This window comes from Lissotriton vulgaris, chromosome 10 (genome assembly GCF_964263255.1).
Source record: "Lissotriton vulgaris chromosome 10, aLisVul1.2, whole genome shotgun sequence".
Taxonomy (NCBI): Eukaryota; Metazoa; Chordata; class Amphibia; order Caudata; family Salamandridae; genus Lissotriton; species Lissotriton vulgaris.
This window is the reverse complement of record NC_141698.1, coordinates 133997323-134484909: the sequence shown is the minus strand read 5'-3', so window position 1 is coordinate 134484909 and position 487587 is coordinate 133997323. Positions and strand designations below refer to the sequence as shown.

General features: G+C 46.2%; 1 protein-coding gene across 2 annotated transcripts; it reads right to left on the bottom strand.

Annotated features, from left to right (window-relative positions):
- Positions 1-24745: 24745 nt before the first annotated feature.
- On the bottom strand, positions 24746-465512 carry PRPSAP2 (phosphoribosyl pyrophosphate synthetase associated protein 2). Of its 2 annotated transcripts, none has more exons than XM_086940712.1 (11): positions 464869-465512; positions 365764-365909; positions 331606-331658; positions 326563-326629; positions 288591-288763; positions 284388-284503; positions 170341-170396; positions 127749-127897; positions 83437-83507; positions 43074-43220; positions 24746-25825 (listed from the first exon to the last, which is right to left on the bottom strand). In XM_086940712.1, exons 2-11 carry the CDS (start codon positions 365844-365846, stop codon positions 25667-25669), a joined length of 1074 nt encoding a protein of 357 aa, XP_086796838.1. In that variant the 5' UTR covers positions 365847-365909; positions 464869-465512; the 3' UTR covers positions 24746-25666. The 2 variants fall into 2 exon arrangements, with proteins under 2 accessions (XP_086796838.1, XP_086796840.1); XM_086940714.1 differs by lacking the exon at positions 464869-465512 and adding an exon at positions 461604-461739.
- Between the last annotated feature and the right edge of the window lie 22075 nt (positions 465513-487587).

Here is a 487587-nt window from a genome sequence, read left to right as displayed (position 1 = left end):
CAGCAGTTTTAAAGTAAAAGCACAGTAACCAAGAGGTAAATTTAAGCCTGAGCAATTGCCAGTGGCTCAGATTAATTCAAGCATTCCATCCATGCATGCATTCCATCCATCACCTTGTTGTTGATGCCTTTGACGACCTAAGTGCCAAGAGCATGCCCAGATGTGGGACCGGTGCACACTGTGCTACTGGAATCCATAAATGCCTGGCTGATGAGCCCTTATCAGGGTGAAACCAGCCTTAGGTTGCTTGGTTCAGGTAGGACCAAGCTTGGCAGTTTAGGCTGGACTTTTCCTGTAGAAGCAGTCAAGACTGATTTGCATATGGCTGGGTCCAACCTGAGATGGCATGGTGGGTGAAAAACGATCGGTGGGATGTGGCCGAGAGATTGGCAGTGGCTGAGATTAATCCAAGCATTCTATTAATTCCCTTGTTGTTGTTGCAGTTGATGCCCTAAGTGTGGCGGGGATGCACAAACATGGGCCAAGTGCTCACTCTTCCACTGGAATCAAGCTATACCTGGCTGATGAGGTCTTATCAGGGTGAAACCAGTCCTAGGTTGTTTGTATTCCAGATCAGGCAGTACCTGGCTTGGCAGTTTGGGTTCGACTGTTCCCGCTGGTGCAAGGTCAAGGCTGATTTGCATATGACTGGATCTAAACTGAGCTAGCATGGTGGGAACAAAACAATGGATGGGGATGCGTGCCCAACCCGCGTTACGTGACAAAGCCAGCTCGTCATGCGCGCAGTGCAGGTAACGCCCATGACGAGCTGGCTTTGTCACCAGCATCGAAGGAGTTAAGCTCCTCTTCCTCGACTGCTGGTTGTAACTTGAAGAAAATGGGGCTCTGGGCATAGTTTTAGAGTAAGCCGTCTTCCTTAAAAATAGTTGAGCTTTTGGTGACTGGAGAAAGAGGTAGTAGTCTCGTCTGTACCATCTGCATGGCACTTGTCCATTTAGCATGATCATACCCATTTTGAACTGTTGGAGGACCTGGTATATGGAGGTAGCAAACAAGATCTTTCTCCTAAAAGGGAGATGAAGGACTTTCTCCTGGGTCTTGGATGTCTTTTCATGTTCATGGTGGTAGTGTAGACGAGCCCTCAGGACGTAGTCAATTTCTGCTCAATTGCCTACTTGCCCAAGTAATGTACACACCAGTATTCCTCCAGTTTATAATTTGGATGCAGCGGGAGATAGTGCAAACTCGTATCACATGTGCAGCCTGATGTTGGCCTTAGCTGAGGATGAAACCTTAATACTGGCATATCTTTTTCATGAACAATTCAAACCATGTGGGCCCCCAATGACAAAGATTTTACTGTGACTTACTCTTAGGCAGGTTAATGGCTTGTTTCTGGAGTAAGTCACAATTACCACATGGGTAAATCACACCTATTCACAGCAATGTCTGTGTTTATTAGGCAACTTTCCTCTTGGTCCATATGGAGCTATGGTGCACTTCCCTTGTCGTAGTGGCCCTCGCCACATAAGTTCGAGCTGGAGTGCTTCCATGGGCACAGCCTAGTTGTTATTGGGCGTGCAATGCTTATTGTCTAAAGACTTTCAGACTGCCGACTCAGATGTAAGTTTTTCACAAATATCCATAATTTGCTTGAGGAGGCTTTCATGGGAGCGCCAATTAGGGGCGTAGGAAGCGGGCTGCGGTGGGTGTGGGCTGCGGTGGGTGTGGCCCGCCCCGGGTGTCAAACCCTGCCCTGAGGGGTATGGCAAAATGGCAAAAATATGTGTTTTAAACACACATTTTTGCCATTTAGTCACCCCCTTCACTGATGACACTTGTCACCCCCGGCTTGACAAAATGGCAAAAATATGTGTTTTAAACATATTTTTGCCATTTTGTCAAGCTGGGGGTGACAAGAAATTTTCCGCACCGGGTACCATCTGACCTTGCTGTGCCATTGCGCCAAGGTCACAACTCTCTGAGAGGAGTGCTGGGGTTTCAAAGGTCAGTACCTTCAGCGCCTTGTGTATGACCAAATCTTAGCATCTGATCAAGAGTAGGTAGTTGGTTAGGGTGACCAGACGTCCCGGTTTTCCCCGGACGGTCCCGTTTTTGGCGAAGTGTCCCCATGTCCCGACACTTTCCGCCAAGTTAGTCAAATTTCCCCGTTTTAGAACAGTGTTCGGGGCAAACAGAGAAATGTCCCCGTTTTTAACTGTTCCGGTTGCGCGCATCTGTTTTCCCGTTTACAATCATGGTTAAACCAACAATTTGCCTATCTCTTTCTCAGTGCTACTTTAATCTTGTAATCACCCACAACCTCCTCCTCTCATGCACCCCCTCCACAGCCCGCAACTTCCCCTCCAAACTCCTCCCCGTCTGACCAGCGATTGTCCAGGCTAGCATCAGAGAACCCCCTTGTAGCTCCATCCTGCATGATTTGTCCAAATGTCCCTTGTGCCCACCACAGTTCCCCTCCCCCTAAAACAAAGAGAACAAGTAACCCAAGAAACCTTATGCTGAGTAACCAACGGGTCCCCAGCAGGTTCAGACTGAGGCCGTAGTAGAGAGCAACTCTGTCAGCGCCCACAACCTTGGCTGTCAGTTGGTTCATGCGTAGATAACCAAATTGGAGTCTGTTTTAGACTATGGTCCATTGGGGGGAAGACAGTTGTGGATGTTGTGCAGCTTAGGCTTCGCCAACATTTTGCGCTTAGATCTGCTAGTCCAGAGGCATTGGTGCCCTGTTATAAAAGTGTATCCCTCACGGTAGCCCTCGTCGTCACTTTATCTTACCATTGAGAGGAATTCCTTTTGACGTGCCCGGCCCTTTTGCGGGCTGCTGGCCGCCTTCGACCTCGGATTAGGGAGACCCAGAATGCGAAGTCCTTACTCCAGATCAGAGATATGTTGAGCTTTATTATTGAGTTCGAAGGCTAGACAAAAGGGGAATGTCCATCTGTACCTCATACTGTCCTCTCGAAGCTTAGATGTTATCGGTCTAAGTTGTTGTCTGCGCATCAATGTAGAGGGGGCCAAATCTGGGAACAAGCAGACACTCATAACCTTGGAAAGAGGTCTCTTCTTGCTTTGTTGCGGCTTGTAAGATCGCTTTTTTTTAAAAAGAGTGAAGCTTGACAAGGATGTCACGTGTGTGGCACCGTTCACCCGACTGCTGATTCCCCACGCGATGTACCCTATCAATCTTAATCTTCATCTGCCGCAGCCTCAAAATCTCAGCAAAAAGCCCCTCACTGAAGGCTTCCAGGTCATGCCCCTTCGCTCCTTCTTCTAGGTCCCTTATTCTAATGTTCTCCCTTCTGAACCCGTTTTCTAAATCTTCTGCCTTCAAGAGCACCTGTTGAAGTTGCATCTGGAGTTCCTGCTCTCTCTCGTGTAACTTCAAAGTGCAATTGTCCAACTCTTGTGTCTGGCCCCCTATCTCCAGGACTCTAGTGCCTACAGAATCCACATCTTGCTGGAGGGCAGTCATGTGTTCGGTGAAGTCGGCCTTTGGCTGGTCCATGAAGACCCTGAGTGAAGCCACCAGGTCCTCCCTGGTGAGTGCCATTATGCTCGATTGTCCCCCTTTGTCGTGGACTTGCCTCCTCTCCATAGGCGCAAAAAAGTTAGTGATCTTGTTCACCGTCTTTTTCGGTGGCATATGGGCAGCGTGGTCAGCCTTCTCCTCATCAAAGGTCAACCCCCCCCCCATCCAAACGTCGGCTCCTTGCGTTATCTATATCTGTTCTGTGGCCTTCTATCAGCGAGCTGCAGGTTCAGTACTAGCACTCTCTTAATTCAACATTGGGCGGCCATCTTAGGATCAGGAGTGGAATGTGGCTCTAGGTGCATCAAAGCGTTGCTCAGCTGCCTTTTGTTTCGTAAATAAAATAGGTTGTGTGCACCAGCCTATTGTCCCTTCGCCCTAACCCCCACTCAATGCCCATTCTGGCTAGGTTTCAAGTCTCTGGTGTGCCCCAGGTCCTGGCGCCATCTTGGGATCAGGCCGTCACTCAGGCTTTGGCCTAGCTTTGAGACCAGTCGGCCCCAGGTTTGGTGCGGTTAAACTCTGGGGGTGGCCCTCACCACAAGATTTCACAGGCACGCCGCTCCGCATCGACTACATGGCCCTCGCTAACCTTTTCCACATATTCAGTAGGTCCCCGCCTTGTCGCGTGATCGAACCCTGGGGTCGCTCACCCTTCAGGTCACGGGGGCACTATAGCGGAGAGCCTGCTGTTGGCCCTCGCCAGTGGGTGCGCTTCTTTTGCGGAGCCCATCCACCTAACAGGAGCACGTCCGTCAGCTCCCATCCGCTCCTCCGTCTCCGAGCAGACAAGGCCATTGGTGCCATTTTGTGTGCTCGCTCCGCTCTGCACCACTTCAGAGTCTCACCAAAATCTGCACCATGTGCGAGTCGGATTTGGTCTCCCGGTGCAGTCACTCCACTTTTGGGACCAATTCAGGCACAATCTGCCTATCGTGCTGTCTCGTAGCTGTGTCCGACAGATACAGGGCTCCGGAGGCAGTGGGGATCACGTCCACCTAGCCATCTTGCCTGGCCACGCCCCCATGACTTAATTTTGTTTAGAGAATTTGATAAAGTACAAATAAGACCAAAGGGTATCAGAGCGCTGTATATAACGAACCCACATACCATAGACACAGAGACATAGTTAAAGGAAACAAAAGTGTATGTTATCCAAGACCACCCTAGGTGGGGAATCAACGACTGATACTAATACAATAGTATCATAGCTAGCAAGGGCGCCCTGGATCAGACGCTTCCTTAGTCTCCAGTGTCAGAGAGATCAGGCTTGAGCCGGATTGGGCGATCTTATGGAAGGAAGCTGTTCAATAGGATCAGTTTGGCTTCTTTCTTGAAGGTAGAGGTAAAGGGGTTTGCATGTGTCCCTGGAAAGAGTGTTCCAATTTCTTGGGGCTGACCAAGAGAATGTTCAGTCATAGGTCATTTTTCTAAACTGCGGAGGTTCTAGCAGAAGGGAAGTCGCACGCCATAGGGAGTGGCTACATCTTGAGATGTGAGCTTCTGTGGCAGATACATGGGTGCATTGCGTGAAGGGCTTTGAACGTCGAGCAGGCTATTTTTAACTGGATATTGGTTCCAAATAGGAGCCAAATGAGAAATTGGAAAGAGGGAGTGATATCGTTGAAACATTGAATCCCAGTAATTAATCTTGCTGCCACAATAAGTGTCACCATGAGCATTGCTACCTTGCTTTAGGCAGATTTTTTTAAGGTCACACTCTTGTATTCCAATCTGAAAGAGGACTAGAAATGGTACTGTCATTTTGAAATCTGGATGGGGTATATACAGTTTCACCTTCTTGAGGAGACTAATTTGGATAAAGCTCCTCTTGCAGCTAAACTGCTTGCATGTTGAGGTTTTTATCCAGATTTACCCAAAGGTATTACGATGAATTGATGATAGCGAGTTTGCAATTGAGGGCGCCTAAGTGTTAATCCATTCTTCAACTGATAGTGGGCTGTCAGATGGGGATATGAGTAGGAAGTCTGTTTTTGGGGCATTGAATTGGAGGTGGTTTTGAGACAACCAAAATTGAGTTTAAGTGTGTTGTTGAAACTTATATCTTCCTGGGAGATCTTTAGGTAAAGCGGAGTGTCATCAGCGTACATTTGATAAAATAGACTTTGCTTCTTTGAGGATCTCTGTCAGTGATCCATATAGGGGTTGAACATAGTAGGGGATATGGTGGCTCTTTGCAGTACCCCAATTGTCACCGGGGATGGGTTGGAAAGTGAGCCCCCCATTTTGATTCTTTGGATCAATTATGGGGAAAAGAGGTGAATCAATGTAGCACTCTTTCAGACATTTCCGTTCCAGTAACTCTAAGAGCGTGTTGAGACTGCCTTTGAAAGCTGAGGGCAAATCGAGGAGGATCAGTTGGCACAAGTTATACTGGGCCAGGATTTTGAGAGCATACACCATAATGCATAAGATAACTATTTCATTTCTGTGCCCAGATCGGAAACCTGATAGGAACTTGTTTTGCAGGCTGAACTTTCTGATGTATTGGCATAGTTTATTATGAACCAAAATTAATGCAGCTATCCAAGGAACAGGATGTTAGATACCAAAGGTATTTAGATCTGTCTGGTCGTTTCCAGGTTTTTTTTTTTCAGTAGAGGTGTTACTTGTCCGGTTAACAATTAGGGATGTGCCTTGTGTTGTTAGGAAAGAGTTCACAATCTTTGTAGAGAGTGAAGACGAATAATGGCTTGGAACTTTCACAAACTTTGAAGCGATGGGGTCGAAAAATGGGAGTTAGGTTACATTGACAGCAAGATTTTATAGATTTGGACTTCGCTGAGGCTTTCAAAATCACTGCAAGTGGCTTAGTTCATGGTCTTAGTGGGAAGGCACTAACATGCATCATTCACACTGTTAGTAATGTCCCATTAGAATTGGTGAGTGGTTAGAGTCTGTTCGATGTTGATCGCTGCGGAGTTTTCAATTTTCCTTAGTTTCGCCTCCAAGAAAGAAGAGAAAGTTCTCTGAGGAAGCATTGCAAGTTGACGTGGTGTTGTTGGACCCTGTCTGTTGTTTGATAATCTGAAACAGGTTGCCTGGGCAGTTTTTGCATTATCCAGCTGGTATTTGAAGAATTCTGCTTTGGCATACCATACAAGTTTTTTGTAGGTGTTTCTTAGTTCTCTAAGCTGTTTTAGATGATGAGAGGTGGGTTCTTATCTCCATAGCCTCTCTGCACTTCAGAGTCCTCTTTTCTTCATTTAGGGTCTGGTAGTACTAAGGCTGTGCTAATTTGTTTGTGAGCCTGTTGAGTAGTAGAGGGGCTACAACCTCCATTATGTTGGTCATCCTGTGATTATAGTGTTCCGTTAATTCTTGTAGGCCCCATAGTTCCTCCATTGGTGCAAGTTTTCTCTGGCAGAGAGAAGAGTTTGTCCCAATTCAAATATTTCTGGTATCTCTGGACCAGTGTCTTGTTTTGGCACCCTGGCCTCTGATTTTCTACATGTGGGCTGTGATGTGGAAGATAATGGAGTGATGGTCTGACCAGACACATGGGTTTAGAGTTGATGCTCAGGGCTTCTGCTTTGTATATAATTAGGATGTGTCCCTCCTTTGTTGTAGGTCTGTCCTGTACATGCTTGCACAAGGTTTTGATCATTGAGGAAGTTCTTCAGAGCAATAACATGCATGTCACCCACTTAGTTGCAGTTAAGGTTGAATTCCCTAGAAAGATTGCGTTCAGGACTAGCAGAGAATGGATTGTGATACTTTCCATTATTTGCTCAGTAACCAACTGCTTGTTGTCCCATGATGTGTTGCAGATCCCGACTAATCTTGTCTATCATGATTTCTAAATTGTTAAATATGGTGTGCCAGTGAGTGATTGTGTTGAGTTTGAAGTTAGTGATCCTACTATTTGACAGATCATTGAGTTGGCCTGACAGGCTTTCAGTCTGGTTCACTACTCTAGGGGGGGGGGGGGGGAGTGTACATTCCAGCTTCTAGTGGTTGAGATGAATGAGTTTTCAGACGGGGCATGCCTGGGGCTGCCTCTTTACATGGCCTGTGTTGAGATATATTTCGCCTTCTCAGTGTTGAAGGGTGCCAAATGAGTCCATGGCACATAGCTTCTGAGTCATGTGGAACCTTTTAGGTTGTCCTCTGACTCTGCTTAAGTGAGAGGCCAAGAAGATCTGTGTAAGTCTATTGTTCTCCTGGTAATACAGTATATCCTGGTGTTTGGAGTTAATTTGGCTGATTATGATTTGGAGGGTGTTGACTGCGATCGGTAGTGGGCTAGCTTCCTGGCCTGCTGTTTCCATGGGGAGGAGTGCACAGGAGGTTTCTGCATAAGCAGCACAGTTTGTGTGGGGGTAACAATTAATTTGATGAGAGGCAAAGAGAAGATTTTGATTATGGAGCAGCTCGTCCAGATTCTAGTGGTGGTGTGGTAGATCAGGTGTGTTGTTAAATTTGGATAAGTCAGCAGTAAATTAGAGGCAGGGAATCTAGACCCATGCTTTTTGCTGCCTATTGTGGATCCAAATTAACATTTACATGGCAAAGTAGATTGTCTGTGTTTATTCTCCTTTTTTTAAATTATTATGTTTATTAATGAATTGTGTTCCATAAATATATGAAGAATTGTGCTCGGAATTTATGTGTTTTTATCCATTTTATGAATTGTCATTGTGTGGACTCAATAGCTGTACAACCTTTTATTGATTAAAATATTTAAAAAAAAATGTTCAATTTGTTTACATATAAGTGCTTTGATACACCCTGAGTGGATTGGTAATTAGCATCTGTTTGAGGTTATGGGTGTGGCTGTATTTGTGGCATGAATTACTTTATATAGGTCTTGACAAAAGAAAACCCTTTTTTTAAACTTCACAGTTATTGGGAGCTCCATCCTTTTGGATTCCAGAGCCCCCTCTCCTTGATTTCAAGGTAGATTAGGTGACACGTGTCAATTTGTAAATTTGTTGGAAGCTGGGAGTACTTTAACCCGTTCCCAGAGGGGTTAATTCCTCCGCTGTGCTGGGGGAGGGGGGTGTGTGTAGCACCCCGGTGCTCATGACGAACTCAGCTCGTCATGAGCCACAGTGGCCGTGTGCTCATGACGAGCTGAGCTTGTCATGACCACGCCCGTTCCAATGGAATGCCCAGCACAGCAGGGGAATTATTCCCGCATGGGCGCGGCACAACGGTCATGAAGAGCTGAGCTAGTCATGAGCACACGGCCACTGTGGCTCATGACGAGCTGAGCTCGTCATGAGCATGGGAGGGGCTAAGGGTAAGACAGAGCCTGTCCAAGATTTCCATGTTATCTGCCCTAAAGAAAGGGGCTGTGGAGATGGACAGTTTGAGACCATGTGGGATCTTTTTGAAGAAAGTGAGATCTAGAAGAGCAGTTAGCAAAACTCTCCCGTGGGCTATGTTAAATGAAAAAGATTTAGTAATTTTTCATGCATCTTTTCTTCATGCAGAAGTATGTATTGGAAATTAGAGTTTCAGGTTGCTCTTTTAGTAACCAGTGCTTGAAATCGTTGATGCATTTGTTGTTATATTTGATGGGTTACTGATCTTGAAGGAGTTTAAGCCAGTGCATGATAGCCTCGTATCCGAGGTTGAATGGTATGACACTCCCATGGTTCAGGTCTGGGGGGGGGTGTCAATTGAGGTGGCAGTAGATTTATCTTTCCTAACCGGATTGATTATCTGCAGGTAGCACATCAGGCTGTGGGTAGGTGTGTTAAAAAGTATATTGGGCCCAAGACTGAATAATCAGACCGACCTCTGATGGGCCCAGGATAGAAGATTCAACTATCTAAGCCCAGTCTACGTTTGGAGATCCCAACCTATCTCTTAGGGGCCCATAAATGATTCTAAGATGGTCAAAGCTCTCTTGATCTGGGAGGTCTACTTACATATATTTATCCTGGTCTGGCACGGAAGATTTATCGAGTAAAGAGCTACTTTTAAATGAGGCCCTCTTATTGCTCTTTCAGGCCTGTCGACATCTTTATGTTCCAGATAACCTTAATTATCCGGCCTGGGTCCAAAATGGCATTTCCCTCTCAGCCTAGATTGAGTATGGGGGAAAAGAGTGCAGCTTTGTGTGTGTTGGATGTGTACCCCGGCAAACCACGCACCACTCACCCTGCATAGTTTTTAAAGGCTACTTCAAGACTTTCAGGTCTATTTATCAAGCTTACATCCAGATACCTTTCCCAGAATCTCTGCACACGGCTCAGGGCGTCACTCCTCCCCACAGGTAGACTCTCTCCAAACTGGCATGAATACACCAGGTCTGGTGAAGAAAGCCATCTACTGCGCACAGTGCCCCTGGTTTAGCGCCAATGTTTGCTGCTCCTCAATGCAGCATGGGACTTCAGGTCTCCCTCCGCTCAGCAGGCAGTTGCAAGGTAAGATGTTTGTTGTGAGGTCAAATCCTTTATCAGCCACTGGATAGCTGGATATAGCGATGTAACTCCCCAGCGTCTTGCTCCTTTCTGTTCACAACAACGAAGACAGCTGCAGGAGATTTGTTATCTGTACCAGTGGCACTGACCTCTTTAACTCCAAGATGCCAGTGCAGTCTTGTCAATTTGTTGATTGCCTGAGAAGACCAGTATCTATCTTTACTTGGGTTGAGTGGCCAGAAAAGTGTCACATTCTCTCCTTTAAATCTTCAGGCACTCCACACATTCCTCTACACAACTCCATTTTTTCGTAGCAGATGGATGGGGTATGCCCAGGATTTTCAGCGCTTGTGATCACAGGCGGTAGTTACTGAGCTCCTATATTGCTGGCCATTTTGGCAACTCTTCTGGTTATGGGAAGGAGGCTAATGCAAAAACAACAGTTGATGGACAGAATGCAGAACAATGTCATACATTCACCCCAGTACAGAGATCTGGGCCTAAATCCATCGTTTTTTTGCTCACCTGCCTTTCCAGTTTGACCCCAGCCATATGCAAATCAGTCTTGACCTTGTGCCCCCTGGGAACAGTCCAGCCCGAACTCCCAAGCCAGGTTCTCCCTGGACTGGAAACAAGCACCCTAGGACCGGTTTCGGGCTTTCAGCCCTCATCAGCCAGGATTTTCAGCGCTTGTGATCACAGGCAGTAGTTACTGAGCTCCTATATCGCTGGCCATCTAGGCGAATCTTCTGCTTATGGGAAGGAGGTCGATAGAGTCCTCCGCGTCAATTTACCCAGAAATAAATGTGTACATTTGTTGCATTGATACTGCCTACAGCTCACTTACACGACAAGCTGAAGTAATTGCAATGAGGAAGACATTCTGAAAGTCAGGAGACAATGAGCAGGTACACATAGTCCTGAAATACGAGTTACTTACCTTTGGTAATGATGTATCTGGTAGAGACGATTCTAGCCGCAGATTCCTCAACGCAGATTTACCCTCTGGCGTGAGACTGGATCCGGAAAACTTTTCTTGCCACAGCATCACAGGCGACCACAACTCCACAGCACAAGCTATATAACAGCTACCACTACCCCACATAGCGTATGTTAAGTCCCAAGACATGGGAACACTCTTTGGAAGAAACTTCCGCATCAGAGGACAAGAGAAAGAACCGGGGGGGGGGGGGGGGGGGGGGTGTGTAACACCCCCGCAGAAGGCCTGTCAAGCAGCCCAAGAGAAAAAACAGGAGGCCTAATCTCAGGGCCAACCTGGCAAAATACCCACAGCCGTGGACACAGAGCGAGCGAAGGCCGTACCCGCCTCCATAGGGCCCCGCGGCGGGGAAAGCAGCTCCTCCGTGGGCGACGGCTGCAAGCTAAGGCGGCCGTCCCGAAAGCCAACTGGAGCGGGCAAAGGCCAGGTCCGGAAAGGCGAAAGAGGGACCACAGCCACGGTGAGGAGCCACCCTTTGACGCCGCCGGGGAAAAAGCCACGACGCGGCGGCCCGCCTTCAGCGAGGACGATACCAGCAGGCGTCCAACCGCCGGAGAAGAGGGGGCGTCCGAAGACGAGTCTGTGACCAGACGCCTGTCCGGCGCAGTAGAGTCCACAGCCCGACACAGGACGACATCGTCCGGCACCAAAGGAGATGCCGGACAGGCCTCCTCCACACCACACAGCTCAGGTGACCGGGGCTGGGCCAGAGCCGAGGTGGCTAAGGGACGGCACCGGAACTGCGCCGACTCGACCTCCGACGAGGCAGCAGCCAGCGTGCAGGGACGAGAGGAACCTGGGGGTGAGAAGGAGCCCCCTGCCAGCCTTGACCCATAATGGGACGAGGGGGGTCCGCCAACCCATGTGGTGCCGCCAAGGCCAACTCAACATCCGACAAGGCACGGGTCTGCGTGGAGGGACGAGAGGAGCCCAGAGGGGTATGAGGGGTCAATCGCCAGCCCCGACCCATAACTGGGACGTCGCCAGGGCCAGCAGCTGACAGTGCAGTAGCGGCATCACCTCAGCCTCGGACAAGGCCACCGCCTGTCCAGAGGGCCAAGAGGGGCTTGGGGATGCGACCCGAGTCCCGGCGACCTCCCGCAACATCACAGGGACTCCTGCAGGAGTTTGCGGCGAGGCAGAGGTGCGTTGTCCGAAGGAGGGACCCCCGAAGTGCCACACCCCAACGGCACCACATCCTCCAAGCCTGGAGCCGAGCCAGTCACTCAGCACCGGGGCCAGAGCTGCTGGCGACGCCGTGGAGGGCCCAGCACAACGCAAGGGATCCGCCAACATCCCAGGAGGAGGAGAAGCCAGCGAGGCCTGCAAAGCCGCCGCATACATCTCCATCTGGGCTCTCAATGCCCCCTCACCGGGAAACTGTGCATAGGGGGATGATACGTGGGGCTGCATCCCCCACTGCGAGCGCACGCCCCAAAGAGGCCGGAAATCAGCCCCCGGGGACAAACTGTGACACTTACCAATAGGGGAGCGACAATCTTGCGGCATAGGAGAGGGATGGGGACGACGGTTGCTTTGAGACCCTTCCGTAGAAGCTGATCAAGGTGACAAAGCCAACCTGGACAGACGAGCCAAGAGAAGTTTCATCCGGGGCCCCCGCTGCGACTTCGGCTTCAACTGTTGGCACGCCTCCAATCAGTGGAGCTGTGATGTTCTCCCAAACACCACATGCAAATGAGGTGAGGGTCCGTCGCCGACATAAGGAGTCCACACGAAGAGCACATCTTAAAGCCTGAAGGCATCTGCATCTGCACATCGCCATAGCCATCCCGGACGGATACAAGATCACCCGGAAGGACCGCGTCAACCAGACGGGAGGAGGCATCGCCATCGTACACAAGAACACCATCCGCATCTCAACTAACTCCGACGAAACCTTCACCGCTGCTGAACACCTGCACTTCCAGATATACACTGACCCCAAGACCACCCTCCGCGGCACCCTCATCTACAGACCACCGGGACCACGCAAACAATTCAGCGAAGACATCGCAGACTTCATCAGCCCGCACGCCCTTCCCTCCGCCAACTATATCCTCCTAGGAGACCTCAACTTTCACCTGGAGAACAACAACGACATAAACATCACCCCCTGCTGGACAACCTCGCCAACCTCGAACTCAAGCAACTAGTGAACACCCCCACCCACTACGCCGGCCACACGCTTGACCCAGTCTTCTCATCCAGAAAGCACATCTCCTTCAGCCACGCCACCGGACTCCACTGGCCGACCACAGCTGCGTCCACTTCAGCTTCAAAAAAACTACGACCCACCACCACCCGCAACAGGTCCCCCGCCGATGCTGGAGCAAGATCACCGCCAAGCAGCTCACCGCCTCACTCAGCCATAACACTCCCACCAGCACAACGGACCCCAACGAAGCAGCCAGCAACCTCACCAAGTGGCTGACCGCCTGCGCCGATGACCTCGCACCACTAAAGAACCCTCCCAGCAGACGCGGCAGCAAGAAAACCCCCTGGTTCACCGATGAACTCAAGGAATCCAAGAAGAACTGCCGCACCCTCGAGAAAGCCTGGCGGCTCGACCACACCACAGACAATAGGACCGCCCTCAAGCACGCCATCCGCAAACACCATCAGCTGATCCGCGCCACCAAGAAGACGGCACTCAAAGAACGACTGGACAACAACACCCACGACAGCAAGGAACTCTTCAGCATCGTCAAAGAGTTCTCCAACTCCAGCCCCGGAAACAGCGACATCACTCCCTCGCAAGACCTCTGCAACTCACTCGCCTCGTTCTTCCACCGCAAGATCGCCGACATACACAACAGCTTCGATGCACAGACCACGCACCCTACCACCGAACCAACGCCCGCCGCCACCACCACCCTCTGCAACTGGACCCCGATCAGCACCGAAGACACCACCCGCACGATTAACTCCATCCACTCCGGATCACCAACCGTCCCGTGCCCACACCACGTCTTCAACAAAGCAGACGCCACCATCGCACCCCATCTCCGAGACACCATCAACTCCTCCTTCCACACAGCCACCTTCCCGGAGAGCTGGAAGCACTCCGAGATGACCGCCCTCCTGAAGAAACCAACGGCGGACCCCACCGACCTCAAGAACTACCGTCCCATCTCGCTCCTTCCTTTTCCGGCCAAAGTCATCGAGAAGACCGTCAACAAACAGCTGGCCGCCTTCCTAGAGACGAACGGATCCCTCGACCCCTCGCAGTCCGGGTTTCGGGCCAAACACAGCACCGAGACCGCCCTGATCGCAGCCACCGTCGACATCAGAACCCTGATCGACAACGGGGAAACAGCGGCCCTCATCCTCCTGGACCTCTCTGCGGCATTCGACACCGTCTGCCACCGAACTCTAGTGAAGCGCCTCAGCAACATCGGAATTCGAGAAAAAGCGCTGGAATGGATCATCTAGTTCCTCACCGGAAGAACCCAGAGAGTCCGCCTCCCTCCGTTCAGATCCGAGGCCACCAAAGTCATCTGCGGCGTACCACAAGGATCTTCACTCAGCCCAACCCTCTTCAACGTCTACATGAGCCCCGTCGCAGCCATCGACACTGGGACTCCCTCCTCTCAGTACTTAGTAAACCCAGGTCCCAGTGACTATGTTTGGGTAACCCCCCCAGTCCATACGCCATCGCACGCCAGCACAACCTCAACATCATCTCCTACGCAGACGACACCCAGCTCATCCTCTCCCTCACCAGCGACCCAACCCACCGCCAGAGCCAATCTACACGAAGGGATGAAAAACGTCGCCGACTGGATGAGGAACAGCCGCCTTAAACTGAACTCGGACAAGACGGAAGTCCTCATCCTGGGATCATCACCCTCCGCCTGGGACAACTCCTGGTGGCCCCCGCTCCCAAACCGACGGACCACGCACACAACCTGGGCTTCATCCTGGACACTTCCCTGTCAATGACCAGACAAGTCAACGCCGTCTCATCCTCGTGCTACAACACCCTGCGCATGCTCCGCAAGATCTTCAGATGGATCCCCACGGACACCAGGAAGACCGTCACCCAGGCACTCGTCAGCAGCCGACTGGACTACGGGAACACCCTCTACGCCGGAACCACAGCGAAACTTCAAAAAAGACTCCCAACGCATCCAGAACGCCTCCGCCCGAATCATCCTCGACATCCCCCGACACAGCCACATCTCCAGACACCTGAGAGACCTGCACTGGCTCCCTGTCAGCAAGAGAATCACGTTCAGACTCCTCACCCACGCACACAAGGCTCTCCACGACCTGGGCCCCAAGTACCTCAACGACCGCATGACCTTCTACACACCCACCCGCCAGCTACGATCGACCGGCCACGCACTCGCCACCGTACCACGCATCCGCAGAGCCACCGCCGGAGGAAGATCCTTCTCCTACCTGGCAGCGAAGACGTGGAACTCCCTCCCCACCCACCCACCTTCGGCGAACCCAAGACCATCTCGCCTTCAGGAAGCAGCTAAAGACCTGGCTGTTCGAGCAGTAACTTTGCCCTCCCCCAGCGCCTTGAGACCCTCCCGGGTGAGTAGTGCGCTATACAAATGACGTGATTGATTGACTGTGCCTACAGATAAATGCAATAGCGAAGGAAAAGGTCTAAACAGGCCCGGAGCATGAACCGGATCCGCGTTGCATGCCGAAAAGGAAAAAACTGACGTAGGCACGCCAGGGTGGGACTTATGTGATCTCGTCGACGTCACGCACGCGACGACTGGGCGGAATCGTGTGACGCCTTCCTCCCGGCGCGCAGGGATGCTGTGGCAAGAAAGGTTTTCCGGATCCAATCTCACGCCTCGGGGTAATTCTACGTTAAGGAATCTGCGGCTAGTAGTCTATCAGATAGGCATACACATGAGGAATGTAAAGGCCAAGTTAAGGTGCCATTGTGGCTTCACAAACTGCTTGGGAGAGTACATGTGTCAAACATGTAATAGATTTCAACACAACAGGTGATTTGAACGAGGGTGGATAGTCCATCAAACAAACAAAAAAAAAAAAAAGCCATGAGGGCAGACAAGTATCTTTTCACAGGGACCACACCAAGTCCTTGCTGGGCTATGGACAAAACAAACAAAAAGATGTCTTAGAGCTTAGCTCGAAGGAATCAATGGCCAGAGAAACATGACAGGCTATACATTTTCTCCAGGAATTTTGGTAAGGAACATCTGACGGAGAGAACAGGTATCACCTAGAGAAGCAGATCAATGCAGATAATTGCTACCACTGAATCTCCATGCATGAAGGTGTAAACTACAAAGACTGTGATGGAAGACACCTACCCTGCTCTTGATAAAGGAGGACCTCTCTAACTGGTAGCCTTATTCGAGGACAGACGCTTATGCTTTCCAAGAGAACTCGCTTTTCTGACCGAATCTGGAGCCACCAGACTAACTTGGGCCAGGTCATTTTTGATCTTTATCCGAACTCAAGGTAAGCGAGTTGGTGGGCAAGAACATGTACAGGTGTCACTTGTTTCGATCCAACTGAAATTATGTCTCCTATTTTAACCAGCAGAAATTCCAACATGACAAGAACTACAAGCACCTACCACTGGTAGAAAATTTCCTGTGACACCCATTGTGTACAAGCCACTTGTGATCCGCCAGTTGAAGTCTGCGCATTGCGTCTGCTCTGGCATCCAGGAACCTCCCCATGGAGGTTGGCAGTAAGAAAGATGCTTTGGAGCTCTACTCATCTCCAGAAAGACAGATCCTTCTGGCACAGGATCCAGGACTCCACCTGCCTATTGCAGTACCACATGGAAGTGGTGTTAACTGTGAGAACCTGCACCAGCCTCCCCTTCTTGAAGGAATTTCATTCTGAGAGCCGCACCGAGAGAGAAACCAATCAGTGCGTTTACCATCCCCTGATGTGATTCAATCCGATCAGTAACTTGAATCCGCCCTACAGTGGAAAAATCCTTGAAGACTTCCTTTGGTATCCACTACCTTTTTCTCTAGCTGTCCCCCTCGTCCTGAAGACCCGCTGTGACTACAATTCCAATCATGCATTCTTTTGGGTCGAACCGTCGACGTGCTTGTCCAAATCCATTCCCCTTCTTTCTCTACTCCATGTGAAAGGCAAACTAAGTCCCAGTAGGACTGGAGATTCATATACTTTGGGACAGATATCTTTTGAATGAGATTTTTTATAAACAATTTGTACAGCCCTATGTATATGTCACTCACCTGCAGCATCTTTGCACTTTCAGATCACTTAATCACCCTTGCGTCGGTTTTGCAAAATGTGCTGTTGATTGCTTGTGACAGCCTTACTATGTCATTAGTACACCACAAAAAAATGTACAACAAAGAAAAAAGTGATACATTGTTTTGTTGATTTATTCAAATTGGTGTGTTCTTCTCTTCTTTATTGATTTAGTGTTGGAGCAATTATCCCTCTCTCCTTTATGTTTATTATTGATTAAGTGTTAAAGCAATTTTTTACCCAACAGAACCAACATTACTTCACATTCTCCTTTGTGAACGGCAGAAAGGTCTTAAGGCCATACGAATAGCCAATTGAGCCAATGTAAGCATTCTGAATTTACTCTTCTGAGGAAGGTGTCTAGGGGTCAAGAATAGGCTTAAAGCATGCACACTTTTTTGGAACAAGAAAATAGGAAGAACACCACCACCAGTCTTTCTCAGAGTAGGGTACCCAGTCTATGGCACCATTGGACAGCAACAGAGCATACCCCCTATAGCAGGATGGTCAATGAAATTTGATCTGGTGTGGCAAGGATATTTGAATGAGAGGAGACAAAAGGACATTGCCTGGTTGAACAAGACTCATCAATCATTAATATATCTAACCCTGGAAGAGTCCAGGATCCTGCCCCCACTGATTGGGCATGCACAGCTAAAGGTACACGAACGTTTTTTGGTTTTTTTTGCCTGGTGTAGCTGGGAACAAGGAGTTTGTGGACTGGAGCCCCTACTAGACTGTGTTTCCTACCAGACTGACATCCAGTCCTGAAAGGTCTGGGGTGTCTGATGCATCTCCAGCAGCAAAGACGGTCTCTACTTATACCACCAGCCCTCTGGAATAGCCTTAAATTTCCAGAACTGGTGTGGAAATTGTTTGACAGGTGTCAACAAACTGAACGAGCATACTGCAGCTCTGCTGTCTATGAAGCGTTCCAAAGAAGAGTCTGAATTGTCTCTGACAAGACCCATCAAAGAGCATTTCCATTAGTGAAGCCTGTACATCGCCGGAGAATCTGGTAGACATCATCCAGGCCTATCTATTTATTTTATGAGCGCACGATTACCCAAAGGTGTCTTGGCGCTTGACAGAAAAAAATTGAAGGTTATACCCAAGAAATGACGGACTCTAATAATTAAATAACCAGGTCTTCAACTGCTTTCTAAATGCTATTAATGTAGGGATGTTCTTAAGATCACCTGGCAAGGTGTTCCATAATTTAGCCGTAGCCACTGCAAAAGATCTGTCTCCCCAAGTGGCCTTATTGGTTTTGGCTACCTTCATAAGGTTAGCATTGGCAGATCGGAGAGTGCGTAATGGTTGATAGGGACAGAGGGCATCTTTAAGAAAAGAAGGAGATTTTCCATGAATGCTTTTAAAAGCAATACACAGGGCTTTGAATTTAATTCACTGCCTGATTGGTAACCAATGCAGTTTGAGAATGATGTTTGAAATGGATTTAAATTTGGGTGTACCAGTAACAAGTCTTGCAGCTGCATTTTGGACCAGCTGGAGTTTATTGACTACTTGTAATCGAGCATTAAGCAAAAGAGCATTACAGTAGTCAACTCGAGACATCAATAGAGTTGAAATCAAAGTATTAATGGTGTTTAAAGAAAGGTAAGGTTGACGTTTTTTTAATCATTTTAAGTGTGAAAAAAAGAGGCAGAAACTATAGAGTTGGCTTGATGAATGTATGAAAGTCTATTGTCAAAAATTACACCCAAGTTTCTAATATTGGTGACCGGGTTAGGTGGGGGACCAAGATCTTGAGGCCACCAGGTGGAAGACCATGCAGGAATGAGTTTTCCAAACACCATCACTTCGTTTTTTTCCGAATTAAGTTTCAGACAGTTTGAATTCATCCAGTTACATATGGCAAGCATTCCTTTTTGGAAATTATCCGCAACTTCCATTCCATTGTTGTTAATGGGCAGGACAAGCTGTGTATCGTCCGCGTACGATGTTACTGCTAGACGATGAGCTTTAATGACCCTCGCTAAGTCTGCCACATAAATGTTAAAAAGTGTTGGACTCAGCGAGGATCCCTGGGGGACTCCACAAGGTAGTGAGAAGGAGTCAGAGGAGAATGCGCCCATGGAAACCGATTGCTCTCGAATTGTCAAGAAGGAGGCAAGGAGTGAGACCGCACTTGAAGAGACTCCGGCTTTTCCGACACGGTCGATCAGAATAGAATGATCGACCGTGTCGAATGCGGCGGAAATATCAAGTAATATGAGCACCGCGGCACCTCCTTTATCGAGGATCATTTTTATCTCATCTGAAGCTTTTAATAATGCCGTCTCCGTCCCATGTCCCTTCCTGAATCCGAATTGGGAAGCGTCTAGGCAGTTGTTAGTATCTATGTATTCAGATAATTGGATATTCATAATTTTTTCAATTATCTTCGATGGATAAGGAATACATGATATCGGTCTGTAACTCATGACCTTGGAAGGATCTAATGTGCTTTTTTTGAGTAAAGGCTTAATTACTGTCTTTTTCCATATGGTAGGGTAGATGTTTGATGTGATCATAGCATTGAAAATATCTGCAAAAACAGTTGAGATCATTTCTGGAGCAGTTTTAAAAACAGAAGGTGGGCAGGGGTCGTTGGGTGAGCCAGAGTTGGTAGTCAACATAAGTTTATGAACTAGCTCAGATAAAATGTGATTAAAAGAGAAATTGGAAGGATTAGGGAGTATGGATTTAGGTATGGTCAAAATATGGGCCTGATATGTAGCTTTAGTGAGTTTATTAAAGTTGGAATAGATATCACAGAAAATAAGTAGAGAGTGCATTGCACATAGGTTGAGAGGCTTCTGTAGTTGGGGATTTGTTTTTTCCAGACAGATGGGAGACCACCTGAAAAGCTGTTTAATTGAGTCTTGGGCTGATTCTATTTGTTTGTTAAAAAAGATACTTTTCTGAGTGATAATTGATGATTTATAATTTTTTATCTTCTCTTTCTAACAGCTTTTTTCATAAGGGTCATAGTTACTACGCCACTTGCGTTCCTGTTGTCTGCAACTTTGTTTTTCCAACCTAAGGGCTTCAGTAAACCTTGGAGCAGAATTTAAAACTCTGTTGGTAGAGCTTTTTTTTGTAGGAATAGAGATATCAATTGCAGTTTTAATACATGTGGTGCAATCAATGGCCGCGGCTTCTGGATCAGAAGTATCAATATCCTTTAAGGGACCTAAATCATTAATAAATTCAAGAACATTAATATTTTTCCAGGATTTAAAAGTGTTGGGTTTGCGAGGGTTGGGTTAGAAGGGAGAATATTAAAACAGACAGCTGAGTGATCTGTCCATGTAAGTGGTATAGTTTGCTCTATAGGTCTGGAATCAAGATTGGAAAAAATTCCATCTAAGGTGTGTCCAGCTAAGTGCGTAGAGGAATGAACAAGTTGGATAAGACCTGCTGCATTCATTTCAGTGAGGAGGGAGTAAGTGTCCGGATCCTCATTCCTTTCTAAGTGAAAGTTAAAATCACCCAAAATGGTGAAGTTGTTTTCTCCAGGTATTGGCTCCAGGAGATGACTCAAATAGGACAGAAAGGTGGAGCGTGGGCCTGGGGGGCGATAGAGCAGGATGCCTCTAAAAGAAGTAGAATAAGGAGTAATAAAAGTAAAATTTAGAGCCTCGCATGATTTCATTCTTAAAGGTTCTGTGCGTAGGCGAAAGGTGTCGCGATATATGATGGCTACCCCCCCTCCTCTTTTAAGCGATCTATCAAGTCTGATGTTAGAAAAACCCTCCGGGGTAGCTGAGGTAAAATCAAGGTCGGACGCCTGGTCTCCTCAAGTTTCGGTGAGTAACAATATATCCAGGTTCCAACTTTCAATAAAGTCTGCAATCTCATATCTATGTTTTGGGAGCGAGCGCACATTTAAGAGGGCTAATTTAATGGACTTGGGACCTTTATTAGAGAATGTAGCAACTGAATCTAGTGAATGAGGGTAAGCCATAATATGGAATGAGCAATGGGGGCAAGAGTGCGGAACATAATTAAGAGTATGTAAATTAATTGGGGCACAATGAGTAGTATTAGTATTTAAAGATTTTAAATAATCAGCACCATAAAAGATACCTACAAATGATAGACAAAATGTCTTTGATCCGGGGGGGGGGGGATGCGCTCTGGACAGGCTCGGACTGGCGCAGACGGGCTTGCCTTTGGCGAGCCTTCGGCACAACGCCGGCGCGCCCGCTGCACCCGACCGCTGCGCTTCCGGGGAAGAAGTATCATTTGATAGCAATCAGGGTGGGAGGGCCGAGCAAGCAATCTGCTCGCCCTCTGACTCACCGAAGATGGCGGCGCTGATTATTTGTTTGCAGCGTTAAATCGGCTGCTGTGTCCCCGACTTCAGCGCAAGCATGAACAAAAGATGAAAAGTGCTCAGGGGGTAAATATATAAATATTATTACACAAAATACGATTTTAAAAATGTTCTATTTAAAAGATTTAAAAGTCTTCGGCTCACGCCTCAGGAACCAAAACAATCTGTCTGTCAGTGATGGAAGCGCCGATAAAATGAGTAGTTTTATACCGATCAGGGTGGGAGGGCCGAGCAAGCAATCTGCTCGCCCTCTGACTCACCCATGATGAAGGTTCTCTACAAAGAACAACAATGATGATCGCCCTTCCCAAGCAGTCCGTTGTATCTAAACTGGAGTGGATAACACACATAGCTGATTCCTGCCAATCGGGTATCATTTAAGCCAGAGAGGCCCAAAGATCTTCTGGAACTGCCAGCAATATCTCACCAAAGGGCATCTTTGTAATGGCCCAACAGATTAACAGCATTTACTGCTTACAGTGCCCTGGCAAAACATATGTGTGCCACAGGATTCTCAATCCGGAGGATTGGTTGGAAATGATGCTGCACCTGAATGTATGAGGCCTGTACAAAAACACTCTCCAGGACAGGGTGCTTAGTATGAAAATGTACATCACAAACCGATGGTCCAAGACATGCGTCCACCTAAAGGCTAAAAGGCAGACAAGAATATGGTTTTGACTAGATAGCTTTCAGAATATCTGTGAGGCCAATTATTAAATGGGTCAAATGTGTCAGCTGTTACCAGCCCAGGCTGCAGAATTTCCACCACATATTGTTTTAGTCTTAAGAAAAGGCAGCTCTAATTATAGTACCTCAACAGCCCTCCAAAGCACCACTGCAAACGAGGCACTTTCTTCCATTGGTGGCCCATGTGTGAGTCTAGCTCACTCTCAGAGGAGGTATCAATTCCACTGGATTGTTGAAAAGCAAGGCACAAGGCATCATCAGTAAAATGAGGGGTACATGCCATCCTCCTCGCCATCAATATTCTGGGGTACACTCTTCTTTAACTTCGGGTCAGAGGCAGGGCCAAAAAGCTAATGGAGCCTCTGCGGACAGCCCTGACGTGGTAGATGCTCAGTGTTAGAAGCAGCATGCATGACAACAGGTTACACTTTTGTAATCTCATAGTGTGACATGGGCATCAGCACAAGATCATCCACCAGCCTGTTACTGGTATTGAGTTGGGAGGAACTAGTGAGATCGACGTCAATACACTGCTTTCTGACCTGCGATGTCAAGTGAACCTTTGCGAATGGGGGAGAGAGAGTGGGGGAAAACCTACTGTATAGTTTGTGCTATACAAATGAATCTCACAGCATAAAGTATGGTCTAACAAAAGCCACTGAAAACTTAAAAGTAAAGTTAATGATGATGGAAGACAGAGCTTGATGGACCAAGAAGTGTTACAAATCCAAACAAAAAGCCAACATGATCATGATGGTGAGACAGATTGGATAGGAGGATGGAGTGGACAAAAGGATATCACAGCAGATTCAAAATGTTACTGCTAAGCATTACTTTGAGGTATTGGTGTAGAGGATTATCCCCTTCAAGCGACATATGTTACAACCTCACTCTTTTGGTCCAAAGAAGGGGACCAAGATGTAACTTTGCTTAGGGAGCCAATAATTATTTTATTGGTCTTTATCACAGGATGTAGGCAAACGCCACTCTTCCCTATTATACTGAACGTAGCCAATATGCTCCTCTACACTGCATCAATGAGCTTTTCTCCTCTCCCATATTACACTGGCTTCAACATTTGTTCTCTCTTGCAGAAACTTTATGGCTTGTCCTGCTTGGCTTCTTTCATCTAATTGATTTCAGAGGCTGATCCCTCTAGGTACATAGCAATTCCAATGCACATTTTGTGTGTAGTTTTCTTATAGAGCTCAAATACCCTTACGTTTCCTGTTCCCTCAGGGTTTTATAATTGCCATTTATGCAAAACCTAAGCTCAAGAAAATGAATAAGTCTGCATACAGTATGACTGCATTGAAAGTAGACCGGAAAACTGATCTAGGCTGGGATTAACCTTCATTGTTTCTAAGAGCCGTACTTCCTACAATGGCTTCGTAAGTTCTAGGAACAAACCAGGGTTTTGTGGGCTGCTCAGATGATTGTGGTGTTTTACAAGTTATGAATATTTCACTTGAAATGTTTATTTTAAAGGTGCCATCATCCTGAAGAAGCCGCTGTGTATATACGAACAGATTCATTCAAATTGTTATCATACGGAGCATCCTGTACGCAGATCATAATACTACATTGAAATACAAGAAATGTGTAGAGTTTTGGATTTAAGAAGTATGAAGGCAATCACCATTAGAGTTAACACAGCTCCAGGGTACGGCATACGGATTACATCATGGCTGTAAAGACTCATATCAACCTCAATCAATTATCATGCAGTGAAACATGCATAATCAGTGAGACATCACAGGAATGTGCAAACAGGTTTAAACCTGAGTTAGTCTGACACCTTGTGTGTATAACAACACTACATCTGTGGGCCTGCCAATCAGTCCAAATGTTGGCATATTTGTGTGGACAGCCCGTGACCCCTACCCAGGGATCCCCAGAGCTATACATTGATCTGACACACTTGCCTACCTCCAAATAGGTGAAGTGAGCCTGCTTTACCACTTCCTTGCAACTTCCCTCTTATACAACAATAGGCCTCTGGTGAATATTGATGTGGTTAATAGCTGTTCTTTTATTATAAAAATTTGACTACATTCTCTAAACCAACAATTTTTTAATTGAGGAAAATACTTTAAAATGTTGGTTAAGAATGACTAAGAGTGATCCGGAGAAGTGGACGACTAAATGTTGAATTACACATGTAGTTATGCCTTTTGTTTAGCCGTTATTAACTAGTTCATGGTCATCCGATGCCTTCCTCAAAAATATTTCTCCACTGCTTATCATAGGGACTCATTTTCTAGGGATTTTCTAAATGCTTTCTACAATACAGAGTGCAAACAAAACGCTGAATTTCAACTTGAAAAAAATATTAACACTAATGATACTCATCTTGTTCAACTCCAAAGGATTAAAAAACAGATTTGTTTCACAAAGGGATTCAATATAATAAGTTATTTCACGCCCCAAAGCACCATATGTCCTTTTCTCTTTCACCATTATGTTGCTGTAGGAGTTCAACATCAACTGTGACAGATTAATATACTTTAGAAAAAGAAGACTATATTTTCTTACTAGCCATGGTCTTAACAGACAATAAAAAAAAGAAATAAAACACACAAAACAATTATTCTTTATTTCTTTTGTTTCTTTGCAGAAAATAAATAAGAGTGCATATTTCATATGCTGTTCTACAAAAGCACTTGAACAAATATTCACATACGTCGTATAACCCTATTTTTTGGCTCTGAAAATGCAGATGTACAGCAAACTTGTACTTCATTCAAGCGCCTTGTTGAAAGATTTATGAGCAGAATATGAAAGGAAAAGAAATGTTTTCCTTATAAATGAACTCAACAGAAGCAAAAATATATATTTCAATAATATAAGGCTCCCCTTTGAACGACCACGGATGCTCTGATTTATTTTAAGGCCTAGATACTTTTAAAACGCAGCTTAAAATAACCAGATCTAAGACAAGTGGCCATCCTAGGTATGCCATTCATACTGCAGAAAGAGTCAACCAGCAAATACTCAGTTAATATTTTTTTTTAATTTCCTTTCAGGTCTGAATGCAAAGGATGAATAGAAGGGCTATAATTTAAATGGGACTGCACCCAGGATTGAAGGTAAAGGATAGATCAGCTATACCTTCAACATGACCGCACTCAGGACTGAACGCAGAAGATTGGCTATGTTTTCACTACTGTCTATGGCTCTGAAAAAAACGTTTTAGGATAGAGTTGCCATTTATGGGGAGAACTTTGATTTAGTGCATTCATCTTAATAGTGCATCTAAACAAAAAGCAAATAAGAATTACTCTTTTGTGTGATATTTTGTTTTTGTTCAAAAAGTTGTAGTAATGAAAAAAATATGCTATGTGGTATCTAATTCAATTGGAAAAAGTTCTAGTCTGGAAAAAAAAGGATGGCATTTGTGAAATATTAAGGTCAAGCATGATACTTCAGATACCTCGTACTCTTCCAGTTTGGCCCTTGGTATATTCTTAAAAAAACAAAATAATTAATAATCAATCATCCACTCCTATATTCCTAAAAAGGTAAGACATAGACTCCCCATTGTGAATCCGGCGGATTGCTTCCGACAGAATCATGCTGATATCCACAGTCTTAATTTTGGGGCACTGCAGCTTCTGGATTTCATGTGGGATTGTGTTGGTGACCACCACCTGTTCAGAGAAGCAGAAAAGCTTGTGTTACAAGGCAGCATAAGAAATGTAACTGCAAGGTCATCTCTATAGCTTGTATCCTTAATCATTTGTTGAATGTTGCACTTGGATGGTAAAAGTTACAACTAGGCAAAATGGGGTTTTGTTAATGATACAGTAAAGCATGTGCAAACGTTGCCCAATATCCTTCCCACTCCAGTTTATTGCCTAAAGGCACACTATAATAAGAGTTAAAAAATGTATCTTAACACAAAAGAACATTAAGAAGTGAAAATGTAATGATACTAGCAAAGAAAATCATGATTAATTTATTTGACATGTTCGGTTGTGTTTTTTCAACCATTGTGGAGATGCTTCCTCTACTTTTATCCAAAGCATAAGTGCAGCATATTGGCACGTACAGAGTAGGGACGATTCTCCACACTTACAGTACCTTATCAAATGCCTAGCTTTGTTATCTTTATTAGTTTACCAGTCACTGAGTAAATGTAGTTCAGAGCTCACGCCACAAATATAAATGCTAATTTCCTTGGGAATAATTTGCCTTAACTACACAATCATTGTTAGGCAGTGTATACATGTTATTTTTGCCCTTACACAATTTAGCAGTCTAAGCCCTGAGGAAAGGCAGTGGGAACAAAAATAAGGATTGGTTCGATGGTGATCCATGTGTAGCTAAATCATAAAAACATGTTTGGAAGAATTATTTCTAATAAGGAATACAAATAAATAGTGTGTTAATGAGCATGTATCTAATGGCTTTAATAACATCTCTATATTGTATCCCTAAAACACTTTCAACAAACTAGATTTTGATGATGTATTTTGTAGATAAACATAAGGAGGAGACACATGCACTAATACATAAGACCACCAGTATAGATAGACCCAATTAATACAATTTAATTTAAAAACTAGGACTTATATCACTTCTGCGATGTTTTAAAAAATAGATCACACAAAATACCAGAACTGTCCAAAGTGTCAGGAGGCAGTTCCTATGTACTTCCACCGACATGGAAATACCCACTCGTACAAGCATATTGGGCAAAGGTGGTGGACTCCTACCACAAGTTATTACATATAGAACTGCTAAATACTCCAAAGATGTGCATGCTGAGGGTGGGGCAAATAGGTTCAAGAATAAAATAAAGTGTATCACCAACACCAACTTCCTAGGGCACTACAGTAATTTGTGAGATACCATTTCACAAAATACCTGCCTTCTGACTTCAGCCTAGTGTAATAACAATCCATCTTTAAGAGCCTATTCTTTATAACATACTTTTCACAATAAGTAAGAAAGACCTACTGGCTTTGTCATACTTGTTCACAACAGATTAAACCTATAGAATCAGACAAAACGTTTTCCAATTAACCAACAAGACCTATTGCATTTACTGTGGTTCAATAATTAAATTACGTGGTAACCATCATGCATACAGCTAAAACAATGTACACATGTACAAGGACTATCAAAGTGAAAATGTTCTACCCCCAGCATTTGTCAAAGGGGGTGACCAACACCAAATCCCATGCCAACTATAGTAGCCTGTTAGATTTCATGTAATAAAATACCTGCCTACAGCCTGTACAACAGTGTAATAACAATCCAACATTACAAGGACTATTAGCTTTAACGCATGCTTTTAACAATAAATCTGCTAGGCCTACTGCTTTGGTCAAAGCTTTTCATGAAACTAGATCAGACGTAGGGTGTTGGACAGAACATTTTCCAAGTAAACCTTTCAGGCCTGTAGCCTTTATCATTGGCTTGTGACCTTCGCCACCACAAGCCTACTGCATTGAGAGTAATGTTTCCCACAATGCAACCATTAGGCATACAATCATATATCACAAATGCTAACACAATTATAGGGGGTAAAGCAAAATGCTACCTCTTCTAAGATTCTAACAAGGATTATCACAGTGCACATCTTCTATCACCACCATGTGTTAAAATGGGTAACACCAAAACCGTTACCTACTACAGCAATCCATAATCTGATATTCCATGCAAGAAGCCACCTATCCGTAGACTTTAATATAGAGTAGTAATAATCTACTCTTAAATGCACCCTGATTTAACAATATGCTTTTCATAATAAATATGTCCAGCTACAGCCTTTATCATAACTTTTCATAATAGGCAGTTCAGGCAATAGTCTTGGTGAATGGCTTACTATCATTAACAACGGAGACATGCTGCATTAAAACTAAGCTTTCCCACAAGCCACAGAGTGCATTCTTTCTGTGGCAACAACTTCTGCTATACCAAATACTGCACTTCAGGAAACCAACATATGGGCAGTGTATAAGCCAGGTTCTCTAACATTTTCATTAGTAAGATCTAATTATGTTCAATGATGATCACCACAAGATACTAATATTATTAGTATTGTAGCGTTGTATTAGTCAACACATCAGACAGGATAACCTTGTAAGATTAGCATTAGTGATCATCTTAGTACGCCAGACAGGGTTTCCAGCAGTATCGTAAAAAAAGATTTGTCAATTTAGAATGCTTTTACATGGGTAATACCCAACATTCATGTCTACAATATCCCTGGTACAAAGGTAAAATTAGCAATAAATCTCCCTAGCACCAAATGATTTATCACTCAAATGGCAGCTTTAAATATATTTTGAAAATTCTAACATTTTTTCTCCAAACATCAGTAGTTCCGAAGATGCATATATTTTTGCCTTGAATATACACTTTTAAAATTTTGATAGACCTATTAACTCAGAAAAGTAAAAGCTTCTACACAGGAGAGGTACTTACAGGTAGCTGGACACGAGTTACTGGCTGGGAAAGCCTGGTCTAAACCCTTTGCTTAGAAGTACTTCTGAAAGCTCTTTTTCTGTTGCTCACATAAGGTCAGTGACAGAAGCACAGTCTAGTCCGACTCTACCAACAATAAAAATATCTAATAAAGTTCAGCAGATGAGCTTAGCACACTTGAGAATCTGCTCTAGAATCTGTCAAGGCAATGCCTTGTGAAAGTACATACAGACTTTCAGGTGGCAGCCTTACCTCTGTCAGCAATGACCATGTTCCTTAATAATGGATGTAGGGCCTCCCAAAGTTTTGGTGGTATTTGGGTAGCATAGCAAAATGCAGGAAACAACCCATCTAGAGAGGAATGTTTCAAACTGGCTAATCTCATGAGTAGTGTGCCATAGTTTATACAACTTTGCTCAACATGTATAATGTATTTTCTTTCTTAATTGTATTTATTTAAGTCGATTTTTAAAACTGTTTTAAAGTAAAACAAATATAAAGTCCTTTCTGTTGGAGAGGGATTCTAGAAAAAACTTGAAAGAAATGGACATGAAAATCAGAAATAACTTTAAGAAGGAAGATAGGATTGGTTCTCATCACAGTATTTGTGGGAAACTGTACAAGGTTCCTTACAGCATGTGGTCTGGATATCACTCAAAAGGTGAATATGTTGCGAGGTAGCCTTATGGATAGGCTTGAAAAGAGACATTCATTTGAAAAGGAATCCATTGAGGTCTCAAGGAGGAGGTCTCTTTAAGGGTAGGCAAACTTTCTTAGTACGTTCTGTCTTTCACAACTCTGATTTGAACAAAAACACAGGAGGTTAGTGAAGGTCTTTTTCTGTAAACAGTAATGGCTGCTAAATTTAACTTTATTAATGAACATTTTAGCCCAGCCTCCACTAATTCAGTACTGTATGGATGGATGGATTATGTTACTTCCCTGTAAGCATCTCTTCTATATTCACATGCTGTGCATAAGTCTGCCGTCTAATGTTGGGCACGGATGATTGCCAGTTGTTTTTCTTCGAAAAATGTTTCGAGTCACAAGAATGTGCAGTGGCGACTCCTCTTGGTGACACTATGCATGGACATCAACTCCACTGTTTGTTTTGCCAAAGGAGGGTGAGAATGGAGTTAAGAGAAAATATCAGTAATGTGAAGTCCATGCCAGTAACGTAAATTAAAGTGACGTAAGGCATTAAACTGTGCCCTACACAGGCGTCCAGGGAGGCAGTAGGGCACATGTGAATCTACAGCACTACATGCCAAGAGCAGATGCTTACAGACTATGCAACATAATCCATTCGAGGCATGTGTGGCTGTAGGTACACGTGCTATGGATAGACTGTAAAGCAGTCCCTCTCCCCAAGCAGGGGCTAGCCTGTGTGCGTTGCCGTTATTTGAAATAGAGTACGTAGTACTGCTTGTCCGACATTAGCTTGTTAACGTGCTAACAAATCCACACAATAATGTTTTGAGAAAGTGTGTGGTGCAGAGCCTTCCAAATGTCAGCAATAGGAATGTTCCCTAAAAAAAGCACTGAGGCTCCTATTTTACGAGTTAAGTGAGCCTTAGGGAAAACAGATTTAAAAAAAGTATTTTAGCTTTAGCATATCAAGTTTGTGTACATTTAACTATCCACTAAGTAATTAATTTTTTTAATTGAATTTCTAATGTGAGGAGGTGAGAAAGCAATAAATAACTGCCTAGTTTTCCAAAATGTTTTGGTTCTGTCAATTTAATACATTAATGCTCTTTTGACGTCTAAAGTATGAAGAGCTCTTTCTGCCACTGAGTCAGGATGCAGAAAGAAGACAGGTAATTCTATTGATTGATTAATATGTAACTGAGAGACTACTTTGGAAAGAAACTTTGAGTTTGTTCTGAGCACAACTCTGTTCTCTATGGAGTTGGAAGAATGGTTCTTCAAAGGTAAGTGAGTGGAGCTCACTGACACTTTTTAGTGAAGTAATAGCTGTTAAGAATGCTACTTTGTGGGCATGAATGTAGTGGCTCAAATGGAGGTCCCATGAGCGTTAACACAATGTTTAAATTCCATGCTGGTGCAAGAGGGAGTTTAGGGGAAATTATTCTTTTAAGCCCTTCCATGAATGCTTTAATGACTGGTATTTTGAATAAGGACACATTATGTCTATTTTGCAGATAGGCTGCAATGGCACCAAGGTGTAAACGTACTGAAGTGTATGCTAAACCTGATGTTTGAAGATGCAAGAGATAACAATTTTTTAACCGTGCTTGTAAAGGGTTAACTTTGTGCCTCTGGCAATAGAACACAAATAATTTCCATTTAGCCGAGTAGCATTTTCTAGGTTTAGGTCTATAAGCTTCTTTAAGACTGATCATATATTGATGTAAAAGGTTTAGATATCCAAATTCTATTACATCAGGAGCCATACGGCAAGGTTCATCTCCTTGGGATTAGGATGTCCGATTTTGCCATGGCTCTGTGTGAAAAGGTCAGATATTAAGGGAAGATTCTCATGAGGAATTTGTGAGAGTTCTAGTAGTGTGGTGAACCACGGTTCCCTATCCATGTTGGTGCTATGAGAACTAGGGTGAGTGACGTCTGCCTGAGCTTCCTGACCACAAATGGAAGAAGTGGGAGAGGGGGAAAAGCAAAGGCAAATATCCCTGACCAGTTCATCCATTGGGCATTGCCTTTGGATAATGGTTGTGTGAACTGGAAAGCAAAGTTTGGGAATTTTGTGTTTTCTGAGGTTGCAAACAAGTCTATTTGTGGAACCCCCACGTGTGAAAGTATGGTTGGAGTACTTGGGGGTGGAGTTCCCACTCCTGGACTTGTTGCTGCGTGCTGGGGAGGTCTGCAACGTGATGGCTAGTCTCTGGTACATGTTCTACCAGGAGATGAATGTTGTGCTGTACTACCAAGTGCCAAATTGTTTGAGCTTAGAGCGATAACTGCAGACAGTGTCCCCCCCCCCCCCCCCGTTTTTGTAAATAGTACATGGTTGTTATATTGTCTGTTTGGACTAGTATAACCTTGTTGATTAGGTGAGGAACGCTTTCAATGCTAGGTTAACAGATTGAAGCTCTAGATCATCGATCTGGAGACCCTACTGTTTGGGATCCCATACACCCAAGATTGTTAGTATGCAGATGGGCTCCCCATCCTGTCAGAGAAGCATCCGCTGTAATAATGGCTTGGGGAACTGGGTCTAGAAACGACCACCCATTAGAAAGGTTTTGTGAGTTCCATCACTGCAGAGTGATGTGTGCAGCTGTCTACCAACACTAGATTGTGCATTTGACCCTGTGACCGATTCCATTGTTGTGAAAGGCTTTCTTGCACCGTTTCCATATGTAGCCGTACTTTTAGGACTATTGCACTGCAGGATGCCATCATGTCTAAAATGTGAATTACTGTCTTGACTGCGAGTTGATTTTGTGTTTGAAACTATTGGATAAGTCTTTGAATGTTTTAAATTCTAACTGAATTTGGGTATGCCAACCCTGATTTTGTGTTTAGAATTGCCCCAAAGTACAGTTGTATCTGCAGTGGTTGCAGATGTGATTTTTTCACATAGATGGTAAACCCTAGATGATGTAGTAGGCTGATCGTCTTTTGGGTATGTTGATTGCAAATGCGGGTGTTGGCTTTTATGAGCCAATCGTTCAAATAAGGGACTACATTCATATTTTCTCAGCACAAATGTACTGCTATTACTGCCAGGAATGTTTGTGAATATTAGTGGAGCGGTGGTGATTCCAAATAGAAGCAGTTTGAACTGATAGTGTTGGTTTTGGAAGACAAACCGTAGTGTTCCAAAAGAATATAGTGATTTAGGGGTCCGAGGTCAAAAATGGGTTGAAGTGAGCCATGTTCTTTGGGAATGAGAAAGTATAGTGAATATATTTCTGTTCCTTGATATTGAGGTTGTACTGGCTCCCTTGCTCCTTTGAGTAGGAGAGCTGCTATTTCTTGCTTGAGCAGAAGTTGGTATTGGTTTGGAGGTTTGTGCCTTGGGTGGAATGTTTAGAGGAGTTGTGATAAGCTCCAGACATTAACCATGTTGGATAATGTCTAACACCCATTGATCTGTTGTAATGGTCTGCCATTCTGGGAAGAATTGCTGTAGATGTCCCTGACAGGTGTTAAATGATCGGGGAATGGTAAGTGAGTCATTGTTTGGAGGAGGTGTATGTGGGTCTTATTTCCTCGTCCACAGCCTCTGAAATTATTTCCCCTATAATTACCTCGGTATAAGGGTTTAGAGGTTGATGTTTGGCCCTGGTTTTTATATTGTGACCCAAAGGTTTCTGTTTATGCAGCCTTTGCACCTTGTTTGAAACTGGGGTGATGATAGGACCCACGAAATTAGGTTGATTGGAGGGCACCCACCCATAGATTTTGCATAATCAGTATCCTTTTTAATTTCTTCTAGAGCTGCAGGGCCTGTGGCTATGTCCTTTTTGCTCCTCTTTGGAGGCAGAATAGGAGCATTAATGGTTTCATCAAAAGACAGGTATCTCTTAGATGGAGGAGGCGTTGCCGAATGTAGAACAGGCTTCTTTGTTCCAGGCTGAATTTGTAAAGTTGTTTTGCCTTGGATAGAGACGTTCTTGCATTGATTCAAGAATGAATTGGCTCGGTGGGTTTTTTGGTCTGAAGATGTAACATTTCGATGCCAATACCTGTTTTGGTTCCAGACCCGGAATGGTTGGAGCCGAAGAGCTGTGGGATTGGCTTCCAAACAGGAGGGTATGGTTCGGTACGTAGGCTCTGATGCAGATTTTAAGATCGATGATTTGGTGCAGAGCCTGCGGGCGGGTCTTTAAATTGATAGATCGGTGTGCGCCACGGCATTTATGTTGTGGTGGACCTTGAGCAGCTTTATCGGTTGGAGACCATTTTTTGGGCTTCGGATCCGGTGAATGTGTACTCACGGTCCAACGATCTGCAGACGACTCGATGCAAACTGGATCTTGTTCAGTGTCCGACTGAGAGTCTGAGTTTTGTATGGAAACAGACTCCACCATTGCTGCCGAGGCCTCTTCTTCTGATTGACTAAAAAAATATCAGCCTAGTAGCCTCTGCACTACATTTCTAGATGTAGTGCACGTCGGTCGCAATTCTTTTTTTTTTTTACCAAAACGACCTGCAGGCCTCACAGGTATCTTCTTGATGATCGAGTGAGAAGCATAAGTTACGGACTGATTGCTGATCAGTGTGAGGGTATTGACAATAGCAGTTTGGACAAAATCAGAATGGAGTAAGTTCCATCAGAAGCTCATTTTCTGATATACTGAACGTTTTGAAAAAGGCTCACTTAGGCGTGGCCCGAAGGCCGTTAAGGTAAGTGGAAAGATTTGACGCAAGGGATTGTTTCAATGCTTGAGATGGAAGATCTACATGATTAAGATAATACAGTTAGACTATCTCAAACCGAAGCACAAGAGAGAACATCCGTAAAAACAATCTAACAACAGAGTCTATGCCCATGCGCAGCATCACCGAGAGGAGTCATACATCCTTGTGACTTGACACCAATCTTCGAAAAAGAAAACAAACTTGCAATCATCTGAGCACAACACTACATGGCGGACTTATGCACAGCATATGCATCTACAGCCACACATAGCTTTCTTTTGGCATCTGGGTGGATCAATATTTTTCTGCATACACCGATGCAGAACCTGTTCCAACTGAAAGCATAAGATTTTCAAATGAATGGATGTGCCTTGCTTCTTTTAATATGGTCATGCAATCTTTCAGAAGATTCATTCATGTTGCCAGAGTTCAGGAAGCATGCTGCCAAGTTCAGCGATGGAACGCTGGGATGCAGGATCTGGTACCTAGGAGATCTGGTCTGCAAGGCAGACTCTTTTATGGTCATTTCAATAGGTGTAGAAGGGTGGTGTGCCACAAGTGTCTTGGCCACTCTTTAGCAACAAGACTCTTCACTGTCTTGTCTTTCATTAGCTTGATGAATACTGATGCCATCAGCTGGAAAAGAGAAAGAGCATAGACAAATATCTTCAAACAACGGATCAACATTTTTTTTCCCTAGTGTGCATAGTTACTAACACATGGATGTGTAACCTGGGCATTCTTGTTGTCTGCATTTACAAATACATCTACTTCTGGAAATCCTCTTTCACAAAAGATATGGTACAGTACATTGTCATTTATCACCCATGCTTTAATCTCTTTCATAATTCTCCCGTGCGAATCCACCTCTGCTTTTCAGACACCAACCAGATAAACTACTTTGGGCCACAGATTCCTCAGTTAGACATTTACAAATCATCTGAGGTTCTAAAAGCAATGGTCTGGATGTTGTGTCTCCATGGTTGTTAATATAATGAATCGTTATTGTTTGAACATTCAAGGATGTTATTTTGAAGCGTGACACAAATGACTAGAGGGCTAGATGGATTGCACTCAACAAAAGCATGTTGATGTGGCAAGTCGTTTCTTTCTCCATCTATATTCCCTGAAGTTGAAGTCCATCCATGTTACCTCCCCAAACTGATAGGGAAGCAGTCCTCACTATGGTCTGGGATGAAGTGTCCAGGTGAATTGGGACACCCTTTCCGAAACTGGATGATCGTTACTACTATGGAAGGAAGTCAGTTACAGTCTGAGCGAGAGGTAACTTTTCCTTCCAACTGCCTGAGAGCTGGCACCACTGGTTTATGAAGCACTGATTTAGTGGTCTCATCGGCAAGTAGACGTTTTGAACAAAAAAGATGCAGGACACCGTTCAGTCTAGATGTTTTGGAATTCGACAGGTTGTCAGGGGTTTCATGTTTAGGAGTTTCTGACATCTTCAGATGGATAGAACGTAGTCTCTTCCACAAATACACTCCAGCAAATTGAGTGCTTAAGACCTTTGCCAGGTTATTACTGTAGACCTGCTGTGATTTACTCTGAGTCCTAATCACTGAAGTAGAAATTGACAGATACGCGTATCGCCATTACAGCCATGCACTTCGAAAATGTATGTGCTGCTAACTTTACTTAGACAGAAAGGACTTTATATTGACAATATATTTTGCACACCCTAGATCTCAGGAATTTTGAATGCTTTTGCGTGATGGGGATATGGAATATGAATTTTGAAGATCCATGGTACACATCGAATCCCACTATTGATTTAGGGGTGTAGGCAGTGAAGTACCAACATGAGACCTTTTTCCTCTCTTATACACTTGACTGTTGTTCTGAGGTCTAGAATGGGAGAATGTACTTGCTTTTTCCCCTTCTTTCTAACCAGAAAGTAAGGGAAATACATATCTTCCGACCATGAGAGATGAGTTGCACTGCAGTCTTGATTTCCTGACCTCCAAATGGAGCACCTCATGATTATATTGAGGTCTTTTTTGGAAGAATGGTTTGAGGAGATGATCGGTACCTCAAAGAACAATCAGTTTGCCCAATATTCAGCACCCAACTGTCTATTGTAATTTTCTTCCAATTGCCCAGGTGATGCCGTATTCTTCCCTTCACTGGAGTAATGAATGGAATAGGAGGGAAGCAAGGAGTCATTTTCTGAAGGTTTTCCTGTGGAAGCTTTCTTCGTGGTCTTGCAAGGCTGGAAGGACTTTTTATGTTGTTGCTGATATCATCGAGGCCACTGAGGGACTTGAACCCTCTGTTGCTGGTAATTATGGCTGCGTGTAACTTGCATTTGCTGTAGAGTTAATACGCAAAATTAAACCAATATTACAGTAGATTATAGAATGACGTGTGGAGAGTAACCCAGCATTTAGCACTATTTTCTAAGTGCAAAATGTACCCTCGTGTCTAAAATGAACCCAAAGATGAAGTTTGAGCTGAGAAAATAGCACTCAGTGCAATAGAACACAAACAGCAGCAGCCGCTCGATAAGTTAGTTGTTCCTCTGCTCCTGTAGAAGAATGTTTGTGCCAAGTCACTCATAAATACGTAAAAAGGTGTAATTGCACAATGTTTTGTAATTTTACATTAAGAGTAATGCAAAGTTAATAAAATTACTTCGATTACTCTAGCGCACTTAAAATTTCACTCAGGTAAGGCCTACTGGTGATGCCCGTCGTAATCTGTACTGATGCTGCCTGTACTCTTTATGTTTTTCCAAGGCTCACAGCTTTAAGTGTCACCAACTCTACCTTCATGCACAGAATTTTGTTTGCATGTCTCTCAAGCAGAGCGATACCAGAGAATGGAAGATTTAAAATCTTCTGTGGAGCCTTTGGTTTCAAAACAACGAAGGACAAGACCATGACAATAGCCACAGATGCCTAAATCAGCAGCAACACTAATAACTTGATTGAATACTATCATCCCTTCTCGTAGTATATTCTGAGAAATCCGGTCTATCTTCATGAGGTTGTTTCTACTGAAAACATTGAAGAGTATCCCACTGGGATCCATCGTACCCTCACAGTATGGCAGTCACACACGGGCACTGCCGGATGAAATGCACTATTTTCTATCAACTGTATACATTTTCTTGTTTAACTGAACAGAATTATACTTCCCTGCCAAAATACACTAGCACAGACTCAGGAGCTGCTCTGGATGTAAGAAGGTCTCAGACTATTCTGTGTACATGGCACTCTATTCTTGTTCACCTTGCAGACCCAGGAAAGACTTGCTAGGAGACATATCCTTTTATGTTTATATGGTCTTCGATATCAAGCCAGTTCTTGATAACGAACATCTACAGGACATAACTGTTAGAAGAAGCAGAGTTGGAGGGAGTAGTTTCTTCACCGGCTTCGACCAGAAGCCTCTTGTGGACAGAGCTTGAATGAGTGCACCCCCATCGTTCAAGTGATGCCCCTGTAGTCATGATTATCCTGTTTGTGGTAGGCTGAAATGGAAGACCTGCCTTGGGGTTTGTTGGAACCATCTACCTGCCTTGAGGTCTGTTGTAACCCTCTACCCCACAAACAGCAAAGCTTATTTGAGCTGTCGGAAGAGTGTCACTGTGATACTCCATGAGATATCGCTCGTTTCCACTGGAGATCCAGCTGGTGATGAATAGGTCTCATTCAAAGACTTTAGAAAGAAATCATGCCGATGCAAGATGACATGAGACCTAAGTGGGATTTGTATATCCTGACATGCGCAGTTTATTTTGATCAAAATGCAGCAGCCATGGCCTGGAGTTTTGTTACTATTGCTTCTGGGGGAAAGTCCTCCCCAGTTGATTATCAAGGATTGCCCCTAGCAACTGGAATCCTGGTAGATGCAAGAATTTGTGGGGCTCAATGTCAGTCCTAGTTCTTGAAATAGGATGATGCGAGTGGCAGTGTTGTCAGCTGTCCACATATGGATATACTTGGTGGCTGTTTTCTTTTCCCAAAGAAAGGCAGCTACTGGCACCAGGCGCTTTGTAAAGATCCGGAGCACAGACTTCAGTCCAAATGGTAGCACCCTGAATTGATAAGGCTGCCCACCACTGAAAATCACAGATATGGTCTGTGATTTGGAAATATCGGAATGTGAAACTACATATCATGAAAGGGAGCAGTTGAGGTACTCCTCTTCCTGAAGCAAGAGAAGGAATTTCTGGAGGGCTTTTTTTTTCAGAAGTTGGTTTACTATTCGCAGGTGCCATAATGACCTTAAATGGCTTGTTTTTTTTCTTAACCAGCAAGAACCCATAGTAAATTCTTGATCTCTCTGATTTTCTTGCGATAGCTCTCACAAGTACAAACGATGCCCCTTTCTAGGTGGAAGGGTGGGTGTTGTGTATAAACTGCAGTGTGTGGCTAGGATGCATATTTGGCGCACCAAATGAACTGTAGGTTCTCTTTCCCAAGCGGGACCCAAAGCAGATATTCTTTTCCAGCTCAGAAAACTGGAGTGGGTAGGTGGATAGCTGGTGAAAGTGAAGCTCTCTTCTGGCTGTTATGGGAACATGAATAGGATACTCTCTTCTTTGCTGCTGTTATGCTGGAAACTTGGAGCTGACCTCCTGCTGAAGAGTAGCCTTGACTGTCTTGGAGGATAGTACGGTCTTCCTTTGTATTCTTACTAAAAGAAGCCTCCTCTCCAGGCCGGAGAGCTCTGTTGCCACAAAAAAGAGTGGAAGCAGGATGTCTGAACTGTAAAGCTCAGAGGGAGCATACTATGTTTGTACCCATCTTTATGTTCTGCAGTGCATCATCTTCATGACTTGCAAACAAAGGTTGACCATCAAAATCATGACATGTTCAACATTTTTGCCCGGACTTCCAGATGGTAAGGCATTGACTCAAATCATCTCTGCCTGTGCAGGACTGCAGACTCTGCTAGTTATCAAAATCTTGTATTGGAAACATGTAACTCAGGGTTTATGATCCCAGCCGATGGATTTGCACCCTCTTTTGGTAATGTCCAAGGCTCTTACTTTCCGTTTTCTGGGAGGAAATTGCTAATCAGGGAAATTTTGCAACACATCTGGTAATCATAGTCCCACTATGACTGAAACATTAAACGCTTTTGTGGATGTCGCAGTCATAGAGCTGAAAGTGTATCCCAAATTGTCTGTGCATCTGCCATCCCGGTCTAGAAGTGCATAATACAGAGTGACAGGGCTTTTTGATCTATGCTGGGCCACTGCTAAAATGATAGAGTCTGCCTTCAGATAGAGAGTTAAGTATGATGACCAGTTTCTGGTGCTGTGTACTTCTTTTCCAAGCAGGACATGACAGCCTGAAGTGTAGACAGTCTGTGCATTAGATTGATAGCCTATGTCCAGACAAATTCCAGGATCAGAGGGATATTGGCGTTTTTCGAGGTTGCTCCTTGAATTCTTATAGAAAATATTGTTGCTCCATGGGAAGATCAAGCTTTTCCGCTGCCTCTTTAATGAAGGGGGGGCAGCGAGGGATATCATCTCAAGGCAAATATGGCTGTGAAGGAGATTTCCGGTCATCCTTAAGAACAATGTAGTTCTCCTACCCATCATAATCATTACCCTTCTGCTTCCCAAAAAAAGATTATCTTCTTCTTCCATATAAGACATATGGTCAGATTTACACATGTTCTGTTCTCCGATGTCTTTTGGTGTCGGTGGAAGGGGACAAGGCGGCGGAGGTGTTGGCATTGAGAGAGGGTGGGAGCATTGGCGCTGTGGGTGAATGAAATTGCAGGTGCTATGGAAATAACCTCTGGAATGTGACCATCATCTGTCGCAACATAACCATGAATGCCACAAGGACCTGCATCATAGCTGGGCCCCTGTTTAAACAGTATGGGTAAAACAGATGATAACTACCCAGGCAGCCTGCTCAGGTCAGAGGCGGCTAATCATACTCCTTGTTGCCATTACTTCTCCTTATAGATTGCCTCCTCAAATTCAGGAACATTACATGGGTCCAGCTGAACAGGACTGTAGGCTTTGTCAGAAGCCAGTTTCAAGTCAGGGTCACCTGCTTTAAGCAGTGAATCAAGTTTACGCACCAGTGATGTGCAGAAATCCTTAACAGTGAGAAGATAAATAGTTGAAAAGCTATCGCCACTGACATCAGGATATTTGTCACTGAGGTAGTTAACACCATTGAATGGATCGACAGTGGCTTCCTGATAGACTACAGAGCACTACTCAGTCGTCGATGATGAGGCGTTCTAGTCAGAGGCACATCTTTGGTACATGAGCCGCTTGTCTGACTGATTATTAAAAGCAAGCTTTTTATTGTCGTACAATTTTTGAAAAGGTTCTTCACCCTTTTTTAGTACCAGTTCGGAGTAAGACTTTTCACATGGTCGGAGGAGGTGGCTGCTTACTCTGGAAGTAAATTCCAGCTGAGTTAAACTCCATATGCTTACTTTTTTGAACCGCCTTCATGGAAGTGATAGATGGAGTACTTCTACACAATCTCCCCGTGAGCAGGGCGCATTCCCTTTAGAAGGGGCAAGTCTGTTAGTTTCCAGCAAGTAAAAAGCAAGAATCTTTTCCCTGTCCATATCAATCTTTGAAGGGAAGGTCTTACAGAGGCAGCAGACGCTTTATGATTGGGATAAAGGCAATATAAGCATTTCTCCTGAGGATCATCATTGTAAATTTGTTTTTATCTACAGTCCAGGCAGAACTTGAAGAGATCTTTTCCCCTTGTTAGTCATAGTGACAGTAGGTGACAGCTGCATATCTCTTTGGGCAAGTACTGAAGCGAAAATCTCAGAAGTACCGAAAAAACAACACAGTTTGATGTGAGCTGAAAACAGGGCTGGCTGAAGCCCAAGGAAGGCAAAAAAAGTAATCAATCTAAGATCAAACACAGGTTAGAGCAGAAGTTTCTCGGGGACTCTGTCGCATATGAAGTGAAGGAAATCGTGGTCAGTGCCCTCAGCACTTACACCTCTCTTTCAGGTTGCTTCAAGTGAAATGGATGTACTACAAAACAGACATTCCTGATGAGGCCTATTACCATTTCTACCCTGTTTCTGCTAACCAAAGTTATGGATATTTCCAGACCGACGATGAGGAATGATTCAACCATATAAATATATCAAAGTTTCAAAACTGGAAAATGCCCTTTTCTCCGGTTTTCTCCCAAATGCCCCAATAATAATTAATTTTGCTTTCATCTCTACTTCTATCAGTCTTTCTTTAATATTTCTAACTTTCGTGCCACTTGAAAGCCTGAAAGGTTTGAATACGCATCAAACATCCTGATTGGAGTTTTTACATACAACTCATGTTCTAAGTATATGAGACCTTGCCTCAAGTGTTATCCTGTAAAGCCCTTGTTGATTCACAAATTAAAAATTTAAATTAAAAAGCCTCGTCTCACACATTGGAATGAAGAGACAATGGAAAAAACGTTGTCTCCTGTTTAACCTGTAGGCACATATTGCAAGGTGTTTCTCTCTTACCACCACCCCTCTGGTCTTTCAACTGTGCTGTCAATTCACTGAAATCCATAGCTGCTGAAACCTTTGCGCGAAAGAAAAATACAATCACTTTTACCAACTTGAGACCCATATTGTTTTTAATTTGCAGCACCACAAGAAGGCGTTTCCTAGCGTAACACCCGGACTAACCCGATAGCCTTCAATCATGAACATTTTGAGAAAGTGTGAGCTTGCTTTAATGGCATAACTAAAAACAAATGTGTGGCCAGAGACTCCTTGATCAGACTATCAGTATAAACTACAGGTAGATCCAATTTCCAAACCACTGGCAAACAACTTCAGCAAAAAGAATATTTTGGGTAAGGTGAACACAATTTGCTTTAGTTGAACACCATAAAATCCCCTCATTCAAAGTCACTTTCAAAAGCGTTTATGCTGTGGTACAAATTCGGGTTGAGATATTGCAACATCACTTTTCAATATCAGCTTTATCTATTTCCTGGACTACCCAAAAGTCTTCTATGTTGTACCCAACATTGGTTTATTTGATATTCACCATTTTAATCACAATATTAACTTTCTTCCACTTGCCTCAACAATTGTGCACTCTTACTGTGGCTTCCGAAGTTACCCCCTGCACTACTTAGAGATTTTTTGCTTGTGTTCCCAGGGCCCACTTCTCATCGATTTCCTCCCCGCTAAGTGCTTCCTTTTGCCAATGGCCTCATACATCATCATTCCTCTGCGCTCCAACAACAATTTGTGCTGTACTTCTTTATTTTTTGTTTTTTACTTATCGACTGCCAAGAACTCAGTAAGACATATCAGAACACCACTTCTTCATTCTGACTGCACTGCCAATACTCCCAGAACTGCGAAACAGCCAGTAAGCCATTTCCTGGAAAAGGAGGCCATCCTGGTCACATCTGTTGTAGGACTGCAGTTAAAACAAGGGACTAGGATAAAAAGAAGAAGTTGTGGGAAGATTAAACTCATTTGAAGCAAATAATATGTTTGCCCTTCAGGATGTATTGAATGAATAGCATTTTTCAGGGTAAAAACAAATTAAATTATATTATATATCAGTAAAAGAAAAGAAGGTCCCAGCGAACATCATTTTTGGAAAACTGCACAAAAAAGAGGAGCCAGACCAGCATGAAGAATAGTTCTTCAAGCATGAGACTAACCTTGTGAATACCTGCAGCATTCCGTGATGGAAAACAACCTGCCAAACCTACAAAAAGATACTTGAAGATTTCTTTGAGTTAATGGCTAGGTCAGGTACCAGCTTACAATTTTATTAATAAGAGATCTCTGTGACCCGAGGAAAACAATGTTCTTGCAGTTTTGTCTGCGGTCTTAACATTCAATTAAGAGGTAAAGATTGTCACTTCTCCGATACTGCTGTTCCTGAACAAACAATTACAGAACTGCCCCCACCCAACACAGTCAGAATTTCCTAATGGAGAAAATAATACTCTGATCTCTAGTTTTACCTATTATTTGCTAACGTAAATTGTCAGTTGCTGCGATCTGACATCTCATGGGAGGTATCTCCAAGCGTATAAATGAGTATCCTGAATTATGTGGTAGGAAACATAACTTTCTGGCACTTCATTTTCACGTGACTTATACTTCAACAAGTCCTACCTCATCGATCGCAGATTCCTCTATCAACATCGGCGCATCAGAAGAGAGTATGCCATGAGTTGCCATCACAAAGATCTTGTACGCTCCTCGTTCCTTCAGTGTCTCTGCTGCAGCAAGAAAGCTGGCAACATCATCAATGATGTCATCCTGTGAATGACCAGAAAAACCCAAGGAACAGATTTAGAGCTGGGTTCAGAATGTTCATTACTGCAACTAAGGCAACATGGTTACTTACTTGTAGTCCTGGTTCTGCAGTGTTGTGATCTTCATTAGACACAAACGTTAAAATAATCTCTGCTGCAAGCAGAAATGCCTGAACGCTTCAAATCAATACATATGCATGTCCACATATCAGTAAAAAGGGTGAAGCATCTAATATGTCCATCTGTTCTGGGGTACCTCCAAAACCATAATGCAGAAAAGATCTATATTGTAGACTGTAATCCCAAAACACCCCTTCACAAAATTACATTGCTGCACCTTTGAAAGTAATGAAGAAAAGTGCAGTCTGATAGGGTATACATTCTAAGACGTTAAAATACCTCCAGTCCCCAAACTAAGGATACAGGAGCTTCAACAACCCATTATGTCCTGTCTCACGGAGTCTTTTCTTTCTGAAGCAAATTTTGGAGGCTAGAAAAGAATTTCAGAAGCTTATCTGATGCACAAAAAAATGGCACGGAAGGAGGGCTGCTTTTTCTGCAGCAAAAACGTGTCAGAGTGGAGGTGATTGCTATTAGAAAGGCAGCCTTCCAAGACATATGCGGAAACGAGGACCTGTGAATAGGTTTAAATAAATAACCCATTCATTTTGACAAGACCAAATGGAGCTCCAAAGGTGAAAGATATTCTCAGTTATGAAATACTTTCTTCAGGCCTTCTAAAAATTCACTAATGATTGGCATTCTTAAAAAGAATGCCCGATTGGGACCTTTTCTGTAAATCATCATTGCAGCATGGTAGACTTTAATAGAAGAGAACTGTAGCTTTGATTGAGCCCAATGTAATAGGCATGGACGAATAAACAATATTATGGCAGGTGATCGGATAATAGCCTCTCTGTTGACACTATAAGCAAACCTCTTCCATTTGAAGCAATAGCAAGCCCTAGTTATGGGACATTTAGCTTCTTTTAGGCTATCAACCCAAGAATGAGGGAGATTTAGAGGCCCATATCTTCTGATCTCAGGAACCATGCTGCCAAATTAAAGGTGAAAGAGCTAAACGCAAGGTCCGGTTAACAGGTTTGTTTTGCATGGCAATCTCTTGGGTGGTATGACATACATTTGTAACAAAGCTGGTTACAACCACTGTCTTTGCTAAGCTAGAACCATGAAGCTCATTATTGCTTGACAATTCTAGAGTTTCAGTATGACTATGGAGATAAATAGAATTCCAAACCAGGCCCAAAGAATATCTTCGACCAGTTAATCAAAATGGCACTGTCCAATGACTCTGGTTCTAGTAGTATGAATGTAAAGTCTAGGAGTTGACATGAGAAAACCCAAATCATATTGGGCAAGATAATATTTCTTGAGCAGCTATAGTGTTCCTGAATTAATAGTGGTATGTGTTATACATTTCTCTGCATTAAATCCTAAATACCTCAGTAACAATGGAAGTAAAGGATTTGGTGATGACCTTGGTTAAAGGATCTACATAATTACACACACAGTTGCCGGAGATGCTTTTACAGGTATATTTAATGTTGCTGTTCCTCTTGCTAGAACATCTTGAAAACCGGATATATCTTCCACTGGAGACACCTTTGCCAGAGATTCTGAAAAGCATATGGGTGGGTATAAATATCTGAAATCTCCTACATGTCAACTGGTCCACGAAAATTACCCTACTGGCGATCTGTGTCTCCCCTGCGTGTGTGGAGTACCGAGTCTTTCAGAAGTAAAAGAGGAGCTTGAGGCAGAGCATGATGATCTAGAGAACGCTGTGATGACAGGGACATTTTCCAAATCTGGGACATTGATCGTGACACCATTCTTGGAGGCGACAGCAGATTAGGGGGTCACCTTGGTGTCGGCCCTGTGTTCTCAGTGTGGATGACTAAGCAAGAAGGCCCCTAAGGCTTCAGAGATGGTTCTTCAGCTGGCAACATTCTCCGCCTATTCTCAGGTAACTCAGGAAAAATTGGACAAATCTGAACATTAATTTAGGCAACATTGAAATACGGTGTGGCAATGGTAGCTGCCGTCAAATGGATGTTGCAGTGATGTTGACAATCAAATGGTTCAGCCGAGAAGGAGACAACTAAGTGCCCTGAGTGTCAAACACTTACTAGAATGGTGATAGTGTCTTGTCATTGAGCTGGTCTTCAACTGCAAACATATTGGAGCCAATGGTTTTGAAGCTGAAGCTGTGGGCTACGTCAATTAGGGCCACCGATAGTGAAAACGACAACGATGTTTCTCTAATTACTCACCTTTTCCTGAAACCCACTCTGGATCTTCCTCTACGAGGGCTTCTGGAAGTGCTTGCACCATCTCAGTGGAAGCAGTCTGTTCTGTGTAGGGCTTTTCTTTGCCCTCATACATTCTTGCTTGTCTCAAATGCGAATTCCTTTTTGCAATCTTTAGGGGCTTTAAGTTTGTTTAACAAAGTTCACACTTTCATGGATTGAGAAGAAAAGAGACTACGTACGCTTGGCGTAAGGCAGTGTCCCTTTTCCCACATGACTGGTATTTCACAAAAAGGGAAGGCATTCTGACAGGAATAAAATATTCAGAAAAGAATTAATAAAATATACAGAAAAGGATGAAAAAAAGGCGTTCCATTCTTGCCGCATGTAAAAGCAGAAAAATGAGAGATCAGAGCTCAATTTCTCTGAGAAAAAAAACAAATAGAAAAAGGTGTAAAAACTCACACACACAAGGCAAATAAAAGGGAATGGACAGTGAAGCAACAATTAGTAAAAGGCATGAGTGCAAAAAGCAGCTATTGGAGCTTTAAAGTGGCACAAGGTATTTATAAACTCTTTATGTAAGCGGCCCTTTTCCTCTTTACATAGGCATATAGATATTGTCTAAATTGCTGCAATGTAATTTTGAGAAGGGCTGTTTTGCTATTATAGCCTAGAATCTGAGAAACCTTGCATGTGCGTTTTTTGAGATATGGACATGGACTTTTCACCCTTTCCACTGATATACAAACATTTATATGTATTGATATGAATTGTTCCATGGGTCCAGCACACAGCAGGGAATTATTCTAATATTTCTGACTTCTCAATTAAGACTCTACAAGGCAGAAACAGAAAAAGTTCCCAGTGCAGCAACAAGATTCACTACTTGTACTGCAATGTTACATTCCTGTACTGATAACATGCAAAGATGTGCTCTGGTGCATTAGGAACATTCTTTTAAAAACAGCAAATGTAATTTTGTAAATTACTTATGTGGAACAGCTTCCCAAAAAATATGATAAACTTCAAAGACTGGGGAGGGAAGCTGCCAAGCCTTGCAAAAGTCTGACCATGCCAAATGTGCCTTGAAAGCACACAACTGCAGGTCAGTGGATGTCAAATCTAATTCAACTGTCTCAACATGGACTTCTGGAACAAAGGCCTGGCTTATTTGCAAAAGCGGTCTCCATAACGTATTTGCACCTGGAATCTTTGTTCAACAATTCTCTACATTTGATGGTAGAAAGCCCCTTCAATTGACATAATAAAGTGGCATTTACCTGGGACTATTGGGTCCTAAATTTGCAAACACACTGGAAACGCCCAACTCTAAGCTGAGCTAAATTATAGACTAAACAGAAAATACATTAAACTGAACAATTTTTTGGTGGCTTGGAGCGTCAAGATGGTGGTCACGCACTCCAAGACTGCTCCAGATCCCTTCATCATCCCCTCTTTTCCAGAAGCCATCAGGATATCCATTACCCGTACCTACACCTAAAGATGCCCTGGACTTGCACTGCATGCTGTTTGATCCCGAGGAGACGCTGGGCCCCATTTGCCAGACATGCCGCAATGCTCCTCATGCTGTTGAGCCCGGAGGTGGCGCTGTCGGGGTCTGGCTGCTGTGGTCTGGCTGGAAACGGAGCCTAAATATCCAGATCGCCGCCTGCTTGTGGGGTTGCATCTAGCCCAGTGGCCACTTCCTACCTCTTTGCCTGAGGCCTATGTGCACTGTGGAGCAGGTATGTGAGGCCCACCCAATACCAGCGGTGTGCTGCTGGACCCAAGGTTGGAGGCCCGTTCGCCCTATCAGCTGCATATGTGCTTGAATGCATGCCTCCCCCTGCTCGACCCCGAGATCCGGGGTACAGGTGAGAGGATGTCCAGCCTGGGCCTAGGGGTTCTTGCAACCTCTGCTCTGCGGGCTGGCTTGCCCCCAGCTAACGCACAGCCCTGATGGACCTCCCCTGTTGACTACACCGGTGTCGACCGGTATGATTGTTGATCGCTGTCCGCTTGGACAGTGTTGCTGATACTTGGGGAGCTAGCGTCCCCAGTAGCTTGCGACTAAGAGACTGCTGTGGGAGACTAGGGCTATCGTCCTGCGCACCTGGTCTCCAAAGACTCAGAGCTCTGCCCAATTTGCCTGCCCATGACTTTAGGACTGAACAGCACTCTTTCGTTGGTGGGTTCAGCCGTCCCAACCAGAGGTCGCCCACTTACCCACTGCCTCTATAAGCTGCCACACAACTGACTGGACTGGACACAGAATACTCAAGGGATAGCGGGCCTGAAAACCCTAGTGGCTTGCCTCTGCCGAGACATGATGCCTGGCTACCAGCTATGCTAAATTGACTGCAGCCCAATGGGAATACATTCAACCCCCCACCCCATGCTTTGTCTCTGGACGCCTGAGCCAGAAGTCTTCCAGTGCCCCAAGCACTACAACCTGCCTGGTGAAGAGCACAATATTGACCCGCTCAGCCAGTGTTCCTGTTTCAACTAAGGTCCAAGGTCGCTCGGTGCCCTAAACTGTATCCCGAGGACCCTCCCTGCCCCCTTTGGCACCTGCCATGTCCAGCTGTGGACAGTATCTAACTGACCAGGGGCTCTGGCTTCCTAGGCCCAGCTGCTCCTGCAGTTGCATTCTTGCAACAAGCGGGCCAGGTCCCCTCCAGAGTTCCTTCACAACGCCTCAATCCATTGCCACCATGGGTAAAGACACACCCAACTACCAGCAGCCTCCCAGACCGGGATAGGCAAATAAACCACCACTCTGGGTCAAGCCAGGAATAATGTTCTGGACAAAACAACATCACCAGAGAGTGACTTGGCTACAATTCTACAAGTCATTCATGCATCCCAGTCTGCAGTGGAGACCAAAATCAGCAAAGTACAAGTAGATGTTGCTCTTCTGTGCCAAGACTTATGCAATGCCACAAGCATAATCGCTGATACCCGCACGTCCACGGTAGAGGATGAGGTCACCAGCTTGAAATCGGAGGACTTTGGAATATAGCGGAACTCCACCGACGTGCCGAAGATGCGGATGACTGCTCTCAGCACAAAAATATATGCTTCTCGGGTATCCCTGAAGGCATGGAACCCCCACGGAATTTCTCCAAGCCAAATACAAATCTTGGATATCTTCTGTTCAATTGTCTCCTTGGTTTGCGATCGAGAGGGCATACAGAGCCCTGAAACCCAGGACACCTCCAGGGGCGCCAAATCGACCCATGATTGCCTGCATCTTTAATTTGAAAGATAGAGAACTATCTTGAGAATGACCTACTCCTACTCAGTCCTTAGATGCCATGACACCAAAGTGCTCATCTTTCCAGATTACACCAGAGAGGTGCATATGCAACGCCGTTCATAGGAGGAGGTTAAACAGGAACTCCGGCTTAGAGTCATGTATGCAAACAAGATTCACTTCTTTGACAATCCAGAGTCAGCTTGGACCTGGCTCACTGGAAAGTGGCCGCACCATGGGCCAAGCGGCTCCCCCGTCTGAAACCTGGGGCCTCTGACTAGGTGACTACTTCAGCTGCCAAACCGAAAAGGAACTCCACCCGTTCTTGAAGAGGACGCAGTGCCCAAAAAGCAAACTCTCCTTCTCCACCCCTCCTGTGTGAGACCAGCCTCCATCCACAGCACCATAATTTTTTCCCTTGACTGCAGTGGTCTCCCCGCCAACTTCGGAGGGCCAACAAGACGTTATCCCCATCACCCTACTGAGCAACTGGGGAACACCGATCTGTCACAGAGTGCTATGCTATGATTCAATAGACTTTCTGGCTTTTGGCAGGTGCCGGGTGCTGTCCCTTGCTACGTACTGTAGGACTTACCTCCTGATGGTGGTCTTTGGTCTGAGATGTCCACCACTCCAGTACCATTATCAAGTTGGTTTGTGTTTTTGTTTCTAGTTTATGAGCGACAGATGCTTCGGGTTAGGGTTGTGTACTGTTCTGATTTGGGGGGTGAACTTTTTTTATGCTCCTGTTTTTTTATCACACTCAGGCGCATGTACGTGCAGCTATTGTTACACCACAACCTAGGTACACTGTTGATCAATGCTCCCTTGTAGCGAGCGACCTGAAAGATCCTCCATGTAGGATAGATTATTCTCTGCCCCCACATTCAGCGCAAGATTTCCCTACATGCATGGGATCTTCACAGGTGTTGTACTGGAACATTAATGAGTGACTGGACCGTAGGAAGCATACTGCAGTCCTAAGACACACATGCTGTTTCCTTCCAGACACCTTACTGCTAGAGGAAATCCATGTATTAGGAAACCACTGTTCCTTCCTGGCACGTCGGTCCACGATTGGGTCTATCACTTTAGTTATGCCCGAGGCTTCCGAGGAGTGTCTATCTTGCTTTGACACTCCTCCTCTTAATGTCACACAAGACACAAGCATTTCTCAGGGTCACTTCCTTGCTCTCACTTGTGTAGTTGAGGTATGAGCTGTTAACTTCATTTGTGCCTACACCCCCTGCAGCCCTATAGGCCCTTCTTGGGGACCTCTTCAGGGAACTGTTGGCCCTCCCAAGTGGACTGACTGTGATTGGGCGACTTCAATGTGGTCCTCGCATCGGACAAGGACATCACTGGCATTCCCTCTGCCGGAGCCCATCGTCTCTGACTAGACCTCTGCCCTCTGTGGCATGTGGAGAGTGTGGAACCCCTGTCACTGTCAATACTCTTACACCTCATACGCATGCTATACCCACTCCTGCATAGATGTTATAATCATGCCAGCTCTCGACTGCCGCAAGATGGCCTAGATTCTTCCATGCGGAATATCTGACCCCTCCCGTCTTCTCCTCCGCCTCAGTTCCTCTACAGGTGACTCACGCCCTATGTGGCGACTCAACGCTTAGTACCTCCAGGACAAATCCTATTCGCAGGCACTGGAGGGTCAGTTGAAAGCATACTTCCTAGGCAACGAGGGATCGGTTCAATGGGTTGGCATCTTATGGGCATCAGTAAGGCAACTAACAGAGGGTTTGCCAAAGGCCGACTTGGGGAGTTATGGAACGAGTACACACCCAGCATTTAACTCAATTGGAGGCCTGTGCCCTTTCGCTAGAGGCACACCTTACAACCGAAACCCAGGAAGACACCCCTGGCAACTAGATTTAATGAGTGAACAAATGCACCTTTTGTCACTGGAAGCTCCGAAGCAAATATGGCACGCCTCAACGGCCAGGGTCTACGGATGGAGGGCTGGACAAGAACAGCAAATGGATGCAATGGTTTGCCTCCCGTCCTCTAGAGAACAGGATAATTCTTGAAATCATAGGCAAGCACGGCCACACTCACCAGTCCTTTCTTGACATTGCGCGAACATTTGCAGACTACCAAAGCTGCCTGTACACCGTGAACCCCAGACAGGATTCTGAAGCAGATCCTCACTTCTGGCACGAAGTAACTCTTTCATGCAAGTCGCGCTCGGAAGTTCAGCATCAGGACCAGCCAATATCTGCAGAAGAGGTGCGAGTAGCTATTTCGGCCATGGCCTCTGGACAGCCCCCTGGCCCCCAATGGGTTTCCGACACAATACTATTCCACCTCCAGAGAAATCCTGACATTCTGCCTCCTATCGCTATATGAAGAAGTGACAAATGCTGGTACCTTCTCACTGAGACAGACACAGCTAAGATTTGTAGTAATCCCGAAGAGACAACCCATGTCAACCTTCTGCTCCGACTATCATCCGACCTCCCTTGTCAACAATGATGTCAAAATCTTTGCCACAAACCACACTGCTAACCTCAAGCCAGTCCTCCGCACACTTATACATCCTGACCAATGTGGTTTTATGCCGGCCAGGAGTACGCGGCACTGCCTCCATAGACTCCAAATGCTTTGGCTCATTGTCACCTGCTTCCACCCTGAATAGCTCCTTGTTGACTTCGCCAAAGCATTTGACATTGTGGACTGGACCTACCTAGAGCGCGTGTTACTGAGGGTCAGGTTTGGGACCCACTTCTGAGGTTTCATCCACGCCCTCTATTTTACACCTGCCACACATGTCCAGGTCAACGGCATGGTCTTCAAGCTCTTCCCTATCAGACGTTGGGACTCCTTTTTGCCTTCGCAATTTAACCACTCACAGGTCTCCTCCACTGCGATGCCCAGGTAAGAGGCTGGCTGATGGGATGAGGGTCATGAAGACCGCATTGTGCTCTATATCGCTGTCCTCTTTCTGGCAGATCCAACACTGAGTGGACCCCGCGGCCTTCAAATTTTTCAACTTTTCAGGGAAGCGTTGGCCCTTCACACTAACCTGGGCAAATCAGTTGTGGTGTCCCTATGTTCGACTCGGGAATGTGTGGCCTGGCAGACTGTGCGGCGCCTCAGCTTCAACAATCTGGGCTTATGGGTGGTGCTCCACCCTGAGCTGACCTGGACAAACACTAAACATCTCACAGGAATCAGGGGTGGAACACGGTATGACACGAGAATTAAGAGCAAAACAGATGAACATAAATCAACCCTATCTTTCGACACGCCACACTCTGCAAATAAACAACCCCTTCTGCTGCTGGACCAAAGGCAGGAAATGGCAGAGTGGAGTGATTCCACCCAGGAGAAAACATTGCAAGCACTGCAGCAAAGTCTGCAGTCGATAGACCTCAAAATTGATGCCCTGAACCTAAGAATGGACCATATGGCAAATAAATTAGACAAGCACGGGCCCGTATCCAGGAGGCAGAGAAAATAATTTCTACTGCGGAAGGTGGACTAGCAGTAGTAACCGACAAATGCTCTGGCATGGAGAAAATATTAGCAATTATCCAAGCAAAAAAACAAACAAACTTGGAGGCCCGCTCGCGAAGAAGGAATATACGTTTTACTGGTGTGCCAGAGTCCACAAACACAGGGGAGCTCGAACAGTATGTAGAATTAATGCAGAAGGAATCGATGGGAGCTGAGCATTTTTCCACTGTTTATTGTGGAGGGTGTGCACAGATCACTGGCCCCACTGCCCTGTGCCGGGGGCGCCACCCCATTATCACCAAACTTTTGAATTACAGAGACCATGATACAGCTTTGCGCTTGGCACGTGAAAAGAGAAATACAATATATCAAGGAAATGAGATCGCGTTATATGCAGATTTTACTATAGCGGAAAGTCTTCACACTGAGAATTTCAACAAGTAAAGCGAAGAACTCCAAACTATGAAACTGCAATACATCATGCAATACCTGGCATGTTTGAAAATACAGCATGATGGCAGATCAAAGATTTTCACAGGTCCAAAAGATGCAATGGCGTACCTCAAAAAGCTAGAACGTGAAGATAGAGTCCAGAACAATGCAGAAACTGAGCAGGACTTGGTTTAGAACTTTAATTAGACAAAGGCTGCGGTATCCGTGAGGCAACTGCATGCTGGATGTTGTGAATGAACTTTGGTGGCCTAAAGATCACGATGGTTCTGAAACTAGAATAAATAGACTGCACTCAAACAACCAACTAGCACAATTGTGGGGGCAACGGATTATGTTGGCTGCATAGGAATATGCCACAACCCACGCAAAAAAACGATCCACTGCTAAAAGCAGCGGCATAAGCGCCTGACCAAACTAAAGACTGCAGGGCTGTGGGCTGCAGATTGGAAATGTACTGGCCCCTGGTCACCCCTGATTTGAGGGGAAACTGGGCCACTGGCTACCTCCAAGAGGGTACAGCCCGTATGCTCACAGTTCTTCTGACCCGAGATAGTCATTATACTACGTGCGATATTCACTGTGTTCTTGGTTACCAGGTAACAGATCAATTGAAGCTCTCTGGCAAATGTGGGTTGCCTAGGATTATGGGATGTTGTTGTTATGCCATGTACACCACCAGTTATTACAAATGTTTTTGGATTGATGACCTCACACAAACATGATGATTCGACAACATACATTGAAACACTGAGGAGTAAGTAATACAATCCGAGAAAAACTAAGCAAGTGCTGGCATATTTAGACCGGCATGACATTAAGATCACACTGCTCCAGGAGACACACCTCACGTGCTGCATGAAATTCATAGCAACACGATGGGCTGGAGTAAAGGCTGCAGATTCATACTCCTCGTACTCCAGGGGGGTGATCCTTACAAAAAAAAGCAGGTGCCATTTATTGTCTCACGAGAGATCACGGATGATCAGGGGTGGTTTATCATACTTCATAAATCACTATACAATAAACTCCTGACAACTGGGTTTTTTTCTTCCAAAAACCTTTATTGATAAACTTGCACATCAAGTTACAATGTACGTAGGCGAGGATTCCGCACTCAAAGAGGAAAACCACATCTGTTACATGCATCATAGGAACAATTGTACATAACCAGTCCATAACAGTACTTGGAGGGAAGTGACAGAAAATGGAGTAAGACCGGCATAAAGGATCGCCCTGGGGAGGTCAAGTGCTGGCGAGAGAGGCCGCAGGGAGCCAGCAGAGCGCATGGAGGGGAAGGCTGCACTCTACAAGCCATCGCCGGCGCCTGCCGCGGGCAGAGTGCCGGCAGGGGGCGCGGGAGAGGCTACGGAGGCCAAAGCGCTCTGGCGCAGGAGGTAAGAAACTAGGGGACCCGAAATGTCAATCGTGAACTCCTGACGATAGTTAATGTGTACAGGCCCAAAATAGATAACTGTGGTATCCTCGTGTTAGTGCTCGTGTTCACTGCATGCACCTGGAACTTGGAACCCTCGGTCTAGGGGATTCTGAGGATACCAGTGCGGCGGTTGGCGTGGGCTCCTGTGTATGTTATCTTTCCTCAATGAATAAACTACCTTAAATATAATTTCCTCCGTGCTCCACGTCCCTTCCTTACCTGGATTCTTCACTGGCGACGAGGGAGAAGTGAACCTGCGCGATTCGGGAGCCTACAGCCCCGGGACCTCCGGACCAAGATTACCGTTGCGAGAGTAGAAGATTAAATCTCCGCCACGAACCTTTCGGAAACTCCATCATCGGCTGCTGTGTGCATTTGTGAAAATCCCGCTCTTTCTGGCCAAGCGGTGAGACTTTTGTCCTTTTTTCTCCATTTTTCTGAGGACGCTTTCGTTTCCTTTTGCGCGAATTGGCGCATGCGCACAGGCGCGCGCTCAATATTCTATTTAGAACCAGCGGGCAGTGTCAGCACAAGCACATTCCTAAGCTGCCAGATTTCCAAAGCGTCACTCGTCTTTATGACATCACAAAGGGCTATTTCAAAGAGGTTTCTAGTCTACTCAACAAAGGACTGTGTATGCATCATAATGAACTTCTTTCTCTAATACAATTTTAAAGGAATTAACTTTGTCAGAGACTTTATATTCAAATTGTTGCCACAGTTGTTTATGCCATCATAATAATCGCTGCAAGGATAATCATTTTATCTAAACCAAGTACATTATCACAATTATTCTACTAATTCTATTATCCTTTGTTTTTTATTATGGAGAGTTTCAACGCTCCTCCTCCATTTTTGGCAAGCCCAGGTGAACCACCTTTAGAGTGGAAACAATGGCGTGAAGGCTTTGAAGCATATCTAGAAGCCATTGGTGGTGAGAATTATACAGATAAACGTAAACTCGCCATCCTTAAACATTCACTTGGTGCTGAAGGCAGACAAGTTCTTTCTCACCTTCCTCCTCTGACTTTAGACAATTCCTCCGAAGAAGAAACTGATGTTTATGAAAACGCCATTATGCAGCTTGACAAACAATTTATCAAAAAAGTCAATGAAGTTGTGGCACGTCATAAATCTCTTAGTAGACAACAACTGCCCATTGAACCCATCGATTCCTTTGTAAAAGATTTAAGAATTCTTGCTGCCAAATGCAATTACCAACAATTCCATGATCAGATGGTGAGAGACCAACTAGTACATAATGTTTCTGATGTGAAACTCCAAGAAAAATTACTTGATGCAAAAGATTTGTCTCTTTCCAAAGCTCTTGACATTGCACATCGTTTTGAAGAGATGAAAATAGGCATCAAAGAGTTGTCGGATAAGAAGCCAAAAGAATCTTCTATGGAAAAATCCAAAGTTTCGGAAGTTCAAGCCGTCAGAAAGAAACAAACGGAAATTGTTTCCAATAAACCGACGTTTTCTTCTTCTATGAATCGAGGCTTTAAGAAAGAAGTGGTATGTTTCAAGTGTGGTTTTCCTGGCCATGTTGCAACTGATAAAAGATGTCCTGCAATCGGACAGTTCTGCAACTATTGTAAATCTAGAGGCCATTTTGCAAGAATGTGCAAAAGTCGCAACAAACCTAAAAGTTTTTCGTCAGATTCTAGACGCACCAGATACTCGGATGTCCAAGCCGTGGACAGTGATGATGATGACTATGATGATATTTGCACTGTGTATGAAATTGGAGAAGAAAAGAAAGATTCACCTTTCTGTATGCTACACATTGGTTCCAAATCTATAAAAGTCATGGCGGACTCTGGTGCAAAATACACTTTAATTGGTGACGATGTTATGATGAAAGAATTTCCTGATGTATCCTCCTTGTTTCCTTCTGACATTAGGGGTTATGGTAAAAAACCAATTGAGGTGTTTGGGTATTTTTGCTCTACTCTATCGTTTAAGGGCAAATCTATTTCAGCCAAAGTCTATGTGGCCAAAGATGGTTCATGTTTGTTGAGTTGGCCACAACAAAGAGAATTGATGATGAAGCTTGATCCCAACCATCCGGATCAAGTTCTTGGGTATTCTGATTTTGTCAATTCTATTGATGTGCCTTCTAGTAACAAATTGGAAACACTCTTTCCTCAAGTTTTCTCTTCTAACTTAGGTTTGCTAAATTTTTTTTAACATAGGAATTGCATTATGTTTCAAAATGATCTTAAGGTACATAAAGTATGCAACATTCCCTTGGCTTTAAGAGAATCTGTTAAAGAACTTCAGAGACTGTGTGACCTTGATGCAATTGAAGAAATTGAATCTTCTGAGTGGCTTTCACCTGTGGTCGTTGCCCACAAACCGAATGGGAAGATTCGACTTTGTGTTGATATGCGGGACCTAAATTCCAACGTGTGGGTTGATAGACATCCTCTCCCAAACATTGGAGAGATGTTCTCTAAACTTAAGGATGCATCTGTTTTCACTACGTTGGATTTATCTAACGCATATCATCAGATAGCCCTCCACGATGATAGTAAACATCTTACGTCTTTTATAACCACTGAGGGTGCATACCGGTATAAAAGGATGCCTTTTGGCTTAGTGTCTGCTTCCTCAGAGTTCCAGCGTGTCATGCATAACATGTTCAAAAACGTATCTAATGTTCTATACTTTCAAGACAACATCTTGGTTTTTGGCAAAGATGATTGTGAACATTCTGAAATCTTATTTAAGGTAATGTCAATTTTACATGACAATGGTCTTACTCTCACCAAAGAAAAATGTAAATTTGGCAGGGATTCTGTAGATTACTTAGGCCATTCCATCAGCAAGAAGGGCATTTCTCCCAAGATGAGTTTAATCAAAGCTATTGAGAATGCACCCGAACCTGCCAACAAAGATCAGCTCAGGTCCTTTCTAGGATTAGCCGAATATTATGCCAAATTCATTCCTTCTTTTGCTGACAAAACCACTCACTTAAGGAAGTTGATGAAAAATCAACAGCAATTTATTTGGGATATCAATTGTAAAGATCAATTTAATTTTGTTAAAAAATGCATTATTTCTGCTCCAGCTTTATCTCCTTTTGACACCAATTGTAAATCGTTCATTGTCACTGATGCAAGCAATGTTGGCATTGGTGCGGTGTTGATGCAGAAGCAAAAAGTGGTTTTGTTACTATTGCTTTTGCATCAAGACCGTTACGTGGTGCTGAGACAAAGTATTCTAACTTAGAGAAAGAAACCTTGGCTTGTTGGTGGGGGATTGAATATTTTCGCAAGTACGTGTACGGCACAGATTTTGTTGTACGCTCTGATCATCGTCCCCTTGTAGATCTTTTCACAACTAAAGGTTGTGGTAAGGCTACTTCCAGAATTGCGAGATGGCAGTATAAATTACAAGATTTTCATTTCCTAGTTGAATACATTCCTGGTGCGAAAAATGTTCTAGCTGACTTTCTCTCAAGGTTGCCTGTGGAAGATGACAATCATGTTGCTCCTGATGATGATCCTGATAAGGTTGTATCAATTTGTGAAGTGTCCAATGGATGTATCAAAGAGGATGAATGGATAGTTGCTTGTGGTGATGATCGTGATTACTTAGAGGTTTTGTCTTTTGTTAAAAATGGTTGGCCTTCCAAAACAAATTTGTCTCCAAGTGTTTTGCCTTATTTCCATGTTGCTCAAGAATTATCTATCCAAGGCGAAACTTTGTTGAGAGGTCTACTTTTAGTTGTTCCTCAAGGTTTAAGAGATACGATTTTGGACATGGCTCATGGGAGTCACCCTGGCATGTCCAGTATGAAAAGGAGAATAAGAAGTGAATTTTGGTGGCCAGGCGTTGACAGATTTGTTGAAAGAAAGGTAAGATCTTGTGTTGAGTGTTGTGTGAGTGACAAGTCTCAAAAAGTTGTGAAATATCAACATGATTCTGTTTCTAGGCCTTCCAGGCCCTGGGAGTGTGTCTCTTTAGACATTGCTGGTCCAATGAGTTTTGGTCGTAGTCCTGTCTATGCAATTTTTTGATAGATCAATTCTCAAATTGGCCTGAGGTGAAATTTGTTCCCCATGTGTCTTCTAGAGTCATCATCGATTTTCTAAATTCGATTTTTGAAAAAGAAGGTTTCCCTACTTCCATCCTATCAGATAATGGTACGCAATTCACCTCTATTGAGATGAAGTCCTTTTGTTGCAATCATGGATATTGCACAAACGTTCTTCTATATATTATCCTCAAGGTAACGGCATGGTAAGAAAGGTGGATCAGGGTCCTTAAGGAAGGTTTACAACTGGCTGTGTGTAACGGTGAGAATTGCTACGATGCTGTTAAGAAACTTTTGTGGAGTTATAGAAACACTCCTAGGTTTGATGGTGATTTGTCTCCTTTTAAAAAAATGCGGGGGAGAAAGGGTGTTTGTAACATGAGCCAACTTTGGATGAGAGATCTTATTAATGGCAAATACAAGAAACGTGATTCTTCCTTGGTTTGTGCTAGTGTCAGCAACCCGTGCAAGGTTGGGGATTGGGTACGTGTGAGAAAGTCTGGCTTCATTAGATCTGGGGAGTCACATTTCTCTGATCCCATGCTAGTTGTCAGAGTGGGAAGACAGGTCATGGAGTTGTCGGACGGAAATGTTTGGAGTCTTTCCAAGGTTGTTAAAGTTCCCTCTCTGTGTGTAAGGTCATCTCCATCTACTGGTGGTCTATCCCATAACAAGTCTGGAATCTCTCCTTTTCCCTATTCTGGGCATTCCACTACAACTGTATCTGCGCCCCTGTCTGTCCCCGTTCCTTCTCTCAACAAGAGTAATCCTCGGCTAAGAAAGCCTCCTTCATGGTTCAAAGACTACAATGTTGGTAAATAATTCTATCTTATCAAAATGTAATGTGTAACTTTTATTTGCTGTGTTTTAATTATTTATTCTTGCTGTTGTATTATTATTTTTCTAGGAAGGAGGATGTGCGGTATCCTCGTGTTAGTGCTCGTGTTCACTGCATGCACCTGGAACTTGGAACCCTCGGTCTAGGGGATTCCGAGGATACCAGTGCGGCGGTTGGCGTGGGCTCCTGTGCATGTCATCTTTCCTCAATGAATAAACTACCTTAAATATAATTTCCTCCGTGTTCCACGTCCCTTCCTTACCTGGATTCTTCAATAACCCAGAATTTTACATGAATATCTGGAACCATCTGCATACACTGCAATCATATGGGACAGGGATTTTAATACCATCCTTCACCCTTTGGAAGATTGCTCGGCATCGGCAAGTGTGGTAGGTAGGCGAGTAGCGGCGGCATTGCTCCTCGATGGGATGCAGCACCATGGCCTAACAGATGCATGGAGGGTGAGAAATACAGATGGGAGAGGGCGGGACATAACAGTCATACATTCATAACTCCTGTTTGAGACTTGATTTTTGGTTAGTAACAAAGGATGTGAATATATGGGGGCGCAGCATTAAGCATCTTCCCAAATCACTTTCTGATCATGTGGTGATGATTATTCCAAGGAGGGAGTTACCGCAAATCCAATGGAGACTGCAGGCATCCGCTCTGCTAGACCATGTCGTCCGTGAGGGGTTCAGGACAGCAAAGCGAGATACTCCGATACAAATATAAGCTCAGTGGAGAGCGTGGCCACCCTATGGGATTTGTTCAAAGTTACAATACGTGGGACATATATGGGACTCCAAGCTGGGGTTCTGAAATCATTAAGTAATCCCTTGACATGTGTAGAAACGAAGCTGTCGGAGTTAGAGAGACCGTAAGAATGCACTCCCGATCCCGAAGTGCTTGCGCAAATATGTGCGGGATTACAGTATACAATGAGACTGCGGAGCAGGAAGCTAAACATATGTCACGTAGATTGGCGGCACGCAACTACGGCAAAGGAGGTAGGTCAGGCAGGGTCCAAGTGAGTAAAATAACTGAACCATGGGCGAAGACTCCTAGTGGAGGTGGTAATGGATGAGGCTCTTCATGCACCGACACACAGACTATCCTGAAAACTTTTCTTACGTTCTATAAAAGTATGCATGCTGCTCGAAGCTCTGCTACAGAAACTGAAATAAGCAACTTAGGAATGGTATGGCTCTCCCAGGGACAAAGGGAATTCTGCTCACACCTACTCACCATTGATGAGATTAAAGAAGCAATAACAAATTCCCGAACGACAAAGCATCAGGGAGTGATGGGCTGCCAGGTGAATTCTATAAAGAATACATACAGCTGATAGCTCCACATCTTCATGCAATGTATGAAGAAACCTACCAAAAGCAAACTTAGCCGCCTTCACTCCGTGAGGCCCCAATATTCTCGTTGTTGAACCCGATAAGCAGGCACAAAGATAAAAACCGTACAGACCACTATCCCTAATAAACATTGACAACAAAATTCTTGCAAGCGCCTTAGCAGCCCGACTCAAACTCCTACTGCCGATTATGGTTCTTCCAGACCAAACTGCCTTTATCACTGAGAGCTCCACCGCACAGAACTTGCGAAACATTTTTTGTGTGTTTTAACCCACCTGGACCCGGAGATGCCTGGCCCTGGGGCGGCAATCCTGCTGGATGACGCGAAGGCATTTGACTCCATCCAATGGTGCTTCCTCTTTGCAATACTCCACGATATAGGGGTTCCTATCACCTTCATGTGCTGGATAAAATCACTATATACAACACCGGCTGCCCGAATGCGCGTGAATGGTCATACATCTGTAGCCTTTGAAATATGTAGAGGAAGTGGGCAGGGCTGCCCGCTATCACCAATATTATTCACTATTGCATTAGAGCCTTTGGCATGCTTTTTTGAGACAGTGACATGCTGAAACTGCCTTGTGCTTTCATTAGCGTCCCTTGGCGATATCTATGTATGCAGACAACATGGTGCTGTATGTGAGGAACGCAGGGACCAACTTGGAACAGTTAATTAGCGTATATATGCGCTATAAGAGAAATTCAGACTTGGGAATAAATTGGTCGAAATCAATTATACTCCCCCTAACTAGCTGCACGCGACCGGTACCTCTGGAGTTCCCATTGGAATGGAGTTATGAACCTGTTAAGTATTTGGGCATATGGGTTCACAGTGACCCGAGCTTAGTAATACAGTATAACTACGGGAAAGCCATATTACGGCTGGAAGATTAGGTCTCAAGATGGATGGGCCTTCCTTTATCGACGGCGGATAGAATAGCGTTAATGAAAATTATAATACTCACAAGTTTCTATATTTGTTCACAAATATCCCGATCTGCCTACCCCAGTCATTCTTTGTAAGGCTACGATCATACTTGGTCAGGCTGGCATGGGATGGGAAACAACCCAGACTAAAATGGGATACTTTTAGCCTTGTCATATGCGCAGGGAGGGTTCAATGCACAGGATCTAGAACTATATTACCCATGCGTCCAGGCGCATTTTGCGCACTACTGGTTGCAAGCCCCAAAATATATGCCACACATAGCAGTTGCCATGTACCCTACACTACTAGGGGCGATGATCACATGTGAATACAAGGGGGACACATGTGGGAAAATAAGCACTAAACACTGCGCCACGCAAGCCTAGAAACCCTAGGACAGAGAGCGCAGATAAACCCGCTCTACGCACCAGCTCTACCACATGCCAGTCACCGAAGATATTGACGACGTCGGAAGCAAACTCACTGACTTTATTCAATGCAGCAGGGATACGCACACTGGGGGATACATTCCGGGGAGGGAAATTTATTAAACTGACCGACCTACATGGAGAAGGTAATGGCCCCCTCATGGTCACTTTCCTATACTGCAGGCTTAGAGCTGCGATCCGCGCTCTATATGTACAGTTCCCAGAGGAACCGCCTGTGCTGAGAGTGCTTCAGTTGCTCCAAACATCTGAGACCCGGAAACATTTAGTCACAATACAATACATCCCAGAAAGATGCCTTGACAGCGCAGAATGCACTTTCAGAATGCTTCCTATACTAAATGGAATGGAATGCTTCCTGCGCCAATTGCAATGGAAGACTAGCATACTTGCTGTGTACCCACTGGCCAACTTACACCAAATAGTACTTTGAGGATCATACACTTTAAATTCCTGCACCAGATATATTACACCCCACTCCAGCTACACAACTTCGGCTTAAGAGAGAATGTAAACTGCGTACGATGTAACACACTGAAGGCAGACTTTATGCATCTAGCGTGGAGTTGCTCTAGGGTTCATCAATATTGGAAACAGGTTACACACGTACAGTCAAAAATAGTGGATGAGTGAGAGGAGCGCACTCCGGTATTATGCCTACTCGGTCTACCCAAAGGTATACAACCTATTAATCGAAAGCTTACAGTGATTGCCTGGCTACTAGCAAAAAGGAGGGTGCAATCCATTTCGGGGAGAAGCCCCAGACATGAACGCTGGCTACTTGACCTGGTGTACTGTCGAGATCAACTAGAATATTATGCAGAGGAGCTTTCTCCAGCTTCAAGGCCTAGAGATATCTGGGGACCTCTCTCTACAGATCTTCGAAACCAACAGCAAGTCTTGTGAATAGGAGATGAACTGTCCCACCATCAGATATGTGTCAGATACTATTTGTAAGGTATTCCGTTGAATTCTGAATGAGGAATTTGTTGTTGATATTGATAAGGATGTACATGGCATTGGTTAATGTTCCACTATATCTATAAAATGCATAAATGAACAAAATTAAAATATATTTATCCCCCATCTTACAATCTGAGAGTTTGTCTGGAAAACAACAGCTACCTGCTCAAAAACATTATAGGGGATCCTTGTTGGAAATTAGTCCATTCAGTAGGGTCACGTTGTTTTTTTTTGCCTTTTGCTGAATCCTAATTTTGTCGGCTTCAGAAAATGGTGCACTTTACCCCCGTTAAGTAGCATTGACGTGCTTGTTTTCCTCCTATCAAAATAGTAACATTGGCAAACATCTGATTGGCTCATTTAATTTATCTATAAATCCTAATGTTTGGTACCATGTGTACCCAGGCCCTATAAGGAAAATGCTACCAGTGGACTTCATCTTTTGTAATGCCATTCACTGTAATGGCATTGTAAAGCATCTCTGCAGGGCTATCATAGTAGCTTGGCTGTACAGATTTAAATTGCAAATTCTATCTGTCAAAATAACCCCTTATTGACAGCCTTAGTCCCTCCTTTCACATATTAAAAAGTCACATCTAAGTAGCCTAAAAGTCACATTTAAGTAGGCCTTAAAGTCACATCTAAGTAGGCCTAAGTGCCCATAAGGCAGGGTGCATGTTATTTAAAAGTAGAACATGCAAAAGTTAAATGAAAAATATGTCCTTATGGTGAAAAGGGGTCTTAAAAGCCTTTTTCCCTGAAGCAAGGTTGGCTGTTGACCACAAAAGCACCAGGAACATTAAGTTGAATAAATATTATCCCCAGTGAGAAAACAGCTATACATCTTTGGCCTTTTGCAAATATTTATTACAAGCCTAATTCACACGTGAACTTGGATTTGTAACACATATTTAGGAAAGATCACTTTTAGAAAGTTACTGTTGCCCTGCCTGACGTGCCTAAAAGCTAAATCTGCATTTTGCTTCTTCACATCTGCCAGCTTGTAATTAGTATTTGAATAAGCATTAATGAGGTGTGAACCTGCACCCAGGAGCAAACAATAGGATGAACGGAATGGGCAGAGACGACCAAAGTACAATAGGGGAGAGTCAAATCCTGCTTGAATGTCACATTCTTGATTGACAGGTGTGCTAGTTTTTCATAGGACACTTGGGAGGCCCTTCAAAGAGGCATCACCTGTCACAGGCAAATGTTAGCTAACACTTGGGCAGGGCCCTTCTTTTGTCCCTCCCATCCCCCAACCTCCCCAGCAGGCTCCAATCACAGTGGGCTTCTTTTTGACATTACAGTGTCAAAGCTTGTTTTACGGACAGGTCCACTGCGTTTACATATGCCAAAACAAATTTTGTGAATCCCCTAAATGGTTGCTGAAAACTTAGCTTGCTTCTTCCCGACTTATGTCTCTGAAATTGTTGTGGTACAGGCATGGTCCCAAACTGGATTTTAGTGTTAGATGTGGATGAAAACTAGGATGACCATAGTACACTCCACACAGACAAACCAACCCTCAAAGGCCAAATGTTGTGTGGCCAAAGACTTCTGCCACCTTGAAAATACCGAAAGTGGTAGGATATACCCCAGGAACTTTTCTCCTTTGGGTAGGGCATCCCAAGGGGCCAGTCCAACCTATCAGCTCATATCAGGCATGCAAGGCACCTACTTTAGAACACTCCTGGACCAGAGGAAGATCAGAAGAGGACAGGACCAGCAACCAGCAACCTGTTCACTCTAGGTCCTAGGACAAAGAAGTATACTCCAATGGTCATAAGGCTGACCTCCTGTACGGCCTACAGGAACACAAGATAGAAGAAATCAGCTGGAATGGGACTGGAGTCTGGCTGCCATCCTTGGAGTCTCCAAGTGCCTCACCTGTATGGCCTTAGAAGAGCAATTTGTGATGGATTAGGACTTAAAGGACTAAAGTCTGAAGGTAAAATATTTGACCGCAAACCTGGTTAGTGTACCTGACCTGTGGTCTATCGCGGTCAGTGTCAAATTATGTCCAAGTACTGAATTACCCTGACCAGTGTTTGTAATTGGCACATGGTGCTTCTTGGCACGATTTATGCTTAGAACTTAAAAACAAATGATATGCCTCGTTTCACTTATTGGATTTTGATTAAGGGGGTCATTATGATTGCGGTTTTTCCGCATCCTCAGGGAAGCCACCGCCGGCCCCGAGGATGCGGAAAAACCGCAGCGGACTGACCAAAGACCCACCGCCACATTAGGATGGCTGGTGGGTCCTGGTTTCCGTCCGCAGCTTTTCCGCCGCGGTCGGCTTACAACCGCGGCGGAAAAGCTCTATTATGGTGACGGTGTCTTCCAGACACCGTCCACCATATTAGGATGGCCTTTAAATGATGCTTTTCCGCAGCGGGTTTTCCGCCGTGGAAAAGCATACGGAACTTCACTGCGGGGGCCCGTTGCGGGCCCCCTAGGTGGAGGGGGGTGCACATGGGGGGTACCTATGGTACCCCCCTGCATTTGCATGAAGAAAGCGGCAGGCACCGCGCGGTGCCTGCCTCTTACTGCATGCAAATGCAATGCATGCATTTTTAACATTGCGGCGGGTGCAGCTTGAAGCTCCACCCGCCGCAATGTTAAAAATAGAGGATGTGACCGCAACCCTTGCGGTCACATCCTAATTGCACATGAGGGAACTCCGCATGTCATGCGGAGGTTCTCTCCTGCTCTGGGGTCGCGGACGGACGCAAGTCCGTCCGCGATTCTAATCAACCCCTAAATCTGGTTTCAGTTTCACTACTGCAGAAACACGTTTTACATTGCCTCAAATTTAAGCCTTCCCGCTTTGTGCCATACCTTCCAAGGGTTCAAACTCAAGTTAATTTAGTCACATTATGGGTTCACCCTGACAAGGACTGTGGTTTTTGCTTAAGGTGGGGGCTTAACACCCTCAGCCAATATCCTAATTTTTCACAATCCTGCTTGGTAACAAAAGTCCATAGGGAAAATGCGGTTGACCACATTCAGGAGACAACTAGAAAGGTATACATACAGATTTGGTTGCTGGAGTACATTAGTTAATGTTAATAGAATTTATAATAGCTTACAAATACCCGGAGTTGTCTTGACGCCGAGGACCACAGTAGACCTGCTCGGCACCTAGTCCTGCAACAGCCAGGTCTTTAATTTTCTCCTAAAGCCCGTTAGGGAGCTAGCATTCCTAAGTTCCAGTGGAAGAGAGTTTCAAAGTTTTGAGGTGCGGTAATGGAAACTGCGGCCCCCTCAGTGTACAGTGCGGATTCTGGGCACTAAAAGTAGTCTTGCCCCCTCCAACCGTAGGTGTCTGGTCGGTTTGTACCATACAAAAAGGTTCTGAAGAAAAGAGGGGCCTGTGTGATTTAAGGCCTTATCGGCGAGACACAATGCCTTGAATGTAATATGCTGAGGTACAGGGAGCCAGTGCAGATGGCGTATTTCGATAGATACCGCTTTGTACCTGGGAATATTGAACAATGAACGTGCCAGAGAATTTTGGCCCATCTGAAGCTTCTTTAGACACTGCTTCTGAGCATTCAGAATTGGCCCATTACAGTAGTCTAATTTGGACTGGATAAGAGAAGTAACTACAGTTTTTCTGGTATCCGCTGGGATGTATGGAAGTATCTTCCTTATAAGAAAATATGAAGCAGAGACAATAGAATTGGTCTGTTGACAGAGTGTTAATTTATTGTTAATTCATACACCCAAGTTCTTAACTTTGGCTGCTGGTTTGGGCGGTGTGCCCATCTCTGCCGGCCACCACAGATTGCTCCAGGTTGGCTGCATATTACCAAAAATAAGAACTTCTGTTTTATCGGAATTAAGTTTGAGGCAATGTACGCTCATCCATCTGTTAATTGTGCCCATACAGTTTTGAAACTGCTGAAAAGGAGAGGCTTGATGTTTATATGCCACTACTACAATCTGGGTGTCGTCGCCGTATGACGTCCGACTGAACCCAAATTCCCGGATCAGTTCGGAGACATAGATGTTAAGAAGGGCTTAATGAACTAACCTGTGGGACTCCACACGGCAGAATGTAAGGAGCCAAGTCGAATCCATCAAATGACACAGTTGATCTCCGATCCTTTAGGAAGGAGGACAGCAGCGCCAGGGTCGATTTACCTACTCCCAACTTCACTAACCGCTGCTGCAAAAGAACAATCAATCAATCAATCATGACATTTGTATAGCGCGCTACTCACCCGGAAGGGTCTCAAGGCGCTGGGGGAGAGGGGGCCTTTACTGCTCGAAAAGCCAGGTCTTGGGTTGTTTCTTGAAGGAGAGATGGTCCTGGGTTAGCCGAAGGTGGATGGGGAGGGAGTTCCATGTCTTTGCTGCCAGGTGGGAGAAGGATCTTCCTCCGGCGGTGGCTCTGCGGATGCGTGGTACGGCGGCGAGGGCGAGGCTGGTCGACCGTAGCTCGCGGGTGGGCGGTTGTTGAGGTACTTAGGGCCCAGGTCGTGGAGAGCCTTGTGTGCGTGGGTGAGGAGTCTGAACGTGATCCTCTTGCTGACGGGGAGCCAGTGCAGGTCTCTCAGGTGGCCGGAGATGTGGCTGTGTCGGGGGATGTCCAGGACAAGTCGTGCGGAGGCGTTGGAGTCTTTTCTGGAGTTTGGCTGTGGTTCCGGCGTAGAGTGTGTTTCCGTAGTCCAGTCGGCTGGTGACGAGTGCCTGGGTGACCGTCTTCCTGGTTTCGGTGGGGATCCATCGGAAGATCTTTCGGAGCATGCGCAGGGTGTTGAAGCGCGATGATGAGACGGCGTTGACTTGTCTGGTCATCGAGAGGGAGGAGTCCAGGATGAAGCCCAGGTTACGTGCGTGGTCCGTTGGCTTGGGAGTGGTGCCTAGGGAAGGGGGCCACCAGGAGTCGTCCCAGGCGGAGGGCGATGATCCCAGGATGAGGACTTCTGTCTTGTCTAAGTTCAGTTTCAGGCGGCTGTTCTTCATCCACTCGGCGACGTCTTTCATCCCTTCGTGTAGGCTGGTTCTGGCGGTGGCTGGGTCGTTGGTGAGGGAGAGGATCAGCTGGGTGTCGTCGGCGTAGGAGATGATGTTGAGGTTGTGTTGGCGTCACCAGCCAACATGATCAACCGTGTCAAAAGCGGCGGAAAGATCGAGGAGAACAAGAGCAGCTGTGCCTCCTTTATCCATCGCCGCTCTGCTCTCTTCGGTAGCCTTAATAAGCGTCGTTTCCGTACTGTTCCTTGCGAAATCGGAACTGGGAGTGATACAACAGATTGTTCTCACTGATGAATTGTGATAGTTGAATGTTCATAATTTTGTCTACTATTTTGGCTGGTGTTGGTAGTCTGGCTATTGAGCGGTAGTTATTAGGGTTGGTGGCATCTAAGGTGGGTTTTTTAGTAAGGGGAGAATGGACATTTCTTTCCAGTTAATGGGAAAGATACCAGAGTTAAACATCAAATTGAAAATGTCAGCGAGCCCGGGACTCACCAGATCTACTATTTCTTTAAGACGTACTGGTGGGCATGGGTCTAAAGGAGATCCTGATCTGGCTTCATTTATTGACTTCACTACTTCTTCCGAAGAAACAGGGGAGAATTTAAGCAGGCTGCTTTTGTCAAGGTCTGGACCGTTCGTTTGGGCCGAGGGACAGGGCCCTGATCCATTCTTAAAAGCTTTAAAAATGTCCAGAACTTTAGATGTAAAAGTTGCAGCAATATAATTGCAAAACTTTTGGTTGCCCTTCTTTCCTGTCTTGTTGGGTAAGGTACGTTTTTTTATTACAGAAAATAATTCTTCAGGGGAGTTACTGGTTGTCGCAATCTGTTGAGTGAAGTAATTCCTTTTTAGGTCCCGGCTAGAAGCGCGCGAAGCGCGTTTTCGCCGAGAAATATTGTCGTCGGCTCAGCCGACAACGAGCGAAAGTGGAGACAAGAGATGGGCATGCGCAGCAGGATTTGGTCGCGCGCTTGAACACGCGCTTGCTGTGCCCATCTCCAGTTTTCACTTTCGCTCGTTGGAAGCCTCCAGTTGCTCGCGCCACTAAGACCGCCTCCTGAGCCTCCCCCTGCTTTCTCACACGCACACTCACACAGCCACACACAGACGCACACACACAAGCGCACACATACATACATCCCCCCCCCTCCCACTCCCCTGCCGCTCCTTCTGCATTGTACACCTGAGCTGAAGGACATTGCATGACTCTGGTGCTGCCACGCGAGGGCGCCAGTGTACAGTACAGAAAGAATCCCCGACACCATATAGGTACAACACAGTCAGAAGCAGTGCAAGCTTACTTCAGACAGAATATACCCAGCAGGGTAAGTAGCAGTGGAAGCCTCGCTCACATACAGAGCAATCTCACCATGTACTGTAGTGCAAGCTCCCCTCACAGAAAGAATACAACCAGAAAAGGAAGCAGCAGTGCAAGCTTCACTCCCATTTGTGTTATGCATTGCACTGCCAGGAGCAGTGCAAGCTTCCCTCGCTCATAGAATATGTCCGGCACAGACCGAAATAATTGAAGCTTCCCTCACATAAAAGAGTAATACACGAGGCAGCGGGAGTGCAAGCTTCCGTCTCATGTGGGGTATCTATAGCAATAGCACAGAAGGCAAGAATGCACGTTTCACCACAATATAGGCAGCAGCAGTGCAAGCGTCTAAACCCACAAAGTAGGTAGAGTACAGAAATGGTGGTCTCGACCAAATACACAGAGGAAACAGCAAGGCACGAATGGTTCAAAATGCCGCAGATACAATGGTAAAAGGTACACGACAGACTGTCATAGTGCAGGCATCGCGAGCCCGCAGCTTCCCTCTACTTTGACTGTGCGTGTCGCGCGTCATCGGGCACCGTTATCTAGTCCTGGGTATTCTGTTAACCACCTGATGGATTCTTGGTGTTTTAGTTCAATCCAACGGAGGTAGCTGCAGTGAATTTTAAAGGGAAACACAGGACGAGATATAGGGTCCCCGGGCAGTGCTGGTTCGGGCCCACTCCACATATTAACATATTTGTGTGAATTCTCCACCCAATCTGTTTTTGCAGTTAACAAAGGCACCCTCCGTGTTCTGGGTCACCGGGCCTATTACCCGGGAAAAGGACAGAGGGAAGCGGGATTTATGGGGAAGGTGGGGAGGGGTCGGCGCATTTCGCCGGCGCTGCGCCATCCGCTGCGTAGGACAGCGAGTACAGCGTGTACCTTCGGCAGAGCTAAAAATACCACAAGGAGGGAGGTGGGCTTTGATTTTTGGTGCAGGGAGGGCGGTCGGAGGAAGGGAGGGAAGAGGTAAAGGCACAATGAATCGGAACATGGCGTTATAAAGCCCATGAGAATGACACATGCATGCAGCGATGTCTCACAGAAGGGGACTAATGCCGCCACTGTGGAAGAGGGAGACGCGCAGCTGACAGGGGAGAGTTCAGATGCTCTTTACCTACAGTGGCTTGATATCCTTTTCAGTAGGGTCTCTAGGTTCATCCTTTCAATGGCTCTTTTTAGGACCCTGTGGAGAGGTCGCCAGTGAAGTAACTCAAAATGATGCCCTTCACCCTGTAGAATGTGTTGAACGGCCCCCGAGACACCGAAATGTCACAGATATGTATAGTCCTAAAGCTGCATGGGGCCCCTAAAGAGGCAGGAGTGACCCTCCCAGAGGGTCACTCCTACCTGCACCACCGGGGCTGCGGGGGCCCACGCTACACCCCCCCCCGCGTCACATTGTCTACATTCTCACTGAGAAGAAAACAACGAGCACGAAGGGACGTTATCTACATGTCGGCGTTTTCCATCCACCCTAATAAATAAATGCATCCTCGAGTTGGTAGTTGGGCTGGGGGCTCACAACCTGGACTCTGATTTCAGATGGGATCAGCAACTGGAGGGACAGAAACCTGTGCCTCCGGGTCCTAAAAGTGTTCGTTTAGACCCGCACTTCCTCTACCCCTCCTGCGCCCTCAACACAAACACACACCAGGGTAGTGGGGAGCAATGATTACAGATTGAAACCCCACGGCCGTTTAATATCTAAAGAGGAAGCTACTGCCCCATCTTTTAAGGTCTTGCCTACGGAATTGCTTTAGCAATGCTTGTTTTCAGGAGTTGACTCCCAGAGTACGGTTCCATCCGGCTTTTTTAGTTGAATTATTTACTCGCTGCAGGAAGACTGTGAAGCAGAACCCACTCACGACTCAGAAGGAGTAACAGGCGAGTCACGTGGTACCTGTCACGGACCCTCACATCCCCTGATAATCAGAAATTTAATTGTGGTTCTCGAATACAAATACTTTCAGTTGTGTTTCATAAAGCCGTGATTTATAGACCAGATAACATTTTTAGAACAGGAGCTTATGGGGTTGATTTTCACTGAAGATGCGACTGAGTTTTTTTACGGGAACGAGGACGGGTGGTTAATGCATCCCCTGCAAAAATCTGTGTTTTACTGTATGGTCACAGGTTTCAGTCCTGGCAGCTTCTCATTCAGCCTTTCATTCTTCCGAGGTCGATAACAGTTCCTAAACAATAAACTTCTGTTATTTCAGTCTGCCACAAAATATTGCTGCTGGGGTGAACGTGCACTTTACAAATACAATTGTTATGTTACAAACCTCAAAATGAGTTGCGGAAACACCGACGCCAACTCTGTGTGGTGGGGACCTCTATCTATGTGCTAATAGCTGCACTGATGCATTTCCCAAGAGTTGTAAACAAAGGTACAGACCGTTAAGTGATGTACGTGAACTCAGGCGGCAAATTGTGCTCTCAGTGGCTGAGTTTAGGTTTAATTTGAAGCTGCTGGCTTGGTTTATTGCATATCAAATCTCCGCCAGTAGCAAGTTGCTAGTAACAAAAGGTGGGGAGTGTGTTGTGGGTGTAACGCTTAAGTGCACAATGGAAACTATGGATCAATTCACAAAGGCATTCGTGTGTACCTGGAGCAGTATTCTCTATTACTTTTCCACGTACTCTTGCGTGCCTTTGTGAATTGGCCTCAACTTCTAAAATAGGAATATTCATAAATAAAAACAAGCATTTGCAATGCAATAGGTCTCGCATTATTAAAGTTTGAGCTACTGGTGTTGCATTATTATTAGCAATGCCAATAGCTCTAACTTAAAAAATGCGAGACCTATTGCATTGCAAATGCTTGTTTCTGATGTAAGTACATTTTTGTAATTCAATAAATCCATCCTATATATTCCCTTATCTGACTTGTGATAGTTAGTTAGCCAGCCACGTTACAATCGGCGACAGTTCAGTTTTTCTTTCCGAAGTGTTTCAGAAAACCAGGGGACAGAAGGGGCAATCCTGTTTCCGGACAATATTTTAGTGGGTACCGAGGCATGGACTGCATCGGAAACCCAAATAGTGTATTTGGGAACCGCTAAGTCCACGTGGCCCTGAAATTGAGGTGGTGCAACTTCCAGGTGGGTGCGTAGAATTATTTTATCCACTTTACTCCATGCTTTACAGGAAGAGACAGGTGGCTTAGTGATGCTAAAACAACAATTGATGGACAGTATGCAGAACAATGTCATACATTCACCCCAGTACAGAGATCTGGGCCTAAATCCATCGTTTCTTTGCACTCCACACCACCCCAGTTCAGACATGGCCATATGCAAATCAGCCCTGACCCTGTGCCTCATGGGAACAGTCCAGCCCGAACTGCCAAGCCATGTCTTTCCTGGACCAGAATCAAGCATCCTAGGACCGGTTTCTGGCTATCAGCCGTCTTCAGCCAGGATAGCTTGACTCCAGTGGTGTGGAGAGCATGGGACTCACGTCTGAGCATACCCATCCCACTCTGGGTGACAAATGCAAAAACAACAATTGATGGACAGAATGCAGAACAATGTCATACATTCACCCCAGTACAGAGATCTGGGCCAAATTTGCATATGGCCATGTCTGAACTGGGGTGGTGTGGAGTGCAAAAAAACAATGGTTTTAGGCCCAGATATCTGTACTGGGGTGAATGTATGACATTGTTCTGCATTCTGTCCACCAACTGTGGTTTTGGCTTAGTGATGCTATCCTGTCCAGCAATGGTGCTTGGGAGACTAAACGTGATTAATGAGTGGTCAGACCATGTTAAAGGAAGTATTTCTTTCACTGTAAGCCTGTGAGCTGATGTAAAAACGCCATCCAGAGTATGCCCGGCCTCATAGGTGGGGGATTGCACTAGATGGGTTATCCCTATGGCTCCTAGGGTGTCTGAACGCAGAAGGGTATCAAGATTTGTTAAAAAAACATTTCCAGTGCCTGGTGGTCGATACAGTAAAATAACTTTGAAGGTCAACTTAGAACTAAGTTCAAATGTGAAGTGGAGGGCCTCATTGGAAGGAATGGAAACAGGGTAATAGGTGACTGGAAGGTGTTCTCTAAATATAATGGCCACTCCATCGCCTCTTTTTAGTGGCCTGTCTACTCTAATTGCTAAAATCCCACAGGAGAGGCAGTAATAACATCAGGATCTGAAGCAGGGTCTGCCCAGGTTCTGTTATGAATAAGATGTCCAAACCCAATTTTTTTTATTGTGTGTGCTACTTCATATTTGTGCTTTGCCAATGATCTAGCATTGACGAGGCCACAGTAGAGCATAAATCTCTTAGCAAATTTGCTAGATCTATGGCTCTGGAAGTTTTGGGGAAATTGCAAAGCAGTGATCCCTTGTACTTGCGGAAGTGAGAATCTGCATACACAGCTCGCAGTGCTATCCCCAAGATCTACCAAACAGCAGCTCTCCTTCATCCTGTTAAAAGAGTATGGCTCTCTTGCGGAGTAACTTAGGGTACGGGAGGGCATTGAACCAGAGGTTCCGGCACTGGGAGGGGTCCAGGTGCGGACGGGCGCAGACGGGTTTGCCTTAGGCACGCCTTCGGCGCGCCAACTGCGCACCATCAGGTGATTAAATAATGCTTTCCGGAGAAGGACTAGACCGCATCCTCCCCGGAAGTGTGGCTAAAATGAAGCTGGAGTGAAGAGTCCGCCCTCCGCACGAACGCACGTCAGCTGCGGCGGAACAGGGCCGGCCCTGAAGTGCAAATAGGCAGCAGAAAGGTGCTCCTACGAGAAGCAGCAATACAGGTATCAAAAAGGTCAGTTCACAAATTAATTAATAAGAAACATATGGGCAGTAAAAAAACGCCGTCCTGCAGACAATATCACAGTTTAAAAACTAGCGTAAGAGAGACAATAAGGGTGCTGGGCGCTAGCAGGGCTTACTTAAGTCTCTGCATGCCCGCACCATCAGGTGATTAAATATTAATTTCCGGAGGAGGACTAGACCGCGTCCTCCCTGGAAGTGTGGCTAACGTAAAACTGGAGTGAAGGGTCCGCCCTCCGCACAAACGGCACGTCAACCACGGCGGAACGGGGTCGGCCCCGAAGTGCAAATAGGCAGCAGAAAGGTGCTACTACAAGCAGCAATACAGGTATTGAAAAGGTCAGTACACAAATTCATTAATAAAAAACATATGGGCAGTAAAAAAACATCGGCCTGCAGACAATATCACAGTTTAAAAACTAGCGTAATAGAGACAATAAGGGTGCTGGGCGCTAGCAGGGCTTACTTAAGTCTCTGCGTGCCCGCACCATCAGGTGATTAAATAATGATTTCCGGAGGAGGACTAGACCGCGTCCTCCCCGGAAGTGTGGACTAAAGTGAAGCTGGAGTGAAGGGTCCACCCTCCGCACAAACGGCACGTCAGCAGCGGCGGAACGGGGTCGGCCCTGAAGTGCAAATAGGCAGCAGAAAGGTGCTAATACAAGAAGCGGCAATACATGCATTAAAAAGGTCAGTACACAAATTCATTAATAAAAAATATATGGCCAGTAAAAAACGCCATCCTGCAAACAATATCACAATTTAAAACTAGCGTAAGAAAGACAGTGGTCGCAAGGGATCGCAAAGGAGTTTGATTACGCTTCTCATCCAAAAAATACTTCCTGTCTCTGTGCAACTAATGGAAGAGGTCTTTGTACAGCTAGTATACCTCTACTATAAAAAGGCACATTCTTGGAAATTGTTTTCCAAAGTAAGCCATGAGTCAAATAAGACCCACATAGCAGGAGATATTCTAGGAGACAGAGATACTATGTGCAAAGCAGCAAATCAGACAAGGCCTCTAGACTACATAGTGCATGCAAGATTCAAGCATCAAAGCAAGTACACAGCTGCTGAAAATGAGGATTGGAGAAAAGAGGCAAATAAGTAGACTACAGACGAAACACATAGGTAGGCTATCCTGTTTTAAGCTTAAACCTATAATAACTGATAAAACCCCACCGAAAGGAAAATAGCCCTCACCAGTGTAAACATATAAACACTGAAAAAAAACACCTGCACAACCACAGAGTAAATGCCATTCATATAATGGAAAAGAAGAGTGAAAGAGTAATTTGTATTTCTTCTGAGGGGCCAATACAATATAACAGTTATACTAAATAGAAGCAAGGAAACCTGGGCTAACATTCTTCTACGTGAGTTTTGTTGTATAGGGATGTCACTAAAATATGGTTTCTTCTTTTTGCTTTTTTCAGGTTTGTGGTCTTTGGCCTATAGATACAGGGTTTAGAAGCATGTTTTAGGTCTTGTTAAATTATTTCATAAACCGTAGAGAATCAGGTAATATCAAAATCATTTGATATTTTGGCTACGTTTGATTCTTTCACTGATGGGTAAAATGGCTGGTTTCCTAAGAATCTTTCCCAATATGTACCATCACCTATACCCACAGAGAATGTGTAAAACGCCCTGATACATTAGTCCCCTTTCTATTGAGTCAGTATTGATAGTAGGTGAATTGCCATACACCCCAGCCTTTAAACATTCAATGCAAGGGGTAGTGACAGGTATATGTGAAAAGAGGTCACCAAACATCTGGGATAGTGGTGAAAAATTAACACCAGACTTTTGGAAACCATGAAACGCAGTGTCACTTGGAATGCTGCTGCAATAAGTTCTTACCAAGTTCAACAAAGATTGGAGTAATATTGTTAGTATTGTTTTGCAGTGATTCAGCTACATATATGAAAAAGTTGTGTGATGAACTGTCAAAATCAATACCTGAGCTGAAGTGCTTCCCTGTAAGAGATTCTTGCCACTTGCTAGATGCTCATGCTGAAAGCATCTTTACAATATTCTGAGTTAATGAAGAATGCTATTGACTTTTTAGTCTATTTTGGTTCACTGTTTTGTTATGCACGGGAACTAAAGAACAAGTTACTTACCTTCGGTAACGCTTTTTCTGGTAGATACTATATCTGCCTGTGGATTCCTCACCTTGTGAATATCCCCCTTGCGTCAGCAACGTTCGGAAATTTTCTTCGTAGCACGCCGTCGTGGGCGACGTCACAGGAGCACGGCATCGCGCGCGACTCCGTCTGACGTCACCGACCCCATATCAGGCCCAAGCCGGCGTGATGACGTCAGTTCCGCCCTTTTTTCCGTGCCTTCGAGGCACACGGACGGACCAACGATAGCAAATATGCAAATATACAATGTACACAGTACATATAGAACTAAATCAATACAAATGCATAAACCATATATACAGAAAGACCAGGTATAGCAGAGTGGACAACGGGGAGGCGGGTGGGTCAGTGAGGAATCCACAGGCAGATATAGTATCTACCAGAAAAAGCGTTACCGAAGGTAAGTAACTGGTTCTTATGATAGATACATCTGCCGTGTGGATTCCTCACCTTGTGAATAGATTCCCACAGCAGTCCCCACTCCCGGAGGAGGGTGTCCACTCTGCTACACCAGGAAGTCTTGGAGGACAGAGCGCGCGAAGTGGCCATCCCTCCTCACCTCGGTATCCAAGCAGTAGTGCTTTGCGAAAGTGTGGAGGGAGGCCCAAGTCGCGGCCCAGCAAATATCCTCAACAGGTACACCCCTAGACAAAGCAGATGTTGCAGACTTTGCTCTAGTTGAATGAGCTCTAATACCCTCAGGAGGGTCCTTACCCGCAAGGGAGTAGCAGATCTTGATGCACAGGATTATCCATCTGGAAAGAGTGCGCTTGTGCACCGCTCTGCCCTTCTTGCAGCCAGCAAAGCCAACAAACAGCTGGTCGTCCATCCGGAAGTCCTTAGTCCTGTCCAGATAGAAGGACACCGCCCTCTTAGGGTCCAGGCGATGCAGTCTCTCTTCCTCCTTAGACGGGTGAGGGGGAGGATAGAAGGTAGGAAGGGTAATGGACTGCCCAAGATGAAAAGGAGTCACCACCTTAGGCAGAAAAGCAGCCCTGGTCCTAAGAACCATCCTTTCTGCATGAATGGTCAGGAATGGGGATTTGGAACTTAGAGCTTGAAGCTCACTTACCCTCCTTGCCGAGGTGATTGCAACGAGGAAGATAGTTTTAAAAGAGAGAAGCCTCAATGGACACTTGTGCAAGGGTTCGAAGGGAGAACCCATTAAAAAGGTCAGCACAAGATTCAAATCCCATTGAGGAACCACAAAAGGGGTAGGAGGAAACATATTCATGAGACCCCTCAAGAATCTCAAAACCACCGGAGATTTAAAGAGAGAAGGCTGATCCGGCAAACAAAGAAACGCCGATAAGGCCGAAAGATAACCCTTGACCGTGGCAACAGCCAAACCTTGCTGTGCTAGATAAAGGGCAAATTGTAAAATATAAGACAAATGAGCCTTCAAAGGGTCAATATCCCTCTCCCTGCACCAAGAAACAAATTTTGACCACCTATAGGAGTAAATGGACTTAGTGGTGTCACGCCTGGCAGAGAGAATGACATCCACCACCTCGTGAGGGAGAGAAAAAGAACTCAAGTTGCCCCGTTCAATCTCCAGGCATGAAGGTGTAATGTCTGGAGGTGAGGGTGTAGAACCTGCCCCTCCAACTGAGAGAGGAGGTCTGCCCTGTGAGGGAGACGGAGCGGCGGGTGAGAGGATAGGTGGAGTAGGCCCGAATACCACACCCTTCTTGGCCAATCCGGAGCAACCAATATGACTTGGGCCCGGTCTTGACGAATCTTCCTCAGAACCCAAGGAATCAAAGGTATGGGGGGAAACGCGTAAAGGAGTCGATCTCCCCAACTCAACTGAAACGCGTCCCCCAATGCTCCTTGCATCGGATACTGGAGACTGCAGAATGAAAGGCAGTGAGCATTCTCGCGAGTGGCAAATAGATCCACCCGAGGAGTCCCCCACATCCGAAAGATGTCGTGAACAACCTCCGGGTGAAGCCTCCACTCGTGGTCGGCAGAGAACTGCCGACTGAGACTGTCTGCACGCACGTTCAGAACTCCGGCCAGATGATTTGCCACCAGACAAATCTGATGGTCCTGAACCCAGGACCAGAGACGCAGAGCCTCTCTGCAGAGACACTGCGACCCTACTCCTCCCTGCTTGTTGATGTACCACATCGCAGTCGTGTTGTCCGTTAGGACCTGGACCGAACGACCGCGAAGGGAAGGGAGGAAGGCCTTGAGCGCCAAACGTATCGCCCTCAATTCCAGAAGGTTGATGTGAAACAACCTTTCTTCCGGAGACCAAAGACCCTTGACCTCCAGGTCTCCCAGATGAGCACCCCACCCGAGAGTGGATGCATCAGATATCACTGTGGCCACTGATGGAGGTAGCTGAAAAGGCTTTCCTTGTGACAGATTGCCTTCCACGCCCCACCAAGACAGATCCGCCGCAGCTTCCCTGGAGATCCTCACTGACTCCCTGAGATCTCCGTTGTGCTGATACCACTGCCTGCGGAGGCACCACTGGAGCGCCCTCATGTGCCAGCGTGCATGACTGACCAACAGAATGCAAGAAGCCATCAGACCGAGCAGGCGAAGGACCTTCAGGACTGGAACAACCGCTCCATTGAAGAATAAAGGAATCATTTCCTGAATGTCGCGAATCCTTTGAGGTGGAGGGAATGCACGACATACAGAAGTGTCCAGTACCGCACCTATGAACAGGTTGCGCTGGGAGGGCACCAGGTGAGATTTGGGTACGTTTATCGAAAAACCCAACCTGTGTAACAACTGAGTTGTCTCCTGCAGATGATGGAGCACCATCTCCGGCGACTCCGCTTTGATCAGCCAGTCGTCTAGATAAGGGAATACAGGAATCCCTGACCTTCTGAGATGCGCCGCCATCACCTTGGTGAAAACTCGAGGCGCAGTAGTAAGTCCAAACGGGAGGACCGCAAACTGGTAGTGCTGCGATCCCACCGTAAAACGGAGATACTTCCTGTGCGACTTCAGGATCGGAATGTGAAAATACGCATCCTGCAAGTCGATCGACACCATCCAGTCTTCTTCCATCAGCGCCAGAAGAACCTGAGCAAGGGTGAGCATTTTGAACTTCTCCTGTTTGAGATAGAGGTTCAAAATCCTGAGATCCAGGATCGGCCGAAGTCTGCCATCCTTCTTGGGAATCAAGAAATACCAGGAGTAGCACCCTTGACCCCTCTCCTGCTCTGGAACCACCTCTATCGCACCCTTTCGAAACAGTGCCAGGACTTCCTCCTGCAGGAGAAGCAGGTGGTCCTCCGAGCAATAACCTTGGCAAGGAGGGTAATTGGGAGGGAACTCCTGAAAAGGAAGTGCATACCCATTCTCTACGAGATTGAGAACCCAAAGATCTGATGTAACCGATTCCCAATCTCGTAGAAAGTGAGTAAGCCGACCCCCTACTGGCCCTACATGATCCAGAATGGAGGATCTAGGGCTGCTTTGCTGATGCGGGTGGGGGTTGGGCATTATTGGAGGAAGTGGAGGAAGAGGAGACTTGACGTCCACGTCCACGACCCCTCTGTCTACCTCTATAGGACTTATATAGAGGGTTCTGCTGCTGCTGCTGTTGTTGGCCCTGCTTGAAGGGACGAAAAGAAGATTTACCAAATCCCTTGAATTTTCTAGCCGTAGACCCTCTCATCTGCAGACCCAACGATCTCGCAGTGGCACGGCTGTCTTTAAACCTTTCCAAGGCCACATCAGCCTTCTTACCAAAAAGGCCAGTTCCTTCAAAGGGTAAATCCAGCAAAGTAGATTGTACATCCGCTGAGAAATCAGATGACTTTAACCATGCGGCTCTCCTGGTTGCAATGGATGAGCCCATAATTCTGGCAACAGAATCCACAGTGTCCATGCCGCTTTGAATGACCATGCGGGCCGCAGCCTGAGTGTCAGAGATCACTTCATTAAAGTTTTTCCTATCCTCCTCAGGAAGTTTTGAAGACAATTGCTTCACTGAGTCCATCAGCGCGTGCACATATCTACCTAAAAGGCAAGTAGCATTTGATGACTTTAGAGCCATGCTCCCAGAAGAGAAAGTCTTCTTCGCAGCCTGATCCAATTTCTTAGACTCTTTGTCAGCTGGTACTTGAGGGAAAGAGCCTGCAGCCCTATTAGAGCAAGCCGCCTGAACCACAAGACTTTCCGGAGATGGATGCGTAGAAAGAAAAGCAGGGTCATCAGGAGCCACCCTATAGCGCCTTGCAATTACCCTTGAAACTGCAGGAGCAGACAACGGCCTCTTCCAAATCTCCTTAATTGGATCTGACAAGGCATCAGTAAACGGCAGAGTTGGCTCCACAATCGAAGAAGGAGAATGCAGGACCTCTGTGAGAATGTTGGGCTTGTACTCCACTGTGGGCAGCTTTAAGCTAAGAAGGTCAGCAGCCTTCCTAATAACCACGTGATAAGGAGCCACGTCCCTTGATGGTGCATCAGAAGTCGAAGGCAGACCCCACTCGGGAGAGAGTTCCAGACCACTAGCATCCCGAAGCTCATCGAAGTCATCATCATGATCAGGAAGCTCGCCTTCTTCCACATCTGAACTCTCATCATCCTTTTGCTCGAGAAGACGCTGAGCCCTTCGCCTCGACCACTCCATTCGAATCGAAGTCGACGGATCCGGTAACGACTCCGACGGAGCCGGTTCCGACGTCGATCGAGGAACCGGAGCAGGAGGACGAGAGTCATGAACAGGTGTGGTACCTCGATCTCGACTGCGAGGTCGATCCGGAGTCGGCGAAGCCGCATGCGGAGTCGAAGACCTCGGTGGAGCCGTACCGAGCCAAGGTGAAAGAGGCGCCGGCATGAAAGGCATAAATGGAGCAGGGGCATACGACTGAGGAATACCCAGATTGTATGATAACTGACCCATGGGGCCACCAGGCGCTCCAGTGGGGTACATTGCCCTAGAATAAACTCCAAACATCGCATTGAGAAAATGCGAGGGATCCTGTCCAGGACCAGGAAAGGAGGGGTACGGACCTACCGGATGTTGCAATGGAGGCCGACCCGACACATCTTCACCCTGACCTTCTGGATTCACAGGAGTCTCCGCCGAAGCCGGTTCTTGAGTCACCTCATCTTCTTCATGCTCCGAGGAAACCGGCTCCGGGTCCGGCTCCGGAGAACCTACTCTTGACAAAGCAGGTGAAGGAGAGACAAAGTCCTTACGATGTTTGTGAGACCTCTTCTTCGAGTCAGAGGAATCCTTCCCCGAATGATGTCTCGAACTGTGCTTCCTCCTCTTATGCTTTCTCCTCGAAGAGCTCGAAGCATGTCCGGAAGCCGACTTAGATCTAGACCTAGATCTATCTCTGGACTTTGACTTCGCTTTAGACCTCGAGTCCTCTCCAGACCTCGAACCCGCTCTGGACCTCGAAGCCGATCCCGACCTCGACCGAGACCTTTGCTTCGACTTCGATCTCCGTGACGTAGATCTCGAAAATCGCCCAGAGTCTTTTTTCACCTTCGCCAAAAGCAACTTTGCTTCACGCTCCCGAAGCGCCTTCGGATTCATCTTAAAACAGGACTCGCAGTTCTTGACGTCGTGACTCGAACCAAGACACCACAAACAATCCTTATGTGGGTCAGTGATAGACATCATGCGGGCACAAGACCTACATGGCTTAAAGCCTGTTTTCCTCGACGACATCTCCGGAGAAGAACAAGGTCGTAAGAGAGAAACAGTGACAATTATCAAACAGAAAGATACTAGGTATCGCTGAAGATCCCGAAAACCGTTCGCGTCGGAGACGCGGAAAAAAGGGAACTGACGTCATCACGCCGGCGTGGGCCTGATATGGGGTCGGTGACGTCAGACGGAGTCGCGCGCGATGCCGTGCTCCTGTGACGTCGCCCACGACGGCGTGCTACGAAGAAAATTTCCGAACGTTGCTGACGCAAGGGGGATATTCACAAGGTGAGGAATCCACACGGCAGATGTATCTATCAGAAACATTTCTCATTTTGTGCTTTGTGTGGCATCAAAGAAAGAGTCATCCCAACTATGTCATATAGCTGGTGATTCTCAGCCCTAGAGGCCATGAAAGATATTATCCATGTGGCAACCGTTTACAGAATTTTTGCTGAGTGAAGATGCTAAAGGCAAGAAATGTGGGGATCTTCGGACGTATATTGATATGCTGTGAAAAAAGTACACTCTACTGCATTCTTAGATTTCTACAGGAAAACCTGACTGCTAGTGGGCATAATGCAAAAACTAGAGTCTGAATGCACCATGGACTACCAAGTGTTCAGCATAATTGGTGTAGATGTAAAAACGTCTCCTTGAGAGTAGGCTGAAGACACTTAGTGACTTTGGCACTGTAACATGCTCCATGTTAGAGTGCTTGCCACTAGGCAAGCTAAGAAATATTAAGGAGCAGTTCAGGAAATTTTATTTTACAACATATCAGAAATGGCTTGCAATGATACATAGAAATGTCGCTTCACCAACCATGGCATTTAAAGTCGATGAATCCTCACTGTGGTACTCTGCACAAAGTTATAGCTCCCTTCCGGAAAGGGGAATTTTCTCTGGACTTTAAAAACTGTTGCTTCATTTTTGAAAGCTTCAATAACTCTGAGGGCATATGTGCCAAGTTCGACGCATTTGTTGCAGAACCTGTCCCAGAGAATCGTAATCTTAAGGTGCACCAGTATTGGCATGGAAAGCTAGGTCAGTGCCCTGAGTTAGCAAATTCTGTACTGGCGGTTTTGGTGTGACTGTCTCAGGTGTCAATGTTGAACGGGCCTTTTCACAGATAAAAGTTTACATGGGAAGGAAAGAGTGAGCCAGCACAACCAAAGACTCACTAAAGAAGTATTGTATGGTGTACTACAATAAGTTTGATTTGTAAAATGTATTTGGACCTTATATACACTGTACCTACACTATCTGTATGCCATGCACTATCAGTGCAGAAAGCAAGTAATAATAAAAGCAAAATGTTCCATAAACACCGGCAAAACACGGTCTCTGTTTTAAATGGTGCAAAAAATGAGTAACCACGGATAACCACTGTTCTTTTGTAAGGTATTGAAATCACTTGAAAACACAGAAAAAAACCACCACACTTTACCAAAAATAAAAACTGAAAACAGGAAAACCAACACATAGGATAAGCACTCCCCCTACAACTGCCATTCTCAAAAGCCTGCTGCAGGAAACTTTTGAGTCAAATTCTGTAAATCCTACTTCAAATCAAGCAATTCTACCCCAGTATGCTTTGTAGGGCAGCAGGTGGAGGAATAATTTTATTGAGAGAAAATGCAGATTTATTAGAGATGGTTAGATGCATTTTAAAATTTGTATTATTGGCACAGCAGTATTTGACAAAGCTTGGGTCAGTGTAATAACAGTTTTTAAACATCATTAATTAAGTCAATCATATGAAAGGAGAGTTGCAATTGCAGTGGATATGTGAAATATTAATGAAGAGAAATGTGTTCATCTCAAGTTTTATACATACCACAATAATGGCTATTCTTCCTCCTACATCACCAACAACCGTAATTGGAGGCTTTTCCTTTGGAATCAGCACTTAATAAAATAAAATAAAGCAAAGACATAAATATTTTGCTTCAAAGAATGCAATACAAAAAATAAATGTATGTTTGTGCATTCAACTATGTATCGTAAAACTAAATAGCACAGAGTAGACATTAAGCCATAAGGGCACAAAAAAAACATATGGGACCTCTGCTAACTCACACATTAAAGAAAATGTGCATGCAAAACCTACACTATGCATGTGTAACTATTCTCAATGATGCACCATTTCATTTCCAACACTTAAAAATGTAAAGTGTTTTCAGATAGAATAAATCAAATATGAAAATTGGATGACTCACCCACCAGGCCATGCATCTTAAGTCCCCTCCTTACCTCATAGCTCTCCTCACCATCTCTGGTGCAGAGATAGGACTTCAGAGCAAGATATTTCTTCTTTTGGAAACACCTGCTTTGAACACATCTCAAGTACCAAACACAATGTTCTTTTGGAGCCAAAACCAGCATCTGATTTTATCACTTTCAGAAAATTTCTAAAAACTCCCCGACTGCACATTCACCTCGGGTAACCCTTTCATCACCACTGTTAGTCACTATCTCTGCCACTGCTATATAGAGTGTGCTCTCTTCAGTCACTGTTTTTACTATTTATTCTGTATGTTGTATTCAACATTATACCCTCCAAGTTATTTTGTAAAGCACACTTATGCCTTCCTGGTAAAGCAACACTATAGAAAAGTGTAAATAAAGCTATAAACCTACCCAATTCCCTGACACTACTGAGATCCTAGAATGAGTATTATGCTGCAATTTGTAAATACAAACAGGTTACTTCTTCTACCACCATCGAAGACTGAATGTTCTTGAATAGTCTCACATGTCCATGTATCTAGGACTGGCTTCCTGCCTTAGTCACTAAAAGCCACACTATTGAGCAAGAGTCCGGGTCAACAGTATGCTGTCAGATTTCTTTATGGTGTTGAAGGGAACAAGGCAGACTTGTCCCTGGTCACCCCTAATATTTGCGCTCTATATGGAACCCATGTTAGGCACCATCAGGGCTAACCTAGAGATTAAATGGATCTCCACTGGCAGACATGAATATAAACTGCTGCTGTCTGCCGATCTTGCAATTCTCGCTTGGTCGGATCCCACATGGCTTTAATGAACGAGTCTGACTCATTTGGAGGGTCTCAGACTTCAAAACTGACCCCCAGAAATCACTGATATTGAACATCAAAATACCAAAAGAAATACGGGCCACGATGCAATACACATCCCACTGGCTTGGGCGAAGAAAAACATCTGTTATCTTGGAATCAAACTCTATTCCTCCCTAGACAAAACAACTGCCCTTCACTATGGTGACTTGCATGCTCTACCTATTCTTGGCACATGTCGGGCCTCTCCTGGCTGGACAGTATTGCAGCGATTAAAAGGACCCTCCTACTTCAGCTACTCTATGAGTTCCAAACACCGCCGTTATAAACCTTCCAAAGTCCTGGAAACTGGTGGAGAACATTATCTGGAAGAACAGGAAGTAGGAACAGCAAAATAATTTATTTTCAAAAATTCAATTTTTCTTAGATAACACAGCATTAGGTATCCCAAATCTCACTAGTATTTTGCAGCTCAACTTGGGTATGTTGTAGAATGGATGAGAATCCGAAAAAGGGAGTTGGAACGTTCCTTCTTGGAAGAGGAATGGGCCAGTATCCATAAGAGAGCACATACCTCCACAAGGAGTATAGGGGGAAGGAAGGCTATGTTAAGAATGGTGCACTACTGGTCACTGGTATTGTACTTCAGCTCAAGTCTGCACATGTAATCCCGCCAAGTCAGAAGTTTTGGCAAAACATGTAGAGGCACGGGCACATTAGCACATCTGCTGTGGCGATGCCGTAAACTAAACAGCTATTGGCAAGAAGCAGTCCTCGCAGATATAAATACTATTTTCGATTCAAACTTCCTGCAATTCTCTTCTTGGCCTGCCAAACAGATAGTCCCACCACTCCGCTCACATAGGGAAAAAGCCATATACTTAGCTTTGTGTGCAGCCAGGTAACTCATCATAGCGTTCTGGAGTTCTAACAGTGACTTAGACAACAGATCCTGGCTTTAGGACACGGTTGATTTGGATCACAAGTCCTACGACTTTGACAGAATATGGCACCCTTGCACATTGTTTCTATAAAGAGATTTCAGCGAGATTTAATGCCCACGGTATTTTTTTTTTTTAAACTTTATTGACATGAAGGCATATTAAGCATTTAGCATGGTACATTCGTTTATAAAATTCTCGTTTGACATAGTTAAATTCCGCCTCATGTAACATGTTTCATACTGTTTCAAACATTTTCCTTGTCAATCCCCCCTAAAACTATTGTGACCGCATGCTTGTGTACAGTCCGTAGCTGGTGGATATTGCCAATTATCGATCTGAGTATCTTGCCTAACATGAACCTCCATCATAACAAACCTAATGAAAGTATCCCCCCCCCAACTTAAGCCATCGTGTCTCTTCGTGACACCACAACATCCCGTCCCACAGAAGGCCTGCATTCCTTTCCATCATCCCTTAGTCACCCTTGTTCCAACCATCTGTACATTTAGCCCTCACCGGTGGTCCTCCCCGTGCCTTCCACTACTCATCTTCCCCTTCAGAGTCTAGGTCGTCTCCCTCCGGTAGAGGTTCACACAATTCTCCTCTATAGACATTCCACGATGCCCAAACCTTGTTCCATTTACGGGGGAGGCTCGAAGGACATAAACCGCCCTTTCCGTGACCATTAGTGTATCCATATTTTTAGCCCATCTGCTCACCGTGGGCAGCTCCGGGGCCCCCCACTTCTGCGCGATGTCTCGCTTAGCCACCGTCATGGCCAGTGTAGCCCATATTAGGCCATATCTGTCTAGGTCATTGGGGTCCCAGACATTTAGGAGGCATTTGCGTGGTTCAGGCAAAACAGAGAGTGTAAGTGTTTGGGAGATAGTACGCATTACTTGTGTCCAGAATTCCTGTATACGTGTGCAGTCCCATAATGTGTGGAACAGTGTTCCCTCCTCCCCGCAGCCCCGCAGGCAAAAGGGATGAGGTGCTCTATGTATTTTATGGAGTAATGTTCTGGTATAATAGATGCGGTGTAAAATTATTAGTTGCACCAGTCGGAACTTAGCCGAAATTCCCACCTCTCTTGGGGAGGCTAAAGCCTCATATGCCCACGGTATTTGAATATTTTGAAGCGGCATTCGGGTCAACACACAGATTCCTTTGGATACCAGTTAATCCATCCTTGACTTATGATAGGACAGGAGGTTGCTGCACAGCTGGGGGAGAGTATACATGGACTACAGAAGGCTGGATGTTGCTATACACAAGGGGTTCAGGATAGGCGAGGTGTGGGACTCTTCCTTGATTGTTCCGTAAAGTTGAATTTTCTTTTCTTTCATTTACTCTTTATTTCTCTTAAATTCGACTGTCCCCAACGGAGTTTGGCTGTAGGTTTGTGTATGTGTAAATTGATATAAAAAAATAAAAAAAAGAACTAAACCATAAACTTGCACTAATCACGTGGGAAGTTAGAAAATGTACATTCAAGTCAAGAAACAAGTTGCCTTTCTGATAACAAACAGGCAAGTTTGCATAATAAGGAAAATAGTTCTCTTCCTGAAATTCATAGACAAAGAATACCTTCACCCACATAAAAGACTGCAGAATAAGGTAAAAAAAAACTATTCACAGAAAGAGACTTTTCAGTAAGTATCTTCTGAATCACAGTCAGAAAAAAACATCTATTTAGTGTAAACAACTTCTTAGTGTGAGTGTAGGGAGTCTGACGAGACCCGTGTATGACTTCAATCTATGGTGTACCATGCCCAAAGTCCCAGCACCATCTTCTTATGCCTAGAATAACTGCTACTGTATAAAACAACTTGTTTTGGTCACAATGCTTCACCACATCTATAAAGTCACAGTTTCAAACTGCCAATCTATTGCTGCTATGAAAATAGTTACTTACCAGTAAGTAAGAATTGTTCTCCAGCTTTGATATCTGGTTCAACATAGTGAAAGAGGCTGTAAGGAAAATGCTACTTACCCAGTATGCATCTGTTCTTGGCATGTAGAGCTGTAGATTCACATGCTTTGCATAGCCTGCCATCTATTGTTGGGTCCGGATGTTTGCACTTTGTTTTTCTTTGAAGGAGTCCTTTCCAGTCACGAGGTAGGTGAATAATCATTTTGGTGATAGTGCCCATGGGCATTGACTCCATTGTTAGATTGTTTTCACGCAGAGTAGTAGAAAGAGATGTCCATGTATATATGTGTCTAAGTAAGATGTTACTGCAACAGGTATAGGTACCCGGGGAGGCAGATGTGCGCATGTGAATCTACAGCTCTACATGCCAAGAACAGATGCATACTGGGTAAGTAGCATTTTCCATTCGAGGCATATTTATTTATTTGACATTTGTAAGGAGCAAAGAATCATCCACAGGGGGATCTCACGGCGCCTAGCAGCACAAGAACGGACCACTCGCTCGGCCTGGGGCCCTAGAATAACCATGTCTTTAGGCTCTTCTTAAAGTGACCCAAAGACGTACAACAACGCATTCCTTCCGGTAACCTGTTCAAATGGAAGGGGGCAAGATATGAGAAGGCGCGCCCTCCCATTCTGGACTTGTTTATTTTACATGGAACTAAGGTTTTGATTGCTGGATCTCAGCTGGCATCCCGGGATATACGAGCTGTAGATCACAAGCTGTGTGTAGACTATATAGCAGTTATCTCCCAAAGCAGTGGCTAAACTGTAGCTATTGCAGTGGTTTGAAATAGTGTACGTAAATCTGCTTGGCCCACACTAGCTTGCTGTTTTGATAACACATCTACACAATAGTGTTTTGTGAATGTGTGAGGTGTAGACCATCTTGCAGCTTTTCAGAGGTCATCTATGGGTATGTTTCCTAAGAATGCCATAGAAGCCCCTAGTTTGCGTGTGGATTGAGCTCTAGGGGGAATTGATCATGTGTGTTTTGCTTTTGCATAGCATGTTTCAATGCACTCGACTATTCACAGTGCAATATCCGATTTTGATATGGGATTGCCTTTATGTGGTGGAGCAAAAGCCACAAATAGTTGTTTTGTCTTACAGAAAGGTTTTGTCGTTTCTATGTAGTGGAGTAACGCTCTTTTCACATCTAAGGTGTGTAAAGCAGAATCTGGTTAAGGGAACTACTCAAAAAGCACAACAGATTGGTTTGATATGGAAGGCAGAAATGGCCTTGGGTAGAAATTTTGGGTTGGTCCGAAGAACCACTTTGTTTTGGTGTACTTGTAAAAATGGTTCTTCTATGGTTAGTGCCTGAAGCTTATCTACTCTCCTCAGCGATGTGATAGCTATGAGGTAAGCTATTTTCCAAGTGATAAATTGCAGCTCACATCTGTGCAATGGCTCAAAAGGTGGACCCATGGGTCTGGTGAGGACAATGTTGAGATTCCACACTGGAGCAGGTGGAAGTCTTGGGAGAATGACTCTTAAGTCCCTCCATAAATGCTTTAATAACAGGCACTGTGAAGAGAGACAGATGCTGTCTATTCTGGAGGTATGCAGCTATTGCTGCAAGATGTAAGTGTATGGCTGTGTATGTTAAATGTGAACACTGCAGATGTAATAAATAGTATATATTTTTTTTAACTGAAGCATCAAGCGGGTTGAACAGATTGTTATTACAGTATATGATAAACCGCTTCCACTTTGCTGCATAGCAAGCTCTTGTGGTAGGACGTCTAGTCTCTTTGATGATATTCATGCAGTCAGGCGGGAGACTGAGATAGCCAAACTGTAAGACTTCAGGAGCCAGATCGCAAGGTTGAGCTGACTGGCATCTGGATGTCTTATCTCTCCACTGCTCTGCGTGAGAAGATTGGGTGTAATATGCACTTTTTGGTGAGGAACTACTGAGAACTCCAACAGAGTTGTGAACTAGGGTTGACGGGCCCATGTTGGAGCAACTAGGATTAGTGTCAGGGACGCTTGTCTGAGTTTCCAAACCACTAATGGAATGAGTGGGAGAAGCGGAAAAGCGTAAGCAAATATCCCTGACCAATTGATCCATAGTGCATTACCTCTGGACAATGGGTGTGGATACTTGGATGCGAAGCTTGGGCATTTTGTGTTTAGGTTGGTGGCGAACAGATCTATGACAGGAAAGCCCCACATCTGAAAGAATGGGAGGAGAACTTGAGGGTGGAGTTCCCATTCGTGGATCTGTTGTCTTTGACGACTGAGCAGATCTGCAATCTGATTGTTTATCCTGGAAGGTGTTCTGCGAGGAGATACATTTTGTGACGTATGGCCCATCTCAAGATGGTCTGTGCTAGTTGTGATAGCTAGAGAGAGTGTCCCCCCCCCCCCCTGTTTTTGTATATAGTACATTGCTGTCATGTCTGTACGGATTAGGACATCTTTGCCTACTATATGAACTTGAAACACTTTGATCGCTAGAAAAATTGCTAGCAGCTCTAGATGATTTATGTGAAGCTGTTTTTGCTGCATGCTCCGCATGTCCTGTATTGTATGCATCTGGAGATGAGCTCCTCAACCAGTGAGCAATGCATCTGCTGTTAGCACTATCTGTGGAACCCGGTCGATGAAGGTTCGCCCTTTTGAAAGGTTTTGAGGATTCCACCACTACAGAGAGTGATGGGTGCAGCCGCCCACCAACACTAGATCTGATAACAGACCTTGAGCCTGGTTCCACTGACATGCTGAAAGGGACGCATTTCAAGTCTTGCATAAGGGACTATTAGGATGCAAGACGCCATCATCCCCAGTAACTGCATAAACACTCGAGCTGGTAATGAGTGTTGAGCCTGAAACTCACAGAGTAGAGTCTGAATGCGGATTCTGGTCGGATTGGGGTAGGCCAAAGCCTTTGGTGTATCTATTATGGCTCCCGGATACGCCTGTGTGTTGGATGGTTGGAGATGGGACTTGGACAGATTTACTGTGAATCCAAGCTCATGGAGCAACTGCATTGTTTTGTGAGTGCGAGCTGGCTTTTATGAGCCACTCGTCCAAATATGGAAAGACGTGAATATGTTGTCTTCGTAGATGAGCTGCGACTACTGCTAGGCATTTAGTGAAAACCCTGGGTGCTATAGTTACTCCGAATGGGAGCACCTTGAACTGATAATGCTGACCTGCTACTACGAACCTCAGGTATTTGTGGTGAGCCGGGTGCATTGGGATTTGGAAATAGGCGTCCTTCAAGTCCAGAGTGGACAGAAAGTTTGTTGAAGGAGCGGAAGCACTAGTAGGAGTGTGACCATGTGAAAATGGTCCGACTAAATGTATAGATTTAGATCTCTGAGGTCTAGTATAGGCCTGAGAGAGCTGTCCTTCTTGGGAATTAAGAAGTATAGGGAGTATTCCCCGGCCCCTTGATATTTCAATGGGACTGGTTCTATAGCTCCTTTCTCTAACAGAGAACTTCTTGCTTTAGAAGGGTAAGATGTTCTTGTGATATTGCGTGTGACCTTGGAAGAATGTTTGGGGAGTGTCTAAGTTCCGGGCACTAACCATATTGGATAATTTGCAAAACTCGTATGTCTGAGGTGATTGTATTCCAGACAGGGGTAAATTGGAAGAGACGTCCCAGACAGGAGTGGAATGATCAGGGGGGAGGGGAGGCGGGGTAGTTAAAGGAAGTCACTGCTTGTTATTTGCGAGGGAAGTGCGTGTGGAGTTGCCTCTGTCTCTTCTCTTACCATTGTTTCCGCTAAAACCTCCTCTAAAATAGCCTCTTGATGAGGGTGATTGGTTGTTGCCCTTGTAAGAGGAGGAGGGATTTTCTGTGGAAATATTCTTGGAGCCACCCCTGTAAAAGGAGTGACGAAAGGAACCCCTATTTGTAGGTAACTGCAAGCCACCATGGACATTGCGACCTCAGTATCTGTTTTCATTTTTTCCAGCGTGGTGTCAACTGCTGGACCAAACAGGTATTTTTTGTCAAATGGCTGGTTGAGAATAGAGGCTTGCACCTCAGGTTTGAAACCTGAAATCCTCAACCAAGCATACCTCTGTAGCAGTATGCTGGTGTTTACTGCACGTGCTGCTGTATTTATTGCGTCTAGGGTGCACCTGATGGAGGTATTGGTGATTAGTTTGCCCTCCTGAATAAGACCGTTAGCCTTAGATTTATGTTCATCAGGCAGAAATTGCAAGCGTTTTTCTAACTCCTCATAATCAGCCCTATCATATCTGGCGAACAAAGCCTCGGCATTAGGAATGAGCCAATGATCAGCCGCTTGTGACGCTACCCTTTTGCCAAAGGCATCAATTAATTTCAACTCCGTATCAGAAGGGGCCTCACCTGTGGTCTATGAGTTAGCCCTTTTGCGAGCCTTGGAAATCAAAAGACAGTCTAAGGGCAGCTGGCCTTTGATGTAGGCAGGTTCAGTAGCTGCAGGTTTATATTTTTTCTCAACCCTAGGCGTGATGATTCTTGCCCTTACAGGATCTTAAAAAACCTCATCTGCGGGTTTAAGTATCCCCTTAAGCATTGGCAGTGTATGGTAGTTTTTTGAGAGAAATTTAAGGTCTCAAATAAGAAATCCTCCTCTAAAGCCTCTTTATGTAGTTCCACCCCATGGTAATGAGCAGCCCTGTTAAGTAGCTCAATGTATCGTATATTGTCGTCGGGAGTTGAGGGTCTGGATGGATACAAGTCAGGGTCATTATCCGTGTTTGGGTCCGTGTCATAGTCCTCCCATGTATCATTATCCTGTGGCCTATCCTGATCCCCATCCCATCCCCATCTCCTTCATCCTGTGGGTCAAGTGATAGTGGTGAATTTGTGGGTGTGATGAGTTAGATGGGATCAGTGGGCAGAGGTGGAATTTAAGGTGGTGAAGGGTTAGTGCCACATTTTTTTCTCTTCAAAGGAATGTGGTACTCCTATTGTTGGCCCATCTTCCTTTTTTCAGGCAATTTGGCATGGATATGTCCAGTGTCTGGGTTTATAACCAGCTCTTTCTGTTTCGGTTCCGAAGGTGGAACGTCGGACCTAGGCTCCTTTGATGGAGTCTTTTTGTCTTTGCTTGTCGTTTTCGGCGTCAAAAGTTTCAGCTCCGAACCTTTCGGTTCCGAAGATTTTGTCATCGATAAAGGTGGGATGTGGACCACAACATGCTTTGATTTCGGTTCGGCACCAGCATGGGGCTGACTCAAGCCGAGTGGAAGGCTTATCTTAGTGTTTCGGCGCCGGGCCCCTCAAAACTTTTTCTTGGTGCCAACCTTGGCCCGCAGGCAGAGGAAGGACTGGAGCCTTTATGGTCTTGTGTTGGTGTTGGGGCAAGGGGGCTTCTGTACTCACGGTACGCTGATCCGGTGTAACTTGCTCCTCTTCTTCCATGCCGGAGTCGTCCTCGGACACGGAGATGTGTTCTGCTTCCTTGGCTCCTTGAGCTTGTTGTTCTTCTTGATCGGAATCTTCGCCGAAAATGTTTGTTACGGAGCCGCCTTGATGCTGCATCTCGGGACGTCGGGCCTGACGGTCACGAAGCGCCTTCTTCAATCGAAACGATCGGCACGCGTCACAGTCTTTCTCGTCGTGTTCCGGGGTTAGGCACAGGTTGTACACTTCGTGCAGGTCGGTGCACGGAAACTTGGTGCGACACCCAGGACCGAGTTTGAATGGAGTCCATACCATCGACTGCTAGCGAGCCCGGCGCGGGGAGGCCCAACGGCCCTCCACAAGTTTTCCGATCGAAGGTCATTGAGTTGAAACGATGCGCGGAGAATGGGAAACGCGATCGAGAAACAACACCGTCGGGGTAGTGGATTGCACGTCGAAGGGAACCCGAGAAACTGTGCCAAACCAGAGTGCAGCAATTCACATCCAAACCTGATGGCGGAAAAAACAATCTAACAATGGAGTTGATGCCAATGCGCACTATCACCGAAAGGAGGAGTCACCTACCTCGTGACTGGAAAAGACTTCTACAAAGAAAAACAAACACCCAGACCCAACACTAGATGGCAGACTATTCAAAGTATGTGATGTGCAGCTCACCTGCCTTGAACACATTGTTGCTCCAGTAGCCTGCTCACCTCATTGGGAAAAAAAACTGTTTAACTAGTGAGGTGAAGAACACACACCCTAGAGGCCACTATCCCTAAGATGTCTAGGAAAATGTGAAGTACTGAAAAGGGTAGGCAAGTCTTTTGCATGGAAGAAGGTGGGCCATATGTGAATCTATGAAAAATACCAAAGCTGGAGAACTATTCAGACAGGTATGCAACTATTGTATGCTCCAGCATTGCATCTTTCATAGATGCAAAAGCATGAAACAAGATAACAAGCAGTACATTAAAACATAACAGAAGCAGAATGCCGAAGGACAGGTGAGGCAATATTGGACTCATCTTACTGAAGTAGATGAGGGGCTACCTGTCCCACTGCTCCATATCTTTGTACTGTTGCTTCTAGACAGCAGTGCTCAGTTAAGACATGTTGATTCTTCCATGTTGCTGCCATGCATATTCTTGTCAATGGCCCTCCAGCAAATAGACCTATGGAAGTAAAGAGTCGTTTAAGAGGGCCTTGGAGCAGTCTGCCTGCTTTCGATAGGCAGAGTGTTATTCCCGTTGCATCCGAGCGGGTTATTCCTTGTTTGGAGATAAGATGTCCTTATAGAGGATTCCAAAACACCAGTAATAAATTGTCAGGTTAAAAAAATTCCTTGCTTCTAGTGATGTATAATTTAAGACTTCTTCTGACATCCAACATGTTGAAGCTCTCATCTAGCTGAATGGTATGGATTTTGCACACAAAAAAACCCTTTTGAATATCACTGTAGGAACAATGGGAATAAACAAAAAGGTTTGATCTTAGTGTAACTGTTTTTATGAAACTGAGGAAACAGCTCTTTTGAGAAAGAAAATGTAATCCAGCTTTATGGATGGACTCAAGAAGACTTCTCATCAATTGTGAGAGCACAGTTTAGTGTCCATGAAACTGGAGCACCCCTCACAGGTCTTCAATAAATACTTTGATCAGTCTGGCAGTTCATAGCAACAATTTGAATCCAATCTGAATACAGTAAATAACTTGATTGAGGAATGCCTAAGATTTGACTGTGATAACATGAGCAAATATGGAAGGACCTGGCGCAACAATTCTGCTAATGTAGGACGCTTGTTGTCTTTATACCAGGGGCGTACTATATAAAGTGCCCCTGGGGCGCAACGGGCATTTGCGCCCGTATTGCGCACCCCCGGGACACTTTGGTATTACAGTAGGTGCCGTAGACACTTGTGCTGCCCCCTATGTAATACAGACAGCGCTGTTGCACATAAAGCGCCATCTTCGAGGGGCGTGCCCTCATTTGCATGGGAGTGTGCCACATGCAAATGAAAGAATCTTTTTGCCTCTGCACCTGCGACATATTACCAATGCAGGCGCAGAGGCAAAGAAGCCCTCAGAAGGCGCACTGCCAGTGCGCCATTTAAAAGGTGGCGCATTATCAGTGCGCCTCCTGAGAGCAGCCCTCTGTAGGGGGTAAAGGGGGTCCAATGGTCCTCCCAGACATCCCTTTCCAGACAGGTGCAGTCACTGACTGCACCTGCCTGAAAGGGGATCTCTAATCCCCTGTAAAAGTGCAGCAGGTTACCGCCTGTATTGTGAAACACGGAGGGGTCTGTAAGCAGCCGCTCCGTATTTCATGTGAATCCACTGCCTTCAGGGCACCGCCCTAGGGGTACTCATTCATGGTAATAGGGCGCATTTTCATTGCTTGCGCCGGGTGCACCATTTTAAAAGTGTGCCAGGCGCAAACAACGAAAATGTGCCTACACCATAATACGGCAGCAGGAGTATTTCCATTTTGCTCTGTAAGTTCTATTTGTGACTGAGGCTTTGGCCTGTGCAAGTATCCTTCTGCATTAATCTTGGATATTTAGGTGATACACATTCTGTTCAGGAGTTATGCTCACAAGTTAATCAATGCTGGGTGGGAATGGACAACTTTGGCCATTGGATCAAGACAGAAGATTTCCTGATGGTTTTAGCCAAGTTTTTGGTGCTTCTGACTATTGAAGGAGCAACGTGAACCCAAACTACCAGGCCAATGAAGCTTATATACCAAAGTTCTCCCCTTTTCTTGCTCAGTACTGTTGGGATGGGAGGAAGTAGAGGGAAAAGCATAGGCAAACGTTCTTTGTCCATTCTATCGAAAATGCATATCCCTCAACTTTATTGATGCGTGGCTACTAGGGTAGTGCCAGTATTTGCAGTTGATGTTGGTGGCAAAGAAATCAAAGTCTGGGTTGCCCCAGCAATAAAAGATAGTGTTCAACTGGGTATGATTCCACTAATGGCATTTTTCCGGTACATCATCATCCAAGTATGTCCTCTCAGCAGCTGACAAGTTCTCTGCTATTAACAAGTCTTGGTTCTAAAATGGCCCATTTCCACAACAGCTGAGCTTCCATTCAGAGAGCTTTCAAACTTGTTCCTCTATTTGTTTATATAAAACACTGAAGTTATGTTGTCAGAACAAAATAGGACAGAGGAGACTCGGATTCTAGGGAGGAATGTTTGTCAAACCAGTCTGGCAGCTCAGAGTTCTAACTCATTTATATTGAGGCATTATTCTTCGTGTAACCATTTGCCGCTGATAGCTAACTCCTGAAAATGAGCTACCTAACCCACTCTAGACACGTCAGTGATCATTATGAAATTTGCAGACTCCTGGTGGAATCGGAGTCATTTGATGGAGTTTGTCTATCTCCACCAAGGCAAAATTACTTTCATGTTCTGTGAGTACGGCAACCTTATGCTTCAGCCTGTGCCCAGTGGTTATCTAATTTCCCCTGCAATGGTCTCACAGGCAGGAGGTAAAATGGTATGAAAGGAATGCAAGATGACATTACGAACAGTCATTTGAGCAGGAGAACTTATCATATGTTTCTACTGCATTCAACATGCCAAGCTGTGTTGATGTGATAGTCTGTTCTTTGACAGTTATGCTTTGCCTTTGTTGAGGTCTATGATTAATTTCTAGCACTGCAATAGTCTGTGGGGATCAAGTGGTGATTTATCTTTATTTATGGAAATGCACAGCTTCCTGAAGAGCCACAAACAGGCCTAAGTAGATGCTGTGGTGGAGGGATATACATTTTCAACCAGTTGTCCATGTTTGTGGAAGACCAAGTCACTGTTATACCTAAAGTAAGGTGCCACTGGGGCGATGCACCTTGTCAAGTTACATGGGGTTGTTTTCAATCTGAATGGAGCACCCTTGAAATGACAGTGAGCACAGACCATTCTGAAATGTATTTTTGATGATTGGGGACATGAAAGTTAGTATCTTGTAGGTCTAATGTTTTCTTTAATTCTGCTTCCATTAGAAGCTGAAGAATACCCAGTGATTACACCATACAGAATGCTTCTCTTTTGTGGTATTTACGTGATGAAGATCCAAAATTAGTCTCCATGGTCCAGACTTCTTCACGAAAAGGAAGAAACAAAAATAAATTTGTTCATTTTACTGGGATTTGTGAACCTATTCCATCCATATGTATGCGGACGATACACAACTCTATTTGAAAATCTCATCCCCGGATAACATCATCTGACTCAACAGTACCCTAACTTCTACTCAAAATTGGTTAACTGAGAACCATCTCCTGCTTAACACCTCCAAAACTGAATTCCTACTCATCTCTTCTACGAACCACATCCTCAAGCCAGACCTTTGGCTGAATCACCTCACTGCTTTCAACTGCACCCCTCTCATCATAGACTCAGCAAAATCTCTCGGAATCAACCTGGACAAGCACCTGAATATGAAAAATCAGCAATGTGTGTAAGGGAGCTAACCACTTGATGAGAACACTTAGAAACATCAAACTATTCCTTCCACAAACTGATTTCAAGCAAGTGGTCAAAGCGCTTGTCTTGCCGAGGCTAGACTTTGGCAGCGCTACGCTCTGTGGCCTTCCCAAATACACCCTGGCACCACTAAGGGCATCACTGAACGTGGCGGCTAGATTGGGAACAGGCACCAAAAGAAATGATCACATATCCCCAGTCCTAAAATCTCTTAAATGGTTGCCCTACGAAGCTCGAATTCAGTTAAAGATTGCCGTTCTGGCGCACAAAGCCCTTCTCTTCAAAACTCCCAGGTACCTAGCGAAAAAGATTGAATTATCCTGTGGCTGTAGAGCCTTAAGAAGCGTTAACACTTTCCTCTTGAAATCCCTCATCTTTAGCAAAAAGAGAACTTGTCACTGAGCCTTTTCTGGCGCTGTCCCAAAACGTGTAACTCTCTTCCTCCGGAAGTACGCAGAATCTCCTCATCTACTGCTTTCAAACTGGAAGCCAAAAAGATTCCCAATGAATAAATTCTTACCTTAATTGGGCTAGGTTCACCTGCTCGAAGTCATTGATCCTACAACCATTCTACCATCATTTGATACTGCTCTTGTTTATAGCCCCCCTTTGCAGCCCGCTATATACATGTTTATTGTATTACTCTCTGTGACTCAATTGTCCTGTAATTATGCGATCATTTTTGTTTCTTTTTCTTACTTGATATCGATATTGCATTTATGTCCTTCTTTCCACTCTATTGTAAATGCTCGGATATCCTTCGGGATCTTGTTCGCGCTATATAAAAGTTTATAAATAAATAAAATAAATAAATAAATAAATAGCTCCCTTCAGTATCATGGAAAGAAGTTTGGTTTGCAGCCGATGAAAACATTGGTGTGTTCTGTTTGGTGGGGTTGCAGAAGGTTTCTGAATGAACTCCAATGTATGATAATATTTTACTAGATTGACAATTCAAAAAGTTTGTTGTGATGGATTCCCACCCTTCATGGAAGACACAATTCTCTAACTACCTTCCACAGAAACCAATATTTGCTTAATGGGGATATTGTGTCCGGCGCCTGCACGTCTCTTTTGCCTGAATCGTTCCTCTTATTGAGTGCCACCGCTACACCTTCACTCTAGTTTTGAATATGGTGAAGCTGGGGCCTTTCAATATTTCTGTGATGATATAATTGCCTGTATAATTGCTAACACTGTTGCTGGTCTATTCCGGTTTATGTTTGTCCTTTTCCTCTGTACCCTAAAAGGATTGCTACCTTCTTTGTTGTAGTGCTGACAGCGACCTTGCCGTCTCAGTATCTGTCTTCATGCTCTGGAGGGTATCATCATGTTTCCAGAGGAGCGCTTCTCTATTTCTAAGGTCCTGCTTTGGGCCTACAGCCTCAAAGATGTGCATCACAGCTAGCCCCGTCTTCACAGTCCTACTGCCCCAGACAACTTCTGAATCCAGTAGTAGAAACATCCATCACTGTCGCCTGCAGAATCTCACACTTGTACATGCCTGTCCTCCTGAATCAAGTCTAGGAAAAGGGTGATGTCTGACCACATCTGCTTTCCCAAAACTGAAAAATAGCTGCCTTCTCAGATCGAGGTTGCAGCCATGTCTCTCTTTCCGATACTGGAATATTACACCGAGAGGGGTATTTGTATTTGTAATCACAGCCCCATCACACAATAGAAGCAGGTCCATACACTCTGACACTAGGTGCCAGAAGGTGGACCTTAAGGTAATAACCTCCCCTTTGGTCCTGAAGAATGCTACCTACCCTTCGGGGACACGGAAGCAGAAACATGGCGACCCTATATAAAACGGTGAAGGGAGAATAATGTCCCACATCACCGACCACTTCTTTTAACCACCATACTTTTGATCCCTTAATAAATTTAGGATATGGGCAATGGGTAATGGTTTGTTTTTAATACACTTTTCACTCCCCCACGGCCATCACTTACATTTAGAAGTGCATCCCTGTCTCCAGGTGTATGCCCGCCCTCTATCAAACCAAGTTTTTAGAGAGCGAGGTCAGCCGATGATGAAGCATGACACCGGACGGTGTGTGAGACTCGTTCGTAACTTTTTATAAAATGCCCCCAATGGTAACACATCTCCCCCTAACTCTGTAGATACTTTTAGGAACATATTGTAGGGGCAGCCCTCATTTGTAGTTTTTGGCATATCAAGGCCAGCAACTTCAGAGCCCCTGCCGCCTTTGATCTGCGCCCCAGACTCACCCCCCTCCCAGATGCCAGCCCCTACCCTGAGGCCCATTTGGCACCAGGACAGATATGGAAGTAGGTATGCTAGTAGGCGTGTTGCACCACCACTCTATTCACACCCCTAAGGTGGGCTGTCTAATGTGCTACATGAAAGAAGGATTCCACAAGCTTGTGTTTTGGTAGAATTAGGAACTCTGGGACAGGGTTATGCTCACTCTCCACAGCAAGTGGTCATATAGGGGTTGTAGTAACCTCAGGCGTAAGTAGCCATTGGCTACTACCCTTTACTCCCATTAACACCCCTAAACTAATATGCTACTTACTAGTATGCATCTGTTCTTGGCATGTAGGGCTGCTGACATTCATATCTGTGCATAGATCGCCGCCTAGTGTTGGGTGGGGATGATTGCACATTGTTGTCCTGGAAGAGTCTTCGAAGTATCACGAGATAGGTGGCTCCTCCCCTGGACTACAGTGCGCATGGGCATCAACTCCACCCCCAGATTGTTTTTAGCCATTGTGGCCAAGATGGGGTGAAACTCAGTGAATGATGACCATGCTATGAGTATATATGTGAATACTGCCGCTGCTACAGGCGCCGGGGAGGAGGGCGGGCGATATGAATGTCAGCAGCCCTACATGCCAAGAACAGATGCATACTAGTAAGTAGCATATTCGGTTCGAGGCATGTGGGCTGCTGAATTCATATCTGTGCATAGAATACATAGCAGTCCCTCCATTAGCGGCGGCCGCCCGTGCCAGCTGCAGCAGTTTGGAAAGGTGTCTTGAGAACAGCCTGCCCTACAGCAGCCTGCTGTTTGGAGTGCACATCTACACAGTAATGCTTAGTAAATGTGTGTGTGGTAGACCATGTGGCTGCTCTACATATGTCCTCTAAGGGAATGTTTCCAAGGAAAGCCATAGAGGCCCCCAACTTTCTGGTGGAGTGGGCTCTTGGTGGAATGGTAAGAGTGCGTTTTGCTTTTGCATAGCAGATCTGGATACATTTAACGATCCACCTAGCAATACCAGCCTTGGAAATAGGGTTACCTTTGTGGTGTGGCGCAAAGGCGACAAAGAGCTGCTTAGTTTTTCTAAAATCCTTGGTCCTATCAATGTAATACATTAGGGCCCGTTTAACGTCAAGGGTATGGAGCATCCGCTCCGCCAGTGACTCAGGATTTTGAAAGAAAACAGGTAATTCGATTGTTTGGTTGATGTGGAACTGAGACACAACCTTGGGCAGAAACTTAGGGTTAGTGCGGAGCACCACCCTGTTGGAATGAATTTGGATAAATGGCTCTTGGATTGTGAGGGCTTGCAATTCACTAACCCTCCGTAGCGATGTAATTGCTACGAGGAAAGCCACTTTCCATGTCAAGAACTGAATCTCGCAGGAATGCAGTGGTTCAAAGGGAGGACCCATCAGTCTGGTAAGAACCACATTGAGGTTCCACTCAGGAGCTGGTGGAGTCCGTGGCGGAATGACTCTTGAGGCCTTCCAAAAAAGCTTTGATGGCAGGCACCTTGAAAAGTGAAAGGTGTTGTCTATTTTGGAGATACGCGGCCATTGCAGACAGGTGAATGCGAATGGAAGTATAGGCCAGATTAGACTTGTACAGATGGAACAGGTAACAGATGATGATCTGAATAGAAGCATCCAGCGGATTAATGTTGTGGTTCGCACAATAAATGACAAACCGCTTCCATTTTGCCGCGTAGCAGGCTCTAGTAGTGGGCTTCCTCGCCTCCCGAATGATGTCCATGCAATTGGGAGGTAGGTTCAGGTAGCCAAACTCTAGGACTTCAGGAGCCAGATTGCCAGGTTGAGCTGTTGCGGATCTGGGTGCTGAATGTCGCCATGGCTTTGCGTCAGAAGGCTGGGTGTGAGATGTAGCCTTTGATTCGGTACCACGGACAGTTCTAGAAACGTGGTGTACCATGGTTGGCGAGCCCACGTTGGAGCAACCAGGATGAGAGTCATCGAGTGCTGCCTGAGTTTGCGTGCCACCAGCGGAATCAGAGGTGCTGGGGGAAAAGCGTACGCAAATCTGCCTGACCAGTTCATCCATATCGCATTGCCCTGCGACAGTGGGTGTGGGAACCTGGCGGCGAAGCTTAGGCATTTTGCGTTCTCATTTGTGGCGAACACGTCTATGTCTGGATGACCCAACCTTTGGAAGTACGGCCGGAGTACTGATGGATGTATCTCCCACTCGTGCATTTGGTGGCTGTGCCTGCTGAGCAGGTCCGCCATCTGATTGTCTTTGCCCGGGAGATGCTCTGCCATGAGGAAGATGTTCCTCTGAATGGCCCACTTCCAAATGCTCTGAGCCAGATGAGACAGCTGCGGAGAGTGTGTGCCTCCCTGCTTTTGTCCGTCCGAATCAACACGACCTTGTTGCATAGATGTACTTTGAAGGCCTTTAGTGCCATGAAGATCGCCATCAGTTCCAGAACATTGATGTGCATCTTCCCCTGTTGCTGCGTCCATAGTCCCTGCACAGTGTATTGGAGTACATGCGCTCCCCATCCTTGGAGAGAAGCGTCCGTTGTCAGGATAATCTGTGGCACAGGCTGCTGAAACGGTCGGCCCTTGCAAAGGTTTCGTGGATTCCACCAATGCAGAGAGTTGTATGCCCGACCGCTCACCAACACTAGGTCTTTCAACTGGTTGTGAGCCTGAGTCCACTGACGTGCCAAGCACTCTTGAAGCGGACGCATATGTAGTCTCGCGTGCGGGACAATGGAGATGCAGGAGGCCATCATGCCTATCAACTGCATGAACACTCTTGCTGGAAGCGAGTGTTGAGGTCTGAATCTTTGGATCAGCGATTGAATGCTGTCGATTCTCACTGAATTCGGCTGTGCCGTGGCTGCCAGAGTGTTTATGGTCGCACCCAGATACTGCCGTATGTGGGCGGGCTGGAGATGGGATTTTGGGTAATTCAGTGAGAACCCCAGATCGTGCAGAAGGTGAATGGTTTGGGACACGTGGTTGGCGCACTGCTGGGCCGACTTCGCCTGAATGAGCCAGTCGTCCAGATAGGGGTAGACGTGGATGTTTTGACGTCTCAGATGCGCCGCCACCGTCGCTAGGCACTTTGTGAAAATCCTGGGTGCCGTGGTGACCCCAAAAGGCAAAACCTTGAACTGGTAGTGCTGGTTTTGGATGGTGAACCGGAGGTATTTTCTGTGTGAAGGATGTAGTGGAATGTGGAAGTACGCATCCTTCAGGTCCAGAGTTGCTAGGAAGTCCCCCTGTTGAAGCAGTGGGAGAACCTGCTGCAGTGTGAGCATGTGGAAATGCTCTGATAGCATGTAAAAGTTGAGGGGCCTGAGATCTAGGATGGGCCTGAGGGATCCGTCCTTCTTTGGAATAAGAAAGTACAGGGAGTAAACTCCCGCACCTCTTTCCTGCAAGGGCACGAGCTCTATTGCCCTTTTTTGCAGCATGACTGTGACCTCCTGCTGCAATAAGTGCAAGTGCTCGCCGGACATAGGACGGTGCCTTGGGGGTATGTTGGGTGGAGTGGATGTGAGCTCCAGACAATAACCGAATTGGATAAGTGTTCTGACCCACCTGTCCGTGGTGATGGACTTCCACATGGGCAGTGTGAGAAGTTGGCCTGGTATATAATGCTCACTAGTTCTAGTGATCACTTTGTACCATGCCAAGCAACCCTTATGATGATGGTTGTAATTCAACCTTGTAGACCAGTTATCCTAGTGGTAACGTGGACAAAGCAGTCTTAGGCTAAACTCTGAAAGGCATGTGAAGCCAGCTGTTATACCATACACAACCCCCTTGAATACCAAATGAAAGGGACACCACACAGATATATATTGAAAATATATATTGATTTATTAACTATAAAATCCCCTGGACTCTTTATGAGCACAGAAGCACAAGCGTTAAATCACAAGACAGTTTAAAATACACAAAAGTTGCACAATATGGATGAGCCCTAGGGGCCACCTAAACCATATACTAAGAAAGTGGTATAAGAGATACCAATAGGAAAGTGAAGAGGCCTAGGGCCTTGGGAATCGCTGGAGCTATTCGAGACTGGAGTTAACTAAGTCGGGAAAGGCCCACGGGACTCGGGTGCAGTGTTCAAAGTGCACGCACTTCTCAATACAAAGTCTATGGTGCGTAAAAAGCACAAAGTTAGAAAGTTAGGAACCTTCCGAGTGACCTACGGAGCTGAAACTTAAAACACAGGCCCTTGGGATGTGTACCAGTGCAGGAGCTCCGGCGGAGCTGAGTTACCTCACCCACAGGAAGCGGGTGCACAGGGTCGAAGTAGTGTCGGGTTTCGTCACGCTGGTCGATGGTGCTTGGAGCTGAAGATGCTGCAGGCGGCTCGATGAGAAGAGTTCCGGTGGATCCAAGGGTGGATCTGAAGATGTGAAGACCTGAAAGCAGAGGGGACAATGTTCAAAGTCACTAGCCAGTGACTACCGTGGAACCAGATCGGAACCAGGCGATGTCGGGTGCAAACAGGCGTTGTCGGGTAGCTTCTTTCTGCAGCCACGTGGATCCCCGGGGTCGAGGACGTCCAGGAGTCGGTCACGAGCTGTCCCACGCAGGCTTCTCGCTGTTGGCGGTGTCGGCACCTCGATCGGAGCAAACAGGCCTTGGCAAAGGCAAGCCAGGCGGAAAGTGAAAGATGCTTAACACTCGGACCAGCAAGGTCAGAGCGGGTGCTCCTTTTTACAGGAGCTTGGGTAGGTCTGGAGCAACCAGACCTGCTGTGTAAATCTTCGGGTTCGTCGCCAAGATGGCCGCTGACCACGTGGCTAGTGGCCGGGATGGCGCGTCGAGTGGCACAATGCAAAAGGGCCCCACGCAGATCGTGGAGATGCTGGAGGGCTGATCTTCGGTGCAAGGGCTGCTCGGTGGTGGGGGTTCTCAATCCCCAAAGCACAACGTCGAGGGTGCCTCGGGTGCTGCGCAGTCAGCGTCTCGGGGGTCTTTCAAGATGGCCGCTCCCACGTCTCTCGGTGCCTCCACGGGTCCCTTCTTTGCAGGGACTGTGGATCGGGCTGGGAGAAGACTGGGAAGCTGTGTCTTGTCAGGCTCTGCACTCGGGCTCCGGCGGGAGGCGGCGGCAAAGCAGACGTCGAGGTGCTGGGTGATGCCTGTGTTCACAGGGTGGCCCCTCCTAGGCCACTAGGGAGATTCTCTTCAGTCTTCTGTGCAGCAGAATGTCGAAGTCCAGTCTTCTTCTTGTTTAAAGTTGATTTCAGGATGATCTGCTGTGCAATGGCACTGCTCCCTCTCTTATTCCCATCTGAGGGGTGGATCACCTACTAGGTCCCTCCCCTATGGGTGGGACCAGGAAGGGGGGTGGTTACACCCCCTCTCCTTTGTCCAGCTCCTCGCCAGGACTGGGGCTGGAAAGCCCCAGAACCGGTTTGGGCTGGCTTATGCACAGGGACACCTTGTGTGCCCCAGGCATGTCTCAATCTATTCAGCCCTGTCCTACCCAATACACAAAACCCTGTCTGGGGTGGTGCTCGCACCTCCCCAGGCAGGAAACCCTTTGTCCAGGCCCTCCTCGCTGGAAGGACTCCCAGCAGCAGGAGGTCAGACATGTGTTTGTGGTGGCAGCATCCATTTTGTGATGCTGAGGCTCTGTTTAACTTTAACCGGGGTTAAGGCTACACACATGTCGTGTCCCTCTAGAAGGGTGGAATGCTATCCCCGTCGCCAGAATTGGCGAGGGGGTAGTATTCCAATTCGTATGACACCTTACTCGACATGTTTTGATAAAGCCAAACCAAAGATAGCATATAACCGCGAGGATTATAATGCACTTAAGAGTATATGGTATGGCAATATCCCGGAACAGCTTAGGGAGTGGTTCCCGACAGCTGCAGACAGGCTCAGCTCATGCTAGAGCACCATCTCACATATTTCCAAGCACTCTGCCTCCAGGATTGATGAGGCCTTCCATAGGAGTGGCTGATAGGAACATATGTGTCCAGTTTAGGGTTAGGCACAGGCATACTGTACCTAAGTAAGAGGTGATTACACCAACTTACCCCAGCTGAGTGATCAGCCAGTTGTGTCAAATATGGAGGCCAGGCCAGGGGTGGCACAATACATGCTGCAGCCCCTGGCAGGCCTTGGCTACACCTATGCCCTGGGTACCTATGGTACACTGTTACAGGGGCCTATAAGGTGAACCAATTCCAATTGTGTTATGCACCTAAGGTACATGGAGTCCATTTTAAGGAGAGAGCAATCAGCCTGGGGCCCTGAATAGCAGGATCCCAGGCCAACTAAGTCAAAAACCAGCTAAACACCAGGCAAAAAGTTTGGGGGTAACCATAGTCAGATATCCACCTTCCTACAGGCAGGAACTGCTGGAGTCTCCCCCCGACCGGTGTTGCGTGGTCGGGGGGCAGTGACAAGGCGTCACTGTTTGTTGGCGGGTGGAGGACCTGGAGCTGTTGTTGCCACGTCCTCTGCTCTTGGCGTTGTTGCCGCGGTATCCACCCCGACCTTTGTTGGTATAAGAAGCTTGGGTGTTGCTTTTGTAGAATTGCGGTGACTGCGAAAGTTGACCCCTTGAGGTGCCTCTAGTATTGGAGCGACGAAAGGACCCACTCCGAAACTGCTGGGATTGCAAGGCACCCATAGATTTTGCAGTGTCGGTGTCCTTTTTCATCTTCTCAAGGGTGGTATCAACCTCAGGGCCAAACAGGTGATCTGGGTTGACCGTCTGGTTCAAGATGGTAGTTTGAATGTCCAGCTTGAACCCAGATATCCTCAGCCAAGCATGTCTACGAAGCATCACGCTAGTGTTAATTGCGCGTGCGGCGGTGTCAGCCACGTCCAGAGCGCACTTTATGGAAGCATTGGAGATAAGCTTCCCCTCTTGTATTAACATTTCTGCCGCTTCCTTATATTGATCGGGTAAGTGCTGTAAAAGGGTCTCTAGAGTATCATAGTGTGCCCTGTCATAACGCGCTAGTAGCGCCTGCGTGTTGGATATGCGCCACATATTGGCTGCCTGCGCCGCCACCCTCTTACCTGAAGCCTCAAAGACTTTTGATTCCTTGTCTGGGGGAGGAGCATCACCCGTAGTCTGTGAGTTGGCTCTTTTGCGGGCATTGGAGACAACCAGGGAATCCAGAGGCAACTGTCCCTTAATATAAGTTGGATCAGTGGGCGCCGCCTTGTACTTCTTGTCGATTCTCGGGTTGATGACCCTCGCCCGGGTGGGCTCTTTGAACACCTCAGCCGCTTGCTTCAAAACACCCTTCAGCATTGGCAGAGTCTTTACAGTCTTTTCAGAGACCGAAAAGGTGTCAAAGAGGAAGTTGACGTCCACCGGGTCAGCATGGAGCTCGACGTTGTGATTGGCTGCTGCCCTTTCGATGAGGGCATTGAAAGCCGCAGAGTCCTCTGTGGGGGAAGTCTTGGTTGAGAAAAGCTGAGGCTCCTGTCCAGAATGCGGGTCCCCAGGATCGCCACCTGCAGACCATGGTTCAGTCACATCCTCTGGGTCGGTGTAGATGGGATAGCTGTACTCATCCTCGTCGTCACCTTCACCTGCCTCTACATTGGAATGAGTGGGCGAGAGTTCGTGAGCCTGTGGCGAAATGGGCTCCATCAAAGCAGAAGTACCAGCAGAGTCCATCTTCTTTTTGAGTGGAATCTTGTACGACTCCAATTGTGGTTCAGGGGTGATCTTTCTCTTCAGGAGGGAAAGTCTGCCCGTGTTGGCGTCGATGAAAAGCTCCTGACGCTCCTCCTCTGCAAGTGGTCGTTGCCGTGGGCCTGGGACCACCAACGACTGCTTCGGCGTCGAAGACACCTTCTCGGGCACTCCGGCCCCCGGTTTAGCTGCGAAAGCCTTCGGCGCCGTCTTAGGCGGCAAGGTGAAAAGGATCAGCGTAGGCGCCTTCGCCGTTTTCTCCAGAGGCTTGGGCAGCACAGGGTCCTTCGGCTCGACTGCTGCGGCCCCCTCCCTAATTCGTTGTAGGGATTCCGTAACCTTTTTCGTGAACGAGGCGGATGGACGCGCCGGTTCGACAGAGTCTTTAGCGGCTGCTTTTGGAGTGGCGACCGACGATGCGCCCTTCGGAGTCGACGCACTCGGCGTTGCTCCCTTGGTTTTGTCGGGAAACAGCCAATACAACGAAGCCGTTTCCACGAATGCACTAACCACGCATGCTTTACTACGCATGCGTGGTTAGCACTATAACCTTTACCACGCATTCCTTTACTACGAAAAACGTAGTAAAGGAATGTGAGTTAAAGGTTGAAAAAAAAAAAGGGGGTGGGGGCTTGGGGGGTCTCCCCCCCAAAAAAACCAACAAACGAGAGGGTTTAATAAAAAATAAAAAATAAATAAAACTTACCTTAAACACGCTCTTCTGTGCCTCTGTCCTTCATGGAAAGAGCCTCCCTAACAGACGTGATTACGTACGTGCGTCTACGTACTTCATCAAAAATAGAGAAAGGACCACTTAGAAGAAGGAGAATACCGTCGAAAGAAAATGTAAGTAAATTTTTTAATTATAATAATTTATTAGGTTGGGCATATTTAAAAAACATGTATAGATTTCAACTACATAATCAATCATGCAGTCGGTTTAACATGAAAATGACAATATCATGCATAGTTAAACAACGAAAAACGTTGATAAATTATGCATGGTAAAGTCATTTTCGTGTTAAACCATATGCGTGGTAATGGCATTCCGTTGTAACGCATGCGTGGAAAAGGCATGCGTTGCAACGGAATGCGTTGTAACATCATATAACCGGTTTTGTCGAGTGGAAGCGAGGCAGAGAGGGACTTCGTGTCGTCCTGCCGCTTCTTTGGATCGAGAGTGGACTTCTTGGGGTCATCGACCGTTTTCTTGTGATCGAGTCGACCCTTGCTGGCGCCGATGCGGCTGCGGCGGACCCCTTAACCTTTGGCTTCTATGTAGTAGCCTTCGGGTCGGCCATTTTGGCGTGGCTCTTCGACTCGACGGCCATCTTCGATTTCTTCGGCGCCGAGGCCTCCGAAGTCTTCGACCCGACCAGCGCGATCCGCACTTTCGGTTTCGATATCTCTGGCGTTGAGACCGTAGGTTTCACTTTCGGTTTCTGAGGTACCGGGAGTGATTCGGTATCAATGTCCGTGGCCGGGCCGGGAGGCGGAGCCGTGGAACGTACATCAAGGTCTCGGGTAAGGCCCGAAGGCGATCCCTCGACCTGGGCCTCATGAGGTTGGACGGCCCCGGAGCCAGTCTGAGGAAGCTCCTCGTCCGAGCTATCCTCTACGGTGGCAAGTGCCCCGTCGTCGTCCCCTACCTCCTCGACGATTTCATCGAAATCCTCGGCCTCTGCGTCGTAGTCCTCCTCGACCTCCGACGTGGGGTTAGATTCCGTGATCTCCTGGATATTGTCGTCCCCGACATCCCCAGCATCAAAGATGTCCGTAGGCGGTGGTGCAGATTGCTGGGCCTCCAGGCGCGCAGCTCAACAGAGCTTGAGTGTCTTTTTGGACCGGAACCTGGAACAGGCCATACACTTGGCCTCGTCGTGGTCCGGTAACAAGCACTTGTTGCACACCGGGTGTACAACGATATGCTGGTACTTCGAGGCACACACCGGGCATCGTTTGAATGGACTTCGTTCCATGATGGATGAAGAGGCTGGAGCGTCGATTAGGCCCTTCCGTGCCGAAAGCACGCGGAAGAACAATGTCGGTTCGGAGCCGAGGAAGTTACGAACCCGAACGAAAGACAATACCGACGCAAGTCCTAAAGACCTTTTGGTCTCAATCAAAGTAAAGTTAAGGACTATCGATTCCGACAGGAGGGAACCGAACACATCCGAACCCAATGGCGGAAAAAAACCATCTGGGGATGGAGTCGATGCCCATGCGCACTGTAGTCCAGGGGAGGAGCCACCTATCTCGTGATACTTCGAAGACTCTTCCAGGACAACAATGTGCAATCATCCGGACCCAACACTAGGCGGCGATCTATGCACAGATATGAATTCAGCAGCCCACATGCCTCGAACTTAAGTATTCAGCTGCCCCCTGACACCAGGAACTCAGATTCACCTGACAGATGAAGGACAAAGAAAAGCTAGAACCGTTAACTAGCTGAGGACGTGGCGCTAAACCCTGCCAGCACTTCACCAACCTGTCAACATCTCCCTTGAAGTGAAGGAGCCACTTCCCTGATGTTGTCAGGATTATCTATCAGGAATATATGGTCTCACTTCCAATGAATGTAAATGTAAAAAATGTAAATTGATACTTGTATAGCGCACTACTCACCCGCAAGGGTCTCAAGGCGCTTGTACGAATACCGCGGTGGAACCCATCCTGGCTTTCCCTGTGAGGCATCCACTCCTGGGCACCCCCAAGGTGGAGGCCAGGCATCCTTAGCGTTGTGGGGGCCATTGTGGAGATTAAGCAAGCTATTGCCCAGACTTGCAGAGTGGGACTCCATGATTGGAATAGGCACTGAGGCGAGAATTATCAGGTCCGTGGAATTTTGAGCCCAAGACCCGCCGAGGCGGGGAATTGAACCCTGGTCCCGGGCTAGACCTCTGCATCAGGGTCTGCCGCTCCAATCATTGAGCCACACTTCTCCACAATGTGGTGGGTATGAGTGAGTAAGAATGAGTAAAACAGACTGTCTGAACAGCTAGTATTTTCTCCAAAGGATACAAAAACGTTTATTTGATACCTTGATATATTACCCCATTCCTTTGGACAGAAGGGGGTTCCTCTTACCTTTGAAATAGCGACTTCCCTGCAGCCAGTGACCGCAAAGTCTGGTTTACCAATCTGCTGACCAGAGGATCCACCCATGCTGCAGTCACCCAGGAAGAGGTTTCGGTGCTCCAGGAGGTCAGATTCATCTCCCCACCACGTTTGGAGGTAACAGGACCCCCAGGAGCCACACTGCACCAATACCCGGGGTTCCGGACCCCTTGCAGCAGCCAACGCTTGTTCACTGTCTAGCCCAGACACTGACATCACCAAGACTGACCTACCAACATGGGACGTCACCATCACCGAGGCCAGGACCAGGAGTCACCCTGTTGTCCTGTTTTGTCCCCATTTCCAGGTCGACCCCAAAAGTGAGAGCCTTCAAACACAAGTGACCGGCCGGACAAAATACCTCTGCACCCGCACCCCACAGCCAGAGTCTACCAGCAGTGTACCCTTGTTCGGAGACCCTCAAGGACTCAGCACCCCTTTGAGTTCAGACATACTTTTCCCCTAGTCCCCACTTGCAGCATTTTTCTGTTAATTGTTTTCTCCATAGACTTCAGCGGTAGAGTTCGAGACTACCCAGCGACCAGCAGCTCTGCACCCAGACACACCAAGTAGGTAAACTAAAACTGCTGGTGGTTCTAAGCACTATGGCCCCTACTTACCTTACGCGCAGAAGTACAACTCTGTAACTTGATTGCAAGTACCCCTATGCAGTGTATGTTTCTCCAATAGGATATCATTAAAGCGTTCGAGGCTCATGCCTCAAACCTGATAGCTGTATTTTCTGTGTTTCTGAAAAGCACTAACTCGAAAGGGATTTATCTAATCTCATATATGTAAGTGTCTAAATTAATATAAAATCCATGTTCTTTTTTTAAAATTGGTGTCGGATTTCCTTATTGAATGTGTCATTTATTGACTCCTCTGTGCGTGCCTAACGCTCTCCTCTGATAAGCGTAAGGCTGCTCGGCCACACTTCCACAAATAGAGCCCCTTGGAATTGTTAAAACAAGCCCCTGTACACCATTACGGGATACCTGAACTCTGCACCTCATTTTGGAACACTATATAGAAAGCCAGCTTCCTACACTGGATCTTAAACTTTAAACTTTGTATCCAGTCTCCTAAGTATTTCTGTGTGTTTTCTATTATGACCTTTGTGGCTAGATGCAGAGGGAGGGTGCTTTCAAAAACCTTGTTCTGCAAAAAAAGAGCTCGTCAAAAATGGAGGTCCATATATACAAGGTGTCTCTCCCTGTCACAATTTGGTATATGGCATTGAAAGAGACTTTTCTCCATAGTAGTAGTGTCTGCCATAGTGTAGAATTGAAGATTTTAATTTAGATGGTAAGACCACTGCATATATATATATACATATATATATATATATATATATATATATATATATATATATATATATATATATATATATATATTGCCAGCTTTAAACTCATTCAACACATAGCAATATACTTTACAACAATATAATTTACCTAGAGCGCTTTACAGAATTGCTTGCCTCTTGGCCCAATTGCCACATAAGCGCTGCCACTGCTATGGAAAGACAGATTTCACAAGCATGTGGCTAGGTATCAGAGGTAATGAATGTCTGTGTGATCAGGTAGGCATAGGGGAACTAAGAATACAATATGGATTGAAGGCAAATGCCCACAGGGATCCATCTGGAGAAATTACTGTACAAGTCTATGTGCAAGAAGACTGTTATGCCCAACTTTTATTGCCAGTGGCGAACACTACACCATGGAATGACAGGACGGTAATTAACAAGTTTTTTACCTTCGGTAATGTCTTATCTGATAGAGAATCTATCTAGCTGCAGATTCCTTACCTTAGAATATTCCCTAGGTGTCAGACTTGATATGCAAGTTTTTCTTGAGCAGTATCCCTGCGCACCGGTAGGTGGTATCGTTCGGGTCAACGCGGAGTTATACATGCCAGAAGTGCTATTTGCAGTGCCTGTATAGCCACTGTCAGGCTTGATGACTTCAGTTACTTTTTCCGACTTTCGATGCCAAGAGCGCAGAGCCATGAAGTACACCGACCACTGGTGTGGAAAAATAGGGCCTAGTCCATAGAAATCCATTGGCGGAGCAGGAAGAATGGGCGAATCCGTATGGAATCTACGGCTTAATAGAGTCTGTACCAGACAAGGAAGGTGTTACCGAAGGTAAGTAATTTGTTCATAAGATAGATACTTCTAGCTGCATATTCCTTACCTGAGACTAGAATCCCAATCTACACCTCCCCGGAAGTAGGTTTGTAGACTAATTTAACACAAGGAAATCCTGCAAAACTGAACAGGCAAAATGTCCATCTCTACGGATCTGACTGTGTAGACAATAATGTTTGGTGAACGGGCGCAGTGAGGCCCACATTCCTGCCTGGCGGATATCCAGGACCGGAACTCCGCAAGCTAAAGCAGTGGTGCAGCTTAGGTTTTGGTAGTTTGAACATGCAAGCCCTCCGGGGTTTACTTCTTAGTCAATACGTAGCAGATTTTGATACAGAGCACAATACATCGGGACATGGTCAGCTTCTGCATGGCCAGTCTTTTCTTCGGTTCAACATACCCTACGAAGAGTTGGTTGTCCATCTAGATCTCTTTCGTGTGGTCAAGATAGAATGAAAACGCTCTTTATAAGTCCAGACGGGGAAGTCGTTCCTCTTCCTTAGAGGGATGAAGCTGGGCGCAAATGGTAGGCAGAGTGATGGTTTGGCCTACCTATGAAGTGACCACTTTTGGAAACAAGCATTTGCAATGCAATAGGTCTCGCATTTGCAAGAGTTTGAGCTATTGCCATTGTAAATGACAATGCCTTTAATTTATGTGTTTTGAAAACCTGCAAGTGGTGCGTAAACACACTTTGTACTTTGCAGGTTTACTGAACACATACATAAAAAGCTTTGTCATTTACAATGCCATATCGCATTGTCAATGCTTTTTGCAGTGTTTATTCTATAAACAATGCCTTCTGTGCAAGAGCAAAATGACAAAAATGGAAATCGAGCAATAAGTGCAAACAAGCAACACGCACTAGTGTTCAGAATGCACCCATTTCCCTTCCACCTCCACCGACCCCCAACCACGCAATAGATTGTCTGACACTGGACAAATCATATTTCCTCGGGCTTACCATCTTCACTAGCACAGATACTGAAGCCTTGGTTATTGTAAAGTGCTCTGATACCTGCAAGGGTCATGTTCACGCTATATAAAACTTTATAAACACATTTATAAAAATAAGATAGGCTCCCTAACTGTGGTGATATTTCCAAAGAGTTTATGACGTGCTGTTTGTCAGGCACAAAAAGTCATGTTACCTGCCCAGGATCACACACCCTTACCAAATAGGAGAGCAGGGACTAGAGCTCCGGTCGCTCAGTTCCACGGTTGGTCGACAACTCCTTTCAACAGGACAGCAGCACTTCCCAGAGTACGGTCAAGTGTGTGTATCTGAGCTGCCCCCTTGGGGGGCTGAGAGGTGCCCTGGCCTGCAGTTCAGTGGATAGGGGGCACGCAGTGGCACTTCACAGTCCTGTGCTCTATGCAGGGATGAATAGTGCCTAACACGAGCCAGAGTTTACAGTCTGCGAATTTTCTCCTTGACCATCCCAACACACGCCAACCAAGCCGAACGAACTCCAGGGCCAGGGACAAGAAACAACACCTGTTTATGGTAAGCCAGAGTATTGCACCCTGGCCGCATGTTTCTGCACATTTCAAATGGTGCCAACTCGAGGCCTTTTAATTGCAGGGAGGAGAGAGAAATTGACGTGTTTTGAAAACACGTCCAGCTAAGACGGCGGACCTCGCTGGGACGTGGAATATGGAGGGACGTGAATGAAAGGACGGTGATGCAGGTACAGGACTCATGGGGCATCGCTCATCATCGCCGCCTAACCTGCACCAACTACACACAGCAGCTTGGTTTGTGCTCGCACGCTGGCAGGTCATATTGTCACTTGTGGCTGGTGTGCACTGCACAAGTGTCGACACCACCCACACGCACTGCTTAAAATTCCCAAGAACCCCGTTAAGTGTCCCTCGCACAGCCCCCATCTGCGGTAGTAGGGAGTGTCGGCACCACTCTATTTGGTAACAGTAGCGTTTGTTACTGTAGTGTTTGGATGGCTCGGGGTCCGAGTCACCTATATAAAACAAGTACATGTCCTTTAAAGTGTAACAGGGGGACGGACGTCCCTTCTTAAAGTACAAGATTCTCTAGGCCGCAACGCAGGCCTGTCCGGCCCCCGGTGCCCACCGAGCCGTGCCCACGGTGCGCGTGCTGCCTGCCCTGAAATAAAGTGGATGCTGTATGTCTTGTGGGTTCGCCCTTGCTCGCCACAGCCACTCCATTGCTTTGATGCCACCTTCTGAATGCAGCAAGATGCACGATGGCTCGACGTAACCCCCTTTCATCCAAAACGGAGCTTGGCGCACCTGAAGCCTGTGTCATCCACTCCAGTGGCGGGTGAAGAACAGGCATCACCCGCTGCATGAGTAAGTACAAAGTTCATAGAGCGCGCAAATACAGAGGTCTGTTGGCGCCGTTAGCGGAAGCCTCCGAAAGGGGATACCGACTCCTTTTAGCGACTGAGCCAGTTTTAACCCCTTCACTTCCTAGTCGGCAATAACTTATTTTTCATACAGGGCCTGCTACTGTAATGTTGCCACTTTTTGGCACTGTAAACATATGCTGCTAGCTTTAGTAGGTGCTTGCTACTGCATCACCGTAGTTTCTTAGCACTGTAAATAAACAATGTTGCAATTACCAAATTTAACACTGCACTACACGCTTTATCGAGCTCTGCAGGTTCAAAGGATCCGAACCTGTGGCTTGTCGCTCACACATACCACTAACCACAATGCAAGTAAAGTGAAGCAAGCGAGTTGTGGAGACCACCAAATTCTGTTCCACTGCGTGAGGAGAGCAGGGCCCTGGCTGGCTGTTAAGCCGAGAGGAGGTGGACGCTGACCCCGGCTTAGGCGCCTCGAGTGTACTGCACTGCGTTGTCTACTGCCTGCGCCATGGCAAACAAGTAGACGACCAGACAGGGGCTTTGGTAATGGAAGTGAGTGAATAAACACGCCCCGCCAATGCTAAAGCCCCTGTACCAGCTGCGCACAAGGAGGGGAAGTGCTGGGAACAGGCGCCCTCGGAATGCCTGTGCAGAGGAAGAGGCTGAAGGTGGGAGGGCGGGGGAGACACTGAAAGGGTGTCAGCGAACACTGGCAACTTGAGATGCCCTTAGGTATGGCTGCTAATGCTGGGAGTTCAAATAGGGCGCACGCAGAGCTATCGCTAGTAACAAAGGAGCGGGCGAGGGAGCATGGCAGCGAGGCAAACGCGCGCCTGCTAGACACTGTCGGGAATGAGCGGAGCAAAGGCGGGACATGCGCCCACCTTTGCCCAATTGCGTGCCTTATTGTGTAAAAAAAAAAAACATGCTCAAGCCAATGGCAGCGGGCGAAAGCCTGATCACATGCACAAGCGTGTGGTCAGCTTCCAGAACCCCATACAAGAGGTCTCGCGCTGCGCGAGCACTGCTGCGCACTGCAACGTTGGGCGCAAGACCTAAAATGGAATCTCTAGTACCAAGCACCAGTTGATCTGGGTAGATGTTAAGATCAGGAGGTTTGGATGGTCAAGCATGAAGGTCACTGACCCTTCTTGCAGATGTGATTACCATGAGGAAAGCCATATTGTTGGTAAGGAGCCTGAGTAGACAATTGAGCAGAGGTTCAAAGGGAACATAAGGAAGGTGAAGACAAGATTGAGAGCCCACTAGCTCATAACGAAGGGAATGGGAGGGAACATATTTTGCAAACCTATCAAAAATCCATGTACAATAGGGGATTGGAAAAGGGAAGGTTGGTCAGGCAACCTAAGTAAAGCAGAAATTGCAGAGAGATATCCCTTAACAGTGCTCAGAACTGAGCCCTGCTGGGCATTGGAAAGAACAAACTGGAGCACCTGAGAGGGGGGTGGGGGGGGACAGGAGTCCTGAGCTACTCTTGAGACAAAAAGCATCTCTGAGCAAGAGTCACCTTGGAAACACCAGCATGTAAAACTGCTGACATTGCACATTCTCATCTGTGGCAAACCAATCTAATCAAGGCTCTCCTCACTGCTGACCTTGCACCACCTCTGGAAGGAGATGCCATTTGTGATACGCTAGGCACCTTCAGCAGTTTGTCCGCTCTGGCTAGAAAACCCACCAGATTTTGAACCACCAGGGATATGCTGTGCTGTTCCAGCCATGTCCTGAGACGCTGGGCCTCTTGACTTGTTTTTTCCCCAGCTAAGGACGTTTTCATGTTTACTAACGCAGAGCCAGCGCATGGACAACTCTGGGTATTTGTTTGCGCTTTAAAAGTCAGTATAAAATAACAAAGAGTCCACAACCCCACCCTGCCCTGCTTGCTGCAGTGCCATATGGCAGTGGTGTTGTCCGTTAACACTTGCACTAGCCTTCCATGGATAGAGGGTATAAAGGCTTTCAGTGGCAAAAGAATCACTCAGAGTTCCAACTGGTTGATGTGTAGTCCGGATTCCTCCAGAGACCATAGACCTCTGAAGGCCACCACTCCCAGAGGGATGCACCACCAGCGGAATGACATCCGTCACTAGTGTCAGATCTGCTTGGGGAAAGGAGAGGTGTCTGTCACTGACCCAATCGCAGTTCATAAGCCAAAAATGCAGGCCCTTTGCAGTTCTCTCCGAGATCTGGACTATGTCAGAAAGATGCTGTGCCCACTGGAACTTCAGGTCCCACTTCAGGTCCCGTATATGCGAACAGGCTGAGTCGGAGTGAGCATCTTGAATTTCTCCTCCTTGAGGAAGAAATTGAGAGAGCGTAGGTCGAGAATAAGACAAAGGCCTCCGTTCTTGGGCACCAGAAAGATGTGGGAATAGCAACCACAAACATCTTCTGGCGCTGGTACTCTAAGGATCCTTTGGCCAAAAGAGGCATCACTTCCTACTGGAGAAGAGATGGGTGGTGCTACGTCAGCCTGTTGGCATGGAGAGAGGGGTAGACTTGAAGAGAAGGGAGTAGCTCCTTTAGACAATCTGCAAAACCCACCTGTCCAATGTTATGGACTGCCAGAGAGGCAGGTGATGGAGAAGGAGTAGTTTCTTTTCTGTAACTCCAGTTCTGCAGTAGGGGTATCTCTGTTATAGTCATAATCTAGTGAATAGTCCCGCCCATGTGCGTGGACCCCGGAGCAATCAAAAATAATCTCTAAAGTGTCGAACAAATGCAGAACTGCACTTAAGAGAGAATTTAAAGACATATAATGCAGCCTATAAAAAGGCTACACTGTCCAGTACTTCAGCTAGAAATTCCACCAAAAATCCACAAAACAGCAAAGCCTGTCCAGATTTTCCCTGTCTTCAGTACAAACCCCTCTGGAAGATAGAGAGGAAGGCATGGACAGACAAGCCCCATAGGCTGCCATTATGTGGCTCAGAACAGGATACTGTGCCTTTAAGAGAACTTTCCAGAACTTCACAGTATCCCAGAATGCCTTGCAGGTCTCTCTTACTTTCAGTTCTTTTTGAAGGCGTAACACGCCAGACCTGTAGCATTTCTTACATGAATATCTCTCTCCACCGGGGAGGAGGGCGGGCGCTTATGACTATAACAGAGATACCCCTACTACAGAACTGGAGTTACAGAAAAGAAACTACTCCTTCTGTAGTAGGGGATCTCTGTGTATAGTCATAATCTAGTGAATAGAATGGCAAGCCCATCCCCACAACAAAGCGGCGGTGGAGAAAAGAAAACCAACACCACTATTGTGCGAACAAATTCCGCAGTGAAGCCTGTCCAACCTGAGCATCTGCTCTGGCATCAGCGTCCAGACAGTAATGCCTAGCAAAGGTATGAACCGACTTCCAAGTGGCGGCCTTGCAGATCTCTGCAATCGGCACATTACGGAGCAAGGCTGTCGTGGCAGCCTTGCCCCTGGTGGAATGAGCCTTAGGCTTACCTCCTAAGGTCTTATTAGCTTTCTGGTAACATAGTTGTATGCAGGACACAATCCACCTAGAAATGGACTGCTTAGAGGTCGCAAGACCCGTCCTGACTGATCCGTAATTGATAAACAATTGGTCAGACCTACGTACATCCTTGGTCCTATCAAGATAAAATTTCAACACCCTCCGAACATCCAGGGAATGTAAGGAACGTTCCGCTGGAGAAGAGGGATTCTGAAAAAACGTAGGCAAAGTTATAGTTTGATTGACATGAAAGTCAGAAACAACCTTGGGAAGAAATTTAGGGTGAGTCCGCATAACAACCTTAGCAGCATGAAATACAGTATAAGGTTCATTACAACACAGTGCCTGAATTTCACTCACCCTGCGGGCCGATGTAATGGCCACGAGGAACGCCGCCTTCCAGGATAGGTGCTGCAACGAAGCCTTATGAATGGGTTCAAAAGGCTCCTTCATCAAACTGGACAGCACCACATTCAAATCCCATGAAGGCGAAGGAAGCCTGACAGGAGGGAACACTTTCTTCAAGCCTTCCAAAAAGTCTTTGATCACAGGGATCTGAAAGAAGGAAGTCTGTGAAGGGCTTTTCCTGTAGGCAGTCAATGCAGCGAGATGAACCTTAATAGAGTGAACATTAAGGCCAGATCGTGCCAAATGTAGAAAGTAGGGAAGTATGACATCTTCCTTGCACGTCGTAGGATCCAAGTTCCTGGACACACACCAGATACAAAACCTCTTCCACTTGTAAGCGTAGGACGTTCGAGTGGAGGGCCTCTTAGACTCCTTCAGTATGTCCATACAATCTTCAGGTAGATTCAAATGTCCACATTGCACTACCTCAGGAGCCATGCCGCCAAACTCAAGGACGAGAGGTTGGGGTGCACCATCTGCCCCCCGAACTTCGTGAGAAGGTCCGGCCTGCAAGGCAACCGAATGTGCGGAAGGAGGGACCGGTGTAGTAGGTCTGTGAACCACCACTGTCTGGGCCATTCCGGGGCAATCAGGATCATCCGTGCCCTGGACCGGGCCAGCTTGATGAGCACCGCTGGAATCAGGGGAATGGGCGGAAAAGCGTAAACAAAGCTGTCGACCAGTTGATCCAGAGTGCATTCCCCAGCGTCCCTTGCTGGTAGTACCTGGAGGCGAAGTCTCGGCATTTGCTGTTTTCGGCGGTGGCGAACAGATCTATGTCTGGAGTGCCCCACCTTGCGAAGACTTCTCCTAGTACGTCGTCGTTTATGACCCACTCGTGGTTTTCCAGAGTCAGCCTGCTCAGTGCGTCCGCCTGAACATTCTGCACACCTGGCAGATGGGTAGCCGTTATCGTCAATCCTCTTGCCAGAAGCCAGTGCCAGATCGTCTGCGCTTCCCGAGACAGGGTGCGCGATCTCGACCCCCCCTGCTTGTTGAGGTAATACATGGTGGTCGTATTGTTCGTCTGCACAAGCAGAGAGTTGGTCCGGAAGGACGGATGAAAGGCCTTCAGTGCCAAGTGAACAGCTCTGAGTTCCAGGAAATTGATGTGATACGTGGACTCCGTCTGAGACCACGTGCCTTGGATCTGTAAGTCCCCCGAATGCGCTCCCCAGCCCTGGAGAGAAGCATCCGTCACGATCGTCTGAGTAGGAATGTCCTTGTGGAAGGGAACCCCTCTGAGGAGATTCTCCGCTGAACACCACCACTTCAGAGACTGAAGAGCATGCAGAGACAGGTGTATCTTGTCGTCCCAAGATCCCCTCCTCTGGTCCCATTGGTCCTCCAAGCACTCCTGTAGAGGTCTCATGTGTAGCCGTGCATGAGGAGTGAGGAAGATACAAGAGGCTATCGACCCCAGTAGAGAAGACACCGTCCTCACTGTCGTAGATGGAACGGTCATAAGAGCCTGAGCCTTCCGAAGGATCGATTTCAGTCGCTCCTCCGAAGGAGACACGCTTGCTGACAGCGTATTGATGGAGGCTCCCAAGTACTGAATGCACTGGACCGGGATCGGGACAGACTTGGACATGTTGATGTGCAAACCCAGCTTGTTCAAGAGAACGCACGTCTTCTGGAAGTCTGCTTGAGCTTCTGAGAAGGAGGCGGCCTTGATCAACCAATCGTCCAGGTACGGGTAGACAAACACCTTGCCTTTCCGTAGGTGTGCCGCTACCACTGCCATGCACTTCGAGAATGTCCTGGGTGCAGACTTCAGTCCGAAGGGCAGCACCGTGTATTGGTAATGATTGGCGCCGACTTGAAATCGGAGAAACTTCCTGTGCTTGTGCGCGATGGGCACGTGGAAGTACGCATCCTGTAGGTCTATGGCACAAAGCCAGTCCCCCTGTTGCAGCTGAGGATAAATCTGATGCAACGACAACATGCGAAATTTTTCCCTGCGAATCCACTTGTTTGCCTGCCGCAAGTCCAGAATGGGCCGGAACTCGTTCTTGTCCTTTTTGCAAACCAGAAAGAACCGGGAGTACAGGCCTCTTCCTCTTTGAGACAGAGGTACGTCTTCTATCGCCCTTTTCCTCAACAGGATATCGGCCTCCGCCTGGAGCTCGCGCAGCTGATACTGCGAGCTGACCGGAGGGATCACTGGAGGAGGGCTGATGAACCGAAGACTGTATCCATTGCAAACAATATTCAGAACCCACTTGTCCTGAGTAATTTTTCTCCACTCTGCCAGGAAAAATGGAACGCTTCCCCCCACCGGAGTGGGTAACGGATGACGGGGAAGTAACCGCTCAGGGTCGAGACCCGGCCGGGCCCTTGTTCACGGTAGAGGACTGCTGTCCACCTCTATCCCTCTGACGTTTTTGGAAAGGCCTTCGGAACTGCTGCTGCTGTTGTCCCGAAGACTGTCCTCTTCCTTTCCCTTGTGAACCGAACCGCCGTTGGAACTGGCGGTATGGCTTCTTGTCCTTGGGCTTTTCCAAGCCCACTGCCGTCAGGGTTTCTGCCTCGGCCTTCATCCGGGCCATCTCGTCATCAGCGTGTTTTCCGAAGAGGGAGTCCCCGGAAAACGGCAGATTGGCCACTCGCTGTTGTGCCTCGGGCTTGAGGGATGTAAGCCTGAGCCATGCATGGCGGCGCTGGTTGATACCGTGGCAGTAGCCATGTGCCGCCAACAAGGCAATATCCGCCGCGGCACTGATGGCCTGGTTCGAAACCAGCATCCCCTCCTTGACGATCTCCATGAAATCCTCCTTCTTGTCGCGCGGCACAAGGTCTGCAAACTGTTCCATGGAGTCCCAAAGCGACCGGTCATATCGACCCAGTAGCGCCGAGTCGCTGGAAGCCTTCATCGTGGTGGAAGAAGTCCCGCATGCTTTCCTTCCCGCCGAATCAATCCAGCGGCTCTCCTTGTCCGGAGGCACGGTGGAGGACGGGGAGGTTGAGTGCTGTTTCCTGGCCGCCGTAACGATCACTGAGTCGGCGACTGGGTCCATCCTCAGGAAGGCCGGGTCAGAGTCCGGTGCCCTGTATTTCTTCAAAAGCCTAGAAGGAGCGGCCCTGACCACCGCAGGCGTAAGAAATAGTTCTTGTGCCGGTTCAACCAGTCCCGGAACCAAGGGCAACAGAGGGCGAGACAGGTGCTTCTTGTGCAAAGTCTCGAATATCACGGACGTCGTAGGTGTAGGAGCCGTCACCGTGATACTCAACTTCGCGGCCCCCCTCAGGAGAACATCCTGGAACGTGCCGATGTCATCGATGGGAGACACCCTAGTGTCCGGGGAATCGGACAGAGTCGGGGAATAGGAGCGAGTCCTGGAAGATGTATCCGTCCTGGATCTGTGCCTCCTATGGCGTCGTCTGGAACGAGTGGAGGACCTACGCCTGCTCCTCGATCGTTCTCTCCGTCTGGAGCGAGACTTCGACCTCCTGGGCTTAGGCCGGTCCACCGGCCTGTCCGGGGTGGCCGACTTGGGCTTACGCGGTTCTTTAGACTTCGGAGTCTTCTTGGGAGGGGTCGGAAGGTGAGGCAACGAGGCCGACCTTGGTGGGACCGGTGGAGGCTTCTCTGGTAGAGGAGGCAACGGAGGAGGTGTAGGCATCCTCGGACGCGGGCCTCTAGGCAACGGAGGAGGAGGTGGAACGGACTTCTTTGGAGTATAAACCTCCGAGTGCACCGATCCCGGTGATCCACCAACCTTCCTGGGCTGAGGGGAGCCCCCCACAGCCTCAGGCCGCTTAGTACGTACATCCGGCACCGTCGGCCGGTGTTCAGGAGTCGACTGCCGGTCCCTCGACGTCGAGCGGCCCTTCGGTGTCGACCGTCGCTTCCTCTTCGGCGTCGAGCGACTCGCGTGTCTCGACGTCGACCCGGACCATCTCGACGACGACCTCCTGTGTCTTGACGGCGACCGCTTGCGTCTCGACGGCGACCGCCTCGACGTCGTCTTGTGGTGTCTCGACGTCCACCTTGACGACGACGACCTCCTTCGCGTAGACGGGGCACGCCTCCGTCTCGCCGGCGAGTGCTTCTGCGTCGACGACGAGGATCCCCTCGACGACGATGAAGTCTTGTGCCTGGAAGGCGATCGACGGTATTGCCTCGGCGGCGTGCGTCGACGCCGATCCTGTCGACGCCGGTCCTGTCGACGACGATCGCTCGACGTCGACGCCGAAGACAGCGACGACGACACCGTCTCCGCGTCCGACGGCGGCCTATGCAGGTCCCTCGACGTCGACGGTCGACGCTTTCTCGACCCAGAGCCCTGGGGAGAAGGGGAGCTGGCCTTGGACTTCCCCCTCGACGTCTTGGAGGGTGCCACCGACCCAGACGGAGAATGGGGACGTGTGCTGGGCTTCCTGCCCCCGGGGAGCCCCCCAGGGGCCTCAGCATGGGCCGAAGAAGCCCCTCCAGACCCACCTTGCGCCTTCTGTCTCCTTTCTTCTAGTCCCTGAAGCCTGATTTTCTTTCTGTCTTTCAGGGTCCTGCCAGAGAAACCCTGGCAGATCTCACACTCCTCGGGGATGTGGGAAGAGGGAAGGCAGAGGATACAGACCTCATGGGGATCTGTCTTGGCCTTCTTCCTGGAGCACTTTGGGCATTTATCAAATAATGCAGGCATTATTTCGACCCAGGAGTGCCAAAAGTCAAGAAGAAAGTTGTAATGTACAGATAAAGTACACAAAAAACGATTTTAGTGCAAAACACCAACAAAAAACCCTTGAATAGGGAGAGCTCAATGCTCCAGGGTCCTGCTAGCAAAAGCCGGAAAAAAAAACTGAAAGTAAGGGAGACCTGCAAGGCATTCTGGGATACTGTGAAGTTCTGGAAAGTTCTCTTAAAGGCACAGTATCCTGTTCTGAGCCACATAATGGCAGCCTATGGGGCTTGTCTGTCCATGCCTTCCTCTCTATCTTCCAGAGGGGTTTATACTGAAGACAGGGAAAATCTGGACAGGCTTTGCTGTTTTGTGGATTTTTGGTGGAATTTCTAGCTGAAGTACTGGACAGTGTAGCCTTTTTATAGGCTGCATTATATGTCTTTAAATTCTCTCTTAAGTGTCTGTGCAGTTCTGCATTTGTTCGACACTTTAGAGATTATTTTTGATTGCTCCGGGGTCCACGCACATGGGCGAGACTATTCACTAGATTATGACTATAACAGAGATCCCCTACTACAGAAGTCTGCCACCTAATGGGTGCCCATGATGATACATGGGCAGACTAGGAGGGTTTGGAGGCTGTGGCTGCAGGGGGTTGGTGGATTGACCTGACCACTGGCCACCCGATCCACAGGGCTGGTAGGAATCGCCTCCGTGGCCATGCAGAAGCTAGAGAGCTTGCACGCTGCAGTAGCAGGGCGGGTAAAGACGTGGTTGCACGTCCCTTTCATAGCCATGAAAGGCACAATGAAGGGTCATAAAAAAGGCCCATAGACCTGGTCTTAGTCAGCCCGGATGTCAAAGCGCTCCAGTGCCGAATACGCCTGGTCTCCGAAGTGATGGGAGCCATCAAAGGGCATGTCCACGAGTGAGGACTAGGCATCATCAGAATAGCCCTCCGCACCACCACTACTGCTAAAGAAGTTACGTCCTCCACAGCCACGGTAGCGGGAGAAAGCATGCCACTATCTGGAGAAGTGTCCAGTCCACTGGCTTCACCCAAATTCTCAGACCAGTCCAGTTGTACCTCGAGATATTTTTCAGGGTCCGGCTACTCATTCCAATACTCCCAGAGTCCTAGTACGCAGGAATAGGGTTCAGGCTCCGACCCAGAAGGTGCGACTTCAGTCGTTGCCGGGAGGGTTGTCTGCCAACGCTCCTCCGGCTCCATATCAGAGTTGGGGATGAGAATGGGGATGGGGCAACCTTAGGGGTTGGCGTTGGGAAAGGTCGAGGTGACACGAACGGCACATTTCCATATCCATCTGTGTATCCTAGGAGCCCTGACTGGCGCTGGAGCCAGCAGCATGGTTCCAGTTGGGTCCCCTCTCAAACCAGCGGGGCCCGAAGGCGTTCTTAGGCCAACAGGCCACCCAAAGGAGGTGCATGGACTCATAAAAATCTCGCAATTGGGTAGGGGTTGCTCCGGCTCCCAGAAACTCTGGGAGGGGTGGAGCAGACCCAGACACTGGCTCAATCGCGGAGCTAGTCCTCAGGTGGCGACACTCCCTCATCTCATTGGCCGACAGACGAGTTGAAGTCAAAGCACCCTTCAAATGCCTTTTCTTCCTGTGGTACTTGGACTTACCCAAGAGACTCGACTACTTTGAATGCAATGACAACCTCGGGCTCCAGGAACGCTCCCAGGACCTTCCTCTCGACAGGAAACATTGCGGTGGTGTACATCGAGCCGGCATAAGCTTGAGCCATCGCTCCCTTAAGAGCTACGGGTGCAGTGTGCTGAAGAACTTCGGGTCATGTTCCTGTTCCGAGGCACCAAAGGCATACAACATGTGGGTCTTTTACCGACATCTGTCAGTGACAGGCACCACTGACTTGAAGCTCACCTTCTTCGATGACATCCCTGCAACACAAGGAGGTAAATCTAAAAAAAAAAAAAAAAAAGACTTCGAAAAAACCTAGTCAAAAAGTGACTAAGGGGTAGCTCTCCACAGATCTGCATTGGTTGGCATGGACTGAAAGGAAATGGCATCAGTGCGCCGGGATAATGCCTAGATAGGCAATGTGAACGTAACTTTCGGTGCGGACGATGCCAATGACACCATGCGGACCCAAACAACGCCACCTACCAGTGCGCAGGGATACTGCTCACGAAAAGTTTCCGGTTCCAGTCTGATGAATGGGGAATATTCCAAAGTAAGGAATCTGTGAATAAAAATCTCCAGCATATGTAAATGCCAACAATGAGGACTACTTCCACATTTGAATTGAAAGATCTGTAAGGTGATCTGTTGGAAAACAGCAATAAATGAGTTTAGGAATTAGTCTGGAGTAGACAAGGGAACGGTCATGTTTACGGCGCTTTGCCGTTCCGTAGTCACCTCTAGACACGATCAGTAGACCAATATCCTCACTTCCAGGTGGAAGCAGAGAATCGGTCTAGTCGTTGAAGGTTCTCCCTCTGCGCAGGAGCACTTACGGGGGATTTGCATAAACTCTGCGTTTCCCGCCAGCTCTTTGCTTCGGATTCTTGCCGGAATCCTGGTTCGAAGTCCTGACCGAAGGCGCCTTCCTGCAGAAGGATTTCCAGGACGCCTGGTTCTACGCGTCCATTCTTGGTTTCCGCTACTTCGGAAAACTCATTCTTTTCTCCCCGCGCTGGAGCTCTTTCAGGTATCCTGACATTTGCCGCTCCTGACACTAGCATTTGAGTGTTTCTTCACGCGCTGGGGCGCTTGTTAGTCTATGGTGAAACCGCGCTGGAGCGCTTGTGTTGGGCATATTATTTCCGCGCAGGAGTGCTATATTGTTTACATAATTAGACTGTGCTGGAGTGCTTATCCTTGTTTCCTAAACACGCGCAGGGGCGCTTTGGATTTTCATGACAAAACCGCGCAGGAGCGCTTATGAGTGGCATTTTGTTTCCGCGCAGGAGCGCTTTATGTTCACATGACATTGCCGCAGGAGCGCAGTTCTGGGAGTACAGAGCAGCGCGCTGACACGCCTTAACCTTGCTTTTCCTATTATCGCGCAGGAGCGCTTATATTCTTTATCTTCCTGGACACCTATACTTTCCTTGGCTGCGAGGTCTTCATAAGCCATGGTTAGTCCTCTTTTAGTTGGCTTTCAACCGAGTGTGTTTAGGGGTGTACATAGGAAGAGAGGGGGGGTCTGGTTTTCCTTCTAATTGGGTCTCTTGTTTCCCCTTAGTTGACATCACGGTCCTACCAGAACCGCTGCCTCAAGTCTTTTTCCCATCTTTATTTGCCGCTTTCCCTGGCTCCACCTCATCCCTGCCGGGTACATCCTTCCTTACGGGGTCAGATGGGAACAGGGGCGGTAGCTCTTGTCATCTCTGCGGAATCACTTCACAAGCAGAGGTAAGCCTTGTGGGGTGCTTGACAGGAACCACCCATGAAAGGACAGTCACTAAATGGAGATAACTAAATGCTAAATGTAAAAGGAACAGTTAATAAAAAGATGATTCAAGGACCGATTTGACTTACTAATAGAAGTTAATGGCAGGATCAAAAGAAGGGCATGTGTTGAACTGGTGAGTAATAGGCACTTCCTGCTGCAAGAAGTCTGGAATTTGAGAATAAGGTTCCAAATGAGCAAGAGGTGTTTATGACCAAAGACATGTTGTACAATTTTGGCGAATTACTTAACGGTGATTAGCCAACATTCAATTTGTAATGTCTTTGAAACTTCTATGTATAAGTCACTATGGATTTTAAAGTCCCATAACGTTTCATGAGCTGTTCATGATCAGAATGGCTCGTTTAATGCCTTGGACTGAGTGAGAAAGGTGCAAAAAAAGGCAGCAGTGAGTAAACGAATCGTTAATGGACATCAGAAGAGAACATATTTATAGGTAACAGGACGTTAGCTATTAAAATGCAATGCAAATGGATGCACTGAAAATCCCTAAACCAGAAAAGTAAGCCACCTTTACCACAGATTAGATGACACTAAGATCTGATGTTCTCAACCACGTTCAATGGGGCAAGCAAGTTAAGAGGACAGAGGATGACAGGCTGCCTTGGTGGCATAGATCACAATGTTTTTCTAAATACCGAAGCGGACACTTTCTGTACTGTACTGTGAGTAGGGAAATCCAAATGGACACATTCCAAAAACAAAAGTAATCTAGGACCTTGTGGTCTATGACACGCAACTGCTAACATTCTACAGCAAGTTCTTCCAGGACTTCCAGTTTTTTCCGATCTCTCTAATGCAGTTCAGAAAGATTTTAACAAATACAAACAGTTTCCCGCATCAAATCACATTTAATGTGGATCACTCCCACAAACATATACTTACTGGGCAGTTCTAGAGAAGGGTGCATGGAGGCCATTGATTTAATGGTTGGTGGGGAATGTCGGCCATCCACCATGTCGGACTCTGCATCTTGAGCTTCCCCATGAATCACGGCGATACCCAACCTCAACCGTTCTGCAAATGACTGGGCCCTATGGAAGAAATATTGATCAAATATCTAAATGACACCAAATGATTTGCTTGACTTAGTTTATTATATGTTGCTTGCCTTCAATCTTGCTGTTTCAAAGCACTGGAAATAAGATACATTACTATTTTTTACACAACTTAGAGGTGCTGTTTTTATAGACCTTGCAGTACGACTCGCTGGTTACGGCACACACCATTGCTATAAAGATTGCACAGTCATTTTTTTCTATATTAACCAATCAGGTTATTTTACACAGGATGTGGCTAGTGTACGTCAGTCTTTAATCTTTCAGATTATTGTTCCTATTAGTAAATGAACACACAATACATCATGTACACCAAAACGTCTATATTAAGTTAAATATCTAATTTGATGAAGTTACTTTGTACTATATCAGTTAGTTGCAGGTTTCCTCCCGCTGGGTCACAACAAGCTATAAAAAGTTGCTGAAATTTACCGCTGGGATTGGACTGCAGTTTCTACATCGAAGAACTAGAAGAGAGCAAATTCATCTAACAGGTACAATGAACATGTAAGCTGTATGAAGTACTTCGAAATGGAAGTTACTTTCCCTAATTGGTTGCAAGATTAGGACAAGCTTAACTTAGTGCAAGATTTTTTTTTTTTTAATAAAGGTTTTCAGTTGGAAATGGGTTAAACTTCTTGACGCATGTTAACCCATCTCATGGTATAACATCTCCTCCATTTGGAGGCAGGACTATAACTTTAGAATCGACATATGGCAGAAAAACAGACACTCTACATACCAAACATGTCAAACATGACCGGTCAAACTTTAGGAAGTAGCCGCTACTGGCTAATCATCAGGCAAGTGGCCATCTTCTCCAACAACAGCCTTGATAAATGCAGGCACCTGCATACATTATGCGAAGCACTGATGGATCTTTCCCCCAAACAGGTGCTTCATTGTATAATGTTTTCAAAGGCAAATTCAGAAAAGCATTAGGTATCCTTCTGTTGTATGCTGCATGTACTAGGCCAAAAGATGATCCTTCGCAAAATAAAATAGAAAAGTGCATCATAAATTTAAACCACCATACCATAGCCCTGTAAGAAGCAGGAGCCCAAGCTCACTTCTCCCATCTACCTACAATGAGAGTTTAAAACAAATGGGAAAAGTGTGATCTCATCCGTTGAGCCCAGTGTAAATCTGTCCCGGGTCCTCAGTTGATATCTTGCACACCTTTTGACCGAGCACGCTCTTGGTGACACCAGCATTTTTTTGGACACCTGAATTCAATGTTTATTAGCAGCATGAGATTTAAAAGAGCCCAATCTATATAGAAGAGATTCTCACTAATGGGTATTTTGGTACCAATTCGAAAACCGGACATTCAGCCGGGCATAAAGTAAAGACAAGTTGTATTTCGAATGGAAAGCTATTTAGTCAAAGCCATTAAGACCAATATAAAATCACTCTACAGTTGTCCCATTAAGAAAACAAGGATTCCAATGTTGCAGATAAACTGTTCCACTGTTGCCTCATGCTGCAGGAAACCAGCAGACAAAGCCCAAATTATGTTATGTTACTCCTGTGTTAGCGGTCTTTCAGCCCATGTATTGAGTTGTAATTGCATTCATGTAGCGCTTACTCCCCCGAGTAATTCATACTACATGAAGGACGAAAATGTGCGCTGTATTCAAGTATGTGGTAATATGGTAGGACTGGACTATGTTCCAAAGACGCACTCTTGTGGTTTTCTTTGAATTGTGCTATAATTTTTCCAACTGTACACCTGTGCCCACCAGGAATGTGCAATGTGTCCTGTAGTGCACCTATAGACCATGGAACTGTATGCTAGTAGCGGATCCCACTTGCCTGCCCTGGTCACACTAATATGGTTGGACTCCCACTTTTTCTGGATCTCCAAATTCTGTTCTAACTGCGTGAATCAGCGTTGGCAATGTCTTGACGCCCAAGGTCGAATGCTGAGATGTAAAAAAGACTGGCACCAGCTGCTTCTTGTCTGATCAACCTAATTATTTTGAAGCACTTCAACGCACAGAAGGAAGAAAAGTATTCCGTACTTGGAAAATTAACCGGTGCATTTGATACTGTAAAGACTACAGAAACTACAGCGAGCGGCGCTTTTGTGGCAGAAAGCAACCGTCGCACGCTGTTTAATCATTTACTGCAAATTAAAAAGCTCAGATTTGAAGCAGTCCCCACGTATTCAAATGAGCGATGAAAGCGCGACGTGATATCCAGCAGGGATAATGAAGATTTCTTGCCGAAGAACTTGAGCCAGCATTAATCTTTAAGCTATCACCCGATACTTCATTAGAATCAAGGAGAGACGGACACCGTCAGGAAACAAAGGGGACGGCAACTAAAAGCTCTGCTAACACAGAGTGTGGAATCCATGAAACCGTCCGGGGCGGTGCCCTGCGCACAATGCAGAAGACGTCAACACAAATCACTGGGTGTGGCAAGCATTCACGCTACTAATTCACAGGCACACCGATTGCATTTGAACGGAAATCACGTTTGGTAATGGGCTTCCAGGAGTGTCAAGCGACAGTAAAGTCCACTTTTTAGGAGTCTTGATTTGAAATAATAAGTAACAGCCCTAATCTACGGCCCCCTAACTGCGCATACAGCGAGGGGAAGGATAAGCCTTCACAGGGGAGGTCATATTTACAGGAACCTATCGATATAAGTACAAAAGATAGTAGTGGCACTGAAAGCCTGGGAAGTGGAAAGGCCCCTGGGGCTGATGGGTTTAGGGCAGAATCTTAAAAAACGTTCAAAACTCTTGCACCCCGGCTTGCAGTTCTGTACCAAGAATCGATCTAGACCACGGGGGTCTTCAAACTGGGGGGACGGACCTCCCTAAGGGGGACTCAAGTGATCCCGGGGGGGCGTCAGGCTCTGGCAAAAGGAAGTACAATGCTGATAACTAGGGCTTTAAGTGCGGAGTACCTGCAGTTTTTCTAAAGGGGGCTCGAAACGGGTCTCTATGGGGTTCTGTTTTGAAATGAAAATAAATGAGTGAGTTTACTGGGCGTATCAGAGGCAGTTGGGACAGAATGAGAGGGAGAGAAGGTCAAGTTAGATAACGGGTTCCCATTGTTTCAGAAGAAATTGAAACCGGTTTGGTCTAAGGCCAGTAGGAGAACTAGAAGAGTGTGGAAGCGTATTGAACCCATATCGTCTATTGGTATTAAGTCTAAGTATCTAGAGGCGGTAAAAAATGCTTACAGCTATGTGGTCAGCCACTAAGTCACTGGGATAGGGAATTGGTCATGAGATCAACTAAGGAAAAGGTAATTGGCGGTAAGGGACGCTCAAAGGTTGAGGTGGAATCAAGGGTTGAGTTTGGTTCCTTATGTCTAGGTAAGAATGAATCACTGATGAATCCTTATAAAGTCTCGGATAGGGTTCTACAGTTGGTAGATGTTTTTGCAGATCACGTTCCTGATGGATTCCTAACAGAGCTAGGATTCGATCTCTTTTTGATACAATACCAAAGTTGCCTAAGATAGTGTCTTAGAACATCGACTTGGTTGAATTCCCCAAGATATCTGAGGTAGCAGCATCCTGGTCATTTGTGGGGGCTTTTTGGAACCAACTTTTATTGATTTTCACATAGAAACACATAATCAGGTCACGTACATGTGTATACAAGAGATGGAATCATGATCATTCATCCCTTAAAGGACTGAAATATTGTTGGTCAACAAATATCTTACGATCCAGAGGTTTTGGTTCTGAATTATAAACAAGCCATTCAACAATGCAGAAACTTTCAGTCTTAACAGTTGCACATACAATACGAGTAGTTAAGGAGTGGTGGATACGCGATCCGACTCCCCAAGAGCGATATTGCAAATGCTACTTACCAGTATGCATCTGTTCTTGGCATGTAGGGCTGCTGACATTCATATCTGTGCATAGATCGCCGCCTAGTGTTGGGTCCGGATGATTGCACATTGTTGTCCTGAAAGAGTCTTCGAAGTATCACGAGATAGGTGGCTCCTCCCCTGGACTACAGTGCGCATGGGCATCGCCTCCATCCCCAGATTGTTTTTAGCCATTGGCAGAGATGGAGTGACATATGTGAGTGATGCCCTATGCTAAGAGTATGAAAATATGTGTAAAGAAAATACTGCAGCTGCTACAGGCGCCGGGGAGGAGGGCGGGCGATATGAATGTCAGCAGCCCTACATGCCAAGAACAGATGCATACTGGTAAGTAGCATTTGCAGTTCGAGGCATGTGGGCTGCTGAATTCATATCTGTGCATAGAATACATAGCAGTCCCTCCATTAGCGGCGGCCGCCCGTGCCTGCTGCAGCCGTTTGAAAAAGCGTTTTGAGAACAGCCTGGTCAACAGCTGCCTGCTGTTTAGAGTGCACATCTACACAGTAATGCTTAGTGAAAGTATGTGTGGTAGACCATGTAGCTGCTCTACAAATATCTTCTAAGGGAATGTTACCTAGGAAAGCCATAGAGGCCCCCATCTTTCTGGTGGAGTGGGCTCTTGGTGGAATTGTGAGAGTGCGTTTAGCTTTAGCGTAACAGATCTGAATGCATTTCACTATCCACCTAGCGATCCCAGCTTTGGAGATAGCATTTCCCTTGTGGTGTGAGGCAAAAGCAACAAAGAGTTGCTTGGTCTTACGAAAATCTTTTGTCCTGTCGTCGTAGTACATCAAGGCTCTTTTAACATCAAGGGTGTGGAGCATCCGCTCCGCCAGTGACTCTGGGTTTTGAAAAAACACTGGTAACTCAATTGTTTGGTTCATGTGGAATTGAGATACAACCTTGGGTAAGAATTTAGGGTTAGTGCGGAGCACCACCCTGTTAGCGTGTACTTAGAAGAAAGGTTCCTGGATGGTGAGCGCCTGCAACTCGCTAACCCTCCGTAGCGATGTAATTGCTACTAAGAAAGCAACCTTCCAAGTCAGAAACTGAAGCTCACAAGAGTGCAGTGGCTCAAAGGGAGGACCCATCAGCCTTGTAAGAACCACATTGAGGTTCCATTCTGGAGCTGGTGGTGTCCGCGGTGGAATGACCCTTTTGAGTCCTTCCAGAAAGGCCTTGATAGCAGGGACCCTAAAAAGGGATAGGTGTTGCCTATTCTGAAGGTATGCTGCCATCGCAGACAAATGAATGCGGATGGAAGAGTACGCCAAATTACATTGGTACAGGTGGAACAGGTAGCAAATAATGTTCTGAATGGAAGCGTCCAGTGGGTCAATATTGTGGTTTACACAGTACATGACAAAACGCTTCCACTTGGCTGCGTAACAAGCTCGAGTAGTGGGCTTCCTTGCCTCCCGAATGATGTCCATACAATCGGGGGGGAAGATTGAGGTAGCCAAACTCTAGGACTTCAGGAGCCAGATCGCCAGGTTGAGCTGTTGCGGATCTGGGTGCTGAATGTCGCCATGGCTCTGCGTCAGAAGGCTGGGGGTGAGATGAAGCCTCTGATGCGGTACCACGGAGAGTTCCAGAAACGTGGTGTACCATGGTTGGCGAGCCCATGTTGGAGCAACCAGGATGAGAGTCATCGAGTGCTGCCTGAGTTTGCGTGCCACCAGCGGTATCAGAGGTGCTGGGGGAAAAGCGTACGCAAATCTGCCTGACTAGTTCATCCACATCGCATTGCCCTGTGATTGCGGGTGTGGGAACCTGGCGGCGAAGCTTTGGCATTTTGCGTTCTCCTTTGTGGCGAACAGGTCTATCTCTGGATGACCCCACCTTTGGAAGTACGGTTGGAGTACTGATGGGTGTATCTCCCACTCGTGCATTTGGTGGCTGTGCCTGCTGAGCAGGTCCGCCATCTGGTTGTCTTTGCCCAGGAGATGCTCCGCCATGAGGAAGATGTTCCTCTGAATGGCCCACTTCCACATGCTCTGAGCCAGATGAGACAGCTGCGGAGAGTGTGTGCCTCCCTGCTTCTGGATGTAGTACATGGCCGTCATGTTGTCCGTCCGGATCAACACGACCTTGTTGGACAGATGTACTTTGAATGCCTTTAAAGCCATGAAGATTGGCATCAGTTCCAGAACGTTGATGTGCATCTTCCTCTGCTGTAGTGTCCATAGTCCCTGCACCGTGTAATGGAGTACATGCGCTCCCCATCCCTGGAGAGAAGCGTCCGTTGTCAGGATAATCTGTGGCACAGGCTCCTGGAACGGTCGGCCCTTGCAAAGGTTTTGTGGATTCCACCAATGCAGAGAGTTGTACGTCCGACCGCTCACCAACACTAGGTCTGTCAGTTGCCCGTGAGCCTGAGTCCACTGACGTGCCAAGCACTCCTGAAGCGGACGCATATGTAGTCTCGCGTGCGGGACGATGGATATGCAGGAGGCCATCATGCCTATCAACTGCATGAACACCTTCGCTGGAAGCGAGTGCTGCGGTCTGAATCGTTGGATCAGAGTCTGGATGCTGGCGATTCTCACTGAATTTGGCTGCGCAGTGGCTGCCAGCGTGTCTATCGTCGCACCCAGATACTGCCGTACATGGGCGGGCTGGAGATGAGATTTCGGATAGTTCAGCGAGAATCCCAGATCGTGCAGGAGATGAATAGTGCGTGACACGTGGTCTGCGCACTGCTGCTCTGTCCTTGCCTGAATGAGCCAGTCGTCCAGATAAGGATAGACGTGGACGTTTTGGCGTCGCAGATGCGCCGCCACAGTCGCCAGGCACTTTGTAAAGACCCTTGGCGCTGTGGTGACCCCGAACGGCAGAACCCTGAACTGGTAGTGCTGGTCTAGGATTGTGAATCTGAGATACTTCCTGTGGGAAGGATGCAGGGGGATATGAAAGTATGCATCCTTTAGATCCAGTGTGGCTAGGAAGTCCCCCTGTTGAAGCAGAGGGAGAACCTGCTGTAACGTGAGCATATGGAAGTGCTCCGAGAGAATATACCAGTTGAGGGGCCTGAGGTCCAGGATGGGCCTGAGGGATCCGTCCTTTTTGGGGATCAGAAAGTACAGGGAGTAAACCCCTGTTCCCCTTTCTTGCAGTGGAACGAGCTCTATTGCCCCTTTTTGCAGCATGACTGTGACCTCCTGCTGCAACAAGTGCAAGTGCTCGCCGGACATAGGACGGCCTCTTGGAGGAATGTTTGGTGGAGTGGAAGTAAGCTCCAGACAGTAAACGTACTGGATAAGAGATCTCACCCACCTGTCCGTGGTGATGGATTTCCACGCGGGCAGGAACTGCTGGAGTCTCCCCCCGACCGGTGTTGAGTGGTCGGGGGGCAGTGACAAGACGTCACTGCTTGTTGGCGGCAGTGGACCTGGAGCTATTGTTTCCACGTCCCCTGCCCTTGACATTGTTTCCTCTGTAGCCACCTCTACCCTTGTTGGTGTATGAGGTCTGGGTATTGCTTTTGTAGTACTGGGTGGATAGCGATGCTTGACCCCTGGAGGTGCCTCTGGAATTGGAGCGGCGAAAGGAACCACCCCGAAACTGCTGAGATTGGAGGGCCCCCATAGATTTAGCAGTGTCCGTGTCCTTTTTCATTTTTTCCAGTGTCGCATCCACCTCAGGGAAAAAACAGATGGTCAGGATTCACTGTTTGGTTGAGTATGGTCGTTTGGATATCGGGTTTAAAGCCCGAGATTCGAAGCCATGCATGCCTTCTCAGCAACACACTAGTGTTGATCGCCCTGGAGGCAGTGTTAGCCACATCTAGTGCACATTTGATGGAAGCGTTAGTGATTAGCTTGCCCTCCTGAATTAACATCTCTCCAGCCTCCTTGTACTGGTCAGGTAGGTGCTGCAACAGTGTTTCTAGGGTGTCATAGTGAGCCCTATCGTAGCGTGCAAGTAGGGCCTGCGTGTTTGAAATACGCCAGATGTTAGCTGCCTGCGCAGCAATCCTTTTTCCCGATGCCTCGAATATTTTCGACTCTTTGTCGGGGGGAGGAGCGTCACCAGTAGTCTGTGAATTCGCCCTCTTCCGAGCGTTGGATACAACCAAAGAGTCCAGTGGCAAGTGTCCCTTGATGTAGGTTGGACCCGAGGGCGCTGCCTTATATTTCTTATCAATGCGAGGATTGATGACACGTGCCCGAGTGGGCTCTTTGAAGACCTCCGGCGCGTGCTTTAGCACCCCTTTAAGCATTGGCAATGTCTTGACTGACTTCTCTGCCACTGAGAAAGTGTCAAACAAAAAATCCACATCCACAGGATCTGAGTGGAGTACGACATCATGGTTGGCTGCGGCCCTCAATCAGGGCGTTGAAGGCCGCAGAGTCCACCGTCGGTGAGGTCTTTGCCGCAAAGAGCTGCGGTTCCTGACCCGATTGCGGGTCATCTGGGTCGGCTCCGGCCGACCAGGGTTCATGTTCTTCCTCCGGATCCGAGTACGCCGGATAGTTGTACTCGACTTCCTCCTCATCGTCACCTTCCCCTGCGTTAGAACGCGTAGGAGAACGTTCCACTTGCTTGGGAGACGAAGGTTCCATAGGGGCCGAAGCGCCCGCCGAGTCCTTCTTGTTTTTAAGAGGAATCCGAAAATATTCAAGCACCGGTTCCGTGGTGATTTTCCGTTTGAGGAGGGACAATTTCCCAGTATTGGCGTCGATGATGACCTCACGGCGCTCTTCCTCAGCGAGTGGCTGGAGCCGAGGCTTCGACCCCGCTAGCGACGCTTTGGGCGTCGACACCTCCTTCGAAGGCACGTCCGCCCCCTGCTTCGGAGCGAAGGCTTTCGGCGTCGACTTTGGCGGCAGGGTGTAGCGAATAGGCGTCTGCGCCTTCGCCGGCTTCGATGCGGGCTTCGGCTTCACTCCCTCTGGTTCGGGAACCTCAGCGTTTCGAATCCGTTGGAGGGATTCGACGACCTTCTTCGTCAAGGCTGGAGAGGGCTTGACTGTCTCCAGCGATTTCCCTGAGTCGGGAGTCGAGTCTGCCGGGGGCAGCGTCTTCGGAGTCGACACCTTGCCATCCTTGGCCCCGACGGTCGGAGCCGGCACAGCCGGAGCCTTGGAATCGCTTTGGCGCTTCTTTGGAGCTTTTTTCGGGTCGTCGACCTCGACCATCTTCGGCGCCGACGCACCGGCGTCGGCCACCTTCGTCTTCGGCGTCGACCCCGAGGCCTTGGGGTCGGCCATTTTGGCGTGGCTTTTCAAGTCGGCCATTTTGACTTTTTTAGGTGTTGACGCCTCTAGAGCCTTCTGCCCCACCAGTGGAGCTTTCACTTTCGGTTTCGAAACCGATGGTGTAGATCCCGATGGCTTCACTTTCGTTTTCTTCAACGGGCGTGGCGCCTCAGAAATGTCCGCGGCCGGGCCGAGAGCGGGGCAGTTGGACTATTAGCAAGGTCTTGGGTAAGGCCCGAAGGCGATCCCTCGACCTGGGCCGTATGTTGGGGATTAGCCCCTGAGGCAGTCTGGGGGTGCTCTTCCTCCGAGCTATCCCCCACGGTGGCAATGGCCCCATCGTCGTCCCCTACCTCGTCGCCGGCTTCATCAAACTACCCATCTTCTGCGACGTAGTCATCTCCCTCTGACGCAGGGCTAGAGTCCGAACCCTGAAAGACATTCTCGTCGTCTTCAAATGCTTCAAAGATGTTGTCCGGCGGGGGCGCAGGGGGCGCCGACAACTGGGCCTGGAGTCGAGCGGCCCGACGATGCTTTAGGGTCTTCTTGCACCGGAACTTTGAGCAGGCCATACACCTGGCCTCGTCATGGTCCGGTGATTAACACTTGTTGCACACAGGGTGCACGTCGAGGTGCGAATACTTGGAGGTGCACACCGGGCACCTCTTGAACGGAGTCCGTTCCATGTTCAGGAACTCGGAGCGTCGAGTAGGCCCGTCCGCGCCGAGAGCACGCGGAGGGGAAGGGAGTGTTCGGAGCTGAGAATAAGATAACCCGAACGAAACAATACCGACGCCCAGCCTAAAGACCTTTTGGTCTCAAGTAGAAACGTAAAACTACTATCAGTTCCGACAGAGGGAACCGAAACAAATCCGAACCCAATGGCGGAAAAAAACAATCTGGGGATGGAGGCGATGCCCCTGCGCACTGTAGTCCAGGGGAGGAGCCACCTATCTCGTGATACTTCGAAGACTCTTCCAGGACAACAATGTGCAATCATCCGGACCCAACACTAGGCGGCGATCTATGCACAGATATGAATTCAGCAGCCCACATGCCTCGAACCCCCACCTACGGGGAATAGCTTCAGTGTAGCGGAGCTATGCAATGCACATATGGAATCAGATTGTGACGCATGTTATAACAGTTGTGCGGGTGGGAGGCCCAGAGCAGTGGGAGGGCAAACCAGTATGTAGCGGAGGACGTCAGGGTGCCATGTCGGATAACTAGTCGACTAAGGGTTCCCGCTGTCCCAGAGATCCTCTGTAAGTTCATGTAGTTAATGGAGCAGTACATCCCATTCCTGTGCTATGGGGACCCTGTAGAGGCCGCAGGCCACCTCTCGCCTAAGGGCCACTGATTCAGCCTTGCCCCATTTGAGAGTCATGACACACCAATACTGTAAGCCTGGCAGTGTGTTGGCTTTCCAGTGCATAGCAATGCATCCCCACACCATGAACAGCACCAGATCTAAGAAGCGATTGGTAGCACTTCCGACTTCTTATGCTTGAATAGTCCTAAGAGTCCACACTCCATAGTGCACAGTCCCATGAGGCCCATCATATCAGTCAGCGCATCATTTACTTACCGTCATATCGCTGCCACCAATCTGCATCTAGGGCAGCAGGAGGCAAAGCCAAACCCCTTGTATAATCACACCGGTGTTAGATATGCTCTGTGGAGAATGTTATGTTGGATACATTAAAACGTAGCGTTGCGGGACAATTTGCGTAGGTACACCAAAGTCCTATCTCACTCCTTTTGCGACAGGTAACGTCCTAAGTTGTGCTCCCACTTCTGCCTAGTGGACTGCAGGAGGTTCATGCAGTGTATATGCTAGGGCCCTAGTGAACAATGTGATAAGTCTACAGCCACTGCCATTGGTGTGGAGCGTGTACACCAATGGATGTGACTACAGTTCTGTGTCAGATACCTGCCAGACTCGCTGCATTTTGGCCACAAGAGCGTTGTATGTCAGGAAGTGGCCTTAGGCAAATTGTAGTCTGCCAGCACCTGCGCAAAGGGTAGGAGCGCAGTGTTTTGAAATAGTGCACCATGGGTATTAATCCCAGCAGTTCCCCAAGGCTCAAGACCCTCCCTTCCAATCAAGTCTCTGAGGGGGCGGATGGAGCAGACACGGATCTCCAACATGTTTGACGAGGGTTGGCATCAGCCGCTAACTTCATTGGTAGCTGGTGTGCACTATGTGCACTGTTGGACTGTCTAGGGGCTTACCATGCAGCGGGAATGCCTCTCGGACTACGCGCTGCCCTTGGTCTGAGGTAGGTGGCTCTAGTTCTTATAGGAGTTGAGCCGCTAGCCAGTGCAATTGTGATGGAAGATAATAGTGCTCAAAGTTAGGGGAATTGGTCTCCCTTTTTCCACTGAGAGCTAAAGTTCGTGTAATGCAACCTGGTGCTGACCCTTATTCCAAAGGAAGCTCCCAACCGTACTATATCGTGTGCAGAAAGTGCTGGGAGGTATATGAACCAGGAGGTTGTGGAAAAAATATAGTAGGCGTGGGAGTATCACCATTTTGGATAGGGACACTTGACCTTGAACTGAGAGCAGGAGTGTGCTCCAGAATACCAACAGGGGGCGCAAGGAGGCGATGTCTCTGGTAAGATTGCCATCAATGAGGTTTTCTGTGGTATGATAATGTGGGTGTCGGAACGAGCGCGATTCCCAACAGAGGGGATGCATATTCAATGTTAGGAGCTGCATTGGGCAGTCCAGGCTAACGGGGAACAGACACGACTCAGCCCAGCTTACTCCCAAACCTGATGTACACTGAACTTTTCTGGAAAATCTCCAGTCTCTGCCACTCCACGCCAGATATCCTGAATATAGAGAAGCACGTCATCTGTATAGAGTGACACGGTGAGCATTGCATCTCCCAAAGGTGTGCCCCATGATCCCCCTCCCCACCTCCCTCCCCACTGTCGCAGCCACTGGGCCAGTGGGTCCATTTCAAAACATAGGGCACCCATGTCAACTTCCTCTACTAATAATTATGGGGTCTGAGTTGCAGTGTCCAGTCTCAACTCTGGCCGTGAGGCTGGTGTAGAAACGTCATAAAAGTTGCAAGAGTTGTCCTGTTACACCCAGCCTAGTTAGTGTCGCAAACATGAACTCCCAGTTCACAGTGTTGAATGCTTTCTCTAGATCCAGCACTAGACACGCTGCATAGGGCTCAAGGGCTGGTGCCAGCTCCATCCCTCTATGAAGCCTTCGTATATTCAGGGTAATTAATTGGCTGGGAATTAACCCATTTTGATCTTTATGAGCCCGTAAGGAAGGCATTCGAGGAGACACCCTGCAATGATCTCACTAAGTATTTTATAGTCTGTTATGGATAACGGCGGTAGGACGACACTTCGAGAGGGTCCTTATCTGATTTTTAAATGGGAGACAATTAGGGACTCTCAGTGTCAGCGGGAGGCAGCCCTCTGGTAAAGTACTTAAGTCGAGCTTGAGCAGCTTGGTAGCCAGGAGAGCTTGGTAGTCCTTGAAGAGCTCAACTGGGAGTCTGTCCAAACCTGGGGGTCTTACACATGACGGACCTTCAGATGGCCCCGGAATATCCTGGTCCATGATGGACGCATTGAGGTCCTCTCCGGGTTAACAGTTGGTAGTGTAATTCCACCCAGGAAGTACCGTATGGGGGGGGTCTCACGATTGATAGGGAGAGAGTCGTATAGTCGCTGGTAGGGGGTAGTGAATGTTGCATGAATGTCAGATTGTCTCGTAACCAGACAAGGCAGTGACTGCCGAATCATGTTAATCTGAGCAAATCGCTGAACTGCTGCACAGTAGCCCCACCAGCTGGCGGCCTGATTTGTCACCCTATGTGTGCATTAGAGTCTGGTAGGCCCTAAAGTCCAGGCATGGAAGTTGTGGTTTAATTGAGCACGCCATTCTCTGGCCCCCTCCAGTGTATGTCGAGTAGCAGGGGCCTCACGGGCCTCCCCTTCCATGGTGTCCAGTGATGTCTCCAAATGGGTTAAATCACTGGGGAGATCCTTTCTCGCGCCCACCACCACACTGATACAGAGTCTATGGAGTGATACAGAGTCTATGGAGTACAACCTTTAGTGCCTTCTATTCAATGGGCCTAGAGGAGGCTGTGCCTCAGTTCTCTTCCAGGTAGCGGGACATAGCTTCTCTAGCGGTGTCGCTTGGACGCAGTTTCTTCCAACAGGGCTGGCTGCAGGCACCACGTGGTAAGGGGAGGGTAGGGCGTGCTCCAGTTAAGGTGCATCTGGAGCGGGTGGTGATCTGAGAAAGTCTTCCCTAAATACTCCGGATTAGTGACTTGGGAATGGATGGTCGGGTGTTACGGAATGCGGTCACGGCATACATGCAGATCATTTGGGGGCGAGTAGTAAGAGTAGTTTCTTGTGCCATGATGCAGGGTTCTCCAGCAATCTAGGAGAGACTCCGTGTGGGAGCCATTGAGTGAACCCATTGCAGCCGCCATCGCTGAGAAGGTAGGCCACGGGTTATGATCAGTCCAGGTTGGGGTTGAGGTTACAGTTAAAGTCCTCTCCAATTATCCATGGGATAGGAGCCCATCTAGTGAGAATAACAGAAGCGAGCCAAGAAGGCCTGTTGCCCTCTATTTGGTGCATAGATGTTGCCTAACAGAAGGGGTCGGACGGGAAGTTGCCCCTCCACCAGAACGTAATGCTCTTCAGAGTCTATTATGGTGTTAAAGAAGCGGAAAGAGATGTCAGGACAGACCCATATAAGGGCGCTACGGGCAAATCCCGACTAGGTGGTGCAATAGGACTATCCCCACCAGCGCTTCTGTCACCGGCCACCCTCCCCACCTGCTATGCGTGTTTCTTGGAGGAATGCAATCTGTGCCGGACTCCTGGCCCTCGTCTGGGGGGGCCCGCGCCATGGCAACACAAGCAGTCACAGTGGTGCAGATATTGAACTGTATCTCAGGTCTCAAAAGCGTGGTTTAAGTGATAACAGAATGGGGAGGGTCTTCCATGTAGTTCAATATGGAGTAATAGGCTGGCTCAGCTGCAAGGGAGACACAAGAAGAGGTCCAACCGTCCTGCGGTAACGCTGCGTCAGGACCCGCCACTCCTCCTACAGGTACATTCCGGGCAAAACCACAGGGGGGGCACCAGTAGCCCTGACCGCACCCAAATCCCCAGCCTGGGCGATGATGCGGGTCGTTGGGGGAGAAGGGGGGGGGGGGAGTAATGACGTTGGGGGGCTCAGGCCCAGAAAAGGCTGTGTTGTCCTCTACAGCGGGGGCACACCCTTCCTCGACCCCTATTGCCAATGGGGTGGGTGTGCCTAATGTAAATAGAGAGGGGGGGCTACATCAGCAGGAATCAAGTCCGGCACAGAGAATGCAGCCCGCAGTCGCCACTCCTGTGGATCAGGGCCAAGGCTGTGCATGTGGCAGCTATAAAGTCAGATGAGGCAGGAGGACGAAGCGGCAGATGTTGCACCCAGCACTAGGACACACAATCCCATCATTGCACCATCGCAAGGGGGATTAGCAGCAATTGCGAACCTCGTCCACAGGCAAACCCACAAGGCTTTAGACCCAGCCGCCCGTCACCAACAATAGTGGGGCTGCCCAGAGATAGAAAGAGAAGGCTGCTGGGTGCAGAATGGGCGCTCCCCCAGTCCCCCAACCCCCAGGAGGGTACTCACTGTGGTCCTGCCCGGTGCAGAAAGGGTGCGGGTAGGAGCCCCAAATTAGGGGTGAGGTGGCTGGTGGTGAGATCTATGGTCGATGCAGGGACGAACTCCAGGCCGTCCGGTGTGCACGGTTGGCTCTCCAATTAGTCAAGCTAGGCAGCGGAAGCAACGCTAGGGGGGCAGTATTTAGGCAGGGCCACCCATGGTCCAGGCCAGAGGGCAAGGAAAGGGTAATCGAAGCTCCCCTCCGCAGTGTACACTGGCTCTGCAAACCGCATTGGGCTCTATGTGCAGTGCCAACAGCCCCTACTACAGGTGGCCAATAGTGGGAGGCCAACCAATGGCGGCACCTGGCAGTCCCTGTGTTGCAGGTGCTGCCAGAATGGGGGCCCACTGGAACAATGGGCCCTACCCACAGGCAAACCAGGCCAATTAATGACCTACGTCGTGCAGGCTATGAGGTCAATGAGAAATTCTCTTCACCTTCAAATCAATTGGACAATTATTGGGAAGACGCAAGTAATTGGCTTAACTCCCCAAGTTAAGCAGAGTGTGGCTAAGCCAAACAATATACATCGTTATAGGGGTCATGGGAGCAATCCCGGTAGAGGGATTGAGAGGGCTGATATAACAAAGTCAGTAAATGGAAGGAAGATATATACAAAACATGATGACCGGCTGAAAATTTATGAGCAAGATTGGAATTGGGTGGTGGGGCCATTTAAAACAGAAAATGTGGTATTGATTGATGCTGTGGCGTTGAGTGCTGCTGTGGCATTGAGTGGTGCTGAGTGATGCTGTGGCGTTGAGGGATGCAGTGGCGTTGAGGGATGCAGTGGCGTGGAGGGATGCAGTGGCGTGGAGGGATGCAGTGGCGTGGAGGGATGCAGTGGCGTGGAGGGATGCAGTGGCGAGGAGGGATGCAGTGGCGTGGAGGGATGCAGTGGCGAGGAGGGATGCAGTGGCGTGGAGGGATGCAGTGGCGTGGAGGGATGCAGTGGCGTGGAGGGATGCAGTGGCGTGGAGGGATGCAGTGGCGTGGAGGGATGCAGTGGCGTGGAGGGATGCAGTGGCGTGGAGGGATGCAGTGGCGTGGAGGGATGCAGTGGCGTGGAGGGATGCTGTGGCGTGGAGGAATGCTGTGGCGTGGAGGGATGCTGTTGCATTGAGTGGCGCTGAGTCATTCTGTGGCACTGAGTGGTGCTGTGGCGTTGCGTGGTGCCGTGGCGTTGAGTGGTGCTGTGGCGTTGAGTGGTGCTGTGGCGTTGAGTGGTGCTGTGGCGTTGAGTGGTGCTGTGGCGTTGAGTGGTGCTGTGGCGTTGAGTGGTGCTGTGGTGTTGTGGCGTTGAGTGGTGTTGAGTGATGCTGTGGCATTGAGTGGTGCTGTGGCATTGAGTGATGCTGTGGCATTGAATGGTGCTGTGGCGTTAAGTGGTGCTGTGGCGTTGTGGCGTTGAGTGGTGCTGTGGCATTGAGTGATGCTGTGGCATTGAGTGATGCCTAGTTACTGCGAGACTTATTCCATTGTAAATGCTTGTTTTTATTGTAGTTGTTCTTAATATGTAAGGGCTTTAGATTGTAATGATTTTAAGTAATCGTGTAATAAATAAATATATGCAAGTCTGTAATCACACATGCCAAGATACTCGATTTGGGCTTAAAACTCAATTTATAAAGATTTTAAAAAATGGCTGTTTGTCTTTTAGCCGCCTAAGATTGCCTCCACTCCAATGCAAGTCAATGGAGCTAATTAAATTCCCCAGATTTTTTTTCATAACCTGCATCTGTCCTGCTCCCAAACGTTGACAGGTATGGTGCATTATCACGGGCTCTTTGCTTACACTGTGTGCTTTGGAAGCCACAAGGAAATATATTTGAATGCAAGGTATACTGTGCTATGCAAACACAAAGCTAATTTGCAATTAAAGAGTTATAATATATGTGTACAGTTTATGGGTAAAAGAACAGACTACGGGGCTTATTTACATGCGCCTTGCGCCGCGCCACTTTTTTTTAACATGGAAAAAAGTGACTTATCGGTGGCGCAAGAGGTTCGTAAATAAGCCCCTCTCGTTTTAATCCCAGTGGCACTTTTTTCCTCCAGTTTCTGTTTTTGGTGAAACTTGGTGCAGTTTCATGTGCATTGCTGTTTAATTCGTAGTTCACATTAGTGAATATTGAAGCTCGGTGAAACCTTTTGTACACTGAGTGACTCTTATTGGGAACACATTAAACTGAGCTTCAACGAAAGAATATTCAATTCAATTCTATTTGTACAAACAAATGTAGATGTAGATGTAGTCTAACCAATATACACCTCCTGCTATCCTGGCTCAACAGCATAAACATAGTCGAGTTTCACAACTTTCACTCTGTGATAACTCCTTATCGAAAATCGCATCCCTCTAAACATTCAAATTTGATTCAAGTCAATAGTCAAGGTATACATACCAAAGAGTTATTCCTAATAATTTGTGCCCAGCACTTTTGGTAACGCTACTGTCTCGAAAACATATGTACAACATAGGTACAAGAGGTAGACCAAATATGCATATTAGGGGCACGAGGACGAGAGAGGGGTCTAAAACGGGCTTGGAGTTGTGGTACTGCAGTCGGCTCTTTTAACAAGTGATTTGACCCCATCCGGCTTCCAGGACTCTAGACCCAGAGCAGAAGAAAGGGAGACACTGGGGCCCTAAAGCACCCCAGGGGTCCCTCTGGGGGGGGGGTCAAGGTCTGTGGCTAGGGCAGGCCACAGGCTGTTCGGGCAGGCTTTCTTCGGGAAGGGGGGGGGGGGGGGAGGGGGGGGGGAGGGAGGGGGGGGGGGGGGGGAGTCTTTAAGCCAGATTGTCCAGGCTTGTTGGCAAATGATACGATATGCATTCTTGTATCTGTGAAATGTCACCCCATCCTGTGTGTCTCGTGCACCCCTGAGGGCCCAGGGGGTGTGCTGAGCTGACGGGTGGGTGTGCGCAGCATCCATGACCCTGAAGCATCCTCTGGCCTTTTCACAAGTGTCCGCCAAGCCCTTTGCGCACAATCAATGGTGAGTGAAAGGATTCTCAGAAAGTGGAAACCGAGGACATGTCTGCTGGCCGGAGGACCGGATATTACAGGAGGAATTAAACATGTTTGTCAAGGTTCAAGGACCCTGGCCTGGGAGGAGGGTGTAAGTATGAGAGGCGTCAAGCAGTTCCCACCGTTGCTGTGATGAGAGGCGCTCTCAGCCCTGCAGCACAGCCTGTGACCCTGGGCCTGGTGCTGGCGAGGAGAGGCTTGGCTCTCGAGTGGGCGCGGACTAACCCTCACATCCCATGGAGAACCACATGCCGGGCTGGGAGGAGGGTGTAAGTATGAGAGGTGCCGAGCAGGTCCCACCGGCGCTGTGATGAGAGGCGCTCTCAGCCCTGCAGCACAGCGTGTAACCCTGGGCCTGATGCTGGCCAGGAGAGGCTTGGCTCTCAAGTGGGCGCGGACTAACCCTCACATCCCATGGAGTACCACATGCCGGGCTGGGAGGAGGGTGTAAGTATGAGAGGCGCCGAGCAGGTCCCACCGGTGCTGTGATGAGAGGTGCTCTCAGCCCTGCAGCACAGCGTGTAACCCTGGGCCTGATGCTGGCCAGGAGAGGCTTGGCTCTCAAGTGGGCGCGGACTAACCCTCACATCCCATGGAGTACCACATGCCGGGCTGGGAGGAGGGTGTAAGTATGAGAGGCGCCGAGCAGGTCCCACCGGTGCTGTGATGAGAGGTGCTCTCAGCCCTGCAGCACAGCGTGTAACCCTGAGCCTGATGCTGGCCAGGAGAGGCTTGGCCCTCGAGTGGGCGCGGACTAACCCTCACATCCCATGGAGTACCACATGCCGGGCTGGGAGGAGGGTGTAAGTATGAGAGGCGCCGAGCAGGTCCCACCAATGCTGTGATGAGAGGCGCTCTCAGCCCTGCAGCACAGCGTGTAACCCTGGGCCTGATGCTGGCCAGGAGAGGCTTGGCCCTCGAGTGGGCGCGGACTAACCCTCACATCCCATGGAGTACCACATGCCGGGCTGGGAGGAGGGTGTAAGTATGAGAGGCGCCGAGCAGGTCCCACCGGTGCTGTGATGAGAGGTGCTCTCAGCCCTGCAGCACAGCGTGTAACCCTGGGCCTGATGCTGGGCCAGGAGAGGCTTGGCTCTCAAGTGGGCGCGGACTAACCCTCACATCCCATGGAGTACCACATGCCGGGCTGGGAGGAGGGTGTAAGTATGAGAGGCGCCGAGCAGGTCCCACCGGTGCTGTGATGAGGCACTCTCAGCCCTGCAGCAAAGCGTGTAACCCTGGGCCTGATGCTGGCCAGGAGAGGCTTGGCTCTCGAGTGGGCGTGGACTAACCCTCACATCCCATGGAGTACCACATGCCGGGCGGTGCTAGCCTGCCAGGCTACAGGGCGGAGGCGGAGACAGTGGCTGTGCGTGGGCACGAGACAGCCTCGGGCAACACCTGAGAAGATGCAAACACCAGGAATTCTTACAGAGTGACGTCCCCGCCAGGTGTGCCTGTGTTCCGACAGCCAATTTACTGCTAAAGTATAATTTGGATGTCAATGTAAGCAGATTATTAGTGATACCAAGGCTCTGATCGGTGCCAACTTAACGTGCGGATTTCTAGTAATGCACTTTGTCTCGGTTCCCTTTGTGTTCGCTTCTCATCCCGCACCTGCCTGTATTCACCTGGCTGTACTTTCAGACGGTGAGAAATGTCATAACAATGACATTAAGAAATGCTAAACCATGTTAACTCAGCACGGCAGCCCCATGTCCTCAGTCGTCATGCCAAGAATGCGGCAGACGCAGCCTGGAAATTTTCATTGTCCGCTCACTGGAGCCATTCGCACAAAGAACAAGGTACAAGTACTCCTGTCTCTCTCACTGCGAAAGGGAGGAGGGACAAAGAGGGACCTGCCCCTGAAATAGGGACCTGTGGCTCGAGTCACATTGTATCCGTTGACGCAGGCCCTCCGTTAAGTTCTAGGTTCAGGGGTAGTATGGCATTGCTACAATTGCAATACCTCAGTCGACAGGAGCAACAATAGCCCCGATTTAATAAAATTTAGAACATTACTGCGCCACTCTAGGGCCAGCCTCAGCGCTCACTGTGTGACCTCTGACAGCATAGCTTGTATGAGTCGTCCTAGGTCTGACGCAGTCTTTAACAAAATCTCACACGATCACTCCTTCCCTCGTGTACCTCAGAGCGGAATCCCTGCCATATGCACGTAGTGAAGGTTTGTGTGCTTTTCATATTAAGGGGATGTTAAGCTGGCCCACTTCTCACGCACATTGTTAATACTCAGCGGCACTCCAGCGAATCATGGCAGCTAGCGACAGCATGCATCAGTGAGGGCACTACAGCGTTTCACAGCCTCCCCTGGGGCGGGACTTCCGCCTTCTGCGGGAAGCCCGCGCCCACTAAGTGACTGGACGAGAAGGGCAGAAGGAGGAAGTCCCGCCCAAGTGGAGGCTGTGAAACACTGTAGGCACCTAGGAGGAGCAGAGGCCGCCGATGCAAGTGAGGGAAGCCCCGCGTGACGGAGCCTGTAGCCCGGTGAGTGGGGCGGGTGTGGCTTAGTTGTAGGGAGGGGGTGTGTGCCTGCGTGTGCGTGCCTGCGTGTGTGTGCGTCTGTGTGCGCGTGTGTGCCTGCGTGGGTGTGCATGCGTGTGTGTATGCGTGTGTGTGCTTGCGCACGCGTGTGTCTCTGTGTGTATGTGTTATCCACTTCCTGGCAATGTAGGATAGGCGATGTGCACAGCGTGTGGGTGAACGTGCGCGCTCACATGGGGGATTCTCCTGCGCCTGCACATCCCCGGTCTCACATTACCAGGAAGTGAGTAACAAAAGATGCTTCGCTGGATGCAGTGCTTCGCAATGCTTACACCAGCTCGACCTAAAAAATGACTATGGGAACTAGCTGTATTACCTTTATTTAGGGGGTTCCATGTCATGAATAAAACCTGTTATACTTGTATGAAAAGATTATAATGGTCTAGTCAAGCGTTATAAGTTTAGGATAATGGTCAACATGTTTCATGCCCTGTGCATCATAAAGATCGTGGCATTCAGTCAAGACCTAGGTACCCTACTTGCTACTCATAGAGGGTTGGTACGTGTATAGAATATATATTTTTTTTAAACCATACCCTCACCAAACTACACCAACTGCAACAAGGTTCCTCTTGAGTAGGGACCTAAATAGAGAAGGAGGACAAAAAAAGGGGGCGAGGGGGTACAGGGATGGAGGAGGGTAGGAAAAGGAGGGAGGGAAGTTCGGGCCGTACAATCAAAAGGGGAGCCAGCAAGATTACCTGTAGGCGGTGAAAGGTTGGACTCACAGTCTTAACACTTACGGGGTTACTAGGGATAAAGGGTGTTTAGCATCCTCAATGGGGGGGGAGGGAAACCAAAAACCTGATGGAGTGTTTCATATTAAACGGTCCCGCCCTAGTCAGGGTCAGTGGATCACAAGTCTAACAATATGATGCGGAGTAGAACAGGAGGGAGCTATAAGGTGTATACACTGCAGCAAGGCGTATGCTACGGGGGATGCTCACATGTCAAGCGGGTCAAGGCTAGGTTCGAAGGACAAAAAGTACAGACACGTGGGGGAGGGGGGCTAAGTGAGCCCACCATCCATAATTATGCCCCCATCTGCAGGTAGTGCTCTCATCTCATGCAGGTCTACCTTGAAGTGAGGAGAGACAGAACCTGGGGTGGGTCCAACCCGTAGGGGAGGGGGGTACGTGAGCCCGGCGATCATTGTGAACCCCTGTAGAGGGAAATCTACCCTTCCATGTGCCTGTGTGTAGGGGTGCTGAGGGGCTTAGTACTGCCACTGGGATAATCCCTCAGTACGGGGAGGTTAAATCCATAAAGGTTGACCTACGGTGGTGACTGGACCGGTACCTCAGAGTCACGGGACGCTCACTGGCGTCACAGCTGACTCCTGTGGAAAGGGAAAGGAACGTGAAACCATGCTGCGCGGAGGTTAAGGGGTCCAAGGAATCAAGAGAGAAGCTTGCTCATACTTACTACAATGGAGGTCGCAGTGTCCGACTGACCTACCCTCCGTGGATCTAGAGCGGTAAGGGTCCAGTGGGTGAGCGTGCTGAAATGAAGGAAAACTGAACCAGTTTTTGGTCAGAGAGCAGCGTATCCCGACAGGAGGCAGACCCGCGTAGGGGAAGCTAAACCTGTGAGTGTGCGACAGCAGTGAGTGTGCGACAGCTGAACATGGCACGAATAGTGCGCCATGATGAGAAAACACTGGGTGTCATGTGAGTGGTAGTATGTACTGGTGGTTACAAATGGACATATATGGTAAAAGTGCTACCCTGTGGGAGAGATAATGAAAAGAGGAATCAATCAAGGAAAAAGGAGCTACATAAATTAGTAGAATAGGGGGGAGCTGCAACATATTAGAGGGGCTAGGGAGAGGTGGATGACCCCCAGGTGAAGGTGTGGCGGGGGGGGGGGGTGCTGTGAACATAGACAATCTACTCACTGTGTTGGTGGGGGGGTTGGCGGGGGTTAATGGGTTATGGGCAAAGGGAAAAGGAAAAGTTGAGAAAAGAATGAAAAGAGGGTTAAGACCTTGATAAGAGTCATGATGGGTAATAGGAAAAGCTGGTGGTGCCCAGCATTTAGAAATGAAGAGCAAGCTATGCAGAGCCTACCTCTCCAGGGTTGAGTATCGGGAGGAGGAGGAGAATGTGTAGTGATCGTAGCTGATGCCATTCTAGTGTAGTTTTCTAAATGGGTCAGCGCCAAACGGTGTCATGATGAGTTTAGTCACAGTTTGAACTCACTCCAAGGTATGTCATTGTTGAGGCCTGTCAGGTTTGTCGACAGAAAGAAGATCCTACGTTGATCCCTGCGGAACAAGTCATCGTTGTTTATATGTATGTATGCTTCTAGGATTGTCCATTTCAGGTCATCTGGTGAATGGTCTTTTGCTCTGTAGTGGGAGCTCCTCTTGGTGGTGTCCTTTCTACATCTGATGTTACTGCGGTGTCCAGTTATCCTGGTCTTTGCCTGTCTGGTGGTCATGCCTATGTAGTGTTTGAGACACGGGCATGTGATCATATATATGCAGTTTTTTGTGTTGCAATATGTGTGAGATGTTTGAGACCATGTACTGTTGGGACTCAACTGAATCTCTTTAGAAGGTTTTGTCTTGCGACACACACTGAATGACCCACATTGAACGTATCCTTTTACAGGAGGGAGGCCCCAGAGTGTGTTGTGTGCTGTCTTGATAAAGTTCTTCGGCCAAATGTATACAATGTTAACTGTAAGGTTAGTGGTGCGTTTGAAGGCAAAGCGTGGTATTGCTGTGGCCAAATTCCCTGTATGTAGTATTGGCCAATTTTTTTGTAATGGTTTTCTTGATCTGGGTTGAATTGGGAGTGAAGGAAGTGACACATGTCAGTAGATTATCTACTGGTCTGTTTGTTTCAAGATGAGCCTCCCTATTATTGTGTCTGGCCCTTTTTCACACCTGCTCAACCACCCTGGTAGGGTATCTCTGATTGATCAGATTGGTGAGACTGGTGCTATCCTGTTCTTTGTAGTCATGGACCATGCTGCAATTACGGCGGAGCCGTAAAAACTGTCCAAACGCTAGATTGTCCCGGAGATGTTTCGGGTGGTGACTGTCATATCTTAGGAGGCTGTTACAGAGACGGTTTTCTGTAGGTGGTGGTTAATGTTAATGTTAATGTTAGGGGGGTGCTTCTATAGCGCACGGCTACTCCGAGAAGTGTCCCGGCGCTGTCGGAGCCTCAGCAAGTCCAGAGAGGAGGAAAGACGGACGAATGACAGAAGCATAGCTCAGCAGGCGGTGTTATTGCAGGAAGAGGAAGGTCTTCAAGTGTTTTCTGAAAGCCAAAAGATTGGGGCTGGATCTCAGAGAGAGAGGAAGATCATTCCATAGCTGCGGGGCGAGGTATTTAAAAGAGCACCCACCACAGCGAGCACGACGGATCATTGGAGTGACTGCCTTGGCCTGGGAGGAAGAGCGCAAGGATCTGGATGGAGAGTAGAAGCAGACCCATTTCTGAAGATAGCGGGCGCCCATACCATGCAAAGCTTTAAATGCGATGGTCAGGGCCTTAAAGATGATACGCTTCTTCATGGAGCCAGTGGAGAGTCTTGAGAAGCTCACTCGCCCTTGCTCTTCTGGGGAGGCCGAAGATGGCACGAGCCGCCGAGTTCTGTACCACCTGAAGACGCGATAGGAGGTAGTCAGGCAGACCAAGGTAGAGAACGTTAGAATAGTCGAGCCTGGAGCCGATCAGGGCCTGGACAGTGATCTTCCTGTGTTCCAAGGATAGAAGCGGCAGGAACTTCCTCAGCATCTTTAATATGGCAAAGCATTTGCCGACTAATCCCGACACCTGGGCCCCAAAGGAGAGACAGTTGTCAACCTGAATGCCCAGGTTTTTTGCTGCCCCTGAATCGCCCGTAGGAGGGAACATGGCTGCCGGCCACCAATCTTTCCATTTGGGGTCAGCGGGGCAGCCGAAGAAAAGAACCTCAGATTTATCGGAGTTGCACTTGAGGCTGTGCCGACTAAACCAGTCAAACACAGCCCCAAGGCAGCCTCGGATAGATGCCCCGTCGAAGTCCTGTCCCCTGTCACAAGTGAACAGGAGTGGAGTGTCGTCGGCGTACGACACAATCTGAGCCCCACAATCCTCCGCAAGTGCCGCCAGAGGGGTCATGTAGATATTAAAGAGCGAGGGGCTCAGAATTGAGCCCTGCGGCACTCCAACCTCCAGAGGCGGCATTGCGGCAGAAAAAGGTGGAGCCCAGATCGTTTGCTGACGGCCAGTGAGGAAAGACCTGAACCATCTGAACACCGTCCCCCTTAGACCTATCTCCCAGAGTCTAGATAGGAGGCGGTCATGGGGGACGGTGTCGAAGGCCGCAGATAGGTCAAGAATCACCAGCATAGCTTTTCCTCCCCTGTCCAGGGTCTCTCTAATCACCTCAGTGACCTCAAGCAAAGCTGTTTCAGTGCTCAAATTTGAGCGGAAGCCAGACTGGGATCTGTGCAAGATGTCATAGGACTCCAAAAAGTGGGACAGGGTGGAATGGACATGTTTTTCGGCCTGGTGGCCTATGGTCTACCTTCCTTGACGGTTATCAGTAAGTCTAAGAATTGAATATGGGACCCTGAGACACTGCTAGGGAATCTTATGAAAGGATTCAAAGTACACATTTTCATAGTTTTTCATAACCTTAATCATCCTCAAAGGAAATATGGTTTCAAAATGTTCGTCTCAGAATCGACCGGAAATGTAATACCTAATGGCCCTTCTAGCCATAGGCTAGGTTAATATTTCTGGACATCAAGAATCCCACAGAAGTCGAACCATTAGAGATTGTGGCACTTTTAGAGTGACTGGTTTCATGAAATCCCCTGGGAACACTTAGCCCATTTAGTTTATTAGGGGCCTCCCACAAAGGATTTGTAGTTAAAACGGTGTGGTCTTCGATCATAACTAGCAACCAAATCACGTTCTACTCCTGAGGTGCACTTGCTAAGTTAGATGGGATGGGGTGAGGATTTCCTATTGCCCAAGGCTATGGATATATTGTTTGGGGTCTTCAGGTTTACTTTCTCTATTGGACAATTAAGCCTAACCCTTGCAGTACAGGCCATTTTGGCTGCATCATAGTGTCGAAGTATGGCTGTGGGAAAGACGATTGTATGTTAAAGGGAAAGATGGGAACCCTTATGTACAAGGGGGTCAAAAACTGTACATGTGCTTCATTAATGTTAACTCTTTATTCGTAGAGCGAGCACTGTAAGGAAATATAGTGAGTATGTACAAATGTTTCCAAAATGTAACAATGCGTGGCTCTTTGTAAAGCCGCCCAGCCCAGAACCACCAGGAAGGCACACAGGACCCGGCAGCCACACAGACACTGAGCAAATCGCGACAGGCCCTAAGAAGGCCAAAGAAAAGAATTTAAGACCGGCCAACAGAGTGCAGGCATGAGCACCCAGACCAACAAGGAAGGAGGGAAACCCCGGCCAGAAACCGGCCCACCCCACCAAACCGAAAGGAGAGCCCAGAGGAGAAACCCACCAAACCTCGCAGAGGAGGCCCAGGAACCAGGAAAGAAAAGCCAGCACCCCAGGGCCACCAAATGACAACCACCAAGCCCAGCGGGAGGAGCTGCAGCAAAAGCCCAGGGGCCGAACAGGAGCGAGACCGCAACCAAACCGAAAAGGACAGGAAAGTAAGCAGAGACCCGAAACCCCAGGAGGCCAAAAAACCCACAGGGAAGGAGACCGCAAACAAAAACAGGATGGCCACCAAACACATAACAGCAGGGGCAGAGGAGGCCAACAAAAAGACCCCAAGCAAGAGGCGGCCCCAAAAGAACCAGCCAAAAGCCGACCAAACAATGGAGAGGCCAACAAAGATCGGAAACCAACAATCCGGAACCGAAGAAGCCCAGCAAGGGCGGGGACAGGGCCACAGGCCACAACCCCCAAAAGGGAGGGAAAAACAAGGCAGGGCGGAAGCCCAGGGCAACCAGGAACCTCCAGCAGCCCCAAACCAGGAAACAACCAGGCACGGATCCACCGAACCACAGAGGGCAGAAAAAGACACCAACAGGGCGGAGGACTGCACAGTCACCCAACACCCAGGCCAAGCACGCAGCAAGGGCAGGAGCAGCCAAGCAACCTGCTGACGCAGGAGGACCTGCAGGCCCAACCAGCCCCCGGAAGGGGCACACTCAGAGCCCAGGCCAAAGCAGAGGGCAGGGAGATCAACATGACCCCAGCACACCACCGCCGGACCACACAGAAGGCCGGAAGAAAAACAAACAGGAAACTGCAAAAGCGGCAACCGGAGGAAGGTGGAGAACACCAAAGTAGAGAAGGCAGAGGGCCGAGCAACAGCAAAACCCCAGACAAACCGCAGCCAGGAGGGCGGACCCCACAGATGCAAGAGGAACACCACGGAACCGCACCCCAACCAGAGAAGGGGGGCCCAAAACAGAAACACAACGGGAACAAAGCAAGGGGAATCACAGGAAGACGGGTGCGAGCCAGGACACCAGAACCAAGCAAGAACCAGGAACGCCCAGCAAAACACACCCCAGAGCTGGCCGAAAAACGACTGCACAGCCAGCAAGCCAAGGAGGTACAGCCCAAGGCCACCCCGAACCAGCAGGAAGCTGGCAGACCCAGAGCAGCAGGAGGCAACACAGGACACGCCAACCCAGAAGCACCGAACACCAGGACCCCACACAAGCCTGAACAGGGGAACTGCTACCCACCAACGAAGAAGGAGCACAGGGGCAAAAGGAAAACCTGAAGCCCAACAGCACCCAGCCGAAACCCCAGGACCAGGCAGAAAAGGGAACACCAAACCGCAGGCGAACCAAGCCCGGGAAGAGAACCGCCGGCAGGAGCAGGCCCAGATGGACCCACCAGGACACGGCTACAAAACCGCGCAGCGCCCTGCCAGGACAAACAGAGCACAGGCAGCACCGAAAAAAGGCGACAAATAGTCGCCCTGCACAGAACTCCGTGTCACGAGACGCCGACACCAACCCCCGCCCCCCCCCTGCAAGAAAGGGAGGACAGGACAGTGGAGCAGCACCCCAACCGAACAGAAAGCGGGGCACACCGCCATGCCACGTAGCGCTACAATCAGTGTAACCTGACAAAACAGCGATTGAAAACACCAGAGCCTGCACACAAAAAAGGGCAAAATCCCAAAGCAGGTGGGAGCAGCGCATGACAGCCTGCATCAACAGGGGCCCGTCGGACGTAACACAGGAACCCCATCAACCAAAGCCAGAAAGCACGCTAGGGGAGAGCACCGCCGTGAAGAACACGGAAAAGGGCAGCGACCCATGGCTGAGTCCCATAGATTGCAGGGAGCGCCCCTCCCGAGGAGGGCCGAGGCCGCAGACCCGGGGAGGCAAACGGCACAAGAAGAACATGCCTAAACCGGGTCCCCCAGCGCCAAACGACAGACACGCTATCACCCACCCCCGCAGCAACACCAAGTACTGTAAAATAGGCAGTAACGGCCACAACAGGCCAGGGAAGGAAGCCGCTAAGAGGAAATGGGGCCACCAGACAACAAGCCCCCACCGCCAGCGCACAGCAACTCACTACCAAAGCCCCGCAGCAAAATACCCAGCAGCGCCAAAGCACCGCAGAGAAGCGCACGGGGGCTGACAACAGCTGTGAAACAGGCATAACGAAGAATGTAACATCCAGCATGAAAAAGAATCAGAAAACAAGAAAATCACCAAGCGACACTCATCCAGAGTGGGGGCCAACCCCAGGAACAAGGCCCCCACTCCAATCGCCATCACAGCAGGAGAGCGGCAGGAGCCTATCCAGCGCAGCACGTCTCAACCGGCCGAGCTCGGGAAGACAAGCCCGCGACCCGGAATAAACCGGGAACTCCAGCCCCAGCCGCAAAGGACTGGGAGGTCAAGTAGAGCAAGCAGGACACCAACTCCAACAGAGACTGACTCCCAGCAAGCCCGGCAGACCAGGAGACAGTCCAGGGAACCCCTCGCCCGCATAGCCAGGCAGCCGGGCGGGGGGAGAAGAGAAGCACCGCCACTCCAGCCCAGCAGGAGCAGCACCAGCACAGTCAAGTCCATTCTGTCCACAGACAGAAAAAATTAACAGGCGGGATGCTGGGTAAGTAGTGCTTAAGTACTCCCGGTGGGAGGGACAGTATTAGGGTCCCAGCACTCCTCTTGTCTTTTTTTCTTTTGGGAGATGGTGATCTCCTCTTTCTAATGAATGGGACGTGGACATAAGGGACCAGGGGGTAATAAACGCCAAAGTTTAGAGACAGTTTTGTTAAACTGTTGCGCATTTGGTTTGTTCTCAGAATAAAGTGCGCCCAAAATATAAAAACTTGAAAAAGAAATACATGGAGATTATGAACTGACAAGAGTCCTTGTATTGTGTAGCTTTGCGATAGTAATATGCAATTTTTATGAACAACTTTAAACACCATTTAAGTAGTAAGCCATTATTTAATTAAACACCTTTGATGTAGGAAAATATATGACTACTCTATAATCAGTTTAAAATGGCAATATTATTTTTTTTTAAACAGGCTCCTCTCACTTAAAATTCCCAAAACTGCACCCACTAACCTATGACCTTGCACAGAAGTCAAAAGTTTACAGAACGAAGCCTGGAAGCACAGGACAGTTGCAAGTTTCCAGGTGTACTCCTTGCAAACCTTTGTGTATGTATTTTTTGCATGAGGAGATGTAAAAGCATATACTTGATCAAGTTAAAACCTGCTGAGCAAAGGCAGAGTCACCTAATCCGTGTTTTCCCTTGCTGACAGGACAGATTGGGGCATATTTATTGAATTGGGGAGACATTGCCTGTAACCTGGGTTCCAGCCTTGAAGTCCTCCCGCTGCTGCACTTACAGCTACCGCGGCCTCTGTGTGGAGGACTGCACCTCCCAGGGTGCCTAGAGGCAGGGGCCGCCCACGCCATCATCAGCGCCCGGAGGCGCTATAAATCCCGCGTCCTCCCGGCGGAGCTGGCGTTTTCGTGTTTTCCCTTGCTGACAGGACAGATTGGGGCATATTTATTGAATTGAGGAGACACTGCCTGTAACCTGGGTTCCAGCCTTGAAGTCCTCCCGCTGCCGCACTTACAGCTACCGCGGCCGCTGAGTGGAGGACTGCACCTCCCAGGGTGCCTTGCAGCAGGGGCCGCCCACGCCATCATCAGCGCCCGGAGGCGCTATAAATCCCGCATCCTCCCGGCGGAGCTGGTGTTTCCGTGTTTTCCCTTGCTGACCGGACAGAATGGGGCATATTTATTGAATTGAGGAGACACTGCCTGTAACCTGGGTTCCAGCCCTGAAGTCCCCCCGCTGCCGCACTTACGGCTATCGCGGCCGCTGTGTGGAGGACTGCACCTCCCAGGGAGCCTAGCGGCAGGGGCCGCCCACGCCATCATCAGCGCCCGGAGGTGCTATAAATCTCGCGTCCTCTCAGCGTCGCGGAATCGCGCGCGGGTCGTGCCGGGGCTAAGCCCGGGCAAAGGGCGGGCCCTCTGTGGCCCTCCGAGGCCTGAAGAGACTGGACTGGGCAAGAGGCTCTGCCCATTTCTATTTAATTAACACACTTCGGAAAGAGTAAGCTATTGTTCTTGCCAAATGTAATTTGTTTATTTCTGGACACAATGCTAAGTGCATAGAGCTATTAATTACATGGTTTATAGTGTTACAGAAAGGATCCTTATGTTTGTTATTTGTTTTGAATTATCAATAATTGCAACCTGCTTATATTTATATCCCAATTACGAACTGAATGCACTTTTGTCCATTCTTAATGAACACCTTGGAAGGTGCATAGTTAATAGCTACTAATTCCTCTTTTCCTTTTGTTCCACCAACCCATAGCTCTTTTTCAGGGGATATACATAGTATACAGAAATGGTTCCCCGTGAAACCAGGAGTAAGGCGGCAGCAGAGGTGGCACAAAATTGACAGGAAAACTTGATGATTTTATCGTACGCACTAACACTTTGATAGACCAGGGAATTGTCCTTATGGAGAGAAGGGTTTCACAGGACCTCGCGTTAGCTAAGAGATCTTCCATGGGACATATCGCTGCAGCGCGCACGCCAGAAAGTATTTTAAATAATTTCAACAATTCCAACCTCCTACAGACAACTGCTGAGGTCCATAAGACCATAAGCAGACAACCTGATTTCCAGGATCTGAGCCTCAATGATCCGCAGGTGCTAGTAATCTCAGAAAATATTACAACTGCTCCACTATTAGATACGCAGATGGACAGCAGCAACCATCAAATAAGAGGAAAAAGGGAAGGAGCAATCCCAAAAAACAAAAGCAAGCAAACTTACAAAAACAATCGCTCTGCTAAAAAAGGGAAAGTGACAGAGAACACTGATAGAAATGCTGTAGGTACTATAGGGGTGTCCTCGAATACCCACGGGCAGGAGTCAGAGACAGAAGGGGCAGGACCTAAAACCCTACCACTAAGCATACAAGATGATACAACCCTTGATGACTCCATAGCTGATATACTATTCGACAACTTGATAGCTGATAGTATAGGTACAAGAACGGATAAAGAAGACCTTTTCATGTCATCCCTAACGTCACTACTCAAAACCCTACTTCTTCCTTTAGAAGAAAGGCTAAGAGGGATGGAAAACCAACTGCTTAAGCTACAGAAAGATATAAAAACCTATTACACCAGTTAGGTAAAAAAGGTAACCCATGCACCTGCTCCCAACACCGCACTGCAGATATATAAAAAAAATGAAGCAGAAATCAAAAAGGTAGCACCCAAACCCCCTGTGCCAAGCCTAATCTGCCTTGAAGCAAGCAAAGCCAGCCCAAAGCCCCCCATGGTAACTGAGTCAATTGTAAAAAAAAACAGCCTGCCTTAATACACCGACTCACAATGCTGACAAAACTCAACCAGATAAGATAGAAAAGCGTAGGAATACTAATTTACCTCCAGAGGCGTGTGATTTTGACGGGGGTCCCAGAATTGGACCCCTCAATTTCTGAACCACATGGGGCGCTTAAAAACAAGGGGATTTACTGGTTAAATTCTAAATCACCCTCTACCACCAACAAGTAGTAGTAACATCCTAATGGTCGAGAGAGCTCCCTGGGTAGGCTACGACAGAAAAAGAGTGCAGGGGGACTGTGTGGTCATAACCTTTGAAGATCGTAGATCTGTGGACCACATTCTCTTGGGAACTTCCAGAAACGATGCATCTATGATTGTGGCAAGACCCTTGGCGTATTTTTACACGCCAGCGGAACAGCCTGACAATAGATGGAGTTGGACCAGGGGTGGAAATCATGTTAGGGGCGGGAGGGGGCGTGAGATGTACAGGGACTTGAACTATAACAACTGGGGAGAGGAGAGGGATGATGGCTGGACCCTAATACAACGCAGGGCCAGGAGATTTCCAGATGGTGGTCCACAGCACTATGGAGGATGGATGGGTCCACAGTTTGTACCACCCTTCATACCATGTTACAATAGGTTGAGTGAATTAGAGGCAGTCGATTGACTTAGAGTACTCGAGGAGGTTTCCCAACCCACACTCTCCCCTTCTGTTCCATTGGCTCCCCTTGACAGTAGTTCACCTAGGCTGTCAGATCACCATGATAGCCCCGCTCGATGGTCGCTATCGCCCCCTTTACAGAGGGATAATAACTCGATTATCTTAGATTCGGGGCATGTCAAGGGATTGATGGCAAGAGTGGGCCTACCAAATTTAACAGGGAATGGTGTATGTAATCCTAACAATGAAGGAGTAGATAGTACAATATGCAATCTGTCACCACCCGTTGGAGGCAATCTAATCCCCGGTCCCTCTGGGATTACGCTCGTTTCCTGGAACGTGGCAGGAGTGGGCTCAAAAACAAGCGATCCAGACTAGAATGATTACATAAATACCAGTGACATCTGCGCCCTGCAGAAATCATGGGCGACAAAATCTTCCACAGGGTACGATACAAAACCTTCCAGCTGGACGTAGTTCCATCGGTAAGAGGCCGACCCTCTGGAGGGTTGATAATATGGGTTAAGGTGGCCATTAACATAACTATTAGCAAACTAAGTATTGACTCTCTAGACATACTTGGATTGAAAATGGTTACCAACGACAAACGGGTGATATACTTATTTAATGTGTACAATAGGCCTTGTCCATCTTACAAGGAGTGACCCTGCATTGATAAACTAGAATCTATATTAGACGCTCTGGACCCAGGATCAAGCAAGATCATATGCGGGGATATGAACTGTAATTTTGAGCCCATTACAGGGATGAATAAACTGTACGAGGATGAGGACCATGTAAACGGCATACCATGCTTATCTAGTAGTGGGGTAGTTGCTGGTACAACTTTAGCTCTCCAAATTACTAGGGTAATGGTAAGCCACGGTATGAGGGCGTGCAATGGCTGCCTACATCTGATAGCCCCAAAGCCCCCACTTTCTACAGACAAAATTGCCAGAGCAAAATGAATTACATTATTGTCTCCTTGGATCTGTGGCCATATGTCAGACATGATGGTCAAAACAAGATCAGATAGTGACCATCGCCCTCTCGAAGCAAGCTTCTCTAGCACCCTATTACTGGGGTTGGAAATGAAAGAAGGTACACATAAAGCAATCCCAGACAACATTGTATGTAGTAATAATAGACGGTCTGTTAAATGGACTTACATTCTAGAACAAGAGGATTGTGGCCAACATCTATAGCTGCCTCTCAAATATATTTGAAGCATACAACCCCTCCCAAAGTGAACCTAGCCTATTTCTTAAACTGCATCAAACTCTTTTTAATGAACTACTAGAACTCATGACTAAAAGATTAAAAAAAGGTGCAGGAACTGTTAAGCTACTTTCTGTAGGCAAACCCTGGTTCAACAAAGAATGTCGCAAAGCAAAACTTACCTTGATTGAGACAGTCAAAACTAAAAACGATGTGGCAGTTAAAGAATCTAGGAAAGCTTTTAAGAAAGTGTTGGCCAATGCCCAATCATCTTGGGATAATGAATTATGGTCATCTATGCTGTCGACGTCTAAAATGAAGGACCAAAGGGAATTTTGGAAAGAAGTATCAAAGGGCAACAAAAAGGAGAAGGGGTCACGAGAGGATTTTCTAGATGAGGCAACCTGGATTGTCCACTTCCCAAAACTGTATGCTGCTCCAGAGCTTGAAGGTGTTGTCCACGAAGAGCATGCTCTGCCGCCTACAGATGATGAAGGCATACAACTAGCCTTTGATCTGCAGGAAACAGAACTAGCTATAAACTTAGTTAAACATGGGCTTGACAAAATCCCAGGTGATTTATTTACACAAGAAGTGGATGTCTGGGTACCGTACCTAAATCACCTATGCAATGTTATCGCGGCTGGGGGGGGAAATCCCAGACACATGGAAGGGAGCGGAAATTATTACTATTTTTTAAAAGGGTGATAGAAGCGATCCGGCTAATTATCGCCCTATAAGTCTTATCGACATAACACAAAAAAATTTTGCTAGATATATTCTAAATCGTATTAATACATGGATGGAAGATGAGTCCGTTCTCACTAAATATCAACCTGGGTTTAGAACAAAAACAGGAACTATTGACCAAGTACTAAGGTTCTGTTGTTTGTATTGGAAATATGTCACTCTTCGCAAAGGCCACTTGTATGTGGCATTTGTCGACCTACGGGCAGCGTTTGATTTAATCCCACGTAAACTTCTGTGGGAATCTCTCAAACGCCAGGGCCTTCAGGTAGACTTACTGAAATTAGTTATAAGATTGCACACGGATACACATGCAAGGGTCAGATGGGGTCCAACTGGGGAGCTAACAAAACCAATTTCAATACAGAGGAGAGTACGTCAGGGGTGTGTATTGGCCCAGACTCTATTCTCCTTGTTTGTAAACGACATCCCGTCCTACATGGATGATTGTGACAATGATTCCCCAAGATTGGGGGGTGAACGGGTTTCGTCCTTTCTTTTTGCGGACGACACTATTCTTATTTCCCAAACACCCCGGGGTCTACAGAACTTGCTGCATAGGTTCCAGTCCTACTGTAATTCCAAAGGCCTAGAAATTAATGTTAAAAAAAAACCAAATACATGGCGCTGAACCCGCATAAAAACTTTAGGAAGAATCTAACATTAAATGAACAGAAGCTTGATTACGTGCAGAATTTTACCTACTTAGGCGTATCACTTGATTCTACCTTATCATGGAGATCACAGCTAGAAAAAGAGCAAGATAGTTTTTAAACAAAACTGTCTTCCAATCCTTAAAAGACATGGTAAATGCCTGAGCAAAGCAGTAACCCCAGCCCTAGAGATCTTTAAATATAAGGTTCAATCGGCATCATTGTATGGGGCAGAATTGTGGGGTTCCTCATGTAGAAGTACATTTGAAACAGCAGAGAACAAGTACTTCAGGGGGCTGTTAAAACTACCTGTAAATACCCCTCTAACCCCGCTCATTCTGGATCTTAATATGAAGCGTATAGATCATTACGCAATACTGAGACCCCTAATGTTGTGGGTTAGACTGTGGACGACTCCCAAATTATCTAACTACAAGGAAGACTTGCAAGAAGTAATGGCTCTTGATTTTTGCAACAAAGTTTACTGGCTCAAACACATTAGAACCTGGATGGCCAAGATTGGCTTATCCCATTATTGGAAAGACCCAGTGGCCATGAACTCTAGCGCAAAGAAAATTGTTAAACTCTCCTTTTGGACATTTGTGAGCTATGAGTCTGTGTATGTAAAAGCCCACGGCCCTCTAACAACAAATTTCATAATGTTCAAAGATACCGCATTTTTTGAATTGTTCTTAGATGAGATCAACCCGCCATTGGCAAAAACTCTGTATATGAAATTTAGATATGGCACACTTAGGACCAATGTGAACGAAAAGAGCTGGTCAAAATCGAGATGCAATCTTTGCACTGTATGTACTAATCAGGTGAGGGAAGATGATTTACATGTATTACTGTTTTGCCCTAGTTATGCAACACCATGGAGAAAGTGGATATTGCCACTTTGTCATGGAATTGGCTCAAGATCCTAGAAGGAGGCAGGAAGAATCCTAAAGTCTGACACGAGTCAGGTTGTAGTCTTTGGTGATAGTAGATTTCTCCTTGCTGTTAACTTTATTAGGATCAAATTGGGTCTTCATTTTTAATGAAAAACTATTATATTGAATACAAGGTGGATACGCAAAAATTTAACATGTTAAAACAAGTTGTAGGGTACGTATTTATATTGCACGCTAATTCGCCCATCCATGTGAACAAATCAATTGACATAAAATTGATTTGTTTTAAAAAAAAAAGGGACTAATTTTTAAATTACAAACTAGCGGTTAATTCTGCTGTTTTAATCCGCATTATTTATCGTTTTAACGTGTGCGTATAATCTTCGCTCCTAGAATATTGTTTGACATGATAGTGTACATAAACAACAGTCTTGAATTTTGAGATAATGAGCCCTTAAATATGTTGTGAAACTTGTCCTTCTGATTTAAAAAAAAAAAAAAATTTTTTATGTGCAGCAGTTGTATTGTTAATGAATTGTTAGGTTTCTTTCATGATGCTTAAGCGTCGAAAATAAAGATTGAAGTAACTAACACTTATTAAAAGTTCATTTCTTTTTCGTCCAGGGGTAAAATATTTTCCTCCATAAAGAAACTGGTTTTGACAACGCTCTCTTTTTTTGTGGGTGGGACTTCCATACCACCCTGGAAAATGTTTTAACCCTACTCTTGTCAGAAGTACATTTCTGGCGTTTTCCACAGTGAGGATTTGGTGAATGAACATGGGAGAGACCTGCACAAACTAGAAAGGCATTCGAACGTAGGAACTACCACTTCCCGCCTACTTTCAGCCCGTTCGAGTAGATTTGATAGCACAAAAATCTTAATTTGAGTCTATCATTTTATGAGTGCTAAATCAACTTTTGCAAATGTAAGCACAACGTACATGCTTATATAGCTTTAAGAATCAGGCCCATCACATTTTGATCCTGACAAGACTTTGGACACTTACATTTTACAACTAGATAAACTCTTCAATAATTGATCTATCACCTGTAATATTCTCACACTTTTGGCAAACATGGAAACTGCGGAATGGTATAATGCAGTGATCTGCAAAAAATTACGAAAAGGGATCTAGTAGAGAAGGTCAGTCTAAGCAGATTCACTGAGCCTTTATTGGCAACCTAGGCATTGTGGCAACGGGGAATAGGGGTTTTCTAAAACACAGAACAACTTTTCAACATCAGAACACTCACAACTTATCTGAGATTCAACTTAGCACCTCCAAGACTTATTTAAAAGTTAATTACGTCTTTATTTCTTTTCATCTTAAAATCGCCCAACATAGTTTACAAGGAAAATGTAAATTGTGAATCTTGTCCATGCCAGCATGCCATGTTTCGGGATAATCCCTTTACTCCGCCGTACTACGCAGAGCTCCGCAAGTGGTGGAGTACAATAGAAAAATGCTGTTTGCATTGATTGCACAGTGCGGACAAGCATCCGGCACTGTGCGATCATTGCAAACTGCACCATGCAAAGCGCAAGCTGTCCCTGCTTTCCTTTTCTGCTGTTCAAGTAGATTTGTACTCGAGCAGCAGCTTTCTCAACGCAAACAGGCAGTTTCTCAACGCAAGTTGTCACGAGCATACATGACCACCCGCAATGAGAAACCTAACCTCCCGCGTTGAGAAATCTCGCCGGGATGTTGATTTTCCACGCTTGCGGGCGCCAACTTGACGTTGGCGAACACGAGCAAAGAAAAAACTCTGCTCCGTGGAGCAGTGTTTTCCGGAAATCCGCGAGCTCACTACCCAGGGTTAGTAAATTTACAGTAACATTTTATGAAAACGAATGAATGCTTAAAAGTAAGAAATTCACAAAATGCTTCCTCAGAAAACATAGTAAGAGAGAGAAATAGTGATTAATGGTACAATCTGAGCACGGTTATATCCGGAACCCCGCTATTAAGGGAACTCTGGCATACTGAAAGTCTTGGCATATACAGAGCACTACCATGATCAAAAACCTAGTCTAAACAGAGCCATTTCCTTAACAGTGACCTTGCATATACTGTGTGTGACTATTCAAAGATTTATCATAAACAGAACACTGGTTTATTCGGAGTCTGTTGATAATAATCAGGAATGTGGCATAATCAGAGTCTTTATAGAATCCAAAGAGTGACATAAAACGATCTGGGCAGTATCAGAGAGGTTATTTTCAAAGATGTGACACAATGAGAACATGGCCATAATTGGCATGTCATAGCATAGCCACAACTGGGAAAAGTGGCATTTTTCCAGGACAACCAGATTTCTGAAGCACCTCGTCTCTTGGATACATAAAATACATCATTTTATGAAATTTCACACCCCTCTTCAGACCTGAAAACACGACTGGAAACAATCCCTGGAGAATGATTGAGTCTATTGGAAGGGAACCAACAAAAACAACTCTTGCCGCAGCTTACCGCAGGAGTCAGAATTCAAAAGTATACTCCGGTCTCATCCAAGTTTAAGGCGGCCACTGGCAGGATGCACAGGCAAATAAATAGGTAGAGAGGCAGAATATCTTTTACTACCACATACTGTATACTCATGCCAAAAAAAAAGTGAACACTATATTTATCACCTAGAGCAAGGTGAGTAGAGATAGTTTTCAGGGAAGTAATTGCAATTGCAAATTAAAGGGACCCTACAGCATTAATAATTTAACATATAAGCAATATAAATATTTACACTTTTACTACAGATAAATAGAGGTCTTATGTTTTTAAGAGAATGTGAACAAAAGGAACTGCTGGAAAAACAGTGCAATTTGAATTTCACATAAATGGTATAAAATGTGTTTAATCATATAATAAAACAAATTATGGTATGATTTAGATTTTCCTTTGATGGTTGAGTTAATGTACAAGTGTATTTTAATATTCTTTCAAACAATGTATTGAATTTATAGTATGAGCCTTCACATGGTAGTCAATTATGATGCATTCAAGTTTGAAATGTCTGGGAATTTTTAGAGGAAAGTGCATTGATGTTTATAAAGAATGTGAAATAATATTTATATATTTTTTAAATTTCAGCCCTGAAGAAGCGGCATGCAACGCTGTGATAGACATGTTGGCTGAAAACGTTGTTGATTGAATCTAAGAAAAAACAGTTTTGTTGATTACATTTTAGTAATTGGCAAGTTTTTGGTGGAAATGTTGCAAATGTGGACCTCAACGTACCGTACCTTCGTTCTTTCACATTATGATATGAAACAGGAATGTGATATTAGAATCTTTTGATGGTAATACCTTGTGATATTAGAATCTTCTGATGATTCAAACCTTTTGAGAATAGATTTCAATGGAATACAACTTATGGACATTGTACGGTTATTTGCAATATTGACGTTTTGTTTGAAATAGCTCTCTAGGAGTATAATTATATTTAATGTTAAGTATGGACCTGGTTGGGCACCGGTTTAGTAGGTAGGAGCTTAGTGCAGGGCCATCATTATCTTTGCCCAATACTCTTTGACGAAAAAAATGAAGTACAGTGTTTATGAATGTTGTCATGTGTTTTAGAATGCAACTGGCTGTCGTGTATTTATACTTGGCTTTTATATAAAAGTAGCACCTACAAATGCCTTATTCTTTCCTTGCATTGGATATTCTATTTTTAGTAAAGTATATGCATACATTTTAAATACGAATCGGGCTTTAATTTATGCCAACATGAGACCTCTAATATGTGTATGTGTGTTTGTGTCGGACAGGGCTTAGAAAACTAACATTTTTGAATTGTAATGTTAACAGTGTTTGCAAGATTGCCAAATTATTTTCTGATATTTACAGAGCTGTAAATCGCCATTCGCTGTGCTAACATAATAGAGAAGTGAGATTTTCCGTTTGCTGACAAGCTGCAGACCTACATGCAATGATTAGAGCTGCAAGCCCATCTGGCCATACACAAAGCACGTTTGGAAGGAAATAAAATGGCAACATTCATCTGCCTGCCATGTGCTTCTGTTGCAGAAACACTGCTAGTGTTCCCGAACGATGATATGAGAAGCTGCACAGGAGATACAACTCTGCTCACCAATATCAACGGAGGAGAAGATAAAAAGAATATTGAGGATTTGGTTGGGACAGACACAAGGAATGATTGTTAGAGGGGCATACCGAAATACTGACTGCAAACAGACTGATTTCTAAGGTAAATGGAGATACGTAGATGGTTTGGGATATAAACACTTAGGGAATGCTAATAATAATCCAGACAATGCAATAATCATGAGGCTAATAACATATGTAGATACTAGCTAGGGATTAGACTAATCTAATGAAAAGATCAAAAATGTTTAGTGTAAAACGTTTGATGTATTCTTGGTATTCAACTTTCTCTAAGTAATGACTGCTGAGATTGCCGTAATAATCTTCATTCTGATAAATATGATAAACTTTTATTTTACAATTTAAACAAATGTGAGTGTCTACTGTTTCTAAGGGCCAGGATGGGAATCCGTATCTGTATGCAATACTTTCCTTAATGAGAATTACTCTGACTGGGCTATAGGACTCCTACTTAAATGAGCATATCTTGTTATGGTGAGAAGTGAGAGATGCTTTTTCTCCTTTTCTCAGAAGCGTGTACGATACATATTTCTCTTCCGACTAAGGAGAGCTACTTAGGTGTGAAGCCCTGAGAAGTGGGGTTGAAGACAAAAAAAGTATTAGTCTTGCAGCATCCTCTGATGAATAGATTTGATACTAAGGTCCACCCCTGTAAGAATTCCAAATAATATTGTAAAAGATGATCATTCTGTATTTGCCATTGGTACTTCTTTTGCAACAACGGCTTCATTTCTAAGGAGCAACACATCCTGCCCACTAACTAAAAAGGCACAATGCTTCTACACATGTGTTTGGCCCGATCATACCTGGGCCGCTGTTTGCCCAGGGACCAGAATCACAAATAATTCAGAGTTTACCGCACTTAGTAGCTTTTGGGTGTGTAATGAACTTTCCAGTGCTGGAATTGAACACCCCCATCAATTTCATAAGATGAAATGTGGCAAAATTCACTGCACTTTGCTATAAGAGGATATGGGAATTTCTGAAATGTGTTAACCAAGGTAAATGCATTTATTTTGCTCTTGTTTGGGACTTGTACTTTTGTGGGTTCACCATCCTTGAACTGGGCATTCATACCTAATATGATATTTCTAAGCTACTGCAGGATATTCTTTACTTCCTTTAAGGCTCCTAACCTGACATTTGAAAACCTTAGCGCTCTCTGTGGCTCGACCTGTAACTCTATTTTGAGAGTTGAAGTCTCTTAATTTGAGACGACTGCAAGGACATTTCCAGCTAGCTTGAGAGCTGAAGGTTGTCTAATGTGGGTATCTATTTCACATACCATTAGAGGTTATATAAACAATAAATCACATGCTGTCAAATCATTAGGGAACAGGAAAAGAGAGAAAAAATGTATGTGCCCTGTGGCCCTTCAATTCCGTTACAGACGATTAATAAACTTTAAAATTCTCTTTTCAGAATGTTGCCTTCTAAGGTGAACTTCAAGTTTGACAGGAAAAAAACTCCCACCCATAAATAATGATTACTGGTTTTACTTCATTTCTTCTTCCTCTAAAATGCTGACAAAATATTTATAATTTATTGAAAGGGCTACAATGGGACAGTTGTTCAGTTCAGTGGCAACATAACACCATAAGTGTGAAGTCCGGCTGTTGAAAATATGGCAGCTGTAAATATTGCATATCTGTGTCCTAGTTAATGTACATAACTATATTATGGTAATCTCTCAAAATCAACCACTTCCCTTTTTGGAAGTTGTTCTTCTGCAACTCTTCAGTAAGGCTTTAACAGTTTGCAATACAAATAGCAGTGGGTTTATGCTTTTATATTTAGAAACAAATAAGGAACATTCTAAAACTCAAAGAGAGCAAGAATACAATTTTGTGAATAAACTAAATACGATCACAAGGTTGGCAAACAGACATGATCCTGTACTCAGTCATGTATTGTTTCAGGGGCATGCGCTAATTCACATGTTCAACCGGTTCCGATGGCCACCCTAATAATATCCTCTAAGACTGCTTGGAGTAAAATAACGATTCAGAAAAGGGGGTGGTGATGAACAGAGTGTCTCAATTAAGCAAATAACGCCTGACCAATCATTCCACCTTGATTGATCATTTGCTTTCAAGGGCTCGCAAGTCAGTATACCTCACCTGCAAATTGACTGCATAACTTCTTTTCTCATTGGCCAACTGATGCAAAAGTGGCTAAAGGTAAACCATCCCTACTCGGCAAACAAGGCACCCTAGAAAGTTTGCACATATGGGAGGCCCCACCCACCACCACAACTTAAGACAGTGGAAAATTGGCCAGCGGTGCAGAGGAAACCAGAATGCTTACATCAGACACTGCAGCCATCCTTGCTTCTATAGCCCAGTCACATGACACGCTAGAGGCCTGGATTGGGCTACAAGGGCAGATGTTGTGCTGCTGCCCCTAGACCTTATTAATGTATTGTTGCAAAGCATGGAACGACAAATCTGTACAGATATTATAGGTAATCCGTATTTTTCTTTTCACACTCTCTTGGAAAGTAGCAACAAGGAGAAAGTTCTTTAAAAATGTCTCATTACAGGAGTCGGAGCCAACATATTTATAAACCGGTACCCTCCAAGAGTGAGGTACAATCTCCAGGGCGAACATGCTTTTGCAGTTTAGCACTGAACCAGAACATACATGTTGTAACATTTAATCGGACGACCTCGTTCATTTACAAATTACTCCCACAGGTTCCACTCCAACTGAAACGATTCCTTCTACCAGTCCATTCTTTACAGCCCTTTCCGAATTAGAAGATAAAAAATGCTTCATGAGAGAAATGCTTGCTTTAAAAACCTTACTTTACAGCTGTAACCAACAAATACAAGTCTATTACTAAATTTGAATGCAAGAACACTACAATTTAAATCCAGCCCCACAATGAAAACGTTTCTTCCCGCAAGAAAAAAAGCTTTCGGACTGACCTTTTTGCAGATGAAGGTGATTTGGCAACAATTACAGCATTTCTGTAATCTGGAATCTAGAGAAATCAAGAGTTAAAATCTGAGTACACAAGGAATTTGCAGGTATAATAACAGTTTAAGATGCTCTTTCAAGGATATTTTAGATTAAGAAGACATAACAGACAAGCCATGGACCTCATTTACCAAAGGCTTTTTTCAAATCATCAGCTACTTGACCTTCTGTGTGGACAATAGAAAGAAAGTAGCTTATTGATGCATTGTTCATACTGTTGTAACCCTTCAGTGTAAAACAGCAGTGCACTGAAACACTCCATCACAGTCCCAACGGAAGAAACAATTTGTCATTAATACTTGCATTGTGCAAACATTTCCTGAATCAATTTGTGTTTTCTTGCTAAAGGTGCTCAGGAAAATCTTGAACTTTCTTCCAAGAACTGTCCTCAAAGTGGTAGTCCCGTCAACCGTACTTAGTCGCATTGACTAATGAAACTCTCTCTATGTGGGGCTAGATATAGGTCTCTTGAGGAAGCTTCAAAGGGTACAGAATGCGGCGGCCAGACAGGCAATGGAAATTACACACCAGGGAAAAAGAACTGCTTTCAAGTCACGCTTTAGTGGGACTGACTATTTAGTAAAACATTCACCAGCTATCTGCCATCACTTTGCCTATGCTCCTACGACTGTTGGTTAAGCCCAAGACAAAACTGACCTGTTCGGGTAGTAAGGCATTTGCTATTAGAATGGCTAAAATCTGGTACACTGCTGTTGGCGCCCACCCTACATCACTTCAGGGAGGCCTTAAATCAACAGCTCTATAAGAACTAAGACCCATGTTTGGTGGGCCTCAGCAGGGTTACAGTATGTCTTTTTCTGCTCTGCAATACTCTGTGGTACTCAGGAGACCCCGAGGGTATTTGTTACACTGTATTTATGGTAACATAACATATGGGCAGTGAATGTGCATGACCATATTTACTACCACTAGACACTCCATCATTGATAACAGCAAGGTGATAAAGAATTGAGATCACGGAGTTCCTTAGCTCCTTTGTAAACCAGTTTTGTGTTTATTTTGCAAGATCTCTCCCATGAATTACATATCTCTATGCACTTATATATTTAAAAGAGTCCATCCGCCACGGTCTAGGGGGGTCCAGTAGTTGCTCACAATGTAGGTATGGAGACACCCCAACAAGTAACACAAATTTGGCTAAGTTTATCTTGAGAATAAACAATGGTTAGAAAGCATCCTATCTTCCGCATCATGGGCACAGTACGTGAAAGTCATGAAGCAATTAACTGGTCAGCCGCTTAATGACACAATATGTTCACAATTAACACAAGAAGGCTGTGATACTTCCTGTTTTACACACCAGTAGCTTCACCACCCAGACAAATGACAAAGGAATTGTTAGACCTGGCATCATTGGCATGAGTCTCTCCTCCATTTTGTTTGTCTGTTTGCCTCCTCTGTTTACAATGTTTTGCTGGAATATTGCTTTGGGCACTGTGCCACTGCTGATCAGTGCCACAGTGCAAGTGCTCCCTATGTTAAATTAGTACATTAATTGGATTCCATGTTTGGCTTATTTGGTTTACTGTCAGTCCCTGGTATAGTGCACCAGGAGTGCCAGGGCTTGTAAATACAAATGCTGCTGGAGGGCTTGCAGCACTGGTTGTGCCACCCACAGAAGCAGCCTAGTAAAAAAATGTCTAAGGTCTGCCACTGCAGTACCTGCGTGCAGTCTGGTACTGCCATGCTGACTGCGCAAGTACACCTACTAGCCAGTCCCTAAAACCTTCCCTTAACTTCATGTTAGTCACCCCTATGGTAGGCCCAAGGGCAGGGTGCATTGTAAGCATAAGGTAGGACAAGCCCTGATGTGTGTGGCATGTCCTAATAGTGAATTACAGCCATTTTCGTTTTTTACTATTGTAAGGCTACCTGCTCTCCTTAGGCCAGACTGGGCTGCTGGAATTATTACACTATATAATCCTAACAGACTCAGAGAGCATGGTGGAAAGTCGAGTTTAGTATCCCTGAACTCAGAATTTAATAACACCTCCTTTAGGATGGATGGTTTTTATATTCTGAGTTTGAAACTAGCACTTTTAGAAAGTGACTAGTTTCTTGTCTAACTATTTACCGGTTTCTGCTGGTTTGGTGTGTGTGTGTGACAGGAGCTGGGTGGCTCCAGAGGTCTGAATGAGTCAGTGTGGGGTGAATGAGGCATTTGCGTTTAGAGTGGGGGAAGAGTAGTTCCCGATAGCCTGCCCTGCCTGACACAATACTGGCTCCACCTCCTGCCGGGCGACTGAGGGCCCTGGCCCTGCCCCTGCCAGTGACAAAACTGGCTCCACCTCCTGCTGGGCGGCTGAAGACCCTGCCCTGCACAGTGAATAGGCCAGGTACCTCGGCCTGGCAACACCCACAACAAACCCAGGATGGGGGGAAATTTTCCTGCATGGACAAAGGGATCAAAGCAGAAAAGGGGTATAAGAGAAAGACCCCTGAACCAAGAATTTAGATCACTTCTGACAAGGAAACCTATACCAAGGACAGGAAGCCTGCTTATCCAAGGACTTGCCTACCCCTTCTGCCAGAGTGCTGTTTGCTGGGGGGAATCCTGCAGTTGCTTCTTTATTTTTGCCAAGGAACAAGGAGAGAGGAACTGAGTGTGTACTCTCAAGCTTTGCCAAGAAAATCTCCAAGGACTGGAAGAGTGCCTGTCTCCTGCTGAAGTGACAGGGCTAAAGGACTTTGTCATCTACTTGAACTGAAGCATGGTGTTTCCAGAAATGGGAAATCCTCCAGCCAAGACCCAAACTGTAAAAAGCCTAGGGGTTACTTTTAACGAAGATCTTTCTCTTAAAAGTCAGGTAGGGACGGTGGTATCTTCAAGTTTTTTTCAACTTCGTAAGATCAGGAAGATTGCCCACCTATTAACTTACCCTGCTCTGATCCAAGTCATCATCGCCCTTGTGCTGTCCCGCCTGGACTACTCCAACAGTTTGTATTTGGGTCTTCCAGCTGGGCAGCTCAAGAGACTACAACTGGTTCAGAACCAAGCGGCCAGGCTGATTTGTAAGATACCCAAATGGCAGTCCATCAGGCAGGGTCTGGCCGGTCTCCACTGGTTGCCAGTAGCGCAGAGAGCAACATTTAAAGCTGGATGCATTATCTTTAGGGCTCTACAAGGCAAGGGCCCTGGATTTATTAGCAGCCTGCTTGTTAGGTACATCCCCTCACGTGCTCTTCGCTCAGGTCAAAAGAACTTGTTAGTGGTGCCTCGTATTAGGAAACAACGCCAGGGAGGCGGTTCTTTTCACTTTCTGGCCTCCTCCCTGTGGAACTCTCTGCCACTGACACTGAGACTTCATGAAGACCTGTTGGCTTTCAGACAGGCTTTCAAAACTTGGCTCTTTAGGCAAGCCTACCCATAGTTAACTTCTGCCTCTTTCTGTTGATATGTTATGTCTCTGCAAATCTTCCAACAGCGCCATGAAGCCTACGGGCGTACGTGCGCTCAATAAATTTTATTTAACATAACATAACATAACATAACAGTATTCTAAAGAAATCAGCAATCTCGACGTCGACGGACGCCGCCGAATCCAGCTCGACATCGTGAGTAACGGCTCCAGTGTACCGCACCTTAGACGCCGGGCCCGATCGACGCCAGTAGCGACGCCAGTGAGTAGCGAGTTCGGCTCCAGCTCCAAGTGACCCTGAGTCGACGCCGTCACTGAGCGCATCGAAGCCGCAGCCCTTCGACGGCGTGAGCGCTGCTCACTCTTGCAACAACGACATAGACGACGACGCCGTATCCCGCTTCGCCACTGTGAGTGCTGCTCCAGCCTGACACCTGTCGACGCCGCTGCAGATCGCTCAGATTCCGAGGCCCGATCGACGCCGAAGACTCGACGCGATACATCTCGATGCCGTGGATCATCGTTTCTTCATTCTCAAAGGTACTGTGTTTGTGGGGTCTGTTTCGACTCCGGGCTCGACGTAGCGCTCCTCGCGGTCGACGCCGAACCTTTGGGATAACTTTACCTCGACGTCGTGTGACTCCTGTGGGGGTTACATTGTTGCCAAGAAATTTGCTTTAAAGAAGAAGAGTTACCTTTGTTGCTAAAGAACTGTTTACTAAGAAGGAACTTTACCTGAACTATTATTTTTCCTTCCAAAGAGTATTTATTAAGATTGTGGTATATTTTTGTCGTTATTTGGTCTTGTGCTAAGCCTTATAAAAACATCCTTATTTTTATAATACCTTCTGTGTTGTGTCCATTTGTGGTGTATTCACTTTATTACTGTATGTGGTCATAAATGCTTAACACACTGCCTCTGAGATAAGCCTATCTGCTCTGCCAAGCTACCAAGGGGGTGAGCGGGGGTTATCTGAGTGTGTGATCCCCTTGCCCTGACTAGAGGAGGTGGGTCCCTATTTGTCAGAAGTGTATACCTCTGCCAACTAGAGACCAGCCGATTCTAACAGGAATGAAATCACAACCAGTCTCACCCCTTCAAATTTCCCACCCTCAGACATAACATGTGGTGTGGGTGCAAACTGTGAAGGTTTAGTATGTAGCTGTTCAGGTCAATAGAAAATGCTATCCTCCGGTTCACAATGAACATAAGAAGTCACCTATTTGCAGGATTTGCAAAGAAGGTTCTTTGCCATTTTGCAGCATGTACCAATAAATTTAGCATACCATAAGTAATACTTTACTAAATACCTTTTTATTAACATTCAGTATTGAAGGGAACCTATATACTGTGTAGTCCATATAATGTTTCCCAGACTTGGGGCCCATGAGTATCCTGGTGTCAGACCCAGTCTGGAGCTACAAGGCAAACATAGGCTACTGAGCCCCAACCAAGGTGGCCTAGTCTACTTTTGTTATGGGTGAGTGTGTGGTCTAATAACAAAGCTGCTTTTAACAGAGAGGTTATTTATGACTGACTCAATCAAGACAAGGGGTTGTCCGGTCCTTGGTTAAGTTGTATCAATAAGACCCTAGCTGATATCGGACGTTTAGATTTGTTTTCCACACCAGACACTATTAGTAAGTTTGATAAGAGGCGGGTTAATACCGGTTTTAAAGAGTTGGCTTTCTCCCAAAGAATTGGCAGAGCTTTACTACAGCATTCTGTACGTGACTACCTAGTTGCTTTATTGTTGGGATATCCTGCCCCATATTTAATCTTGGGACTTGCATGTTGGGAGAGGTCGCTTCTTTTCTGCTTCAGGTCAGGCCCGTGTGCCGCTCCTTATGCTTCTGTGAAGGGGAAAAGGTGTGGGATTCTAAGTTGCCCCCTTGTCCTTGTGATGGGATGGTAGAACAGCCGCTGCTGCACTTCATGTTTTTCTAAAAACATTTTATTTGACTTTTTTCACCTTTTCCTTAAGCAAATAGTGAAATCGCTGGCTTTTAAAAAATGTTGGGAGGCACTTTTGTATTTACAGATGTTAATTAATCACAAGTATGTTTTACTGTTGGCTCCTTTCTAAAAAAAATCCACCGCAGCAGGAAGTCCATGGAAGGGTAATTGATCTCAAGTCTTCTTAATGGTGTGTTTCTGTATTTTATTGATTTGTGATGGCTTGTTTTGCTTATTTTAACTTTTCATCTTATCTTTTAATATTGTATTATGATGCTACTTGATTTATTTGTATTTTGTACTTTTGCGATATTCAGTTAATATTCAATAAAGGTTTATTGACTGACAAAATACTACTCGGCCTAACTGTAATGCTCTTGACCCATTCACTGTTATCAAATTATGTGATCCTAGGCAAATATTTTAATTCACTGAGCAGCATTTGTCTTCATTATCACATAATACCACCTTCAAATATGTTAGTTTAGCATGTCTGCTGTACAAACAACTCTTTTCTTTGATTTATTAGACTAAAAATGTGCTCCATTAATAATATAAATATAGCCACATATAGGGTACGCATGACCCTGACTTGCCCCTTATTAACAGAATTTTCATCTGGCAGGGGCAAGAATGTTTCTTAAATCGTCTTTAAAAACTATCACTTTTAACAAATATGTCACTAAAGCTTGAAGTGATAGCAAACTGCAATTTGCAATCGGCACATTTTACGTTGAAATATCCACAACAATTGCAAGTGATGTGGATTTACTGATACAACTATACAGTGGACAATGTTTGAATCTTGAGTTTCTGCAAATATTTGCCATTTGCACATCACCAGGTAAAGTGTCCTGATTTGTTTTGCCCTCAATTAAATCTTTGTTTTATCACACTTCAGAATTACAAAACAATGTAATTTCGTAATTCCCGATATATTTTAAAATATTTGTACTATTTATTTATAAGTTATTTAAATGCGGTATGTTAGAAAAAAACTGCCATCATGCAGCCTTTTGCTTCACAATGATTGGCAGAAAACTCACTTCATAAAATCCTTTAACTGTAGTAAGAGAAAGGAAATTAAACCGTACTCCAGGATAAGAAAAGTAGCATTTAGTAAAAGAAATAAAACTGACTTTTGACCTCTGTCCTTGAACAGAACATATGTGAAGATAAAACAAGACTTAAGGGCATCTTTATTGCTAGTTAATTTTCGTTATGAACAGAACACCTGTTCCTTTCTAGCTCAAGTTCACTCGCCTGAACTGACCAGTAGGTCCAACAAACCGCTCGACCTGATAAAATCTGACGCGCCATACATACATATAGAAATGACTAACAAGTTGCTTAGCTTTAGTAACGCCTCATCTGGTAGGGACTATCTAGCCACAGAACCCTTACTTTAGGATTATCCCTAGGTGTTAGACCAGATCTGAAAATGTATTCGTGAGTAGTACCCCCTGCGCACCAGAAGGTCGTAGTTTGGCTCAGCGTGGCAGCCGCACTGGAAGTGACATGTGCAGTACCTATATAGGCACCACCCCAGCAGGTGGACGTCAGTTTATTTTTTTTTTTAGAATTTCCACACCAGAAGCATTGAGCCATTAAGAGTACTGACCACTGGTGAGTGAAAACTAGGGTCCTGAAAAGGGGAAAGCACTAAGGGGCAGATTTATGTGAAGGCCTTGCGCCGCCGGTGCGTCATTTTTAACATGGGAAAAAGTGACGCACCGGCGGCGCAAATCCTTCATAAATCTGCCCCCTAAGTGTATAAATCCACTCGTAGACCTAGGGGGATGGGTGGATCAGTAAGGAATCTGTGGCTAGAGTCTCTACCAGATAAGGTGTTACTGAAGATATGTAACTGGTTCATTTGATAGACTTCTAGCTGCAGATTCCTTACCTTAGAATAGATACCCAAGCCGTACCCCCCTTGGATGCTGGGTCTGCCAACTTAATTTAGACTAGGAAGTCTACAGGACCGAATGGGCAAAGTACCCATCCCTACGGACCAGACTGTCCAGGCAGGTCTGCTTGGTAAACATGTACAGAGATGCCCACATTGTTGCCTGGTAGATGTCCAGGACCGGAACTCTGAATGCTAATGCAGTGGTTGCAGCATTTGCTCTGGTGGAATAAGCACGCAAACCCTCAGGGGACTGCTTCCCGGCCAATGCGTAGCAATTTGTGATCCATCAGGACATGGTCCATTTCTGTACCGCCTGCCCTTTCTGCACTCCAAATTACCCCACAAGGAGTTGGTTATGTAAATGTAAATGTCATGGTACTTATAGAGCGCACTGTCACCTGACGGAAACCTTGCACGTCGCCTATTTGGCTTCCTGGCGCTGATACTCATACCGCTGTGGAACCCCTCCTGGCTTTCCCTGTGAAGTGTCCACTCCTGGGCACCCTCAGGGTGAAGCCAGGCATCCTTAGCGCTGTTGGGGCCGGTGTGGAGGCTAAGCAAGCTATTGCCCAGAGTTTCAGCGTGTGGCCCGTGATTATAATATGCACAGAGGCGAGAATTAACAGGTCCGAGGAAATTGAGCCCGAGACCCCGCCGAGGCGGGAATCGAACCCTGGTCCCTGGCCAGAACTCTGCATCAGGGTCTGCCACTCTAACCATTGAGCCACACTCCTGTCCACTCGAAACTCTTGTGCAGTCAAAGTAGAACAATGATGCTCTTTTTGGGTCCAGTCAGTGGAGTTGCTCCTCTTCCCTAGTGGGATGAGAGCGTAAAAGATAGGCAGGGTGATGGATAGGTGAACATGAAAACGAGTAACCACATTCGGTTCGAAAGGAAGCTCTAGTGCAAAGGACCAGTTTGTCTGGGAAGATGTTGAGGTCCTGAGGCTTAGATGACAAAGCATGGAGCTCACTTACCCTCTGGGCAGATATTATTGCCACTAAAAAGGCAGTCTTGATAGTGAGGAGCATGATAGGACAGATATGTAGCAACTCAAAAAAGAGTGCATGTTAGAAATGTCACAATTAAATTTAGGTCCCACTGAGGCATGATGAAAGGTGAATGTGGGTACAGATGATGAAGACCTGTCAGAAAACTATGAACAAAAGGGGACTTTTGTTTTTCTAAATGGCTGATCGGGCAACCACAGAAATGCTGAGATGGCAGAAAGATACCCTTTTAGGTGCCTAAAGCAGAGACCTGCTGAGTAAGAGAAAGAATAAACAAAAGAACCTGAAAAAGGGGAGCTGAATGGGGATCAACCTGTTTTTCTGCACACCAGGACAAAAACTTGCTTCAATGGCAGTCGTATACCGTCTTGGTGTAGGGACACCTGGTTGCCAAGATGGCATGACAGACAAAAAGTTTGAAAGCTGTCAACTGTTGCTGCTCAATTTCTACGCATGAAGGCAGAGCATCGACAGATTCAGGTGAAGAACTCTCTCTTGCTGCTATGACAAAAGAACCTCCCAAAGAGGCAAACTGATTAGAGGACCAATCGCCATGCGTAACAGCTCAGGATACCAGGACCAGTCATTCCTGATCTGGGCAGGGGTAGTTTGGGCAGAAGGGTTGAGCTCCACTTAAGACTGAAAACGTCTCCTAGCGAGAGCAGCCTGGGAAACTCCAGCATACAAAACACATGACATTGTGTGTTCTTGACAGTGACAAACCGATCTAACCAAGGCTGTCCCCAATGTTGAAAGAACCCTTAGCTCCCTCAGGATGGATCCTCCATTTGTTACCTGCTAGGTATCTTGGGCTGGCATTCAGAGATCCCGCCCGGTGTTGAACCACCAGGGAAATGTCCTGACATTCCTGCCATGTCCAGAGACAAAGGACCTCTTGACCAGGAATCCACGACCCATTCCAGCACTGTTTGTTGCAGTACCAAATGGCAGTAGTGTTGTACTTGAATACCTGCACTAACCTTCCCTTAATGGAGTCCTCTGTTCTCCACCTCTACCAGAAGGCCGCCCCAGCCCAGCCCAGGAGCCATGCATCTCTAACTATTGTTAGATCTGGTTGGGGAAGGGAGAGGGGTCTGCCACTGACCTAATCGCAGTTTGACCACTGCATATCGTTTGAAGTGCCCTTAAGGATCTGGATAATTTAAGAGTGATTCCCCTGGTGCTGCACCCACTGGAACTTCAGCTCCCACTGCATAGCCTGCATATGCCAGTGGACTTGTGTCACAAGCAGAATGCAGGAGGCCATGAGGACCAGCAGCCTCAGTCATTTTCACCGAAATCCAGGACAGAGGATGAAACATCTGTATCATAGCGGAATATCATGGACTTGAGGTAAGGAGCATAAGCCCAAACAGCTCTAATGGAAGGGAGGGTCTCAGAAGGGGTCAGGTTTGACCATGGCACATTGATAGTGAACCCAGGCGTGAGCAGGAGGTCCGCCGTAGTCTGGAGGTGGTAGAGGACGGCCTGGGATGAGCCTGTCTTCAGCAACTAGTCTTCACAATAGGGGAAGACTGGCACCCCTGATCTCCGCAGCTGAGCTGCAACCACTGCCATCACTTTGGTGAACAAGAGAGGGTCGCTGGTAAAGCATCATCCAGAACCGAAGTTACAAAGGTTTCACTGCCGTATCTTAGCTGCAAGGCAGCCCTAACACCTCGAGAATAGACTTGTTTTTCACAAACTCCTGCATTTGTATTGTAGCGGGTTTTATTCCAGATGTTTTATAGTGAAGGTAACCAAGATATGGGCAAGATGTTAAAAGGATGGTCACTTTTCATAGCAAGTGTGCTTAATAGAACTTTTGCATCAGCTGACTTGGTCAGATCGGACCTGCTTAGAACCAGTAACAGAGTTCCCGAAACCCACATTACTCAGGAAGAAGGTGACTGCCAGCACCCAGCGTTTAAAACATATATATAGACAGCACAGGCGCAAGTGAATTTCACTTGTACTCTGTACAGGAGTGTAAAAAGTAACTATAATAAGCAATTTGTGTCACCTATTTCCATATTTCTAACGCTTATATGGTTTATTTTGAATGGAGCACTGCATTACTAACTGAAACGGAATATGCTACACATTTATTCACTTCACTTTCAGAATGAAAAGTATGATGCCAGGAGAAACACTGCTGTCCATTTTAGGTTTGGAGACATGTCTGTTCTGCTTTACATTACATGGAAGTGTAAATTTAGTATGTGTTACCTAAGAGGTGCATTGACAGTTAATGGCTGGTGAGTACAGGGGTGTGGAATTTATTAAAATATCTACTTGTCCATGGGGCAGGTTGCCTCATAAATCTACTTGTCCTGTAACAAAATCCACTTGTCCCTTAGGCGCCATGTAATACAGCTACAAATTATGGCAGCAATTTCATTATATAAGAGCGCTGATATACCCTCTCTGATTATGCCAGGGCGCATACCATAGTAGTGTTTGAATACTTGAAATCCCCTTATGTTTCTATGTTTCCGCAGATCTACATATGGGGCTGAAAGTAGTGGTAATCAATAGTTCCTGGGTTAGAATGCCCGTTTGACTCTATGCAAACCTACTAACTTGAATGTTTTAAGGGTTTTCAACAACATTTCTCTAATCTTTTCCCATACTGAGAAATGTTGGAAATTTACTCCTAACAATGGCAGACGTAAACCTACTTCCAGAGTTAGGAAAAGAGTAGTTGGTGGGAAAGTAAACTTGCAAACACGCAGATTTTCGCATGAGCAAATCTACACATGCACATTTGCTCAAGCTAAAATGCAGTTCACAAATATTTTCTAGGAGTACTATTTCTTGTCCTACTTCTGTACTTTTTGGGGAATTCACGAAAACTGTATAGCTGTACTTAATGCAAGGACATACCATGGGTGCACTTTTGAGAATTTCTTTAATAATTGGCCCCCTCATTTGGGCTGGTGTTGACCATGATCTTTTATGTTTATTAAAATTCTGTCTCTCTCTCTCTCTGTATCTGCTGGCTTCACTGTGTGTGAAGGCATTCTGCTCTTAAACAAGGAGCATATCAGCACACAAAGTAGTTGTATTCAGTTCCAGTAACTACTGTGGCAGTGTGTGCTTTTTAGGACCAAAAATGTTTTGCTTTTGCCAATGTTTGTTATAAGGGTGAGGGGCCCAGCAGCTCCCATACCAATAAGGTTTTACAAAAACCATGCCAAAACAATTCACACATTGACAAAACTAAAAAGCTGACAACCAATTTCAGACCTACTGACGTTGCCAATGCTTGTTTATTTTTGTTTCCAATAAACTTATTAAACTGGTTACACTGATTTTCCATTATGAATATTTTTGGGAAATAGTAGTATACAGCTACTCATGTTACTAAATGATGCTGCAAAGAAATGGTACCTTCAATTTTGCAGTAGTTTAGCGAAATGTTTTCTTTTTCCTGCTGTCATTTTTTTTAACGAACATTTTATTTTGAAAGCAAATCAATCTTCCTTACAAGCTTCTTCAAATATTTGCATCAAATCAGAGAGCATTCTGGGAGCATTATACATAGCCTCATATTGCTAAACTTTGAAAATGTGTGTATACATTTTCATACTGGAACCACTGTCAGTAGTGCCGTCAGAGCTTACAACATTTACTTAGAGTGCTCACTCTAATAATAAATCAAATAATGAACCATGAATACAAGTTTGAACAGCATTAACATCTGGACAAAAAATATTACCTTCACTGCAGACAGTGCCCTTCCCTGATCCATAATGTGGTACTGCAAACTGGCAGCCAAAGGGTTTGTGCTGCAGGGGGTTGGGCCTACTTGTCCCAAGGACAAAATACACATGAACACTTGTTGCCCTTGACCCCAAACAATATGTCCTGGGCGTCGGGCTATAGGAATTCCACATCCCTGTGAGTATGTTCCATGTGATGTTTGCATCATCAGAAGACTATGCCTTATTGGGCAGAGATACGAATAGAGTGAATGCCAGCAATTTTTAAGCAAGCCTTACAAGAGCGGACTGTTGGAAAGACAATCATCGGAACCATGGTGAAGATGGGAACTCAGATTGACACTGGGGACTTTTAGAGGTGGACTAGACTCCAGTCCTTCAGTCTTGAAGAAAGAGTGCTCCGGCACCATGCAAGCAATGGTTGATACAGTAGACCATTATGAAGGAGGAGAAGAGGCTGGCCAGATAAAACCTAGGTTCTAGATGAGCACTTGGATATGTGCCGGTTTGAAATTGGGATGATGGTTGACTTGGGTATGTCCCATAGTCAGGCAGCAACCACAATCCTAGTCCGGGTAAGTGGCAGCCAAATCCTAAACTAACAAGTGCTCACCCTCTGGTAGTTTGGCACAGAGCAGTCAGGCTTAACTTTAGAGACTGTGTGTAAAGTATCTGTGCAACACTTCAAACAGTAAAACAGTGAAAACACCACACAAAATGATTTCACACCAAGTTAGAAATAAAACTCCGATTTTAATATAATAAACAAGCAAAACGACAAAAAAAACAATTAGTAGGAATGGAGATATTGATTTTAAAAGTTTATAGTGAAAAATGGAGCCAAAAAGCATAAGGTGCTTTTGGGGATATCTGGTCGCACCAGACAGGGATAAAGTCACAATTCCTGTAGACCATATAGGAGAGTGGGCGGGCTACAGGGACCCCAGTTAGCCCTGCTGAACAAAGTAACTTAAATCCTGGTGGCAGAGAGTTGAGTGGATCTGTGTTGAAGCTGCGTTGTGCAGCTGAGGAAATGCATTGGTTCTGGGATGCAACGCAATGTGCTGTTGCATCAACATGAAGGATTCGGTCAACAGGGCTTGTGATGCGAAGTGCCATGTCGAGGTTGCAAGGGGCAGCAGAGACAATGCATCTATTCGGGTGAGAGGGGAAGCTGCAATCCTGAGTTTCCGCGTCAGGGGATGCAAGGAGCTTGCGCCAGGTAACGCATGAGACAGCAGCGGTTCTGGGGCGTGAGTCGGCCCAAAGATGCGGGAGGCAGCAATGCAAGTCTTTTGTGATGAGTCCTATACATGCAGCAGCGGTGATGCATTGGTTCGGCTCAAGGGATGCACCGCTCATCAGAGAAGATGTGACAGTTCCTCTGGCAAGCCCCTTAGGCCCACTTTCAAGTGTCCAGGACTGGGGTGGCACCACTTGGCAGGGTGAACTCATAGATGACAGAGTCTAGATGCATGGGTTGGAAGACTGTTATGTCCAGAGGATTCAGATTAGGAGGCCAAGCAGCTTGCCTTTGGAGTCACTATGCGTTCCGGGGTCACGTGATGCAGGTGCAGTCCTTCTTGCCCAGGCAAGAGGGCAAAATGCAGCAGATCGGCACAGCAAAACAGGAGTCCAGCAGAGTGGTTGTCCGTTAGCACCACGCCAGTCCTTTTTCTGGCAGAGTATCCACAGGTCCAGAAGTGTTGGTGTCTGAGGTCCAGTACTTCTAACCAATGGTGCCTTTTAAATTGCGGGGGGGCTTCAAAAACATGCCAAGTGCACAAGGTCCTCCTTTCCTGTCCTGGCTCCAGACTCACAACAGGAGGGTATACAGCCCTTTGTGTAAGGACAGGACACAGTCTATTCAGGTGTAAGTGAGACTGTACCCAGCTCCTCCCAGCCATCCTACCTGGTCCATCAAGTCACATCTAAGTACCCACTGCGTGTGGCTGCCTAGGATGAATACACAAAGCAAAGCCAAGCTGCCAACAACATCCAGTCAGCTGATCAGACATAGGTGACAGGCACCAAATGGCTAACACAAGAAATTGCCAACTTTCTAAAATTAAAACGAAAGGGGATGATGGATGGAGTGTTGAACATTGCAAGCACTCAACCCCAGTGAACCGATCTGGGTTTAATCCATCATCATTCTTTAGCTCACTCCGCCACCCCAGTTCAGACATGGCCATATGCAAATCAGTCTGACCCTTTGCCTCATGGGAACAGTCCAGCCCTGACTGCCAAGCCATGTCTTCCCTGGACCGGAAACAAGTATCCTGGGACCGATTTCTGGCAAATCAGCCATCATCAGCCAGGCTAGCTTGAAATTAGTGGCAAAGTGTGCAAGGGACCCACGTCTGGGCATACCCTGCCAACTTAGGGCGAACAAAGCAAAACCAAAAGGGATGATAGACTGAGTGTTGAACAATGCAATCACTCACCCTCAGTCAACTGATCTGGGTTTAATCCATCGTGGATCCCTAAGTTTTAATAGGCAAGTACGTTAGGAGACTGCATTAGCTTCCAGTAAAAGGTCGCATTAATAAGGCCTCATGTGTTGCATACAAGGCACTTCACGACACTGGCCCTCAATGTTTAAGGCGGTCATTAAACTGGTATTCCCCAAATAGATCTTAGATCTGAGGGGCAAAATTGATGCTCTCTCAGAGATTCTATAAGGCTAACTGGGGAGGTAGAAGCTTTACTGTGGGCGCTACGAAACTCTGGAACGCCCTCCCCTTTTTCATCAGAAATATTCCATCTTTCGTAAAGCCCTGGCTATTTAATGAATAGTTCACCTGCCTGCTTTCTGGACTGCTAGAGTCAAAACACAGCTTGGTATTCGTGCGCTGTCTAAATCTCAGTAACATAACATAACAGTTATCAGTGATAAAGTGTGTCCCAATACCAGCAAAAACTAGGTTAAAAAAAGTGGAGGAAGAAGGCAAAAAGCGGGGGGGGAGTGGGGGGGTTAGACCACCCTAAGGCTGTCAGGTCTAACAGTGCTTCCTTGGTCTTTCAAAACTAGTCAGATTGTGAAGAAAGACTTATGAATGAAATGCAAGAAAGGGTGCCTGGTATGAAAAAAATACGTAAGCTAATTAACCATCATGTAGTAACTTTGGCAACACAAATTTTAAGGGCAGCTGAGTGATACAACGGGCAAAATAGTTATTTATTGTTCACCATGCTCACCTGCAGAAATGAGCAAAAAAGGCATACATAAATGATCAGAACTTTATACAACACTCAGCAAAATAATTCCATAGATCTACACATCTCTGCTCTATCCAGGTGTTGTATGGTGATTTGGAGAATAAGCGACATATTGTGGCGTTGTCACTATGAACCAATGTGGCACCACAAATATGCATCGGTCAGCTAGTATTTTCAAATATTTTAAAACCAGAAAGAGATTCATTGATGTAAATAACTTGTACTTCTCATGAATACTTCTAACAGAAGACTCCTCACCTTAGAATAGATACCAAAGCAGTATCACCCCAAAGTTGGAGTGCCTGTGGAATGGACCAAAAAGTCTTGCAGGACCATGCAGGCAAAGTGTTCTTCACACCAGACCAAATTGTCAAGGCAGTTGTGCGTCAATAACATACGTACCAACACAAACCATCACCGCTTAGCAGACAATCAAGGGCAGGTACCCCTTGTTCCATCGCTGTGGTAGCAGCCTTCGTCCTGGTACAATGGATCTGAGACGTTTCTGGCAGGGGGAGTTACTTCATGGCCAGTGCATAGTAGAGATTAAAGTGACCAAGTCCTCTTCTGCACAGCCTTCTGTTTTTTGGCTCCAAAGAACCCTACTAAAAGCTGATCATCCATTCAATACTCTTTGGTACGATCCATATAAAAACTTAAAGCCATTCTGTGTTCAACTGATGCAACCTACCCTTCTTTTGAGGGGGAGCAAAGAATGCCCATTAAGTGATAGGTTGCCTGCCTGTTCACAGACAGGCAAGAACATGGTTTACAACCATGCACCTATTACAGTATCTTGTGAGTGCATCATTAAATGAAAGTAAGGACTCATATTTTGATGGTCCCAGCTGCAGAATTTCTGTCAAAACATTTGTTTTAATCTCAATGGAGGGCAGCTGTGACTAGCTAACTAACATGGATGTCCTCCAAACCCCAACTGAATCCAGGTCCATGACCTCCCGTTTTCAGTAGAGACATAGCCTAGCTAAGAAAGGCTCTGATGTCAGCCTGCGGGGTAGCGGTTATACGAGACTTCGCTCCATAACTTCTGGGGTGATATGAAGCCAATGTACAGTCGCACAATACCACCTATTAGCATGCATGATCACTTCTGCAAAAAATCTTCAGATTCAGCCTGGCATCTGGTGGATATTCTAAGATACTGAGGTGAGGAATCTGCTGTTAGAAGTGTCCTTCGGAAAGGATATTTCGCAACTTGGTGTCTGAACGGAGATGCACAGATAAACCTGGAGTGTGAGTGCATACTGCATCAGGCATGATGCTCCATTTGGTGGTATACTCATATCATGTTCACCTCATCTTTCCCCTTGACTTTAATGTTCTATTATTTTCTGGATAAGCACAGGGTTTTGGAATGATAGTTGCAGCTATGTTAGTAGTAATTGTTTATTTCGGGCACAGCCCATAAAATACATCAAATCCATACACCAAAGATACATTTGCCCTGGCAATATACAAGTACTTCGAGACTGAAGGCTACGGGTTCTCTAGTGTCACTTTTGAAGAGTCTCTCCGCTTCCCAATAGTGTCTAACACCCATGTTGTTACATACAGGCACCAGCCATTTCTTTCAAACATTACTGTATGTGGGACAGAATAGCATAAAACGGAACTCCGTTTCCACTATTCTCAGGCAATTTGGACAACAATCAACCTGGCATGTAACGTTAGCCCATTTGTAAGTGTGTGATCTCAAGGGTAGTACCCCACACCTATATTGTACATACAAGCATTTTAGCTGATGTGTGTGCATTCTGTTTAGATAAGGTTCAACCTGGGCGTACTTTTGTGGTTAAGGAATTTACCTGTAACAGAGTTAGTCAGGTTTCCCAAGTTTGGAATAGGACTGCCTCCCAGTAAGACCGTTTTATTTTTTGAACATCTCCTTTAACTATTGTTTCCGGGAAAGTTCATAATTCACTCAATCCTATTCTATAGGTTAATTCTTTGATGCGTTTCAGCCATGGTGTTCTCAGATTTGTATCAAGAGCATTAAGGTCTTTCACGCACTGACTGTAGGCTGCCAATTCGTAAATGGACCATAATCTGACCCAAAATAAAAGGGGTTTTAAAATAATTATTAGATTAATAGGATTGAGAGCCAAGTCTAAGCGTATCAGTGTGGTAGGAGAGCGTAAGGGAAGCTTAAAAAGTGTTTTGATTAACCTATTTTCTATTTTTGTAAGGCTATCAGCATAGCCCTAGATCTCGGCACCATAAATCGCTGATGCTAGAGCTGAGGAGTTTTATATAGTGATAACCGGAGAGACAGCTCCACTAGATGCTGCTCTGTACCGCCTCACTACGGCAGAGGCTTTCTGAAGAAGGGTGGTTTAACTTTTTACCAACTGGGGGCCCAATACTTGGGTGTCGCTTAACCTCACCCCTAGATAGTCAAAGTGGTGAACTACCTCTAGTGGAAGCCCCTCAACAGTCACACTACCTCTGTACACTTCATGTGGATTAATTATCATGACTTTTGATTTTGACGAGATTAGCTCCAGGCCCCTCTCCCTGCAAAAAGTAACAAAAGCATTTAGTTCTGATTGGAGACCCATGGGGGTACGGGAGATCAGCAGAGTGTCGTCAGCAAACATTAATATTGGGGTTGGTTTTCCTGCCACTCTCGGGCGTCATGTTTGCATTCCATCAATCTCTTCACTGCGCCATTGATGATTAGGCTAAACAGTGTTGGCAAAGGACACACCCCTGTCTGACTCCCTTCAAGATCTCTATCTTATCAGTCATGTTCCCCAAGGGGTTCCATCTGACCCTTGCGTATATGTTAGTGTGTAGGAGCCTGAGTATTCTTAGTAGGTCTAGGGGAAAGCCATACCCAGCCAATTCCTCCCATAGTGTATTTCTCGGGACCAGGTCAAACGCCACTCTTAAGTCAATAAAAGTGACATATAGATGGTCACGCAGCAAGGTGAGACATTTCAAAAGTTATCACCTTGAAGCGGAGAACCTGGTCCAATGTGCTGACCTTCGATCTAAAGCCTGCTTGAAACTCATCCCAAATATTATTCTGAAGAATCCACTCATTTAGTTTATATAAAACTTGTCTGCAGAATATTTTGGGGAGTTATCAAGTAGACTTATGGGCCTATAATTTGAGGCAATGTTTCTGTCACCTTTTTTGAAAATAGGTACAATAACAGCACCTTGCCGTAAGGGAGGGATCCTATTACCTTATTATACTGTTCAATAAAAACCTTCAAATAGGGAGCCCAGATGAGTGGTTCGGAGAGGAAATGGTCTCCCAGAATGCCATCCATCCCTGGTGCCTTACCCTTTTCTGTTTGTTCTATTGCTGTAAGTGTTACCAATAAAGTAAAGGTAATGGTAGAATCAGTTGCTGGGGTGGAACATGAGCTGGTCAAAATTGGAATTTAGGGGCCATTGACCTCATCAAAGCAGGGGATCACTGCAGTGCTGTTTTGCTGCAGGCAGTCATATAAGTTGCTGAAGTGAGTGACCCAGGTATCGGGGTTAACCGATGGGTTTAGGGGATAGGAATTGGAAGGGTTCACAGCTATAAGTTTCCAAAAGCATTTTTGGTCACCATTCTCTATAGCTTCTGCAATCATTGCCCATTGTTCCACCTCCCCTTCTCTTCTTGCTTTAACTAGGAGAGTTTTATAATCTCACCTGATCTTTATCATTTCAGGCCTTGAACCCCTTTTAATTGCACTTATCAAGAGACTTTCTAGTTCGACAGCCCTTATCATAGCAAGACTGTACTGTCTTTCTGGGTGCTCCTCTCCTCTGTTCTTTCATGAAACACGGTCTCAGTGTGTCCATGAGATAGAAGTGTGTGGGGGAGAAATTAATATTATGGATATTAGTTGTGTCAATCAAAGAGTTTAGATACAAATCATAAATTCAAGAGAGTCTTATTTCGTCTACCACCAGTTCTGCCCACTTGACATTTCTCAAGTTGTTTGAAGTTGTAATTAACGAAGCTGGTACAACCACCTCTAATTTTGTCTCTCTAAATCTAGATGTTAAAAAAGATGCACTTAGTGCCTGGTGGTCACGGTCAGGTCTGGGGATAACTTCCATATCCTGCAGTTCTGACCAGAGATCATTATCCACAAGAATACAATCAATTCTGGATTCAATAATACCTCTATTAAAGTTAAAATGAGGGGGACTATCAGATTTAGTGTTCCCATTAGCTATTCTAAGGCTATAATTAGGCTGTCCAGAAATCGGTTAAACCCGAATGTGCCCGACAGTACCCTACCGGATGAAAATCGGCTGACCGAGTTTAAACCGAGTGTCACTGATTTTCATAGTTTGTGCACCTCTTGGAGCCAAAGCATTACGAAACAAACTGTAATTTCGGCCCAAGAAGGATGCAGCTCGGAATGAGAGTCCCTCCCATTAAATTAGGGAAGACACATTGGTTGGCAAGGTTGGTGGGTGAAGCCAGGTTCTATTGAAATTACAGTTCGGACTTTGTCTGGAGCCACACGTGCTCCAAGGCCCAGTAGGTAAGCTCCCGCAGGCTGCCATTCCTCTGTATGCCCTGAAAGGTCTCCACCAGGCCTGGTCCCCGGTGAGGCCCATGCATACTTCTTCCCCACCCACATTGGCCTGCCTGTGTTAGCCTTGGCTGAGGGGGTCGGGGGGGGGGGGGGGGGGGGGGACACTGCTGCTGGGCCGATCCGGCACATAGAGCCGAGCTGCTCCAAGGGGTTGTAGTGTATTTAGTGTAGAAGTAGGTGTGGCAGACATAAATATACCCAGGTGAGACGAGAGTTTTTTGTGACAGGGTAATGCTTCGTGACTGAACACCTCTCTCGCTGCCTGCCATCAAGGCCTCTGGGACGAATGTGTGTGCGAATGTGCAACCATCGCCTTCTTCCCTTGGAAAATGTGCGTTATTGTCCCAGACCTGTAATCCGGTGCTTGGTTGTGGCTCGAGGTAATCACGCCCTGCACAAAACAAGTGTGTGGCACTCGAGGCCAGGATGGTTCAAGTTCATGGGTCATCCCTGGCATTAACGAATGCAGCGATCACCCGTCATTCCTCTGAACTGACTGCAAATCTCCAGAGCTCCCCGCAGGCTGCCAGAGGGAATTACCTTCCTCCGTATGCCCGTAAAGGTCTCCACCTTGGCCGTGCCCCCAGCGAGGCCACGTATACTTCTTCCACACCCACAGTGGCCTGCCTGTGGTGGCCTGGCAAGGAGGGGTCGGGGGGGGGACCACTGCTTCTGGGCCGTTTCCGGCACATGGGGAACGGAGGTGCTCCTAGGGGTTGTAGTGTATTTAGTGTAGATATAGGCGAGATGGACATAAATATACCCAGGTGTGACAAGAGGTTTTTGTGACGCCATTAATGCTTCGTGACTGAACACCTCGCGCTGCCTGCAATCAAGGATTCTGGGACGAATGTGTGTGTGAATGTGCAACCATCGCCTTGTTCCCTTGGAAAGCACTTGTTATTGTCCCAGACCTGTAATCCGGTGCTTGGTTGTGGCTCGAGGCAATCACAGCCTGCACAAAACACGTGTGGCACTCGGGCGCCAGGAATGTTGGAAGAGGTACGAGGTGGAATGAAGGCCCAGCATCCTTTGTATCCACAACCCCATTGGCTTGCCTGTGGTGGCCTGGCGCGGTGGTATCAGGGAAAAACACTGCTTCTGGGCCGGTCAGGCACATGAGCCGAGGTGTGAATGGCCCAAAGGCCCGAGCAACACCAGTTCCCCTGCCTGGCTCACATGGGGTGTAACTTAGATGACAATGGTGGGACTTGGAGGACAGATGTATTACATTAACAATACAAGAAATTCAGAAGAAAGCAGATTGTTTAGCCTAACATGGTTGAACTGGTTCGAGTTTTGTTAAAAGGAGATACTGAGTCAAAATCGGTCACCAAGGTAGCCTTGTCTCAGGTCTTCTCCCAGACATCCTACTGCAGTCCCAAGTGCTAGAACAAAGTAGACAAACTCCTGCAGATACCCATGCATAATATCAATCTCTGAAAAGAAAATAACAAGAACGGTATATGTATATATAAATATCACCAATTGCTCAAAGCTTTTAGAGGCACACGACAGGTCACTGCCCTCGGGGCTTAAAGGGCTTCAAGGTTTCACGTGTCTTTCCGCTTCTCTCTATATAGCATGCTGACGCGTTTCAGGGAAAACCACCCCCTTCTTCCTGGGCTGCTGTAAGAAGCACTCGAGAGGCACTTTCCACATCACTTTACCTTTTATTATATTAAACAAACCCCCAAGTGGGCGGAGCAATTGGTAATTTATGTTCCGCACGGCAGCTCTGTCGTGAAGAGTGCACCATCGTGGACTGGCAATTGAAACGAATCGTCAGCAATACGAGGCTCTGAACTCTCAAATGGTGGGAGTTTCTTGAGCACAGGACTCCATGGCTATTGCAACAAACGTGCTGGACCAAAACTCAGCCTACTTAAGGCAGGACAATTATGCAGTAATTTGTAAGAATACTCGAACTAACTACAAGGAATAAATTGCACTTTCCAAGGACCACAAGTCCCATCAATCAATCAGTGGGAGCGGTGCACTGAGCACACGCCCACTTGGTGGTTTGTTTAATATAAATAAAGGTCAAGTGATGTGGAAAGTGCCTCTCGAGTGCTTCTTACAGCAGCCCAGGAAGAAGGGGGTGGTTTTCCCTGAAACGCGTCGGCAAGCAATATAAAGAGAAGCGGAAAGACACGTGAAACCTTGAAGCCCTTTAAGCTGCGTATTTACCGCATGACGGGACTCCTCCTCTCTCTCGGTCCGCCCTTGTCCTTGAAACGTCCACAGTCTGGTCTGCCCCGTTATACACCTCCCCCCCTGGATTCTTCCGATTGGGAAGAGGATGTCTGGACAGAAAATGAGCCCCAGTATTGTCCACCCCCTTTCGATGGTGAATGGTGAAAGCATAAGGCTGCAGAGCCAAGAACCAACGCATCACCCTCGCATTGTTCGACTTGTTCCGTGCCATCCATAGCAGAGGTGCGTGATCGGTAAATAGGCGAAATGGGTGGCCTTCTAGATAGTACGCCAACTTCTCAACAGCCCATTTCACCGCCAGGCACTCCTTCTCCACGGTGGAATATTTAAGCTCCCGTGGAAACAGTTTTCTGCTAACAAAGAGGATAGGGTGATCCTTACCATCCACCCCCACCTGAGAAAGCACCGCCCCCACCCCGTACTCTGAAGCATCCGTATGTAAGGAAAAGGGCTTTGCAAAGTCAGGGGACGTTAAGATGGGATTAGAGGTGACCCTGTTTTTCAGTCCCTGGAAGGCCTTGAGCATAGCTATAGTAGGGGAGGTCAGTACGGCCGCCTTTACCTGGGTTCTGAGGGTATCCGTCAGGGGGGCAGCGAGTTGGGCAAACTGGGGAATAAACCTTCTATAATAACCGATGAGGCCTAAAAAGGCTCTCATCTCTTTTTTACTGGCCGGGAAGGGGGTTTCAGCGACCGCCCGTACTTTCGCTATCTGGGGCTCAATTAATCCGTGCCCCAGCACGTACCCCAAATATTTCACTTTTTGGAAGGCTATTCTTGACTTCTTGGCGTTTATTCTAAGACCTGCGTTTTCAAGTGTCTCGAACAAGCTCTTTAGATGGACCAGGTGGGTACCCCAGTCTGGGCTGAAGACCACAATATCATCGAGGTAGGCCGATGTGAAAGAGCTTATATCCTTCAGTACTCTATTCATGAGTCTTTGAAACGTGGCGGGGGCCCCGTGCAGTCCAAATGGAAGGACGGTGAATTCGAAATGCCCCTCTGCGGTTGAAAATGCTGTCTTTTTGCGGTCTTCTTCTCGAAGGGGTACTTGCCAGTACCCCTTGGTTAGATCAATGGTCGAGATGTATTTCGCCTCTCCTAGCTTCTCGATGAGTTCATCGATGCGTGGGATCGGGTAAGCATCAAAAGATGAAATGTCATTGAGCGCCCTGAAGTCCATGCAGAACCTTCTTGTACCGTCTGGTTTAGGTATCATTACAATGGGACTAGACCACTCGCTTGTTGACGGTCGGATGACTCCGAGGTTCAGCATATCCTGAACTTCTTGCCGTGTGTCCCGCCGTCTGGCTTCGGGAATCCGATACGGACGGATTCGTATCACTTTTCCTGGGGGGGTATTGATCTGATGCTCTGCCAGTTCGGTTCTTCCTGGTTTGTCTGAAAACACTGTCGCATGCTGGTGTAGAAGGGTCTGTAGGTCTTGGTTTTCGGAGTCCCGTAAGTCCTCGTTAATTATCAGCTGGTTCAGGGTACTCGACGGAGGTGAAGGATCTCCTTGTGTTAGGTGAGCCTCTTTCGGGGGAGGGCCTATCCACTTCTTCAGCATGTTTATATGGTACGTTTGCGTTTTTCGGGGAGTGATTTGTACCTTGTAGCTGGTCCGGCCGATGGTTTCCACGACTCGGTAGGGCCCTCCCCATTCGGCCTTAAATTTCTGAGTAGAAGAGGGTAACAGAACCAGGGCCCAGTCTCCTTTTTCCAATCTTCTCCATTTCTTTCCCTTGTCATAGACGTCTTTTTGTTTCTTTTGGCTCCTCACTAAGTTCGTATATGCCAGGTCTCTCAATTTCCCCAACTTTGACCTCAAGTTCCTGGCATATTCTAGCGTTTGCCTGGTCTCTTCGGGTACTTCGTTTATCCATGCCTCTTTTGTCATCTCCAGCAGGGAGCGAGGTTGTCTGCCGTACAGCAATTCAAACGGAGATATACCGAGGCTGCTCGGTTTTTGGCTGCGAAGTACGTACAGGGCCAAGGGCAAAATCCTGTCCCAGTCCGTTCCGTTCACCTCCAGCATTTTCCGTAACGTGGTCTTCAATGTTCGGTTATACCGCTCCACCAACCCATCCGTCTGAGGGTGGTAGACGGAGGTTCTGATCTGGTGTATGTTCAGTAGCTGGCAGACTTCCCTCATTAACCGGGACATGAATGGGGTGCCCTGCTCCGTTAGTATATCCTTTGGAAATCCGACCCGGGAAAAGAGTTCCAACATTCTATCGGCTACTTGTTTCGTAGTAGTGGTAGACAGTGGAAAAGCCTCTGTGAATCTTGTAGCATAATCAACTATGACTAGAACGTGTTGGTTTCCCTTACTCGTTTTGGGCAGGGGCCCTATCAAGTCCATTCCGACCCTCTCGAAAGGTACTCCGATTATGGGCAGGGGCTGCAACGGTACGGCAGGGGGCCGGGTCATGTTACGTTTTTGACAGATTTCACATTGGTGGCAGTACGTAATGGCATCTTTGTAAATCCCCGGCCAGTAGAAGTGTCTCAATATGGACTGGGTAGTTTTTTCCGCCCCGGTGTGACCTGCCACTAAATGGGTATGTGAGAAAAATAATACCTGCTCTCTAAAGGGAAGGGGGACTAACAGTTGTTCAGGGGCGTCCTTCTGTCCCTGTCGATATAGTAGTTCTTCTTTTATCAAAAACCTAGGGTACTGGGGGGGGTCCTGGTCATGGGTCTGATGGGCTTGTTCCCAGGCATTGAATAGCGAGTTATCATTAGCCTGAGCGAACCGAAAACTTCTGTCAGGGATCCAGGGCTCGGGGGTTATAAATGCTGGCTCAACAGTCTCCCTCCTCTGTATCGGTTTCCCCAGTCTCTCTGCCTCCCCCAGACTTGTTTTGAACATAGCAATGAACGAAGGGTTGTCAGTTCCTATTATCAGATCTTCGGGTAAGGAGGGCAAAACCCCTACTCTGATTACCTGGGGTCCCCCTCTTCTGGGCAGCAGGGTAAGGTCCGCTACAGGGTAAGGTTTTACATCCCCATGCACACATCTTATAAAAACCCGCTCATGAGGGATTAACTGGGTTTCTCTTACATGCTGGGCCTGTACCACGGACTGCCTACAGCCGGAATCTAACAAGGCATTGATTGGGGAGTCATTCAGACGGACACTCACTCGAAAGGCATGACCCATTTCTGCAGAGTAAAGCACAGTTCGGGGAAGGTATCCAACCTCCATGGGTTCTTCCGCTTGTTTTCTTCGGGGGCACAGACGAGCGATATGCCCCCAGTTACCACAATCGAAACATTGTGGACCCCCAGTCATCGGTGGTTCGTTCCTCCAAGATTTTGGTCTCGGTGTTTCGGGGGTTTTGACCGGCTTCCTTTCCAGTCTAGTCCCGGTTCGGAGAAGATTTTCCGTCTCAAAAGGGGGTAGTCGCGGCTGCGCTCTGGCAAAGGTGGTGGCCATTTCAACGGCCTGTGCTGTAGTGAGATGGGGATGTTGTCTTAGCCATTTTTGGGTGGAAAAGGGAAGGGCCTCAAGAAATTGTTCGAGGTATACTCGATCCATGATTTCCTCTTTGCTACTTATTGCGGGGGTTAACCATTTATCGGCTGCCATTTTAAGCCGCACAAAGAGGGTTTTTGGAGTCTCGCCGGGGACCCCCCTTTCTTTTCGGAATCTGATCCTATAAGCTTCAGGATCCAGTCCCAGATGGTCTAATATGATCTTCTTAATGTCGTCGTAGGGAGTGCTCCCCGTGGGGTTGGCCACTTGGTAGGCCGCCTGTGCTTCTCCAACCAGCAAGGGAGCCAAAAAGAAAGGCCATTTGACGACTGGCCATCCTCAGGCCCGCGCTGCCCTCTCAAAATTCAAAAGAAAGGCGTCCGGGTCTTCTCCCGGTTGATATTTCTGGAGGGACACTCCACTTATGTGGGGATTACCACCCCCGCTCATCGGCCAACTTTTGGTGGGTTGTTCTGTTTGTCGAGCCGCCATGGCGGCTTTCATTATCTCTCGGTCAGCCTCGGCCGCTCGAAGCTGATGGTCTATGGCCCACTCTAGTCTCTCCTGGCCCTTTACTAGTTGTTGCACTACTTGATCCATCTCAGTTGCACCGATGGAGGATGTGCCCGCATTCTCCACCACTGTAGCGGGTGGCTCAGTAAAGGGCAGTATGCGAGTTTTAGTGATAGCCGGTTTTATTTTATGAAACAAGTAATCAGTACAGGTTTTTCTTTGGGGAAGTCTCCTCGGTGATCGACTCCTCTCTGTTCGCTGTTTCCTTCGTCTAGCCTCGGGTTTCGGTCTTACAGGACTCCTCCTCGTTTCTCCCGTATCCGTCTCCGTTGTTAGACCGGGGTCCGCCTCGGGCAAAAGACAAGAGAGAGGGTCTCAGTCCGGGACTTTAGTACACTCGTGGGGGAAAGGGAGTGAGGGATACCCGGTGCAGTTTATAAGAAAATTAAACAGTCTGTGCCCAGGGAAGGGAAGAAGTGCTGGGAGGGGCCCTAGGGGTTTCAGGGAGATGGGGGATTTACACTAAGGTTGGTTGCTTCTTTTCTTCACCCACCCCGAGATACGGTCACGTACCTCTGTGAGCCACACGCCTCCAAGTCGCGTGTGGCTGGGCGGCTCGTGTTGCCGATGGCCTCCTGGCTCCCTCGCCGTCAACGGGTCTGACTCCTTCTCCTTCCCTCCGATTGATGATGTTCCGGGCTCGGGCTCGTCCTCCGTGAAGTCTCTCCTTCCGCTCCAGTACTCTCTTCTCCTCGCAGCGTCCTCCTCTCCCTCCTGCACGCCGGTGAACAAGCACACCTGACTAGGCTTCACTTCCGTATTTACCGCATGACGGGACTCCTCCTCTCTCTCGGTCCGCTGCCAGTTAAAGGGCCAGTCCACGCTGTCCTCTTCATCACAGCTGTACCACTCGACCGGTCCAGTCTGCGCCTGTGGGGTGGAGGGCTGTAAAGACAGGAGGGGGGGGGGGGGTCACACGATGAGAACCCTCTAGGGGACGCCCTTGTCCTTGAAACGTCCACAGTCCGGTCTGCCCCGTTACAGTCCTGTACATAAGAGTCCAGATTTTTAACACTGTCCTGTAAAAAATAGTCAATATAGGTTGACATCTTTTCCGTGGAACTATTAATCGCTGAGATTATGGGTCTCCCAGGGGGGATTTGAGTGTTCTTATGAACTTTTGGGAGCAAGTAAAAGGAAGGGATAACCGGGAATTCCTTCTTTAAAAACCCCAGTTCCTCTTTAGTTATTAAATTGCCACATTTCCATGCAACTAGTTTGGCCTTTTGATCTAACCATGCCAACCTTACTGCTCCCAAATTACTCCTTCTGTAACATGAATGGTCCTGTAATTGTTTTTCCGCTTCCTCAATATACATTTGGCGAGGCCACAATACTAAGTTACCACCCTTATCAGCTTGGCGGACCAGAATAGTATTGTCCGATTCCAGTTTTTTTCACAAGGGTGTTATAGCTCTGATTTAGATTACTAATCACTCTGCGTTTTTTATTAGTGGTGATGTAGAGCTGTTTCAAGTCCTTTGTAATTAGATCTTGATAAACATCAATATTATCATGTGGCATTATAGGGAGAAACACTGATTTAGGTTTGAAAGGAGTAGCCCCCGATATTTGATCAACTCTCGACCTTACCAGAGGCAACATTGCTGAGGGATTCGTCTCCTCCTGCAATCCCCATATCTCGTCAAAATCCTCTCTGTCTCCTGCTTCCAAGGTGACAGAATCCATTTCTGTTGCTCCCAATCTTTTCTTTCTTGCCGGTTGCATTTTGAAATATTTTTTCAGTTTTAATTTCCTCACAAAGCGGAAGGCATCCATTCTAGTGTCCGCGTAATTAAAGTTACATGGAGGACAATAAGACAAACCTAGACTTAAAATATTGGTCTCCTTTTCAGTTAGTTTTAATGCAGTCAGATTCATTACTGAGCTGGGGCTGCCTGTGTTTTTGTAGCTTTCTTGTTGTTCCAGCGGTTTTTCTTTTGACCGCTGTTTGTTTGGCCTTTTATTGCACCTTCTCCTTTCGCCTCGTTTCCTGTTGGCCCTTTGGCGTTTTGACCGCCAGTCTGTCCTCTGGATCTCAATGTGTCTCGGCGATCCTGACACATACAGCTCATTTCGTGGGCCTTGGAGAGTGCTGTAAACCCCAACGGCATACTTTTTGCCCCCTCATTTTCGGATTCGCTGCCCACAGAACTTGCATCCGAAGAGGAAGGGATGCTTGGAACATTATCAGGAGCGACTACACGAGTTTTTCTAGCCCTCGCCTTGATGTTCTCATAGCGCTTGGCATAGGTGAAGATTTGCCCGTGTAGGTAATCCAAGCGGTCCCGCTCGAATTTGTAGGCTTTGCGTTTTTTTATTATATCTTCCTCTTTAGTTAGCCGAGTCTGCATTTCAGCTCGCATTTTATCCGTCGCTTCACTTGTTCCCATACCTTGTATCTCCTCTTCCAGTGCTTCAATCTGTGTCTGTAATTTGCAACGGTCAGATTCAGCGTATTTCACCAATATTCTCATCAGTTTTGCAGATGACTCTAAGTTTGCCTCTGCCCACTCCGTGAGCATATCTGGATCGGGTGTCTCATAACTAGGGGCTAGGCTGATTCGTAACCCTCTAGGAACCCGTCCCTCCTGCAGATACATAGTCAACAATTTATTTTCCCACCATTTAGACTGTTCCTTAATTTTGAGTTTTTCCAGTTTTCTGTATAAATCACGAATTGTCGGGTTTGCGTTCACAACGGTCGTTGGCCGTGTAGAGTCAGTACCCTCAGTACCCCCAGCCGGGGGTTGTACGAATACGAGGCCAGCGGCCTCTTCTCTGCTCCGCAATACATCCGCGGACATGCTTATGCTGTAACTTGTGTAATTAGAGCCACACTTGTTGAGCTGGGACACGCGTTCACAAAAGTCAAATTGCTTCTTGCTAGATCGTGAACGCAGCCCTGGGCACACTCCCCACCGGACAATCTCACTTCGCCTACCTCGCCGGATTACCGCCGTGCAATTAGTTCTCTCGAAACCAAGCGCCGCGATTCCAGAAACCAAGGCAGGATTCTTCAGCGTCCGGGGGTTCTCGGCGGCTAACTTCAAGCCGAAGTTTGTAAAGACAGCTCCGTGGACGAAACTCTCTGCTTCCAGCCGCCAAACCACTTCAAAGGGGGAGGGGTTCCTCTCGCACCAACGGAAGCCTCCCGGTGCAATACATCAAGGAAAGAATCGTCTCAAACTCCAACGCTGCCAGATATCGCGCAGCCCTGGACAAACGAAGAGAGGAACCCAGGAATGGTGCCAAACAAGTGTGTTTATTGAAGCTCAATCTCGCTCAGCATGCCCGCCATTACGCGTTTCGACAGTATCCACTGTCTTGATCACATGATGTGATCGCAAAGTTGCATGGGAATTTATCCTCATTTACAATGACACAAAGGGTGGACTAAGTTTTGACCACTGTATTTAAAAAGTGCTTTCAAAAGGGTACATTGAAACAAACAAAGGACTATAACATTAATGTACAGCCCCACTCTGTATATATATACACACACATATATATATATATATGAACAGCGTTCTCAAAGTCCTGATGGTTTTGTTTTACAGACATTGCTGGCTGAAATAGCTTGCCTTGCATGCTGTGAGAGTGCATGCTGGAACTAGCAGTTTAATGCAGAGACTGCAGGTCTGTGAGTGACTTTGACTACTGGCCAATCAGGAGAGCCACTAGCCACCAGCGAACGACTGGGGGTATTTAAACAGAACTGTGGCTGATCGGGAGAGGAGCGGGCTTTTGAGAAAGGCAATGTCCAAAACGCGTCATGCCCATGCTCTTTGTAATAAATCCCCTGTTTTAAGCACCCCATGGCGTCCCTCCGTTTTTTCAAGCTAAAGGATCTCTTCGAGATTATCTATATATATGTATGTATGTATATTAGCTTATCTCCAGGCAGAAAGCAACAAGCTGCTAAATAAAACACTACAAACTTTTCAGAGACCAGTCAGAAGGTGCCCAAGGAATTACCATAGGAATAATTATGAAAGGCTTGAGCAACAATTGATCCACTGATTAAGGGCCTACACACATGGACAAAAGTTTCAAATTATATTTCGCTAACTTCTCACGGAGAGGTTACATTTAGTTTATACCTTTTTTCGATATCACTTTCACTTCCCTAGTGCTCATTGTGCACCATGCCCACCCTATTCTTTCAGCATACAATTCCCAGTTTCCGTTGGAAAAGTTGTGTGAAAAGTCAGGTTCGATAAATGCATTCTTTTTTTAATACAGTATGCCTTAGCGGAGGAACCGCCACTGCTGGGTATACTTATTGCTCTAGGAGTTCCTTGCTCTGCAAGCCTTTTGCTCTATAGGTTTGTTGACCTGTATATAATCAGGTTCAATCTGGGTTTCTTGATTAGTATGTCTGCTGGTCATTGTATAGTACTTAATGCACAAGTTACTTACCTTCGGTAACGATATATCTGTAAGAAACAGTAGTTAGTGTTAGATTCTTTACATTAGAATATCCCCAGGCGTCAGGCTGGATCCGGAAAGTTTTCGTCGGCAGTACCCTTGTATCTGAAAAACAGGTTAGTGTTAGATTCCTTACCTTAGAATAGATACCACAGCAATACCAACCCCGGTGGTGGGTCTGCGAACCAAGATCACACCAGAAAGTCCTGGAGAACAGAACGGCCTAAAAACCCATCTCTCCAGACTTGGCTGTCCAGGCAGTAGTGCCTAGCCAACGTGTGAAGCGAGGCCCACGTAGCTGCTTGACAGATGTCCTGCAAGGGGACTCCCTGACCCAGGGCAGTAGTAGCCGCCGTGGCCCGAGTGGAATGGGCATGCAGCCCCACAGGATGCTCCTTTTTCGCCAAGGAATGACAGACCTTGATGCACAACACGACCCACGAGAGATGGTCCACTTTTGCACCACCCGTCTCTTCTTAGCGACCACATAACCAACAAAGAGCTGTTCATCCACCCGGAACTGGCGTGTGAGGTCTAGATAGGAGAGCGCACGTTTTGGGTCCAGACGGTGGAACCTCTCTTCCACTTTCGAGGGATGTGGAGGCGAAAAGAAGGTGAGCAAGGTGATGGACTGCCCGATATGAAAGGCTGTGACTACCTTGGGCAGGAAAGAAGGACAAGTCCTCAGAACAACTTTGTCCGGATGGACAGGTAAGAAAGGAGGCTTAGAAGATAGAACCTGGAGCTCACTCACTCTCCTGGCATAGGTGATGGCAACCAGGAATGCAATTTTAAGAGTCAGAAGACGAAGAGGACAGTTATGAAGTGGCTCAAAGGGAGCACACATTAGATAAGTCAGTACAGGGTTCAAGTCCCACTGAGGCATCACGAAGGGAACAGGAGGAAACGTGTGTGATGCCTTTCAAAAATCTATTTACAACAGGGGACTTGAAAAGAGAAGGCTGATCAGGAAGCCTTAAGAAGGCTGAAATGGCAGAGAGGTAGCCTTTAACAGTGCCCAGAGCAGAGCCCTACTGGGCAAGAGAAAGAAGAAAGAGGAGAACCTCTGAAAGGGGAGCAGATAGTGGATCCACAGCCTTTGCTGTGCACCATGCCACAAATTTGTTCCACCTGCAGGCGTATACCGATTTTGTGGAAGGACGCCTGGCTGCCAGAATCACATCACAGACTTAAGGAGGCAAGTCAAATGGCCTCAACTGTCGCCGCTCAATCTCCACGCATGTAGGTCGAGACTGGACAGGTTCAGGTGGAGGACCATCCCCTACTGCTGCGACAGAAGGTCCTCCTGAAGAGGCAGATGAATCAGGGGATCGACTGACCTGCTGAGTAGTTCGGGACACCAGTATCTTCGTGCCCAGTCCGGAGCCACAAGGATGACTTGGGCCCGGTCTGGTCTGATCTTCTTTAGCACTCTGGGCAGAAGTGGTATAGGCGGAAAGGCGTACAACAGACCGCAGCTCCACTCGCGACGAAAAGCTTCTCCGAGCGAGCGCCGCCTTGGAAATTCCAATGCACAGAACTGATGACATTGCATGTTCTCTTCGGTAGCTAATAGATCGAACCAAGGCTTTCTCCACAGCCGAAAGAGACCTTGCGCCACGTCGGAGTTCAGACGCCATTCGTGATCCATCATGCACCTGCGGCTGAGTTTGTCCGCCCTGGTATTCAGGGAACCGGTCAGGTGTTGAACCACCTGGTGTTCCTGCCATGTCCTGAGGTGCAGAGCCTCCTGACAAAGGGTCCACAACCCCGTCCCACCTCGTTTGTTGCAGTACCACTTGGCGGTGGTGTTGTCCGTGAACACCTGCACTACACTTCCTTGGACAGAGGTAAGGAATGCCTACAAGTGCAAGTCGGATCGCCCGCAGCTCCAGAAGGTTGATATGGAGCCTGGACTCCGCCAGAGACCAGAGGCCTCTTATCTCCGCCTCTCCCACGTGGCCCCCATCCCAGGAGGGACGCATCCATCACTATCACGTGCTCCGGTTTGGGAAGGGAGAGGGATCTGACACTGACCCAATCGTGGTTTGTGAGCCACCACTGCAACTGACTCGCAGTGCCCTTTCGCGATCAGGACATGGTCGGACAGGTTGCCCTGATGCTGTGCCCACTGAAACTTCAGGTCCCAGTGCAGAGCCCGCATCCGCCACCTGGCGTGATGCACCAGAAGGATGCAGGAGGCCATCAGCCCCAGGAGCCGCAGCGTCAACCTGACCGAAACTCGGGATAAAGGCTGAAACATCGGTATCAGAGCCTGAATATCCCGCTGCGCAGGAGGATAAACCCGAAACTGCGCCGAGTCCAGAACCGCTCTGATGAAGAGGAGCTTTTGGGAGGGACTCCAGTGTGACTTCAGCACATTGATGGAGAACCCCAGCGAATGCAGAAGGTCTGCCGTAGTCTGGAGGTGGGAGACGACTGTTTGGGGCGAGCCGCCTTCAACAACCAGTCGTCGAGATAGGGGAAGACTGGAACCCTTGATCTGCGCACATGAGCTGCAACCACTGCCATCACTTTTGTGAACACCCATGGGGCGCTGGTAAGGCCGAAGGGGAGCAAGGTAAACTGAAAGTGCTTGTGGCCTACCGTGAACCGCAGGTAGCGCCGATGGGACGGCAGGACGGGGATGTGGAAATATGCGTCCTGCAAATCCAACGCTACCATCCACCATGGTCTAGGGCAGCTAGAACCTGAGCCAAAGTCAGCATCTTGAACTTCTCCTTCCGGAGGAAGCCGTTGATGCTTTAGAGGTCCAAGATAGGACATAGACCTCTTTTGCCCTTCTTGGGTACCAGAAAGTAGTGGGAGTAACAACTACTACTGGCCCAGGAACACGCTCGATGGCCCCCTTGGCCAAGAGGGCCATAACTTCCTTCTGCATTAGTTGCAAGTGATCCCCCAACATGCGGTGGCATTGCGGAGGCATGGCTGGAGGGGTCGCCTCGAAGGGGAGGGAGTAGCCCCTTCGGACGATTTGCAGCACCCACCTGTCCGACATGATGGAGGGCCAGTGGAGGATGTGATGGCGTACCCTGCCCCCCACTGGCGTCGAAGGGGCCTGAAAGGTTGGACTAGGAAGGCTTTGAGGCAGATGCTGCGGGAGCGGATGTGGACTGACCTTGCCGTTGTCCCCAGGCACTGCCATGGCGGTTACCACATCCGCTGCCGCGTTGAGGCTGGGTCTGCAGCCTGTGGCTGGTAGGACGTGTGGGGGTGCCCCTTCTTTGGCCCCGAAAGGGGCGAAAAGCAGAAGTTTGCTGGCACTGGCCCGACAGGCCCAAAGACTTGGCCGTAGCCCTGGAGTCCTTGAAACGATCAAGCGCACTGTCTGCTTTGTCGCCAAAGAGGCGACGGCCATCGAAGGGCATGTCCATGAGTGTGGCCTGGACATTGCCTGAGAAGTTGTCGGACCTCAGCCAGGCGTGGCGGCGAATCGCCACAGTCGTGAAAATCGCCCTTCCCAGCGAGTTCGTGTTATCCAGCCCACACCTGATGGAATAACGCGTTGCATCCCGCCCTTCCGCAAGGGCTTGGGCGAGCTGGGCCCGGGCCTTCTCCGGGCACTGGGGAATCACGTCCGCAACCGTGTCCCACAAAGAGTGGGTATAAAGGCCCAAAAAGCAAGCGGTGTTAATAGACCGCAACCCCAAGCTCAATGAGGTGACCAGTTTGTTTCCAAAGCGATCAAACCTTTTGTATTCCCGATCCGGGGGAGCGGTCGGGAATGCGATCTGGGACGTAGAAGCCTGGATCAACAGGCTCTCGGAGTGGGGTGCACGGACAGAAAGCTAGGGTCGCTCGAAGCCGGGTAGTGGCGTCGGACCACGTTCCGATCCACAGGGGGCACTGTGGAGGGATTGGACCAGGTGCCCAACAGCACGTCAGTGAGGGCCTCATTTAACGGCAGGAGTGGCTCAGAGGAACTTACTGGCGACTGAAGCACCTCAGTGAGGAGGTTAGACCTCACGGCCGCATCGGGGAGCTCAAGAACCAAGGCCTTGGCTGCCCTGCGCAACACCACACCATAAGTGGCACTCTCCTCCGTAGCCACAGAGGGAGGAGAGATGAATCCAGTGTCGGGCGAAGTGCCCAGACCACTGGCCTCCCCTAGCTCGTCTTTCCAGTCCTGGCTCAACTGGCACTGCTGTGCCAGAGGGTCCTCAGACCCCTCCCAGTCCTCCCCTTCATCCATGTCCTGGTAAACAGGCTGGAATGACGGAGCCGGGTCGTGGTGAAGGCCTCACCCATCGACGCCGGAGAAGGTGCCGAGCAGCGCCGTTTCGACGCAGGACCAGGACTGAAACTGGGGCCAGCGGCGTCCGAGGACGGCACCGGGAGCGACACCATGGTGGTCGGCACCAACGGAGGGGTCGTAAGGTCAACTACTGTTTACCAGGATCCAGGTATGGATCCCCCAGGGGAAGGCGGCATCCAGACCGAAGTTGATGACTTCGCCGAAGAACCCGATGGCACCGGAGCTACCGGCCTGCCTAGGCCCAAAGTTGGGTCTGCGGGGCTCGAAGGTGCGCGGGCAGGCCTCAACGGAGGGAAGCGAGTCCTCATGGCAATTGTCGCGATCGCTCTCGCCACCACGGCAAGAAAAAGAAGAAAAGGCAAAATAGCGCGATCTCTCCAAACGGACTACATGTCCCAGAAGGCAAAGCGGCTCTGAAGAGCAGGAAAGAAGGCTGAGCCTATATAAGCTCCTCCTCTGCAACGGATCGGTGCTTGACAATTGTTATGGTGGTTTAGGTATTGGCGGATGGTGTTGTCCCCGCCGGATGTATACCGAGAAGAAACCCAGCGCAGACGAAGAGCCTGCGTGGTCAGAGAAACATTCAAGCCTACGCCAAAGAAAAGCCTGCGTGGTCAACGGATCCGAGTCTACGCCGAAGAAAAGCCTGCGAGGTCAGAGGAGTGGAGAAAACTTCCGACAAGTCGCAAGTATTGCAAAAGAAGAACGGGATCGTTCTTCTTTCCCAGTATTTTTCTTTCTTTCAAGTTTCCCGCGTATTATGCGTGCTGATTTCATTTATTCTCCTGAAGATCCCAAGTTCCGTAAGATAGAGTTCTTACTAGAGTGCATTGTTATTGTACCCTATCACGACGATATTGTTCCCAAGAGTTATTGAGAACAAGAATCTACAAAGTAAAAATACTTTTCTGTTTCCGAGAGTAGAAGAGCCTCATTGGAAAATACGCCATTCGAGAAAGTGACGATAACTTTCTCTTCACCTATCCGGTTATCTCGGATTGAGGAACTGCTTGTTAGCATTCAAAGACGAGAGCGTTTTATCTCTGGTAAGTGTCATTACTTGGGGCCAGGGGAGGGAAGCGACCTCAAAGAGACAAGGCACTTATACCTGTCCATTGTCTCCACGCTGCAGTTCGTCCCTCAACCGAGTCTTGCGGATCACCCAGACCCAGAAGGCAACATCCAAAACTCCGGCTCTTCTAAAAACCTTCTCACCTCCCGGCTTCTCAGAATACTCACTCAGAAGGTGATTCACACGTCACCACTGAGTGTGGTGTTTAGACAAGTCGAGGGGACTTTCATCTCATCGTTCCTGCTGGCCCGATTCCTCAGGTTAGTGGCGCGCGACTGTACTTGCGCCGCTTGCAATCCCGACAGATTGTCAAGCCCAGCGATGGAAGTCGATGCTACTCTCGCTTCCCTGCTGGAAAGTTTCTCAGAACTCCGTCAGGAGGTCCCTACCTCCCGAGCCGAGAACCAATCCTTAAACCAGGAAGTTACACAGATGCGCAAAGAGTTGTCTGACTTGGCACTTAAGGAACCAGTGGTGAGACCCATACTCAAACCAGCCATGTTACCCCCACCTTCGTCAACCCGGACTGGGGGTTATTTTTTGCCTTTATCTACTCCCGCTACAACCACGGATACCTTACCGACTGTTCAAATCATCCAGAACACGGGGATACCTCTGGCCCCACCGGAGAGGTTTTATGGGGATCCTCGTAAGTTTGAAACATTTCTAAATCAGTGCCGTCTTCATTTCTTGTGTAAGCCCACAGTCTTCCAGGGGGAAGCAGCTAAAACGGCATTTATGATGTCCTACATGGGAGGGAATGCGTCAAGTTGGACCATACCCTTGTTGGAACGTAACGACCCTGTGTTACATAACTTTTCTGATTTTTGCCTCGAGTTGAGAAAACTATTCGATAGGAAATCTCACATGTTAACCCTTGATCGGGAAATTATGACACTTAGACAGGGTTCACAAGATCTGTTGTCCTATATTACCACCTTTAATCGCCTGTTAGTGGAAACGGATTGGCAGGTGGAAAAAAGGATTTCCCTCTTTTATCAGGGTTTAAGAGGTGAATTAAAAGATGTGTTGGCCCAAGTGGTGCAATTACCGACAACGGTATCAGAACTTATCGATCTAACCGTCCAGTTAGATCACCGTCTGCTAGAACGAAAAGGAGAAAGACCCAGAGGAGATAATCGATTCTACTATCCTATTACCCGACCGAGAACCGGAGGAGAAGAGAAAGTTAAGGTGTCAGAAGAGTCTGAACCCATGCAGATCGGAGGGATCAGAGGCCCCCTTACTCCCGAAGAAAAAGACAAAAGACGACGTCTGAAACTTTGCCTCTATTGTGGGAAAGGTGGACATTTCATTAAGGAGTGTCGAGCCCGGAATAACGTTCCCGGACGCTCTACCCTTCCCCGAGTCCAAGCTACTATGAAGAACGTGGAACCGTCGGAAAACTGAAGATCTCAAATCAGACGGAGGTCTCTGAATTGAGATGCCAGCTTCCCATGATCTCCCCCGTTCTTGCTAACACCCTTCATCCTGCAGTAGCCCACATGAACGTCAGTGTGTCTCTCTGGATTTCCTCTCAACACAAACTACAGATTGATGCTCTCCTTGACTCTGGGGCTACCGGTAATTACATCGACCAAGAGTATGCGTTAAGAATGGGCATCCCGTGCGAGAAGAAGCCGCAACCCGAAACAGTAAAAGCCGTGGACGGCACCATTCTTTCATCAGGTCCGGTGGTTTATAATACCCTTTCACTATTGATGGAGTTTGGGGAAGACCATCAAGAACATATCCAATTTGACCTGATAGATACCCCGCAGTTCCGACTCATCCTGGGTATGCCCTGGCTTACATTGCACGATCCTTTTGTGAGTTGGTCATCCCGTACAGTCAATATGACCTCTCCCTATTGTAATGAACATTGTAAGAAACATGAGCTGCAGCCTTCACTCACGGCACCCTCACCTGCCACCTATTTGGCGAACGCCTGCACCTTTGAGAAGTTCTGTTGTGCCACAGTGCTTCCCGTTGAATACCAGGAATTTAAAGCCTTGTTTGACAAACAACAAGCAGCCCAGTTACCACCCCATAGGGTCTATGACTGTCGAGTTGACCTGGTACCGGGGGCGGATATCCCCTGCAGCAGGGTGTATGCCTTAACGGAAAAAGAAACCCAATACTTGAAATCCTATATTGATGATAACCTAGCAACCGGGTTTATCAGACATTCAACCTCCCCTGCGTCATCGCCGATGTTTTTATTGCCAAGAAGGACTGCGATGAACTAAGACCCTGTATAGATTACCGTGCAATTAACAAGGTAACGATAAAGAACCGCTATCCTCTCCCCCTGATTCCGGTCTTGATGGATCAATTTAAGGGAGCACGATATTTCACAAAGCTGGATCTTCGGGGGGCCTACCACCTTGTGCGGGTGCAAAAAGGGGACGAGTGGAAGACTGCCTTCAGGACCAAATTCGGTTTATTCGAATACCGGGTAATGCCCTTTGGTCTCTGCAACGCCCCCGCAGCCTTCCAATTCTTCATGGACGAGGTGCTGAGAGGATGTCTGGAATCATACTGTGTGGTCTACATCGACGATATTTTGATTTACTCAACAACAATGTCCGAGCATATCGTCCATGTAAAGACCGTCCTTCGGAAGCTACAACAAAATTCGTTGTACGCTAAGTTGGAGAAATGTCTTTTCCATGTACAGGAAGTAGCCTTCTTGGGGTACATTATAGACGCCCAAGGGTTCCGGATGGATATGAGCAAAGTTGAGGTAATCCTTAACTGGAAGACTCCACAGAATGTGAAGGCTGTGCAAAGTTTTCTTGGCTTTGCCAACTATTATCGGCGCTTTATTCGGGACTTTTCGAAAACTATCCACCCCATCACATCCCTCCTACGAAAAAACGTACCGTTTGTGTGGGGAACAGAAGCAGAACAGTCTATTCAACTTCTCAAGGACAGGTTCACCCAGGCACCGATTCTCAGACATCCGGATCCTCAACTGCTGTATATCCTCGAAACTGACGCCTCCCAATACGCCCTCGGAGGAATCTTGTCACAAAGACATCCGAACACGGGGCAGTTGCACCCAGTGGCCTACTATTCAAGGAAACTTACACCCTGTGAGATAAACTACACTATCATGGATAAGGAACTCCTTGCCATAAAAAGGGCTTGTGAAGAGTGGCGACATTACCTCCTAGGTGCTTTACACACTGTTGAGATCATCACGGATCATCGAAACCTGTTGTTCCTCAAAACGGCTAAAGCTTTGACTCCGAGGCAGCTTAGATGGACTTTGTTTTTTTCCGACTACGATTTCATAATCAAATATAGGCCTGGGTCACGCAATGGAAAAGCGGACGCCTTGTCCCGCCTAGGAGAAGAAGAAACGGTGGAACTTGAAGAACCTCCATATATCCTGCAAGAAGCAGACTGCTCCATTCACTCGCTTGCCCTGGTCACGTCCGAGGACTTTCTGGACGACGTAAAAGTGGCCCTCGCCGATTATATTGCCTCTTGGATACAGGAGGAGCCGGAACATCGACATATGGAAAACGACCTGGCATACCATTTCCATGCGTTGTATATACCCCAGACAACGTTGCAACAACAGGTGTTGAAATGGGCGCATGATTCTGTATTAAGTGGACACATGGGCATCTACAAGACCACAGCCAATGTGGAACGTTCTTTTCGGTGGAAGGATGTTCGAGCGGATGTGAAAGAATACGTAAAGACTTGTGCGATTTGTGCCCAGGGCAAATCTGTCCATACTAAACCATCAGGCTTCCTCCATCCTTTGCCCATTCCACCTAAACCTTGGCATACCTTGTCCATGGATTTTATTGTAGAGATGCCTCCCTGCGTCAATCAGACTGTTATCCTGGTGATAGTAGACCATCTCACAAAAATGGGTCACTTCATTTCCTTGCCGGGTCTACCTTCATCTGTGGAGTTGGCTAAAGTGTTCCTCCAACAAGTTGTGCGGGCGCATGGATTGCCCAGTGTGCTGATCACTGATCGCGGCACGCAATTTACGTCGCATTTTTGGAAATCTCTCTGTGCCATCTTGCAAATTGATGCAAGATTATCGTCTAGCTATCATCGCCAGACGGATGGTAAAACCGAACGTCTCAATCAGACTCTGGAGCAATACCTCCGCTGTTTTACCATGCAGAATGCCACGGATTGGACCACACTCTTGTGGTTGGCGGAGTTCGCATATAACAATGCTGTTCATACCACCTTGGGGTGTTCTCCCTTCTTCTGCCTTTACGGTTTCCATCCGAACATGCTTCCGTTCGACTGGCCTGCTGAATCTTTGGTTCCCTTCATACATGAACATCATGCCCATTTGAGAGCCATCCTCATCGATGCTCGGAACTGTTTGGAGACGGCACAAGCGGCTCATAAACTGTTTGCGGACCGGAGGAGATCCGAGGAGCCAGCGTATAAGGTGGGGGACAAGGTGTGGCTTTCCACACGTAACATACATCTGAAAGGGGTAAATAAACTTAAGCCTAAGTTTGTCGGACCATATAGCATCTGTGAAGTTGTGACTCCTGTGGCCATGAAACTGTCCCTGCCGGTTTCTTGGTCTATCCATCCAGTGTTCCATGTGTCCCTCCTCCGGCCCTGTCCATTGAGTATGCGATTGCCGGAGCGTCCCCCTGCTCTGGAGGTAGAAGGCCAGGAGGAATATGAGGTGCAACGGGTTCTGGACTCTCGTATGGTACGTGGCAGGGTCCAGTATCTGGTCGATTGGAAAGGGTACGGGCCCGAAGACAGAACATGGGAACCGGTGGACCATCTGCATTGCCCGGATCTGGTTGCTGAATTTCACGAGCGTTTCCCTGGTAAACCGGGCCGACCGCCGGGACGGCTGTCCTCGAGAGTGGGTTCTGTCGCGATCACTCTCGCCACCACGGTGAGAAAAAGAAGAAAAGGCAAAATAGCGCGATCTCTCCAAACGGACTACATGTCCCAGAAGGCAAAGCGGCTCTGGAGAGCAGGAAAGAAGGCTGAGCCTATATAAGCTCCTCCTCTGCAACGGATCGGTGCTTGACAATTGTTATGGTGGTTTAGGTATTGGCGGATGGTGTTGTCCCCGCCGGATGTATACCGAGAAGAAACCCAGCGCAGACGAAGAGCCTGCGTGGTCAGAGAAACATTCAAGCCTACGCCGAAGAAAAGCCTGCGTGGTCAACGGATCCGAGTCTACGCCGAAGAAAAGCCTGCGAGGTCAGAGGAGTGGAGAAAACTTCCGACAAGTCGCAAGTATTGCAAAAGAAGAACGGGATCGTTCTTCTTTCCCAATATTTTTCTTTCTTTCAAGTTTCCCGCGTATTATGCGTGCTGATTTCATTTATTCTCCTGAAGATCCCAAGTTCCGTAAGATAGAGTTCTTACTAGAGTGCATTGTTATTGTACCCTATCACGACAATATTGTTCCCAAGAGTTATTGAGAACAAGAATCTACAAAGTAAAAATACTTTTCTGTTTCCGAGAGTAGAAGAGCCTCATTGGAAAATACGCCATTCGAGAAAGTGACGATAACTTTCTCTTCACCTATCCGGTTATCTCGGATTGAGGAACTGCTTGTTAGCATTCAAAGACGAGAGAGTTTTATCTCTGGTAAGTGTCATTACTTGGGGCCAGGGGAGGGAAGCGACCTCAAAGAGACAAGGCACTTATACCTGTCCATTGTCTCTCCACGCTGCAGTTCGTCCCTCAACCGAGTCTTGCGGATCACCCAGACCCAGAAGGCAACATCCAAAACTCCGGCTCTTCTAAAAACCTTCTCACCTCCCGGCTTCTCAGAATACTCACTCAGAAGGTGATTCACATGTCACCACTGAGTGTGGTGTTTAGACAAGTCGAGGGGACTTTCATCTCATCGTTCCTGCTGGCCCGATTCCTCAGGTTAGTGGCGCGCGACTGTACTTGCGCCGCTTGCAATCCCGACAGATTGTCAAGCCCAAGAATACTCACCAGCCCGAACGATGGAAGTCGATGCTACTCTCGCTTCCCTGCTGGAAAGTTTCTCAGAACTCCGTCAGGAGGTCCCTACCTCCCGAGCCGAGAACCAATCCTTATACCAGGAAGTTACACAGATGCGCAAAGAGTTGTCTGACTTGGCACTTAAGGAACCAGTGGTGAGACCCATACTCAAACCAGCCATGTTACCCCCACCTTCGTCAACCCGGACTGGGGGTTATTTTTTGCCTTTATCTACTCCCGCTACAACCACGGATACAATACCGACTGTTCAAATCATCCAGAACACGGGGATACCTCTGGCCCCACCGGAGAGGTTTTATGGGGATCCTCGTAAGTTTGAAACATTTCTAAATCAGTGCCGTCTTCATTTCTTGTGTAAGCCCACAGTCTTCCAGGGGGAAGCAGCTAAAACGGCATTTATGATGTCCTACATGGGAGGGAATGCGTCAAGTTGGACCATACCCTTGTTGGAACGTAACGACCCTGTGTTACATAACTTTTCTGATTTTTGCCTCGAGTTGAGAAAACTATTCGATAGGAAATCTCACATGTTAACCCTTGATCGGGAAATTATGACACTTAGACAGGGTTCACAAGATCTGTTGTCCTATATTACCACCTTTAATCGCCTGTTAGTGGAAACGGATTGGCAGGTGGAAAAAAGGATTTCCCTCTTTTATCAGGGTTTAAGAGGTGAATTAAAAGATGTGTTGGCCCAAGTGGTGCAATTACCGACAACGGTATCAGAACTTATCGATCTAACCGTCCAGTTAGATCACCGTCTGCTAGAACGAAAAGGAGAAAGACCCAGAGGAGATAATCGATTCTACTATCCTATTACCCGACCGAGAACCGGAGGAGAAGAGAAAGTTAAGGTGTCAGAAGAGTCTGAACCCATGCAGATCGGAGGGATCAGAGGCCCCCTTACTCCCGAAGAAAAAGACAAAAGACGACGTCTGAAACTTTGCCTCTATTGTGGGAAAGGTGGACATTTCATTAAGGAGTGTCGAGCCCGGAATAACGTTCCCGGACGCTCTACCCTTCCCCGAGTCCAAGCTACTATGAAGAACGTGGAACCGTCGGAAAACTGAAGATCTCAAATCAGACGGAGGTCTCTGAATTGAGATGCCAGCTTCCCATGATCTCCCCCGTTCTTGCTAACACCCTTCATCCTGCAGTAGCCCACATGAACGTCAGTGTGTCTCTCTGGATTTCCTCTCAACACAAACTACAGATTGATGCTCTCCTTGACTCTGGGGCTACCGGTAATTACATCGACCAAGAGTATGCGTTAAGAATGGGCATCCCGTGCGAGAAGAAGCCGCAACCCGAAACAGTAAAAGCCGTGGACGGCACCATTCTTTCATCAGGTCCGGTGGTTTATAATACCCTTTCACTATTGATGGAGTTTGGGGAAGACCATCAAGAACATATCTAATTTGACCTGATAGATACCCCGCAGTTCCGACTCATCCTGGGTATGCCCTGGCTTACATTGCACGATCCTTTTGTGAGTTGGTCATCCCGTACAGTCAATATGACCTCTCCCTATTGTAATGAACATTGTAAGAAACATGAGCTGCAGCCTTCACTCACGGCACCCTCACCTGCCACCTATTTGGCGAACGCCTGCACCTTTGAGAAGTTCTGTTGTGCCACAGTGCTTCCCGTTGAATACCAGGAATTTAAAGCCTTGTTTGACAAACAACAAGCAGCCCAGTTACCACCCCATAGGGTCTATGACTGTCGAGTTGACCTGGTACCGGGGGCGGATATCCCCTGCAGCAGGGTGTATGCCTTAACGGAAAAAGAAACCCAATACTTGAAATCCTATATTGATGATAACCTAGCAACCGGGTTTATCAGACATTCAACCTCCCCTGCGTCATCGCCGATGTTTTTATTGCCAAGAAGGACTGCGATGAACTAAGACCCTGTATAGATTACCGTGCAATTAACAAGGTAACGATAAAGAACCGCTATCCTCTCCCCCTGATTCCGGTCTTGATGGATCAATTTAAGGGAGCACGATATTTCACAAAGCTCGATCTTCGGGGGGCCTACCACCTTGTGCGGGTGCAAAAAGGGGACGAGTGGAAGACTGCCTTCAGGACCAAATTCGGTTTATTCGAATACCGGGTAATGCCCTTTGGTCTCTGCAACGCCCCCGCAGCCTTCCAATTCTTCATGGACGAGGTGCTGAGAGGATGTCTGGAATCATACTGTGTGGTCTACATCGACGATATTTTGATTTACTCAACAACAATGTCCGAGCATATCGTCCATGTAAAGACCGTCCTTCGGAAGCTACAACAAAATTCGTTGTACGCTAAGTTGGAGAAATGTCTTTTCCATGTACAGGAAGTAGCCTTCTTGGGGTACATTATAGACGCCCAAGGGTTCCGGATGGATATGAGCAAAGTTGAGGTAATCCTTAACTGGAAGACTCCACAGAATGTGAAGGCTGTGCAAAGTTTTCTTGGCTTTGCCAACTATTATCGGCGCTTTATTCGGGACTTTTCGAAAACTATCCACCCCATCACATCCCTCCTACGAAAAAACGTACCGTTTGTGTGGGGAACAGAAGCAGAACAGTCTATTCAACTTCTCAAGGACAGGTTCACCCAGGCACCGATTCTCAGACATCCGGATCCTCAACTGCTGTATATCCTCGAAACTGACGCCTCCCAATACGCCCTCGGAGGAATCTTGTCACAAAGACATCCGAACACGGGGCAGTTGCACCCAGTGGCCTACTATTCAAGGAAACTTACACCCTGTGAGATAAACTACACTATCATGGATAAGGAACTCCTTGCCATAAAAAGGGCTTGTGAAGAGTGGCGACATTACCTCCTAGGTGCTTTACACACTGTTGAGATCATCACGGATCATCGAAACCTGTTGTTCCTCAAAACGGCTAAAGCTTTGACTCCGAGGCAGCTTAGATGGACTTTGTTTTTTTCCGACTACGATTTCATAATCAAATATAGGCCTGGGTCACGCAATGGAAAAGCGGACGCCTTGTCCCGCCTAGGAGAAGAAGAAACGGTGGAACTTGAAGAACCTCCATATATCCTGCAAGAAGCAGACTGCTCCATTCACTCGCTTGCCCTGGTCACGTCCGAGGACTTTCTGGACGACGTAAAAGTGGCCCTCGCCGATTATATTGCCTCTTGGATACAGGAGGAGCCGGAACATCGACATATGGAAAACGACCTGGCATACCATTTCCATGCGTTGTATATACCCCAGACAACGTTGCAACAACAGGTGTTGAAATGGGCGCATGATTCTGTATTAAGTGGACACATGGGCATCTACAAGACCACAGCCAATGTGGAACGTTCTTTTCGGTGGAAGGATGTTCGAGCGGATGTGAAAGAATACGTAAAGACTTGTGCGATTTGTGCCCAGGGCAAATCTGTCCATACTAAACCATCAGGCTTCCTCCATCCTTTGCCCATTCCACCTAAACCTTGGCATACCTTGTCCATGGATTTTATTGTAGAGATGCCTCCCTGCGTCAATCAGACTGTTATCCTGGTGATAGTAGACCATCTCACAAAAATGGGTCACTTCATTTCCTTGCCGGGTCTACCTTCATCTGTGGAGTTGGCTAAAGTGTTCCTCCAACAAGTTGTGCGGGCGCATGGATTGCCCAGTGTGCTGATCACTGATCGCGGCACGCAATTTACGTCGCATTTTTGGAAATCTCTCTGTGCCATCTTGCAAATTGATGCAAGATTATCGTCTAGCTATCATCGCCAGACGGATGGTAAAACCGAACGTCTCAATCAGACTCTGGAGCAATACCTCCGCTGTTTTACCATGCAGAATGCCACGGATTGGACCACACTCTTGTGGTTGGCGGAGTTCGCATATAACAATGCTGTTCATACCACCTTGGGGTGTTCTCCCTTCTTCTGCCTTTACGGTTTCCATCCGAACATGCTTCCGTTCGACTGGCCTGCTGAATCTTTGGTTCCCTTCATACATGAACATCATGCCCATTTGAGAGCCATCCTCATCGATGCTCGGAACTGTTTGGAGACGGCACAAGCGGCTCATAAACTGTTTGCGGACCGGAGGAGATCCGAGGAGCCAGCGTATAAGGTGGGGGACAAGGTGTGGCTTTCCACACGTAACATACATCTGAAAGGGGTAAATAAACTTAAGCCTAAGTTTGTCGGACCATATAGCATCTGTGAAGTTGTGACTCCTGTGGCCATGAAACTGTCCCTGCCGGTTTCTTGGTCTATCCATCCAGTGTTCCATGTGTCCCTCCTCCGGCCCTGTCCATTGAGTATGCGATTGCCGGAGCGTCCCCCTGCTCTGGAGGTAGAAGGCCAGGAGGAATATGAGGTGCAACGGGTTCTGGACTCTCGTATGGTACGTGGCAGGGTCCAGTATCTGGTCGATTGGAAAGGGTACGGGCCCGAAGACAGAACATGGGAACCGGTGGACCATCTGCATTGCCCGGATCTGGTTGCTGAATTTCACGAGCGTTTCCCTGGTAAACCGGGCCGACCGCCGGGACGGCTGTCCTCGAGAGTGGGTTCTGTCGCGATCACTCTCGCCACCACGGTGAGAAAAAGAAGAAAAGGCAAAATAGCGCGATCTCTCCAAACGGACTACATGTCCCAGAAGGCAAAGCGGCTCTGGAGAGCAGGAAAGAAGGCTGAGCCTATATAAGCTCCTCCTCTGCAACGGATCGGTGCTTGACAATTGTTATGGTGGTTTAGGTATTGGCGGATGGTGTTGTCCCCGCCGGATGTATACCGAGAAGAAACCCAGCGCAGACGAAGAGCCTGCGTGGTCAGAGAAACATTCAAGCCTACGCCGAAGAAAAGCCTGCGTGGTCAACGGATCCGAGTCTACGCCGAAGAAAAGCCTGCGAGGTCAGAGGAGTGGAGAAAACTTCCGACAAGTCGCAAGTATTGCAAAAGAAGAACGGGATCGTTCTTCTTTCCCAATATTTTTCTTTCTTTCAAGTTTCCCGCGTATTATGCGTGCTGATTTCATTTATTCTCCTGAAGATCCCAAGTTCCGTAAGATAGAGTTCTTACTAGAGTGCATTGTTATTGTACCCTATCACGACAATATTGTTCCCAAGAGTTATTGAGAACAAGAATCTACAAAGTAAAAATACTTTTCTGTTTCCGAGAGTAGAAGAGCCTCATTGGAAAATACGCCATTCGAGAAAGTGACGATAACTTTCTCTTCACCTATCCGGTTATCTCGGATTGAGGAACTGCTTGTTAGCATTCAAAGACGAGAGAGTTTTATCTCTGGTAAGTGTCATTACTTGGGGCCAGGGGAGGGAAGCGACCTCAAAGAGACAAGGCACTTATACCTGTCCATTGTCTCTCCACGCTGCAGTTCGTCCCTCAACCGAGTCTTGCGGATCACCCAGACCCAGAAGGCAACATCCAAAACTCCGGCTCTTCTAAAAACCTTCTCACCTCCCGGCTTCTCAGAATACTCACTCAGAAGGTGATTCACATGTCACCACTGAGTGTGGTGTTTAGACAAGTCGAGGGGACTTTCATCTCATCGTTCCTGCTGGCCCGATTCCTCAGGTTAGTGGCGCGCGACTGTACTTGCGCCGCTTGCAATCCCGACAGATTGTCAAGCCCAAGAATACTCACCAGCCCGAACGATGGAAGTCGATGCTACTCTCGCTTCCCTGCTGGAAAGTTTCTCAGAACTCCGTCAGGAGGTCCCTACCTCCCGAGCCGAGAACCAATCCTTATACCAGGAAGTTACACAGATGCGCAAAGAGTTGTCTGACTTGGCACTTAAGGAACCAGTGGTGAGACCCATACTCAAACCAGCCATGTTACCCCCACCTTCGTCAACCCGGACTGGGGGTTATTTTTTGCCTTTATCTACTCCCGCTACAACCACGGATACCTTACCGACTGTTCAAATCATCCAGAACACGGGGATACCTCTGGCCCCACCGGAGAGGTTTTATGGGGATCCTCGTAAGTTTGAAACATTTCTAAATCAGTGCCGTCTTCATTTCTTGTGTAAGCCCACAGTCTTCCAGGGGGAAGCAGCTAAAACGGCATTTATGATGTCCTACATGGGAGGGAATGCGTCAAGTTGGACCATACCCTTGTTGGAACGTAACGACCCTGTGTTACATAACTTTTCTGATTTTTGCCTCGAGTTGAGAAAACTATTCGATAGGAAATCTCACATGTTAACCCTTGATCGGGAAATTATGACACTTAGACAGGGTTCACAAGATCTGTTGTCCTATATTACCACCTTTAATCGCCTGTTAGTGGAAACGGATTGGCCGGTGGAAAAAAGGATTTCCCTCTTTTATCAGGGTTTAAGAGGTGAATTAAAAGATGTGTTGGCCCAAGTGGTGCAATTACCGACAACGGTATCAGAACTTATCGATCTAACCGTCCAGTTAGATCACCGTCTGCTAGAACGAAAAGGAGAAAGACCCAGAGGAGATAATCGATTCTACTATCCTATTACCCGACCGAGAACCGGAGGAGAAGAGAAAGTTAAGGTGTCAGAAGAGTCTGAACCCATGCAGATCGGAGGGATCAGAGGCCTCCTTACTCCCGAAGAAAAAGACAAAAGACGACGTCTGAAACTTTGCCTCTATTGTGGGAAAGGTGGACATTTCATTAAGGAGTGTCGAGCCCGGAATAACGTTCCCGGACGCTCTACCCTTCCCCGAGTCCAAGCTACTATGAAGAACGTGGAACCGTCGGAAAACTGAAGATCTCAAATCAGACGGAGGTCTCTGAATTGAGATGCCAGCTTCCCATGATCTCCCCCGTTCTTGCTAACACCCTTCATCCTGCAGTAGCCCACATGAACGTCAGTGTGTCTCTCTGGATTTCCTCTCAACACAAACTACAGATTGATGCTCTCCTTGACTCTGGGGCTACCGGTAATTACATCGACCAAGAGTATGCGTTAAGAATGGGCATCCCGTGCGAGAAGAAGCCGCGACCCGAAACAGTAAAAGCCGTGGACGGCACCATTCTTTCATCAGGTCCGGTGGTTTATAATACCCTTTCACTATTGATGGAGTTTGGGGAAGACCATCAAGAACATATCCAATTTGACCTGATAGATACCCCGCAGTTCCGACTCATCCTGGGTATGCCCTGGCTTACATTGCACGATCCTTTTGTGAGTTGGTCATCCCGTACAGTCAATATGACCTCTCCCTATTGTAATGAACATTGTAAGAAACATGAGCTGCAGCCTTCACTCACGGCACCCTCACCTGCCACCTATTTGGCGAACGCCTGCACCTTTGAGAAGTTCTGTTGTGCCACAGTGCTTCCCGTTGAATACCAGGAATTTAAAGCCTTGTTTGACAAACAACAAGCAGCCCAGTTACCACCCCATAGGGTCTATGACTGTCGAGTTGACCTGGTACCGGGGGCGGATATCCCCTGCAGCAGGGTGTATGCCTTAACGGAAAAAGAAACCCAATACTTGAAATCCTATATTGATGATTTGATTTGATTTGATTTGAAAAAAAATTGTAAAGCGCGGCTAACACCATTAGGTTTCTTGGCGCTGTGCTGGGGCGTGCTGAAAAGAAAAAGATGTGAGACAGGATCTAAAGGTATGAGATAGTGAAAAGGTAGGTTTTAAGAAGTGATCTGAAACCAGAGTATGAAGGTGCAAGTCTAAGGGAGAGTGGGAGGGAGTTCCAGAGGGATGGAGCCAGAAAAGAAAACCTCAGGCCCCCGTGTTTTTTCCTCTTGAACCTGGGGACGGATAGCAGGGCCATTTGGGATGAACTTAAGTTGCGGGACGGGGTATAAGAATGGAGAAGGGAGGAAATGAAAGAGGGACCTAAACCAGAGAGAGACTTGAAGATAGTGCAGCCCAACTTAAATTTGCAGCGGGCGGATATCGGCAGCCAGTGAAGACTCTTTAAAAGTGGGCGGACATGCTGATCTTTTGGCTGGTGGAAAATCAGGCGGGCAGCCTGATTTTGTATCAGCTGGAGTCTTCTCTGTTGATACTCAGGGATGCCGACGTACAACGCGTTAGCATAGTCGAGTCGACTGATCACTAACGCCAGGAGTGCTAACGTGAGCGCTTCGGTAGTAAGTAGGCGAGATATTTTCCGGAGTTTCCTGAGTTGGAAGTGGCTGGCGGACACCACTGCACTAATCTGGGGAGTCATAGAGAGGTCATTACTAATAATGACACCTAGACTTTTGGCAGAGTTGACTGGAGAGGGAGGGTTTCCAAGGCTGGCAGGCCAGATGGAAGGTTGGATGATAACCTAGCAACCGGGTTTATCAGACATTCAACCTCCCCTGCGTCATCGCCGATGTTTTTATTGCCAAGAAGGACTGCGATGAACTAAGACCCTGTATAGATTACCGTGCAATTAACAAGGTAACGATAAAGAACCGCTATCCTCTTCCCCCTGATTCCGGTCTTGATGGATCAATTTAAGGGAGCACGATATTTCACAAAGCTCGATCTTCGGGGGGCCTACCACCTTGTGCGGGTGCAAAAAGGGGACGAGTGGAAGACTGCCTTCAGGACCAAATTCGGTTTATTCGAATACCGGGTAATGCCCTTTGGTCTCTGCAACGCCCCCGCAGCCTTCCAATTCTTCATGGACGAGGTGCTGAGAGGATGTCTGGAATCATACTGTGTGGTCTACATCGACGATATTTTGATTTACTCAACAACAATGTCCGAGCATATCGTCCATGTAAAGACCGTCCTTCGGAAGCTACAACAAAATTCGTTGTACGCTAAGTTGGAGAAATGTCTTTTCCATGTACAGGAAGTAGCCTTCTTGGGGTACATTATAGACGCCCAAGGGTTCCGGATGGATATGAGCAAAGTTGAGGTAATCCTTAACTGGAAGACTCCACAGAATGTGAAGGCTGTGCAAAGTTTTCTTGGCTTTGCCAACTATTATCGGCGCTTTATTCGGGACTTTTCGAAAACTATCCACCCCATCACATCCCTCCTACGAAAAAACGTACCGTTTGTGTGGGGAACAGAAGCAGAACAGTCTATTCAACTTCTCAAGGACAGGTTCACCCAGGCACCGATTCTCAGACATCCGGATCCTCAACTGCCGTATATCCTCGAAACTGACGCCTCCCAATACGCCCTCGGAGGAATCTTGTCACAAAGACATCCGAACACGGGGCAGTTGCACCCAGTGGCCTACTATTCAAGGAAACTTACACCCTGTGAGATAAACTACACTATCATGGATAAGGAACTCCTTGCCATAAAAAGGGCTTGTGAAGAGTGGCGACATTACCTCCTAGGTGCTTTACACACTGTTGAGATCATCACGGATCATCGAAACCTGTTGTTCCTCAAAACGGCTAAAGCTTTGACTCCGAGGCAGCTTAGATGGACTTTGTTTTTTTCCGACTACGATTTCATAATCAAATATAGGCCTGGGTCACGCATTGGAAAAGCGGACGCCTTGTCCCGCCTAGGAGAAGAAGAAACGGTGGAACTTGAAGAACCTCCATATATCCTGCAAGAAGCAGACTGCTCCATTCACTCGCTTGCCCTGGTCACGTCCGAGGACTTTCTGGACGACGTAAAAGTGGCCCTCGCCGATTATATTGCCTCTTGGATACAGGAGGAGCCGGAACATCGACATATGGAAAACGACCTGGCATACCATTTCCATGCGTTGTATATACCCCAGACAACGTTGCAACAACAGGTGTTGAAATGGGCGCATGATTCTGTATTAAGTGGACACATGGGCATCTACAAGACCACAGCCAATGTGGAACGTTCTTTTCGGTGGAAGGATGTTCGAGCGGATGTGAAAGAATACGTAAAGACTTGTGCGATTTGTGCCCAGGGCAAATCTGTCCATACTAAACCATCAGGCTTCCTCCATCCTTTGCCCATTCCACCTAAACCTTGGCATACCTTGTCCATGGATTTTATTGTAGAGATGCCTCCCTGCGTCAATCAGACTGTTATCCTGGTGATAGTAGACCATCTCACAAAAATGGGTCACTTCATTTCCTTGCCGGGTCTACCTTCATCTGTGGAGTTGGCTAAAGTGTTCCTCCAACAAGTTGTGCGGGCGCATGGATTGCCCAGTGTGCTGATCACTGATCGCGGCACGCAATTTACGTCGCATTTTTGGAAATCTCTCTGTGCCATCTTGCAAATTGATGCAAGATTATCGTCTAGCTATCATCGCCAGACGGATGGTAAAACCGAACGTCTCAATCAGACTCTGGAGCAATACCTCCGCTGTTTTACCATGCAGAATGCCACGGATTGGACCACACTCTTGTGGTTGGCGGAGTTCGCATATAACAATGCTGTTCATACCACCTTGGGGTGTTCTCCCTTCTTCTGCCTTTACGGTTTCCATCCGAACATGCTTCCGTTCGACTGGCCTGCTGAATCTTTGGTTCCCTTCATACATGAACATCATGCCCATTTGAGAGCCATCCTCATCGATGCTCGGAACTGTTTGGAGACGGCACAAGCGGCTCATAAACTGTTTGCGGACCGGAGGAGGTCCGAGGAGCCAGCGTATAAGGTGGGGGACAAGGTGTGGCTTTCCACACGTAACATACATCTGAAAGGGGTAAATAAACTTAAGCCTAAGTTTGTCGGACCATATAGCATCTGTGAAGTTGTGACTCCTGTGGCCATGAAACTGTCCCTGCCGGTTTCTTGGTCTATCCATCCAGTGTTCCATGTGTCCCTCCTCCGGCCCTGTCCATTGAGTATGCGATTGCCGGAGCGTCCCCCTGCTCTGGAGGTAGAAGGCCAGGAGGAATATGAGGTGCAACGGGTTCTGGACTCTCGTATGGTACGTGGCAGGGTCCAGTATCTGGTCGATTGGAAAGGGTACGGGCCCGAAGACAGAACATGGGAACCGGTGGACCATCTGCATTGCCCGGATCTGGTTGCTGAATTTCACGAGCGTTTCCCTGGTAAACCGGGCCGACCGCCGGGACGGCTGTCCTCGAGAGGGGGTTCTGTCGCGATCACTCTCGCCACCACGGTGAGAAAAAGAAGAAAAGGCAAAATAGCGCGATCTCTCCAAACGGACTACATGTCCCAGAAGGCAAAGCGGCTCTGGAGAGCAGGAAAGAAGGCTGAGCCTATATAAGCTCCTCCTCTGCAACGGATCGGTGCTTGACAATTGTTATGGTGGTTTAGGTATTGGCGGATGGTGTTGTCACCGCCGGATGTATACCGAGAAGAAACCCAGCGCAGACGAAGAGCCTGCGTGGTCAGAGAAACATTCAAGCCTACGCCGAAGAAAAGCCTGCGTGGTCAACGGATCCGAGTCTACGCCGAAGAAAAGCCTGCGAGGTCAGAGGAGTGGAGAAAACTTCCGACAAGTCGCAAGTATTGCAAAAGAAGAACGGGATCGTTCTTCTTTCCCAATATTTTTCTTTCTTTCAAGTTTCCCGCGTATTATGCGTGCTGATTTCATTTATTCTCCTGAAGATCCCAAGTTCCGTAAGATAGAGTTCTTACTAGAGTGCATTGTTATTGTACCCTATCACGACAATATTGTTCCCAAGAGTTATTGAGAACAAGAATCTACAAAGTAAAAATACTTTTCTGTTTCCGAGAGTAGAAGAGCCTCATTGGAAAATACGCCATTCGAGAAAGTGACGATAACTTTCTCTTCACCTATCCGGTTATCTCGGATTGAGGAACTGCTTGTTAGCATTCAAAGACGAGAGAGTTTTATCTCTGGTAAGTGTCATTACTTGGGGCCAGGGGAGGGAAGCGACCTCAAAGAGACAAGGCACTTATACCTGTCCATTGTCTCTCCACGCTGCAGTTCGTCCCTCAACCGAGTCTTGCGGATCACCCAGACCCAGAAGGCAACATCCAAAACTCCGGCTCTTCTAAAAACCTTCTCACCTCCCGGCTTCTCAGAATACTCACTCAGAAGGTGATTCACATGTCACCACTGAGTGTGGTGTTTAGACAAGTCGAGGGGACTTTCATCTCATCGTTCCTGCTGGCCCGATTCCTCAGGTTAGTGGCGCGCGACTGTACTTGCGCCGCTTGCAATCCCGACAGATTGTCAAGCCCAAGAATACTCACCAGCCCGAACGATGGAAGTCGATGCTACTCTCGCTTCCCTGCTGGAAAGTTTCTCAGAACTCCGTCAGGAGGTCCCTACCTCCCGAGCCGAGAACCAATCCTTATACCAGGAAGTTACACAGATGCGCAAAGAGTTGTCTGACTTGGCACTTAAGGAACCAGTGGTGAGACCCATACTCAAACCAGCCACGTTACCCCCACCTTCGTCAACCCGGACTGGGGGTTATTTTTTGCCTTTATCTACTCCCGCTACAACCACGGATACCTTACCGACTGTTCAAATCATCCAGAACACGGGGATACCTCTGGCCCCACCGGAGAGGTTTTATGGGGATCCTCGTAAGTTTGAAACATTTCTAAATCAGTGCCGTCTTCATTTCTTGTGTAAGCCCACAGTCTTCCAGGGGGAAGCAGCTAAAACGGCATTTATGATGTCCTACATGGGAGGGAATGCGTCAAGTTGGACCATACCCTTGTTGGAACGTAACGACCCTGTGTTACATAACTTTTCTGATTTTTGCCTCGAGTTGAGAAAACTATTCGATAGGAAATCTCACATGTTAACCCTTGATCGGGAAATTATGACACTTAGACAGGGTTCACAAGATCTGTTGTCCTATATTACCACCTTTAATCGCCTGTTAGTGGAAACGGATTGGCCGGTGGAAAAAAGGATTTCCCTCTTTTATCAGGGTTTAAGAGGTGAATTAAAAGATGTGTTGGCCCAAGTGGTGCAATTACCGACAACGGTATCAGAACTTATCGATCTAACCGTCCAGTTAGATCACCGTCTGCTAGAACGAAAAGGAGAAAGACCCAGAGGAGATAATCGATTCTACTATCCTATTACCCGACCGAGAACCGGAGGAGAAGAGAAAGTTAAGGTGTCAGAAGAGTCTGAACCCATGCAGATCGGAGGGATCAGAGGCCTCCTTACTCCCGAAGAAAAAGACAAAAGACGACGTCTGAAACTTTGCCTCTATTGTGGGAAAGGTGGACATTTCATTAAGGAGTGTCGAGCCCGGAATAACGTTCCCGGACGCTCTACCCTTCCCCGAGTCCAAGCTACTATGAAGAACGTGGAACCGTCGGAAAACTGAAGATCTCAAATCAGACGGAGGTCTCTGAATTGAGATGCCAGCTTCCCATGATCTCCCCCGTTCTTGCTAACACCCTTCATCCTGCAGTAGCCCACATGAACGTCAGTGTGTCTCTCTGGATTTCCTCTCAACACAAACTACAGATTGATGCTCTCCTTGACTCTGGGGCTACCGGTAATTACATCGACCAAGAGTATGCGTTAAGAATGGGCATCCCGTGCGAGAAGAAGCCGCGACCCGAAACAGTAAAAGCCGTGGACGGCACCATTCTTTCATCAGGTCCGGTGGTTTATAATACCCTTTCACTATTGATGGAGTTTGGGGAAGACCATCAAGAACATATCCAATTTGACCTGATAGATACCCCGCAGTTCCGACTCATCCTGGGTATGCCCTGGCTTACATTGCACGATCCTTTTGTGAGTTGGTCATCCCGTACAGTCAATATGACCTCTCCCTATTGTAATGAACATTGTAAGAAACATGAGCTGCAGCCTTCACTCACGGCACCCTCACCTGCCACCTATTTGGCGAACGCCTGCACCTTTGAGAAGTTCTGTTGTGCCACAGTGCTTCCCGTTGAATACCAGGAATTTAAAGCCTTGTTTGACAAACAACAAGCAGCCCAGTTACCACCCCATAGGGTCTATGACTGTCGAGTTGACCTGGTACCGGGGGCGGATATCCCCTGCAGCAGGGTGTATGCCTTAACGGAAAAAGAAACCCAATACTTGAAATCCTATATTGATGATAACCTAGCAACCGGGTTTATCAGACATTCAACCTCCCCTGCGTCATCGCCGATGTTTTTATTGCCAAGAAGGACTGCGATGAACTAAGACCCTGTATAGATTACCGTGCAATTAACAAGGTAACGATAAAGAACCGCTATCCTCTCCCCCTGATTCCGGTCTTGATGGATCAATTTAAGGGAGCACGATATTTCACAAAGCTCGATCTTCGGGGGGCCTACCACCTTGTGCGGGTGCAAAAAGGGGACGAGTGGAAGACTGCCTTCAGGACCAAAATCGGTTTATTCGAATACCGGGTAATGCCCTTTGGTCTCTGCAACGCCCCCGCAGCCTTCCAATTCTTCATGGACGAGGTGCTGAGAGGATGTCTGGAATCATACTGTGTGGTCTACATCGACGATATTTTGATTTACTCAACAACAATGTCCGAGCATATCGTCCATGTAAAGACCGTCCTTCGGAAGCTACAACAAAATTCGTTGTACGCTAAGTTGGAGAAATGTCTTTTCCATGTACAGGAAGTAGCCTTCTTGGGGTACATTATAGACGCCCAAGGGTTCCGGATGGATATGAGCAAAGTTGAGGTAATCTTTAACTGGAAGACTCCACAGAATGTGAAGGCTGTGCAAAGTTTTCTTGGCTTTGCCAACTATTATCGGCGCTTTATTCGGGACTTTTCGAAAACTATCCACCCCATCACATCCCTCCTACGAAAAAACGTACCGTTTGTGTGGGGAACAGAAGCAGAACAGTCTTTTCAACTTCTCAAGGACAGGTTCACCCAGGCACCGATTCTCAGACATCCGGATCCTCAACTGCCGTATATCCTCGAAACTGACGCCTCCCAATACGCCCTCGGAGGAATCTTGTCACAAAGACATCCGAACACGGGGCAGTTGCACCCAGTGGCCTACTATTCAAGGAAACTTACACCCTGTGAGATAAACTACACTATCATGGATAAGGAACTCCTTGCCATAAAAAGGGCTTGTGAAGAGTGGCGACATTACCTCCTAGGTGCTTTACACACTGTTGAGATCATCACGGATCATCGAAACCTGTTGTTCCTCAAAACGGCTAAAGCTTTGACTCCGAGGCAGCTTAGATGGACTTTGTTTTTTTCCGACTACGATTTCATAATCAAATATAGGCCTGGGTCACGCAATGGAAAAGCGGACGCCTTGTCCCGCCTAGGAGAAGAAGAAACGGTGGAACTTGAAGAACCTCCATATATCCTGCAAGAAGCAGACTGCTCCATTCACTCGCTTGCCCTGGTCACGTCCGAGGACTTTCTGGACGACGTAAAAGTGGCCCTCGCCGATTATATTGCCTCTTGGATACAGGAGGAGCCGGAACATCGACATATGGAAAACGACCTGGCATACCATTTCCATGCGTTGTATATACCCCAGACAACGTTGCAACAACAGGTGTTGAAATGGGCGCATGATTCTGTATTAAGTGGACACATGGGCATCTACAAGACCACAGCCAATGTGGAACGTTCTTTTTGGTGGAAGGATGTTCGAGCGGATGTGAAAGAATACGTAAAGACCTGTGCGATTTGTGCCCAGGGCAAATCTGTCCATACTAAACCATCAGGCTTCCTCCATCCTTTGCCCATTCCACCTAAACCTTGGCATACCTTGTCCATGGATTTTATTGTAGAGATGCCTCCCTGCGTCAATCAGACTGTTATCCTGGTGATAGTAGACCATCTCACAAAAATGGGTCACTTCATTTCCTTGCCGGGTCTACCTTCATCTGTGGAGTTGGCTAAAGTGTTCCTCCAACAAGTTGTGCGGGCGCATGGATTGCCCAGTGTGCTGATCACGGCACGCAATTTACGTTGCATTTTTGGAAATCTCTCTGTGCCATCTTGCAAATTGATGCAAGATTATCGTCTAGCTATCATCCCCAGACGGATGGTAAAACCGAACGTCTCAATCAGACTCTGGAGCAATACCTCCGCTGTTTTACCATGCAGAATGCCACGGATTGGACCACACTCTTGTGGTTGGCGGAGTTCGCATATAACAATGCTGTTCATACCACCTTGGGGTGTTCTCCCTTCTTCTGCCTTTACGGTTTCCATCCGAACATGCTTCCGTTCGACTGGCCTGCTGAATCTTTGGTTCCCTTCATACATGAACATCATGCCCATTTGAGAGCCATCCTCATCGATGCTCGGAACTGTTTGGAGACGGCACAAGCGGCTCATAAACTGTTTGCGGACCGGAGGAGGTCCGAGGAGCCAGCGTATAAGGTGGGGGACAAGGTGTGGCTTTCCACACGTAACATACATCTGAAAGGGGTAAATAAACTTAAGCCTAAGTTTGTCGGACCATATAGCATCTGTGAAGTTGTGACTCCTGTGGCCATGAAACTGTCCCTGCCGGTTTCTTGGTCTATCCATCCAGTGTTCCATGTGTCCCTCCTCCGGCCCTGTCCATTGAGTATGCGATTGCCGGAGCGTCCCCCTGCTCTGGAGGTAGAAGGCCAGGAGGAATATGAGGTGCAACGGGTTCTGGACTCTCGTATGGTACGTGGCAGGGTCCAGTATCTGGTCGATTGGAAAGGGTACGGGCCCGAAGACAGAACATGGGAACCGGTGGACCATCTGCATTGCCCGGATCTGGTTGCTGAATTTCACGAGCGTTTCCCTGGTAAACCGGGCCGACCGCCGGGACGGCTGTCCTCGAGAGGGGGTTCTGTCGCGATCGCTCTCGCCACCACGGTGAGAAAAAGAAGAAAAGGCAAAATAGCGCGATCTCTCCAAACGGACTACATGTCCCAGAAGGCAAAGCGGCTCTGGAGAGCAGGAATGAAGGCTGAGCCTATATAAGCTCCTCCTCTGCAACGGATCGGTGCTTGACAATTGTTATGGTGGTTTAGGTATTGGCGGATGGTGTTGTCCCCGCCGGATGTATACCGAGAAGAAACCCAGCGCAGACGAAGAGCCTGCGTGGTCAGAGAAACATTCAAGCCTACGCCGAAGAAAAGCCTGCGTGGTCAACGGATCCGAGTCTACGCCGAAGAAAAGCCTGCGAGGTCAGAGGAGTGGAGAAAACTTCCGACAAGTCGCAAGTATTGCAAAAGAAGAACGGGATCGTTCTTCTTTCCCAGTATTTTTCTTTCTTTCAAGTTTCCCGCGTATTATGCGTGCTGATTTCATTTATTCTCCTGAAGATCCCAAGTTCCGTAAGATAGAGTTCTTACTAGAGTGCATTGTTATTGTACCCTATCACGACAATAGTGTTCCCAAGAGTTATTGAGAACAAGAATCTACAAAGTAAAAATACTTTTCTGTTTCCGAGAGTAGAAGAGCCTCATTGGAAAATACGCCATTCGAGAAAGTGACGATAACTTTCTCTTCACCTATCCGGTTATCTCGGATTGAGGAACTGCTTGTTAGCATTCAAAGACGAGAGAGTTTTATCTCTGGTAAGTGTCATTACTTGGGGCCAGGGGAGGGAAGCGACCTCAAAGAGACAAGGCACTTATACCTGTCCATTGTCTCTCCACGCTGCAGTTCGTCCCTCAACCGAGTCTTGCGGATCACCCAGACCCAGAAGGCAACATCCAAAACTCCGGCTCTTCTAAAAACCTTCTCACCTCCCGGCTTCTCAGAATACTCACTCAGAAGGTGATTCACATGTCACCACTGAGTGTGGTGTTTAGACAAGTCGAGGGGACTTTCATCTCATCGTTCCTGCTGGCCCGATTCCTCAGGTTAGTGGCGCGCGACTGTACTTGCGCCGCTTGCAATCCCGACAGATTGTCAAGCCCAAGAATACTCACCAGCCCGAACGATGGAAGTCGATGCTACTCTCGCTTCCCTGCTGGAAAGTTTCTCAGAACTCCGTCAGGAGGTCCCTACCTCCCGAGCCGAGAACCAATCCTTATACCAGGAAGTTACACAGATGCGCAAAGAGTTGTCTGACTTGGCACTTAAGGAACCAGTGGTGAGACCCATACTCAAACCATCCACGTTACCCCCACCTTCGTCAACCCGGACTGGGGGTTATTTTTTGCCTTTATCTACTCCCGCTACAACCACGGATACCTTACCGACTGTTCAAATCATCCAGAACACGGGGATACCTCTGGCCCCACCGGAGAGGTTTTATGGGGATCCTCGTAAGTTTGAAACATTTCTAAATCAGTGCCGTCTTCATTTCTTGTGTAAGCCCACAGTCTTCCAGGGGGAAGCAGCTAAAACGGCATTTATGATGTCCTACATGGGAGGGAATGCGTCAAGTTGGACCATACCCTTGTTGGAACGTAACGACCCTGTGTTACATAACTTTTCTGATTTTTGCCTCGAGTTGAGAAAACTATTCGATAGGAAATCTCACATGTTAACCCTTGATCGGGAAATTATGACACTTAGACAGGGTTCACAAGATCTGTTGTCCTATATTACCACCTTTAATCGCCTGTTAGTGGAAACGGATTGGCCGGTGGAAAAAAGGATTTCCCTCTTTTATCAGGGTTTAAGAGGTGAATTAAAAGATGTGTTGGCCCAAGTGGTGCAATTACCGACAACGGTATCAGAACTTATCGATCTAACCGTCCAGTTAGATCACCGTCTGCTAGAACGAAAAGGAGAAAGACCCAGAGGAGATAATCGATTCTACTATCCTATTACCCGACCGAGAACCGGAGGAGAAGAGAAAGTTAAGGTGTCAGAAGAGTCTGAACCCATGCAGATCGGAGGGATCAGAGGCCTCCTTACTCCCGAAGAAAAAGACAAAAGACGACGTCTGAAACTTTGCCTCTATTGTGGGAAAGGTGGACATTTCATTAAGGAGTGTCGAGCCCGGAATAACGTTCCCGGACGCTCTACCCTTCCCCGAGTCCAAGCTACTATGAAGAACGTGGAACCGTCGGAAAACTGAAGATCTCAAATCAGACGGAGGTCTCTGAATTGAGATGCCAGCTTCCCATGATCTCCCCCGTTCTTGCTAACACCCTTCATCCTGCAGTAGCCCACATGAACGTCAGTGTGTCTCTCTGGATTTCCTCTCAACACAAACTACAGATTGATGCTCTCCTTGACTCTGGGGCTACCGGTAATTACATCGACCAAGAGTATGCGTTAAGAATGGGCATCCCGTGCGAGAAGAAGCCGCGACCCGAAACAGTAAAAGCCGTGGACGGCACCATTCTTTCATCAGGTCCGGTGGTTTATAATACCCTTTCACTATTGATGGAGTTTGGGGAAGACCATCAAGAACATATCCAATTTGACCTGATAGATACCCCGCAGTTCCGACTCATCCTGGGTATGCCCTGGCTTACATTGCACGATCCTTTTGTGAGTTGGTCATCCCGTACAGTCAATATGACCTCTCCCTATTGTAATGAACATTGTAAGAAACATGAGCTGCAGCCTTCACTCACGGCACCCTCACCTGCCACCTATTTGGCGAACGCCTGCACCTTTGAGAAGTTCTGTTGTGCCACAGTGCTTCCCGTTGAATACCAGGAATTTAAAGCCTTGTTTGACAAACAACAAGCAGCCCAGTTACCACCCCATAGGGTCTATGACTGTCGAGTTGACCTGGTACCGGGGGCGGATATCCCCTGCAGCAGGGTGTATGCCTTAACGGAAAAAGAAACCCAATACTTGAAATCCTATATTGATGATTTGATTTGATTTGAAAAAAATTTGTAAAGCGCGGCTAACACCATTAGGTTTCTTGGCGCTGTGCTGGGGCGTGCTGAAAAGAAAAAGATGTGAGACAGGATCTAAAGGTATGAGATAGTGAAAAGGTAGGTTTTAAGAAGTGATCTGAAACCAGAGTATGAAGGTGCAAGTCTAAGGGAGAGTGGGAGGGAGTTCCAGAGGGATGGAGCCAGAAAAGAAAACCTCAGGCCCCCGTGTTTTTTCCTCTTGAACCTGGGGACGGATAGCAGGGCCATTTGGGATGAACGTAAGTTGCGGGACGGGGTATAAGAATGGAGAAGGGAGGAAATGAAAGAGGGACCTAAACCAGAGAGAGACTTGAAGATAGTGCAGCCCAACTTAAATTTGCAGCGGGCGGATATCGGCAGCCAGTGAAGACTCTTTAAAAGTGGGCGGACATGCTGATCTTTTGGCTGGTGGAAAATCAGGCGGGCAGCCTGATTTTGTATCAGCTGGAGTCTTCTCTGTTGATACTCAGGGATGCCGACGTACAACGCGTTAGCATAGTCGAGTCGACTGATCACTAACGCCAGGAGTGCTAACGTGAGCGCTTCGGTAGTAAGTAGGCGAGATATTTTCCGGAGTTTCCTGAGTTGGAAGTGGCTGGCGGACACCACTGCACTAATCTGGGGAGTCATAGAGAGGTCATTACTAATAATGACACCTAGACTTTTGGCAGAGTTGACTGGAGAGGGAGGGTTTCCAAGGCTGGCAGGCCAGATGGAAGGTTGGATGATAACCTAGCAACCGGGTTTATCAGACATTCAACCTCCCCTGCGTCATCGCCGATGTTTTTATTGCCAAGAAGGACTGCGATGAACTAAGACCCTGTATAGATTACCGTGCAATTAACAAGGTAACGATAAAGAACCGCTATCCTCTTCCCCCTGATTCCGGTCTTGATGGATCAATTTAAGGGAGCACGATATTTCACAAAGCTCGATCTTCGGGGGGCCTACCACCTTGTGCGGGTGCAAAAAGGGGACGAGTGGAAGACTGCCTTCAGGACCAAATTCGGTTTATTCGAATACCGGGTAATGCCCTTTGGTCTCTGCAACGCCCCCGCAGCCTTCCAATTCTTCATGGACGAGGTGCTGAGAGGATGTCTGGAATCATACTGTGTGGTCTACATCGACGATATTTTGATTTACTCAACAACAATGTCCGAGCATATCGTCCATGTAAAGACCGTCCTTCGGAAGCTACAACAAAATTCGTTGTACGCTAAGTTGGAGAAATGTCTTTTCCATGTACAGGAAGTAGCCTTCTTGGGGTACATTATAGACGCCCAAGGGTTCCGGATGGATATGAGCAAAGTTGAGGTAATCCTTAACTGGAAGACTCCACAGAATGTGAAGGCTGTGCAAAGTTTTCTTGGCTTTGCCAACTATTATCGGCGCTTTATTCGGGACTTTTCGAAAACTATCCACCCCATCACATCCCTCCTACGAAAAAACGTACCGTTTGTGTGGGGAACAGAAGCAGAACAGTCTATTCAACTTCTCAAGGACAGGTTCACCCAGGCACCGATTCTCAGACATCCGGATCCTCAACTGCCGTATATCCTCGAAACTGACGCCTCCCAATACGCCCTCGGAGGAATCTTGTCACAAAGACATCCGAACACGGGGCAGTTGCACCCAGTGGCCTACTATTCAAGGAAACTTACACCCTGTGAGATAAACTACACTATCATGAATAAGGAACTCCTTGCCATAAAAAGGGCTTGTGAAGAGTGGCGACATTACCTCCTAGGTGCTTTACACACTGTTGAGATCATCACGGATCATCGAAACCTGTTGTTCCTCAAAACGGCTAAAGCTTTGACTCCGAGGCAGCTTAGATGGACTTTGTTTTTTTCCGACTACGATTTCATAATCAAATATAGGCCTGGGTCACGCATTGGAAAAGCGGACGCCTTGTCCCGCCTAGGAGAAGAAGAAACGGTGGAACTTGAAGAACCTCCATATATCCTGCAAGAAGCAGACTGCTCCATTCACTCGCTTGCCCTGGTCTCGTCCGAGGACTTTCTGGACGACGTAAAAGTGGCCCTCGCCGATTATATTGCCTCTTGGATACAGGAGGAGCCGGAACATCGACATATGGAAAACGACCTGGCATACCATTTCCATGCGTTGTATATACCCCAGACAACGTTGCAACAACAGGTGTTGAAATGGGCGCATGATTCTGTATTAAGTGGACACATGGGCATCTACAAGACCACAGCCAATGTGGAACGTTCTTTTCGGTGGAAGGATGTTCGAGCGGATGTGAAAGAATACGTAAAGACTTGTGCGATTTGTGCCCAGGGCAAATCTGTCCATACTAAACCATCAGGCTTCCTCCATCCTTTGCCCATTCCACCTAAACCTTGGCATACCTTGTCCATGGATTTTATTGTAGAGATGCCTCCCTGCGTCAATCAGACTGTTATCCTGGTGATAGTAGACCATCTCACAAAAATGGGTCACTTCATTTCCTTGCCGGGTCTACCTTCATCTGTGGAGTTGGCTAAAGTGTTCCTCCAACAAGTTGTGCGGGCGCATGGATTGCCCAGTGTGCTGATCACTGATCGCGGCACGCAATTTACGTCGCATTTTTGGAAATCTCTCTGTGCCATCTTGCAAATTGATGCAAGATTATCGTCTAGCTATCATCGCCAGACGGATGGTAAAACCGAACGTCTCAATCAGACTCTGGAGCAATACCTCCGCTGTTTTACCATGCAGAATGCCACGGATTGGACCACACTCTTGTGGTTGGCGGAGTTCGCATATAACAATGCTGTTCATACCACCTTGGGGTGTTCTCCCTTCTTCTGCCTTTACGGTTTCCATCCGAACATGCTTCCGTTCGACTGGCCTGCTGAATCTTTGGTTCCCTTCATACATGAACATCATGCCCATTTGAGAGCCATCCTCATCGATGCTCGGAACTGTTTGGAGACGGCACAAGCAGCTCATAAACTGTTTGCGGACCGGAGGAGGTCCGAGGAGCCAGCGTATAAGGTGGGGGACAAGGTGTGGCTTTCCACACGTAACATACATCTGAAAGGGGTAAATAAACTTAAGCCTAAGTTTGTCGGACCATATAGCATCTGTGAAGTTGTGACTCCTGTGGCCATGAAACTGTCCCTGCCGGTTTCTTGGTCTATCCATCCAGTGTTCCATGTGTCCCTCCTCCGGCCCTGTCCATTGAGTATGCGATTGCCGGAGCGTCCCCCTGCTCTGGAGGTAGAAGGCCAGGAGGAATATGAGGTGCAACGGGTTCTGGACTCTCGTATGGTACGTGGCAGGGTCCAGTATCTGGTCGATTGGAAAGGGTACGGGCCCGAAGACAGAACATGGGAACCGGTGGACCATCTGCATTGCCCGGATCTGGTTGCTGAATTTCACGAGCGTTTCCCTGGTAAACCGGGCCGACCGCCGGGACGGCTGTCCTCGAGAGGGGGTTCTGTCGCGATCACTCTCGCCACCACGGTGAGAAAAAGAAGAAAAGGCAAAATAGCGCGATCTCTCCAAACGGACTACATGTCCCAGAAGGCAAAGCGGCTCTGGAGAGCAGGAAAGAAGGCTGAGCCTATATAAGCTCCTCCTCTGCAACGGATCGGTGCTTGACAATTGTTATGGTGGTTTAGGTATTGGCGGATGGTGTTGTCCCCGCCGGATGTATACCGAGAAGAAACCCAGCGCAGACGAAGAGCCTGCGTGGTCAGAGAAACATTCAAGCCTACGCCGAAGAAAAGCCTGCGTGGTCAACGGATCCGAGTCTACGCCGAAGAAAAGCCTGCGAGGTCAGAGGAGTGGAGAAAACTTCCGACAAGTCGCAAGTATTGCAAAAGAAGAACGGGATCGTTCTTCTTTCCCAATATTTTTCTTTCTTTCAAGTTTCCCGCGTATTATGCGTGCTGACTTCATTTATTCTCCTGAAGATCCCAAGTTCCGTAAGATAGAGTTCTTACTAGAGTGCATTGTTATTGTACCCTATCACGACAATATTGTTCCCAAGAGTTATTGAGAACAAGAATCTACAAAGTAAAAATACTTTTCTGTTTCCGAGAGTAGAAGAGCCTCATTGGAAAATACGCCATTCGAGAAAGTGACGATAACTTTCTCTTCACCTATCCGGTTATCTCGGATTGAGGAACTGCTTGTTAGCATTCAAAGACGAGAGAGTTTTATCTCTGGTAAGTGTCATTACTTGGGGCCAGGGGAGGGAAGCGACCTCAAAGAGACAAGGCACTTATACCTGTCCATTGTCTCTCCACGCTGCAGTTCGTCCCTCAACCGAGTCTTGCGGATCACCCAGACCCAGAAGGCAACATCCAAAACTCCGGCTCTTCTAAAAACCTTCTCACCTCCCGGCTTCTCAGAATACTCACTCAGAAGGTGATTCACATGTCACCACTGAGTGTGGTGTTTAGACAAGTCGAGGGGACTTTCATCTCATCGTTCCTGCTGGCCCGATTCCTCAGGTTAGTGGCGCGCGACTGTACTTGCGCCGCTTGCAATCCCGACAGATTGTCAAGCCCAAGAATACTCACCAGCCCGAACGATGGAAGTCGATGCTACTCTCGCTTCCCTGCTGGAAAGTTTCTCAGAACTCCGTCAGGAGGTCCCTACCTCCCGAGCCGAGAACCAATCCTTATACCAGGAAGTTACACAGATGCGCAAAGAGTTGTCTGACTTGGCACTTAAGGAACCAGTGGTGAGACCCATACTCAAACCAGCCACGTTACCCCCACCTTCGTCAACCCGGACTGGGGGTTATTTTTTGCCTTTATCTACTCCCGCTACAACCACGGATACCTTACCGACTGTTCAAATCATCCAGAACACGGGGATACCTCTGGCCCCACCGGAGAGGTTTTATGGGGATCCTCGTAAGTTTGAAACATTTCTAAATCAGTGCCGTCTTCATTTCTTGTGTAAGCCCACAGTCTTCCAGGGGGAAGCAGCTAAAACGGCATTTATGATGTCCTACATGGGAGGGAATGCGTCAAGTTGGACCATACCCTTGTTGGAACGTAACGACCCTGTGTTACATAACTTTTCTGATTTTTGCCTCGAGTTGAGAAAACTATTCGATAGGAAATCTCACATGTTAACCCTTGATCGGGAAATTATGACACTTAGACAGGGTTCACAAGATCTGTTGTCCTATATTACCACCTTTAATCGCCTGTTAGTGGAAACGGATTGGCCGGTGGAAAAAAGGATTTCCCTCTTTTATCAGGGTTTAAGAGGTGAATTAAAAGATGTGTTGGCCCAAGTGGTGCAATTACCGACAACGGTATCAGAACTTATCGATCTAACCGTCCAGTTAGATCACCGTCTGCTAGAACGAAAAGGAGAAAGACCCAGAGGAGATAATCGATTCTACTATCCTATTACCCGACCGAGAACCGGAGGAGAAGAGAAAGTTAAGGTGTCAGAAGAGTCTGAACCCATGCAGATCGGAGGGATCAGAGGCCTCCTTACTCCCGAAGAAAAAGACAAAAGACGACGTCTGAAACTTTGCCTCTATTGTGGGAAAGGTGGACATTTCATTAAGGAGTGTCGAGCCCGGAATAACGTTCCCGGACGCTCTACCCTTCCCAGAGTCCAAGCTACTATGAAGAACGTGGAACCGTCGGAAAACTGAAGATCTCAAATCAGACGGAGGTCTCTGAATTGAGATGCCAGCTTCCCATGATCTCCCCCGTTCTTGCTAACACCCTTCATCCTGCAGTAGCCCACATGAACGTCAGTGTGTCTCTCTGGATTTCCTCTCAACACAAACTACAGATTGATGCTCTCCTTGACTCTGGGGCTACCGGTAATTACATCGACCAAGAGTATGCGTTAAGAATGGGCATCCCGTGCGAGAAGAAGCCGCGACCCGAAACAGTAAAAGCCGTGGACGGCACCATTCTTTCATCAGGTCCGGTGGTTTATAATACCCTTTCACTATTGATGGAGTTTGGGGAAGACCATCAAGAACATATCCAATTTGACCTGATAGATACCCCGCAGTTCCGACTCATCCTGGGTATGCCCTGGCTTACATTGCACGATCCTTTTGTGAGTTGGTCATCCCGTACAGTCAATATGACCTCTCCCTATTCTAATGAACATTGTAAGAAACATGAGCTGCAGCCTTCACTCACGGCACCCTCACCTGCCACCTATTTGGCGAACGCCTGCACCTTTGAGAAGTTCTGTTGTGCCACAGTGCTTCCCGTTGAATACCAGGAATTTAAAGCCTTGTTTGACAAACAACAAGCAGCCCAGTTACCACCCCATAGGGTCTATGACTGTCGAGTTGACCTGGTACCGGGGGCGGATATCCCCTGCAGCAGGGTGTATGCCTTAACGGAAAAAGAAACCCAATACTTGAAATCCTATATTGATGATTTGATTTGATTTGAAAAAAATTTGTAAAGCGCGGCTAACACCATTAGGTTTCTTGGCGCTGTGCTGGGGCGTGCTGAAAAGAAAAAGATGTGAGACAGGATCTAAAGGTATGAGATAGTGAAAAGGTAGGTTTTAAGAAGTGATCTGAAACCAGAGTATGAAGGTGCAAGTCTAAGGGAGAGTGGGAGGGAGTTCCAGAGGGATGGAGCCAGAAAAGAAAACCTCAGGCCCCCGTGTTTTTTCCTCTTGAACCTGGGGACGGATAGCAGGGCCATTTGGGATGAACGTAAGTTGCGGGACGGGGTATAAGAATGGAGAAGGGAGGAAATGAAAGAGGGACCTAAACCAGAGAGAGACTTGAAGATAGTGCAGCCCAACTTAAATTTGCAGCGGGCGGATATCGGCAGCCAGTGAAGACTCTTTAAAAGTGGGCGGACATGCTGATCTTTTGGCTGGTGGAAAATCAGGCGGGCAGCCTGATTTTGTATCAGCTGGAGTCTTCTCTGTTGATACTCAGGGATGCCGACGTACAACGCGTTAGCATAGTCGAGTCGACTGATCACTAACGCCAGGAGTGCTAACGTGAGCGCTTCGGTAGTAAGTAGGCGAGATATTTTCCGGAGTTTCCTGAGTTGGAAGTGGCTGGCGGACACCACTGCACTAATCTGGGGAGTCATAGAGAGGTCATTACTAATAATGACACCTAGACTTTTGGCAGAGTTGACTGGAGAGGGAGGGTTTCCAAGGCTGGCAGGCCAGATGGAAGGTTGGATGATAACCTAGCAACCGGGTTTATCAGACATTCAACCTCCCCTGCGTCATCGCCGATGTTTTTATTGCCAAGAAGGACTGCGATGAACTAAGACCCTGTATAGATTACCGTGCAATTAACAAGGTAACGATAAAGAACCGCTATCCTCTCCCCCTGATTCCGGTCTTGATGGATCAATTTAAGGGAGCACGATATTTCACAAAGCTCGATCTTCGGGGGGCCTACCACCTTGTGCGGGTGCAAAAAGGGGACGAGTGGAAGACTGCCTTCAGGACCAAATTCGGTTTATTCGAATACCGGGTAATGCCCTTTGGTCTCTGCAACGCCCCCGCAGCCTTCCAATTCTTCATGGACGAGGTGCTGAGAGGATGTCTGGAATCATACTGTGTGGTCTACATCGACGATATTTTGATTTACTCAACAACAATGTCCGAGCATATCGTCCATGTAAAGACCGTCCTTCGGAAGCTACAACAAAATTCGTTGTACGCTAAGTTGGAGAAATGTCTTTTCCATGTACAGGAAGTAGCCTTCTTGGGGTACATTATAGACGCCCAAGGGTTCCGGATGGATATGAGCAAAGTTGAGGTAATCCTTAACTGGAAGACTCCACAGAATGTGAAGGCTGTGCAAAGTTTTCTTGGCTTTGCCAACTATTATCGGCGCTTTATTCGGGACTTTTCGAAAACTATCCACCCCATCACATCCCTCCTACGAAAAAACGTACCGTTTGTGTGGGGAACAGAAGCAGAACAGTCTTTTCAACTTCTCAAGGACAGGTTCACCCAGGCACCGATTCTCAGACATCCGGATCCTCAACTGCCGTATATCCTCGAAACTGACGCCTCCCAATACGCCCTCGGAGGAATCTTGTCACAAAGACATCCGAACACGGGGCAGTTGCACCCAGTGGCCTACTATTCAAGGAAACTTACACCCTGTGAGATAAACTACACCATCATGGATAAGGAACTCCTTGCCATAAAAAGGGCTTGTGAAGAGTGGCGACATTACCTCCTAGGTGCTTTACACACTGTTAAGATCATCACGGATCATCGAAACCTGTTGTTCCTCAAAACGGCTAAAGCTTTGACTCCGAGGCAGCTTAGATGGACTTTGTTTTTTTCCGACTACGATTTCATAATCAAATATAGGCCTGGGTCACGCAATGGAAAAGCGGACGCCTTGTCCCGCCTAGGAGAAGAAGAAACGGTGGAACTTTAAGAACCTCCATATATCCTGCAAGAAGCAGACTGCTCCATTCACTCGCTTGCCCTGGTCACGTCCGAGGACTTTCTGGACGACGTAAAAGTGGCCCTCGCCGATTATATTGCCTCTTGGATACAGGAGGAGCCGGAACATCGACATATGGAAAACGACCTGGCATACCATTTCCATGCGTTGTATATACCCCAGACAACGTTGCAACAACAGGTGTTGAAATGGGCGCATGATTCTGTATTAAGTGGACACATGGGCATCTACAAGACCACAGCCAATGTGGAACGTTCTTTTTGGTGGAAGGATGTTCGAGCGGATGTGAAAGAATACGTAAAGACCTGTGCGATTTGTGCCCAGGGCAAATCTGTCCATACTAAACCATCAGGCTTCCTCCATCCTTTGCCCATTCCACCTAAACCTTGGCATACCTTGTCCATGGATTTTATTGTAGAGATGCCTCCCTGCGCCAATCAGACTGTTATCCTGGTGATAGTAGACCATCTCACAAAAATGGGTCACTTCATTTCCTTGCCGGGTCTACCTTCATCTGTGGAGTTGGCTAAAGTGTTCCTCCAACAAGTTGTGCGGGCGCATGGATTGCCCAGTGTGCTGATCACTGATCGCGGCACGCAATTTACGTCGCATTTTTGGAAATCTCTCTGTGCCATCTTGCAAATTGATGCAAGATTATCGTCTAGCTATCATCCCCAGACGGATGGTAAACCGAACGTCTCAATCAGACTCTGGAGCAATACCTCCGCTGTTTTACCATGCAGAATGCCACGGATTGGACCACACTCTTGTGGTTGGCGGAGTTCGCATATAACAATGCTGTTCATACCACCTTGGGGTGTTCTCCCTTCTTCTGCCTTTACGGTTTCCATCCGAACATGCTTCCGTTCGACTGGCCTGCTGAATCTTTGGTTCCCTTCATACATGAACATCATGCCCATTTGAGAGCCATCCTCATCGATGCTCGGAACTGTTTGGAGACGGCACAAGCGGCTCATAAACTGTTTGCGGACCGGAGGAGGTCCGAGGAGCCAGCGTATAAGGTGGGGGACAAGGTGTGGCTTTCCACACGTAACATACATCTGAAAGGGGTAAATAAACTTAAGCCTAAGTTTGTCGGACCATATAGCATCTGTGAAGTTGTGACTCCTGTGGCCATGAAACTGTCCCTGCCGGTTTCTTGGTCTATCCATCCAGTGTTCCATGTGTCCCTCCTCCGGCCCTGTCCATTGAGTATGCGATTGCCGGAGCGTCCCCCTGCTCTGGAGGTAGAAGGCCAGGAGGAATATGAGGTGCAACGGGTTCTGGACTCTCGTATGGTACGTGGCAGGGTCCAGTATCTGGTCGATTGGAAAGGGTACGGGCCCGAAGACAGAACATGGGAACCGGTGGACCATCTGCATTGCCCGGATCTGGTTGCTGAATTTCACGAGCGTTTCCCTGGTAAACCGGGCCGACCGCCGGGACGGCTGTCCTCGAGAGGGGGTTCTGTCGCGATCGCACTCGCCACCACGGTGAGAAAAAGAAGAAAAGGCAAAATAGCGCGATCTCTCCAAACGGACTACATGTCCCAGAAGGCAAAGCGGCTCTGGAGAGCAGGAAAGAAGGCTGAGCCTATATAAGCTCCTCCTCTGCAACGGATCGGTGCTTGACAATTGTTATGGTGGTTTAGGTATTGGCGGATGGTGTTGTCCCCGCCGGATGTATACCGAGAAGAAACCCAGCGCAGACGAAGAGCCTGCGTGGTCAGAGAAACATTCAAGCCTACGCCAAAGAAAAGCCTGCGTGGTCAACGGATCCGAGTCTACGCCGAAGAAAAGCCTGCGAGGTCAGAGGAGTGGAGAAAACTTCCGACAAGTCGCAAGTATTGCAAAAGAAGAACGGGATCGTTCTTCTTTCCCAGTATTTTTCTTTCTTTCAAGTTTCCCGCGTATTATGCGTGCTGATTTAATTTATTCCCCTGAAGATCCCAAGTTCCGTAAGATAGAGTTCTTACTGGAGTGCATTGTTATTGTACCCTATCACGACAATATTGTTCCCAAGAGTTATTGAGAACAAGAGTCGACAAAGTAAAAATACTTTTCTGTTTCCGAGAGTAGAAGAGCCTCATTGGAAAATACGCCATTCGAGAAAGTGACGATAACTTTCTCTTCACCTATCCGGTTATCTCGGATTGAGGAACTGCTTGTTAGCATTCAAAGACGAGAGAGTTTTATCTCTGGTAAGTGTCATTACTTGGGGCCAGGAGAGGGAAGCGACCTCAAAGAGACAAGGCACTTATACCTGTCCATTGTCTCTCCACGCTGCAGTCCGTCCCTCAACCGAGTCTTGCGGATCACCCAGACCCAGAAGGCAACATCCAAAACTCCGGCTCTTCTAAAAACCTTCTCACCTCCCGGCTTCTCAGAATACTCACTCAGAAGGTGATTCACACGTCACCACTGAGTGTGGTGTTTAGACAAGTCGAGGGGACTTTCATCTCATCGTTCCTGCTGGCCCGATTCCTCAGGTTAGTGGCACGCGACTGTACTTGCGCCGCTTGCAATCCCGACAGCAATGAGGAAATTACGAATATCCTCCGGCATAGTTTGCAGGCCAAGGACCGGAGGGTATGGGCCTGGAGGCAGCGCCTGCGGCCTCGACGGAGCAGCGTGGGCAGTGTCGCCCGAACCCTCATCCACGTCCCGTAAGGGGAGTCAGAACAGCGATGTTGCCCCTTCGACTCCTTTTTGGAGTGCCTCGACGTACCGGAGGAGTTGGAGCCCGACGAGTGCTGGCGATGACTCGACCGGTCCCTCGACCTCCTCCCCGTGCATCACGGAGCCGACTGCCGGACCTCGAGTAGCTTGCAGGACCGCTCCCGCCTAGCTTTCGAAGTCAAGGACAGGCAGTCGGGGCACGACTTGTCGTCGTGGTCGGCCCAGAAGCAGTAGAGACACCGACGGTGGGGGTCGGTCACAGACATCAGGCGGTGACAAGCGTCGCACGGCTTGAAGCCAGGCATCGCTACGGCACCAGGAGTCAAAGTCGACTCAAAAAAGAGATCCAAAATAGATCAAAAGATTAGTCAAAAAATGACTAAGAATACTGCTCTTCCCAGATCTGCGCTAGCTGGCGCGGAAAAAAGAAGAATGACGTCAGCGCGCGAGGACATTTAAGTACTCAGACGACGTCAACCCGGCGATCACGACCCCAACCCAGACGACGGACGCGGAGCCGCAGACGACACCTACCGAATCACAAAGGTACTGCTGCCGAAAACTTTCCAGATCCAGCCTGACGCCTGGGGATTCTAAGGTAAGGAATCTAACACTAACCTGTTTCTTTCAGATGTATATTTCTTTCTCAGTCCGTATTTAATGCATTGTGGGAGTTGCTGTTTTCTGTGTGTTTTACTAATTGGTATTGCTCAGTGTTTGTTGCAAATATTTGTTGCTCAGTTCATCTCTGTTGCTCATTGTGTACTTCCGTGCTCAGTATACAGGTGGTGATCACTGTGTGTAGTTTGATGCCTTTTTTGAGGACTTTGGAGTATTACCAGTTGTGTGCATATTTGTTTCGTGGCATGCTTTTCTTGATTATTGTATTGCATAATGGCTTTGTTGCTTGGTACATTTATTATTCTTTATGTGTTTGTCTGCATGTTTTTGTTTCTCAGTGTGGTATTCTATTCATTCTATGTTAGGGCTCATGGTGTATTCAATGTTGTGTGTGTTTGTTTCCTGCACACTTGCTGCTCAAAGCTTGTTTTATGTTTATTACATGGTTTGCATTAGTTGCTTGGGAGCCGAGGTGTGAATGGTCAAAGGGCCAGAGGGTGTAACTTAAATGAAGATGGCCCAACGGATGCTGCAGTATTCTCCCCGTCTCCCCTGCCCTAGGTTTGTAAGCACGGCAGGGGAGTGGGTAAGGACAGCCTAAAATGTTTTGTGGGCTGTTTATAAATCCACTTGTGTTATTTTTGTTTTATAGGCAGGCTTTATCCTGTGTATTTAAATATGCCTGCTTTGCTACGCTGCGTTATTTTGCCGAGCTTGTGCCCCATAGAAGTGTGAACTTGCACAAAATGTTTCAAATCACTTACACACAGTGCGTTCTGCCCCCACTCATCCTAGCTCCAACCCTTCCTCTTTATATACCTTTCAGCATGCCTACTATCTTTTTGAAAAGGCCCACATGCTAGGCCACATGAAGATCACCCAACTAAAAAGCTCCATTGTAACCTGCTCCTAACAAAATCTACTGACCTGGAGTGAGTTGTATACCCTACGATGAAACGTGCAATCTCAGGAGGGCGATGGCCCTTATTCCATTTATTTAAAAGTTTCTTTTGGGTAAGACAGAGTACATTAGGCAGGATCTCTCGTGGTCTCTTGAGTCCTTCCTGGTACTTCACTCTGCCTGCAGTCATGTATCATTTATAGTTGTTAATTTATCTTGCTGGTTGCAGATCGTCAAATAAAAACACATTCAGATGGGGAACTTTTATTTGGCAATGAACGGAAACAAGTTTTGTAAAATCATGAAGACCATGAAAAGGTTGTCTTTCTCATTATTTTCTCAACATTAGGGAACAGTTTTCTACGTTTTTTTTTGCAGTGATCTAGTTTGCGCAAAACAACATAATAAAGACTGCAGAAGAATATGCGCTGGAAAACAAAGATTTCATGGTTGAAGAAGTGCATGGGCAAAAGATGTTAATTTGCAGGTTTTGCAGAGTGACTGTCCCAATAGTAACTGGGAAGACTGCAAGCCGAATTGCTGAACATCTTGTCACCAAGACCCATCTTGTCACCAAGACCCACTTGAAATTGAAAGAGCCTAATAGTGACAGCCCATGCCAGATGTTTCTTGCCGAGACAATGACACACTTCAAAAGAAAACGTAAGGAAGAAAAGGATAAGGTACATGAATTTATACGTGCCCCAGTGCAATCTGGAACCAGCTTACACCAAGCAGATGGACCGATTGGGAATCTGTTCCACAAGCGTACACCAGCATGCAAAACATTACCAAAAGCAACACAAATGTATGACAAATACCTACCAGAGGCGTTCCTTGCAGATATTTAACATATTTCAGAGTTACTCCAAGGTGATGTAAAGAGCTCTGTTACCATTGATGAAACTCCAGAGTTACGCGGCGACCCAGCAGTGGCAGTGATACTCACATTTTGTGATGCAAAAAATGGATGGTACAGACGTACCATCATGTCAGATCTAGATGTACTGCAACGCAGTGTCACTTGGAATGCTACTGCATTGAGTTCTTACCAAGTTTAACAAAGATTGGAGTGATATTGTTTGTATTTGCAGTGATTCAGCTACGTATATGAAAAGGTTATGTTATGACCTGCCAAAAGCATTACCAGAGCTGAATTGTTACCCTGTAAGAGATCCTTGCCACTTGCTAGTGTATGCCGAAAAGATAAGCTATTTACCTGTCATCCTAGTTCTCTTCGGGGGGTATACTCATCAGTCATAAGCACTGAATAATCTCCGCCCACGTGCGGGACCCCGGAGCATATATATAATACATATATATGTGTATGTTTAGAACCACAAGCACATAGTACTTCCAAAACATACATATATATATGCATGTATACACACAAATATGCAGCCTAATATAGTTCCAATAGTCTGAAATGCTAAATTTACATGGATTTCTATTGCATGAAAATAATCCCACATAAAAATACTTTAATAGAGAACATCCACTGCAATAGTGTTCCACCATAGCCCTTTATTTTCAGAAAAAGGACACAGGTAATAGCAGGCAATTGGCTCAAAGGCTGTATAGATGAATAACACAGTATAGTAAAAATACTGGCACCTTGCCTTTAAGGCTTCCAAGAACCTGGACACCGTGCCTTTATGACCTCCAGAAGCCCCCTGCTGCCATCATGCACCACAGGTGACAGCACAGGTCTTTTTTCCGGCTCCTCTGTAAGGATCCTGGAGCTTGAGCTAGACTGTTTTTGATTATTTCTAGTCAGAAATTGATTAATTTTATCTGCATTCGACATTTTTGACTACCTGTAATTTTCTCCAGACTTTGAGAATTACAGCTTTATTCTTTACCGCTTTAATAACTAAGGGGCATATGCACCCAGTTCAACGCATATGTTGCAGAAGAATCTCATCCTTCAGGTGCACCAGTATTGCCATTGAAAGCTACGTCATGGCGAGAGTTGGCAAATTGTGTACTGGCTATTTTGGCGTTGCCAGTCTCAAGTGCCATTGTCGAGAGGGCCTTTTCACACATAATTGTTTACATGGGAAGTAAAGCGAGAGCGCGAATGACCAAAGACTCTGTGAAGAAATATTGTATGGTGTACTACAATAAGTTTGACTTGTAAAAAATTATTTGGACCTCATATACACTGTACGTACACTGTCTCACTAACAATGAAGAAAGCAAGCAATTATAAAAGCAAGGCATTCCATAAACACAGGTAAAACACGGTTTCAGTAGTTTTTTTATGGCATGAAAATGAGTAAGCACTGAAAAGCATTATTTTTAGGTAATGAAATCCCTGGAAAACACCGGAAAAACACCACCAGAAATTACCAAAAATAGAAACAGAAAACAGGAAAGCCATAATCATTTATACGGTCAACAATTGGAGTACAAACCTTTAATTATTTTGCAATTTTTTTTGATTCACGGGAGGGCGAAAAATCCTCAAATATACACCCTGCAGATATAGGGAGGCAGGTATTAAAGTCTCCCGCTACAAGCTTTAAGGATTTAAGGGCAAACTGGCCCAATAGATGATCAAGCTTGCTTACTATTCGGGATTGGACGTTTAGGGGTAATGATCTAATGTATACATTTACTAGGATTATGTGTGTGGGGCCGAGCCCAGTATTGATGTTACTTTGGAGGGCACGAAGATCTTTAGATGTGGATGGTAACATTTTGAACGCTGATAATAAATCAATTCAATTCAATTCAAAGAAGTCTTTATTTCGATAAATATATCATAAAAGACTTTACATTAAAAAAACTACACAAGTTAAAAAACCATAACAGTATCAGTGGCATGGCATTCCACCAGAGAAATGAGTCTACAAGTTATTCCATACAATAAGTCAATATTATTTAAAAATACAACAAGATATAAAAACCTATACAATAATTTAAGTTTTTAAAAAAGGATCCGAGATAAATAATCAATTAGCACCACAGGCATGATAATACACAAAATTTGAATAAAAACCATTTTAGTTCTGGCATAGCTTTCTCCTCCGAATTGCCCACATCCAATGTAAACACTTTGCAACAGCAATTACAATACTTTCTGAGCACTCAGTTTGAAAGATCCTTAAGGCCTCTGCCCCAGTAGTAATGCCCTTCAACAAACATATGGGCTTCAACCACTTATTTCGATAAATATATCTTAAAAGACTTTACATTAAAAAACTACACACATTAAAAAACCATAACATTATCAGTGGCACAGCATTCCTACCAGAGAAATGAGTCTACAAGTTATTCCATACAATAAGTTAATATTATTTAAAAAAACAAGATATAAAAACCTATACAATAAATTACGTTTTTAAAAAATGATCAGAGGTCAATAATCAATTAGCATCACAGGCATGATAATACACAAAATCTGAATAAAAACCATTTTAGTTCTGGCATAGCTTCTCCGAATTGCCCACATCCAATGAAAAAATTTTGCAGTAGCAATTAGAATCCTTTCTGAGCACTCAGTTTGAAAGATCCTTAAGGCCTCTGCCCCAGTAGTAATGCGCTTCAACAAACATATGGGCATCAACCACTTATGCTGAGGATGTTTGTACTCAGGGCAGATAAACAGAATATGGGCTATACTTTCCAGCTGAGTAGGACAGAATGGACATGATGTATTATTTTTAGCTTGCCATTTGCCGGTGAAGGAATTGACAGGAAGGGTGCCCACCCGGTATTGGTGGTACCGATTACGGTCATCGGGGATTGTGATAATATCCCAATAGCCCTCATAGGCAGATTCATGTTTGAGCGCAAGGAAGTTTCTTGTAAGTGATGGGCCAATACAAGTTCTAAAGTTTCGCATTGACATCATTGACCAATAAAGCTCCCTAAACACCTTTCGAGGTGGGAAGGGATTAACAGTAGGGTTCTCCCACAATGAACTCAGGCCCATAGTGGTGTAGACAGCCTTAACCTCTCTCAACCATGGGATTCTGTTGGCTGTATCTGAGTCTCAAACTTCGAGGAGGGCCTGGGCGTACTGGGAGAGTTCCGGTGTGACCCAGAGCCTTCTCCAATAAGCCACTGGTCTAAAGCGCGCCACATCCTCTAGTCGTTGGCAGCCCAGATCATAGTAAAGGGGAAGAAGTGGCGTAGATGGCGTAAGACCAACTAATCCCCTCACAAACTTATTTTGAGAGTTCGTCAGTTGTGCAGTGTTACTAAACCCCCATAGTTCAGCCCCATAAAGTATAGATGCGCTTATTTGGCGTTATAGATTTTAATCGCCGGGGCAATAAATTTAGTAGCCGAAAGGCCCAGTTCCCTTATTAATGCACCTACTAACTGGGCGTGTTTGGTAGCCAACTGGTTGATATGTGGTTTCCATTCTAACCTGGAACCCAATGTGATACCAAGGTAGGAGGAGAGTTGAGTCTGTTCGAGAATAAATCAATTATTAAGCATTAAATCTATTATTAAGCATATTAGAAGACCACCTGAAGGTCGCCCTGCCTGAGATGGAACTGCGCTTTTGCTAAAGGCAACAAAACCTGGGCGATGCACCGGCTTAGTAGCCCAGGTTTCTTCTAACAGACTAATATGGTGCGAGTCGATAAACGCACCTCACTCAGGGTCAGAAAGTTTAGACTTGATGCCCGTGACATTCCAAAAAAAAAAAAAAAACAGATGTTCACCGACCGTCTGCTGTAAGGACCGCATGATCATCTTGGTCAAGTCTCCCTGCAGTGTTAAGTGCCCCTCTTTGTCATAGTCTTGAACGATGCCCCTGTGCCTCAACAACCCAACTCTACCCACCTTGGGATAAGGTAGATGCCTTTCAGTCAGTGACGTACAAGGTAATTGAATTGGGGTACATGATGCTGGCCAGTAAATAGTGAGTCAGTCAACGTCTGACGTGTTAGAGGTGATAGCACAAGTGGTTTCCCTAGAGTTAGGCTCCAATACACTAGAGGATCAATTTTGATAAGTAATAGAGGGTGAGACCAATATATGATACAGGGGATTCATTTTTAATGAAAGTTGCAAATTTGTGACTGGTTTAAAGTGAAGTTCAAGTGCAATTAAGTCTTTTGCTAGGGCAAAATTTCCTAAAGGACACACCTATATAGTGCCTTTCGGGTGTTCCTGCTATAACCCTCTTTGCTCTTATTATTTCTTCTCTTATAAATGATAGACAGCCCCTTTGGTGGTGGATCCAGTGAATTACTTTATTAACTAGACCCTCATGTGTTTCTGTGAAGGGCCTCTGGAGCTTTGTGACATTAACATAAAGAGGTCAAACCATTGGGTGTTAGAAGGTCCTTTGTTTATATCACCTAAGTGGGAATTCTTCATGGGTAAAGTGTGAGACTTATAATTCCAAGGTGCTTTAGATGTCGTAGAAGGATAAGCGTGTGTTAATTCTCTTGGGGGAACGAAATCCCATTTACATATATTGGCCTTATACGTGGTATTGTTCCTGATTTGGCTTCGTGGGCAGACGAGTGACTTTGTGTGATGGGCAGCGGGGAGATTATGGGGCCCATTAAATGCAGTGCTCGGGGGGGGGGGGTTGCTGTATCCTCGTGGCCTTGACATACCCCAAGCTACTACAGTTTCAGTCAGTGAGTCAATTTTTTCAAATAGCAGATTTGCCATCTTTTCCATTGCCACTTTTACTGATTTAACTTCCTCCTTGAAGGCAATCAGTTGATCAGCCAAATCCAGATTAGTCGAAAGAGCACCTGCCTCTGACGTAGGTGCTACTCTGGGTGAGTGAGGGAGGTCCGTTATTCCTTTCTCCTGATTGTCCAGGGGAAGGTATTTGTTCACACATTTAACGTTGATGACATAGTGGTCACTACCAGTATTAGCTGGGTCTGTCATACTACGCGTTGGTTCCTCCTGGTGCTCTGTACGTGGGCTTTGGCTAGGAGAGGTGATAGCTGGGATTGGGGTTACAGAAGACCCAAAGTAAGAAACTATAGTTTTAGGATTTGAAGGGCGTTTCTCCAAGGGGCATTTTCCCTTTCTCTTACTCTTTGAGCCAGATGATCTAGGATGGGGAGCTAGGAGGACCTCTACCTCCTCTATTAGTTCATCTATTTCAGATAAAGTGTCGTTTTCAGGAGCATGTCTTGGGATTTTCCTTACGCTCCTTGGGCCCATACTTTTATTAGACGCTGTTCTTTTGCCCATTTTGTTGATCGCACAAGAGAGGTGACCATGAGAAGGAAAGCCAGTAAGATTACAGAGTAAGCTCCGAAGTCATGCTATAATGTACTTACAATTTCAGGATGCCACTGGCGTGGGATCAAGGGGGATGGCCCTGCCTCAGTCTGGCGCTGACGAGCCCGGGCTTTGCCCATGCGCATCCTACATTGCGGGAGCCCACAGCTGTTTTTAAAGTGCCTCCTGGTGCGATGAAGTGGCGTGGATGGCGGCAGGCCGCAAAGAAGGCTGGGACTCATGGTTCTGTGGTCCCCCAGTCACGGACCCAGCATCAAGAAGACAGGCAAAGTTGAAGCTATGTTAATGAGCTCCAAACAACAAGAGATGAAAAAGCTTCAATGTAGTGATACACGCAGAAGGTCTGTGACGACCACCAAGTGACTGACTAACAAATGCCTTCCTTCTCAATGTGTGGATAATCATTCTACCAGACAGATATTGTTCCCCATTTTTGTAAATCAGGTGCAATCCACAAGACATGTTGGAATGACGACCCTGCCCACGATCTGCACCAGTCAGGTTTGCCAGAAAGCTACAAATAGCTAAGATACAAATATGAATGATTTAGTCCTGTCAATGTGGTAGCTGAGTGGTCTCTAAATGCCTAATGGGTGCAGCACTTGCTTCTCCATAGACTCAACAACTTGAACACCAGCAGAGTAGCTGGTTCAACTCTGACACTACATTCATCATAGAGATGATGCGTTGGTTTGAAGGGCATTGATAGAAAGCAATCCAACACCACATCCAACTCTCACGGGGCACCATTTTTTGAATGATGGAAATATCAGATTAAGCACATGAGACAGCCCTTAATTATAGGTTGGGATAAAAGGGTGCCATGAATGTTCATCCATCTGCCCATCCTCACTAAATGCACTAGGCATAGCTATGTTACAGGAATGACTTGGCCACTGTTAATATTTGTTGAGGCTCCCTCAGCAACAAATTCACACCCTTCTCTGAGAACCTATGGGCAGACCCTCATCCAATTTAGATCACAGGTAGAATTGGCGAGTCCCGCCACAAAGCAGTTTGGGCCCAACTACAATTGTATGATCTCCAGGCTAGCAGGAGCCAGACTGAGGAGTCGAGAGGCGGAGTTGTAACGCTAAATATGGCTCACATGAATTGCCGACCCCCACCCCCTCCCTCAGCACCCTAGCACGGGACATGATAGGTAACTTTATTTTAATGGTGCTTTCTGCACTCACTTTTGGAGTTGAAGGATGTTCTCTGGAGGGGCTGGCCAACATAGAGAAGTGACCCAGATCCTGGTTGGACGCCTGAAATGTCAGTGTACTCAGGTTCCATGGTGGTTTGTTTCAGGGATCTGATTTACTCAAATACCTTTGGAAAAAAAAGCCTCTTCCCTCAAATCTGATATAATTTACTTCTCCTTATCTTTGACCAATTCTCCTCCCTCCCTCCCTCCCTCCCTGCCTCTCCCTCTCCCTCTCTCTCTCTCTCTCCCCTCCCTTCTTATCATCTCTTTAACCCACTTCACCATCCTACACAGTGACTAGAGTAAGGAAACATTACTTACTTGAAACCCTAGTTCTGCACCATAAGTTCTTCACTGAAGTCATAAACCTAAAACATTCCTGCCTGGAACACTTTCACTTCAACATAAACTTGTATATCCATAGCAAGTGTAAAGCGTTGTTTTAAAATGCAGGCAAAAATCTCCAAAGCCTCAACTACTACACCTTACTGAATAATTCCTTTAACCTTCAAAAATACAAAAGGCAGACGTTGGCTGGGACATGTATCTTGTATTCTACCATAGCTCAGTTCTTTAATTAATACTTTACTGTGAGGGCTCACAACCTGGTGAAGAGCGTGGAGGGTATGGAGCCATATTTGTACCTTATGCATAACGCACAGGATAGATTCTTGATGTGTAGTTTTAGACTGAATCTACTCCCATTTATATTGGCATCACCAGCAGGCTTCACAACATCAATTGAACAGAAGGGATCCTGCGGCTGCGACAATAGGTCTCCGCAGGATTCCCTTCACTTTGTTTTACTCTGTCCTTTTTTTACAATGCCCAGGCGTAGATTTCTTGTAAATGTCTTTAAAAAAAGCCAAACTAGAACATGCCAGGGAGGCATTAGTCTTTTTACAAAAAGCATCGGACCCCTTAACACTGTGTTGCATAATGAATTGTATCAAGGTAGCGGTCCGTTTAAGGCTAACTAGGGGAGATGAATGAAATGCTTCTGATTTTACCTTTTAAAGTGTTATATTCTTTCCTGCTTGTGTTCTACATTAATACTAATACTTTGTATAAGGATCTTGAAAATGTTTAATGTTTGTTCTATTCATGTAAATATGTGTGTGCTTTTATGGTGTTTTTTAATCACCGAATAAAGATTCTTTGAATTGAATAATACTTTACTGTAGAAGCTCAATGCAATGAGCAACATGCGGCAACATACTGTGACTCACTGAAAAATATCAATAAAAAGTATGACAAAAAGAAATACATAAGGCAACATTGCAGCATTGCTACTAGTGTGGGCTGCAACAAAGCATCAAAGCTGTAAACTGAGAAAGAAAATATATTAAGGAAAAATCAGCCTGAAAATCCTAATGCACGGAGAATTGAAACTATGCATTACCCCATTAAGAAGCCACCAGCTTCCGTATCCCAGCATGCCTTGTAATGACAGCGGTCTCTCAAGCCCAGTTTTTTTGGGGGGGAAACCATGAGGAGAAGCAAGTGGACTTGCCATTCACAAAATGGAAGACCAGGGCGTCGTGAGGGTTGTTTATGACTTTAGTAAATACACAAACAATGCAGAACTAGAATTAGAGGTAATATTTTCTTCTGCGTCATAGATTGGCATAAACGTAAAATAGACTGGCAAATTTATCTTGCTAAATCTGTGGTCTCCCTTTCCTGAACAACAAGACAACCTAAAAAAACGGTAATGGAAAAACATATGAAAGATTCCCTAGAGCCCCCCTACAACTACTGTATCTGCTCTAGAGTCTGCAACTACATAGTAATGTTCAGCAAAATTACATGGAAGTGGCCCAAAATAAACAAACAGCTGGTTAGGTGTCCTAAGACTTTTGGTTCCATCTACATACTATCTTAAGACTCTTCTAAAATCCAAGTAATGGAGTAAGCACCTTGCAGGATACATGGGATTTCAGAATAAAACTGGTTAATATACTGACTGTTTGATGTGGGAATCAGATACTACTTTTTGGTTGAAAAGATGGGTGTATTCTCATAAGTACTATACATTAATGAAAAACTGTGCATGGCTCAACTGCACAGACATACTGAAAATCAATTACTCTGTGAGCTGAAGAAATTGCCACTATAAAAGCACCCTTCTAGCTGTGATGCTACAATTACACCTTATGTCTCAAATGGACAGCCATCAATTTAGCTTAAATTAGATTGAAATCACATGGAGGAGAAGGCTACTGTGGAGGCATATTGGAGATTGTGAAATAAGATCTCTAGTCTGACATTTCCTGCATGCTGCAATTGCCGCTAGATTAACTTTTATAGAAGAATACTGTCGATTTGTCTGTGCCAGATGAAAAGGGGTTGGAAGGATCACATCCTCTTGGCAGACACTGTGTAATGATTATGGCATGTGTGGCAAAAAAACAATATTTTCTATTTAAAGTTATAAGAAGCCCTGTTGATTATCTTCTGCCTTTTTCTGGATGTTCATGAATTCTAGAGATACATTCAAGTTTCCTTATTTCACAATCTCACAAGACATGTTCCCCAATTAAATGACAATAGACTGGGCTTGAAAAGTTCGTCTTGCATCCTGGGCAGCAAATCTGGTTTGCATGGCAGGCTCCTGTGTGGTCTGGGAACACCACTGCCTTTGCCACTAAAGGCCAATGACGTTTTTGAGTTGGCATACCTAAATGCCACTAGACCCGATCTGACCAGTGGACTTTACATTAAAGACTTTTCCTATCAAAGGGGCATTGCATAATGGTCTTGGTTCTCACGCTGTGGTTGTGCAGTGTGGGAAATGTGCAATGTTTGCAGATTCTAATTGAGGAAGGCCTCAATCTGAGAAAATGTCTTACAAAAAAATGCTTTAAACAAGAACCTATTTGCTGTTTTCCACATAGTAATTGCCAAGTATGTCTGCCTTGGAGTTTTTTAAGGTCCAGAATATGAATTCTTTTTTTAACACGTCAAGTTCCCTCTAGGAGTTAATTCCAGCTAGTCTGGGAATCCAGAGAAAGGGTTCTGGCTATCTTGCCCCCACGCTTGAAGAGGTAATGCCTTGTGCTCGTATTGTCTATCTAAATGAGAATTCCATTTGTCATGAGACAGTAGGAAGGCCTAGAAGGCAAGATGGACTGCCCTGGACTCTAGTACACGGAAGTGATATAGCTATTACTTGTCCGACAATAAACCCTGTACTGTCAAACTTTGAAGATGTGCTCACCAGCCCAGCAAGGAGGCATCTGTCACAATGGACTGAGATAGAAGATCCTAGAAAAAAACTTGAGTTCTTTCAGTAAAATCCTCCTCTTGCACCACCATTGTAGAAACTGCTTGGCTGGAGGAGATAGGAGCAGGTCTTGAGACCACTGATCTTCCAAGCTTCGTTGCCGAGATCTCATGTGAAACCTTGCATTCAGGACAATGAAAATGAAGGGAGATCCCACACCCAAGGAGGGAAGACATCTGGTGAGCAGTTAGAGAAGGAGTTTTTTTTAAATCTAAAGATGTTTCTGGAACATCGTACTTTTTGTTTATCCCAAAATAATGCAGTTTTCCTTTTTATGAACCAGGGTGGTCCCTCCTAGGTCAGGCATGATTTGAACTGAATGGTATCCCAGTGCCAGACAGTAATCCTAGAGGAAGGGGGATGTGGATGTTACTACCGACCATGCTGGCTGCGTCTGAGCACGGGACTGCCAGCACAGTGGACCTGTGGCTTTGTTCACCTGTGAAATTTGCTATGAGTGCTCTCTCTCTGTCTCTCTGTCTCTCTCCGTCTCTGTCTCTCTCTCTGTCTCTCTCTCTCTCTCTCTCTCTCTCTCTCTCTGTCTGTCTCTCTCTCTCTCTCTCTCTCTCTCTCGGTCTCTCTCTCTCTCTCGGTCTCTCTCTCTCTCTCTCTCTCTCTCTCTCGGTCTCTCTCTCTCTCTTTGTGGAACCCCCAGAGGAGGGGAACACAAGATGCTTATTAGAAACATGTTCACACATAAAATTAAAGAAAATGAATCCATGCCAGCCCAGGACTATATATGGGGGACCCTGCAGGGATATGTCGATTATATGCGATCATACTCTTACATTCTGCTGGCAACGCATGGTTAACTTCCGTGAGGAATTTGGTGGTTAAGAGTGCAATAAGCAGACGTGAACTTAAATGCAGAACCATTTGCCTTATATGGAAGAAATGGGCACGGTGACAAAGGGGCTCTCTTAGGTCATGTATTTTACAGCATTCCCCAAATGTGGAATAAAGCAGGACGGATCTGTGGCTATAGAGGCGCTACCCAGTAAAGTGTCAAACAGTGCCCATGTCATGGCTGAGACTTTCAGCCGATCCTGCTTTTATAGCTTACGACCTTAAGCATGCTGCAACTTATAGTTTCACTCTACGTAGGACAAGCCAGAAGAACAAGACACAAACCTGCGAGTCTCGGAATGTTTATATACTTCCTTGATATAATGAAGGGTGAAAGTAATTCTACTAATCCAGACAGGGCCCATTTAACTGCCATGACTGCAACCAAAACACTGGGCAGTGCTGAGACTCAGTCATAGCCTCAGTTGCACTCACCAATCCCCATACTCCCTAGGCTTTTGTTATTTGAAGCTATCACGGGGGTGCTGGTGGGGGACAGGGAGAGAGTGCAGAGGCAGCACTAAGGAATGGAGGAAGAGGGGACTTGGGAGCAGAGAGCTGAGGTGTCACTGACATATTAAGCCTGCACTCCACAGACTGCAGACTGCAGACACGTAGCCTGATGGCCTGCTGCGACTTAATCAGAGCCCAGAAACATTAAATCATGGTGTTATAAACCAATTCCCGCCTCCAAGTTGCAGCGGGTTGCATTGAGCTAAATGAAATGTTCAGACCTGTCTACGTTTTTATTATCCGTAGTCATTCGTATTATATCATTTGTGTATTGACCGAGTTTTGTAATTTTCAGTGTTCAGTAATGAAAAATGTTAATAAAAGCAATGAAAATTTCCTTTTAAAGGCACATCAACATGTATCCGCAGTACTATAAGGAGACTTTCTTTTGCCACTGCAAAAGAGAAAAATGCAGAAACAACAATTGATGGACAGAATGCAGAACAATGTTGTACATTCACACCAGTCTAGAGATCTGGGCCTAAATCCATTGGTTTTTTGCTCACCATGCCATTCCAGTTTGGACCCAGCCATATGCAAATCAGTCTTGACCCTGCGCCCAATGGAAACAGTCCAGCCCAAACTGCCAGGCCGTCCCTGGACTGGAAACAAGCCTCCTAGGACCGGTTTCGGGCTTTCTGCCCTCATCAGCCAGGAAAGCTTGACTCCAGTGGCATGGAGAGCACGGGACCCACGTCGGGGCATACCAGTCACACTGCAAAAGAGACAACAGGAAAATGTGGACCCGCAATTGAAAACAGTAGCACACAAATGGAGATATGGATCCAGCTACCCCTCTCTCGGTCTGGCAGAATGGCACTCCCCAGAATGGTAGTACTGCCTAAGTTCTTATACATGCTCATGAATATACCCATGCCCCCAGGCAAACATATATTTACTGAACTTCGAATCTTGCCAATTAAACCAGCATGAGGGAGAAGAAGCCGCCACAACTTAGATGGAATAGACTTACCCAGTCATGCGAGGCTGGTGGCTTTGCTACACCTGATCTTTAACGATACTACTTTGCAGCGCAATCATACTTTGAAAGGGACCCATTTCAGGTTAGGACCTTATGCACTGAATTAAATTACAAAATGCCTAAACCTGGTAAATCTGTACGGTTAAATGCACACACTGGGAGATCTGGACGACTGCAAACAGAGAAAAAAGCAATGGAAAAATACTCTATGTAAATGCCAGCTGTCCTTACTTACGGTGCTTGTAACACATGCAGAGGAAATTACTCAAGTGTGCAAGGGGAGCAGGGATTGGAACAAAAGTCTGCTTAAAGTGCCCGATCAGAAATAATAAAAAGTATTTAAAAATGTACTGACCCACGTTTCACAAAGCGCGTCCTCCGCTCTGTGTTTCTTCTAGAATGCAGTCAGTGAGAGTCCTCCTAGAACAAACAGTCAACTCCTGAGTTCAAATCCATAAACCAGCCAGTAAAAGGATTTGGACTCTCACCTCAACCAGGCTAGCGAAAGAGGTTAAGTTAATTAGCAAATTATGTAAATGGCTGTTAGTTTGTAAGGTATCCCAACCAGGCATTGAAGGGAAGGATGACTACCTGATTCTTATAAATGTGTATATCCAATGGGCTTCTCAAAAAGAATATGATACAGAAATGGGGCTTTTCAAAAATGATACAACTAACTTAACCACATGGCTGCTAGGCGTTTTCCCGTCCGGCGCTGAAGCTCCAAAATCACCATTATTCATGACGAGCTGGCCTTGTCATCCGCGCACGGCAGGTAAGCGCCATGACGAGCCCAGCTCGTCATTAGCTTCGAAGGGGTTAAATGAAATGTACGGAAAAGATACAATGGTGATAATGGGTGATTTCAATCAGAAACTAAATTATGGAAAGACAGATCACTGGTTTCAGGAAATTTTGAGTTCTTATAATATAGGGTCATCAAAATTTCCCAAGTGTTTATCCACCAATCAGGATGAGCCATTAGGGACGTTTCTGGGTTCTAAGGGATTAATATGTTGAAATGGCAGGTTGGACCCAGACCGCCCTGCTACACGGACTTTTAGAGTAGGCAATCAACAGTGCCCTATAGATTATATCTTTATTCATGCCTGGAACTATGCAATAGTAATAAGGTACCGGGTAACCAAGCGCAGGGATAGTGATCATAATGCTTTATATTGCGAATGTTTAAGGGGGCCAACAAGCCCACGTAAAAGAGTGATCCCCAAAACGTGGAATATCCCAAGCGCCCGACAATTAAATCGACGGAAGTATATGTTGAGAAGTTAGCAAGCTTTCAACAAAATTTAAAAGAGGATAGTGTTGAAGGTCAGCAGGTAGTGTGGTACGTGGATAAAATAGAACAGGCGGTGCAATGCCTCAGAGTGCACCTAGAAAATAAGAAACAGGTCAAGTTAAACACACAACACAGCCAAGGAAGGCAACCCAGGTGGTTTAACTTTGCCTGTCAAAATAAAATAAGTAAGGCAACCCAGGTGGTTTAACTTTGCCTGTCAAAATAAAAAAAGGGACATTTGAAAAATAGAGTGACACCAGAGGATATGTTATGACCAGGGAAACTTGGAGATTCTGCTCAATTTGAAGAAAGAGCAAAAATCCTTAGTGAGGAAGCAGAAAAGGATTTGTAAAGAAAAATGTTGGGAAAATCTACTAGAGATAATAGAAACTAAAAATATAAAAGGATTCTGGAGGTTGATACAGGATGCCGCAGGAAGGACCCCGGGTAACTTGAGCTGTGTTGTGGAAGAGGCGCATGGGTAAACTACCTAGGTAATTTATATAAAGATAGTAGAATTCCAGAAATAAATAAGGAAAACTCCTTTTGGACAGAGTCTGTAGAAGCGCTAAAAACAGCTTTTAATGAAGAGAAAGTAAAAGAAACAATCAAGAAGCTGAATTTATCTGGTGCAGCAGGACCCGATAATTTCTCCGCCATCAAAATTAAAATTCAAATAGATTGGTGGGCAAGTTTCTTATACAATATGTTTGTTGCTTTTTTTAGACTCGGGTTGCATCCCCAAAACCTGGAGAGGGGCAATAATTAGACCATTACATAAAAAGGGTGATAGGAAGGATCCAAGGAATTACAAATTTATCAACTTATTGGACATTGGAGAAAAGGTTTTCTCAAAATGAATCCTTAGTAGATTAAAAGAGCGACTGGAGTGGCAGTCGATAGTGCCAATATAACAGGGAGGCTTTAACCCCTTCCATGCTGATTACGAACCCCAGCCGTCATGCACTACGGTGCTCGTGTGCTGATGACGGCTGGGGTTCGTCACGGCCCGCCCCTGTTCATGTTGTTTACAGCACACCAGGGGAATCGCGGCCGCATGGAAAGGGTTAAGGAACGACATTCTACTATTGATCACTGCTTTGCCCTATGGGCTGTGGCGCGGAAGTCCATGGAGCAGCAGGGCAAGTGTTACTGCTGCTTCGTGGACTTTCACGCAGCTTTTGATTTGGTGGATAGGGAGTGTTTGTGGGAGACCATGAGAAACTATGAGGTTCCTGCTGAACTCTTGCTGGTAATCCAGGAGCTGCACAGCCAAAATTAGGCACAGGTAATTAAAGATACATCTGGCGGCCTAACACCCGAAATAGCGATAAATAATGGTCTTAGGCAAGGTTGTGTTTTGCCCAGCTTCTCTTTGCCATATTCCCAACAGATTTTACCCTTACCCTGGGGTCTGCCAGAGGCGCAAGCCCAAAAGTAAATGGAAAGCATTTGTCCGGTTTGCTGTATGCCGACGATTTAGTAATACTGGACCAAACTGAGGTGGGTCTACAAAGAAAGCTAAATACATTCAGCACGTACTGTACGGCAAAACGGCTTACAGTAAACCTGACCAAACCAAAATGTTGTGCTTCAGGAAGAGGAATATGAAGTTCAACTGGTACTTGGACCAAACCAAACAAGATATTGTAAATGAATAAAAATACCTTGGAATATGGTTTACAAATTCTTTTAAGTGGGGCATGCACTTGGAGGCACAGAAAATAAAAGCACATCTAGTGGTATGTGGGCTGAAAAGATTCAATCACAGTTATGGCGATATGTCACATAAACCACCATGTAACGGGGTCGGGAAGGGAGGCCGGGAGGACTGGTGGACCCCTGATTATACTTCCCCTTCTACCCTGCAGACCGGAACAGCGAGGGATGATTGGGAGCTGCAGCAGGACACGAGCGAAGAAGCGTCCCCAGGTTCCTTTAAGTGGGCGTGTGGAGACGAAGAGGAGGTCCCGCCTACTGATGACGTGTACACTCCCGGATGGATGAATACGGGGGAAGTCCTCTACACGGCGTGTGACGACACCGGAAGAGCGAGGACCGGAGAACGCAAGGAGAGGAGAACGGAGACGCGAGACGAAGACGGAGGAAGCGAAAGACCAGACTGTGGAGGAAAGCCAGGAGGCCAACGACCCTACGTTCCGCCGTGCCATACTCCCGAGGGAGGAGTATGGCTTAGTCAGGTACGGCTGCGTTTGGCGGGCTGGCTGGGGAGAAAGAGTACCCCTGTAGATAGTGTATAGCTACCCTCGTGTGTGTCTGTCCTCCGTATTACCCGACCCCTCTTCCCGTTTCCCGTTTTCCCATACCTTTTTCCCTACCCGTATTCCGCACACATCTCCTCCCTCCCCTGAGCACAATAGAGTGGCTGAAGTAAAACGGGTGCACCTTGACGATCACCGGGTCCCCTTTGGTTGTAAACTGATAAGAGACCAACGGCTTACGGCCTCCCTCTGTCCTTCTTCTTTCCCCACACTTGGGTTCCTGAGACGTTACGCCAGGGAGAGACGATCTCGGAGGAAGGCCAGCGCCCAGGGACAACGAGGCAGAGAAGACCACCACCACGGACAACTTAGACTTTGCCAGGGAGAGACTAACCTATAGAACACGCCGAACTATAAAAATAAAGCCCAGTTTAAAAAAACATTCTAGTCAGCCTATTACTGCTGCGGCACCAGTTCCTACCCTAGAGACTGTCCTTGGCCCCCCTCCCACGCCTACACACCACTAACGGCCTATAAATCAATGAATCCCCTGCAACTCCAAAACGGCTCGGAAGTATTTTGTATTGATGGTAAAAGCTCCTGGGATAAAGATGAAGGGAAATGCTTAAAATCCTTACTGACCCTGCCTAGCTCTGTAATGATCCAGGCAGTTAGATTGGAATTAGGTCCGACTGCGTGGAATGTTCAGGTGCAATTATGTCTACTAAGATTCTGGAATAGTTTGGGTCTTGGAGGTCACAAAGGTGTCTCAATGGTGCATAAAAGAAATTCAATCCAGTGAGTTAAAATGGGCTAAAGCTACAAGAAGTAAACTCCCGACCATTTGGGACCACCTGAATGTGAAAATAGATCCGAAGACATTGCAAATCAACGTAACGGAGTGTTCTTAAAATGCAGGGAAAGGAATTGTCTAGAGCAATAGACCGGGAGTATCGGAGTAAAAAAACACTCTGTAAACTTTTTGAGTAATAGCTGGGAGAAAGACATAAGCTATCCATACCTAGACATACTACCAAATCGTTGGTTAAGAATGGAAAAGAATTGGTATTAACCCGGCCGTAACAAATAGCTCATGAAATCCAGCTTAATGCAACCAGATGGAAAATGTATGTGTAAGATAGGGATGAAACCTGATACCAAAGGCAAAAGTAGCCTATGGCAATGAACGAGGCTGCGGTCTCCATAATAACATGGATCAAGAAGAGCAGCACATCGACCTGTATGTTGAATTTTTGCCACTGAAGTCAGCAATACGTCCTGAAAGGTGATGTCATCAATAGGCAACTACCTTGTTGGTAAGCTTGTAAGCGAGGTTGGAGTGTAGGACGAATAGGACAATGACATATCTAACCATTCTGTTCCGCTTCGGGCATATATGGTGATCTTTTCCTTTTCCAACTATGAAAAACTGCACAGGCGGTGATTGGGCCCCTGGTATGTTCATGGTTAGTCAAGATGGAAAATCCATCAGTCATGTTTCGTATGGCCAAAAAGGTGGATGACTGGACCATACAAAGTTTTGGAGGAAGGAGTAGGGAATGCAACGGTTTCTGCAGTGGGTCTTCTGTCCGTGTAATAATTACTGGAGTTCTTGATGGTAAAGTTGATGAATCTGGAAAAAAGACAAGTACCAGCCAGTGACTATGAGAGAAAAGTTGATGTTAAATGTGGTGCATCTATATCCTTTGTAAATTTGGAGGTGTGTGCACAGCAATATGTTTTCCTTGAGGTTCCTTAAGTTCTACGTGCTCCTGGGTATCACTTTCCGAACATAAGTGTGTATACTAAATAAATGGTAGCATCCCCATACAAGTGGGGTATATCCCCTGGGCAGTGTTTCGTATCTTTATGGTGAGATTTTTGTCCAGTTCAATAAAGTTTTTATCACACTTTTCTTGTGATTGTTTCAATATTAGTGTTTATTTTTCATCCTAGGGAAATTGTACTTCATCTCCCATAATGCAACTTGCATACATCATATTATATTTGACTTTCAAATATCCCAATGCATTTCGGCCTGGACAGCCTTCATCTGGGGAATATCTACAATTAAAAATAAGTGCTACTCAATATACAAGGACCACGGGGTCATGGGAGATAATGCAAATGAACAGGGTTAGAGCCCGGTGAGACCAAAGGGGGTGTGTGTGTGTGTTTGCGTCTGTGTTACAATGGGATCCGGTGTGGTGTAACTTCAGTATAACCATTTGTCGTGTTAAAAACGAGTTATGCTTGCCATTAGTATAGTTGTGCTCATGAGGCACACTTCCGAGTAGTATCGGTTAGTTGGTGGTGCTACTGGCGAACCATCATAAACTCTAGCATGTTATCAAGTATTCGTGCTTCATTGTTCAGTAATAACGAGCGGTGTATTACAGTGTAAGTTCATGCATTTAATGGAGTTAGTAACCAGTCCGTGTTGATCAATAGCATGTGAAGTCTACGTGACATTGGCCAACATTGGTGCTCAAAGTGCTGCGCGGCTAATGAGATGTTTGTAGAGATCCTGTTACGTTCTGCGCTGGTGTAAAACAAATCAGAAGTGGTTTCGTGTGTATTTAATGGTGACATGACAGGGTTAGTTGTGGAGGTGCCAAAAATTCACAAAAAGCATCAACAATCCACCATTACGCCCAATAGTCTCCACAAGAGGCACTTTGCACGAACCAGTGGGCAAGTACTTGGATCGCTACTTACAACCTTTAGTTTCCAAATTAAAAACGTACATCAAAGACACCACAGATTTTCTGATTAAAATTAACAACATAGCCAATAAACAGGACGAGACAACATTACTATGCATAGTGGATGTAAATTCGCTATACACATCCATACTACACCAACTAGGCATAGAGGCCATGGAACAAGCTTTATTACAAAGTGACTACGACGAAGATCTCAAAGTTTTCCTAATGGAATTATTACAGTATACACTACTTCACAGCTATTTTAAATGGAAAACCACCTGGTTTCTACAAAAGACTGGCACTTCTATGGGCAATTGTGCTGCCCTCACATACGCGAATATCTTTATGGGAAACTTTGAAGAACAACACATACTGTCCGTACCAGAATGGCAGACACACTTGAAACTATTCGTAAGATTCATAGATGGCATCTTCATCTTATGGAATGGAACATCCACGGAATTCAGTGATCCAATAGCCAAACTAAACCAGGTAGACAAAAGGATCCAATTCACCCACGAAATTCAAGAACAATCCATCAACTTCTTAGGCGTAAGGATAACCAAAACTAAAGACGGATTCGAAACAGACCTATATAGAAAAGTAACGGATAGGAATAATACCCTCCAATATGGGAGTATCCATCAACCATCACTCAAAACCAAACATGCCCTACACTCAATTATTAAGAGTGATAAGAATTTTATCAAATCCAGACATCAGAGAGATGTTACAACGATCCAAAGCAAGAGGCTACCTTGAACAGATACTTAATCAAGCATACGACCGATGTAAAACGATAAGTAGAGAAACACTATCGCCCAAAGAAAAAGCCACACAAAAGAGCATAACTATAGTTTACTCCACCAAGAGCGCTAATTACAAAAGGATCATCAAAAAACACTGGCCTATACTACAGTTAGAACCAGACTTCAATCATATCTTTGAACAGGAACCCATCTTTGCATACACCAGGGTAAAAAATCTAGGAGAAATTATTAAAAATCCAATTAACAAACAAAGCAATATTACATATAAAGGAAGGAGTAGTTTCTTACCTGTAACTCCAGTTCTGTAGTAGGGGTATCTCTGTTATAGTCATAATCTAGTGAATAGTCCCGCCCATGTGCATGAACCCCGGAGCAATCAAAAATAATCTCTTAAGCGGTCTTCATTGTAGTCCTGCACAGACACTTAAGAGAAAATTAAAGACAATAATGCAGCCTGTACTTATGAGGCTACACTGTCCAGTACTGCAACTAGAAATACCAAGGATATGTCACCAAAATCACATTTAACACAATGTGCCAAGTTTCTTCTATAGAGAAACTTCCCCCTTCACCAAAGCCTTGGAATGATCGAGAGGAAGGGATGGACAGACAAGCCCCATAGGTTGCCATTATATGTCTGGAAAAGGGATACCGTGCCTTTAAGGAACTCTCCAGAGACCCTCGGTATCCCATGATTCACAGCAAACTCCTTTTACTTTCAGTTCTTTTTGAAGGTGTATAAAGCAAGTCCTGTAGCATAGATTACAGTACCATTTTCTCCACCCGGGAGGAGGGAGGGCGCTTATGGCTATAACAGAGATACCCCTACGACAGAACTGGAGTTACAGGTAAGAAACTACTCCTTCTGTAGTAGGGGATCTTTGTGTATAGTCATAATCTAGTGAATAGAATGGCAAGACCATCCCCACAACAAAACGGCGGTAGAGAAAAAGACAACACCACTATTGTGCAAACAGATTTCTTAATGAAGCCTGCCCAACCTGAGCATCTGCTCTGGCATCAGAGTCCAGACAGTAATGCTTAGCAAAGGTATGGACCGACTTCCAAGTGGCAGCCCTGCAGATCTTTGCAATGGGAACATTTCGAAGCAAAGCTGTTATAGCTGCTTTGCCCCTGGTAGAAAGAGCCTTAGGCTTACCCCCTAAGGTCTTGTTCGCTTTCTGATAACATAGGTGGATACATGACACAATCCACCTAGAGATGGACTGTTTAGAAGTAGCCAGACCAGTCCTGATCGACCCATAATTAACAAACAATTGGTCGGACCTACGAATATCCTTGGCCTTATTCAGGTAGAATTTCAACACCCTTCTGACATCCAGGGAATGAAGAGACCGTCCTGCTGGAGTGGAAGGGTTCTGGAAAAACGTTGGTAAAGTAATAGTCTGATTAAAAATCAGAGATCACCTTAGGAAGGAACTTAGGGTGAGTACGCATAACAACCTTAGCAGCATGAAATACAGCATAAGGTTCCTGGCAACACAATGCCTGAATTTCACTCACCCTGCGGGCCGATGTAATGGCCACGAGGAACGCCACCTTCCAGGACAGGTGCTGCAGTGAAGCCTTGTGAATAAGCTCGAAAGGTTTCTTCATCAACCTGGACAGCACCACATTCAGCTCCCACGAAGGCGAAGGAAGCCGAACATGTGGGACACCTTCTTCAATCCTTCCAAAAAATCCTTTATCACAGGAATCTGGAAGAAGGATGCTTGCGAAGGACATTGCCGGTATGCAGACAATGCAGCGAGGTGGACCTTAATGGAATGGAAATTAAGGCCAGACTGAGCTAGATGCAGAAGGTATAGAAGGATGACATCTTCCTTGCAGGTCGCCGGATCATAGTTCTTAGACGTGCACCAGATGCAGAATCTCTTCCACTTGTAAGCGTAAGAAGTCCTAGTGGAAGGCCCCTTAGTCTCCTTCAATATGTCCATGCAATCCTCTGGAAGATTTAAGTGACCATAATGCACTATCTCAGGAGCCATGCCGCCAAACTCAACGACGAGAGGTTGGGTTGCACCATCTGCCCCCCCCCCCCGAACTTCGTGCGAAGGTCCGGCCAACACGGCAGTCACAGGTGAGGCAGGAGAGACCGGTGAAGCACGTCTGTGAACCACCACTGTCTGGGCCATCCCGGAGCGATGAGGATCATTCGTGCCCTGGATTGGGACAGCTTGATGAGCACTGCCGGAATCAGGGGAATGGGTGGAAAAGCGTACAGAATGCTGTTCAACCAGCGAATCCATAAAGCGTTCCCCAGAGTCCCCGGTTGGTAATACCTCGAGGCGAAGTTGCAGCATTTTCTGTTTTCGACAGTGGCGAACAGATCTACGTCTGGAGTGCCCCACCTGGTGAAGATGTCGTCGAGCACCTCGTAGTTTATGACCCACTCGTTTTCTTGGATCAGCCTGTTGAGGGCGTCCGCCTGAACATTCTGCACACCTGGCAGATGAGTCGCCGTTATCGTCAATCCTCTGGCCAGCAGCCAGTGCCAGATCGCCTGCGCTTCTTGAGACCGAGTGCGCGATCGTGAGACCCCCTGCTTGTTGAGGTAATGCATTGTCGTCGTATTGTCCGTCTGTACAAGCAAGGAGTTGGTCTGGAAGGACGGATGAACCAAGTGCCAAGTGAACAGCTCTGAGTTCCAGAAAATTGATGTGATACTTGGACTCCGCTGGCGCCCACTTTCCCTGGATTTGTAGTTGGTCTGAATGCGCTCCCCAGCCTTGGAGAGACTCATCCGTCACGATAGTCTGAGAGGGAATGTCCTTGTGGAAAGGAACCCCTCTGAGATTCTCTGCCGAGCACCACCATCTCAGGGATTGTTGGGCGTGAACAGACAACTGTATCCAGTCGTCCCAGCATCCTCTCTTCTGATCCCACTGATCCTCCAAACATTCCTGCAGCGGCCTCATGTGTAGGCCTGCATGTGGAGTGAAGAAGATGCAAGAGGCCATCGACCCCAGTAGAGAAGATACTGTCCTCACTGTTGTAGATTGAGCAGCTATGAGAGCCTGAGCCTGAGCCTTCCGAAGGATCGATAAGTGTCTGTCCTCCGAAGGAGACACGCTTGCCGACAGAGTATTGATGGAGGCTCCCAAGTACTGTAGGCACTGGACCGGAGTCGGGACAGACTTGGACATATTTATGTGCAACCCCAGCTGATTCAGCAGGACGGCCGTCCTGTTGAAGTGCAATTGTCTTTCCTGGAAGGTGGAGGCCTTGATCAATCAGTCGTCCAGGTAAGGGTAGACAAACACCTTGTTCTTTCGCAGGTGCGCTGCCACCACAGCCATGCATTTCGAAAAAGTCCTGGGTGCAGACTTCAGTCCAAATGGTAGTACGGTGTACTGATAGTGATTGGCGCCGACTAGGAAGCGCAGGAACTTCTGGTGTTTCCGTGCAATGGGCACACGGAAGTATGCATCTTGCAGATCTATCGCGCAAAGCCAGTCTCCCCTTTGTAACTGAGGATAAATCTGGTGCAAAGACAGCATGCAAAACTTTTCCTTGCGGATCCATTTGTTTGCTTGTCGCAAATCCAGAATGGGCCTGAACTCGTTCTTGTCCTTCTTCTGCACTAGGAAGAAACGTGAGTAAAGACCCTTTTCCCTTTGAGACAGAGGGACGTCTTCTATCGCCCTTTTTCTTAACAGGGTATCGGCCTGCGCCTGGAGCTCGCGCAGTTGGAACTGCGAGAACACCGGTGGAATTGCAGGAGGCGGGCTGGTGAAACGAAGACTGTATCCATTGTAAACAATATTCAACACACACTTGTCCTGTGTAATTTGTCTCCACTCTGCCAAGTGATTTTATATGCTCCCCCCCCCGGAGCGGGTAACGGACGAGGGGGAAGTAGCACCTCAGGGCCTAGACCCGGCCGGGCCTTTAGGCATCGAGGAGGACTGCTGGCCGCCTTTACCCCTCTGCCTCTTCTGGAACGGGCGCCGCTGGTATTGCTGCTGATGATGTTGCTACTGCTGCCCAGCCTGAAGCCCCTGCCCTCTGCCCTGGGCACCGAATCGCCTTTAGACAGGACGGAAAGCCTTCTTTTGTTCTTTCGGCTTCTCCAACCCGACAGCCGTCAGGGTTTCAGCCTCCGCCTTCATGAGGGCCATCTCCTCGTCCGCAGGTTTCCCAAACAGGGTAGCACCAGAGAACGGAAGGTTGGCGACCCTCTGTGGTGCTTCTGGCTTTAGTGACGTCAGACGCAAACAGGCATGCCGTCGCAGGTTGATTCCATGGTAGTAGCCATGCGCTGCCAGCAGGGAAGAATCTGAAGCAGCGCTGATCACCTGGTTGGACACCATCAGTCCTTCATTTATGATCTCCTGAAAGTCCTCCTTTTGTCCCTGAAAAGGAGCTCCAGGAACTGTTGCAGGGACTCCCATAGCGACCGGTCGTACCGACCCAGGAGAGCCACGGCACTAGCGGCCTTCATTGATGTAGCAGCAGTGCAGCACACCTTACGCCCCGTAGAGTCCATCATACCTCTCTCTTCGTCTGGAGGCACCTCAAAGGAAGGGGCCGTAGCGTGCTGTTTCCTCACCGCAGTGACAATCACAGAGTCTGGCACCTTGTCCGATCTGAGGAACGCCGGATCGGAGTCTGGGGCCCTGTATTTTTTCTGCAGCCGTGAAGGGGCAGATCTTGTTGACGCCGGCGTCAGAAAAAGTTCCATTGCCAGCTCTTCCAGCCCCGGCACCAAGGGCAACAGTGGTCGAGACAGCTGCCGCTTATGTAGGGTCTCGAAGATCACTGACGTAGACGGGGTGGGCACCGTCAGGGTAATACCCAGCTTCGCCGCTTCTCGCAGTAGCACCTCTTGAAAAGACACAATATCGTCCACCGGCGATACTCTTGTGTGGGGAGAATCCGACGGGGTGGGTGAATGCCCCCTAGCACTGGACGAATCCGTATGCCTGGATCTCGACCTGTCCCTTCTGTGGCGACGCTGGGACCGTGTGGATGAACGGGCACTCCTAGAGCGATGTCTTCGCCTAGATCGCGCTCTGGATCGTGATCTGGACCTCCTTGGTCTCGGCCGATCCACTGGCCTGGTCGGTGGCGGACGCTGCGGAGGCAGGGCCGGAGTCCTCTGCTGTGGCATCCCCTTAGGAGGTGAGGGGAAACGCGGCAGTGATATGGACCTTGGAGGAGGACGCGGTGGAAGAAGCGGATGACGATGCGGCGGAGGAGGAGGAGTAAGAGGAGAGTCTTCGGCAGAGGAGGAGGAGGAGGAGGAGTCTTCGGAAGCGGAGGTGGTGGAAGAGAGGGACTCTTCTGTGGCAACGTTGGAGACCTTGCCCGAGAAGGTGAGTAGATCTGAGAATACTCTGAGTCGGACTATCTAACCACTCTCCTCTTCTTTGTAGGTCTTCGCGATGAATCCCTAGCGGCGGACCTTCTACCAGCCGGCGCCGCCGCGACCGGGGGCTCGTAGAAGCAGAGGACAGGCTGACCACCGAGCCCGAGGACCCCGTCCTTGCCCTGGACCACCTCTTGGAGGTTGACTTATCCCTTCTGGACGTCGACCTTTTTCCACAACGTCTAATGTCTCTACGTTGGTACATCCCTCGATGTCTATCTCCTAGACCTTGACGTCGATCTCCTTTTCCTCTAAGTCGATCGTCTGCTCCTCGACGGCGAGCTCCGATGCCTGGACCCATCACGACGTCGACGACTCCTCGACTTTTGATGAAGTTCTCGACGTCGACATTGTCAGAGGTCTCTACCCCAGCCCCCTCGACGGCGAACGGCGATGCCGCTTCGACCCAGAGCCCTGGGTCGACGGGGAGCACACGATGGTCAATCCTCTCGACGCCGACGTCGATGCCACATATGTCGACGGAGATCTGTACCGTTCCCTGGCCTTCTCTTGACTGGGGAGCCCCCCCGAGGCCTCAGCACGGGCAGAGGACCCAGTCCAGTCCTCCCATGCCCAGACCCACCTTCATCCTGAAGTTTCCTCTGCTCCAGACCTTGGAGCCGGATCCTCTCTCTGTCCCTCAGGGTCCTCTTGGAAAAGGACCTGCAGAGCTCACAATCCTCCGGGACATGAGATGAAGGTAGGCAAAGGATGCACACTCTGTGGCCATCTGCCCTGGCCTTCTTCCTGGCACACTCTGGACACCTGTCGAATAATGCAGGCATTTTCGTCAGAAAAGTGTCAAGAAACTGGTAAAAAAAAAACAGCAAAGGAAAGAAGGATTAGGCAGACGTCGAGTGAACACTACAAACACTTTAAAGTGTCAAAAAGTTTAATTAAACTCAAAAAAGGGAGAGATCAATGCTCCAGGGTCCTGCTAGCAGGAGGCGGAAAAAAGAACTGAAAGTAAAAGGAGTTTGCTGTGCATCATGGGATACCGAGGGTCTCTTGAGAGTTCCTCAAAGGCACGGTATCCCTTTCCCAGACATATAATGGCAGCCTATGGGGCTTGTCTGTCCATCCCTTCCTCTCTATCATTCCAAGGCTTTGGTGAAGGGTAAAGTTTCTTTATAGAGGAAACTTGGCACATTGTGTTAAATGTGATTTTGGTGACATATCCTTGGTACTTCTAGTTGCAGTACTGGACAGTGTAGCCTCATAAGTACAGGCTGCATTATTGTCTTTAATTTTCTCTTAAGTGTCTATGCAGGACTACAATGAAGACAGCATAAGAGATTATTTTTGATTGCTCCGGGGCCCACGCACATGGGCGGGACTATTCACTAGATAAAGACCATACACAGAGATCCCCTACTACAGAACCATAGCTTGCTGGAACTGCAATAACAAAAATAACATCACTATGGGCCCGTATGTAACACATGCAATGAAAAGACACAAAATCAAAATCAAACTACAAGGGACAGCCACATGCGATACATCCAATGTAGTGTATCTACTAAAATGTCCCTGCAGGAAAACCTACGTAGGACAGATGGAAAGAAAAATTAAAATTCGTATTAACGAACATAAAAGTAACATAAGAACCAAAAACCTCAAATTCACGGTGGCTAACGCTTCATAGAAGCAGTACATAATATCAGCCAATTGAAATTCTGTGTACTTGAAGTTATACCCAGAAAAGAAGGAAGAGACAATCAAAACGCTGGATTACATCGAAAATCACTGCATTCGACTATTGAATGCCATGAACCCGCTAGGAATGAACAATCATATGGAATACCTATGTTATCTCCGATTGATTTCACCATGTTACATATTCCATCCAGTTCACCAGAACAATGACACATTGGCTTCCATTCTCACAATTACGTTCATTTATCATGTTTTTTATCATGTTTCACTCACTATCCAATGCACCTGATTTATGATGCTCGTTTGTTGAACTGAATTGTTTTTCTTATTTTTTCATTATATATCTTTTCTTTCTTGGACATGTTGTAGATATCGTTTTTTAGATCAATTTATACTCCAGAATCTAGACATTAGTGGCATATACGCCCATCGTCAGATCTTCTAGTTTACTATTAGTCCAATTGTCAGTTTCTAGAGCGCACATTCTAGTCCCTTTTCTACCTCCACAACTAACCCTGTCACGTCACCATTAAATACACACGAAACCACTTCCGTGTTGTTTTACACCAGCGCAGAAAGTAACAGGATGGCTACAAACAAACATCTCATTAGCCGAGTGAGTAACACGTGCAGTGCTTTGAGCACCAATGTTGGCCGATGTCACAAACTTCACACGCTATTGATACACACGGACCGGTTACTATCTCCATTAAATGCATGAACTTACACTGTAATACACCGCTCGTTATTACTGAACAATGAAGCACAAATACTTAATAACATGCTAGAGGTTATGATTGTTCGCCAGTAGCACCACCAACTAACCGATACTACTTTGAACTGCGCCTCATGAGCACAACTATACTAACGGCAAGCATCACTCGTTTTCAACACGACAAATGGTTGCACCGAAATCACACCACACCAGATACCATTGTAACTCAGACGCAAACACACACACCCTTTGGTCTCACCGGACACTAACCCTGTTCATTTGCATTATCGCCCATGACCCCGTGATCCTTGTATATTGAGTAGCACTCATTTTTCATTGTAGATATTCCCCAGATGAAGGCTGTCCAGGCAGAAATGCATTGGGATATTTGAAAGTCAAATATAATATGATGTATGCAAGTTGCATTATGGGAGATGAAGTACAATTTCCCCAGGATGAAAAATAAACACTAATATTGAAACAACCAAAAGAAAAGTGTGATAAAAACTTTTAAAACTGGACAAAAATCTCATCATAGGGAAATTATGATACAAAACAGTGCCCAGGGGACATACCCCACATCTATGGGGATGCTACCATGCATCTATATCCTGGACATCAAGCATCTCAACTTTGACATTTCTAACATTGAAAAATTATTACATCAATGTCACAATGCTGAATGTCTCCAAGTTTATTATCTCGAAGGTGACAATCTCAAAACAGATGGGAAGACGTCAAATATTTTGCCACCGACGACATATTGCAGGACGTCTCTATCAAGGTGACTTCATGTCTTACTACAATTGTCAGTTGTGCAGCGGTGCAGGTTCTCAACACGGAGCCCCTTGGTATAGTGCTGCGTTTCGATGATGAAATGTACAACGTTGATTAGAAGTCACGGGAATGGCTGGATAGGAGTCTTTTAAAGAATAGGGGCCAGTGTCAAGGGGCACCTACCCTGCTGTCCTTTGTACATTGCTAGGCAGGTCGAATGAGTCAGTGGATTTTTTAAATCAGTAATAAGCTTCACATGAAATTGTCACTTACTTGTAGTACCGGTTCTGCAATGTAGATATTTTCACTGAAATCACAAATGTTAGAATAAAACCCAATTAAGATTGGTGACTACTGAACATCTGCTATAATATATATATATATATATATATATATCCCTATATATCAGTGGAAAGGGTGAAGAATCCAATATTTCCATATGTTGCGAAGGACCCTCCAAAGCCCATCACAGGCAAGGTTGAGTGAATTTTAGACGGTTTGTAATTCAAAGCAGACTTAACGCTACATTTCAGTGCCAATGACACAACATGCTACCTGCCATGAAGCGAGGAAAAGTGCAACTTAGTACGCTCACAAGACTTTAAAAAACACCACCTGCGCCTTAAGGCTCCAGGAGCCTGTTGTCTTGTACAGGCAGTTGGCTCACATAGTTGGTTGTTTTACAAAAACATAACAGAAGCTAGGAAAGAATTTCACAAGTTTTTATTCCTGATGCACGAGAAAAGAAACCATGGAGGAGAGAGGTTGGTTCACGCCATCAATGAAGATTTGTATGATACAGAACCCAGAGTTGAAATAAGTAACCATTTTTTCAACATTGTAGGATTTTTAGTGGTAGTCTTCAACATCAAAATAGAAGTTTCAAGGTAAACAAAACCTATAGGCTTGGAGAGGATTTTTGCCAAGCTGTACTTTGCCACAACCCTAAAGCACTAATGTGCTATTTAATTTTAGTTTTAAATACAAACATTGGATGAGGCGACAAGAACGGGCGGCAGGAGAGAAGAATGTTAATTTGGGAAGAGAAGGGCAGGCAAGAGACTAGAGCACACAGACAACGTAAGGTGTGCCATATGGAAAAGCACATGGACAACAGCAGTTAAGCAGGTGTCGATAAGGATGTACACAGACAAAGGAGGCCTGGCAGAATGTGGAAGCATACATAAAACCAAGGGAGAGTAGGCATGGATGGGGAAAGCAAGAATTGCAACTGAAGGTGGGCGGACTGGGAGGAAGCAAGAGTGGCAAACAAGGGAGGGAGTTTGATGGGAGAAAACCTAGCTAGTATAGAGGAACACAAAGTACACGAGTGAGATAGCTGGAAAACGCATGCACTCTCTCGTAGAATGGTTAACCAAAAAAGAAAAAGTTGTGCCGGAAAAGGAAGCAGTTTAAGGACAAGCAGTGGACGAATGCTCAAAAGGAAGGCAAACACCAGAAGAGGAAGGAAACCCCTTGAAAATGGACAAATAGGCAACCAAATGAGTGACATTAAAGCCAGCCAATGATAAGCTACGGGCGGTCTCTACGCCCACTGTAAGCTAGCAATATACCCTGCAACAGAGAGTGCATGCATTGTCTTGGGCAAGACCTAAAAATGTCAGTTCATAAAAAGGGCATGGCACTATAAACCTGCCAACAGAAATCTAGGCCCGAAATATTGGAATTTTGTTCCATCTCCGGTTAGCCCCAATCCAGGAAGATTTGATGATGAAGGTGAGTGGTGTGGCTCACTGGTTAGAGGCGGCAGACCCGGAAGCAGAGAACGGCCAGGGACCAGGGTTCAATTCCAGACGCGGCAGGGTCGTGGACCAGGTTCAGCGGACTCGATAATTCTCGCCTCGGTGCCTAATCTAACCAGGGATCACGCTCGGCAACTCTAGACATTAGCTTGCCTCATCTCTACAACGGCCCCCCACATTCGCCGGGGATGCCTGGTTTCACCTTGGAGATACCCAGTAGGGACCATCTCACAGGGATAGCCAGGATGGGTTCCCCAGGGGTCTACAGCGCCACGACGCCTCAGGGCAGCAGTGCGCTTTACAAGATACATTACATTACAATACATTACATCCACGATCCGTTAATAATTTTCATTGCATAATCCGATTAGGAACGCCTCTTGATGATTTAGGATTCCTGGTAAGTGTACTGCTTTTATGAATAGACCCCTAACCAAGGTCCATTACCAGTTTTTATGAAATTCCAATAATTCAGGTTTTGATCTTGTGCACTCCTGATTGATTAGATACTCCATGGTTGTCGTCTTGCTCGTATGAATAGGAATCCTGTTAAATTTCAGACATGGTAGGAAGATGTAGTGACCAATGGCCTTGCATGGGCAGTAATCCAGGGTGAGATTCTCATCCTAAGAAGTGGAATTGTCACAATAGTAGGACACTAATGTACCTATTGCTAAAGGGCTCCTTGAAGTAGACTTGCTTTTTTTGCACCAGAGATATTGCAGATATGGATAAGTGGAGCTTGTGGTCTGAGACCGCTGATCTTTCTGGAGAGGTCACGTTCAGTTTCGTATTCACAACAATGGAACAGCAGGCAGAGATATTTACCAGTATCTATCCGAAAGAAATATGCCTTATTGCACTGTGTTTAGTACTACCCCCATATAAGAGAGAATTTGAACATAGGAGGTGATTAACTTTGCTGTTTGAACATCCTCTTCCACTTTCAGTGAGCTGTGCGCCTTTACCTCCCAATCCTCCAGGTATAGCTAAGTTAATATCCCTTGCTGCTACATGTATATACTACTGATACTTCCGTGATCCCGGAAGTATCAGTCTAGCGCGGACGCAGTCCCGATACTGAACAGACATCGGCGAAGGACGTTGCCCCGGCATTTAACATTTGCCCAAGTTTTCCGAAGGTCACTTGAGGACTCAATATTAAACAATCGAAGTAAATACCTTGAATTACCCAACAGAGGCAACATTGGCAACTTTGTTTGCTACAACCACCGGCAGGCCCGAGGGGGCACCGGTAGGACTTCCCTACCACCTACTTTTTAGTGGCCCAACATGCAAGACCAATCCGATTGAATTTTAAGTTGAACCATTAGACAACCAAGAAGATACTAGGTGACCAACCCCCTACAAGTTTGGATGGAGGTCCACCCTGAGCAGTACTAGTGGTGTTCAACCCAGATCACCCTTTGGAATACGGCCAAACCTTTCCCCTCCCTTCCGCCCCCATCCCATCACTTTGTCCTGAAGAAGACCCGCAGCTGAGGTCCCAAATACCCCAGGAGCACTAGGGTCGAAACGTCGACGCTTATCATTTTGGATGCCTGTACCCTGTCTAGTTTAAGTTCCTCTCCCTTTCAATTATTGTGGACAGGTTGTTATGATAGCGGAAGCTGTCCCGCTTTGGTTTCTGTAAATAGTACAATTGTATATTACACTCGCTCCTCTTTCCCCTTTCCTCTCTACATCACTAAGAGCACCCCTTTTCCCTTTTTCACGGATTATACTCTGATAGTCCTTTGCGCCGTTTAGAACTGTTTTATGGTATTGTAAATAAATACGTGAATTTTGATATAACGAGAAATCAGAGTGTGGTTATAATCAATGTTTCCTTTCACAAATTGATTTTGCTTTATTTTGGGTACTATCTATGATTGCAATTAATGTGCATACAACCAATAGTTCTTAAATATATCTCCCCCATGTTGCTTTAATCAACATATGCAGATCTAATCGCACTATTGAGTAACGATATAAGTTTGGTACCAATTCATAGTCAAGGACCATCCCCTTCTTTATACTACAGTTTCTTAGTAGGTCTTCAGCAAATGACTTCGGTCATACCAAAAGTTTGTGAGAGCACCCAAGGAGGGATCTGCCACTGGCATTTTTCATAGCTGCTGCTGCTGTTCCACACATTTCTCACAGCTGTATCCATACTCTTGCTTTCCATACAAGGTGGTGCAGATGTTACAGGGGTTGGCCCATTTCTCCAACTGACGGCACCATTAAAGAGTCCGACTGACTTGCGGGCTCACTTGGAGAAAAATAAAAAATGTATCTTGTTTGAGAGACTTCTATTTCTTGAGCAGCCATGGTGTTGCTGCTTTAATAGTGGCGGGTGTTAGAAATGTTTCTTTACCAATCCGGAAAAACACTGCACAAATTGAAAGAGGGCTTTAGCGATACCTCTGGTAATAGGGTGTCCATTATTACACACTCTGTAGCCTAGAGTACTTTGGTGGAGATATTTAATTTTGCCGGATCTCTTGCCACAGCATCTAGAAGAGCGGTTGTATAGCCAACCAGAGTAACCCTAGCCAGAGATCCTGTAGATCACGGAGATGTGTAGGAGCATCTGGAATCTCATTCATATGATTGAGACCACAGAGATGACACTGATGGTAATATAGGTGGCTTACAGCTCCTTGGTGTGTGTGTGAAAAACTCAGGTCTCACAAGGGAGAATGAAAAGCTTGAGGGGGGAGTATGCCACTGAAGCTCTCTCCATGCCATCAGTTGCCCTTACTTTATTGGTGACATTGACACTGGAACACCATTCTTGGAGACCAAGGCAGATCAAGAGGTCAGTGGGGTCTGCAATGAATCATCAACCCGGATGACAAAACAATGAGGCGTCAAGGTCTGCAAATATGGTTCTGGAGTGGGAGACAGTCTCAGTCTCTTTGGCAGCTCATGTGAAAATGTAGAAGTATAAAATCTCAAAGTCTCAAAGATCTAGGAAACGCTGAGAGATGGCTTGACAGCAGTAGCGCAGTCGATGAATGTTGTAGTCATGCCAACTGTATAGTATGGATTGAGGGTGAAGGAGAAATTGTCATGCATCTGGATAGCTTTGAGAACACAAGAGATGGCACTGAGTGTTTCAAGTGCTTACATGAGTGGAAAAACTGATCCGGTCAGAACTGAGCTGGTCTCAAAAACGTTGGGGCTGATGCTTTCGACAGTGACACTGTGATCTTCAACAGCGAACTGAACCATTGACGGGGAGAATGACAATGGTATGTAGTCTTTCCAACTTCACACTCTTTTCTAACCTCCTCTCTCTGGATCTCCCTCCAAGGGGGTCCTTTGAAATTGCTGGCACCTTCCTAGTGGAAGCAGAGCGATCTGTGGCAGGCTCTTCATGTCTTTTCTTCGCCTTTGCACTAATTTCTTCTAGATAGCTTTGCAATCGGCTTCCTTCTCTATCCTGTAGGGTCCTTTCTCACATCCTTTAATCGAACTCACTATTTTACAGAATGAGAAGCGAGTCACTACACACAAGAGGGAATACCATTTTTTTTTAAAAGAGCGCATCCTGACAGGAAAAAAATTCAAGAAAAATGATGAATAAAAGGCTTGACACTCTTTCCAGATATTAAAAGAAAAGACGCTGAGCAAAAGCAGAAACAGACTTCTGAGAGAATTTTCGCTGGGAAAAAAAACAAGTAAGAAAACACTCTGTGTTTTCCAGGATCCTACTCACACAAGCCAGAAAAAAAACAAGCGTTTGCAATGCAATAGGTATCGCAGTTACATCAGTTTGAGCTATTGGCATTGTAAAAGACAATGCCTTTTATTAATCTTTTTAAAACAAAAACAAAAATAAAAGGCATTGTTATTTGCAATGTCAATAGCTCAAACTCGCTTAAATGTGAGACCTATTGCACTGCAAATGCTTTTCTTCTGTAATGCAACTGGTGCTCATGTAAAGCGCTCCGATACCTTTGGGTCAAATTTGCGCTATATAAACCTCCGAGAAAAAAAAAAAAAGTTAACGAGCCAGTGGCTGACCCATGCTGTGGTGCATCGGAGAAAAATGTAAATGACCGCTGCAGAGGTATTTGGTGGGTGGGGTGGTCTGTGTGTGTTTAATCTAGACATAAAAAGGTGATGGGTAAAAACCTTGAAATAAACCTCAACGAACAATGACTACTTGGGATGCAGTGGTTCCACCATTTTTGCAGACCATGCTACTCTAGACAAAGACAGTCACAGGTAAATCTGTCTTGGGGTTGCTGCAACAGGAACCGTCCACCCTGCCCTGGTAGTCCAGGTAAGACAAGCAAAAGAACTCAGCTTTCGGTCTTTGTGTGCACCACGTGCCCTCGCAGCTTGACCCCTACCTCTGCCTCACAGACCGATAGTCGCCTTACAGGGTTTAAAATGCGGCGGCACATTGACTCGTACGTTGAATCACAAGTGTGCAGCCGCGTGTTCATGAACTGTCTCCCTTGTCTCGAGAGTGCACGAATAGGGAGTGTGCTTTGAATGACAATATGATGGAAATGCAGGGACTGCGTTAACCATAAAGCAATGGGGGAATGGTTAAAGGCAATGCTTAGTTTCAGCCGTTGGGCTCCCTCACTCGTTTTTGGGATCCGGCATTTAATTTTCATCTTCAGATTTTGACCCTGAGCACGAGAAATAAATGTACCAGGAGAAGGGAGAGAAATCTGGTAAAAGAAACACAAGGAGAAAATGGGGGTGAAAAAGAATCTGCAAGGATAAGATAAGCTGGCCGAGGTGTAGGGTGGTGGAAGACAAGGGTGGGAATCAAAGTGAGGCAGCCTTGGTATTGGGCAAACGTTGGGGTCTCTGCACATCTGATTTTACAAACTAGGCTCAGCTTCATAGACGCCGCTGCCGCCCCGCCCCGACCTACAGAAGGCACACGAGTGTGTACATTACACGCTGGTGTGTCTGAAAAAAAATAAAACTCGGGGTGCCACGTTCAACTTCTAGCTCGAATCAGTCCTACAAGGCGCTGCAGCGGGTTAGAAAAGATTAGAAAAAAAACATCCTCATCACAGCTTTTCTGTGTTCATTGGAAGTGGCTCGAAACCTCCCCAAAATGCAGGGCTGGTTTTTAAAATGTATCACGGTTCTTCATAATGTCCCTAAACTCCATCCTACTGCTCCCAGAAAAGGGCAAGTAAAGTGCTCACCTCACAGCGCTATTCTGGCACATGGAGGAGTAATGTTAATCTGATACCTCCTACACTAGAAATCGTTCTTTTCTGTAAGAGGCACTATAAAGTGTCTCAGTCCCGGTGCACTCTGGGCCATTTCATAAATCGTGGATACATTTGGGAGCGTGAGAACCATGTGCAGGGCTGGAGCCCTTCCTAGGAAGAGCATAACCGGGTCCGGGTCACCGAACCTCCAAACCCAGCCTCAGGCAGAAGAGTGAGGGCCACACAGTGTACCGTCATGGCACGGCTTTTATTGACCTCGGGTCAAAGAACGTCTGAGTAGCCCTTGCAGGGGTTTGAAGCAGTAGAATCAGCCACACCCGAACAGGTATCAGTGGCAAGTTCTAAAACCACACAGTCAGCCTGCCGACTGGAAAGTAAAAGGCGATAAAGTTTACGCCATAAAATCTTGCATATTCAATGGAATCTAGTCAGATGGGCATTCAATCTAATTTATAAACTTACATAAAATAAATAGGTTTACACTCAGCTAACAGGGAGAGGATGGAAAGCGCGCATTGTGCAATCAAAACAGCGCACATTGTTTGGAGGACACTTACCAAGCTGTGCGGTGCACATATATGGAGGCGACATCGCAAGGCGCACTCCCTGCCTCCGGTGCAGATGATGACAAAACTGAAGTCAGGCAGCCTTCGTTGGAACGTGGACGGGGCCTACCAAACAAACAAGAAGCATCTGTCGGAGAGGATGTCCGGAACCCTGCAGGCTCCATTGCTGAAGTCTCGGCCCCATCAGAGGGACCGGGCGAAGAGCGAGGCAGACAACATGGATGGCACCAAAGGCAAAACGGGGCGCCCAAGTGGTGAGGAGAGCCCCACGGCGTGTCAAGGAAACGGCCAGGGAACCTGCAGACCGGTGAGACATGTCTGTAATGCGCACAATGAAGGAGACGCCGTGAGCGTGCACATGGCCTGTCCTGCCACTTTAGGTAACGCTGCCGTACGCGTTCACAGCTGATGTCTTTTGAGAGCGTACACCTTTCCTGTCCCGCATCGCAAAGCAAGTCGGCAACAATAGATCTCGCTAGCGAGAAGCTTCGCTGCGTCGCTAGGCGAGACCTAAAAAGAACTGACTGTGAGGACATTAACAGTACTAGGCATCATGGGTAATGGAAGTTCATGGAGTCTTAAGTCTTTAAGAGTCGTACACAAGCTATAGGGCTGCACTGACCCTCATTATTTAGAAATGTAGGTAGCAGGAACTGTTGTAGGTGCTGAAGTGAGTTTCTTTGGTATTTCAACCTATCATTTAGTGACCCTTGTCTGTCATAGGCCTCTGGAGGGTGCTCTGTAACACGTGAATATGTTGGATCTATTTTGCAGTGCAGGCAGGTCATCACCTCATCAACCCCTCAACACTCTGCTCCTGGTGCATGATTGTTGGCAGGCCCTTGCCCAAAAACACTTTAACGCTTTACTCTTTGTTCCAAAAACACCCACAGCAGAGGATTAATCTAAAGTTTATGACTATCAATGAAGACTCTAGAATGCAGAATTATTTACTCAGAGAATTTCCATCTTGGAGTGGAGATAAATATTCTAATACCATGTCAATGAAAGATGCAATGCAGAAGGACCTAATTTAGCTTTCTTAATAGTTCAGGATAAAATACGATGATAGGCCAAGCCTTGGAAGCAGCATTGGTACTACCAAACACAACAAAAACCAAGCTAATTAGAGACATTTCACTTTTGAAACAAAGTTCTAAAATCTTTCCAAAAATGTTTTCACCCGCATGCCCATTTTCTTAAAAAAAAAAAAATAATAATAATGATGGGTGAATTATTCACCAACAATGTCAGAGTTGTGTTGCATAGAATTTCTGCTGAAAAAACAATAAGCGGTAGTATGGAAGCCAAAGCCCTTAGAGTTAAAATGTTGCCTGGCCTTTTTGTGAAACTTGATTATGGTGTAAAATTTAGCAGAGTGAAACAATGCGATAAGATTTACCATTAGAGAACAATCACAGCAAATAGCGTATCACCCTCTTTGAACTCCCACTGGAAATTTAAAGCTACCCTCGTACGTCTAAATTTGTTTTAATCCTGGATAGGTCCCTTAACATTTACAGCACTACATCATTGGTTAGAGAATTAAGTTTTAAGTGGCAATCAGGTCCAGTGAAATACATACCAAGGCGTATCGCACTTTTCTTTTTCAGGCATACTCTTAACCATTAGTACATTTTTAAGTCTCAGCAAGTGACCCAGGAACACCATAAGTAAACTACAAGCTGATTAATCAGAGAGCAGGATAAAACTGGCTGACTTCTTCAGCTTCCAAACTGCTTTTTGGTGCTGAGATTTAAATAATGTATTCATAAATTCATACAAAAACACCCACGGAAGTCTGATACCCTGCAAACTATATAGTATCCTTCTCCCTGTATTTATACAACTCTGCAACGCAATTTTGCAAATCAACTTAAAACTCAAAACACATCAATAAATCTATAGTCATGCCTATTTGGAATAACAATAAAATCAGACTTGATCAATTACATTAGAGTTGGGATGTTTGGGTGTAACTGTTAAGAGCATTAGGTAGATTAATAGTTTTACATCCAGGCAATTAACACCACCTAAAAGGTTTCAGCAGGCTTCCTACAATTCAAGTTCTACTGACGCTGTACAAAAGAAAGCAGTAATCTGCTACTTTTACTGGTGTAACAAAATGATCCTCTAATGAGTTGAAATTCAAACTTAAACTGAAGGAACCTTTCAAAAAGATATTCAAAACAAACATGTATGTTACTGTGTAGGTCAATCACATCGTGGGCACAATCCAGATAGAATCTGCTCTCTATTGCTTTTTTATTTTAACCATAGTTTCTAAAAAAGTATTCTGCAAGTGTCAAACTATTGTCAATTATAGTGGGACATGGTTGCCTGTAGTAGTGAACATGTTCCACAGTGCTGCTAAAGCAAAATGTAAATGTTGACTAGTGAAGGATCTTGAGGAACTGAGAAAAAGGCAAAGCTCGACAACAACAAAGCATTAACCACTCATACCTGGTCACCGGACCTAAACAACATTTTTGTGATTAATTTGATAAAAAAAATTAAAAATGTAAGGAGACTGATGCTATTCTACGATGTATGTCATTATATCTGGTCAATTAGTACCAAGGTCTTACATGATCCTTCTATTAGTACTGAACTCCTATATCAGTCTACTAGACGATATCACACCCGTATTTCAGACCTAGAAGCTCCATAAACATGGGTGTCAGGCAGAAAGGTGAAGTTCTCCCCTGAGGTCCTCCAATCTCTGGTGAAAACCAGTTTAGGATTCCTTTCTGCACGAGGTGTTCCACAATGAGGAAAAAGGCTGTCAAAGTCCAAGCAGTCATTGTTTATTCGTAATTTTTTACAGCTTACCTCTTCCTGGATATACTGCAGGAGAAAAGGAGATCCTCTCAGGTTTTCCATGGGACTTTACAAAAATCTTTTACCGGGGATGTCCCAAGAAATGGGAAATAGTTTGGCAGCAATAGAAAAACTACAGGGGGATTGGGGGGGCATTGATCAGTTTGGGGGGGCTCCGTGATCGGGAGATTCTGACTATTAATATACAAACAGATCTTGATTAACAGAACGTGTACGCTAATGAAACTACATGCAACCCATTGTAAGCATATGACCACGTATGTTAAAGCCGACTATTGTTTAATAAAAAGAAGTTTAAAAAAAAACAATCTTTTCAAGCTGAAGAAACTCCACGATCTAGGTCATTCTACCTGGTCAATTAGTACCAAGCTCTCATATGATTCTCCCACAAATATTGAGCTCTTATATCATTCCACCAGGGACGGCCTTAGGCATGTGCAAGTTGTGCACCTGCACAGGGCCACCAAATCCCAGGGGCCACCACACCAATATATTTCCTTAATATAATAATCCTCTGAGGATGGATACATATTTGTGTGGCGGCCCTTGGCAGGGATTTGGTGGCCTCTGGCTCTGTTCCACTTCCAAACACCCTGCCCCCCCCCCCCTCTTCACTGGCCTCCGCGCTCCGCCCCCCCCGGAACCCCTCTTCCGGGGCCCCCTACCCACGCTCCCTGCCCAGAGCCACCATGAGCCTAGAGCTGCCCCTGATTCCACTTGCTTATATCACATCAGTTTAATAGTCCTAGAAGTGCCGTAAAAACATGTGAAATTCAGAAAGTGGCTATTCTCCACTAAAGTCCTCCAGCCTTGGGGAAAAACAAGAGGATGGGATTCCATTCTGCAAGGCGTTCACAACGAGGGGAACATTTTTTTAAAAATCAGTTGAAGTCCAAACAGATCTGGTTTGGTACTTGTTGTGCTTACCTCTTCCTGGATATATTGCAGGAGGAAAGGAGATGCTCTCAGGTTGTCCACAGGGATGTTAAAGAACCCCTGAATCTCCTTCTGGTGCAAGTCCATGGTGATGAGGTGAGTCAGACCTTTGACAAGAGAGAAATCAAAATGAGAAACAAAAAAGTTTTAACTTGCTCAGCACAGATGAAGAAGGTTGAAGCTAAAATACACACAAAAAGAAAACATAAGCTAAAAATGGTTAAGATGCCATGGGATTAAAGGGCCGCAAACTACTCTGATAACTCTTAGGTTGCCTGAAGCAAATTTCTACAGAGAATAGGGAATTAGTAGAGGAAACGGATGATGAATTGCCTACTTCCCCTGTAATTCCCCTGGGTATTATCAGGGTTTAACCTAGAATCTATGACGTTTTCTTTTTCTTCAATTAACACCCTGCATTGGGGAACTCTTAATGAGGCCCTCACAGAGGCTTTAGCAGGAGGTCTTAATAATAGGTCTTTCATCCATCACATACCAAACTACTGCATGAAACCAAAACCAAGATAAACACTTAATAAATGAACACGACACCCAGGAAAATCAGCATTGTGATTTGTAATCCATCAACATGTGATCTTAACGTAAGTTGAAAGCATGTTTCAGATTGGTGCGTGATTTCAATACAGTTGCCATCTTGAACAGACATGTTTCCATACTACCATCCCTACTAAAACAACTGATGAAACCCTGAATGAAACTATTGGATAGTTCGAGACAGAGTTAAAATCCAAAATAGGCTTGTGATCAACATATGAAATGATCACCCTAACATTTTCTGGACCTAGCCAGGAAACACAAAAATATGCATTTTTGCTGGCAATTTGCACAATTACAACTATCCACTAGCTCAGACAACATACATTTATCAATTTTTAATGGAATTCTAATTTAACTGGTCTTCTAGATTTAGTCTTTGTGAGATGCAAACCTGGTTAGTGCCTATCAATGGTCTGAAAAAGATGCACATCTCCCCAAGGGCAGACCAAAATGCAGCTTTTATTACACAGACACAAAACGTACTAAACACCAGTTTCAAACTGTGTTTCACACGGGGAGACATTTGTATTAAATATGGATATAGAAGCAAATACAACTATTGCACCATGGTCCTGCTAGAAAATATCCCCAGCCACCATGGCCAAAATGGGACAGAAGGTTAGTATTTAAGCAAAACAATAAATGCAGGCCCATGCTGCAACACAACCATTTACCAGGAACTTAATTCGCAAAAGTCTTGGCAAGAAGTAATAACTTGTAGTACCCATTAACATCACTTTATTACTAAAGTTAAACATCTTCCACTTTATTCACATTTAAAACACTGGCATCATTTTCTTCTCTTTACATACTTTGTACACCCATTCGAGAAAGGTGCAAGATAAGAACATGCCAATGATCATTAACATCTCTTAAGGATAAATGTATTAAAACCTTCCTCTGTAGTAATCAATCATGATGGTGCACAGAAGGTGCAGGAAGACATATGGGAAGCTAGGCAGATCGAACACGGCACACATTGTAGGAAGTTAAAAGGGTGGAATCGTACAAATGTAAACATTTACGAACCTGACATACGTTCTTGTAGCACAAGCTAATGAACCTTTATTGTCTATCACTGTAGGAATTTTAGGCATAAAAGGAAAAGTTGAATTGAGGAAAACGTTACTTTACAGGCAAACAAACTGACGGATATGAATAGAGACAGTCGCAATAAGCAAATATGTGCATTGCGTACAAAATGAAGCTTAAGACCTTCTGCTTTGTGAGACTGCTCTGGTTGAGGGCACTGTCAATCTTGGGGAGAAGTGTTGTTTGTTGTGCAGTGACAAAATACCAGTGAAGCAAAAAAGAAACCCTGGAAAGAATCTGCGCTATTCTGGGTTTAAGTGGGTCCCATTAGTATTTATTATGTGAAAAAAATGGAAACTTACGTAGCAATGGGACTGCAGCAAAAATAGAAACTCAAGCTTGGATTGTAACCAATCGCAAGTAAGATCGAGGCCAACTGAAACAAGGCAGAGTGACATTAAAGAAGAACCAGCAACGGATAGGAAAAAAGTGCTACACTTAAAGCCTCAACAAATGTGAGTGCATATGGGGAGTCAAAAGAAAATTCAAAAGAGTGGTGACTTGTATTACTGGCAGGCTATAGCGTCAAAAAATGTTTAGGGCTCAAAAGTCATCATTATAGCCTGTAACTGTTTAAAGGGGTATACAAACTCAACTTTAGCTACTGGTGCCATGTCTGCCAATACAGCCCCCAGATGGGAAAACATAATCAGATACACTGTAATAACGGTTATCTTCTGTAGGGGGAGGGTGAAGGCAGGGCTTTGTACTACTTTTATTAGATGCAGTGTACGACTGACTGGGTGTCCGCAGGGCACAGTGATGATAACACCTAAATGGCTCTCTGTCCAGAAAAATAATGCACACTCTGTAAAACTGTTATAACTGTGTAGAGGACTACCTTGGACATTTACTTTCTCTCCTTGAAGATGCTCCTATTTTCAGCGAAGCAAAATACTACACATAATGGTAGGTTCTGTTCAGCAAAAAGACTTACTACTGTGTTATTGCCACAGTTAGAAAATATTGTTCTAAGATGTGGAGGCCGAATGAAGTTCACACAGTCCCTTTAAAACAGTTTACCTGACAGCTGTAGATTTGCAGCACTTAAATGTCGCAGAGACAGTCACTATCTCTTACAACAAGAGCACGAATTAACTGAAATGTAGGTCTCCTTTAATTACAAGGAGAAATACATATGAAAAAGATAGAGAACTCATGCCAAGCTTTAAACAGTAGCGCTACAATCATTTGTCAGGGAAGGCAGACTTATTTCAACACATTTTATCTTTTTCTCAGATTTTTAAATTAGCAAATAAATTAAATAGTCTTTTTGGTGGTTCTGTTAGCCCACCTTCACAACGTAAATTAAGCTGGAATTAAGGGTAGAGAGAGAACATTGAAAAGTCAATATTGGCTGTAATAAACTTGTTTTAAAATTTTCGCTCACCACCCTAGGCCCCGACGCTGGCTGCATGGAGAAATGGGATGGATTTTAGCAAGGCCCTTGAACAGCCGGTCTTCACCGCCAGAGATGTCCCCGTAAACATTATAAGATTTGGAAACTATGGTCAGACTACCGGGGACTAGATTTAGATCCGCAGTCGGAAAGGGAGGTTCATCGGACAGGTTGATGGGCGTGAGGATGAGGGGCTTTGTATGCGGTTCCAGTGAAATGTTAAATGTTTCCATGGGGGCCTGGGCGCAATCAGGGGGAGGAGGGTGGGGGGTGGTCTTGTTCGTTTTTTTAAGTATAAAAAGTCAATGTCATTTGCAATTGTATACTGGATGTGTGCAGCAGTCTACGGGGTTGCGGAGCTATGCAGTTTATGTGAACCGTGACAAAGCTTGTTTTAAAAATAAAAAAAATAGATTTCGCTCACATTTTCCCCTGGTACCAAACCCACCATGGGTTTACCACTCACCGGAAATTGGAGTCTGCAATATATCCGACAGTTTGGTAATAAAACACAGATTAATAAACTGCTTCTAGTAGATAAAAAAATACTAGGGACCCCATGGACTTATGAGAAAATGCAGCCTGGTAAAATCAAATGACAGTGCAGTCAACAAGACCACTCAGACCAATGAGGAATTCCCTCTCTCAAGTTTGCTATTGTACAATCAAGCTTAAAGTAAACAATGTAAAAGGTAGAGGAGCCACAGCAATTCTTTTCCGATTCGTCACTGCTAGAGCTGGTCTTAAAAGTTACACGAGACCACATTGCTGCTCACAATCGATTCAAGACAGGCATGCTATGACGAAAGCCTTGTTTAAGTTAGTTGTACACATAATTCAAGGGTGTCACACTCCATTACCTTTACAAAAAAGTATTTCCTGCTCGGCTCAGAGCCCAATTAAAATATAATGCTGAATATATGCTTCTAAAGAATGCTTAAGAGAGAGACTTTGAGTTGGTACTAATTCAGTAACTGAATTTGGATCTGATACTTCTGGTACTGAGGATCAGAACTCTTCAAGTGATCACAAAAAGTGAGTAGCTCCCCTCCCCACTCCCATACATCCCATTTAGCCCTCTTACCAGTTGTACCGCCCCTCTCACCCTTTTTTCCAGTTCAATTGAAACATCCTTTCCGTCTTACCGGCTTTGCACATCATTGAAGCCAGTAACTTAGAAACAATGGAGCCCCTTTTCCGCATCTTGCACTGCTTGCTGTATGGGAAGTAGGGTATGACTCCGCTGATGCTCCTCGCGCAGGAGGTCCTGCATGCATACACCATGATCAGGAGTTCCATGATTGTCGTATTCACGTCCCTGGAAACGGGAGAAGTTTGGAGTACTGTAGACATGCATACTTAAAATGTTTTTTTTTATTTATTTATTTTTTTAAATGGGATGAGCTCAAAGAAATTTAACTGCGCAAGCTCAAAGCAACAAGTAATAGCTGAACCACACTTTAAACCGCTGGAGCAGGCTGGTTCAACCACTGAGAATATTTGTCAAAAAAGAAGAAGGGCAGCATGACTAAATCTCTAGCATGGCCTGCAATTTAAATACATCATAAGAGTTGATATAATTTACCCGTATGCAGCGACACAACACACCACTTTGCTACTTAATTTCTATATTTCTTGGAATGCAAGTAATGGAGCAGTGTGTATGCAGTCATTCACTGTGAAACATCTGCGTTTGGAGAGTTCTTTTATTGGATATAAGAACACTTTTTTATCTTTAGCTCCAGAAGATTGAGGTTTGCAATCAGAATAACCAAAATCAGATTTGTAGTACCCTACTGTGATTCCCCAGTATATGGTAGCAGACGTTTTGGTGCTTTTGTGAAGCAGACAACTTTCATTCAATAAGTCAAGTAAATTTCTAAAGATCCACGGTATTCGAAGAAATGCATTTTGATACAAGTCTTAGTATTCAGTTAGACCTCATTGAATCCAAGAGTATACAAATACCAATTAAGAAAATGTACTTAGCTTCAACAATGGTTTCCTTCGGTCTGGCCATACGTCAAGAGATTAAACTAAGAACACAATACTACTTCAGAACCATGCAGTAGGTTTTAGGGTGTGGTGGCCTCACAGTGTACTCACTTGTCAAATGCATTTGTTTATAAATACCAAAGACATGATCAGTTTCCTTCTGCAATTACAATTTTGGCACTAATAAATCATACAGAATAGAACATGCTATTAACAGATCATATATATTTTAAACAAATCAAGGTAGAAATTTGGGTGGGTATATGAGATTTACATAGAGCTGAATTGGACTCGAGGCATTTACAAAAATCTGAAAAGAGAATTTTTCATGCGTTCATGTGTCACACATGACAACTTTCTGGTTGTAATAGGGCCAGTTCAGAGGTGGGCTGAGGACTCAATGGAAGGAAGAATAAGTAGCACGGGAGGGACGAGACACGGATAGGTAAATAGTTCTTGAAAAATGGGAATGCGGTTGAAATTGTGAGGTTTTAGTGGGCATTATATTATGTGGATGCCTGAAGAAAAGGTGCCAGATTCCTTGTCAGTGAGCTAAAAGCATTTATTTGGATCTTCCTGCATTCTTCAAAGTAGTAGCAGAAGGGTGGTGAGTCCACAAGGACGTGGCACTGGCCGCACCATTTCATTTTGGCAGCTAGACAAATTAGTACATCAAGTTGCCTGGGGTTGTGTACAATACACCAAAGTTTCTGTGATGCTCTGGCTTCAAGAACTGTTGTAATTGTACCAAAATGATTCTAGTGGGAAATGACTTTCTTAGCGCCGGTCATACTCCCTTTTTAAGAGTGCGTGTTTTCACATTCTTGCATTTGTATAGTATGATTAAAAAGCACGTGTTAACACATATTCATGGGCACTAGAGCACAATTCACAACAACCACCATTTAAGATAGTTTTTTCTTTCTATGCAAAAAGGGAAAAAGTAAAGAAGTTTGTCTAGAATATGCTAAAGAGTGATTTTTTGACTGAGCATCAACTCCAGAATCCAGGTCTGTGTTTTGCGAGTGGCGGAGTTTGGGAAGTGCCGTTAGAGAAGCGTGAAGCTAGGAGCCTGCATTTGGTCTGCCGCTGTCGTTCCTTATCGCCAAAAACCTGATTCACCTAATCTACCGGCACCCAGCACCCTGCGCTGCGCACTGAGCCCGCAGCCCGCCCGCCCGCCCACCAGCTGCCACGAGATTGCTACCGCACCGTAACCCCGCTGTCGCTGCTGCAGCCTTGCTTAGCCGTGGCCGTAGGGGGCGAGGTACCGTGGTGCTGTGGAGCCTGAGGCACGAAGAGCCCCCCTAAGCCCCCCCAAACCCCCCCAAGCCGCTGCCCGCTGTCCTGCTTTTCCGCTGCCTGGCGACAGTGCTGGTGGAAAAAAAGAGTGTGGTGAGCGGGGAGAGGGACGAGTGGGGGTCGGGCCCAGGCTGCCTCTAGCCCCATCTCTCTATGTGCTTTGGTGGAGGAGCATCCAGAAAATTTGGCAGGAGCAGGAGGCAGGAGCATATGACCAGGAGCCAGAAAGTGCGGAGGAACGGAGCAGCGGAGCAGCGGAGAGCAGATGAGATAGTGGATGAAAGCGGCGCATAGCGGCACACAACGAAGTGCCTGTGTGCACACTGGGACTGCTGCAGGACAGATCAGCTTCTTCACGACCTACCTCTGCTGCCTACCCCCCGTGCCTTTCAACGGCAAAAGCGGCGCAAGCCTAAAGGTAAAAGGCACGGGAGAGGCGGGGGGGGGGGGGGGGGGGGGGAGGTTGTGTGAGGGGGAATTTTGCCCTCTACGACAGCATATTGAGACGCAAACTCTAAAAATCTCAGCTGAGGGGCCAGCTAAACCCTTAACGTAACATCAAAATTTGCTCTTCTGAAAGACGCCGGGTCAGTTGTTTTTTCAAGTAATATGGACATCGTGGGCTTGCCAATCCCCCTGAGCCCCATAGTGAACATCCAAAAGGGCAGTCCTGGTGGAAACGTGGTTAGCAGTCATCCGTCATGCACCAGTAAGTCTGAAGTGGCAGCTCAACCAGAAGACAAGGTTCTGGGAAGTCCAATAATTGAGCCCACCCCAACCCATCAGGAGATGTCCAATGCTGCCCATAGTAAAAAAGGACGTCCAAATCGAGCCTAATGGAGGGCTAACGAGAAACTCCGTTGTAACCAACCCTGTCCTTCACGAGGTAAGTTTCAGTATACCGAGCAGTCAAACCTGCGATTCTGCAATTCATCCTAAAAAGGTTAGCAAAAAGGAAACGAATGAGGAAGTATTTGACATTTTTCCGCCTTTTGGGGATGGCAAAACTGATCATGCCCAACGGGAACAACCCACAGCCAGAGTGTCTGAGCCCAAGACATTTATAGAGGAAACTGATCCAGATGAGAAAGATCTTTTCTATCTTGAGTCAAAGTAATGGGAAAAAATGCTGTTCTCAGTCGGAAATGCCATCCCTGGTCATCCTCAGCCATCGTCCCCACCAAAGGAAGTGAAAAATGACGACTTCACTCAAGAAAAGGCAAGGGCCACTGCCTTAGATATTCTCCAAAGGTCAGCCGAAGCAATGACCTATCAAGCTAATAAAATGGATATCCAAATCAGCCTCTTGAACACACTGGCCATGTATGTAGTCAAAATTGACGATAAGATCTCAAACCAAAACAGTTTGATCAGACGGGCCCAGGCAGCAGTAGACCTCCTGCAACAAGGATGTGACTGTTCGCAAATAATAAAAAAAACTCAGCACACTCCCAGGGATAATGGAAAAACTTTTGGCAGATCTAAAAGAAATCACAAATCTAAAGCTCTTCCTGGGAAACGGCAGTGACGGCGTCCTAAGCGAGGACAACATATTAAAAATGGGAACAAACTCGAGGCAATGAGGAGAAACAGAAATGGATTTCTCTCAAATCAAATGATATATCGGGGACTGTCTGCCAAAAGAGTGTACAACAAAAATCTCCAATTGCCGATAGAGCAAATTCCACCCCTCCATCTCCAATCGAACAAGCTTGAAGAGATCCCGCGGGAAAGGGGAAAAGACAAAGGAAGCGGAAAGGCCGTAATAAACTGGGTAAGCGCAAACAAGAACTGAGCCTTTACCCGATGTTCAACACCCTCAGACGTCCTGAAGCCACAGAGTGTGATAACCCAAAAGATATTGAGGAGTCAAGAACTAAATTAGAACTACCAACATTGCTGGAAAGGAAAAACAGGACGAGTGGAGTTTCCCCTCCGCCAATAGAAAAGGTATCAGCACGGACACCTTCAGGAAAAAAGGCGGCCAGCGGGTCAATTGAGCAAACCACAATTACCCACACGGCTCCTCCAAATACACCTCTTCCGCAGAACATAAAGGTGCAGGGCCAAAACTCTAGCCACTTCGCAAACCAGCTTGGTAGGAGTACCACTCCAAATCAGGGGCATACCAACAGTTCTGTCAAAAACCATCGGGGCCCAAGCCCGGCGAGTGATAAGGGAGCTGTGGCAGGGGGAAAAACTCAAAAGTGCCCTAGCGACCAGAAGGAGGCACAGAACCTTGGCCCTTCGATAAGAACAGACCATAGGCTTTGTGTCCAAGCATCAGAGGCAAACTCAAAGCTGATTAGGGCCCCTTCAAGTGGAGTCTCCCCCTTTACACTCTTTGACCCGGAGTACAAATCCGGAGTACAAATCCAAAGGCAGCCACGACATTCTCAATCGTGGGAACATCATAAAACTGACACAAGCTACTGGCCTGTTAAACGGCATCACCTCACAAGATATTTCATCAATAGAATTAATTGCACCAAGTCATGGCCAAATAAACGAAACCACAAAGGTCACTTGGAGATTGGGAGAGGTAATGAACACCATCTTAGGGCATACAGACACTTTCAAGCAGTGGGGCATACTGTTACAACATACTGTTACAACCTGGTAGGGAAGCGGGATACCCACACGTCTTGTTGGCACGTCTTGCTGGCAAGTCAAGAACCTAAGTACACATGGGTTGAAAGGGGATAAGTATTCAGTCCTCAGGGGTGCATGCAACAAAACTCCCACCCTCGGCCACAAACAAAGAAAATTGAGAGAAGACTGGACCATACCAAATAGGGATCCGGAAGAGGTCGGTACATGGTCATGGTTGGCAGGCACCCTAAACACAACTCGCCTGTTACGCTGACAGAATAACAGTAAAAAAAGGACTTAAACATGTGTCCTCTAAAGATATGTTCTTGGAATATTAACGTACTAGCCAACAAACTGGAAGATAAAGCCACAATCTCTTATCTTCAGAAATTCGAGATATTATTACTACAAGAGGCATGGCTTCTTGAACCGCAGCAAATAGAAGGCTTCAAAACTCATCACATTCCAGCACAAAAACTGAAATCTGCGGGAAGAGGCAGTGGTGGCCTAGCAATTTACATATCCATAAAAAATGCAATTGCTTCATGGGACTTAGCAGGTTCATCACATCTCCTCTAGTGCATGGGAATATCCTTCACCTCTGACAAAGACCAGCGCAGGACCCTGTTCTTAATGAATGCCTATGTCCGTCCAAATTTAGCATCAAAGCAATCTTTCGCAGAAGAAGCAACTGTACTAAGAGTGAAAACCGGATCCCTCAATCCAGAAATAATCCTATCAGGCGATTTCAATATGTGGCTAATGTCTGACCTAGGCAAAAACAAGATAACTAAATCACATGAAAGCATCTGGGTCATACCACCGCAGGACCCCCCCAGGTTGGCACAAGGACGACTCGAAGGGACGTTCCTTACAAGGCAACCTGGAAAATCTGGGCCTGAGAGCCTTAAATGGGCGCTTCCTTCCAGACAAGCCACCTTGCTTCTCCTATCTGACGAAAAATGGTGCTTCGTTAATTGATTATACCTTTGTCAGCCTCTCACTTCTCCACCAAATAACAGGTTTTAGCCTTGGAAGTAGAACTGAAAGCGACCACTGTCCGCAAGAAATATCGTTTAGGGCCAGACTAATTCAACATGAAAAAGATAGGGCACTGCTATCCGACAGCTACACGATCAACTTAAAATGAATTAAGTGCTCCTTCAGCAATTTTCAACAAATAGCAACAGATGCCAAACTAATTATGGAGAGCACCAGTAGGTCCACTAATGATGAAATTGTCAACTGGTCAACATTTGCAATCAAACTGATTGATAAACACTCAAAACTAATAAGGCAGGCGAACCTGAATGGGCAAAGGCAGACGCTCGTAACCCCGCAATACAATCTGCTACAAGAAACATGAATCAGACATGGCGGGCCTTAAAAACAAATCAAACGGACTCTCAGCTAATAAGAAAATTGAGAGAGGCTCGCAGCTATCTAAAGAAGGCTAAAAGAGAACAACGCAGAACTCTCTGGAACTCCTTCTGGGCTAGGCTGCAGCAAGACATTAAAACAAACAATTCCGCTAGGTTCTGGCGAACTATTAAGAGCATTTTTGGGCGAGCCCCGAAAGTTGCGTCTTCATGCATACTGGAGACAGAGTGGGTCGACTCCTTGTATCTTCACTTTAACTAACAAAAAGAAAAAACCTTTCATCAGAATCCCATCGTTGAAGTCAGTTCTGCCCAAAAAGTGGCAGTTAGGCCAACTGATTGTAACATTAAATCCCCTTCAACGAAGGAATCTTTCAATGTTGGCCAGAAAATTGTACCATCAAATGAGTGCCCAACGACGCAAAGTAGCAAAGAACTTACAACAATCCAGAAGGTCCAAATCGGAAAAACTGATCAAAAAGGGTCGGAAGGACGGTGCCTCAGGCCCAGGTGGAATTCCTCAGGCTTTGTTCAAGGAGGACACAACCTTCTGGGCCTCGAAGCTAACCACTCTCTTTAACGGTATCCTGCAAAATAACATCATTCCACCCTCCTGGCAGGGATCAATTCTGGCACCCATCTTCAAAGGTGGGGACAAAAAATCTCCCGGGAATTACCGCCTCATAGCCCTCATCGACAATGAAGCAAAGTATTTTGCTGGTTTGCTTCTTAACTCACTTAGGGAATGGGCCGATGATCATTCTGTAATTCCTCCGAACCAAACTGGCTTTACAAGTAACACTGGCACCTCGGTCAACCTTATGACCCTCTCTTGTCTGATTGACCAGGCGGAGGTTAGCACTTGCCCACTGTATATGGGATTTATTGATTACAAAGCTGCCTTCGACAAAGTGAACAGAGCCAAGCTCTGGCAGAAGCTGCACAGACCAAACATCCCAAATGACCTCTTAAGAGCCATACAGCTTCTCCATCAGGACACATGGGTCAGGATAAAGATTGGGGACGGCTCTAGACTATCACGCCCAATTCCGAAGACAAAAGGGCTTAAACAAGGATGTGTCCTTGCCCCTATACTTTTTAATTTGTTCCTATCTGACCTTCATGAAGCCTTAAATAAGGTAAATTCTCATGCTCCCAAAGTAGCTGGTTTCTTGTTGTCAAATCTTCTATACCCCGATGATGTCGTCCTTCTTAGCAAAACAAAGATCGGCCTGCAAAGACTCATGGACGCCACCTCTGACTATTCAAGCAAGAATGAGCTCCAGATAAACAGCAAGAAGACAAAAATGTTGGCGGTACGTACAGGAAAGGCCAAGAAGCTGGTTTGGGTCTTGAATCAAGAAAGGATTGCTGAATCCAAATGCCACAAGTACCTTGGTGTCTCTTAATAACAACGGTAGATACAAAACTCATTTAGAAGATCAAACAAGCATTTGCAATGCAATAGGTCTTGCAGCATTAAAGTTTGAGTTATTGGCATTGTGTAGGACAATGCGTTGCATACATTTTTTAGCATACTTTGAATTGGTGAGCAGTTTGAGTGTTTGCAAGAGTGCTGTTGCTCACAGCTGTTATTATTCACGCAGCTCTAATGATGCACCTCTCGCACGGGGCTGACGCAGTTATTATTCACAAAGCTCTGATGATGCACCTCATGCACGGGCTCACAGCTGTTATTATTCACGCAGCTGTAATGATGCACCTCACCACGGGGCTGACGCAGTAATTATGCACCTCACCACGGGGCTGACGCAGTTATTATTCACAAAGCTCTGATGATGCACCTCAGGCACGGGCTCACAGCTGTTATTATTCACACTAGCCAATCCTAATAAGGCTGAGGATACCACAGAGCCCAAAGACTCAGTCTGTGCCACCCTATGAGGAAGAGGAATGCGTTGGAAGGAGCAAGGTCTAGTGGAGAGCCCTACCGATACTCCCTGAGGAAACAGCTGTGTACCGATTGGGTCATTGCCGGTGTGCATAAGCGATACGGCTTCCCCCATATACAACGAGAGGGCCGTTGTGACTTGAACTGTATTGCGAGTACCATGTGGGAAGCATCAGGTCCACATCGCCGCGTTGCCGTCACCCGGTATACCAGACGGTGCCACCTCTGAGTTATTTGTTGCCAGGAGTGTCAAGACTTGTAATGTCCTTAATAGGCTACCCCATATGCCAGGAGCGGCTGCCGTGCTGAAGGCGACTGCAACAGAGAAGTGTGAGCTTCAGCAAAGAATATTGCATCAACCCCATATGCCAGAAGGGGCTGGCGGCACCTGACTGAACCACCAGGATCGCGAAGGGGTCTGCCTGAGACAATGCACCCTTGCTGGGCTCCATTCAGGAGCCAGAGGATAGAATTTGCCCTTAAGAGAAAGAGTGACATACCTTATCTTTGAGGAGAGGTCATCCGAACGGTGGGACAAGCCGGTAGCATGGCTTGAGGGGAGAGAGCCTACGTCTGTTGGCTCAATTTTCCGTGGGACGCCTGACTTTGCCAAACAGTATACAGGCTTGTGAGTGCTCGCGGAGAGGGCACTCGCTGCACCACTGGAATTTTTTATACCACCAGAGCACACACCAAACGCATAGTTTTCAAAGACGGCGGCTGCCTCCGCAGGCCACGCAGAGCCCCGCTCCGTTTTCTATGTTCATGCCGGGCCGGCTGCTATGTATGCTAATGATAGAGGAAAGCAGGAAGTAATAGGCGGAGTCCCCGCTGCGCGCTGGTCGATGGGATCGCTGGAGGTCCTCCCTCCAGCCGCGCGCGGTGCAGGCTGGGATCGCGGCTGCGGGCCCCGGCTGACGGAGCCCTGGGAGATAGTAGGTGGAAAGGACTGCGGAGGACCCGGCGGCAGCCCGCAAGGAGCGGCTCACACCGGGGAGGGGGCACCCGGCACCAGCGAGCGACCCCGCCCTCCCCCCCCCCGGATGGGAGACAGCCGGGGTGAGCTGCGGCAGCGCGCGGGGCACTGTGGGAGCTGGGGGGAGCTATGTGACCCCCTCAGGGGTAGGGGGGGAATGCCTGTATGTGTGCGTGTGTGTATGCGACGGCGGAGGGGTGGGGGGGACGTCTCCCCGTGCGTGTATGTGCGCTTGTGTGTGTGGTGCTGTGTGCGCATGCGTGCAGGGGGAGGTGTGCCTGTGTATGAATGCTTCCGAGAAGACAGCCACGGCGAGCGCGTTCGCGCGCGCGTGGCCTGCGCCGATCGCCTTTTGCGAGATGCGCGCGGCCAGGTGCTGTCTCCTGGGAAGCAGAGTCAGTAACAAAAGATCTCTGGCGAGACACAGCGCTTACGCGCTGTTTTCGCTACGAGACCTAAAAACGAAGGGTGCCGTGCTTGCTTTCGCAATTAGTTCCATACATAAGAAACTACAAGGCCCAACATTTGCTCCTACAATCCAGGTAGCGCAAGCAAAAATGATTCCCACATTAACCTATGGAAGCGAGTTCCTTAAAGGCTTGGACAGCGGCCAACTGGACAAAATTATTACAAAAATGTATAGAACAGTGTTCAAGCTACCAACTCAAACATCACCGGCCCAAATCAGGTTGGAACTGGGAATCTGCCACCAACCACTTGCCAAAGCCATGAGTTTTCTAACGTGCTGTCACAAATTGAGGTCATCGAAGGAAGGCAGCCTAGGGCAACACCTATGGTCTTGCCTTCCAACGAATCTATGGCGAGCAGGGCATTAATATTGGGAAAGAGGCTTAAGAACTCTAGGCCTGAAAGACCTTTGGGGCATGCAAGCAAGCCATAATGAAATCAAACGCCTAGCGAAAATAAGCACAAAAAAGCTCTCTTCAGTGGAAGACAAGGCTCGGCTAGCAAAAAGAAGTCAAGGATGGATGTCCTTGCAAACCTACGTCCAGCTGACCCCACAGGAGTCCCTCATTCTACCATTCACTGCACGAACAAAATTAAGTTTTTTAAAGTTGAGAATGGGAGTCATCAACCTGCTGGTCCACTTGCCAAAATGGAAAAGAGCCCATGGTCAGGAACACTGCAGACTTTGCTGGAACCACAAAGAAGACATAATACATATTCTAGGTCTCTGTCCAAACCTGCTGAACGAAAGACGGTCCCCCCTGAGGATACTCTGGAACACAAACATGATTAGATCATGCAGAGCAGCAGTGTTATTTTGCTTTGACCCTCGGAACACCAAATTAAACTGTGCCCTAGTAAGGTTTTTGGAACAAGCAGAAAAAAAACTTTGTAAGGGGACCCAAGTATGCGAATCTTCACCAGCATATTTACTAGGCTAGTTCCAACTGCCACCTTACTGTATAACGGACATGAACTTTAGCTCTTTTTTTTACGAGTATATTTTGATATATTTTAATAATCTTCATAACGCATATGATCTTATATTCTCTTTTACATGCATTTCTTGAAATATTTTTTTTTAATTCTGTAACTTGCTAATGTTTTCTTAATCATGCAATAAAGTTAATTTGAAGGATTTTTTACATTTAAAAATACAGAAGTTTTTTTTATTATTATAGTCTGGTTCACCAAACGTGGCTTAAAAACTGATGTAGCTGGTGACACGATAGATTAGGTACTCTGGAGATCTGAACCATAGAGAAGAGCAGGAATGTGTATGTTGCTAAGTGTTGAGATGGGATTAATTGGGATGGATGGTGGAATGCTGCTGTATTCTAAAATGTTAATTCTGAGCTTGGTTACATGTTTGAAATAGGACTAGCAAAAAAAGTCTAAATACAGACAAGTGAGGTCTGTTTTTAATTGTATTATTCCACTGATGACGAGGGTGGGTTAGGATCCCACAAGTTCGGATGTAGAAGCGTTCCTACTGAATGAGGCCCATACAAATAAGCCTGCAAGCTAGTACTTTAAAAATAATAATTTCAAATATTGCCACCGAAAAATGGAACAACGAGCACCATTCCCGGATTAATTTTTCCCAAGGAATAAACCAGTATAACCTAAACAACACTGCAAGTTAAAAATCTTTTGAAGTCCCAGAAATATTCATTTCAGAAACAAGAATCAGTATGTTTGTTGTACAGAAAAACATCTCAATGCCTTGTATAACATTTAACCATATACACAAACTGTTAAAAGACCTGCAGATAAAAAAACAGGCACATTCACCCTGAAACGCACTTTCTTCAATAATTCCCAAAAAAGCAAAAAAACTGTCCGATTCAATGAACACAAAACCCAGACTTCGTAAGTTGCATATGAAAGTTTCTAAATCCCAGCCATTTTCTCAAGCTCATTGTGAACAACATGTGTACCAGAGTGAGGCTAAGATTTCCTTACATACTGCCCAACATACAGATAAAACAGGAAGACAATATCTGGGACGTGCCTCTCAAACAACTTACAACGGCATATTCTCAGAACGACTACTGAAACAGCGTTCTTTTACACCAGCTTTTCCAGGTAAAGTTTCTAAAATATTTGGAAAGAAGGGAGTGTAGGACAATAGAGAAAGGATTTGGTTAACATTTACTTTATATTTGTAAAACAGTAAGGAGCTCTGCCCACTAGAAGTTAGATTACTTGGGTCCAACAAGTATGACTTACAATGAGACAGCTGTATACTAGTTTTTAATTGATGCGGAGGAACATTCTGAAGATCAAATACGAGAGGTTCTATGTTATGGCAGGCATGGGGTAGTTTGGTAATAACTATGACTTTATTTGCAATTCTCACTTACAAATGTTTTCTCCAGTATAATATAATAATGTATGATGTTGTGGTCCATATTTTAGGTCACCTAGGATTAATTCAGTGGGGAAGAACAAGGCTGAGGCAACCTTCTTGCGCCTTCGAGTAATTTTCCCTACATTTCCTTTACAATCAGCGCAACACATAGCTCTAGGAACTACACCTCAGCCTATAACAAGGCTACTACTGATTTTATCTATACACCATGCAGCCAAACTCAGATCCCTGTAGAACTGAGAAAAAGAATGTTCCCTAAGAGGCACGAAGAGCGGCTAGTTCAGTAAGGAAAAGAGTTAACCGAAGGCTCTAAATTTCCCCCTTATGCTGTAGAATTCCTGTCAAAGTTGTGAATGCTTAAGGAAGCCAAGTGACAGTTAGACCCAACACAAAAACCCACCTTTCTAAAGTGCTACGTTCTAGGGATGCTTGCCTGATGTGTAGGAACAGTCTTGCAATGCATAAGTAAATATTACTTACTTGTTACGTTAGTTTTCCCATATAGGCATCTTCTTTGGATTCACAAACTTTGGATATTTCTCCCACTGTAAAGCATCTTGGGTCATTTTAAAAGAAAGTGTGTACAATATGCATATTTACGCACGCTCTGTCAAAACACAATCCTCCAATAACATGTGCGATCAGGCTTCAAGTCAATTTTAAAAGTAAGAAGGGACTAAACATCTCTCCAAAATGCAATAGAAGGTTGGTGTGTAGCTCCTGAATATAAAGTACAGGATATCATGGTACACTAATATCATGGACAAAATATCAAAAGGTGAGTATGTATAGATTTTCTATACTCCACTCCACATGTATGTACCCTGAGGATATATATATATATAAATATATCTTCAAACTACATACATGTGGAGTAAGAAATAGTAAATCTACTACAATGTTCTTGTACTCCATATTTAAGAGAACTATCTAGGTTGGTCTATGAATCTAAGGCAGATGCCCACACTGGAAACTTAATGTTGTAGGTAAGTAACTTTCCTCTCCATTATGTGATCTTCAATAAAATTCATTACTTTTAGAATTAGACTATCATGTAGAATTGTGTATCCTGAGGCCTTATACAAATGGTCCCAGTTAAATAAACAATTTTATTCAGAGTAGTCTGTTGAGCCTGTAAATCCACAGAAGCACATTAGTCCTTTGGAATATAATTTACAGAATATGCAGCCAGATGTCTATAGGTAATCCCACTTATCTCTGCTGGAAAAATATTTAGCAAGACTAGAGGTGTAGAAGCGTCCTGGATAAAGCCAGAGACAACCCAGAAGGAACCTGCATGTATTTGGTAACCATTCTAATAGAAAATCATAATGGAAAAGACAATCCACTAGATATACAACCGTTTGATTCCCAGTAGTATGGTTCGTCTCGGGCCTATCAGAATGCAAATTTAACATTAATTGTATCCAGAGGCTAGTCAACTAGACACAGACTGGAAAAACTGAGCCGTAAACGGATTTGTCCACTGTGCAAGTATGTTTAACATTCGCTCCTCTACCCTCAACAGAAAAATAGAAGCCAACTTTCAAGACCGACTCATGTAGGAAGGCACAAATTCTCTAACTGAAAGCAAAACTTTAAGTGTATAATATGCTTCATGATACTCTGGTGCCTTTTTAGAATCTTGATGTGGGGAATTGCCAACTTATTGAAAAAAAGCCGTTATAAAACACACTATTGCATTTATTCAATTTCCAGAACATTCAGGGACTCCATGTCCTAACATGAGTTGCCATAAGAAATGGTCTCCAACTGATGACAATAGATATTAACGAGATACCTTACTTTGTACAACTATATTTGTAGTCTCAACATTCATGTTTTCTTGCAGTAGGCAATATATTTAAAATTCCAAACTCCAAAAGGATGAAGAGTGAATCAACAACTTCTGCAAGAAACTTATATTTATGCATCCAAGGTCCTTAATGAGGTTTCCTCCAATGTTTAGTGCCTTCAGAATCCTACACCACAAGCAGGCTGTTCTACCAGCAGGGATAACAAATGAGCAGAATTTGTAACCTCGTATAAGCTCTTTCTTACTCAACTTTTTGGATGCAAATATCCAATAACTATAAAAACTTTTAGCTCAAGAACAGCACAAAAGTTCCTTTCACCCTGCATCAAAAACACCCCTATTATACTCTCCATTACGGAAGCAAATTATTTGTTCTCTCCATTCCATTCAGACTCGGGTTCTTAAAAGGAACTCAACAGGGCACATTTTATCAAGCAAGGGAGAGAATGTAGCCTTACGGCTAGAGTGGTCAACCTCGATGCTGGGGAACCAGGTTCTAGTCTCAGCATAGACGCTTAACATCCTGTGATTTTGGGCAAATCACTTTATCTCCCTGTGCCCAACGAAGAAAAAAAATGAATGTGTCCTTGTGTAACGAAACTGGTGCTCATGTAAAGCGTTCTGATACTGGATATCTTCGGGTCTGGGTCCCGCTATATAAAACTCTTTATAAAAAAAAAAAACTGCAGGACTGATGCATATTCCCAGAGGACTCCGGCTGGCTGATTGACGTGGCCCTTATCTCCCTGGAATGACTCTCTATTCTTATAAAATGCAAAACTCCTTATGCCCCTAATATTCCGCTACTGGGCCTCCCATAACAGCATATTTACCTAGACTCCCGGCTCCTGGTGCCCCGGGCGGAAGCAGGGATATCCTCCGTCGGAGACTAATTTGATAACTGCCCCTTCCAAAACTTCTAGGACCTCGCCCAAAATAACTCCTTTCACAGGGGCTAATTCCAATCATACACTACCGACATGGGGAGTGGGAAACGAGGAACCAAACAATCAACCACCGACCCATACCATATACATGGGCACTACTAGACACTGTGTGACCTGACTATAAGAATCACATAACCCAAATCCACAGATCCTACTGCGGCGTCTACTTGAGGCATGGGAATCTGAATTTTAACGGAGTTTGAATAATGAGGAGGGGGCGGAGGGGCTTGAATACCTGTGCACCATCTTGCATAATTCACGCTTCAAGTTAATCAAATTATATTTGCTTAATCGTGCCTACCTTTCCACTCACTCTTCAATGGGACATCCGACTTCTACCCCCGATGCCATCAATCCCAGTAAGACCTCTACCACATTCTCTGGCACTGTTCATCTCTGATGATGTTTTGAAACTTCTTGTGGTTGCAATTAGCACTGGGATGCCTAAGGCTAGCCATGCGCTTTATCAACCATCAATTAATAATAATAACACAAGTTTTCCGAACTCTGACACGCCGCACCAGCACACTCATTCTAGCCCTATTGTGAACATTGTGCATCAGGAATCTTCCGCCGCCCCCATAAATGCAAAGCATTCTCATGGTTCCAGACTTAACAATTCAACTGGCAAACAGGGTGATCACGACACACCGGAAGCTTGCGGCGGCTCCTTCAGTCCCACTCTGCCTATCAACGTTACTGAGACTGCCTAGGGCCGAAAGCAAAGTCCTGCTCATGGAAGTAAGGGAAGAGAGCAAAGGCCTGTGGAAATATCCAACGCAGAAGATCGGGATGAGCTCGGTCTGCCACTGTCCTGCCAAAAGTGTTTTATTCACATATGCCCCTCCCACTCCAGGCCTGCTCCGGGGCGCATCCTGTCTATGTCTGGCCCCTACACCTGCTTTTTCAACCCTTTTGGTTATCTTCCCCCATATCCTCCAGCAGCCCTTCCTACATGTTCTTTCCACGTCTCCATGACAGTTATACCTCTACCACCTTTTCACCTCTTCGCCATAATGTGCACACATCCATTGTTAGGCTCTTTAGCCCTAAAACTGAATTCAGGACAGACATCTATGGTTTGTCATGATTGTTGTACAAGTGTGTTCTAATAATACCTATGCATGAGAATCCTCAGATGTATCTTTTTTAATCTTTCAATTGTCAATGTTTTACCAAAACCTTTAAAAAAAAATTTAAAGCACTATAGGGCTAACAATCCATAATTGAACTATAGATGCATGTCACATTAGCTAGACCACCTACATCCCTGCATGCATAACAAAGTAGGTAAATGCAGGACAACATCAGACCTAGAAACTTAGCATCGACACTGAATTGGATTGCACAAACAAAAAAAGTGGGCTGAAAATATAGGAATTTCTCCTGAAAGGAACGGTTTAATGTATTCACTCTTCAATTCCATTCTAGAACAATTTGCCATTTTATGGGAACCAAAGTTCTCTGAATGAATGTGTGTGATCAATATCTCCAGGGCCACGTACAAAAATACCCAACAATTTGTATTCCATGTCACAAAGGTGTACAACTACAACAGGATGCACATTGTAAATATCTACTACAGCGACTTTGCCTGAACAAAATTAACCTTGACCTCAAAGCAGTGGCCAGTCACCACAAACCGGGACTACTAATAATCAGTAACTTTAGTGATAAGCAAGTAAACTGCTTAACTTACGACATAAAAGCAAGGCTACTCACTTCGTACACTTCTCTGAAAACAAAAGTGCTGCTCACTGGGAACTTTCTCTATGTACATTCTTTACGGAAAGAGCCTCTTTATCCTTCTGGATCTGCCAGACAAACATATTGAACTAAAAATGTCCTTATGGTTAATGCTAGATCCTTCAGCTGTGTCTCACAGCCCCCATTTTTGATAATCATTTGTTATTGGTGATCTCTTCCCAGTATGGCAGAACAACTGAATCAACTGGGACTTTGGTGAACAAGTGTAAGCATCCGTTATAGATTCAGGAGATTTTAAATAGTTTTCCAGTCAAACAAAGAACACACTTATAACTGCTAATATAACAGGGCCTCTTTTAATGCACATTTTATTTACCTAGTAAGGCGTGAGTTTTTTTATTTTATTTTTTACTACAACCCCGCCTGGCTTACAACTGTGATGGCTACCCATTATGGAGGCTGCAAGGCAGTGTTGATGGAGGCTAAGAAAGACTTGCTCCAGGGCCCACAGGTGGGAGTAGGAAGCTTCTTTGGTTAAAAAATACCACCTCTTTTCAGGCCTTGAGCTCTACCCAGCCAATATAAAACCAGCATCAAACAAGCTTCTGGGTCCTAGCAGTTGAAGTCAACAACATAACCAAAGCAGACGTGCCTACAAATTGCACATAATGCTTTTTGCTGGGTTTGCAGGTTCAATCCACTGGGCAGAAACATCAAAAACATCCTTCATTAATTATTTGATCGGCACAAATAATGCTTTAATCCAGAAGCTCAATAACTTTTCCGCTAAAGGTAATGTAGAATGCATTAGCATGTCCAGATTGCATCCTTGCTTAAAGCACACAAAACTCAAAGAAGGTGAGTCCCAATTGAAGGAGCGGTCTTGTAAGTCTAAATGCCTATAACTCCGTATGAAAATAACTGGATCTGATAGGATAGGAGAGGAATTGGATCCGACAGGACTGAGCTGTCAACTTCTGGGCAGAAATGGAGCTGGCAGGAGCAGGGAAGAACTGGAGCTGGTAGAAACGGGGTAGAACTGGAGTAGGTAGGCAGGAGTAAAGCAAAACTGGAGCAGGTAGAAATACTATATGGCAAGAGCAAATAATTCAACAGTAGGAGCAAGCTGGAGAAGAGACTTAATGAAAGAGCAATCAGAGGCTCATTATATAGTGGTATAACAGGAACCATCTAACAAGAAAAGCCTGGTCCTAAAACTGGACATAATAAAGAAGCTTTCATGTTTGACGGCAATCTTAGATTTTTCCTTGTTTTTGGCGGCAATCTATGAATGATGTTTTACTAAAGTGTAGCTGAACAAAGGTGTCCCTTTTCTAGCCAACCTTGTTGCAGAGCTGGATAAATAATAACCCGAGATCTTAAATCAGAAAGGAATGAGCTTCTTTCTCACTGTAGGAGACCAGAAGTGCTTCTTAACCAAGCCCAGTTTAAGGCTCAGAGGTGTTGCCTCCTAAAACATATTTCCTGATAAATGATACATTTCACAACAGTTTGACCGACAGGCAGGCTCCATGTGTGGTTAGAAGCAGCTAGGAAGAACTGTAGAGAGGTGAAGAAAAGAAAAGGTTCTCTTACCACCAAAAAAGAAAAATATTTTAAAGATGACACATAGAAACTTTGCGAGCAGCAAGGCAAAGATTTAAAATCAGATGGGGTAACTGTCAATAGATTAGAGCCCAGTGTTCAGACAGCTTTGCTACAGAGCAGAAACATTAAGAGGCAACATAAACTATACTCAACTGAGACACATTGGGGCTGCCCAGAGTTCTAACGTCAGTCTGAAATTTCTCTTAACGAAGGCTTTTGCCTATTTAACCCAAATAAAAAAATCCTTTTTTATTGGAAGATGTAAAAAAATAAAAAATAAAAATAAAAGAAGTCCCAGCCACATTGCTCATCTAAGCTAGTTTTTGAATTCTACCTAATGTAATTTAGATGCACTTTGTACAAACATTTCTCTCTGGCTGTATTCAAGATTCTGCAACACTTTTCAATGATATTCTCTGCTTTTGAAGGGAAGTAGTGCAATGGAGAACCAAATGTGTGTGCACAGGAAATCAACTGATGGTACCACCACTATGATCGTTTACATTTTTAAATAAATCTTACCTGGTTTACGGAGAAAAGTTGAAAACCACCCTTTCAATTGGTAGCCATATTGTTGATTATTGTATGCCCAGGAAACAAAAAATGATCTTCCCTATTGTGCATTTTTGAAAAGACCTGTAATGCAGCTGCACAGTTTGGTAGACTAGCCCTTGTGCTACTTAAGCAGTAGAGTGCAGGGGGTTTGTAGTGCCAGGCCTCATCTTTCAATGGCCTATAAAAGGAAGAGTATGGATATCTTGTAACTTACCTTTGTCTACTAACACATTTGCTTAGTAGTATGATGAAACAAAATTATCCAACTGACATCAGACTTTGTACCAATCAGAACAGATGAGAAGGAATCTGTATTGAATAACTGCATGCCTAAGGGTGACTTAAATGACTGCCAAGGAGCTAGTTGCCTAAGAACACGGATCCATTATGCCATGTCGTAATTTCTCTTAAGTATGGCTGAATCTTCACCAAGAAACGTTGATGGGAATAATAGTGTGGGAATCAACAGTAATGCTCACTTCTAATGGGTTTTGACACGATGCAGCATGGTAAAACTACAAACTTTTCAAATGTACTGGGGAAGGGAGATTGATTGCCATTAGGGGTCACAGTTATAGCCTATTAAAGTGAAAGGGATGTGATTATGTATGAGTCTACACATCACCCCAATATACGCCACCTAAATCTTAGGCACAGGAGGTTGATCCAGGAGGCTGATCCAGGAGGCTTTCCATTATGACTTGAGTTGAAGTGGGAACCATTGTGTTCCTACTGGACCGTGTAGGTTTGCATGAGGCAGCCTGGGGTGTAGACAGTTGGCGATTAAGCACCAGTCATGGTCACACAAGTACAGGAGAGGGGCCAAGTAAGTACATGAAAATGCATCAACTGAAAGTGCAATGCATAAGACCCTGGCGTTGTTTTCCAACCCAACTGCCCCTTGTGAACACAGATGGCTGCAAATTGCAGGTATATACTTTGTAGACTAGAATATGCAGGAATGGCAGTCCATCCAAAAGTTACAAAATGCACACTAACATTAAAGAGAAGGGGTACAGGTATAGATTTCTTCCACGAATTGCACCTCAGAGGAGACAAACTGGAGTAAGTATGCCGAATGTGGATGGGGCAAATGATCTGTACTGTACTTTCAGCCTATGCTAGAGTTACACTTATTATCCCACTATGCTAATGTAGTGTATACATACATGCATACGGATTTTCTTTTCTAAATGATTTTGCATCAACTTTCATCCTTGTACAGTGAGGTGGAAAGATCACATGTGAATCTAAAACAGTTTTAAACTCATTATTGTATAACAGGTAAGTGGCAAAAGAGATTATTCTAGATTAGCATGCTCTGCGTAAAGTATACAGGAATATTTTACCTACGTGAAGGAAGTAGAGAAGGATGGGCTGTGAAAAACAGAGGTTTTGAACAGGTCTATCGTGCTTGCGTCTCTTTATGTGATTGTATGTTCAGAACGTGTATATATTTAGGCTGCTTATGTGCAAATTACATTCATTGAAACATTCCCAAAGAAGTTCCATGATGGTGTAAGGGAAGTACGCAAGGGAATACAACCTCACAGTTCCCTCTAAAAACATTTTAATAACTACTGAAAAATACAAACGTTGCATTTCAGTTAGCCTCTTAGTGTATGCCCTGATCCACCTTTTCAAAATCGCACTGAAGGGACCCAGAGAAACTATTGCCCCACCAAAATATTAATTATCTAACCTGGGCCTCATTTGGCTGAAGGTCTCAGAAACAAATGGATTTGATGATCGACTGATCTCCAGTTGTATTAGTCTCTAGTGCAACACAGTTTTTGCTATTGCCTCTTGTGCTAAGAACAGCCTAATTAGCAAGTCTCCAACTCGTTTCCCCCTCACCAGCAGAAAATAGAACCTGATGACGGTGGTGGTTAAGTACCTGTGAGTTTACGGTGGACATCAAAAGGAGTCATACTTAGTCATCAAATGGTTGGCCCACAAAGATGAAGAACAAATGTTACTTACCTGTAAACAGGTGGTTCTCAAGTATTGGTGTCTTTCATAGATTCACATGCTTGAATATTCCCAGTCGTCGAAGTGGGAGTCCCACGGTACATAAAATAGCAATAAATGCTAAGAATATATATACACGTGAGAACATAACATAAGGAAAACTAGAAGTAAATACATAACTGAACTTCTAAAACAATTCCTCCATAGGAATGCATGATAGAGAAAGAAAACACTTGTAACATATCATTGTCATTATGTTAGTCCAAACTACAGCCAATTAGGCTCCAGCAACCTCTAGAATCTTCTCCTCAGAAGCTCAAGCCCTCAGATTTTCGTAGCACCAAAGTGACCCAGAGTGCAGGAGGAGAAGAGAGCCTCTGAGGGGAGGAGGGTGGGCCGCATGTGAATCTATGAAAGACACCAATACTGGAGAACCACCTGTTTACAGGTAAGTAACAATTGTTCTTCTCCAGTATTAGGGGTGTCTTTCATAGATTCACATGCTTGAATAGAATAGAGAGTAGTAACCTCCAATGAGATTGCTAAGCACAGCATGGAAAAGCACGAAGACAGTAGTAATACAGTCATTGAAGCTTAAATAGCAATCATTGAAAAAATATAAAGGAGGAGGGAACAGAGGCTCACCTTATTTGAAAAGATGACGAAGTACGAATATGCTACTTACCAGTATGCATCTGTTCTTGGCATGTAGGGCTGCTGACATTCATATCTGTGCATAGATCGCCGCCTAGTGTTGGGTCCGGATGATTGCACATTGTTGTCCTGGAAGAGTCTTCGAAGTATCACAAGAAAGGTGGCTCCTCCCCTGGACTACAGTGCGCATGGGCATCGACTCCATCCTCAGATTGTTTTTAGCCATTGTGGCCAAGATGGAGTGAAACTAAGTGAATGATGACCATGCAAGAAGTATGTGTGAATTGTGCAGCTGGTACGAGCGCCGGGGAGGAGGGCGGGCGATATGAATGTCAGCAGCCCTACATGCCAAAAACAGATGCATACTGGTAAGTAGCATATTCGGTTCGAGGTATGTGGGCTGCTGAATTCATATCTGTGCATAGAATACATAGCAGACACTCCATTAACGGCGGCCGCCCGTGCCAGCTGCAGCAGTTTGGAAAAGTGTTTTGAGAACAGCCTGCCTACAGCTGCCTGCTGTTTGAAGTGCACATCAACACAATAATGCTTTGTAAATGTGTGTGTGGTAGACCATGTGGCTGCTCTACATATGTCTTCCAAAGGAATGTTTCCAAGGAATGCCATAGAGGCCCCCAACTTCCGGGTGGAGTGGGCCCTTGGTGGAATGGTGAGAGTACGTTTGGCTGTCAGATTGCAGATCTGGATACATTTAACGATCCACCTAGCAATACCTGCCTTGGAAATAGGGTTACCTTTGTGGTGTGGTGCAAAGGCGACAAAGAGTTGTTTAGTCTTCCTAAAATCCTTGGTCCTATCGATGTAATACATCAGGGCCTGTTTGACGTCAAGGGTGTGGAGCATTCGCTCCGCCAATGACTCAGGATTTTGGAAGAAAACAGGCAATTCAATAGTTTGGTTAATATGGAATTGAGACACTACCTTAGGAAGGAATTTAGTGTTGGTGCGAAGCACCACCCTGTTAGAATGAATTTGAATAAATGGCTCTTGGATAGTTAGTGCTTGGAGCTCACTCACTCGTCGCAGCGATGTAATCGCTATGAGGAAAGCCACTTTCCATGTCAAGAATTCAATCTCGCAGGAATGCAGTGGTTCAAAAGTAGGACCCATCAGCCGGGTGAGGACCACGTTGAGGTGCCACTCAGGAGCTGGTGGAGTCCGTGGAGGAATGACTCGTTTGAGTCCCTCCAGAAAGGCCTTAATGGCAGGCACCCTGAAAAGTGAGAGGTGCTGCCTGTTCTGGAGGTAAGCGGCCATTGCGGACAGATGTATGCGAATGAAAGCATAGGCCAGATTACATTTGTACAGATGGAAAAGGTAACAAATGATATTCTGAATAGACGCATCTAGCGGGTTAATGTTGTGGTCTGCACAATAAATGACAAACCGCTTCCATTTTGCCGCATAGCATGCTCTGGTGGTGGGCTTCCTTGCCTCCCGAATGATGTCCATACAGTGGGAAGGCAAGTGCAGGTAGCCAAACTCTAGGACTTCAGGAGCCAGATCGCCAGGTTGAGCTGTTGCGGATCTGGATGCTGAATGTCGCCATGGCTCTGCATCAGAAGGCTGGGTGTGAGACGTAGCAACCAGGATGAGAGTCATCGAGTGCTGCCTGAGCTTGCATGCCACCAGCGGTATCAGAGGTGCTGGGGGAAAATCGTCCGCAAATTTGCCTGACCAGTTCATCCATATCGCATTGCCCTGCGATTGTGGGTGTGGGAACCTGGCGGCGAAGCTTTGGCATTTTGCGTTCTCCCTTGTGGCGAACAGGTCTATCTCTGGATGACCCCACCTTTGGAAGTACGGTTGGAGTACTGATGGATGTATCTCCCACTCGTGCATTTGGTGGCTGTGCCTGCTGAGCAGGTCCGCCATCTGATTGTCTTTGCCCGGGAGGTGTTCTGCCATGAGGAAGATGTTCCTCTGAATGGCCCACTTCCACATGCTCTGAGCAAGGTGAGACAGCTGCGGAGAGTGCGTTCCTCCCTGCTTTTGAATGTAGTACATGGCTGTCATGTTATCCGTCCGGATCAACACGACCTTGTTGCACAGATGTACTTTGAAGGCTTTGAGTGCCATGAAGATCGCCATCAGTTCGAGAACGTTGATGTGCATCTTCCGTTGCTGTTGCGTCCATAGTCCCTGCACTGTGTAATGGAGGACATGATCTCCCCATCCCTGAAGAGAGGCGTCCGTTGTCAGGATGATCTGTGGCACAGGCTCTTGGAACGGTCAGCCCTTGCAAAGGTTTCGTGGATTCCACCAATGCAGAGAATTGTATGCCCGACCGCTCACCAACATTAGGTCTTTCAACTGCCCGTGAGCCTGAGTCCACTGACTTGCTAAGCACTCCTGAAGCGGACGCATATGTAGCCTCGCGTGCGGGACTATGGAAATGCAGGAGGCTATCAACTGCATGAACACGAGTGTTGAGGTCGGAATTTCTGTATCAGCGATTGAATGCTGCTGACCCTCACTGAATTTGGCTGTGCTGTGGCCGCCAGAGTGTTTATGGTTGCGCCCAGATACTGCCGTACGTGGGCGGGCTGGAGATGGGATTTCGGGTAATTCAGTGAGAATCCCAGATCGTGCAGGAGGTGAATGGTGTGGGACATGTGGGCAGCACACTGCTGGGCTGACTTCGCTTGGATGAGCCAGTCGTCCAGATAAGGGTAGACGTGGATGTTCCGTCTCCTGAGATGCGCCGCCACTGTCGCCAGGCACTTTGTGAACACCCTGGGTGCCGTGGTGATACCGAAAGGCAAAACCTTGAACTGGTAGTAGTGCTGGTTTTGTATGGTGAAACTGAGGTATTTCCTGTGTGAAGGGTGCAGTGGAATGTGAAAGTACGCATCCTTTAGGTCTAAAGTTATGAGAAAATCCCCCTGCCTCAGCAACGGGAGCACCTGCTGCAGGGTCAGCATATGGAAGTGCTCCGACAGGATGTAGTAGTTGAGTGGCCTGAGGTCCAGGATGGGCCTGAGGGACCCGTCCTTTTTTGGTATCAAGAAGTACAGGGAGTAGACCCCTGTGCCTTTTTCCTGCACTGGTACGAGCTCTATTGCTCCTTTTTGCAGCATGACGGTGACTTCTTGCTGCAATAAGTGCAAGTGCTCGTTTGACATAGGACGGTGTCTTGGGGGCATGTTGGGTGGAGTGGATGTTAGCTCCAGACAACCATATTGGATAAGTTTTCTGACCCACCTGTCCGTGGTGATGGACTTCCAGACGGGTAGGAACTGCTGGAGTCTCCCCCCGACCGGTGTTGTATGGTCGAGGGGCAGTGACAAGGCGTCACTGCTTGCTGGTGGCAGAGGATCTGGAGCTGTTGTTTCCACGTCCTCTGCCCTTGGTGCTGTTGCCACGATATCCACCTCGACCCTTGTTGGTGTAAGTGGTCTGAGTGTTGCCCTTTTAGTATTGCGTGGACTGGGAGAGCTGGCCCCTGGAGACGCCTCTAGCGCTGGAGCGACGAAAGGACCCACCCCGAAACTGCTAGGACTGTAAGGCACCCATGGATTTTGCAGTCTGTGTCCTTTTTTATTTTTTCTAGGGTGGTGTCAACCTCTGGACCAAACAGGTGATCTGGGTTAACCGTTTGGTTCAGGATGGTGGTTTGGATTTCTGGCTTAAATCCAGAGATTCTCAGCCAGGCATGTCGCCGAAGCATAACACTAGTGTTTATAGCCTTGGCAGCGGTATCAGTTGCGTCCAGAGCGCACTTAATTGAAGCGTTAGAGATTAGCTTCCCTTCCTGAATCAGCATCTCAGCCCCTTCCTTGTATTGATCAGGCAGGTGTTGCAACAGGGTCTCCAGTGTATCTTAGTGTGCCCTGTCATAGCGCGCCAGAAGCGCCTGTGTGTTAGAAATGCGCCAGATGTTGGCTGCCTGTGCTCCTACCCTCTTCCCCGAAGCCTCAAAGACCTTGGATTCTTTGTCTGGGGGAGGAGCATCGCCCGTAGTCTGAGAATTAGCCCTCTTCCGGGCATTTGAGGCGACAAGGGAGTCCAGAGGCAACTGTCCTTTGATGTAAGTAGATCAGTAGGCGCCGACTTGTATTTTTTGTCAATCCTAGGGTTTATCACCCTTGCCCTGGTAGGTTCTTTAAAGATCTCAGCAGCATGCTTTAAAACACCTTTCAGCATAGGCAGAGTTTTAACAGTTTTTTCTGATACTGAAAAGGTGTCAAAGAGGAAATCCACATCCACAGGGTCAGCATGTAGCTGGACGTTGTGATTGTTAGCCGCCCGCTCAATGAGGGCATTGAAAGCAGTAGAGTCCTCTGTAGGGGACGTTTTAGCTGAAAAAAGTTGAGGGTCTTGTCCTGATTGAGGATCCCCAGGATCACCACCAGCTGCCCAGGGTTAATTTGTATCCTCAGGGTCTGTATAGACTGGATAACTGTATTCATCCTCATCATCTCCCTCACCAGCGTCCACATCTGAGTAAGTGGGCAACACATCATGAGTCTGCGGGGAAAGGGGTTCCACCAAGACGGGAGAGCAAGCAGAGTCCTTCTGTTTCTTGGAGAGGGATCTTGTAAGACTCCAGTTGGGGTTCTGGGGTGATTTTCCGCTTTAGGAGGGAAAGCCTGCCCGTTTCGGCATCGATGAAATGTTCCTGACGCTCATCCCCCGAAGGTCGTCGAGGCCGCGGGCCGTGGACCACCGATGATGCTTTCGGCGCCGAGGAGACCTTTTCGGGCACGCCGGCCACTGCCTTAGGAGCGAAAGCCTTCGGCGCCGTCTTAGGCGGCAACGTGAAGTGGATCGGCGTGGACGCCTTAAGTGGTTTCTCCATAGGTTTCACAGGCGGAGGATCGTCCGGATCGACCGACGTGGTGCCCTCACGGATGCGCTGCAGGGAGTCCGTCACCTTTTTGGTGAACGCGGCGGATGGGCGCGCCGGCTCCATGGAATCCTTCGAGGCCACCTTTGGAGTCGACCCTCGGGGTGCAGCGCCCTTGGCCTTGTCCTGCGGACGCGAAGTCGTGAGGACCTTTGGGTCATCGAGTCGCTTCTTCGGGTCACCGAGAGTCTTCTTCGGCTCGCCGCCAGCCTTCTTCGGGTCGACAAGGCTTTTGCCGGTGTCGATCGTCTACGGTGCCGACGCGCCTGTCTCGACCACCTTCACTTTAGCCTTCGGCGCGGCCGACTTCGTCTCGACGCCCTTGACTGGAGTCTTCGGCTCGACAGCCACCTTCGGCTTCTTCGGCGCCGAAGCCTCCGAGGCCTTGGAGCCCACCAAAGCGATGCACACTTTCGGTTTCGGTGCTGGCACCTGCGCAGTATCTGGCGTCGAGACCGTTGGTTTCACTTTCGGTTTCGTTTTGCCAGGGAGTGGCTCGGTAACAATGTCCAGGGCCATGGAACCCATAGCAAGATCTTGGGTAAGGCCCGAAGGCGATCCCTCGACCTGGGCATTATAAATACGGCAACGCTTCAGAGTCAGTGTGAGGAAGCTCCTCGTCCGAGCTATCCTCCATGGCCCCGAGGGACCCGTCGTCGTCTCCTACCTCGTCGACGACTTCTTCGCCCTCCAACGCCTCAGCTTCCGCGTCGTAGTCATCTTCGACGTCCGACGCGGGGTTTGATTCAGAAATGTCCTAGGATTCGTCCTCGACATCCCCTGCATTGAAGATGTCCGCCGGAGCAGATTGCTGGGCCTCCAGGCGCGCAGCTCGTCGAAGCTTAAGTGTCTTCTTAGACCTGAAGCGGGAACAAGCCATACACTTGTCCTCATCGTGGTCCGGCGACAGACACTTGTTGCACACCGGGTGGACGTCGATGTGGGGGTATTTCGAGTAACAGACCGGACATCTCTTGAATGGACTTCGGTCCATGATGGACGGTCGATAGGTCAGGAGCGTCGACTGGGCCTTCCACGCCGAGAGCACGCGGGAGTACAGAATCCGGCTCGGAGCCGAGCTAGAAGAAGTAATGCCGAACGCAAGACAATACCGACGTATAGACTAAAGACCTTTTGGTCTGAAGAAAGTTTTCTATTGATTCCGACAAGAGGGAATTAAAGACATCCGAACCCAATGGCGGAAAAAAACAATCTGAGGATGGAGTCGATGCCCATGCGTACTGTAGTCCAGGGGAGGAGCCACCTATCTCGTGATACTTCGAAGACTCTTCCAGGACAACAATGTGCAATCATCCGGACCCAACACTAGGCGGCGATCTATGCACAGATATGAATTCAGCAGCCCACATGCCTCGAACCTGCCTGTCCCACTGTAGTATCCGCCTCATTGATGGCTTCCAAGCAGTAATGCTTGTTGAAGGTGTGCCTGCTGGACCATGTCGCTGCACGGCTGATCTGATGAAGTGGCACACCAGCAAACAGAGCGGTGGATGAATACATAGCCCTCGTAGAATGAGCCCTCACCGAAGACTGCAAAGGCTTGCCGGCCTGTTGATGGCAGAAGGCAATGGCCGAAGAAATCCAACGGGCAATCGTTGGTTTGGTAACTGGATGCCCCTGACGCAGTCCTCCATAAGCAATGAACAGTTGGTCAGACCTGCGGAAGGAGGCAGTTCTGCTAATGTAAAATTTAAGGCATTGTTTGATGTCCAAGGAATGCAATCGCTGCTCAGCCGGAGACTGTGGCTCAGCGAAGAAAGTTTTCAAGAACACAGGTTCATTTAGATGAAAGTCTCTAGGCACCTTGGGTAGGAAAGATGGGTTGGTGCGAAGCACCACGCCGTCAGGTTTGAATTGAAGATAAGGCGGTTTGATAGTAAAGACGTGGAGGTCACTCACACAACGAGATGAGGTCAGAGCAAGAAGAAGAGCAACCTTCCAGGTGAGGAACTTAATGTCCGCCCTATGGATGGGCTCAAATGGTGGGTTCATAAGTTGCGACAGAACAACATTGAGATGCCACGGTGGAGAAGGGCGCCAAATAGGTGGGAACTTCCAGAAAAGCCCTTTGAAAAACTGGCGGATAAATCTGGACGAGCAGAGGGAGGAGGAGCCATCCTGCCGGAAGCAAGAGATTGCAGCTAGGAAAACTCTCAAAGTAGCATGCAAGAGTCCAGATTGAGCTAGACTCAAAAAGAACGGAAGAAGCTGCTCCGGAGTAGAATGGATTAGATGGACATTTGCTGCCATGCACCAATGACAACATTTCTTCCACTTGAGTTTGTAAGTTTTGATGGTAGACGGAGCCCTAGCATGAGCGAGGATCTCTCTGCAGTCTTGCGAGATATTTAAGTTTGCGAACTCAAGGTGCTCAGGTTCCATGCCGTTAAGAGTAAAGTGGTCCCAGTAAAGAAGGAGAGTGTATTGTTAGAAACAATTTAAATAAATCAAATAAACAATGAATACATCTATAATGTTTAATTCACATTATAGGAAAAAGGCGATCAAAAACAAATTCACATATTGCAGTTGTGCTGGTGCCCCTGGGGGTAAGGGGGGACGTGCAGTCGTGAGGGTAGTGTAGGACGGGATAGTGACAATAAAACCACGTATCTATCAAACATTAGTAAGAACTCAATGTCAGATAAACAGTAGAATGATCATAAATCAACACAATAGTTCAAAATACACATGCCCCAATGTCCATACTATATAGGAATCTTGGGTAGGGGGGAGGCTGTGTTTCAAGGTGAAGAAGCGTGTCGACGTTTCGACCCTATCGGCGCAGGAATCAATAAAATCCTTGCATGTGGGTCTTCATCAGGACGAAAGAGGGGTGACAGGGCAGACAACCTGAATTAATCAGTGTTGGTGGGTAATACTCATTTTGAAACTCGATAGGAGACAATAAATCTTGGTAAGTAAAGTCCGATATCCCGGAGGGATAAGGCAAAGGATCCGGGCACTGGACAAGGAGGACCCACTCTACGTATCGATTAGCGTAGAGTTTCTCGATGTGTCCCCGATGTTGGAAAGGAATACGTCCGTGTGAATCGGGATGCGTATCCGGTCAGTAGCGATTCAGTGAAGAATGCGCGTCTCTCTCCTCTCTCTTTTTGAATTGAAGATAAGGCGGTTTGATAGTAAAGGCGTGGAGGTCACTCACACAACGAGATGAGGTCAGAGCAGGAAGAAGAGCAACCTTCCAGGTGAGGAACTTAATGTCCGCCCTATGGATGGGCTCAAATGGTGGGTTCATAAGTTGCGACAGAACAACATTGAGATGCCACGGTGGAGGAGGGCGCCAAATAGGTGGGAACTTCCAGAAAAGCCCTTTGAAAAACTGGCGGATAAATCTGGACGAGCAGAGGGAGGAGGAGCCATCCTGCCGGAAGCAAGAGATTGCAGCTAGGAAAACTCTCAAAGTAGCATGCAAGAGTCCAGATTGAGCTAGACTCAAAAAGAACGGAAGAAGCTGCACCGGAGTAGAATGGATTAGATGGACATTTGCTGCCATGCACCAATGACAAAATCTCTTCCACTTGAGTTTGTAAATTTTGATGGTAGACGGAGCCCTAGCATGAGCGAGGATCTCTCTGCAGTCTTGCGAGATATTTAAGTTTGCGAACTCAAGGTGCTCAGGTTCCATGCCGACAATTGTAGAGTGGATGGATCCGGACGGCAAACCTGGCCCCTGTCCATCGTCAGGAGGTCTGGACGAGGACGAAGAGGAATGGGCTCGCACCTGGACAGAAGGAGCAACTCCGAGAACCACGCCTGTCTGGGCCATCGAGGGGCGATCAACAGAATGTGTCAGGGCTGCCTCCGCATCTTCCACAGCACCTGTGGTACTAACGGGATCGGCGGAAAGGCGTAAGCGAATAGATCGCACCAATCGATCAAAAGGGCATTCCCGCATGATCCGGGGTGGGGATGCCAACTTGCATAAGACGGGCATTTCAGATTCTCTGGTGTCGCAAAGAGGTCTAGAGATGGGCGACCCCATCGGTGAAATACAAGATCCAGAGTCAGTTGATGCAGCTCCCATTCATGTGTCGACGATGTGGACCAGCTGAGGGAGTCTGCCAGGATGTTTGAAACGCCCGGCAGGTGCACCGCCGTCAAGGTTATCTGATGACGGAGAACCCAATCCCAAATCGACTGAGCCAGTCGAGACAAGCGTTGAGACTTTGTCCCTCCCTGTTTGTTCACATAGTGCATGCTGGTGGTATTGTCCGTTTGAATAAGCACTGACTCCCCTTGAATTACAGGAAGTAATGACTTGAGTCCCAGAAAGATCGCCATCAACTCCAGCCTGTTGATATGCCAAGAGCGTTGGGGTGGAGACCATTTGCCCTTGATGGAAAGACCTTGAAGATGAGCACCCCAGCCGTCCAGAGAGGCATCCGTTGTGAGCGTGAGTTCTGGCGCGTTGACGAGGAAGGATGTTCCAGTCGCTAGGTTGGTCGGATGTGCCCACCAGCACAGACCCTTTCTCATGCGAGCTGTAACGGCCACTTGGTCGTTGAAAGATCCGGAGACCTGACGCCACTGTACGTCCAGTTCCTCTTTAATGGGACGGGTCCGCAGTCTGCAATGTGGGATCAGTGCAATACAAGATGATGCCATCCCCAGAAATGACTTTAACGTCCGGACAGAAACGGACTGCCTTGATCGAATGAGAGACACCAGGCCGAGGATTTTCTGTTGTCGTTCATGTGAAACAAATGCCTTTGAAAGCATAGGGTCTAAGATCGCTCCCAAGAAAGTTCTGGTTTGCGCTGGTGCAAACTGTGACTTGTCGACATTGATTGCCAAGCCGAGGGATTGAAACACATATTGACAAAGACGAGTCTCTTGGCTCAGTTGATGGCGTGATTGAGACTTGAGGAGGCAATCGTCCAGGTATGGAAAAATTTGGACGCCTCGGAGGCGTAGGTGAGCCACCACAGGAGCCAACACCTTCGTGAACACACGAGGGGTGGAGCGGAGTCCGAAAGGCAACACCTTGAACTGATAATGTGTCTGCCCCACCCTGAAGCGCAGGTACTTTCGATGCTGTTGGAGAATTGGGACATGAAAGTATGCGTCCTGAAGTTCTATAGTGTGTCATGAAATCCCCGCTGGCCAGAAGATGCAGGATCTCCAGTAGTGTCAGCATGCGGAAAGATTGGCTCTTTAGGTATCTGTTGAGAGCTCTCAAATCCAGAATTGGTCGCCAATCTCCCGTCTTCTTGAGTATGAGGAAGAAACGAGAGTAAAAAGAACCCTCGCCTCTCGGAGACACTGGAACCACTTAGACTGCACCTTTCTGAACAAGAAGACGGGCTTGATGGTAAAGCTCCTTGAGATGGGGAGGAGGCGGGCCAGATGGTGGAGTATGAGGAGGAATCTTGACGAACTCTAAGGTATGACCTTTCATCACAATGTCCAAAACCCAGCGGTCCGAGGTGATGGAAGACCACTGAGAATAAAACAGAGAGATTCGACCTCCAACACTTTGGGGATGACAAAAGTCATTGGCGTTTGGGAGTGGATCCCCGATAGGATGACTTTCCCCTATAGGGCTTTGAGGACTGTTGTCGATTTGATTGCTGTTGATTGGAAGAGTAACATTGGTTGCTCTGATTGTAGGAGCGATATTGAGATCGTCCTCCTCGAAAAGTGGAAGTAGTGCCACGTCCACGTGCACCCCGAAATGGCTGCTTCCGAAATTGCAAAGTGTCCAGTGATTTAGCCGTATCAGTGTCCTTCTTAATGGACTCCAGAGCTTCGTCAAGGTGGGACCCAAACAGCGATTCACCATCATATGGCATATCAAGGATCTTGGATTGAACTTCCTGCCGGAAGGAGGTGGACTTCAACCAACCCTGGCATCGTAAGGCAGCCGCACTAGCAAGCTAGCGGAAATCAGTGCCCGCAATATCAACTGCGCAGTCAATCATCTCTTCAGATGCTCTTTGTCCGTCCTGGAGGATTTGCAGAGCGTCGGCTTTGGAAGCGTCCGGGATGAGATCGACTAGGGCAGATATGTCCGACCACATCTGCCGGTCGTAGCGACCCAAGATGGCTAAGGCATTCGCCGCCCGTACTGTAGTGGAAGCCATGGTGGAGAATTTTCGTCCAATGGCGTCTAGGCGCCGACCTTCTCTATCTGGAGGTGCGGTAATTGGAGACGCTGGATTACGGGCCCGACGCTGTGCCGCCTGAGTTACAACCGAATCCGGCTTAGAGTGAGAGACCAGGCATGCTGGTGAACCAGTTGGGGCCTTATATTTCTTCTCAATGCGCCGCACTTGGGCAGGTAATGAATTCGGAGCCTACATGAGCTTAACTCCCTCCTTCCATATAAAATAGATTATTGGAATCGTGTGGACTTGTTTGAAAGGCTGATTTTTGAAATCGTAGAGGAAACAGTCCTCCTCTTTCTATGTCCTTGGCAATTTAAAGCGCTGAGCCGCTCTATCCATAAACAGATGAAAACTGGCAATATCTACTGGAGGGGAATCTCCAGATTCTCCTGGCTGAGGGGAGGGCTCTGCATTTGGTAGTTGTCCCACTCTGCCATGCCGGTGGAGGCATCATCATTATCCGTGTCATCGTGGACCTCTCCGTCCTCCCGTTCGGAAATCGCCTCGTCATCCCCATCCTGTGGATACACAGTTGTGTGAATCTTGACCGACGTTTGAACCAGGGGTGAAGGCGTCAATGGCAAAGGTGGCGGAACAGTTGGCGGAGCTGTCGCAGTCGGTGACGGTCTAGGAGTACCTTCTGGCGCTGGTGGAAAACGCTGGTTGTAGTCGTCCAGCATATGCTGGAGATTTGAAATCAAAGACAAAGGCAAAGTAGCCATTGGAACTTGGACGAACAGTTCCTCAGCATGAGACTCCTGGTCGCCGCCTTCGTCGTCACTGCCGGAATCTTGACATTTAATGATGAGATCAGACGGACTGTGGGCCGCCCCGAAAGTGTCATCCACATCATTATCAGAGTCCGAGTCGGGCTCAGAGGTAGTGGCAAACATAGGTGAAGGAGGCTGCGGATCAGGAGCAGACAACTGGTGGCATGGCATTGGACGGCGATGGTGTGACAGAACGGTGACGACAGATGCAGAAACTGAAGAAGGTAAAGGCACAAGAGGCAACGAGGCAAAAGAAGATGGTACCGCCGTCGACGTTATCGTTGACGGTGCTGAAATGGCAGTCGATGAAAATGACTTAGATAAATCCAGCGTCGGCGGTAGGCTCGTCGACGAAGCAGTCTTCGCAGTAGACACCCCTGTAGACAGAGCCCTCGTCGACGAAGCTTTAATCGACGGAGTCTTCATTGACGGCGAAGACTTTTTAATGGATTGCGTCGACGATGTTGGTTTCTTCGTCGACGAGGTGATAGGAATCGTCGACGAGACAGTCTGAAAGGCCAATGAAACTCTTGTCGATGTAGAGGCAGTCGACGAGACCGTCGTCGACGAGCTAAAAGCTGGCGTCGTTGTCAGTGTCGTCGTCGATGATGTATACACTGCAGATCTCGTTGTGGGAACGCTCGTAGACGCTCCCGTCGACGACAAAGCATGTTTAGGTGTGGAAACACGCTGTGAGGCAGCAGAAGACACCTGAGAGCCAGGTCTCGTGGGCGCAGCAGTAGTAGGAGCTGGTGGGGACACCACAGAGGCCAAAGGTGGGGCCAGTTTCTTCTTTTTTTTAGAAAAGGAGAAGGCATATCCTGCACACTACCACGCTTAGAGGCTGCAAAGGAGGGTCCAGATTGAAAACTCTCAGCATCAGACAGAGCTGAATCCTTGTCTTTAAGACGTTGGAGCCAAAGGAGGAGACGACCTCTGTCCTTTAGAGTCTTGTTAGAAAAGGTTCTACAAAACTTGCAGCTGCCAACTTCATGCTCAGGGTAGAGACAATAAATACATTTCTTGTGAGGGTCCTCTTTAAAAAGACGCAACTTCCCACAAGAAGAGCAAGGTCGGAATAAAGACTTCTTACTTGACATGATGAAAGTTCAGGAAACAAGAAGCAGTTGAGGAAAAAACTGAGCAGAGCTCAGGGAGACTCCCTTCACACGACGTGCGGTAGAAAATCTGAGGGCTTGAGCTTCTGTGGAGAAGGTTCTAGAGGGTGCTGGCGCCTGATTGGCTGTAGTTTGGACTAACATAATGACAATGATATGTTACAAGTGTTTTCTTTCTCTATCATGCATTCCTATGGAGGAATTGTTTTAGAGGTTCAGTTATGTATTTACTTCTAGTTTTTCTTATGTTCTCACATATATACATTTTTAGTATTTATTGCTATTTTATGTACCGTGGTAATCCCACTTCGACGACGGGGAATATTCAAGCATGTGAATCTATGAAAGACACCCCTAATACAGGAGAATCTGTCTTTATTTCGGAAGAAATGACAGCCAAATAAGGCACATCTACACAGTGGGTGTCAATAGAAACACTGCCATTGCCTCTCAATATTTTCAGACGGACTCGAGCCACAAACAAACTATTCACCAATTAGACCTCAACCACTCTGGTAATACTACGAGGCACAGAAGGGTAGAAGAGCACCACACTTATATAAAGATAGTATCAGCAAAGAGAATTTGTCTGATTCATAATTGCAAGGTGCAGCTGTAATCTTGGCAGAGAGGGCCAAGAAGACTTTTCTCCGACTCATCATGTTCACCTACTAGGGTATGGTATCTTGCAGTAGAGGACGCAGAGGTTCAAGGCTCTATCAGTATTGGGGTCCTAAGTCAAATGAGCACACGTGTGACTTCTCAAAGAATCAACAAACACCTACCTGTAACCACCATACTATCCCCATTCACTTAGTCACATATGAAAGAAATGATCACAGGAAGAACCTGGGATTGTAAGAAGAGACCACCAACTTGAAAAAAATCTGGGACAAAATCCCAATCTTCATTCATACACATCATTAAAAAAAAACGAATTTCCTTTTTTTAACTCTAGGTTTTCATAAAAGACTGGCGAAGAAAAGCAAGTTGAATGTAGACAGACATTTTTTTAAATACCTTTTCAACAAAATGAAACCAAAATAAAGAACAGCTTCTACAATCCAGTAACAAACTGACACAATCAGGGGCATACTGATTTTAAAAAGTTAAACAAATGCACAGAGTTGTTATTTGCTACAAATACATAGGACTAGGGGGCGGATTACGACTTTGGCAGTGGAGTAGCAGGGCGACATGCCACTGCACCGCTCCCACACTGCCCTAGTCGACCGCCCACTGGATTACAAATTGTAATCCGGGCAGGTGGTCCTGTGGCAGCTGGCCCACAACGCTGACTTCCATAGGCTTATAGGAGAGCTTTAGAAAGGCAGTGCCGTGGGTCAGCCAACGCACATTCTAGCATGGCATAGAGCGCAAAGTCAATGCTGTGCTGGAACTGGGGGAGCATACAGACAGAGTAGCACACCATTTGCCCCCCTGCATGCACCCCCATGCAGTGAGGCAACAGGGGACCCTGTAGGGCTCTCGAAGTTTCCTTGCCGGCGTCAGTTTCATGGCGGGCTCACCACCACAAGACAGCTGGCAGTGAGGAAACTCGTAATATGCTTGGCAGGGATTGTGGCCTCACACCGCCGCACCCCCACCAGGGATCGCATGTCCCTGACGGTTGCAGCGGCTCTATGGTTGTCCGACCGCCGTAGTCAGAATACGGTGGTCGTAGTGCTGGTGCGGTGGTCCTGGACCACCACTGCACCACCCAGTTTGGAAGTCCTATGGACCGACAAACTCGTAATCAGGCCCTAGCTGTTTAAGTGATTTTAAAATAAACTAAACTAAAATAGTTTTTGGAAAACTCTTGTCTCTACAGTGGTGTGGGTTACCTAATGATTATGTATTTTCGGAAAACCTCATACCAGAAAAACATGGGCAGTAGGATTACAGGTACATAACATTTTCTATAGCAAGCATTCTAATTTACAAGTGAGTATTTAAGGTCTGCCAGTATTTTGTACGACTTCCAAACACCTTGTGAAATATACCAAACTAAAGACCAACACACCAAAAAAACATCAAAGGGGGCGGACAAGTCTCAAGTCTACCAAATTAATTAAGACATCAAATATGGGAGGAGTTCTGGTGCTTCAAAAACAGGAAGCGGTTTACAGACAAATACTTCTATTCCCTTTCCAAACTTTAAAGCTTTGCAAGCACTGCCGATCTTCCAACCACTATGATTGCAGAGCAGTAGGGGCCACTTATGTTCATTATTAAAGTATCAACAAATCAAAATTAGTATTAGGAGAAACACTGTACAGCAAGCCAAGTCACAAAGCAACTTGGCTGTGCATACAATATGGGTACCACTCAGAGGCTACCTTGTAGGGATTCCTGTAGCATCAAACATCTGTGGCCCTCGGTGAAGATGAAAAGGGTTTGTACCTGGGAGGATTTGGGGTATTTGGCTCCAGAAACATGAACACCACCACAACTGTTCAAAGCTTGGGAGTGGACTAGTTCAATAAAACAAACCTTCAATCTCCTCTCATGCATCACTTTGGTCGAGGAGTTCCTCCTGTAATAACACCGCTACTTGCAGCCTAGGCCTAGGAGGACCTATATTTTTATTCTGAGGGGTGGGGGAGCTGTGCCAAGCTTTGGCCAAGATGAGCATTTACTATGCTCCTGGGGATCAAAGACTAACATTATAAAGAAACAGTGATGTGTTTTAGTGCAAGAACTAATGGGCAATTAGTAATGTTTTTGTCATTCAGGTATCAAAGAGGGAACAGAAAAGAACCTAATAACCCTCAAAGTCTCTTACACTATGGGTACTTTTACACTTTTAGGGAAATCAGACTGCTAATAGCATGGTGGAAAAAATATTTTTGATTGAGTTATTAAAAGAAATAACTAAACATAACTGCAATGAGCAAATTGTTTAGCGTGCTGCAGATTTGTTTTATTTTTTCTGCAAGAGAGGGCGTGGCATTAAAAAGCTTGTAGACCACTGATTTACAGGATTAATAATACGTGTTTTTACTCAATGTTTTCACAATGTTATCCAAAAACATGATGAAATAAAAAATACTATCATATGAATTAATAATTCAAGCTTAAAAACAGGCTCCAAATGCCAAAAAGGTTAATGATGACATTGTATCAAGTGAAGTTCTGCAAAATAGAATAGCGAGATTCAAATGTTTACAGTGTGGTGTTGTGGTTACTGACCATGCACAACAGGCAATATCTAGTGGGAGACTGCAAACGGAAACTTAATGAGGTTCTCTCTGGGGACCCGTGTGGTATTACCAGTTCTGCTTGTCACTTTTTACTGACAAGGGTAAACAAATAGGTGGCAGTCCAGTATACATAGTTCTATTTTGTTTCCATATTACCAGTTGGAGGAAGTTGTTGTTCTATTCTTTGCATAATGATGCCCAAGTAAATACAGGCAGAGATTGACTGAAAACTCAGTTTCCAGTGAAATTCAAGAAATTTCACATGTCCAATTTCCATAATGGTAAGTTATAAACATGCTTACATACACATACTGCCATGGGAGTCAGATTTGGGAGACACTATATTGTCACAGTGTGACCCTCTCCACCCACCCCCAACTACTCTCCCTTCACCCACCAAAAAAATGATGTATGTCTCACCACCCCCAACCTCCCAGTACAATTACAGACCGGTTCCTCTGGTTAACCAATCATGCAGGTCAGGCACACAGGAAAGGGATCTAATCCAAATATAGCCAGCAACCAGAACAAATGAACCAAAGAAAATAGCATTTGGATATAAAGGATATTTTTGCATAATCAAGTTACAAAAAGTAGGTTATAATGTTCTGCTGCCAATGGTATAAGATCCAGGAAGAGCTATACTATTCAAACACTACATTCAGGAGCCAGTACTAATGGGGGGATTGCTCGTGACCAACTCACTGAGAAATGTTGTTATATTTTTACCAGATTAAAAAAAGCTTACTTGGAAACCGTCTGGATGATGAAGACATCTTTTCCCCTCACAGACTCCTGAATCTGTACTCTTGTTTCTTTGGATAAATGAGAAATTGCCAGATTATAAATATATTCTTATGGATAGAAAACGGTTCTCATCATAGTAAAGTAAAAGCAAATTTGCATTACTTGAAGACAAGAAACTAAAATGCCTTATTTGAGCAGACACATTGAATAAAGCTGGTCTGTTTGCCAAAGTTCAGAAAACAAGTCAAGTGAACATTCGAGATTTCATATGGTAAAGAGGTGGCCTTTACAATAATATAAATGTTAAAATATACATCAACTGCGCCTGCTCACCTTGAATGTTCGGGGCCTAAACAACCCAGTAAAGAGGCGAGCGGTCCTTTCTTTCCTGGAGAACTAGAGGGCTGACATTTATCTCCTTCAGGAAACGCACCTCTTGGCCAAAGACTGCTTCAGGATGAAGTCACGTAGCTTCCCGCTCCAATACTTCTCCTCAGGACCCAACAAGACCGCAGGGGTGGCGGTACTGGTGGCCCAGCACTTCAGGGGGAGGGTTGGGAGGAAAGTGGCAGAAATACGAGGCAGACTGCTCTCCTACAGCTTTTCCCTAGGGGATTCCTCCTTTACGGTTAGCTCAGTTTCTGCACCTAACGGAGGCCAGGAGAAGTTCTTCCTTCAGACACTCACTGAGGCAGCGGCTGCACCGGATCGGCATGTCCTGATCAGGGGGGACCTGAACCTGGTGTTTGATACCCAATTAGACAGATCGGGGCAGCGCTCCATGCAGGCAGGTGCCCTCTCACAGGAGGGGTGGGCCAGATTGGAGGAGGTGGGGTTGGTGGACCTCTGGCGCAGCTTTCATCCAGGAACTCGAGACTTTTCCTACTATTCCCATGCCCATAAAACTTATGCGAGATTAGACTATTTTCTATGCTCTACATCACTTAAAGCGCTAGCGACTGAGATAGATTTTGGAGCCGCAGCGCTTTCTGACCATGCACCGCTATCGGTGGTGTTCTCCTTCCCTCCGGTGCCTAGAGCCGCGCGCTGCTGGAAATTGCGCGACACCTTACTACATCGTAAAGACAACGTGGAGAGAATCACTGAGGCCACAAAAGATTTTTTATCACACAATAACACCGCAGACACATCTCTGGCTACACATTGGGCTGCACTTAATGCGGTCCTTCGCAGGGAATTTATAGCAATCTCGGCGGCGGAAAACTCCGAGAGGGCGCTCAAACGCGATGAATTGACATTGCGGACCAGGGAACTGGAACAGATGCACCAGAGGACGGGAGCACCCCGGGTGTGGAGGCAGCTCCGTCAAGTTCGAAAACAATTGGCTGCCTTGGACCAAGACAGGGCTGAGTTCGCGGCACTAAGTACGCGGCACATGTTTTACACTGGGGAAGACAGGTGTGGACGTCTGTTAGGCCGCGCACTTTGGGAGACTCAGCAGCAGCGTATGGTACAGGAGATAACCACGCAGGGTGGGGGGTGCGTCACGAGCGACGGAGACACAGCGAAGGCTTTCAGTGATTTCTACACCTCCCTTTACACGGGTACGAGGCTCGACCCCGCAGCTGGTGAGACCTTTTTGGAGTCGGTTCCCCTCCCGACCCTATCAAAGAATCAAGCGGAGCAGCTGGACAGGAGTATTCGCCCCGAAGAAGTGAATTTGGCGATCTCTCGTCTTAAGCTTGCCAAGGCGCCGGGTCTGGATGGATTCACAGCTATCTTTTAGAAAACCTTTTGTCCCCAGGTGGCACCGTTGTTGACTGCTTTATTCAATTCCTTTTCGGAACCCGGAGCGATTCCGCGGAACTTGCTGGACGCCACCATCTCGGTCATCCCTAAGCCGGGAAAAAACCGCACACAATGTGGGGCGTATCGCCCCATATCTCTCCTTAATTTCGACCTTAAAATCTACACTGGCATCCTGGCTGCACGGCTGGCTCCTTTCATGCAGGGGATGATAGACCCAGACCAAGCAGGTTTTATCCCAGAGCGAAAAACGGTTGACCATATGAAAAGAGCCTTACACCGGATAGAAAAGGCGACACGCACTAGTGGGGAATATATGTTGCTCGGCATTGACGCCGAAAAAGCCTTTGACCGGGTCCACTGGCCATATCTAGAGAGCGTCTTGATCAAAGCAGGGCTGGGAGATACTTTCCGGACCTGGGTCCTCAATTGCTACACCTTCCCCACAGCAACGGTGAGGAAAAACGGATGCTCATCTCCGCGCTTTCCCATTGAGCAGAGGACGCGGTAGGGGTGTCCACTGTCACCCCTACTATTAGCTCTGTATACAGAGCCTTTGGCGCCGTCTCTGAAACTAGATTCGAGAATACAGGGGATTAAGTTTGGCGCATTCGTTCACTCGACAAGTCTTTACGCGGACGATGTCCTCCTGTCACTAGGCTCCCCCAGAACCTCCTTGCCGGCATGTTTGGAGATCCTGGACTCCTTTGCGAGAACAGCAGGGGTCAAGGTCAATATGTCAAAATCGGAAGCGCTGGACCTCTCCCTGGAGGGACAGGCGGATGCCTACCTGCAAAGCCGTTTCCCCTTTCGGTGGGCGTCGGAGGCTATCCCGTATTTGGCGATCCAGCAGGCAGACACTCTGTCTGGCACGGTTAATATTAATTATGCTAAGTTGCGCCAGACGCTGCGGACGGAACTCGGCCGGTAGAGGCATCTTCCCCTAGCCTGGCTTGGCCGCGTCGCCGCTGTAAAAATGACCATCTTGCCGCAGATTTTATATGTCTTCCGGGCTATCCCCCTGCGTCCTCCGGAGGGGTGGATTAAGCAGACACAATCGGAACTCGCCCAATTAATTTGGAATGGCAAGCGCCCGAGGATGAAGCTAAGGTTAGCCATGCACCGCCGGAACAGGGGGGCCTGGGCCTCCCGGATCTACGACTCTACTATCAGGCGGCGCACCTTAGGACCTTGGTGGAATGGAGCAGGTGGGAGTCAGAAAAGCACTGCTCTCCAAGGATCAGGCTGTAGCGGGCAGACCCTTACAGGAAGTTCCCTTCCTCCGCAAGACGCATCGCCCTCCTAATCCTTCATCACGCGGGTACCCATGGAGGTATGGGACCAGACTAATCTGCGACATGAGCTGACCACATTTCCCTCCCCGCTTACGCCGCTAGTGGACCACCCGGAGTTTGGGCCGGGATACGATGGTCAGGCCTTCGCCAGGTGGCTGCCGGCAGGGTGCGGAGTGCTGTACCACTTATACACAAAAGAAGGGATAGCCCCCTTTGAGCATTTGCAACGGGAATATGGCCTACCGGAGACAGAGAGGCTCCGCTATTTACAGGTGAGACATTGAGCACTTCATGCTCAGGTGCGGACGGAAGCGGATAGGAAGCTTAGCCCCTACGAATACTGGCTACTCTCACGGACGTCGGACAAACGACTCATCTCAGACCTATATTGAATGCTGTTGCTACGGTATGCACGGGTCTACAATCCAAGCAGGGTCCGCTGGGAGCGGGAGCTGGGTCGGGAGCTTTACAACAAAGAGTGGGAGGAAATCTACTACCGCGCACGACACTCGGCTTACCACATGGGGCTGACAGACACCTTTATCTAACTGGCGACCTACTGGTATTATACGCCAGAGAGAGTACACGAAATGGACCACACTAGTGATGCCAACTGCTGGCAGGGTTGTGGCGAAAGGGGTACATTGGTACACCTGCTATGGGAATGCGCCCGGATCCAGGATTACTGGAAATTAGTTTTGGATGAGGTAGATGTCCACTTTAATACGGAGATCCCAAGGTTCCCTGCCTATGTTCTGCTGGGTCTCCCGAATGCCCTGACCTACCCGTTGAAATCACGCAGGAGGAGGTTGATAGCTATAGCCTTAGGCTCTGCAGTTCAGAATGTTCTCTCTTTCTGGCGTACAGAGCACATCCCCACCTTCCAGGGCTGGTTGTTTCGACTTTGGGCAATACTTGGCATGGAAAAGCTATCCTTAATCAAAGCTGGGGAAGGATCTAGATACGCTGAACTGTGGCAGCCGTTCCTTCCTTTGTTGGCCACAGAATTCAGGGAAGTGATATGTCCCCGGTATTTGCGTCTTCTACGTCTATCACAGGCTCATCATTGAGAGGCTTTGGTATGATTGGTTGTTTGTGTGCTGGCGATCACGGACCTGGAACCGGGGTGGGGGGCGGGTAGTTGGGGGAAGGGATGGAGGGTGGGTGTGGGGGGAGGGGAGGGGGGTCGTTTTTTCCCCTGTGTGCAGCCGACTTGACTTTATAATTACTTTAGAAAAGAGAGAGCATTGCGGGGCTTGGGTAACGTTTACTTATAGCGGTCTTGGGTTTTCAATGCCTCCTCCATTGTTTGGTGCGTTCATGATCAACAATGCTTCTCTGCTTGTATTTGAGCTGCCTTGTTCAATAAAAAGATGTAATACTAAAATATACATCAAATAATTAACCGCTAGATACGGTGTCTAGTAACATACCAACACATGATGAGAAATTCTTACAGCAACTTCAATGGAAGCCAGCTCATTCCCCAAGACTGCACAGAGGAAGGTAATCATGGAAATAAGACACCAAGATGTGTGGCTAGGTAGGTATGAATAGAAAGGCAAGCAAAACCTCACATATATTAATTCCGAGTGTTTTTAAATGGCTTCATGAACTAGTGTACAGGGGCCCAACCAATAAAACTAATTCTCAATATCCATAAATGAAGCAAAGTTAGGACTGATTGCATTTTCGAAAGATCGCACACAGTTTTGAATAGTGGGCGAAATTAAACAAATCATATGTTAGGAGAGAAAACAAATAATCCCTGAGCAGTAAACTGGAGATCAGAATGGAGTGCACATCCACATTGGTTACTAGTTTACCTTCTAGCGCTACAAATGAACATTCAAACTGACCAGTTTGAAACAGCACTCTAAAGCTAGTTTATGGTAGTCGAAATCCTTTAAAACAAAAACAAGGAAAACTGAGGATTTGAGGAAAAATCTCAGCTGTATTCGTCTTGAAAGCAAACATCTCACCTCTGTTTGGTTCTTGAAAGACTTGCACTTTCCCAAGTTCTTCCCCTAATCTCCTGTTGATAGAGACAAAAGAAATAGCTTTGTAGACTGGAAATGGCACATCAACGTCACCACAAGCCCATGATTCGAACTGAAATAGAAAAGGTAACCATGCCACCACAAAATTCACATAATGGTTCAGCGCTGCTTGCAGTACAAACAACTTGCCTCCAGGTCGAACGACAATAGCTTTTCAGTCTAAATTATTAGCTGATAAAAGTATTATAAGATTTGAATTCACTGCATTTTCAGGGATTAGTCATATAAACAATGTTTCGGCCTGTAGTGATTGCCAGAATGTAGCCATCTACCCAAAACAGCCCTATTATAAACAGTTAGTTTAAAGATGCACACATAGCTAATGGGAACAATGTGCCTCTTCTTTCACTCCACAATTCATCTAGATAACCCAGATCGTGTAGCTCTGCAAATTCTTTTTTAACAATCTTCAATCTATTTGCATCAAGGTGAGTAACTCCTATTGCACGCAAGGCATTTTTGTATCATTTTTTTTTAAAATGACATTGTAAGATGGGTGGTGCGGTACAGCGGATGCTATACCCTTTAACATCGAAGCATTTGCAGTACAGAAGATCCCAAACAAGACCACAGGACTGACTTTCACCCAAATGATATGAAGACAATGGCCCAGATCCCAGTACCATTTATTGTATGTGGACCAAATGCAGTCATTGGTTTGGAACATGGTCAAAATTATGGTAATATCCCCACTGCTGATACACCCTGATCAGTCGGGATTCATGCCGAACAGAAGCACTGCTTTCAATCTCAGACGTGTGCATGGGGTACTGGCACGAGCACCGTCATTAATAGAACCAGCGGTGATCCTTTCCTTAGATGCCAGAATGGCGTTTGACATGATGGAATGGGGGCACCTCTTTGCAGTCCTATCCCACATGAAATTTGGCCCCAAGTTTATAGCCTGGATACGTCTTCTATACGCTAACCCAGTCGCTCATATAGCCGCCAACGGTCACATCTCACATGCAATCCAGCTGTCAAAGAGGACCAGGCAGGGCTGTCCCCTCTCACCCTTACTATTTGCCCTAGTTCTAGAACCGCTGGCGACACCGATTAGAAACACACCTTAACTGAAGGGAATTAGCTGGAAATAAGAATGGGAGGATCGTGTGTCGCTTTACGCTGACGATATGTTGGTGTACTTGACAGATCCGGAGAGAAGTGTACCAGCGCTCCTTACACTGTGTGATGCCTACGGGAAGACATCGGGAATCACCTTGAACTGGTCGAAGTCCGTATTATACGTTCTGAAAGAGCCAGCGCCTCAGCTTGCTGTGGACTGCCCACTTATGTTGGCCACGGCCCCCTTTAAATACCTTGGTATCTATATTACCGACAATCAGACAGACTTCCTTGAAAAAAATTTGAAATCACCCCTGGACCGGTTGCGAACTGATGTGCGGCATTGGGCCCTGTTGCCACTGACGCTCCTCGGAAGAGCAGCGCTCTACAAAATGTTGGCTCTCCCGAGGTTCCTTTATGCCCTGGAAAACTCTCCCTACCCGGTCCCACCAAGGTACTTCCGGCAGGCGACAGCATTGGTGTCCAACCTGTTATGGAGTAACCGACCAGTGCACATTGCCCATGCCAAACTAGAAGTTGGTACGAGGGGGTAATTGCATTGCCAAACTAGCAACTGTACTACTGGGTAGCCCAACTCACCCTCTTAGCCCTAAACCCCGGCCTTCTCCCCATCTGCGTCCAAGCCGCTCCTGGACACACCCATGGACCCTTCTCTTGCAACTCCTGCAAGTTCGAGGGCACCAAGAACAACTCCTCACCCACGAACACACAACAGATATCTGGCACCAACCACCTACAATGCATCCTGCTCAACACCTGTTCGGTCCACAGGCACGCCATCGACCTCTGGAATCTACTAGACACCATCTCTCCGGACGTCGCCTTCCTAACAGAAACATGGATGTAGGCCTCATCAGCTCCAGACATCACCATTGCCATCCCGGACGGCTACAAGATCATCCGTAAGGACCGCACCGACCAAACCGGAGGAGGCATCGCTATCGTCCATAGGAATTCCATCCGCATCTCTACCAGCTCTGACGTCAACCTTGCCAGCGCCTAACACCTTCACTTCCAAATCCACACCGACCCCAAGACCACACTCAGAGGCACCCTCCTCTACCGGCCTCCAGGACCCCGTGCACAATTCAATGACGACATCACTGACTTTATCACCCCACACGCCCTCCCCTCCGAGGAATACATTCTCGCCAACCTCGGACTCAAACAACTTGTCACTACCCCCACCCACATCGCAGGTCACATACTCGACCCTATCTTCACCTCCAGCAAACAGTCACACCACAACTCTACATTGGACGGACCACAGCTGCGTTCACTTTAGCTACAATAAAACCACAACTCACAACCATCCTCAACCTACTCTGCGAAGAAACTGGAACAAAATCACCATTGACCAGATCTCCTCATCGCTTCTCCAAAACCCCCCTGCCCACTCCTCAAACCCCGACCAAGCAGCCATTAACCTCACCCAATGGCTATCCAACAGCGCCGACATTCTAGCACCGTTGAAAAAACGCCAAACCAGGCAGCAAAACCGCCTCCTGGTTCAACGATGATCTCAAGAAATCTAAGAAACTCTGTCGCTCCCTCGAGAAGGCCTGGAAAAAAAAAAAAACCACCAGCACCAGGGACGCCTTCAAAAACGCCACCCGCATACACCACCAACTAATCCGATCTGCCAAGAAAGCCGCATTCAAAGACCGACTAGATAACAACGCCCACAACAGTAAGGAATTATTCAACATCGTCAAAGAATTTACCAACCCCTCAGCCAACTCCAACGACATCGCCCCCTCTCAAGCCCTCTGCGACTCCCTAGCTTCGTTCTTCCACAACAAAATCGCAGACATCCACAACAGCTTCGATAACCAACCCGGAGACCAACCCACCCAACCTTCTGCAGGACCTTCACCCCCCTTGAACATCCTTCATGACTGGAACCCAATCTCCTCTGAGGACACCATCCGCCTGATAAACTCCATCCACTCAGGATCCCCTACAGACCCATGCCCTCACCACATTTTCAACAAAGCAAACTCCATCATAGCACCACACCTCCGAGACGTCATCAACTGCTCCCTTCACTCCGCCACCTTCCCGGAAAGCTGGAAACACGCAGAACTCAGCGCCCTTCTGAAAAAACCCACAGCTGACCCCACCGAACTCAAAAACTACCGCCCCATCTCTCTCCTTCCATTCCCGGCCAAAGTCATCGAGAAAGCTGTCAACAACCAGCTCGCTGCCTTCCTCGAAACCAACAAATCCCTCGACTCCTCACAGTCTGGCTTCCGAGCCAAACACAGCACTGAGACCGCCCTCATCGCAGCAACAGACGACATTCGAACTCTACTGGACAATGGAGACACAGTCGCCCTCATCCTCCTCGACCTCTCCGCAGCCTTCGACACAGTCTGTCATAGCACCCTATTACAGCGCCTCAGAAACATCGGAATCCAAGGAAAAGCACTGGAATGGATCACCTCGTTCCTCACCGGAAGAACTCAGAGTCCGCCTCCCACCATTCAAATCTGAGGCCACTGAAGTCATCTGCGGTGTACCACAAGGATCCTCACTCAGCCCCACCCTCTTCAACGTATACATGAGCCCCCTCGCGACCATCGCACGCCAACACAACCTCAACATCATCTCCTACGCTGATGAAACTCAACTGATCCTATCACTCACCAAAGACCCCAACACTGCCAAAACCAACCTACATGAAGGAATGAAAGAAGTAGCCGAGTGGATGAAGCATAGCCGTCTGAAACTGAACTCAGACAAAACAGAAGTCCTTATCTTAGGTACCTCCCCCTCCGCCTGGGATGACTCTTGGTGGCCAGAGGCCCTTGGAAAAGCACCCATCCCGACGGACCACGCACGGAACCTGGGCGTCATCCTTGACTCCTCACGCTCTATGAACAGACAAGTCAACGCCGTTTCATCATCCTGCTTCAACATTCTTCGCATGCTCAAAAAAACATTTCGCTGGATCCCCACCGAAACTAGAAAAACGGTCACCCACGCATTGGTCACGAGCAGCCTGGACTGCGGAAACACCCTATACGCCGGTACCACCGCAAAACTACAGAAAAAACTCCAACGCATCCAAAACGCCTCAGCCAGACTCATACTAGACATCCCGCGTAAAGACCACATCTCTGTTCACCTGAAAAACCTCCACTGGCTCCCAGTCAACAAGAGGATCACTTTCCGCCTCCTAACCCACGCACACAAAGCACTCTACGAACTTGGACCCGAATGCCTCAACACACGATTTTCCTTCTACACCCCCTCCCGCCAGCTACGATCCTCCAACCAAGCCTTTGCTATTGTACCTCGCATCAACAAAACCACCATGGGAGGTAGATCCTTCTCCTACCTGGCAGCTAAAACCTGGAACTCCCTTCCCACTCACCTTCGCCTCACTCAGAACCACCTAGCATTCAGAAAGCAACTTAAAACCTGGATATTCGACAAGTAATTCCCCACCCTTCATCAAGCGCCTTGAGACCCTCTGGGTATGTAGTGCGCTATATAAATCTCTGACTTGACTTGACTTGAACTAGTGGATCCACGCGCCCCGGGATGACCCCGCTTATAGGGCTGACAGGGCTCAACTAGGCACGGATAGTATGCTCTCAGTGCTCTACAACAGAGGCCAAGCAGCGAGATTGATAGGACCCACTAAACATACAGCCATGATATGGCACACAGCACAGGCAAGGCTGGGTTGGAAGGGAACAATCACTAAGCTCACCCCACTCTGGTACACGAAGACATTGGGACAACTGAGAAAGAGCAAAGGATTTACACAATGGGACAACTTTGGACTGTCCACGGTGGGAGATGTATGGGACAAGGGAACTGTAATCCCGTTCACCATACTCCAGCAACAATACGATCTGGGGTCAAACGAAACTTACAGATATGTACAGATCAGGCACGCACTATTACAGGCAATACCAGCAGACACTGAAGTCCCGGAATCCTCGCCGCTAGAAGATAGACTACTTACTGACTACATGCAACATAGCGCTACTTCCCTTACCTATAAAAAACTAATAAATAACCTATCAGACCCTACACTGAAACTGCGCAGGAGGTGGGTGGAGGACATAGGCGATATGGATGACACAGAATGGAACGAGGCAATGGCGTCCCCGTAGGAAGTGGGCATTTCGGCTAGGTTCAGGTTGGTGCAGTTAAAAATTCTACACAGGATATATTACACTAGAACTACACTGCACAAGCTGCAAAGAGCTCCGCACCCCTATTGTCTTCGGGGCTGTGGTGAAGAAGGTACTTTGTTCCATACCCTCTGGGACTGCCCACTCATAATTGACTGTTGGCGCCAAGTAATGCGTACTGTCTCACAAACATTAAAGGTGTCATTGCTACCAGAGCCATGTAAATGTATTTTGAATATTTGGGAACCAAATGACTTGTCCAGGTATGGTCAAATATGGGGCACATTGGCCATCATGGTGGCGAAGCGAGATATAGCACAAAAATGGGGCGCCCCCGAACTACCCACATTGGCACAATGGAGCAGGAACATGGACTTGTTAATGTTTACAGAGCGGGAGGTGTATGTAAATAGGGCTTGCCCTCGTAAGTGGAACAAGGTTTGGGCGTGCTGGAATGTATATAGAGGGGAATTATGCGAACCGCTGCCGGAGGATGATGAAGACAGCTCCGACGGGGAGGAAGAGGGGGGAGTGGGATTGAAATGTGAAATTGTCACCTGCAAGTGAACTACATAGTAAAATACCAAACATGATAATGTACTAATAGACTCCGAATATGTGCAACTGTATATCTACATCTTCGCAGAACTATTGTCGTACTGATTGTCAACGTGTATGTTTGTTCTAATGAAAAATAATAAAAATGGTTTTAAAAAATACAAAAAATTATGGTAATATGCAATAACAGCCCACGTAAATAACAAATTTTAAAAAGGAAAAAGGCTAGATTGACCATTACCATACTATGTCCTTGACAAATACCCTAATTAGTATCACTAGGTAAATATATCCCTGAACAATAAATTACTGTCTGCTCGACAACAGTTTCTGAAAAGAAATAGCAACCTCTAAAGAGAGTGTTAGTTCACTGGACTATTCTATTATAGTAAATTAATTGGTTATTCAACATGTGCAGATAGTTCTCTAGAGTTGGTATGTTTTATACATTTAAATGTAGTCCAAAAAAGAATTTATCCTACAACTGCTCTCTTACTGACCTCTGGAAGTTCACTGCTTAACCTAGGTCTGGAATATCCTAGGATTTTCCTCTTACTGACCTCTGGAGGTTCACTGCTTAACCGCATCGCTACGGCGGTTATTTTTACGCTGCGCGGCTTTTTTCTAAAAGCCGCGTTAGAAGACGAGCTGAGCTCGTCATCCGCACACGCCCACCGTGGCGGATGACGAGCTGTGCTCGTCATCAGCATCGAAGGGGTTAACTCGGGTCTGGAATCAGCAGGAGATAAGTGTACACACCTTTAATTACTTTGTTGTATAAAGACGCCTTTGAGAGGCAGTCATCTAAATTGAGACAGGTATGTATTCCTGCTTATTTAGTTAGATGCACAGCTAGCGCCACAACGCACTTAGTAAGGCTGCAAGGACTAGGTGGAGGCTTCAGAATGGAGCCAATCACATTCCTCCACCTTGAGCATCAGGAACTGACAATGTTTTTGTGGGTCGGGTCGAGGCGTGCCCCTTGCTTAGGCAGAATCCACTACGAAACAGTCACTATGTTAAAAGGTCGTTTTCAAATTATTTTGTTGATGAATCCTAAATCCATGAAGGTCTCGAGGCAAATGTGCTACTTCCACACTGTGAAGTACAGGAAGAAATGCAGTTTTTGAAGTACTGCTGAACGGGTCTATGGGGGTCTCCCTAAAGAAACATATTTGGAAGGAATTGCTAAACTACATCTCAGGAATTGATTCTTTAATCTTCAGAGAATATTAACGCCGTTGGACTTAAGGGAAGTACGGCAACGAGCAAAAGGCTACAGTGATTGTAAGACCACTGACACAAAGATGAGGGTAACATCCTCCTATATTAACCGCATGCGCACTAGAGCAATTCCGCTCCTGTGCTGAGTTTTTTAAAACCGCACTTTACGTGACGAGCTGGGCTCGTCATCAGCGTGCGAGGAGGCTACGCCATGACGAGCCCAGCTCGTCATGAGCGTGGAAGGGGTTAAAAATATCGGAGTTCAGTAAGCTCTAACGTGGGATTTACCATTACCTTCCTATACATCACCTGGTGCAAAGAAGAAAAGGATCTTGAAGCTGAAACACTCCATTAGAGCCAAGTATAGGAGACTGAGGTGGGTAGTGGTTCCGCTTACATCACTGAAGTATGGCCAAAGTAGGATTATGACTAGGAACAGTAAATGTTGTAGCGGCTGCGGTTTCTACAATGAGACACTAGTAAACATACGTTAATGTCCATATTTGCTTGACCTACACAGACATTTTTTACCTCTCTGCTTTCTTAGACTAGTTATTCAAACAATTATATCTGCAGTCACGGAGTGTGTACAGGGCTTAGATTGGCAATTGATTTGACAGCCGATCAAATATTTAGATCTGGCAGTAAAAAAGGTGGCCAAAGGTGAAAGATGGCTGCATACTAAGAACTTAGGAAATAATATGTGTGACTAAGGCTGATAGTAGTGGTCGATGTGCTAATTGCTAGTGGCACTTGCATTTCATTCTTTGTCTGTCTGGAACTTTTATGATCGTCATTTTATCTAAATCAATGTTGTTAGTGAATATATGTCTCACCTACTTATATTTTATTGGTATTAGGGAACAGTGGTTGATTCATTTTGCACATTGACACGAATGTTTTAAGACAATCACAGCATAGTTTTAAGGTTATTTGTATGCACCTGGGATGCATATTTTAGGTCCGCGTTTGGAAATGAATAGTTGCATAGTTTTTTTTTTAATGCAGAATCACACGTCTCTTTTTAAATATGTTAATAACTACATTGCTTCAGACTATTCTAGGTTTTTGTACATTTATTATATTGAAGGTATCCTGTTATTAAGATTGCCTTAAATGCTTGTGAGATTTTGATGATTTTGTAATGATTTTAATTAATCGATAAAAATGATCTATCAATCTATCTATCTATCTATCTATCTTTGAAGTCAGTACCAAGTCCTGCAATGTCACTCAGTGCTGTACGGATGAAGGCGAACTAGAGTGGCCCAATGGTGGGAAAGATGTCGGCTGGTGCCAAGCCGAGTTCTGTTCTGGACGCCGAGGCTTAACAAAACAAGACAGGACGTCAGATTACTCTAGTGATTACTGGTGGGAAAGAATAGAGGCTGGCCATGTCTCCTTACGTGTAGGCTGACTGAGCATAAACTTAATCAGTATTCATCCTATGAAGTATGAGGTGTGAGGTGCAAACTGGGAGAGGAGACTTGGCAGACTCCTCTGGAATTTTCTTCCTAAATCCATATCTTTCTTAACTCTTGAATGAATCCTCTATTGCAGCTTCCCTCTACTGATCCTAGAATCCTTGAAAGAAAGCAATGTGTGTATGATCTGCATGAAGGCTGCCGTCAATCCAAATGTAAGATCCATTGCCAAAAATAAAATTTTAATTTGGAGTATTCTAAAGGATAACCACTGGAATATTGTTTTCTTTCCAAAACTTGGCTTAATCCCTGCTAATAGCCTACCCTTGCTATTCCGAATGACTACTCCATCTCTCATTCAGATAGAGTATTCACAATTGTGGGGGAATAGCAGTTATTAATGGTCTAAATTCCTTTGCGCTAGTCAGCACTGGATTAAACACACAGCTGTTTCGAGAGTCCTCATTTATCATCCCACATTATATATATATATATGTTTTTTTTTTTTGTTTGTTTTTTTAACATTCCCGCTTCAGAAGTTGGTTTTATAATCCCCTTAGCTTGGACTAACCACTTCTTAGTTCCTTTCAGTTTAGAGCTACCCAGGCTTCAGAAAAACTGAAGCCATCTCCTCTATCGCCTTTGGCACTCCATTGCTGACTACACCCTAAACACGGTATGCTCACAAAAAGTGGTTAACCAACTGGCAGAGGTTGATTTGGCTGTATCTTCCTTTAATTCGGACCTTTATACTATTACTGATGATATAATGCCTTTGAGAGCGAGTAAAAACTCTTCTACTTCTCCACTCTGATTTTCTGCCACACTTGAAGCTGAAAAAACAGAAGTGCAATGCTCTAGAGAGAAAATGGCAATGCAACTTCCTGGAGGAAGACAAATTTAGATACACAACTGCTCTTAAACAGTTCAGAAAAAGCATAAAAAGCCAAAGCTTCTCTATTCACCAAACAAATCAACAAAGCAGAAAACGCAACTCGTACAATTTTTAAAATAGTCAACTTCATCATAAATCCTTCGGTACAAAATCAATCTACACCGACTTCACAGGAGTTTGTTGATAACTTATCAGAATTTTTTCACAACAAGGCGTTCAACAGCCACTCTAAATTTTCAAATACTAAAGATGTTAGGGTGGTCACTATTGGACCAACCTCCCAAACATTAACACCTTAGCTGCGTGTAAACATTTCTCCCCAGTGCTGCGCTGTCCATTAGAACTAGTGCTGAATGGACGTTCAATGGTCGTGCGCAGCACTGGGGAGGTAGCGCTGCTGACGACCACTGGCCGTCAGCAGCACTTAAGGGGTTAAACAGCCAAATGTTTTATTTTGCAAAGATTTCTTTGAAGGATTCAGAGTCTGATCCTGAAGGCTCATACTGGCTCACCGTTGGATCTTTGCCCACCTTACATTTTCGAAAGGGCTTCTCAGTCTTTGAACCTACAGATCAACGCCCTCTTTACCTTTCTCTTGAGTCTGGTTCAGTGCCTGCATGTTGGAAGGAGTTGTTGGTCCTTCCACTTTAAAAAACCTAAAACAAACTTCATGTACTGCCAGCAACAGATCTATCTCACTTCCTCCTGCTGGTGGGAAGAAGTTGGAATCTGTTGTTAATCACCAGATTACCAATTTTATCGAGGTAAACAAATGTGCTACATCCCTTGCAATCTGGTTTCCAGTCAGGATTCACAACAGAGACAGCACTTTTAGAAGCAAGTAGGTTTATGAAAATCTGCTTCGACTTGGCCACAAATACCACCATTATTCTGTTAGACTTATCGACGGCTTAAAACAGTGTTGCATGACATTTTCCTGCAGACTGGAAAAAGCAGGAATTGTCTGCACCTCATGGAAATGGATCACATTGTTTCTTACTAAAGGTAAGGAGGCCGTCGACCTCCCCCCATTTACATCAGGGTATCGAGAGGTCATTTACAGAGTACCACGGGGGATCAGCCTTGAGCCTGTGTTTCATTAATATCTAGATGGCTTCCTTTGCTGCATCTGTTCAAGCATGGGGTTTTAATGTGGTGCCCCATGTTGATGGAACCCAGTTGATGTTTGCCTTCAAACACCTGGACACCTCGGTCTCAGCCAATTTTCAGGGTCATCTACAGTAGCAAGTTGAATGCATACATGCTGTATCTGCTTTACCTCTGAAATTTTGATATCTGGCTCCTCCTCCGCATCGAACAGGACCCATCTGTGGCCTGCTGAAACGGGACTCCGTCCTCAGCACATAGTATTACCCTTTGACTGAGCCCCCCCTCCCCCCCCTTTGCGAAGAACTTTGTAATAGAACGAGGAATTTGCAAAAACAAAAGCTAGAGGCCTTTATTTTTTAGATTAAGAACCAGACCTGATGTTTACTAAAGATTAGGTCTATATTATGGCAGTTAGGATTGTGTAGAATTCTCTAAAGACTGTAGCCTCCTTGCACCTTCATTAGAATGACAAAACACTAAGTGAGCTCAAGCATAATGAGAACCTCCTACTGCTCTGCCTCAACCAGGTGAGCCACCATACATCAGACAGATTCAGAGAAACTGGCAACTATTAAATACTCCAAATTGAATATATACTTCAGGGATAATTTATATTTATAAATATTTTATGTAAATTAACCCAAAAACATGGAGGGGAATGGGCCATCTGTTGGGTGATCGAACTCACTCAGTGCCCCTGTACGGCCACAATATGTAGGTGTAACACAGAGACACAGCCGATGTGCCTGCAGAAGTGTTGGGTCTCAGATTAAACGGGTGCAAATCATGCCTGTTTCCCATTCTCTCTAGGACCCCTGAGGTGCATTTGATCATTCGTGGAGAGACACTAAAATAGCATAAAGACACATTTCGTTATCTAGGAATAAATATCCACCCTCAGGAGCAGAACTTGCTGGATGGCAACATCTCCAAGTAGATAGCAGTCCTCCTCAGCCAGATGGCTTTCTGTATGATATTTGCACTGGCAGTGATAGGAAGTGTTGCACTATCCAAAATAGATGTGTTGGTCCCCTGGTTATTGTATTATTTTAGCGATCTTCTGCTAGATCTTTCGACAAGATTTTTTCACACCTTAGGTACCATGCAGGTGGGGATTAATTTGGCGTCATGAATGCTGTTAAGTAGCAATAGCAAAACTAAGGCCTGCAACAGACAAGGGAGGACTGGGAACCTCACATTAAGAGCAGTTTTACCTAGCAGCACAGTCGGTATGTAACTGGCTGACTGAAAATCAACCAGAGGACATGGCCATGAAAGCGTCTGTCTGGCAGTTAACGGAAATAACATTTATCCCAGAGGACCAAAGATTCTCCGTCTAATCCTTAATTCTTATGTATGGACCACCAATGTTTTCAAAGAACTTTGACTATCATGGCTAAGGAGGTCCTATATGCACAAGCTGATGGGACTTATAGGGAGCCCACTCACTCAGATGCACCTTGACAAAGATCTGGGAAGCAGCCGGCATTGACACATTGGCAAACTCTTTCATGAGGGCCCACTTTCGTCCTTTGATTAACTTCTGGAACCATTTAATACAAACAGGGGTCATTTCAACACTAACTCCCTTCATACCTATTGGAACATAGTGTCTACAGAACCCCAAACACACACCATTATACAATTTCTCCATACTCTAGGAAACTGTTGCAGGCTCATTAGATGATTGGCCAGAGCCAAAGGTGAACATACACACATCCCTTTAATAAATCTTCGAGACACATGGGAGGAGAGGTAAGTAGGGGGTTTCATAAGGGAATAGGAGAGATTACTAGCATATCACTCAGAGGCATCCAGAAAAGCCAGGCTTAAATTCATACAAGTTAACATTTTACATGAAGCCTATCGCCAGCCAACATAAAGGAGTACTTCAGAAACATGTGCTGCCCACGCTGCAAAACTAATGGAGCTGACTTAATGCATATGTTATGGTCTTGTCCTGATCTATCCAATTACTGGTCCACAGTCATGTCACAGCTCATACAATTTACGAGACCTACCACTCTAAACACATAGGAGGCGTGCACTGCGCAAGTTTTACCGCACCAAATAGCATAAAGTGCTAGAAAAATTTCTTGATCTGGCAGTACAACTCACAAAACATGCCACAACGCGCCGCAGGAAGGCCATTAGTTCCCCTAGCCTTTATGAATAGCATCAAGAAATACTGACAAGGGGAAAAGCAGAAAGTAAAGCACATTGAAAAGAAGAAAGCCATAGGCTTCGCAAAAGCATATTATTGCAATGATGGGATTCACTACTAGCTGAATTCCAAAACATAACTAAAGAGGACACCCACCTCAGATGAGTCTATTAACCTATCTGACACAGGAGCATGAGTGGCATAATACGCTGTGCAGTGTGGTAAAGCTTCTGTGTTACCATAAGACACGCACCACAACTGTAGCTTAAGGTCACACCTGTGAGATGCTAGTGGATGAAAATGATTGCCTCCATTCCACAATCTAATGTTCCTGTTCAAGACACTGGATATTGACTTACATGATTTCAACGCTTTGATTTGATTCAAGACGATTGTGGAAAAATGCTAGGTGCACTGTCAGTGATGGCCTCTCTACTAACAACTGATAGGTGATTACTTTAACCTACCAAGTTAATTGACGTTAGTAAGAGCGATCGTCCTTTTTAATACTGCTTTTTTCCTGTTTTCTTTATCCTTTACATGAACTTATTCCTGGGATAAACAAGTTTATCTGGTTTAGCCAAGTGTAGCTGGGTTCATGGGAATGTTACCTGAATTACATCCCGTTCAAGGATCACTAAAGCATTTATCTCTCACTTAGTCTTGTAAACTGCCACCAGGGCCTGAGAGACGGTAAGGAAGCCGACGCTGCACAGATGTTCTCATAAGATTAGTTATAAATATTACTAATTCCCCATTGGGTTGTCATGGTCAGTGAATAATGGTTTGTTTAAGTGTAACCAGACACTGTGAGAAAGGAAGGAAGCCAATCAACCGTTAATGCTAAATGGCAAGCTGTCTGAAATCAACCTGCTACAGCTTCATTCCTCAAGGACCTTTGTGTTTTATGATATTTTTTGTTCAGATCATTGTTTTTCACTATTTCCTATGTGACTACAAATGCATATAAGCGGAGTAATTTGTAAGCTGAAGTAGACTACCTGGTGAATGCTGAGAGACTCCACTGATGCAGACGAAACAGAATATTTGATATTAGAGATTCCCCATGATAAACTCCCCCAGTTATATGGAAACTTCTTTGTTTCAGCTTTAACAACTGGTGGCCTGTACAGAGATGAACAGGAGCCACTCCAGTCTGTTCTCAGCACCTCAGTGAATGAGCCAGCGTGGACTCCTACAAATACCGAAGTGTGCACCACGATAACAGGACTGATTTCTGGGGTCTGCTTCTGTGGGGGGTCTAGCTGAACGATCCTGTCACAAGGTGAGTGAGCAATGCTTCATCCCAAGGAACTATTGAGAGGTCAGGCACTGGGTAAGGGTGGCAGATAGGATAAAGGAGACCGAGAGGCACTGATAAAGGGAACAAAGGGGGTTGGTGTTCCCAGGGAAGCTGGTTGTTCCTCAATTCAGGGGATTGGTTCCTCCATAGTAGGCTATTTTAAGTTCCCTGGGATTGTTGGGATTTCTGGAGAGCCTACTCCAATTTTAATAATGGGTCAAACCTTTAGCAAATGTAGCAGGTTAGACCAGAGTCAGCCTTCTCCAGCCGAAGGGTCTCCAGCCCATGAAATAACGGCAAAGGTTTCTATATCAACAGGTTTATTCTTGAATCAATGACATGAGTATACTAAGGACAATATTTATTTCCTATTACCTTTAGGAAAAACCTTTGACTTACCAAAAGGATTATGTTACTTACCCTGTAAACATCTGTTTGTGACATGTAGTGCTGTAAGTTTCACATGCTTTGCCTACTCCTGTCATCTAATTTTAAATCCTGATGTGTGCAAGTTCTTTTTCTTCAAAGAAGTCTTTCGAGTCACGGGGAAAACTGACTCTTACTCTTGGTGATATTGCGCATGGGCATCAACTCCACTGTTAAATTGTTTTCCTACAGTCGGGTGAGATTGGCCATGCATATGATAGTGTAACTACGTACTGCAACAGCCACAGGTGTCCAGGAAGGACGGTGGGCACCTGTGAATATATAGCACTACATGCCACTAACAGATGCCTACAAGGGTAAACAACATAGTCCGTTCAATGGCATGGGTGGCTATAGATACACATGCTTTGCATAGGCTATAAACCAGTGCCCTCCAAAAACCTGTGACTAACCTGGGGGTGTTGCAGTTTAAAAAAGAGTACATAGCACTGCCTGTCCTACATTTGCTTGTTGCCGTGCAAAAACATCCACACAGTAATGTTTAGTGAAAGTGTGTGGGGGCTGACCATGTAGCTGCTTCACAAATTTCAGCAATTGGAATATTACCCAGAAAAGCCATAGATACTCCTATGCTACGAGTAAGTGTGCTCTACGAGGTGTGGGCAAAGTTATTTCAGCTTTGCAGTATTTTTTATCTACATGTGGTTTAATGATGCATGCTCGTACTGGATCTTTAAAGATGTCATCTGAATGGCATAGTATCCCTTTTAGCATGGCAGATATTGACGTGCTCTAATATTAGAGGAGAGTATTTCAAAGAGGAAATCATCTTTTATGGGATCTTTGTTCAAGGGGACCTGGTGATAATCAGCTACCCTAGCTATAAGTTCTTGAAAGCATGTTGAATCATCCGGGGTGATGGTTTATCTGGCTAAAGGTCTGGATCATTATCCAGGGAGGGTCTATGTCACAGTTGTCCCATCGATCTGTGGGCTGACTATCATCGTCATCTCCCCTTGATCCCCTGTATCGGACTTTGGAAAACCCTGTGCAGTAATATCTCCTGTGTCACTATGATGAGAGGAAGGTGGTTGTGTGGTGAGGAAGGAGGTGGTGTGGTGAGGGAGGTGGTGGAGGTGGAGCGTAATCAGGCAAAGGTGGCTGCAAAGGACTAGTTGCAATGTCCTTTTTGTGTTTCTTAGCAGGAACCGGTATATCAATGGCCTTCTCCAAAAACAGCTGGCGTTGCCAAACTCCGACGAGTAGAAGGCGGAATATTTAACTTCTGCTTCGGATCTAGACTCTCCTTCATAGTTTCAACAATAGGTTCCAGTGCCAAAATTAATGGTTTCAGTGCTGAACGTGGTTTTTGTTTCAGTGCCGGAGTGGTCGGAGCCGAAGAAGTGGAGGAGTGGGTGTTCGGTGCCGATGCGACAGCTGGTTTACTCAGCACCGAGACTGGTTGGCTCGAAGTAGTAAGTTCCAGCTTGGCTTTTGGTGCCGGGCCAGAGAGCGAGGCAGCCTTGAAAGATATTTGGTGCCGACCATAGCCTGATGGTAGTGGTGCCAGGGCAATGTAATTTCAGTAGAGACCGAATGTCTCTTAGTGAGTTGGGCAGGGACATAGGTACTCAGTGCGCGTTGTGCCAAAGGCAAGTCATGTATTTGAAGGACAGACTATCTCAGGTTTGGATGCTGAGTCCGAAACAGAAAAGGCCTCTTCCTCTGCTGCCGAAGCCTTGTGTAGCTCCTCCTGCGGGTGTTCGACATAGTGTTCGCCAAAGATGTCAGGTGTCTCCTCGAGATCTGGGCATGAAATCTCTTTCCAACAGGCTCCACGATCCCACAACGTTTTCTTTGATCGAAAAGAACGACAGGCCTCACTATTTTCTTTGTTGTGGTCAGGAGAGAGGCAAAGGTTGCAAAACTGATGAAGGTCTGTAGGAGGGTATATTGCGTGGCAGTTGGGACAGATGTGTTCGGTCCATCAGCACTACATTGTTTGTCGAATCCGGTGAGATAGGAAAACAAGGCCCAAGTGGAAAAGGCCCGAATGGGGAGGTCTGAAGGCTGTGAACGGAGAACGTCGAATTGACGATAAGAGTTCGAAGAATTGCTTCTGTTTTCGAAAGGTAACACAAACAAAAAAAACAATACTGACGAGTAAAGAACTGATCAATGAACCGAAGGAAACCCGAAAGCGGTCTCAAACTGGATCGCTGAAGAATATGTCCAAACCCAACCGCAGAAAGAAAACAATCTAACAATGGAGTCGATAACTATGCGCAATATCACAGAGAGGAGTCACCACTTTACCTCATGACGCGAAAGACTTCTTTGAAGAAAAACAACTTGAACACATACAGACCCAACACTACATGGCAGAAGAATGCAAAACATATGAATCTACAGCCACAGATGCCAAACATACAGTATTTAAGACACTGCATGGAAAAACAGACAGTAAAAAGAAGATTAGATTGGCACAGTTTGATTGCTTGAATGGAAGGGAGATGTATGCCAGAGAACTGAGGTGTGCAAAACAGATGAAGGGGACAGTACGTAATACATTGAAACAGGAGTTACAGGAATTTAGACAGGCCAAGAGTGTGCAGAAGAGTAAGGAACAGTGGTTTGAAGATGCTTGACAGAAAGAATGACTTTTGTGGTACAGCCTTCGGTGCACAACTGGAGGAGGCCGATCTAATAATAGAGGAACTTTTGGGTAAAAGGTCTCCGCACTGAGACCAAGGCAGGAGATGACGGGTCAGAGAATTTTCTCAAAAGGCGACACCCCAAAAAATTCAGAGCTCGAGGGAGTGAGCCCATCATTTGCAACAAAGTGGAGATGGTTCAGTGCTAGTTGCATTGGAGTAAAGAGAAATGGATGGTGTGGCGCAGGAGATGGGAGATTTGGGATATCAAGCACATACAGATGTTATTTTCATTTGCTCAGCAGCACCCTAGTGATAAAGAGAAATTAGTAGCACCATGGAAAACTGAATTGATAAAGGACTGTGTGCAACTGGGTAAAGGAGCATGGGATAAAGAAGAATCTAGGAGTTGGATAGATGAACGGTAATCAAAGATACAGGAATGGAGGGATCAGGCGGCAAATGGGAATGAGAGATGAAGGAAGGTAAAAGACAACAAAAGGAAAATTGATTGAAGTTGCAAAATCAGACACGCTTCAGGTCAGACTGTTACAGACAACTCACTGTCTAGCGATGGGACTTCTACAAACACACCTCGTCCACAGATAGCTTTAGAGCCTGACACTAGCCCTAGTAAGGTTCTTCCTACGAGGGAAGTCCCAGGTAAGGCAACTGAGAAGATTCATTAAGTTTATACACCATGAATCTATACACTTTTACTAAAGAGTTTCTTAATGTACAAAAGAGCCCGGACACATGGCATTCGAAGGTACACCAAGTATTGAAATTAGTAGATTTGACCTAGAAAGACCTTGATACTATGTTTCCATAATTATACCTTTAGAACTGTGGGCTAAGGTTAAAACTGATCAAAAGGTGCAATGGCCTAAGGAAGAGCCACATATACAAGACTATGGTTCTCTTTCCCGGGTCACTTTGGATCTGCCACAAAAGGTTCTAGACTGTCTCAATGAACTGGCACCTAGTAAAAGTATTGATTGGAATAAAATATTTCAGGTGGTTAAAAAGAAGGATGAATCTGTTCACTGCTATAGTGAGAAGATGAGGAAGGCTTTTAAGGTCCATAGTGGGATAAATATCGATGACCCTGGTTCTACTTCTGCCCTAGTGAATGTACAAGGAATACTGCCCACCATTAAGAAACACCTCCAGACAGTTATTCCTTGCTTGTCTGTGAAACTACTCAACAAGATATTGGCTAATGCTCAACATTGCTTTGATTTTCAACATCAACAGGGAGACCAAGAAGAGAAGCAAAAAAAGGATACTAAAACTAAGTTGATGGTTCAACAGTTACAGATGTTTAACACCACTAATGGGGGATGGGGCTGGGGATTCACGCAGACCCAGAGAGGTGGGGGCTTCAGGGGATGAGAACAGGGTAGATGGGGAGCTCACTCCTCCCAGTCAGACCAAGAACGTCATGTGTGGTGCTAATGATCATTGGAAGAATAAATGTCACAATAACCCAAACAATTTCCAATCTGTTGTTACCCCACTACTGCAACGTCAACCCAATTCCTTCTGTGCTTCCATTAGGTCCAATTAACAGGAATTATCTTTGACCAGCGACTACAGCAGGCTCCACATCAAATGATGGCCCAATCAATCAATCAATCAATCAGAGTACTTGTAAAGTGCGTTACTTACCTGTGAGGGTCCCAAGGCGCTGAGGGGAGAGGGGGGTGCTGCTACTGCTCGAAGAGCCGGGTCTTGAGGAGTCTTCTGAAGGCGAGTTGGTCTTGGGTCTGCCGTATGTGGGTAGGGAGGGTGTTCCAGGTCTTGGTGGCGAGGTAGGAGAAGGATCTGCCGCCTGAGGTCTTTCGTTGGATACGGGGGGGACAGCAGCGAGGGCGAGGCTGGCGGAGGGGAGCTGGCGGGCGGGGGTGTGGAAGCCGAGTCTGCGATTCAGGTAGGCTGGTAGGGTGTTGTGGAGTGCTTTGTGTGCATGGGTGAGGAGCTTGAAGGTGATCTTGTTGACTGGGAGCCAGTGTAGGTCTCTCAGGTGACGATCAATCGGACGGATGCGTTTTGGATGCGTTGTAGTCGTCATAGGTGTTTGGCTGGGATTCCTGCGTAGAGTGCGTTGCCGTAGTCCAGTCTGCTGCTGACAAGGGCCTGTGTCACCGTTCTTCTTGTTTCGGTCGGTATCCACTTGAAGATCCTGCGGAGCATGTGGAGGGTGTTGTAGCAGGAGGAGGAGACGGCGTTGACCTGCTTCGACATGGAGGGAGGAGTCTAGGATGGATCCTAGATTGCGTGCATGGTCGGTGGGTGTTGGTGCCGTTCCCAGTGTGGTCGGCCACCAGGAGTCGTCCCAAGCTGAGGGGGTGGGTCCGAGGATGAGGAACTCTGTCTTGTCCGAGTTCAGCTTCAGACGGCTGCTCCTCATCCAGTCGGCGACTGCCTTCATTCCCTCGTGGAGGTTGGTTTTGGCGGTGTGTGGGTCCTTGGTGAGGGAGAGGATGAGCTGGGTGTCGTCAGCGTAGGAGATGATGTTGAGGTCGTGATGGCGGGCCACTTGTGCGAGGGGGGCCATGTAGACATTGAACAGCGCTGGGCTGAGGTATAAGCCCTGGGGGAAGCCGCAGATGGCTTCGGATCGGAAGGGTGGGAGGCGGACGCTCTGGGTTCTGCCGGAGAGAAGGACGTGGTCCAGTCAAGAGCCTTCTCTTGGATTCCTGCTTCTAGGAGGCGTGTCTTTAGAGTGCGATGGCAGACCGTGTCGAAGGCGGCTGACAGGTCCAGGAGGATGAGGGCTGATGTTTCTCTGTTGTCTAGTTGGTGCCAGATGTAGTTTGTGGCGGCGATGAGGGCCGTCTCGGTGCTGTAGTTTCGTCTGAATCCGGACTGGGACGGGTCCAAGGTGTTGTTGTCTTCCAGGTGGCGGGCCAGTTGCATGCTGACGATTTTCTCGATGATCTTTGCCAGGAACGGGAGCAGGGAGATGGGTCAGAAGTTCTTGAGGTCCTTGGGGTCCGCTTTGGGCTTCTTGAGGAGGGCGTTGATTACGGTGTGCTTACAGCTTTCCGGGAATGTCGCTGTTTCGAAGGAGATGTTGATGACCTTCCGTAGTTGGGGTGTGATGGCTGCGTCAGCTTTGTTGAATACGTGGTGTGGGCACCAATACAATGAGTAGATCTCATTTGGTATTCTTGGACCTGAACATCTGGGCTAAAGATGGAATCTCAACAACGACTACCCACCATAAACCAACTTCAAGAAACTGCCTTTTAACTTACAACAGTTTCCATCCGAGACACCTAAAACATAATCTCCCGTTTGGATAGTTCCTACGGTTGAGGCGAAACTGTTCTAGCTAACTGGATTACCATTTACAAGCAGAAGAATTGAGCAAAAAACTGAAACAACGAGATTACCCAAAGAAAGTAATAAAGGATGCCAACAAAAGGGCAAGCAACAACAACAGAGATGCCATTTTGGAACTTAAAGTCAAGAACCCCTCAGCAAATGAAAGACCCATTTGCATTACAACTTTTGATAGAATATCTGACCAGGTCACGAAGATAGTTAAAAAACATTGGACCATACTGAACAGCGGCAATCTCAACATCCCAACACCAATGTTCAGTCATCGTAGAGGGATGAATCTTAAAAACTACTTGGTCCATACACTACCAAAGCCATCTGAAAGCACCAACAGACTTCACCCACTACCAAACGGTCACTACCCGTGCAATAATTGCAGTGTTTGTCATCTGACGTCAGTTACAAAGTCTGTAACTTTTAACAACAATACGACATGGCAACTCAAGCATTTTTCCAATTGCAATACAAGTGGAGTAGTCTACCTGATCACCTGCAATCTGCACTATGTGGGCATGACCTCGAGGAAAGTCAGCACTCGAATTGTGGAGCACAGGAGTAATATTCAGTGCAAAAGGTCTACCACACGCATGACCAATCATTTTATTGAAAAAAATCACACACCAAATGATCTGAGATGGGTGGTGTTGGAGTGCGTAAAGAATAAAGAGAACTTAGAAAGAACCCTACATGAACGTGAACAACGTTGGGTATTCAAGCTCCAAACAGATGTACATGGGTTAAACGATGATATACCTTGGGGTGCATTCAACCATTAAGACATATAACCTGAAACACAAAATGTACCTACAAAGTTGCTTGAACTACACAGAATTATACTCCCATCAGAACACATAGGACCCAGATAAGTCCTCAGATATATGAACTGTTGTAAGAAAAAAACCTGGTAATACAACCATGATCACCATCTGAATACAGCCTAGAAATAACTTAGTCCATACCGAAGATATTTTCCACTTTCTCTGTATAATCAGCCTAACATCTGCGTCCTGCGAGATATGTTGTAAAGTTCCAATCCCTTACGATTTCTTCACTTGTGAATTAAAAAACGAGAAAACAATAGAAAAACATCTGCGTTTCTCGAGATATGATGAAAAAGTCCCATTTCATTACAATTTCTTCACTTCTGAATTAAAAATCATGAGACAGTAAAAAAAGACTATCCCGTAATGACAATTTGCATCCTCCCAAAATGGCCGCTGGAACTGAGCAGTCTAGTCTCTTTCCGGTGAGAAACCCGGAAGCAAAAGGAAACATAAGCGATCCTCGCAGAACACACTCTAAGATGCGGTCCGAGGGGAAGCAGCTAGGTAATTCCGTGCGGCGTTGCTGAATAGGAAGTAAATGAATAACTATCAGAGATGAGAGAGTAAAGGCTCTAAAAAACCTGCCCGCTCGCATAACCTTCAGTTTGTTTTTTCTGATAAACTATTTATTTATTTATTTATTTCTGATTTTGTAAAGCGCCTGGTTACACTGTCAGTGTGTCCCCGCGCTGTCAGAAGAGTCAGTTGCTCCGACAGTCAGAAACAGGACGGGCTAATCTTTAGGAAAGAGGAATGTTTTCAGTTTCCTGCGAAAGATGAGCTCCGATGATTCCACTCTTAAGCTCGGGGGGAGAGAGTTCCATTTGTGTGCCACCAGAGTACGAAAGGATCTGCCTCCCATTCTGACTTTCTTGTGTCTGGGGACAGCAAGAAGTCCTGCTCCTAATGAGCGGAGTTGACGGGTGGGCGTATAGGGGCATAGCAGGTCATGAAGGAAGGCCGGACCCTTGCCATGTACGATCCTGTGGCCAATACACAGGGCCTTAAAGTCGATCCTTTCGTTAATCGGGAGCCAGTGTAATGTTTGTAGGGATTTTTTAGAGGAGGCTCTTCTGGGCAGCCGGAGTACCAGGCGAGCTGCAGCGTTCTGGATTGTCTGCAGTCGCCGCCGACTAGAGACGTTGGCACCTAGATACAGGGCATTTCCGTAGTCCAATCTTGACGTGACAAGAGCATGGACCAGGGTCTTCCTTGAGGATTCTGGGAGCAGGTCGATGGTTTTGCGGAGTTTCCGTAGAATCGAAAAGCAAGCACCAGCTACTCGTCTGGTGTGGTAGTCGTAGCCAAGCTTTGAATCCACCCATACTCCAAGATTTTTCACCTGATCGCTGGGGGTAGGGAGTGGCCCCAAGGTCTGCGGCCACCAGGCAGATGTCCAGACTGAGGGGGGTTTTCCCACAATCAGCACCTCAGTCTTGTCACCGTTAAGACGGAGGCAGTTCTTCGCCATCCATTCAGCCATCTCCTGGAGACATGCTGAGAAGTTTGCAGCGGCTAGTTCAGAGGGTTGGGTCAGAGCGACCACCAGCTGGGTGTCGTCTGCGTATGTTACTACTTCCACCCCATAGCGTTCCGCAGTAATGGCCACGGGGGTGACATATAAATTAAAAAGTGTTGGACTGAGGCTTGATCCCTGCGGCACTCCTTGACCAAGGTCAAAGGTGTCGGATCGTGCTCCTCCTTGCTGCACCGAGAAGCTGCGGTTGGTAAGAAAAGATTCCAGCCATAGCCAGGCCATGCCTGTCACTCCTCCTTTCTTCAGACACTGTAGCAACGTATGATGTGCCACAGTGTCGAAGGCTGCGCTGAGGTCCAGGAGCACCAGTGCCGCCACATGTCCTGCGTCCACGTGCTTCCTCAGTGCCTCAGTCGAAAAAAGGAAATCTAAAAAAATAAACTAAAAAAAAGAAAAAAAACTAATCGTGCTTTATCAATCCCGTAGTTGCAGCATTGCTTCCACCGATGCGACACCACCCCTCTCAGAGACCATGAAGTGCTATTAAGCACCCACAAATGTAAATATTGAGATTCTACTTTGATTTATGTGTTAAATGTAGTGTGTGTTCACCGTCTTTGTCACAGTTAGTCACTTCTGAGTGTTTGTACAGGTAATTCACGTCACAATCACTTTGCGTGTTTTTATTCAGCAGACACTGGACCTGAGAGCTTGCACGCACCAATATGGGGCAAATTACACCATATAGAGTATGCATATATATGTATATGTATCGAAAACGTGCATCATGAAGGACTTACATGTCCCCGATCTCCCAGAGAAAGGGGCAAGGTGTTTTTAAAAACTTTGTTTATTCATTTCCTTACAGGTTCTTCATTGAGCAATACATACTTCAGTAAGTTACCGCGTATGTACTTTGAACCACGCATGTGTTTAAATTGAGCAGCGTTCACCATTGTAAATACTTACTTTACATTAATCAATCCTTAACCTTAATTTAGGCTTCTAGGAGTGGCATATACAGGGCTGGTCCCTGTATGGTCCTGAAGAAACGCTAGGGTTAGCATGAAATATGTTGACCATATACTGAACCTACCTCCATAGTTGGTCGGTCCACAGTATAAACCCTACTTTTAATATACCAACCTAGGAGCAAAATAAATTATTGAGTCCCACTAGCACTGTATTTTTAATTCACTTACTCACCCACTCCACCTCACTACACTTTTTTGCACCACACATAGTCCTTATCAACTATAGTGCTCCTACGTAGTTCGCAAGTCGTAGCACGCCCCTTTTCGTAGAGAACTGGGATGGCCCCAATGATGAAGCATGTCACCGTGAGGAAACTCCGGTGAGTGAGGGGACTCAAGAAAGAAATTTTTTCTTTCCGTTTTCAGCTACACTTAATATTATTTTGTGGTTAGCCACTACATAAGACAGGTCTCCGAACCCAGATTCTGGGCTCATTTTTTCATATGACGTTTCAGGAGGGCGACCTGTTCTTAAGTACTTCCTTTTCCCTCTGGTTATACAACTTCTCCAGTTTCCGGCATGCGCGTTTAGAGGTCTGGAGCTAGACGGTGAACCAGGTGGCTCTCTTGTTGCCGTGGCTGTTGGAGGGTTTCTTGAGGGGGGCGAGGGTGTTGGCGCAGTTGTCTATCCACTGTCTGAGGTTTCGGGCTGCGGCGTCTGGGTTGGTGGGGTCGGTGGGTGGGTTCTTGGTGAGGGAGGTGATCAGCTGGTCACTTATACTGACAATTACAATGAAGCATAGAGGTCCCCCGGAGGGGAAATAGGAATAATTGTGTCTGAACTGTCAGGTGACCAGAAGGGTCACTATGTTCAAGGAGAGGTTCATGGTTATAATGTTAAGTTCCACATAGACACTGGTGCCACAGTATCCGCTAATACTGCTCCCCACTTACCCCTCTCGTGATGACCAACACCTCCGTGGGGATTTTAAATGTTGCCATTACAAGCCCTATTGGTCAACCTGTGATGTTAACCATTGTTCCAATAACGAACAAACATTTTGTGATTTCTGATTAAAACACCTTCAATTTATTGTGTCTTGATGTATTGAAAAAGATTAATGCTGTCATAAAATGTACACCAGATGGTGTTTTGTTTGCATGCAGTGATGAATATCCATTTATATCTGAATTGTGTGTCCATCCTACTGAAGTTGAATCTAATGTTTTGGATTGTTTACCTGATATAATGCAAAACAATGTAACAGTTGATGTCTGGGCTTTAAACAAATTTGATGTGGGAAGAATATTGATTGTTGAGCCTATTCATATTGTTTTGAAGAAAAATGCTGTGTTGCTCCAGGTTCTAGAGTACCATATTTTACAGGAGGGAGAGGTGGAAATAGCAGGAAATAATATCAGTATTGTTTAAGGAGGGAGTTATGTTAAAAACAAAGGGGAGTGTCTGTAATTCCCCGATGGTGCGCAGGCAAAGTAAGGAGCTCTTAAAACTTGATGTGGTGTCTCGTGCAAGACCTTTGGATATTAACCAGATAGTACAGCCCTGTAATGCCTCATCCCACCACCATTCTTACCACCATACCCTTCAGCGACTTATTTTTCAGGCATAAATTTGACAAATGTATTCTTCTCCATTCCCCTACACCCCAATAGTCAATATCTATTCCCCTTTGCCTTTAGGGGGCACAGTTTTTCTTGGACACAGACTCCTTACGGGTATACAGAATCTCCTACCATATATATTCACAAATATTAAAGGCAGACCTTGATCAACATGTTATGAAACCAGGGGTGGCACTGATTCAATATGTAGACGATCCTCTTATAACAATCGATACGGAAAAACAGTGTACGTAGGCTACTATACATTTGCTAAACTTCTTGGCATCCCATGATCACAGTGCATACCCAAAGAAATTACAGTTTTGTAGAAAACAGGTGTCCTATAGGGCCCACCTGATTTCCAAAGGGGGGGGAGGAGAATATCACTTGAATGTATTAAAGCAATAATACAACATCCTGCACCAACGACACAACATGAAGTACATTCAAATGCTTCACTCATTTCTAAACCTTTACAAGACCAGACACACAAGGACGTTACTGACCCTGTCCCCTGGATGCAGATACATCAGGATTTTTTCACACTATTAAAAAGGCTCTTTGTGAGTTTCCAGCATTGGGGATTCCGGATTACACTAAAGAGTTCCACCTCTTTAAATATGAGCAAGAAGGATGTGCCCTTGCAGTACTCACACATGAACACGTGGGTCTAGACAAACCCTGTGCATATCTGTCTCCAATATTAGACCCTGTAGCCAGAGCACTACCCAAATGTCTGAGGGTAGCAGACTCTGTAGAACAATGTGAGAGTTTAATTTTAAGAAATACACAGAATGTGGAAGTACCGCACTCTGTTGATTATTAAATAAAACTCGCACACAGCACTTGACCAATACCCGATTGACTAGGTATGAACTGATTAAATTGTCGGCTGACAATATTAGTACGCATTTTACTTCTTTGAACAAAGCCCCATTGATGCCTGTGGAGGCTCAATTGACAGACTTGCATGATTGTATTTTGGTGACAGGACAACTAACTAAAGGCAGACTTGATATGCCAGACAAAGCTTTTATTGAAAAGAGATGCAGATTTGAGGGTTTATGGGTCATGTGTAAATTACCAATGGAAGAAACTAGAGCAGCTTATGCAATAACTACATTGCAAACAGTAGTAGAGACCAGAGGAATATCCCAATTGTCAGCCCAAGCAGCGGAAATAATAGACCTCGCCAAGTGTGTTAATTAAGTACATATTTGTCAGTGAACATGTATACTGACCGCCAATGTGCCTCTGGGGTTGCGCACGATTTTGGTAGGCTTTGGGAGAAAAGAGGATTTCCAACCTCTAGCAGTGCTAAAAAAAACAAGCATTTACAATGCAATAGGTCTCGCAGCATTAAAGTTTGAGTTACTGGCATTGTAAATGACAATGCTTTGCATACATTTTTTTTTTATTTGCAATTGGTATATAAACATTGTTTGCGAATGGTTAGCTGTTGCTTATGCTAAGCAAAGTTGGCAGTAATATAGAGTGCTAGTCTTGCTTGTTATAAGCATGCTGATTTAAAGCGCTCCGATACCTGCGGGTAAAGTTTGCGCTATATAAAAGTGAAAACTAATAAATAAATTTAAAAAAGCCTACCTGGACCACGTCCGTTCTCATTCTGCGATGCCACATATCTTTGGGTCCCTGTACTTATTAACTGCACCCAGCTGGGGGAAATCTCCATGGCAGGAACAACGTGTTGCGGGGCAGACACAGGCAATGTAGCCACTGTCCTGTGGCTGCACCGCGGGGTAACAGTGTAGGGGCAGGAAGGCAGGCAGTTGGTAGTGCTGTGCCATAGCAGTGTAGTTCTCTGTGTACGCTGGGCATGGGGGTTGCTATTGGCTGACAAGAAGTGGTGAGGAGGTGCCAGTTCGGTGTGCCTGCTTCCTTATCTTGGGCAGGCGACAGGTAAAAAAAAAAAAAAAAAAAAAAAAAAGGAGGCGGCGGAGGACATGACACCCAGTGTAATTAAGGTACAGCATGCACACTAACCTCATTTTGAAGACTCTCTGGAAAGGCACTACATTGGAAACACCGACTGAGCATATTCATTTCCCAAGTCAGTTAAGTGGTCTGAAAAAGGCTCAGGAGCTATAGGTGCTTTACAAAAAGCATCACTTAAATAAATGCATAAATACACTATAGGCACAATGCTATGAATGACGAACATCACTTAATGTGAACCCTTTTCCTGCCGTTCCATCCAGCACTAATCCCATAACATAAGGGAATCCAACGTAGGTCTAGGAGGGCCTGGTGTATTTCAGGATATGCACATAAATTATATTTGCATGCGTTGAATATCAATAGAAAACATTACAAAGTCTGTTGTTGTCCTCAAAACTTGGCATGCAACTGGCCCTTGGATATCTATATTATCACTAAAGGTACCTCAATGACTTAATAACATAGGATGTGTTGAACAATTAAGGGTTTTCATTTAGATGTAGAAACACGCATTCAAACTGCTGTCTCGGACTGTACATGCGTACAGGCATGTATGCAAGACATGCATCGCTTTGTTCTAGTTTCCTCACTCTTCTAGACAAAATGTCCTGATATTTTGTTAAACAGGCACATGCCAAATGCGTGATGTGTGGCGCTGCTCAGTGAGACACAACACCACAACTTAAAACAGTGTTCACAACAAGTTCTCACTTCCACTCAATTGACAAACAGGCATGTCTAATTCGATATCAGCACTTTGCTATTGTTCACTTGCTCCTGAAAAGTAAAGTTCTTTTCACATGCTGTGTTTGCTTTTCCTGTAGCGTGGTACTTGTTAAAGCATATAGCACACCTTTGTTAGCGGAACTTGAATTTCAACACACAGCATTTGCTGTTCGTAATACATGCATTTATGATTATGTAAACATCTTTAAAATGCTGTGCTGCACCTTACAGTTATCTGAAAAAAATCAAATCAATAAATCATTTAAATACAAAGTACCCTAAATGTTTTTCGAGTGGGTCAATTACATGTTTTGATTTGAATTCACCTGCGCCTAGCGCCGCGATGCCGTCCAAACTGCTACATCAATTCGAGAAACTATTTCACTTTACAAACATTTCTTCTGTGCGAAAGTTTGTTGGAGAACAACAAGAAGTAACAGCTGCCTGCGACGACAGCATGTTTAAACCGTACCAAACATGAAAAGACTAAGGGGCTATACAAATAAAAACAAATTAAAATAAACACGCAATTCCTTTCCCGAATTAAAACACCGCCCAGCCGATAAGAAAGTCAAAAGCACCCAACTCCAATGATATTCTAACTTCACAGGAGCCAACAGAAACACAGGAAATGAAAGAAAACTGCTGCAGAGAAGCTCTTCAAACTGCACAAAAGCCAGACACCTACCTAGGAGCGCGGAAACGCTGCATCCACCGGCGTCAAGGCGAAGGAAAAGTTAATCACTGCCAAGTTCAAGTTCACAGCTGCTCTGCATGCACTGCCTCAGCGCAGCTCCTCGCGGCAACTTTTACAGAACACAAGTAATACGCGTGCCACAGACAGCCAGGAACTGGGGCTCGGCTGCCTCACCGTCCATTGAAAAGATAACGTACATTCCCGGATGATGGAGGAAAAAAGGAAAAACACCCACCACTAGTAAATAAAAAACCAAGGGGCTTCCAGCAGACTGCAGGGAGAAGCTTCCCCACTCCCTTCCGTTTGCATAAGCTTGGAATGAGGGGGTGGGGGATGTCGCCCTGGCAGGGATGACAAATGCAGCACAATAGGCTAGCAGGCCTGGGGGATCGCTTTTACTTCCACACACATCCTCTAATGCACGTACTCCCACTCAGCCTCTCACGCAAGGATTTTTTTACACATTTTTTCCACCAGCTGTAAATGCACGGCTGCAGTGTGAATCAGAAATCAATAGAGCTGCTCTAATGGCGGCTCCCCTCAGCGTGCAGCCGCAGTCTGCGTCGTCCGGCGTCGGAGGAGGGGGCGAGGGAGGGCTGCTGTGAGGTCAGCCTCGTTCTCGGAGTCCATTGGCCCCGGCCTCGGATGTTCCACACTCTCGGGGGGGGGGGGGGGGGGGGGGGGGGCGGACATAATTCACGGTGACGCAGGGCTCCCATTCCCGAGGGAGAGCCCCGCGGAGGCTACAGAACACCGGATTGGCGGTAAGTGGGACTTAGTTGGGGGGCGGGGTGTGTGTGTGTGTGTGTGTGTGTTTGTGTGTGTCGGCGGGGGGGTCTCTGTATGTGTGCTCCTGTGTGTGTGTCTCTGTGTGTGCGCATGCGTGCAGGGGGAGGTGTGGCTGTGTGGTACAGCTTTCCAGGAGAGGAGACAGGAGCTGGCCACAGGGAGCGCGTTCGCGTGGCCCGCTCAATTCCGAGCACGCGGCCAGCTCCTGTCTCCTCTCCTGGAAAGAAGACTCGCTGACTATAGGTCTCTGGCGAGAGAGCGCTTCGCTGGGCTAACGCCTACGAGACCTAAAAACCACACACAGGGTACCTCAATTTTACACCTCATCAATGCACTGGCTTTGCCCTAAGCTTTATCAATTATTAAATATGCTGCTCATCAGAAAGGAACGGATGATGTAAGTAGGGTTAACAATTATGCTGATCAAACTGCTAAAACGAATACCTTAGCTGAGACAAGTACTATGTATGTGGCTCAACCAGAGTAAGAATTACAAGTAGAAAGAATGCAATATAAACATGGATACCCATTTGTTACAACAGAATGCAACAAATGAAGAAAAAGTTGAATGGTAAAAGGAGGGTACCGAGACTGATGGGCTTTGGGTAGAACCTAATGGAATAATTAGGTTGCCTAATGCTTTAGTGTATAATTTGGGCCTTAAAAATTCCTGGTCCTGCACATTTGGGACGGAATGCCATGTGTAAATATGGAGAAATGGTATTCTTCAAGTAATGTCGACGAAGATAAGTGCAGAGAAGAAACTTACTTCAGTAGATACCCACAGCCCTTCTAAGCATGCACAGTACTCCTAATGCCACCACTAAATTGAGCCCTCATGAGACTGACTGGCAGATTGAAATGAATAGAGCACATTAAACCAGAGGGTATCTAAGCGCTATGCCCAAAAAAAAACAGAGCCCATCAGCACACAAAGCAAGAGAGACTACAATGAGATAATCCAAGTTGTTAAAGAATGAGACAAGGGAGTCTAGCAGTGTGGCTAGGCAGGGAATTCCATAACTTGGCAGCAGCTCAGAAATGGACCGGACGCCCCATCTAACTTTCCAGAACCTGGGAATTTGAGACTTTCCTGGCAGAGGAAGATCTGAGTAACCTGCCTGGGAGGTACCGGTTGAAGAGGAAGGAGAGATGTTTGGGTCCTTGGTGATGAGAGCAAGGAAGAGTATGCAAATAGCCTTGAAAAAAAGCTCTTCCTTACAGGGAACCAATCTTGCAGAGTATAGGAACAATGTTGCAATACAAATGATGAATGCATTCAGACTGCTGGATATGTATGCAGATGCCTGTTGAGGTGAAAAGGGGTTACCATTTCTCACATATGCCGCCACCATTTAATGGGTCATGATATGCATATTGGTCTTTATTCAAGATCAGTACTTTTGTGACAGAGCAGAAATGAATTAGACTATCCACGATGAAATTATCAGAATATAGTATACATGTTGCTATGCTTTCTAGTTGTATACAATGGGCTATGTCAAGAAATAAGGAAGAAGAACCCTCAATAATAAATACAACACATCGTAGCAATTTCTGTATTTCATATGGATCGGTACAGCCCCTCCTGTCCCGATACCACTTGGATTAAGGCGGGAGCATCCGTTTAGTGGACGAAGGAAGAGAAGAAGTGGGCGACAGTGAATGTAAACAGTGCTTTAACCTAAGCAACACCTCTTAATTAGGATACCCCATGGACCTGGGAAAACAAGTTTTTATATGTGGGGAAAGTGCATACACCTGGATGCCAAAAGACTGGGAGGTTCCCGTTACATAGGATAGGTATTCGCTCTGCCATATGATACAAACTAAAAAAATCACTTATGAAAATATACATTGGTATACCCAAATTCCATACTTAGGGAAAAGAGAAGAATAGAGCCGACTGTTACAGATGCCTAAGAAGACAGTGACTTAGGAAAAGGATTCCAGACAAATAAGACAAATTGACATTTTACTGGAGGAAACTGTAAATGAAACATCACTAGCATTGGGAAACATAAATGGTAGAAATGGGTGCTATGGGATCGTGGTTCCACAAAACCAGTTAATTTTTGACATGATAGCTGAGAAGTGTGCAGTCTGTAGGATGATTAAAGCAGATTGTTGCCTTTACATACCAGCTAATGCACCAAGTGCCTAAAAGGTACTGGAAAATCTCCATAATATTGGGCATCAAGTTCATGAAAGAACCGAAAGAACTTTCTGAGATCATTTAGGGTCCTTCTTTGGGTCTTGGGACTCATGGTTATTGAAAGGACTTATTTGCTTGGCTATATTGGTAACAGTATGTATTCTCATTAATATATGACCTGCATACATCTCAATTGAATGGTCCTACAGTGAAATGAATCAGCAATACATCTTTCTTCAAGTTATACAGGAGGTGCACATTAATGTTCAACACAAAACAAATACAAGAAAACACAAAAAGGGGATCCCCCGATTCACAGCGCTTTCCGTGTTGCTGCATTGACCCTTTGACTCGAAGAAAAGATTGCAACTAATCTGCTGCTTAATTATTCAAATGGGAATCAGTTTCCAAGCGGCAATAAGAGCATTACGATTTTACTGTACGCCAGGCAAGCTGCTCATACCCTGCAACAGCAGTCTTCATCATAATTTCGCAGCAGCGCTCGTCATTATCCGCAGCTATCTACACTGACAAAAGTGTGCATCATATCTATCCTGAAATCACTCATGGGATAATTAACGCCTGATTTGAAATGGAGATAAAGATAGTTACGCCTTTTCTAACCATCAGACTAGGTGTTCTGCCTCGCTGCTGAAGATCTCAGTATACTCCTGCTTTCACGGTTAATTCATCAACCATCTATGCGATCGACAGTGGACAGACAGTAGCTGCAACCACTGTACTTTTAAATCAAGTTTCATTCATCAGTTTTGATTTGCTCTACTTGAATCTTTCCGTGCCGATATTTGAGGGCATTACAAATATAGATTTAACAGTCCTGAAGATGGTCTTGCAGATGAATACATAGGAGACCGAAACATCGACCAACACCTCTTCCTTTCTAGTTATCAAATTGAAAATTAGGAAAGGGGTCATCAGTGTCTACAGAGTTATACATTTATCTATCATTGATATTCCTGTAGTCCTGTTTATATATTTGTATCCAAATCTTGTTGCCTTTTAATATTGATGATAAATTCAAAATTTTTCATATACGCCCATTTAGTCTATCTTTTTGTGTTTTCTTGTATTTGTTTTTTGTTGAACATTAATGTGCACCTCCTGTATAACTTGAAGAAAATTGTATTGCTGATTCATTTCACTGTAGGACCATTGAATTGTCCTTAATAATTGTTTTTCATAAACAAATCCAAAGAGATATTCTAAAATAAATCCACTTGAAGGCACTCCTTACCCTTTCATTTATATTTACCCAAGCCCTCAAGGGTATTCCAGGTTGCTCATTGTTATAAATCTGCATATATCTCAGCATGTATCCCTAAGCCTCGTTATGGTGTCCCAGATAAACCCTGATCAGCATGAAATTATGCGGATGATGCACAAGGAAATCGAGTGACGGTCCCTGGAAATACGGCATTCAAAGGGAGGATTGACAGAGATCATCCTTTATTCTATTGCTTTTTTTCTCTTTTCTTTATCCTTTTCGTGAACTTATTCCAGGAATAATCATGTCTCTCTAGTTTACATGAGAGCAGTTGGGCTGGAAAGGTAAGGTTAGGTTAGTTGAATTACATGCCTCAGGAAATGCTTAGACTACAGAATGTTTTACTTCTCATTCAAAGATCACTAAAGGAAAGTGTGCATCTCTCACTTAGTCTTGTGAACTGTTACCAGGGCCTGAGAGCCAGTAAGGAAGAGGACGTTGCACAGATTTTCTCATTAGATTCGTTATAAATAGTACAACCTCCTCATTATGTTGTCAGTGAATAATGGTTTGTTTACAGTGTAACCACGCACTGCGAGAAAGGAAGGAAACCAATCAACTGCCATTGATGATAAATGGCAAGCTGTCTGAAAACTTCCAGCTTCAGCTGCATTTCTCAAGGAGCATTGTGTTTTATGGTATTTTTGATGAGGTAATTGTTCTTCACTATTTCCTATGTGACTACAAATGCATATAAACCGAGTAATTTGTAAGCTGAAACAGACTCTCTGGCGAATGCTCAGAGACTCCACTACTGCAGCGGGAGCAGAATAAATGATCTTGGAGATTACCAACGATTGACTCCCCCATTATTTGAAAACTTCTTTATTTCAACTTTGACATACATTAGAGTTTCGATTATATATTTACAAGATCAACATCATCTTAATTGAAAATTAAGCTTTGTATGTTCCTGAGTAATTGACTAATACTCCGACTCGAAGCAATTAAACAGATGCCTATAAGCCGCAGTTTAGAATATGCAACGTCGATGGTTCTGTACCAACGGATATCCTGTATTGCACTGTATGTCTTGTAAAACACAGTAAAATAAAGAAATAAAACTACAGCATAAACTAGAAAGACTGTTTCAAAACAGCAAATAATACAAATCGAACTTCAACTCTACACATGAAGATGAGCATTGTTTAAATTAAGTTTCAGGGAAAAAAAATTAAATCTACAGTTAATGCTCACGCTCCACAACTTCTGACTGACTGACCCAGTCTCAACATTCCAGCATCTGTCAATGGGCTATACTCACTCAGATATCCGTTTTGCTAACTCCATGCACGATGGATTGGAATTAGCTGAGAACAGCATCAGTCCACCCTTGGTAGCGTTCATGTTGGTAGTGCCCCCCGTTTTTCAGCACTCTTCAGGACCAAATGTCCTGCCACCTATAAAAAGCTATGGTAGAGAGGGGGAAAAAAATAACATTGCAATAAGAGACATGCGTATAGCAAGGGCAAAGGCTGGGTTCATTGTTTTTCTTTATTAAACCGGTACATTAGCCATCACATATACTCTCAATAACCAACTCTTCATGTAGCTGAAAGTACATGGACACCTTATCATAAAATAAATTGTATGCCATCTGAGTACAAATGAAAAATTGTGCTTTGTTTGAAATTAATACTGGAAATGCACTAGCCCAACACTAATGAAGAAAATAAAATATTCACAGAATACTGAAGTGAAGGGGGTATGCTGCAACTATACAAAGGATACAATCTATAATGTAGTCATCTTTGGTTTTGGCTGATGCACTAGCCAACAATTAGCCAAGAAAAAAAAATACTCACAATATAGAATTCAATGATTTTGGCTGTGTTGGGTCAATGGTTTTGGGATTGGTAGTGTGGAAGTTGGAGTGGGTGAATTAAAGGTTATATTGGGGTGTGTGAGAGATTCTGTGGATGATGTCATGAGTGATGTCATTTGAGATGTTATCAGTGATGTCACTGACCATGTCATGAGTGATGTAATATGTGAGGTCGTAAGAAGAGCATTGCAGGGTGTGAATTATAGTTAGCTCAGCTAACTATAACTGCTGAATTTCTCTGTTTTTGTACGAGTGAAATGTCAGCCTAACTAGAACGTCTCTGTAACTTTCGGGTTTTTTTTGTGAATTTCTAAGGTTTTTTAAATGCTAAATCCTCACTTTAACATCCCTGTAATCTTTGTTTTTTTCAGTGAATTTGTAAAGTTTTTCAAATTCTATTTCCAATTATAATGTCCACGTCACATAGGATTTTTTTAATTGAATGTTTAAGGTTTTTAAATTCTATTTTCTATCTAAAGTGGCTCTATAAGAGATATTTTTATAAGCTTGTATTTTCTTCAGTGGAAATATAAGCGTTTTTTTCTTAACAGTTTTTATATTCTTGACAACGTCACGATCCCAGTGGACATGTTGCGAATATGGAAAACAAAAGCAGACATTCAATGAGCACCAAAACATCCAAAAATCTTATGTAAACAAAATTCATTCTGAACATTATCCTTCACGTTACTATATACATACTTCTTTCACAGCATGCTTAAAGTCATATTTTTCTACTAAGTTTCTTTAGAAACCATCTTTGAGACCTATTTTCCATTTTCGTGGTTAATCGGGACGTTGCGATGACGTTGTTAACCGCGACGATCACACCTTTTCCATAAAGTGTAAAGAACAAGTTACTTACCTTTGGTAACGCTTTTTCTGGTGGATACAGGTTCTGCCTGTGGATTACTCACCTTATGGATTCCTCACCGTATGAATATCCCCTGCACCAGCATTCCGTGGAAATGTTTCCTAGCTCTCCGCACCGACGAGGTAGTCCCAATGCCATGACTCCGCACGCGGCTCCGCATGACGTCACTGGAGCCATAGGAGGACCACATCAGCGTGATGACGTCAGTTCCACCCATTTTTTTGGTGTCCCTGAGGGAAAACGGGCGGACCGACCATAGAGACAATGCATACATAGTACACAGAATTCAGAGAAATAAACTCAGTGTAAATTACAATAAGAAAGCTCACATGTCAAATAAGTCCACAATAGACAAATAGAGGTAATAAAGTCTTGAGAACACAAAATCATCAAATAACCAATACCTCATCTTTTAAGGTATAAAAGGGTGGATAACGGGAAGGCGGGTGGGGTCAGTAAGGAATCCACAGGCAGATACTGTATCCACAAGAAAAAGCGTTACCGAAGGTAAGTAATTGTTCTTCTGATGGGTACGTCTGCCTGTGGATTCCTCACCTTAAGAATAGAAACCCACAACAGTCTCCGGAGGAGGGTGTCCACCCTTCTATACCAAAAAGTCTTGCAAAACTGAGCTTGCAAAATGGCCGTCCCCCCTCACCTCGGAATCCAATTAGTAATGCTTCGGGAAAGTGTGGAGGGAGGACCAAGTTGCGGCTTTACAGATGTCCAACACAGAAACGCCCCTGGACAAGGCAGAGGTAGATGACTTAGCCCTGGTAGTATGAGCCCAAATGCCTTCAGGCGGCTCCTTACCAGCCAGGGAGTAGCAGATCTTGATGCACAAGATAATCCACCTGGATAAAGTGTGCTTGTGCACCGCCTTGCCCTACATATCTCCAGCATAGCCCAAAAAGAGATGATCATCCTGACGGAAGTCCTTTGTTCTGTCCAAATAAAAACTAATCGCCCATTTTGGATCCAAGCGATGAAGCCTATCCTCCTCCTTGGAAGGGTGAGCAGAGGATAGAAAGTAGGAAGATTGATGGACTGTCCCAAATGAAACGGAGTTACCACTTTGGGCAGAAAAGCAGCCCAGGTCCTGAGAACCATTTTTTCAGCACGTATGGTCAGAAACGGAGGCTTTGAACTCAAAAGCCTGAAGCTCACTCACCCTCCTTACCGAGGTGATAGCCACAAGGAAGACAGTTTAAAGGAAGACAGTTTAAAAGACAGCAGTCTCAAAGAACAACTATGCATAGGTTCAAACGAGGAACCCATTAAAAAAAGATAACACTAGATTTAAATCCCACTGGGGCATAATAAAAGGAGTGGGAGGCAACCTGTTTGTCAGCCCCTTAATGAACCATAAGACTATTGGAGACTTAAAAAGAGAAGGCTGATCAGGCAAACAAAGAAATGCCGACAAATATCCTTTAACAGTGGCCACAGCAGAACCCTGCTGAGCCAAATGAAGTGAAAAACAAAGATCATCAGAAAGGTGTGCCTTGGGGCGTCGCTTGGAGGCCAATGGTGGAGGGCGTGTGAGCGACAAGCTCCGCCAAAGACCCCACACTAATCCTGCTTTAAACCGGCATTAGATCCCCCGTCGCCGCCCGACAGTAGTTGGGGTGGTATATACCTGAGTCAGCGTGGCTCCGGTAGACAGTCTGTAGAGGTCGCAGCACATTGGAGGTGTTTTTCCAGCCCCGGACCGAGCTGGGAAGCGCAGGCAAAATGGCGGCGAAGCGAGGAGAGCAGACCCGGAGCCGGCGCTGCTGAGGGCTGCTGCTCACTACTGCGCACACGGCAGACAGAGCACAGAAGCGGCGGGGGGCGCTCACCTTCACCCCCCCCCCCCTACCGGAGGACTGTACAGAGAGGCAGTCGGTGCGGGCAGCCCAAGCACCAGTACTTTGCGGCTGGAGACGCCGAAGCGTGAAGGGCACGGCCAGAGAGGTCGAGGATATTGAAGTCCCGGAGACCGCTGCGGACCGTGAGAGAGACGCGGGTGTGTGCGGTTGGTCTCCCGCACTGGTGCGGAAGTGAACGCTAGAAATAACAGTGGGGAGCCCCTGTCCCCACCCGATATCAGCCCCGGGAGCAGCAGAGAGGGGCGATTTGCGCAGCGCTACCTAACCCCTAGTGACTCCAGGGTGACTGGAAACCTCGAGAGGGAAGACGAGGTGGCGGCCATTGCGGACCACGGAGGAAACGCTGACGGGGCTGCCACTTTCCAGCCTTACTGCAGTGAGATCAAAGAAGAGGGCACCTGAAAGGACGTGGAGTCTACACCCTCCCCTCCTCATGACCTGAGAGCAGGGGAGATGGGTAGATCGGGTGGTCGGCAAGAGCTGCATGGACCCACGTCTGGAGGTCGTCGGCGGGAGAGCAACGCGACAGAGCAAGAGTGAGAGGGCGGAATCCACAGCGACCGCAAGGGCCCACAGAAAAGGAACATAGCACCTAAGTAGCAGGCGCAGTTGGAAAATAGGCAGGAGTGGCATCCGGCTCTGCACTGGTGAGTGGATGGTAGGGGATCCTGGGTCTGCGGACTGAGGAAGCAGGCGCAAGCACCCGGGTTCTCTGCGGTCTGCAAGCTGGGGCAGGTGGGGTGTAACTGTGCCCTAATGACTAAACTGACCACTATGGGGGGAATCTGTGCGCGCCGGTGACCACTGATGAGGGGCTGGCACCTGAACTGTTGTAACAGGAGTAAATTGATAATTGTATAGCGCACTACTCACCCGCAAGGGTCTCAGTGCAGTGCAGTGTTGCTACGTGCGGAGGCTGGACCCCTGAAGCAAGATCTGTACTGAACTCCCATTCCACGAGCTGTAGGGCCTCCTCCCGGGACTAGAAGGTCTGGACCTTGATTAAACCCCAGGGCCTGCATGAACGCCGCAGCTACTAATAAATAGCGACCTGTACAGCGGCTGTTGCGACCTATCTAAGACTTGGCGGGCAGAGCACGCTGCTATCGAATTAGGCCCCTAGGCACCTGAGACTGGTCGCCTGAGAATCAGATGAGGGAGTAGTGGTTGTGGCGGAGCACTGGAGAGTAGAACAAACCAGAGCGGTGCTGCATGGGGTGATTTAGGAAAAGACCATCGAACTAAACGGATGCCGCGGATGGCATGGGGAGGAAGCGCCCGGATACACATCGGAGTTGAGCTGGAGCACGACGCACAAAGGAAGATAACAACAAGGTCGCCTCTCCCCCCACAAGGAGCACGAAGTTGTGGTGCCTGACCTTGGATAGCTTCCAAAAGTAGAAGAAACTGCATTGATGAGTGGCCCAATGGGGAGAGTGAAAGGAAAGAAAGACGGGGCGCAGCAGCTCCCGGATAACGAGCCGCCCGGCCAATCAGAACTCTATGTACAGGGGACATACCAGGACTTCACCATGAAACAACAATTCGATAAAATCTTAGCGGCAATAGCGGACTCTCGCGCTGCACTTCAACAAGATATAGCGAAGTTGCAATGGGACTGGGACTCCTACGTGCGGACCACTCTAAACTAGTAGACCGGGTAAAACTGGTGGAAGGAGCGCTCCAGGAGGTGGAACCTACGCAGAAAGCATTGAAAGCCACAGTGACAGACGCTTTGGATCACATCGCGGCGTTAGAAAGGCGAGCCGAGGATGGGGTGGGAAGGAATCGGAGGAACAACATCCGCATAGTAGGTCTGTCCGAAAAAACTGAAGGGACGGATATGGTGCACTATTTAGAGGAATGGCTGAAAACAGTAGTAGCACCAGAGGGACTTTCATCCTTTTACACCTTTCAGCGAGCGCACAGAGTACCGGCTAGACCACCACCGCAGGGGCGACCCCCGAGACCAGTGGTGGCCTGTCTGTTGCACTTCCGAGATAGGGATCTGCTGCTCCAGAAAGCGCGCACTGACGGCCCCTATCAGGTGGGGAACAGTAAGGTCAACGTATTCCCAGACTATACTTTTGAGGTTCAACAACGTGGCTCATCCTTTCTATCCATTAAAAGAGAGCTAAGGGAAGAAGTTCTTCAGTATTCATTGTTGTTTCCCGCTAAATTGAGAGTGATAGTAGATGACTCAACTAGTTTCTATGACACTCCGGAAGATGCATTGACCTGGCTAGAGTAATACCGTGCTGGGAAAGATGGCCCAGGACGGAAGACGCAGAGCGCCTCGGAAGGGCTTCTGCAGCATAAATCGCAAAGATTACGGCAGGGACGGCGGAGATTGCGAAAGCCCACCACATCACAAAAAGAGACAGAGCGGCAAGGAGTGCTGGAAGCACTATCGGCTCTCTCTGGAGATCAACCGTTGCATTCTGGTGAGAACACGGACTCAGAGAGAGACAAGGAACACTCTGAAACTGAGACTTCTGATGTGGACAGCGTAAAGATACCACCGGTTACACCAGCGACAGTGGATGGAATACTGACGAAGGAAGGTCGTATCATGAGGGTCTAACACTGAGTCACTAGGAGGGTTGGGAGGAACTGCGGACACTGTTGAAATGGCGAAACACTGAGCTCAGAAGATGCGGGTATGGGAGGAGGGGGTGGGGGGGGAGATACTACTGTTTCCAAAGAGATGCGATGTGTTTGACTATTGTGCTATTAGCTGGATTGGACTATAATCGAAATGGCAGGCAAGGGGGACTGATGTATGGTGTAGCTAGTCACGGGTCTGAAAGCGGGATTGTTCCGAATATTGGCAGCTGCCCATTGGCACTGAGCTCCCCTTGTGGCCCATAAGGCATGCCATCAGCAACTACTGATGGGACTAGTTGGGTGTTAATTGTCATTGGAGTTTGGATGGGGACTAGCTGGTTAGTTCTAGGTCCTGTTCTGGGGGTTGTTTGAAAGGGACGAAGAAAGTGGGGACACGGGGCTCACAGGGGTGCAAACTGAGGCGCGAATGAAAAGGTGGATGATGTATGGCAAGACAGGGGACGTTACCTAATCTACGGTGTATTACCTGGAATGTGAGGGGTCTTCATACTATGACGCGGCGCCACAAGGCTCATGCATATTTAATTAGAAGGGGCATACACATAGCACTACTTCAAGAAACGCACCTCATTAAGGTAGAGGGATTAGCATTACAACGAAGATGGAGGGGACAGGTCTTTAGCACTGCATACTCTGCGTTCGCAAGGGGGGCACTGATATGGATTAGCTGGGGTTCCTTTCCAGATGACAAAACAAACAGTGGATCCCAACGGCAGGTTTGTAGCCGTAGAAGGGAGACTCCAGGGTAAGGACATAGCACTTTGTAGCATTTATGCGCCAAATATTGACCAAGCACACTTTCTTGAGCGGCTAACTGGAACGCTGGCACACTACCTTACTGGACCTGTTGTGCTGGTTGGGGATTTCAACTCCATAGCAGAAGTATCAAAGGATAGATCGCACTCCCGCTGGCAGACTCCCCTGTGCATAGGCTAGCTAAAAGTAGACTAGAGTGGCAGAATAGGTGGAACTTAGTGGATGCATGGTGTAAACATCACCCATATGAGAGAGACTATTCATATTTCTTGGCAATACATGACCTACATGTTAGATTAGACGCAGTGCTGTGCTCCGCAGGGATGTCCTCCATAGTGCACACGGAATACCTTGCCAGAACATTATCTGATCACAACCCGTTATTATTTACTATGCAAGGTGTAGGAGAGTAGGGTCTGCAATCCTATGATCACCCAGATTTTTTGCTTTTGGTTCACTGGTTTACGACTTTCTCTGGCTGTGGGCCTGCCAATCAGACCCACAGCCTGGCTGTTCTCTCTCTAAATTACGACATGTACCCTAGGTGCATTTACCAATTGGTACTGGGCCACCTTATCAGACCCTGTAACTCAGGGCATAGGTGTACCCAGGGCCTACCAGGGGTTGAAGCATGTATTATGCCACCCCTGGCTGGCCTCCTAAATCTGACACAACTGGCTGCATGACAGCTGGGGCAAAGTCGTGTAATCACCCTTTGCTGTAGATAGAGTATACCTATATCTAACCCTAAAAATGGACACACAGATTCCTATCAGTCACTCCTATGGCAGGCCTTAACAATCCGGAAGGCAGAGTGCATGGAATCGTGTGAAATGGTGCTCTGGCATGAGCTGAGCCCGTTTGCAGCTTGCGGAACCAAGTCCTAATAGCTGTTCCATGATAACGAATACCATATACTCTTAAGTGCATTATAATCCTCGCGGTTATATGCTATCTCTGGTATTGCTTTATCAAAACATGTCGAGTAAGGTGTCATACGAATTGGAATACTAACCCCTCGCCAATTCTGGCGACGGGGTTAGCATTCCACCCTTCTAGAGGGACACGACATGTAGGTAACTGTGAACCCCGGTTAAAGTTAACTGAAGCCTCAGCTCCACAAAATGGATGCTGCCACCACAGACACGAGTCTGACCTCCTGCTGCTGGGAGTCCTTCCAGCGAGGAGAGCTTGGACAAAGGGTTTCCTGTCCGGGGCGGTGCTAGCACCATCCCAGACAGGGTTTTGTGTATCCTGGGTAGGCAGCCTTTACAGGAAGGTGACTGCTGAGTGGCACCCCGGTGCTCACTACGCATAGGCCGGCCAGAACCAGTTCCAGGTATTATAAAGAACAGTGGTCCCTATAACAAGAGTTATTGTGAGCAATGATCATACACTAAATAGATTGTATGTCTTCTGTCCATCCGGACAGGATTTTATTTTGAGTCAGAAGAATAATTTTGGTTGTTAAAAATGTCAAGCGGGCACAGCCGTGACCTTCAACATTTACAGGACAACAACAAAAAGGACAGAAATGGAAAAAGCACAAAAAATATATGTCTGTACATTAGCTTTTCAATGAGACAGACGTCAAATTTTAGACCGCACCATTGCAATTATCCATGTTACATACACTTTTTTTGCATATGGGGTTTATGTGTCGACGTTTCGATGCCTTTCTTAGATTGTGGGCATCATCATCAGGACATTGGATGACATTATTGTTGTCTTAATTATTAAAACCATATCAATTGGCCTTTCCATCACATTTACATCATAAACATTATTTACAATGGGAGGAAAAAGGAGGGAAAAGATAAAGAAAAATAACATAAATAACAGGCATATAGTTTAGATCTTCATTGGTTCTTCTGATCAATTGCATTGGGTGAATGGTGGCATGCATAAAAAAATGTGACCATTTGTTTGTGCGTGAGATGGCAAAAGCTTGATTTTGATCAGCTTTTCTAATAGGGACTGTGAGCTGGTGGTCTAAGTGCCGCAGTGGCGCCGAGAGCGAGTGGGCGTCGATCTGAAGTTGTTTGCAAGTGATTTATGTGCAACAAGCACGCCGAGCATGAAAAGGTAATGTGCGAACGGCGAGTGAGCGGGGATTGTAAGTGGTGATCGCGATGTTAAGTTGTGGCTAAGCGTTTATCATGCTTTCAAAATAAGATACAGCAGAATTGCCACCTACAGAATTAAGACGGCCGGTAAACCTGAATTCTCGTGGTTAGCCTGGCGTTGTGCGCAGAGTGATCTGTAGAGAGAATAACTACCGGTTAAAGAAACGGAGTCAGGTGTTGACTGCGAGCAGTGGCCCGTGGTGGTTAAACTGTTTACCTGCAGCTTCGCGGTTCTTTATATAAAACGCGCGTTGGTTTAGTCACAGCATTTATTAAGGGATCCGCCGAAATGCACAATGGCTCTCTGTAGTTGGACGAAAAGATGCCACAGAGATTATATACTGTACGCTGGAGTCAGGCATTACCCGGGGTCTGGTGGGGACTTGTACTTACTTCGGGATAACTTGGAGGCTGCCACGGGTCTGGCGATCTGGTGCTCGACAAAAGTGCGCGTGAATGTGATTTTTAAGGAAGGGGAAGAGTGATAGTGAACAGCGTAGAAGGACTATCGCGAGTGAAGCTAGAAGGCATTTTTTTGGCGGCCATTTTACAGTGGTGAATAGTGCTCAAGTGTCATGCATATAAGCATGTTTAAACAGTACATGAACACAGTTCAAGATGGAATCATTTCAGCAGGTGTTTTAAAGGATCAGAGGAGGGATGTCCAATCTTCTAGTCGATTTAACCCATTCCGAATGCTGTTAGTGCGTAGGATCCAATGTAACTCTTCCTTGTTTAGCAGCTGAGACATGTCTGCTCCTCTTGGTGGTGGTTTGATGATTGTAATCACTGTCCAAAGAAAGTCCTTCTCGGTATGCCCTTTTGTAATAAAATGTTCCACCAATGGGGCATTAGCTGTTTGACATTTTATCCTGCTTTTATGTTGTCCAATCCTTAGCTTTATTTTCTGGCTTGTTTGTCCTATGTAAATGAGCTTACAGGGACACAGGATAGCATACACCAAGTTCGCAGAATTACAATTAGAAAAATAATTCCTGTCAAATTTTATGTTGCCAAATTCAAACGTTTTACCCTCTATGGTGGTATCACAACATATACAGCCCCCACATTTAACATGGCCCAGAAGCGGTGGTAGGCCCCAGGCATCAGTTATAGTTGTTTTTTGTGTTTTTGAAGGGAGGGCTGCTCTAACAAGATGATCTTTAACATTTTTGGATCGTTTGAAAGCAAACATTGGTTTCTCTAGTGTCAGAAGGCCTGTATTGATAACTGGCCAGTGTTTGAGTATGCTTTTTCTGATGGCATTGGACGCCGGTGAGAATGTAGTCACACAAATGAGTTTATCTTGTGTATTTTTGTCTTTTGGTTCTAGAAGGTTCTCTCTTGGGCAGTACCACGCTCTTTTTAGGGAATTACGTACCAATTTTCGTGGGTAACCTCTATTTCGCAATTTTCTGCTGAGTATTTTCGCCTCAGCAAAATAGTCGTCCTTGAAGTAGCAATTGCGCCTGATGCGAAGGAATTGGGAAAAAGGTAGAGAGTCGCGTAGGGCCCTAGGGTGATGGCTGTTATATTCGAGCAAGGTGTTACGTTCAGTTGGCTTACGATGTAATGTGGTTGTAAGCCGGCCTTCTGTATGTCTTATTTGAAGGTCAAGGAAAGGAATGGAGTCCTTGCTTGTGGACAGGGTATAGCTGAGTCCACCGCTGTTGTTATTAAGCCAGTGTTGGAAGCCTGTAAGGTTTTCAAGGGAGTCATTCCATAGTAAGAAGATATCATCGATATATCTTTTCCACAAGGCGATGCCATTGTGGAAAGGATTCGATGTATGAAGGATGTTGTTGGTCTCCATATGGTCCATGTACAGAATGGCCAGGTTGGGAGCAAAAATTGCTCCCATGGATGTCCCTTTCACCTGGCCATAAAATTGTCCCTCAAAAAGAAAAAAGTTTTTTGTGAGACAAATTTCTAATAGTTCCAGAATGAACAGGGAGGGTACATTATGAGGTCGTTCTCTTGACTCAAGGACCTTCTCTATTACACGTAGAGATTCAAATTGTGGGATATTCGTGTACAAAGATTCCACATCCAGCGTACACATAGTGCTGGATGTGGGATCAAAGGGATAGTCCTCTATGAAATTAATCATAGCCATACTGTCCCTGATGTAACAAGTGGTTCCAGGGACAAAAGGTTTAATGAAGAAATCTATGTAGTGCCCTAGTGGCTCAAGGATCGAACCACAGCCTGAAACTATTGGACGGCCGGGGGGTGATTGGGGATTTTTGTGAATCTTGGGGAGGCAGTAGATTACAGGGGTCCGAGGGGATTTTGTGTTCAAGAAATCATACTCTTTTTTGGATAAAAAGCCTGAGTCCAAAGCCCTGTTTGTGACAGTTGTAATCATTTCTTGGATTTCAAAGGTAGGGTTGCGTGGGAGTTTGCAATAGTGTTCGTGGTTATTAAGTTGGCGGAACACTTCATTTTTGTAGGTTTCGGTGTCCTGAATCACTATACCGCCTCCCTTATCTGCTGGTTTGATTATAAGGGATTGGTTGTTTTTAAGGGAGGAGATTGCATTTTTTTCTTCCAGAGTGATATTATAGGGAATGAAGGACCTTTTTTCCGCAAGATCCGATAAGTCCTTTAAAACCATTTTTTCGAATGTGGGAATCTCAACTGGGATCATAGCTGCTGTAGGGGAAAATTTTGAGGGTGGTCTGAAAGGGGTATTGCAATTTTTGGGGATGGAGGGATTAAGAGAGAAGAAGCCTTTTAACCGTACTTTTCTGAAGAATCTCAGAAGTTCAATTTGAGCTTCCTGAAAGTTGGGCCGTGTTGTAGGGACAAAGGATAAGCCCTTACTCAGGAGGGATATTTCACTGCTAGACAGGATATGGTCTGTGAGGTTGAAAATTGGAAGGAGACCTGTTTCTAGAATATTCTCAGAGGAGTTACAGGTATTGTTATCTGATACAACTACCACCGGTAGTGCTGGCGGCGTGTTGATCGTTCGCCGGGGGGGTTTGGAGGTTTGGGCCATGTTTTTGCTTTGCCTCGGCCCCGGCCTCCCTCTAAAAAATCTTTGTTGGAGTGGCCTGGGCTTTCGTTTTGGTCTGAGTTGCCAGATGAGTCAGCTGAGCTATCAGTGAAGCCCACGTATTGTTGACGTCTATTGAACCTGCCCCAAGGTCTCTGTTGTTGTGGGCCGTTATAGGGGCGGTTAGTATAATAGTCCTTGTTAAGATACGGGTATGTACGTTCCTGGCTATAGTTTTTGATATCCTTTTTTACTTTGATCTGTTTCTTGTTAAGTTCAAACTTATGGAACTCCTCTACTGTTTTATTTATTTTCTCAAGGAGTTTACTTGTTTCTGTGTTAGTATTGTTATCAGAAATTTGCTTCTCTAGCTCAGTTATTTCAGTGCTTAATTTTTGCAATTCTTCTGTGGCAATATCAATCCCAAGCACCATCCAGTGCCGGGAACACGTAGTGCTAATATAGCTGAATCCGTTAAGGTATTTTGGGTTAGTAGTAAATACCCCTGGTACGTTACGTACTTGTAGGCCTAATGGAATAATGTTAGATTTTAAGTAATCAGTTAGTAATCTGATCATAAGTAATAGGCGAACTTCCTTTTTCTTTAGTTTTTCTAGGTCATCTGTTTGAGAAATACTTGAAACAGATGGGGTTTCGGTTGGGTCTGAGAGAAGAGAGGGCCCTCCTAATATCTTGTTCATATACTCTAAATTGTACATAGGAGGATGAGGATCAGACATGCCTGGTAGGGAGCAAAAATAATAACAAGGGGAAAGAATTAGACGAAACTTAATTTGGGAAGGAGGGATTTAGAGAGAAAAGCATAGGACAAGGTGAGCCCACTTGAAAAAAGGGGCCTGGAATTTGGCAAAATCCCTTGCAATCAGTCGATTGCGCTACTTATGTGTCAAACAAACAAGGGAACCCATAAGGTATCACATAGGGACCTTGGGCATTAAGTATTATAAAGAACAGTGGTCCCTATAACAAGAGTTATTGTGAGCAATGATCATACACTAAATAGATTGTATGTCTTCTGTCCATCCGGACAGGATTTTATTTTGAGTCAGAAGAATAATTTTAGACCGCACCATTGCAATTATGCATGCCACCATTCACCCAATGCAATTGATCAGAAGAACCAATGAAGATCTAAACTATATGCCTGTTATTTATGTTATTTTTCTTTATCTTTTCCCTCCTTTTTCCTCCCATTGTAAATAATGTTTATGATGTAAATGTGATGGAAAGGCCAATTGATATGGTTTTAATAATTAAGACAACAATAATGTCATCCAATGTCCTGATGATGATGCCCACAATCTAAGAAAGGCATCGAAACGTCGACACATAAACCCCATATGCAAAAAAAGTGTATGTAACATGGATAATTGCAATGGTGCGGTCTAAAATTTGACGTCTGTCTCATTGAAAAGCTAATGTACAGACATATATTTTTTGTGCTTTTTCCATTTCTGTCCTTTTTGTTGTTGTCCTGTAAATGTTGAAGGTCACGGCTGTGCCCGCTTGACATTTTTAACAACCAAAATTATTCTTCTGACTCAAAATAAAATCCTGTCCGGATGGACAGAAGACATACAATCTATTTAGTGTATGATCATTGCTCACAATAACTCTTGTTATAGGGACCACTGTTCTTTATAATACTTAATGCCCAAGGTCCCTATGTGATACCTTATGGGTTCCCTTGTTTGTTTGACACAGAACCAGTTCCAGGGGCACACCAGCCCCTGGCCTGGGGAAAGTCCGGCATGGGAGAGGGGTGTAACCACCCCCCTCCTAGTCCCACCCATAGGCAGGACCTAGTCACCGGGTCAGCCCCTTTTCCTAGTATAAAGTTAGGAGCGGGCCCCCGTCCAAATTAGATCATCTTTGGAATCAAGACACGACTTTCTGCGAAAGGACTTCAAGATTTCTTCTTCAAGATTCTCCCTTGTGACTAAGGAGTAGTCACCCTGCATCCGCAGGCACCATCTTAAGAACACTGCGGTCTGCTGCAAGTCCTTCCTCCGGAATCCGACTGCCCAGCTCGACGAGAACTGGCTTCCCTGGCACCTCTGACCTCTACTCACCTCTACAGCAAAGCTGAGAACCGTGAGTGCGACGAGACCTCGAGGGACCGGCCATCTTCAAGACTGCACGACTTCTTTCCAGCACGACCGCCGAGGGATCCTCTGGTGAGTGCTTTGGGGTCCGAGAAGCCCCGACCCTGAGCAACTCCAGCACCGAAGTACAGCCTCCCAGCATCTCCACGATCTGCGTGGGGCCCTTCTGCTTTTTGCTGCTCACCGTGTTGTTTGGCTACTAGCCCGCTGGCTTGTGGCCTTCTTAACGACGCCCGACGACATCACTGCTGCTGGTCTGGTTGCTCCAGACTGGCCCTTGCTCCCTTCCAAAAGAGGAGCACCCCGGACCCTCCTGGTCCACTCAAGACGCCATTTTAGGTCCACCGCGTGGGCTTGAATTAGCCAAGGCTTTGTTGCCCAATCCTGGGTCCAGCGACGCCGACAGCTTCATCCATCGTGGGACAGCTCGCTCCTCCATCCTGGTCGCCGACAACGCCTCCTGGTCCGTGAGATCTGCAGAGCCCAGCGTCGCCCACTCACCTAGTCGAGGTGACTATCATCCGGTGCCCTACTGGTGCCACCCGACTACTGGCTAGTAGTCACGAACTTGGTCCCCTCTGCTTTCAGGTATCGTCCATCTTCAAGATCCAGGCTTGGATCACTTCGAACTCTCTTCACTGGTCGCCTGCCAGCATCTTTCTCCAAGGCTCCTGGTCCGTCTACGAGGATTCCCGACGTCTTTTGAGACCTATGCAGCTGCAGCCCCTGGGCTAGGTAACTTCGGCATTTCGGTGCCCCAGCATAGCCTCACTATCCAAGGGTCAGAATCCACTTTTGTTTTCCTCCTACCAGGTCGGGTTTGCCCGAGAACACTAACTTTGCTTTTACTAGCTACCATAGACTTTGTCCCGCATCACGCGTGAGAGTGCACACACTGCACCCGAGTCCCTTGGGCCTCCTAGAAGTAATCTAAAGATTCTATAGTCAAGTCCTAGCGATTCCAAAGCCTACTAGTACTGTACTTACCTGCTAGTAATTTCGCATTCCACTTTCAGAGTATATGGTTTTCTGTGCCCCTCGGGCATTTGTATATACCGTGCTAACTTAAGTATTTTCGTAAGAGTTTTGTTTTGTGCTTAGTACCCTGTCCTCATAAAGAGTACAGGGCTGTTGTGATTCTAATAAATACACAGTTTATTTTCATAACACTTGTGTGGTGTCCTTTCACTTGGTGTTCAAGGGGTATATGTGATGGTATAACAGCTGGCTTAACACGCCCTCTCGAGTCGTTAGCCTTAGACTGCTCGTATCCACGCTACTAGGATAGCTGGTCTATAATGTTGACTTACAACCAATCATCAATAAGGGTTGTCTGGACTGATACATAGTGTTCACTAGAATAGTGAGCACTGCATATCAGGCCAACTTCTCACACAAGGAATGGTAGAGAGGTCCGCCATACCCACATGGCGATTGAGACCCGAAACCTTAGATGATCCGCTGTTCCACAGGGAAATAGCTGAGGGAATAACACATTATTTTACCGAAAATGCTGGCACGGCCTCGACAAGAGCGTCGGAATGGGACGCTTTTAAAGAGGTGATTTGAGGGCTTTGTATCGGCAAACATGTGGGGGTGAGGAAAGTACTTTTACAAGATGTAGATCGAGCTGAAAGTAGGCTGAGGAAGGCGGAATTAGACAGATCTAACCACCCTGGAAAGCAAGAAGAGGTAATTGCAGCCAAGGAAGGAGTAGCAGTGGAAGTAGAGAGACTGCGCTGTTTCGATTATAAAACCTACATTACGAAAGCGCACGTTGAGGGAGATAGAGCAGGGACGCTGCTTTCGTGGTTGGCCAACCCATTAAAGCGGAACTCACCCATACTGGCTCTGGAAGATGGGGACGAAGAGGTAGTATTCACCCAAAGCGGGATTGTAGATAGATTCTTGCAGTATTATGAAGCTTTATACAGAAGCTCGCTCATAACGAGGGAGGCGGACATCGACTCCTACCTGGATGGGGTATTACTCCCAGCACTAGAAGAAGAACAGGCGAAATGTTTAGGTAGTGACATTACGCTGGAGGAAATCAGGAGTGCTATTAAGCACATGGCCCGCAACAAAACGCCCGGAGTGGATGGGTTGCCAATAGAGTTTAACTGGAAATATGTGGATCTGCTGGCCCCCAGGCTGTTAGAAGTATATAAGGAGGCGAAAGAGGTGGGTCGGCTTCCTAGCTCCATGAGGGAAGCATTGGTAATCCCACTGCTGAAGCCAGGCCGAGCGGGAACGGATAAGGCCTCGTGTCGACCACTGTCGATGCGGACTACTGATTATGAGATTTTGAGTAGAATTTTGGCGACTCGCCTCTTGCAGCACATGACTACACTAATCCATGAAGATCAGGCAGGGTTTATCCCAACAAGGAATACAGCACACAACGTGCGGCGATTGCTGAGAATACTGGAAGAAGATAAACCTATGGCGCGACAACCTATGGTGCTCTCAGTAGATATAGAGAAAGCATTTGATAGCTTGGAGTGGCTATACTTATATAAGGCCATGGAACGTTGTGGAGTAGGAGAGGACTGTGTCCTGGACAAAGGTGCTTTATACATCCGCAGTAGCCAGAGTAAAGGTGGGAACATTGATCTCGACCCAATGCCCAGTAGCCCGAGGCACGAGACAGGGATGTTCGCTCTCCCCCTTGTTGTTTGCCTTGGCCATAGAACCATTGGCAGCACGCGCCAGGATGGGAGAGGAATATAAAGGCCTGATGTACAGAGGTGACAGGCAGTATATTTCATTATATGCTGATGACCTGCTGATATTTCTGGAAGATGCAGGGGGGGCACTAACGGGAGCTGCGAGATTGTTATTGGAATTCGGAGACATCTCGGGATTGCAGGTAAATTGGGCCAAAACATGCCTATTTCCGTTGGAGCCAGGAGGGTCACTTCCTGAGATGGCTCATGTAGTAAGATGGGAGCCAACATGTCGGACGTACCTGGGGGTCCATATCTACCACAGTGCTGCTGATATGCTAGAAGGAAACGTGGGGAGATGGGTGAGAGCTTTGAAGGGCAGCATGGCCTTTTGGGCAAAACTCCCGTGTCGGTGACAGGTCGTATAGCCCTATTGAAAATGGTGGCATTACCTAGATTACTATATTTCTTTAGAACATTGCCTGTTTGGATACCAACTTCAACATTTAAAACATTGAAATCCTTGATAGTGGGGTTTTTATGGGGAGCTGGAAGACTGAGAGTGGCCCAAGCAACGCTGACATGACCAAAAGCAGAGAGGGGCTGGCAGTACCGGACTTTGAATTGTACTATCTAGCAGCCCAACTACAAATATTGACGCAGGCAGTAGCAAGGGAATTTAGAGGGCCTGAACATTTGAGGGGAAACAGGCTACTGCGCCATGTTATATCCTTTATAGTTATGCAGCAAAAACTAGACCTCAAAGAACTCTCTATAGAGGAAAAAACATTGAGATTGTGCTGGAATAGATCACAGCGTAAGGCAGGAGTAGTACACCCGTATGCTCCTGATATCCCATTGGGCATGGCGACTGCGTTACCCCATGGAGGCGACTGGTCATCTCTTCTGGACTGGGAACAAGCGGGGATACAGGTGATTGGAGATTTGTATGAGGACGGGGAATTGATAACTTACCAGGCATTACAAGGAAGGTATGAACTGCCCAGGGGGGGATTCCTGATACACATGGCCCTGATCCGTGCCTTAAAGACGCACTGGAAAGGAGGAATAGCGAAACCCAAGACGACACTGGCGTGCCAATACACAATGATGGCAGCCGGGACTTTTAAGGCGGTCACATTCTTGTATTCCAGAATGTTGAATGAAGGACTAGCACCATTGGATACTTTGAGATTAAAATGGGAAGTAGAGATAGGGAAGCTCATACCTGGGAAGTAGAGATAGGGAAGCTCATACCGGAGACAGTGTGGGAACAAATAGTATGCAGGGCTTGGAAAAGCATGAGGAACGCCAGGTTTAAATTAATACATTTCTACATACTCCATAGGGCATACCTAACACTGGGCAAGATCAGGAAGTATTTCAAAGTGAAAGAAGCGGCCTGCCCTAGATGTACAAGAGCAGGGGTAGAGATTGAGCATATGCTATGGGAGTGCCCCAAATTAGGGGACTATTGGGAGGAGGTAGGAGACACTTTGGGATTGATCATAGAGAGGCGATTGACCTTCGACCTAGCAACATGTGTACTGCACTGGTTCCCTCACACCCCTAAAACTAAGATTTCCAGTAAATTTATAGACATGGGGTTAATATTGGCAAAGAGAGAGATAACGAGGCACTGGAAATCAAAAGACAGTCCCAGTAGCAGGAGGTGGCAGGCTGAATTTATAAAATGGGCGCAAAGTGAGAGTACGTTCAGGTACCAGCAAGCAAGGAGATTAAATAATGATAAGGCACTGGACGCCGCAAATGCATGGGAAACATTGGTCCAAGCATTAATGGATTACCATGTTGATGAGGACTCAGAGCACGACACTGAGGTTTGAGGGCGGCTTCCACATCCACAGCTATACAGAGAAATATGACTGATGATAACTGTACTAGGAACTGAAACTGGAATGAGGCCTGCAGTGACGCACAACGGTGAGAAGGGGGGGGGGGGGGGGGGGAGGTAGCTTGAAGGGAGTTGGGAATGATTAGTTTATGATTGAAGTTTATGAGAAGATATATATGATAGGGACATACGTAGATCATCAGGACATCCTGTTGAAACACCACCGCTGGTAGCTCCTAAGGGGTACTGAGGGGGATATAGGGACATATGAGTACAGATGTTGATAAAGTGATATTGTTTGCCTTTAGATGCATGTATGAAACTAATAAAATATGTTTTCAAAAAAAAAAATCAGAAAGGTGTGCCTTCAAATGATCAATAGACTTCTATCCACACCATTTAACAAATTTAGACCACCTGTAGGAGTAGATCGACTCTGAGTGTTGTCTGGCCGATAAAATAACATCCACCACGTCAGGCGGGAGAGAAAAAGAATTCAGGTTGCCCCGTTCAATCTCCAGGCATGAAGGTGCAGGCTCTGGAAGTGTGGGTGTAGAACCTGCCCCTCCATCTAAGAGAGGAAGTCTGCCCTGAGAGGGAGACGGAGCGGAGGGTGTGACGAGAGGTGAAGAAGGTCTGTGTACCACACCCTTCTTGGACAACCCGGATCGATCAATATGACTTGGGCCCGGTCTTGGTGAATTTTCCTCAGAACCCGAGGAATCAAGGTTATGGGAGGAAACGAGTAAAGGAGTTGCAAGCTCCAACTCCACTTAAACGCGTCCCCCAATGCTCCCTGCCTCGGAAACTGGAGACTGCAGAATGACGGGCAGTGCGCGTTCTCAAGAGTGGCAAGCAGGTCCACCGGAGGAGTTCCCCACGTCTGGAAGATGTGTCGAACTACCTCCGGATGAAGCCTACACTTGTGGTTGGCGGAGTACTGCCGGCTGAGACTGCCCGCGTGCACGTTCAGCACCCCGGCCAGATGATTTGCCATCGAGCACATCCAATGGTCCCGAGCCCAGGACCAGAGCCGCAACGCCTCTCTGCAGAGAAGGTACGACCCTACTCCTCCCAGCTTGTTGACATACCACATCACGGCAGTGTTGTCTGACCGGAATTGACCCGACTGACAGCTGATGGAAGGGAGAAAGACCTTGAGCGCCAAAAGTATCGGCCCCAATTCCAGAAGGTTTATGTGAAGCAACATTTCCTCTGGAGATCAATGACCTTTGATCTCCAGATACCCCAGATGAGTACCCCACCCTAGGATAGAGGCATCCGTTATCACTGTGGCCACCAATGGAGTAAGATGAAAGGGCTTTCCTTGAGACAGGTTACCCTCCACGCTCCACCAAGACAGATCCGCTGCAGCTTCTCTGGAGATCCTGAATGACTCCCTGAGATCTTCGTTGTGCTGATACCACTGCCTGCGGAGACACCACTGGAGCGCCCTCATGTGCCAGCGTGCATGGTTGACCAACAGGATGCAGGAAGCGAACAGACCGAGCAGGCGAAGGACTTTCAGAACTGGAACAAATCGCTCCTTAGTGAAACAATGGAATCATTTCCTGAATGTCGAGAATCCTTTGTGGAGGTGGGAAAGCTCGACACACAGTGGTATCCAGTACGGCCCCTATGAATAGGTTGCGCTGTGAGGGCACCAGGTGAGACTTGGGTACATTTATCCAAAAACCCAATTTGTACAACAGCTGGGTTGTAACCTGCAGATGATGACGCACCATCTCTGGAGACTCTGCCTTCAAAAGCCAGTAGTCCAGGTAGGGGAAAACTGGGATCCCCAACCTCCTGAGATGGGCAGCCACCACTGCCATCACCTTGGTGAAGTCTCGAGATGCGGTAGTAAGACCAAACAGAAGGACCCAACCGTAAAACAGAGATACTTACTGTGCGACTTCAGGATTCGGATGTGAAAATATGCATCCTGTAAGTCTATGGACACCATCCAGTCCTCTTGCTGAAGCGCTGGAAGAACCTGCGCTAGGGTGAGCATCTTGAATCTCTCCTGCTTGAGAAACAAATTCAAAATTCTGAGGTCCAGGACAGGACGTAACCTGCCATCCTTCTTGGGAATCAGGAAATACCGGGAGTAGCACCCCTTACTCCTTTCCTGCTCCGGAACCATCTCTACCGCACCTTTTTGTAATAAGGTAATAACCTCTTTCTGAAGGAGAAGCAAATGATCCTTGGTGCAAAACCCTTGGCAAGGAGGGTAAGGAGGATGGAATTCCCTGAAGGGAAGGGCTTACCCATTTTCTACCAGATCTAAAACCCAAAGGTTCAAAGTGATCAGGTAGAGGAGGAAGAAGGTTGACGCCCAGTTCCAAGAAGGTGACCTCTGCCTTTAACCCTGTAGCTTTTATACAAGGGGTTCTGCTGCTGTTGCGGAGGCTGTCTGGACCCACAAAAGGAAGACTTCCCAAAGCCACAGTATTGTTTATACCCATAGCCTCTTGTCTGAATCTGCAGATATAAAGACCTTGCCGTTGCCTTACTGTCCTTAAATCTTTACAGGGCATAGTCCGCCTTTTCACCAAAAAGGCAGGACCCATCAAACGGTAAATCAAGAAGAGCAGCCTGCACGTCAGGGGAGAACCCAGAAGATCTTAACCATGGGTGCCTTCTTGTCGCAATGGTTGAACCCATTACTCTGGCAACAGAATCCGCTGTATCCAGACCAGATTGGATAACATGGCGAGCTGCAGCTTGAGAATCAACCAACACCTCACTCAGATTCCCAATGTCCTCCTCAAATAACTTAGGAAGAAGCTGTTTAGCAGAGTCCATTAAGGCATGAATATACCTCCCCAAAAGACAAGGGGCATTGGTAGACTTCAGTGCCATACTGGCTGATGAAAAGACCTTCTTGGCAGACTGATCCAACTTCTTGGAATCCCGGTCTGCCAAAGCATGCGAAAACACCCCTGTAGATTGCTTCGAACAAGAAGCATGCACCACTAGACTCCCAGGAGAGGGGAGAGAAGAAAGGAAAACCGGATCTCCAGGAGCAGGTCTTTATCTTCTTGAGACTGACCTCGAAACCGCAGGAGCCGAAAGAGGGTTGCGCCACACATCGAGGATTGGCTCAGTCGGTGCATCATTAAATGGTAAAAGTGGTTCAACCACCGAAGATGGAGAATGAAGAACTTCCGTGAGAAGATTAGGCTTATACTCCGCCATAGGAAGCTGCAAATCCGAAAGCTCCGCAGCCTTCCTAATAACCGTATGATAAGGAGCAACATCCTTTGAGGGGGAAGCCTTTTGAGAAGCAAAGTCCCACTCCGGAAAAGTGTCAAGTCCACTTGCCCCACACAAGTCTACAAACACTTCTTCTGTGTCATACACTTCTCCTTCCTCCCCCTCTTCAGCCTGGTACTGCTCCTCTTCCAATAATCTCGGCGCTTCGCTCCTCGAGCGCATCTTCGGTAGCGGCGTCGGCGGCGCCATATGCAGCGTCGAAGGTGGATCCACTGTAGTAGCCGGAGCGATCGAATTAGAGAAGCTTCACGAGATGGAGCCAGGGACTGACCATACGGCATTGACATCCTCCGAGCCAGAACGTGCCAGGACGGCGTCGCTGACCTGAAAGGCATAAAGGGGGCCTGAGGATACTGGTGAGGCACACCCAAATTAAATGCCATAGGGCCTATGGGACCCGAAGGTGCTCCAGATGGGTACTAGGCCTTGGCGAATATGCCATATATCGCATTAACAAAATGCGAGGGATCCGAACCCGGCGTCGGAAACTGAGGGTATGAAGCCAGTTCGAGATCCGAACGAGGTACCTCTGGAGTCGGGGCCGCTGGAGCCATAGGTGGAACAGCCGTAGTCGAAGGAACCTCTGTGTCAGCCGGACTCGACACACCTCCTGGAGCCAGTGAGAATCTTGGCGTTGATGCCTGCTCTGGAGTCCCTTTATATGAAGGAGTTTGAGCCGGAGTCACCTGAGGAGACACTGAAGGAGATACCAAGTCCTTTTCTCGACATTGAGCAGGAGAAGGCGACCTCGACATCACAACCTTTGAGGATCAGCATCGAGAAGCAGGTCTCCTCTTCTTTTGATGCTTCCTCTTGGAGTCATGCGACGTCGATGACTTTGACCTTTTCGGACACCTTTTTGCATTTCTAGCCTTGGCCATATAAAGCGTTTCTTCTCGCTCCTTCAACACCTTAGGATTCATCTTCCTGCACGAAGAACATCCTTCGACGTCGTGGTCTGAAGATAAGCACCAAAGACAATCTTCATGCGGGTCAGTAATTGACATATGTCCACCACACTCCCTATAGGCTTAAAACCTGACTTTCTCGGGGCAGACATGAGAAAAGAGAAAGAAATACAAACGAAATTATAAAGTATCTAGTCGAAGTATGGAGAGTCCCAGAAAAAGTCATTAGCGTCGGCAACGCGGAAAAAAGGGAACAGACGTCATCACTGGCTCCAGTGACGTCATGCGGAGCCACATGCGGAGCCATTGCATTGTGACGACCTCGTCGGTGAGGAGAGCTAGAAAACATTTCTGCGGAATGCTGGCGCAGGTGATATTCATAAGGTGAGGAATTCACAGGCAGATGTATCCATCAGAAACACATAGTACAGTATTTACACACTTGGGGTTTCTTACACTATTCTCCAAAGTCGTGTTTTTCTACAGAATTTCTATAAAAATCATCTCTAAAGCCTATTTTTTTCTTTTTGCGGTGATGCTGGAGATCGCGATGCCGTTGGAAATCGCGATGCCCGGGGACATGTCGTGAAAGCAGAAAACAAAAGTAGACATTCAATGGCCACCAACACATCCAAAAATTATATGTAAAAACATTGCACTACACATAATACTATATACATACTTCTTTCAAAGCATGTTTTTCTACTAAGTTTCTTTAAAAACCATCCTTCAGACCTTTTTTCAGTTTTTGCCGTTCTTCGGGACGTCGCGATGACGTCATTAACCGCAATGATTACACCTTTTTCATAAAGTGAAAAAACATATATGCACACATAATATAGTATTTTACACACTAGGGGTTTATTACTGTACACTTCAAAATCATGTTTTTCTTGTGTATTTCTATAACAACCATCTCTAAAACCTATTTTCAGTTTTTGCAGTGAGGCCGGGATTTGCAAAGATGTTGATCATTGCGAACCCCGTAGTTACGTCGCAAAGGCAGAAATCAGAAGCAGGAATTCAATATCCAACACCACATAAAAATTACTACAATATAATTAATTCTAATCATCAAAGTACAAAACTCACTATATAAATATAGCTATAAAAACATCAAATTCTCAATCTCTCTATAACAATAGGTATTAATGATTCACAGATTATTTATATTTCCTATATTTGTGACGTCATCGATAATAACAATGTCCTTTAACAGTACATGGGGGGGCGCTGGCGGTTGCTTGGTCGTCGCGAATATTGTGTGCAATTAAAATTTTTTATTTTGGACACATAACTTGTGTCACTAACACCCCCATTTCTCAAACATGCTGACGCCTTATGTGGGCTTTCACACAAATTCCCGATACATAAAATGGCTGCCGCAACTTTCTGTTCAGGTTGCATCCAGCTTATCAGAGCATTCCCATTGGTGCATGCATTCGCGATTACTCGCTAAATATCCGCAGCCAGATTATAATTTTCAGCTTAAATTTCACAAAAACTACTGAATAGATTTACACCAAATAGGCAAAAGGCACTTCCTTGAACCAACATCTACATCCCTGCCAAATGTGGTGCAAGCCTGTCAACAGTTCGGGCTGCAGGTGTGGCTAGAGGTTCCTATCAAAATTAACATTACAAATGTATCCTTATTTCGTGCCCAAAATTCTCGGTCCGCACTGCACGATCACCCCCAAACTTTCCATGACAACCAGAACCTACGTTGACACTTTTTTGGGGAAATTTCATGAAAATTGGTCCAACTAGGCCAAAGTTATAGGCAAGTCAAAAAATGCTTTTGCTATGGAAACATGGTCATATATATATATATATATATATACATATATATATATATATATATATATATATATATATATATATATATATACACATACATATATATATACATACATACACATACATACATACATACATACATATATAAATATATCCCGTATACCCACGAGGAGTCTTCAATCACCGGATTGTTCTCTTGGCCGAACAGACGTCATCACGCGAGGTGGGAAACCAAGGGAGCCCAGACTGACATTTTTCCGCGAGGCTCCATACATATTTGCCGCGCCTTTACCCTGAACTCTGACCCCCTATTCACGCAGCATCCACTTGGGCGCAATGCTAGCTGGGACATGAAGTCCCATTATGGACTACATTTTCCCTTTCAACATCATGTGACTAGGGGTGCAACTTACCTTCCAATGAGGGCAAGCCAGGACACTTTAAAGGCGGGGGTGGAGCATCATCACGGAAGCAGCAGCATCTGAGGAAGGTTATTTTACCGAAATGCATCATGCTATGCTGTGTCCTGTGTGGCCTCTTTCCTTTTCCTACCGGAGGGGTCTGCATTTATATTTATATATATATATATATATATTACCTACTGGCGGTCGCCAGTAGGTAGTTATAGTTAGGATAATTTTCAATGTTAAATCTCAACATTCTATTTTGAATAACTTTGGCGCCGGTTGACGAATCTGCCTGAAATTTTCAGGAAAATGGTCTCATGGCGGTCCGGTCCTTCCCTGAAAGTTTGGGGGGGATTCGTCAAGCGGGGGCCGAGATAAAAGGGGGGTCCCAAAACGCGTTTTCCCCATGTTAATTTCCATAGGGCGGTCGATTTCACTTTTAGCCCGAACGGCTGAATGGATTTCCACCAAACTTGGCAAAATTGTAGGGACTGGTAGCCCGATGTGCCTTTGCTATGTCTCAAGATATGTGCTCCAGTGGATTTTGAGTAATTAAGGTTCAAAAAAATATATATATCTATAGCAGCGCACCGGTACGCGCACGGGTGCGCGTACCGTGCGCGCCACGCGACTTGCGCGAGGAAAGCTGATTGGCTCTCGGGTGTCTGTAAACATTCTAAACAGTCCGGAGCGGCCGCCATCTTGTGTCTCGGTAAAATCGAGACACAAGAGGTGGCCAAAACAAAGAGGGAAATGAACATAAGGGGGCAGAGTAGACCCCCCCCTGACCCCCTAGGTTTGATGTGGGGGCCATAAAAGGGCCCCGCAAGGCAAAAAAAAAAATTTTTTTTTTTTTGATTTTCGCGGGGGGAGCGCCCGGTACGCGCACGGGTACGCGTACCGGGGAGCGTACCATGGGAAAAAAGAATGACAGTTTTAAAAGTAGCTGTTTAGAAAAAAAAATGTTTAGTTGTTTTTTTTATACATACACATACATATATATAAATGCATATGCACATATATATATGCATATATGTCTATATGTGTGCGTGTAGAGAGAGGTAGAGAGGTAGAGGTGTAGAGGTAGAGAGGTAGAGAGGTAGCGGTAGAGAGGTAGAGATTAGTAGAGAGAGAAGAAGAGAGAGGTAGAGAGGTAGAGAGTAGAGAGTGAGTAATAGAGAGTAGAGAGTGAGTAGTAGAGAGTAGTAGAGAGCAGTAGAGAGAGTAGCAGAGTGAGTAGTAGAGAGTAGTAGAGTGAATAGTAGAGTGAGTAGTAGAGAGTAGTAGAGAGTGAGTAGTAGAGAGTAGTAGAGAGTAAGTAGTAGAGTGAGTAGTAGAGAGCAGTAGAGAGTGAGTAGTAGAGAGTAGGAGAGAGTAAGTAGTAGAGAGTAGTGGAGAATATTCCAAAGTTTGGCACAGCACCACTTTCACAATGAGTCCAATCAAATCATATCACTTAGAGTACTTATTGAAGCGCTGAATCTTGGTGTATATTCAAATGCTTTTATTTTCCTTAAGTTTATGTACCACAGCCAGCCGAAACGTTTCGTTCTGTACAACAGAACTTCTTCAGGGCGTTCTTATTTCCTTCAAGTTATGTCGGTATCCCGTTGTCATATAACTAGATATTTCTTCCAAATGTTAGACGAGACATAAGTATATTCTTATTAAAAGTGACTAGGTATCAATTTTACCCACACAATTCGGGCAGACTTGAGTAATTTATAGCATCCTCAAAGTCAGTCTTTCAAAAATTCCAAAGTATAGGACATGATAATCCAAATCCAAATGTTTCTCAAGAAAAGTCATTTACAATCGTTCGGAATATCGGTGTTTGGGCAGATATGATCCAGGGACCCCCAGTATGCAAGGGGAATTAGTCCCCCCTCTACAAACATGCACGGGGGCTGCGTTGCAGAGAGGTGTAAAAAGGGTTGTGGCTTCATTACACCTCTCTGCAATGCAGTCCCCTGGCGCATACTGGAGATTCCTGGTGGGCTTTCAGGTCTTATATAGTTAGGAATTAGCATTAAAAAAACCTTTGAAATTCACTGAAAAAACCAAAGGTTTCACACCAGTTATAGTTAGGAATTAGCATTTAAAAAACCTTTGAAATTCACTGAAAAAACCATAGGTTTCACACCAGTTATAGTTAGGAATTAGCATTTAAAAAACCTATTAAATTCACTGACAAAACCAGTTATAGTTAGCTGGAAATTTTACTGACATAAAACCATTGAAATTCCCACGTTATAGTTAGTTGGACTCACTATAACTTGCGCGCCTGCAATGCACTGCTGATGACGTCACATATTACATCACTCATGACATGGTCAGTGACATCACTCATGACATCACTGATGACACCATCCAGTGAATGTGTGTCTTTCTGAAAAATAAATTTGTTTTATATATGTATTTGTAAAGGTCGATGGAAGAATAAATGTTTAAATAAGTGTGTAAATGGATGTTTTTTTTTAAAAAAATTGGTTGGTTAACTGGCTTATTAAGTGTATCTTAGTGAATACATATATTAGCGAGTATTGTTTAAATATTTAAATGTTTGTATCAGTGTTTCTCTTTGTGTATAAGTGGCTGCAGGGGTTGGTGACTGACTCACTGTTTGTATGTGTTTTGAAGACAGAATATGTGCAGGACTGTATGGGTGGACGAGTGTGTATATGTGTGTGTTAGTGAGTGAATGACTGTCTCACTAGTGTCTTCATTACTAACGACATATGTTTTAATCTAGTATATGTGAGTATTGATGTATATAAGTGAGTATAGTATATATAGTGAGAGATTGTAGGAGTTCCTGTTTAAATAAGTATGTGTTTCTATAAGTGATTGTTTAAGAGAGTAAGTATGTGTAAGTTTCCTTAGAAGTAAGGTGGTAGTGTGTGTATAAATGTATATGCAAATAAATGGATGTTCAATAGTTTATGTGCATGTGTGAGTATGTGTGTGAGTAACTTTTGGATGACTGCTGATGTGTAACAGGATGTATAGGTGTATCACTACATATGATGAGTGAGTATATATATGAGTGACTATATAGAACTGTTGGTGAATGAGTGGATGAGTATATAGATGGTGGAATTACTGAATTGGTTGTTGTTACTGGTTTGGGTATCTCCATTTTTTTGAAAATGTTTGTTTCTATTTTTGAATATTTGTTTCAAGCGTTACATTACACTGAAATTAGGTCTGTCACTCTGTCACAAGGATGGTGTCATCAGTGATGTCATGAGTGATGTCACTGACCATGTCATGAGTGATGTAATATGTGACGTCATCAGCAGTGCATTGCAGGCGCGCAAGTTATAGTGAGTCCAACTAACTATAACGTGGGAATTTCAATGGTTTTATGTCAGTAAAATTTCCAGCTAACTATAACTGGTTTTGTCAGTGAATTGAATAGGTTTTTTAAATGCTAATTCCTAACTATAACTGGTGTGAAACCTATGGTTTTTTCAGTGAATATATATATATATATATATATATATATATATATATATATATATATACACACATACATACAGAGAGAGCGAGAGCAAGCGAGATATGTATGTATAATAAAAAAAACAATCTTCCCTGGAGCTAGGTCCTCGCTACATCAAAAAAATATAAAATAAAACACATTGGGTTTTTTTTTTTCTCGCCACAGCTCCTCTAATGATCCACTCCAGAAAGCATTTTATTATGCAGTTAACTACATGAAGAAGTTAACTGCTTTTCCGGCTCCGATCTATTCAGTCTGGACATGGGCATGATTCCGATACCCCAGATGCCATTACAGGAAAGTAGCAGTTCAAGTTCAAGTTCAGGGATTTATTAGCGCACTACTCACCCAGAGGGTCTCAAGGCGCTTGGGGAAGGGTGTTCAATTTTTGTCGAATAGCCAGGTTTTAAGTTCTTTTCTGAAGGAGATGTGGTTTTGAGTAAGGCGGAGGTGAGTGGGGAGTGAGTTCCAGGTCTTGGCCGCCAGGAAGGAGAAGGATCTGCCACCCATGGTGGATTTTCGGATGCGCGGGACTGCGGCGAGGGCTTGATTGGACGATCTAAGTTGGCGGGTGGGCAATTCAAGATTTATTTGGGCAGTGCAGAAAGAAGGACACCGCAGGTAAAATCAAAACAAGGTTTGAAATATTAAACATAAAAAGCAAACAAGATGTTCCTGCAACGTTTATTATTTTATTTCAGGTTTTGATTTAGTGCAGCTAGACTCATCTGACCAATAAAGCACTTGTGAACAAAAGTTAATGCAACATTGGGAAGTCTACATCATCAAAAGGCATTACAAAAGTCAGCGACGGTGCAATAGGTTTATTAGTGGAAGTTTTACTTTGAAGATCTGCAACGAGGAGCAGGTTTTATATGGACAGAACAGAAGCACTAATGCAGACTGCGAGCAGAGACTGAACGCATTCACAACTAAGTTCAAAAATAAACGCCATGTATAAAAGCAATGTAAAAAGGACATAATGTCAGTAGGTATGCGAAGCCTCATTTCAACTTGTACATAATTGATTCAGCCTTACTCGTGATATAATGTGCGGATGCATTGCAAACATGCTTGCTAAACAGGCATTGGAATACGAGATGAATGGAGGCTGCTCTTCCTAATGGCTTGGCAGCTAACAAACATGCTGTCATCTGCCAGCTACAAAATCATTTTACCAGAGCTAGAACAAAATCTATTTATAGTCACACAAATAGTCAATTTTGGGCACAGCAAGCCTCGTTCAAATTACAGCACCCTCTCAAGTGGCAGAGTAAGAGAAAGGTCAAAGATCGTTGCAGATCCTTAGTGTTAACTGAAAAAAATAAAGTTAAAGCGACGTTAGGGTGATAGGAGTGTCAACAGGACATAAAATTCACAAGACACTACTTTTCTCAACCTGGCTGCCTACCCCATGGAAGGCTCAAAATGATCTCTTTGTGCACTTCCACAGGCAGCATATAGCTTTCTGCTCAAGTAAGAGTTAACAGAAAAGACCAAATTACATGAAACCTTATAACTGTAAGCACCGGCAAAGACAATCGGTCTGGCCTTGGCTGTCTACTTTGGCGTTGCCACGGTTTTTATAAAATTGTACAAGGGGACTACTTTTTCTGTGTAAGTGCACACTGAGCAAGAATGGAATTCCATCACTCAGAAAGAGGTGAGCAAAAGGCTAAAATGTGTATTGTGAAAGGCCTGGGCTAAATTTAAATTATGCAGGTGCAATTATTGTCATTTATGGAATTTTGAGATACGCTCATTACCAAAAGTTCTATAATTTACACAATCAAACCAGTTTTGAGTAATTACGCCCTATTCGGGGTAAAAACGTAATGAAACACCAGATAGCAAGTGGCTGTTGCTCACAATGCTATTTTTCCCCACTTTATTTTAGTGTGAAATGCGCCTTCGTTTAACTAGTTGACATAAGGACACATTTCGAGCTAAATTATAGTACTGAATGACAGAATCGCCGTTAAAATAAATATGCATAATTTTGCGTAACTCCACAAAAGCAAATTGCACTAATTTCGCACACCCATAATATATTTTTAAGACCTCCCACTTTAATCCAGGATTTGATTAAATGGACATAAGAGTTCCTCAAAGGCTCGAATACATTCAAACGTTTTAGAGCCTTCAAAATACAATGAAATACACACACTCATTTATTATAAACTAAATTAAAACATGGCGCCAGATCTCTTATGTCAACCTACATCTGGAGGTACATTTCCCACTGAAAGAGACACCACTCAAAATTGCAGCATTTAATTTCCACTGCACAACATTGTGTTGCCTTTTACAAATTTCAAACTTCAAACTACATCAGGCAAGCTGAACTGCATTCCCGTATATTCTAGTACCATCTGGAAAGTGCAATACACAACAGCAAACTGTTTGCACCCAGGCCAGAAAAGTCTTGTTTGCATGTGCTCTGCTGTCTCAATGATTTTGTAGCATGCTGAAACACATTCCGAGTGTAATGGTTATAAATTGGTGTATTGTTTAAAGACCTATGGTCAAAATACATCTTTTTTTTATTTAATGATTGACATTCCGACACAATTACTTTGTTGCTTCAAATAGTCGTATCATAAGGGAACCTGATACTAACCATAATACTTGCTGCGAGTTCAGTGCTTTAAAATGTAGTCATTTCTACATAAGAAAAACTTTTATCCGAATCCCGACAGTCAAAAAGGATTCATGGTTTCCGAGAGGGCACTACAACTAAATTGATCCAGCAGATGCTTTGCCTGGTCAGGTTACTTGGCAGACTGGTAAATGTACATTGGGTAAGTGATGCCACTTGCATGCAGACCTGGGGATCAAATAAGCAGGGATCAAAAGCCAGATATTGACATGTTATCCATAACGAAAAGCGCCTAAAGCATAAATGAAAGGATCAGTTTTTTCAGATGTGACCCACAAGCACCAACAATTATAATGAATGCTGGGTCCCAGACTCAAGTAAAAAATCTACAAGCATTTTTCAAGCAACCAATGTTTTCTGTGCCTTTTTCAATTTTTCCACAAGTGTATATTGAGCTTTTTGCATCCCACTAGTGACCGAAGAGAGGAAGGAAAAGAAAGCATGATGATCAAGGAAAAATGTACCCAAGAGCAGCTGAAGGCGTTTGCAAGCACCATGCAAACAAGTATTGGCATAGCCAATAGGTCTCGCCTTTGGGACCTTATAAGTTTTTAGCCATGCAACAGGTGGTGTTGTTGCACTAAGGATATTGTGCTGCTTAACTAAATACTTATAAGATCCTAAAAGCGAGACCTATTGGCTATGCCAATGCTTGGATGCAAGGCGGAGGGGAGAAGGGTGCAAGGCAGAGGGGAGAAGGGTGCAAGGCAGAGGGGAGAAGGGTGCAAGGCAGAGGGGAGAAGGGTGCAAGGCAGAGGGGAGAAGGGTGCAAGGCAGAGGGGAGAAGGGTGCAAGGCAGAGGGGAGAAGGGTGCAAGGCAGAGGGGAGAAGGGTGCAAGGCAGAGGGGAGAAGGGTGCAAGGCAGAGAGGAGAAGGGTGCAAGGCAGAGAGGAGAAGGGTGCAAGGCAGAGAGGAGAAGGGTGCAAGGCAGAGGGGAGAAGGGTGCAAGGCAGAGGGGAGAAGGGTGCAAGGCAGAGGGGAGAAGGGTGCACGGCAGAGGGGAGAAGGGTGCAAGGCAGAGGGGAGAAGGGTGCAAGGCAGAGGGGAGAAGGGTGCAAGGCGGAGAAGGGTGCAAGGCGGAGAAGGGGGCAGGGCAGAAGGGTTCAAGGCGGAGGGGGAGATGGGTTCAAGGCGGAGGGGGAGAAGGGTACAAGGCGGAGGGGGAGAAGGGTACAAGGCGGAGGGGGAGAAGGGTACAAGGCGGAGGGGGAGAAGGGTACAAGGCGGAGGGGGAGATGGGTACAAGGCGGAGGGGGAGAAGGGTACAAGGCGGAGGGGGAGAAGGGTACAAGGCGGAGGGGGAGAAGGGTACAAGGCGGATGGGGAGAAGGGTACAAGGCGGAGGAGGAAGAAGGGTACAAGGCGGAGGAGGGAGAAGGGTACAAGGCAGAGGGGGAGAAGGGTACAAGGCAGAGGGGGAGAAGGGTACAAGGCAGAGGGGGCGAAGGGTACAAGGGGGAGAAGGGTGCAAGGCAGAGGGGGGAGAAGGGTGCAGGGCAGAGGGGGGAGAAGGGTGCAGGGCAGAGGGGGGAGAAGGGCGCAAGGCAGAGGGGGGAGAAGGGTGCAAGGCGGAAGGGGAGAAGGGTGCAAGGCGGAAGGGGAGAAGGGTGCAAGGCGGAAGGGGAGAAGGGTGCAAGGCGGAAGGGGAGAAGGGGAGAAGGGTGCAAGGCGGAAGGGGAGAAGGGTGCAAGGCGGAAGGGGAGAAGGGTGCAAGGCGGAAAGGGAGAAGGGTGCAAGGCGGAAAGGGAGAAGGGTGCAAGGCGGAAAGGGAGAAGGGTGCAAGGCGGAGGAGGAGAAGTGTGCAAGGCGGAGGAGGAGAAGGGTGCAAGGTTGAGAAGTGTACAAGTTGGAGGGGTAGAAGTGTGCAAGGCGGAGGGGGAGAAGGGTGCAAGGTGGAGGGGGGGATGGGTTCAATGTGCAGAAGGGTGCAAGGCGTAAGGGGAGAAGGGTGCAAAGCGTAAGGGGAGAAGGGTGCACGGTGGAGGGGAGAAGGGTGCAAGGTGGAGAAGTGTTCAAGTCGGAGGGGGGAAGGGTGCACGGCAGAGGGGGGAGAAGGGTGCAAGGCAGAGAAGGGTGCAAGGCAGAGGGGGAGATGGGTTGAATGTGGAGAAGGGTGCAAGGCGTAAGGGGAGAAGGGTGCAAAGCGTAAGGGAAGAAGGGTGCAAGGCGTAAGGGGAGAAGGGTGCAAGGTTGAGAAGTGTGCAGGATGGAGGCAGAGAAGGGTGCAAGTTGGAGGGGGAGAAGGGTGCAAGGCGGAGGAGGAGAAGGGTGCAAGGCGGAGGGGGAGAAGGGTGCAAGGCGGAGGGGGAGAAGGGTGCAAGGCGGAGGGGGAGAAGGGTGCAAGGTGGAGAAGGGTGCAAGGTGGAAGGGGAGAAGGGTGTAAAGTGGAAGGGGAGAAGGGTGCAAGGTGGAAGGGGAGAAGGGTACAAGGCAGATGTGGAGAAAAGTGCAAGGCGGAGGAGGAAAAGGGTGCAAGGTGGAAGGGGAGAAGGGTGCAAGGTGGAAGGGGAGAAGGGTGCAAGGCAGAGGGGTAGATGTGTGCAAGGCAGAGCATGAGGAGCGTCTAGCAGCACCAGGCCGGTCAGCAGTTTTTACGGACCCCTATACAAACAACTACTGCTTAGGCCTGATTTGTATTAAAAGAAAATCACTTTTTAACAAATAAGTATGGAGCCTTCCTACCGAGCTGAATCTGCCCCCACTGCTTGAAACATTCCCCATTTCACCAACACACATGAACAAGTGCATCGAGGCAAAAATGTGGGCCGGGCTTTGGAGTACGAGAATGTGTTGTCTGGGATCTGCTGCTAACGGCACTATTTGCTAACAGGGGATCAAGACGTCACTGCAGTCTGCCAGTGCAGTGCCAGCCCAGGAGCAGCGCCGGGAACCGCAGCACAGGCTCGGGCCCCCGGGTTAAGCCTGGGTGCCATTTTCACACAGACATTGGAAGAGACCCTGAAAAGAGCGAAAGTTAAGTTTCACAGGAATTTCATATTAATAAGAATTAAGCAGTTTAAGAAATAATTTATGCATTTGCTGATTTATCCCAAGGGTGTCCATGCAAGGTATAATGGCTCAGTTCCGTGTGCCACAAGAAGAGGCACACTGGTACCGCTGCTGGGTGTGGAACTAGCAGACATGTTCCAACGGACATTCGCTGAAAATAGTTTTTGTTCATATAGCGCTCTAAAGGGCCTTTCGAAGGTTGTAAAACACCATGAGTTATTATAATCCAATCAGATGGAATTCAATACACCCACTTCTGCAGGATGGAGACTCGAGTTTTCCTTGCAGGGATTTGAATGTATGACTTTCAGATCAATGCAGATGCCATTGAAGATGGTTAACTCACTGAGCTATCCTGCCGACATGCATGAAATAGATCTGTATATTGGCAAATTGCATTATGGCCCGAAGCAGCACTTTCCTTGAATCTCAAAATTCAGAGCACTTCTAAAAGCCAACCCCTCCCCCCTACCACCACCACCTTTTCTCAGAGTTTAGCGCCTGTCCTGGAGGATGCAAGTAGCACAAAGTTCAATGCCATTCCTGTCTTTCAGCTCCTCCACCTTGACGAACCCTGGCCATGTATCCTCATAAGCAGATTCTGCTTGCTGCACGCACTATTCCCACTTCGAGTTTACTAGGGGTTTCTCCCATCTGGAGCCGGTTATAATACAGTAAAAAGAAACTTGTCTCTCCGAGCAGTTACCGACCCAGGAATGCGGTGCTCTGGCGCCGCACCAACGTGAGATAACAAGCCCGCGAGTGGTGCGTGCGCCACAGCAAGCGATCTGTTTTCAATTATCGCGCCCGTGTCTGGGCACGATAATTGAAAACAGATGTGGCCTGTGCGGGTAATCGCAAGCAATAGACCGTTGGCAGGCAAAGGAGGGACATGCACCTGCCTTTGGCTAATTGCGTGCTGTCTTTCTTAGAAAGACGCACGCAAAGCCCAATAGCCTACTACACAAACAAAAACACACGCACCCGCGTGTGGTGAGCTTTCTGAAGCCCTTACATAAAGTCAAGCAGAGCAGCGCATGCGAGCTGCGCTAGGCTCGGCCTAAAAAAGAAAGCAAAAAAAACAAACAGGAGAACACCGACAGTCTGCATGTGTCAGGGAGTTCCTAGCAGCGATAAATCCTAGGACCAAGGATCCTTTTAAAGCTCCGTATCGTGTTTTCCTTTCGAATATAAACTCCACAACTTCTGTACATGAACAGCCTCCAAGGTACCTAAAAGACACACTTTTATAGTGTACCAAAAAAAGACAAAGTACAGCAAAACAACTTTCCAATGTGTAAAAAATGAGAAAAACTAATCCTTATAGCTTATTTTCTACATTTTTCATATTCAAAACGTTACACACAGATTGACAAAATTGAATGTTACTTTTCCTATTCAAAATATATTTGCAGAACTATTCACATACTAATTTTTAACTTGACTTTGAAAGAAAAAGAAACAATAAATGGACAAAAGAAAAGACAATGGTTTTGTTCAGCCCACTGAACAGATGGAATAATTATTGGTCCTGTCCTAATGCGGATAAAGTAATCTAGCACAAAAAGAAAAATGGAGTAGCGCATACACAGAACTCAACCCAATATTACGGACGACAGTGGTAAAAAAGTGTCCTGCTCTGTACTATATAACAAAACGGCACTGAACCCAATAGGGTGTCATTTGTTACGGTAAAGAACACATATTTTGATAAAGGAATTTCCAGCTATAGAAACAGCGTGTGGTTTGCAACTAAATCCCCAAAGAGTAAATTATATATTAATTCATCCAGAATACTTTCAAAGTGAATGCAGATTATTTTACTCCGTGAGAAATTATTTTGACCCATCGTCAAAAAAGTGTAACATACTGCTTATCAAACCTGGTCTGGAGCCCCAGAGCCACAGCTTACATCAGGAATGAAGTGTGGATATAATGAGCAGTCAGTCACTCACTTCAAGGAACAACAAATTTACAAATCAGTCAATACTTGCAACCTTAATGTACTGTAGGTTTCAGACCTCCCATGTCTGCTGTATGACCATCAGCCTCTCCCCAACAACTTGAACCCTCTAAGAAGGCCATCCCACCTCTGTATGTGCGAGCATTAAATTATATGGCTTGAGAAATACCTTCAATGTGACATGAGACAAACCAGCACCAGCCTTGCTGAACTCACTTTTCATCCTTTCTAGAAAAATAGTATCCCAAAAAACCCAGAGTATCCGGGCTTAGATTGTGGATAGGTCATGGCAAAATGACTACAAATCAAAAATGGATAATATGACTTGAGATTGAATTGTTAGAAGTGTATTACATTCCTGTAACTTGAGAAGGCATTACGAAAAATCAGTTCATTGCCCAGAACTGGCATGAATGAAAATGCAATATTGCCACAAGGCACCAAGGTAAAATATGCACTGGCTCTGTACCTTTATTAGATAATTAACTTGTACAGTCTGGCGAGCTCTTTTGTTCAACAACTTGAAAGGACAAATCAATCACAGTCTTCAAGTTCAAATCAAGTTAGTACGAAACAAATTGCACACTGATGGACACATAAATATTTCTAGCTGCTCATGAACAAACAACGGTTTAACACATAGATGGAAGGGTATGGCTGGTTGAACATCAAGGCATACTGATGTTGCTAGCAACAGAATCCTTTCTGAAATGTGGAATGCTTCCTATTCAACGCACACATGAGGCTGTCTAACCGGTCCCCAAGTAGAAAACAACCGCCTTCGGATTTTAAACGTTCTATCCCTCAGCATGTAATCTGGTGCAAAAACTCAAAAGGCACTGGTAAACGTCTCCTGGATCACAGCCCGCCTTAGGCACAAATCCTGCTGGGGGACCTGGGGAGGGGAGGTATCTCCCGCATCTACCGGACACTCATTAAAAATACCCCTACCTCACTTGATCGGCTGCAGACTCAATAGGAGGAATGGGTGGTCTCTTGGAGGAGGAAGACTGGCGCAATGCCCTTATGGCACCCAGGACAGTCACTTCCTCTGCCAGATGGAGTATGATACAGATTTACTTCTTACATGCCTCCTATTTGACACTGGTAGGCTTGCACCGCGCGGGGTTCCGGCTGACCCCTGCGTGCACAAGGTGTGGTTACAAGCCAGCTGACTTTCTCCATATGGTATGGTCGTGCCCACGCTTGGAGCGATTCTGGGGAGACATTGAGGAGGAACTCACTGAGGTACTGGGGTGGGAGATCCCACACGATTCGAAGCATGCGATTTTGGGTATCACGGACGGCTTGGATGGGTCCAGGAACTAAAAATTATTTTATACTACAGCGACGGTGGTGACGAAGAGCGACATAGCCTCTGTCTAGCAAAGTCCGGTCCCTCCTACTGTGGGAAAAAAGCGGGCGGGGGTTGACTGGTGCGCCATGCAGGAGAAAACGATGTATGCAGCGCGTCTACCCCAAAAAGTATCGTAGGGTTTGGGGGAAGTGGTTGGGGGGCCTGGCTTAGTTTCGTAGTGGATGCTCCAAAATTGTTCTTTTTGAGTCTGTATGCAATTAACCTTTGGACTGTCCAGATCGTTGAACGCATCCTTCCGTTATCATGGCATCTTGATGATTGGCTGGTATTTTTGTTAAAATCAATACAAATGTGTTTATCAAAAAACACAAACTCAGAAGGCGATATTCTGAACTTGCTAAAAGCACAACATATAATGAAAACAGGGGGTTCCCTCTGTCTGTCCTCTCCAGCGGTCACAATGATGCCAGACTACGTTGCACTCTAATGTGGTTGATTTTTACATGAAGTAAATAAAAGCTTCATCATCATCAAAACATCTTGATTCAATTATTGAAAATAATCATAAAAGTACAGCTATCACATAAAATACAGTTTGTCCATACACTTGTCCACTGTCCTGCCACTGCTCGACACTTTCAGAGGCGCTTTGTTTTTCTTTTTACCTACACACCCTTCCTTTCTCTCCCCTCCTGCACTGTTGCTTGCCTTCTCAGCCCACCCGATCCCACGCGGTTGCTTGTTCGGTCCATATCTGCCCCCTTCCCTGTTGTTACTTGCCCTGTCTGCTCCCCACCTCACCCCTTCCTCTCCAATGCTTTCCCACTCCTGTCTGGAAAAAAGCACTCAAGAGTCAAACCAACGGGTTTCAAGATGCTATAAAAATACAGACTACACTGGGCTCCCAGCTCTGCATGGCCTTTCAGGTGCTGCCTTCAAAGTGGGGCCAACACAGTGAACTTCAGCTTTGAGGTAACAAGTGAATTGTTTCCTTGAATGTCGTTTATGAATTTGTGACTTTCAGACAGACATCACAGCCATGCCATAATCGTTCTTGCTTTTGACCATTTCAGATCATTTTAGGTAGCCTTCACATCAGTTTATGGTTTGCCTATAGCGATTATCATTTATTTTTGCTATTACTGCTTAATTTATGTAGTACCCTCAGCCTTTGGTTAACATTTAATGCCCTCATTAAAAACAATTGATGCGCAAGTGTGCATTTTAAATTCTTGTTGGTTTACTTTGCTGACCAGATGTTATTGTCATTTGTTCCTGAGAAACGTTTTTGTGGAGGCAGAGAATAAATCACATACCAAGATAAATGTCCCTAATGGCCTGTGTAAGGAAATGCCTCTATTTGCATGTTCACCCCACAGTTATGGACTGATGCTGCTGGGTATTCGATTCAGAGTGCACGGAGGCCTGCTAACCAGACCTCAGTGCCAGTTTTATAGAAATTGATAATTAAAATAGTAAAAAGATAATTGCACAGCCCTTCCTACTTGCCAACATCTTAACATTACTTGACATTCAACACTTTACAAAACAGGAAGCCACTGTAATATGTAAACATCAGAAGTGTCACTATGTTTAGTTTACAGACTACTAAAGCAATTAACTTATCAAGACGTCCAAGCGCCTAGGAATACCACTGGTGTATCAGACTGCATTGCATGTAGGACCAGCAGTCGGGGTGTGGAATTTAATAAAATATCTACTTGTCCATGGGGCAGGTTGCTTCATAAATCTACTTGGCCTGTAACAAAATCCATGAAACCTTTTTGTGCTATGTAATGTGGTGACAAATTATGACAGTTATCTGATTATACAAGAGCTCCGATATAGCCGCTCTGATTATGCCAGGGCTCTTTCCATAGTAGGGTTTGAATACTGGCAGTTCCCTTATGTTGCCACGTTTCTGCATATCTACATACTGGGGCTGAAGGAAAAGGTAAGCAACAGTTCCAGGGTTGGGATGCCTTTTTCAGTCTGTTAACCTACTAACTTGCATGTTTTAAGGGTTTTTACCAACTATTCTCTAATCTTATACTGAGAAAGGTTGGAAATTTACTCTGAACAATGGCAGACATAAAACTTCTGAATATATCGCAAGTGTAATGGTGCACTTGACCCTGGCCGCACTGCTTAAATTCAACGTTCCAACTAAATTATACAATGTTAACCAATGTTGTAAACTTGTAATATACTCTTTACAAATGCATTATAAATCAAATACCATAGTGATATTTTCTGCAGATTCCTCTCCGCTCATACATAATCATGATTTGAAATACACAAATTTAATTCAGGAACTACATATACAATATTGACATTTCATAATTGCAATGAACAATGTTAAAACAGAATCAATCTTCTCTCAAAGATGTTACCAATGCATTTCGGGATAAGCAATCCCTTCTTCAGGGGTGTGAGAGAAGTTGCTGGTAGCGTGGTGTTCTCAAACCTAATATCTAAACGCATCCTGTGAGTAATGACCAGAAACTGAATGCAGCTAAAAAAACGTGTAGCTCAAAACATAGCACTCAGTCTCGCTCGGGGATATCCCCAATATCTAGTAAAATGAAGTATGCTGCACGATACTCAGCATCCCAACTTGTTTATAAGTGCTATGTTACGATCAGAAGGTTACATTAACCATAGCAGATCCAACCTAGTGGTAATAAACTATTTCTTAAAGACACTGCTGAACGCAAAAAGCATATGCATGTTGTCTACATGGTGTGGAATAATGCATTTCGGAAGTGATATATCTAACGCTAAAAGACAAAATCAAGTGTGACAACAGTGATCCCTGCAGACATCATAATGTCATAATTTCATAAATACCGCATCATACATGTCCCTCAAGAAATTAAACACTTAAGGCCCTAATACGAGACTGGTGGACTCATGGTGGCACAGCGGTGGCAGCAGATCAAGTCACCGCCACATGGGCAGCCACACCGCCCCATTAGGAGTGAGGGATCGGACTGCTCTGGGACCTCCGGCTCCGTCAGTGAGGCGTTGGTGTGGCGGTCAGAGGCCGCAATATGCTTGGCGGGACAGTTGCAGTCCCGCCAAGCATATTACAAGTTTCCTCTCCTCCAGGGTTAACATGGAGGTTCTTCCTCCATGTAAACCTTGGAGGAGAGCAAACAACCGCATGTGGATGCACTCAGGGGGGCATAAAATGTGCCCCCCCTGTGTGCATGCACATAGCTTCTTGCGCTGCATGGGCTGTCGAGTCCATGCCGAAGAGGAACATTGTAGTGCGGTCTCATTGTGGTGCCTTTTTCAATGGCACAGCGGTCTTGAAAAGTGGCACCGTCATGGGGCTGCCACGCCACCCGCCTGCCTGCCAGAGTACTTAAAAGTCATAATATGGTGGCCGGGCGGTGGCGGCGACCTTCAGGGGAGCGGTGGCGAGGTGGTTTGCACCACAGCTCTGCTAAAAGTCGTAATCGGGCCATTACTGTAAGACGCTATTCTAGGAAACACTGTAAGATGCTTTAATAACGTCCTCTGGTTCAGCTTATTGAAGTCACTGACAAGAGTCAGCACCACTGTACATCATAACTCTTCCATGGAGGCTTCAAGGAAGAAGTTGGTCAGAACCAAGCATGGCCCTTTCAACGTCACTTCTGGTCCAACTGCCAGCACATGAACGTAAGCATTTCCTGATGCTTTCCACTGAGAAGTAGTGCCTCTCCACACCCATCTTCACCAAACTCCAATTCTCAGAATGTAAACCAGATACTGGTTTGTTACATAGTTGAGCTTGGCTAGAATCAGATAAGTTCAGCACATAACTCAGACCGTTGGTAAACTCACAGCCAATGATCACAATCACCACTGCAGCCACCAATCCAGTCTTGCTCTTCATACCCACGCCTATCCGGTTTCTCTTTACATGGAGGTTTACAGATACCATAAGAAGGAAGACTCATATTAGCCTGCATTAGCTAAGGCAAGCATAGGAAAAGCTAGAATAGTGCCACTCGAGCTTATGAGCCGTGTCCAAATAAGTGTTGGGCAATGGTGGAGGCAGGAGACATGCAGACTCTCGACCACGTACACAATGAAGAGGCTATCCACAGCAGGGAGAACACAGTGGTTAAGTTAGTTAGGTCACATACTATGCAATGAATGTGTCTACTAGCAACTGGAAAATTCCAAAGGTTACTTTAAAGTCAGGGAGTTTTCCGTGGCTGTTTTTGGTAGTCTGAATACAATGAGAAAAACTAACCCAATCATTTCTTCAATTATAGAGGGGGTATCAAAGGAAAGCTCTTCTCTCTCTCCAAAAACGCTTTTTAACTCTACGAACAAAAATTGTCATTATTTGATCACACTTTAATTTTACTATATTGATTCGAATGCAATTTCTGTTTAGTATTTATACTGCAAATCAGTGTATTCATTAATACACACTAATCGTGCAGGATAGAACTACAAATATTTCCACACGGGGTTAATATCCTGTAGTTCAATTGTGTAGGTACATTTGGAATAATGTTATTTACGATACCGTCACTCTTTCCAATAGACACATTGTAAGATTTAATGTACTCTTCTAATAAAAACAAGTTTTAACTATGGGTCGTTGAATGGTTTTCCTGATTCCATACTTTGAAAGTTCATTGAATGAATTCTCGACTTTATTAACTCTCTAGAGATTATTTAATTTTATTTAAATGGGACTAATCTCCATTGAGACTTACTATTTATTGTTTGGTAGTAAAGCTGCTGGAGTACAGCTGCATATTTTATATTTGATGCTAGTTTTGTGATGGAAGCATTAACTTTTTCTCAGTTCGAGTGTATTTCAGTTTAGGGTGATCGAGTTCTCCTTTTCTGAGAGGGTTTTAGGTGTGATCCTCTGTGGTGACATCTATAAGGTGATAACAGGAGATGGTCAACGTTTCAACAAGATCACAGGTCGCTTCAATCATTACTTGTAGCAGTAGAGCTATGTTCTTCAACATCAAAGATTTGGGATTGAGTGAGTGTTTTGGCACGGCAGTATTTTTACCTTCTTTGAGCTAGACAATGGCGCAATCTACAAGAAAATGACTGGTCTCAAAGATCAAGTAATTCTACAGTAATCAATATCCAGGTTACTGGCAAAAGTTAGCCCAATATATATATTGGGCTTCACTGCAGGCTTCTTTAACAGTTCCCATACATCCCACTGCTTTCAGATGCACCACAAATGAAAGGAGTCTGGGATAGCTTGTATAATCTGTCCATAACTTGATCAGCCCTCGTAAGAGAACCCTGTCTGAGTTGGCAGAGTTCAGCAAACTCCGCAGCTAGCAGTTTATTGTCCAGTCTCCTGTTACCTCTAATCTTGGTGTGATTCTCCACCCAGTTTTCACTGAACCGTCTTTTGTATTCCAACCCCGCAACCACTACAACTTTCTACTGCACGGTTCTGTATGCTTTAGACAGCTGCTAGTTAATAAAAACGGATCCACTCCCTGCAGCTTAACCTTTGACGTAATATGCAAATAAAAAAGGGCTCCAGGCGAACTTGAAAACTGTTCTTCAAATGCATGTAAGGGTCCGGACAGCCTGAAAGGCAATGTTGGCTTCATGCTGAAAAAGGAACGCGTTGTCACCTATGGTGTCATAGCCAGACAACAGACATTACACAGACCTAGCATGCAAGCAGAGGGCTTTTGTTATTTATGTATTTCCTCCCAGATGAATAATTAAAACCACAAACACTTGGCGTTGCCTAATTTTCGGCTGCAGGACAAGAAGCTAGTTAAGCTTTTACAGAAGCTCTTATGTGATGTGTTGTCCCTTAATAATGTACACACTGTCATTCTCCGAGGCTGACCTTCCTCTGAGGGCAGGCCCCAAGACCGAAGTGAGTGCAGCTAATAAATCAAGCAGCACTTTAACGATTTAATGTCACTTCCTGAAGAAGGACATTAAAGATTTTTTTTTCAAGAGGATGGTTCAAGAATGCTCCAAAAGTAACAGTAGCAGGCGCGGAGATCTATTGTTCGGAACATGCAATGGGTTGATGCTTTGGAGTGTCCTGCGTGCCACACAAATGCAATTTCCAAGACAGTCGGATCCTGTCCTCCCAACGACGACAGCACATAGGGAACCACAACCCCTTGGGTACTAAATGAAGCACAAAATGATGCATAAACAGTGGCCAGCCACAACATTAAACAAACACCAGCGTTCTCATATTGATGTGCAGCAAAACAGACGTTTTTCCATGATAATGGCCATTTGTATATTTGAGTAGCCAGAAAACGAGGATGTGTGTACCCCTAAATCCAAGAAACATTGACTTGGTGCGAGTTAAATATGAATAGTGATTTTTTTGTTTTGTTTAGTTGATATGCTCCCTAAGCCACGCAACACACAAATACTACACACAAATAATTCTAATAGAAGACATATGGGAGCTTAGTTAAACATACAACAGGCCCAACCACACCATTAAGATGCCATTTTTCATTTCCAATGTGTAAACTAGCCATTAGCCTACTTCCACTGAGATTGGATGGACTGCCCAAAGACTTCAATAGTCACGCTCACGACTGCCTTGCCATGTAAGCATGGCCTTTGAAAAGATGAAAACTGGAGAATACTGACAGAGCAATCAATAAAACAAGTAAAATACTTGACTGGTCGAAAGCAAGATACTCTTTTGGTAATGCCACACCTCCCTTTTATTTCACTGTATTGTAGATCTGTGGGATAATGCCAATTTGAGATTAAGCTAGCTCTAAAATAAGCAAGCAAGAACAGAAAAATCAATGTTGATTCAGCCTTGCTGTACAACGTTCTATAAGGAATGGATGCCCTCCTCCCCCCTTACCAGATGAAGTCCTCACACTAACCCAGCAGTCGGCCCAATTTGCTTCAAAGACAAACCTAAATGAAAGCAGCACACCTGAAACCTCCCAGGAAGTTTGCTGCTGTAGACATGATTTATAGTTGCTGTTTTCTATAGCGCAAACATGGGCAAAGGGCATTAAAGTGCTACGTCAGAGACTAGGAGTTGGAGCCATACACTCAAAGCATCAAGGTAAACATCACACTCAAACATAAGAAAAGGTAAGTACGAGAACTAGACAGTCCTGCAGAGGCAATGGAAATTAGGGGATGGAGAATGTGAATGCCAGCTGCCAAAGTGTCTTTTGACAAGTAGGGATTTTAGTTCCTTTTTGTTGTTCAAGGGAGAAACACATGGGTAAGTGTGAAAGGCTAGAAGAGAGTGTCACATCAGTTAAATAGCCAGGGAATGATTGCTTCATCTACCAATCTTGCTTGAATGGGAGAATCTGTAGGAGAACAGATTCTGCTTTCTTGGACCCCTGCCGGGTACCTGAAATGTTCCTTTTATTGTCAGATAGGCAGGTGTTGTGTTATAAAAGGCTTTGTGGCCAATTCCTTCAGTGTTCAATTGTGCTCTTGCATCAATGTGGAGCCATTCAAGGACAAGCAGTGTGGGAGAGATGTGGTAGAAGGAGTAGTTTCTTACCTGTAACTCCAGTTCTGTAGTAGGGGTATCTCGGTTATAGTCATAATCTAGTGAATAGACCCGCTCATGTGCGGGGACCCCGGAGCAATCAAATATAATCTCTTAAACTGTCTTTTTGTGCAGTCCTGCATAGACACTTGAGAGAATTTAAAGACTAATAATGCAGCCTATACCTGCTAGGCTACACTGTCCAGTACTTCAACTAGATATTCCACCACTACCATATTCAGTACAGCCTGCCAAGTTTCCTTCATAGAGAAACTTCCCCTTTTACCAAGAAAGCCGCTGGAATGATAGAGAGGAAGGGGTGGACAGACAAGCCCCATGCGCTGCCATTGTGTGGCTCAAAAAGGGATACCGTGCCTTTAAGAAAACTTTCTAGAACTCTCAGTATCCCAAAATGCATAGCAGATCCCCTCCACTTTCAGTTCTTTTTGGAGGCGTATAAAGCTAGACCTGTAGCATTCAGTACATGAACATCTTTCTCCACCAGGGTAGGAGGGCGGTCGCTTATGACTATAATAGAGATACCCCTACTACAGAACTGGAGTTACAGATAAGAAACTACTCCTTCTGTAGTAGGGGATCTCTGTGTATAGTCATAATCTAGTGAATAGAATGGCAAGCCCATCCCCAACACCAAAGCGGCGATAGAGAAAAAGAAAAACAACACCACTACTGTGCAAACAGATTTTGCAGCGAAGCCTACCCAACCTGAGCATCTGCCCTGGCATCAGAGTCTAGACAGTAATGCTTAGCAAAGGTATGGACCGACTTCCTAGTAGCAGCCCTGCAGATCTCTGCAATGGGAACATTACGGAGCAAAGCTGTTGTAGCCGCTTTGCCCCTGGTGGAATGAGCCTTAGGCTTACCTCCTAAGGTTCTGTTAGCCTTTTGGTAACATAACTGGATACAGGACACAATCCACCTAGAGATAGACTGTTTAGAGGTAGCAAGACCAGTCCTGACTGACCCATAGTTGATAAACAATTGGTCTGACCTACGAATATCCTTGGTTTTATCCAAATAGAATTTCAACACCCTTCGGACATCCAGGGAATGAAGAGCTCTTTCCGCTGGAGTGGAAGGATTCTGAAAAAACGTAGGCAAAGTTATTGTCTGGTTAACATGGAAATCAGAAATAACCTTAGAGAAGAAATTTAGGGTGAGTACGAATCACAACCTTAGCAGCATGAAATACAGTATAAGGTTCCTGGCAACACAATGCCTGGATTTCACTCATCCTGTGGGCCGATGTAATGGACACGAGGAACGCCGCCTTCCAGGACAGGTGCTGTAGCGAAGCCTTATGAATAGGTTCAAAAGGTTCCTTCATCAGTCTGGACAGCACCACATTCAATTCCCATGAAGGCGAAGGAAGACGAACAGGAGGAAACACTTTCTTCAAGCCTTCCAAAAAATCCTTTATCATTGGAATCTGGAAAAAGGAAGTCTGTGAAGGGCATTTCCTGTAGGCAGTCGGAGCAGCTAGATGGACATTAATGGATTGAAAATTAAGGCCCGACTGCGCCAAATGTAAAAGGTATGGAAGGATGACATCTTCCTTGCATGTCGTCGGATCATAGTTCTTGGACTTGCACCAGATGCAGAATCTCTTCCACTTGTAAGTATAGGAAGTCCTAGTGGAACGTCTCGTAGCCTCCTTCAGTATGCCCATACAATCTTCGGGAAGATTCAAATGGCCATAATGCACTATCTCAGGAGCCATGCCGCTAAACTCAAAGACGGGAGGTTGCGGTGTACCATCTGCCCCCCGAACTTCGTGAGAAGTTCCGGCCGGCACGGCAGCCATATGTGCGGAAGAAGAGACCGGTGAAGCAGGTCCATGAACCACCACTGTCTGGGCCATTCCGGGGCAATTAGGATCATCTGCACCTTGGACTGGGACAGCTTGATGAGCACCGCCGGAATTAGGGGAATGGGTGGAAAAGCGTACAGAAAGCTGTTCGACCAGTTGATCCATAGCTCATTCCCCAGTGTCCCCTACTGATAATACCTGGATGCGAAGTCTCGGCATTTGCAGTTTTCAGCAGTGGCAAACAGATCCACGTCTGTAGTGCCCCACCTGGCGAAGACGTCTCAGAGTACTTTGTCGTTTATGACCCATTCGTGGTTTTCCTGAATCAGTCTGCTCAGTGCGTCCGCCTGAACATTCTGCACACCTGGCAGATGGGTAGCCATTATCGTCAGTCCTCTGGCTAGCAGCCAGTGCCAGATCGCCTGCGCCTCCTGCGACAGTGTGCACGATCTCGAACCCTCCTGCTTGTTGAGGTAATACATCGTGGTCGTATTGTCAGTCTGTACAAGCAGAGAGTTGATCTGAAAAGACGGATGAAAGGCCTTCAGTGCCAAGTGAACAGCTCTGAGTTCCAGGAAATTGATATGACACATGGACTCCGTCGGGGACCACTGTCCTTGTATCTGTAACTCTCCGGAATGCGCTCCCCAGCCCTGGAGAGAAGCATCCGTCACGATGGTCTGAGTGGGAATGTCCTTGTGGAAGGGAACCCCTTTGAGGAGGTTCTCCGTTGAACACCACCATTTCAGAGACTGTAGAGCATGCAGAGACAGTCGTATCTTGTCGTCCCAGTTCCCTCGCCTCAGGTCCCACTGATCCTCCAGACACTCCTGCAGCGGTCATGTGTAACCGTGCGTGTGGCGTGGGGAAGATACAAGAGGCCATCGACCTCAGTAAAGAAGACACCGTCCTCACTGTTGTAGATGGAACAGTCATAAGAGCCTGAGCCTTCCGAAGGAGTGATAACAGTCTCTCCTCCAAAGGAGACACGCTTGCTGACAGCGTATTGATGGAGGCTCCCAAATACTGTAGGCACTGGACCGGATTCTGAACAGACTTGGACATGTTGATGTGCAACCCCAGCTTGTTCAAGAGAACGGACGTCTTCTGGAAGTGTGCTTGAGCTTTCGAGAAGGAGGATGCCTTGTTCAACCAATCGTCCAGGTACGGGTAGACAAACACCTTGTTCTTTCTCAGGTGTGCCGCTACCACTGCCATGCATTTTGAAAAGGTCCTGGGCGCAGACTTCAGCCCGAACGGTAGTACTGTGTATTGGTAATGATTCGCGCCGACTTGGAATCGCAGGAACATTCAATGTTTCTGTGCAATGGGCACATGGAAGTATGCACCCTGTAGGTCTATCGCACACAGCCAGTCTCCCCTTTGCAGTTGAGGGTAAATCTGGTGCAAAGACAGCATGCAAAACTTTTCCCTGCAAATCCATTTGTTTGCTTGTCGCAAATCCAGAATGGGCCTGAACTCCTTGTCATTCTTGCGTACCAGAAAGAACCGTGAGTAAAGACCTCTTCCCCTTTGAGACAGAGGGCGTCTTCTATCGCCCTTTTTCTTAACAGGGTATCGGCCTCCGCCTGGAGCTCGCGCAGCTGAAACTGCGAGCAAACCGGTGGAATTGCTGGAGGCGGGCTGATGAACCAAAGACTGTATCCATTGCAAACAATATTCAGCACCCACTTGTCCTGAGTAATTTTTCTCCACTCTGCCAGGTAGTATTGGACACTTCCCCCCCACCGGAGTGGGTTACGGATGACAGGGAAGTAACAGCTCAGGGCCTAGACCCGGCCGGGCCTTTGGTCGCAGTGGCAGATTGCTGCCCACCCCGGCCCTTCTGACATTTTTGGAAGGGCCTCCTCTGGAACTGCTGCTGTTGTTGCTTTCCAGTTTGCTGGCCTGGTCCCCTGCCCTGTGTCCCGTACTGTCTCTGGAACGGGCGATAGGTCTTCTTTTGTTTATTGGGCTTCTCCAACCCGACAGCCGTCAGGGTTTCAGCCTGCCTTCATCCGGGCCAATTCATCGTCAGCGTGCTTTCCAAAGAGGGTCTCGCCCGAAAAGGGTAAGTTGGCCACCCTCTGTTGGGCCTCAGATTTCAATGACGTAAGCCGCAGCCAGGCATGACTTCTCTGGTTGATTCCATGGCAGTACCCGTGGGCTGCCAGGAGCGATGAATCCGCAGCTGCGCTGATCAGTTGATTAGAGACCAGCAGCCCTTCGTTCAGGATCTCTATGAAATCCTCCTTCTTCTCCTTAGGAAGGAGGAGGTCAGCGAACTGTTGGGAGGGACTCCCACAGAGCCCGATCGTACCGTCCCAACAACGCCGAGGCACTTGCGGCCTTCATGGAGGTGGCGGCCGTCCCGCAGATCTTCCTGCCTGCTGAATCCATCCAGCTGCTCTCCTTGAGGTTCCGTGACGATTTGAACCCGTGTTTTCAAGTTTGTCGGAAATACATAATATTAGTATCAGCGAACCGCAAATGATCCATTTAGCCTATCCTGGTGTTTTCGCTACGATACGAGCAAGAGCACTCCTGTTATGAACACATTTCTGATCTACCCACGGCATCCATCTTAGATCATGTCCGCCATTTTGTGTTTCTTGCCCTCACATATGCAATAACCTCTGATCACTTCATTTCGATTAAGGACACGTAGCCTTAGCCGGAGATTCACCTCTTTCATGACACGTGTGCCTTAAACCAGATCACGCTGTAGCTGCATGACTTGACAAAAGCTGCCTCCTCTGCCCGAGGCCAGCCCACCTGAACTGGTTCTCGTGTCCATTGTTCCGATCATGATTAGGCGGCCGAAGCCGGTAGCCTTGCCCATTTACAACCCACAAACATCTCTTATCTCACTTTTCTATCTTCTGCACCTGGCTCTGCTCCTTTCCTTCTGGGCCTTTATTAGGGGGAGGTAACGAACTTTACGATGAGGCGGTCCGGCTCTTGAAAGCAATATTGACAAGGGATTGTGATGGACTAGTGGGAACCCCTCTTCGTGATGTTTGGCATCAGATATTATCGACAGTTCCTGTGTAACGCCAAATATTTATTGTTTAAGACACAAAGGTTTAGGAATGTACTAGCATGTGAAATATTTGCCTGAAGCACAATTTTTAGTATATAAGGAGCAACCCTCAATGTACAAATCGAACAGGCTCCTAGTCTCTGCCCGTGTGTAGATTCTGTGACTTCTGTGTCCCTGCAGTAATAAACCTTTGGTCTTTGACGCCACCATCGAGAAGCCCGTGTTTCTGTTCATTTGCGCACCAAGGCAGGTGGAACTCCGGGGTCTTTGGGTGTTGTTCCCTGACACCTCTGGACGGAACCAAAAAGTCCAGAACTCCAATTGGCGCCCAACGTGGGGCGACGTCATTCGGTACCGGTCCAAAAGCCTGAAGAGTTCGAGGAGCTTCGTGTGAAGATTTCCGAGGGAGGCGCCCCACTTCATCGATCCCGGCATATCGCAAAAGTGGCCCTGAAGTTCTCTTCCACGAGGGTTCCCGTTCAGGACGGCTGCAGTGGGCCGTTGCCTTGACCGTCGCCCTGTCTTGGACCCGAGGTGCAGCCCTTAGTACAGCGAAACGTGACGGGTTTCTCCTTGGTGACGTCTTCAGTGCCTCAGTTAAGTATTTAGTGATAGCTAGCTGGTTACTTTGTGAGGATTGTTAAAATCCTTGATCGGTTCTTAGTTTGGTTTGGTTTCGTAAGATTATCACTAGTTGTTCTGGTTACGATAATCTATTTGGTTCAGTTCGGGTATCGATACATTAGTTTGGTTTTGGTAGGCCTAAGTTCTTGGTTCAAGTGCACATATTTGTTTCGTGTTTTGTTTGTTTTGTGTTCCAGACTGAAAATGGTAAGTCGGAAAATGTTGTCTTGTTTTGGTTGCAACCATGACTCACGATTGGAGGATTCTTGTCTGGTTCCTCCGATTGGGACTCCCCTTTATGACCTATATTGCAAATTTGGAGTGGGTCCTATATCCTATAATGAGGTGTGGGTCCGTTACTGTAAGAAGGATGGTGTCCTTAGTTGGCCACTACATGGTAGTTTTGAACCCGAAATCCTTGATAATTTAGAAGCGAAATTGTTTAGTAAGAAAGCCCGGCCGGCAATGTTTGATTCTTTCCGTTATTGGCGAAAAGAATCTAAACAGAGAGAAATGAAAAGGTTGAAGAAAGAACAAAAAGAGATAGAAGAGCTAACTCTAGAGCAAGCAACTAAACAATTGCAAGATAATGAGTGCGAAAAGGCCATAGATGTAGCAATTAGAGAGCATAATTTAGCGATTGACAAGTGCTACCCTGCCTTGCCATCGAAAACAGCTAAGATACTGGAGGATCCCGAAAACGATCCTCTGTTGTCTTATCTGTTACGGTCACCTCCACCGTATGCACAAGGTGCTACGGCCCAACTTGTACCGAATGTCCAATTGCCGGTTGCTGGACAACCTGGTGTTCTTGTTCCTCAGAATCTAGTTCCTGTACCTCCTGTGGTTAATGTGAACATTCCTACGGCTCCTCCTCTTCCTGGGTTTCCGTCTTCTATACCTGTATCTGTCTCGCTTACACCTACTACATCGCAAACTATTTTTCTCGATACTCCTACTACTTCACAATCTGTTCCTACCTCTACTGTGTTCTCTACGTCTGCGAGTGTGTTAACTCCACTTTCTGTTCGTCGAAAAATCACTGATTCTGTTGCTAATATTCTGTCTCCTTTATATAAATCTTTAATTAAGACTCCTACTTCTGATTCAGTTCAGAGACGTAGTCAGCTACCAAGTACTGAAGAACGGGGAGTTTTAGATTCCACGGCTCTCAGATGGATTACGAAAGTTAGAAGATATAGTACGAGAGATGTACTAGACACGTTTATGCAGTGGAAGGAACCAACGCAACGGTACGTCTTTGATGAGATGTGCTCGTTGTTACGTGAGGAAATAGAGGAAGATGATGTTGAATCAGACTTGGAAGATTTAATTAAAATTCAAAAAGTTTGCTGCAGGAATGATAGTGGGTGATAATATAAAAGAAGCGATGGAACTCATTTTGAGTTTTAGGAATGATCCATCCCTTCGTTCGCCGAGAGATTTAGAGAAAGGTAAAATGAAGCCAAGTCGCCAATATCCTATGAGGGAGGTTCCTCCAATCTGGCGCGAAGCAATACAACGTGATGATAATGCGGGTATTGCAGCTGCTCCAGCACAGTTCCAACGAGTGTGGATACACATTCCATGGAAGCGAGCTGAAGTGCTAGCGGTGAAACAGGCCTTGCCAGATCCGCGTAAGAATCCAGCCGGATATTACAAGGAATTAACACAGACAGTTGAAGCTTGTATAATGAACTTAGCGGATATCGATATGTTATTTGGAAATGTAGTTCCACAACCAGTGTGGGCTAAAATTCGTAGAGAGGATCATCAAGCAGCCTTAGGTGGTGATTGGGCAGCTATCACTGCAGCGGATGGTCAGCAAACGGGTGGTGCAAAACCCGAACCCCTAATTGCTAATCTTCCAGGTAGAATAATTGACTTAATGAAGACTTTGATGCCTGCGTTGCGTGTTAATTGGGATAAATTATCCGCATGCAAGCAAAAGAAAGATGAAAGTGTCTCCGACTTCTTCACGAGGTTCGAAGAGACTTTTGTAGATCATAGTGGTCAGGATATGAGCACTGAAGGAGGACAGAGACTGTTTGTCGATAAATTTGTGCATAATTTGTTACCTGAATTATGCAATAAATTAAAGGATTCAGAGAGCGCGTGGGCTGTTTCCACAACTGCGCAAATACTTGCGACTGCACAGTACTACGAAAATAGGGATAAAGAGGAAAAGGAAAAATCAGAGAAGAAAACGAAAGATTTAAAGACCAAAGTTCTTTTACAGCAGGCGTATCCGCCTCGCACGAATCAGACTAATATGCAACAAAATTCGTATCAGAGGACAGATTATAGTTCAACCAGGCCTCAATATCAGTGGAATCAGTGTGCGTACTGTAAGAAAGAGGGTCACTACAAAAATGAATGTCCAATCTTAGCGCAAAATAATGCAGCAGCAGCTCAGAGAGGTCGTGGTGGTTTTGCGCAGAATTCTAGAGGTCGAGGGCGAGGTGCTATGCCTCCACAGACGAATGATCGTCCTTCCAATCACTTTGATCAACGAAATATACAGTCAGCTCAACAGAATAGATCTCAGCAATATCTTGTTGAAGATTATTGTGAAGTGGATGAGGGATTTCAGCAAAATGGGTACTAGGACAGCCATGGACAGAGAGAGGGAGTAGTATCAGTTCCAGTAGATCAGAGTGGGCCTTATGTCGCGGTAGCAACATCAGGTGTAGTCGAACCGTTTCTGTTGGATACTGGTGCCGCAAAAAGTTCTATCATTCATGCGAAACTCCCTGGCGCACCTTTGTCTGGCTCAACAAATGTTTCCGTAGGTTTTTCAGGCGCCCCTGTTTACAACCAGATATCTGGTCCTTTGTCTATTTCTGTTGGACCGTGTCAATTGAAAGCACCCTTGATTTTGACGACAGATTGTAATGAAAATCTGCTTGGTTTAGATTTGTTAAAACGACTATATGCGACATTGTACTGTTCTCCGGAAGGGGTACAGCTTACGTTGGGTAAAAATATCACTTCTCCGATGTACTTGTCAATGGATACACTCCCGCCAGAGCTACGTTCACTCCCTGATTCTCTTTGGGCGACTGGTCCTAATGATGTAGGCCTTTTAGAAATACCACCGTATGTAGTAACTTTGAAAGCAAATGTAAAATTTCCAAGAATTCCCCAATATAAAATATCGAGTGAAGGAGAACGTGCACTTTTATTGATTGTGCAAGATTTGATTAAGAAAGGTGTGGTTGAAGAAACTCGAGGAAATGTTTGTAATAGTCCTGTATTGCCGATTCTGAAACGAACTGACCCTACGAAACCTCCAGTATATAGGTTTGTCATAGACCTTAGAGAAGTTAATAAGATTGTGGTTCCGCAATTTCCTGTGGTTCCAGACATTACTGCATTATTAACATTGATTCCTGCTACAGCCACTTGGTTCTCAGTCATCGACTTGAAGAATGCCTTTTTCAGCATTCCGATAGCCGAGGAAAGCAGGGATATTTTTGGCTTCTGTCTAGGAGGTCGAAGTTTCAGATTTAAACGCGCTCCACAGGGCTACTGTGAAAGTCCATCTATTTATAGTCAAGCATTAAAAAGCCAGCTAGATTCTTTTGTCCTTCCTCCAGGTTCTGCCCTAGTACAGTACGTAGACGATCTTCTAGTGGCTGCCGATGACAAGGAAACTTGCAAAGCAGCTACAATTTCGTTATTGCATCATTTGTCTGATTTGAATCACAAGGTGTCACCTTCCAAGATGCAATACTGCTGCCAAGAAGTGACCTACCTAGGTCATCTCTTGTCAAAGGAGGGAAGTAAGTTGACCCCAGAAAGAATAAAAGCAATTACGCAAATGAGTGTTCCACGCACACAGAGAGAAGTACGTGCCTTTTTAGGTATTACCTCCTACTGTAGGCAGTGGATTCCAAATTTTTCTCTTTTAGCGAAACCATTGGTAGCTTTGACTGGGAAAAATGTTCAGAGTCCGGTGCCATGGTCTGATGAATGTCAAGAGAGTTTTACTGAATTACGAAAAGCCTTGTGTTCAGCTCCTGTATTGGGTACACCCGATTACAGTAAGCCATTCACGCTCTACGTTCACGAGAGAGAAGGTTGCGCGTTGAGTGTCCTGACACAGAAATTTGGTGATAAACAACGCCCTTGTGCGTATTTCTCATCAACATTAGATCCGGTAGCTAGAGCGTTGCCTAGTTGTTTGAGAGCAACAGCGGCAGCTGCGGCTTCCATTCGGCAATCTGCTGGTTTGGTGATGAACAACATGCTAGTGGTCATGGTTCCTCATGCAGTGGATACGCTCATGAACCGAACGAAGACACAACACCTTACCAGTGCGAGATTATCTGGTTACGAGCTGACACTACTAGCGAGTCATATTCAGATCAAAAGGTGTAATGTATTGAATCCAGCAACGCTGTTGCCGACTGATCAAGAGTCGAGTGATTCTGAGCCACATGACTGCTGTTTTAAAACGGAGGAAGAGACAAAAGGACGCATCGATTTGAAAGATACTCCGTTACCCGATCCGGATGGTACGCTGTATGTGGATGGGTCATGTTTTAAATTGGAGAATGGTGATGTGACTGCTGCATACGCGGTGACGACCTTGAAGACGATTGTGGAGACTGCAAGAGTGAGTCAGAATTCTGCCCAAGCTGCAGAATTAATAGCTCTAACGAGAGCATGTGTTTTAGCTGAGGGAAAGAGAGTGAATGTGTTCACAGATAGTCAGTACGCATTTGGCGTGGCCCATAGTTTTGGCCGGTTGTGGAGAGAAAGAGGTTTCATTACGTCCCATGGGACTAAGATTCAACATGGTCAGCTAGTTAACGACTTGTTGGAATCTCTAACCTTGCCGACTGAAGTTGCAATTGTAAAGTGCAGTGCTCATAAAGCAATCACGGATGATGTTGGGCGTGGGAATGCTTTTGCTGATGAAATTGCTAAACAGACAGCTAGAGACATGATGAGTAGAATGTATGTTGCAACGTCTGCAAGATGGATCGCTGAGTCTGGGATGTGCGAAGATACAATGGAAAGTGTGAAAGAGATTCAGAGAGAAGCAACTGAGGAAGAGAAACGTGTATGGAGAGAGAGTACGGGCAAGTTGGACTCGAATGGATGTTGGATTGATTTGACAGAACAGCAGCGTTGGATGTTGCCGGATGCATATGTGCTTGCAGTAGTGACAATGGCGCACGGAGTAGCGCATATAAGTTCTAAAGGGATCTGTAAGATGTTGGCTCCGGTCTGGAAGAATGATGGGATCAGTAAGTGTGCAGAGAGAGTGGTGAAAAATTGTATGGTGTGCTTGATGCATAATCCTGGCAAGGGAACTCCAACTCCAGCTGGTCATTTCGCTCCTCCTTCCTGCCCCTTTGAAGTGATTCAGTTAGACTTCATTCACATGGAACGCTGTAATAATTTAAAATATGTCTTGGTGGTGGTTTGTGCTTTTTCCAGGTGGATAGAAGCATACCCACTGAAGGACAATACTGCCTTATCAACTGCCAAAATTCTTCTCAAAGAATATTTCCCTAGATTTGGAATGCCACGGATTGTATGGTCAGATAACGGAAGTGAGTTTATAGGGAAAGTTATGCAGAGTGTATGCGCAGGCCTAGGTTTGAAACAAAAATTTCACAGTGCGAACCATCCCCAGTCAGCTGGTTTAGTGGAGGGTTACAATGGCACCCTTAAGCTGAAGATAGCTAAAATACAAGCATCCACAGGTTTAGCCTGGCCAGACGCACTTCCTTTGGCTCTGTTATCCACAAGAGCGACTGTACATTCTCGAGTGGGGCTTAGCCCTTACGAGATTGTATTTGGTCGTCCTGCCAATATTTGGGGGGTACCAAGACCAAGGGAGTTCAGACAGCTGGAATATCCTATGTTGATAGACTACCTTTACGACTTGACTGCTAAATTGAGTCTTATTCATCAACAGGTTTTCGATGCATTGCCAAAACCTCCGGAGAGTCCAGGGCATCAGCTGAAACCAGGGGACCTGGTTGTAATCAAGAACTTCGCGAGGACGAAGAACCTTCAACCAAGATTTGTGGGGCCCTTTCAGATCTTACTGACAACGAGGACAGCCGTTCGTGTAGCTGGCCGCAAACACTGGGTGCACGCGTCTCACGTTAAGCGTGTACCCTTGCCGCTACCTTACGACAACTGGGTGAAAAAGGGAATTGGTGCCTCCGAAACGGACAGCACACCGAAGTTCCTTCCTTTCAGCGATGCCGAATTGATTACTGACACTCCAAAATCTGACTCTCCTCCTGAAAAGACTCTTTTGAACACTGAACATTTGTCTCCAGCCTCAGAAGAAACTTTGCTATCTGCGAACTTAAACACTGCAACAGCTGCTAGTGATACACTATTTTCCGATCAGACAATACCTGCGAAGCAGAAATACAACCTGAGAAAACGTAAAATGGACAAATAAAGCAGGCAACTGCATATTGTGATTTTGATATATTGAACATTTGATATTGAACATTTGCCTTCAGCCAGGAAGTTTGCTATTGTTTATTTTTTTTAAATTGCCTTGCCGTCTGGGTAGCCGTAGGGTCGTGGCTGTGTGCCTAGTTTGAATCTGCAGGGGTCTGACACAAGGTCGATCTTTCTGTTGGTTCTGGGAACTCCCAGGGCTGACAGAGGCATTTTCATCTACGTACACATCATCAGTGGTCGCGAGCGGATTGTAGAAGATGGAGCTTCCTGCGCTGCAACAAGAAAATGTGATTTATGTTCGCAGAAATAGACTGTACAGAATTCTTCGTAGCAAATGCTTTTTGATGCAATGTGCCGTTACATTTTTGATTATTTTAGCAACATTGGTGGGTGGAATCGTCTTTAGTATAAATCTGATTTTTGTGCCAGTTACTACAGTACCTCCCCTTGATCCTGCCATTTCTACTGTTTCTTCTATACACTCTTTTCACTCGTTTCCTGAACATGAGCAAGTCCGACGCACAGAATTCATTAACAACACTTTTGTACAGCTCTTGCACCAACACCAACTGGTAGTTAACACTACAGACTGCTGGGTGTGTGGCTTGATACCCCACACTATGGATAAAGGTATTCCCTATCTGGTTTTGCCTTTCAGCTACAATGGATCATTTCAGGCCCTTCAAACCATCTTTGCTTATGCCCTTGAAACCTATCCTCCGCGTCCACCACGTTCCACTAGATATAACTCTGCCAACAAAGCTTTAGTCCAGGGAATTATTGACATGATCAAGGATGTCAATAATACTCCATCATACCCTAGAGACGAACTACGAGTGTATTTAAGTTGGAATACTTCCGAGTATCGCCTTAGTTTAGGAGAAAGCAAGCGTAAAAGCTCAACTCCAATCTGGGTCGTACCTCACCGAGGTCAGGTCTGTTTGCAAGGTAATGGGAGAAATCCGAGAGCTCAGCTAGGGAAGAGTGAGTGCGTTGAGACTTATGTGTTTCCGGCTAACTCTTCCCCTGCCTTCCTTACTGCTAGGGGTACCTATTTCATTTGTCGAGACCGAGCTTATACATGGTTGCCTGCTGACTTTTCAGGTTCATGCTATATTGCTCGATTGTTGCCTCCAACATACACTGCTTCACCTGATTACCACAGAACCAGAATAGCGAGAGGTGTCTTCAGTAAGGAAGATACTGCTGGTCAGGAAGCTGGAGACTTCTTCAAAGGCTTCCTTCCGTTCTGGGGGCCTATGGCCAATAGTAGAAACATACGTCAGCTAACACGGGTAGTTGAATCTACTATTACTGAAACTGCTGGTGCCCTTAGCAACCTGACAGCTGAGCTTCAGGCGGATAGACTCATGACGTTACAGAACCGTATGGTTCTAGATGTTATACTTGCAGATCGAGGTGGGGTATGCAGAATGATCCAATCGAGCTGCTGTGTCTTTATTCCTAATAATGCTCCAACAGTCTATGAGGCGATCTCTAAGCTACACAAGATTTCCGACTCTATACATGTAGACAAGGGAAACTGGTCCTTTATGGAGTGGTTTTGGACTCTGATCTCAGCGTGGGGATGGAAGGTTCTAATGGTCATCGGTGTCATCTTAGTATTCCTGTTCTCATGCTGCCTGATTATCCAGTGTGGTCCTGCTCTGTGTAGTTTTTGCGCTGCAACTTGTCTCAGAAAACCACCTGCGTTTGGAGAAAAGGCACGAGAAAGGATGATGATACAACAACATGTCACTGACCTGATGAGTATAGAACTAGACTCTGATATAGACTGAATAATTGCCTATGTAAGGGCAAAAGGAGGGTCTGAGGTTCCGTGACGATTTGAACCCGTGTTTTCAAGTTTGTCGGAAATACATAATATTAGTATCAGCGAACCGCAAATGATCCATTTAGCCTATCCTGGTGTTTTCGCTACGATACGAGCAAGAGCACTCCTGTTATGAACACATTTCTGATCTACCCACGGCATCCATCTTAGATCATGTCCGCCATTTTGTGTTTCTTGCCCTCACATATGCAATAACCTCTGATCACTTCATTTCGATTAAGGACACGTAGCCTTAGCCGGAGATTCACCTCTTTCATGACACGTGTGCCTTAAACCAGATCACGCTGTAGCTGCATGACTTGACAAAAGCTGCCTCCTCTGCCCGAGGCCAGCCCACCTGAACTGGTTCTCGTGTCCATTGTTCCGATCAGGATTAGGCGGCCGAAGCCGGTAGCCTTGCCCATTTACAACCCACAAACATCTCTTATCTCACTTTTCTATCTTCTGCACCTGGCTCTGCTCCTTTCCTTCTGGGCCTTTATTAGGGGGAGGTAACGAACTTTACGATGAGGCGGTCCGGCTCTTGAAAGCAATATTGACAAGGGATTGTGATGGACTAGTGGGAACCCCTCTTCGTGATGTTTGGCATCAGATATTATCGACAGTTCCTGTGTAACGCCAAATATTTATTGTTTAAGACACAAAGGTTTAGGAATGTACTAGCATGTGAAATATTTGCCTGAAGCACAATTTTTAGTATATAAGGAGCAACCCTCAATGTACAAATCGAACAGGCTCCTAGTCTCTGCCCGTGTGTAGATTCTGTGACTTCTGTGTCCCTGCAGTAATAAACCTTTGGTCTTTGACGCCACCATCGAGAAGCCCGTGTTTCTGTTCATTTGCGCACCAAGGCAGGTGGAACTCCGGGGTCTTTGGGTGTTGTTCCCTGACACCTCTGGACGGAACCAAAAAGTCCAGAACTCCATCCTTGTCTGGAGGCACTGTAGATGACGGGGTGGTGGCATGTTTCCGCGCCGCCGTTACTATCACTGAATCCGGTGCTGGATCCACCCTGAGAAATGCTGGCCCGAGTCAGGAGCCCTGTACTTTTTTTGTAGCCTGGAGGGGGCTGATTTCGTAGTCGCCGGAGTGAGGAATAACTCCATGGCGGGCTACACCAATCCCGGCACTAACGGCAACAAAGGTCGAGACAATTGCTTCTTATAAAGGGTCTAAAAAATTACTGAGGTTGTCGGCGTGGGCACAGTAAGCGTAATGCCCAGCTTGCCCGCCCCTCTCAGCAGCACATCCTTGGAGGAGATTATGTCGTCCACAGGCGACACCCTCGTCAGAGGGGATTCCGACAGGGTAGGTGAGTAGTCCCTGGCGCTGGACGAATCCGTACGAGACCTAGACCTGCCCCTCCTGTGGCGCTGTCTAGATCTAGTAGACGAACAACGGCGACTCCTGGATCTCCCTCTCCGTCCGGAGCGGGATCTAGACCTCCTTGGTCGTTCCGCAGGCCTGACAGGGAGCCTCGGAGGAAGAGGCCCTGTAGGGGGAGTCAGAAAGTGTGGCAACCAGGCAGACCGCGGTGGAGCAGGCATATTTGATAAATGAGGGCTCAGAATTACCAGAAAAACACAGTTAATTAAAGAAAGCACTAAGACACGTCGAGTGAACACACTCTAAAACTTTAAAAGTGCAAACAAATTGAAATAAACCCTAAAAAGGGAGAGCTCAATGCCCCAGGGTCCTGCAAGCAGGAGCCGGGAAAAAGAACTGAAAGTGGAGGGGACCTGCTGTGCATTCTGGGATACTGAGAGTTCTAGAAAGTTTTCTTAAAGGCACGGTAGCCCTTTTTGAGCCACATAATGGCAGCCTATGAGGCTTGTCTGTCCACCCCTTCCTCTCTATCATTCCAGAGGCTTTCTTGGTAAAAGGAGAAGTTTCTCTATGAAGGAAACTTGGAAGGCTGTGCTGAATATGGTAGTGGTGGAATATCTAATTGAAGTACTGGACAGTGTGGCCTAGCAGGTATAGTCTTCATGATTGGTCTTTAAATTCTCTCTTAAGTGTCTATGCAGGACTGCACAAAAAGACAGCTTAAGAGATTATTTTTGATTGCTCCGGGGACCCCGCACATGAGCAGGACTATTCACTAGATTATGACTATACACAGAGATCCCCTACTACAGAAGTTAGTGTAACCCGATACAAAGCAGCTGACTGTATGAAACAACTCTTGGGCGGAGGGGGTAGTTTATTTTGAGGAGTCCGGTGGGTAGAGAGTTTCTGTCATCTAATCTGGAAAGTGTGGGCGACAGACTTTAGATGCTGGTCGTGAAAAAACTACCTGATGCCCCAAAGTAGCTCCGGCTAATATTGGGCATTTGGCCATATAGGTTTACCCGGTTGGTGAATAGGGATCCAAGTGACGTGGCATTCTCCAAAATATCCGGCATGAAACTCCAAGGAAAAGAGGCAATCAACTAGGCTGCATTTTTTTGAAAAAGTAGTAGGAATTAATTTTTTATTGGGTTTGGTTTTATTTAGAGGATGGTAAGACATTCACTTCTGATCTGGTTGTAACACAGGAAGATGTACTTCAGGGTGAAGATCTTAAATTAGATTTGGATATTGTTCGCATATTGGTGATATAATAAATCAGAATCTCTTAGAAGAGATTTCCAAATGGCTCCAAGTAGCAGTTAAATAAAAAGGTACCAGAATGTATCCATGTGGATCCTCTTGTGGACACCTGGCTTCGCTGGATAAGGAAATCCTTATTCTGACTCCCTAGGAGTGGTTTCAAGAGATAGGAGGTAAATCAGGTAATGACTGTTCCCTTAAAGCCTAGTGGTTATTTCAGCACGTTGAGGAGTGGTTGACAGTAGTGAAGGCTGATGAAAGTTCTAGAAGAATAAGCAGGCAAGACTTGATGAACTCATGCAGAGTACAGGGGCTGAAGAGAGGAGCAGTCTCTTTGTTAAGCCTTGAGGTGGAAAAATGTACTTACTGAGACTTAATGCAGAGCCACACCCCTATCCACCAAACCCATCATGTGAGACAAAATGGAACAATAAATGTGAGGAGTATAGTCAGTTTACTTTTCTTTTGTGAGCTAAAAACTTTTGCATAGACCGTGTACTACTTTTTTTTTCTAATTTCAAAATAGTTTTTTATTGTTTTATACAACATATAATCATCAACGCTTTGTCGTTACAGGGTGACAACCCAGACTGGTTGTGTTAATGGTTGTACAATTTCACCTTCTATAAGCTTGGCTGCCCCCCTATCCACTGTCTCAGTGAGAGGAGTGTGAGGAAAGGGGAAAGTATAGGATTAAGGTAGAGAGAAAAAGAGATAGCATATAGAAGTTTACTTTCTTCTCATTAGTGTCTTGATCCTGTGAGGGTGTGCTACAGAGCCAATTGTTTCATTTTGTTTGTACTATTCATGACAGTTCATATGGGTCTAGGAGTTAGTCAAGGACGCCTACATTCCCCTGTAGGGTTGTCTCCACGGTGAGTTTCGCAGGGCAGTTTTGTCAGCGCCTCTTAAGGTACGTCACCCAGTTGAGCCAACCCTTGAAAGTTGCCTTTGAGGTGTCTTTCCATTTGGTGAGTACTATTTTAACTGCTGCGGTTAGTAGGAGATCCAGTAGGTCTCTGTCCTGTTGTGAGCCTAACTCTGTTGTCATAAATGCGGTGGTGAGGGTAGCAAAGTCTGCTTTTAGTGTGCATCCTAAAGTTTTATTTATGAAGGTGAATATTTTTTCCCTAAATGTTTTAACCTTGGAACAGTGGGAGATAAGGTGCACCAGGTCCCCCTTTTCCTTGTCGCAATTCCAGCATTGGTCAATTTCCCTCAGGCCCAGAGTCGCTAGGCGAGCTGGGGTCCAGTAAGTTTTGTGTAGGAGCCAGAATTTTGTCTGCGCTAAAACCAGGGAGATTTTGTTTCACTTGGGGGAGGCCCAGAGGCGGTGTAGGTCTTTCTTGCTGAGTGTGGAACCGTGTTGTCTCTCTCAGTACGTGATTGTTTTGTCGTTAAGTTTGGGGGAGCTGGGTCGTAGTAGTTTGTAGAGGTGAGATACCAGGTGGCCTATTCTGTTGATATTCGCCATGTAATGGGTGATTGAGGGCTTGTGCTTTGTGAGTTTCGCTAAATCTGGCTAAACATGGGCCTGAAGCCTTTGAAACAAAGCTTTTCACTCGTGTTCCTGGGTCACACAGTTATGCCATATTATCTACCTGTCCTTGACCTTGAAGGAGGATAGATTCCTGTAGAGTGTTCAAGCAGCTGCTCTCCAACAGCCCTCTTACCGAGTGGGCTTTTTCTTTAGCCATCCAGCTTTGAAAGGCTTTCAGTGTGAAAACACCTCTGTATTTAACTGAGAAACAGCCCCTCCTGCATGATGTCTAAGGCCAGAATTCTACCAGAAGTGATTTTCTATGATTTGCAACCAATATTAAAGTCGCAGGAGTGCGACTAAAAAGCAGAGTCCAGAAGAGCTCCTGATTAGATTCTTTCAATGACAACGTAGCGTGCACTTTTTAACTCCGGGAAACCAGTAGTTCTGCTCAGCTGTAATAGCCAAATACACATCTAGGGGTTATAAAGTGTAGTAGGTGCAAGAAAAGGGGAACTGAGAAAGATGAATACTTAATACCACCAACAGATTGTTGAGCGAATCTCGATTTGCACATTAGACAGTCATGCCGGGAGAACTTACTTTTGCCCACGGTGAGAGACAAGCTCCTCTATTCCTCACGAGGGATATGCCTCAATTGAGCACTAACTTTAATCGCCCAACACTGCAGATGACCAATCTCCAATCTTGTTGCTCCGAATTTACAAATGAAAGAAAATATTTGCCCTTGTTGGCTTTTTAATTAACAGAATGTTATAGGAGCTTGATAAACATTTGCCTCCTAATCCAGTACATGCAGCACTCAATATGATCCAGGCATATCTTGCCAAACAAACTGACACAGTTAATTCCGAGGTATAAAGGGCAGAAAGAGATATAAGGTGTACTGTGACTCTTTCAACATGGTATCCAATTGCTTAAAGGAGGGGACTTCACCAATGACAAATGACATTTTCTCTAGAGAGAATATCTCCTAATGACTAATATAATAATCACACCGCAGCCCTGATTCTACTCAACCTATCAGCAACGATCTACACCATCTCCCACCGTACTGCCACCGCCAGACTACACGACGTTTCTTTCACTTCCACGGACTTATGATGTGCGTCTCTGGCATTTTGTACGTTTTCTCCATCAACTACAAGTCCCAGTTATGAATTCTGAATGTGGTGCTCGATTACTTCACGCACTGAAGAAGAAAGAAAGACAATCGGTCTCAAATCACTTTTAAACAGCAGAGTGCCTGCTCGATATCTCGATCAACCCACATTCTTTGTCAGCCCCTTCTTTACTAGCTAGCATCAAGGCCAAAACCATTGCTTCCTTGAACAATTATTTGTATGCCCGCTCAATGTTTATTTTATCTACTGAGACTTCCTGACCATGTCTTTTTGAAATGTAATAGAACAGCCTTAACCAAAGCTTCTTAAATTTAGAAACTCAAAATCTGTATGTGGCTTATAGCTTATCTGATCATTTGAATGAGCAGGCTTGCATAGATTGCACTAGCTAGGTCGCATTCCTGCCCCCCAAATTCGATTAAGCACAATCCTTCAACCTCAACAATAAAACAGTTTATATCAAATGAAATCCCGTGCAGATCAGCAATAGGAAAAAGTGTCCCTTTCCAAACTTAACTTCACTCTGCTAAAATTTTAATATATAACATTAGTCCTTCCAACCAGCACACTGCTCAAGGCTCGCACCTCGCACCCACCCCCCACTTCAGGTTTTAACCCGACTTCTACAAGCCCCCCTTGATAATCACTCTGCACGAAGCTTCACGCACACAAACATACACACACACACACACACACAATTAAGTCTCCATAGTTTTATTAAACATTTGAATCCTCTTGTGTAAGGCTACAATCAATATATTTTCAAGCACATCATACACAATTGACAAATAATGGTTCAACAAGTACAGAAATAACAGCACTCCTCAGGCAACTGTTCCCTTACGTCAGTACCTCAAGCAAATCAGCACCATATTTTAAAAATCCTGCTTTCAAAAAAGGAGTACTTACCTGTAATGAAACAGCATACTTGCCCACACCTTAGACATTCAGAACGTCCTACAACTTCATTGCATTGACTGACTTGTCAGAACATGCTTTAATTATACATCTCACTCTATACTCCGAGTAGAAATACCAGAACACAACATGCTACAAAATATTAAAGGTCAATCCGGAGGAGGATTGGCAATTATATACCAAGTCATTTTTTTAAAATCAGAATTACTACTATACCAACAAAATAAAACATACGGACACTGACGAGCAAAACTTAATCTGCCTTCAAGCGAACAAACACAGAAGTGCACTCCATAGACACAACTCAAGCAAGGGACCCGAGAAATATAACTATCTTATCCGTTCACAAACTAGCTATGTCACAGAGTGCAACAGTGAGGAGACAGCAATATGAATGATGGCAACATGTTGCAGAAAAGTTTACAGCTCATTTGAAGACTGAAGGATGCACAGAAAGACCATCTTTACAAAAAGAATAAAACATTCTACTTCCCCCGCACACAACTGGAGGATCATGAAGTTATGTTAAACACCACTAGAACGTATACTAATATTTTGAGACAATTTTACCAATCCCTATATGATGGTGAGCAGGGTTGGTAGATATCCAATCACCTTACAAGGCGGCATAGCTTATTATAGTGGGCAAGTGGCTGTTTAGGTATAAAGACGACGCAATCTATCCGACAGAACAGGTCATCTTTGCAGACATACCAGTGATGGAGCTGCTGATGGGTGTAGGACACAAAAAGGTCTTCCCACGGTCACAAGGCACTTAAAAAAACACAACGGCCTTATGAGTAGATCTTATTTGCCTCCAAGGGGCCCAAACACTCGGGGCATTTATGATTAGTGTTCAAAGAATGCAACGCAGAAAACAAGGATTCAATTGGGATAGCTCAAAACACGTAGGTCTCTCCTACCCACAGGAACTAATCTGAGTAAGTTCCTCAAGAAGCTTTGTAACAAGTGTGTCATGCATGAATGAGCGCATGGTTGTGAATGATGCAAAACTGAGCAGGGTGCACGGATCCAACAATTCCAAAATGGATTAGTAGTAGGGATCTGCATACTCGGTCCAGATGAAAGCCAATAAACCAGTTTAGGTGTATTTAGGCTGAACCAAGTAGATCCTAGATGCTGGAGTACATAATTTCCTTCAACAGCATTGAATTTGGTTTTTAACCTTGCGGGGGTGGGGGGCATGAATTGAATAAATACACCAATAGATATTTGAGGACACCCTGAGGCAATTTTAATTGTAGATTCCTCAAAAATACAACAAAGACCTCCCTTGAGTTTCGTGGTTGAGGTCGCCCTGTTACCTTTCTGTATCTGGGAAAGGACAAGAAAAAAAGCTACAATGTGTAAGTGTCAATATTAAATAAAAAAAGTTAAAAATGAGGATAGTCTGGGTGAGTGCAAGTTATATTGTCTCCCCCATGAAGTGTGCAATCACTCTCCTTGGATCCATTGACATGTAACGTTAAGCGGAGGGAATTCACTAAAAAAGCTTCTGTCTTGCGATTGAGATAGTGTTCTAGATACCAAGGGATTTTCACGGTGTCAGTAAACCAATAAGTTATATGGTGTCTTTTTTTTTAATCTTCAGCTTGTTTATGCAGTTAATGTATTTTAGATATTTATGTTTTGTTCTACATTTTTATTGAAAGAAAGAAACTTTATTTTTCTGCATTTGTACTATCCTTAATTGTCTTTTTGTACAATAGTCCGATTTTATCGATCATATAGACTTAACAGATTTGTAGGGGTTTTTGCTTTTTTCTCTCTCTAAGATCATGTCTCATTGATCCTGAGGGGTCGCTCTCAATATCTGGTTTCTAATATTATCCCTACCACTTGTAACTAATAACTTAAGCAACTCAGCATGTTAACAACTCAAACAGTCTAAAATTAGGAGTGCACCAAAAGCGGATCTAGAATATTTGACAAACAAATGTGTTGATACAATGGTTGTTTATGAATTAACTAAAATCCAATAAAGCATTTTATTTTTTAAGAAAGTAAAAACTATTTTAAAATATTGATCTGGCTTTGTGATCTACCTGGGGTTTCACATTATTACAATCATAGAGCCATACTCCTGTCTACCTCTTTCAATCTGGGCATTATAATTTTTTTGTCCTATTCTTTTACCACCTTAAATATAATTTGAAAAACAATACTGAAGTGGAATGTGGGATAGTTTTAAATATATATCACTGATTCCTAATAAAGAGCCTATTGTTTGCAGAATCCGGCGTACAGGAACTTCTTTGATGGAGGAGTGTAGGAGTGAGGTGATCAAGAGCACTTTGATGCTTGAAACACGTCATCCTTGAAAGGTCGCAAGAATAAAATCATTGCCTTGCCTGAAGCCGTGGGGTCCGTCTCTTCATTTCGCCACGGTGGAGCTTTTGAAGACTTTTGCTGATATATATATCTATATATATCAATATATCATTCACCAAGGAAGCAGATTCTGTAGCCACTTTTTGACGACGAGCCCTCAGCGGGGTGGCTAACCCCTAATTATACCTCCAACGTCTTTAGCCGTTCACAAGTAGTCCACGTATTCACAAGAGAAACGGGCAGGGCTCATATTTCATCAGCGTGTTTCAATTACATTTCAGCAGCATAAAACGCACAACGCGTTTCGGAGCCTTCGCTCCTTGGTCACGGGTCATTGGTGTTTACTACATAATTGCTTTTAAACATGTGATATCCCAACCACCATAAAAGAAGGAATGTGTGGAATACTCTTAACATGGTATAGTGTTTTTACACTTGTTCTGTTTTTTAAATCTCATTTAGTTACAAACCTCACAAATCAGTTTCCCTAATCATTTAGTGCAATACAATCCAATATTATTTGCCACATTTTTGCTTTACATTAGGTTAAAAATACAATTGTACCGTTTTTCAGGCAACATATTGTCATCATTTCCCAGATATTTGATAAATCAACGTTTATCCCAACGGTAACAGAACCATTGCAATTCCCCCCTAGTGGGGTCTCGATAGATCAAAAAAATTAGCTTGTAAATATAGAGACAACGTGTCAACGGCGAAAGACGGAGATATATATATATATATATATATATATATATATATATATATATATATATATATTTATTATGAGCAATACTAAAACTTCACCCACTTATTCTGCTGGCCTTCCATTGGCAACTATTGAACCTAGGCTACAGGAGAAGGTAACTTAACGTGAGTCCGAAGGGTAGAGAGGTATTTCCAAGAGGTATACGTACTCCCAAATCTAGATCCTGAACGAAAAAGTATCCTACCGGATATATGGGGACAGTCGGGCACTATTCTCAGCTAGTGGGGCACCATCCGCTCAAATAAAGGAAAGAACGCATTTCCTTTTTGTTAAATACCCTCACACACACTATTAGTGTCAAGCTTCATCTACGGGTTCACACTGACTCCTAAAGTTCAGGGTGGGCTCAACCATGTTCCAGGGAGCACTTTAGAGAAATAGGCCAGGGGTTTTTTTAGATTAAAAATCATCCTCTGACTTTATTAGCGGAGTCATCGGGGGTGTTCTAAATTGAATGAAAAGAGGTTGTAAGGAGGTAATGGTCCTTTGACCCTAATGCCAACATGCTTCAGCCCTTTGACAAGGCCCGAGTGGGTCCTGGGCTTCCTTCAGAGCAATTGGATTTCCCTCCCCGGTTCTGTGAATAGGCAATTCCTATATTTCAATGTAACGTGCAGATAGCTGCACTTAGTAGGACCGGTAAGTGGTATACTTATCTCTGATCCGGTATAGTGGGATATCCTGTCCGTCTATGAAAGAAACATTGAATGTGTAACCACAGGTGTCCAACTCGCGCTGCGCCTGTATCACCCAGAAACTTCAATCGGGATGGGTGCTGTAGCGTGCATTCATCCAACATGCTATATACGTTTGTGAATTAAACTTGCATCCTGGCGGTATCGCTGCACCGGGCAGCATCTGTTTTTGAGTGGAGATGCAATTTACATTTCACCACCGGTACCATGGAAAGCAGGTAAACATTGTTGTAGTGTTTCTACATCCATTCATAATCATTCTGCACCTCTAAACGCATACTTCAGGGTGTTAATATTACCAGTATCTTGTCACCTGTCGGTATTACTTCCTGCATCACATGTTCTTACCATATTTTGAAGGTTCAATATCTCAAGAGACTGCAGGTCAACGGTTAGCCCTGAAGTCAAACTCTGCATGTGTGTGAGCCAGAGATAAAAGGAGGGAGAGAAAAAACAAGAGACACTCGCTTAATATTATACTGCGGACGTTTGTCTCACACGCATCTCTAGATCGCTTCTAAAACATTCATACGCATCCTCCCCTTTTACTTACTTCATCAAAGGCCCTGACCCACTTGCTCACCTACTTGGGGCCGCATCTCCTGACATTTCCAACACCATTTCCTGGGACCGCGTCTTATAGCATGTTTGGGACTCAGCATTTCCGGATTTGCCAGGGTTGAAGCCCCGCCCCTGGCGCTTATTACTGGCGTCATTCCGTGTGTACCGGATACAGGACTACAGGTTTACGACGGCACAATGAGATACGTAGTCCCAGAGCACATCTAACCCATTTCCTTGGTAAAACCACGGACGTATGTTGTACGCTGGTTTTGGGGATAAAGGATGGCTATTTTGTCTGACACCGGTATGTGGCGATATGTTAGCAGGTGTATGGCCCTCATTCCTTGAATCTAACTTTATCTCAGAAAGTGGAAACATTGTTCCCCATTTATTATGGCACATGGCCTCTTGTTCGCACCCTATGTTCCGTTGTGGAATGCCACATAATCATTAGCAATGGCATGTGTTTTAACTATTATTGCATCATTATTGGAAACCATAGGGTTAGCACGAAACAGAAGAGATATCGTGCTAAAATGTCACATGGTTCTTGACATGCAGAAGAAAAGGGCCCTGTGTTAGGTGATAAAATGTCAACAATGACATTTCCAACGCATGCAAGTTCGGTGTAAGTACATGCCTCCCAGGTTAGAAGACAATTAATCAGTGAATTATACTAGCCCTTAGTGTTGCCTCACTCCGCTATAGGTGTATGCTCATTAGTATTAGTTCTGCCACTATCATGGTTTTCAGGACTTACCTATTGATGCGGGTACAACAATGTTAGAATATGGATTGATAATTAGAGAGCCCTCATGATCGCCATACACCAGGATGCTTACAATGGGAGTTCATTTGTGACTCATCTGGTTCCATGGAATGTATTCATTAGGTCCCATTACGTGGTCTGAAGTCTGTAAATCCACCACTTTTCTTTTTCTAGCAGTCTCTGTGATATGCCCATACCACCCTTGAGTTTCTCAATCACGGTCCACTCTAGATCGTTGTATGAATGTGCCTTCTCGAGGTAGTGAGAAGTGAGTTTGGTAGCTGTGACTGCCATCCGGATCTTGCTCCTATGTTCACTTATCCGTATTTTGAGCTTTCTTGTACTCATTCCAATGTATCTGTCTTTACAGGGACAAATGATCATATACACAAAGTTTTCAGTATTGCAATTTGTGGGATCCCGCTGTTCCCACGGGTGTGCAAGGCCCAGGTCAATGCGGGTGGTGTGGGAAGTGAACCGACTAACAATAAATGAACGACTCGGAGAGTGCCCCATCACTTAGGGTTAGTTCCATAAGGTTGTTTGTGTATTCTGATTTGGTTTCCAACTGTCAGTGTTGACCAGTGTATGCCTGAGGCTTTTGTTGCATCTAAAAGAGAACATAGGTTGTGCACACTCTAGTTGGTTGGTGGTATGTGCCACTTGTTGTTAACTATTTTCTTGACCGCATTAGATGATTTGTAGGTAGTGACAAATATCAATGAGTCAGTTTCTTTTTTTAGTGGTGGTCTCAAGTAGGGCAGAGCGTGGTGTGTTGCGTGATCTTTTGCAGGCCTGTTCTATAACCTTTTTTGTATGGGCCTTTTCCTGTAGTTTCTTAGTCAGTCTGTCAGCTTCTTTATTGTAGCTTTCAAGATCAGAACAATTCCTTTGGATTCTTAGATATTGTCCGACTGGGAGGTTTTCCCTCAGTGATCGTGGATGTGCACTGTTGCAGTGGAGCAGCCTATTGCAGTCTGTCGGTTTGGTGTAGAGCGTGCTTTCCAACTTCCCATTCCTGGCTATGATGTTGACAGCCAAGAAAGATACCTTCCCATAAGTGGGCATGGTGAAGTGGAGGAATGGATTGAGTGGATTTATCCATCCTTCAAATGCTTTAGTACTTCCTTCGTCTCCGTGCCAGATGATCAGGATTTCGTCTATGTATCTCAACCAGCTTCGGATTCGGTCAGTGTGGATTATTTATTCATATATGTTCCTCTTCCAATTGGCTCATGTACAGGCATGCAGTACTAGGGGCAAAAGTACCACCCATGGAAGTCCCATGTATTTGTAGGAAGAGCTGGTCTTCGTACCTGAAAAGGTTCTCAGTTAGAGCCATGCGCACAAGTGTCATGATCCATTCCACAGGTGCTTCCAGGGCCAGTCCTGCAAGTGAAGTATGTTCTCAGTTACACGCAGACTTTCCTCTTGTGGAATACTGGTGTATAGTGCCCCCACGTCCAGACATATTGTTGCTTGTATGGGATCGTATTGAAAATCTGCTAAGCTATTTCGCAGATGTTTAGTGTCTCTTACATACGACCTGATAAGAGTGACCATCAGTCATAGGAACCAGTCATTATATTTGGAAAGAGGTTCCAAGATCAATCCAATTCCAGACATGATAGGCCTTCCTGGGGAAGGGGTTCTACCCTTATGTATCATGGGAATAGTGTAGAACAATGGTGTTGTGGGTTCCTCTGTGTTATGGAAATCCCTTTCATTTTTGGTGATCCAAATTCTCTCCAATGCTTCTGCTGTTATGGTGGACATTTTCTTCTGTAAACGTGCTGTAGGATCCCTCTGTAATGTTTTATAATGTCCATCATCCGAAAGTAGAGTGAGGCATACATTCCTGTAGGTGTCTTCGTCCTGTATCACAATTGCTCCGCCCTTATCGGCCGGTTTTATCACAAGGTTATTCCTGTTGCTCAATTACTTTAATGCTTTCGGTTCCTTTCTGCTGAGGTTGTTATATGTATCTCTTCTGGGTTGCAGTAGTTCTACATCCTTAGTGACTGCTTCCTCAAACATGATGACCTCTGGTGGCATCATAGATGGAGGAGGACAAAAGGTGGCCATCTGCTGTAATGTCGTGTAACCGGTGTCTTTTTCTTGCTGAGGTTTCCCCTCAGAAAATGTCTTCACTCAGATTTTTCTAAAAAAAAACTTGTTCAATTTATATAGTGTTTTCAATTGGCCTATCTGAGTTGTAGGGAAAAATCAAGTCCCTTGTTAAGAACAGCCAGTTCATTCGGAGTGAGAGTCTCGTTCGTGAGATTGATCACCAGATCTACATTGAGTTAGGGCCTGCTTGTTGGTTCTCCATCTGGCTCCTCGTATTCACCATCATCAAAAAAATTACTTTATTCGGTATACAACTATTCGTATTCATCCCTCGTCTAATTGTGTCGTCCCGCTGGACTCTTCTGTTGCCTCTTCTGCCTCATCTTCCTCGTCCCCCGCCCCATCCCAAAAATATTGTTGGTTACGGTTGGGTTGGAAGTAGCGCAAGTTCTGGTATTGGAGAGGGGGTGGTGCATGAAATAGTTGTGGTCCATATGGTCCTGGCCATGGGTACACCTGTGGTGGGGGGTATGATGGGAGATTAAATCCACCTCTTCTCTGTCGTCTTTGTTTCCCTCTCCAGCTTCTAGATGAATTATCGCTGGATCAGTCCTCCTGATCGGAGTAGGAGGAACCCGAGTCGCTCCTATAGGGTGTTCCTGTATCTGTGTCATGTTCTTTGTTATAATCATCCCCGATATACGGATATACTTTCTCATGCACACATTTTTTTTTTTTTTTTCAAAACAAGCTTTATTGGTCATGGCACATAAACACTGCATAGCTCCGTAACCCGGAGACTGCTGCACTCAAATCAAATAAGCTTTATTTCGTTTTTTGAGTTTAAACCATAAAAGCAGCAAAAAGAAATACATACATGTATATAAAAATCAACAGTTCATTACAATGTTGAGAAAAGACCGGATATTGAAAACAAAAGTAAAACCAATCTAGTGCAAATTAAAAACGCATGGTAGACAGAAACCCCTTTCACCAGGTGTTATAGTTCGATGCTCTGGGGCCAGGGTAAAAATCAAACAAGTCCCAGATAGAAATAGGGCCATCTCCAATTTTGGGCTGGGAAAATCTTAAAAATGGGACAATGTTCCTATGTTTGAATTTAATTAGTATCAGGTCTCCCGGAATGTCTTTGGGCATCATCCCTAGCCATCCCACCCTCCTGACGCTCAGGATTCCGCCATCTAGGTCGGGTGGCAGCGGTCTATTGTTATGGAGCCAAAAGATGGCTTTATTCAGCAGGTCCTGGCTTGTTTCACGTTTATCCTGACTAAATTCGGGGACCCCGGAGAGAACAGTCACATAGGGGGCGGCTTCAGGGGGTAAGTTCATTTGGTGTCTTCTTTCTTGAGGGAGCCTAGAGGCTTTGAGTGTAAGGCGAGTGGGCTTAGGAGTAACTTTACTGCCGCTTAGGATGGGTGTGCTAAGAGAGGGATCTTTCCTGTGTTCGATGGACTCGGGGTTTACAAGGTTAGTAGAGAGCGTAGGGCGAGAGAGAGTAACAGTATTTACAGGTGAAGGTGTAATCCTTTGTACTATTTTTTCGACATCAGACAACCTGTTTCCCAGATCTGTAATTTTTGAGAGCAAGGGTGTTAAAGCCGCATTCAACAGTCGCTCAATATGGGCCAATAGGGTCGAATGGAGGGGGGAAACAGAGTCATTTGATGTGGTCCCCGCTTTGGATGGCGTTAATACGCTTGGGTTGACGAAGGAAAAGGAGGGGCTACAGCACATACGGGTGGCATTTGGTGGAGTAACCTCGTTTTTCCTTTTGCGGATTGGTTCCCGAGACAGTGTATCAGATTGAGGCAGGATTATTTCAAGGGCCTGGGGAGTGCAGTTTGTGAGATTCATATCTCTGTCCATTGTAGGGGAAGTAAGAATATCGGGGACATAGTTTGTGCCACACAAGGCATTAAGTTCTTCCCAGACAGACATGGTAGTTGGTTTACAAAAGGGGGTCCCAAGCGTCAATAGGCAAATCACAACACAAAAGAAAAACAAAAGAGTAGAATGTCTCTATACCTCGTACTTTGATAGGGCCAAGTGGGGTGGCCCGTCCCGTCCTCCTCAGGTCCTCTGAGGGCCACACAGGGCCCGCCCTTTGCCCGGGCTTAGCCCGCGCGCGGTCCCGCGACGCGGGGGCTCGCGCTGGCCTTAAGCGCACCTCCGGGGGCGGGTCTGTAAACAGGATGCGCGCCTTCCTGGGCGCAGGGGGTGCAGGGAATTGTAGTTCCCGATCTACCGGCTCGCCGCGGTGATCGGGATACAGGCAGGCATCAAGGTCCGGTGGCAGGAAGGAAGCAGCGCTCGGGCTGCAGCACACGGCAATCCCCCAGATGACCTCCCAGGTCTGTGATTGTGTAAGGTCCCCCCTGCTGCACTCATCAATTGTACAATTTTAAAAAACGACGTTGACCTTTATATGCGTGAAAAAAACATAATTGAACAACACCCTCCCTCCTCCCCCGATTGCGCCCACGCCCCAATAGTAAATGTAGTACTTCTCTAAAACCACACATAGAGACCATCAGCCACCCATCAATGTCCAGCTTCCACACACCCATCAAGCCATCGAATGAACATTCCCTTCCAGAGGCGGATCTAAATCCAATTCCCGGTAGTCCGCCCATCTCTTCCAAATCTTATAATGTTTACGGGGACGCCCCCTGGATATAAAGACCGGCTGCTCGAGTCCCATACAAAAATCTATCCCATTCCTCCATGCAGCCAGCGACAGCGCCCCAAGCGCCTTCCAAACCCTGGCAATGTCCCTCTTTGCCAATGTGAGACCTAGCACTAGTAGATGTTGCTTGTATCTGTTGCCCCCAACCCCTTCCATGACATGTAACAGGGCCAGGCGCGGCGTGCAGGCAAGCTCCCATCCCTGGACTTCTGACAGGCATGAAAACACCCCTCTCCAAAATCTGTGTAACGAGACACAACTCCAGACTGTATGCAAGAAAGCTCCCTCCTCTGACCCACAACGAAGACACTCTGGGGATACAATCATTCCTGCCCTCCACAAGCGCACTCTAGTAAAATACACTTGGTGTAAATACTTGAATTGAATCAAACGCAGGAGGGCTGCTATTGCAGCTCCCCGTTGACTTGCTAATGCCTCCGCCCACCCTCCTCCTCCAGTTCCCCTACATCCCCCTCCAATGCCGTCTTAAGCCGCTGCAAAGTTGCGGAACAATGAATTATCAATGTCTGGTATATGCAAGAGATCTTGCGGTCAGGTAATTCCCCCATAAAGACCTGAGCATTAATCGGGCTGAAATCAGGGAGGGATTCCAGGCCCTCCAGACTAGGCGCCAGCGCGTGTAAGAACTGCAAGTATCTGAAAAACTAAGATCGTGGCATCGCATATTCGTCCTGTAGATCTTGGAATGATTTAAGCGTCAGGTCAGCCATCACGTCACCCAGGACCGAGATGCCTATGGAATCCCATCCCTGAAAGCCCTGCCAAGCCGCCAGCTGAGGCAAGCTCCTGTTACCCCAGATAGGAGTCTCCCGAGTCAAGACATTCCACCACCCCATCCTACTCTGGGCCTGCCTCCAAACATGAAATACCACTTGTGTGGCCGGGGGCAGCATCCTCCGAAGCGGCGCGGAATACAATAGTGTGTGTAGAGACTTGTTGCCCATTAACTGCCGCTCACCCACATAGGCTGGGTCCCTCCTATCCCCGTACCACCATTAATTGAGGACCAATAGGTGGGCAGCCTGGTAGTAGGAGAGGACATCTGAAGTAGCTAGACCACCTGTGTATGTGGAAAGGAAAAAGGTGCGCAGGGCCACCCTAAGTTGTAATTTATTAATCTTGCTTTGCAGGAGGTACTCCTTTTGTTCACTATATTTCCTTGTTGACCTCTTCAAGTTTTTTTGAATACTGTTATTTTAATTAGAGTGTTTAATGCATCCTCGCTTGCTTTTATATTGACGAAGAGGGCTTCGGACAGATGCTTGGCGGTATTAATTATTAGGATCAGCCAATCTTGCGTGCACCTGCATGCAATTAGTGACCATTTTTTTTATTTTTAAAATCGGATTCTCCAAGAAATTCTCGGCTTGTTGGTCACTAATAGTCCAGTGGGTGCTGCATTCCCACGTAAATGTTCAGTCATTATGGCCTCATGTAGTAGGATCTTGATTTGGTTCCTTTTCAACTCCTTAAATTCATTGCAACCCTGGGATTGGTTAAGGCATTGAGTGATGTTAGTATCTGGCAGCAGAGGTTGAACCGCTCGGATAGCCAATACATAAAAGTTCATTCATCATGCATATCAGGAATGTATGTGTGGCTAAAGAAGTATATGTTAAGCTCAAGGTGCAGGTAATCATATGACCTAGGATCCAGAAAATAAATTGGAAATGTTCTGTATAACCCTACAGCTGCGCGCTGCGCGATGCACGATTACTGTGGAACATACACTACAGGAGAAGAGAACTTAACCTGAGCCGGAAGGGTAGAGAGGTATTTCTAGGAGGGATACGTGCTCCCAAATCTAGATCCTAAACTGAAAAAGTACCCCACCTGATATATAGGCACAGTCGGGCTCTATTCTCAGCTAGTGGGGCACCATCCTCCCAAACGCAGGGAAGGAAGTAAATTTTGTTTAACAAAAAAGAATAGCATCCTTCCCCGCGTTTGAGCGGCTGGTGCCCCACTAGCGGAGTATAGTGCCCGACTGTCCCCATATTTGAGGTGGGATACTTTTTCGGTTTGACAGAGGTCAATATAATGACTGGTTCCTACGACCGCTGGTCACTCGTATCAGGTCGTATGTAAGAGACCATACAAATCTGCTAAATATCTAAGCAGATTTTGAATACGATCCCATACAAGAAACAATGATACGTCTGGACGTAGAGGCTCTATACACCAGTATTCCACAAGAGGAAAGTCAGCATGTGACTCAGAACATACTGCGCTTGCAGGATTGTCCCTGGAAGCACCTGTGGAATGGATCAAGACACTCATGCACATGGCTCTACTGAGAACCTTTTCAGGTACGAAGACCAGCTCTTCCTACAAATACATGGGACTTTCATGGGCAGTACTTTTGCCCCTAGTATTGCATGCCTGTACATGAGCCAATTGGAAGAGGAACATACATGGACAATTAATCCATACTCTGGAAGAATCCGGAGCTGGTTGAGATACGAAGGAAGTGTTCTGATCTTGAAAGCTTCAATAACGAAGCTGACAGACTGACTAAGAAACTACAGGAAGAGGACTATCCAAAAAAGGATATAGAACAGGTCCAGGAAAGATCACGCAACACACTACGCTCCGCCGTATTGGAGATCACCACGAAATGGGAAACTGACTCATTGATATGTGCCACTACCTACAAATCATCAAACACTGTCAAGAAAATAGTTAACAAGTGACACATACTTACCACCAACCAACAAGAGTTTGGATAACCTATGTTCTCTTTTAAATGCAACTGCAAGTGATGGGGCACTATCCGTGTGGTTCATGTATTGTCTGCCAGTTCACTTCCCACACCACGCACATTGACCTGGGCCTTGCACATCCGTGGGAACAGCGAGACCACACAAATTGCAATACTGAAAACGTTGTGTATATGATCCCTTGTCCTGTAAAGACAGATACAATGGAATGACTATCAGGAAGATCAAAATATGGATAAGTGAACATAAGAGCATGATCCAGATGGCGGTCACAGCTACCAAACTCCTCGAGAAGGGATATTCAGACAACGATCTAGAGTAGACCGTGATTAAGAAACTCAAGGGTGGTATGGGCATATCACAAAGCCTGCTAGAAAAAGAATAGCGGTGGGTTTACAGACTTCAGACCCACGTATTACGACTGAACGATTCCATTCTACGGAACCAGCTGAATCGCAAATAAACTCCCATTAGGAGCATCCTGTTGTATGGAAATCATGAGGGCTCTCTTTAATTATAAATCCATATTCTAACATTGCGATACCCGAACCAATAGGGAATCCTGAAAACCATGATAGTGGCAGAAACAATAATAATGAGCATACACATATAACTGAGTGAGGCAACACTAAGTGCTAGTATAGCTCACTGATTGTCTTCTAACCCAGGAGACATGTACTTCCACTGAACTTACATGCGTTGGGAATGTGTCATTGTTAACATTTCATCACCTAATACAGGGCACCTCCTTTTTTTATGCATGTCAAGAGCCAAGTGACATTATAGCACGATATGTCTTCTGTTTCGTGCTAACCCTATTTCTTCAAATAATGATGCAATAAAAGTTAATACACATGCCATTGTTAATGATTATGAGGCGCTTCACAATTGAACATACGCTGAGAACAAGAGACCATGTGCCATAATATATGGAGAAACTATTCTTTCCACTTTCTGAGATAAAGAATTAGAATCGAGGAATGAGGTCCATACACCTGGCATTATATAGCCACGGAGCGGTGGCAAACAAAATAGCTATCATTTATCCCCAACACTAGGATATAACATACATCCTTGGTTTTACAAAGGAAATGGGTTAGATGTGCTCTGGGACGAAGTATCCCAATGTGCAGTCGTAAATCTGTAGTCCTGTATTCGGGACGCACGGAATGACGCCAGTAATAAGCGCCAGGGGCGGGGTTTCTCCCCTGTGCAATCCGGAAATGCTGAGACCCAAACACGCTATAAGACGCGGTCCCGGCAAATGGTGTCGGAAATGCCAGGAGACGCGTCCCCAAGTAGGTGAGCAAGTGGTGCAGGACCTTTGATAAAGTAAGTATAAGGCGAGGATGAGTAGGTTATAGAAGCGATCTAGAGATAAGTGAGACAACCGGCCGCAGTATAATAATAAGCAAGAGTCTCCTGCTTTTTTTCTCCCTCCTTTTAACTCTGGCTCACACACATCAGAGTTTGACTACAGGGCTCCCCTTGACCTGCAGTCTCTTGAAATAATATTGAACCTCCACAATAGGGTAAGAACATGTGATGCAGGAAGTAATGCAGACAGTAAGATGACAAGATACTGGTAATATCAACACCCGGAAGTATGAAGTTAAAGGTGCAGGTTGATTATGAATGAATGTAGAAACACTACACCAATGTTTTACCTGATTTCCACGGTATGGGTGGTTAAATGTAAATTGCATTGCCACTCAAAAATAGATGCTGCCTGGGCCAGCGATACCCCCAGGATGCACGTTTAATTCACAATCATATATAGCACGTTGTATGAACGCACGCTACAGCACCTATCCCGATTGAAGATTCTGGGTGATATAATCGCAGCGCAAGTTGGATATGTGTGGTAACACAATCAATATTTCTTTCACAGACGGACAGGATATCCCATGTTACCGGATCAGAGATAAGTATACCACTTACCAGTCCAAATAAGTGCAGCTATCTGCATGTTACAATGAAATATAGGTATTGCCCATTCACAGATCCGGGGAGAGAAATCCAATTGCCCTGAAAAAAGCCTAGGACCCTCTCTGGCCTTCTCAAAGGGCTGGAACATGTTGGCATTAGGATCAAAGGACCATTACCTCCTTGCAACCACTTTTCATTCAATTTATTACACACAGACGACTCCGCTAATAAAGGAATACCTGGAGTCAGAGGAGGATTTTTAACCCCCTGGCCTATTTCTCCTAAATGCTCCCTGGAAAATGGCGTAGCCTACCCTGTCCTTTAGGAGTCAGGGTGAACCAGATGATGAAGCATGACACTACTAGAGTGTGTGAGGTTTATTGTACAAAAAGGAACTGTTTCCTTCCCCTCGTTTGAGCGGATGGTGCCCCACTAGCTGAGAATTGTGCCCAACTGTCCCCATATATCAGGTGGTCTACTTCCATGTCAAATGCTTCAATTTTAATGCATCATTGGTTACAACTCAGATCCATGTTGATGTTTGGCAGTGCCAAAGCCCATGTAAAATTAACCAGAGCTATTTTATAACACACTCTACATAATTTTCTCTGCAGGGATGTGTAAATGTATCAGCAACATAAATTTGCAACACTAAGTAGTGTTACTTAATGAACTGGGCCAGGAGGCAAATGTACATAGTGAATTGCATTGACAACACAGGACCGCTTGCAACACCACGATGCATGAAGTTGAGTTAAAGAAGCACAATTAGAGAAAATGGCTTGACTTCATCACTGGAAGTGGCCTAGCCCCTAAGTGGCTGCTAGGGCTCTAACATGCAACAACAGGGAGTGGTATTCCTTTTGCAACATTTTAATCATGTATTTCAGGAATTCAAACAATAAAATTCATAAATCATTTGTTTACGTTACATTTCACATTACATCAACAATGCAAATATTAAACATATAACCAAATACATATCAATGGATAACCCAATGCATTTTGGGACCTATTGTCCCTTCGTCAGGGGTTCTGTTGAAAAGAGAGTAAAGGAAACGTATTAAAAAGATGCCATTGTCTATTAATCATTTACATTATATTACAGCATATCTAGATGCTTTTTTGAAGATCAGTTACTGTTGACTGATGATTATTGTACTAAAAACGATCAATCAGATAATACTCAAACGCAACTTGCTCATTTTTATAGTGCCTAGCTATTATTAGAATTCTTGTCTTAATAACCTAATTCATTTCTGGAATTTAATGCGGTTGTCTTACCTAATTGGGAAAGTTTGGTTCTCAAAGACATGCGAAATGCCATGCAATAGACCCAGCAATGTTTGTTGATCTGTATGCGAATAAACATATATAGCGTTTTAAAACAGCATTTAATATGAATTCGCTTAGTAGTTTGTCAATGTATTCGGGCTTACCTGTCCAAGCAGTTATTTGAACAGCAGAATTGCAGTGGCAACCTAAGAGTTTGAATGATATATATTCAAATATCAAGTTTTCAATGCCGTTATTTAACATTAGCGTGAGTTGGCAACAGCAATACGCTTTGTTTCTCTCACCTGCGTGAACTTTAAAATTGTTTGGGGTGTTCGTTTTTTGGTTGTAGCGTGATCTCAACAACGCGATGGCTAAGAATAAAAAAGGAACCGGTTTTAGCTTCAGCGAGTCTGATACCAATAATTATCTGCGTTAGGCAATTTTTGTTGTACAAAATAAGCTTAAAAGCTTACCCGCGAGTGTGAACGTACGAGAGTTCCCGATGAACAGCATTTCTCAATCGTGCAAAGACACGTTAGGAAAGTCTTTTCTCCTTGCTTATTTGACCCGTTTGTTGTCAATAAACACTATAGAAGGACTCATCTGATTGTGGAGCAAATGACAGGAGTATCAAAAAACACTAAAAACAGACTTATTCTTGGACCGCTAAAGGCATTATTTGTAGTAGTCACTGAAAAAGGACTACCATTGACTTCATCACTGCCAAAAACAATTCATTGGCAGACTGCTTAATTAATAATTGTAACAGTAGAAGTTACTGGCTTTAAAATCATTAACTGAGTCTCTCAGAGTAGATCCCAAGTCATCTTAATCATCTTTCATAGCATCCAAACTCAATATACTTCCTTTAAAAACAAAATTATAAAGGCATATACAATTATCTTGTATTCAAATATGCATCTAGAGACCAGTGCAGAATGCTACTCCTCAAGTACAAACTGAAGAAAATAATTAGTATTTTTCATGTAGGGTGCCTGGACTCGATTTACTTCCAGCTCAGGGAGCGGAATCCAAACCGAAACAGATTCCTTGTATAGCACAGATGAACTTAAAGGCTAAACATGTAAGCCTTATATAAAGTCTACATGACAGCAGAAGTCAACGCAGTTAGCTCCTCCTGCTTACACATCCTACGCAAGATCTTCAAATGGCTGCCCCAGAACACCAGTGCTCATCACAAACCGACCTGACTACGACAACACACTCTAAGCCGTGATCTCCAAATGGCTTCTACACAGACTCCACACCATCCTGAACCCGCAGCAAGACTCATCCTCAACCTCCCACGTAGCTTCCACATCTCACTACACCTTAGACAGCGACACTGGCTCCCCATACACAAACACAGCCAATTCCAAGTCATCATGCATGCATACAAATCACACAAAACAGGTGATGGACCGAATGTGGATCAATGTCACACATTCACCCCAGTCCAAAGATCTGGGCCCAAATCCATCGTAGCTCAGACGTGGGTCCCAGAGCCTCCACACCACTGGAGTCAAGCTAGCCGGGCTGATGAGAGGTGTTACCTCGAAACCGGTCCGGTCCTCGGATGCTTGATTCCGGTCTGGGAAAGATATGGCTGTTGTAGTTCGGACTGGACTGTTCCCATGGGGCACAGGGTCAGAGCCGATTTGCATAAAGCCATTATCTGACCCAGGGTAGTGTGGAGTGCAAAAAAACGATGGATTTAGGCCCAGATCCTTGTACTGGGGTGAATGTAAGACATTGATCTACATTCTGTCCATCAAATTGTTTTTTAGGTCTCGCCTGTCGATGCGCATGCGCATCGAGCAAGCGAGGCTATGGGGGCTTATCCACTCTTTATCCACTGCAAGGAATCGTGGCGATTCCTTGCAGTGCCCGTGACTTTTAAGCTCAATGCGCATGCGCATTGAGCTTAAAAGCGCGTGCACGTCCGTCTTGTTTTACCCGCTCCGCCCCCTCACCTTCCCGCCGTGTCGCATTTCTCCTCCCCCCTCCCCTCTCTTCCCTCCGTCTTGTTTGTTTATTTTACCCGCTCCGCCCCCTCCCCTTCCCGCCGTGTCGCATTTCTCCTCCCCCCTCCCCTCTCTTCCCTCCGTTCATCACACGCGCAGCAGGAAACAACAGTTTAACAACGACAGATCCAACCGTGGCGCGAGCACACACATACAGAACACTTTCAAGATGATTTAGTCTCCCGGATGAGTACCTAGCTGGCACGGTGCCTCCGCCTCCTAAGTGTAAGACAGTAATGCAAAAGGGAGGCTTGTCAAAACGCCACTGCCTAAAAAGACAACCTTAGAGACAAAAGCACTAAACGAATGCCGATCGCCCCGCGAGCCCGGCACACATCCATTGCTCTCCGTCTGCTGCCGGATCAATACTGCGACCTCATTTAAAAATAAACAGGGACGCTGCAAGTAGGTCGAGTTTACTTCCTTCATCCACGCGCTCTTGCAGGTTGCACAGCTCTGTCCTCGTGAAGTTCCCAAACTCGCTAACCTCTGCGTACAGCATCCGCTACTTACAAGTATGTAGTGATGATGACAAGAGCAACTAATATACAAAGATGTTTATTTGCTATCTAAGCTGTGAAATTGTTTTTATTCAAACATACGTGATGACAAACTCAACAGGTGTTTCAAGTTCAAAGCAATCACGAGTCCCCGAACGTTCTGATTTTCGTTGGCTCAAAGTGCCATGTGCTTCAATTTAAGAGAGAAACTGAACCTCCTGTGAGCCATTGTTACAAAATGGCGCATTATTTAATACTCATAGGATGGGGTAGAACAGCTGCACGGAAGAACAGAGAAAGATGGATTCCCATTGCGCTTATTAATGTGACAATGCAAACATTTATGTGTGCCATTGAGTTAAGCTATGTTATATTACTGTGTCCTAGGAATCAACTTCCTCTTAAGATAACCTAACACCACTATTTAGGTGTACGATACTCACCGACAAGAAAGAATGCATAAGACATCAGTGGGTTTTTCAGATCATTCAATAAACACATAGGGCATATGAATGGCTTCCGGAAATACACAAGGTACTAAACAATATGATATGGGTCCGTCCCTCACCTTCAACACCTCACCCTCACTCACCCTCAACGCCTCACCCTCAACGCCTCACCCACCCTCAACACCTCACACTCACACTCACTCACCCTCAACACCTCACACTCACTCACCCTCACCCTCTACCCTCACTCACCCTCAATACCTCACCCTCAATACCTCACCCTCAATACCTCACCCTCAATACCTCACCCTCAATACCTCACCCTCACTCACCCTCACCCTCACTCTCACCCTCACTCACCCTCACTCACCCTCACCCTCACTCACCCTCACTCACCCTCACCCTCACCCTCACTCACCCTCACCCTCACCCTCACTCACCCTCACCCTCACCCTCACCCTCACTCACCCTCACCCTCACTCACCCTCACTCACCCTCACCCTCACCCTCACTCACCCTCACTCACCCTCACTCACCCTCACCCTCACCCTCACTCACCCTCACTCACCCTCACTCACCCTCACTCACCCTCACTCACCCTCACTCACCCTCACTCACCCTCACTCACCCTCACTCACCCTCACTCACCCTCACTCACCCTCACCCACCCTCACCCTCACTCACCCTCACACAGTGCAATAGGTCTCGGAGCATTTGAGTTAGAGCTTTTAGAAATGTTTATGGCTTTTTTTTAATTCTTTAGCATTGGCTACAGGAAACATAAATGCTAAAGATTTACAAAAAAACCCATAAACAATTCTAAAAGCACTAACTCTAATGCTGCGAGACCTATTGCATTTCCAATGCTTGTTGTAATTTGCATACAAAGCACGGCACAACATTGTGCCAGACAACCTGAAAAACCGCAAACACTTCACCAGCCGACCAGACACCTACATTCACCAACACTCTCACACACACCCTGCATATACAAAAGTAGAACTGAAGGTCGCTCATTTTCCTACATCATACTCAAAAAAAAGGGAACGACCACCCTCAACACATCAGAGCCTCCTCCTCGCTTAATTGCGCAACAAAGCTGAGACTAGCTCTTAAACTAACGCTGCGGGTCATAGTGCCTACGCACCTGCTCAAGCGCCTAGATACCCTCACGGGTAATTAGCACACAGCACAATCCACATATCATAATACATGTTAAGCAAAGTAATCACAGAGTCTGAAGAAAAAATAATGAGAGAAAGATATTAAACGTGAGGAGTGGTTAACCAGTGCTTGCTCACAAAAACACTGGGCCTGTGTATCACTCTTGCAACTGAGAGATGCATGCCAATCATGTTGTTTTGGGGTATAAAACCAAAGCAAAGATCTCGGATCCATATCCACAATGCACTAGACCCTAAAAACTCTTAATTTTCAATGGTGTCCACGTGATTTTCAGAAAAAAGCAGACATTAATGAATTGGAGGCATTATCAATTTTTAGACAGTCACAGATATGACCTGGGACATGTCTTAAAAGTTTTCAATATCCTATTAAATGCAGCCTAGAAGGAACTAAAATTGTATGCATGCCAAAAGAACTTTGGGAGTCGCCATATTTATGGCAACCTATTTGCTCAAATGATATAATGAACTCAAATATAATTGTTTTTTTTATTTGTTAAGGATTCCTCATTCTCATAGTGATATCCAGTAAACACCAAAAGCAAGCCAGTGCCGGGGAGCATCCAGATGTGGCGTACATAATGTTTTATTTCTGATAATCTATAAAAAAGAAAAAGGACTAAGCATTGGCGCAGAATTTAACAAACATTTTATTTTAAAAGATTTATATTGCACGAACATGATCCCTGGGGGTATGAGAGCGCTTTACAGTTTGGCAATCACGAAGGTACAGCAATTAGAACAGTAAACCAACCGGTCAAACTACAAATCATAACAGTTTATTATAGACAGATATAAACAAGCAAGTCCTAGAGTGCTTGGGGGCCTGGGGATGGAGGCTAGAAATGTCTTCATCAGTATCACTTTAAGTTCCGTTTTGAAAGAAATCATGGTATGATTCAGTCTGATTTTAGGGGGCAAGGAATTCAAAATTCTCTGTGCAATACCCAAGAATGCTCAATTGCAGGTTTTCTTTTTATGTAATTTCTGTGGCTTGAGCAGTAAGGTGTTTGGAGCCCCTAGAGGACCTGGAGCCACCAGAAAGTTCAAGTATTTGTGCAAGGTACATTGGGGGGTTGAAATGTAAAGTTTTGTGGGTAATGCATGCAGTTTTTAGATGTATCTTTTGTAGAGTGGTGCAGAGTGGCCTGGAGTGAGGTGGCATAAACTACAGTGGTGCAGAGTATATAGCATTGAGTGCAGTGGCTTACAATGCATTGTTTTTCAGTAAAGTGGTGTAGAATGCATTGGTGTATAGAGGTGCAGAGTGGAGTGGTATAGAGTGCAATGGCATAGAGTGGAGTGGTTAAATTATTTCTTGGTAATCTAAACTAACAGATGCACACAATATCACATCCTAGTCAAAAGAGATTTATATTTGCAAAGCCACTAATAGAATAGGTAGATACAGAAAGAAAGCACAAACAAACTCAACATGAATAATAAAAGTCAATATAGATAATTTGTATTAAAAAACAATACAGGTCAAGTTAAAAATATCATAAAATATCATTTAAAAGCATGGTGTATCAAATCAATTTTATATCTAAACATACAATCAAGAGCGCAAATTCATACACTATTGTTGCCTTGCTGGATGAAAAGGTACCACCGACCTTCACTCTTCTAGAATTATAGGCCACCTCTCTATACTTGGGGAACCAGTCCAAGCCAGTAAGTCTCACCTTCGGGACGTGTTGGCTTTGATAATGTCTTTTGGGGATGTTGGGCAGCAACAGCTAGGTGATGTGCAGCATTGTCTAAAGTTTATAATGAAAAGAAAAGCTGACTCTGTTGTGGCTTTGCTATTTTGTAAATGCCGAGTTTAGTTCTACCATTCCACCCATCACTTTGGTATTTTTTTACTACATCAGTGTAACGCCTTTTATGAGATAGGTATGCAGAGATGTGGGGCCCATGCACACCGTGCTACTGAAATCAAGCTATTCCTGGTTAATGAGTTGCTTGTGTACTGGTTTAGGGCGGACCTGGAATGGCAGTTGGGGCTGAACTGTTCCTATTGGAGCAGGGTCAAGAACGATTTACATACAACTAGGTCCAAACTGAGGAGGCATATTGGGGAAATTAACAATGGACTGGGATGCGACCCTGTGTAATTACCTGTGGCGGAGACTAATTTAAGTTTTCCATTCAAACTTTGTTTTGTACACTTCAGTATAGAATGATGTGGGGTGTTTTTTTTATGGCAGGCTAACAATTTTCTGCTGGTCCTTCTTACAAAGAAACATGTAGACGTGGGGTACAGTGGGGTAGCTGGTGGGTGAGTGCAGAGGAAGCAATGGACAGTGGGTGGGGGGTGAAAAGTAGCACACGAAGGAGAGCAACAGCAAGACTGGGGTAAAGGCAGCAAGGGAAGGCCGGGTGGAAGGGATGAGCCCACAAGTAAGGGCACACGGTAGGGGCGCTGGCATTTGGTGGGGAGATGCACAGAAGAGGGAGAGCTGGAAACGAAATAGACTTCCTTAGGGTGGTTAAGCAAAAAGAAAACAAATAATTCCTTAAGAGTAAACAGTGTGTGAGTCAATCCAAGGGAAGGTAAAAAGGCTATGTGGCGAGACAAATACAAGATGGACAATCTGTGGTAATTAAAGCCTCTGAACAAGAAACAAACAAATGAGTGACACTGAAGCCAACCAATGGTAAGCGATGGGTGAATTGTAGGCCTGCAGTAGGTCTTTTTATTGCAACCAGACCGCTTGTGCGGTCTGGTAGTTGCAACCTAAAAAGATGGAACAATTGGCTGTAATCAAGGCTAAAATGCACATTGCATTTTTATGGAAATGTGTGGGTGGACACAGTGCCCCAAAAAAATCACTTTTAAATGACTTTTTAAATATTCAAAAAACTTAAAATTAATAAGCCTTGGTGAGGTAGACAAAGTAGTGAATTTATTTTTTCCTTGGAATATTAAATTCCACATCTCTTTTAGGTCGAAGCCTACCAGACATCACATCTGTCTGGTTTGCTAACAACATCTTGGGGACATTCAGAAAGCTTCCCTGGGAATGCTTTCTGCCCCCTGCTTACCAATGACTTTTTGGTTTCTAACTCGCATTTCCTTGCTTTATATTTGCTGGCTTTAGTGGTTTTAGGCTGTCCAGCTTTAGTTCTTCCCTTCTTTGCCCCAACCTTATTTACAGGGTCATTCCGAGTGCTTCTTATATGTAAACAGGTCTTTAAATCTTCTATTTATCTGGTCAATTTGACTGTGCACTCAAATATCAAGGTCAAATGTCAGGCTCCATCTTCCGAGGGAGCTTGGTGTGTACTTTTCTTTCTCGGACTTCAAAGCGAGAGGATTTATGTGATTGATAACCATGCTGGCTACTGGGGGTAATTCTGAAGTGCAATGGAAACACATTTTAAAATCATCAAAACAAATCAGTACCCTAGGTGACATTTCCACATATCATTTGTGCACTGTATACTTTTATCAGTAAAGCTGTTCAAATATAATGGTCATTTCAATTGCAGATGTGTTGTCTGTAATGGCAGTGCACTACCACACCATGCATACTCCACTTTACCTCACTCCACTCTGCACCACTCCATTCCACAGTAACGGCACTCTATTCTGCACCATTCCACTCTACGCCACTTCAGTCTACGCTGCTCCACTCTATTACACATCTCTGCATTCTACACCACACTATGCCATTCTACTCTGCAACTCTCCACTCTATGCCATTGCACGCCATGCAAATGCACTCTTCTTTGTACCACTCCCTTCTACGCCAGTGCACTATATGCCAATCGCCACTCTAATCTACTCTGCACCACTGCACTCTATGCCACTGCACTCTACCCAGCACCACTCCACTCTACTGTGCCCCATTCCACTCTAAGTCACTTCACTCTATTCTGCAACAATCTACTCTGTGCCATTCCACTCTACCCTACGCATTGCACTCTGCTCAAAGCACTGTATGCCAATTCACTCTACACCACCTTACTCAAAAACAATGCGCTCTACGCCACTGCCATCTAGGCCAATCTATTCTGCACCACTGCACTTTACGCCACTATAATCTGCTCTGCAACACTCTATGTCACTGCACGATACACCATTGTACTCTACGCCACTGTACTCCACACCACTCTAGGCTAAATGCACTCTATGCCACTCTACTATACACCACTGCACTCTACGACAGTCTACTCTGCAACCCTCTACTCTCTGCCACTGAACTCAACACCACTCTACTCTATACCCGCACTGTAGACCATTGAAGTCTACTCTGCACCACTCTTCTCTAAGCCACTTGATTCTGCATCGCTCCACTGTAGGCCCATGCACTCTACGCCAATCCACTCTAAATCACTCTAATTTGCTCTGCACTACTGCACTTTACGATGCTGCACTCTACTCTATGCCAATCCACTCTACTCTGAAACAATACACTCTCTGCCACTCCACTCTTCTCTGTACAACTCTACTCTACGGATTGCACTCTACTCTAACCACTGCACTCTACTCAAAAACAATGCACTCTAGGCCACTGCCCTCAATGGCAATCTACACTGCACTCTACGCCACTATACTCTGCAACACTCTATGCCACTGTACTCTAGGCCACTGCGCTCTACACCACTTTTCTCAAAACCAATACATACTACCTACTGCACTTTATGCCACTGTATTCCACTCTGCACTATTCCGCCCAATACCACTGCACTATATGCCAATGCACTCTACTCCACTTTACTCAAAACCAATACACTCTACCCACTTCACTGCATGCCACTACACTGTACTCTACTCCACTCCACTGCACTTCACTCTGCGGCACTGCACCACTCCACTCTACACCTCTGTATTATACTCTGCATAACTATGCCAATGCACTCAACTTTACTATGCACCATTACACTCCAGTATAGGCCACTTCACTACACTCTACACCTCTCCACTCCACGGCAGTGCACACTACACCACTTCATTCTACTCTGAAACAATCTACTCTGCACTACTGCACTCTACCCAGTGTACTCTAAACCACTTTACTCAAAACCGATGCACTCTATGCAAACTCCTCTGCACCACTGCACTCTATGCCACTTTACTCTACTATGCAACACTATGCCACTGCACTGGACGCCCCTCTACACCAATGGTCTTTATGTCACTGCACTCTACGTCACTCTAATCTACTCTGCACCACTGCACTCTATGCCTCTGCACTCTAACCAGCACCACTCCATTCTACGCCACTTCACTCTACTCTGTACTACTCAACTCTACGCACTGCACTCTAACTACTGCACCCTATGTATGCCAATGCACTCTACAACACTTTACTCAAAAATAATGCACTCTAAGCCACTGCCCTCTATGCCAATCTACTCTCTCTCACTGCACTCTATGCCAATATACTCTCTCTCACTGCACTCTATGCCAATATACTCTATGCCAAATTGTTCAACTCTGCACCAGTGTACGCTATGCCACTGTACTCTTCAGTACTGCACTGCAACTCAATGCCAGTGCACTCTATGCAACTCTACTATACACCACTGCACTCTACAACAGTCTTCTTTGCAACACTGCACTCTCTGACACTGAACTCTATGGCACTCTACCCTGTCACCTCACTGTACACCACTGCAGTCGACTATACACCGCTCCACTCCAAGCCACTCTAATCTACTCTGCACCACTGCACTGTATGGCACTCTACTTTGTACCACTACACTCTACTTTACTATGCACCACTGCACTCTACACCACTCCAGCCTAGGCCACTCTACTACACTCTGCACCACTCCACTCTACGCCAGTGCAATTTGCACCACTACTCTATGCCACTCCACTCTACCCTGTAGCACCCCACTCTACTCTGAACCATCTACTCTAGACCATAATATTCTGTGCCACTCTTCTCTAAGCTGCAACACTTCTCTACACAACTGAACTTTACGCCCCTCTACTCTAAACCACAGCACTCTACCCAATGTACTATGCCAGCTACTCTGAGCCACTTTATTCTGCTATACAACACTCTACATCACTGCAGTCTACGTCAAAGCACTCTACACAACTGCACACTGTGCCATGTTACACCACTGCACTCTACGTCACTGCACTCTACTCCTCTCTATTCCACTCTGCATTATGGTACTGTACGCTGCTGCTTTCTACAGCACTCTACTCTGCAACACTCTACACCAATGCACTCTACACTACTGCGCTCTAAGATACCCTACTATGCAAGACTGCACTCTCTGCCGCTAAACTCTGCTCTGCACCACTGCACTCTACTCTGAACTACTCATCTCTATGCCACTGCAGTCTATGCCACTCTACCCTGCGCCACTCCACTCTGCACCACTCTATGCCAATGCACTCTATACCACTTTACAAAAAACCAATGCATTGTAAGCCACTGCACTCAATGCTATCTACTCTGATCCACTGTACTTTATGCCACTCCACTCTAGGCCACTCTACAACACTCCAGTATCCGACGCTATACTCAGTTAAACTCTACTCCACTCTATGCCACTCTGTGACACTACTCCACTCTACGACTCTCTACACAACTCCTTCTATGCCACTTTACTCCACTCTTTTCTACATGCTGAACAGCTGCCAAGCTAGTGTACAGCATGGCTAAAACATGTTGGCTAAGCCAATAGCTTCTATAATAGAGAACTATTTACTTTGCCAAACCCTATTACACCTCACCTCTGAGTTATTTGACAATCGGAGGTTAAGTTGGTCTCCGAAGACTAAGCGCCCCAACCACATACAACCCTCTAACTCTTGCACCAGGCTTTCTGCACGCCCCATACCCATTGGGACCTAACCATTAGTGGCCTCTACTCCCAAAGATGGAAACCCCACCCCACCCTAACAACCTCTCTCGGCCATTCAGAGTAAGTTGCATGACATGGATTTTCTATCCCCATTACTCTCATATGACCCAACATACGCCACTAACACAGATAATGTGTGCATAATTGAGGGAATCCACTCGGACCCGTTTAGAGAAACAAGGGTAAATTCCAGATCCTTAAATAAGAATAACCTCACTCGAGTCCCCACCACAATGTCTATCTCAGATCATTCCAAGTCACAGCTTAAAGGCATGATTCTTAACTGCAGATCAGCAGTAGGACACGCTACAGATATTGCAAGTTGGCAACAAGAAATACACAAATATAACTAAAGATAAGTTCAGGACTGCTTTACAAGAATGCTTAATTCAAGGCATATTAATCACTCAACTACACTCCTTACCAGTGACTCGCTTGAGTTGCACGCGACTCGCTTGAGTTGCACGCGACTCGCATTTAGAAGGCGGGCATGGTGAACCAGCCTACATCTATCGAGGGACGCAGAGCATTTTGCAGAATTTTATGGTGAAATCTGGAATTTTCATGTAAAGCCTTATTTATCGGTAGTTTGACCATCTTGTGATGTTGCCACCTACTGTGGTGGCTAATTACGTCTTACGGTCAGCACTACACAATATACAAAAGATAGAAGACCGAGTAATATATGGTTATGATATAATCTGCGACTTTTTTTATCACTACTATAGTCCTGCTACCATTTTTAAAAGATCTGTACAAAGCCACACGCTCATCTTACATTGAATAATAGGCATAGAGGCTTCCATCATTAATCTAGGATTCAGGCGTCCCAGTCAAGGGAATTGGAATGTCTATATAGGAATCTTGTTCCCTTTTGATATTTGCCTGTATGATACTTTGACCGATTTGGTCAAGGTCCTGAAGAAGCTGGTTCACGTCCGGTGTTAACCCACCGAAGCCCGCGTCAACCTCGTGTGTCCAGACCTGTTTATCATTTTTTCATCTTGGTGGAAATGATTTACATCTTATGTTTCACGTCTATTCCAGAGGTGCATAAGTGTCTTGTATGAATGTGAATGAGTGTGAGGAATGTATGAGTTGTAAGAAGATTTGCTATTTTGGGGAACAATTACATTGTATTTAATTTTGTATGGTTGTTTATATGTATATATTCTTAAAAAAAACAACAACAAAAAATTGTATCTATTCATAAAAATGACATTTAATGTATTGGGAAAAAAAAGAAATAAGAAATTCATGAAAATATTAAATATGGCCTCAAAAAATAATGATAATGATGTAAATATTTGAAGTTTGTCATATCTGTATACCCATACCAGATTTCATCTTTTGTTAAAAGAAATATAGGTCTATAAGGAGTGTTTTCTGGTTCATTTTGGTCTGATTAGTCCCCCCCCCCCCTCTTACTCCCAGACCTCATTCGTTTTCCAGAGGGGATCCCTTGCTCTCTTATTGAAGGCGAGCATGGTTCCAAACAGTCCACAGAAGGTACGTGCTCAAGTCAGAATCTAATTTAGGGTAATAAAATGTACTGGAAACCCAGTATACACAGGATCGCTAGAATCCTCGTCTTTTGAATTCTTCTGCTAGACTCTTTAGGTACCTGCGTCGCTCTCCACAATTCAATGTGCTTGTTTCTGTCCTAGCCGCTATGTGATTTCAATATGTTGCGGGAAATAATTGACAAGTTCCTGAAATAGCAGTACAGGGCTATTTTTACTGCACCGTACCACAAATTTTCTTTACTAGCCTTGTAATGCGTTCTGCTACCTCAAAGGATATGCCCCGAGCATTTTAGATCTATCAAAATATCCAGACGATATTTAGCTGTCGCTGCAGGGGCACATGCTGAAAGACAATCCTGCAACTCACAAAATTACTACAACAAGTCCGCAATGTAAACGTTTATTGCAATGGAGCGCTGAAAGTGCAGCCTCCAGACAAAAACAAGCATTGTTGTCTGATTTCCTGGCACCAACATCCACGTCCTATCAGATAACCTTGAACCTATCTGTACGAAATATGTGAGCAATGATGCAACAAAAGCATGTGACTGGACCCATCCTGCTACCATTTAACACACACTTAGTGAATTTTGGCACGCTTGCTTTCTGGCTTCCTGCAAACAATATGTTGAACGTTGGGCTAGGACATGGCAGCCTAGAGATCAATTTAAACCGCAGGCCATAACGTATTCATTTAAATAACTGTATGTTGTACTTACAAGTGGGCTTCAGCCACTCGGTAAGCAAAAGAAGAGAACACAAAACCAATATCACCAAGAACATTTCCCTAATTGGGTTGTTATTGACCGGTAACAGACTAACAGTAAAACACAGACCACCTTCCGACCAAGCCCGTGGACACTAATATCCTTAAAGTCAAGGCAGCAGCACATTATACCGACCATAAAGGTCATTTCCATCTAGAATACAGGACCGGGTCAAGGCAAGTCCTTGACAGGGGGCGAGACCAACAGTTTAAATCCTTTTTGGTTGTCAGTCTCTTGAAAAGCCGGACCCTGCAATGGGAGAGGATGTGGCCTAACGGCTAGAGCAGTCGACCTCGAAGCTGGGGAACCGGTTTTGAGTCTCGGCACGGACGCTCAACATCCTGTGATTCTGGGCAAAATCACTTAAACTCCCCGTGCCTCACAAAATGAATATGTCCTTGTGAAACGCACCTTGTGCTCGTGTTCGGATACCTTCGGGTCGAATTCACGTTACATAAAACTCCCAAATAAAGTAAGGATTACGCTACTTTGTAGGTAGTGATGTTTAGCACAACGCTATGTTACACTGCGGGTACATCACGGATTGAAGACAACTTTATGAAATGCGCTAATGCTTTCGGTGATACAAGTTATTAAAGTTATTTTAAATATTAGTGGAAGAGTGACCACGGAACATTTCATTGCCTACATCAGATATGGGTGTATCTGACTAAAGCAAGTGAGGTTACATTAATATGGGGGGATGGGTTATGTTACATTTGCAAGCCACTTAAGAGTCCACTCTCTGACCCAGACAGTTACTCTAGCCATCCTTCTGTAGTATTCTGTGTTGAAAGATCACATTTCACAAGTCTGATAATGCACATTTAAAGCAAGATATTCACAGGTATCTCCTATGATTTAATCGGTGTTCATCAATCATTTCATAGCTCAATACCAAGCTACTAAACAAGCTGCAAATACTTGTTAGGATTTGATTCATGCGGAATAGACTACAGAAAAAAAATCGGTATTATTCTTTTGTGAAAGAAATAATAGTCATTTGGATTGTACGGCCATAAACCAAATTGTCCGTCCAAGTTGAAATCATAGGAGCCTTATTTATCCAACTCAAAGATGCCCTTTTATCAACTTAATTTGGGTTGACAGTCAGCATTTAAACTTACGAACTATAGGTTATACACAGATCTCCACCATTAATGTTCAGCTCGCTGAGCCAGCTATTTTAACAGCTTCTGGTTCAAAGCAGAAACAATATGAATAACATTTATTGGTTCGCTTCTTTTGAGAAAGAAGCAATCCTCGGCATCAGTGCGGGTTGTGAAAATAAAGTTGACCTTACAAAGTATGCATTACCTTCAACTACCTTGAAAAATAAAACCACTAATAAGCGCAGACAAACTTTACATAAATGGCACCTTAATTTCAGTTTTTCTTTAACACAAATTCCACAATTAAAAAACTCGCAGCAGCTACGTTGCAACACCTTCTTAAAGCTTCAAGAGGTAGGTTGTTTATATCATCGGGGGGCGTCCACATATATGCAACGAATATTAACTGCTGCCACATGCAAAACTATTAAACTACAGCAATCTGAAAACCGTAAAAGCCATTTAACCAATTTAGATCCAATGATGGAGGGGCCTCCATACTGAGAGTGAATGACAAAAAGCCGACTATCGCAAGGATACATAAATGCCATTACTCGTGCATAAAATCTGTGACCGTATAAAACACACTAAAAGTATATGGGATAGCTTATTCCAAAGGATGCATTTGAAACGATCAGAGTAGCAACCCAAAAACCCTCTTCAGCTCTTCAAACTCCTAAATAACTTAAGCCCATAGCTACTGTCACAGCACCACAAGCATCCAATACATTTTAAGGGCAAGATGAGCAAAAAAACAGTCCTTGCGCAAAAACAAATAAGCACCTCAACAATGCCTTGACACTATGCAAAAGGTCTACTTACCTTGAATTCTGGTCAGATCACTATCTACTTTCAGACGTTGTTCCTTTAGCTATTTCAAAATACACCTGCAGCAAGAACAGCTCCAGTATACTCTGTTTATAAGGACACTGAAGCCGTATTTTGCAAACAGTTCTTGCTCGCCCTCAAATCATTTCACAGAAAAACATCAACACAACAGCGAGAGGGGAAAAGGCGCCTCCTTAGTTTCAACCTGCTGGAAAAACATGAGTGAGAGAAAGGAGGAGTCACCACAAGCAAGCTAAGAAGAGAGGGGACTACGCTTAATATCCTGAACTGATCAATGTTGATCATGGTCAAAAGGCATTGGTTTCCTGGGGAAAATCCAACCAACTTCCAGTCAAAATAGCTAATTTACCTAGGAGGAACAGAGATGATGAGAATACATCCTAATGAGCTCGGCAACAGGATACAGAAGGACGAGTGGGATGACGAAAATCACACTATTGTGACCCAGTACATGTACACCTTGAGCCAGAGAGAAACACATCAAGAGGACGCCTGCAGGCAACTGCCAAAAGCAACCACCCACAGCAAGGATGCAAAATAAAATCAGCATTTTGGTGAACTATAAGGTATGATAAGATCAAAAGGGCATAATGCTCAGGACATTTCAGTAACAGTTGAGGTGGCCAGTCAAAAGAAGCAAAAAGCTCTCTACCAAATTGGAAATGCAAAGATGCCAAATGCGGGTCAAAGGTTCTTGGTCTGGCTTTACCACCTGATTACATTGTTGATAACACAAACAAATCATTACAGCTCCCAGTGCTCAAGTGGCTAGGGCTTATGAAGGTGGGAAATAAAATGCCTAATTTATTTTGTCATGATTGCATTCATGCTGTAAAGCCCATGGCCGATCTGCTTTTTTTTCTTCCCACCTGACAGCACGCTAATGACATACAGTGTCAAGAAGAAATAATAACCAAATTACTCCCAGACATTGAAGCCTTCAGAAATGGGATAAATGTTTTCATTGTGCACAACAGAATAAAACTGCATTTTTGCCTACTCCTTGGGCTTGGGCAACTTTCTCTGCAGATACTAAAGAAAATGTAGCCAAAATAAAACAATGGCAAGTTGAAACCAATCTACTGGATCAGCTGATACAAAAACACATGGTATTGAAGGAACAGTTGAGTCCAGGCACGAACAGTAAGGAACAGGGGCATAAAAACGGTTCCAAAGAGGTCATTAGCATAATTTAAGAAATTATGTACCAGGGTGGAATCCATAAAAAAGAAATAAAGGCACACAGAAGTAGACCCGCGTCGCACACTGAATCCTTCGTAGGACATCGCTATTTCGGGAGATTCACCTCCAATGAAAATTGTATGTGGAAAACCATCTTTGATGTTACTGTGCATCTGCAAAACTGAAAAAAATTTAAAGAATGATTGAATCAAATTGATATAGCCTTGAGAAAGCCCTGGCGTCACTCGCCACATAGGGCGAAACACGTGTGGGCTGCTGCTTGTTTAATGTCGAATCAAGAAAGGAATTTTTGGGATAATCTCAATGAAGATGGAATTAATTCTTAACATTTGAATGGTGTTTGTAATGAAGAAAAAAAGGATTTAGCCTTTAACTTGCTCACTTACAGAAAAGGAACACATACTCATACTAATCCCTAATTTGAAACTGAAGCTCTAAGGGTCCAGAGCTTTGAGTATGGTTACCTCGCTTACGTAATAATTGCGAAGAAAGATATAGGCCTGGAATCCCTGGACCTTCTGCTATTGTTGAAACACAGAAGTAGAGACTGCTTTACAATAAGAACAATGTTACATGAGCGTTGCAATTTGCTTAACTTGTGAATGAGGGCCATATTTGCAGAATGTTGGTAAACTAAACCACTCCGAAGCAAAATACTGCTGGCCACGAGTTTGATGCGCGGCACAGTGAACCCATTCTGTCGCTCTCTGGGAAGATAAACAGAGTACCACTTACGTGACTACAACTTTGTCAACGCCTGTTATTTACACTGTTCCGTCTGCAGAGGAGACACGCACAGGAAGATTCATAGTTCCTTAAATGTAATAACATGTTCATATGCCGTTTTGAGTTCTAAAGAGCATTTTACATAATCTGTAGAAGACGACTTCACGATTCCTACGTTCTTTTTTCCCCAATTATTGTTTTATTTTTTTATCAAAATGTACACTTTTTGGTTTCTAAATTGGTCTAATGTGACAATCAACCTTTCTTTTACTACATAAAAAGGGAGATATATGACAGCATTGAAGCCCCTGCACTCCAAAAATCACTACCAAATTCTTCCTTAACTCCAGAATTCAAGTATTTCAAGGGCGCATTGGAGGGTAGGGCCATCACTTGCACTGTATACATGTATGAAGGTCATATTACATCCGTTGAAAGTCGAGTACTTTTTTAAAACAGACACTTCCGTCGCTTCGGTAGCACACAACTGTCACAGAAAATAATTATTAAAAGGCACTGATTGGCCAGAGCCACATTAGGGTGGGGGCGCTGTGACAATCATGAGGGTTGCTACCAACAGATTTATAGCCATGAACTACGCCTGGAGGCTTTTATGACTTACATATTCTTTAATTCTCATTTGTGTGCCCTTCCAGCCTGGCTGCGTGGACAGAGCCCATTTACAAACAGATGCTGCTGCTGCCGCCTGCTGGCAAACATAAAGCAAATATTTATGGAAACCCAGGCGCTTAGGGCTGCTATAGCACCAATCACTGACAGAGCACAGTGGGGTAGATCGGTGTGTGGGAACTCAGAGCAGAAGCCTCTCTGAATTTCACCTTCAGTATACTGGCAACAGAACGGTTCAATAATAGGTTATTTAAAAAAGTGTCGCAAAGTTAATTATAAACAGAAACATTTTTATATTAATTAAAAAAAATAAGTTATAGTTAAATCTTGTGATAAGTACATAAGAAGTATCATGTCTGCTCGAAGAGCACCAGAACCCCATGAACAAATTAAGAGGAAATGGTACCTAGGCTAAAAATAGACTTCTGTTTATTTCTAAGGATCCACGTGCTAAGGCCATCTCCCGCTGTCAAGGGCGGAAAAACTCGAACACCAAAATCAACGTACACCTAACTGTACCAAAAAGGAACGGGAAAAAAAGAGTATTACATCAGATGGGCTACAGAATAAAAATTCACCACCATGGCAATCCCAGCCATCAAACCTTTTCTTTCTATGGCTTTACACCAACCAAACCGACATATTGCCCTTTAACTGCCATTCTCCTTTCAAGCGTTACCTCGGGTGACCAGTAGTCCAGAATGCCTCCGAAGAGCCAGTTATTTGTGAAAGAAATCCGTGGTCCGCTATTTACTCCTTTAACGGACGTCTTCTTTCTTGTAATTATTGCAAGCAGGGCCGGCGTGCGAGTGCCTCAGGTGCTCACAACCAATCAAGCCGTTCAACACATATTCGACTGGGTAGTAGTAAAGTGTGGTGACCTTGCATTCGTCGGAAGAACGCTTATTACAGGATTGGCTAATGGAGTTCCTCTTTATTTCCCGTAGGTTGTAGAACATCTGAGATCGTGGTGGGAGTTTCGATTGGCTGAAGCTACGTTTACCGGTTGTTTCATTGGCTATGGTGGTTTTCTGGGCAGTGGCTTAGAAATTGTACCTGCTGCACGTACGAGCTTCTGTATGAATAGAGCAGGCAGGCATCTGATAGTTGAATGAGTGATTTTTGAGGCTGCATCACAGTGAGTCGGAGCCTAAAGCAGCTTAAAGGGCACCTCAAGCAGTGTGAACGGGCACGATGGTGGTGACCAGGGACTTCGGGGCTGGGTCCTTTGGTCACCCTGGGCTCCGCCCCGTATTAGCTTCTGTGGCGCCATCTGCCTTCTAATAGCCATCCGACTCGTGCAGCGACAACGCGTTTCCTCCCACTGCCGTTCCCTGACTGTACCGCACCCTTCTTGCTTGGCCCGTGACGGAACACCGGCACCTGCGCCCTGAGGCCGCGGAGTTTAGGTCCGCGCCTCAAACGTCTCCTTGGCACGCTCCTCCACAGGTCACGGCGAGCAAGTCTTGAATTGCCGCTGCCTCACCCCTGACCCGTAGCTGCCGAGGTTTCCAATTGCTATTTGTGACATTCTCATAATTTCAGTGTAATTATGAGGGACATTTCAACGACTACTATTGACTCTTTGTTGCTAGCAAAATCAAGTAACAATCCAAGGTGATCAGTCTGGGCGAAGTTTAACTTTTATCCTTATAGGCTGGGCTTTAAGTGGGCCGATTCTCACCGGTGCTGACCACCGGCAGTTTTTTAAAGGGGAACTCGAAACCGGGCCTTTAGGGCTCTGTGTTGAGCCCTGGGCGAGGCCGTCTGCTTTTCCCCGGACAGCAGTGACAGGAGGCGCATCGATGTGAGCGTGTTCTTCTCACTAGTGGAGAGGTTACGGCATGACGTCATGCCAGGTTAGCGTTGTAGAGGAGGGGAAAACCTTTAAAGAGTCATTTTCTCTCTGGATCTCCCTTCTCTTTTTGAAACTGAAGAACAGCAACATTGTCTTGTGTCACCAGGACTTTAAGTGGAAGCAGTGGCGGCTAGTGACATTTGAAAGTGGTAGGGCGCAAAACACGCGGTGGAACGCACCGTGGCGAACGAGCCGGATCCGCATAAGGAGGGTTAGGAGGGGGGGGGGTTCTCCCCCCTGTGGCACTCTGGGGTAAGGCCTCACTCGTGTTGTGCAATGATACTAATGATGGCACAGACACGATGATGCAGTCAGCCGGAAAGACCCCGAGCGGTCTTCCGCATCTTTATTTATACCCCGGCGCGAGCCCGCCCCGGGGTTGTGCGTGCATGCGTGGGGGAAAAGAATACAATGTATGAGAGAGCCCGGGTGGCTCTCTACATCCCTCCTTCATTTTAGTTCTGTTCATGCTGGCACGCTTCCAGATATCAGCTTAAGGCGATGTTCAGGCAAAGTCTCTCATCCGCTGGCTAGGCCTCGGATTGGGCCTCAGACTGTACCGATGACTCCGGGTCCACTGCGGTTCGACAACCCCAGCCGGGGTTCCTCTTGGACATTCACTCGCATCAGTCGCCTGCGGTTGACTTTGCTCTTCACCGTGGCCTTGGTTGCACCTCGCCCTGCCTTGGCATTGTTGTTGGACTTGGGAAACTGCTGGTGTCCCAATCTTCGTATTCTCCTGTTTCTGCTCCTTCAACCAGTCTTTGCCTTCCAGTTTCTTCTGCTGCTTTTCTGAAGCATGATATGTTCCTTGTCACAACCTGTCCGTTCCTCTTCGCCGTGACCATTGTCCCTTGGACCTTGTCCACTATCCACACTTCTGACTCGAATGGGGTTCGGAACTTCCAGCCGGGGTGGCGATCCTTGACAACCACCGGGTCTCCTTCCTTGATGTTTGGTTCCTTAGCATGGCGATACATGCTCGCCTTGACGTTTGTGTTTTGTCTTCTAGCTTGGGTAGCCTCGGCGTCTCTCTCCTCTGGCATCCATGTGCTTGCGGTTGGGATACTGTCTCGTGGAGCACGCTTGAACAACACGTGGGCGGGAGCGCACTTGGTTGTTGAATGAGGCGTCTGGCGGCACGCTCCTAGGAATTGATCGAGGGCCGCCTCTAGGTCTTCCCCATTGTCCACCGCAATCCTGAGGGCCCTGTTTAGTGTTCGCATTAGTCTCTCAACTTCTCCGTTGGCCTGGGGCCACAGTGGGGTGATCTTTCTGTGTTTGATCCGGAGAGCCTCCAGGTATGACTGAAATTCTCTCCCTTGAAAGGGGGGGCCCGTTGTCTGACTTTATTTCCTCTGGGAGTCCCATCGTGGCGAATACACGGTTCAGCACCTTCTTGACTTGTGGGAATGCGGTGGATGATATGACTTCAACTATTGGGAATTTTGAGAAGGAGTCGACTAGCACCAGCATGTGTCTCCCGTCCGGGAAGCTGCCAAAGTCTATGCTGAGATGTGTCCAGGGTGTCTGAGGAGCTTCCTCGGTGATCACAGGTGCCGGAGCAGGCTCACTGCCTGTGATCGTGCAGGCATGGCAGGACCGTATCATGGCGTCTACTTGGCTGTCCATCGCCGGGAACCACACCTTGCTCCTTAGCCGTGCCTTTGTCTTGGCCATGCCTTGGTGCCCTACATGCGCTAAACTCAGAGCTCTTTGTTGGAGGCTTTCAGGTATGACAATGAGATGCCCCCGCAGGATGACTCCTTCATCTCCCACACTTAGTTTGCTGCGTATCTGCCACAGCTGCTGTCTTGCGTGGCGCACCTCCGGCCGAAGGCTTGCGGCACCATCAAGGAAGTGGGCCCAATGATTTTCCTCCAGGGCATGGCGGACTTTCATCAGTGTCTCGTCCTCGGCGGTGGCGTCTCCGATTTCTTTGAGGGACATGTTCTCTGGACACGCTGCCTGTGAAATCATATGGACAATTTCCTCCACTTCTTCACCTTCTTAAGTAGGCGGACGCTGGGTGGTGACATCCGGGTGCCGGGACAGGTAGTCGGCCGGGTTGTTGGCCCCAGGGCGGAACACGATCTTGAAGCGGTAGCCCTGCAGCTGGACCGCCCAGCGTTCGATGCGTGGGGGAGCCAGCCGTGATGACCCTGCAAAGAGGGGTAGAAGAGGCTTGTGATCGGTTACCACCGTGAACTCCTGCCCACAGAGGTAGAGGTGAAAGTGCTGGCACGCCCACTTGATGGCCAAGGCTTCTCTTTCTATTTGCGCGTATCTGGTCTCGGTTAGCGCTTTGCTGGCGTAGGCGACCGGCTTCCATTCTTCGGGTCCGTATTCTTGCAGGAGGACCGCACCCAGTCCCACGGGGCTGGCGTCGACTATCAACTCGGTCCGACGTCGTGGCTGGAAGTAGGCCATCGTGGTGTTATCCAGGAGACTGGCCTTGATGGTTTGGAACGCTTTGTTCGCGGTGCTGGTCCAGTCCCATTTCTGATCGGCTCGGGTGAGGGTCCTGAGGGGTTCCGCGAGGGCGGCCAGGTTGGGTATGAATCGGCCACAGTATGTGGCCATGCCCAAGAAGCTGCGTACTTCCGTTGGATTTCGGGGGGTGCTGGCTGCCTTAATCGCTTCCGCTTTCTTGGGGTCGACTTTCAGGCCTTCTCTCGTGAAGGTGTATCCGAAAAAGTCCACCGACTCTTGGTAGAAGGCGCATTTGGCTCGGTGTAGAGTCAGGCCGCTGTCCGCAAGTCTTTGCAAGGTTGCCCTCAAGTTGACGTGATGCTCTTCTAGGGTTGTGGAGTACACTAGAATATCATCGCTGAGGTTAATTACTCCTTTTAGTCCCGATAGCACCTCACGAATGGCGTTTTGGAAGACCTCCGCTGCGGAGGAGACACCGAAGCTGAGCCGGGTGTAGCAACGCAGCCCCACGTGCGTCGAAAAGGTGGTGATGTATCTGCTGGCTGGTTCCAACTCGAGCTGGTGATACCCTGAATTGAGATCCAGCTTCGATAACCACTTCGCCCCGTTGAGGTCCGCTAATATATCATCCATGGTGGGGGTGATATCCCTTTCGCGCTTGACGGCTGTGTTGGGGAGCCTCATGTCTACGCATAGACGAATGGCCCCGGCTGCTTCGGTTTGGGTGCAACGACCAACGGGGAGACCCAGGGTGTCGGGCTCGACACTTTCTCGATCACTCCTAGGTCTTCAAGCTTCCGAAGCTCCTCCTCGACCTGCGGCCTGAGGTTGAAAGGCACCCGCCGGTGTCGGAGTGCTACCGGTTTTATGGATGTGTCTATGTGTAGCTTGAATCTTCGCCCCTTTAGTTTGCCTAGGCCCTTGAACAGCTCTGGAAAATCCTTTAGCATGAAATCCGCGTGTGCTTGGTGCACTTGATTGGCAAAGAACACCAGGCCCAGGTCTTCTGCCGTGTGGCAGCTCAGGAGGGTGCCCTTCTTTCCCTCCGTGATGTGAAACTTGGTCTCCGTGGAGTATTCTCCGTTGACTACCGTGGTTTGAATGACTCCTCGAAGGGGTAGCGGTTCAGTTCCCCCGTAGGTATAGATCTTCGCTACAGATGGCGATAGTGCAGGCTTTGGGGACATCCTCTCATATTGATCCGAGTCCATGACATTTACGGACGCTCCTGTGTCTATCAAGGCGTTGACATTCGTCCCATCCACTGTTATGGAACACATGGGCGGCGGCCTCCTTCTCGTGGACGCTCGGCTTACGTAGGAGACGACGTACACCTCGTCATCCTCATCGTCCTCGTACCTAGGTCGTCGGTCTTGTGCTTGAGTGTCTGGAGGAGGTTGTTCCTGGTCGAGTGATGGTTGTTGGATGCGCTGCGTTACTGCCCTGGCACGTGGGCCTGCTGATCTGAACTTTCCTCCCCGGCAGACGGCGGCAAAATGATTCAGACGCCCACACTTGAGGCACGTCTTGCCTTTTGCGCCACATGTGGCAGTGGCAGGGTGGTCTTCACCGCAGTACCCGCATTGATTTCCTCGTGGCGGGCCATTCCGCTGCTTTGCTGGCGGGAACCTCCTTTGAATTCCATCTACCCGTTCTTCCTTGATGGTCGTGGGTCTTGCAGCGGGTGGGGTAATCACCGGGGTGCGCAGCGCCGCCTCCATTTCCTCAGCCCTGGCATCGGACAGCTCGTGCGATCTGGCCAGGATTAGTATCTCGTCAAGTGATATCCCTGGTTGCCGTAGGATTAGCTTCCTCAGCAGCTTCGACTTGCATCCTACTATGATCTGATCCCTGATCTCCTCACGGGGGTTGGCGAATGGGCACGTGCTCGCGAGCCGACGGAGTCGAGCATAGTACATGTCGACGGATTCGGAGTCAGTCTGTCTGCCAGGCGCGTTTAAACTTGAACTTTTCAAAGTCATTGTTGAGCTGGGGATCGAAATGTGCGTTTAGAGCCGCGACGGCGGCATCGTAGTTGTGCTCGGGCCCGGTGTTGGGGAGCGACTCGAACAGATCATAGATTTCTTGACCCCCGTACAAAATGAGGAGTGACCTCTTCACTGTCCCATCCGTTTCCCTGGTGCCCTTGAAGTATAAATTGAGTCGTCCGACCCACGCCCTCCATCGGAGCGCCGCTGTTGCTGGGTCTGCAGTTTCGCTGAAGGGCGGGATGGGCGCTGCGCCGACGTGCAGGTGGGCGGGAATCGCTGGTAAGGGAAGCCCCGCTTGGGCCTGAGCACCCGCCTGGGCTTGGGCCTGTGGGAGTGCCGCGGGCACGGCTGACGGCGGTTGGACTGCTGGCGGTGGGGCCTGGACAGCCCCGTCCTGGGCCGTTCCGGCCACGTTCTGGCTCATGGCGTGGCTCTAAGCACGTGATTCTGGAGCTTTCCGGAGTTGTGGCGGAGTGAGTAGCTGGGCTGAGGCACTAGGACTTGCCAAGGTGCGGTGCGTTGTGAGATCCAGCACAGCAGAGCGTGTGTGGTGCAGGCTGGGCGCCTGGGAGGCCTACTGAGTGCATTTTTCCGTTTGCCTTTGCCAAGGCTTGATGGGGACCGAGCAGCGAGGCCTAGTGAAGGCAGGTATTGCTTTGAGTTGGCCAAGGCTTGATTATCGTGGAGCAGCGTGGGTGCGCCTGAGGGGCCAGTTGACACGCAGTTCCAGATTGCGTTGGCCAGAGCTTGTTGGCTGTTCCTTGTGGTAGGCCGGAGCAGAGCGCGCGGCGCACTGAGCGCACACATGGATGGGCGCAGCTCGCGCGCCTGTGGTAGCAAGGAGGCGGGGTAGGCCTGGGCCACGTGGTGCGACGGCCGGGCTCCGCGGCTCTTCCGCCGCGGGCGGGAGCACTTCTTCAGCGCCGGCAGGCGAAGGGCACGCGCGGGAGCCGCGCACGCGGGGCAGACGGCAGACTCACCCGCAGGAACCTTGCAAGGCACGCCAACCCCACGAGCCCCGCCAGCTGAAGGCGCTCCCTCACGGGAGACGCGTGGGCGGGTCTCGGACCAGAGGGGGATCGGCAGAACAGCGCGGGCGGGCACCACAGCGGAAAACAGATGACGTGGTGCCGCAGGCAGCAGTGGGCACGCGTGGATGACGACCGGCCTCGTCGCCAATGTGGCACTCTGGGGTAAGGCCTCACTCATGTTGTGCAATGATACTAATGATGACACAGACACGATGATGCAGTCAGCCGGAAAGACCCCGAGCGGTCTTCCGCATCTTTATTTATACCCCGGCGCGAGCCCGCCCCGGAGTTGTGCGTCCGTGCGTGGGGGAAAAGAATACAATGTATGAGAGAGCCCGGGTGGCTCTCTACACCCCCCAGAAAATTTTGAAAAAGAGTAGGCAAACAGTGCATTTTGAAGCAAATTTGAGAAAGCAAGAAGGTTAAAAAAGCAATTGTGAAAGTACAGTTATTACATTAATAAAGAGATGTCAATGTCACATAATAACATAGATAGTTGCTTATTCAGTACAAGCATTGGAAATGCAATAGGTCTCGCATTAGAAAAGTAGGAGCTATAGGTCTTGTAAATGATTTTTTTTTTTTGTGTAGTTTTTCCAAATAGCTACATTGATAGATTTGTCATTTACAATGCCAACAGTTTTAATTTTTGTGAATGTGACACCTATAGCATTTGGAATGCCACATGATTTGTATTGACGTGACTTTGATGGCAGCTTTTGTTGTTATGCCACATTTCTAGAGAGCAGGAGAGTGCAGCAGGGGATAGAAGCACAGCCCTGCAAGCTGAACGTCCTCCCATTGCACACCCATCTGTGGCTTGAGTGGTGTGAGGGTGAGGGGTGTGAGGGTGAGGGATGTGAGGGTGAGGGGTGTGAGCGTTGTGAGTATGAGGGAGTGTGAGTGTGAGGGGGTGTGAGTGTGTGATGGTGAAGTTGAGTGAGTGTTTGTGAGGCTGAGTGTGTGTGACGGTGTGTGTTGATGAGGGTGTGTGAGGGTGAGTGAGGTTGTTTGATGTTGATTGAGGGAGTGTGAGTGTGTGGGTGTGTGACGGGGTGAGGGTGAGTTAGGGAGTGTGATTGTGTGTGAGTGGGTGAGTCTGAGAGTTAGGTGTTGTGATGTTGATTGAGTGTGAATGAGGGTGAGGGGATGATGGTAAGGGTGCGACCGCCGGGGTCTTGCCCAACGGGAGATGTCCCCTGCCGCTCCCTCCGCCCTGCAGTCGCAGCGACACTACATCCTCAACTGTCCCCACCCCCACGCGGCCCACATAGGGTGCACCATACACAGCTAGGGTCCCTGATACACTACTGTACACGCAAATACTAGTCCAACAGTTGTTGAAATGTTTCTCCCTCCCTCCCTTCTTTTAATTCCCAGTTATGTCTCTTGGTTGACAAAGAGATTGTTTATGCTGTACTCATGATAATGCTCGATTTCCCCTCCCTGTTTACTTTTCACACAATGCCGGTTGGACACTGCCAGGAACAGGAGACTGAAACCCAGCGACCCATATGACTATGTGGGATATGATCCTGCCTTTGACTGCTACTGTGCCAATCAGGGAACACGACCCAAGACAATGGTTGTTGGTTTTCATGACCACTTTGGTCCTTTTGCAGTGCTGCGGGCCACGAGCACTGCAGCCCGAGACATTTCCTGGCACTGCCGGCTACGGACTAAGCATCTCCCCTGGCTACTGTTTATTTTCACTCATGTATAACTGACATGTCAAAATGTGCTACTTGCTGAGTACCGTTTGTAGTAGTTATTCCTTGTTATGACATTGTGTGAATAATTGCCTTCTTATCTGTGAAACTAAATAAAGTTAGGGACCGTTGGTCTTTAAAAAAAAAATGATGGTAAGGGTGGGTGAGGGTGAGGCGTGTTGATTGTGACAAGTTGCAAAGCTGAGGGTGGGTGAGTGTGTGGGAGGGTGTTTGATGGTGAGGGTGTGAGGTGTAGTGAGTGTGAGAGTGTTGTGAGGCGTGTGAGGGTGTGAGGGGAGTGAGCGTGTGTGAGGGTGATGGGGTGTGAGGGTGAGGGTGTGTGAGGGTGAGAGGTTGTTTGCGGCTGAGAGTGTGTGAGGTGTAGTGAGTGTTGTGAGGGGAGCGTGGGTGTGTGACTGTAAGGTGTTTGAGGGTGAGGGGGGGTGGGTGTGTGTGAGGGTGAGTGAGGGGGTGTGAGGCTTCGGGTGTGTGACGGTGTGTGAGTGTGTGTGAGGGTGAGAGAGGTGTTGTTAGGCAGAGGGTGTGTGACGGTGTGTGAGGGTGAGGGTGAGTGTGAGTCATTGTGAGTGAGTGTGAGTGAGGGAGGGTGTGGTTGTGTGACGTTGTGTGAGTGTGAGTGTGTTTGAGGGTGAGTGAGGTTGGGTGAGGGTGACTGAGTGTGTGTGAGGGTTACAGAATGAGTGTAAGGGTGTGTGAGTCTGAGGGGGTTGATGTTGAGAGAGGGTGAGTGGAGTGAGTCTGTGAGGGTGAGGGTGTGCGGTGTAGTGAGTGTGAGAGTGTTGTGAGGGGTGTGAAGTTGTGAGTGTAGTGAGTGTGTGTGTGAGGGGGTGTGAGTGTGGGTGAATTTGAGTGAGGTGGTGTGAGGATGAGGTTGTGTGACGGTGTGTGAGGGTGAGTGTGTGTGTTTGATGGTGAATGATTGAGTGTGAGTGTGTGGGTGTGTGATGGTGTGAGGGTGAGGGTGTGCGAGGGTGAGTTACGGAGTGTGTGAGTTTGAGAGTTAGGGTGTTTGAGGGTGACTGAGGGTGAATGTGGTTGAGGGGATGAGGGTAAGGATGTGTGAGGGTGAGGGGTGTTGATGTTGAGATTTTGCAAGGCTGAGGGTGGGTGAGTGTGTGTGAGGGTGTTTGAGGGTGGGTGTGTGAGAGAGTTGTGAGGGGAGTGAGGGTGTGAGGGGAGTGAGGGTGTGAGGGGAGTGAGGGTGATGGGGTGTGAGGGTGAGGGGGTGTGAGTGTGTGTGAGGGGATGAGGGTAAGGGTGTGTGAGGCTGAGGGGTGTTGATGGTGAGAGAGTGTGAGGGGGGTGAGTGTGTGAGGGTGAGGCTGTCCGGTGTAGTGAGTGTGAGATTGTTGTGAGGGGTGTGAGTCTTTGAGGGGAGTGAGGGTGTGTGAGTGTGAGGGGGTCTGAGTGTGTGTGAGGGTGAGTGAGTGGGTGTGAGGCTGAAGGTGTGTGATGGTGTGTGAGGGTGTGTGAAGGTGTGTGAGTTTTGGTGTGTGAGGGTGATGTTATGAGTGTGTGTATGTTAATAAAAAAAATTTATTTTTTGTTTTTCTTTTTAATATGTGTCGTGTAAAAAAAAACGTGATAGAGCTTCCCTTTGTAATTGTCCTGCCTTATGTGTATTTTTTATGTAATTTAACTGTGTGTGTGTGTTTTAATTAATGTGTGGTGTTATGTGTGTTTTTGGTGTCTGTGGAGTCCCGTATTAATTGTATTAATTTAAAAATGGCCGACGCAATGCGTCACCTTGACGTTCCCTACGTTAGCGTTCTAGTTTTTTTTGTGTTGTGAGTGTTTACGTTTCCTTGACGTTTATTTGTAGCCAATCGGAGCGCGACGTTTTTGACGTTGCGTTCCGATTTGCTTACGTCAACAGTGGAATTCCCCAGAAGATCGAGAATGTTGGTGCGCGGAAGGCGTGTTCTTGTTCCTGTGCTGTTGCTGCGTCGTTTGACAGGTAAGAATTTATTCCAAAGTGTTTTTTTATGTAATGTAATGTAGTATCTATAGTATGTTTAACTTAACGAATGAATAGGAGTGTATTTTTATAACTGTTGACATTGTTTGTTTTCGATCGTAATATTTGTAAATGTTTATTATGTAATGTAAATTAAAATCTTGTTTTTATTCATCGATATGTAATGTATATGTTTTCGAAAACTGTAATGTAATGTATTTTTAGCTGGTGTTTGTTATTTGACGTACAAGAGCTGTTGTTTGAACTTTGAAGTGCTATTTAGTTTCTATTATATTTATGTATGTTGTGTTTGCATTGTTTTTTTCCTGTGATGCTGAAGTAGCCGGATTATATGTTATTGAGCTTATCGATGTATTAAAGGAAAGTTTTTGTATTTGCTGTATTTATTTTCCCTATCAATGTATTAAGAGGATGCACAGTGATGTAATGTGTGTATTTTATGCGTTTTGTGAAAAATGTTTTATTTTCCAATCCCTGTTTGCATATTTGTGTATTAATAGCTGCACTCTCCTTGTGTTGCTTTAATTTGCATTTTGGAATAGCTGCAAGTGTGTAATCCGCGTTTTACGTATATATCAAATAGTTGCTTAGCGCTATTTATGTGTACAGTTGGAGGCTGGAGTTGTATTTGGAGGGTAGAGTTGTAGTGTGGTATTGTAGTTTTAGGGTGTAGTTGGAGGGTGGACTCGGACGGTGTGAGGGTGAGTGGATGTGAGTGTCTGGGAGTTTGAGGTTGTGAGTGAGACTGAGCGTGTGTTGGTGAGTGATGGTGTGTGAGGGTATGAGTGTGATTGAGGGTGTGAGGTTGTGAGAGTGTGAGGGTGTGATGTAGGGTGAGGATGAGTGAGGGTGTGTGAGGCTGAGGGTGAGGGTGTGAGTGGTTGTGATGATGCCTATAAGTGATCATTTTTTCCGTGATTATTGTACACTTCAAATGTATTAATGTTGTGAAGCGTTGTTTTAGAAGCTAATCAAGATCTATGTAATGTTGATTGATGCTGTTAACGCTGAATCAAAAAACAAACACATCAGTAACGTTTTTTATATAATGCATGTAAAAAGTTACCTTTTTTTGTAAGGTACACATCAATTCGCACTGCAAAAGCTTGGCTTGCATTAACATAGATGCGCAGTGATTTTGTCTGTGTTTGTTCATTAGAGACAATGTTTACCTCCTTTTAAATTTCCGACTACAGATGCGCATTAATTGTGGCAAAGTATAAGTATGAAGCCACCTTTAAAAATTGTATTGTTTTTGTTGTGTACTTTGAGTGGAATCCTTAATTGTACTTATGGAAGAATTGCAATTAGGATGTGAGGTCTCGTGCTCTTGTGATTACGCACTTTGTTTGTTTTGTGGATTCTTTCCACCATTGTTTAATGGTTTATTTATTTCCCTTACTTTAGTAACTGCTTTATGTTGTGAATTTGTGTCCTTTAGATGTCTGTGTCCCCTTTTAAATTGGTGTATTACTCGCTGTGTATTCAGATGTTTCCCTATTTTCTTTTTATTTTTTTTTCCGTAAAAAATGTTATATTTAACAATCCTTTTCTGCGTTTTTATGTATTAATTGGTGCACTGTCCTCGCGATGCATTAAGTTTTCATTTTTGAATACCTACAAGTGTGTAATCCGATGTTTTTTTATTGAATTAAATGTTGCCTAATGCTATTTACGTTTAGAGTTGAAGGGTGGATTAGTAGTTGGAGGGTGGAGTAGTAGTTGTAGGGTGGTGTTGGAGGGTGGACTTGGAGGGTGGACTTGGACGGTGTGAGTGTGAGGGTGAGTGGATGTGAGGGTCAAGGGGTGTGAGGGTGTGTGATGGTGTGTAAGGGTGAGTGAGGGTGACTGTGTGAGTATGAGTGAGGGTGTGAGGGTTGTGAGGGTGAGGGGGTGAGGGTGTCTGAATATGAGGGGGTGAGGGTAATGGGGTGTGAGTGTGTGTGATGATAGGTGTGGGTTAGTGAGGGTGAGAGTTTGAGGGTGAGTGAGGGTGAGTGTTGTGAGGGTGTGAGTGTGTGAAGGTGAGTGAGGGTGTGCGAGTTTGAAGGTTGAGTGTGTGACTGTGGGTGAGGGTGTGTGAGGGTGAGGGGGTTTGAGGGGGTGTGAGGGTGAGGGGGTGATGTTGAGTGATGGTGAGGGGGTGAGGTTGAGTGAGGGTGTGTGAGGGTGAGGGTGTTGAGGGTGAGGGTGTGTTGGTGAGTGATGGTGTGAGGGAGGGTGAGGATGAGTGAGGGTGTGTGAGGGTGAGGGTGGGTGAGGGTTTGAGTGAGAGTTGTTGTGATGATGCCTATAAGTGTTCATTTTTTCTCCGTGAATATTGTACACTTCAAATGTATTAATGTTGTGAAGCGTTGTTTCAGAAGCTAAGAGACCTATGTAATGTTGATTGATGCTGTTGTTAGCGCTGCTGTTTATTTTCTTTATTTTTTTGAATACTTAAATGCATTGTTTAGATTTCTTTTGTTACTTTGAGTGAAATACTTTGTTGTATTTTTGGAGGAATTGCAATTAGGCTGTGAAGTCTCGTGCTTTTGTGATTACGCACTTTGTTTGTGTTTTTGATTTTTTTTTCTGGCATTGTTTAATGGTTTATTTTCCCTTACTTTAGTAAGTGCTTTATGTTGTGAATTTGTTTCCTTTAGCTCGCTTTGTCCACTTTTAAATTGTTGTATTATTTGCTGTGTATTCAGATGTTTGCCTATTTTGTGTGCTTTTATGATCTTTGTGAAAGAAGTTTTATTTTACAATCCCTTTCTTCATTTTTGTGTATTAATTGCTGCACTGTCCTTGCGTTGCATTAAGTTTAAATTTATGAATAGCTACAAGTGTGTAATCCGATTTTTACGTATTAAAATAAATGTTGCCTAACGCTATTTATGTGTGGAGTTGGAGGGTGGAGTTGTAGTTGGAGGGTAGAGTTGTAGGGTGGTATTGTAGTTATAGGGTGTAGTTGGAGGGTGGACTTGGACGGTGTGAGTGGATGTGAGGGTCAGGTGGTGTGAGGGTGTGTGATGGTTTGTGAGGGGGAGTGAGGATGACTGTGTGAGTATGAGTGAGGGTGTGAGGGTGGACTTGGACAGTGTGAGGTTGAGTGGATCGGAGGTTCAGGGGGTGTGAGGGTGTGTGATTATGTGTGAGGGTGACGGTGTGAGTATGAGTGTGGGTGAGGGGGTGAGTGTGTGTGAAGATGAGGGGGTGAGGTTAATGGGATGTGAGAGTGTGTGGGTGAGTGAAGGTGAGAGTTTGAGGGTGAGTGAGGGTGAGTGTTGTGATGTTGTGAAGGTGAGTAAGGATGTGCGAGTTTGAAGGTTGAGTGTGTGACTGTGGGTGAGGGTGAGGGAGTGAGGGGGTGTGAGGGTGAGGGGGTGATGGGGTGATGTTGAGTGATGGTGTGTGATGGTGAGTTGGTGAGGGTGATTGAGGGTGTTGAGGTTGTGGGTGAGGGTGTGTTGGTGATTGATGGTGTGTGAGGGTGTGAGGGAGGGTGAGGATGAGTGAGGGTGAGGGTGGGTGTGGGTGTGAGTGTGAGTTGTTGTGATGATGCCTATAAGTGTTCTTTTTTTCTCTGTGAATATTGGACACTTCAAATGTATTAATGTAGTGAAGCGTTGTTTCAGAAGCTAATAGAGACCTATGTAATGTTGATTGATGATGTTGTTAGCGCTGAATCCAAAAACAAACACATCATAAACTTTTTTTATATTATCCATGTAAAAAGTTTTCTTTTTTTTGTAAGGTACACATCAATTTGCACAGCAAAAGCTTTGCTTGCATTAACATAGATGCGCAGTCATATTGGCGGGTGGAGTTGTAGGGTGGTGTTGTAGGGTGGAGTTGGAGGGTGGAGTTGGACGGTGTGAGTGTGAGTGGATGTAGGGTCAGGGGGTGTGAGGGTGTGTGATGGTGTGTGAGGGTGAGTGAGGGTGACGGTGTGAGTATGAGTGAGGGTGTGAGGGTGGACTTGGACGATGTGAGGGTGAGTGGATGTGAGGGTCAGGGGTGTGTGATGGTGTGTGAGGGTGAGTGAGTGTGACTGTGAGTATGAGTGAGGGTGTGAGGGTGGACTTGGACGGTGTGAGTGTGAGGGTGAGTGGATGTGAGGGTCAGGGGGTGTGAGGGTGAGCGAGCGTGATGGTGTGAGTATGAGTGAGGGTTGTGAGGGTGAAGGGGTGAGGGTGTGTGAGGGTGAAGGGGTGAGGGTGTGTGAACATGAGGGGGTGAGGCTAATGGGGGGGTGGACTTGGACGGTGTAAGTGTGAGTGGATGTGAGGGTCAGGGGGTGTGGGGGTGTGTGATGGTGTGTGAGGGTGAGTGAGGGTGACGGAGTGAGTATGAGTGAGGGTGAAGGGGTGAGGGTGTGTGAGGGTGAAGGGGTGAGGGTGTGTGAACATGAGGGGTGAGGCTAATGGAGTGTGAGGGTGTGTGACAGGTGTGGGTGAGTGAGGGTGAGTGTTTGAGGGTGAGTGAGGGTGAGTGTTGTGAGGGTGTGAAGGTGAGTGAGGGTGTGCGAGTTTGAAGGTTGAGTGTGTGACTGTGGGTGAGGGTGAGGGTGTGTGAGGGTGATGGGGTGTGAAGGTGAGGGGGTGATGTTGAGTGATGGTGTGTGATGGTGTGAGGGTGATTGAGGGTGAGGGTGTTGAGGTTGTGGGTGAGGGTGTGTTGGTAAATGATGGTGTGTGAGGGTGTGAGTGTGATTGAGGGTGTGAGGGTGTGTGAGGTTGTGAGAGTGTGTGAAGGCGTCTGTTGAGGGGGAGGAGAAATGCGATCCTGGCTGTGTGCGTGGAGAGAGAGGGGAGGTGCTTGTGGCTGGGGGCTGGGGAACAGATGGCGAAGGCTGGCGAATTGAGTTGTGCATGCTTGCTTGGAGTCGTGGAGTTTTGCAAGTTGCAGGCTGCATAGTTAAGACCAGGGCTTCAAACTGAGCCTGCAAAGGGAAGCCGCATTGAAAGCCCCCTCAGCCCCCCACCCCATCAAGGCACACGAAACAGATAGAGGGCTGCCATTTTATTTTGATATTGTTCTGAGCCTGCAAAGGGAAGCCGCATTGAAAGCCCCCTCAGCCCCCCACCCCATCAAGGCACACGAAACAGATAGAGGGCTGCCATTTTATTTTGATTTTGTTGGGCTCGCCAGCATTGGAACGCTGCCGTTCACTAGCACACATCTAGGGTAGTGTATTTATTGTTTTCGGTACAAGGCTAATTAATGTGTGTTAGTTATTCCAAATTCTTTTAAGAACATGAGGCTTCCAACATCTTTTAGTATTCAATGCGAAGATGTGAAATGCGGGTTTAAGACCAGACACGGCCGTGAAACTGCAGGGAGAGAGAGGGGAGGTGCTGGCGGCTGGGGAGGGGGAGTAGAAATGCGAGCCTGGCTGTGTGCAGGGAGAGAGAGGGGAGGTGCTGGAGAGGGGAGGTGCTGGCGTCTGGGGAGGGGGAGGAGAATTGCGAGCCTGGCTGTGCCCGGGGAGAGAGAGGGGAGGTGCTGGCGGCTGGGGAACAGATGGCGAAGGCTGGCGAATTTTGTTTAAGAAATAGTCTGTTTCAGTGGGCAAAAAATGAGTTGTGCAGGTTTAAGACGAGACACGGCCGTGAAACTGCAGGGAGAGAGAGGGGAGGTGCTGGCGGCTGGGGAGGGGGAGGAGAAATGCGAGCCTGGCTGTGTGCTGGGAGAGAGATCGGAGGTGCTGGCGGCTGAGGAGGGGGAGGAGAAATGCGAGCCTGGCTGTGTGCGGGGAGAGAGAGGGGAGGTGCTGGCGGCTGGGGGTGGGGATAGCCGTGGGAGGGAGCCTTGTCGCTTTCATGTGCACGCGCTTTTAATGTCAACGCGCTTGCGCATTGAGCTTCAATTTGACGGGCACTGCAAGGAATCGCCATGGAATCGCAAGTTGGTTAAAGTCTGTTTAAGCCCCCATAGTCTCGCAAGCTCAATGCGCATGCGCATTGACAGGCGAGACCTAATAAATCACAGAACTGCATAACAGACTTCGAGATAACCATGCTGAGTACCATTTATACATAGCACATTTGCCATCAAAATGCTCTTTTTTGAAGCATTCACCTTAACTGTTTTAGCTTGTAAAGAAAGTAAAGCAGTGGCAGTTGGTGATTTTTCAAAGTGTAAAAAAGTTAGAACCAAGTGAGCCCAACCGATATAAGTCAAGATCAGGGGGAGGGGGTTCTTCCTCTGAGATGTTTTTGAAAGAAAAACATGGCAAATAGTGCATTTTAAGCTAATTTAGACAAAAAAATGAAAAGGCAATAAGAATCTAGAGCACACATAGGGTGCACGACAACTGAGCTGCCTCTTTGTTAATGGCATTATTGTAAGGAAGGAGGCTGAACACTTCTAGTAAAGTACACCTGGACCCTAGTAAGCAGTCTAGAGACAGTGTTGGACTAAACCTGACGTGTATTTGTATTTGTCACAAATCTAACAAAAAATAAAAACATAAGTGGGCAGTGTAAGGCACAATACCCACCATGAAAGCTTTAATGTGAAAACACACTTCCCTCTATAATAACTAAGACATACACAGCGGCAGTCCTATCCTTCCTCAGCATTGTGGCTTTTATTGAAAAAAGGTTACTAGATGGGATACACAATCTCCCAAATACATTCCGTAACTATTTCTCAGAGAAAAACACCGATCACATGCATCAGTGTACAATGCTGTTGCTAACAGTTGAAAAACTGCTGAAAAAAAAATTTAAAAATCATAACAAAGCACAACAGTGCATCACTGCTGCATTATCGGTAGAATTGCCTGTAAATTGGACAGTCACCTGAGGTCAGCTCTGTACCCCCAGAAACATCAACGTCCAAAATCATATAGGTGTTTTGCAAGGTATGGGAGATTGCATGCACTTTACCTGCTGCAGGCAATGTTTGTGGTAATACTAGAGAAATAAACAGTAAAAGCAGCCTTCCAGACCATAAAACAGGAGCACAAACATAAAAAAACTGCCTACTCATTCCCATTATTAAACATTACCTCACTGTGTTAGTGATGACTTCACTCGGCCTCAGGAGTCTGCTGAGAGAAGGGTTCCCACCTCACCTCTACTCTCTCCTTCTATCAACAGAATCTGTTGCACAAATTGCACTGCATTTTACGCTACTAAGTTAAAGGCATCACATGGCGTGCCAGCCACCTAGCTTAGGCAGCAAGGAGCCTTTGATGTGGTTTCTGACACTTGCAATAATGTGAAACTCTAAGTAGGTATTCTGGGTTTGCAGACCTCTTTACAGCAGTGCTCTCTCTGACATACTTTGGGAGCTCTCTGACACCAATCTATAAATTGGAGCAGATCGGCTTAGTTTGGCACTCAAGTATCCATATCAGAAAGCTGTGGCGGAACCTGCTATTGAGCAGCACTGATACATGGTCCTGAATCCGAAAGTGGACCCAGCTTTAATTTTAAGAACCCTGAGTGAAAGTGCACCCTGCTTTAATTTTAAGAACCCTGAGTGAAAGAAACCTGAGTGAAAATGCACCCTGCTTTAACTTACTGTCACTGCTCTGCCAGTGGTTCTCTAATTACCCATCTGCCTCCTTCTACCCCTCTCTGACTCTTCCCTTCTGCCCTCTTACTCTCCCCTCTCTGCCTGTGGCTCTCTTACTGCTTCTCTTTCTCTGGTTTCCTACTCTCCCCGCTCTGCCTGTCCCCTGACTGCCCCTCTGTCTCTGCCCTGCTCCGCACACTTTCTCTCGCCGCTCCGACTGCCCCTCTGTCTCTGCCCTCTTACAGTCAGAGCTCTTTCTCTGGCCCAACTGCCTCTCTCCTACCCCCTGCCACTATCTGTCTCTGCCCCACTGCTCTCTCTGCCTCTCAGGCTCTCCCCCCTCTTACTCTCCCCTCTCTGCCTGCAGTTCTCTTACTGCCTCTCTTTCTCTGCTCTCCGGCTCTCCCCGCTCTGCCAGTCCTCTGACTGCCCCTCTCTCTAACCTGCTCCACCCTCTTTCTCTCGCCGCTCTGACTGCCCCTCTGTCTCTGCTCTTTCTCTGCTCTCCTACTCTCCCCGCTCTGCCAGTCCTCTGACTGCCCCTCTCTCTAACCTGCTCCACCCTCTTTCTCTCGCCGCTCTGACTGCCACTCTGTCTCTGCCCTCTTACAGTCAGAGCTCTGTCTCTGGCCCAACTGCCTCTCTCTTACCTCCTGCCACTATCTGTCTCTGCCCCACTGCTCTCTCTTTGCCTCCCAGGCTCTCTCCCCTCTTACTCTCCCCTCTCTGCCTGCGGTTCTCTTACTGCCTCTCTTTCTCTGCTCTCCTACTCTCCGCGCTCTGCCTGTCCTCTGACTGCCCCTCTGTCTCTTCTCTGCTCAAAGCTCTTTCTCTCACCACTCTGACTGCCCCGAAAAACCACAAACCTACTTTAATTTTATTCTAAACCAAAGGAATGTTACCACTTTTCTGTGATGTACAGGTGGATGAATATACTGTAACAGAATTGTCGGTATATGTATTTCTTATAAAAAATATATCACTTGTGTAAAATCCAATATTTACAGTCATAAACATGTAGTGATTACATACATGCTTTAGTTGTTTCTAGGCCTGCAGACATGCCAGAACCACGGATAATATTCACCTGGAGCACACTCACTCGGCTAGCAGACTCTTTAAATGCTTCCTTTCATAGGCCAGCAGCTAGCACCTAGGCCAGCAGATAGCGCCTGGGAGAGCAGATAGCGCCTGGGAGAGCAGACAGCACCCAGACCGGCAGATAGCACCCAGGCCGGCAGATGGCGCGTGGGAGAGCAGATAGCGCCTGGGAGAGCAGATAGCACCTGGGAGAGCAGGTAGTGCCTGGGAGAGCAGGTAGTGCCTGGGAGAGCAGATAGCGCCTGGGAGAGCAGATAGCGCCTGGGAGAGCAGATAGCGCCTGGGAGAGCAGAAAGCGCCTGGGAGAGCAGAAAGCGCCTGGGAGAGCAGAAAGCGCCTGGGAGAGCAGAAAGCGCCTGGGAGAGCAGATAGCGCCTGGGAGAGCAGATAGCACCTAGGCCAGCATATAGCGCCTGGGCTGGCAGATAGCGCCTGGGCTAGCTTCTCAGAACACGTTTCTTCTGAGACATGAAAGAGAAGTCCATCCCTTCAGTAGACAGTCCGTCCCATCACAGAGTCGTTTAAGTTTCAAGAGTATATTCAGAGCCCAAACACACGAACATTCATGCTGTTGAAATGTACATTTCAACACAAAACCTTTGTGCCTTAAACCCAAGCACATTTAATATAATATAAACCGTTTGCAAAGTTGCCATGCACTAACTTTAGCAACAGGTTTACTGACTGATTTAAGCCCTCAGGGAGTCCCCTTTTCAAACACTGTTCTAATTAAAAACATAATAAAGAAACTTTGCACATAACCAAAGGTAAAACCCATCCTACAGCCAGTCACATGATGGAGCCATAAAATACAAATCACTCACCTTGTGAGACAATGTTGGGATTCTGCAAACAACTGAAGTGGACACCTGGGCAACCTTCCCTCTACTCTGCCTTCGGGTCCAGGGGTCCGCTGCTGCCTGCCAGAAAGTCCAAGTCCATCACAGTGTAGTGCCGTACACCTGTGATGCATTTCCAATTCAGCAACTGAAAAAGAAAACTCGAGTCTGCGCAGTGTGTCTTCAGGAATTCTATGGACACACTGCGCAGATTCAATTACTATGCTTCCTGCCTGCCTGTAGCCTCTACCCCACCCCTTTCCAACTCATCACAGGGTGGGACCAACCCCTGGTGACGAGTTGCAAATGGGTGGGGTAGCCGTGCTCTTCACTCCCTGATTGACGTGAAGCCCCTGGCACTACAGGGCTTAAGCCTGAAGCACCCGGGGCTAACTATACCCCCAAGTCATCAGGGGGTGGAGACTGAGGCTTTGGGCTATGTGTTTGCTGAGCTGAGGACCTCACAGACCTCAGGTCGGTGAGCTCTTCAGCCCGGGAAATAGTTTGCCCAGCTTCAATCATCGTCAGTGACTCAGACTGGCATAATTTGTGCTTTACTTATGGCCCCATTCACAGAAAACAAGGACGGTAGTATTTACAGAGCGAATTTAGGTGAGTGCAGCAGCCTTTCAAATAACATAAAATGCCAACTCGTTTTTTTTGTGGAGATAGACAGTGATGATGGGGACAAAAGTAAAGGGGGCGGAGCCCCGATGCCCTGTACAAGAAACCGTCACTGAGAGTGGAAGGTTTTTCAATATTCTATACAAGCCGTAGTTGCTGTTTTTTAAGCTTATGTGTTTAAGCCATGCCCTTAATTACATTGGCCACGCCCCTTCTCGAGATCCCCACATTGTCTTGTGTCAACAGGGCTTTAAGTGGAAGCTTTTTCAATATTATATACAATCCCATAGTTGCTGCTTTTTTAGCTTACGTGTTTTAAGCCATGCCCTTAATTGGCCACGCCCCTTTGAGAGACCCCCCTACTTTTTCCATCCCACTTAAAGCCCTGCATATAAATCTGGTAGCCTGTAAGAGGTATGTACATGGGGCCTCTCGGCTACTTGGGTGTGAACAACATAAAATAAGGGTGGCCAACAGCGTCAGTGAAAGAAGGCCATTATGTTTGTGGGGGCAGGCGCACAAGAGTTATATGTTAAAGATATGCTCTCACCCAGGGCTTTAAATGGACAGGGTTCTGCCGGTGTTTTAAAAGTAGGTGCCAAGATAGGTCCCTATTGGGCTCTCCATTTTTACTCACAGGTTTTTAAAAATACCTTAACTCTGCAATAGTACAACCCTTCACTGCCTTTGATGTAACTTTGACTTGTTTTTCCATTTTATATAGTGCAAACTGGAGCAGTTTGCTCTTTACATGAGCTCCAGTTATATTACACAAGGGCATATGAACAATGCTGGCATGTGTCTAGTTGAACCAATCACCAGGTAGGGAGGAGGAATAGCTGTCCATTCAGTTCCCCTTAGATAATCCAAATAATCAGTGTGCCTCGCGGTACACACAGTAAAGGAAGGCTCCGAACGAGACTTCCGCGTCCACGGGCAGAGCCAGCACAAGACGCGGAGGAGCGTCTATTTGCGGGTGAGAATTATAGCCGGTCCTAAGACGGAGAATATCGTAGGGTAGATTAACCTTCAATACAAACCCTTGTATGCTTTCTTTACAGCCTGGGACCATTGTGTCCACTTCCCCTGAAGACATGCAGCTATAATACTACAAAGGTAATGTTTGTCAACATCTTATCCCTGTTGAGTGGGAGTGCCACAGAAGGTGTGGTTAGAGATATTGGAGAGCTTGTATACCGACCTTTATGAGAGAGTGACATTTATCTACATAATTAAGAACCTAATATTACCCTCCCAGTAAGTAGAATAAGATATCATCTTCCAACATTAGCCCAAACACAATGGTCTCTATATAGGACTATTCCAGTGAATCTAATAAGCATAATTACGCTTTTTATCTCAAGTTGAGAATTTAATAATTAAGTGCTGTATATGTACCCCCTATTTTTGTATGTTTCTCTTACTACAGGTACACATTACCTCTCTAGAGACTAAGTGACAACACTAAATCCACTGTGACTACTACACAAATCATGTGAGTATTTTTAGCTCCCGGACACACCCATGGACCATTCTCATGCAACTCCTGCAAGTATGACTGCACCAAGACCAACTCCTCTTCCACTAACACCAAACAGAAATCCAACACCAACCACCTAAAATGCATCCTGCTCAACACCCGCTCAGTCCACAGACACGCCATCAACCTTTGGAATCTACTCGACACCATCTCTCCGGACGTCGCCTTCCTAACTGAAACATGGATGAACGCCTCCTCAGCCCCAGACATCACCATTGCCATCCCGGAAGGCTACAAGATCATCCGAAAGGACCGCATCAAGCAAACAGGAGGAGGCATCGCCATCGTCCATAAGAATTCCATTCGCATCTCAACCAGCTCTGACGTCAACCTCGCTAGCGCCGAACACCTTCACTTCCAGATCCACACAGACCCCAAGACCACACTGAGGCACCCTCCTCTACAGGCCACCTGGCCCCGAGCACAATTCAGTGATCACATCACTGACTTTATCACCCCACACTCCCTCCCCTCCGAGGACTACATTCTACTGGGAGACCTCAATTTTCACCTGGAAAAGAGCAACGACAGCAACGCCTCCACCCTACTGGACAATCTCGCCAACCTTGGACTCAAACAACTTGTTAACACCCCCACCCACTACGCAGGTCACACACTCGACCCCATCTTCACTTCTAGCAAGCATATCTCCTTCAGTCACACCACAGTTCTCCACTGGACGGACCACAGCTGCGTTCACTTTGTCTACAAAAAGACCACAACCCACAACCATCCTCAACCTACTCTGCGTAGAAACTGGA

Coding starts and splice junctions, on each gene's coding strand:
- PRPSAP2 (XM_086940712.1), bottom strand. CDS start 365,846: ATGAACGCTACCAAGGGTGGACTGATGCTGTTCTCAGCTAATTCCAAT. Junction 331,659..365,763: donor TTAGCAAAACGGATATCTGA/GTGAGTATAGCC, acceptor CTCTATCAACAG/GAGATTAGGGGAAGAACTTG. Junction 284,504..288,590: donor TTCAATGATGTGCAAAGCCG/GTAAGACGGAAA, acceptor CTCTTGTCAAAG/GTCTGACTCACCTCATCACC.